Source organism: Lutra lutra, chromosome 18 (genome assembly GCF_902655055.1).
Source record: "Lutra lutra chromosome 18, mLutLut1.2, whole genome shotgun sequence".
Lineage (NCBI taxonomy): Eukaryota > Metazoa > Chordata > Mammalia > Carnivora > Mustelidae > Lutra > Lutra lutra.
In genome coordinates this window covers 20403899-20980614 of record NC_062295.1, presented here as the reverse complement: position 1 = coordinate 20980614, position 576716 = coordinate 20403899, and the positions used below count along the sequence as shown (strand labels likewise).

General features: G+C 45.4%; 1 protein-coding gene across 1 annotated transcript; it reads right to left on the bottom strand.

Annotated features, from left to right (window-relative positions):
- Window positions 1-155705: 155705 nt before the first annotated feature.
- On the bottom strand, window positions 155706-547476 carry HS3ST4 (heparan sulfate-glucosamine 3-sulfotransferase 4). Its single transcript, XM_047714407.1, has 2 exons — window positions 546318-547476; window positions 155706-158135 (listed from the first exon to the last, which is right to left on the bottom strand). Exons 1-2 carry the CDS (start codon window positions 547049-547051, stop codon window positions 157499-157501), a joined length of 1371 nt encoding a protein of 456 aa, XP_047570363.1. The 5' UTR covers window positions 547052-547476; the 3' UTR covers window positions 155706-157498.
- Window positions 547477-576716: the final 29240 nt, after the last annotated feature.

The window sequence follows — 576716 nt, the reverse complement described above, 5'->3', positions numbered from 1 at the left end:
TCCCTGAGAAAGTCAGGTTTGTCCAACCTGGGTTTCTACCACCTAGCACAGTGCCTGGCACAAAGGAGGCACTTACGTGTATTATTTAAATGAATGTTATTTAAATGAATGATATAATAAAAAACTAGATTCAAATATCCACAAAGACACATTTTTTTTCCTCGACCAGAAATAGATTTCTGATGGGAAAGATAAAATGCAAGGAAATAAAAATGTATGTACAAAAAAAAAGAGAGACCTTAAATTGCCTGGTGTGTTTCAAAACAGGTAAAGATTTTGATACAAATCAAATGATAAACTACATGGTGGGAACTGGTAAGAAGTAAGTATGCAAAGGAAGGAGGAGGCCAGATTAAGATGTGCATTTGTCAGGTACTTTCAGGTACAAGTGATGTCTGAAATACAATTAGAAGTTGTTTAAGCATTAAAAAAAATTATAACAGCCCATGTAACTGAAAAGGCCAGAATATCTGGATTCAGGCATGGCTAGATCTATGTGTTCAAATGATGTCATCAGGGACCTGTTTCCCCGAGCACCTGGGTGGCTCAGTTCATTCGGTGTTTGCCTTCAGCTCAGGTCATGATCTCAGGGTCATGACCTCCCTGTGCTGCTCCCCCTGCTAATGATCTCTTACTCTCTCTCTCAAATAAATAAAAATAAAATCTTAAAGAAAAAAAAAAAGGAATCTGCCTCCCTATATATCTTGGTTTAGTTTCTTCTAATTTGTTCTCATTTTTAGACCAGCTTTCCCCCAGAGGTGAAAGTATGTGCACCTGCAGCCTCAAGTTTATATCCTCCCAGTTGAAGAATTCCACTAGAAACCAACACTTGTCTAGTCTATCTCTGATGTGGATCCATGGCTTCTTAGCTTTAGTCTGTAGCCCGGATTAGATCACATGCCTGTTCTTTAGCTAGTCAGTGGAACCCAGAGACAATGGTATTCTCAGAGGCCATCCTAGATCACATTCTTATCCCTGCATCCTGGAAGTGTGAGCCGTCCCACCCAAATGGCATGGGCTGAGTTTGGGAGAAGTAGGAATTCCTAGAGGAAAACTAAATCAAGCAAGAAAATAGCCAGACCTCCCCTCCCCACTTCTCCCACAAAAAAAATTAAATTAAATTAAATTAAAAAATCATTCCATGCTATCTGATCACACCTACAAGACTTTCTAGAAGACGCGAACTCATCTCTAGTGATAGATCAGTGGTTGCTTGCTTATGGGAGGGGGAGTAGAGATGAGGAATTGCAAAAGGGCAAGAGGACAGGTATATCCATTGTCTTGACAATTTCTTGGGTATATCCATGTGTTGAAATTTGTCAAAGTTTATGCTTTAAATATGTGCAGTTAATGTATTTCATTTACACTTCCACAGAGCTATAAAATATGGTAAGAGGGAAAGGATGACAGTCAGGCACACAGTTGCCTAAGACGGTATACCACGAAGCAAGGAGCAGTTGGCACCACTTTTTAATCAGAAGAATAATGTGACTAGGAATGTTAAGATCATTAAGGAAACTGCACGAGAAACTATTAGAGTGGCAATAGTTAGGGTAGAAACAAGGAGGCATATCGATGTCTCTCGTGCCCACCTGACACGTCTCAGCCCATGTATACTTGAGACTTTGCTGTGTGCAGGTGCAGCCCAACTCTACCATGTCCCTCGCTTTCTGCTCTATGCCTTTTGTAGAATGCCAGCCTGGCATTCAAGCATGCCCGCCCTGGGAGTCTGTGGGAACTAATATTCCATGGAAGACGCAAGCCAGACCACAAATCCTCCCTCTTCTATCCCCTGGACGGATAATTCCTTGTCATGCGGATCCCCTGGACGGATAATTACCTCCTTGGACCATTCCAGCTGGATCTAGCCCCAGTTGCCTATAACAATGACCAGCTCAACTGTGCCCTCTCCTACTGGTTTCTCTGCTTCCCTCTTCCACTCTTCCCTGAATAGCTCCCCTCACTAAAGCCACCTGCAGGGAACGCTGCAGGATCTGCTTTCCAGGGCTTTGGGGAACCTACAAAGGATGAAAGGGAAGGTGCTAGTCTAAGGAAACAGCGCTGACAGCCTCAACTAAGACAATGCTGATCTGGAGGGAGAAGCAGAGAAAGAAATGACAGGCCATGGTGACCAGCCTTGTGGAGAGGGGGAGAGACCCCATGCATCTAATTTACCCAGGAAATCAGTAGACATCCCGAGGAAACCCAAAGACAGAAATGATTGTTTTACAAAAAAAACCCCACATAGTATCAGAATTATCTAGGACCCGTGGTTCTGAGAGGAAGTTAACATTTCAGTTTTCTGGACACTGAAATTGTGGACAGTTTACTTTAGATTACTTTTTTGATGCTACAATGATTGCTTACCAATGGTTTTAAGACATTATAAATAATTCACCGTTCGTGCACTGAAAAGAAACGTAAAAGGATGGAAGAATTCAGACGGGGCACATTGGGGATGGTTTGTCTTTATGCCATGTTATGTAGGGCTTCACCGAGAAGGCTCTCAGGCGAGGGCCTAGAGAGCTCATTTACTTACCCATCTGGTGGTGGATCCTGGCTATCATGGGACTTCTTCTCCCATGGCTGGGTCCCAGATTCTTGGAGGGAGGCAGCAAGACATGCAGTGTCATTCCGTTGGTCAAGGTGGTCTCAGAAATCTGCCTACAGTCAACCGAAGGAAGCTGGGATCCCACATGTGATGGAGGACTGCCAATGCCACCTTGTAAAAAGTGATCATGTGTTAATTTCCCACTGTTGCTATAACAGATTACCATACCTTTAGTGGCTTAAAGCAACACATCTTTAATCCCATAGACAGTGCTATCCAACAGAAATATAATGCAAGCCACATGGGTAATTTAAATTTTCTTGAAAGGCACATTTATGAAAGTAAAATTTAGATAGGAAAAGGATAAAGATGTGGTCCATATACACAATGGAATATGACTCAGCCATAAGAAAGGATAAATACCCAACTTTTGCATCAACATGGAAGGGGCTCGAGGAGACTATGCTGAGTGAAGTAAGTAGCAGAGAGAGTCGATTACCATATGGTTTCACTTACTTGTGGGACATAAGTAATAGCATGGAGGACATTAGGAGAAAGAAAGGAAAAGTTGGGGGAAATCAGAGGGGGAGATGAACCATGAGAGACTATGGACTCCAAGAACCAGGCTGAAGGTTTTAGAGGGGAGGGGTGGGGGGTTGGGTGAGCCTGGTGGTGGGTATTAAGGAGGTCACTGTTGCATGGAGCGCTGGGCATTATAGGTAAACAATGAGTCTTGGAGCACCATATGAAAAGCTAATGATGTATTGTATGGCAACATAACACAATAGAAAGAAAGCAGAGAAGGAAGGAAGGAAGGAAGGAAGGAAGGTAGACTACTTTTACTATTATTTTGCTTAACCCAGTTATCCAAAATTCTGCCATTTCAATGTGAAATCAATGTTACAACTACTGAGATGTTTTACTTTGTTTATATTAAATCTTCAAAACTCATGGTATATTATATACTTCCACCACATCTTCATTCCCACTGGTGGCCACTGGACTGCATGGCTACAGATGATATGGTTGGCGCTATTCTGATGGTAAACCTCTAAAAATCCAAATATGAGGGCATATACAATCAGATGCCCAAACCCTCCACTCCCAGAGAGATTTTTCGGTTTTAGACATTGCTTCTCTAGCTTCTGTCCACCAGATTAGGAATAGGGTTAAGGGTGCAAGTGAGGGGATACCATGCTGTCCTTGGCTGTCTCTTGACAAAGGGTCCTTGACCATTCACTTCCAATTCAACCATTCTCCCTGCTTCTATTCTCAATAGTAATAACTTGTACTGAGAATAGGTAATTGAGCTAGGGGGATGGTCGCTCAGTTTTGAAAAATAAAATTTCACTTCTGCTTTCTGCTCTCTGGTGCTGGAACTGTATCAGTCCCTGAAGTGTAGGTTCCCAGCAGGTTGGTAGATGGACAAGGCTTACATTTGGTATCTTTCGCCCCACTTATCAGCTTCCCTACCGCTCGGGGGTCAAGTCCTTGTCCACATTTACTGCAGAGAACATATTCCCTTTCCCTGCATGATCTTCGTATGCTAACGACACAGAGGACCCTCGCTCATGTGGACCCAGTGCGAATGTTAATTCTCCCTAAGAAACTTCTCCAACACTAATCTCCCTCTTTCTTCATTTCATTTCAAATCCCCTTTTATATCTTCTTTCTATCAGAGCCCTTAATGCTTTTTTCTATGATGGCTTATTCATTTCTCTGCCACTCCAAGGTATTGTCACACTTTCCAAGGAAAAGACGATGCCATTCATCTCTTCATTCTCCATGATTATCACAAGGCTTTTCCCCTAGTAGGTATTCAACCACGGGGACTCCTTTGGTCCAGTGAATAGAGGAAAGCTAATTGGCCTATATGGGGGAATGAATGTGCGACCTTGGCTTTATCTCCATGAGCTTGGAGACAAGATTTGCATGCTTTTGTTGTCCTGGGTCAAGGGAACCACATGCTGTTCAAAGTACTAAGGTTTGAATACAGGGATATTTGACAATACACCTGTTTAGTTAGATAAAGGGGACCTATTCATATACTGTGGGAAAAGAATCAATGAAGTTCCTGGCCCCTTTGCCTTTGACAATAGTCTTTCTGAGCGGCAGAAAGAGAGAGCCTCTAAGAAGGTGATTAATGTGAGCTCCTGCTGAGGACTTCAAATTGATCTTGGCAAAGAGAATGTCATTTCTCTGCCTGTCCCTTGGTCTCAGAGAGAAACTATGGAACGGAGAGTTTCAAACAGACGGAGGAGAATACACAAGATATTTTCAAGGAAGACGGAGGATATAGTAAGTCAGAGGATAATTACACTTTGGGTAAATACAAGGGGACTCATCAACTTAATAATAAAAGTTCATTTCCATATTACGTCACCTCCTTGCTTGTTAGCATCTTAAACAATGACACAGTTGATCCTTCGTGGGACACCCTGATCTCATGGGCCATTGATCCCACAACTACAATGGCTTTTACTCTTTATTTTTCAGGTATTCATAAATACATATTATTTGCCTGACACTGTCCTCAGTTCTGAAGAAATGGAAATAAATCAGATGTGGTCCCAGCCCTAAAGAAGCTAATACTCTAGTGGAGAGACAGCTTTAAAAACACAAAATTATAATCTGTCATAAATACAATAATAGATATGACTATGAAACATATTGTTGATACAGAAAAGAGGAGTATTTATTTCCCTTTGTCACTTTGCTCATTCATTATATATATACATATATAATATATAATTACATAACATTTATATGGTATATATACATATATATGTGTGTGTTTTAGCAGTAGAAAGAACAAAGTCATTATTTTGGAAGTTCCCAGAGCTGATAAACCCTTGGATTGCTCAGAAATCTAAAGAGGTAAAGTGTGGCTTTTTTCTCCGTGTATTGACTGCTAGAGCTTAGCAGTCAAGGACAGAGTGGCATAAAATGAGGTTGTAGAAAGGAGTAGGTCACATCATGAAGGGCTTTGTAGGGTATGCTAAGCAGTTAGCTTTGGGTGGTTTTTGTTGTTGTTTTTGTAGATGAAGGGATTTAGGCCACCAAGTAACAGAATATGATTTATACTCTTGTATGATCATTCTGGTTGCCAAGTGGAGAACAAATTTGGTAGATAAAGGTGGAAGAAAGGAAGTCAAGAGGCAGAGAGATCTGTTGGCAAGTTGTGGTAGTCATTTAAGTGAGAAATTATGGTGCGTTGAACCCAGAAATGACAGTGAAGGTGGGGAAAAGAAGATAGATGGAAAGCCATTCACCACACATACAATAAGGCAACAACGAGCAAGAAGAATCCAGGAAAAGGGGAAAACATTAAAAAATGGAGGCAAAAGGGCACCTGGGTGGCTCAGTGGGTTAAGCCGCTGCCTTCGGCTCAGGTCATGATCTCAGGGTCCTGGGATCGAGTCCCACATCGGGCTCTCTGCTCAGCAGGGAGCCTGCTTCCCTTCCCCTCTCTCTGCCTGCCTCTCTGTCTACTTGTGATCTCTCTCTCTGTCAAATAAATAAATAAAATCTTTAAAAAAAAAAAATGGAGGCAAAAAAGAGTTGATGGAACTTTTTCTTCTCTTAGTCACCAAGAAAAGCTTAATCATACCAGAAACATCACAGTTAACTGCCACCATGATCATCATCATCACTGCCACCATCACCATCACCACCACGACCATCATCATCACTATCCATCACCATCATCATCACTATCCATCACCATCATCATCACTATCATCTACAACATCTTCATTTCAAATACTATCATAATGAATAAGAATCAGTCATGCATATAGGTTGACACACAGTAAACTTGCATCAGTATTAACGAATTTGAGGTTTTTGAGGTGGCTCATCATTTTGAGTCCGACTTCTTATTTGAAACCTCTTTTCACACCACCCCATTCATTGTCACTCAATGTTCAATTTCTAGATAGCTCTCCATTATTTTAAAGCTTTGTCAAGGGGAGCCTGGGTGGCTCAGTGGGTTAAAGCCTCTGCCTTCGGCTCAGGTCATGGTCCCAGTGTCCTGGTATCGAGCCCCGCATCTGGCTCTCTGCTCCACAGGGAGCCTGCTTCCTCCTCTCTCTCTCTGCCTACCTGCGATCTCTCTCTGTCAAATAAATAAATAAAAATCTTTAAAAAAAAAAAAAAAGCTTTGTCAATCTCCTCTGTCCTCGTGTGCCTTCCTTCCTTGTTTTACACTTGGTCAGACTTTCCCAACCTGTCCTTTAATGCCCTGTAGATTTCACCATTTCTTTGATTCAAAGTATAGGGATAGAGGGAACATTCCTCAACTTCATAAAACCTATCTGTGAAAAACCCACAGCGAATATCATCCTCAATGGGGAAAAGCTGACAGCCTTCCCTTTGAGATCAGGAACAAGACAAGGATGCCCACTTTCGCCACACTTGTTCAACACAGTATTAGTATTAGAAGTCCTAGCAACAGCAGTCAGACAACAAAGAGAAATAAATGTATTCAGATTGGCAATGAAGAAGTAGAACTCTCTCTCTTTGCAGACGACATGATACTTTATATGGAAAATCCAAAATACTCCACCCCCAAACTACTAGAATTCATACAGCAATTCAGTAATGTGGCAGGATACAAAATCAACACACAGAAATCAGTTGCTTTCTTATACACTAACAGTGAAAATACAGAAAGGGAAATTAGAGAATTGATTCCATTTACTATAGCACCAAGAACCACAAGATACCTGTCAACCAAACCAACTGAAGAGGTAAAGGATCTGCATTTGAGGAACTACAAAAAACTCATGAAAGAAATTAAAGAAGACACAAAAAGATGGAAGACCATTCTATGCTCATGGATCAGAAGAATAAACATTTTTTAAAGATTTTATTCATTTATTTGACAGATAGAGATCATAAGCAGGCAGAGAGGCAGGACGGGGGTGGGGGGTGTGTGGGGTGGAAAGCAGTGTCCCCACTGAGCAGAGAGCCCAATGCGGGGCTTGATCCCAGGACCCTGGGATCATGACCCGAGCCGAAGGCAGAGGCTTTAACCCACTAAGCCACCCAGGTGCCCCAAGAATAAACATTGTTAAAATGTCTATACTGCCTGGAGCAATCTATACTTTCAATGCCATCCCAATCAAAATTCCACCAGCATTTTCCAAAGAGCTGGAGCAAACAATCCTAAAATTTGTATGGAACCAGAAGAGACCCTGAATTGCTAGGAAATGTTGAAGAAGAAAAACAAAACTGGGGGCATCACGTTGCCTGATTTCAAGCTTTACTACAAAGCTGTGATCACCAAGACAGCATGGTACTGGCACAAAAACAGAAACATAGACCAATGGAACAGAGTAGAGAGCCCAGATATGGACCCTCAACTCTATGGTCAAATAATCTTCAACAAAGCAGGAAAAATATACAGTGGAAAAAACAAAGTCTCTTCAATAAATGGTGCTGGGAAAATTGGGTAGCTATGTGTAGAAGAATGAAACTCCACCATTCTCTTAAACCATACACAAAGATAAACTCAAAATGGATAAAAGACCTCAATGTGAGGCAGGAATCTATCAGAATCCTAGAGGAGAACATAGGCAGTAACCTCTTCGACATCAGCCACAGCAACTTCTTTCAAGATATGTCTCCAAAGGCAAAGGAAACAAAAGCGAAAATGAACTTTTAGGACCTCATCAAGATCAAAAGCTTCTGCACAGCAAAGGAAACAGTCAACAAAACAAAGAGGCAACCCACGGAATGGGAGAAGATATTCGCAAATGACACTACAGACAAAGGGCTGGTATCCAAGATCTGAAAAAAAGTCCTCAAACTCAACTCACCATTTCTTTGAAATCCCTTTAGATCCTAACAAGTCCTTAAACTTGGATCAAAGTGGGCATTAAACTTTTCTGATTGTGAACATCACAACTTAGTGAAAAGGGTAATCACTATGACCCAACTTTCCTTATTTAATCTCATTAAGAAATATCTCTCACTTTTCACATCATCCCCACACCACCCGAGTCCTGATAACATCTTATCCTCTCTGTGTTCCGGGTTGGCTCTGTGGAGAACCTCACCTCCTACTTCAGAGAGAAGACAAAGACAACATTCACACATGTCCCTGTACCTTCTCATACCTGCAGCTTAAGATCTTTCCTCAGACCATTCTTTTTATGACTTCAACTTATCTTTGTATCCAGCCATGTCTTTTCTCAATGTCATCAATAAGAGATAACAAACTAGTGGGGCAGCTGGGTGGCTCAGGGGGCTGAGCCTCTGCCTTTGGCTCAGATCATGATCTCAGGGTCCTGGGATCGAGTCCCGCATCAGGCTCTCTGCTCAGCGGGGAGCCTGCGACCCCTCTCTCTCTCTGCCTGCCTCTCTGCCTACTTGTGATCGCTCTGTGTCTAATAAATAAATAAAATCTTTTTTAAAAAAGAGAGAGATAACAAACTAGCTACTGATTTACTTACTTCAGTTGAAACTTTTACCAGCAGCTCATCAGACACAGCTGTCTTTTGAAGGCTTGAAATTCTATTTTTACTGAGTCTCGTATCAAGATAACGTCTGCCTTAATGAGTTTTAAACTCATCCCTATTTTATTTTCTCGATGCAGAGTGGAATTGGGGACTTGATCACTGATTTCTCAGCTCTGAAGTTAATACGGGCCTGTTCCCTGGTTTACCATGGGAAGAAGTGGGCACTCTTAGTCAGAAATGTATCCTTATTAAGTCCCTCTGCAACTCTGCATCCAGAAAAGGACCTTATACCACTCCCCAATCCTGGAAATCAGTCTAAGTCACAGCAGTGTGATTTCAACTAGTTAAAAGGAGCTACACTATTTTTTTTCTAATGCCACGGGATACACTCTTGAATTCAACTCAGTATTCATGAGAACACCAATTAGGAAAAACTCTATACAAAAGGTTATTTAAAAGATACACTCCATGAATTTGGAAATTTCAAAATCTATCTCTGGACAAAGCTATAGCACTAGATTGCTGGGCAGCTTGATGGAAAAAAAAAATTTTTTTTTTTGTCCGAACTGTGGCTTGGTGGGATAACCTTAAACCCTAATGATATTCATTATTAAAAACAAATGAACAAAAAGGTGTTGTTCTTCACAAGTATCCACTTTATAAGGATCTCAGAAACACATTGCAATCTGATCTTTGTGCCAAGAACATTTTACCCCTCCTGAAAAGCGGCCTTGTTTTTTTTTTTCATGACTATTGTGAGTAATGGCAAAATAGTAAAAATTTCCTTAGGAAACTCAAAGTCAAATATTGGCTTCTTTTTCTTTTTTTTTTTTAAAGATTTTATTTATTTATTTGACAGACAGAGATCACAAGTAGGCAGAGAGGCAGGCAGAGAGAGAGAAAGGAGGAAGCAGGCTCCCTACTGAGCAGAGAGCCTGATGCAGGGCTCCATCCCAGGACTCTGGGATCATGACCTGAGCCGAAGGCAGAGGCTTTAACCACTGAGCCACCCAGGCGCCCCTTGGTTTCTTTTTCTTGAACACAGGTTATGACGCTGTGCATTCTAGCCTAATGCCAAGTTCTGCTGACTATCCTGTCTTGTTTTTCTAGTAACTTTCACTGCACTATTTTATGGTGTGGCATGTACAGTTAGAAGCCACTGGGAATCCTTTCTGGGAAAGATGGAAGCATAATCAAATAAACTAGGTTCTTAGTTTCTAGTGTCATTGAAATATTGTATCTCCCCTTATGCTTTTAAGGAACTTCAATAAAAAGGTGGGGAGAGGTTATGAGAATATTTTTTCCACTAGAACTCTGAACTCATTTCTAGCATTTTGTTGAACTAGAATTTCTAGAATTTTTTGTTGAGTAAATACATTGATGATATCTAACTTTGAGATGGGAAAGATGAAGCAAGTTCATAGGATTCTTCTTCTAGAGATTTTTTCTTTTTTCTTTTGGAAATGATTTAGGCAAGGTTCCTACTAACAGGCGGTATTTATTTTATTTATTTATTTTTTTTAAGATTTTATTTATTTATTTGACAGAGAGAGATCACAAGTAGACAGAGAGGAAGGCAGAGAGAGAGAGAGAGAGGGAAGCAGGCTTCTTGCTGAGCAGAGAGCCCGATGTGGGACTCGATCCCAGGACCCCGAGATCATGACCTGAGCCGAAGGCAGCGGCTCAACCCACTGAGCCACCCAGGCGCCCACAGGCGGTATTTAGATACCAAGTATGTTTTTTGTCTAAAGATTTATTTATTTATTTGACAGAGATCACAAGTAGGCAGAGAGACAGGCAGAGAGAGAGGAGGAAGCAGGCTCCCTGCTGAGCAGAGAGCCCGATGTGGGGCTCGATCCCAGGACCCTGGGATCATGACCCGAGCTGAAAGCAGGGGCTTTAACCCATTGAGCCACCAGGCGCTCCTAGATACCAAGTATGTTTTAACCAGAAAGAGATCATTAGTTTAAGAATGATTTTGTACTGATGAGCAAGACTCAGCCAGAAGGAAATAAAGTTCTGCATTATTAAACCAGTCTCCCAAAGCAAGACAGAGTAGCTGAAAGAGAAAAACAACTGGGCTGCTTCTTCTGTGTTTGGGTCTTAGTGGGTGATAAGCCTCCCCACGTCAGAAGTAACCATCTGAGAGACAGGCTTCCAAAAGGAAGCAGGTCTAACCCGCTGGTGTGGGAAGGTCAGGACAGAAGTTGTAAACCTGGTTTAGAATCTGTGAATGCCGGAACGGGCATTGTGACCATCCTGTTCAGATTACTGAGATGCAAAAAATAAAACAAAAGAAAACAAACCTCCTTATGTTCTTCCTATACAGCCTACTCATGACCTAGATGAATCTCTGACATTTTGTCTGGCTTCAACCACACCCATCTGCACAGAGACATACCAAGCTCTGTCAGACTACTGATGACATTTCTTGTCTTTCTTTTTTTTATACCCAACATTTAAGGGCTGCCAGTTGAATACAGCATAAGAAAGGGCAAGGAGCAAACATAAATAGGCTGTAATCATTGTAGCGGGTCCACAGAAGTCATTCTGCATGAGTAATTCAAATTGCCTTTGGAAATGGGAAAAAAAGTTCTCAAAAATATGAACCCCATACATGGCACCAAACGCCATTCTCATACATTATAGACAGAGGCTCCAGGGCAGGACCTTCTGGGTTTGAATTTTAGTTCCGCTACTTCCTAACTTCGTGATAGTGGCTAAGTTACTTTGACTCTCTTAATCTTCATCATAGGAGAAGTAAGAATACCAGACACGTTGGGTTTACATAAAGGTAAAAATGCATATAAAGCTCTAAGAGGTACATAAGAACACAGTGACAGCTCCTAAGTTTCTGTGTTCAGAATACTGGGATTCAATTTTTAATTCCTTTTTACAGATAAGTGATTCCAGCTCAGAAAGTGGGCACCATTTGTCCCCGTTTTCCTCACAGCTTGTGATATTACCATTACACATGCAAATGGGGTACACGCAAATACATCAACACTCATTCCTTACAGATGTCATTAAACCTTTGCTTAATTATCACCAACAGTGATACCAGTGTCCTAAGATCATGTCTATGTGAAATATTAAAAAGGTCTCCTTATATCTGAAGGGCTTTATAAATGAGCTAAATACGTCTTTCTTGAGTTCCAAAAGTATCAATAGGTGGGAAGGTGTGAGAAACCAGCCTCAGAACAGGAGCTGGGGGTCAGGGGAAAGGGTTATTATTTCTAAGACTAGCTCTTCCTGGTTATGGCCTGTGGTTTCTAGTGTCCAAATATGAAATCACCCGAAAGAAATGAGACAGAGGCTGGGAAGTTCAAACCCAACACTGCCATAAAATCCAGGCAGATCTAAGGGAGATGAAATAGAGAGCTGAACAGGGGCCAGGAGCCTACAGAGTTAAGGGCAAAGAGAAGAAAACTATATGGCTTCGAAAAAGTTATTTAGCTTCTCTTAAATCCAGCACAATGTGAATAAGTGATATAAAAGTATATACCAAATGGAGATAAGATGTCCAACCCATGCATTAAAAAAAAAACAAAAAAAACAAACAAACAGATTCCTGGAGAGGAGTCAAGATGGAGGAGGGGTAGCAGAGTGAGATGACATCAGGTCGCAGGAGTTCAGCTAGATAGTTATCAAACCATTCCAAACACCTACAAACCCAATAGGAGATCAAAGAGAAGAAGAGCAGCAATTCTAGAAACAGAAAATCAACCACTTTCTGAAAGGTAGGACCTGTGGAGAAGTGAATCCCAAGCAACAGGAAGATAGACCACGGGGGGAGGGGCCAGCTCCCAGCAAGTGGCAGAAAAATGGAGCACAAAATCAGAACTTTTATTTATTTTTATTTTTATTTTTTAAAGATTTTATTTATTTGTCAGAGAGAGAGGGAGAGAGAGCGAGTGCAGGCAGACAGAATGGCAGGCAGAGGCAGAGGGAGAAGCAGGCTCCCTGCTGAGCAAGGAGCCCGATGCGAGACTCGATCCCAGGACTTGGGATCATGACCTGAGCTGAAGGCAGCTGCTCAACCAACTGAGCCACCCAGGCGTCCCAAAATCAGAACTTTTAAAAGTCTGCGCCACTGTGAGTGCTGTGAAGTGTGTAAACCTGGTGATTCACAGACCTGTACCCCTGGGGATAAAAATACATTATATGTTTATAATAAATAAATAAATAAATAAAATGGTTAAAAAAAAAAGGCTCTGCCACTGAGGGGCACTGCTCTAGAGGCTAAGTGAGGGTGGAGTCCTCCAGGGACAGCGTGGTCTCAGATCCCACAGGGTCACAGTAGGATTGGGGGTGTCTGAGTGTAGCAGAGCTCACAGGTATCAGAGCACAGCTCGCAGGTATCAGAGACAGAGCTGAGGAGTGCGCTCTCAGCTCTGGGTTACCTTTAAGCTGGGATCCATGGCACAGTGGGACCACTGCTCTTTGAGCAGGGACCCCACAAGTGGCAGATCCAGGGAGACTCACCTTCCTTCTCTGGAGGCAGGAACCTGTGGGTTTGGAGACTCCAAATGGGGCTGTGTGCCAGAGACAGAAATGCTCAGTCAGAGGCTGGGTGAGCTCGGAGCACAGCCAGAGACCAGGGAGATGGGAGTGATTGACTGCTTCTCTGAGGGCACACTGAGGAGTGGGGCCCCGAACTCTCGGCTCCTCCAGGCTGGAGATTAGGAGGCCGCCATTTTCATTCCCATCCTCCAGAGCTCTACGGAAAGCGTTCAGGGAACAAAAGCTCCTGAGAGAGAACCTGAGCAGATTGCTCAGCCCAGCCCCTGGCAAGGGCAGTGCAATTCCACTCAGGCAAAGGCATTTGAGAATCACTGCTGCAGGCCCCTCCCCCAGAAGATCAGCAAGAACATCCAGCCAAGACCAAGCTCACTGATCAAGGAGAAGAGTGGAATTCCAGAGGAGGGGGAAGCAAAGAATGGAATTCGTGGCTTTCTCCCCATGATTCTTGAGTATTGCAAAGTTAATTAAATTTTTAAGTTTTATTTTTTTCTTATTCTAATTCTTTCAACTTTTCCTCTTTCTTCTTTTAACGTTTGTTAACTAGTTTATATTAACAATACCTTTCTTTAAAAAAATCTTTTTAAACCTTCATTATTATAGTCATATTTTATCCTTCACTGTATCTAACTTTATTTTTTGTACACATATAGGGTTTTCTCTTCAAAAAAGTTTTTGGGATACAATTTCTTCTAATAGATCAAAATATACCCTAACTCTAGAACAGGGCTTTGTTCTAGTCTCCAGCCTGAGAAAATTCTCTCTGCTTTCTTTTCTTTCTTTTTCCAACCAACTTATCTTATCAATTCCTTTTTATAGAATTTTTCTTTAAATTTTCATCCTTACAGTCATATTCCATCCCTTCATCGTGTTTACCCTTATTTTTGTATACATAGAATTTTTTCTTTCTTTAAGAAATTTTGGGAGGTAGTTTCTTCTAAGAGACCAAAATACATGCAAAATCAAGTGGGTGACTCTGTTCTATTCACCAGTCTAATATATATTATATATTTTTTCAATTTAAAAAAATTTTTAAAAACTTCTTTTTACCCCCTTTTCTTATCCCTCTGATTTGAGGTCTCTTCTGATTTGGTTAGTGTACATTTTTCTGGGGTCTTTGCCACCCTTCTACTATTTTATTCTCTCATTCATATATTCTTATCTGGAAAAAATGACAAGGTGGAAAAACTCACCACAAAAAAAAAAAAAAGAACAAGGGGCAGTACTGAAGGATAAGGACCTAATCAATATGTCAGATCTAGAGTTCACAATGACAATTCTCAAGGTGCTAGCTGGGCTCAAAAAAGACAAGGAAGATATAGAGAAACTCTGTCTGGAGAACTAAAAGCCTTTTCTGGAGAAATAAAAGAACTACAATCTAAGCAAGCTGAAATCAAAAAAGCTATTAATGAGGTGCAATCAAAGATGGAGGCCCTTACTGCTAGGATAAATAAGGCAGAAGAGAGAATTACGGATATAGAAGACCAAATGATGGAGAATAAAGAAGCTGAGCAAAAGAGAGAAAAACCACTACTGGACCACAAGAGGAGAATTCGAGAGATAAGTGATACTATAAGATGAAGCAATATTAGAATAATTGGGATTCCAGAAGAAGAAGAAAGAGAGAAGGGAGCAGAAGGTATATTGGAGTGAATTATTTTATTTTTTTTTTAAGATTTTATTTATTTATTTGTCATAGAGAGAGAAGTGAGAGCGAGCACAGGCAGACAGAGTGGCAGGCAGAGGCAGAGGGAGAAGCAGGCTCCTCGCCAAGCAAGGAGCCTGATGTGGGACTCGATCCCAGGACGCTGGAATCTTGACCTGAGCTGAGGGCAGCCGCCTAACCAACTGAGCCACCTAGGCGTCCCTAGAGTGAATTATTATAGAGAATTTCCCTAATATGGCAGAAGGAACAAGCATCAAAATCCAGGAGGCATAGAGAAACCCCCTCAAAGTCAATAAAAACAGGTCCACACCCTGTCATCTAATAGTGAAATTTACAAGTCTTAGTGACAAAGAGAAAATCCTGAAAGCAGCCCGGGACAAGAAGTCTGTAACATACAACGGTGAAAATATTAGACTGGCAGCAGACTTATCCACAGAGACCCAGCAGCCCAGAAAGGACTGGCATGATATACTCAGAGCACTAAATGAGAAAAACATGCAGCCAAGAAAACTATATCCAGCTAGGCTGTCATTGAAAACAGGAGAGAGAAAAAACTTCCAGGACAAATGAAAACAAAAAGAATTTGCAAACACCAAACCAGCCCTATAGGAAATACTGAAAGGGGTCCTCTAAGCAAAGAAAGAGCCTAAAAGTAAGAGACCAGAAAGGAACAGAGACAATATACAGTAACAGTCCCCTTACAGGAAATACAATGGCACTAAATTCATATCTTTCAGTAGTTACCGTGAATGTAAATAGGCTAAGCGCCCCAATCAAAAGACACAGCGTATCTGAATGGATAAAAGAACAAAACCAATCAATATGCTGTCTACAAGAAACTCATTTTAGACCCAAAGACACCTCCAGATTTAAAGTGAGGGAGTGGAAAACAATTCACCATGCTAATGAACATCAAAAGAAAGCTGGGGTGGCAATCCTTTTATCAGATAAATTAGATTTTAAGCCGAAGACTATAATGAGAGAAGAGGAAGGACGCTATATCATACTTAAAGGGTCTGTCCAACAAGAAGATCTAACAATTTTAAATATCTATGCTCCTAACATGGGAGCAGCCAACTATATAAGCCAATTAATAACAAAATCAAAGAAACATATCGACAATAGTACAATAATAGTAGGGGACTTTAACACCCCCTCACTGAAATGGACAGATCTTCTAAGTAAAAGATCAACAAGGAAATAAAGGCCTTAAATGACACACTGGACCAGATGGACATCACAGATATATTCAGAACATTCCATCCCAAAGCAACAGAATACACAGTCTTCTCTAGTGCACATATAATATTCTCCAGAATGGATCACATCCTGGGTCACAAATAAAGTCTCAACCAGTACCAAAAGATTGGGATCATTCCCTGCATATTTTCAGACCACAATGCTCTCAGGCTAGAACTCAGTCACGAGAGGAAAGTTGGAAAGAACCCAAATAAATGGAGGCTAAACAGCATCCTACTAAAGAATGAGTGGGTCAACCAGGAAATTAAAGAAGGATAGAAAAAGTTCATGAAAACAAATGATAATGAAAACAAAACTGTTCAAACTCTGTGGGACATAAAAGAAAATATATAGCGATACAAGCCTTTCTCAAGAAACAAGAAAGGTCTCAAATACACAACCGAACTCTACACCCAAAGGAGCTGGAGAAAGAACACCAAAGAAAACTTAAACCCAGCAGGAGAAGAGAAATAATAAAGATCAGAGCAGAAATTGATGAAATAGAAACCAAAAAACAGTAGAACAAATCAATGACACTAGGACCTGGTTCTTTGAAAGAATTAATAAGATTGATAAACCCATGGCCAGACTTATCAAAAAGAAAAGAGAGAGCCCCCAAATTAATAAAATCATGAATGAAAGAGGGGAGATCACAACCAACACCAAGGAAATACAAACAATTATAAGAACATATTATGAACAACTATATGCCACCAAACTTGACAATCTGGGAGAAATAGATGCATTTTGGAGACATATAAACTACCAAATGGAACCAGAAAGAAATAGAAATCCTGAAAAGACCCATAACCAGTAAGGAGATTGAAGCAGTCATCAAAAATCTCCCAACAAACAGGAGCCCAGGGCCAGACGGCTTCCCGTCTGGGAACATTTAAAGAAGAATTCATACCTTTTCTCCTGAAACTCTTCCAAAAATTAGAAATGGAAAGAAAACTTCCAAATCCATTTTATGAGGCCAGCATTACCTTAATCCCAAAACCAGACAAAGACACCATCAAAAAAGAGAATTACAGAGCAATATCCTTGATGAACACAGATGCAAAAATTCTCATCAAAATACTAGCCAGTAGGATCCAATAGTACATTAAAAGGATTATTCACCACGACCAAGTGGGATTTATTCCAGGGTTGCAAGTTTGGTTCAACATCCACAGATCAATCAATGTGATACAACACATTAATAAAAGAAAGAACAAGAACCATATGATACTCTCAATAGATCCTGGAAAAGCATTTGACAAAGTACAGCATCCTTTCTTGATAAAAACTCTTCACAGTGTAGGGATAGAGGGTACATACCTCAATATCATCAAAGCCATCTTTGCAAAACCCACAGCAAATATCACTCTTAATGGAGAAAAACTGAGAGCTTTTCCTCTAAGGTCAGGAACACGGCAGGGATGTCCATTATCACCACTGCTATTCAACATAGTACTAGAAGTCCTAGCCTCAGCAATCAGGCAACACAAAGAAATTAAAGGCATCCAAATTGGCAAAGAAGAAATCAAGCTATCACTCTTTGCAGATGATATGATACTTTATGCGGAAAACCCAAAAGACCCCACTCTAAATCTGATAGAACTTTTACAGGAATTCAGTAAAGTGTCAGGATAGAAAATCAATGCACAGAAATCAGTTGCATTTCTATACACCAACAACAAGACAGAAGAAAGAGAAATTAAGGTTTCAATCTCATTTACAATTGCACCCAAAAACATAAGATACCTAGGTAAACCTAACCAAAGAGGCAAAGAATCTGTATTCAGAAAATTATAAAGTATGCATGAAAGAAATTGAGGAAGACACAAAGGAATGGAAAAATGTTCATGCTCATGGATTGGAAGAACATATATTGTCAAAATATTTATGCTACCTAAAGCAATCTACACATTTAATGCAATCCCTATCAAAATACCATCAATCTTTTTCAAAGATATGGAACAAATGATCCTAAAATTTTATGGAATCAGAAAAGGCCTCGTATAGCCAGAGGAATGTTGAAAAAGAAAGCTAAATTTGGTGGCATCACAATTCCAAACTTCAAGCTCCGTTACAAAGCTCTAATCATCAAGACAGTATGTTAACTGCCACAAAAACAGACACATAGATCCATGGAACAGAATAGAGACCTCAGAAATAGACCCTCAACTCTATGGTCAACTAATCTTTGACAAAGCAGGAAAGAATGTCCAATGGAAAAAAGACAGTCTCTTCAACAAACGGTGTTGGGAAAATTGGACAGCCGCATCCAGAAAAATGAAACTGGACCATTTGCTTACACCATACACAGTAATAGACTCAAAATGGATGAAAGACCTCAACGTGAGAAAGGAATCCATCAAAATCCTTGAGGAGAACACAGGCAACAACCTCTTCAACCTTAGCCACAGCAACTTCTTCCTAGAAACATCACCAAAAGCAAAGGAAGCAAGGGCAAAAATGAACTATTGGGACTTCCTCAAGATCAAAAGCTTTTGCACAGCAAATGAAACAGTCGACAAAACCAAAAGACAACTGACTGAATGGGAGAAGATATTCACAAATGACATATCAGATAAAGGGCTAGTATCTAAAATCTATAAAGAACTTATCAAACTCAACACCCAAAGAATAAATAATCCAGTGAAGAAATGGACAGAGGACATGAACAGACATTTCTGTAAAGAAGACATCCAGATGGCCAACAGACACATTAAAAAGTGCTCCATATCACTCGGCATCAGGGAAATACAAATCCAAACCACAATGAGATACTACCTCACACCAGTCAGAATGGCTAAAATTAACAAGTCAGGAAATGACAGATGTTGGTGAAGATGCGGAGAAAGGGGAACCCTCCTATACTGTTGGTGGGAAGGCAAGCTGATGTAGCCACTTGGAAAACAGCATGGAGGTTCCTCAAAAAGTTAAAAATAGAGCTACCCTATGACCCAGCAATTGCACTACTGGGTATTTACCCTAAAGATACAAAGGTAGTGATCCGAAGGGGCATGTGCACCTGAATGTTTATAGCAGCAATGTCCACAATAGCCAAACTATGGAAAGAACCTAGAAGTCCATCAACAGAGGAATGAATAAAGAAGATGTGGTATATATATACCATGGAATACTATGCAGCCATCAAAAGAAATTAAATCTTGCAGTTTGCAACAATGTGGATGGAACTAGAGGTATTATGCTGAGCGAAATAAGTCAATCAGAGAAAGACAATTATCATATGATCTCCCTGATATAAGGGATTTGAGAGGCAAAGTTGGGGGGGATTCAGAGGGTAGGGAAGGAAAAAATGAAACAAAATGGGCTCGGGAGGGAGACAAACCATAAGAGACTCCTGATCTCACAAAACAAACTAAGGGAGAAGATGGTTGGGTTATGGAGATTGGGGAGGGTATGTGCTATGGTGAGTGCTGTGAAGTATTTAACCCTGACGATTCACAGACCTGTACCCCTGGGGCTAATAATACATTATATGTTAATTAAAAAACAGATTCCCATTTGACTTGGTTTTTATTCTTGGATTTTTGCCAGAGCCTCCACGAACAGTCCCCTGCCTATCTCTGTTTTTGCTATTTTCACCACTGCATTGAGGTGTGACATTGACATGTGAGACATCATATGTATATAATGAACACAAGGAGTTTGGGCATAACCGCATGCTTGTGACACCATCATCACTATCCATGCAATAATCATATCCACCTCCTCCCAGAGCTCCATCTCACCCCCTTTATTATTATTATTTTTGTTATTGTTGTTAGTGTGTGTGTGCATGTGGGTGAGAACACTTAACACACTGTCCTGTTAAATTTTAAGTATACAATGCACTATTGTTCACCCTAAGTAGATGTCATATGGTGGATCTCCAGAATTTATTTACCTGACATAACTGAAACTTAGACACATTTGACCATCACCTCCCCATTCTGCACCCACTCCAGCCTCTGAGAACTACCAGTCTGCTCTGTGCTTCTATGAGTTGACCCTCCTAGCTTTTTTACATAAGTGAGACCATGCTGGATTTGTCCTTTTGCATCTGGCTTATTTCCCTCAACATAGTGTCATCCAGGCCCATCCATGTTCTCACCAATTCTACTGTCTCCTTCTTGGCACCCCCTACTTGTCCACCCTTCTCTTACTAAACTTTCTGAAGGTTTTGGGTGGTTCCCATGGTTTTCCTTTGAGAATGCTGAGCCCCCTTTCTTCTTCAGGGTCTTTGCGTCTGTTCTTCCCTCTGTCTAAATCCCTCTTTCTCTGCATCTCCCAGGTTGCCTCCTTTGTAAGACTCTACTCTCAGCTAAAGACTGGCTCTGGTCATCCATGTTCCATGGACGATCTTCGATCCCATCTCTCTGTCCATTTCCTTCATTGCACACCTAGACATCTGCATAGTGCTCTATGCACCTCCTGCTCCATCACGGATACTTCTCCCCTGAAGACTGTGAACCTGATGTGGACAGGACTATCTTGCATTTCATGTCTCATCATCTCTCCACCCTCCTACCATGGAACCTGGCACACAGTGAGATCTTAGCATGTAATAAATAGAAGAAGAATTAACATTTCTTGAGCCCTGACACCCTTGCACGATGCTATGTGGTTTTCATGCTTTAGACAATTCAATCTTCACTATCACTCAAGGAGTCATGTGTTATCCTTTTTATTATTGTGGTGGCTGTTATTATCCCTATTTTAGATGAGGTAATAGTCTCAGAGCAGTTAAATAATTGGCCTAAAGGCACACTGCTACTGAGCGGGAAAGCTGGAGTTCTGCCACAAGTTTGGTTGAGGAGCCCAAGCTCTGATCCACTGTCCACATTCCTATCTCCAGTCATCTCGATGTTAGTAACGAGTGATGATCCCAGGGATGACTGGATGTGCTTGGACCCAGACTGTCTTTTCTAAATTCCTGGCTACATTTGTTTGAGCTAGAAAAACTCATTAAAAACAATCAACCTGGGGAGGTTTAGGCACCAAGCTCAAGGTCTCAAGTGGGTTCAAGACTCTGGATCCTTCTACTTTTCTAGGGAGGCACACCCACCACTCCAAGATGACTCATTAGTGGCAAGTCAATGCCTTGAGAAGGGATGGATTACAATTCCTGCATTATTACACTGTTCTTAACTGGGCACAGTCCTTTGGGAAGGGAAGGAGGTGCAGCTTCTTTTTTTTTTTTTAATCTGCCACAAGGTGTTACCAAAAAAAAACTTTTAATTTTTAAAGGACATAATCTTTACATTCAGGACATGTATATTCATTCCAAAGATGGGATACCTCTTAAAGGATAAACAAGTGAAAATGACTCACATATTAAGGTTGGATTTAATATATGTAAATTATACCTTAATAAAAAAAAATAAGCCTTAGAGACTGATCATTCTCCTCTAAAATATGTTACTATTGATTCTACTGGAGAACGACTTTTATGTATTTACCAACAGATCTAATTAACCCCAGGTATGATGTTTTAGTCATTGCAAAGCCCTCTCACACCACTTTTCTCCCTTAATCAAAGGATAATCTTGAAGTAGGGTAGAAGAGTTATTGCCAAGTTCTGCTACAGCAGAGAAAGCTGAGATTCTAAGAACAAGGGAAACCACTTAAACCCAGACTGCAACTTGCGTCTCTGGCTATGGTACCATTAGCTATAGAGTCAAACATGCCTCATGCTACACCCAACAGTCTCATGTTGCATGAAGGATTTCTGAATGCCCCCGGTGGGTGGGAAGGATGCAGATATCCATTTACACTGAACACGCTTACAAAATCCTAATAGCATCATCTCCGGTCAGTGGAGAGGAGGCCGAGGTGTGACCTCAACTCCTCATTTGATTAGTGACTTAAGCGTAGCTCAGACACTTTCAGTCCCTGTCCTTAGTAATCCCACGAGGTTTTTTGGCACTATTTCCAATAGTTTCCATTTATTAGGATTTGTAAAATGTTAGAGACTTGCAAATCAGTATGTACAGAGACGCTAGCCCACTTGATCTTAACAATTAGGGATTATTATCTACAACTCACAGATCAGTAAATCAGGATAATTCTGGTTGCTAGTGACAGAACTCTCATTCAAACTGGTTTAGGCAAAAGAAAACCAAACAAAAGGGTGTATTGGTTTATGCACTTGGAACACACACAGTCCTGAGGCTTCACTTGGACCAGGTGCTGTAGACAAAATCCCCACCCCCTCATTTCCTTGCACTGATTTTATTCACAGATGGGGTCTTCCCTCACAATGGTAAAGGCAGTGCCACAAACTCTCGGCGTATAATCTAGCAGTTTAAGGAAACCAGCAGAATAAACTCTCCCGCAGTAGAATTCCCAGAAGGATCCTCATTGGCCTGGCCTGAGTCAGGTGTCCAGGCCTGAACCAATCACTGTGGACTAAGGAATGCAGTGCTCTGATTGGCCAGGGCTGGGCTCTATGCCTGACCCTGCAGCAGGGGCGGGGCCATCCTTCAGAAACACGTGGGCAACTGTTGTACAGAGTGAAACCGGGCACCGGAAGAGGGCAAGGATGCTGGGCAGAAAGACAATAATGGAGATCCATAAGAGTAAACAAGAGAAGCAAGGGTCATGGGCAGGAGGTGGTTTTCCTAAAATGGCCCGAGTCCTGATACAAGGTTCTAGACCCCATCCTGTGGTCAGCACACTCTCCTGCTATAAAGGGAAAACTCTAGCGTTTGGGTTTACCCTACTACATAAATACTCTGGGCACTTCTGTACTCTGAATATGTGGTAGTTTGTCCACATCAGGCAGTTCTCCTGTTCTCAGGGGACACTGGCTCAGTGTCCTATAATTTAACTCCCTTCATACACTCCCTACCTGGAAACAGCACGAGATCCCATAGGTTAGGGGCTCAGCCCTACAAGAATGCCCCTCACCTCAGATGTTGATCTCGAGTCTAGCTTGTCACCTGTGCTTCTGACTGACCAGCTGCATATATCACACGTTCCCGCCGTCCCTCCCTGGCTTTGATTAATTTGCTAGAAGCTCTCCTAGAACTCAGGAAAACTGTTATTCACCAGATTACTAGTTTATTTTAAAAAGGAGATAACTCAGGAATAGCCAGGTGGAAGAGATGCATAGTATGAGGCATGGGGAAAGGGTTTAGAACTTCCATGCTTTTCCAGAACCTTGCTAGGTGTTCACCAACCCAGAAACTCCTCTAACCACAGTCTTTTGGGATTTGGGGGTTTGGAGGTTTTTTCTGGAGGTTTCACTGAACAAGCCTGATGAATTAAATCATTGGCCCTAGATAACTGATCTCAATTTGCAGCCCCCCTCCCTTCCTCAGAGGTCAGGCAGTGCTGAAACTTCCAACCCTCTATTCTTTGCTTGGTTTCCCTGGCAACCAGCCTCCAGCCCTAAGTGCTAGCCCAAAGTCACCTCATTAACATCGAGGCAGGTGTCACTGAAAGAGGTTTATTATGAATATCAAAAGACACCTTTATTGCTCTTACCACTTAAGAAATTCCAAGGATTTCAGAAGGTCTGAGGAAGAAATCAAAGACCAAACATGTATTTCTTACTATACATTACAATATCACACCCTCACTGCCATTTCCCACAGGGCTCGATGGTGCCCTAATTATTTATTCATCAAGAACGACAGCAGCAATGGTCGTCATGATACTAAGAGTAATAGTAATAAAGATTATAGTAATAGCAATATAATGGCTTTATGTCTGGCATCCTTATAAGTCCTTCACTCATATGAACTTATTAACTTATTATTAACAAAATACTTCTGAAGACAGGAAGGAGTGCTCAAATATTTCCCAGTCTCCAACAGATACCTCCAAAGGCTCCTGTTCATGTATTTCTTAAATCTATGGATGTATTTGAACACACCCAGCCTTAAATGATTCCGTTTATCTGATATTCCGGAAGTGGCAAAACCACGGATACAGGAGATAGATCAGTAGTCCCCAGGGGCTGGGGGGAGAAGGGCTGATTCTAAAGGGGCACAGAGGAATTTGGGGGAGGGATGGTGTCCTGGAAGGGTTGATGTCTACAAAAGTCCCAGAACCATGCGCTAAAAAGGTTGAATTTAATGTATGTAAATAATACCTTAATAAAAAAATGAAAAACCTTAGAGTTTCATTCTCCTCTATAAATGTAGTAATATTTATTTTATGGAAAATGAGTGTTTTATTGTGTTTACCAACATATATCATTAGCCCTGTTGGAAGAATGCCCGTACTTTCTCCTCTTGCTATAAGGGCTTAAAGCCATCAATTTCACAATCCAAATGACCTTAGGTGAAATACTGGCCTGGCTCCCCCAGAGGGTCACCTGTGGGCAAGTCACTTAGCCTCACTTAGCTTCAGTGTTGCTCCTAGAAAATGGGCTGCCCGTGGTTTCTGTAGAGAGCGAGGGTGAACTCTGTCTTTGGTCTTGGTACCAACTCGTCCTTTCTGCCTTGTTAACACACAGCTTATGATCAATAAAAGGTCATGTTGCTGGTTCTGGGCTGGTTTCTCCTTAGATCGGTTTCTCGCCCTTTCTCTGCTCTGCCTTGTAGTCATGGGGCTTCTCTAGTGTAGCTGCATCTAGTAAGCTTCTAAGATTTTCTCTTGTGTTGGTGGAATCAGGTCTGGCCATGTGCCATCACAGAGCAAGGGGAAGGGAGATGCAGAGTATCCTCCCCCTTCTACCCCACACAGAATACTTCTAGAACAGGGGCTGGGGACCCTCCATGGCTTCAGGTCTTCCCACATGGATCTGTCATTGTTCTAGCTTCTGCCGTATGCCCCTGAGCTTGGGTCAGGCCATCTCCTTCTGCCTCTCAGGGCTGGGAGGTGGGCAGCAACTTCATGCTGTGTCTTACTCTCTGGGTCAGCTCATCATCTCTCCACCTGGGTAGATAATCCCCTCCTTGACATTCCTTCGGTCTTAAACACTTGAAGTCATTTTGATTTTCCTGCTGAGACACCGACTGATACAACTGTCTTCCCTGAGATTTCTGTGGGCCTCGGTTTGAAAAACATGGACCTGATTGTGGACCTGTAGTTCATCACAGACTCTCTGTGTGGTCTTGGCCAAGGCAATACACAGGGCTGTTTTCCTAGCTGTAAAACCAAGGTGTTCCAAGTGGGGATCACCGAGGGCCAGGATTGTGCTAGAAATCTTTCCCCATGGCCTGGATTAATTTTTTCATCGTGAGTCTTAATTACATATGTCTGCATTCTCTTCACCACTCGGGGTGTCTCTCAGTTGCTGAGCCAATTATAAAATAAGCTGAGCTGATCCAGGTTGTGGAGAATGAGCCAAGTGGTTGAGCAAGGTGGTCATCCGATCCCAAGGCCTCATCATCCCATCCCTTGGGGAGGACCTGAGAGCCAGGATATCCTCAAGCTACACACAGGATGCCTGCCCTGTCCTGCAGCTGGAGCACCCCACACCTGCAAGAGGCTCTGGCCCCTCTACTCCGCCATCCTAAGGCATGTAGCCAGCAACCCTGCTGGCTCCAAGAACATCAATTTCAAGTTGAAAAGCCTAGAAATGAGGATACCCTTCTGTCTGAGTTAATTAAGATTTCAGCTTCCAGCAGATTTTCCCATGACTATAAAAGAAAATACACACACACATACACACACACACACACACACACACACACACAATTTTCTACCTTCCTGCAGAGACGTTCCCTTGGGACTCTCACGGAGGGAGTATGAATTCAGACTCCGTTTTCACAGATCATCATCACAATCACTGGCCACCTATAATCATAGCAGTAACAACCACCACTATAACCACCATGACAGCCTTTACTTCCTCAATGTTTTCTATGTTCCAGGCACCTGACCTTCAGATTTTGTACCTCCTTTAACCCTCACTACACCCCAAAGCTAAATCCCATGTCCTATCTTTTCAGCAGAAACAGATCTGAGGAGTATAATTATCAACCCACTGCTCTGATGCCCGTCACCTTATCAAAGAGAATTTCCCTGCCCACTCCTCCTACCCCACTGCCTAAAATAAAGCACACTCACACACAGCTGCACACACACACATCTTTTCACCTCATCTGCTTTATTTGTGATCATGATTCTTATCACCACCCAACATATACATTTATCTTTTCTGATCTGTCTTTTCCCATTAGAAATGTAGAGTCAGGCCACCTGGGTGGCTCAGTGGGTTAAAACCTCTGCCTTTGGCTTGGGTCATGGTCCTGCAGTCCTGGGATTGTGCCCCATGTTGGGCTCTCTGCTTGGCGGGGAGCCTGCTTCCTCCACTCTCTCTCTGTCTGCCTCTCTGCCAACTTGTGATCTCTATCTGTCAAATAAATAAATAAAATCTTTAAAAAAAATGCAGAGTCTATGAGAATGTGGTCTGTTTTCTTCACACTTTGTAGCTCCAGCACCTAGAAAAGCACCTGACACATAGTAGGTGCTCAATAAAAATCTGTTGTGTGAGCTGATTAAATGAACCACCCACTTCCTCCGTAGCATTTATTATTATCTGGAGCTGTTTTCATCATGTACATGTTGACTGCTGCTGTCTGTCTCCCTGTGTTAAAATGTTAGGTTCAGAAGGACAGAGGTCCTGCCTCCCTGGCTCACCACCATATTTCTTGTGGCTAAAACATGCCTTACACCCAGCAGGTAGTCAGTACGTGTCTTTTTGAATCCAGCACTGATCAGAACAGAACTGGAATTGAGCTCCGTTCTTGATTCCAGATGTGCTGTGGTTGTCCACCAGCTTTGGTCTGGTCCTTGGGTTAGCTGTGTCCTGAACATCCCTGGAACCTGAGCGACAAGGGGCCAGCTCAGCGTTCTTCCCCACAGGAAAGTGCAGAATGTGAGACCGATTCACTTAGTGTGTCTTGCCTTCCACCACCTGGGCATTGCCATGGCCACACGCCCAGCTGGGGACACTGGGGACGTGAATTACAACTAACATTGACGTCTCCCAGCTTTCTACTGCAGGGAAGGTTGGTGGAGGAACTGTCTGGAGCAGTAAGTGGAGAACAGGTGCAGGAATGTGCCTGATGGGCTAAACGGGGGATGGAGCTAACAAGCGCCTGGTCCAGGTTCCCAAATACCGGGTGGGTCATCCGCAGCTTGCACTGCAGACAGAGGGAAGTGCAAGGCAGGCTGGTCCCCCTTGGGGAAAACCAGTCATTTCCCCTTGCATCTCCTTTGTCCTCAATGAACCAAAGCCATCCGTTCAAGGAGTTCTGTCGTTCACCATGAGGGGCCACCCCTGCTGTCTTCTTCCCAACTGGAAATGGAAGAGGTCCATGAACTGGGTATCTGCATTCAAAACCTTTTTTTTTCCCCCCTTGAAAGTGACTGGATCTCCACACAGATTCTCCCAGCCCTGTCGATCCAGTCTGTGCTTCTCTGCCCCATAATTCAGAGGGTCCAGGATCACTTCTCGGAAGAAGGGCTCTCCCCTGGGAGCCTCTAAACTCCCTCTCTCTTAGGCTCAAGTCAGGCCCCTCCTATCTCAGGTTAGATCCACCCTGAGAGTCATTCAAGCCATGACCTATCCTACTTCCAGGTTCTAGGACCTACAAAGTCTCTACTCCTTCATCATATTCTAGAATCCTCTGACACAGGCTTAGAGCTCTCTCTCTCTCACTATATATATGTATGTATGTATATATATATAATAAAAATTATATAAAATATAAAAATTTGCAAACAAATATTCATAAATATTAAAAATAACTTTTTTAATATTTATTAATTTTAGAGAGAGAAAGCATGAACAGGAGGGGCAGAGGAATAGGGAGAGAGAGAGATTCATTAGCACACACCACACTGAGCATGGAGCCCAAGGCGGGGCCCAATCTCACAACCCTGTGATCTCACAACCCTAAACCAAAACCAAGAGTCAGATGCTTAGGTAACTGGGCCACCCAGGCACCTCTCTTTAATTAAACTGTTTTCCTGTGGAGTCTGGCTAAAGTAAAGCAGTTACTGTCTAAAAGTTGTCTGTTTTGCTAGATTAACCCTCCCATGGTCCTTTGACGAGAGAGAAGGCCTTTGGTGGGGCTTTTCTTTTCCTGGAGCCTTTGATGTCTCCAGGTTACTGGCTTCCTACGCTCCACACCTGAGATATATGAGTCATAAAGAAAGTGACCAAGAATCAGGACCTCATCTAGTCGGGCACCTAGCCAGTCTGCCTAGGGTTTTGGTTGCATAGAGTGAAGGAAACAGGAGAAATTAGAGCTATTCCAGCTTCTCAAAAATATAAGTCCTTATATCTTTTTATTTGTATTGTATTGTATTGTATTTGTATTGTATTGTATTTTTTTATTATGTTCAGTTAGCCATATATGCAGTTAGCCAGCATATGGCACATCAGAATTTTTTGGTGCAGCGTTCAACAATTCATTAGCTGCATATAACACACAGTGCTCATCACCACACAAGCCCTCCTTAATACCCATCACCAGGTTACCCCATCCCCCACCCTCCTCCTTTCTGGAACCCTCAGTCTGTTTCCCGGAGTCCAGAGTCTCTCGTGGGTTTTCTCCCTCTCTGGTTTCTTCTCATTCAGTCTTTCCTCCCTTGCCCTGTATAACCTTTTAAATGAAGAACTAACTCAAATTCTTAAATGATCTGGTCCCTACCTACCTTTTTCAGTCTTATCTCCACTCCCCTTTACGCATACGTTACACTCTCCATTCAAACAAAACTATTTTCTCATGGGTGGGGAGCTGGGTTTCCACTGACATTCTATCGCTTTCTTTGGGTAAGTTGGTCAGGCCATCCGTGCCTCAGTTTCCTCACACATAATGTGGGGGTAAATAATACTGTATATATCTTAAGCTTGTTGTTTTGAAGATAAGGGTAATTATCTCTGTATAGTAACTAACAGTGTCTGGCATCCAGTGACATTCAAGATGGATGAGTTATTGTTATTATCAGGCTTTCCTTCCCCCACTGCCTTGCTCCTCCCATTTCCAAATCTGACAAAATCTGTACATGCCAGCTCGAGTGCCACCTCCTCCATGAAGCCCTCCTGTACTCTCCCAGCTATAAGTGGTCATGCTCTACTGTGACATATATGGGAAGTTTTCCATCTTCCTTTCAGAGCTGGAGTTAATTTCTCATCTGGTATCCTTATGTGTTTTCTTTAAGGTAAAGACTATGCTATACTCGACCTTAAAGGTACATATTTCTACCTTATTATAAAGACTAAAGTTCACTGAAAGAATTATTGATTAATTATGTGGGAAAAGAGGGAGGCAAACTATCCAGCCCGAGGTGTCCAGTGTAAACAGAATAATGGTCCCCAGGCCTGTGAAATGTTACCAGTTGCAGCAAAAGGGACTTTGCAGGTGTGATTAAATTAAGGATTTCAGGGAGGGGAGATTGTCCTGAATTATCTGGGTGGGCCCAATGTAATCCCAAGGGTCACTATAAGCAAAAGAGAGAGACAATGAAAGCAGAGGTTGAAGTTGATAGAATGACCGGTGGATGGAATTGGAAGAGAGTCACCAGCCGAGGAACTCACGGCCTCCAGAAGCTGCAAAGTCAAAGATACAGATTCTCTCCTAAGGCTTCCAGACAAAATGCAGCTCTGCCAACCCCTTGGTTTCAGCCCAGTGAGACCCACTTTGGATTTTCGACTTCCAGATTTATAAGATAATACATTTATGTTATTTCAAGCCACCAAGTCTTGGGCATTTGTTATAACAGCAATGGGACCCTCATACAGTGCACATGGCTAACCCTAAACAGGCAAGCTCTTTCACACGATTGTGATAAAAAATGAATGCTGTTTTTTCATTTATTCAGCAGTTATTGCCTACCTGCTATATGTCTGGCACAGTCTTAAGTGTGGGAAGGTGACAGGGTGGAGGGATTTAAAGATGAACTGAAAGCTGGCTCTGCCCTCAGGACACACCAAGGAGGCACTGTGTCCATGGACATTGGCCACACGATACAGTGATGATCAGTGTTCCCTTAGTAGTGGAGGCTACCAAGAGTCTTTCTATGCAAAGAGAGGATTCATCATTCAGTCCTAACTCACTCCGTTGTGGAATATTCTACTTACAGACTGATTTAAACCAGAGTTGAAAGAACTTTCAGGACATGGTCTAGTACAGTGGCCACAAAACCTACAATAATGCATCAGAGTCAAGGTACATCTCCTGCCTGTCTCCAATCCTGATGCCACCATTTACAGTCCACGTGACCTTGAACATAGGATATGAAGGTAATATAGGAGTACGCGCTTTTTATGGTCGTTATGAAGATTAAATGCATGAATTTGTGTAAGCACTTAGAATAGCAGGTAACCTGTGGAATGTAAGAGATTGGTAAATTAAAAAAAAAAAATCTTGAGTCTAACTCCAAATCAGAATTTCTGGGAGCAGTGCTTGAAAATCTGCGATTTAATCTCATGCATACTCAAAATAAGGAGCCCTTGGCACTAGCTCACCCCACCCCTCAGAGTAAGCCGATCATTCAACCACCCACATGCTTTTTCTGTTTTTGTCTTCTACAGAAAGGTTTATAAAGATTACTCTGTCAACATTTTCCTTTCCAGACTCATATGTTTTCTTGTAAGTTACCTCAAACTTCATTGAATTTATGCTTCTTAAATGTTTCAAGTTGGTGCTTTCTAGGGAAAAATCAGTGAGTGTTATCCATATGGTTCCCTGTATATACAGTCATTCATTCATTCATTCATTCACATGTCCATCAGCTATTTAAGGAATCATACCCTGTGCCAAATAGGTGTGTGTTGGAATTACATTCCCTTCCAGAAGAGGTAAGGGCTTTAGTACAAATAGAAGTCACCCCAACCAAATGTACATGTGAAGGGTACAGAGCAAAAATGATATTCCAGGCAGTCATTCATAAAACTCTCCAGCCTCAACTCTCTCTGCTATGGGAGAAGAGAAAAATTGTAACCCCCGTACCTTGATTCAGCAGCAGAAGGGGAGAGCACAAGTCTCCTCTCATCGATGCAACAGTGGCCAGTACCTAAGGGAACAGAAATTCCACATCAAAGTCCATTCATGGGGCAAGGAGTTGCTGAGCAGAGAAGACAGAAATAACAGGAGGCAGCAGACAGAGTCTGCTGGAGTTGGAGTAGTGTGCCAAACTGGCTAGTGTCCCAGGACAGGGAGCCAGATCCTGACTCTGGTACCTAGTGGCTGTGTGAACTTGGGCGGTTCTCCAGCAAAACACAGACATAAAGTCGTTATAGTAAAATATAGTACAAGTAAAATCGTACTTCCCTGGAGGGCTCTGGGAGGCTGACTGACATAATGCTTGTCAATACGTAGCCCAGCACCCAACGCATGCTTCTTTAAAAGGGAGTTATTGATATTGGTGGGCTTGGGGTTGATAATGGTAGTACTTAGTATTTTGTTTCCGTTTTGTTTTAATTTATTATCGAAGTAATACACATAACACAGCTTCCTTTATAGGTCAGAAAATTCCAAGTGCTTATGTTCCACCGTCCTTCCTTCTCCTGACCAGCTGAGACCCCTCTGCACACACCCAGAACTCCACTGACAGCTAAAAAACAATCATCTGGACAAATGAGGCCTTCATGATGGGCTCATGGAGACTCTGAAGTCTCTTAAATGCATCCTTCCCTCTCTCCTGTCCTATGAGGATGGAGAGGCTTACCTACAAGCCTTGTGATGGGACTTACTTAGGAAGTAATTGCCCTTCCACTCTGGTCCCTGATCCTGGTTCACAGAAGAAGAGCTTCTAGGGATTGGGTAGAATGCGATGACGCTACTTGATCTGTTCCCCATCAAGCGCTGAGCAGAAGGCGAGCCTTTTACTGTCTGGTCCTAGAGGATGCATAAGCCCTTTTTCAGAGCTCTATAAAACACCAGCAGTTTATAAACTGGGGTCTCAGTGGCTGCAGAGTGTCCTCATTCCCCACTCCACATGGGCTCCATTTTTGTCAGCACCATCCAATATGCCAAATGCGAGATCACACTAGGGAAGCGAAGGTGTGAAACTCATGCATCAACTCATCATTGAGCACCTACCAAATTCTGGTTTCTGCATAGGTAAGAAGTGATGGATGGGAATCAAGTGAAGGCAGGAACTCTTTCTACAGGATAGCACCAACATGTGTAAAGATCAGAGCGGAAGCGCAGTCTGAAGGTGAACTTGAGCCAAAACATTTGGTTCAAGCTCTAGTCCAGCCGCTCAATATCAGGGTGATGACAACCTCCATGTGACCCATTTCCCTCATCTATAAACATGGGCCACATTATTATCATGAAATAAGTGTGTATGTTTCACAAGGGTGTTGTAAAATCCAAAGGAAGTTCCCTTTTGCATCTACATGTTTGACTTTTTAAAATGCATTATTGAAGGAGAGTTGTCATACAATGTTAGATTATTCAGGTGTATGGCATAGTGATTCAACGTTCTGTACATTACTCAGGGCTCACCACGGTAAGTGTCGTCATCATCTCTCACCACATAACCTTATTACAGCATTATTGATTATATTCCCTATGCTGTACATTTCATCTCTGTGACTTATTTATTTTGTAACTGGAAGTTGGTACCTCTTAATCCTCTTCAGCTCTCTCTCCCGTTCCCCCCACCCAACCCTGAAATCTTGCCATTTGCTACAACATGGATGGACCTAGCAGGTATTAATGCTAAGTGAAATAACTCAGACTGAGAAAGACAAATGCCATATGATTTCAACTATAGGTGAAAGCAAACAAGAGAAAAAAACAAACTAACAAAACAGACTCTTGAATACAGAGTACAGGTTTGATGTTTATAAACTCTGCTCTGAAATGAGCTCTCCAGCATCATTTTTCAATTTTTTTTAAAGATTTTATTTATTTATTTGACAGACAGAGATCACATGTAGGCAGAGAGTCAGGCAGAGAGCGAGGAGGAAGCAGGCTCCCCGCTGAGCAGAGAGCCCAATGCGGGGCTCAATCCCAGGACCTTGAGATCACGACCTGAAACGAAGGCAGGGGCTTTAATGCACTGAGCCACCCAGGCACCCCTCCAGCACCATTTTTCGGGTTTCCAAAAGTTTTATTAACATGGATGCCAACAGTTTCCCAAGCATCCAGCTTGAGGAGAAGGGAAAAAGAGGATGAAGGATTACGGAAAGTAAGAAGAAAGAGCTCTTGGAGTCTATTAAGGAGTCCCCACATATAGCAAAGAAATAGGTGTTTGGAAAAACAAGAAATCAATGTGCTAACTAAATCACTCAGTTGGTTCACTCACTTATTAGTGGATAGACTTGGCTCTTGGCATTGGAGAGGAGAATGGATTTTTATTGCTTAATTCCCTGTAAGTGAAGGACTAGTGAATTGTAAATCCTGTTGCTTAACATGTAACATTGAGTACTGAACTAGCAAAAAAAAAAAAAAAAGAAAAAAAGAAAAGAAAAGAAAAGAAAAGAAAAAAGAAAGAAAGAAAGAAAGAAAAAAAAGAAATATCAATTTCAGGTTTGTTACTGTTACAGGTTTTTCTCAGGGAACTGAGACTAAAATGCGTTTATTGCTTTTCTCTTTAATTCATAAGACACTGTGCATGCGACACTTTAGCAAACATGTTTGCCATCTCGGAGCACAGTTCCCACTCAGTGGCCAGGATTCTATCGGCCCTTCACAGGGTCATTCATGACACAGTCCCAGAGGCTGCTCTGGAGGAACAAGAGTGCTGGAAAAGATGGGCATATGCCACCACTCTGGAGCGACTCCAGCTTGTTGGGGGGGGGTGTTCCTGGAGCCACAGCCTCCTGCTGTCCCTGGTCCCAATAAAGTGCATGTCCAACCACCCTACCCAGGCATTCAAGGCAATGAGACCCACACCCACACATGCAGATGGTGTCTACTTGGCCCCATAAACCCTGGACTGCCATATTGAAATGTCAGATCCTTGCCTTCCCATGGACCACCTCTTCCAACGTCTATGGCAATCTAGCCTACTTGACTTGGTCAACTCTTGGCTTCTCATGCAGCCATTCCTATCAAGGGAAGGCAGAAATCAAAATTTTTATGATATTGCTTCTTTTTACTCATTACATTATTATAAAGTCTCCTTCACAATTAATATTTTTTCACAATGATTATTGACTTTTTTAGAAAATATAGCGAGAACGAGAGCAAGACGGTGGAGTAAGAAACTTAAATACCATCGGGTCCCAGGACTTCAGTTAAATAGTTATCAAACCATTCTTAACAGCTACAAAACTCAACAGGAAATTGAAGAGAAGAGGGCAATTCTAGGAACAGAAAAGTGACCACTTTCTGGAAGATAGGACATGTGGAGAAGTGAATCCTAGGTGACATATGGGAAGATAGACCATGGGAGGAGAGGCCGGCTCCTGGCAAGCAGTAGTGAGCCAGAGTACAAAATCAGAATTTTTAGAAGTCGGCTCTACTGAGGGACGTCACTCCAGAGGCTAAGCAGGGGGTGGAGCCCTCGTGCAGACAGTGTGGTCTCAGGACCTGCGGGGTCACAGAAAGACCGGGGGTGTCTGAATGGGGTAGAGCTCCCAGGTATCGGAGCAGGGTGGCCGGTGGCAGAGACAGAGCCAAGGAGTGAGCTCTCAGCTCGGGTTTACCTTAAACCATGATCCAGGCACAGTTGGGCCACTGCTTGCAGGCAGATCTGGGGAGACCCTTCCTTCCTCCTCCAGGAGGAGCAGTGCGGGAGCATGCTGCAGGGGCCATGTGCCAGATAGAAATGCTTGGTACACATGCTTGGTCACAGATCACACAGTGCAGCTGGAGACCAGGTAGACAGGAGGGATTGACTGCTTTTCTCTGAGGGCATACTGATGAGTGGGGCCCTGAGCTCTCGGCTCTTACAGGGCTGGAGACTGGGAGGCCGCCATCTTCATTCCTATCCTCCAAAGCTCTATGGAAAGCCTTCAGGGAACAAAAGCTCCCGACAGTGAACTCAAGCAGATTCGCTCTCCCAACGAGGCCACTTAACCTGGCCCCCGGCAAGGGCAGTGCAATTCTGCCTCCAGCAAAGATATTTGAGAATCAGTACAACAGGTTCCTCCCCAAGAAGATCAACAAGAACATCCAGCCAAGACCAAGTTCACTGATCAATAAGAACTGCAAAACATCAGAGCTACAGGATTTCATGGCTTTTTCCCCATGATTCTTTAGTCTTTCAAAGTTAAATTTTTTAAATTTTATTTTTTTCTTATTCTATTTTTTGAATTTTTCCTTTTTCCTATTTTAGTGTTTTTTAAACTATTTTATGTTATCAATACCTTTTTAAAAACTCTTTTTAAATTTTCATTGTTATAGTCATATTCTATCCCTTCATTGTATTTGACCTTATTTTTTGCACACATATAGGTTTTTCTTTCTTTAAAATTTGGGATATAGTTTCTTCTAATAGATCAAAATATACCCTAAATCTAGTGAATGGCTTTGTTTTAGTCTCCAGCCTGATCACTTCTTTTCTTTTTTCTTTTCTTTTTTCAACCAACTTCTTATATTATCAATTCCTTTTTTAGAATATTTTTTAATTTATATCTTTACAGTCATATTCCATCCCTTCATCATGTTTACCCTTATTTTTGTGTATATATACATACAAGTTTTCCTTTCTTTAAAATTTTGGGAGGCAGTTTCCTCTAACAGACCAAAATATACCCCAAATCAAGTCTGTGGCTCTGTTCTTTTCACCAGTCTAATATATGTGTGTGTATGTATGTATGTATGTGTGTATATATATATATATATATATATATATATATATATTCCCCCCCCCCACTTTTTTCTCCCCCTGGTTTTGGGTCTCTTCTGATTTGGTCAGTGTATAGTCTTCTGAGGTCGTTGCTACCCTCTTAGTATTTTGTTCTCTCATTCATCTATTCTCTTTTTTTAAGATTTTATTTATTTATTTGACAGAGAGAGATCACAAGTAGGCAGAGAGGCAGGCAGAGAGAGAGAGAGAGCGAGGAGGAAGCAGACTCCCCACCGAGCAAAGACCCTGATGCAGGACTCAATCCCAGGACCCTAAGATCATAACCTGAGCCGAAGGCAGAGGCTTAACGCACTGAGCCCCCAGGTACCCTCTCATTCATCTATTCTTATCTGGATAAAAGGACACAACAGAAAAACTCACCTCAAAAAAAAAAAAAGAACAAGATGCAGTACCAACACCTAGGGACTTAATCAATATGGACATTAGTAAAACGTCAGAACTAGAGTTCAAAATGATGATTATCAAGATGCTAGCTGGGCTCAAAAAAACAAGGAAGATACTAGAGATGCCTTTCTGGAGAAATAAAAGCTCTTCCTGGAGAAAAAAAAAAGAACTAAAATCTAAAGTTGAAATCAAAAAAGCTATTAATGAGGTGCAATCAAAAATGAGGCTCTTACTGCTAGGATAAATGAGGCAGAAGAGAGAATTAGTGATATAGAAGACCAAATGATGGAGAATAAAGAAGCTGAGCAAAAAAGAGACAAACAACTACTGGACCACAAGAGCAGAATTCAAGAGGTGAGTGATATCATAAGACAAAACAATATCAGAATAATTGGGATCCCAGAAAAAGATGAAAGAGAAAGAGGGGCAGAAGGTATATTGGAGCAAATTATAACAGAGAATTTCCCTAATTTGACCTAATTTGAAGGGAAAAAATATCAAAATCCAGGAGGCACAGAGAATCCCCCTCAAATGCAATAAAAATAGGTCCACACCCCGTCATCTAATAGTAAAACTTACAAGTCTCCGGAACTAAGAGAAAACCCTGAAAACAGCCTGGAACAAGAGGTCTATAACATATAATATAAATATTAGACTGGCAGCAGACGTATCCACAGAGACCTGGCAGGCCAGAAAGGACTGGCATGATATATTCAGAGAACTAAATGAGGAAAATATGAAGCCAAGAAAACTATATCCAGCTAGGCTGTCATTGAAAATAGAAGGAGAGATAAAAAGCTTCCAGGACAAACAAAAACTAAAAGAATTTTTAAACACAAAACCAGCCCTACAGGAAATATTGAAAGGGGTCCACTAAGCAAAGAGAGAGCCTAAAAGTAACAGACCAGAAAGGAACAGAGACCATATACATTAAGTCATCTTATAGGCAATAAAATGGCACTAAATTCACATCTTTCAGTAGTTACCCTGAATCTAAATGGGCTAAGTGCCCCAATCAGAAAACACAGGGTAACAGAATGGATTAAAAAAAAAAAAAAAAAAAAAAGACCTAACGATATGCTGTCTGCAAGAAACTAATTTTTTTAAAACATTTTATTTATTTATTTGACAGAGAGAAATCACAAGTAGGCAGAGAGGCAGGCAGAGAGAGAGGAGGAAGCAGGCTCCCTGCTGAGCAGAAAGCCCGATGTGGGGCTTGAACCCAGAACCTGGGATCATGACCTGAGCCGAAGGCAGCAGCTTAACCCACTGAGCCACCCAGGTGCCCCTGCAAGAAACTAATTTTAGACCCAAAGACACCCCCAGATTTTAAGTGGGGGTGTGGAAAACCATTTACCATGCTAATGGACACCTAAAAAAAGCTGGGGTGGCAATCCTTGTATCAGATAAATTAGATTTTAAACCAACGACCAAAATAAAAGATGAGGAAGGACACTATATCATACTCAAAGGGTCTGTCCAACAAGAAGATCTAACAGTTTTAAATATTTATGCCCCTAACATGGGAGCAGCCAATTATATAAACCAATTAGTAACAAAACCAAAGAAACACATCGACAATAATACAATAATAGAAGGGGAAATGGAGAGATCATCTAAGCAAAAGATCAACAAGGAAATGAAGGCCTTAAATGACACACTGGACCAGATAGACATCACAGATATATTCAGAACATTCCATCCCAAGGCAACAGAATACACAGTCTTCTCTAGTGCACATGGAACATTCTCCAGAACAGATCACAACCTGGGTCACAAATCAGGTCTCAACTGGTACCAAAAGATTGGCATCATTCCCTGCATATTTTCAGAACACAATGCTTTGAAAGTAGAACTCAACCACAAGGGGAAAGTTGGAAAGAACTCAAATAGATGGAGGCTAAAGAGCATCCTACTAAAGAATGAATGGGTCAATGAGGAAATTAAAGAATTAAAAAAATTCATGGAAACAAATGAAAATGAAAACATAACTGTTCAAAAACTTTGGGACACAGCAAAGGTGGTCCTGAAAGGAAAGTATATAGCAATACAAGACTTACTCAAGAAACAAGAAAGGTCTCAAGTTCATAACCCAATTCTAAAGGAGCTGGAACAAGTACAGCAAAGAAAACCTAAACCCAGCAGAAGAAGAGAAATAATAAAGAGCAGAGCAGAAATTGATGAAATAGAAATCAAAAGAACAGTAGAACAAATCAATGAACTAGGATGTGCTTCTTTGAAAGAATTAATAAGATTGATAAACCCCTGGCCAGACTTATCAAAAAGAAAAGAGAGAGGACCCTCATTAATAAAATCATGAATGAAAGAGATCACAACCAACACCAAGGAAATATAAACAATTATAAGAACATATTATGAACAACTATATGCCACCAAACTTGGCAATCGGGAAGTAATGGATGTGAGAGACATATGGAGAGACATATGAACTACCAAAACTAAACCAGGAAGAAATAGATAACCGGAACAGACCCATAACCAGTGAGGAGATTGAAGCAGTCATCAAAAATCTCACAACAAACAAGAGCCCAGGGCCAGACGGCTTCCCAGGGGTATTCTACCAAACATTTAAAGAAGAATTAATACCTAGACTAGGTATTTAGTAGAATATTGAAACTGTTCCAAAAAATAGAAATGGAAGGAAAATTTCCAAACTCGTTTATGAGGCCAGCATTACCTTGATCCCAAAACCAGACAAAGACACCATCAAAAAGAAGAACTACAGACCAATATCCTTGATGAACAGAGATGCAAAAATTCTCACCAAATTACTAGCCAATAGGATCCAACAGTACATTTAAAGGATTATTCACCATGACCAAGTGGGATATATTCCTGGGCTGCAAGGCTAGTTCAACATCCGCAAATCAATCACTGTGATACAACACATTAATAAAAGAAAGAACAAGAACCATGTGATACTCTCAATAAATGCTAAAAAAGCATTTGACAAAGTACAGCATCTTTCTTGATCAAAACTCTTCACAGTGTAGGGAGAGAGGGCACATACCTCAATATCATCAAAGCCATCTATGAAAGGGCACATACCTCAATATCATCAAAGCCATCTATGAAAAACCCACAGCGAATATCATTCTCAATGGGGAAAACCTAATGGGTTCCTAATGGGGAAAAGCTTTTCCCCTAAGGTTAGGAATATGGCAGGGCTGTCCAAAATCACCACTGCTATTCAACATAGTACTAAAAGTCCTAGCCTCAGCAATCAGACAACACAAAGAAGTAAAAGGCATCTGAATTGGCAAAGCAGAAGTCAAACTCTCATTCTTTGCAGATGATATGATACTTTATGTGGAAAACCTAAAAGACTCCCCTCCAAAACTGCTATTTTTCATACAGAAACCCAGTAAAGTGTCAGGATATAAAATCAATGCACAGTAATCAGTTGCATTTCTATACACCAGGAGCAAGACAGAAGAAAGAGTAATTAAGGAGTCAATCTCATTTATAATTGCACCCAAAACCATAAGATACCTAGGAATAAACCTAACCAAAGGGGCAAAGAATCTGTACTCAGAAAACTATCAAGTACTTACAAAAGAAATTGAGGAAGACACAAAGAAATGGAAAAATGTTCCATGCTCATGGATTAGAAGAACAAATATTGTGAAAATATTTATGCTACCTAAAGCAATCTACACATTTAATGCAATCCCTATCAAAATACCATCAATCTTTTTCAAAGAAATGGAACAAATAATCCTAAAAGTTATATGGAATGAGAAAAGACCTCGAATAGCCAGAGGAATGTTGAAAAAGAAAACTAAAGTTGGCGGCATCACAATTCCTAACTTTGAGCTCTATTACAAAGCTGTTATCATCAAGAGGGTATGGTACTGGCACAAAACAGACACATAGATCAATGGAACAGAATAGAGAGCCCAGAAATAGACCCTCAACTCTATGGCCAACTAATCTTCGACAAAGTAGGAAAGGATGTCCAATGGAAAAAAGACATTCTCTTCAACAAATGGTGTTGGGAAAATCGGACGGCCATGTGCAGAAGAATGAAACTGGACCATTTCCTTACACCACACACAAAAATAGAATCAAAATGAATTAAAGAACTCAGTGTGAGTCAGGAATCCATCAAAATCCTTGAGGTGAACACAGGCAACAACCTCTTCAACCTCAGCAGCAGCAACTTCTTCCTAGAAACATCACCAAAAGCAAGGGAGGCGAGGGAAAAAATGAACCACTGGGACTTCATCAAGATCAAAAGCTTTTGCACAGCAAAGGAAACAGTCAACAAAACCAAAGACAACTGACAGAACGGGAGAAGATATTCGCAAATGACATACCAGATAAAGGACTAGTATCTAAAATCTATAAAGAACTTATCAAACTCAACACCCAAAGAACAAATAATTGAATCAAGAAATTGGCAGAAGACATGAACAGACATTTCTGCAAAGAAGACACGCAAATGGCCAACAGACACATGAGAAAGTGCTCAACATCACTAGCTATTAGGGAAATACAAGTCAAAACCACAGTAAGAGAACACCTCACACCAGTCAGAATGGCTAAAATTAACAAGTCAGGACATGACAGTTGTTGACGAGGATGCAGAGAAAGGGGAACCATCCTACACTGTTTTTGGGAATGTAATTTGGTGCAGCCACTCTGGAAAACAATATGGAGGTTCTTCAAAAAGTTGAAAATAGAGCTACCCTATGACCCAGCAATTGCACTACTGGGTATTTACTCTAAGGGTACAAATGTAGTGATCCGAAAGGGCATGTGCATACCAGTGTTTATAACTGCAATGTCCACAATAGCCAAAATATGAAAAGAACCTAGATGTCCATTAACAGATGTATGGATAAAGAAGATGTGGTATATATATATACCACACACACACACACACACACACACACACACACACATACATACACACAATATATATTTATACACTATATATATATACAATGTATATATATACTATATACATATATAGTATATATATATACAATGGAATACTATGCAGCCATTAAAAGAAATGCATTCTTGCCATTTGCAATGACATGAATGGAACTAGAGGGTATTATGCTGAGCAAAATAAGTCAATCAGAGAAAGACAAGTATTATATGATCTCTCTGAGAGGAGAAATTTGAGAGGCAGGGCAGGGGGGTGTGGGGGGTAGGGAGGGGAAAAAATGAAATGAGATGGGATCTCAGGAAACAAACTGAAGGTTGTTGTGGGATAGAGGGATAAGGATGGGGTGGCTGGGTGATGGACATTGGGGAGGGTATGTGCTACGGTAAGTACTGTGAATTGTGTAAGACAGATGATTCACAGACCTGTACCCCTGAAGCAAATAATGCATTATGTGTCAATAAAAAAAAGAAAGAAAGAAAGAAAAAAGAAAAGAAAATACAATGATGACTTGGGGCCAAAGAAAATATACCCAAGGCCAAACTCAATCAGTTTCATGACCTCTGAGGTAAGACTTCCTACAACCCCTGTTTTTTTTTTTCTTCAGCCACAGACTGTTACCTATTCTTGAATGATCTCTTCTGTAAGTTTATAGATTCATTTCATTTTTGAGGTATTCTACCCTTCTAGGTCTCTTTAAAAATTGCATGGTTTTAAGTTAGTAGAGTCATAGTGCATCTCGTGCTAGTCTGTTCTAAAGAGTCCTCCTCTTTCTTCTTTCCTTTTTCAGAAAACATTTAAGTCCCAAGTATGCCCCAGGCACTGAGTTTGAAAGATGAACCAGAACACAGACTTTGACTCTGAAGGACTCACTGACAAGTGGAATAGACAGACAAATGTCTAAGAGTGTTATGATACAGCACGGTAAGTGCTATAGCTTTGGAACCCAGAAAAGAAATCTTCAACTCTACCCTCAGCCAAGCAGAGGAGGCTTCTCAGAGGAGGTGACCTTTAAGGAGAGTCTTGGTACATGGAAGGAAGAGGAAAAGAAAGGCTGAAAAGAAGTTGTTCAGGAAGAATAGACACATCAACAAGATGGTGAGAGGTTATGAGAAGATACAATATAGACATTGGCACCCAGGAAACAAGGAAAGTAGGCAGGGTCCAGCTTCATAAGAGACTCTCTCCCTCACAGAGATTGTTCTCGATTCCGTCAGCAACAGGACCCATTTGTAGGTTCCTTAAGCTGAAGATGAGCATGTTCTGTTTTGCTTTGAAGAAAGTTCCCTCTGGTCAACAGCCACACCACCTTGAACCTGCCTGATCTCACCAGAAAGTTCCCTCTGGCAGCCATGAGGAGGGTGACTGAAGGATGAGAGAGAAGGGATGAGACAGGTCAACAGGGTAAGAAGTAACAAGAGTGATGGGAACAGGGATCACAGCAGGGGGTGTGGAGAGCAGGCAGCAGATCTGAGATGAATTTAGGAGGGAGAGTCTCTTCCCAACTATCCTGTTTCCCACCTGGATCATGGTAGTGGCCTCCTAAATGGCCTCCCTGCCTCCAGCCTCCTCCCCTCCCATCTGTCTTCCACCACAAAGTCATTCTAACAGCCAGCCACTTAAAGACTGTTTACTCCCTATCACCCAGCAGTGGTTCTCAAGGAGGGAAGGGGGTATTTTGTCCCCAAGGCAACACGTAACAATGTCTGGAGTTAGCTTTGGTTTTCACAACTGGAGGGTCAGGGGTTACTACCGTCTCCTGATGAGCAGAGACCAGGGCTGCTAATAGACACCCTCCCATGCACGGCACAGCCCCTCTTCATAGACTTAGCTGGTCCCGCAGTCAAGAGTACTGAGATTAAGATACAAAATCCCCAGTTCCTCCAGATGCCAGGATACAGCCCCAGATCACTATTTCTCTTCCATCTCACCAAATTTTTAAGCAGTTTTAAAAATATACATATTTGTGCCTTTGCACACGTCGTATGCTCTAACTGTTGTGCCTTTTACGTCTCTACCTGTTTACTCTTACTTTACCCTTTTACTTCACCCGAGGAATTTCTTCTCTTCTTCCAAGGCCTGTTCCCAGTATCCTCCATGAGATTCTTCCAGGTCTCCTAAAACACTGGACGTATCTACCTTCCTGAACCCCTTGGGCATAGTTTGATTATAGTACTTCTCCCCCTGCTGTGTTTTCCTATTTTTCAAAAAATATTAATATAAAATTTAATATATTTTTCAAATGATAAAAATACTTCAATTGCAAATAATACAATATAAAATCGTACATATGCAAATCATCACTTCCTTGTTTCCCGCCTCCCTTCACCCCCTTCTGCCTTTCACTGCTCCCCTCCTATGTGCAATTTCGAATACAACCTACTTTTCTTCTGTTGTACAACTAAATGTCACCCTATGTATATGTATACACAAACGGGTTTCCTTTGTTGTTTGTTTACACATTTCAATGCAACTTGGCCTTCGAGCCTGACAATCTGTCACAGACAGCTTTACAAGTCAATCGTTACAGATATATTCTTTTTTTCTAATTTATTTATGCAAATCGATGCAGATATCTGTAACAAACCAAACAGGGATCCTATCGTAAGTGGAGAATTTTATTCTTCTATTACAATGTTTTCTCTTGCCCTTCTCCCAAATCACATAAGAACACAGTCTGTGCTAACAAAACAGCTCTAGGTTCTTCTCTGCCCTTCTTACTAATTATTTGCAAATTTACGGCTTACCTCACCCCACCGCCCCACACACACATCCTTTTTTGGTCACTGTTAGTTTAATAAAAATAATATCATATGAAAAACATTTCTTTACCTTTCTCTTCTTACTCACAATGCCTCATAGACATCCTTCTAACTGTTACAGCTATAATTCAGTCTTTCAAGTGGCTGCAAAATGTTCTGTTATATAGATTTTTCTACCTTTCTTTGTCATCCACATTTATTTTCGCTACTACAAGCAAGGCTGCTGTAAGCATCCTGGTGTATGTGTCTTAATTTATTGATGTTTTTATTACTATGGGTTGAATTCCCAGATGTGGTATCGCTGGGTTGAACAGCATGTGTACTTTTAATTTTAAAAGATACTGCCATTTTCCTTTCCAAAAGGACTGTAAAAATTTATACTTTCTCCAGTAACTTCTGGAAACAGCTTTCCCCTCATGGCCATCAGGAAGAAGTGTTAAAATTTTTAATTTTTGTGGGGCTTCCTTTGGCCAAACTCTTGAAAGTAAAGTGATATTTTGTCGTTACACTGAACACTAGGTAGGACTATAGTCTCTGACTATGAATGAGTCTGAACAACAACCTCACATCATATAAAAAATAAATTCCCTATCCACACAAAGATTTGCACATTCTTGGCAATATTATTCAAAAGAGCCAAAACTTCAGCATCGATTAGAGAGTTGGTAGATTTGCAAATAAAATTTGAATGAAAATATGAGAAAACAACTGAAGAGACTCTATTTACAAATTCTTAGGATAATCAAGCCTTATTAATTAGGACAGGATACACAGAGATGGCAAAAGGATATACAGGCAATTTGCCTCAATATGATTTTATAATTTGCTTATGTCAAAACATATTTTAAATGAAAAACAAAGACAGACCATAGATTCAGGGGACATTTCTAATAGAGGTAAGATGCACTGTATAAAAAGCTCTAACAGTCAATGAGCTCTTACCTATTGACAAGAAAGGGGCTGATAACTCGATAGAAAAATGGACAATGCCTTTCAAATTCCAGAAGAACAAATTCAAGTGGCCAGGGAGAGAAATGTATATGGATTATAGCTAATTACAAAATGAATATATGATTACTGAAAACAAAAACTGAAATCAACACCACTATGGAAATACTTAGAGTAAAAGTGAATCGCGTCCCTTATGACACAGGATCCTGGCAGGAACCAGATGATATGTGTGGGGTTCACGTGAGGAGGGTTCAGTGAAGGCGCCATATGCAGACATGTGGGCACAGGGAAGGGAATCCACAGGGGATGGGGGAGCACTAAGCACCACCAGCAGCAGAAAACTCTTGACACCCCAGTTTGAAAGTGGCTCAGGGGGAGGGTTGATGTTTCCACATCAACAGTTGGACCTATGGACATAGGGTCATCTGACAGAAGCCTGTGACCAGAGAGGGACACCCAGTTCTACCAGACCCACAGCCAGGCAGGCAGGGGGTCGGGGGAGGACACGAATCCCCACTTGCCTCCCTCCACCTGCCCTCTAATCCACAGTCACTGGTGCCCACTAGCCAAAACCCAGCTGGAAAGTAGAGAGCAAGGGAGCCCAAAGAATACAGTGCATAGAGAGAGGTCAACCTCCTGAGGCACACGGTAGGACAGAAAAGGATGAACAATGGGTACTGTTGAGAGGGAAGCTGAGAATATACCAGCATTTCCCTCTTTCCACATACCCTAATCCCCAGAGGGAGAGAGAGTAATGATTCGGGGTTCATTAATGGTTCAGGGTTTATCCTACCAGAATGTTTTCTAACACAATCTTACCACTTTTCCCTCCAAAAGCTAACATATCTGATATTTAAATAACTTCAGTGGATCAATAAAGAAAAGCAAAGAGGAACATCCAATTTAAAAAAAAAAAAAAAGGAACACCAACTGACAGCTCATAAATGAAGAATTACATATGGATAATATAAGGCTAAAGAATCAGTCTATTTTGGGGCGCCTGGGTGGCTCAGTGGGTTAAGCCGCTGCCTTTGGCTCAGGTCATGATCTCAGGGTCCTGGGATCGAGTCCTGCATCGGGCTCTCTGCTCAGCAGGAAGCCTGCTTCCCTCTCTCTCTCTGCCTGCCTCTCCGTCTACTTGTGATCTCTCTCTGTCAAATAAATAAATAAAATCTTAAAAAAAAAATTAAAAAAAAAAGAATCAGTCTATTTTGTATAATCAAATACATGCAAATTAAAACAACAACAAAATGCCATTATTCATCTATCAAATTGACAAAGAATAAAATTATATATGAAATGCTGTCTGTTGTCAAGAGTGCAGTGAGGTAATACATTCAATGATGGTAGGAAAATAAATTGTTTTATCCTTTCTTGAGGGTAATTTGGCAAAATATATCAAAAGGCTTATAAAAGGGTTTATATCCTCTCCTCCAGTAATTTTACTTCCAGGAATTTATCCAAAGGAAATGCACACATGATAGTATCACATTATTTATAATAGTGATAAATTTTAAAAACATAACTATTCACAATAGGAGATTTGTGAAACAAATTATGAGGTGGCCATACAATGAAATATTATGAAGGTATTAAAATCATGTTGCAAAGAATATTCAGCGTCACAAGAAAATGCGTATGTATTCTATTAAGCAAAAGCATCCAAATGTAAGGCAGGATATATTGTGTGTTCTGTGATCTTAATTTTGTTAAGAACAGAAAGTGTGTGGGACGCCTGGGTGGCTCAGTTGGTTGGACGACTGCCTTCGGCTCAGGTCATGATCCTGGAGTCCTGGGATCGAGTCCCACATCAGGCTCCCAGCTCCATGGGGAGTCTGCTTCTCCCTCTGACCTTCTCCTCGCTCATGCTCTCTCTCACTGTCTCTCTCTCAAATAAATAAATAAAAATCTTTATATAAAAAAAAAAAACAGAAAGTGTGTGTCTATATATGTAGTTTCAGTCTCTAAGTAATCAAGTTACCTCTACCTAACCAGATTAAAAACTAGAGATATAGATACAGATGGAGAGAGAGACATCTGTTTATGTATTTCTTTTATTATTTTTTTAATTTAAATTCAATTTAGTTGACATACAGTGTATTATTGGTTTCAGTGGTAGAGTTGAATGATTCATCAGTTACATAGAACACCCAGTGCTCACTACATCACGTGCCCTCCTTTAATGCCCATCCCCCATTCACCCCATTCCCCCACCCACCACCCCGCCAGCAACCCTGTTTGTTTCCTAGAGTTAAGAGTCTCTTACGGTTTGCCTCCCTTCTCTGTTATTGTCTTATTTTATTTTTCCTTCCCTTCCCTTATGTTCTAGGGAGAGAGAGAGAGAGAGAGAGGAAGGGTAGACATTACAAGGACATATACAAAATGTTGACGAGGGTTCTGTCTGTGGGGCAAGACTTTAGATAATGTTCACATTCTGTGGACTTCTCTTTCCACAATGAGCATATTTTATGATCTATATAGATTTTGTGGAGACAGCATAGTTATTCTGTCCATCACCTCACCTTCTATTTGGCCATAGGTGAGGGTCCATTTCTCCCTTACATGGCCACTGAATTGGTAGGTTTGCTAAATGCCCAAATAAAATTCCTAGAATTTGAAGAAATGTCAGTGCTCTTCCAAATGCACTAGCATGCCAAGCTCTATGGAGTAACTCCTGGGATAATCTTCCCATTGATGCAAAAGGAATTGTTGGGTTTTTAAAAATCTATATTCTGGGGGTGTCTGGATGGCTCAGATGGTTAAGTGACCGACTCTTGCCATGATCTCAAGATGGTGAGACTGAGCCCCATAGAGAGCTCTGCCCTGGGTATGGAGCCTGCTCAAAATTCTCTCTCTTCCTCTCCCTCTGCCCTTCATCATGCTCGAGTGTTCTCTAAACATATAAATGAACAAATGAATAAATAAAATCTTCTTAAAAATAAATCTTAAAATTTTTTACATTAAAAAAACTATGACTTGTCCTCGACACATCCATACATTTCCCTACATACACTGATTTTTTTTCAAAAACAGATTCCTTTTTTTTTTTTAAAGATTTTATTTATTTATTTGACAGAGAGAGATCACAAGCAGGCAGAGAGGCAGGCAGAGAGAGAGGAGGAAGCAGGCTCCCTGCTGAGCAGAGAGCCCGATGCGGGGCTCGATCCCAGGACCCTGAGATCATGACCCGAGCCGAAGGCAGCGGCTTAACCCACTAAGCCACCCAGGCGCCCCCAAAAACAGATTCCTAACAATGCCTGAAGTTACAGTATCATTTTAATAACATCTATTAAATGGATTTAATTAGTTTTGATTATTTCTTAATGCTGCAACTTTACATCTTTTTATCTGAAAACTATTGCTGTGATAACAAATCATAAGCAAACTCCCTTCACTCCTTTTTTTTTTTAAGATTTTATTTATTTATTTGACAGAGACACAACGAGAAAGATACACAAGCAGGGAGACTGGGAGAGGGAGAAGCAGGCTCCCCACTGAGTGGGAAGCCTGATGCAGGGCTTGATCCCAGGACCTGGGATCATGACCTGAACCTAAGGCAGATGCTTAAGGACTGAGCCAGCCAGATGCCCCTCCCTTCACTTCTTTAAGATTAAAAATAATCCATTCGCAATGGGACCCTGACATTGGATGTCCTTGGGTCTTAGAAGTGGGGTCTCCCATTAGAGATGCTATAGTTTATGGGGTATCATCTGCACCATGGCCTCTCTGTCCCTCAGACCCAGGGTCCCCCTCCTTTATGTGGCTTCCTTCTTTTCAAGCTTCTACTTTTCTGAGAATAACCTAAAATTTCCAAGCCCCATCATTATCCTACACCTTGGCTAGATGGCATCCACATGTCATTTTTCTCCTCTTACTGAGTTTCATTAACAAACACGAATGCTTACTCTGTGCCAGGGTTCTATGAATTCTACAAATCTACTAATGTACGTCCATAACAACTCTACAATGTCAATTTTATTAGGACCCCCCATTGTAAACAGGGGGAAAATCGAGCTTCTGAGAGTTTACTTTGCCCAAGGCTAGCTGGCTGGCAGAATCAAGATAAGAAAGCAGCATGATCCTCCTTCCCTTCCAAGTACCCACTGTTGATGGAAAAGAACGAAAGTTTTTGGCAAAAGGAACACAAGCCTTGGATTCCAGGGTTGTGCGTGTGCACATGCGTGTGCGCACACACCTATATTCTCCCCAAAGAGAGTCATTTCTTTAAGCATAGGCGAACCCCTTCATCCTTATTTTCTTGAATGAGATAATGACTGGCCACAGCAGCAATGGTATCAGAGGAGCCAGAGAGCTGTGACTTTTATGCCTTGTTTCATTTATAGGAACTACCTCCTTTCTGTTACAAACGCCCAAACTTATTAGGACATAACCTTTCAAACCGGAGAGAAAAGGTCAGCTTTAACTAGAGAACAAAAGAGGTTTCTGCAACTGGGGGGCTTTCAGGGTGTCAGATTCCCCATTTCTCCAAACACCACACCCCCCCCCCCCACCGTGATGCTGCAAAACTCAGCCACGATTGTAGGAATCCAATTATTCCTGCAGGTTACACAAAGATTATCCAAGTTGTAAACAGCGGAATATTTGCAGAGATCGATGGAACACAACAAAGCTCATATTTAACAAGAGAAATAAAAAGTGAGGGCGCATCTGCAGTCGGTGACAGAGGGGAATAATGTCCCATCATCATGCTGAAGGTTAGGACGTAATTGACATCAATGTTAGGGCGCTATGTATCCTCCAGCTTCCATGCACTTGGAGAGCGCGATTCTAATTTCATATCCGAGCAATTCATTTGCCTTTAAGCAGTGCACTATTAGGAGGGTGTTTTTATTATGTCGCCTCGCTCTGAAGTTGGAATTCAGTTAGATAGTAGCAAATCAGGTCGTCTTTCGGCAAACAAGATGATGATAGATGGCGCGCAAAACCACCGCATCCTCTCACGTTCCCAGAGATTTAGAAGCGGGGCCAGAGGCTGGATGTGCTGTGGTTACCCGCAGAGGCCTCCATGCTGGGGAGGCGGGGGCCCCAGGCTGGGTGCCATCACGGACTAGTTGGGTGTCCTTAAGCAAGTCACTCCACAATGGGGTCTGGGCTATGCAAATGAAGTTTTCTGGAAATTTAATGGGATGTCCTAGGAAGGCGTCATAGCAGGCATTCAGGGACATCTTTTAGTACTCGCGCCAAAAGAATGAATCAAGCCCATCATTCATGACTCCCCTTCCATGAAGCCTTCCTTACTGTGCACAGCAAGATATGAGATTCCCATTACGAGTTTTCTTTACACTTCATTTTTTTTTTACTAACAGTTTTATTGAGACAGTATTTATATACCATAAAAATGGTCAGGGTAAACTGTATGATTTAATGGTTTTAATAAATTTACTGAGTTGTGAAGCCATCATCCATAATCCAATTTTAAAATATTTCCATTAACCCAATCATATTCCTCGTGCCTGGTGACAGGGTTAGTCCCTACCCCCAGACCCATGTATATCTATCTATCCAGCAAAATACTATTCAGCAGCAAAAGGGAACACCACTATGCTATGTAAAACAACACAAGAAGCCTAAAAACATAATACTAAGTGCAAGAAGCCACACACACACACACACACACACACACACACACACACGCAGAGGATTCCATCTATGTAACATGTCCAGAAAGAAAACTGTCTACTTTGACCCTCTTTGATCTTTGACCCATCTGAGTCCCTTTTCCACTCCAATTGACCTAAAGGAGGGAAGTCAGATCCATCACTATCTTCCCTGTGACACCTAGCAGAATGCCTTATAAACCAGAAAGGTGCTCAACTAATTTAAAATCTACTGAAGAGTGAGATCGACGGGAAGCCGGCCAAGTGTTGTCATCTCCAGAAGCAAGCGTTAGTGCTGATGGCATGGGTACGTCCATCTAACAACAAGAAAGAGCACTGGTCCCTGTTGGTGGGAATGCAAACTGGTGCAGCCATGGTGGAAAACAGTACAGAATTCCTTAAAAAAGTAAAAATAGAAACTACATGTGATCTAGTAATTCCACTGCTGGGAATTTACCCAAAGAAGATGAAAACACAGATTTGAAAAGATATTTGCACCGCTATCTTCACTGAAGAATTACTGACAATAGCCAAGATATGGAAACAGCCCAAGGGTCCATCCACTGATGCATGGATAAAGATGATGTGGTACGCGCACACAAAGGAATATTACTCAGGCATGAAAAGGAGTGAGATCTTGCCATTTGTGACAGCATGGATAGGCCTAGAGAATATTATCCTAAGAGAAATAAGCCAGAGAGGGAAAGACAAAGACCTTATGCTTACACTTATATGTGGCATCTAAAAAACAAAACAAAACAAATGAATAAACAAATATAAAGAGACTCATAAATACAGAGAACAAACTGGTGGTTACCAGAGGGGAGGGGATGGGGGTGGACAAAATAGACGAAGGGGACCAAAAGGTACAAACTTCCAGTTCTAAAAGAAATAAGTCACAGAGATAAAAAGTACAGCATGGGGAATATAATCAGTAATATTGTAATGTTGTATGGTGACAGATGGTGACTATACATGGTGAGCATTGAATATTGTATAGGACTGTCAAATCCCTATGTTGTACACCTGCAACTAACATAACATTGTATGTCAACTATACTTAAATATTAAAATTTTTTAAATAAATAAAAAATAAGAGGAATGGCAGGAAGAGGAAATTATATATTAAAATACTACAAAATACTAAGAAAGAAAGAAGGGAAGGGTAAGGAAAGGGAGGGGAGAGGAGGGAAGGGAAGGGAAAGGAGAAGGCACAGGGGAAGGAAGGGGAGGGGTGAAGAGGGATGAGTTGGGGAGGGGAGAGGAAAGGAGGGGAGAGGAGAGGAGAGCAGAGGAGAGGATAAAAATTAAAGAATGAAAGCCTGGTTTTCCAGGGAAGACCACATCAAGGAGCAAAGACTGATGGTGGGCTAATTTTCCTGGAGTTGGGATTACCCCCATTTCCTAGGGCACCCCTTCTGCAGACACCTACCATTTTCTGAGCTTTTCCCATGTATCAGGAAGTGTTGGTGTTTTACATTAATTCTTACGATAAACAGTAGGGACTGAGAGAATGATGTTCGTCTTCTTTGTCAATCCAAGCATTTGGCATAGTCCAGTATAGACAAAAAATATTTGGGAAATTTTCCTAGAAAAGCATTGTGAAAGGGACAAATGCTCCCATGGGAAGGAATGAAGATGTTGTCCTCTGGACATCCCTAAGAAGAGCCTAGAGGGCTGAAGGAAGTCTAAGGCATGGGAACAAATGCGCTGGTTCTAGGAACCAGGACACTCTGTTTCTATACTGACTCGTTTTCCATTATTTATTTACTCATTTTTTCATTCAACACATGTCAATTCAGCACCTTCTGTGCTCCATGCTATGCTCCATCTAGGTCCTGGGGACACAGCAGTGTGCAAGATAGACCTGATCTCCGCTATGCACAAAGGAAAGATAACCATCATCAACAATCACAAAGCAGATGAGGTTTATGAAAGGCCAAATATTTAATGCCAAGAGAGCATAAAGCAAGTGAATCTCCCTCCTGAGACACCCAGTAAAAGGCCTCCATGAGGAAGTAGTCTTCAGATGAGGCAAAAAAAAAAAAAAAAAAAAGATAGAAGGGGGCTGGGGTGAGGGGGGTGCCTGGGTGGCTCAATCGGTTACGCGTCCGACTTTTGGTTTTGGCTCAGGTCATGATCTCAAGATCCTGAGATCGAGCCCGGCATCAGGATCATCTCTCCGTGGGGTCTGCTGGACATTGTCTTTCCCTCTCCCTGCCCCTCCTTCTTGTGCACTCTCTCTCGCTCTCTAAAATAAATAAATCTTTTTTTTTTTAAGATTTATTTATTTATTTGACAGATAGAGATCACAAGTAGGCAGAGAGGCAGGCAGAGAGAGAAGAAAGCAGGCTCCCTGCTGAGCAGAGAGCCCGATGCGGGGCTCGATCCCAGGACCCTGGGATCATGACCTGAGCCGAAGGCAGAGGCCAAACCACTGAGCCACCCAGGCGCCCCTAAATAAATCTTTTTAAAAAGAAAAAGAAGGGGGTCAGAGGGACATGAGGGGAATTTAGTCCAGGCTTAGATAATGGAAGGGGCCCTATGCCAGGTCAGTGTGTTTACGACTTACTAACTGTAGATCACTATGTGGAAGGCCAAAGAAAGAATGGCAGATGTGTTTATTCTGTGCAGAACTGAGTTTGACCGGCAGATACAGATGTTTGAACGTAGCTTTATAGTAAGTCATAAGCGGTCAAGCCCTTCATGATCAAATAGACTTGCATTTTAATTTCACCTCTTATGGCTGACAACTCCTCTTCTCTCCTCTCTCATCTTTCTGGTCACTGCAAACCAGAGACCACACTACAGCTGTGTGCTTGCTTCCAGCTTGATCATCTCTAAAAATCTGATGTCTCTTGTCAATTACCTACCTAAAAAGCTGGAGAGGCTCCTCTTGGGTCCATGGACCAGGATTTCACTCTTACCTGCTGTTCTAAGATCCCTCTTTGACTTGAGATATATTTTATCAAAACTGGCTACAATTCTAAGCAACACCTAAGCACCAAGAGTTGTATGGAGGTCAGCCCTCCATCCTGAAGAGACGTGGGATGTAATCGGTAAAGCCATCACATGTCATTCCCTAACAGCCTTATCTTCTGTAATTCCTACCACATCATGATGGGTTCTGGAACACGGACAGAGATTATGTGAATACATACATCTATCTATATCTATCTAGACACACGCATTTATAATTATATAAAATGACAAATACATACACATAAATGTATATACATACACGTATAGGGTTATTATAGAATTAATAGTTAAAATACCACTTGAATTTTTTAGTCACTTCGTATGTGAAGATCCAAACATACTTTGGAAAAAGATTGGATGAGGCTCAGACAAAGACAAACATGAAATCCTTCACTTATCTTCCAAACAAGTCAAAGAAGTCTAGAGAACCGTGGGTCTATGCTGTGGGTTTTTTGTCATCACCTTAAATGTTCCAGATTGCCTGCACAAATGAGTCTGAACCATGGGAATCTTCATCTCTATTTAAGCAAGCAAGACTCTTGGAGCTTGTGATAACTCAAAGCCATGTGAGCAATACAGCCTAGGCTCCAGGTTATTAATGCAATCACTAGGGGTTCAGAGCAATAACTGAGCTCAGGACCTGACCTTTAGATTAAAGACTCCAAGTGAGTTGGCTGAGATTTAGGACTCTAACCCATTCTTGGTTAAGAGAAAGAGAGAGAGAGTGAGCACTTATATAAGAACAGTGAAAGAAGGGGCACCTGGGTGGCTCAGTGGGTTAAAGCTCTGCCTTTGGCTCAGGTCATGATCCCAGAGTCCTGGGATCAAGCCCTCCATCAGTCTTTCTGCTCAGCAGGGAGCCTGTTCTCCCCCTCCCCCACCCTCTCTCGGCCTACTTGTGATCTCTGTCTGTCAAATAAATAAATAAAATATTTTTAAAAAAAGAATAGTGAGAGAAGAGCCCAGGTGATAAAGCAGATCACACAGGGACCTAGCAGAAAACATCTCAGAAACTATTTGGATACCCAGGATCCTCTCCATCTCTGCAAACACCAGTTTTATACCATAAAAAAGGTGAAAAGATAAACCACAAACAGAGAACATATCTGCCACATAAATAACCCAGGAAGACTCTGTACCCATAATATGTAAAGAGCTCCTAAAAATCAACAAAAAAGAGAAAAAATTCACACTAGAAAAATGAACATTCAAAGGAAAGGAAAGGAAACGTGGACAGCCCAGAAATACATTAAAACATTTTAACATCATTATTAATGAAGAAAATTTATTGAAATACCATTTACCTCCTCATACTAGCAATACTGGGGAATAAAAAGTCTAATATTCTTAGGTTTGGTGAGGATATGGAACAACAGGGACTCTCGTTGATAGCCAGTGAGCATGTAAATTGGTACACCCAGTTAGGAAATTATCCATCCTTATAGGATAGAGTCTAACATGCGTATTGTCAATACCCAGAAGTTCCATAGTTGTACATTCTACAGAAATTTTTGCCAATGTGTCCTGGGAGATGTGTTCATGTTTTTACAGCAACAGCATTTGTAATAATAAAAAAATAAATATTCCAAATGCCCATCTCCAAAGGAGGTATATATAAATTGTGGTGCAGTAGGATGTAGATAGTAATTCATTTGGATTTTTTTTAAAAGATTCTATTAATTTATTTGACAGAGAGAAAGATTACAAGTAGACAGAGAGGCAGGCAGAGAGAGAGGGAGAAGCAGGCTCTCCACCAAGCACAGAGCCCAACAAGGGTCTGGATGCCAGGACCCTGAGATCATGACCTAAGCCAAAGACAGAGGCCCCACCCACTGAGCCACCCAAGCACCCTTTTTCAACTTTTAAAAAAAAGTACTGAGAAAGAATGAACTGCAAAGCAGCATCCATGGATCTCAAATTGTAATTTGAGTCACAAAAAATAAGACCTAAAAGAATGCATTCATGTAATTCTGTGTATATTTACTAAAACAGGCAAAAAATAGTGTTTGGGAATGCATACCTCCCTGGAAAATCTATAAAATAAAGCAAGGAATGACTGACACAGAATCTGAAGAGCACTGACCTCTAAGAAGGAGAAAAATGGTCAGAAAGAAGTAGAAGGATGACCTCCCAAGTTCTGATAATGTTTAAAAGTTCTATGTCTGTCTACAGCAAAGTCATAGATACATAGGTATTATTTGAAGCTACACACACCCTTTTTATGTACTTTTATAAAAAGATATATTTAGTAAGTAAAAAGATAATTTTAAAACAAAGTACAGTTCTGAGGGAGTAAGGCTATTTCCAAGCCATCATAAAGATGGCTCTTGTATTGTCCCTGCCAAGGATGAAGGTCGGCTTAAAAATGCCCCTCATGGCATGGAATAGGAAAGATATCCCTAGATGGACATCCAGCAATTCCTTCAGAGCTATGAGTCCTCCAGGATGATGTTCCAAATCTGATGTTTGCAGAATGATGGGGAATCTTGCATTCTTTGGGGGGGGGGTACTTAAGCCCCTTCACTCCACTGGGAATAAATCAGAGAGCTAATACTCATTGAGGATCTACGATAATCCAGCCAATCCCCGATGTGTCCATATTAGAATTATTTCGATTCATCTCCACAATAACTCAATCAGGTAGGTACTCATGTTAGATACCTTTACCAATGAGGAAACAGAAGCTAAGATGTTAATTTAAAGTAAAGAAGCTAACGAGTAGTAGAACCTGAATTCAAATGAGATATGTTTGGACCCAAACCCTTTGTTTTAAACCATTCTGCCAGACTGTCTCTATAAGTTGTATATAATTGTACTTACACATAAGAACCTGAGTTCAAAAGATTCCATTTATTTCTGCTCTTTTTTTTTTTCAATGAAATAAATGCATTCACCCTCTTCTTTGGAACCTGTTACTTTAACCTACATATTTCATGGAGCACAGAGTGATGAGTTTCGGCACAAGACTCGACCCACATTCCCTCTGTCTCTGGTTGGAATTCTAAAATATAATATGAAAGGCAGATTGAGACAAACCTCCTGGGATTTCTTCTAACAACTTATTACTAATTCTATTATTATGAATAATAACTTTCTCTTTATTAGCTTTTTAGTTGCCAATAATTTTTTGCATTATTTAGAAGATTTTTAAAAATGAGTTTTTATCCTCCCAGCTAATCACTTCATTTCCAGGAATTTAATCTCTGAAATATTCAGACAAATGCATTGTGGTGTCATTTTCAGTTGCCCAACATCCATTTCCTTTTTTCTAATTAAAGCCCTTGGATTTTTCTTTGGGAAATTATTATTTCTCCTTGTGATTTTGGGTAGGATGGTCAGTAAAGATGCCATGGGTGGTCTTGGCCAAACGGTGCACAAGGACACAAGAAAAACCTCATGGAACCTCTTCCTTGGACTTCAGTGGTGGTGATCAAGGTCAGAACATGGTTGTGGTTGACTTATGTCCGTGGTAGGGACCTCCATCAACCTTCCATTAGCTTCTGTTACCTGAATCCCCAGAGCTTCCCAGATCCATCTCCCTTCTGATGTTCCCTTTTTCACTTTGTGATTCAAATTTGTGGGTCCCCTCAATCATTCCAATAAATTCTTTCTTCCTCCCTTCAAGCTAGCCATGATTAACTTCTGCTTCTTTTTTTTTAAGGTTTTTATTTACATTCCAGTTAGCTAACATACAGTGTAACAATAGTTTCAGGTCTAGAGTTTAGTGATTCAACACTTCCATACAATACCTCACTATGCTCATCACAAGTGCCCTCCCTAATCCCTATCACCTATTTCACCCATCGCCTCATCATCCTCCCATCTGGTAACCATCAGTTGGTTCTCTATAGTTATGAGTCTTTTTCTGGGTTTACCTCTCCCTTCCTCCTATGATTGTTTTGTTTCTTAAATTACACATATGAGTGAGATCATATGGTATTTGTCTTTCTCTGACTGACTTATTTCATTTAATATAATATACTCTAGCTCCATCCACACCATTGCAAATGAAAAGACTGCATTCTTTTTCATGGTTGAGCAATATTCCATTGTCTATAGATACCACATTTTCTTTATCCATTCATCTGCTGATGGACATTTGGGCTCGTCTCCCATTTTGGCTATTATAAATAATGCTGTTATAAACATTTGGATGCATGTATCCCTTTGAATTAGTGTTTTTGTGTTCTTTGGGTAAACACCTAATAGAACAATTGCTGGATCATTGGGTAATTCTATTTTTAACTCTCTGAGGCCCCTCCATACCATTCTCCAGAGTGGCTATACCAGTTGGCATTCCCAGAACCAGTGCAAATGGGTTCCCCTTTCTCTGCATCCTCACCAACATCTGTTTCCTATGTTGTTAATTTCAGCCATTTGGTTTCTTAAGACCAAGAGATCCCAACTGAAATATTATCCAAAAATATATTATAAGATACTCCTCATTATATTGCTCATAATAACAAAAAGGAAGTACCTCACAACGTGACAATAGTTTAATTGAGGCTTTTTTCAAATGAAGTATTCTAAAACCACTCAAATGGGTGATATAGATTTATAATTATTGACTTGCAAAATGTTTGTAACATATTGAGAAAAGCAAGTTACAGAGCAACATGTATAATATGATCCATTATATAATATCATTATACATCAACATATTAATAATGATCATTGCTGGGCATTGGAGTTATGAAGGTTATATTGCTTCCCTGTATTTGCTACTGTTTCATCAATAAATTTGCATTCTTTAGAGGAAAAATATGACTTTCATTTATGCTCTTTTGAACAAATAATAATTTTTTCCAGAAAGATTTTTAGGTCACAGATCATGAAATAAAAATGAGAACTCCAAGTCCATTGTTACGGAGTCTCAGTAAGGCAGCACAAGATTTCCATGGGACTAGGTTCCTGTTCATGTGTTCTGCAGCTTAAGGGATGGGCCAAGTCCAAAGCCATAAAAAGTATATAGGAGAAAAGTATCAGTGACTTAAAGAAGGGGGGATAAAAACTGGTCAGTTTTATCACAAATTGGACTATGATTGAAATTGGATTATCCTTTAAAAAGAGTCAGAGCTGGGGCATCCGGGTGGCTCAGTTGGTTAGGCAATCGACTCCTGATTTCAGCTCAGGTCATGAGATTTAGCCCTGTGTTAGGCTCTGTGCTAAACAAGGAGCCTGCTTGAGATTCTCTCTCTCTCTCTCTCCCCGTCTGACCCTCACTTGCACACACACACACAACTGAAATATTATCCAAAAATATATTATAAGATACTCCTCATTATATTGCTCATAATAACAAAAAGGAAGTACCTCACAACGTGAGTACTTTTGGGTAGGACGGTCAATAAAGATGACATGTGTGGTCTTGGCCAAATGGTGGGCAAGGGCACAAGGAAAACCTTATGGAGAGAGAGGGAGTTGAATAGGGAGGAAAATCATTGAACTAGAGTCAAAAGAAATGGGTTTGCACTCTGCATCTGTCACAAACCAGCTTTAGGCCATTGGACAAGTCGCTTACCCTTTCAGTCCTCATATATAAAATGAGAGGCAGAAATAGATTACTGGTGTATTTTCTCTTGAGTCCAAGAGGCTTCAACTTATAAAAGGGAGAAGGGTGAAGAAACTAATTTCTCTGTTCAACCCGATGCATTATCTGCCTAGCACCTCTTCTGGTTACAGCACGTGGTGCAGAAGTGGGGAGCGAATCTCAAGCCACAGGTGGCTGATAAATCAGTAAGCTTATTCCATCTAACGGGAAGTCAGTGTTTGGTTCAGACATCAGGGTGTGCCCCAGATAGAACCAATGAGGCTGACACCAGGGGTGTTTCCAGCATGAACTGGGAGAGAGGCACTTTCTACTTGAACTGATAAAATGGCAACTGTTGCCCTCAGAGCCACCTTCATTCAGCCCCAGAAGAGAACTGGGGCAAAAATTATACCAACGGAGATGGAAGGAAATCAAATATGAGCGGAAAGAGAAACTCTTAATAAATATGCCTTGAACAATGAAGTCTAGCTATTCCTGAAATCATGGTATAGCTAATCAATTAGTTTTCTTTTTAGAAATTTTAAGCCTGGGTGTACCTGGGTGGCTCAGTCACTTAAGTATCTGCCTTCAGGTCATGATCCCAGGATCCTCTGTGGAGAGCCTGAGTCTCCCTCTCCCTCTCCTCCCCACTCATGTGCTCACTCTCTCTCTCTCTCTCATAAATAAATAAATAAATAAATAAATAAATAAATAAATAAAATCTTTAAAAAAAAGAAAGAAAGAAAGAAAGAAAGAAAGAAAGAAAGAAAGAAATTTTAAGCCTGTTTAAGTTGCATTGCTGCGATGGAAAATTTTAGGTGCCAACTTGACTGGGCCCAGATGGTTGGTAAAACATTATTTCTGGGTGTGTCTGTGAGAGGTGTTTCTGGCAGAAATTAGCATCGGACTTTGCGGAAAAATTGGTGAAATGGGTAAAGCAGATGGCCTTCCTCCATGTGATTAGCAATATCCAATTCATGGAGAGCCCAGAAGCAATAGAAGGTGGAAGAAGTGAATTTGCCCTCACTCGCCTTCTCACACACTCTCCCTCCCTCTCTCTCCTTGAGCCAAGACATCTGGTTCTTGGGCTTTCAGACTCAGAAAGGGACTTAACATCTTCAGTCCATACCTCCTCCACAGGTCCCCCCTCCCATTCCTGGACTTCTATCACCAGTTTTCCTGGTTCTCTAGATTCCGAATGGCAGATCAAGGGACTTCTCAGCCTCCATAACTGCATGAGCCAATTTCTGTAATAAGTCTCCTCATACGTATGTATCTATACATTCCCTCTTAGTTCTACTTCTCTGGAGAACCTTGACCAATACAGTTGCCATGGTTAGAAGCCAGAAGGGCACTGGCTTCTACTGTCCATAGGTTTATAAACCTCCGTATGGGGGTGTCTGGGTGGCTCAGTCATTAAGTGTCTGCCTTCGGCTCAGGTCATGATCTCAGGGTCCTGGGATCGAGCCCCCCATTAGGCTCCCTGCCTGCTTCTCCCTCTCCCACTCCGTTTGCTTGTGTTCTCTCTCTCACTATGTCTCTCTCTGTCAGATAAATAAATAAAATCTTAAAAAAAAAAAAAAAACAAACTCTGTGTGGAGTATAACTGCATAATATTTATTCTAAAAACCAAATTTTTAACAACAAATCTTCCTGTGTAAACTGCTTCACTAATTTCATCCTCATTCTCACAAAACTCTTGGGAGGTAGGTATTATTATCATCATTTTAGGAACAAGGAATAAGAAGTTTAAGGAAAGAGGTTACCCAAGGTAAGTCCATCAATTTGTCTTATTTTTAAAAGAATAAAGAATAGTCAGTGATTGGAGGTTTGGGGGTTTCTCATGAGACTTGTTCACACAACTAATACTTAATTTTCGTGTCTCACTTTTCCCTTGGGTTATGATCTGACATTTATGTACCACTAAGCTTTTTTGCAAATACGTTGGTTATTTTCAATAATTTGTTCTTCACCAACAAGTATGTGTGGGAAAAACAAATAGTTGTTTCCATACATAGGAGGAGACTTATTAGATTCTCCCCCCTCACTGGTAATGCGAACTTGACAACATAGGGAACGGGGGCTGTATTTCCCAGGTTACTTTGCAGTTAGGTGTGGTTACGTGACTAAATCTTTTTTCCTTCCTTCCTTCCTTTTTAAAAATCTCTCTCTTTTTTTAATTAGGTACACTCCATGCCCACGGTGGGGCTTGAACTTATAATCCTGAGATCAATAGTCACATTTTCCAGGGCTGAGCCAGCCAGGTGCCCTGTCATGTGACCAAGTCTTAACCAATTAAATGTAGAGTGGAAATGTCATGTGACAGCTTTCTTAAAAGACAATGGTGGGCACCTGGGTGGCTCAGTGGGTTAAGCCTCTGCCTTCAGCTCAGGTCATGATCTCAGGGTCCTGGAATCAAGCCCCACATCGGGCTCTCTGCTCAGCAGGGAGCCTGCTTCCTCCTCTCTCTCTGCCTGCTTCTCTGCTTACTTGTGATCTCTGTCAAATAAATAAATAAATAAAATCTTAAAAAAAAAAAAAAACAGACAATGGTAATTTACCATTTGACAGAGCCTGCTTGTTCATTTACCAGCATATCATGTTCCCAGTGGCAGGTGGGTAAATGAACAAGGGGTCAAGGACAGGCTCTGTCCTGTGGGTAAATGAACAAGGACAGCCTGCTTCCCTCTCTCTCTCTCTCTGCCTTCCTCTCCGTCTACTTGTGATCTCTCTCTGTCAAATAAATAAATAAAATCTTTAAAAAAAATAATAAAACAAGAATTTGATTTCAGATATTCATGAGTTTGGATCCCAATATTAGCCAATTTTTTTTTTTTTACTCTGTAATTTCTTAGTTTTTACCTTGTTCCCTTACTTGTAAATGTGGATTGATAACACTTCATAGGATTTTAAGATGAAATAAGATGATCTATGAATTAATGTCTATGAAAACACCAGCATCTGACATGCAGGAGGAGCTCAACCAATATTATTTTATTCTTTCATATGGGGAACACAGCTCCAATCTGCAGTTTGGATAGTATGGTCTCATGTAAGACATATTTATTTGGAAAGCAGATACAACCTGGATTTGAACCTCAGTTATCTCATCCATAGAGTATGTGATTTCAATGATACTTAACTTCTGGGGCGCCTGGGTGACTCAGTCTGTTAAGCAGCTGACTCTTGGTTTCAGCTCAGGTCATGATCTCAGGGTCATGGGATCGAGCCCTGCATTGGGCTCCTTGCTCAGGGCAGAGCCTGCTTGAGATTCTCTCTCTCCCTCTCCCTCCGCCCTCCCCCCTACTCCCTCTATCTCTCTAAAATAATATATAAATAGATCTTTTAAAAAGCGGTACTTAACTTCTTAGACTCCCATTTTTGAGACATAAAATAGGGCTAATTGTGTATCACTTGGGTTGAGGTGAGGATTAGCTATAATGTGTCTGAACAGTCTGATACACAGTAGGCATTAACAGGTAGAAGTTATTATTAATGTTGTGGCTTCACAGAGACCCCTGCAACATACACATCTTAATAGAACAGAAGTTTCCCTAGATTTGCCAGTTAATGAGAGAAAGACTAAGAATAGTCTGACCTGCGGCTGTGAAAAAAATTTTATTGCCCTTTCTAAAAGGCATAGGATAACTCAAGTCTTTTTTTACGTGCATTTAGACAAAAAGATACATCATTCAAATTAGTTTGTTCTAGTTTTGGTTAGTTTAGTTTTGGTTGCAAAGGAAGGAAACCCCAAAGAACATTTCAGATGAGCACACACCCGCCCAAAGTCCCATTAGTTACATAATTGAGAAACTGAAGAAAGCCTGAGGCATGGCTGAAACTCTATCTTTAATCTGCACATCCTAATAATACCACCATTATGTGTTCTCTCTCTTTCTCTCTTACTCTCTCTGTGTCTGTTTGCTTTCTAAGTCATAGCCCTGCCTTCATCTCTTTTGGCTTTTTTTTTTTTAAGATTTTATTTATTTATTTGACAGAGAGATCACAAGTAGACAGAGAGGCAGGAAGAGAGAGGGGGAAGCAGACTCCCTGCTGAGCAGAGAGCCCCATGCGGGGCTCAATCCCAGGACCCTGAGATCATGACCTGAGCTGAAGGTGGAGGCCCAACTCCCTCAGCCACCCCTCAGCCACCCAGGCGCCCCTCTTTTGGCTTTTTGATTAGATGAGTTATCCCTACAAGATGGCAAAGATGTCTACCAGTAGCTCTAAGGTTACATTCTATACCAACTTAGCCACCAATCAAATAGAGCAGGTCTAGGCACCTAGGTGGCTCAGTTGGTTAACTGACTGTCTTCAGCTCAGGGCATGATCTCAAGGTCCTGGGATCAAGCCCCACATCGGGCTCCCTGCTCAGTGGAAGCCTGCTTCTCCCTCTCTCACTCCTCCTACTTGTGTTCCTTCTCTCGCTGTGCCTCTGTCAAATAAATAAAAATCTTAAAAAAAAAAAAAAAAGAGCATGTCACTTTCCCAACAGTGTTTGGAAATTAAAGTAGCGGAGAAGAAATAGGTTAAGAAGAGTCTTGTGTGCATCCAAGGAGTTTTGACTTCATCAAAAAAGCCACAGGGGACCACCGAATTTTTCAAGATGGAAATATCAGTCTCCTTCTGGAAAACAAAAGGTTAGACTGTAGCAGAAGTACAGAAATGGGTTAGAAGGTAGCTTTAGGACCTTAGGTGGGTCATGAGATTATAAACTGAAATGACAGCAACAGAGACAGAAAGGAAGATCCTGAATCAAGAAATAATTTTGAGGTGGGAGCACCTGGATGGCTCTATTAATTTAGTGTCTGCCTTTGGCTCAGGTCATGCTCTCGGGGTCCTGGGATCGAGTCCCCAGTCAGGCTCTCCGCTCAACAAGGAGTCCGCTTCTCCCTCTCCCTCTGCCCCCCTCTCTCTCTCTCTCAAATAAATGAATAAAATATAAAAAAAAAGAAAGAATTCTGTGGCTAAATTGATAGGTTATGGCTACCTCCATGGGAAGAAAAAAATCAGAGAGTGGTTCCAGGTGTCTCAAAGTTGAGCAACTGATTAGTTCTTTGTGGAGGAACATGGAGCTGGTCATTAAAGGGGAATATCTGTGGAAGGAAATAAAGAATTCAGTGGGCCTTCTGAGTGTGACCTGGGTCCCCAAGTAGAAGTATTCGTAACAGAATGATATCCAGAGCATTGCAGAAATATGGAGACTGGAGATATGGCGTGATTGAATACTGAAGACTCAGTCTCAGCAGAGATTCCCAGAGCCACCCTTCCCATGAACGACTAACAAATTAGAACAAATTCAGGGAAGAAAGTCATGACGATGAGGGACCTTGAGTTATATTAGGCGGCAAGGTACCTGCTTCTAGGTCTTACAGCGAATAATTAAAGTACTGAGAAGTGTGTAGGACTTCCCTTGGCAGTATTAAATACTCAGTGAAAGGAAATTATCATTACGCATCAAGGAAAGAAAACATTTGCTTGGCTCTAAAAAGCAAACAATATGGCAGCTACTAAAAGACTGAATGATCTACTATTGCGTGTATATGTATATCAAATCATCACATCGTACACTTCAAATACATTATAAGTTCATCAATGATACTTCCCCAAGGCGGAAAACACTGCCTTAGGGTAAAAAACAGAAATCCTCTGCCTTCCAGAAAACCGTGTCCTGAGAACACTCCCCATGACTCCAGTAACCCTGCTCATGCCCTTTGAGACTTTGCAGAAATACATTTCCAAAGGTAAAAGCAAAGCAAAGTCTAACGACGTGCATTAGACCCAGAGGAAATTGAAAAATATAATGTCAATTGTCCTCTATTTGCAATTGAATACCTTCTGCTTATGCCTAGTGAGGCTTGTCAGGCTAATGAAATTTGGCACTTGATAGCATTGCTATAGGAAATGAATCAGAGATCAGACTCACGGAAATTTTAGTTCAAGGAAGAGCCTCGGAGATGGTGGGTACAACCCACTTACTTCATAAATGTGAAAATGAAGCCCAGAGAAGTCAAATGACATCCTCAAAGTCTGAAGCTAGTTTAGTAGAATAGTGAGTGCAGGAACCAGGTCAGCTGGAAAATATCTTTTCTCTTTGACTGTAAAAAATACACCCCTGCTCTCGGTGCCAATCCACGGGACTGGGTTACACTTCATTGAGGGTTACACACAAAAGAAGAAAATAATGATCTGATTTAATTGTAAAGGGACAGATTTCCCTTTCTTGTTGTTGGTTTAAAGAGAAATTCGATGAAGCATTCATCTTATGTAGTCTAAAAATGAATATTAGGAGACACGCTCTTTTCACAAGCAAGCATTTTAAGAACTTGTTGGGGCTCCTGAGAGAAGCAGAGAGACCACAAAGAGAATACAGAAAATTCAAGGAAAAAAGCACATGTTAAGATGTAATAAAGAATAGAAAAGCCAGAAGACGAATCGGCAGTAAAGACAAGAAGCAGAGAAGAGAAGAGATCTAGGGAAAAAGAGAGGCTTTATACAAAGAAAAAGAGAGGAGCCGAAATGGAAACCATTAATCCAAATAGAAGATAGAAATGGAACAGAGAAAATGAAGAAGAAAAAAAAAACTCCAAAATCAGAGAAAGAGCACAGGTCATGTGAGATAAACTTAATAGATTGTGTAGTAATTATACTCAAAGTTATCACTTGGATGTTCCTGTGGGAAATGACATCAGAGAAAATCATGGCCAGCGAACGCTATCCTTTTGATAATCTTTTCTAATTTTTTAAAAAGATTTTATTTATTTACTTATTTATTTACCTATTTACCTTATTTACCTATTTATTTATTTACTTATTTATTTATTTATTAGACAGAGATCACAAGTAGGCAGAGAGGCAGATAGAGAGAAAGAGAGAGGAATCAGGTTCCCCACTGAGCAGAGAGCCTGATGTGGGGCTCGATCCCAGGACCCTGAGATCATGACCGGAGCTGAAGGCAGAGGCTTAACGCTCTGAGCCACCCAGGCGCCACATTCTTTTCTAATTATTATTAAAAGCAATAACATCTACCAGTTCTGAAGCCCCTACAGTGTGCCAGCTGTTCTATAGGGATCAGACTAACCTGCAGAATAGCATATCATGTTTTCTGAGCAGAAGACCAAGGTCTTAAGGTTAAGTAACTTGCCCAAGTTTGTCAGAATACAGCTTTCCCCTTCTACTGAAAAGTTTCATTATATGTGGAATAAGGTTAATTTCTCCCCCGAATAAATCAAGATTTTACAAACTATGAAGGAAGAATTTTGATTTTCAGAAATTCTTCCACTGTGTAATTCAACACCAAAAATGACACTCAGAACATTTCAAGTATTCAAACCATATTTGTTGAACAAGTAGGTGGATGGATGGTTGGATGGATAGATGGATGGATGGTTGGATGGATGGATGGATGGATGGATGGATGATTGGATGGGTGGATGGATGATTGGATGGGTGGATGGATGATTGGATGGGTGGATGGATGGATGGATGATTGGATGGATGGATGGATGGATGGACGGACGGATGGACAGATGGACGGATGAATGGATCTGCCAGTATTCACTGAGTATTATTCATGCCATTCTGAACACAGGAGATACAGAGATGATGACCAAAGCAAGCAATTTTTTAAAAATGGGATTTTCATTAGGAATCAGGAGTAAACCAAACCAAGACACAGATTCAGGGGTCCTGTACCCTGAAATTCAATTACACGCATGTGGCAGAAGCTAGAACTCTGTAGTGCAAAAATATCCCCCAGGTGACTCTCTTACACATTAAAATTGAGAACCATCCCAAGGTGAAGGGTTCCTAAATTTGCTCAGCCTTAAGAGTCCCCAAAGATTAAGCATACAGGTCCAGGGTCCCAGCCCAGACCAAAAGAATTAGAATATTTAGAGGACGAAGCCAAGTAACCCACGAGGAAGTGAGTTACTGTCTGTGTCTTTTCTTGCTAGCCTACTGGGGATTGTAGGCATTTGATAAAGTGTCCAGGCCTGACAAGGGGAAGGACTAAGCAGAAAACCAAATTGTGGACGTATTTCCCAACCGTACTGATACATCCCTGGTGGTGATTTTCTTCTCTGAGATGACCCATGAACAAGAATTCCTACCATAATTACAGTAATCATAGATTAGGAACTTGCCTCTCTGCAGGGCATAGGCCTAAGATCATTCACCCAAATAGCATCTCATTAAATTCTCAGCCAACCACGAAGTCAAGGTCATTGGCAAATCCCTTGTTAGAAATAGGGAAACTGAGGGTACAAGAGTTTAAGAAACTTGTCAAAGGTCACCTCCCAAGAAACTAGGAGCAAGAATTCAGATCCAGGTCTGGCTGAGCCGGGACTCTCCATCAATAATTACTGGGATCTTTTTTGGACCACATTCATGTTTAGTCTGCTCTCAGACTTCCACCTGCCTGGATTCCCAGCTTTTCCCTTGGTGGCCATAAAACCTCACCAGGAACTTTTCTTCCTCCAGGCTAATTGTTTCTACTTGCCCCTGATAAGGTCCATTAGTGTAAGTCTGCTTTGGGGCAAAGCTGACCTAACAGTGGAAATTGGAAGGCTGTTTAGAAGTCATAGAACCCTAGGTAAGACAAGCCCTCAGTAATTCAATCTGCCAAATATGGATCCTGAAGGACACCTTGCCAGGCTGGTATGATCATGAAACAAACCATATAAATTAAGAAACTGGCCTACATGCGGTGGGGCTCTAACAGTAATTCCCAATTGCTGGAGGTGGACTTCTCCCTAAATCTGAAGTAGCAGAAAGTTCTGCTGTCACTAGGCATTAGGTGCTCCTAGAGCATGTTCAGGTATATCTTGAGTGCACTAAAGACCATGAGCTTCAGGGGTGCCTGGGTGGCTCAGGTGGTTAAGCGACTGCCTTCGGCTCAGGTCATGATCCCAGGGTCCCAGGATTGAGCCAAGTGTTGGGCTCCCCGCTCTGTGGGGCGCTGGCTTCTCCCTCTGCCTTTCACCCCACTTGTGCTCTCTTTTGTTCTCCCTCTCAAATAAATAAATAAATAAATAAATAAATAAATAAATAAATAAAATCTTTAAAAAAAAATAGACCATGAACTTCTTCTCATCCGTCTGTATCTTGCCCCCACAGTGCCTGGGTCTCTGGCTGGTGTATAAGGTTTCAAATAAGTGTTTGTTGAATGAAAAACTTCCCAGTGAAGAAATGCCAAGCCTGGTCATATCCACCATCTCTCTGACCTTCCCTTGCAAGTGTGCAAGCCTCAGCCTCCAGGGTTAAAGCATGAAAGTTAGGCTCTAGCCCTTTGGGATTAAACCCTGCCTCCTCAGCTTAACCATCTCTGTGATCTGGAGCAAGTCTCCCAACGTCTCTGTGTCTCTGTTTCCTCATCTGTGACATGCAGCTGGAAATACAGCCACGTCATAGGGTCGTCACGAAGCATAATATGAATTCATATATGCAAAGCACTTAAAATGGTGCCTGGTGCACAGTCCATGTGATACAGAGTCAATTATTACCATTATTATAGTCTCCTCATCCTACAGATGAGAAAGCTGAGGCTCAGAGTGTCCAAAAGACTCATCTGCCATCATGAACTGGGTCTGTGGCATGGCCACTGCCTTGAACATGTAGCCATATCATCTGGCCATTTATCTGGGCTTCTCGAGAGTTCCCTTGAGCTGGGGGAAGTGCTGTGGAGGGTGGGGGGTGGGTGGGGAATAAAGGCAAAAGTCAAACATTTTCCAGAAAGGAGCCCCATACCCCTTATCCTTTATCCCTGGGAAAGCCCTATGCCTTCTTTCCTGCCCTCCTCTACCTCGTACCCCCATACACCCATTCCAACAGCTCTTCTAGGCAGTGAGCCACAGGGCACCAAACACCCATTGCAAGAAATGACCTGTGCTAAGCGTCCATGGTCTCAACACAGCTTTATTAAAAATTAAGTCGCAAATTATAACACTCGCTGGGGAAGATTTGCTTTCCTCCCAATTACAGTTAATAGAAGAAAATTAATGTAGCAATTAATGTGGCTACTCTCATAGCCCAACGTAATATGCAAAGGGCCACAGCTTCCATTCTGAAACTGCGCCTTGATACAGGGAGAAGCAGGGCCTGGAGCTTAATAAAGTTTTGCTTTTCCTGTGTTTAAACTCTCCGGCCATAACTTACTTAAGAAACACACAGAAAGAGATTATTTAACATTTTAGAGGTTCCCATGAGCCATAAATCATTTTCACACACGCCATATTTGTTGAAAAGGACAGAATACATTCAATTTTACAGTATATTAAACTTCATCTAATTTGAGCGTAAGAACAGACCAGCAAAATAAATGACCAATTTCTGAAGCAGAAATTACCATTTGGTTGGTGCCATTACAGGGTTGCTGGTATTTTATCATGTTCTTAACATAATATTGCTTGTCTAGCGATGCATAGTTATAATGCTATTCCAAATTAGAAGGCGGTGAAGGAGAAGTGCACACAGTTTTTTTTTAATAGGCGTCATTTGTCAGATGTTATTCTGAGGGCTTTGTGCTGATGATAATATGCAGATTAAAGGAGAAGTAAATAGGAAAAAAAGGGGGGGCCACCACCAGGAGGGAAGAGGTGCCCATTCCTGAGCTCTGAGACCTTCAGCTACTGGCGAAAGAGGGATGGCAGGTGACCACGGCCCCCGGACACAGATAACAGTAATTAATTTGTGCAGAAACCTTCCAGGGGGAGGGAGTTTGTGCTGTTGACATAGAGAAAAATACCGCCTGGCCTTCCAACATGGGGTCTCAGCCTGCACGGGAACCACTGTCATCACTGGCTCTGGCAGAGTGCCCTGTTGCTTCTGAAATGCTGTCCCATCCGTTCTCAGCCCAGATGTGCAGAAAAACCCCAATGGGAGGTCACCTGCTTCCTAATTAAGCCTGTGTCAGAAAGGAGAGGACCCAGGCTTAGCCAAGAAAATGCTGCCCAGGGCTCCCACTCATCAACTCAGCCGTTCGTTCTGCAAATAGGAATTAGGAATCTATCAGGTAGCAGGCTTCCATACCGGGCACTTTGAAAAACACAGAGCCTGGACCCTGACTTTCCAGAATGCTTGTGGTCTAAGAAACCAATGGAGCATATGGGTGACAAGTGCAGATTTGGCATGAAGCTACGTGGGTTGGAATCCCAGCCCTGTCCGTTACAAGCTGTGTGATGGTGAGTAAGCTGCAGAACCTCTCTGGGTCTCACTTTTCTCATCTTTAAAAAGCACACTGGTGGGGGGGGCTCAGTGGGTTAAAGCCTCTGCCTTCAGCTCAAGTCATGATCCCAGGGTCCTGGGATCAAGCCCCGCATTGGGCTCTCTGTTCAGCAGGGAGCCTGCTTCCTCCTCTCTCTCTGCCTGCCTCTCTGCCTACTTGTGATCTCTGTCTGTCAAATAAATAAATAAATAAATCTTTAAAAAATAAATAAAGAAAGAAAGAAAGGGGGCACTGGGTGTGGTGCATAAACAATGAATTTTGGAACACTGAAAAAAATTAAAATAAATTTTTTAAAAATTAAGAAGTAAAAAAAAATAAATAAATAATTAAAAGGGCACCCTAGTAGCACCTACTGCACAGAATTAAGACAATGAAACCAGTGACCTGGGGCGCCTGGATGGCTCAGTCCTTAAGCTTCTGCCTTTGGCTGGCTTCCTGACCTCAGGTCCGGAATCAAGGCCAGCGGAGGGCTCCCTGCTCTGCGGGAAGCCTACTTCTCCCTCTCCCACTCCACCTGCTGTGTTCCCTCTCTCACTGTCTCTCTCCTCTCTCTCTCTGTCAAACAGATCAATAAAATCTTTTTTTTTTTTTAATTTGACAGAGAGAGATCACAAGTAGGCAGAGAGGCAGGCAGAGAGAGACGGGGAAGCAGGCTCCCCGTGAGCAGAGAGCCCGATGCGGGACCCGATCCCAGAACCCCGAGATCATGACCTGAGCCGAAGGCAGAGGCCTAACCCACTGAGCCACCCAGGCACCCCCAGATCAATAAAATCTTTTAAAAAAACAGTGACCTGTACTTTGGACAGAGCCTGGCTTGCTATTAGCTAGCATTACCTGCTGTATGTCTAGCCCGTGAATGCTGTCACACCCTAATTCAGGTCATTGTCTTTTCAAACCTGGGGTTCTCTGCCTTCCACCTGGTATCCCAGCCTCCTCTGGTCAATTCTGCATAGAAAAGTCTGGAAGAACTTTGTGGAGGGAAAATGTGATTTCGCTGCACCCTGCCTCCCATTGGCCCTTAGGACAAAGTCCTGGCGTGAGAAGCTCTGTGCCATCAGGACTCCAGACACCCGTCCCACCACCTGCCCTCTGTAATTCTGCTCTCAGGCTACATCCAATGATGAATGGCCCCAGAATGTTCTGTCTTCTCTTTTATTCTCTCACACATCTCCTTGATTTTGTGGAAGCCATCCCCTCTTGTTAGAAGTTCTTCGTCGTGTCTCAGCTAACAGACCCCCTCCTCTGGAAAGCCAACATTCAGGAAGAAGAATAGGTCAGGAGTAGGGACACTGGGTGGTTCAGTCAGTTGGGTGACTGAGTCTTGATATCGGCTCAGGTCATGATACCGGGTCGCGAGATGGAGTCCTATGTCAGCTCTGCTCTGAGCGAGGAGACTGTTTGGGATTCTCTCCTTCTTCCCCCTCCCCCTGCTAATGTGCTCACTCTCTCTTTCTCTTTCTAACTAAAGAAAAAAAATAGCTCAGCTCTCTGCCTCCTAAATTAGGTTCCATCTGGACCCAAAGTGTATAGTCTTCTTTCTTCTTCACACCAACAAACAATTCCCAAACACCATCACGCTGCCTGACCCAAAACTCAATTCTGGCACCGTCAGTCCAGAGGGAGCACCAGATTCCAGGGGCAGGGCTCAGTCCCATAAGACACCCTCTACTTCAGATGCCAATGGCAAACCCCAGTTGTTACCTGTCTTTCTGACTGGCTGGTTATAATTCAGAAGTTCTTATGGTCCCCCTTCTTGGGTTCCATGAATTTGCTAGAATTGCTCACAGAAGCCAGGGAACTCATGAGGCAACCCGTTTATTACACAAGATATTAAAGGAAACGAATCAACAGCCAGATGAAGACATACAGAGGTTCCCCAACAAAGAAGCTTCTGTCCCAGTGGAGCTTGGGGCCCAGCAGGGTGGCACATGGAAACATTCAGGTTCTCCAACTTGGAAGCTCTCAGAGCCACCACCTCCTTTAGGGTTTTTATGGAGGCTTTATGATATAGGCATGATTGAGTAACTCATTGGCCATTGGTGACTGATTTAAACTCTAGCTTCTCTCTCCTCCCCTCAAATCAGGGGGTGGGACCAAAAGTTCTAAACTGTGTTCAAGATTGGTTCACTTGGCAACCAGACCCCATCATTAGGTGTTTTCCAAAAGTCACCTCATCAACATCAACCCAATTGTGGTGGAAAAGGGGCTGGTGAGGAAGAACAAAACATTCATTTCACCTTCATGGCTATGATAAGACTCCAGGGACGGGAGACAAGAGACCAAACATTATCACAAAAGATGCTCCCTTTGCTCTTATAGCTTCAGAAATTCTAAGGGTTTGGGGAGCAGGGAGCCAGGAATGATGGACAAAGACCAAACATATATGAGATATATATTTTGGTCATCTCTACACCACATAGGTATTTTTTCTGGGTCACAATATGGCACCCCAAACCCCTTGTGTTTCCCTCGCTATAGCTCATCATGCACCAGAATACAATCATTGGCCATCTTGTTTATTGCTGTCAATGGAGTATGAGTCCCAGTAGAGTCGGGACTGTGTCTTTCAAGTTCTCCACTTATATCCCAAGTACCATGCACGGGACCATAATTATCAGTTGAATAAATGAGCAAATCAATGAGACTCAGCTGCCTCTGAGCCCAGAGCCTCGCTCTCACCCTTTGTAGCATCAAGACCCACAACACGATGAGAAGAGGCTCAGGGCTGGTGCAGTGCCAAGGTATGCCAGGCACAATCAGGGCTCCCCACAAGCCTCAGATTTATGCCCTATGCTCATGGCTGTGGGGCCAACCTCCCAGATCACATAAATCACCATGCAGAAATCTGGTTCCCGAGCTGGGGAGCCTCCTAAACTCATAGCACTTTGCAGAGGAGCCACTGGAATTAGGCATAAATCCACTTCTTGATTGAATAAGCAAACACCCCACTGCTCGAAATGATTTACTAAATTATAATGCACAGTGACAGAACCTGGGAGGTTTGGAGCATGAACCTGCTTGACAATCGGACCTCCTCCAGCCCCATGGACTCCTCCCAGTCTGCCCCTCCCTGGTTCCCCCGTGACTTCTCTCCATCCCCTAGACCGATCAACCAACATTCACAGAGCATGCCCACCATGCCACATAATTTAACTGATGCGACAACCCTAGAAATTTGGGGTCATAGCATTTGAGGTCCAGAGAGTTTAGGAAACCCCCAATATCACACAGCTAGTAAGTAGGCAGCATTAAGATCCAACCTGCAAAACGTTCACCAAGCCCAACAATATTTCTCTTACGACTAGATCCTCTTTTGTCATATTTCCACTTTCTCCACAAATACCTCTTCTCGCTTCCTCTATTTTATGCTTTTTATTTCTTCCCCCAACTTCACTAATTTGTAATTGGTATACCAAAAAAAAAAAAAAAAGGCACATTATTAGTATATACATTTCCATGAGTTTGGACATAGGTCATACCACCATCACTACAATCAAGGTAATAAAAATAGCCATCACCCCATCTCCAAAAGTTGCCTGTGTCCCTTTATTGTGTTTTATTTGTCTTCTGCTTTTCGATTATTTGGGTTTTTTTGTTATGGGGAGTAGGGACACTTACAGGAGATCTGCCATCTTAACAAATGTTTAAGTGCACGATGCCTTCTTCTTAGATACGGGCGCCATGTTGTACATCTAGAATTTACTCATCTCATGTGTCTACAATTTCAACTCTCCCTGCCCCCACTCCCTTGTAACTTCCCTTCCACTGGCTACTTCTATATGCTAGACAATTTAAGACATCTTACATAACAGGAACCATGCAGCATTTGTCCTTCTGCGACTGATAGGGTAGGTTATGTGGAAGGGAAGGGACAGTACTCCCAGATTGCAGGGGCCTAATACAACAGAAGTTTTTCTATTTTTGTTGTTGTCATTCAGCCTACACATTTTCTGTCTTGTTTTGTTTTAAAGATTTATTTATTTATTTATTGAGACAGAGAGAGAAAGAGAGAGAGCAAGAGCAGAGAAGGGGGCAGAGAGAGAGGGAGAGAGAATCTCAAGCAGACTCCATGCCCAGCATAGAGCCTAATGCAGGGCTTGATCTCATGACCCTGAGATCATGACCTGAGCTGAAATCCAGAGTTGGACGCTTAATTGACAGAGCTGCCCAGGTGCCCCCAGCCTGCATGTTTAATACACTCAAGCTTGGGGTGACTCAGGCACTTAGGGCCAGCAGACAATCCCTCCTAGAGTACAGCATTTAGAACACAGGGCCATCTTGGTCACACAGTGGCAGGAAAAGAGAGATGGGAGCTTAGCGCTAGCAATTCAGTGGTTTCCACCAAAAGTACACCTGATCCCACGGCTTGTAAGCCACCGGACATGACTAGTAATGCGGTCCCATTGACCCACAACCAGATACCGAAGTACCGCAGACCCTAGAGAACACAACGTCTTTTTTTATGCAACACCTTCATGCTCCCTTCTTGTTCTCATTCACTCGTTGATTCATTCAACAGATATTCACTGAGCTTATGCAATATGCCAGGGCAGTGTGCTGATGTTGGGAATACAGAGGCGAAGCAAAACACACATGATCCCTGGATTTGAGAAGCTTGCTTTGTGATTAGGGGCACATATATTAATCCAATTAGCGTGCAAGTAAACAGGACTGTGTCAAGTTCCATAAGAGATAACCCAATGGCTTTATGAAAACCTATAACAAAAGCGGGCTCTAACCTGGGAAATCAGGAAAAGCTTTTGTTCAGATAGTTTTTGATCACAGGCAACAGAATCCACCTCTGCCCAAATTAAGAAGAGAAAGAATATGATCCAACGATATTCGGTAGCTCACAGACATGAATCTACATCATCCCTGATTCTTTCAATTTGAAATCTGGGCTACGTATATTTGTTTGGTGAAGTGGTGTCTCCTTCCTAGCTGCAAGGCATTCTAGAAACAAAATTAACTGGCGTTTTCAGATGCCCCCAAAGAATGACAAATGTAGGGGCACCTGGGGGGCTCAGTGGGTTAAAGCCTCTGCCTTCAGCTCAGGTCATGATCCCAGGGTCCTGGGATCAAGCCCCTCATCTACTCTCTGCTCAGTGGGGAGCCTGCTTCCTCCATTCTCTCTCTCTCTGCCTGCCTCTCTGCCTACTTGAGGTCTCTGTCAAATAAATAAATTTTAAAAGTTAAAAAAAAAAGAATAATAAATGTCTGTTACAGCTACTCCAGGAAAGTAACATTGGAGCTCATATTTAAAGGAGTAATGGGAGCTACCAAAAGGAATAAGAAAGGGAGTGATCATCTTATACTTTCCTTCCTCCATACCTAAAAAAATTGAAATTCATGTAAAAGTAGAGATAATATAACGAAAGTCAATGCATCCATCACTTTGCTTCAACAATAAAGAACTTAATCTGGTTTCACTTATACCCTGCCCACTTTTCTGTGCCCCTATATGCATATTTTAAAATCCCAAACATCAGGTAGATAGTTTATTTATATATATTTATGCAAAATAAGAACCCATGTATAAAAACAACATAACCTTGATGTAATTATCACACCTAAAAAATTATTTGATATCCCTAAATGCCTAATTAGCATTGACATCTCCTTGATTATCTGAAAAACTGTTATACAGCATGACTGATCTGAATCCAAATGAAATCCATATATTGTGATTAATTTACACGTCTCCTAACTCTCTTTTAACATATAGGTACATCCTGCATCTATTTTTCTCGTAATAGGTAAGAAGACACAGAGTCAGACATAGACACAGACACAAAAAATGATAGGGACATAGTCATAGACATAGTCATAGGCACAGACATAAATATAGACAGCTAAATAAAAAAAAAAAAACTGAGTCATTTGTTCCGAGGAGCTCCTCATAGTCTGAATTTTGCCAGTTGTTCCTCTGTCCCCTATATTTCCTCTAAACTGATGTTAGGCCCAGAGGCTTGATAAAATTCAAGTCCAGATTTTTGGCAAGACTATATCATGAGAGATGAATATTTCTGTATTCATCTCCCATGATGTATCATGTATCTAGTATCATGTATTCTGTATCATGTAATTTCTTTTTTTTTTAAGATTTTTATCTATTTATCTGACAGACAGAGATCACAAGTAGGCAGAGAGGCAGGCAGAGAGAGAGAGAGAGGAGGAAGCAGGCTCCCTGCAGGGCAGAAAGCCCAACGTGGGGCTCGATCCCAGGACCCTGGAATCATGATCCGAGCTGAAGGCAGAGGCTTAACCCACTGAGCCACCCAGGCGCCCCTGTATCATGTAATTTCTGATTGTATTTCTGTGATGCCATTGTTAATAGAGAGATGTATTCATTAGGAGTTACAAAATGATGATATATGTGTTCTATTATTACTTCTTTGTTCATTAGGTGGGGTATAAAATTAATATAGGAGTCAGGATAAATGTTAAAATGCTTTTTTTTTTTACCAGTTTCCTTCCTTTCCTTTCCTTCCCTTCCCTTCCTTCCTTTCTTCTTTTTGTGGGTACCAAAGCAAGGATTATTGAATGATAGCTAAATCATGGTACAAAGCTCCTGAGGAAGGAGGTAACCCAAGAGGGTTGCCCTATTTACCAGTTTTCAAAACAATGGGTTGGCTCTCCAGCATTTTCCAACAGTAAACCATGAACTATTTGTTTAGAATCATCATGAACTCATGAATTTAAATACATTTGATATACTTTAATCCACTGAAGTTAGTATTTTCACTAATATTCTAGTAGTCCTAGATTTGCCATTGGGATCTTATTCATGTTGGTTTCTGAGTCCCTGACTAAAGACCAGTCCTTTCTTATGGCTTTCTTGCTCTCTAGAATGATAACAAATTTCACGCTCATCTTGCACGTTCTCTATCCTAGTCCTAGATTCAGCCATTTGGCCAATTAGTCCTGATTCCATTGGGTGGAAAATGGTATGTAGAGATTATGATATGAGCACTAAGGGTGTCCACAGCAAGTGGGTTGATCATTGTTTCTGGGCTTTTTCAGTGGACTCCATACTTATTCATCTCTTCCTCTTCTTTTCCCTATACTTCCTCTACCTCCCCACTTCTTAACTTATTGAAAGAGAGAATGACCTGTTCCATACCTCACATATGACTACCCAATTCCCACTGTCTCCCATAACATGGGGAAGACTATCATAATTAAGAAAAAGAAGCATAGATTCAATGAAGGAATGTGGACTCAAACTCACTTTAAGGTTAGAACTAACACTCAGCTGTTAAGGCTGGTAATTACTTATACTGGTAATTACTTGCACTAGTAGCTACTTACACTGGTAGTTACACCCACTGATTAACTTTCCAAGAGATAGAACTTGCAAACATCCTATAAACCTCATTATTCAGGGGCGCCTGGGTGGCTCAGTGGGTTGGGCCGCTGCCTTCGGCTCGGGTCATGATCTCAGGGTCCTGGGATCGAGCCCCGCATCGGGCTCTCTGCTCAGCAAGGAGCCTGCTTCCTCCTCTCTCTCTGCCTGCCTCTCTGCCTGCTTGTGATCTCTGTCTGTCAAATAAATAAATAAAATCTTTAAAAAAAAAAAAAAACCTCATTATTCATATTATTCATCCAACCCTAGCTTACTGGAGGGAGTTGTATGTGAAAAAAAAAATCAGTATCATTCAGCACATTGGTGCCATAACAGAACTTTCTACAAGGGTGTGGATTTAGCACAATGTGGTGAGGATCTGATTGGTTGAGACAGGAGAAAGCCAGGGAATTCCTCAAGGGAGATTTGATCCCTATGCTACATTTAAAGAATTCATGAAAGTGTAGCTATCGCAGAAGGATAGAGCTTCTAGATATAGGTAATAGCATATCAAAGAAATAATGTGCATAACTTGGGTTGGACTAGAATGAGCAAGACGATACGGACATTACTACAATTGACCGAGTGTGAACTGACAAGGGCTTGACCTAGATCAATGAGAAGGAAGGAGCGAGAAACTTCAGAGGCATGGGCAGGGAAATAGGCATTACCGGAAGTACTAAATTCATGGGGTGAGACCACAAGGAATATTCGAGATAGATGGCCTGAGAGACTCAAGTCAGAGTAGGAGTTCAGATGAAAAGTAATATTTTGATGGTGAAAGTGAAGACTTTATTCCAGGATGTGATAAGTTGGACGTGCTCAGGTGGCTATGCACAGGAAAGCGTTGGGTACCCTGAGGCTAGACTTCGGGTACATAGGAGAAGAGTTTATGATGCTCAGGGTGCCTCTTATATCTGGCTCCCTCTGAACAGCCTGACCATAAACAGATTTTTAGGTGAAGCTGTCAATGCCTTAAACCACGGCTACAACTGATGGTGGAATCAGGGCTTGGCCAAGATCAGACCAACAGCTGTGAAGTGGCCTAATGTGGGCATGCTATATTGTGCCTAGCAACCACCTGAGTCTATCTACTGGGGACGGTCAAATGACTTAGATCATTTCTCTTGGGAAGTTCACCTAAGAGAGAGAGACACGGGAGACCACAGAGAAGTCTAGACATCCACAGAGGGAAGCAAGAAGAAAACATCAAGAGACAATGGGTGCTGGAAGGGAATCAGACAGATTCCCAGTAGACACAGCACAATTAGAAACACAGAAATCTTACCCAGAGGCCAAGACCCCAGAGATGCCGATGAATTCTGAACGACATTCTAGTTCATTCTCCAGGGACAAGTGCTAACATAATTTGCTAACGTGGCAGGAATGTGTGCCTGGGCTGGGAATGGAATTCAGATGCATCTGACAGGTCCACTTAAATGACACTCCTCCATGCTGGTATGCCCAGGGGAGGCTTCTTGTAAAGTTGGAGAGGATGGTTTCTGTGCATAGGGGACAACAATGGACAGAGTATGGCTTCTGTCACTGGTGAAAACAGGTGTGCCAAAGCTGAAGCATTCTGTGAAACATGGGACAAGGGGTGCACTGCCTCTTTGGCCAAGCAATGGGAGTGTCACACAGAACGAGGGACAGAATTCTTACCCAACCGCCATGGAACCCAACGCTGCTTTGATAACTTGAGGACGAATAGTGTCCCTGAAAACACTGGCATTTTTCATATGTACCATTAACCATAGAAGAGATGTCAATGAAATGGTGGTGAAGAGAACACAGGAAGCTTCAGTGTATTTATTTCCCTGTGTCCCTGAGACACCCGGTGAACCCGATTCCTGCGGTCAGAGAGATATGGGTCCTGGTGCCAACGTACCCTCATCGGTCATCACGGGATTTCCAAACCTCAGCGTCTGGTTACCTGTACTCCCCGCTGCATCCTTACAACAAACGCCCCTCTCTCTACACCGAGTCAACTTTCTTTGTAATTATAACAAGCCTAATAGACATCATCGGAGGACATAAAAATATAGATTGGACTCTCACCGACAGCAGAAAGCTTTTCCAATTAACACCTTCCTGTCTGACCTTGATATGCTTTGGGCTTCCGTGGAAGGCTCCAGAAAGTTAGCAGTTTCATGTATCAGCCCTAAACGTGGCAATAATTACCTTCGAGTGACTGACGTGGCAGCCTCTGCCCTGCCCTTGCTCTTGGAATCTCAGTGATGACACCAGTTCTTTGCATGGAGTAATTTTCCTACCAGAAAGTCCCACGTGTAGGCAGATAAGTAGGGTCTCGAGGAGTTCATTGTCAATGCAACGGCTCTCCCATCAGCGTGCAGATTTCCCTTACTCAGCATTTTGGTCTGGAACTCACGCACTGGCAGGGGCATTCTCGCGACTGCCTGTGGCACCCGCCAAGGCCGATGACAGTAGCAGCCTTGATGCTGTTACTTTACAGAGGTTTTCTTGGCCTCTCTCAACCTCTCGGAGACTTTCCCATGTACTAGCTCTGAGCTGAGTGGCAGCTCTGTGAAGCTACAGCTGGACATGTGTCCTGTGTCCTTGGGGAAGAAGCCGAGGGGGCGGGGCGGGGCCATCTCTGCCTGGAAAAGCTGCCACCATGTGTTTCAAAGCCCCCCAACCCCCACGGTCCCCATGGCTTCCTCATGCTAGCATGAGCTTCCATCATCACAAATGGAGGAAATGCCGACGATCAGAATAAGGAAGCATTGCTCCACAATCGGGCAAATCGGCCAGGCAGTGCATGGAAGGAGGGAGAAGAGAGAGGGGTAGTTCTGGGGGCCGGGGGTGGGGGTTGGAATTATTGGAATGGAATTATTTCATTTGGCTCACAAACAAACCCAAGGTTTTGACATTGTGCCCCCTCGTTTGGAAACAAGAAAATGAGGCTCATCCCAGGTGGTCACTGACCAGTCGATTCCACCCCAGATTTTCTTGACACCAAAAATGAGCGGCTTTCACCAGGACACTGAATTCAGCCTCCTCGCTGCCAGGGTCTGAGCAAGAGACATGAGAGAGTCCAAAGGTGTGCTGGCAAAGAAACGCAGGTGGCCAAACGCCCAAAGCAGGACCCCACCAGACAATTCCACACCCCATGAGCTAACCAGAAACTAAGCACGGTCTCCATCCTCCCCCAAGCAGGTGGGAGACCCAGGAAAAGCCTGAAGTCCCTGGTAAGGAAGTGAGTAACTCCTCACTTGTTCTCCTGTTTCCTACCACCTGTCACTTCAAACCTTCTTCATCTCTCATGAAGATCCAGCGGCCACAGCCCGTTTACTCTGACATCTGTCATCAGAACCAGCCATAGACGTGCTTTCGAACCATTCGTGAGATCCCGCCTTCCTTTTACTCAAAACTCTCGGATGGCTGCCCTTGCCTCTCTGAATTAAAGCTGGAGTATTTGCAGTGACCCACACAGCTCTTCCTTTTCAGCATCATCCTCTCTCTGAGACGCCACTTACCGTATCCCCAGCACATGCCATGCAGAAAGCACTCACTGACACATGTCTGCTCAGAAGAGCAAATGAGGCAGAAGTCCCCTGCAGGTCCACATGCCGAGGTTAATGTCCTAGGGAATGGCTCTCACTCATGATCTCTGCCTCCTGTTGTTCAAAACCTTTGCATAATCCCTTCCCCTTGTGTGGGGGGGCGGGATCTGTGACTTCCTCCACATCAATAGAATATGGCAAGAGTATTGGGGTACATACCCCGTGATGGCTATGTGATTACGTACTAAGCTGGTAGTGTTGGAGCATCTGGGTGCTCAGTCGGTTGAGTGTCTGCCTTTGGCTCAGCTCATGATCCCATGGAGGTTCTGAGATCAAGCCCCTCATTGGGCTCCCTGCTCAGCTGGGAGTCTGCTTCTCCGTCTCCCTCTGATTCTCCCACCACTTGTGCTCTCTCTCTTTCATTTTCTCTCAAATAAATAAATAAAACCTTTTTAAAAAAAAGATAGTAGTGGGGGGCGCCTGGGTGGCTCAGTGGGTTAAGCCTCTGCCTTTAGCTCAGGTCATAATCTCAGGGTCCTAGGATCTAGCCTCGCATTGGGCTCTCTGCTCAGTGGGGAGCCTCCTTCCTCCTCTCTCTCTGCCTGCCTCTCTGCCTACTTGTGATCTCTGTCTAATAAAAAAAAAGAAAAAAGATAGTAGTGTTCATCTTGCTAGATTCTCTCTGACCCCCTGTTGACTTTGGGTAGGCGAGTTGCCGTGTTGTAGGCTACCCACCAGAAGCCCTATACGTCCAGGAACTGAAGGTCACCTCTAGAAGCTGAGGGTAGCCTCCCATCAAGAGCCAGCCATAAAGTATCACCCTCAGTGTTATAATCACAAGGAATTGTGATATTCCGACAAACGAAGGTCTTTCGCTGCTTGCAGTCCTCGCCGACATCTTGACAGCAACCACAGAAGGCCCCGAGCCGGGGACCCAGCTAAGCCATGCCTGGTTCCCGGAACTATACGATAAAAAAAAAAAAACATGTGTCGCTTTCAGCTACTAAACGTTCGATCATTTGTTATGCAGCCGTAAAAAACGAATACAAACAGGCTAATACTCATGGTCTGTTAACCATCCTATGAAGGATCCTAGGTCAGAGATGATGTATCTGTTAGCTTGTGCTGTGTGACAAGCCACGGCAAGACCTTCGTGATCTGAGACAATAAGCACTTTTGCTTCTGTCTCTGTGGGTTAACAGAGTGTTTCTTACAGTGTGAGCCAACAGGACCCATCTCTACGAGACTCCCCCACGCATCTTTGAGCAGCTGGCAGGTCAGCCGGATTATCTCCGATGACCTCGCCCACGGATGGAATGTTCGGCAGGCCATTAGCTCTTGTGACAGAAGAAACTGGGCTACATGATTTCCATCACTGGGCCGGCTAGCCTGAGCTCCTTCCCATGGTCCTGGGATGTGAAGGGCACCAAGACAGAGTGATCCTCAATGCCCATGTGCTACTTAAGGCTCTGCCTTCATCACATTTACTAATATCCCTTTAGCCAAAGCAAGTCATGTGGCTCAGCTAGATTCAAGAGTCCAGAAACAGACCCCATCTCTTCACGGGAAGAGTGACAAAGTCACACTGTGAAGGAACCCAGGGATGGAAGGGTTCGGTGGCCACCTGTGCACTCTACTCCAAGAAAGAAGAGTCATTCTAGGTATCACTCACTGGTGGACCGAGGCTAATATTTGCCTTCAGGTGAGGATGAGTTGACATAGAGAAGCTTTAATGGAGAGAGAGAAGGGGCCAGAGCAGTGATCAACCCAGCAGGACTGCAGGGATCCAGTATTGGAATCTAGAACTCTCCTTCCCCTTCTTCCAACTCACTCTCCTGGTGAGACCTCCTGTAAGAACTTCTAGTTCACCTAGGACTCCTCCTCATCATTCCTCTTGCCTATTTAGTTCATTGTAAAGATCTGGGACTTCTTTCTTCATCTTGATTTCTCCATTCATCCCTCATTCATTCATTCACTTGTTGAATAATAATGTTTCAAGTTCCTATAGTAAACTAGGCCTTAATTAATTCTTCTGTTGACACAAGCTACCCTCTCTTTTTTTTTCTTTTTTTTTAAAGATTTATTTCTTTATTTGAGAGAGAGAGACAACACAAATGGGAGGGGTAGGGAGAGGGAGAGGGAATCCCAAGCAGACTCCCCATAGAGCCCAAGGTGGGGCTCAATCTCACAACCCCAGGATCATGACCTGAGCTGAAACCAGGAGTGAGATGCTTAACCAACTGTGCTACCCAGGTGCCCCCATCCCTTTCTTACACAAAATCTCTCATTTGTATGTCTGACACCAACATTCTTAAGTACGTGTGCATGCATACACTTGTCTTATTCTTTCAGAATTTTATATTTTTCTTCATGCTCATCGAGTGGATCTTAACTAAAAGATGTCTTTCAAACTTTTTCATCTCCAAAATTTTTCCGTGGGAGGGAAGGAAGTACTTGCAAAACGAAACATTTTAGAAACCAGGGAGCAGTCCAAGAGATGTTTCTTCCCATGTTTGCGGATCATACCAAGGACCCACCTGCGAAGCCCAGGCAAGGAGCAGTCACTTTTCTTGGACTTAGTCCATGGTAGGAAGAAGGGCAATGGTGGGACAGGTGCAGCTAAGACACACCACTGAACAATGCCCAAAGTCAAGGATTAAAATGGAGGGTGGGCTGGGGAACTAGAGCGATCCCAGCAGAGACTGTCATCCTGGCTGCCTACTGGGATCACCTGGGGAACTCTGCAACATAACAGTATTTGCATTCCAGGCCCCAGTGAGTCTGATCCCATCACACTAGAGCTGGGCCACGGTACTGGCCCATTATACAAGCTCTCCCAGGGGACTCTCATAGGCAGCTGTAGTGAGAACCACTGAGCCAAGGAACAGCCAGAAAATTTCATCTCTCTTGCTGCAATCCAAATGAAGTTCTTTTATTTTTTATTTGAGAGACAGACAGATAGACAAACAGAGAGTGGGAAGGGGCAGGAGGGGAGAGAGAGAGAATCTCAAGCAGACTCTGCATTGGGCAAGGAACCCGACACAGGGCTCAAGGCCAGGACCCTGAGATCATGACCTGAGCTCAACTGACTGAGTCACCCAGACACCTCCTAAATGAAATTCTTAATTCTCAGCTTGCTTCCCACTCCTTTTTCCTTCCTTTCCCTGCGGTTCATCTTGTTTCCCCCTTAGTCAGCTCTTCCCACATCCATAGCTGCACCAGTTCTAATCTCTTCTCCGACATTGAGTTTCTCCACTACTGAGCCCGGGGCACCTCACTTCCCTGCATGACACAACATAGTGTCACAGTGAAGGTTCATGGCACGATGGAAGGAAGGCGACTTTCAGCATCACTCGGGAGAACGCTCCGGGGGAATTCAAAAGACGGGGCTCCAGAGAAATGGGGTGTCGGCACCGTGATCCTACCCATTCCAAAATCTCTGAACTAAAGTAATATCATCCAAGACCATGGTTCTCAGAGCAGGGTCCCCAGATAGGCAGAATCAGCACCACCTGGGAACTAGTTAGAAATGCAGGGGCGCCTGGGTGGCTCAGTGGGTTAAAGCCTCTGCCTTCAGCTCAGGTCATGATCTTAGGGTCCTGGGATCGAGCCCCGCATCGGGCTCTCTGCTCAGCAGGGAGCCTGCTTCCCCCTCTCTCTCTGCCTGCCTCTCTGCCTACTGGTGATCTCTGTCGAATAAATAAATAAAATCTTTAAAAAAAAAGAAAGAAAGAAAGAAAGAAATGCAGAAGACTGCTCCTTCAGACCTGCTGAGTTAGAACTCTGAGTGGGAAAGGAAGGGACAGGAACGTCTGTTTTAACCAGCCTGCAGGTAATTCCAACACTAAGTCACGACTGAGAATTGTTCTAGCGGATGTTCAGAACGAGAGCTGTGCGAAACGTTAAATTATGCTTTGGGAAGACGGAGGATGTATAATGCATCTTAAATAGATTCCCACCAACACATCTAAAGTCTACAATTCAGTGGCGATGATAAGAAGTCTGATTGACTCCAATTGTTTTCCGTTCTTCTGATCCCTCATTCCGTAAGTGACAGCCCTGACTTCGTCCTGGGCATATGGATCCTGCCTTCTCTTAGCAGGAAAGACACGCGGACAAATAATTATGACAGGTATAGAAGTCACGAGACCTAGACCAGGCCTTTGAAGCCCTACAGAGAGGGTGGGGACGACTCTGCCTGTCGCACCAGGCGGGTTCCCAGAGAAGGTCGTCTGGTCCTGGGTCTCAAAAGAAGGAAGTCATTCCCGAGACGCAGAGGGAGGCAGGGAGCCCAGGCAGAAAAGCCAGCTAGCGAAGGGCACCAACACCGCAGAGGACATGGCGTGCTCAGGGCACAGCAGGCCCCTTGAACTTCAAGGGTTGCTGTGTCGGTAATAGTATGTGGAGGCTGGAATCCTGGGACACGGAGAACACAAAAGAATGTTTTCATCAAGGTGCACAGGGGAAGTGGAAGCCTTTCCGTCTGGACTTCCCCTTTGCTGCCATCGGATTCTTCCGCAAAGCCTGCCAGTTCCTGAAATCAATATTTCTGTTTCTTCTCCTCGGCCTGTCTCTCAGCATCTCTTATCACGACGCTTCAAATACGGCCTGTATATTCCTCAGCTCGCACCTGTCAGTGCTGGCGAGAGAGGGGAGACTGTAACAGAAAGTGGGCCAAGGCCTCAGAGGTACACGGCTTGGCTGTCTTCATTCGCAGTGGTGTGTGTGTGTGTGTGTGTGTGTGTGCGCGCGCGCGCGCGCGCAGGAAGACGGGTATGACAAAGGGATTGTCATCATGATAATCTTTTAGGGCAGGAAAGCCACTTAAATATCACCTGGATATCCCTCTTTCTATTGTAAGTTTTTTTTTTTTTTTAATGGCCCAGAGAGGTCACTGTGATTGTCCAAAATTATACAGCAATACTCATATGGGTAGGAAGCATGGAGGAATTCGTTGTCCCCACATCTAACTGCCTATGAGAAACTCCTGGGAAGCTTTTTAAACATAGATTCTTAAAAAAACAAATGAATAAAAATAGATGGTTAGCATCTCTTCAGACTGGCCGAACTAAAATTTTTTAGAGTATCTGTACCTTTTACAAAGCTGCCTAGATATTCTGTTGCATAGCCAAGTCTGAGAACCATGATGTGGGATAAAAATCCAGAGGCTTGGAATGTGATATATTAGAATTATTCTCAGTCCAAGTTCTTAATTCATACTGGCAAAAGCCATAACAGGGATTCATTGTTCATGAAACTAATTCCAGGATTAACGACTTCAGGCCTGGCTGGCTCCAGGGGCTGGGAATACTGTCATAATCTCTCTTCATCCCTCAGTTCTCCTTCATTCTCAATGGTTTCTCCTCTACAGTGGCAAAAACAACCACTAATGACTCAGAGTTTGCATCTTATCACCTTAGCAATTCTGGCAGAATGAGTGCCTCTCTCAAATAACTCCATCAAAATTATCTGGATGAGGTCTCATTGGCCTGCCTGTCCCATACCCTACACCCATCCCTGAATCAGCCAGTGTGCTGGAGGAATGCTCTAAGTAGCCAGCCTTAAACCACAGGCCCAACTCTGGATCCAAAGATTTGTGGAGTATACCCTGAAAATAAAGCAGGAATAGTTCCCAGAGGGAAAAAATAGGGCTACAGGAGAAAGGAGGGCGAGAGTCAGGCCCAGAGAATGAAAACAATGAGTCACCAGACTTGGGTCCCCATCATTGGGGGCCATCAATGCTAGAACTGGGACCAAAACTTAAGACTCCCATGAATCATACTGAGAGGAGGTGAGGTGCTTAGATAGTAACCAATACCATGGCCAAGCAAAGACCTGTATGAGCTCTTTGGGCTAGCTGAATGGCTGGGCTTTCTATAAACAGACTCTGATCACATGCCTCACAAAATCCCAGGTTCCAGAAGGGCCTTCTCTCGTTCTTCCCAAATACTTATTCTATCCCAGGAATACAGTTTTAGGGGACACACTTCTCAGACTCCCTTGCACCTATCAGTGAATGATACACTGAGGGGGCATGGACCCCTCTTCTCTCATTATCTCCTCCTCCCTTGATGGGAGAGGGAGAGAAATGGGGCAGGGGATTTGGACCACAAGAGGAAGCTTCATGCTGAGGGAAGGCAGAGCCCCTGCTTAGCCTGTCTACTGCCTAGCTACCCCCGGGACTCTTCCATGAGAGAGAAACAAAACTCCATTTTGTTTAAGACACTTGAATTTGGAGTCTCTCTCTTATAACAGCCTAGCCTTACCCTCACCCATCAACTATCCTTATCATTCAGCCAAATCCTTTCCTTTCAGCTCCTTTCAAGGTCTGGGTCTCTATTCTATCATTTCCCAACTTTTTAATCCACTGGCAGGTTCCTTACCTTTGCTCATGCCATGGGCCTCAGGACCCTGGTTCTGGACGTCTAGTTTCCAGCTGGGAGAAGTAAGGACCACAGTCCTAGGACCATCTAGTGCCTGGAGAAAGGAGTAGCACATAGATCCCCAGCCTCCAACCGGTCACTAGAATTCATTTCCAAATAACTTCTGGTCAGCTCAAGAGACAGCATTCCCAGACACTGAGGTGACTTTCTCACAGCCGTGAGGTGTCAGGGATCTTCCAAGCACAGATGAATTCTCCCTCTATTTAATGTGAAGGAAAATGAGGACCCCCCACAAGGCAAAACCAGCCAATTTATTTCATGTTCTCTTTGGAGGCTTTTCCCCATTGTGGTGTAGACTCAGGGGTTCACCGGCTGGACCTGAGCAGTTTCGTGAACCAGAAGACAAGAGGCGACTATGACAGATAACACTGTAGTGAAAATATTTGTACATAGATCTTTTTTTTCTTTTCTTGAATTACATTTACGGAATTTTTCGAGGACATATGTACATGCATATGTGTGTGTATGTGTGTATAGAGATTTGTATGTGTGTATATATATGTTTTTAACTTTACTTCCTAAAAGTGGAGTATTGATTTGCATTGCTATTCATATATTATGTAAAATGTATTTTAATACACATAAGCAGTGTGTCTATGGGATGTGTGTGTGTGTTTTACACACACACGGATATGCAAACACACATGTGGGTAAGTTATCATGTTAACTCACTGAATCTTTCTGGAATCTGTGGAGGAAGAACCTGTATGTCTATATTCATTACGGTTAATTTCCTCTGTCCAAATGATGACAAGGAGCATAAAGTCCACAGTAAACATGACAAACAGATTTACTGAGAACTGACTGACACATGCTATGCTCAAGACTAAGTTCTTTTTGTCTAAGACAAAACGAAAGTGGGGCCACTGTCCAGTTAGGAACCCCAGTTTAAAAATCCACAGACTGGAACGCCTGGGTGGCTCAGTGGGTAAAGCCTTTGCCTTCGGCTGAGGTCATGATCTCAGGGTCCTGGGATCGAGCCCCGCATCAGGCTCTCTGCTCAGCGGGGAACCTGCTTCCTTCTCTCTCTCTCTGCCTGCCTCTCTGCCTATTTGTGATCTCTCTCTGTCAAATAAATAAATAAATAAAATCTTTAAAAGAATAAAATAAAATAAAAATCCACAGACTGAAGTAAATACAAGTTGAGTGACTCCCCAAGTTAGCAAGAACAGACCAGAAGCAGGACCCAGTGTCTGAGGCAAAAGCTCTACGCGATCGGAAATAAAATCGGATCAGAATCCATGAAAGGTCTTGACCAGGCTCTCTCCGTGCAGCCCACTGTGCAAGCCCCTAGGGCCCCATGGAGATGCATCCTCTACATACTTTTATGGGCCAACACCTCTTTCCACCAAAGGGCACTTCCTAAGCACTCAAGGAGGGAACACGTACCTTCCCTAATATTGGGGGACCCACGGTCTGTAGGCTCTAGACATAAGTTAATCTCATGGTTTTTCATGCTTTTAATATTTCCCACTACCACCCCACGTATTGGAAGGATGGAGCATCGTGTTCCTCAAACTTCAGCTATTTCGTGCCTAACACCCGTATGATTTGGTCTACCTATGTGCTAGCTGTGCTCCAATATAAATATTAATATGATCATAATATTTATAGAATAGTAATAATGCCACTCGCTGAATAGATACTAAGTGGCAGTTGCCATGTGCTAACTCATTGTAATTCACTACAGTTCCCCATGCTAAGTGCTACATTTCCCATTTCTCAAATAAGGCAAGGAGAGGCACAGAGAGTTTGAGTAACTTGTCTAAGGTCACAGGGTTGAGAAGTGGTAGTGTCTGGTTCCTAATCATTCAACCCAACTACCACAGCCTGCTGGTATTTTTCCTGATTTGAATAACCTTATTTTTTTTTTCCTTTTTACCCATCTATCTATCTCAATCTCCTACTCAGCTCAAGATCCATGAACCCCATGTTTCCTGGGCCCTTAAAATCTTCTTGAAAACACATTAAAATAAATACACAATTATTACAATAAAAAGGGTCACCATAAAATCAGCCCACCCACCGATAGAAGCATGAATGTCCACTTCTGGAAATTAAGACGAGCAGAGCCCTCGATTTTGCTATAACATCTTACATCTGGGCTCTGACTCTTCCCCCTACTGGGTGAGGGACTCTGGGCTGTCTCTTTACCCTCGTGTGCTTTCCTTCTGTCAAATGGGAACTAGAGCATGGGTATCTGTGAGTGGGGTAAAGAGAGAACAATATGTATATGAGAAAAATTATGAAAATAGCTAATACCATGCTTAACACAGAGTGATTTTTTTTAAAAAGACAAAACTAGAATACATAGTGTCTGTTCTGCACCCAAAGCTGAAGAAGGGAAATGCAGTCAGCAAGTGTACGAAGCTGGTCACCTGTCTGGGGAGAAGCAGCATCCTCCCAGCCCCCCAACTCGGCAGGAATGCTACAATTTTTCTGATCTGTTTAGTCATTCAACAAACATTCCCCGCTGACCTACACTGTGTCTGGCCCTGGGCTGGACCCTGGGGGGCGGGGGTGTCTCAGAGATGCCAGAAGGGGGCTCATGGGAAAGGCTTGCAAAGTCAACACTAAGCCTGCGGTGTCCTCTGGGGCCAGGCCAGAGAGGTCTTAAGTGCAGGGCCGTGGTATGGCGACATATCTTACAGATAATGGGAGCTATCAAATACTATGAAACAGAAAAGATGCAAGATGGCTCTGGCCTTTACAAAGATCATTCTGGGAGAATTATGGAAAACAGAGACACATGGTCAGAAGACCAGGGGTCAGGGGGCTCAGACCTTGTCAAATTCACCTATTTCAATGCTTTCAAAAATCAGCAATGTTGGGTTGTCAAAAAGAGAGCAGAGTCACATTTACTCTAAGGAAAAACTCAGAAGAAATCAAAAACTGTAAGGGAAAAATTCAAGTCTTTTTCCAGTGGCATCTGATGGGAGATCCAACTCTGACTGTAGCCAAAAGGGGCTTCCTGTGTTTTTGTAACTGAACAGTACAGGGTTCATTCAGCTTTGGACCAGGCTGAATACAAACATTCAGACAATGTCTTCGGGAAGATGACCATGTCAGAGCTGCTTTCCTCTACATCAGACCTACTTTAGGTGAACTTTTTCCTCGTGTTGACAAGATGGCTGCCAATAGTGCCAGACCCGACATTTTCTCTGAACCTCTGACAGAAAGTGGGCTTCTGGTCCCTAGTGTTTCAAAGATAGTTCTCAGAACCAAGTCTCACTGATGTGTAGTCAATCCCATTGAAGCCAAATATTCTGGGGAAATGGGTCAGAAATAGTGACAAGAGGAAAATTAGAGCAGTGGGTTTTTTTGCTCATTCTTTTGTTGTTCATTTGTTTCTGTTTTACTTCAAGAAAAGAAAATGGGTCCCAGGTGAGCAAAATCGATAGAGGTACGTCACACGAATGCCCACATTCTATTGGTAGGATGGTTCTAAGTCAGTGGTTCTCGACCACGGGCAATGCTGAACCTCCGCAGGGGGTTCGGCCGTGTCTGAAGACCATTTTGGTCTTCGCAGTGTTGAGGGCGAGGACCACCAGCCGTTGGGGGTCAGGGATGTTGCCAAAACTCCAAACACACACGGTACCATTCCCTGTAACCAAGTTATCCAGCTTGGTGAAAGTCTGGAGAGGAATAGGACATGACCTAAAACTCTTACTCCAAGAGACTGTTATTATTTGGAAAGAGTTCAATAGTCACTTTGCACTGGATAAACCTGAGAGACTTGGCCATAACCAAATGAACCGAGTGAACCTCACCAGCAGAAAGGGGAATGGATATCATGGGCCTCCCAGTTCGATGCACCAAGAAAACAATGTCCCCTGTGTATAGTGTTTCTGCCCAAAGGACCAAACCTGAATCTAGCCACGAGGTTAGGTTTGTGAAACAAACCAAAATTGAAGGGCATTCTGCATAATAACCAACTGGTACTCTTCAAAAAGGTCAACGCATAGAACAGAAAGGCTAAGAAACTGTTCTAGGTAAAAGGAGACCAGATGCAACATATGCTCTGGGATATTTTTACTGCAAAAACATTTGGAGATAATCGACAGAATCTGACTAAGGTTTATACTTGGATAGCATTATTGTATCAATGTTAGTTTCCTGATTTTGAGAAAGAATAAATTCAATAAATAAAGAAGGGGAAGTTGTAGGATATATATATTGTATATTATATATTAATTATAACATTATACATTATATGCTACTATTACATTATAATATATATACTAAATATTTTATATATTATATAAACTATATATTCTACTCTTTAAAAAATAAAAATGTATAGAAATGATTTTTTCTAAGCACAAAATAACAGTGAGGAGAATGAAAGAAAAGAGTTACCCAGGCCAAAATGTCAAGACTGCTGAGAATGAAACACCCTAGTCTAAATGATGAGCTGCCTCGTAAAGTAGGGAGCTCCCCAGCAGGAAAGGTAATCAAGCAGAAACTTCTGGACAGGTCGTTTGGCAATGTATTAAGGACTTAAGATATGATGGAAGGTCAGATTCTACCAGAATTTCTCATCTCTTAGATCCAAGTTGGCACGGCATACAGACTACAGAGATACTACAGGGAAAGGCCATGTTTAATTTCTTAATGTCAGAGCCATGACTGATTTCTCTCTCTCTCTCTCTCCCACTCAAGAAAGCATAGACCAGCCTTATTTATACTACACACTATCCCTCAGCCCTCACTTACTCAGAGGTACAGATAAGTTCTTCCTCATGAGGGAAGTACTCCAGCATCCAAATTTTTTTGTTGTTCAATTGTTTCTGTTTTATTTCAAGAAAAGAAAATAGATCCTAGGTGAGCAAGATCGATAGAGGTACGTCCCACGAATGTCAACATTCTATTGGTAGGATGATTCTAAGTCAGTCATTCTCGACCATGGGCAATGCTGAACCTCCGCAGGGGGTTCAGCCATGTCTGGAGACCATTTTGGTCTTTGCAGTGTAGGGGGCGAGGACCACCAGCCGTTGGGGGTCAGGGATGTTGCCACACCTCCAACCACACACAGTACCATTCCCTGTAACCAAGTTATCCAGCAACCAAATTTGGGGATCACTGACTTACTATTATAAGGTCTTTTCTAGTCCCAGCATTTGATTATTCTAGGCATTGGGTCTTAAAACATGAGGATAATTTAGAGGAAAAGGCTTAACCAAAGGGAGAATGCGGGCTCTTATCATTCATTCATTCATTCGTGTACCCATTCATCAATGGAAAATTACCAAGCACTATGTCTGTATCAGATACTAGTCTAAGCCTGGGGAGAAAATAGGACATAAGACAGACATTTACCTTATCCTCGTGAATATCCAGGCTTTATAAGTGTACATAAAACAACAAGAATTGTAATTATAAAGCAGTGAGATGGGTATTTTGAGAAAACTATATTAAAACATGTTCTGGAGGGTGCCTGGGTGGCTCAGTGGGTTAAAGCCTCTGCTTTCAGCTCAGGTCATGATCCTGGGATCATGATCCTGGGATCGAGCCCCGCATGGGGCTCTCTGCTCAGCGGGGAGCCTGCTTCCCCCTCTCTCTCTGCCTGCCTCTCTGCCTACTTGTGATCTCTGCCAAATAAATAAACAAAATCTTTAAAAAAAAAAAAAAAAAAAAAGCACATTCTGGAAGAACAGAGTAGGGTTACCTGAGCCGCCCTTGGGTTCAGGGAAGGTTCCAGAGAGGAGACATTTAAGCCGAAGGTTATGTAGGAGTTATCCCAGGAGAGTGGGGGAGAAGGGCAGGCAGAGGAAGCAGCAGGAGAAATGGCTCAGAGGTGAAAAAGATCCCAGCGGTGAGTATCTGCCAGCTTTCCACTCCGCACTAGCGTGAGACAGGCCGGGGACTAGAAGGTGCTGGATTGCCCGGCTCTCTGGGTGGACTGCCCAGGAGCCCACTCTGCAGCCCGACCCATCCGTCTGGACATTTCCATCTCCTCAGCAGTGAACGATTTCCCACTCGCTTCTGGGGTGACTTTTTTATTTTCCTCCAAAACCATGATCTGTAAAATTAGATGTCTCAAGCAACCATTCACTCTGACGGGAAGAAAGCATGTTCTGGGCCCAGACTGGGAGAGTGTGCGTTTCTGTCTTCTGCCAGGAGAGCTGGAGGGAGCCCAGACACAGCAAATGCCAGAGACATTTGGGAGAAATAGGGGGTGTGAAAGACACTGGATTTTAGTACCGGAGAGGCTGACATCTCCAATGGCTCGGGTGGAAGAACACTCAGGAGGCTAGTAAGACGGTTTGGGTTAATAATAAAAGAGGGCCTACGCGTTGCAGAATTTTTCACGGCTCCGGAAGACCTTGAATGAGCCGAAGTCTCAGGTTTTTTGTCACTTTTGCTGCTCCCAGCCACAGTGAAATCCTTCCGCTTCCTTCAAGCCACCCAACTGCCCTCCAGTTACAAGGCTTGGTCTGCCTATGCAAGGAATTCTAGAATATTCTTCCTCTGTGACTTTACCAAAGGAAATGCACTCGGCTCAAAGGGCCTTTCCCCTCCCAGCCCAACTTCTGAAAAGAGTTTGTGTTTTTTGTTGTTGTTTTTAAATTTTATTTATTTATTTGACACAGAGAGAGAGATCATAAGTAGGCAGAGCAGCAGGCAGAGAGAGCGGGGAAGCAGGCTCCTCACTGAGCAGAGAGCCCGATGTGGGGCTCGATCCCAGGACCCTGGGATCATGACCTGAGCTGAAGGCAGAGGCTTTAACCCACTGAGCCACCCAGGCGCCCCGAGCTTGTGTTTTATATGTTCGTCTGTAGGACGTGCTGCTGCTTCTGGCCAGTGTCTACTGCATTCACCACAATTGGTCTGAAGATGGACTGGACGTAGTGGGGACATTTAAAGATGCACCACTACGGGCCATAAAACAAGACCAAGGAGTGTCTATTTGCTCTAATTCATACCAAAAAAGCCACTCGGTACAGGTTCTCTGACATTCAGAGGCTAGTGGGTTGTGAACAGAAGCCATGCGCCTTGATTTTGGGCAAGACAGCTAACAGGTGGTTATACCCTTAATACCTCCCCTCCCCTCAGCCACATAAGCATCTGCTTTCAGCTCAGGTCATGATCCTGGGTCCTGGGATTGAGCCCTGAATCAGGCTCCCTACTCAGTGGGGAGCCTGCTTCTCCCTCTCCCTCTGCTGCTCCCCCTGCCTCTCTCTGTCAAATAAATAAATGATGTCTTAAAAAAAATAAATCCTCCCTCCCCTTCCCTACTGTGATGTATTTGGGGTCTACATCTTATACATAGTGTAGTGACATACATGACCCCCTTGGCATTTTCCCCAACATCTATTATGAAATTTCCCCCCAAATACACAAAGTTGGAAGAATTCTGCAGAGACACTCATGCACCCATCACCTTGATTCTACTATTAACATCTTCTCATACCTGCCTAATCCACATGTCAATCCTCCATCCATCATTCAATCTGTCCATCATCCTTTCTTTCTTTTTTTTTTTTTTTTAAACTGCATCAGATTTAAAGAGAGCAACTAACAGATCTTGGGTGGGCTGAAACACTGAGATTTCAAGTTTTTCTGTTGCATTAGTCACCATCAATTTTTCTGACCATGAAACATGATTCGTACCTGAAATCAACTTATTTAATTCTAAAGAGTTTAGGCACACACCCAGCGATAGATGCTGCTTGGAGACAGCTTTTCAGCCTAATTTGAGCTGCGTCTGATAGAATGAGCAGAGGGACGCCTGGATTACTCCAATCCCAGCGGGTTCCTGGATCAAGTCCTTTGCATCAGCTAGCAATATCCTTCCTCCTGCTCGTCCCATGGTCTCCTCTCTTTATTCAGGTGTCAGCTCATTTACAAAAACAAGGGATTCTTCCCCAACTACCTTCTCTGCTGTGGCCTCCAGACCAGGTCACTGTCCTTCCCACCCATCTGCTTAATTCCCTATACAAAACTTAGTCCTCTCTCCAATTACCCCATATATTCATTTGTTTTCCTCCCTCCTTTTCTGCCTCTTGCACACCAGACTGCACACTCCAGGGGGACAACGAGCTCCTTTCCCTGATCTAGCTCCAGGTTCATAGCAACCGTTAGCACACAGCATGGTCCCTAAAACTATTTGTGGAGCTGCTGAGATAATGATGCCACCAGTCTTCTGTGGACATGTACCCAGAGCCTAGGGATTCTAGAAGGCTTTCCAAAAGAGATGGCATTTGATCTGAGCCTTTTCAGGTGAGTAGAATCTGCTGGATAGGAAGGATTGCGAAGACCCAGAGGAGGAAATGAGTCCTGATGAGTATCTGGAGAGGATGGAGAAGCGCCAGGCGTTTGGAGCAATGGGCCATTGCCATGAGCCCAACAATATGCGAAGCACTTTACCAATATCATCTCAATTAATCCTTATAACAACATGACCAATAGGGTAAGATTATCATTACCACTTTCTAAAGGAGGAAACAGACTCTCAGACTGAACACACAAGCCTTCTAGGAAGGGGCGCCGTGGTTATGTGTCGGGGATGGGATTCACCCTGGAGCCTTGTGCTCTGTTCGCATAGTGTAGAGAACAAACAAGCGGTAACAGTGGAAAGGTCAGGTGGGGCGGGCAGCTGCATGGCTGAAGTGTTTCTCTGCTAAATTCAGAAGTCTGAATTCCATTCCATCAGGATTGGGGGTCCTTCTAAGTAAGGTAAGGGAAACATAACCAGATTTGCATGTTAGTCATATTATTGTCCAGGGAAGTTTGAGGTGAGGGGGAAGAAGTAAAGTTAAGATATAAAGAAATTAGAGGGTGCCTGGGTGGCTTGGTGGGTTAAGCCTCTGTCTTTGGCTCAGATCATGATCTCAGGGTGCTGGTATAGAGGCCCCCATCGGGCTGCCTGCTCAGCACGAAGCCTGCTTTCCCCTCTCTCTCTGCCTGCCTCTCTGCCTACTTGTGATCTCTGTCAAATGAATAAATAAAATCTTAAAAAAAAAAAAAAGATATAGGGCACCTGAGTGGCTCAGTGGGTTAACCCTCTGCCTTCGGCTCAAGTCATGTTCTCATGGTCTTAGGATTGAGTCCCGCATTGGGCTCTCTGCTCAGCAGGGAGCCTGCTTCCTCCATTCTCTCTGCCTGCCTCTCTGCCTACTTGTGATTTCTCTCTCTTTCTGTCAAATAAATTTAAAAATCTTTAAAAAAAAAATAAAGAAAGAAATTAGAAAGTCTGGAATGGGCACGTCTGAGTGGCTTAGCCGGTTAAGCATCCGCCTTCAGCTCGGGTCATGGCCCCAGGGTCCTGGGATCGAGTCCCGCATCGGGCTCTCTGCCCAGTGGGGAGTCTGCTTCTCCCTCTGCCTGCTACTCCCCTTGTTTGTGCACATGCGCTCTCTCTGTACCAAATAAATGAATAAAATCTTCACACACACACACACACACGCACACACACACAGTCTGGAACAAAATAGTGATAGAGGAGGGAATGGATCTCTGTGATTTGGGGAAGGAGGGTTGCAAACATCAAGAGGACTCAACAGCTAGCTGGATAAACCCAGAAATGGGCTCCTTAAGAGGGATACATAACGACGCTCCGCCTCTGAGAATCAGACTTGAACACACAGCATGAAGTAGAACATTCAGGTCTGGTTAGCCTTCTTTGCAAAAGGCAGAGCCAACTGTCACGGGCCAGGAAGGAATCTGCCAGGCTTGTTACTCCCACTCAGAGATAGGGGGCCATCCACCCGCTTGCTCAAGGCACACTCCTTCCTCCTCACTTCCCACACGAGATTAGTCATAACATCCCAGCCTATGCCATCCACCTCCACGATGGAAACTTCCACGAGTTTGCAAATCAATAAGATGATGCACAAGGACCGGCATGATCTCTGCCTGGACCCTGGTGAGCTCTCCAGCTAATCTTTGTATCTTTTGGCATAATTGAAAATGTATAGAGAAGTTTCAAGAAAAGTACATGGAAAGCCCATAATTTCCTCTCTCAGATTGATCAAATCTTTCCATTTTTCCCATTTGATTTATCATTTTCAATAGATAGATGGATGATTAGATAGATAGATAGATAGATAGACAGATGGAGGATAGCTAGACAGATAAGTATTTTTTTTCTGAGACATGATGTGCATTTTCAGTGCATTTCTCCAGAAAACAAGAACATTCTCTTACATAGCCAATAATCCAAATCCAAAATGTTCACACTGATTCAATATTATCTAATCCACAAGCTATATTCAAAATTTGTCAGCGGCCCTGTTGATAACCTTTGAAACTATTTTTGGTTTCCAGTCCAGGATCCAGTCCAGAACCATGGAAGGCATTCAGGTGTCCTGTCCCTTTCAGTGTCCTTTCAGCAAGAGCAGCTCCGTGACCTTCTCTTTTTCTTTTCTTTTTTTTCTTTCTTTTTTTGACCTTGGCATCTTTAAAGAGTGCAGGCCAGTCATTTTGCAGAATGTGCCTCAGTGTGAGTGTTCCTGATCTTTTCTTATGGCTGGGCTGAGTTAGAAGTGCTGGCAGGAACTCCACCATGATAACCCTGTGTTCTCAGCACATCACACCATCAAGATGCCTGATGTCAGGTTGCCCCAAGATCTGCGATGCTGGCTTTGATCAACTAGTTCATGTGTTACCACTAAGCTTCTCTGCTCTACAGTTTCTTTTCCCCCTTTTGTTATTAATAAATATCTTGCTCCCCATTAAACCCTCCTCCACTAATTTTATAGTCCATTGAAAACTTTCTCTTTTTTTCAAACTTATGTGTTTGAGAGAGAACGAGAGAGCAGGGGAGGAGCAGAGGGAGAGGAAGCAGACCCCCCAATGAGTGTGGAGCCCCACTCGGGAGCTCAATCTCACGATCTAAGACACTGAGCCACCCAGGCGCCCCCTCCCCTTGAAAGCTTTCTGATGACATAATTCCTCCTATATTTTCTAGCAGCATTCTTCTATAAGGAGGAGCTATCCCTTCCTCCAGTGTTTATTCTTCAGTCTATGACATAATTGATACACTGTTATTTTTAAAATCATTAAACCCACATTTGTTTTGTTTATTAGAGATTTTTTTATTTTTTATTTTTTATTATTTTTTAAAGATTTTATTTATTCATTTGACAGAGATCACAAGTAGGCAGAGAGGCAGGCAGAGAGAGAGGAAAGTAGGCTCCCTGCTGAGCAGAGCGCCCTGATGTGGGGCTCAATGCTAGGACCCTGAGATCATGACCTGAGCCGAAGGCAGAGGCTTAACCCACTGAGCCACCCAGGTGCCCCAGAGATTTTTTATTTTTAAGTAATCTCCACACCCAACAAGGGGCTCGAACCCACAACCCCGAGATCAAGAGTCGCACGCTCCACCGACGAAGCCAGGTGGGCACCCGCTCCCAATTCACTGATTTTTATTTCATTTGATGGATTAGAATCTATTTTCATCATTATTTATTTTGATGATCATATGGTCCCTGATTTGGCCAGGGACTGACCCTTCAAGCCAGTCCCTCTTCCTTTCAATATGTCCCTGTTGTTCTAAACAAGTTATTTCTATAAGGCATAGAATGTTCCAGCCTGGCCAGTCTTACACTTGTCTATAAGTCTGCTCATACTGGAATATTCTTCCACTCCGTAAGTAGTATAAAATCCTCCTCTGCTTTCAGGTTCTTGGGTCTGTCTGTGTGGCTATCAACTTGATTTTCCTCCCATGATGCCAGTGGATACCTAACAGGCAGACAACAGACCCAGTTGACTCAATGAATTAAAATGGTGAAAAAGGAAGCAGATTTCTATGTAGGACCAAATGTCAGAAATATAGACCCCTGAGTAGCAATTAGAGTTAAGTGGCAGGATTCTGCTTCGTGCAACAGAGAATTTGGGGAGTTATCGAAGCAGGTGCTTATGACCTCCTGACCGTGATGTCAGAGAGAGGAACGTTCCTCCATGGAGAAGGAAAGGAATGGACAAGATGACCTCTGAGGTGTCTTCCTACTCTAAGAACATACAGTTTTGGGATTCTATATAACATGCTTGGGCAGAGACGTCTCCAGCATACCCTGAACTGTGTGAGGTTCAGGGTACTGGCATCCCCTCCAACACAAGACAAAAATCCGCCTATAACTTTCGACTCCTCCAAAACTCAACCACCAGTAGCCTACTGTCAACAGAAAGCCTTGCCAACAAAATAGTCAGTTAACATATGCTTTGCATGTTATATGTACTCTCGGATAACTCCGTTATCCTGCACTCTCACAACAAACTAAGCTAGAGCAAGGAAAATGGTATTAAGAAAAATCATAAAAGGAAATACATTTACACTACTGGGCTGTGTTTATTGGGAAAAAAATCCCCATCGAGGTGGACCCAGGCAGTTCAAACCCATGTTGTTCAAGAACCAGCCATATCCTGACTCCCAGCAGGCAGGTGGATTTCTAACTTTCCTTTTCTCCCAGAATTTTCCCTACAATGTTAGGGCAGTGGATGACGTTAGAGGCCAATGTTCCCATCAAGATTGCCATCAGTAGGGGCAGATACAAGGACACCCAGGAAGAATTCACTTGTAGCCCCTTCTGTCCATCGTTAGAAGGCATTGTTACTCATTACGTGACTTTCAACACCGAGGAGGGATCCAATCACCAACAATCTTTTGCTCTAGGAGTCAGGGTAGTCCAGAGGGTAGCTGGACCAGTGGCTGGGTAAGCGGGGATGTCCTACAGATGTCGCCTGTGCTGATTAAGCAATAGGGCAGGGCTAAGATGAGAATCCTAGCTTAACTATCTAAAAGGTGGAGTATATTCATAATACTCCAACCCAGAGAGCCTCAGTGTGCTTATCCACAAAATGGGGAGATAAAGCCATCTATAGGGACCTAAGGATTAAATGAGATACTATTAGTGAAACAGCTGATAAAAAACAAGGCACGGAGTTAAGTGCTAAATACACAAGTGGTGGCTCTTGCTATATAAATGACATTAAGCAGGTGACTTAAGCCCTTTGAGCCTTAACTCTCTCTACGTGTATTACCCTGAATGATAATTACACTTGGAGGATTGTGTTGAGGTCTCACGGCACGAGAGCACACACAAGTTCCTAGTGTAGCGACACGTCCTAAGTAAATGCTCGGATATGTTAGTTCAAATTTAATTCGATATGTAGCACTTTATACAAGAGGAAAGTTAAAACTCTAGCAATACGATGTTCTTTTAATTAAATTCTCAGCCCAAAGAATGGCAAAGTATAATTTTTTTTTTCCGTGCAGCCTTTCCATGTACAAATTTACACCAGACAGGACTTAATTGAAAAATACCTCTTCCTATTTGGTTTCCAAAATATGAAAGTAGCTAAAAAGGTTGTGACATTTTGAAATATTTCATGTCTGACTGGGAAAATAGTTTTCAGCACAAAAGGCTTTGGGTTTCTTGTTTTTCCTGAGAAGACTATGTGGGTGACAGAAATTGTTTTTGTGACAAGTCCAGGGTTGGCTTATCCCAACCTATTGCTTTCTGATTTCTTGGGCCTGTTCTGTTCACCAGGCAACTCGTAATTATGCACCGGGTCCTAGAAGTCTAGGAGCCATATTCACTGTGGATGTGCAATACTCCCTTCCTCCTTCCTCTGTATCATTTTTTTTAGGTTTTATTTATTTGTGAGAGAGAGAGTGTGCATGCGCCCACGAGTGAGGGGAGGAGCAGAGGGAGAGGGAGAAGCAAACTTCCTGCTGAGCAGAGAGCCAGATGCAGGGCTCAATCCCGGGACCCTGGGATCATGACCTGAGCTGAAGGCAGACGCTTAACCAATTGACCCCATTTCCGTCATTTTAAATGACTTATCATCTATCGGACTGTCCATCCTTCTTGGCACTTTGCTTAGCCCTGTCCTCCCCGACAACCCCTACTCTGGTTTCAAATCCAAGCTCAGACAACTAACAATCTCTCCACGGCTTATCAAACTGAGAAGGGTCTTTCAAGTACCCTGTTTGAAAGAGCAGGAGAGGCTAGTAGAAGCGCTTGGAACAGTGAAAGCTAACTCACCCTGGACACACGAGGAAGCCAATAACAATGTGTATAGTTAATATATCCAAAAAAGAGTAGAATGAGATTATAATTTTAAGATACATAGGTAAACCACCAAGACAGCCAAGAACGATATGGTTAAAAATGGAGGCAAAAGTGGGGGAAAAGAGGGGCTCCTGGCTGGTTTAGTCATTAGAGCGTGGGACTGTTGATCTCAGGGTTGTGAGTTCAAGCCCTATGTTGCGTGTAGAGATTACTCAAAAAAATCTTTTTTTTTTTTAAAGATTTTATTTATTTATTTGACAGACAGAGATCACAACTAGGCAGAGAGATAGACAGAGAGAGGGGGAGGGAAACAGGCTCCCTGCTGAGCAGACAGCCCGATGTGGGGCTTGATCCCAGGACCCTGAGATCATGACCTGAGCCAAAGGCAAAGGCTTAACCCACTAAGCTACCCAGGCGCCCCTTAAAAAAATCTTTTAAAAATTTGTAAATAGGAGAAAAGATTCACCATATGACTTTTGTGTTTTCTTATGGAGTATCTCATTATTTTATACTTTTTAAGTCCACATTTATATATTGTTCCCATAAGATGAATGAATTTTTTTTTAGTTTTTATTTAAATTTCAGTTAGTTAACACACAGCATAGTCTTAGTTTCAGGTGTAGAATTTAATAATCTAACACTTTCATACTATACCTGGTGCTTATCCCCACTAATGCCCTCCTTAATCCCCATCACCTACTTTACCCATGCACCCCACTCCCCTCTGGTAACCATCTGTTTGTTCTCTATACTTAACAGACCATTTCCTGGCTTCCCTCTTTTTTTCCCCTTGACCCTTTGTTTTGTTCTGTTTTTTAAATTCCACATATAAATGAAATCAGATGGCATTTGTCTTCCTTTGACTGACTTATTTCACTTAGCGTAACTCTAGTTCTATCCAGGTAGTTGCGAATGATAAGATTTCATTCTTTTTTTTATGGCTGAGTAATATTCCATAGTATATACATACCACTACTTCTTTATCCATTAGGTAAATTAATTCACTTCTCTCGTGCCCTTGAGTCATCATTCTTGGGTGTCTCGGGGATCCCCAGATACTATAACACATTGTTTATAATTTTGGTTTCCTAACTATTGTACATTTCTCATCATCAGACTGCAACTGGCCCTCATGGGCAGGTACTGTTGGTAATTTAGTGACCTCAGGAGCTGTGATTTGTCTAGCATGCAGTAAATATACAGAAAAACGTTGTTGAATGAGTTGCCTAGGGTTGTGGAAAGGAAGTAAAACGAACATGAGACTTACATTTAGAAGTTCACTAAATAATAAGGTGACTCTGTAACAATGAAGCACCAAGAATATTCTAAGGGCTAGGTGCATGGTGCTAGGAAATGGTTAAGGAGCTGGGTTAAGCTGGGGGGAATAAGGATGATCAAGGAGGTGGGAGAGGACTTCCCAGAGGAAATGACAGCTGTGTTGAAAGCAGGTACGAGTGAGTCACGATGAATAGAATGTTCTCACTTGGCAGAAGAAAACCAAGGAATGGACCCTCATTCAGGGTGGACATTCTGCTCTTACTGTAAAGCAAAATGCGTTGATGCCCACTTCCTGCCGCCTCTTGTCCAAATTCTTTGGTCTCTTTGGCTATAACATACGGAATTTTCGACATTTTCTCTTCTCTTCTTTTTCTCTTAAACTTGGCCTTTGTCAAATCGCTGGTGACCTGCAAGTTGCTAATGCACCTGGGATGGATGTCTGGTCTCAGGACACCTGATTCCTCAGTGGCGCTGGGCACTGTCACTCAGTCCATCTCCCCAGGTACCCTTTCTTCTCTCAAATGTCCTGGTGTTTCTCCTGCCTCCACAGCTACTCATTCTTAGCTCATTTTGTAGATATTCATCTTTCCTTCATAACTTAGTGGGAGAGCATCAAGGACCGTCCTTGGACCTCCTCCTTCTCTATTTACAAACACTCCCTTGGCCTTCCTATATTATAACGCTCCTATTTTATTCTTAACGATTCCCGCTTTTGTGTCTCCAGCCCAGAATTTACTCCAAAGCGTCAAGGCTGCTCCATCAGCATTTCTGCTGGGATGCCTAAAAGCCATCTCACACTCACCACATCCAAAGCTGAACACATCTTGAGTTGCCCACATCCTGCCCCACCCACAACCTCCCCCACCTCACGCCAAGGCAGCGGCAACCTGCCCAGGCCAAAGGCTGAAGGTCTCAGAAGTCATCCTTTTCAATGCACACCCCCATCATGTCTGCCAACAAATCCTATTTGCTTTACCTCCTGCATGTCCGGAATCTCACTACCATTCTAGAGTAAGCATGGGGCGCCTGGGTGGCTCAGTCAGTTAAGTGTCTGCCTTCAGCTCAGGTCGTGATCCCAGGGTCCTGGGATTGAGTCCAGCATTGGGCTCCTACCTCCACAGGGAGCCTGCTTGTCCCTCCTCTCCCTCTGCCTGCTGCTTCCCCTGCTTGTGTACTCTCTTCTCCCTCTCTCTCTGTCAAGTAAATAAATAAATAAAATCTTTTAAAAAATATAGAATAAGCAACCATCATCTCTTTTCTAGATTACCAGTTTCCTAAGAGCTCTAACGGCTTATATTATCTTTTAAGATTTTAATTTTTTTAAAGGTCGTATTTATTTATTTTTGAGAGAAAGAGAGAGAGAGCAGGGGGAAGATGAGAGAGAGGACAAGCAAACTCCACGTTGAACATGGGGCCTGACATGGGGCTCGATCTCACAACTCAGAGATCATGACCTGAGCTGAAATCAAAAGTGAGACACGTAACTCACTGAGCCACCCAGGTGTCCCTCCTGGCTTATATTATTATCACTAGAACCTATTCTGACCAAAGAGGATAGCATTATCATCTCCAAATAAAAGTTAAAATAAGAAATACCTACTATCTCACTCAAACTCTTTCAGAAACCAGACGGGGTGAACACCAATACGAAGCCAGAATTACTCTGATACCAAAACCTAACAAAGAGATTTGAATAAATGAAATTAAGGACCAATATTCCTCATGAGCGGAGACACAAAACTCTGTAGCAAGTATTAACAAATTAAATTTAAAAATACATTAAAAGGATAATGCATCATCACTAAGTAGGGGTTTCTTCAAGGAACACAGGGTTGGTTTAACATTCTAAAATCAATTACTATAACCTACCCAATTACCGGAGTAAAGGAGGAAAAGCATAGGATAATTAGAATAGATGAAGAAAAGTAATTTGGTAAAACCCAACACCCCTTCGTAACATTGAACAACAGGCTACTGAATGGGACACAAATCTGGGTTCCAATTCCAGTCTTCCTGTCTCTGTGGATGTGTGAACCCCTGCCCAAGGCCCCTGAGTTCACGGAGTCTCAGTTCCCCATCTGCAAAGAGGGACACCTCCCCTTCCAGGATGGCTGCGAAGATGGACCGATGAGGGAGGAAAGCAGCTCGGGTGTTGTAGCCATTCACGTTCCCAGACTGAGCTATGACGCGGATTCTCGCGGAAGCAGGTGCAAATGCAAGGCCGCGGCAGGATCCTTCCATGCGCTCACGGAAGGATGTCCAGAGTGTGATCAGAGCACCAAGGAAGGTCAGGGAAACCCTCTTTCCCATTTCTTTAGACCCCAGCAGGTGGATGTAAGGGAAGAAAGCAGGCAGAAGGGAGGGACCAGGAAGCTGGGTGTCTACACTGTGCCAGTGCACTATCGAACACACGGGCAGCAACAGGTCAGGCAGATACGGTCCTTATGCTCGTGGAATGTGGAGATTTAACCTACTACCCATCCGTGTCCTCGTTTAAGTGGAATGTGAGCTCACAGGAAACTCTTATAATCAGAGAAGGTGACTTTTACTCTGGTCACTAAAGGTTGTCGGGGAATTAGCCTGTGATGTTGGGTGCGAGGTCCAGAAGAAGAGTCAACGCTCAGAGAGAACCCCGGACTGAGGCAGCAGCAGAGGCGGGCACCATCAGTGAGGTGGAAAAAGCGGAAGCCAAGGAAAGCCAGCATGACATTCCACTGAGAGAAAAGCCACGATGTGTTTACACAGGGCCTGACAAGCCACGTTAAGGATTTGGGTCTTTATCCTAAGAAAATTAAGGAGTCAGAAGCAGTGCAGTGACAGGATCCCATCTGCGTTTTTAAAAGCTCTCTGGGTGGCTCTGGGTTATGCCTCTGCCTTCAGCTCAGGCCATGATCTCTGAGTCCTGGGATCAAGCACCATATCAGGTTTTCTGCTTGTCCGTCTCCTTCTGGCCCTTCCCTCTGCTCATGAATATTCTCTCCCATATAAATAAATAACAATCTTAAAAAAAATAAAAATAAAGAAAAGCACTCTGTAGAAAAGGGACAAAGTTTGGGAGGAGAATCCAAGAGGCGTGTTGATGCCGTGGATGGAGGCGGTGAGCGGGAGACAGGGTCAAGGAGGAGTCCTGGGTCTCAGCCCTGAACCCTGGCTGTACAGTGAGGTTCAGAACACTGGAGGTGTGGGGGAGATGGAAACACGGGCAGTCTTGGCTGTGGTGGAGGGACTTGGCTGCACAGGGGGTCCTGCGATATGTCGAAGCGGTGACCTGTGGGAATGGACCTTGGAAGAAAGATCTGTTCCAGGCCAAGAAAGAGCCTTTGGGGTCATGGGCGCAGAGACAGCAGGTAAAGCCATGGAAGTGAATGATACCAAATGGGGGAGGCACTTAGAAGAAAGTGGGATCCTGCCTGTTAAGTAACGAGAGTCAGAGAAGTAAGAGAGATGGGTTAAGGAATGCGGTGAGTCATGAGCCAAAGAAAAAAAAAAACCTTCCAGAAAGGGAAAGTGGTCAGCATTCCCAGTCAGTAAAGCCATGAGCAGTCAGGCAAGTCAGGAATGGGAAGGGCTCTTGGTCAGAGGAGCAAAGTGGAGAGCATTCTGGGGGGTAATGGAAGGCAGGAGCCAGGACGGAGGAAGGGAGTCAGGAACAGAGGTGAAGAAGTAGAGGCAGTGAGTCTCCTGAAATTTTTCCTAGGAGTTTGCTGTGAAGAGAAAGCAAGAGGGGCACCTGGGTGGCTCAGTGGGTTAAAGCCTCTGCCTTTGACTCAGGTCATGATCCTAGGATCCTGGGATGGAGCCCCGCATTCCATTCAGCTCTCTGCTCAGCAGGGAGCCTGCTTCCTCCTCTCTCTCTGCCTACTTATGATCTCTGTCTGTCAAATAAATAAATAAAATCTTAAAAAAAAAAAAAAAAAGAGGAAGCAAGAGAAAGCCAGTTGCTAGAGAGTGGTGCAGGTGACATTTTTGTCTCATGTTCCCATTTGGGGCCAATTAGGGTGACTTTCTGCATCAAATAACAGTGCTAAATTGGTCATTCACTAAATTGATTTTTTTTTTAACAGCTTGATTTTAGGTGAATTGGCTTTAGGGAGATTGATTTTTAGTGAATTGACCTGGAGTCAAATTGAGAAGTCCATGTCAATAAAAACCATCAACTATTGAGCAAGTGTATGTCAGGCCCTCTACATGTCTCATTAACCACTCACGAATCTCTAGGAAGAAGGGCGGTTTTAGTCGAAATTTACCAGCAAGGACACCCAGGCCCAGAGAGGGTGTGTACTCGCCTAAGGTCACCCAGCTGATGAGGGATGGAGTCTGGGTTTTCCTTGAGATCCACCTGGCATCAGCCCAGGACCCTGGCATGGGAGAGGCCTAGAATGCCACACCAAAAAATGTCCACCTGAACTGTGAAGCAGCAAGAATGACGTTACAGCCTCGAGGGAGAGTTTGACATTAGAAAAGCAGTATTTGGGGGCGCCTGGGTGGCTCAGTGGGTTAAAGCCTCTGCCTTCGGCTCAGGTCATGATCCCAGGGTCCTGGGATCGAGCCCCGCATCAGGCTCTCTTTCAGCAGGGAGCCTGCTTCCCTTCCTCTCTCTCTGCCTGCCTCTCTGCCTACCTGTGATCTCTGTCAATTAAATAAATATTAAAAAAAAAAGAAAAGCAGTATTTGGGGGTGCCTGGGGGTCTCAGTTGGTTAAACATCTGCCTTCAGCTCAGGTTATGATCCCAGGGTCCTGGGATCGAGTCCCACATCGGACTCCCTGCGCTCGTTCACTCTCTGGCTCTCTATCAAATAAATAAAATCCATAAAAAAGAGAGAGAGAAGAAAGAAAAGCAGTATTTTACGGTTTCTCAGATAGCTGGGAAGGGTGGGTGTAAACTGGGGAGTTCTTCCTTCTTTTCATCCTTGTTGAAACATAAGACTTCATCTCCAATTTCAGTGTGATTGGCATGTTCTCAGCAGAGCCCCATCCTGACCTCACTAAGTCAGGGGTTTTCCTTTATTAGCCTGGAGTCTTGTGACTCTGTTCTTTACTCCCCAGCACTTACGGGTTATATTTTCTATTGCTCTGAGTAACATCTATCCTCCCAACCACTTTAGAAGATTTGAGTCACAGAGTCAGGAACTGGGGGTCTTCGCTTTGCTCCCTGCTGTACCCCCAGCACAGAGCACAGTCCTTGGCACACATCAGGGCTCACTAAACATTAGCTGAATGCACAGGTGTAGAAGCATCTCGCCAAGGTCACGGGGATGGCGTGGTCACTTCATCACAACACCTGCCCTCATCCTGGGTACCCTAAAATGCTGGGGTCTGCAGGATGTGAATGGGCTGGGGAGCAGACAGTGACAGACGCAGGGAGGAGGAGGGTGACGTGGGCACTTAGGTCGAGAGATGTGTCTTGGAGAACCAACGAGACGAAATGGCTAGGTCATGCCTTCAGCCTCCTGCTGTGCACTCCAGGCTGATGAAATCTGCCTTCGGATCAAAAGGACATTGGACTAGAATAATCAGAGGTTTTCGGCTGTGCTTTTTCAATGGAAGGACTTTGGGTATATCTGGCAGGCTACCCACCGATGTCGAATCAGGCTTGCTTGTCTCTAGTTGGGTGCTGGGGGTGGGGCGGGGGGCTGCCATGACCAAGGTGTCCAGGTTATTTCTTTAGCCATCCTGGTATTCCGCCTGACCCTTCTTCCATTCCCTCTACATAGATCCTCAAGCCCCTTCCCAGGCCCATTGTCTGCTTAGGATCTCGCAATGTCTTACCTACGCTTTCGGCTCAGCCCGCCATTGGCGGAACGGCCACATGGAACTCGAACTATCCATCCCTTCACTCAGCACGCAGGTGTGATCTTCCGAAAACACCAACCCGATCTGTCAGTCCTCTTACAAAACACTCCAGTGGCTCTCCATTGCTTTTAGGATTGGCTGCAAACCCTAGACAAGCAATAAATCCCCCAACACTCCACTGCCATTGGGTCTCCCTCTCCTGCATTTCTCTGAAGGAGTACTTCTGCCTTAGCCACGAAGGACCTGTTATCTCCTGATTGCATGCCCTGCGAATATTCAAGCCACCGTGCCTCTGGAGAGGCCCTTCCATCCACCTAGAAAGCCAGATCTGTGTGGCAAAGCCCTGCTAATCTTTCAGGATCTAAATCAGACATTTATCCTCTTGGTCAAGCCGTCCCCAAGCTCTGTAGCTAATTCAGTTGTATTCAACTAATATTCAAACAATGATCCATTGATAGTCTGGGATCCCACTGAACCTTATAACTTGATCTCCGAGCTCATCATGCATTCTGAGGTATTTTCTGCCTATCCGCCCTCCCAACCCTGCCACCCACACCCACCCACTCCCCCCGCCCCCACACTGGACCACAGGATAATTAGGTTGGTTCAAGGTCAGATAGCCCCAAGGTAGAGAATTCAGGCTATCTGATCACAAAATTCTAAGCTTAAATGCTGATTTATCACAGGATGGCCCTGGGGGACTTATTGAAGTCTTCGCGCTGGAAATATTTTTAATCTCTCACATAGGCACATGGGCAACCATCTTGTATTCTCCTGACCATCCAGATGGGAGTGAAACCTTCTTAGCAATGCCTTTGCCTGGTTTCATGTAGAGCACATAATAAAGGGCACCGAGAGCTGATGAGATGAAAATGACCATCAAAGACACGTTTGATGCCATTCCATCTTCTCATCCCTACAACAGAGTACTTGGAACAAAGGAGGTATTAAATCTTGTTGGCTGAGTGAAATAAACGTTCATGAGGAAGCGTGGGGGGAGGGAGATATACTCACATCTCCCGTCTGTGTTCATATGGGAACTTTGCCACCCAGCTCCGTGTCCTTCCAAGCCCAAGGGCTGGAAGGAGATCTGACGTGCTCCCAGTCAACCACTACTGAGCACTGTCTATGTACCAGATTCTGTGCCTTATGCTTTCATGGGTGAGCCAGGCGTGAGCATCCCCATTTTCAAACAGGAAAACAGGTGCCCTGAAGCGAAGTCAGGAAACAGCCCCGAGAGGGCCTGAGCCAAGATCTGCTTGGCCCCAAATTCCAAACTCCAGCCCCTATAGCCAACAGCAGGATTATTATTCCCAACTGGAAGGTTTTCTTGGGTTTCCCAGGGAGCCCACGCATGCCTTCGCAGAGAAAGATTCAGAGATTGGCCCATTATGCTGATGCCGTTGCCTTGAAATGTAAAAAGTCCCTCACTGTGGAACTGTTTGTTATGAGAAATGTACGAACTAGGGAGAAGCAAGACGTAAAATCATTATTTCATGCAGAAAGACATTGCCAAAGGGACAGAATTACTTATTATCTTAATTCCGTCCTTCAGTCCCCCGCTCATCTCTCTGCATAACGACTCAGTCACAGAAAGGATTGTTGGCAACATTTGGGGACATTTCCACTATGATTTTTGCAAGAAACTGAATAATCTAAGACTTCCCATTCTATTCCCTCTCGCCCTCTCCCAAGAAGAAGCGTCGCATAGAATCTCTGAGTCAGAAGGTCTCGGATTAAAAGGCGGGGAGGTAAATACCTGTTTGCTCCTGTATTTATGTATCCACGAGTCACTCTCAGCAGCCAAGTCACACTTAGTGGCAGAACATGAGAGGCGTTTCTGCTTCAATCAGAAATCAAGTAGCTCTTCTCTTCTAAGTAAGTGGATGGGGTCCGGTAGAGAGTGGGATGGAGGGACGGAGCCAGAAAGAGTTAAAACCACAATAGGCCAACGCGGATTCTTGTTGGCTGTCCCGTTGTCTCCCTGCCTCACTTTAGAAGGATTTACAGGCTAATTGGACCAGGTGCACAGAAAATTGTCACGTGGAAGAGGGATTTTCTTCACGGTCGAGCACGATCACGATTATCTAAGGCTGTTCATTTTACATGAACAACAAGCCTTCCCACCGCACGTTGAACACCTGGTGTGCTGTGCGCTGCTCTCTGAGCTCTAAATTTCCCACCTCATTTAACCCCTCACAGCAGCCCGGAGAGGCAGGAGCAAACCTGTCTGGTTTAAAGATGCAGAGAAGAAGTTCTGAGAGGTGACTTTCCCCTATAGGACAATGCCACGGAATAGAAACAGTCATTGTAACGGTCACAGTGGAAGACACAAAGTGTTCAAGATCCCTACAAAGTTGCTAGACAGATTTACTGGGTGTTTCAAAGCTTACCTGAGGGGCACCTGGGTGGCTCAGGTGGTTAAGCAGCTGACTCCTGATCTCAGCTCAGGTCTCCATCTCAGGGTCATGAGTTCGAGACCCATGTGGGGTCCCAAGCTGGGCGTCAAGCCTACATTTAAAAAAAAAAAAAAAAAAAGTCGATTTGAAAATACAGAGACTTACTATGTTTTTTGTTCAGAAAGATGATTTTTTTTTAGATTTATTTATTTATTTGAGAGAGAGTGTGTGCAAGTGGGGGGAGGAGCAGAGGGAGAGAATCTCAAACAGACTCCCCACTGAGAAGGGAGCCCCCAAGGTGGGGCTCTATCTCACCACCCTGAGTTCATGCCCTGAGCCGTAATCAAGAGTTGGACACTTAATTGACTGAGCCACCCAGGCTCCCCTGAAGAATAATATTTTTAAAAACCTGAACTCTTCCAAACTTGTAGGTATAAACAATGTCAATCAGAATCCCAATCCCTTTTACATCTTTAACAAAGTGACTAAGTTTTACAAGTAAACATCCCAGAATAACTAGAAAAATATTAGTAAGCAGTCAGGAGATATGTTAATGTTCTAATAGCAAATCCATTTAAATATTAATAAAATAAATGAACTTGAATATATATAGCAAAACACTGTGGAAACGGGTTCAAGAAAGAAGAGTTGGTTCAAAGCAAGAGTAGAGACGGCCCAGGAAGAGTTCAACATGTGTAAACTGTACAATATGAAAAATACGGCACTTCCATTAGAAGGAAGAATCATTCAATATATGGTCAAGCCACTATTCATTTATTTAAAAAAATTTATAAAAAAGCGGGGCTCCTGGATAGCTTAGTTGGCTGAGCATCTGATTCTTGACTATGGCTCAGGTCATGATCTCAGGGTCCTGGCATTGAACCCCCCATCGGGATCTGCACTTGGCAGGGAGCCTGCTTGAGGATTCTCTCTCTCCCTCTGCCCCTCCTCCCACTCAGGCTCTCTCTCTCTCTCTCTCTCCCAAATAAATACATAAACCTTTTTAAAAATTATAATAATAGGGGCGCCAGGGTGGCTCAGTGGGTTAAGCCGCTGCCTTCGGCTCAGGTCATGATCTCAGAGTCCTGGGATCGAGCCCCGCATCGGGCTCTCTGCTCAGCAGGGAGCCTGCTTCCTCCGCTCTCTCTGCCTGCCTCTCTGCCTGCTTGTGATCTCTCTGTCAAATAAATAAATAAAATCTAAAAAAAAAAAATTATAATAGTAAGAAGAAGAAAAAAAATAAAAAAGAGAAGCAGAAAGGAGGAGACAAAATTACTTGAATATATAAGCAAAATAAATTAGAGACGGTAGCTTAAAAAAATGTAATTTCATAAGCAAAGGAGGGAGGGCAGGAGGGAGGGAAAAAGGAAGGTATCCAGGCCAGGAAGGAAGGAAGGTAGGAAGGAGAGAGGGAGGGAAAGAAAGAGGGAAGGAAGGAGGAAGGAAGGGAGGGAGGGAAGGAACACAGGAAAACTAAAAATAGTGACAGATAACTCTAGGTAACCAAACTCGGTGTAAATGAGAAGTGTTTTTGCATAACTCAAAAGAAAAAAGTAAAAGAATATATTAACAGATTCAAGTACCTTAAATATTTCAAAATAAAGTACTTATATCAAAAACATCACAAACAAAACTGAAAAGCCAACTATAAACTATGAAAAGGTTTTTGTAAACTCTGAAACACATATACAATATTTGAATTTTTGGACATTTATGCTTATTCTATTACTATTTATGTAAAAGAAACAGATCACTTAAAATATTCAGAGTTCTAACAATTCCATAAAAAATTACATATGTCCCAATAGGAAAATGTGCAAAGGATATGAACTAACTGTGCGCAGAAAAAAGAAATCCAAATACTCAACACATATATGAAATGTGTTAGATCTCCAGCAATTAAGACAAAAAGAAAGAAAGAAAAAAAAACTCTCCTGAAATATGTTTCTCCCATTAACTTGGGAGTGACTCAAAGAACCACTGGTGAGGGGTGCCTGGGTGGCTCAGTGGGTTAAAGCCTCTGCCTTCGGCTCAGGTCATGATCCCAGGGTCCTGGGATCGAGCCCCGCATCAGGCTCTCTGCTCAGCAGAGAGCCTGCTTCCTCCTCTCTCTCTCTGCCTGCCTCTCTGCCTACTTGTGATCTCTGTCTGTCAAATAAATAAATAAAATCTTTTAAAAAAGAAAAGAACCACTGGTGATAAGTGTGTGTGTGTAAAAGACACACACAATACTGAAAGGGGGCAAGGGGATAAACTACTATAGTATATATTTTTTTATTTTTGAAGGTGTTATGTATTCCTTTGTGTAGCAAAAGCCTTATGAAACATGTGTCACTTGACCCAGTGATAAACACCTACACCATCTGCCTCAATGATTCTCCTTCCAGAAAAGGTATTCCAAATAAGCGATCGGAGATACACTCAAATACATATGCGGATGGGGAGATCACCAGCTAAAGATACAGATATTCACATTAGCCTGTGGTAGGCGTCTTCTGACACAACTTCCGTTACTCTGTCTTCTGGCGCTTACACCACACTCTCGCATTACCCCACCGGATGTGGGCTGCACTTAGTGACTTGCTTCTAGCACAAATAGAAAATGGCAAAATCATGGGATACCTCTTTGTGATTAGGTTACAAAGACTAACTTCTGTCCTGATGGCTCTCTCTCTCTCTCTATCTCTCACTTGCTCTGATGAAGTCAGCTGTCAAGCTGTGAGCTGCCGCAGAGGTCCAGGCAGAAAGGCGCCAAGGGAGGACTCTATCCAACAGCCAGTAAAGAACTGAGGTGCTCAGACCACCAACCCACGAAGAGCTGAATCCTGCCAGCAACCACATGACTGATCTAAGAAGTGTGTCCTTCCCGGTCAAGCCTTCGGATAAGACCAGATCCCAGCCAACACATGGATGAGAGCCTGTGAGCCACCCAGAGCCAGAAGTCCCAGCTAAACCATACTCAGACTCCCACTCACACAGACCGTGTTAATAATAATTGTAGTTTTAGGCCACTGAGTTTTGGGGTAATTTGTTACACAGCATTAGATAACTAACACACAAGTTTGTTGATAAAACTGTCAAGTTGGAAACAACAAAAGTGTTCATTAAGAAAAAATTAAGTAGGCGCCTGAGTGGCTCAGTAGCTTAAGAAAAAATTAACTAAACTGCAAAGGATCCAAATAATGCTTTACAATGGATTGTGTTAAAAAATATTAGTTCTTGCTACGGGGAAAAGTTTATGTTGTCATAGGGTAAACAAAAAAGCAAGCCACCAAATAGTATATGTAAAAGGACACTATTCTATAAATTAAATAAATCTACATGAATGGAAACATGCTGAGAGAACACACAAAACTTTCTTCATTGCCTTACTTGGAAAGACTTTCTACAAATCTGTGGGTGGCAAGACTTGAACAGTAGAACTCCGAGCGTGTATTCCCCTTTCTGCATTCAACAAGCCACCGTGGGTAAAGTGGTGAACAGCACTCTGTCACTGCCCTCGTGAGTCTTAGGTTTTAGTGGGAGAGATAATTAATCCATCAGTCTGTTACTTAAAGCCATGTGGTCAGGAAAGTGTAAGTCTCTGAAGTGGAGTAAGGGACCATAAGACAAAGGAGAGAGTGCTCTTTTATTTGGAGGTTGGGAGATCTTGAGATGACATTTGTGCTGAGTCCTGAGTGAAAGGAGAGTAAGTCTCCCATGCATCTGGGTGAAGTGATTTCCAAGCAGCAAGATCTGCAAAGGCCCTGCGGCAGATTCACACCCCAAAAATCCAAACCTGTCTCAGCTACGGGTAGTAGAGGGATTTCCCAAGCCCAGGCCATGAAGACAAGTTCAAGGGCTCAACTCCACCTCTTTCCTAGAGCCCTGGGAAAAGCTGATCAGACCACTTCTGAGACCCAGATCTCCAAACAGATCTCCAAACTACCTCCCTCCACCCCAGTTAACTGGGTTGTCTTTCTTTTTTCTTTTTTAATTTTTGTTTATTTATTTAACAGAGAGAGAGAGAGAAAGAGAGAGATATCACAAGTAGGCAGAGAGGGAGGCAGAGGAGGAGGGGGAAACAGGCTCCCCACTGAGCAGAGAGTCCAATGTGGGGCTCGATCCCAGGACCCTGAGATCATGACCTGAGTCATAGGCAGAGGCTTAACCCACTGAGCCACCCAGGCGCCCAACTGGTTGTCTTTCTAAGAACGATTATCAAGGCTGCACGCAGAGGAACATCCACAGGCAGAAGCAGCAAGATGGCGGCCAGCTGGAAGCCAGGGAGAGAAACCCCAGGGGAAACCAACCCTGATTGTTGAAGCTCCCCAGACCCTGATGCTTTATCATGGCAGCCCATCTGACTCTCCCTGGGCCACTATGTCAAAGAGCCACAGACTGTCATTTCCTGTGTGTCTGGGCCCTAATCTCATCTGCTTATAAGATCACCAGCCAGACTGGATTGGGGTCCACCCAGATGACTGCATCACCCTAATTAAAGACTTTCTTTTAGGGGCACCTGGGTGGCTCGATTGGTTGATGAGCTGGCTCTTGATTTCAGCTCAGGTCATGATCTCAGGGTCCTGAGATCGAGCTCTGTGTGTCACCCACCCTGCTCAGTAGGGAATCTACTTGATGATTCTATCTCTCCCTCTCTATCTCTCCCTGCTCCCCTGACCCACTCATTCTGTTTCTCTCTTGTAAATAAATAAATCTTAAAATAAATAAGTAAATAAATAAAGACTCCATCTCCAAATACAATCATATTCTGAGATCCTGGGGGTTAGGACTTCAACATAAGAATTGGGTGGAGGACATAATTCAGCCCATCACAGAGACCTTCAGAAAGTTAGGGCGATGGGGCGCCTGGGTGGCTCAGTAAGCCTCTGCCTTCAGCTCAGGTCATGATCTCAAGGTCCTGAATCAAGGCCCACATCAGGCTCTCTGCTCAGCAGGGAGCCTGCTTCTCCCTCTCTCTCTGCCTGCCTGCCTCTCTGCCTACTTGTGATCTCTGTCAAATAAATAAATAAAATCTTAAAAAGGGGGGGGGGGCGCAAGAAAGAGACCAGTACTACCTTCTCTGGATCACGTACTTGGGGCTACACTGTCCTGGGTCCCGTGCATCCTTCTGAAAGTGCTGGGAGGTGAACTATATGGTCTCCCTGCTGAAGGTCAGGTAGCTGAGGCCTGATGAGGGGACATCCCATTACCCTCCCTGCCAGGTGGGGAGGAAAGGACACGTGGAAGGAGGATTTCTCCAAGAGGCAGCCCTGGGCCACCTCACCAGCCTCTTTTCTAGCCATTTGCAGCTCCCAGCAAAACCAATTTTGCAAAATTGGCTGGGCACGACTGCGCCGCTAAGGGCAGCCGGCTCTTAGCAAGGCTCGTTGCAGCAAGGGAGAACAGAGCAGAGCACTCAGCAGAGTACTCAGGCCCGGCGGATGCTCTAAGCAGCGAGGGCTTTTCTCATCAAGATGATTATTTTTAAGCCTTGAAAACTCTAAGTGCAAGAAAAACAGGCTATCAAATGGGTGATTTCATCATCTACTTCGAGGCACCTCGGCCAATGGCAGGAAACGGCAGGGATGTTTTCACACACATTGGCAGCCCTTCCTATCTAATCAACTGATCGATCGATCGATCTTCAGTGTAGAGATAGGTGGTCTTGTTATCCCCAAAGGTGTGGGTGGTCCAGATGAAATTGTAAAAGCCTAGGCTTTGTTGAATCTCTTGAATGGGCTCACCTGAATGGGACTAACCATCAACTTCCGCGGAGCCCTGGCCTTGCCCCCGCCTCCCTCCCCCCACCAACACCACTCCGTGAAAATTCCAGGCTGTCCCTCCCGCTGCTGCTCTGTGCATCACCATCCCTGCGCATCCCATCGCATTCAGCCTCATCCAAAGAGCACAAGCCCTCCCCCTTCCCCCACCTAGAATCCTCCTTCAGATGTTCACTGGTCAAAGAGTCTTGGGTCTTGAAAGGTCAGATCCCCAGTTCCACACCAGGGATCTGCTTCCTGAGAATCATCAATATTGTCTCGAAAAGGAGAAACATATAACATCTTTGAGGGACCCTTCCTTCACGCACCATATTCCTTATTGTTCCTGAGGGGTCCAGGAGAGGCAGTGTGGCAGGCCCATTACTGAGGAGGAAATCGAGCCTTAGAAAGTTCAGTGACTTGTCAAGGTCACCCAGTTGCTAAGGGAAAACTCAGACCAGACTGACTTAGTCTGATTTCACCCACCTACCTGCCTTCCTTCCTCCTTCCCTCCCTTCCTTCTTTCCTTATCTCTTTCTCCTCCTTTCTTTCCTTCCTTCCTCTCTCTCTCCCTCCCTCCTTTCTTTCTTTCCTTTTTAATTATATACAATTCTTAAACCTCCAACTAATGTTACCCATAAGAAAATGAAGACTTAGAAGGATCTGGCGACTTGCTAAGGTCAATTAGCTCCCATGACAGAGATGGGATCAGAACCCAGTTCTTTAGAGTCCAATGGTCCGATCATGGATCATTTACTCAGTCAGTGTAAATGAACTGAGCTGATATATGGAACAACTCAAGTATCCATGGAGGCTTGAATGGAGAAGCAGAATGGGGCGGGGTGTATCCATAAAAAAGGAAGGACATCCTGACAGATGCTACAACACAGATGCACCCTGAGGATATTAGGCTAAGCTGAGTAAGCCAGTCACAAAAGGACAAACACTGGATGAATCAAACTCTTAGAGACAGAAAAAATGGTGATTGCTGGGGGCTGGGGGAGGGGAGAATGGGGAGTTAGTGTTTAGGGAGTACAAGGTTTCAATTTTACAAAAGGGAAAGGACTATAGGGTTGGATGGTGATGATACGTGATAATATAAATGTATTAATACCACTAAACTGTGCATTTAAAAATAGTTAAAATGGGGGGCGCCTGGGTGGCTCAGTGGGTTAAGCCGCTGCCTTCGGCTCAGGTCATGATCTCAGAGTCTTGGAATCGAGCCCCGCATCGGGCTCTCTGCTCAGCAGGGAGCCTGCTTCCTCCTCTCTCTCTGCCTGCCTCTCTGCCTACTTGTGATCTCTCTGTCAAATAAATAAATAAAAATCTTAAAAAAAAATAGTTAAAATGGTAAATGTAAATGTAAAATGGTAAATTTTATGTGTACTTTACTACAGTTAAGGTAGAGCATACTAGCTTGCCTGGGGCTCACCAGGGAGGTCAGTAGGAAGCCAGCAAATAGAGCAGAGAGTTTGGTGGGCGATGAAGATAGAGAGGAAACTCTACAGGGTCATGGAAGGCATTGGAAGGACTTGGCTTTCTAATATGAGAAATGCAATAAAGCCATATTCATGACTCAGTTGCCCCTGTGAGCGAGGCAGGGAATGTCATGAACAGTGTGGCTTGGGTGGCTCTCTAAGCAACAGGTGTACCCGCCTCATCTGAATGAGGCAGCCCCTACCCACTTTCATTCCAGATGTCCCCGTAGGAGAAGGCAAGCCTGGTGTTGTCTGATCTTCTATTTTCCAACAGAAGCCAGAAATCTGGATTTTTATGTCAAGATCCCTGATTTATTTTTTTAAATATCAATAAAGAGTTCCATTTTGGCAAAGCACGTCTTTCCTGCCCAGCAAGCATCCCATAATAGCACTGTGACAAACTGTCCCAGTTTAGGGTCTTTCCATTATTATACTATGTGGCCATGTGATCCTAACATCATCAGGCCTGTCTGATAGATTTGGGGACATTGAGAAGGAACAGGTCATTATTTTCATTACCTGTATTCAGACATGAGATCTACTTTCTGTTTATATTGTTACCTCCTTGTGTTGCAATGACCTGTGTATATGTAGGCATCTGTATCTATTACTAAATTAAGCTAGTCAAGTCCAGGGACTAAGTCTTTCTTGGCTTTGAGCCTTCGGAAGAAAGATACACACCTAACAGGGGGCCAGTAATTATTTATGGAAAAAAGCAGTAACAGTGAATGTATAAAAATAGTCTGCATACATATTGAGGACAGGAGGGCGAAAAAACAGACACAAAAATAGAATTTGGGGGCACCTGGGTGGCTCAGTGGGTTAAAGCCTCTGCCTTCAACTCAGGTCATGATCCTAGGGTCCTGGGATTGAGTCCCACATCGAACTCTCTGCTCAACAGGGAGCCTGCTTCCCTCTCTCTGCTTGTGATCTCGGTCTGTCAAATAAATAAATAAAAATCTTTTAAAAAAATAGAATTTGAATTGTGTTAGAGGTTAGCTTCGAAGGCAGTTACCTTTTTTCTGTTTTCCAAACTCCCCCATGCTGTTACTATATTGATTTTATAATTATCAATGGGAGAAAAATGTTACAATTTTTAAAAATCAATTCATCTTCTAGACCTTTCCTTCTATGGCTGCTTTCCCAGGGGAGAACTCACTACAACACCCCACTCACTGGCCCCAAGGACTCGCTCACACCAGTGAGCTCACCACCAAAGCATTTGCAATTAAATATCATAGTTACAGGTGGGAATTTACATGATCTTATTGTATCGTGACAACCTAATATCTTCTCCACACCAAGGAGCCAATCCAGCCCAGTCCCAACAATTCCTGCCAACATCTCTGGGCTCTTTCTGCAAAAGGTTGTATTTAAGAAATGGTGAGTTGGGATGCCTGGGTGGCTCCGTGGGTTAAGCCTCTGCCTTCCGCTCAGGTCATGATCTCAGGGTCCTGCTCAGCAGGGAGCCGCTTCCCTTTCTCTCTCTCTGCCTGCCTCTCTGCCTACTGGTGATCTCTCTGTCAAATAAATAAATAAAATCTTAAAAAAAAAAAAAAAAAAAAAAAAAAAAGAAATGGTGAGTCTTCCACGGTGAGGATAAACACAGCCAGAAACAGGGTCTGGGTGAAGGGACAAACAACTGACATGTCCTCCCAGAGCACAGTGGGTGGTCCAGGCACCATGTCTCAGAGGGGAGGGAACATTCTAGGTCCTCATTCCTGGGTGGCGTAGGAAGTCAATTCTGCACCCAAGGCATGGCACAACGAAGCCAAGCGACAATCAAACAAGGGGAGCCAGATGCATAGTAGATGTCCCTCCACCTCCTCCCGAGTCTACCTGCCTGCACTCTGACCCACCGGGAAAGTGCTGTGATATGGAGATTTTGTAAATGGTGCTGGAGTCAGCCAATGCCCTAGGCATGGGCTCTGTATACCCTACCCGCCCCCACGCCTTGGGGTGATGTTCTGTGGAGCAGACCCTGAGTTAGCCCACAGTGGAGTGCAAAGAGGGAGAACAGAGCCATCTCCTCCTCTGGTTCCCCCTCCCCGAGCATGGGCAGGACACATGCACCAAGAGACCACGGCCCCTGTGAGCAAGGACCAAACCTGGTAGCCAATGAGGCCCAGGACTGTCATGTCGGCGCCCATCAGACCCTCTGCTCTACCGCCCTGAAGGAAGAACGGGGGACACGGGCGAAAGCTCTCTTTCCACCCTTTCTTGAAAGGCGAGAAGCACTGACAAAAGTTTCCTTTTCTGGGGAAATACAAACATGAAGGCCATACCTCCTGTAGGTTAGACGCGGATCTGTGCTTTTCACAGGAACGTCTGTGGACCCAGCCCTTTCCAGGCGGCTTTTCATAGATTCACTCACTTAACCTTAACGCCAACCTAACTGGATGAGACGAGGTCCGAGAGATCCAGTGATTGAGCTGGTAACTGGCAGCAACAGACAAACAGCCCAAAGGCATCTCACCTGAGTGTGGGCTCTGACCTGCCCCCCCCTCCCCCCGCCCTAGAGCTCATGCGCACTGCAACCCTACTACGCTAGCCCTTTCTTCCACATTGGCAGGCGGGGATCACGACTCCAGAGCAAGCTGGGTGGAGCTCACAGGCCTGTCTGAACCCACAGCATGTTTAATTACACCATGAGAGGGGTGCTGCGGGTCAGCAGATATAAAACCCCCCAAGTTTTTTCTGGGAGGGACAGGTAGACACTCACCGAAGAAGATCCCGCGGTCAGAGCCAAGCCAAGGCATCATGGCCCCGGTTTGCTACTTCATCCTGAACTCCAGCCAACCAGAGGCACTGGAGACGCCAGGAAGACAGAGGTCAGTGTGCTGTCCTTCCCCTCTGGTCTGGAAAGCCCTGACCCTACAGCTGTGGGTGGCTGAAGCTGTGGTTCTCATCCTTGACTACACGTTAGAACGACTTGGGATAAATTTTTTTAAAAATTCTTAAAGGCTCCAATATAATTGGTCTGAAGTCGAGCCTTGGCAGAAAGGCTTCCCCCCCTCCCCCTTTTAAGTTCCCCAGGTGAATCTACCATGTAGCAATGATGGGGGAACTCGGGCTGGGAAATGCACCTGAAACTGACAATTACAATTTAAATCTCTGCCCAAAAGTGACTTCAATCTGAGACACCTGGGGCTTGACTGGCCAATGACACTGGAAATGGAAACAATCTGCCATCACTTATGGAATGTAATTGCAACATTTGATACGTAAGCCTAGTCTGGAAGGGAGGAGATGGGGGAGGGGAGCCCCTGGGGAGGGTGAAACCTTGGGAGGCCATGCAGATGGGACAGAACCAGCAATGCAGGGCCCTTGTTTGGTAAACACACCCAGTGCTTAATGGTGCCTAATGGTGCCTGTAATTGATGTCTAAAGTTATTTAAAAGTAAATTTACTAGAAAATAATTAGCAATTTTATAGTTCACTACTTCCTCATTTTGTGGATAAAAAATTTTTTCCATGGTTTTATCAGGCACTACAATACAATGTGCTGTGAAATCACTTGCCCATCATGGAGGTAGATGTGGGACCCCCTAAAGAGATACATAAATTTTTAAAAATTGTTTGATTGGCTCTTTGCCTGCCTTGGAATGTAGGCCTGTCTTTCCCTCCACCACCTCCCCTCCCATTTGACTCTGCAATAAATTATCTTTAATCAGCATCAAGGGGGAGTCGTGGGAGGGAAGCTTGGGGATGGTTTAGCTTTGACCTTGGGAGTTCTTAGCCTTAGCAGTGGGAGTAGAGAAGAAAATTGTTTTCTCATTAGACCAGATACATCTTGCCCTAATGAGCTCTTAGAAATATTCATTGCAACACATTAGCTCACCTCTCCTTCACTCTTTGCAGCCACCCTGGGGCTACAGAAGAAATGGAGTGAGAGACACGAATGGACTAGGGATGTCTGGGTGGTGCTGTCAGTTAGGCTTCTGATTCTGGGTTCCCGCTCAGGTCATGACCTCAGGGTCAAGAGTTCAAACCTTGCACCAGTCTCTGTGCTCCGCCCAGAGTCGCCTTGGGTTTCTTCTCTCCCTCTCCCCCTCCATCCTGCCCTCTCTCTCAAATAAATAAGTAAATCTTAAAAAAGAATGAAAGATAGAAATGCATGTGCTAAAGATTTACTAAAGAGTACAGATAGACGCTCTCGGGGTTTTTTTACAAACCTGTGGATGATAACCAGTTTCAGCATGGGGGAAACTGGTGAGAGAACCTTGCCCCGCTTGCGACTAAATGAAACACATCCATGGGCCAGTGGCATCGGCATCCTCAGAAGCTCCTCAAAATGCAGAATCTCAGGCCCCTTCCCAAAGCTATAGAAAGAGAATCCCTAGGGAGTGTGGACCAGATACTTGTGTTTTAATAAGTTTTCAGGTACCTTCTACGCATGGTTAAATTCACCAACCCATGCCTTCTAAGGATACTGAGAGCAGCCAGTGAGATAACAAATGAGAATATAGTCTGGAAGAAAACAACTGGAAAGTGCTAGGGAGCTTTGGGGCACTACTGTCTCCCTGCCTATTATTAAGTGCAACTGTCGCAAAAAATATTATACATGGAGGCCTAGAAACTTCATCTTGTAACTTCTTCAAAACTCTGGGGGGGAAAAAAAACAAAAAACAAAAACAAAAACAAGGACCTCTCGGAGACCTTGGAGGACCAGAGGTTTATTTTACATTAGCGGGTCCAGAAGAGCCTAATCTCTCGGTCTGAACCCCGAGCACAGGCAAGGGGGGTATTTGATACATGTTTCCTTCCCTATCTGTGTCACTCTGACGGCTGGGCCGCTGAGGCCAGGGGAAGTCTGCAACGGCCCTGGGGCCGGGACTGGGATTCCCCTGCTGGGTGGGCCAGCCGCCTCAGAACACACATTTCCCTTTTCACTCCCCCCAAACACCTGGGTGAGAGGGCGTCATCTTTATTATTTACGGGGCAACGGGAGTCTGACCTTGGCCGTTTGCGCAGCGATGGACCTGGTGAGGGCGTTGGGAACACCAGGACCAAATGCGGCTGTGAGGAGGAGCGGGAGGAGGGGGCCGCGGAGGGGGCCGGACCCCGGGGACCCCCGTGAGAGGGAATCCCGCAGAGTCGCCTGCTGGAGTGCCTCCCTCCCCGGGATCTACTCCTTCCTGCACCTGGGTCGGAGTTTCGGGGACCACCCCCGCCTCATGCGCACAGAAACCACATTTCTCCTGCAGGAGGGGGCCGGCGCCCCTGCGCGGCTGAAGGACCCCTGAGGCCGGCGGAGCGAGCTCCGCTGCGGCCCGCGCTGAGCGAGGCCGGGGAATCGCCCTGAGCTGTCGAGCCGCCCCTGGTACGGAACCCCGTTTCCCGGCCGGTGCGCCCAGGCCGGCTCCCGACACGGCCAGCAGGCGCACGGGAAGGGGAATGGCCGTGGGGGAGCGTCGGGGCGGCCAGAGGTTCCCAGAGACGTGGAGTGTGGCTCCGGGGAGGACTGAGCGATCCGGCAGGAGACGGACAGGCCAGCGCGATGGAGTGTGTGGGGTGTCCGCCCCCCGCCGCCGGGGCACGCTGAAGGCTGAAGGCGGCGAGGAGCAGGAGCGACACACCCGGGAGCAGAAGACCGGGCCTGGCCGGGTCGGCAAAACCGTAGTGAAATGCGCTTAGGGGTAGACCGCGGACGGCCAGCAAAAGTGGGGGCCACGACCGTAGTTGGAGGGCGCCATGGTGGCTCGTCCGACACCTGGGGACAAGTAAGGGCAGGAAACACCCTAGGGTCACCCGATCAACAACAACATGGCAAGTCTCTGGGGGAAAGCCCCGCCTGAAGGGGCGGCAGTGTACAGTCCGACCCCAGGAGGTGGGAACCCGGGACCAGGCGCGCAGGTGTCCGTCCGCCGGTGGGGTCTCGCCGGGGGCGAAGCCGCAGCGGGTCTGGGGGCTCTGGCCGGACTTTCCACTGGTGCGGCTTCTCGTCCGCGTGATGGGCTTTTCCACTCTGGAGTGGTGGACCCCAGGGGTGACACCAGAGACCTTAAAGGCAGAAGGTGTGGTTAGAACCACAGAGTGAGGCGCTGTCCACTGTGGTCGGAGGGGGTCCCTTTTCGCGTCTCTGACCCGGACTGAGTCTCCGGCCTGGAAGGGGGTGCACTGGGACACTAAGGAGATTGGGGCCTCTCAGTGGTGCACCGTTGTCATTTATTTGGGGTGGCCCCAGGACCTGAAGTTGTCTTTTTCTCTCTTTATCCCCAATCTGATGTGACTTTTCTGGAAGGCGCCCCAGGCACGGGGGAAGCCGTCCATATGAGAGTTTGGAAGTGGAATAACCAGCATCCGGGGGGTGCGGGGGCCCGCAGGAGGCTGGGGCAGAGACCCGCCACGGGAGGCGAGTCTCCCTGACACAGCGCTGCTGAGGCTCCCTGGAGGGTGCAAGTCCTCAGTTACCTTCCCTGAGCGTTGGGGCTGTAGGCGGTGTGGAGCCTCCAGGCGATGTGGGACTGGGTCAGGACGGTACAGGGTCTGCGACAGATGCGGGCCCGTCATCGCTGTGGAGCGTTAATTAAAGGCCGAACCGGGGCACAGTCACCCGCGGGAGGACTTGGGCTCCTTCCCGGCTTCGTGCCTTCCTGGTGGGGGAAGGCCTGGACCCTCCAGAGAACAGGCAGGTTGTCACCAGGAGCCATCAGAAGCCCACTCGGCTGCGCATCTGTGAAGTCATCTCCAGATCGTCCAGCGGGGCTACCCCCTCCTCTGAGCAGCCCGGGGACTGCGGGGCAGCCGGGCATCATGTTCCGCTCACCGGTCATCAGTATGGGGCTGGTGGCTGGCTTGGCTGTGCTCTTGGACAAGGCCTCTGAGGCCGTCTCCAGGCGGGTGAGGCGGTGGTACTGCTGCCTAGACGCCCTCCCGTTGCCAGTGGGGTGAAGACCTGTCCGTCTGGCCTCTCCCACCGTCTCTATTCGGGCAGGGTGGCCCCCTCAGCCATGGCCCATGTTTTCCTTTTTAGTGTCACTGGGCGGAGGGACTTCTTCCGGCGGTGTCAGGGCCATGGTGAGGGAAGGGGCTCTGTCCGTGTCCTCACTGGCTGTGGTCTTGGCAGCCTCATCTGCCAGACGATTTCCCCGTGCTATGGGGTCGTCTCCTTTCTGGGGTCCCTTACCCTGCAGGATTGCTACGTCCTCTGGAAGTCAGACAGCCCCGAGGAGCTTCTGTTCTCTGCTTTGGATAGCTTTTCCTGCAGCAGTGAGGAGGCCCCTCTCCCTGTACACGGCCCCCTGGACAGGCCCAGGAGCAAAGGCGTGGCGGGCGTCAGTGTGGACGCTGACCCGCTGGCCTTCACTGCGGGTGCGGGCTCAGAGGAAGGCGCGGAGTGCAGCCCCCACTGTGCTGACCGTCCCGCTGCGAATGCCTTCGCCTCTAGGACATCCGTGGTCGTGGTCACGGCACAGCCCGCTTCTCCGGCACCTTGCTGTGAGCAACTGCCGCCGTCGCTGAACTGCGTGAGCTCTGGATTCTTCACGGCTCGATCCCATGATCTGGACGCTCGCGTAGACTTCATCAGTTACTCGGAGCAGTTGTGCTCTGGTCCCCCCCTTGCTTCCGTGGGGAGAAAGGTTGCTGGGTTTAATGTCCTCACTGACTCAAGGGTGACCCGTGGGTTCTCGCAGAGGAGCCCTTGGTACTGTGCAGGCCGAGAGCTGGGCAGGAAGCGGTGCCCCTGTGTTCGTGAGGGTCCAACTGCAGGAGGGAGGTTGAGGTTAAGTTCTTGTCCCAGGCGAGCTTGTCTGCCTCCCGAGTAGGCCTGTGGCTGCTAGCGCCCTGCGGCACGGGGGCCATCGTGCCGCTGCGGGGTCCAGTCGGTTTCACAGATACGTAACTGGCAGGTGTCAGGGCCCAGCAGTCCAGTTGAGTAACCACGTGCTGCTTTATCATGTGCAAAGAGATTGGAGGATTTTTGGATGTTTGGGAGGCCCAGGGCTGGAGCCCGCCCCAGGACAGCCTTCATCTCCATGAGGGCAGCTTCTGCTTTCTCAGTTCAGGTAGGGGGTTCTCAGTTTAGTCCCCCTAAGAGATTATAGAAGGCTCCTGCTATTTTTTATAGTTTTTCTTTTATTATTTACATATAATGTATTGTTTGTCCCTGGGGTACAGGTCTGTGAATCATCAGGCTTACACGTTTCACAGCACTCACCACAGCACATACCATCTCCAGTGTCCATAACCCAACCACCCTATCCCTACCCCTCCACCCCCCAGCAACCCTCAGTTTGTTTCCTGATTAAGAGTCTCCTATAGTTTATCTCCCTTCCAGGTTCCATCTTGTTTCTTTTCTTTCCCATCCATGACCCCCCCTGCCCTACCTCTCAAATTCCTCACCTTAGAAAGATCATATGATAATTCTCTTTCTCTGATTAACTTATTTTGCTTACATAATACCCTCTAGTTCTACCCATGTTATTGCAAATGGCAAGAAATCATTTTTTGATGGATGCATAGTATTCCATTGTACATATATATACCATATCTTTTTTATCCATTCATTTGTTGAGGGACATCTAGGTTCTTTCCATAGTTTGGCTATTGGGGTGCTATTACTGCTATAAACATTCAGGTTCACGTGCCGCTTCGGATCATTACATTTGTATCTTTAGGGTAAATACCCAGTAGTGTGATTGCTGGGTCATAGGGCAGCTCTATTTTCAACTTTTTGAGGAACCTCCATGCTGTTTTCCAAGTGGCTACATCAGCTTGCATTCCTACCAACAATGTAGGAGAGTTTGCCTTTCTCTGCATCCTCGCCAACATCTGTCATTTCCTGACTTATTAATTTTAGCCATTCTGACTGGCATGAGGTGGTATCTCATTGTGGTTTTGATTTGTATTTCCCTGATGCCGAGTGATATGGAGCACTTTTTCATGTGTCTATTGGCCATCTGGATGTCTTCTCTACAGAAATGTCTGTTCATGTCCTCTGTCCATTTCTTCATTGGATTATTTATTCTTTGGGTGTTGAGTTTGATAAGTTCTTTATAGATTTTAGATACTAGCCCTTTATCTGATATGTCATTTGTGAATATCTTCTCCCATTCAGTCAGTTGTCTTTTGGTTTTGTTGACTGTTTCCTTTGCTGTGTAAAAGCTTTTGATCTTGAGGAAGTCCCAATAGTTCATTTTTGCCCTTGCTTCCTTTTCTTTTGGTGATGTTTCTAGGAAGAAGTTGCTGTGGCTGAGGTCGAAGAGGTTGTTGCCTGTGTTCTCCTCAAGGATTTTGAGGGATTCCTTTTTCACATTGAGGTCTTTCATCCATTTTGAGTCTATTTTTGTGTGTGGTGTGAGGAAATGGTCCAGTTTCATTTTTCTGCATGTGGCTGTCCAATTTTCCCAACACCATTTGTTGAAGAGGCTGTCTTTTTTCCATTGGACATTCTTTCCTGCTTCGTCAAAGATTAGTTGACCATAGAGTTGAGGGTCTATTTCTGGGCTCTCTATTCTGTTCCATGGATCTATGTGTCTGTTTTTGTGGCAGTTACATACTGTCTTGATGATAACAGCTTTGTAATAGAGCTTGAAGTCTGGAATTGTGATGCCACCAACTTTGGTTTTCTTTTTCAACATTCCTCTGGCTATTCAAGGTCTTTTCTGATTCCATATAAATTTTAGGATCATTTGTTCCATTTCCTTGAAAAAAATTGATGGTATTTTGATAGGGATTGCATTAAACGTGTAGATTCCTTTAGGTAGCATAGACATTTTCATATTAGTTCTTCCAATTCATGAGCATGAACATTTTTCCATTCCTTTGTGTCTTCCTCAATTTCTTTCATGCGTACTTTATAATTTTCTGAATACAGATTCTTTGCCTCTTTGGTTAGGTTTATTCCTAGGTATCTTATGGTTTTGGGTGCAATTGTAAATGAGATTGAAACCTTAATTTCTCTTTCTTCTGTCTTGTTGTTGGTGTATAGAAATGCAACTGATTTCTGTGCATTGATTTTCTATCCTGACACTTTATTGAATTCCTGTATAAGTTCTATCAGATTTGGAGTGGGGTCTTTTGGGTTTTCCGCATAAAGTATCATATCATCTGCAAAGAGTGATAGCTTGAAATTTCTTCTTTGCCAATTTGGATGCCTTTAATTTCTTTGTGTTGCCTGATTGCTGAGGCTAGGACTTCTAGTACTATGTTGAATAGCAGTGGTGATAATGGACATCCCTGCCGTGTTCCTGACCTTAGAGGAAAAGCTCTCAGTTTTTCTCCATTAAGAATGATATTTGCTGTGGGTTTTGCAAAGATGGCTTTGATGATATTAGGTATGTACCCTCTATCCCTACACTGTGAAGAGTTTTTATCAAGAAAGGATGCTGTACTTTGTCAAATGCTTTTCCAGGATCTATTGAGAGTATCATATGGTTCTTGTTCTTTCTTTTATTAATGTGTTGTATCACATTGATTGATCTGTGGATGTTGAACCAAACTTGCAACCCTGGAATAAATCCCACTTGGTCGTGGTGAATAATCCTTTTAATGTACTATTGGATCCTACTGGCTAGTATTTTGATGAGAATTTTTGCATCTGTGTTCATCAAGGATATTGCTCTGTAATTCTCTTTTTTGATGGTGTCTTTGTCTGGTTTTGGGATTAAGGTAATGCTGGCCTCATAAAATGGATTTGGAAGTTTTCTTTCCATTTCTAATTTTTGGAAGAGTTTCAGGAGAAAAGGTATGAATTCTTCTTTAAATGTTCCCAGACGGGAAGCCGTCTGGCCCTGGGCTCCTGTTTGTTGGGAGATTTTTGATGACTGCTTCAATCTCCTTACTGGTTATGGGTCTTTTCAGGATTTCTATTTCTTTCTGGTTCAGTTTGGTAGTTTATATGTCTCCAGAAATGCATCCATTTCTTCCAGATTGTCAAGTTTGGTGGCATATAGTTGTTCATAATATGTTCTTATAATTGTTTGTATTTCCTTGGTGTTGGTTGTGATCTCTCCTCTTTCATCCATGATTTTATTAATTTGGGGGCTCTCTCTTTTCTTTTTGATAAGTCTGGCCATGGGTTTATCAATCTTATTAATTCTTTCAAAGAACCAGGTCCTAGTGTCATTGATTTGTTCTACTGTTTTTTGGTTTCTATTTCATCAATTTCTGCTCTGATCTTTATTATTTCTCTTCTCCTGCTGGGTTTAAGTTTTCTTTGCTGTTCTTTCTCCAGCTCCTTTGGGTGCAGAGTTCAGTTGTGTATTTGAGACCTTTCTTGTTTCTTGAGAAAGGCTTGTACCTCTATATATTTTCCTCTCAGGACAGCCTTTGCTATGTCCCACAGCATTTGAACAGTTTTGTTTTCATTATCATTTATTTTCACGAATTTTTTCTATTCTTCTTTAATTTCTTAGTTGACCCATTCATTCTTTAGTAGGATGCTCTTTAGCCTCCATATATTTGAGTTCTTTCCAACTTTCCTCTCGTGATTGAGTTCTAGCTTCAGAGCATTGTGGTCTGAAAACATGCAGGGAATGATCCCAATCTTTTGGTACTGGTTGAGACCTGATTTGTGACCCAGGATGTGATCTATTCTGGAGAATATTATGTGTGCACTAGAGAAGACTGTGTATTCTGTTGCTTTGGGATGGAATGTTCTGAATATATCTGTGATGTCCATCTGGTCCAGTGTGTCATTTAAGGCCTTTATTTCCTTGTTGATCTTTTGCTTAGATGATCTGTCCATTTCAGTGAGGGGGGTGTTAACGTCCCCTACTATTATTGTACTATTGTCAATGTGCTTCTTTGATTTTGTTATTAATTGGTTTATATAGTTGGCTGCTCCCGTGTTAGGAGCATAGATATTTAAAGTTGTTAGATTTTCTTCTTGGATAGACCCTTTGAGTATGATACAGTGTCCTTCCTCATCACTTATTATAGTCTTTGGCTTAAAATCTAATTTATCTGATATAAGGATTGCCACCCCAGCTTTCTTTTCATGTTCATTAGCATGGTAAGTTGTTTTCTACCCCCTCACTTTAAATCTGGAGGTGTCTTTGGGACTAAAATGAGTATCTTATAGACAGCATATTGATGGGTTTTGTTCTTTTATCCATTCAGATACGCTGTGTCTCTTGATTGGGGTGCTTAGCCCATTTACATTCAGGGTAACAACAGAAAGATATGAATTTAGTGCCATTGTATTTCCTGTAAGGGGATTGTTACTGTATATTATCTCTGTTCCTTTCTGGTCTCTTACTTTCAGGCTCTCTCTTTGCTTAGAGGACCCCTTTCAGTATTTCCTGTAGGGCTGGTTTGGTGTTTTCAAATTCTTTTTGTTTTCATTTGTCCTGGAAGCTTTTTCTCTCTCCTGTTTTCAATGACAGCCTAGCTGGATATAGTTTTCTTGGCTGCATGTTTTTCTTGTTTAGTGCTCTGTATATATCATGCCAGCTCTTTCTGGGCTGCCGGGTCTCTGTGGATAAGTCTGCTGCCAGTCTAATATTTTCACCATTGTATGTTACAGACTTCTTGTCCCGGGCTGCTTTCAGGATTTTCTCTTTGTCACTAAGACTTGTAAGTTTCACTATTAGATGACGGGGTGTGGACCTGTTTTTATTGACTTTGAGGGGGTTTCTCTATGCCTCCTGGATTTTGATGCTTGTTCCTTCTGCCATATTAGGGAAATTCTCTACAATAATTCGCTCCAATATACCTTCTGCCCCCCTCTCTCTTTCTTCTTCTTCTGGAATCCCAATTATTCTAATGTTGTTTCATCTCATGGTATCCCTTATCTCTCGAATTCTCCTCTCGTGGTCCAGTAGTTGTTTGTCTCTCTTTTGCTCAGCTTCTTTATTCTCCATCATTTGGTCTTCTATATCACTAATTCTCTCTTCTGCCTCATTTATCCTAGCAGTAAGAGCCTCATTTTTGATCGGACCTCATTAATAGCTTTTTAAATTTCAACGTGGTTAGATTTCAGTTCTTTTATTTCTTCAGGAAGGGATTATATTTCTCCAGAAAGAGATTCTCTAGTATCTTCCATGCTTTTTTGAGCCCAGCTAGCACCTTGATAATTGTCATTCTGAACTATAGTTCAGACATCTTACTAATGTCCATATTGATTAAGTCCCTAGCCTTCAGTACTGCCTCTTCTTCTTTTTTTTTGAGGTGAGTTTTTCTGCCTTGTCATTTTATCCAGATAAGAATAAATGAATGAGAAAACAAAATACTAAAAGGGTAGCAACAACCCAAGAAAAACATACATTAACCAAATCGGAAGAGACCCAAAACTGGGGTGGGTGTCAGAAAAAAGAAAAATATATGTATGTTTCTATATATATATATAGATACGTATATATCTGTGTACGTATATATATGTGTACGTCTATATCTATATATAGATACGTATCTATATCTATAGATACATACATACACATACATACATTAGATGGCGAATAGAACAAAGCCACACATTTTATTTTGGGCATAATTTGGTCTGTTAGAAGAAACTGCCTCCCAACATTTTAAAGAAAGAAGAACTTATATATACAAGAATAAGGGTAAACACAATGAAGGGAAGGAATATGACTGTCAAGATGAAAATTTTAAAAGTTTCTGAAAAATGCATTGATAAGATAGGAAGTTGGTTGAGAAAAGAGGAAAGAATATGGTCAGGCTGGAGACTAGAACAAAGCCATGCATTAGAATTAGTGTATATTTTGATCTGTTAGAAGAACCAGTGTCCTAGAAAGAAATTTTTTTTTTTAAAGATTTTATTTATTTATTTGACAGAGAGATCACAAGCAGGCAGAGAGGCAGGCAGAGAGAGGAGGAAGCAGGCTCCCCGCTGAGCAGAGAGCCCGATGCGGGGCTCGATCCCAGGACTCGGAGATCATGACCTGAGCCGAAGGCAGCGGCTTAACCCACTGAGCCACCCAGGTGCCCCATAGAAAGAAATTTTAAAGAAAGAAAAACCTATATGTATACAAAAAATAAGTTTAAGTACATTGAAGGCATAGAATATGACTATAATAGTGAAAATTTAAAAAGTTTTTAAAAAAGGTATTGATAAGATAAAATAGTTTAAAAAGGTTAAAATAGTAAAGAGGAAAAATTTTAAAAGATAGGATAAGAGAAAAATAAAATTAAAAAAATTTAACCCTGAAAGACTAAGGAATCATGGGAAAGAAGCCATGAATTCTGTGTTTCATTCCTCTAGCTCTGAAGTTCCTCAGTTCTCATGGATTGCTAAAATTGGTCTTGGCTGGATGTTCTTGCTGATCTTCTCTTGGAGGGGCCTGTTGCCTTGATTCTCAAATGTCTTTGCCCGAGGCGGAATTGCACCGCCCTTGCCAGGGGCCAGTCCAGGCAATCTACTTGGGTTCGCTCTCCAAGCTTCTGTTCCCTGAGCGTGTTCTGTACCACTTTGGAGGATGGGAATGAAAATGGCGGCCTCCCAATCTCCAGCCCCGGAGACCCGAGAGCTCAGGGCCCCACTCCTCAGTGTGCCCTCAGGGAAAAGCAGTCAATCTCTCCCATCTCCATGGTCTCCAGCCGCGGTCTGTGCTTACCCAGCCAGTGACCAAGTGTTTCTTTCTCTGGTGCATGGTCCCATTTGGAGTCTCCAAACCCAGCAGGTTCCTGCCACGTGCTCCCACAGAGTTTCTCCCAGAGGAGGAAGGAAGGGGACTTGAGGGGTCTGGCAATTGCCGAGAACCCAGGAATCCAGATACAGCAAAATCCTGTAGCCCCTAGGAATTCTCATAGGCCCCTTTTCATCTGGCTCTATGGCAAGGAGATGATGACTTTTTTCTCTTTGGGCCTAGTTTTTTTTTTCCCCCTCGTGGGTAAGGAGGAAACTGAGATAATGGACCCGTTGTTGGCAGATTTGTGCCTTCTTCCATGAGACTCAGGAACCCGAGTCTCACAGGAACTGTCAGAGGGCCTTTGAGACTTTTATGCTGTCTTCTTGTGCACCACTGGCGAGGAGGAGGTTGTCCACATCCCGGAGGAGATGCATGGATTTGGGGCCACTGGATACAAGGAGACGGCTACCTTGTTGATGGCCTGCAGGTCTTGGGCTGGTCGATGTCCCCTCCTGGCTTCATAACTGGCATAACGGGGGTATTCCTGGCCGACTGGCACTCGATCAGGGTACCTGCACATTTAAGTCTGGCCAGAGGTCCTTGAATGCCAGACTTAGCTTTTTGTCAGAAGGGGTATTGCCTTTGCCTCTGGGGTAGGGCTCCCGGGATCAGTTAGCAATGACAGGGGCCGATTCTGGGCGAGTCCAGGTGTGTTGTCACTGTGGGTGAACCTGAACTCCGGCAGGCCATTTGGCTGGACCTGGGCGTGGAATAGCCTCCATTTTTCTTGGTGCCGCGATTGCTAGTACCAGAGACCCCGTCTCCTTGTGCCCTGGGTTTAATTGGAGGCTGGTGTGCCTGGTGACTCAAACTTTATCTGAGCTCCAAGCCTAGCAAGTATATCTTGGCCCAGGAGGAGGGTGGGCAGTCAGGTAGATGAAGGAATTCAGGTCTGACCTTGTGGCCCCCGAATTTACACTGACGAGCCTGCCCAAGGGCTGTTGTACCACCCACGTCCCAGTGGCCCCAGGGATGGTTGTAGTCCTTTTGCTGAAAGGGGCCACTGGGGAGGTGACAACAGAGTGCTTGGCCCCTGTATGAACCATGAAAGTCACTGGTTGGCCCCCTATTTTTATTCTGACTGTGGGCTCATGGGGGCCAAGAAGAAGAGCGCTCAGTCCCCCTCAGTCTGAGTCTATCTCCACAAGGGTGATAAGGTCCTCTTTTTGGAGTTTTTCCTTGTAGCAGCTGGGATTTTGAGCCCTTCCCTGGTTGGGACATACTTTTCAATGCCCCTTTTCTTTACAGTAGGCACATTGACCCCTGGCCAAGGGGGTTCCCCCCTTTTGGTGGTTGGGGACTCTCTGCCTTATAGACCTGCCAACGGGGCCATTCTGAAAACTCTACCAGAATGAACAAGTGGGCTCATGTGTCCAGCTGAGGGGGTCAGTGGTGGAGAAACTTTGATATTACATCATGGAACAGCTGGATTGGACTGTCCTGTTTTTATTTTGCCCCTTGAGTTCTCACTTTTCTCGTCCAGCATTTGGAGGTCATTTGACCTGGCCTGGGACACAGCCTGGCTGCTGGTCCCGGAAAAAGTGGATCCTCTGGGCCTGGGGTATGGGGAGACTGATGGCAGTGGAGTGTCTGGAACTGGAGGGGGCCACGTGTAGATGGCTTTGTGGGCACGTACAGTTTAGCCTTGGGATCTCCGGCTAGGATCTATGGAGGCGGGGACCTCTGTCAGTCTCTCTGGGCCACTTGGATGAGGCCATTAAGACCCTGGCCTGTCCCTGCCCTATTGCAAGCAAATCGCACCCAGTGGGGAGGGTCTGGGCAATTCCTAGCCAGGAGTCAATATATGGAAACTGGTCATGGTGTCCTGGTTCTCCTGTTACAACTTGTCACACCCGACAAACTGCTGGGACATCCAGTGTCCCTTCTGAAGGCCAGCTGACATTAAAGTTGGGCCCTTCTAACTCACATAGGGTTCTCAATTTGCTGGATGCATCTTAACTCCATAGTCTTCTGAAAACCCCTTCCTGAAATGTTGACCATACAGTCTAGGACCCTAGATTTACTCTGCCCTGATCCCATCGTGATGTCCTGGTGTGCGGTGACGCAGAGACAGACAAAGGATGGGGGCCCCTCCAGAGGACAGACCGGTCAGATGCCCACCTGTCCGCCCTCCCAGAGGAGACTTGGGGGACTCTTGGCGGAGCGAGTCCATTTAAACCTTGGATTTGCGTCCCGAAGGGCTCGCCATAAACCCTATGAGGTCACCATGGAAACAGGCCAGGGTCCACTCAGACTCCGTAGTCTCAAGACCGTGGAGCCACAGAATCAGCCCCTCTGACAAGCCGGGTCATACTGCACGTTCCCTCACGTAGTCACACCGAAGTTATTACAGTCCCCACTTTGCCGCACCGCCCCCGGGAGGCCCTGACCTGTGGAATTCCTTTCAGAAGTTCCTTTCTGTCCTCCTTTTCAGGGGTTTCTGACCTGAGGGACCTCCCTCCCTGGGAAGTCCTGCCTGTGAGACCTTGGAGGTCTCCTGGAGGTGATCAGTCTCCCCTCCCACCTGGACGGGTGAGTCTCACCGGTCCTGGGGCCCCAGGCCTTACTGGAATCCGACTTTAGGGGACCAGGTCCTCCCCTGCCAAGTCTCCTTGAGTCCAGTGGAACAGCAGGATGGGGCCCGTCCGAGGCGGCCAGGTATGAGATGGCCGAAGATAAGGCAGGGCACATCTTCTCCGTTACAACCCCTCGTTCCATCACTACCACATCATCACCCCCAAACCGGTGGCAACAATGGGCCAGTGCGGTGGGGTTTCCCAGTCAGGGAACCAAAAGTTACAGAATGTGGACCGGATCCGGGCCAAAAAATCCGTGGCCTCAGAGACCTTGATGGACTGGAGGTCTAGTTCATGCTAGCGGGCCCAGAAGAGAGTAATCTCTCATGGTCTGAGCCCCCAAGCACTGGCAAGGGGGGGTAGTTGATACATGTTTACTTCATCTCTGTGCCACTCCTGTGGCTGCAGCCAGTGGGAATGGGGGGAAATCTGGAAATCCCCTGGGGCCGGGACTGGGATTCCCCTGCGGGATCGGTCGGCCACTCAGAACACAGATTTTTCCTTATCACGTGTTGGTACATCTTGGACCTTTCAGCAGCAGACACACGTGACGAAGCAGGCTGATGTGAGAGTTTAAGGTCTCGTGGGGACTGGAGTGAAGACGTGACCCACACCCCACCTACAGGCTCTCCGATGCCCTCTGCAAGCACTAGGCTCGTGTACCCGGATAAAATCGTTCTGCAAGACATATCCAGTCTGAAGACTCACAATAGGCACCACACAAATGTTTGGACTGCTCCACAAATGTGTGTCCCCAGTGTGGCTTTTATTACTTCAATTTTTGACATCAGAGGAATTAATATCTTTAAAGAGTCTGGTGCCGTCCAGCTACTTTTCAGGAGAACAGGTCATGGGAGCCATTTCCTCCATGGTCTGATAAGGTCAGCTCTGAGAAGATGCTGTCCTTTCTCTCTAGATAAGAGGTCTCCGCTCGCTCTCTGATGACGGAGCTCTTTGTAAGAAGCCAGAGTGCGGAGAGCTGGAATAATGGCATCTGGAGGGTCTTTCGTCAAGGTCATGGTTAGCACTGGCTACCGAGGAGAGTTAGGCTGTCTGTCAGGACAGCCTCTGATGAGATGATGACCATTTTAAAGGAGGGGAAACACCCCACGTGGACTGAGCCTTGCCTTGCCCAGCAAATTGAGTGAACTGTCCTGTTAAGAAGTTTCCTTCTGGGGGCGTCTGAGTGGCTCAGTGGGTTAAAGCCTCTGCCTTCGGCTCAGGTCATGATCTCAGGGTCCTGGGATCGAGCCCCGCATCAGGCTCTCTGCTCAGCAGGGAGCCTGCTTCCTCCTCTCTCTCTCTCTCTGCCTGCCTCTCTGCCTACTTGTGATCTTTGTCAAATAAATAAAATCTTTAAAAAAAAAAAAAGTTTCCTTCTGGTAAAAATGACCAATAGCCTTGGGTTTTCTGGGTGCGGGCTGTGCTTGGGGCAAGTCCCCCCGCTGTGTGTCCCGCACGCTCTCTTCTGGCTGGAAACTGTTCACTGCCTGGACAGACAAGTAGGGGAGACCCCCTCTGGAAGTGAGTAGTTAACCTCTCTCTCCCTTTGGTTCCTTCTTCTGCAGAATGTTCAAGGAGAGCCTGAGTTGGAGTCCCAGCTCTGTCTCTTCTTACTGATATGACCTTAACTCCCCTGGGCTTCATTTTCCTCATCTCTAAAATGGGACAATAGTAGAGCCTATGAGTTCATGAGTGCTTATGAGGGCAGTTGGGTACAATTGAGTACAGTAGTTTAGGTCAGGTGCTGGATATCTCTTTACTCACTTGGTGAGTATTTATTTATTTTTAAAAAATATTTATTTATTTTACAGAGAGAAAGAGACAGCGAGGGAGACAGTTGGGTACAATTGAGTACAGTAGTTTAGGTCAGGTGCTGGATATCTCTTTACTCACTTGGTGAGTATTTATTTTTAAAAAACATTTTATTTATTTATTTTACAGAGAGAAAGACAGCGAGGGAGACAGTTGGGTACAATTGAGTACAGTAGTTTAGGTCAGGTGCTGGATATCTCTTTACTCACTTGGTGAGTATTTATTTTTTAAAAATATTTTATTTATTTATTTTACAGAGAGAAAGAGACAGCGAGGGAGACAGTTGGGTACAATTGAGTACAGTAGTTTAGGTCAGGTGCTGGATATCTCTTTACTCACTTGGTGAGTATTTATTTATTTTTTAAAAATATTTTTTTAATTTATTTTACAGAGAGAAAGAGACAGCGAGGGAGGGAGCACAAGCACAATGCTGGGCTCCACCCCAGGACCCTGGGATCATGACCTGAGCTGAAGGCAGACGCTTAACGACTGAACCACCCAGGTGCACCACTCGGTGAGTATTTGTTGAGTGATTACGTGAGGTCAGGGCCGAGTGGTACAGAGGGTCGCGCCACAGCCAGAGGCCCATGCCCTCCCAGAGGCTGTGTTCCAGTAAAGGAGAAACGAGCAGCTGAACACATAGAACAACATGCACTGAGAAAGTGCAAGGAGCAAAAACATTGCAGGCTAAAGGGATAGCATTCTAGGGAGGCGGGGGTTCTGCTTTTAAATTGAGGGGCTCGGGAAAGGCCTTGTTGAGATGGGGACATCTGAGCAGAGACCTGAGGGACAGAGGCAACAGGTCATAGAGCTGTCCGGCAGACGAGCTGTCCAGCTAGAGGGAACAGTATTTGGCACTTAGTAAGTGCTCAATTAAATCCTGGCTTAAAATAAAGGAGAAGCTCTGTGAATTGATGGCATTTAGTCAGTCCTAAAGGTGGAATTCTTGTCATGATGATAAAATCATGAGAGGAGCATTGATGTCTGGAGTCTCCCTTCAGGAAGGGATGAAAGCTTTCTTTCCTGGACCGTTTACCCTACCTCTTTGAAGTCCTTAAGGGTGTTTTCATAGGAAAAGTCACATGCCCATCAAGCCCTGGCAAAATGTACAGTGGGAACGGGAATCGCTCTTCTCTTTCATGTGTCCATCGTGCAAGCCCTTCGTGAGACATCAGTAAGCTCAGTGGGGAAAGAGGCAGTAAGAGAGATGACCAGAAGGGAGGCTTGTTGAGGTCTCAAGGGTAGATACCCAAGTAGCGGGAAAGAGGCTCACAGGAAGACGGTAGACTCTTTGCCTGGCGCTCTCCTTACAAAATCATACCTTTACTCATTAAACTCCTCATTCTTGCCTTTGCTCAACAGTTACTGTCTCAATCCTAAGACCAGGCCTCAGTGGAACAGAGATGAGGGAGACATTCTGACCCCCAAGGAGCTCACAGTCTAGTGGAAAACAAAGGCTCGGGGACAAGATTTGCAGAGTTTTAAGTGGCCTGGCAGAGGATTTCAAGGGCAGAGGGCGGCACAGCCAGTTCAGCCGGGGAATCGTGGAGGGAACATTTCCATCGGGGCCTTAAGGATGAGTCTCATTTCGCAGGAAAAGAAAGGATTGGGGCGGGGAAGCCTTCTCAGGTACAGGGCACTGCAGAAGCCGTGTTTAGGGGATGATGACAGGCAGGGTAACAGGAGCGCTGAGTGTGGTAGTTGCCATGAAGGAGGTGGGAGGGCTAGTCCGGGGACAGATTTAAAAACCCTTATGTGCTACGTGGAGGCGTTGGGAATCTGTCACGGAGGCAACAGGGAACCATGAGAAAGATTTTATTGACTCTCTGGCATCTCCTTTTGGAGTCATTCTCCCCCATTCAATAATGATGTTTTCCAAGACTAGAGAAGGAGGCTGGCTCTGCCCGGTCCCCCAGGTGTGACTTAAGCCAGACCCTGAGAGTACTTCCGCTCCTCGACCACAGCGACTGGCTCCTCAGTGGCCACGTGACCCACTTTGGATGGAGCTCTGAGGAAAATCTGTGTTCTGTGCAGTTGTTAAATGTGGTTTAGGCTGAGCTGTAAGCAGCCGTAATAATATCACGTGAAAAGAGACGCTTGAAGGCAAAATGTTGGGAGGACAGAGGAGGAGAAGGAGAGGGGACTGAAAGAAAACTTACTGGTCATTCAACTCCCAGATGCAGCTCTACCTTAAGCCAGTCGCCCTTTTGGAAATTTCGGTTATGCGAACCCATGAATTCCCTTTAGTCCTTAATCTTCCGTTAGAGCTGTGCTGTCTATGCTTCTGCCTAAGGGAGTGATTGGTTAATGCACGGGTCACATGTAGTTTATTAGTAAGACGATGCTACTCAGCCTCCCTTGTTAGCACGACTCCAGATGCAGAGTGAATCCTAAATTAACAAGGGAGTAAACCAGTGTATGGGCGGCCCCTTGTGGGGAGACCTCAGGAGACCACAGAATTGAGTATAAGTATATCCCATGCAAGGATCTGTTAAATCTGACGGTCTTAGGTGACGGTGATGAGAAGTAGCAGAATTCCGGACACACTTTCTTCTAAATTACACACACAGTATAAGACACAGGGACGGGCAAGAACGAACACAGGCTTTTGGTTTGGAAAGACAGAAGCTATTTGCTCGGCTGGCAAGACGTCCGGAGGGACAGGGGTGGCTGACTTAGAACATCTAGAATTTGACTTTGATGCATTAAGACTGAGATACCCTCTCTCTCTACGGCCAGGCAGAGAAGCCAAGGGTAGTTTGATGTGAGAATCTGAAGTCTGAGAGAAGGCTCTGTACTGAAAATCTGAGACTGGGAGTGCCCAGCGTAGAGATGGGGTTTAGAACGATGAGAATGTACGAGATCCCTGGAACCAGTTCAGGTAATGAAACACTTAGCCCTGGAAAATGAGCAGCAACAGAAATGATGCTGAAGGGGCCCCTGGGTGGCTCCATCGGTTAAGCGTCTGCCTTTGGCTTAGGTCGTGATCTCAGGGTCCTGGGATCGAGCCCCACATTGGGCTCCCTGCTCAGCGGGGGGTCTGCTTCTCCCTCTCCCTCTGCCTCTCCCCCCCGCTTGTTCTCTTTCTCAAGTAAAATCATAAAAATCTTAAAAAAAAAAAAAAAAAAAAAAAGAAGCAAGGTTGTAAAGCAACCACTAGTGTAGAAGGGAAATTGGGAGACTGGGCCTTGGGGAGCCAAGTCAGGAAGGTGTCGCTGGGCTAGATGGGGTGACCAGCATTCACCGAATGCTGCCTAAAGGTTTAGAAGCATGAACACATGATTGCTCCAAAGACATTAATTATTACTATTGTCAATATTTCTCCATAACTCAAGGTACAGCCTTTTAGAGTTGTTTGTCTTAACGGAAGTTGTTCACAGTCGGGCTGGTATTTAATAGGACTGGTGTCAACCGCGTGCTTTGGGGAAAGAGCATCTCTAGGTTTGAAGTGACACCTAAGCTCCCTGATATCTGAGAAGCGCCTGGAGGAATCAGTAACTTCCCTAACCTTGGTGGTGCTGGAAAGACACCAGATCTAAAGATGTGTGATGAGACGTAGCTTTTTATGATGATTAAGGGATAGCTTTGGGAGGGAACGAGAAAATGCACGGTAATATGAAACATAGGGACGCCTGCATGTCCTCAGTCAGATAAGCCTCTGCCTTCTGCTCGGGTCATGATCCCAGGGCCCTGGGATGAGCCCCACATCCTATTTCTCCCTCTCCTCCCTCTGCTCCTGCCCCCACCCTCCCACACCCCATTCATTCTCTCTCTCTAATAATTAAATAAATACAATCTTAAAAAAAGAAAGAAAGAGGGGTACCTGGGAGGCTCAGTTATTAAGGGTCTGTCTTCTGATCTGGTCATGATCCCAGGGTCCTGGGATCAAGCCCTGCATCGGGCTCCCTGCTCAGCAGGAAGTCTGCTTCTCCCTCTCCCACTCCCCCTGCTTGTGTTCCATCTCTCCCTCTCTCTCTGTCAAATAAACAAATAAAACCTTGAAAGAAAGGAAGGAAAGGAGGAAGGGGGCTGTTGGGAGGGAGGGAGGAAGGAAGGAAAAAGGAAAAGAGGGCAGGGTCCATGTTTGTCTGAGGTCAATTCTTCCCTGTTAATGTAGGTTTGATATACCCGTGGCTGATCCCATGATTCTAGTTAACATCATGAGGCCATAATGATATCCCCAGATACTGTCCACTCATTGATGCATTGTCTTTCTTGTCCTGTGGACCCCAAGGGACTTATAAATTAGAATACCTTACTATGCAAAAAAAATTAGGCAAAATTACAGAGTGCCTCAAGGTCAACCATGACAACCAGATGCTTGGAGGTAGACAGTCAGTTACACGGCTGCACGATTCTCCAGATCAACAAGGCCAACCAAGTACCAGGCTCCTTTCATCAGTCCTGCTTGACCTCCTCAGCGCTGGCTGTGTTTGTTGACTTGTGGTCACAACGTGGCTGCCACAGTTCTGAATCGGTCCTCCTTTCCGCACAGCATTCAGAAGTAGGAAAAATGGATTCCTATCCTCTTATCATTGGCCACTTTTTTTTTTTTTTTTTTTGATCCTTACAGATTATGTTTCTCAAGAGCCTTGGGCTGAGCACTGCTCAGACCCCACTGACCTTTAGAGGGTCGCAAGTCTCCTGGCAGTGGGGAATTAAATGAGCATAAATTGCTTACACTGGTCACGGTTCATTCCCTGGGGTTGACAAATAGGTCCATTTTCTATGAACATACTGCCACTTCTTATCAGAATATAAGCAGAGTTCTGTTAGGAAGGAAAGGGGGAATAGATAGGCTCTTAACAGCGTCTGTCGTAGGAATTATGGCCACTAGTGATATAGGTGTGGGAGCCAGCATATGACTTGTTAGATCCATGAGAATGAATGAAACCATCCAGAAGATCCACAGAATGAGAAACAGACCAAGCAACGTCCCACATTGATTACAATTATAAAAGAGAGAGAGGAGAGAGAGAGAGAGAGAAAGAGAGAAAGGAGGAGGAGTCTGAAAAGCAGGGCTAGGGAGAGATCAAAGGCGGACATAGAATCAGAGAGAAACACAATATGGAAGATGAAGCAGGAGGGCTTCACGGAGGAGGGTGGTGACCAACAGAGTGAAGGGCTAATCAGAGACCAAGTTGGTGACGGCTGCAGATGGCCTCTGTATCTGATGACTGCAGCAGAACTGCTGACCTCAGCAAGCCCTTCTTAGACTTACAGGAGCCAATGCCAGGATGCAGCGGTGTAAGAAGAGGACAGTAATTGGGAGAATATAGAGAAGGTTGAATCTACTTCCTAAAACTTGAGCTATGAAGGTGTGGGGATGGGGGTGATTTGGGCGTTGTATGATATGTTCACAGGCGAGACAAAGTTTTTTCCCCTTAAATTAATATTGGGATGATCAGCATTGGACTGACGTTAAAGACAGTGAAGAGGGGGAAATAAATGAATAAAACACAGGATCCAAGAAGCTAAGAGTTAGGGAACCTAGGCAAATATAGGAACTCATGAGACATGAGTGGAAGAATGAGGGATTCATATCATAGTGAGCAATTTTTTTATAGGCTGTTTATTCTTTTTTTATTCTATTTTTTCAGTGTTCCAAGATTCATTGTTTATGCACCACACCCCGTGCTCCATGCAATACGTGCCCTCCTTAATACCCACCACCAGGCACTCCTAATCCCCTCCCCACCTCCCCTCCAAAACCCTCAAATTGTTTCTCGGAGTCCACAGTTGCTCATGGTTCATCTCCCCCTCCGATTTCCCCCAGCCCACTTGGGCCGTTCTTCACCCAATGTCCTTTGTTATTGCTTACGCTCTGCAAGTAAGTGAAACCATGTGATAGTTGACTCTCTCTGCTTGACTTATTTCACTCAGCATAATCTCCTCCAGTCCCGTCCATGTCGATACAAAAGTTGGGTATTCATCCTTTCTGATGGAGGCATAATACTCCATTGTATATATGGACCACATCTTCCTTATCCATTCGTCTGTTGAAGGGCATCTTGGCTCTTTTCACAGTTTGGCGACTGTGGCCATTGCTGCTGTGAACACTGGGGTACAGATGGCCCTTCTTTTCCCTACCTCTGTATCGTTGGGGTAAATATCCAGTAGTGCAATTGCAGGGTCATAGGGAAGCTCTATTTTTAGTTTCTTGAGGAATCTCCACACTGTTTTCCACTGTGGCTGCACCAACTTGCATTCCCACCAACAGTGGAAGAGGGTTCCCCTTTCTCCACATCCCCTCCAACACATGTTGTTTACTGTCTTGTTAATTTTGGCCATTCCATCTGGTGTAAGGTGGTTTCTCAATGTGGTTTCGATTTGAAATTCCCTGATGGCTAGTGATGATGAACATTTTTTCATGTGTCTGTTAGCCATTTATATGTCTTCTTTGGAGAAGTGTCTGTTCATGTCTTCTGCACATTTTTTGATGTGATTATCTGCTTTCTGGCTATTGAGTTTGAGGACCTGTTTATAGATCTTGGAGATCAGCCCTTTGTCTGTAATGTCACTTGGGAATATCTTCTCCCATTCCGTGGATTGCCTCTTTGTTTTGTTGACTGTTTCCTTTGCTGTGAAGAAGCTTTTGATCTTGATGAAGTCCCAAGAGTTCATTTTCGCTTTTGTTTCCTTTGCCTTTGGAGACGTGTCTTGAAAGAACTTGCTGTGGCCGATGTTAAAGACGCCTATGTTCTCCTCTAGGATTTTGATAGATTCCTGCCTCGTGTTGAGGTCTTTCATCCATTTCGAGTTTATCTTTGTGAATGGTGTGAGAGAATGGTCGAGTTTCATTCTTCTATACATAGCTGTCCAATTTTCCCAGCACCATCTATTGAAGAGACTGTCTTTTTTCCACTGGATATTTTTTCCTGCTTTATTGAAGATTATTTGACCACAGAGTTGCGGGTCCATATCTGGGCTCTCTACTCTGTTCCACTGGTCTATGTGTCTGTTTTTGTGCCAGTACCATGCTGTCTTGGAGATCACAGCTTGGTAGTAAAGCTTGAAGTCAGGCGATGAGATGCCCCCAGCTTTGTTTTTCCTTTTAAACATTTCCTTAGTGATTCAAGGTCTTTTCTAGTTCCATACACATTTTAGGATTTTGTTCTGCACTTTGAAAAATGTCAGTGACCTTTGATGGGGATGGCACTGAATGTATAGATTGCTCTGGGCAGCACAGACCTTTTAACAATGTTTATTCTTCGATCCATGAGCATGGAATATTCTTCCATCTTTTTGTGTCTTCAGTTTCTTTCACGAGTATTCAGATCCTTTACCTCTTTGGTTAGGTTTATTCCCAGGTATCTTGTGGTTCTTGGTGCTATAGTAAATGGAATTGATTCTCTAATTTCCCTTTCTGTATTTTCATTGTTAGTGTATAAGAAAGCCACTGGTTTTTGTGCATTGACTTTTGTATCCTGACACATAACTGCTGTATGAGTTCTAGTAGTTTGGGGGTGGAGTCCTGTGGGTTTTCCATATAAAGTACCATGTCATCTGCGAAGAGAGTTTGACTTCTTCAATTGCCAATCTGAAGACATTTATTTCTCTTTGTTGTCTGACTGCTGTTGCCAGGACTTCTAATACTATGTTGAACAACAGTGGCGAAAGTGGTTATTGCTGGCATGTTCCTGACCTCGGTGGGAGGGCTGTCAGCTTTTCCCAATTGAGGAGGATATTCGCTGTGGGTTTTTCATAGAAGGATTTTACAAAGTTGAGAAATGTTCCCTCTATCCCTATACACTGAAGAGTTTTAATCAGGAACAGATGCTGGATTTTGTCAAATGCTTTTCTGCATCAACGGAGAGGACCATGTAGTTCTTCTCTCTTCTCCTATTGATTGGTTCTATCACATTGATTGATTTGTGAATGTTGAAGCACCCTTGCAACCCAGGGATGAATCCCACCTGGTCATGGTGGATAATCTTTTTAATGCACTGTTGGATCCTATTAGCTAGGATCTTGTTGAGAATCTTGGCGTCCATATTTATCAGGGATATTGGTCTGAAATTCTCCTTTTTGATGGGGTCTTGGTCTGGTTTGGGGGTCAAGGTAATGCTGGCTTCATAGAAAGAGTGTGGAAGTTTCCCTTCTGCTTTTATTTTTTGAAACAGCTTCAGGAGAATAGGCATTATTTCTTTTATGAGTGTTTGGTAGAATTCCCCAGGGAATCCATCAGGTCCTGAACTCTGGTTTGGGGGAAGGTTTTGATCACTGCTTTAATCTCGTTGCTAGATATTGGTCAATTCAGGTTGACAGTTTCTTCCTGTTTCCGTCTTGGGCATTTATAGGTTTCCAGGAATACATCCATTTCATCTAGGTTGCTTCACTTATTGCCATATAATTGTTGATAATAATTTCTGATGATTGTTTCTATTTCCTTGGTGTTCTCTCCCCTTTCATTCATAATTTTATTAATTCGGGTCCTCTCTCTTTTCTTTTGGATTCATTTGTCCAATGGTTTATCGATCTTATTAATCCCTTCAAAGAACCAGCTTCTAGTTTCGTTGACATGTTCTACTATAGCTCTAGTTTCTAACTCATTGATCTCTGCTCTGATTTTAATTATTTCCCTTCTTTTTTTTTTTAAAGATTTTATTTATTTATTTGACAGAAATCACAAGTAGGCAGAGAGGCAGGCAGAGAGAGAGGAGGAAGCAGGCTCCCTGCTGAGCAGAAAGCCCAATGTGGGGCTCGAACCCAGGACCTGGGATCATGACCTGAGCCGAAGGCAGCGGCTTAACCCACTGAGCCACCCAGGCGCCCCTAATTATTTCCCTTCTTGTGCATGGGGTTAATTTGTTGTTGATTTTAAGGTGTAGAGAGAGTTGGTGATTTTTCTATTTTTTTTTTTGAGTGAGGCTTGGGTGACCATGTATTTCCCTCTTAGGACTGCCTTTTCAGTATCCCATAGCTTTGGGACCAAAGCGTCTTCATTCTCATTGGTTTCCATGAATTGTTTAAGTTCTTTGATTTCCTGGTTGATCTAAACATTCTTAAGCAGGATGGTCCTTAGCTTCCAAGTGTTTGAATTTCTTCCAAACTTTTTCTTATGGTTAAATTCCAGTTGCAAAGCATTGTGGTCTGAGAATATGCAGGGAATAATCTCAACCTTTTGGTATTGGTTGAGCCCTGATTTGTGACCCAGTATGTGATCTATTCTGGAGAAGGTTCCATGTGCCCTTGAGAATGAGTATTCTGTTGTTTTAGGGTGGCGTGTTCTGTATATAGCTAAAGGTCCACCTGGTCCAATATGTCATTTAAAGTTCTTGTTCCTTTGTTGATTTTCTGCTTCGATGATCTGTCTGTTGCTGAGAGTGGCGTATTAAGATCCCCTACAATTGATGTATTCATATCAATATGACTCTTTATTTTGATTAACAGTTGATTTACATAGTTGGTGTTCCTATGTTGGGGGCATAAATATTTACAATTGCTAGATCTTCTTGGTGGATGGACCCTTTAAGAATGATGTAGTGTCCTTCTATATCTCTGACTACAGCCCTTAGCTTAAAATCTAATTTGTCTGATATGAGAATCGCTACCCCAGCTTTCTTTTGAGACCCATTGGCATGAACAATGCTTCTCCATCCCTTCAGTTTCAGTCTGGATGTATCTTTAGGTTCCAAATGCGTCTCTTGTAGACAGCGTGTGGATGGGTCCTGTTGTTTTATCCAGTCTGCAACCTGTGCTTTTTTATGGGACCATTTAGGCCATTCATGTTGAGAGTGATTATTGAAGGATAAGATTTTATTGTCATCGTGTTGTCTGTGAAGTCCTTGTTTCTATAGGTTGTCTCTGTAAATTTCTGTTCTATGTCACTCTTGAGTTCTTTCTTCTTTTATAGAACTCCCCCTTAATATTTCTTGTAGTGCCAGCTTGGGGGTCATATAATCTTTTAAACTTTGCCAGTCTTGGAAGCTCTTTATCTCTCCATCCATTCTGAAAGTCAGCCTTGCTGGACAAAGTATTCTTGGCTACATGTTCTTTTCATTTAGTGTCCTGAATATGTCTTGCAAGCCCTTTCTGGCTTGCCAGCTTTCTGTGGACAGGTCTGACATTATTCTGATGGTCCTCCATCTGTACGTAAGGAATCTCTTCCTCCTAGCTGCCTTTAAGACTCTCTGAAATCAGGGGGCGCCTGGGTGGCTCAGTGGGTTAAAGCCTCTGTCTTTGGCTCATATCATGATTCTAGGGTCCTGGGATTGAGCCCTGCATCAGGCTCTCTGCTCAACGGGGAGCCTGCTTCTTCCTCTCTCTCTGTCTGCTGCTCTGCCTACTTGTGATCTTTGTCTGTCAAATAAATAAACAAATAACATCTTAAAAAAAAAAAAAGACTCTCTGAAATCAGGACTCACGAATTTCACAATCACATGCCTGGATATCTTTCTACCCTCATTGAGCTTGGGGAGTGTCCTCTCTGCCTCTATGACATATACCCTGGTTCCATTCCCCATATTAGGGAAATTCTTTTCTAGGATTTGTTCAACTATATCTTCTAGTCCTCTCTCTCTCTCCACCCCGCTCAGGGATCCCAATAATTCTGACACTGGAACGTTTTATGGCATTATTTATTTCCCTAATTATGTTTTCATCTCTTCTGAGATGTTTGTTCCAGGCCTCCTCTTGATCCTTATTTTCTATCAGTTTATCTTCTAGATCACTAATTTGACTTTCTGCCTCATTTACCCTAGCTGTTAGAGTATTTGGATTAGATTGGATCTCACTGATAGCATTTTTAAGTTCTGCCAGATCAGCTCTCACTTCCATCCTTAGACATTCTCTGTTGCTACCTAATGGTCTTCTCCAACCTAGCCATTGCCTGGATAATTGTTACCCTGAATTCCATTTCCACCATATTGTTTATGTCCATATCCAATAGTTCTGTGGCAGAGGTCACAGTCTCTGGATTTTTTCTCTGTTGGGTGTTCCTCCTCCTAGTCATTTTGGTGAGAGGTGGTTGAAGGGATGTGTGGCTGAATTTATCAACCATGATCCAGTCAGGATGCACCCTGGAAAGTTTCGGAGCAATTGGAAGTCACCCCCAAAAAGAAAAGAGAGAGAGAAAAAGAGAAAACAAAAAAACCCAGCCAAAATTAGCCCCCAAAGTAAGATTTATAAGGTACGAAAACAAACAAAAAGACTGACAAAAGTAAAAAAGAAAAAGAAAAAGGAAAAGAAAAACCCTGTCCAAACGAAACCCAAGAATAAGATTTATATAGCACAAAAACAAATACACAGAAACACTGATAGAAGACTGAGATGGGAAGGTGGTTATAAACCCTCGATGTGGGCGAGGAAGGTTATTTTAGTTCTTCTTGGGTGTATCTTGTTATCCTTGTTGAAGGATTCAACTTCCAGAGATACAGGGAAATTAAAACTAGTTTATATATAGAGGTAGTATTGAATAGGAAAAAAGGACTACCTTGAAGCTTATATCTATTTATGAATAAATAGCAAGAAAAAGAAAGGTATATGTATGAAAAAAGTTCAAGTTAAAAAGTTATTATGGAATATGTTGTATTAAGCATATACTTGTAATGGTAAGTAGGTTAAAAAATAAAAGAAGATTTGTGAAAATGAATTAAAAAAAAAGAAAAGTTGTATCTGTGAAATATACAGGTTTGGGGCAATAGTGGGAGCTTAATATATTGTTTTCCCCTGATGTTGGGGTTTTACAGTTTTATGGGGACCCTGTGGTTGTTGTCGTCTTGTTCTTTTGGCTTGTCTTCTGGGGGAGGGGCCTGCCGTGTTGTTTTTCGGTCAGTCTTGCTTGGACTGAGTCGTTCTGCCCCCTGTCAAGGGGCTGGGCTCTGTGGAAACGGGATTTTCAGGCTTTTGTTCTTTGGAGGTTTTTGATTTGGGGAGGCTTTTTGACCTTTTCAGAGGGTCAGAGCAAAGCAAACTGTCGGCACCCGGACCTCTGCCCCAGAGAGAAGCCCCAGTCTGCTCCCCTCTGAATGGTCCAGAGCACACAGACTCCTCTGCAGACTCTGCTGAACACGGCAGCCTCCCATAGGCAGTGCACACCCCCAGCCACCATCTCAGTGGTTGCCCGAGTCCCCTGCTTGGCTCTGCACCCCCTGTGCCACTAAAACCGTGAGCCCATGCCGGGTGCACTCAGCCCCGGTGGCAGCGCAGGCCACGGAAAGCTGCGGGACCCAGGGACCGATGACTGGAGCCCCTGCCAGGCTCTCTCATGTGTGGGTGGGCGCTGGCTGTGTCTACCCTGGGACCCTGGGCCTGGGTCCATGCCTGTGGCTGTCTGATCCCACCACTTGCCCCTTAAGACCTTTTGTTCTTTTTGAGTGCTGTTAACCAGTCACCAAGCTAATGCTGGTCCCCAAGCACAGGGCACTTTCGTATTGGGGTATTGTTTCCAATGGGTCACTTCTGGTGGCTCCCTCCCCCTTCTGTTTATCCTCCAATATCAGTCCAGGCACTCCCATTCCAGATCATCAGTGATCTTCTGCCCCCGCAGAGATCCAGAAGTATGTAATCTTACATCTCAGGCTGATTTCATGGGTGTTCAGAGTGTTCTGGGTGACATTTAGCTCAATTCAGGGGACCGGTTGAAACAGGGTCTCCTACTCCTCTGCCATCTTCTACATTGAGCGATTTTTAAAATTTATAATAATGGTAATAATAGTAAGTAAGCCCACTGAGCTCTTTCTTTGCTGCTCCCACTAGCCCTCAAACTGTCCCTGGACGTAGGTGCTATCACTGTCTTCACCCGAGGAAGGAAGGAATGCAAGTCCAGTGAGAGGCAGAGAGAGAGAGAGAGAGCGAGAGAGAGCACTTGACTTTCTTCGGAAAGCCACCTTCCCTGGCCACAAGAACAACGTGGGTGGGAGGAGACTGTGGGGAGGGCGCAGAGCTTGGAAGAAGTGAAGTCTCTGAAACAAATCCAAGGGGCCTGGGAAAAAGAGATGCCTGGGGACACATGAAAGGAATGAATAGCAGAGCTGAGGGCCTCGGTGAACTTAGAAACCAGGAATTTATAGAGAACCCAATCTGTGTTCTCTGCTGAGAGCAGCAGAGAAGAATAAATGGCTGGTGGGGTTCCTCCTGGCTCGGAGACTGGTCTGTGAGCCTCTGATTTAGACCCAGCCCTGCAATGTACTGCCTATGGTGTAAACAGTTCCCGTTCTATTTTTGTGCCTTTCCCCACCCTCTGCAGGATGGCCAGGCTAATGAAAGCCCTTATTTCCAAAGCCCAGCCATGCCCCCGCCCAGCATTCCCAGGAGCCTATCCTGTCCCCCGGGACCCTGGATAAGCACTCCCACTGCGATGAAAATGAAGCAATCTTTTCTTCCGCCAATGATGGAAAAGCTCCATCAGAAAGTCTTGCCTTGGATCTCAGAAAGCCACAGTGGAATCTGCAGCCATCATCTTGCTTCTTGGGATAGAAGGAACCAAAGTGACCACTGAAGATCGCTTGTCTGGTGAGTTAAGGGGAAAGAACACACACCCTTTGGTTTTTCTTGATACCATGTATGGCAGTTTTGTTTGTTTATTATCCCAAGGCTGTTCCCATGATCTCCTAGAGACAAAGTGGTGACAAATGCTCAGACCCTAAAGACACGTATATTTAGGGGGAAACAACCTTTATTACAGAGATGTTGGTGTCATTGAGTTGCAAGCAAAGAGGTGGAAGAGATGGGAATTGGGGCTGCTTGAAATTGTTTGTGGGGGGGAGACCCGGTCCCTCCATCCAGTGCAGAGCTGAGTGAAGGCTGAAGGCTGTGGTGTCCTGTTCCAGCTTTGCCTCTGTGTACCCTCTATGGGGGCAGGCAGGACCGGAAGTCACAGGCTCTCAACCTTTTGAGAACCACAGCTGGTCATTTTCCTCATCTGGTTCCAGCTGAATCCGGCAATTCCAGCTCATTTCATTCCCCCTTTCCCAAGCGATTTTGTGTGTTTCTTCCAAGTAGGGAGAGGTTAAAAAAAAAAAAGAAGTTAGAAATGTTCAAAAGCTTATTATCAACTCTTCTCTCAAGTTGAGGCTTAAGAATGGGAAGTGTTAACCCAGCGAGCTCTATGTGTCCCCATCCAGTCCTCCTGAAGCCCCACAGATATGACCAGGACAGGGAGGTAGGGGTCCACTCAGAGCCAGAACGATGCTGTGACGGAGATCCTTCTAAGCCTCAAACACAATAGACTCTTCTAGCTCTGGTCTGCTCATGGCCACAAGGAGGACCTCCCAACTGGTCTTTAGGTTTCTATTTCAAAAGCATCCTTTTCCAATGGTCCAGAATGATGAATGGGATCTGAGCTATTCAGAAGGACTTTCCCCGGGCTTAGACACAAGATGATGAAAATACCTGTTGAAACCATGTTAATTGGGGTGATTCAGGGCAGGCTGTCCTGGCACCTGTCTCTCCTACCATCCCCAGCGTGGCAACCTGCCTTGTGGTTTTATTTCCATTGTTACATTGCTGTGGAACTTTGGGAAACTCCCTCAAATTCCCAAACCTCCAGAGTCCCCAGCTATAAAATACGGGGTTAAGATTTGTTGATTGCCCCTGACCTAGATGACAAGTCGACGTCCTCATCTGTGCCGATCTAAGATATGTGAGTGTACGTGTGTGTTTTCATATGAACTATTACCGACTTCAGCAAATTTTCAGAAAAGTGGGATTTCTATTGGTTTGGTGTTCCCTTCTTTATCTATGAGTCAACAAGTAGCGGACAGCTAAGGGAAGAAGGTCATCCTTTGACCTTGGTCTGAGACGATGCTAAGGGAGACCTAGGTGGGAGCAAGGGCTGTGTCTGGAAGAATTTATGTTCCTTATTAAGTAGCTTGGCTGTGGTCAGCCTGCCTTCTGGGAAAAGATGAGCCTTGATAGCAAAGTCCTTCAGATACACTCCATCCCCCCACCCCCACCAAATCCCTAACAACCTTCTTAATACAATCTTGTATTTATCTTTTGTTAGTGCCTAGCTCTTTGTGCTTTAGCATAAATCTGGAGCATAAGAATAATCTTGTGATTTGGGATGAGGGAAAATGCTACCCATGTGGTCTTTAATGCCTTTAGCATATAGCAGTTCTTCTTTTCCCTCGGTCAGTTACCCCTGCCCCAATGTCATGCTTCCAAAGCACCCCGAGCATCCTCTCTCGTAACAGTGGAAATCTTCTCTGTACACATTTCTCGTGTGACCATCTTCCCCACCAGGCTGGGAGCCCTGTCAAGGCAGCTTCTCTCTCTCTCTCTTCTCTTTCAGTTGCCACTTGGTTGTCTATGCATTTATTTGTGGAATAAAAGTCAGAATGAAACACGATGAACTCTAGAGCAGTGCTATATCCATCCCTGTACCCAGGGACACTGGAGAGTCTGGTCCACCAGCCACCAGTGGGCCCACATTTCGTGTATTTCCTCGGCCTTTACTTCCTGCCGGATGACTGATGACATCCTTTGATTACCTTGTCACATAGGGTATTTTCACAATTCAAAAAAGTGAGTTCATGTAGCTCATGTTTGTCAATGATACTTTCTCACCCGCGGGACAAGCTGATCTTATGAACTCATCTCTCCTCACGCCAGTTTGTTACATGAAAGCCTGAGGAGATCCCCCAACCCAACTTTATTTCCAAAAACATTTGAGAACAGGCACCTGCCCCAGTTTTCCACCTTCTTTGTGTTCCATGTAAACTTGCGGGAGACAGAGCTCTGGGCACAGCATTCGTAGCCCGGAGGCTTGAAAACGTCACTCCCATTTTCATCTCAAGAGGATCTGGTGGACCTTGTTGCATCTAAAAGAACCTTGAATGTGGAACAAGGGAAAGGCCACAGTGAGAACTTGTCTGTGTATGGGGTTAGGGGAGGGTCCTGACCAGCAGGTGTAGGTTTGCCTCTGTATGCCCAAAATCCTGCCAGTCTTGTGCTATGGAGCTCTTTTCTTCTGGTTTGAGCTTCCAGCATCGTTGCTGCCTCATATTCCTTTTCAAGGTTTTATTTATTTGTGAGAGAGAGAGAGAGAGAGAGAGAACACAGCAGGGGGAGAAGCAGAGGGAGAAGCAGCTCCCCACGGAGCAAGGAGCCCGATGCAGGACTCGATCCCATGACCCTGAGATCACGACTTGAGCTGAAGGCAGATGTTTACCGACTGAGCCACCCAGACATCCCATGGTTCATATTCTCTTAACGTTCTCATAATTGCCCAATCTTGGAACACTATAAAAGTGTATTGTTATGAAAGGGGTATTGAGAACCTCCTCCCTTCTCCTCCTCTTCCTCTTTCTTCAGGATCACCTTCTTCATCACCATCATCATCACTATCCATTGTGTCATTCAAGCCCTTCATTCTTTTCAAAGATTTTATTTATTTATTTGACAGAGATCACAAGTAGGCAGAGAGGCAGGCAGAGAGAGAGGAGGAAGCAGGCTCCCCGCTGAACAGAGAGCCCGATGCGGGACTCGATCCCAGGACCCTGGGATCATGACCTGAGCCGAAGGCAGAGGCTTAACCCACTGAGCCACCCAGGCGCCCCCCCCCCTTCATTCTTTTCAAATACCCTCCATCCACCCATTCATTTTGATCATCAAAGAAACTCTGGTCAGTGGGGTAGGGACTAAGGTTTAGACAGCCAATGACACTTGTCCAAGACACACAGAGAGACAAGGACAGACCCCAGCCACCTCTCTGACAGCAGTGAGGCAGAAATTTTCTTTAGGGAATAACGGGGCCGAGGGTGGTCAGACGGGAAGGCACAGTAAAGGTAAGAAATGGGATGAAACTGAAGTCATGGTTTTCATATACAGTCGAAAGGAAGATAAACGAGGCTACCGCGTGCTTTTGCTATTATTGCTGTTGTGCTCTGAGCTGGTAGGTCTAAGTGGCGAGGCCAAGGCTTTCATACGTTTCGGGTGCAGAATAATACTGGCCAGAAGCGATGAATACGGGAGCACTGACAGCTGCACAATTGGGAGGAATGAATTCTCCTTTTCTCATCTCTGAACCACACGCAGCAGCCTTTCCAGAGCTGTGAATCATCCATTCGAGGGAAAAGAGGGAAATAGAAAATTAATTTATGCTTTGCTAATTGAAATCAAATACAAAACTCAATCTCCTGTGAGTTGCAATGCTCACGTTTAAATAGGGCGGAGGTTATTATTAACCTGACTCTCTTTTAGCGGGTTGACTTAGCTTTTCTGGATAGGAAATAATTCCTTTGTCAAGTTCACCCACTGAAGGGGACACGGTTTACCGGCTCACTCTGAGCCACAAGGATCGAGCCAGAGTAGACACGGCAGGAAATGGACCGTAAGCATGTCAAGTTTGCATTTCTTTCCCAAACCATGAGCTCTCAACCATATAGCCATACAGACCCTTAAGATAAAAGCCGTCAAGCTCTCGAGGCTTCGGCCTCTGCCTGATTTCTCTGGAGAATTTAAGCCTGCTGCTAGATGCGAGATTTTATATACTTTAAGGGGAGCGGGGAGGTTTCCCGTTTTATTTTCCAGGGGAGCATGGCCTATTAAGTCCGCTCACCCTATTAAAAATGGATTTGCTTCTCGTATTTACTTGAAGACCCGGAATTACTAGGCTTCTTTTTAAACAGCACTTAAGGTGTTGATGTTCTGGGTTTACGGGGATGGAGAGAGCCAGGGAGATGGAAAGCGCAAAGTGAGTGTAATTGAGGGGCTGAGTCCGTGTGCGTCCACCCAGGTTAGAAGAGATGAGGGTAAGGCTAGGCTGGTGTAATGGTCCTTCTTAGCTGGTGGAAAAATATCTTTAAAGCCTTCTTAGAACCAGATGCTTCTTTGACTATGTCGTGAGATCACCCCTTACCTAGTTCCCACTGAACTCTGCCCCCACAAAAAAAGAGACCACGTTTGTCCCAGGAAGCCGTGACACTCTGGGGGCCACTTCTCTTGGGAGTAATCCCCACAAAGGCACACAAGGAGGGCAAGACCGAGAATGCTAGGGCAAAGAAAGAAACAACAAGACCTGCTTCTAGCTGTTCTCAATCCCAGCTCCCATAAGAATATTTCTGAAAGGACAGGTGCCTCAGCTCTGTCCCGGAGCTCTTGATTCCACAAGAAGTGTGGTCAGGAGCGATGGTCAGGAAGCTGTAGCCTGAGAAACCCCACAGCTTCCCCTGAGGGGAAGGAGGCCCACCCTTTGCTCATACAACAAGGCCCACATCAGCCCACAGAACTCTGTTCTGAACCAGCATGCCCGGTCTTCCTTCAGAAGAGATGGGTTCGTGTGTGCCTGTGTGTGTATCTGTGTCTTCTTTTGCTTCGGTGGTGAAGGTATATTCGTTGCCTTCGGTTCAAAGACCACTTTCTTACCTGACAAAAAATTATCTGGAAGGTTGTTTCTGAGTCTAGTGTACCCGTCCACCGCTTGCTGGGATTAGTTAAGAGAAAGCTGCACTCCTTAGAGTCACTTCCTTTGTGCTGTTTGGAAGAATTATCTGGCTGTGCAGATAGAATTCCCCTGGAAGATTCTCTAATCTGGGGCTTTCTGGCCACCCGGGGAGGAGAAGGGATCATCCCAGAATGTGAGGGTGGGGCGGGGGTCGGAGGTGACCAATACAAACACACCATCAAAGCCCATCAGTCAGGTTTGCATTAAGCTTTATAACAACACAGTTTTCATTTAGCGGGAGAAATGAGTTTAATAACAGGTGAACGGACTTAGCTCCCCCCACTCATACATATTTCCAAATTTACTAGAACAGTTCCTGGTTTTGGAGATCGGTGAACAAGCGCTTGGTGTCAAAGGCGGCCTTTTAATCAAATCAAAGTAATGGGAAGGGACACTTGGTTCAGCAGCCCTTAATGGGGGTGTCCGCAGACAGCCCTTGCCCTCCCCCGCATCCGCAGGCTGGATGTGAAGACCGGCCATGGATGGGGTCGACACTCTGTCACTGCCCCATTGTGCCATCTCTGAAGAGAGTAAGGGAAGCATCAGATGACCATGAGGGGGACACAGCGGGACAAACAAGATCCCCTGTTGGTTGTGTTGCTCAGGATTACCCATAACGGGAAGACATGCCAACTCTCTGGTCCTTGCACCTCTCAGGACTACAAGGGACAGAGCCCACCCCAAGAGCCTTCTCGGAGCTGTGGTGTTGAGGGTCGGCACATATGGAGACCTCCCATCGAAAGATCTGGCCTTCATTTTCACCCCCAGAAATAACATTTATCTCTACCAACCACAGGGCTCAGAACTCAAAGGCAATCATGTGGCCCTAGGGACAGGCACGTAGGCCTGATTCTATCATGAGGGTCTATGCCAAGCTTCACCACAGCCCAGGACCCTCCTTGGAGGGCTCTTCGAAGGCTTCTAAGGGTGTCAGCTTTTATCTTTGTGTTTTTTTTTGTTTTCTGGTGAGGACCGTGCATGCCTCTGCCTTCATAAGTGGAGGAGGAGGGACGTCAAAGGGTTGTGGGATGAGACCTTGAAGGAGGAGGCTAGAGACACCTCAGAGAAAAAGGACCTTGCTCCCTAGGAGTCCTGGAGCACTCAGCCACAAGTAGCATTCTGGAGACAGGCCAAAGCGAAGGTTTGTACAGAAGAGGGCTGTGCCAAAGGCAGGGCTAGGAATTGGGCTCCTACAGTGGCCAAAGTAGACCTTCCTTCTTTTCTTTTTTTTTTTTAATCACTTAAACATTCCTGGCATGGTCTCTGACCTTGATGGCTACTTATCCTGTCTTCAGAATTAGCAGAAGACAAGAATTAACCATGGCTCCTGGTGGCCATCTGGTCAACCAAATGCCGCTGCCCTAGTGCCTCCACGAGGATGCCATGGGATCCATCCCTTTGCCTAAGCCTATAGCATTGGAAGTGATCCCGGGTGGCCAAAGGGGGTGGGGATCTACTTGGCACTCCAGTGAGGCTGAGGTTACAGACCCCAGTGGGGGGATTTCAGGACTCAGGGCAAAAGCCTCCTTGACTACTTGCTAGCCTTCCCTCTGCTTCTCTAACCTCATTTGTCCCCCTCTTCCCGTTCCCACTGGAAATCTTGACCAGTCATTTGGTAAAACATCATGTTGAAGGGTTTGTAGAATTTCTGCAGTCTGTGGATCACATCGGGGTCGATGCGCGGATGAGTCCGACCTTTGCTCTTGCCTAAGCATCTTGGGGCACTGCTGTCCTCTGGCTTCTTTAGACAAGGGAACCCCTTGGTTTTGTTGAAATAGAAATGTTTTTCAGTCACGACACGCTTGAGGCCTAGAAAATCCTGGACTTTGGCCATCTCCCCGGCAGGGTCCACTATGAGTCGCTCTCCGCTGACAAAGAGGATTTGGGAGAGTGGGAAATACTGGAGCCAGTTTTCCAGGTGCAGAGCGTAGATCCCTATCCGAATGGCACTCCAGGAGGCGTCGATCAGCCCTAGGGTCCGGTTTTTGAAGGCCAGCACCTCGAAGGTGGGGATCTCGGGTTTCTTTGACAGCGTCTGGGTGTAGTCCGAGATGGCCCTGGTCACAGGGTTCCTCACCACCACGATCAGTTTGATGTCCTTGGCCATGGCATGGATGCGCTTGGGGGCCTCGTTGGTCACAAAGTAACTCGGCGTCTTCTCCATGGTTACCTGCCCGTCCAGAGTCTTAGGCATCACATTTCTGGAAGAGGGAGGGAAAGGAAAGAGAGCGGTCATTCCTATCCAGAACCGCTTTAACTGTTCACGCACAACGTGGGACAGAAAGAGCCTCGTGGGCAGCTACAAAAGAAAATTCACTGATAAATCCTAAGGATTCTTTCTAACTCTATGTCCCACTAAGGCTCTGATTACGGTATTATCAGGAAAGGCAGCAGAAGGCTTCTGCCTTCATTCTTGGGAACCTCGTACACCTGGGTTTCGATTGCTGCCCTGTCTTTCTAGTTACGTTCAATCGAAATATACTCTTAATTCCTCCATGTATTAGTTTGGTGTAATCTCTGAAGCAGGGGTAATGACAGTACTTACTTCACACTGTAGAATGAGGATTAAGGGAGATAACACTTCTAAAGCATTTAGCACAGAATTGGGCACGTGCAAGAGCTTAATAAGTCAAGGGTATTACTATTGTCGTAGCGGCTTCTGGAGAATGTTTGAGAGGCCCCAAAACTCAAAGATTATCTAGACCAGGGGTTGGCCAACTACTCCCTGCCTCTCTCTTTTTTTTTTTTTTGGTATGGCTTGCTGCTAAGACTGATTTTTAATCTCTAAACGGATGGGAAAAAAACCCAACATAATAACAACATTTTGTGATGCATGAAAATTATAAGAAATTCAAATTTCCATGCCCATAAATAAACCTTCCCTGGAACACAGCCACACTCCTTCCTTGATATACTGTCCCTGGTCGCTTCTGTGTGACAACAGCACAGCTGAGTAGTGGCAACAGGGGCTTGAAGACACACAGAAGCAAGTGTATTTACTCGCTGGCCCTTTAGGAAAACATATGCTGAGCCTTGACCTGGTCCAAAGGCCATCGCTGTGCAAATGAAGGAAAGAAGCCCAGAGACAGGAACCAGACAAGCTTCATGACCTGAACAAGTTCAATTGTCCCCCTATTCTCTTCTGTAAAATCCTAAAGCAAGTTCAGAACAAAACGACATACAGTGTGAACGCATCTAGCATGGGTCTGGTTCTAGAAATGGATTCTTCTTGGCCTTGCTCTGATAAGGAAAATCTGTGTTCTGAGGTGGCCGACCGATCCAGCAGGGGAATCCCAGTCCCGGCCGCAGGGCCACTGCAGACTTTCCCCTGCCCTGCTGGCCGCGGCCACAAGAGTGGCAGAGATGGAAGTAAAAATGTACACGATAGCCCCCTTGCTGGTGCTCGGGGCTCAGACCCTGAGAGATTACTCTCTTCTGGGCCCGCGAGCATGAAATAAACCTCCGGTCTTCTAAGGTCTCAGAGGCCGCTCCGGTTTTTTGTCCCGGATCAGGTCAGACTGGTTCCATAACATTTGGCTCCCTGACCGGGAAATCCAACCGCACTGGCCCATTGTTGCCACTGGTTTGGGGTCAATGACAATGATGGAACAAGGGGTCGTAACGGAAAAGGCATGGCCTGTCTTATCTTCGGGAGTCTCCCGCCTGGTCACCTCGGACAGGCCCTGATCCACTGTTTCTAGTGGACTCAAGGAGACTTGGCAGGGGAGGACCTGGTCCCGACGTCCCATTCCAGTAAGGCCTGGGGCCCCAGGACTGGTCAGACACACGCATCTGGGTGGGAGGGGAGACTGATCACCTCCAGGAGACCTCCAAGGTCTCACAGGCAGGACTTCCCAGGGAGGGAGGTCCCTCAGGTCAGAAACCCCTGAAAGGGAGGACAGAAAGGAACTTCTGAAAGGAATTCCACAGGTCAGGGCCTCCCGGGGGCGGTGGGGCAGGGTGGGGACTGTAATAACTTCGGTGTGACTACGTGAGGGAACGTGCAGTATGACCCGGCTTGTCAGAGGGGCTGATTCTGTGGCTCCACGGTCTTGAGACTACGGAGTCTGAGTGGGCCCTGGCCTGTTTCCATGGTGACCTCATAGGGTTTATGGCGAGCCCTTTGGGGTGCCAGTCTGCAGTTTATACGGACTCGCTATGGCCAAGAGGCCCCCAAGGAGGGCAGGCAGGCATCTGACCAGTCTGTCCTCAGCAGGGGCAGCCACCCTCTGTCTCTGCACCACCGCATACCAGGACATCACGATGGGATCAGGGCAGAGAAACCTAGGGTCCTAGACTGTATGGTCAACATTTCAGGAAGGGGTTTTCAGAAGACTATGCAGTTAAGATGCATCCAGCAAACTGAGAACCCTATGTGAGTTAGAAGGGTCACCTTTAATGTCGGCTGGCCTTCAGAAGGGACACTGGATGTCCCAACGGTTCGTCGGGTGTGACAAGTTGTAACAGGAGAACCAGGACACCCCGAGCAGGTTGTGCAAATGGACTCCTGGCTAGGAATTGCCCAGACCCTCCCCCCTGGGTGCGATCTGCTTGCAACAGGGCAGGGACAGGCCAAGATCTTAATGGCCTCATCCAAGTGGCCCAGAGAGACTGACAGAGGTCCCCGCCTCCACAGGTCCTAGCCGGAGATCCAAGGCCAAACTGGTCCTGCCCCGTCTATACGCACCCCGAAGGCTTTCTACACGGGGCCCCCTCCAGTTCCAGACACTCCATTGCCATTGGTCTCCCTACGCCCCAGGCCCAGAGGGTCCACTTTTTCTGGGACCAGCAGCCAGGCTGCACCCCAAGCCGGGCCAAGCACCCTCCAAATGCTGGTACAAGAGGAAGCGAGACCCTGAGAGGCACAGTAAAGACAGGACAGTCCAGCCCGACCATTCCATGCTGTATCATCAACCTTTCTCCACCACCACACCAACCCCCTCAGCTGGACACATGAGCCCACCTGTTCACTCTGGGAAAGGGATTTCAGAGTGGCCCCGTTGGCAGATCTGTAAGGCGGAGAGGCCCCAACCACTGAAAGGGGGAAAAGCCAGGACCCCCCCACCCCTTGCCAGGGATCAGTGTGCTTCTCTGGTAAAGACAAGGGGACCTTACAGACCTTGGGGAAGACTGAGGGGAACTGAGCCTCCCCGTTCTCGGCCCCCGTCAGCCCACGGTCAGAATAAAAATAGGGGGCCAACCAGTGACTTTCACGGTTCATACGGGGGCCGAGCACTCTGTTGTCATCTCCCCAGTGGCCCCTTTCAGCAAAAGGACTGCAACCATCCTTGGGGCCACTGGGACGTGGGTGATACAGCAGCCCTTGGGCAGGCTCGTCAGTGTAAATTCGGGGGCCACAAGGTCCGACCTGAATCCCATTATCTACCTGACTGCCCACCCTCCTCCTGGGCTGAGATATACTCTCCAGGCTTGGGGCTCAGATAAAGTTTGAGCCCACTGGGCACACCAGCCTCCGATTAAACCCAGGGCACAAGGAGATGGGGTCTCTGGTACTAGCGATTACCACACCAAGAAAAAACGGAGGCTATTCCGCGCCCAGGCCCAGCCAAGTGGCTGCACGAGTTCAGGTTCACCCACAGTGACAACACACCTGGACTCGCCCAGAATCGGCCTGTCATTGCTAACTAATCCCGGGAGCCCTACCCCAGAGGCAAAGGCAATACCCCTTCTGACCAAAAGCTAAGTCTGGCATTCAAGGACATCAGCCAGACTTAAAGGAGCAGGTACCCCGATCGAGTACCAGTCGGCCAGGAATACCCCCGTTATGCCAGTTATGAAGCCAGGAGGGGACATCGACCAGCCCAAGACCTGCGGGCCATCAACAAGGTAGCCGTCTCCCTGCACCCAGTGGCCCCAAATCCATGCACCTCCTCCAGGATGTGGATGACCTCCTCCTCGCCAGTGACACACAAGAAGACAGCATAAAAGGTGCAAAGGCCCTCTGAGAGCTCCTGTCAGACTCGGGATACTGAGACTCATGGAAGAAGACACTAATCTGCCACCAACAGGTCCATTATCTTGGTTTCCTCCTTACCCAAGTGGGGGAAAACCTAGGTCAAGAGAGAAAAAAGTCATCATCCCCTTGCCACAGCCACAGAAGAAAAGGGGCCTACGAGAATTCCTGCGGGGCTACAGGACTGTGCCACATCTGGATTCCGGGGTTCTCAGCAATAGCAGGACCTGTCTATAATCTCTTAGGGGGACTAAATCGAGAAGCCCCTGCCCGGACTGAGAAAGTAGAAGCTGCCCTCACAGAGATGAAGGCTGTCCTGGGGCGGGCTCCAGCCCTGGGGCTCCCAAACATAGAAAAACCCTCCAATCTCTTTGTACATGATAAAGCAGCACGTGAGTACTGACACTGACTGCTGGACCCTGACGCCGGCCAGTTACATATCTGTGAAACCGACTGGACCCCGCAGCGGCACGATGGCCCCCGTGCCGCAGGGCGCTAGCAGCCACAGGCCTACTCGGGAGGCAGACAAGCTCGCCTGGGACAAGAACTTAACCTCAACCTCCCTCCTGCAGTTGGACCCTCACGAACACAGGGGCACCGCTTCCTGCCCAGCTCTCGGCCTGCACAGTACCAAGGGCTCCTCTGCGAGAACCCACGGGTCACCCTTGAGTCAGTGAGGACATTAAACCCAGCAACCTTTCTCCCCACGGAAGCGAGGGGGGGACCAGAGCACAACTGCTCCGAGTAACTGATGAAGTCTACGCGAGCGTCCAGATCATGGGATCGAGCCGTGAAGAATCCAGAGCTCACGCAGTTCAGCGACGGCGGCAGTTGCTCACAGCAAGGTGCCGGAGAAGCGGGCTGTGCCGTGACCACGACCACGGACGTCCTAGAGGCGAAGGCATTCGCAGCGGGACGGTCAGCACAGCGGGGGCTGCACTGCGCGCCTTCCTCTGAGCCCGCACCCGCAGTGAAGGCCAGCGGGTCAGCGTCCACACTGACGCCCGCCACGCCTTTGCTCCTGGGCCTGTCCAGGGGGCTGTGTACAGGGAGAGGGGCCTCCTCACCGCTGCAGGAAAAGCTATCCGAACAAAGAAGAGGACAGAAGCTCCTCGGGGCTGTCTGACTTCCAGAGGACATTAGCAATCCTGCAGGATCCCATGGCCGGTCTCTGCCTGGCCTCCTGCGGGCCCCAGCACCCTGGGACACTCGGTTACTCTACTTCCAAACTCGTGTGTGGACAGCCTCTCCCGTATCTGGGGCACCTTCCAGGAAAGTCACATCAGATTGGGGATAAAGAGAGAAAAAGACAACTTCAGGTCCTGGGGCCACCCCAAATAAATGACAACGGTGCACCACTGAGAGGCCCCAATCTCCTTAGTGTCCCAGTGCACCCCCTTCCAGGCCGGAGACTCAGTCCGGGTCAGAGACGCGAAAAGGGACCCCCTCCGACCACAGTGGACAGCGCCTCACTCTGTGGTTCTAACCACACCTTCTGCCTTTAAGGTCTCTGGTGTCACCCCCGGGGTCCACCACTCCAGAGTGGAAAAGCCCATCACGCGGACGAGAAGCCGCACCAGTGGAAAGTCCGGCCAGAGCCCCCAGACCCGCTGCGGCTTCGCCCCCGGCGAGACCCCACCGGCGGACGGACACCTGCGCGCCTGGTCCCGGGTTCCCACCTCCTGGGGTCGGACTGTACACTGCCGCCCCTTCAGGCGGGGCTTTCCCCCAGAGACTTGCCATGTTGTTGTTGATCGGGTGACCCTAGGATGTTTCCTGCCCTTACTTGTCCCCAGGTGTCGGACGAGCCACCATGGCGCCCTCCAACTACGGTCGTGGCCCCCACTTTTGCTGGCCATCCGCGGTCTACCCCTAAGCGCATTTCACTACGGTTTTGCCGACCCGGCCAGGCCCGGTCTTCTGCTCCCGGGTGTGTCGCTCCTGCTCCTCGCCGCCTTCAGCCTTCAGCGTGCCCCGGCGGCGGGGGGCGGACACCCCACACACTCCATCGCGCTGGCCTGTCCGTCTCCTGCCGGATCGCTCAGTCCTCCCCGGAGCCACACTCCACGTCTCTGGGAACCTCTGGCCGCCCCGACGCTCCCCCACGGCCATTCCCCTTCCCGTGCGCCTGCTGGCCGTGTCGGGAGCCGGCCTGGGCGCACCGGCCGGGAAACGGGGTTCCGTACCAGGGGCGGCTCGACAGCTCAGGGCGATTCCCCGGCCTCGCTCAGCGCGGGCCGCAGCGGAGCTCGCTCCGCCGGCCTCAGGGGTCCTTCAGCCGCGCAGGGGCGCCGGCCCCCTCCTGCAGGAGAAATGTGGTTTCTGTGCGCATGAGGCGGGGGTGGTCCCCGAAACTCCGACCCAGGTGCAGGAAGGAGTAGATCCCGGGGAGGGAGGCACTCCAGCAGGCGACTCTGCGGGATTCCCTCTCACGGGGGTCCCCGGGGTCCGGCCCCCTCCGCGGCCCCCTCCTCCCGCTCCTCCTCACAGCCGCATTTGGTCCTGGTGTTCCCAACGCCCTCACCAGGTCCATCGCTGCGCAAACGGCCAAGGTCAGACTCCCGTTGCCCCGTAAATAATAAAGATGACGCCCTCTCACCCAGGTGTTTGGGGGGAGTGAAAAGGGAAATGTGTGTTCTGAGGCGGCTGGCCCACCCAGCAGGGGAATCCCAGTCCCGGCCCCAGGGCCGTTGCAGACTTCCCCTGGCCTCAGCGGCCCAGCCGTCAGAGTGACACAGATAGGGAAGGAAACATGTATCAAATACCCCCCTTGCCTGTGCTCGGGGTTCAGACCGAGAGATTAGGCTCTTCTGGACCCGCTAGTGTAAAATAAACCTCTGGTCCTCCAAGGTCTCCGTGTGTCGCTCGTTTTTTTTGGCCCAGATCTGGTCCACGTTCTGTAACAACTCCTCCCGACTTTGCCCAGGGTGCCTGTGGCCGATCCCACACCACGTCTCTTGGTGTCCTTCCCCAGCATGCATCCCCACGCCTACCCGTCCATCTGTGTCCCCTTCAGAGTGGCCTCGGTCCCGTTTGGGAGCCTCAAGTCCTTAAAGGGATTTTGATGCTGTTGCTCCCCAGTCCCAATGTGGCAGGCCTATCAGTGATAAAAGTGGCTGGGGATCCTAGGATACAGTCAACTTGCTACAGGCATAGGTAGACCGAAGTTAATTGCCGATAAACGTGTGGTACCTGTTGGTACAGCGGCCATCTGCCACCATGTGCTCCATTAAATCTGTGCACTTCTGAGCCCTGCACCAAAGTGGTCCATTTAGGATTACACAAGACCCTTTGTTGTGATGACATGCTTTTAAATGTCTCAGCTAATAAAACTTAATACAGACGAAGATCCCTTAGCTTCCCCCACCATAATTAAATTTATTTACTATCGCGTGTGTGGAGAAAGAATGACTTTTCTTTTATCTCTAATTCACATACTCTGTCAATAATTAATTGCTACTGGGTTTTGAGCCTTCTTGGCAAGCACTCTTATTAGGCAAGAGGAATCTGCCTGGTAGAGAGCTTCACAGAGAGTCGGCTGTGGTTGTCGTGTAATGGCTGGACAGCCAGAAGTTCCGATCAAAGCGATCGCCCCAGCCGTAGTCATGCCCATCTTGGACTCACATACTCTCCCAAGTGGTTTGAGCATCTCTATGTGCCTGTTTGGCTCTCACCAGATTTGAACTGTCTCATTTGGAGGGGCAGGGCTCAGGAATGCAGAGCCTTTCGGGGTCAGATGTACGGGACTGAAGACTTCCTGACTACCCCCGCCACAGAAAGTTGACACAATCTGAATTTACTCTGAAGTCTGGAAGCCCTCTAAGACGCGTCCTTACCCCACAAGGAGCCCTAGGTTTCTCATCTCAAAAAAAAACAGGGGTAAGCCGAGTCCCTCCCTTCTGGGATTATCATGAAGATCAGATGTTGTAGTACGGGTAAACTACTTAGCAGAGTACCCGGTGAACGCCAGAGTCTCTAAAACCTACACCAGGTCTACAAGACCTTCGGCATGGCAATGCTCAGAGAAAAACAAGGAAAAAATACTCCTATTTGACCACATGGCACAAAACTGAACAACCGGAAGAAAGAACGGGTCGAGGGATAAAGGGGTGTTCTCGTTCACGCCCGTATCACCAACCACACTTCCTGACCTGGAGGCTGCTGACGGACGAATTCAGCCCGAGTTCAAGGAACATGCTCATGTCCTACTTCTGTTTCACTGGAGAGATACAGTCTCTTAGTATGAAACTCATGCCGCATTATGAAAATATTAAGCAAATACTGATGCCAGAATTACCTGAAGATAGGTGCTTTTACAGGGCCCTATCCAGATTTTTACAGTTTCACACACACGGTTGTTTATTTCATGTTTTGTTTTTTTTTTTCTTTAGTGCCACAGCAGCTGCTAGATTTTTCTTCTCATCTGTTCTCTGCCGTTCACTTCTCTTCTCAGACCTCTCAGACCAGCATTGGCCTTTATGATGTGCACCTTTCACATTCATCTCCTTCACTCTGGCTAATTGCTACAGTCTGTCAAGACATGTAAGGGATCTCTAATCTCTACCTGAAGCATCTCGGAGGAGATGGCCAGTGTGTGCCCCCCTCAGTGCTCGGTGCAAAAGGGAGTGAGAGGGGGGTGCTGGGGAAGGCAGAGAGGAGCAGAGGTGTCTAGCACTGGGGCACACACGGTGAGACCATCTCACTGATGGTATGAGCAATCTGTTCGGCCTCTGGGGAGTAGCCATCCCCCTTCCCAAAATGGATTCCACACCAGTTATAGTCCGTCTGTCCGTTCGTCCTTCCTTCCTTCCCAAATTCCTTTTCATTCCTGTAGTCCTTGCTAACTACCTGTGTCATAGACCTTAGCACACCGTCATAACAGGATTTGTCCCCCAGCCCTTCACGGCTAAGTCTCAGTCCCTCAAAGCTGCAGACAACATTCTGTTCATCCCCATATCCCTCAGGTCTAACCCAGTGCCCGCCACATATGGCAGCTGCGCCCTCCCTGTCTGGGGTCCACGGATGAATCCATGAATGGATCAGGAAAGCCTGATCCCTGGATGTGATCAGAGCACAGCTCAGAGGGCATGGCCCCTCTAAGTAGGTTTTCCACGCGTGGAGGGCTCGGCGTGAGTGCGTTCTGTGCCATCCTTGCCTGAAAGACCATGCACTGCCGTGTGGACCATATGGTGAGAAAACACCGCATCTGGGCTTGGAACAGCTCGTTAACAGTATCTGGGGTGCTCAGAGCAGCCGTGACATCAACGTCAACACACAGTCCTAAAGCGAGAAGCATTCTGCGAGATCACACATCTGCTCTCAGAGCCCCCAGTGTTTATAAGCCACCATCCAACGTGCTCGCCCTCCCCACCCCACTCTTTCTGGAGGCAGGGGCTGCTTTGCAGAGCACAAGCCCGGTGTGACCGCAGGTCAGCGCCTGGGGACCTCTCCAGAGACACCGCTAACCAAAGTTACCACATACCAGTCATGGAGGGCTCGCTCCCGGCTGTGCTTTGTGGTCTGAAGCCAAAGTCTGATGCTGGACCCACTTCTCTAAGCACTTTCAAGTCACTGGACTCTCCAGCCTCACTGGTTAAGCACACAGACTCCAGACTCTCCGAGTCTGGATCCACTTACTTATTAGCTGTGTGACCCTGGGTGAATGACTTAACCCGGGTGATCTGCATCTCAGTCTCATCATCTGGAAAACGGGCATCACACTACTGAGATCCATCTCAGAGGGATTTTGTGAAGATGAAGTAAGTTAATATTGAACAGAGTCCCTTATATGGAGAAGGTTCTCAACACGTTAGCTGTGAACATTTCAACACCTCTCTTAAGATGACGCTCCTGTTCTTCCCATTCTAGAGATCCAGAAACTGAGGCCCAGTGAAATGGATTTGTTTGCCCAAAGTCACAAAAGTGGCGTTGAAATTCCATCCCAGATCTGTCTTGCACCACAGAGAGCCCGATCTCCTTGCAGTTGCCTGACAATGCTTAACGCAACTAGAGAGACTAGGCAAGGTTACGGGACTGGCCCAAGGTCACTGGTGGCAAAGCTGAATGCTAAACGGAGCCTCGTTATGTTACGTTGTAAAGATGGGCTGTCACTGACTTACCACTGGGAGTTACAGAAACCCAGGCCAGAATCCCCAGAAATTCTTGCCAGATCAAGCTACATCGTTCAATTTGTGATCTCTCTCTCTGGGGACTCCTCAATTGAAGCAAATGGATACCATCATGAACGCCGAGGGAGAAAGCAATCACCCGTGTTAGATATAAAGTGCCCATTCTCTCTGGAAGGGTCAGTGGCAAAGCTTGCCTTTGGCTTGCCTGAATTGGAGGTATGTGGGCAGCTCCCATTTTCCCAAATGCATTTTCCTGGGGAACAAATGGTGCATAAATTAGCAATATTTTCTGAGCCCTCCTGATGAACTGTAACCCAAGAGAACGGTGGTTAGAGCAAGGGCACGAGGTAGGGCTACTTCCTCCGCATTGAGGGAAGAACTCACTTAGGAAGTCAATCGGGCTCCCACTGCTTGCCAAGCCCCAAACCAGGTGCTTCCCCACGTTCTCCTGCTTAAAACTCACAAATACTATAGGATTCATGGAGCCCGCTAGAGAGGTGTGGACCTGGAGAGCCGGGGTGACCGTGAACCCTGTCCAAGGACACACAGGCAAGACTATGCACTGCCCAGTTCTCTTGGCAAGTCCACTGTGCTTTTTAAGCCCGGATTCAGGAATCCTGGAAATCTCGGAAAGCGGATATTCAAACCACGTGGAAACTACCAGTCTTAAATAAAAACCCAAGAAAAGCAGGCTGCCCTGGGGCTATACGCCTTTCAGCCAAGTTGAAGCCCAGAAAGCAGGGATCTTGAGTTAGAGCTCAGACTTACCAACTAGCTTGCTGAATGAACTTAGGACAGGGATTTTCTCTCTGGACCCGACAATGAAAAAGGGCTATGTCAGTATCAGTCCTCTCGTTAATCCTATCGGGTATTTGTTGGTGCTCCTTATGCACTAGGTGATGGGTATACACTGATGACTAAGCCGGCCTGGGACCTGCCCTCCATGGACCGATGGGAAGTTCTTTGAAGGAAAGGTCTCGATAGCCCAAGTTTGGTCTGTTGTTCAGATGGGACATCTCGGTTGTGGGCAGATGTCTCCTTCCAAGCCAAGAGAAACCCACCAAGTCTTGGCTGCATTCCTGCAGGCCCACAGGGGTTGGGGAGGAGGAGACAGGAAGGTGTGGGCAGAGGAGAGGAAGGGAGGAGGAAGAGAAGTAGCAAGGAATGCAGGAGATCAGAAGGGAGGGCAGAAATAAAGACAAGAAGGAAGGAAGGAGCGAGGAAGGAGGAGAAAGAGAAGAAGGAAGGGGGGTTTGGGGTTTGAAGATACACAAAGAATTTAAGTAACTGGGAAAAAAAAATGGGGAAAGTTTTAAATGACACATGGCCACATTGGTGGGGGTGGGGGGAGCAAACCCAGGTCTTAGGCATTTTTGTTGTTTTCAAGTTTGGGCCAGGCAGGTGCAGCTATTCTAGGATTAGAAGGTTCAGGATGGTCTTTTGTCCGGGAGGCAATAAGAGCAGAAGCAACACTGAAGCAGGAAGAGAGGGGAGATACCCCTCATTCCCCATGTTCTCAATGAACCAACTGAGGCCCAGAAAAGTTCTGTGCCTTCATCAAGATCACACAGCTCCTCTGTGGCAGGGTTGGGGTTTGAAACCCAGCAGAGCCTGTGGTCCTCACCACTCTTAAATACGATAAGGAGAGGACGGTCCAGTGTGGAGCTAGAGCCGGGAGCAGGGGATAGGATATCAACCTCGAGTGGCAAAATGAAGGTCCAGTAGGCATTCTTACCCAGAGAGAACGCCAGCATAACAGTTGATAAGATCTTAAGAGGTGGTGGGACATGGGTAGGATCAGGGAAAGCAATATTTAGGAACTTCCTCCTAATGGCTTTGATATTCCCGACGTCACAAGACTGGGGCCATTTGCTAAACTTGAGGGCCTTGGGACTGCGATTATGGGACTCAAAGCAGATGGGGATGGGTGATATATTAATAATTGACGAATTACAGTGACCTATAGAGAAATTATCCTGTGTTTGGTTTTTGCCCTGGGAGACTCATCTGGAAGAAAAGGCAGGGAATTCCTTGCTACCCTCACACCCCGACGCCAATCACCACCACCAAACGTCCCTTGATCCTTGGGTTTCAAGAAAGTTTTTTATTCTAATACAAATTAAACGACTTGAAACCCATATGACGAGTCTGAACAGAAGTCCTCTACTGGTCATTATTCAGAGCCACCTGTGACATATTTTGTAAGGCAGCCCACGGTCCTACGGGACACGTTTCTGAGGACATTATCACACATAAATAAGGCGAGTGTCTAGGATGTCCATAGACACCAGGAACCAGAAAGGGGAAGCAAGGGAAGAGGAGAACATGTTCCACTCTGAGAGGAGAATTACTTGGGAAAAGATGCTCCTTACTCCCTTCGGGGACTGAGTGTCATGAACCACATGGGGTGCCACTTGTCCCAAAAGATCAAAAGTTAATGACACTACATGCACTAAGTCCTTTTGGGGCCAGAGACTCAACACAAGACAAACCCAAACCAAAAAAAAGAAGACCCTTTTCTGGCCATTTCCAGTTCGACAGTAGGCTGACACACAGCCTTTCAGAGGTAGTTCTCAGTCTCCATGAGTGAGATGAGGACGCCACAGTTTTTTGTTTGTTTTGTGTGTATGTATGTTTTAATGAACCCAATGGTGTTTCCACTCCCTCAAGTAGACGGGAGTTGATCACATGGATTATTAAGGTCCCACCATGCGTGTTTTTGGATCAAGCCCCAAAGAGAAACTGGCTTGGCAGACTGAGGGCTCCCAGCACTTCTCTGGAGCTCAGAAGAAGACTGTGTGTCCTAGGCGTGCCCAACTGCCTCTGCGGGGGTTGGAGAAATGCCAGTCTATCAGAGAGGGTTGAAGGTCTTCCCTTGGATTTTTGTCTTAAGACTTTATTTATTTATTTGAGAAAGAGAGAGAGAGCATGAGAGGGGAGAAGGTCAGAGGGAGAGGCAGACTCCCCATGGAGCTGGGAACCTGATGCGGGACTCGATCCTGTGACTCCGGGATCATGACCTGAGCCGAAGGCAGTTGCTTAACCAACTGAGTCACCCAGGTGCCCTTCCCTTGGATTTCCATATTGACCTCTTATCCTGTAGATGTTTCTCTTCCATGGATCTGATTTTGGAACCAACTTATCCAAGTAATTACAAACTTACTATTTCCTATATCAGAGTTTACACAATTAAGTGTTTCTTCACCGAAGAAAGCCAAGATCACCGTATTGAAACAAATTTTAGCCAAAAAGCAAAAGAAAACTCTCCATTTGTGTGTTGCCGGACACTGTGCTAGAATTGGGAGATAAAACCAAGAGCAAGATCTTGCCCCGAAGAAGTGGGCATTTTTTTGAAATAGTAAGAATAGTTTAAGAGGTCTGTCCTTGTCTCTGAGAACTCACAGACGTGCATGAGTTTCGGGCTGGGAATCACTGGTGGAGGATCCGCTGAGCCCCAGCCTTCCCCCCTCACCTCCTTCAGAAGCTTCGCAAAGTGCATGCTCATCCTGACGGAAGGGGGGTGGCCAAGGGCTTAACTTCAGGGTTCCATCTCGAAACCACACCTGCTCTGAGCAAACTCGTCTTTGATCCCCGGTTCCATCTTTTTTCAAGGGGAATAACTTCTATTCGTTCACAGGAAAAGGTATGAGGCATCCTCGTAGAAAGAATCGGTACCTAGCCCTTCCTCCTGCCAGTGAAGGTAGCACTCAGTGGGTGCAGAACAAATCTGTTTGGTGAGCCAGCATAAGACAAAGGCCCTGCCCCAAGTCTTTATCTGCAGGACTACTGTAGGTTGCCTAATAGACGCACCCCTACATAAATGATGACGCAGCCACCGAAACCCACCTCTCAAGGAGGCGTTGATACAACCCACTCTTAGAGCATCCACCAGGTCTTTTGGGCATATATCCCAGTGAATTACTAGAATTCTTTTTCTCTTTGCCACCCTGAGGTGCCCAACCACTTTGGGAAGCCGCAGTGCCAGGCAGAACCTGGCCACTTTTGGGGGCCACGCCTCGTTTTACGCCCAGCTGTTGGCGTCACTTCTGTTTCTCCCTGTTGTCCCTAACTTTCCCAGCGTCGCCACCCGTCTTTGGCACCCATGAGATCATCATGGGACGGAAGTGAACTTGTTCAAATGGTTTGATCTACAGAACACATATGGACAGAAAGCAATGCTTCAAAATGAATTCAGCTTGACGCGCACGCGCACGTGTGCGTTCATGAGATTTTTATTGATCTGGTTTCTACTTCATGTGTGGCATCTATAGGGACAGGGAAGTCCTTTGTAATAACTCTCACGCCCACAGGTCGGAGGCATGGTTCTAAAGTCTAAACCATTGTCTGCCTATAACGTCGGCTTCCACCGGCTCCGTTCCCTCACAGCCGCCCCTCCAGCTCTCTTTTATTATTGGACCATCTCGCCCCAGAGGTTCTAAGACGAGATGCTCCCTGCCTTTGAATCCGTGAGCTTCTGGAGCACACTTCACCTGCCCCTGCCTGGGGTTTCCGCCCAGAGCGCCCCTCTCTGCCACATTATTCACACACATTCAAAAGCGCCCCACTGCAGGTCCTCATATACCAACCTCCATCAGCTGTTTTATTGTATTTTCTTTCCTCGGGCTCAGCGTTTCAAAGGGCAGGTGCCACAATTAAATGATGATTACGGAGGTGTCAGCATGTCTGCACTGGGGCCCCACGCTCGCGATTTTAACAGACGGTGACAGGAGAGGGGTCCTCTCGGGAAGGCTGCCTGCCAAGTCTCTCCGCCTCCCCTTGCACTCCCAGCTGTGTGTCGGCTCAGCCCTGCCTCTGGGACGCTGCCAGCCTCCTTTCCTTCTCACCGGCATCCTGATGCCGATCCAAGCCCCCCTTGCTATGCCTCCCCTATGCGGCCTCTAGCCGAGCGGGCCACCGCAACCCAGAGTGACCAAGACGCTGCTCTCTGTGAAGGTGGGGACCCGTATGCCAGGTTTTCATTCCAGTCTTGCCTTTCCTGGGACCACCCCTTGCTTTGTTCCAACTGCTTCTCGAGACTCTCACCTGAGCCCTTGGAGGTCCCATCATCACCTGCTTGCCTAGAGTACAGTCTGTGGCTTAATTGACAGTCTGTGGCTGGGACTCCTGAGCCTGGTCCCCAAAGGGAATGTCCCCCAAGCTGCTGGCAGCAGACGCACCTGCCACCTGCCTTCCAGGAGTCTGGTTCTGCCGTCCTGCCTCTAAAAGACTCTGAAAGACCTCAAATTCCTCACTGTACAGTGGAGATCATAAGTAAGACCCATCGCAGAGCCTGTTTTATGAGGATTAAAAGCGCTAGTGCTTTATGAGGCTGCTGTAGAAATGAATGTCTGTATTCCCCGACCCCCCCCCCAAATTCATGCACTTATCCCTACCAGCCAGTGTCATGGTATTGGGGGTGTGGCCTTCGGGAGGCCGTTAGTAATGAGGGCGAGGTTCTCATGAATGGGATTAGGGCCCTTTTGTTTGTTTATTTAATGAATTTATTTATTTGAGAGAGCAAGCACAAGTGGGGAGAGGGACAAAGGAGGAGAATCCCAAGCCGACTCCCCGCTGAGCCTGACACAGGGCTTGATCTTACAACCCAGAGACCCACACAAGTGCTGATAATTGCTGCTGATTCCGCATGAAGCCTGTGTATTACACATTCTCAGAGAATGCCACCTAGGACCCGTGTGGATGATGAGATCACCTCCTGTTTACCTCGCGTGCATCCTTAAAATGAACTTGGCTTTTGCATATAACACATCCATGCTCCTTCCTACTGATCCGAGGCACCTGGTCAGCTAGAGGGGTAACACTCAAAGCACTTGCTTGCGACTAAGATAGGTTGCTGAAGGCAACTTGTCCTCTTGGCGGCAAGAACGCAGCCCAGAAGCCCCCTTTGCCCTGCACCGGGCCTGGATGGGAAGACAGAGAGCCTCCTCTCCAAAGCGCCCCGGTCAGAGCCTTCCGCGTTGTCCTTGAGATATCTCCTCTGAAGTTGCAGCGTCACATCAAGATCTCCAGCTTCAATGTTAAGTACAATCATAAATTAATTAGTGCTTCCCACTGTGCCTGTATTTAGATCCAACTTTCACAGCTTGGGGTGCATGAAATACTAAACAGATTGTCAAACCAATCAATCTGATCATATAGCAGATGGAGAAATGACAGATAGATAGGAGGAGAAGATCTGCATACACCTAGAGAGATACATAAACCGGGCGCCCAGTGGCTCTGCTGGTTAGGCGTCTGCCTTTGGCTCAGGTCATGATCTGGGGTCCTGGGATCAAGCCCCACATCTGGCTCCCTGCCCAGCAGGAAGCCTTCTTCTCCCCCTCCCTCTGCCCCTCCCCCCAGCTCATGCAGTCTCTCTCCCAAATAAATAAATAAATAAAATATTTTTAAAAAGATATATACAAACATGCACCGATTCTAGTATGAGGAGGGCAGATTCTTACGCTATCAGTCACTCCTGCACACCAGTCCCCTGCAGGGTCTCTTTCTGCCTCTCTCTCTCTCTCTGACACACACACGCGCGCGCGCGCGCGCGCGCGCGCACGCTGCTCCTACAACTGACTCTTCATTATTCAGGTTTTGGCTCAGACATCACCCACTCAGCATAACCCCCTTCCCCAGGCACCAGCTCAAAGTACTCTCCTTCACACCAGCCTCTTTCGTTCGCATCATCCGGCTTATTTTTTTTATCTGAAATTATCTCGTTTTTGTTTATTTTCTCCCACCCTGTAGAGTCTGTCCGCCAAAAGCGAACAAGGTCCAAAGAAGGGTGATTTGGCGCTTTCGTGTGGGCTGTGTCCCTGTATCTCACACAGTGCCGAGAATCCAACCGATCTCAGTAAATGTTTGCTGGAGGATGGGACAAAGAAAGGAATGAACGAAGGAGGAGAAGAGAGCGGAGGTGGAAATGAGGAAAGGCAAAATACAGGAAGGGAGGAAGGAAAATGTGCCTGAAAGGAGGCACCAAATTTCATCTAATGACCACCCTAGCAGGTCATATGGCAGCATCTGCCACCAGCCCGGTCAGCCCCCCCCATCCAGACTCCCTCCCCTCAGGAAAGGGTATCCCCCCCACCCCGGTTGCTCAGCCCAAAATCTAGGAGCCGTCACTGCTGCTTCCTCCCCTCACTCATCCCTCAGCCGCCCAATTCCTTAGGGAGCCCTGTCTGTTGCCTCCGCTTCTAAAACGTATTTTAAAATTTAAGCTCTCCTTTCCATCATTCCTCCGGTGTTCCTGGAGCCCACAGTGTGGCCTCTCAGCCACAATGAGTGAGAGTGAGTTTTCCAAAGTTTATGTTGGCCGAGAGGGAAGGAATATGGCATAGTGGTGACGAAAGTGGACTCTGGAACCAAGTGCCCAGCTTCGGATACTAATTCTGCCCCTTGAAGACTGTACTGCATAGCATTCAACCTCTGTGTGCCTTAGTTTCCCCATCTACAAACGGAGATTTCAGTGAGAACAAAAACATTTCATTGACCCTATTGAGGATCATGCATGGAATGAAACATAAAGCCCACTTCATAAATCTATGTAAATTTTAGCTATAATTTTTATCCTTGTTGTTATATCCTTCCTCTGTTGAAATCATTTTGATCAATTCTCATTCTATTAAAAAAAAAAAAAAAAAAAACTTACTCCCCTCTTTACGGTCTCTAAGGCTCTATATGATATGTCCCTGAACTCATTCCCATTTGCTCAAGGTCCTAGCACTGCTGGCCCTCTCTCCATCCCCAGCACTCCAGATCCCTGCCCTTCTGCATTGGCTCTGTCCTCATCCTCTCTTCCTGTTTCCCCAAGTCCCTGCATAGCGGGCTTCTTCTCACTATTCAGGTCTTGGATTAAGCGTCTGGTGCTGAGCTGTCCAGTGCAGAAGCCGCCAGCCCCATGTAGCTATTGCAGTGGAAATTAATTAAAACTAAATAAAGTTGGGGACACCTGGGTGGCTCAGTCAGTTAAGCGTCCGACTCTTGATTTCGGCTTAAGTCTTGATCTCGGGGTCATGAGTTTGGGCCCTACGTTGGGCTTAAAAAAAAAAAGTTAAAGATGCAAGTCCTCAGTGTTCCGTAGCTATGAAAGGCCTGTGGCTGCTGCCCTCGAGGTGCAGACAGAGTATATTCCAGGATCACGTAACATTCTATCTGATGGTACTGGTCTGGTCCATCAGTGATGCTGGCTGGGACATCTACATAGCACTTAAAAGTTCTCTGTCAGAGAGGCTTCCCCTGATCACTCTACCAAAAATAATGCCAGTCCCAAGTCACTTTCTATCTCACTCCTGCTTTCTCCTCACTGCACTTTCTGACATTGGTCAAGACCTACAATTATCTACTCTGTTTACATGGTTCACATGATGGCTGATACCTCCCAGGCTGGAATTAAGCCTCATGATGGCAGAATTGTGTCTTATTCTTTAGGCTGTCTATCTATCTCTCATAGAGCATGGTACGTAATAGGTGGTTAATAAACAAGGAATAAATGAATGGGCTTCTTGGATATGCACATTCACGTTTTCACTCACATATATACCCATTTCCTGCACCCCAAGAGGCCAGAGCAGGACAAGGGAGGTGCAAGAAGGTTTAATCTGATGCTAGGCAGGTTTCCATCTTCTGGCCACCAGCTGGTGACAAAGTGGGCAAGGTTTATTAGCCTTGCCCACTGAAGATGTCGATGCCAACCCTTGCCCCCAAAGCAGAACCAGTTAGACATGGCGAGACCTCAACCATGAAAACACACGTGTACTATGGAATCACCCATCTCCAGCCTCTGGAAGGGTCAAGCAGAGGAAGAGCGGGGTCTGGAGTCTGAACTGATGGGTCAGGTCTAGAGCTGGAGTCAGGGAGAAACTCAAGGATGAGGACCAGGGACTGGAGCTCAGTGCGGAGCTCGGTCTGTTCCCTCCTCTAAGTCAACCACCTCCCTGGAAGCTCCATTCTCTGGAGAAGAAACAAGTAGCACTCTCTGGTTGGTTTGTGGCTGTGGGGCTTGCTCACAGTATCTCCAAAAATTTCTCTGCCAGTTCTATGGCAAATGGACCAAAGCCACAAAGTCACCACACCAGTGACCCCAACTCTGGAGGAACATTCAAAGTCCTTGGGCGCCCACAACGGGGGGTTCCGACTCAAATGGTCTAAGATGGTGTCTGGCCATTGGTATGATCTAAAAGCCCTCCAGGGGATTCTAACGAGCATCCAGGATTTATAAACATATCCCTTGAAAACCAAATCCCTTGAAAGACAAGAACACATCTGTCCCACCTCTGCAACCCCAGAGGACAGGGCAGGGATGGAACCGGGACTGGTGTTATTCCATGAGTAAACAGATGAACAGACCCATGGACAGATGTGATGCTTAGTTAATGTATGCATCACCTTGACTGAACTAAGGGATGCCCAGGCAGAGGATAAAACGTTATTTCTGGGTGTTTCTGGGAGGGTGTTTCTGGGCAGGATGAGCATTGACCGAGCAAAGAAGATCTGCCCTCACCAATGCAGTTGAGCAACACCCAATCTATGGAAGGTCTGAATAGAACAAGAAAGGCAGAGGAAGCCAAATCTGCTCATTTTGTCTGTCTTTTGCTCTCAGACCTAGTCCTCCAGCCTTCACACTCAAGACTGGGACTTATAACACCAGTTCCCCTTGGACTAAATTACACCACTCACTTTTCTGGTTCTCCAGCTTGCAGATGGCAGATCAGGGGTGATTTTTGACCTTCGTAATCCCATAAGCCAATTCCTATAAAAGATCTCCCCCCTCCCCACCGGTCTCTATATCTAAATATCTATCTGTCTGACTGTCTATGTATCTATCTACTATCCCATCCCCTGTTGGTTCTATTTCTCTGGAGATCCCTAATACAGGCAGATAAATGAATGAACCAATGAGTGAATGAATGAAAAAGCACTGTGATTCACACATCCTGATAACCTTGAGTATCTCTCAATCTCTGGACCTCACGCTGCCATTTCTGGATATCCACTTACATTCTTGTTATCATGGATTCGATATTTTTCTTTAAATGAATTTCATCCTTATTTAATAAATGTTGAAAACAGAAATTGTATGTGACTACCTTGAATCGAAAAATAATTACAACTGCTGGGCAGACTGACTCTAGGACAGTTCCTGGTCACCCCAACTCCTGATATCTATGCCCTTGTGTAATGTCCACACACTGAGCATGACCAAGACCAGGGACTTGATTCTAATCAACAGGATTTGGCCATGGGGATGTGATGTTACTTCCATACATCATTACAATACACTGTAACTCGCATCTTGTTAGCAGACCCTCTCCACTGGCTCTCTCTTACTGGGTTTGATGAAGCAAGCCGTCATAGGGAGCGGTCTCTTTGTCAAGAAACAGAGGACACACTCCAGTCAACAGCCACAAGATGCTGAGGTCCTCAGTCAACAGTCCACATGGAAATGAACCCTGCCAACAACCACACAATCTGGGGAGCCATCCCCCCCAGTCGGGCTTCAGATGAGACATCGGCCCTTGACTCTGCCTGCCCTGGACTGTGAGTCTTAGATCTCCTTTTTGATAAAGGAAAATTGCCAATGATAGCTGTTATCCATTGGGCCTCCAAGTGCCAGATGAGAAGTACATCTCACTCAGGATAAGAATATGTCAGCACTCACAGTGACCCCAGCAGATGGAGCCCAGAAATAGAGATGGCCTCTGCCAGAGTCCCTGTCATGCTTACACGCCCCTGGGAGATCCTGTCTTTCCTCCATTTCCACTATTTGGGTTCTAGCCACAGGACTGGGATTTTCTGCCCACTTCTGTTCAAAACATTCTATTTCATCACTATCGAAGAGGTACACTGTCCCCAGTCTCTTTCAGTGAGGCTCTGCACATTTTCCCTGACTCCTCTCTGGGGCTGGACTCAGAGTCTTAGCCAGGTTCTAGCCCTTAGGGGAGGGAGCATCAGGGAGAGCCAGGTCCAGGGGTTGGGATCTGTGCTGCTGGGTGGAGGGGAGCAGCGCGCAAGAAGTCACGGCCTCTGTTGCATGTCTGATTACATTGCCTACATGCTTCTTCCTCTCACACCTACCCCCAGTTGTCCTGCAATGATGACCAACATGCTAGGAAAGTCCTGCTTTTGGAGAATGCATTCAGGGTGAGTAATTATCCCTTTGGTGTTCCTTTTCATGCTCCGACCTGGATCTTCTCATTGTAGCCTTGGCAAAGTGAGAGGCTGCTTTTGATGAAAGACCACAAGGAAGCAGGACGCACCCCTCAGCTGACCATGGATCTCATCTTTTGCCTGGACTCACACTGCCTGGTCCACAGAACTTCTGTCCTGTTTCAGAGCTCAAGGCATATTTAATTAATATACTGCCTCGGTAGAAAGGCTTCCTCTTCCCTTGCCAACCTCGGTAGGTAAGTTCTCAGTTAGCTTCAAACCTATGCACCTTGAGTTGGAGTAGACAGGCTTCTCTGATTGCCGGGAAATGAAATGTTTCCCTTTCTACATCCCAACGGCTGGCTTGATGCAGAGAAAAACAAACACCATTGCCTCCTCTCTGGGCAGATGTGCCCCCTCCACCCTCCCAGGACTCCCTCCACATCTGCCTTCCATCACGCCAATGCTCCTGCATCACCATTCTTGCGGCTTACCGCCCCTGCACAGAGCCCTGGGTGAGGCCTTATTTTGGGTGAGTGTGCACATATCCATGCAGCCTTCTAAAATCTAGGTTTTCTTTTCTTTTTTTTTTTTTTTTAAAGATTTTTTATTTATTTATTTGACAGAGAGAGATCACAAGTAGGCAGAGAGAGAGAGGGAAGCAGACTCCCTGCTGAGCAGAGAGCCCGATGTGGGGCTCGATCCCAGGACCCTGAGATCATGACCTGAGCTGAAGGCAGCGGCTTAACCCACTGAGCCACCCAGGCGCCCCTAAAATCTAGGTTTTCTACTCAATACTTCTGGAGCTCTTTCCAAATCAGCACACATCTCATTTAAAAATGAATGTTGCCTTTGATGGCCTAGGCCAACTCCTATTTATTCTGTCATTCTTTGTAGAGGGCCCTTTAGTGGTCACAGGTGTTCTATGAGGACAGATAAGGCTGAAGGGAGCCTCCTTGAACATGGACTTATTCGAGTGTTTTCTTAACACAGCCCTAGAAAAGTTTCATCATTTCATGGGAGTTTGTGGATAAAGGTTTTAATAAATATGGGCAAATTGCCCTCCATTGAGGCCATGCCAAATTATGTGTCCATTCACAAAGTGAGAGGTTCCCATGTCTCCGGACCAGCTCTTAAAGGTACTGAACATCTTACTTTCACCAAATCTTGTCCCTGACAACCATCCTCAGGACTCAGCTCACATGGCCTGTTTTCCCCACAGTGAAGGGACGCTCACCTCCTCTGGTCTCCGCTGTCTTGGGGCTCTCTGTTTTCATCATGGACCCACCGCGCCACATGGCACATACGTATTTCCTTGCTTTCTCCACTAGACTGAGTTCCTTGGGGGAAAAAGGCCAAAACAGACTCCCAGGAAAAGTTTGCTTGGCTGGACCAGATTAACCGCCTGCTTTTTCCAGATGCTATCACACACCTTTGCCAGGAACAGGTGGAGTTTCACAGGAACTCTTCGCATTGAGAATTCTTTTGCGTGAAAAGAATTTCATGTGGAAATTAAGGTGCTTGGGTGCAGCTGAGCAGAGAGAGGAGAGGGACAAAACTCAAAAGGTCTGCTGGCAAGAATAAATATTAGCCAGGTCCAGCCGACCCCTGCCTTTTAAGCTCCTCAGTGAGGAATTTTATGTTCTGGCCACTGTCCCACCGTGTGCCCCCCTGCACCCTGCATTTAAGCCTCTTGGAACTTCCTGCCATTTTCTGGGTCCATGAAGATTTTGTCGTTCTTGGATTTTACAGATGATGTTCCAAATTGCTGAAATGCCCTTACTTTCGTGCCCACTGTTTAGGGCAACTCTCGTTCATAGCACATCTGAGTCGAAGCCCTTCTCCTGTGTGTGGCTTCCCCTACACATACATATATATGCACTATAAAAACACACACGAACCCTGAAGTTACTGGTATCTGCGTGTAGCTCCCCACCATCTCAAGCCCTGCCAGGTGCTGTGCCAGAAGGATGCATGAGAGGCAGAAAGCGGGAGAAGGAGAAGGACAGCGAATATGTGAGCATTCTGGAAAATGTCACCCTGGCAATTAAATGCTCATCCTGGCAAGGATTCTCACCTCTCCGAGATGAGAAAAGATCTAGGACCAAGCCTTGGGGCATCTGTAGGTTGCTCTCACCGATGGGAAGCGCGGGGAGACCAACACGCCAGGAGATGAGCTTCGAAGAGCGGGTGCCTCCGAATGGATGGGAGATCCCTTCCCCATCTGTGAGCTGATTCTGCAGCCTCCACGGATCTGAGCCGCGCCTGGCTGCTCCCGCCCTTTCTCCTCCTCCACCTCCTAGACGAATTACTAGCACTAGTAAATGTTTGCTCTGGCTCATAAATGCATAATGCCTACCACACAAACCTCAACCTGTAATCGAGACTCACGCACATGCAGAAGAGATTGGACGCGTGGAAGATATAAATGACGCTGTCGCCTGAGGTTGCGGAAGGAAACAGGGCCACCGAGGTGGAAATTGCATCCTGGGTTTACTACCGAAACAACCTGCCTCCCTCTGCCACCACCTCCCTGGAAGGTAGAGGGAATTAGCTGTAAATATTTTACAGTTGGTAATTTGCAGGAGTAAATCACGGTTCGTTTTGCCAGAGAGTGCACTGAACGAGTCTGAGTTTCTTTTCCTTCTAGGGCTTATCTGTGATGTCGTCTTCCCAGTTTTCATCCTGCATTGAATCTAACCTGCAACCCATTTGTGTCTTTGTATTCTAAATGATTCTGTGTCTTCTGGGTGGGCTGGAGCAGTGGGGCGGGATGGGGTGGGAAGCAGAATTCCTTTTAGCATTCAAGAGTTGAGCTCATTGGGCATCAATACTCATGGCCCAGCTATTTATTCATTTATTAAATCCATTTATTAAAGCAACTTCTGATTGATCCCTGTAACCACAGACTCCGCTACATCCTGGAACATGGAGCTCCCCGTAGCCCGTCCCTGAGATTGGCTATCTGGGAGATCCCCCACCATACCTGAAACTGATTAATACGAACAAATGTTTACCATTAATATTTACTGAGATCTTACTACAAGTCCAAGCGCTTTGTTAAGATGAAGCTCCTGTATCCCCTACAACAATCCTCTTGGGGTGAAAAATACTTTTATTCCCTTTTCTACAGATAAGGCACAGAGCAGGTGATGATCTGCCCAAGGTCACACAGCTGGCAGAATTCCAAGGGGGGCAGCTCCATTAACCACTATTCAATGCCGCCCTTGATATGCAAAGAAGCGACGGGAAGCTGCTGCCTTATGATTAAGCATCTATCACATATGCTTTATGATGTCGATTTAGATTCCGATTTATAGTGCTTTATAATGTAGATCTGTTAGGTGATTTCTATGACAACACATCCTTTCATTTCTAATTCTGGAAAATAAGCTCTATGATTTGACTCATTTTACCAAGAAAAATCAGGCTCAGAGAATGACCCGTCCCCAAAGATACCCACCATAGTATGCCCAGAGACTGAGCTCGGAACCCACGATTTTCTGACTCCTGCACCAAACCCATTTCCTGCTGCGATGTGATGAGAGCGGAGGCGAACAAAGGTCTGTTCAAGGCACTGGGAGGCTAGAAGGGGGAGTGACTGACCCCTGGCAGCTGGTCTAAACTGTGAAGACAAAGAATGTTCTGCATAGACAGGAGGCAGCAGCAAAGCGCGTGGCGGTGTAAAATATCACTCATTGATGTTTTTGTTTGGCCTCAATTCATGTACACAGGACATGACACCTCAGTATGCACTTAGCAGAGGAGGTAAGCGGGAGGGTGACACAGTGAAGGTTAAGGGCAGAGGCCTGGGGGACAGTTCCTGGGATGGCTTCCCTTCCGTCCCATCTGTGCTAATGGGTGTCTGGGGTCACTGTCCTCTGGCTCACTTATTCGCTGTGAGTTTCTAAGCGGCTCACTGATCTGGGCCTTTCTTGGCCCCCCACTGTTGAATATCCCCAGAGCCACCCAAAGAAGGGGTCCCAAATGGGCGATTCCATGTCCCTGCGCCAATCAGAGAGGGTTGGTCTCAGCTCCGTGACACTAACCCAGACCTCTCTGTCCTCACCCCCTGCTGTTCTTTCAATGTTCAGCTCTTGGCTTTTTCTTTGATCCATACACGTGCATTTTGGCCCATCACTTAAGAACACTGGTTTTCGGGGCGCCTGGTGGCTCAGTGGGTTAAAGCCTCTGCCTTCGGCTCAGGTCACGATCCCAGGGTCCTGGGATCGAGCCCCATATCAGGCTCTCTGCTCAGCGGGGAGCCTGCTTCCTCCTCTGTCTACCTATGATCTCTCTCTCTGTTAAAAAAAAAAAAAGAACACTGGTTTTCAACAAGCAATGGGAAATGTCTCTGGCTAATTACTGTAAAGGGGAATTTACTCAAGGATATAAACACATATGGTGACTCATGAGGACTAGCTATGAATGGGCCTGGAAGAGGTGGGAAGTGGGGGCTCTAGGAACACAGACACGCTGCCCAGTCTCATCCATGGTCTTACTACAGCATCACCACCAGAAAGGGTTGGATTCAACTCCTTTCTCCTCCCTTTTCCCTTTCTTTCCTTATCATCCCTTACTCTTCCTTTCTTTTTCTTCCTCTTCTCTTTTTTTTTTCTCTATCACTCTGTTAAAAATCCAAATTCCTGGCAGAAAACATCTGATTGTTCTAGTTCATTATACAAGTGACTGACAGTCCCCAGCTGTACCCAATGGGATAGAGGTGACTCCCCGTGTGCAAAGTGGGGTGTGTTTAGCCAGAAGACCAGGTCAGAGGTGACATCTGAACAGGGATACTGAAGCGTGAAAGCTAGCTGTGTGGAGGAAGGCAGAGGAACAAGGTGCAGTCTAAGTGTGGCGGACGTGTCTGCGGGCCAGGGAGGGAGGGGCAGCGGGACTAGAAAGGGTGGTTAGGGGACTGGCTTGGGGAGATGAGGGCAGGAAAAGAATGAGACAGACAATGTAAAGCCTTGCTGGCCACTGGGAGGACTGTGGCTTTGGTCTTGAATGACACGGAGCCTCCGGATGGCTTTGAGGAAGGGGAGGATGTGGCCGGACTGATACTCTGGGAAGACCATTCTGACTGCCAGTGTAGAGAACGGGCTTTCCTGGGTAAGTGTTGAAGAAGGATGACTTAGAGACTATTGAAGAGTCAGAGTGAGAGGAGATGGTGGCTGGGACAAAGGTAAATGCCATGCGGAGGGGATGGGATGTGGCAGCCACCACGGAACGGGCTTGTAGATTAAGGACCAAGAACAATTAATTAACAATTAAGCTCCAAGGTTCCTGCCCGGAAGGAAAGGTACGAGACAACAAGAGAGGAGGTCGGGGAGCTGACAAATGAAGAGTTTGCTTTTCGACATATTAGTTCAGAGGTGCCTCTTAGACATCCGAGTGGCGGGTGCTGAGACCACAGCTGGCTTTACCAGTCTAGTGTTAACATGTTTGGATGGAGAGCTACAACCTGGAAATCAGCACACTGGAAGTATTAAAAGCCTTGAAACTGGCTGAGCTCATTAAGGCAGTGGGTGAAAATACAGATGTCCGAGGACTGAATCCCAGTCGTATCTGGGAGCTTTAATGACAAAGTTTCTAAAAACAAGACTTGCTGATCCTTCAACAAGTAGCAACTGCACAGAATGTTCATTCTTTGGTCACTTACTAAAGTCTGAAGATTGAACCCAAATGATGACAGCTCACTGGTCTACAATTCTTTGCCAACCATTGTCCATCCCGAACAGTAGGCAGGGCCACCCCTAGCTGCCAGGATGGACCTACAGACAACACAGTGGAGACCAGGATGGATTGGTGGAGGTTGGCTGAGGCCCCAAGCTTCCACGAAGGCAGTCTGGTCCCTAGCGTCCTGAGAGGGTGACTGGTCAGTCGTACCAGAGGAAGAGATGCCTTCAAATCAGAGAATGCTAAGATCTACACAGGACTCAGCCAAGCCAGTTTATTTAAACCAACTTCTCTTAATGAACAACCCACCTAACAATCAAGTCATGAAACCACATTTACTTGGAGAAGTACAAGTCAAATGTACTGCTTTTTTCCCCCTCTTGAATTACCTTTATGAAATTTTAAGAATTTAAACAACATGTTTAAAAGCATTCTAATTTTACTTTGTATTTCTTGTGTGTGTGTGTGTGCGCACGTATTTATATTTGCACATTTTGTGAAAGTTGGGCTTTTTCTATATTGGTGTGGGCGTTGCCTTACATTTTAGCTACTTTCAAACACTCTAAGTAGTTTTTAGTGACACTGATTAAAAAAAAAACCTAAACCCCATTCTTTAAAATTTGGTTTCCAGGGATTAAAAGAATTGGATATACAAACGGATGTGAAACACTCAAGGGTATTGAATTTTACATGATATGGTCATTAACTAAATTTATTGCCAGGCAAAATGGTATTAGGTTAATTAAGATGGGGAGGTTTTGATTAGCCAGGTACCAAAGTCTCATTTGTGGGGAGCAAATAAAGTAGCCAGAGGATTCATGTGAAAGAATGAAGCCAACATGCTTAAAGAGAAGATACCTGGGGATGTAGGATAAGGATTTCCTAATCAAGATGCCCAGGGTAGCTCCTGTCCATCTTATGAGGGCAATGAGGAGTTTACTCCACATATTTCTGGCAGCCAGCAAAAGTTTTCATGGCTATTTCATGAACTCCAGTGTCAGATCTTTCCCTTCCTTAGAGAAGACCTGTGAATTCCCAAGAATAAAACTGAGTTGGGAGTCATATGGATCCAAATTCACATCTAGACCCTACAACTTACTAGCTGTATGAGTGATGTGTTCTCTTTCATTTTACTTTATGTCTTGGGCCTAGGTTCCTCATTGATTGAGGATGGGGATAAAAAAGCCTTCCTTACTCCATTGTTTTCAAGATTAAATAAGGCAATTATATGAAAACATCCAGTTCTAGGTGGCAGAGTTAGACTATTACTGCCCAAAACCCACTTGCTCCATCTCCTGGGCAGATAACTGGACTATATTTCCCAGCCTCCCTTGCAGTTGGATGTCATCATGTGACTGAGTTTTAGCCAAAGGAATATGAACAAAGGTGATACGTTCACCCCCAGATCTGCCCTATAAAAATGTTCCATTGGTGATCCTCCATGTTGCTTCCTCTTCTGCATGGTACATGTGTATATCCGGAGCAGCCCTGGAAGCTGGATGTTTAAAATGTCAGAATCTCCATCAACATGGATTTCTGAATCACTGTGTGGAGGAAACCTTCCCTCCACTTGTGCAATAACCTGAAGTGAGCCAAAAATAAAAAGAAGAAGAAAGAAAAAAAACGTGCTAAACAAGTATTTGTTTTCTTACACTCTATCCTCAAGAAAAAGAACATGAGCAAATGAGCTAAAACCCAGAGAGAGTAAATCACCCCACATTATACACGAGAGGTGGCAGGTAAACATAATGCACAGCCACTGGTGGATGGCGGTGGAATGCATTTGTTTCACACGGACTAGATACTGAGTCTAGTACAGACCAGATATGCTACCCAAGGGACAGCTGTTTCAAGGAATAGTATTTTACTTTGCTTGATTTGTTCCCATGTGAAGTGGATTGGGAGAAACTGGCAACACCAGGGAAGAAAGAGAGAAATGATGGTGAGACTAGTGAGAAACTCATAGGCTTTTCCATGCGGCAACATGGAGAATTCAAAGGACCACCTTTTGAGAGCCCGAAGGATTAATGACAAATATCCCAGTAGGAAGCAAATACCAGAACTAAAGGGACCATGGGTGATGATTATGCCAAGTACCGTGGAGACCTTCTTGACCTTTTCTTTGAAAAATCCTAACTATGACAACCAATGGACCTTACTAAGACTGGTCTTTTGTGCGATTTCAGGCTTTCGTCATGAGCCCATTTCAGAATTGTTACATTAATGCACTCACCCTTAACCGAACCACTTTCTGCATCCATAAATCAATTGTGCTTGCAGATAGGATATGCTTTTGTAATACACAGCTTTTTCTTTTTCTTCTATCCTTGCAAGAAGGGAAATGCTACCCAAAGTAAGGTAATAAGTAAGTTAATACATTCAGAAGACAACCAACATTATCATGTTAGGGCCTTACTATTGGGGTCACATGAGAACTTCTTGTCTGTTAAGAGACTACAACCCTGAAACAGATGTGAAAGGAAAGGATACTGCGGAAGGAAAGGGGTGGGGGCAATTAGAAAAGGCCTCAAAGCTTGGTGACTTGGCTGTGAAAAAAAAATCTACGAGATCAAAAAGTAAAAACCATATGGCCATCCACCTAGCCACCCAAGCATCCATTCAATAACCAGTGATTGAGAACTTTCTATCTCTAGATACTTTCCACCTACCTCTACCTACCTATCTATCTGTAGAAGTCTATCTATCCATCTCCATCTCTAAGAAGTATCAAGAAAATTAATCAGGACAACGGAAGCGCGAGACTGCTTAAAGAGAAAGATGGCAGCGTGTGCTGGGGAGAGAAAGTGGAGATGAGGAGGAGTAGGGGCGGGGTTGGAGATACATACTGGAGTAAACAGGGTCTGCCAACAGGCTGGATACAAGCAGTGAGGGCCATGGTGACAACCAGGATGACTCCCAGGCTTCGAGAGCTGGTAACTAGGCAGATGGCAGTTCCATTTCTAAACTGGAAGACCACTAGGCCCAGCCCTCGTCTTCTGCCTTCAGCTCTGGCTGGGCAAGAGGCTGCTGTTGCCCCATCTGCAAAATGGGGATAATAATAGCTTCCTTAACTACCTCACAAGACCATTAAGACTATTAAGAGGCTCACACGAGATAATATGATACTAATGAAAACACTAATGAAGGAGTTCTAGGAAGAACGAGGCTTTCTATACTGCCAGGTGGTGGTTCCAGTAAATTTCTTTTAGGCCTATGCTGATGATTCCAGTCCGGGTGGGGGAGATTTACGAGGCATGAAAATAATGCAATGGGACAAATTTTCATAAATCAGAGTGGGAAAGTTTTCTCATTATTGTATCACTGCACCATGGATTGGGAGCAGGTGTGAGGGATGGTACAAATGAATGCCTCAAACATGCCATCATGAGCCCTGCAGGCCTAAAAATCTAGGACAACGAAGTCATCTGGAAGCCTGAGAGAACAGAGAAGGCACCTGCTCATGAGCACAGATCTGGGGTATCCAAGAGACTCCGCCCCATAGAATTTGTGGTTGAGGGTATACAGACTTGTTCCAAATCTGCCACCACTCTGTGACCTTGGAGGTACCCAACATTAAGTCATCATACCTTTCCAACATAACACTGGGAATTATAACGCCTTTCAGGCAACCACTGTTCTGAGAATGAGATTCTGTACTAGATGGGAGCATCTTCCCACCAGGTGCCCACTTGGCCTCCAGAGTTTGCTTTCTCCTTCTCAAGGAGCTCTTTCTTTCTACAGCTTAACCCCTACACCTTTCACTCCCCCCTTCTTTCCTCCTGACTTATCACCAAAGAAGATATGTGTATGTATGTGTACATATATATATATATATATATATATATATATATATATATATACACATGCATACACTCTCTGCTTCCCCCACTAGAATTCCCTAAGGGCAGGAAGTTCTGTCTGTCCTGCTCACTTGCTCACTTCTCTGTTCCTACTCCTTGTCGGACCCTGGGCCCCCAGTGAACATCTGTTGGTTGGATGAACGCGTGAGTGTTAATACACTCTTACTGAAGATGACAGATGTGGAGTGCATGCTGGCTTTCTTTTCTTTTATTCCCCCCATTGACTGTTGGGGCAATGTTTGCTGGAGTCCATCTCAAGGTCTGAGCACCAGGATGGAGGCCAACTGCCTGGGTTCAAATCCTAGCTCTGCCATATACCAGATGTTTGACCTGAGACAAGTTATTTCACCACTATCAAACCCTTTCTTCTTTCCTCCACCCATCAATCTGTCTGTCTGCCCATCTGCCCACCCATCATCATCCACACACCCATACTTCCATATATCTATCATGATCATCCATTCATCCATCCACCCAATAAACATTTACTGAGCACCTACTATGTGTCAAATATCATGTCAATATCCTAGAGATCCTAAAGCATGTTAGTGTGATGCTCAATTCCACGCATCAACTCAACTGGGCCACAGGCCACAGGGATTTGGTTAAACATTATTTCCAGGTGTGTCAGTGAAAGGGGTTTTTGGGTGTGACTAAATCTGAATAAATTTAAGTCAAGCAGATTGTTCTACTCAATGTGGTGTGTTTGAAGACCCGAAGTTCTGACTAGAATGAAAAAACTGAGAAATGACTCTCTCTCTGCCTGCCTGACCGTCTCCAAGCTGGAACACTGGTCCTCTGACTTTGGACTTGGTCTCAGACTGTAATCTATACCATTCATCTTTCTGGTTCTAGGACTTCTAGACTCCGATTGGAACTTACATCAATGGCTCTCCTGGGTTTCCAGCATAAGGACTGCATACCCTGGGACTTCTCGGCCTTTATAATGGCATGAGCCAATTCCTTATAATAGATCTCTCTCTCCTTCCCTCCTTCTGTTATTCTCTCCTTCAGTTTGTCTGCCTGTTTCATCTCTTTCTCTCTCTCTACACTCCCACACACAGACAGATAATCTTCTATTGGTTCTATTTCTCTGGAAAACCTCGGCTAATCCAAGAAGACAATATTTCCATGGCAGGACCTAGAGCCAGGACCTGGAGCCTCGACCTGGCCAGGTGTGATGACAAATCATCAGCTCTGGGGCCCTGGGCCAGTGGTGACTGGACACGAAGCAGCAGAAACCAGACTGCTCAGCTGCCAGAGGTCTCACCGTGACATTTTCCTGATTCCTGCCCGATCAAACTCACATCGCCACTCAGGGTAAGCTAAACACAGCTGGGAATTGTCCTGTGGAAAAACTCATTATGACCAATTCTCTGCCATGTATTTTCTGCTGAGGGAAATGCAGCCGTGAATGGGGTCCGGGAGGGACAAAGACAGGCCCTTGAACAATACCTCAGGAGAAGAGTTTTTAGAAGTCCCAGAATACCATACCATTCCTTTGAGAGGCTCCGGGCTGCTGCGCACAAGGTGCTCAGAGCATGAAAATGGTCACCAGGGACCTCAGCTCGGTGTTTCCAGATTGCATCCCAAACCTCCAACCTCTTGCCACTCTATCATTTCGAATTCTATAATGGGATACTCCAGCGGAATCTCCCAAGAGATTGTCCCCTCCCAAGAGGACAGGGGGTTTTCATCTATTTGTTCCAGGCTGTACCCCCACATCTAGAGCAGCACTTGCCACATGGTAGGTGCCCAATTAATGTCTCTTAAAAAAAAATGCGTTCTTGAAATTTTTGCTTCCTGGTTCCCACTTCTATTTGGAGTCCTTGGTTTGGATTCTTTTCGGGTAAAGTTTTTGGTACACGATGGACGCTTCACAAATGCCCATGTCTTCTCCCCCTCCTCCGTACACATTCATGATCTCGCAGGGTTAGTGTCTAGGATTCTTAGCCTTTGGAATGGCAACCGGAATGTTCCATTACTAACTTCCCTTTGCCACATCTCCAGGATAGGGTACCTTCTGCCTGTGTCTATGGCTGCAGCCCCTAACACCCTCTTTTAGTTTGCCCTTGGCTGGGAGGGGAGACCCCAGCAGCAGAGGTGGAAGGAGGCCTGGGCATCCAGGTATAGCCAAGTGTCAGGAAAACAATGCTCAGGGACACGGAAGACAGGCCACACTAACAAATACAACCTTGGAAAGGCAGGAAGCAGCTGGACAAGTTCTCTGCTCCTTGAAGAAAAGACTGTGCATATGGATCTGATCAGGCATGAGTTACATTCACTAAACATTCACTGACCATCCATTACGTACCAGATCCTGCGCTAGACGCTTTCGGTGTATGTGCTGATCAATCCATCTACCAACACGGCCAAGAGCACACAGCAAGGGTATAGAGGCTTAGTATTGCCATGGGTCAGGGCGAACATTGCAAGTAATAGAAAAACGCCTTCTAATTTCCTGTCCATTCCTCACCTTTAGTAGGGATTGGCTCATTACCTAGAAGGTGGGATGGTTTAAATGTCCACTCATACGCACAGAGACATTGGTTTACTTCTTTCTTTCAGCCTCGCTTAGTGGTTCTCAAACTTGAGTGTGCCTAGGAAACACCTGATGAGGTTGTACAAGCAAAATCGCCCAGGCTGAACTCCACAGATGATGTAAGGCTTCCTCCAGGGCACTGTTGGGTCTGTAGGCTTAGGGAGCTTCATGTGCTGACTTCAGACCCAGCCCAGGAAGTGAGGCTCCGCTCTCTGACCTCACGTCCCCACCGGGGGCTGGTCCCATGTGTTCTGGGGGGGTCCTCAGGGCCAAGGTGAAGGGGACCAAGGAAGGCAACCACGGCAACCCATCCCCCACAACCCGAGTTAATCAATGACCACCGCAGCTAGCCAAACCTCACGAGCAACTGCCAACACAACCAACCCTTCGCCTCTCCTCAACCAGCCACCACCACAAGCCAATGGCAATGGCTAACCCACAGCTAAGCCCCGCCCCCCACAGACAGTGCTGGGAGCTAGCCTTCGTCCGCATTCACCACGTGCCAGGAACTGTGCTAACTACTTTCCATGGATTAACGCATGTTACCCTCCCACTAACCCGGTGAGCTCAATGTTACTGCTGTTGCTACTATTTCGTCACTGTTATAGCTACAACCACTTATATATTACAAAATATTACATTACAGTACAGTACAGTACCTATATCATATTATACCCAGATGCAGTGATCATCACAACTAATGCAAAAGTCGTGATGAGCAGAAGTTGAGTCATTTGCTCAGAGTCACCTCTGAAGCTGCTCAGGGCACTACCAAGCCAGGGAAGGTCTGTTACTGCTTGAGTAACCTTCACGTTCTTGCCAAGTGTGCCAAACCACAAGACCTCTCCGATGCCGCTTGGCTACTGAGTCGTGTCTACTGCTGGTCACCCAGGTGACTAAGGAATCAAGGCACCACAATGCAACTACCATGTGCCTGTTCGTTCCCAGGGGAGGGGACAGTCTTATTGAGGCTTCCTCCTATAGGTGCTGGGCCTTCAGCCCTGGATTCCTCAGAGGGGTGACCGCATGGGTGACACCCATCTGGGCCAATCACATCACCCATGGGAGCAAGGGGGAACCAGTATAACTACACTGATGGTCCTACATGTTCACTGTGCTGCTGTGAGTCATAAACTGTCCCTCTCTGGTCCATGAAGTCTCCCTGTCTATCCTCATTACTTCTCACTGTCCTCTGGGAGGGGTTGTTCTTCTCTGATAGTAGATAATGGAGGTAAAAGGTGAGCAAAAATGAATAGGGTCCTGCCCTCATGGAGCTTGAAGTCTAAGTAGAGACGCAGACATAAATCCCAATAAGTAAAAGAAACATTACATTGTAAGAGTTGTGCGCTCATCAGAGGAAAAGCTCAGTGCGTCGTGAAAGCTGACAGTTTAGGGAGGTGACCCAGCCAGGGGACACGAATCCGCCTTCCATGAGGAAGAGCCGAAGCTGCACTGAGGTCCAGAGGATGGGATGTGGGTGCGCGGGGGAAGAAGAACCCATGTCCCGCAGAGGGCGTGGGGCAGGGCCACATCGCCCAGGACCTCGGAGGAGGCCAGACTCATAAAGGATTTTATCCTTATCTGGGAGAAATGGGAAAGCAGTGCAGGGTTTTACACAGTGGGCACAGGAGGGTTCGGGCAGAAGCAGAGCCACACCGGAATGGATGGAAGCGGGGGCTTCTAAGCTATGCAGTAAGGCACGTGAGGGAGGTCATGGGATTGGCCTCGGGGGATGGCGAAGGTGAGAAGGGATCCAAGAGGTACTTAAGGCTTTAAATCAGAGGGCCTATTGATAGATTTGCCCTGAGGGCAGCGAGGGAGCCAGAGGTGTTAGGTTATAGGTCTGGGGGTGGCGACCCAGAAGGACAGGGGTTCCCTTGGTTCCGCTGGGAAGACCTGCTTTGCTGGGTTTCCCATCCCAGGACCAGCCTGTCCTTTAATGGGAGAGAAGAGCTCCCCCCAGTGAGCACGCGGCTCATTCTTCACTCTCCAGTGCAGCCTGGGGCTTGCTCTAACCAAGTCGAGGTGACTGAAATCCTATTCATTGTAACTAAATACATCTGAGCGGCTCAGAGGGGCCCCCTCGGCGCGGCCAGCAGCCATGCACCCAATGCTTACCTGAATGATCAAATCACATCAGCTCCAGCCCCACCAGGACCCAGCGGAGGGACCAGCGGAGACGGCGGCAGGCTCGGAATTACCAGGGCTCTTCCGGGCACCGCAAGATAAACAGATGTGGAAGCTGCAGCCCCCAAAGTGTTTAAAGAACAATTAATCATCACTAAGGCTTGGGGGGGGGGGAGGGGAAAAAAATCCCTCCCTGTACACTCAAGGTGGTCTGCGGGAGGAAAGTGTTCGGGGACCCAACTAACTCGGGGTCAGGTTATCAGAAAGCACAGAGGGAAGACCTAAGTGTGTGTTTGTGAAAGATACAACTGGAGATTAGTCCGGGGAGAGAAAAGGGAAGGAAGAAACTGGTATTTATTAAGTGTCAAAGGCTTTCTGCACTGCACTCATTCAGGAAGGATTTTCTATAGCCCTACTACGTGTCAGGCCTTGTTCTAGGTGTTAGGAAAACAGACGCAGTATCTCTCCTCTCACGGAGCTGACTCACCCCCATGGGGTGTAGAAACACTCATGTGACATTCGGGACTATCACGAACAATAAAACCAAGGGGACAGAGTGGGAAAGGCCACCATAAACGGTGACGTGGAGGTGAAATCAGAGGGACGAGAAGACACAGATATTGAGATTAATTGGAGGGCTGGCATCCAAGGCATCTCTCAGATAGCTTCCATCTACTGCTGATGCCCAGTTTATCAAGCCATTTTGCAGATGAGTACAAGGAGGGCCGGAGAAGCAAGGTGACACGCGGTTGGAAAGCTGAGTGAGGCATGAACCTGGACTGGCCTGACTTTAAACCAGCTCTTCTCCCATCTCCACTCCCAGTTACCTGCCTGCTGTAACATCACCATTTAGGTTTTTCCATCAGTTGATGCAGGAGGTGAGTTCCTCAGATAACTGAGCAGGAAGAAGGCTGGCTTAAAGAACCAGGTCTCCACTTAGGGGAAAGATAGAGGCACAACACAGGTCCCTGATCCTCGCCTGATTCACACGGAAACCCTCCATGGATTCAGCTGTCTCTGCTGCAGAACATACCTCCTGAGGTTAGAAAGAACATCAAGGAGATCACCGCTGTAAATGAAGTCCAACAAAGGATCGGAAATACAGCGGCTAGAAATCTCCTGCTGGTTCCGAGACCTAAGACCCAAGTACCAGCGCCATCTGGAGACTTCTCTGGATTCCCGCCAAGCAGAATTAATCTCTCCTCTTCCTGGTTACAAATCACCATTAAAGTATTTATCTGTCTTTACACACAGCCATAAAGTGTGCTTTTTGGAGAGTAAGACTTAAGGATTTTTATGTGGCCTTTGGAGGCCTCTGTGATACTCCATAGGATTTTAATAAATATCTTTAGGATCGATATATAATATTAGGTATTATATAATTATATAGAATATACACATCTGAGATGTCCCAAGGATCTTTCAGTATATGGTGTATGTGACTTTCTGAAAACAAAAGAAAAGGATCTGGAAACGTGAACTCCAAGCCCCAATTAATCATTGTAAGAATCACTCAGAAGAGATTTTGTCCTTACCCTGGGAAAGCAAGGCCAAATACAACAAAAGCATCGTGCTGGACACTCAACCCATCTCTTCCAAGGTTTTCATCGGAATAAATCTCTTCTTAACGGGCACAAAGCTAGAGATTACGGCGTCTACGAATTCTGCCATTCTTTCTACTTGAATGAAGGAGCAGATCTCTTTGGTTAAGGGCACTAGGGTTAGAGACAGAGAGACTGCCCCAGACTCAAATCCTAAGCGTGCTCCTATTATCGCTCATCTCAGGCAAGTTCCAGAGACTATTTTTTTTTTTTTTTAAGATTTTATTGTTTATTTGAGAGAGCGAGCGGGCAGGGTGGGAGGAGCAGATAGAGAAGCAGACTTCCACGCAGAGCACAAAGCCCAACATGGGGCTCAACTCCATGACCCTGAGACCTTGACCTGAGCCGAAATCGAGGGCCAGACGATTCACCAACGGAGCCGCCCAGACATCCCCGCAGCTTCTTTTAACCCCAATTTTCTGATATTTAAACTAGGACTAATATAGGAATTTTCCAGAAGGACCGGCTGAGATCACTTGTGTACTAGCACCACGTGTGGTTAAAATAACATTTAAGAAATGGCAGATCTTATTACCCTTTCTGCCAAGACAGTAGGCCTCCCAAAGGCAGTAGCTATGCCCCAACTGTTCACCCCTATGAAGTTATCTATGGCGCCACTGAATCTCTGGGTCCCCACACCGGCCTGGGATAGACACGATATTCCACAAAAAAGTGTAAATGAACCGAGGAACAAATTCATGTTCACAGGTGCTATTTCATGAGGTTTCCACACAATCCCGTGAGCTGGGTTTTGTTCATACAGTTCCCATCTTAGAAGATCATTGAGGTTTCCAGGAAGGGGTGAGCTAGCTTGCCCCCAAATGACAGGGTCACTAGGGAAGAGTCAGAATTTGAGTTTTCTGAAAGGCTCCAGAATGCTGGATGAGGGAGAAGGCCAGTAGAGACACATTCCATCGAAGAGTCCTTCCTGGAAGGCTGTGTTGTGTGTGTGTGTCCCCCTGGGCGAGCCATGGTGGATGACAGCTACATTTCGAAGCGGTGACTGGTGATGAAGCCGGGAACATCACGAAACCATTAGCATCCCGGCACTCAGGGGATTTACAAAGCACAAAGGAAACTAACAAACTCCAGCACTCTGCTTGGCAGAATAAAGATCTCGGAAGACAATGGTATGATGGAGGCACGTCGGCTCTTTAGATGGGGGAACATTTAGGCTTCAGTCCCTACAATCTTGTAAGGAAAAAGCAATGGAAGGTTAGCTGGGGTGTGAGCTCTTGAGACTTGACTTCAGAAACAGAAGCAAGAGGAAAAATGGCTTAGGGAAAGCAAGTTCTGGGGGAGAGTCTACTTCTGAGGGGTCCTTGTTTGAGGAGGACAAAGTCTCTGAAGAAAGCACGCGCTGAAATATCAGGGAGGATTAAGCAAATTAGGTCTGTTTAGCGTGGATAAGCAGAGCCCAAGGGGAGGTATAATAACCACTCACAGACATCTGAAGGAAAGGAATTCTTAGGAGAACAGGCATTATAGAAGCTAGCCCCTGGGGATCCAGCCAGGAACAAAGGAATAAAGCTAAAGCTAGGGAACTCAGACCATCAGGGTGAAGTCCAGATTTGGCAAGGAGGCCATGTCACCAAGAGCTACTGTAAGATCGTCTTTCTGCTGGGCGACATGCTTTGCCCATTCCTGTCCACAGGACCTTTGCACTTGCCACTCCTCTATAATTCCATAATCCTCCTCCCCAAAGATCCCACAAAGCTTTTCAAGTTTGTTTCACATGTTATCTCCCGCAGAGAGCCCATCCTGACTTCACAATCCAAATAAAGGAGCTCTGTCATTTCCCCTACCAACCATCAAATGATTCTGTGGTTTCTTATTCAACACCTGTCAAATGTGAAATTATTGCTTTATTTAACTCTTTTCTGGCTTTTAAAAAAATCTCCCCTGCGCTTCAATATGAGTGTAAGCTGCCAGCTGCTTAGATGAGAGATCAGTCAAGTACTGCCCACAGGCCAAATCTGGTCCATTTCCTGCTTTTATAAATCCGGTTTTATTGCAACAGAGTAACATCCCTCCACTTACATGTGTTCTCTGGCCAGTTTCACTTTGCAAAAGCAAAGCTGAGTAGTAGGACAGAGAACTTAGAGTCTGCAAAATCTAAAATATTTACTAACTGGTCCTCTATGGGAAAAGTTGGCTGACCTGTGGTCTAGGTAGCACCAAATACGCAGTGTTTGAGATATATCTGATAGAATTAATTAGCAGAATGAAATAAAGGTTGGAAGGAGGAAAATTAGGTACAAGGCTCATGGTAGCTGCCCTCGCTGCAGAAAGAGTCAAAACAATGCAGTTTACTCAACTTCATACCATCTGGAGCTCCAAACACCCCCTCTGGCTCCATGCACTGTGCCTGTATTAACCCCTGTATTAATCAACCCCTGTATTTAATGCCTGCATTAGATGAGGTCAGCGAATGCTTTAGTGACAACTTCCATAAATCAGTGTCTTCAAACAAACAAGGTTCACTGATGATTCACATAACGTGCGCGATACAGTGGGCGACAAGGGAGAGGCGGGGAGTGGGCTGCTCCTTGAAGTCAGTGCATGGGGCCACAGGGTGACAGACGGCCCACTATCTAATGAAGCCACTACTCACACATGAAGCTCCCAGTGTGCTTGCGTAGGAGAGGATGGAGAATCACCAGCCGGTTCTTACCATCTTCCACAAAGAATTGCCCGTGCCCATTTTCAGTGGTCCAAACAAGTCACGGGACCGTACCCAACTTCAAGGGCACCTGACATGCACCAAAAGAAGAAACCGGAAATGAAGGTGGAGCATTAGCAATATCTACCACGGCGTTATTTATAAACAATGGAGCTGTAGCACAGAGAGGCTAGGAAACGTGCCCAAGTTCAAACCAAGCATGGAGCCTTGGTTTAAAGTTCTAGAAGGCCCAGGCTATCTGATGCTCTCATTATTCCCATTACCAAAATGGTTAACGGGATCCTGAAGGCTGGAGAAGAGCTTCTCAGGAAGGGAAGGGAGAAGGGAAGACATCTCAAAGCAAACAGTTAAGGAATCAGAGGGTAAAGATCAGCAAGCCACTGAGGACTGATGGGGGAACAGGGTCATTGCCACATCCCGGGGAGTGTGACGAGACGAAGAGAAGCTGCAGTCACGTCAAGGTTTAGAGAACTTTAAGGGAGTATAAAAGTGATTGACAGGACAGGATGCCCAGAACACATCTCGATAAACACTATGCTTTATGGACCCTAGGGAATACCGATGCACTTGGTTCCCACCGCCCTCCTGTCTCAAAGAACGTGTCCCCAGAATGAAGTGGTGTCTACCTCTACTGGCAGCGCCAGAATGGCTTGGTGCTCTCATTCTGGCCTCCGACTCCTGGCACCTGCTATTTCCTCATCCCTAGCTGTTCTGATTTAGTCACCTGGATAAATCTCCCTGATCCATAAGGACTCAGCTTAGCCATCTCCTCTCACAGCTGAACAGCGTCGTGGGCCCCAGTGAGGACCTCCCAGTCTTCACTGTGTGTACCTATGTCATCGACAGATGATGTAGTCCAGGGCTTCCCACACGCTGCCGTGGGTGTTGAAGAGCTAGGGATAGAAGCCAGACTCCGATGTCGTAGGGCTAGGGTAGCGTCTGTGACCGTACACTTCCAGGAAGCCCTCCGGTGATGCTAAGAGATACTGGTCCACGGACACACTCTGATTAGCAAGGCGGTAGCCACCAAAGCTCCACCCATGCCCTCTCATCCAGCTGCGGCCATGAACCCCAACTTGACAGACAGCAGCTGCCTGCACCTGGGACACTTCGTTCCAGGTGTTTCTCTGGCTGCTGCAGATACAGATTAGAAGTGGCTTAGAGTTAACAGCCCCATGCTAGGAGCGGCCAACAATTAAGGCTGATGGATGCACGGGGTTAAGTACTCCAGCTCTCTCATCCCTTGACTGGGGAAGCCCTGAGATACTCCCCAGTGTCACCCCAAGCTTCCCTGTGGGACCCTGTGTCCTTTATCCTCATTGGTGCCCCGCTTGACGGTGCATTGGCTCTTTGCTTTCTCTTGCTCCCTTGTCCGCACCTGTACTGGGGTTTCCGGGGATGAACCCCTCAATGAACCACCTGTAATTCCATCACTGTCTCAGGGGTCTGTCTTAAGTCGGGCTCCCAAAACTTGAGCGGTCTGCTCTTTCCATCTTTGGGCTTCCGTGAGGCTTTCATTCATTCAACAAGTGAGCGTCTAGTGGAAGAGTTATCAGTACTTGAGAAGAAGGATGAATTGTGTTTTTTTTTTTCCAGTGTTCCCGGTTCCTAGCAGAAAAGTGGACAAACGATGTCTCCAGAAAATGTTGGTTGGTGGGACAAGGAGGGGAAGGAGGAGCTATTCTGCCCTGATGTCTTGAACCCAGCACTGGCCGTGGTGGATGGAGCCCTCTGAAGGCAGAGGTACAACGAGGGATCCCGGAGCATTTCTGAAGGGGACCATACCATAGCAGTTAAGCTGTCACACAGACCAATTCCAATTTCCCTCTTGCCAATTTCTCACAAGATACTTGAATTCTCTGTGCCTTGGTGTCTTCACCTTTAAAATCAGGAGGACCTATTTTGGGGGGGTGGAGTTATTAAAGACAATTCAATGAGATCATGAACGACTATCAACTCCTCCAAACGTGCCTGACACGAATGTGTTCGGAAAGCAGTAAATCCCACTGCTGTCCTTGTCACCTCCGGCTCTCTCCAATATGACAGCCCCTTCACGGGAGGCTGTATGGCTAGTGTCTGCGATGGAGTCTGGAACAGAGGCGGGCGAGACAGCTGGACACATGGACCCCAAGAGGAAGCTCCCTTCCTTCCACCTGAATGTGAGCTGTTCTACTGCCGAGGAGGTTCTGGAAGCAGATCGTGGGGCCTGGGTTCAAGCCACCGGTGACTGTGGGCCATCAGATAACCTGAGACTCAGTGTCCTCACCTGTATAATAGGCATAGTAACGTCACCTTGTCACACTAAGGTGATCATGAGGTGGGAGTGGCATGCCACACAGAAAGTACCCGATAAACAGTAAAAGCTCGATTACTCTCTGCTGTTGTCACTATTATTACGGCTGCTAACACCAGACCCATGGAAGCTTCCGGGCTTTCAGTTCTGCCAGCATTTGCTCCTATATATGCATCCAGCAGGACAGGCTTGACTCCTTTAGCTTGCCTGCCGTCTTCAAAAGGGCCCTTCATATTCAAAGGATACATTTGATAAGTTTGTGAATTTGCATATGCTGCCAAAAGCCCCCTGTGGCTCCTGTAAGTCCAGATTATTCTGTTTATTCCTTCAGTCACATCTGTCGATTATCATGTGGAGGCAGCTCGTTCATTATGTCTTGGGCTTCCCAGACGCCTGCTCAAGGCAGCCTTTGTAAACCAAATCCGCCAGCCTCCGCCACCAAGTGAAATGCCGACAGTGGCACCTGCGGCCCTGGTCCCCCATAGGGGGTCCCAGGAACATGGCAAGGCTGAGAAGCTCCTGGAAAGAGGATCCCCTTCCTTTCATCCTGCCCGGGATCCCGAGCAACGAGCGCTTGCCTGGTTCACCATTGTTTTTCCGAATTGGTACCAACAGCTGCTTTCATCCTTACACAAGACAAACATAGCCATTTCCCTGTTTTATTATTAACACATTCTGGCATAATTGCTTGGGCTCTCAACTGTGACCTGTTAGAGACGCACCCAGCCACGGGATCTTCAAGGGGAATACAGCATCGCGGCAAAAGACCGCGATATGCATTTTCCCAACCAAATCTATTTGTCTGTAAGCCCCCAAGTCAAATCTCTTGTTGAATTTGTTCAAACAAATTAATAGTTGAATTTACATAGATTTAATGTCTTCTAATCTTTCTGGTCTGGGAATCTATATTCAAGGCTAGATCCATCAGCTCAGCTATATCGCATTTAAGGCTGAAAATAATTTTAATCCCTCTAAAGCCCGATTTTTTTGCACATTACTAAACCCAAGCAGTCAATCCTTCCTAATAAGACGCACAAAACCTGCTGTTGCCAAGGGATAAATACATATTTCTAGGATTTGGGCCATGTGCATGGGTCTGTGGAAGAGAATTAAAGCACAAACAACTTTTGCAAGGGAAATGCTGTTGCTTGTTGTTCCCGAGTCCCCGCTCCACCCCAGATGACGCAACTGTGTGTTACTGAGGGTTAGGGAACGTGCAGGGGAGAAGCATTCCTCTAATCACAGCCACACAGGTGTCAACTCGCATGAACTCAATTCATGTGTGCCACCAACGGTCATCGAGTCCCTGGAATGTGCAGCGGCCCGGGTGTTGGGCGGACAGCAGCAAACGAAATAGCAGAGCCCCTGTTTTCTTGGAGCTGGCATCCCAATGGGGAAAGCAGACACGCACGCACACGTATTAAAAAAAAAAATGGTGTTGTTGCTCAAGACACCACCACCTTGAACCTGGAGCCACGCTGGTCTAAGCAAATCATACTTGCAAGTCATGCTTTCTTCATTCTCTTGGACCCCTGAGCCCACCAGGATGCAAAGAAACCCAGTCTCGTCTCCCGGAGGCTGAGGTGCCCCAGAGAAGAGCCACAGCCGCCTGAGCGATCACAGGTGAGGAGAGCAGAAGAGCCACTCTGGTGCCCGTCCGGACACGTGGGAAATTACAAATCAGTGTCGTCGTAAGGCATTACGTTTCGGGACAGTTTGTTACTCAGCCATAGTTAGCTGTAGCATGAGAAAAAGAGTATCCCCAGAAGAGGGAACAGTACTAGAAAGGCCCCAAGGCCAACGCTACTTAGTGGTGGTGATGAGGACAGAAGAAAGGCGGTGGTTTGGGGAACCACAAAGTGGCCAGTGGGACTGGAATGAAAGGTACAAAGATTCCTAACCATTCTAAGTAACTTCTAAGGAAGGTGGAGCTTCCCTTCCTCGATCCTACAGAAGCAGTGGCTACCCCTGCCTCCAGCCATCCTCATATTCTGACAACAGCTGCCACTGATGGAGGTACTTCTTGTCACCTCGTTATTCCCATTTCGGACACGAGGAGCTTTTGCTTGGAGAGAAGTTTTATACCCACCTGGTGAGCCCCCCCACAAAAAAAGTCTTACCTCCAAAGCTATTTTTTAAAAAAAGACTTATTTATTTGAGAGAGAAGGAGAGGGACTGAGTGGGAGGAGGGACAGAGAGAGAGAAGGAGACTCCCTGCTAAGTGTGGAGCCTGATGCAGAGCACAATCTCATCACAATCCTGAGACCATGACCTGAGCCAAAATCAAGAGTCAGCCGCTCAACCAACTGAGCCACCAGGCGCCGCCGCAAAGGCCATTTTTTAAAAATCACTCTGCCTCCCAGGTTCCTTAATGCCCTTAATGTCTCACCACACTCAAACACCAAGAGTAACTCCTCCCTGACCCACGCCTTCACTGTGGCCCATCCTCACAGGACATGTGAGTCCAAGATGCTCCATTGCCAATCAACCCGGTATGTCTGCTGATGCCAACACCTTCAGCCTCTTTAAATGTCACCTTTGCAGGAACAGTAAGCCCAGCTCAACACCACTCAGAGCCACTGTTTTAACCATGTAGTGCGTTCCTACTGAATTCCTGGGATCTCTACCATCTCCTTCCCTACCGTACCCACATAACTGCTAGTACCTTCTGCCTCTCTCTGGTCCCTGCCTTTGGTCTGTGGCTCAAGCTGCAGCCTCCAATACAACCAAGAATTCTAAGAAGTTACTGTAACTTAAAGTAGATGCATAAAACTAACTGGGGGGGGGCGCCTGGGTGGCTCAGTGGGTTAAGCCTCTGCCTTCAGCTCAGGCCATGATCTCGGGGTCCTGGGATCGAGTCCCGCATTGGGCTCTCTGCTCAGCGGGGAGCCTGCTTCCTCCTCTCTCTGCTTGCCTCTCTGCCTACTTGTGAATTCTGTCAAATAAATAAAAAAAACAACAACAACAACAAACAAACAAACAAAAAAACCTAGTTGGTCTGGGACTAACTGGTGAAGACTGAAGGGAGGATATTTTGGATTTTGGTTTTTATTCATTGGCAGGAAAATAGCTCATACTCTAAATCAAGGCTGGGGATAAACCATTCAATTTTTAGATGACAGTATGGAAGTATCATAGACATCCCAGGAAGGAGGGTTGGGACTTAACCAAGTTTAGATACTGAAAATTACTTTTTTTAAAAAAAGGACAACTCTAACATTGTATGAGATAATACATTCTCATAGAGAAAAACCAAGCTGGCATGGATGAATAATTGGAGTGTATGAGATAGCACAGGATGCCCTTTGGGAAGGTATTAAGTAATGTATTTAAGAAAACGAATTCCTACCATACTTATATTCTAACCAATTGAGAAAAGGGTCTAAGGCTCATGCCCTACTGTTTCTTGAGCCCTTCAGTGTCCGGTTACTGCCATTGTCCCCAAAAGTCTATGGACGATTCGTATAAAACAGCATGAGACTCCAACTTGGGATGGAAGTGTGCAGCTCGTCTGTGATCCATGACCGGCAGTAAGAAATTTAAACAGAAAACACGGGGTTATTCATTCATGCTTTAGCCAACCTTTGTGGGGCATCTACAATCGGGCCATGCTGAGTGCTAGAAATACAATGTCACCCCTGTCCTCAGATAATTACTGTTTAATAACAGAATGGCAGCACATTAATGATTAAAATAGGGTGTCCTCCCCACTGGGGCAGAAACGGACAGGTGCTATACGAACACCCAGGAAGTCTGCGAGCCTATAATCTGAGGGAGAGAGTTGGAAAAAAAGATGGTCCAGAGAAGTTTCTTGGACTTAATGTCACTCTTTTTGAGTCTTAAATCAGACAGGGGAAAAAAAAAGAAAAAAAAAAGAACAGGCATTCCCCTAAGTGAACAGCTTACTCAAAGCTCAGAATTAGGACACTGGCTTAACACCTATGGGGAACATGATAGTTGAGGGACAGCGGGTAGGAGAGAACATTATCAAACAAGAATGGCCAGATCACAGATTGTGCTGTGTGCCACGTTCAAACATTAAAGATTTTTTTTTTCTGTTGCCGAAGCGCAAGAATTTATATGGTAATAGTTTCTAGAGGCTATTCAGCTGATAAGCAGGGTCTCTGAAGGGTCTTCCCTTTTCCCTACCCTCCCCTCCATCACAATCTGCCTGTTGGCTTTGGTCTCTGGTGCTCATCCCTGGCTGTCCCAGGTCCAGGCATCATCATTCAAAGCAGGAAGAAGGAAGGAAGGAGGTGGCACCAACTCTAAGTGTCCTCTTCATCGGGAAATCAAAGCATTTTCCAAACTGCTCCCCCACCCACCAATATCCATTTACATCTCAATGTCCAGAAAATGATGGGAGGCCCCTACCTGCCTGCAAAAGAAGGCTGGAAACCTAGGAAGCCTTTCCAGCTACAGAAGTGGTCAGACAACTGTGCCTGATGTGAGATCTTGAGCCCCAGATTTTCATTTCGGGAGAGAAAGCACTTCTGGAAGATGTGGGGAAGCCATGAGATTCCTGCCTCTGAATGAGTCCTGGGAAATGATGTTGGCGGGGGGGGGCGGGGGGTGCGGGCGGTGTGTGCAGCATGGAAAGTGAATAGTCAGTGTAAGTCATCAACATCGGAAATAATGCAAGTTATAGATGACACAAACACAAGCTTGTCTACCAATTTCTAGAATTTTCATTTTAATAACGAAGTAGGGAGTTCGAGCCTACAACGTAAGTAGTTCTGCTTTGTCTTGTTCAGTCCTGTGATAACCCTGGAGGTCGGGAAAGTTAGGAATCCAAGACTGGAAGCAGTATAAGTCTCCACCCAAGGGTGACACAGGTACAGCTGGGAGAAGCCACCAACCTGCAAGTTTGGGCACCACACCCCCAACACCACATTATCCCTTTGATAGAATATCAAGGAAGTTGAAAGATGCTGAGAGTATAGAGGGTATCTGTATTTTACTCTCTAAAAAAGAGATCTGAGAGAGAGAAAGAGAACATGAGCGGGGGGTTGGGGGGGGCAGAGGCAGAGGGAGAAGCAGTCCCTGCTAAGAAGGAAGCCCTATGCAGGGCTCGATCCCAGGACCCTGAGATCATGACCTGAGCCGAAAGCAGACTGAGCTACCCAGGCGTAACAAGAGTATCTGCATTTTCAGGGTACAGGGCCTGGAGCCAAAAAGCATTATAGATCTCCAAATCCACATAATCCTACTACAGAGTTTTCAAGGGTAATCTTGCCTCTACACAAATGTCACCATCTACGTTGATACTGAAACCCAATAGAACAGAACTGCACTCTTTCTAAAGGCTGCAATGAAAACAAAATAAAACAGGGTATGTAATGTGCTCAGAACCATAGCTATTAAGGAATGAGTGTTCAATAAATGTTTATGTCAATAAAGACATGGGTAAAATAGTAAGAACTTATTTAGTATGTGCTGGACACTGTCCTAAATATTTGCATGTATTAACTCATTGAAGCCTAGGAGATAAGTGGTAGGGTTTTGCCCCATTTCATAAACGGGCTCCCAGCCAGTATACTATACTGCCTCTCATGTACAAGAAAAGAATTTACTAACTCTTGGGCGCCATTTTTAATTTCTAAGACTGAGACCACCATCATGCAAATATTCCTGCCAACTATTATCAGGGGCTCTAGAGATCCCCGATCTGGTGTTAGGCACCAACTCTGATGCCCCATACCCCATACCAAAGATACTTCCAGCTCATCAGTGTGAGTACAAGATTTCAGATGGAAGGAAGATGATGGAACATCTCTCCTTCAGACTGCCCTGCTCTTCCAAAAGATAACACCCCTCATCTAGAATCCTAGGTCGTGTGAGTCAGAATGGACCTAAGAAACAGTTCATCCACGTGTTTTCTGAGAGCTGAGAATAGAGGCCCAGAAAGGAAAGCCACTTGCTCAAGGTCGCTCAATTAAGCGAGTGGCCCATCTGGGCCCAGAGCCCAAACCTTCTGGGCTGAAGTTTCTACGTGACTCTGTGCTGACTTTCCCGAACAATTCTTCCCTCCATGTTTAGTGGTCCTTCCTTCAGTGACCTCAAAACCCAAAGACAGAAAAGGTGAGGCCCATTGGAGGAGGACACTGGAGATGCATTTGGCCCGAGTCACAACTCCAACAGTTCCAACTGGCCTCTACCTAAAACTTCTGATGAATGTTCCAAATGGTGATACACTAACATGATTGAAAGAGGGAAAGGTACACTACAGGAGAGCAAAGTGAGGAAGTGAGGAAAGAGGGCAGAACTGAAGGGGGCTGGACCCTGGAGTGAGTGCTTCACCTTGGTCCTGCCACTGGTGCAACCTCTCATCACCGGTGAAGAGACGAACTCTGTGGCACCATTTAATAATGTCAACAATTAAAACATGCCACCATTTTGTAACCACTGTGGCATTTCATGTTTTTTTTTTTTTTTTAATAAAGCAAATGTCTCCCAAACTGTAAGTGCCCTGAGCTTCTCAGAAATGGAGATGCCCTTAAGCACAGAAATATTATCATTTTGCTCAGGAGTCTGCTCTGGTCATAGATGCCTCCATCTCTGGCCTCTGCCTTCCCCTCTTCACTCCAAAGACAGCGCTTGGGACCTAACGACTGATGCCCTTAACTTCTCTCTCTCCTGCAGCCCCTTCCCTGTGGCCTTCCAAGCCCAACCCCCTGCGCCCCTCATCCCCCTCAGCTATTCCCACTGACCTTTCCCTCAGGTGTTTCGTGGGCATCCTTCTCAGATCACAAAGAATTGCATGTCTGAGTTTGTGGAGCTCTGTGTTGGGGTGCCTAAGGGGCTTTCATGCATAATTAATGACGATCATGCTACACATGTTTTCTATTAGCAATTCAGGCTCTTTTAGGACTTTTCAAAACATACTTTGCAATTCACCAAAATTCTAAGAGGCATTTAAATGGGAAAAATCCATAAAAGCACAGAATGTCTGGGGTTTCTGGAAGGAGGCTTTAATGAAGAATTTCTCCCCAGAGAAGCATTTCCTGAAATGCTTTCTGCTCTGCACAAGTATCTCCACATGAGTACGAGACTAAATCTCATGTCTCCTCAAAAACAATGTCAATGGAATTCATTAAAAAAAAAAAAAAAAAAAAAAGGTCCCAGGTTACCATAACAACCAGGGTTCCAACATCATGTTGACTAACTGCAAAGTGATATGATCAGGAAGACCAGAGCAGAGAACAAAAGTATCAGGTTGCTATGGCAACTGGATATACAGAAAATGGAGTCGTTTCAGTAGGGGAAGTTTCCAGCACAAAAGTAAATGTAAAGCATCTTTCCAGAGCAAATGATCACCCAGGAAATTTCTACATTCATCAAGAGTTATCCCTTCATTTTGTTTGGTTGGCAAAACTCTAAGACAGAAGCTGTATCAGTCAGTTATCGCTGTATAACAAATAATCTGAAAACATAGTGACTTTAAACAAGGACCGTTTTTTCCCCTCAGGAGTCTATGGATTGCCTGGGAAGTTCTGCTCATCTGAACTGAGCTCAGCTTAGCAGGTTCACGGGATTTCATCCGGGCTCGTTCAAGAGTCTGCAGGCACTAGCAGGTCAGTTGGGGGTTGGCTAATCTCGGAAGGCATCAGCTGAGATGATGTCTTTGTTCCATGTAGTCTTACACCATCCAGCAGGCAATCTTGGATTTGTTTCTCATGGTCGATGCCAAATCTCAGAGGACCTCTTGAGTTCTTGAATCAGAACTGTCCGACCATCATTTCTACCACATTCTATTGACTAAAGCAAAGCACAAGACCAGCTCAGATTTAAAAGATATGGAAAGAAACTCCACTTCTTCTTCTGATGGGAGGGGTTGCAACATCTACTGCAAAGAGCGTGGACAGAGGCAGGGGCTGGAGAACGGGAGGCATTTTTGCAAACACTATACCAAGATGCCAACTTTTACATACAACATAACCTTGAGCTCACACACAAAAGCTGAATGTGCAGAAGTCAAATAATCCGCCTACATAGTAAAAGGCATTTGGCTTCCAGAGAGCAGAACAATATCATAAAATACCAAATGAGAGCTCATATATGAGACAGGATTTTTGATCCTGTATTTTCAGGATTTTGTGCTTAGGCCTTAATTTTATTCCCTTCCTTCAAAACTGAACAAAGTCAAGTGACCACTTGAACCCCACAGGGCACATAATTGAGGCTGGATAGGAAATTGCTGAAATATTCATTCATCAGCTGAGGGAGAGAGGCAGTTTGGTGAAGTGATTAAAAATGTGGGCTTTAAAGACAACTGGAACCTAATCTTCTCTCAAACCCTACTTACACGAATTTAGGTAAGATGCCTGACCTCCATGATCTCCAGTACCCTCATCTGTAAAAATGAGGGTAGAATATTTAATTGATCTATTTTATTGATCCTAAGATACACTTCTCACTTTTCAGTATCTTTGAAATCAGGTTATACAATTGATGCCACGTTAAAGTCAGACATGAGGGCACCTGGGTGGCTCAATTGGTTACGTGTCTGCCTTCAGCTCAGGTCATGATCCCGGGGTCCTGGGATCGAGTCCCAGGTCGGGCACCCTGTTCAGTGGGGAGTCTGGTTCTCCCTGTGTCTCCACCCCTCCCACTGCTCCTGCACTCTCTCTCCAATAAATAAATAAGGTATTTAACAACAAATAAATAAAGTCAGACATAAAAGTGTCATGCGTCCTATTAATGGCACCTTAGATTTAATGGATACGGTGATGCCTGCCTCAGAGGGCTGAGTTGATCTATGCTCATTGATTAGAACAGTGTCTAGTCCCAGTAAAGGCTCAGTAAATGTGAGTCAGGAGGAGGAGGAAAATACAAGTTTGGTGTACGTGTTGGTGGTTCAGGAAAGTAGACATACAGTGCATGTACATTCAAGTTGTGTATTGTCTGAATATGTGGAAGATGAGGACAGTCTGAATCTGCTTCTGGGTGGTGCCTTTTGGGGAGCAGTGGATTAACTGAACTTCCCTGATCACTATTCTGCTAACAACAATTTTCCTTGATTGCCAATAACCCTCCCAGGAGGACATAGGAGGACGATGTCATCTGCCCATTTTACTGAAGAATCAGCAAGGCGGGAAAAATGTGGTGAGGGTCACAAAGTCAACTAGTGGCGAGAGTATCATGTATGTCTGATTCCAAACTGTCTTCATCATTTCCCCTGAGACATGAAGACAAGCCAGAGAGGGAGCATGAGGGGCTCTGTTGCTTGGATGCTCAGAATTATCGTGCTGAACGTGAAGGCGGGTTGGCAGCCAATCAATGCGGATTCAGAACTTCTCACTCGAGAAGGTGCTCAGAGGTAGTAATTTGGTTGGAAGCAAGGCTGGGAGCTTTGTGCTATGGGCTGAATATTTGTGTCCCCCCTCCAAATTCATATGTTGAAATTCACACAAAGGGATTAGATGATGAGAGGGTGAGCCTCACCAAAGGCATGAGAGCCCTCAATAAAATAGTGCTGAGAAAATTCCTCTGTCTCCTCCCACCACGCAAGCTCACCGCCAGAAGACGGCTGTCTGGAATGGCTCCTCGCCAGACATGGAATGTGCTTGCACCTTGATCTTGGCCTCTTCTGTCTCCAGTACCATGAGAAATAAACTTCTGTTGTTTGTAAGACACTCAGTACTATAATATTTTTCTTTCAAGCAGCCCAAACGGACCAAGACAGTCATAGACGATGTTTACAGAGGAAGCACGCAATCCTTCCTTAGATTGTATGTTAGTTTGGGGGTGGGGAGGAAGTGGTGTTAATAGAGACGAGGCTGGACAAAGCCTCGCCCAAGACAATCACTGCAGCCTGTCAGACACTACCAGCTCTCCACTCGCAGATCCATGCGCTTACAGAAACCTCCCGACCCAAAATCCCTGGAGTCACCACCTGGCTTTATCCATGTCACCACCCATGCTCCCTTCCAGACCCTGCTGCTGATTATTTACTACGTATGACTTACTCATGCTTATACAATCCCACAGGAATTCATTCCATCTGGGCACCCAGTGGCTTAATGAACAGACGTTCCCGAACTTCACACAAAGCAAAGGGATCTCCTTCCTTCAGTCACAGGATGACTCTGGAGTGAGACCCTCATTCCAAAGTGAGAAGCAGGAAATCATCTGGAATTCCGCAGAGCCACGCAGGCAAGAGGGATTCAGCTCTGTACTCCGATCGCACCTTCGCAGGTGCACGCTGTTTTTCTGTAATTAACCTTTCACGTGTCTCGACACAGCAGCTGCTGGTGGTGGGACCCGTATCAGGTATATTTCCATCTACCTGAGGCACAGGTGCCCACTGGGAGTCATCCGGCTTTCTGGCAGATGCTCCGGAAATGAGTAGAAGGAAAGAGGAAGGAAAGGGTAGAGGCAAGGAAGAGAAGGAGAGAGGACCAAAGGAGGAAGAGACGAGCACTTTCCATGTTTGTTCATTTCAGAGGTAGGATATCTCTTCCCGCTGTGAACGCGGCTAATCCAAAGTAATGCAGTGATGGTCAGGATTCTATCCAGGGGGAGCTGTCTTTTAGTCTGGGCTACGCTAACGCGGTACCAGAGACTGGGTGCTTCTAAACAGGTGAAACTTGTTTCTCACATTCTGGAACCGGGAAGGTCCAAGATCTGGGCCAGCATAGTCAGGTTTGGGGTACACTTTCAGGATGCCGACCGCTGACTTCTCACCGTGTCCTCACACAGAAAGAGAGCGAGCTGGTTCTCTGGCCTCTACTCCAAGGGCACTAATCCCATTCAGGAGGACTCCGCCCACGTCACCACATCACTTCCCAAAGGCCCCGCGTCCTAATGCCGTTCCACTGGGATTAGAGTTTAGAAGCGAACATACAAACACACAAACATTCAGTACATAATGGGAAACATCCACTAAAATGTTCAGTCTCTTGCAGAAAAAATACCCTTCACTCCACCTCCCTTAGCGAATTCTTTGTGAATGAAGTTCAGGGCAAGGAACGTGCCAGTTTGATACAGTGGGTAAGTATAACCTCTTTTATCACACAATGAGCTCACTTCCCTTACCTAGCTCACGAGAACACTTTGCTGCCTCCGTTGTTAACTGCCCCCCCGCCTCCCCCCCATATAGGTATCATCACATCAAAAGTAGCTCACTTGCAAAAGCAAGTCTTGAGTGGGTCTTTCTGTGTTTTGCATTTTGGGTCCCTAATCTACTTTATGGGATCTTAATAACATCGCAGGTCCTACCCAATACTCAGTCCCAGTTGTCACATCATGTATATTCAGAAAGACCATCTCCAACACCACCCGCTGAACTTGGTGAAAATCCATCCAGCTGTTTTGAATGATGTCTTAACATAGAAACAGGAAGAGATCTACTATCACGGATAAGAGGTAGGCCACTGTCTTACTTTTCTCTCTTCTACCACGACTAAAAAGCTAGTGCAAAGTTTTGGTACTTGGTCTCTGATTTTCTTCTTTCTGGACTTCTTCATATCAAGATCTGCTTTCTATTTATATCTGGTCTCCTGTGACTAGGCTGGTGGACAGAGCTCAGACACTAGGGTCTTCAGTAAATGTGCAAATCCACAGGCAAAATTTTCCCTCCTCTCCTTTTTTATCTCTTGCCTGTGGTTTAATCTCTGCTGATGGTCTGCTCTTACTACACAGCTTTTTGTTTTATTTTAGATTTTATTTATTGAGAGAGAATCTCAGGCAGACTCTGTGCTGAGCACCTAGCCTGACCCAAGGCTTAAATCTCACAACCCTAAGATCATGACTTGACCTGAAATTGAGAATTGGACACTCAGCTGACTGAGCCACCCAGGCGCCCCTCTTCCTGCAGTTGTCTTAATTCAACCTCAAATTTGCTTTACTAGTAGCTGTGGAGTAAACAGCCAAATACATAAGAATGTATTTCTAGCTGGCATCTCGAGTCCTGGGCTTTCCCTGCTCTGTCCTGGTCCACACCTTCTGCCAGATTCATTCCCTCATTCAAACCCTCATGCTCAAGAACCTACAAGGATTCCCTACAGCCTGTGAATCATGTCTACACCATTCTGACTTTCTCTCTCCTTGATCTGGCTCCCACAGACCATGTGTTCACCCCGCTAATCCCCGTCCACTGCAATAAGGCTGTTCACACACCTCCCTAAGGCTCCTATATATGATGCCTGGTCCTACTCTGGGCCTCTGTTCATGGTCTCTACACACGTGGGCTGCCACACCCATTCTCCCCTCCATTCCCTCAAGAGCTTCCTCAACATTACGACAGCCATTGGCAACTTTTCTGGGGGCTGGTGATGAAAAATCATTAACATGTGAAAATTGAGTTGGGTTTAAAAATCCAGATTTCTATCATCTCTTGAAACTGTGGAAGATTTGTCTACACTGAACTTTCCTTCCTGCATGACATCTGTAGACAGGAGCTGAGTACCAGGTAGTTTCTTTAGAAGAGGACTGTATAACCTGGCTCATCACAGTGCCCACCATGTGTACAACACACCTGTAAACACCAGCCCCATTCACCCTGTACGGTACCCACCTAGCTTCTTACTGATTTTAGTTATGAACCTAACTGAAGCCCTAAGACCAAATTTAAGGGTATTTTCTCCATAAAGTATATCTCAATTGTGTTTTAGTTGTTTCCCTGAGGAGATAGGAGATGTTGATTCTCACCAAGAATGTTCTAATATACCGGAGTTTACAATTATTCACAGTTCCGCTGGAATCCTGGGGGTTCACAATAGGTTTCTGAACAACCCTCTCTGTGCCCAGCCCCGTTCAGACAAGACCCCGTGAGGTCTTCCCTCACGGGAGAGAGGTTATTTCAGATGGTCTCTAATGTCTTTTCCAATTCCACTTGATATGGGTCTGTGATCTCTCTCCCACTCAGTTTCTCCCCATCACATCTCATGCTGAGGACCAGCGTGGTCTTGTTAACTGAACATAGACAGGATACACAGGGACCAATCAGGGGCTATCCGGTGAACCAAATGATCAGGGAGGATGTTAGGAATGATGGAGATGGGGAGATTTAGCTCTAAGCTACAGGAGAAAGACTAACCAAGAACCAGGGGGAAGAATGGATAGGTTCACAGGCTAGGCTCTGCATAGGATATAGAAGCCCCACGGCACAGGACGCATGGCAAGGAAGAGGACTCAGAGATGGGTCAAAGAGGCAGTCATGTGTCAAAGAAGAGGGCTAAGCTAGTCAGGCTCCAGGGACCTGGTCAAAGCTCAGGTGTAGCAATCGCATCACTGGGGGTAAAAAGAGAGAGGTAAGGAGAAAGCCAGTCCTCAGATGGCTGACAGCACCGAAGAGGTTAATGTGGCTGCGATCTAGATTCGAAGAATAATCCAGACTCTCACCCATGAAAGTCGCATGTGCACTGCTGAGCACTGAGAGAGCGAGAGAGAGAGAGCGAGAGAGAGAGCGCGCGCGAGAGAGCGCACTATTTTTATGTCCATTTTAGGGATGAGAAGACTAGGCCAAGAGCATTAAACACCAGATTAGTGTTGCATCCCAGAGTTGACCCGGATCTTAATCCCACGTCCCTGTCTCTAACTTCTTTGAACTGGATCTGAAAACTTTGGCTGGATTTGGATTTGGAGACTCTGGCTCTGAGGCAGAAAATTAACAGCTGGATAGTGGACACGTGTCCTGTGAACCATTCAGTGTTCATTAACCTCATTCTCTCCTTTTACCATCTGTAAGGAGAGCTCTCTCATCAACTCCAGAACGTGGAACATATAACCCAACCCAGCCAATTGGCATCGCTCACTCTTGTGGCCAGATGATGATTTATTCAAGGAAGATCATGTGACCTGAGCCAATCCAATCAGGATGCATCTCAGAAATTTTACAGGAGCTACTGGACGGGGGGGGGGGGGGAGCTCTTTTTCTCTGTGGGATTTGAACCTTGGGAGAATTTGAGGCTATAAAGCTGCTGCCAGTTCCATCTAATCACCATAAGATCAGAATTGGTCCCAGAACAGAAATCTAAGCCCTAAGATGCAAGAAGAAAGAGTAACAGAAACAGAATCCTGGAGATGTCATTTGAGTCCAAGTCAGACCACCCTTGAAGCTAGAAAGGCCTTTGTTCTCTTCATCTTCCTGCCAGTCAACTCCGAGCTGCTTAGACCAGTGTGGTCAGGTTTTCTGTCATTTAAAAGGAACATACCCTACCGGAATTCTGGGCATGAAATAAAGTTTTAAATATGTGAAGCTCCAAATTATCTGGCCAAGATTTCTTAAGTCCACCCACCTTCTGGTCATGATCGTTCCCAGATGCTGGTGTGCAACCAAGATGGTGGGCAGAGGTCAAGGAGAGTCTGCAGAAGAGAGGCGTAGAGACTCGGAAGCAAGTAAGACCAGGTTTTCTCTAGGGAGACCTAACACTACACCTTACACCAGGACCACGCCGTTCAGCAGTACGTGCTGTGAACTAAGCAATCTCTTGTTCAAGAGGGAAAACACGGTGTCCACAGTCATGCTCAAGTAATTTATTAGTGCTTATTGAGATAGCGCATAGGCATCTGGTGAAAGTCTGTGGAAATAATTTAATTAGACTTAAAAAAAAAGAAGAAGAAGAAGAACGAAAGACAAGAAAACCGTTGACAAATTTCCACATCAAAAGCTGTTCAAAATACTGCATCACCATGGGATTGGGGATGCGTGCACGTCCTGCCTTGAATAGAGAATCTGCTCGGAGAACAAGAACAGAGAAGGAAACAGGCCCTTTAAAGGATGGGGACATGTAACAAATGGTGTTCCTCAATGATCAAAGATAGCACTTGTCTTACTGAACATCTGTATAGAAGTTTGAAGATTTGCTGTAGAGTAGAAAACCCCGACGCAGGGACAACAGCACATTCTTCCACTTAGTGCGAAACCAGAGGGAAGAGAGAGAGACTCCAACTGGAGCCCGGCCACTCGGTAATCAAGGACTGATCAGTTCATTACAAACCCAAGTGGATCCATCGTTTGATCTGAGTGTTCAAAACTACTCGGCTCTCATGGGCATTTCTAGACCAAAGAGAACCAGACAGCGCTACCTTCCTCCTCAACACAGGACCTGGTAGAATGTTCAACTGGGTGCTTAAGTCAATACATATTAGTTGTTACACCAGATTTCAGGGGACAAATATGCCATGCGTTGGCCAACTCCGGCCTGGTAGCTATCTGGAGAACCATACTGAGAAACAGCCCTTGTCCCTGTCGCGGCTAAGTGTCAGTGTTATGACTGACTGGCAAGGTCTTGCTGGGGATGGGAGGGAAACAGAGTGGAGTGTAAATACATTGAGCGTCTGAAGACTCCGTACAAACTCTGAGCCGTTTGAAGGCAGGAAGCTTTGCACTCGGGCTGGAGTACACTTGAGCAACCCAGTGGCCACCAGGAAATTCTCAGAGCAAGGGAGGGCGACAACAGCTGTTGCCGAGTTGCCGTGGAGTCTGCTCTGGTCAAAAAGGTTCTGACTCATGGGTACCTGGTGTGTAGCAGCCACAGACACCCCCTAAGCCTCCAGTGCAAGGAGAGCATAGGTCAGGTTCAAACTGCTGCAAATTGCTTCCCTCCTGGGGCTTCTGACTCCTCTTACCTCTTAGGGAGACTGAATAAGTCCTCCGATCTTTCTCTGGGGGGCAGAACTGGGTTTCTCTGAATTGGCCGAAAGGAAAACCTGTAATGCACCGACTCGGGGCACGGAGAGCAGTCAACACAGTCACGAGTGGAAGGTGCAGAGCAGTACAGTACGACAGTGTACTGTGCAACAGTAGTACACGTGGTTTCGGCGACCCGTAGTCAACCGCCATCCAGGACCCGTAGTCAACTGCCATCCAGGAGGAAGTGAGCCTCCTTCTAACGAATGGCCATCAGGGCAGCAGAAGCCTAACACTACCTCCCAGCCCCTGTGCGACTCCCCTCCCTTCACCTCACCGCCTGGGCATTTCCTCACTTCGCATCGACACAAGAGGGGCAAGCACGGGACCACCAAGGTTTAGAGCGAGACCACATTTCCCCTAACTTCTATCATAGTATACTGTTGTAATTGTTCTATTTTATTAGTAGTTATGTTGTGAATCTCTTACTGTGCCTGATTTATGCATTCAAGTTTACTGTGGGTGTGAAGGTATAGGGAAAAGAAAACACAGACGTGCCGGGTTGGCTAAGATGCCGTCTCAGGCCCCCGTTGGGGTGCGGTTCTCAGACCGTGTCCCCTCGAAGAAGCAGGGGAGGCTCTACAGAGAAGATTTTATGGATTTCCGAGTGTCATGTGCTCAGTGTCCTAGAGTGACTCATTTAATCCCATCAAAATCCCAGGGACGAGTTCTCGTGATCTCAGCTCGGGGAGACCATGCGTGTGGGCCCTGCCTGCCTCAGCCAGTAAGAACGAGCCTGGGAACCTGGTAAAGAGCAGGCGTGTCTGGGAGCCAGTGACTTCCTGGATGGATGGGTGCCTTACAGCCAGCTTTCCTGACCCGGGTTTAGCACCTGGCCTGTTTTCCCAATATGGGTACCCAAAGGATCCTCTCTCCTCCCTAGGGCAGTACGTTGTTAGGTTTTGTGCCAACAGTTCTGTCCCTTCTGGCCTGGTCGTTTTCTCTAAGAAAGCTGGGTTTCACTTCTGATGGCCTGTATTTGAGAAAAAGAGAAAAGGAGAGAGAGAGAGAGAGAGAGAGAGAAGAAACAGCCCAAATACGCCAGTGTTCATCACCTTGAACCTGTCACTCTGACTAGGGCTTTCAGTATAGCAACTTTTACAACTGGCATTTCCCATGTTCCATGTTTCTGGCTCTGTCTCCTTCTTTGGGCTTGAGACCACGGACTGCTCCTCTGTCCTCCCTGCCTGATCCCAAAGGAACTCATCCCTCGGATCACATTCTCCTAACCTCCTTCAGAAAGGTCTGACCTGTGGGGCTTCCCGCAGCCCACACCTCCCAGCCAGAGTCTCCCCTAGTCTCACCTCCTGCTCTGCAGGTTTGAACTTGGACGATGAAGGGGACCAGGCAAATGGTGCTCCCTTGACCCTCACCCACTGGAACCAATTGGGAGAACGCCAGGGTCCAGCTCTGCAGATCGGATTCTCTGACCTCGCCCACCCTCCTTCTGTCTCAGTTTCCCCATCGGTACAGTAAGGGGCTAGTGAGATGTTCCCTGAGGATACTTTGAAAGCCAAAACTCTGGGATGATCTGCTTTCACGTGGAAGAAAGCAGAGGCACATGTAAGGGAAGCGATTTGCAATTCCCCAGGAGTAGACTCTGGTCCGCCTTAAGGCTTGGGAGGGTGAAGCAGAAATGCAGTGAGTCTTCAGCGGGGCAGTAAGGCCAAGATGTGATGGACAGGAAAGAATCCTGTAATCACGGAGCCGGAGAGAGCATGAGCCATTAACTCCTTTTAAGCAAAGCGGCCGGGGAGCTGTCCACCTGCTGCGCCCGGGAACATATCACTCCCCAGGGCTCAGGGCTGAGGAGCCATCTCACGGCACTGCCTTCCGGTCACTCACGCGGCTGCCCTGCCCTAAAGTCCACATTTGAGCTGCCCAGAAGGGCTGCATGAAGCGATGCACTCTAAAAAAAAAAAAAAAAATTACAGCACTTGGGACCTGATTTCTTTTTCTTCCTTTGACAAATGGAAAATCCCCAGGAGTTGCTCTGAGCGGAAGCCCAGCTAATGCTCAAGTAACAGGCACCTGCACAGGCCCCAGCTCAGCCCCCTTCCCTTGCAGGCAGATCAAAAAGGTTTGGTGAGGGCGCCTGGGTGGCTCAGTGGGTTAAAGCCTCTGCCTTCTGCTCGGGTCATGATCCCAGGGTCCTGGGGTCGAGCCCCGCATCGGGCTCTCTGCTCAGCGGGGAGCCTGCTTCCCCCTCTCTCTCTGCCTGCCTCTCTGCCTACTTGTGATTTCTGTCAAATAAATAAATAAAATCTTAAAAAAAAAAAAAAAAGGTTTGGTGACTTGCCAGAGATCACAGCCACAACTGCATCGCTCAGAGAAGATCCACAATTTGAAGGGTCATTTTTTCCCCCCAGTGAATGGCTCCTGTCTTCTCCCACTTCCCCACCAGGACAGGATGAAGTGTCCCTTCCTCTGGGGAAGACTTCTTAGATTGTCATCAAACCGTATTTTAATTCTCTTACTTTCCAGGCGGGACAGGACCCCTTTCTCTCTTGGACCCCCGGTGCCATGTCCCCATACATTTCCTCTAATACATTCCAGATGGAGACCTCGCTTGCTTCCAGCCTCCGCATGTCTTCCCTTCCCACTCTGCCTGTGTGATGCTGGACAAGTTACTCTCCATGAGCCCTGGGTTTCCCATCTACCCAATGGGCATAATATTAACATCACAACATCATTGCCAAGGTTAAATATGACAATATAATGTGAACTGCTAAATAAGGTAGACCCAGTGTTAATTATAAATATATCTTATAATACGAATAATGACACATATATTTAACTTGTCGTTTCAAGGTATTTAAGTGACCGGAAGGTATTTATGTGTTACCATGAACATCAAACATAAGTGACGAATAAATAAATGCCTCTGTGTCCTGGCTCATTACTAGGGGAAGCAGAAGGATGCCCTTTGTGGCCTTCCTCGGGAAGATGGGTGGAGGGCAGTGGCAGAAGCTCCGTTTAGTGAATGAGAGGAGGGAAGCTGGGAGCTTCGAATGGTGACCACACCTGGTTGAAGAGCAGCTAGAACATTCACGCTGTCCTAGAGAGCCCACCTGAGCACACTGCTTTGCTCCCTGAAATGGCTCTTGGAGCATCTCTGAGGCCTTTCCTCCTCACTCTCATTCATGGAGCCCAGGGCCACACTTCCTGTCTTTAGCTTGGGCACTCTCTCAAGCCTTTGGACTCTGATGGGGCCTCTCTGCCTCTACAGTAACAACCTGATACAGTCCCATCCTGGCTCTCATTTCTTGTCTTTCAATTCCATTTTGGTGAAGATAGCCATTTTCCCTGCTTGGCTCTTTCCTAACCATTAGATCTCAAAAATTTCCACTCTGGCCCATTGGCCACAGTTACTCTGATTATTCTGCCCAGCTCTCCTTGCCCCTTGATAAAAATTGAGAAGGATTCACTGGACAGAGGCATTTAAGCCCTGCACTGGTAGGTAAGCTGAGTCAGTTGAGAGGGAAAGTTAATATGAATGGACAAGAGTTAGTATCATTCTGAAAAACCTAGGGTCTCGATGCATATTCTGTGTCTCATGAAGGTAAGGATATATTAACGTGCAAATCCAACCTGTTGGGTGTGGTGCTGTGTTTGAGGGTGTCTTAATCAAATGTCCAATGAGCCTGAACCATGTGGATAGACAGGGCAGATCATTTAGATCTCCCGGCCCAAACCGTGATGCTTCACTGTCTACATGAATCAAATCAATCAGATGGTCCGCACACCACTGTCTTTCTGGTCAACCTACAGTCAACTACTGTGAACGACAACGTAGTTGCGTGCCACCCATCCCAAGAACACCTAAGAAGAGAGGAAAGACACAGAGCCTCCCTCTGCACCCTCATGCACGGGCTCTACAGAGTGGAAGACACGTAGTAAAGGGACGGAGACTAGATTCAAAGGAGTTTTAAATTCAGACATTTGGGGTTTCTTATATGGGAACTTGTTCTTCAAATCTGCAGCCTTAGCTCCGTCAGTGGTAGCACCCAGAACTAAGTATTTCATTGACCCAACAACAGTCATGCCTGAGGCTTCTCCGACAGTCCCCTTTTAGCCCAAGTTACTGTGTTCCCCAGCCCATGTCCGTGACCCAAACTCAGTGACTGAGTCTCCCCTAAAGCTTCATCATCATTGTCATCGGGATGGCTGCTATGATCTAGGCACAGAACCGTGCTTTACAAATATCATCTCCTCTACCTTGGTGACTGAGAACTGAGTCCCAGAGAGGCAAAATCTCTTGGCCAGAGCCGCACATCTCAAGGACAGCGCTAAGACTTGGGGCTGGGCCAGTCCCACCTCAAATCCTGTGCCTTCCTCTTTGACCTCAGCAGGCTGCGTCCCTGCTGGGAGCCCCGACCCGTCTCATTACGGATTCACCTTAAAGAGCACCTTGTCAAATTTAAGCCAGGATCATGGGAGGTGCGGCAGACCTGAGTAACTCCGCATTCAATCTCACAGGAACAAAATGGAACAATCCGATCTAATCTTTGTCAGGTCCCCCGAGAACATCTGGTCTGGGGGTTGAAAAACACATGCGCTTCAGGAGCCAGGTCCGAGATAGCGGGGAGTCTGGATTCTCTACTGAATGGGGGCGCAAAGGTCCATTTGACTGCATCTTCGGTCAAAGATAGAGCCCTTTACAGATACTTGCTTCTCTTGCCTTGGAAACATGGTAGGCTTGCATGTCTTCACCTACTTCAACTCAGGCATGGCTGTCTGAATTGTTTCGAACCAACGACAGGCAGGAAGAAGCGATAGGTGATAGTTAAGAGCCAGAGCACTTCCGGCCACACTCTCCTCTCCTTGCCTTTCTGGTAGCAGACGTGTCTGTGTTACAGGGAACCTCCAATAGCCTGGATCTCTGATCCCCGGCTGATGCTCGATAGACATGTTCTTTTGAATGAGAAATAAACATTGTAACTTACTCGGATTTTGTTGTGATTTTTACTGCAAGGAAGCTTAACCTATATTGTTACACTTGCTTAAGCATCCATAGTAGATGAGAAAGAGGAGGGAAAGGGGAAGACAAAGAGAAGGGGAAGAGAAAGAGGAGAAGGGGAAGAGGAGGGCAAGAGGGGGGAGGGGAGGGGAAGGGGAAGAAGAAGAAGAGGAGGAGAAGGGCGAAGGGGGAGAGAAGGAGGAGGGTGAGAGGGGAGAGGAGGAGAAGGAGGAGGAGGAGAAAAGAAGGGGAGGAAGGAGAAGAAAATAAGTAAGATATGTTTTGGGGTTAAAAAATCACTTATTAAATGAAACAAGATGGGATTGGTAGGGAGACAAACCATAAGTGACTCTTAATCTCACAAAACAAACTGAGGGTCGATGTGGGGAGGGGGGCTGGGAGAGGGGGGGTGGGGTTTTGGACATTGGGGACGGTATGTGCTATGGTGAGTGCTGTGAAGTGTGTAAACCTGGCGATTCACAGACCTGTACCCCTGGGGATAAAAATATATTATATGTTTATAAAAAATAAAATTAAAAAAAAATTTCTGAACATGTACTTAAAAAATCACTTATTAGATTCTGTTTTTCGGGTGTCCAGACAAGTAAACTGGGTGCAGAGAGATAAATATCTGACCTGTGTGGCAGTTCCAAACCTAGAAGCGAGATCTCCTTCTCCCTGCCGACTTAATCTTGGGTTGACTGTCCTGGGTTGGTTAAGAACCACACTCCCTAACGTCCAAATTTCAGTCTTCCCCAGACAGAATGATCGATGCTCCATTCACACCATTCTAACACCCGCTTCCTTCCGCAGACTCTATTGTTCAAATCGTCTGGAACCAGGGATATTTCTTTTTCTATTTCTATGACTCCAGAGGATCAGACTGCAGAACCACAGCAACAAGCACAAACATGAATTAGTTGTTCTAAGTGGTGCCAGAAGCATTTAACAACGACATCTCACTTAGTCCTTGCAGATGAGCGACCTGCATCCTCCACCTGTTCTGACAGCTCACTACAGAAAGACAACGGGATTGTGGATTTGTGGGGGAAAGCGGATTTTTGAGGGGAGTGTCTTCTGTTGCCAGGATACGCAGGTGGAGGGAGAGAGGCAGAGCAGACAGGATGCCTGAAGGCTATCTGTTACCCATGGGAAGGCTGGAGCCCAGGGAGGGGAAAGGGCTTTGCTCAAGGTAACACTGTAAGTGAGGGGGGTCAGGCACCTGAACTCAGGTGTCCAGTCTCGCGATCTACCTCCCATTTTCCAACAAACTTCATGGAATCATCGGAAGGCGACTAATACAAGTCATGTTATATAAGGCGAAGGCATTAAAGAAGCTACACAAAGCATTTTCTTTCCTTCCTTCCTTCCTTTCTTTCTGGTAAATCATAAGTTCCCATTTCAAACCAGGAACTCTCTAGGGATAAAGGTCCCCATGGGGAGGCAAAGCAGCAAGGAGTGCAGAGAAGAACCCAGAACCACGTGCTGGCTTCTGGGGCCAGGAAGCATCAAGCATCAGGAAAGCTGGGGACCATGCCGAAGCAGGCGTCCCTTTGGAAAGGTCTGCAGTGATGCACGCCAGCTGCCTGTCACCCTGGGGGAATATGGTGTCAACACTGCCAGGTCTTTGGAGTTTTCAGAATAATCCAGAAATCAGGCTCTTGAGTTTTAAAAACTGCAGTATCCTGACTTTTAAACGTTGCTCCCCACCCCCAGGAAAAAGAGAAGCAAGGTCTAAGACAGATAACTTTTGCAATCTCTGGAATGCGCAGGGTTGTGGGGAGGGGGGCAGCTCAAGGTAGAGGGAAGGGGGAGGAGCGGACAGCAGGGCACGCGTGCGTCAGGCCCCATCTGCTCACGCTCCTTAGCAACACGTACGAGGGACTCCCTGCCTTGACCGCAGAGCTATAAATGATGTGCCCCCCGCGTTCTTCTCCCTAAATTCATCTCCTCGGCCGTCCTGTTGCCCCCTCCAAAGCAGCAAACTCATTCAGTGTTTGTGTTTCCCTAAACCTGAAGATGGGGGTCTCCGGGAAGCGGTCAGGGCAGGTGAGGTCATGACGATGGAGCCTCCGTGATGTGTTTAGCATCTTAGAGGAAGAGCAAGAGACCCCAGGGCTCCCTCTCTCCAGTGAAAAGGCAGCCATTTTGAGCCCAGGAGACAGTCCCCACCAGGCACTGAATCTGTCCGCCCCATGATCTTGAACTTCCAGCGTCCGGAACTTGGAGAAAGCAGTGTCTGTTGTTTAAGCCCCCAGGCTGACTCACACAGACACCTCCGGCACTGGGACATCATCTACCTGCAACCGCGCAGGGCAGGCTCCCCATCGCTTACTCCTTCAGCCCCCTGAGATCTCAGATCAAGTGTCACCTCCACAAGTGGGCCTCCACCGTGGGTCCCCCATACTACACGCCTTGGCTGTAAAAATGCTTTTGCTTGCTACCGCTTCCCATCACCTTTACCCGTCCCTGAACTCACTCGACATGCTGACGTGCTCGTGTGCTTGGTATCATTTTTGTTTATTTCTCATCTGTCTCTCCCAATGATGATGTCAAGTCACGGAAGCAGAGATGGGGCACGTCTTTTTCATTTCTGGATCCGCAGTGCTTAGACTCGCATAGATCAGTGTCTTATTTGTAGATGTTGGAAGAGAAAAAATGAAGAGGAATGAAAAGGAAGAAGGAAGGAAGGGAGACAGGAGGCGAGAGGGAAGGAAAAAGGGAGGGAAGAAGAAAAGGAAGAGGAAAGAAGGAAGGAAGGAGGAATGAAAGAAGGAAGGACAGGAGAAAGACAGAAAGAGGGGATAGTAAAAAACAGAAAGACTAAAGATGGACACGAGAGGGAGAAAGAGGAGGAGGAAGGGGACACAGCTGGGCATTCTGCCGCTGCCTGGAATCCTGCTTTGTGGTCAGACAGAACCTGAGTTCTATTCACACCTGCCCGACCCCGATCTGGGGGATCTTGGACTTAGCACTTAATACCTCCAAGCCTCAGTGTCCCCCTGGACAAGTAAGCGCATTAATACTGACCTCGCGGGGTTTGTTCTGAAGGTGAAAAGAGCTACCCTATGAGAAAAAGATTGGCTTCAGCAGCCCTGTAAAGGTGTGTTTCCTGAAATAAGGCTCATCCTTGTCAGGAAAGCTGGTGGGAAGACAGCTCTCTCCTCGCGGAGGGAGCCCAGGCAGTCTGCATACGGCTCATGAGGTTGTCAGTCTCTGCCTGAGGTTTACAGGGTAATTAAAGGCACAGTAGGCAGGTGTCATTAACTTGTTAACCTGAAGTTTTCTTCCCACCCCCACCCGCACTGGAAAAGAGACAGCAAATGAGTTCAGATGCACCAGGGCTGACTTAGATGGTTTCCTTCCAATTATTCTCCCTAGAGTCCTGTGCATTAGTTGGGCTCGTTATTAAAATTCAGAGGCTGCACCACACAAATCCACAACACTCCTCTGGAAAACCACACAGTAGACGCCTGTCCCCAGGAAAAACTCACGGCTCCCCGTGGGGGATCCCAGACTTCCAAACCACGGGGTCCCCGCCATCCCAGCTCCCTGCTACACGGAATGCTTCCACACTTGCAGCTAAATTGTCCCAGGTACACAGTTGGGTCTTCTGAGTCGAAACTCTGCCTTTTGCTTGCTTCTGAAGGCTTGCAAAGGCAACGATGCCCCGAATGGCACTTATGGAACCAGTGAATGTCAGGCTCCCCATAACAATGCTGACCACGTGCATTGGTACAATATGCGGACCAGGCACCGACACCCCAGCTCGTCTGTCACCGGGGCTGATGCACGGGCTCTGTTTTGTCAAGAGCACGAACCACTGGATTGGGTGCCTAGCTAGTCAGAGGTGCAGCGGGAGTCACGGGTCAGTCTCGGGCCTGGAAGCAGGGACCCTTTCTCAATCCCCGTTGTGGCCAGAGGACTTTGCACAGCAGCTGGCATGCGGAAAGCACACAACAGCTCATCGTGGATGACTGGTTGTTTCCAGAGGCTCCAAGCATTATGTACTCCACACTGTGTGGATATATTCAATTCTGCTTTGAGAGAGAAAACAGAGGCCAATCTTCCTCGTTCATCATCATCATGGGATGATGTCAGGCTAGGAGTGTACGCGCACGCACACACGCACACACGCGCGCACACGCACACACGCGCGCCCAACTTCATTATTCTCCAGGTGGTTTTCCCAATCCTTGCAGCATCCTCTCCCCTTTCCTTCCCTTAGCCCGCAAGAGCATTCTCGAAGATCCAGGCGTTGGCAATCTACCTTCATCGGTTTTGCCATGGCTTGTAAGAGTCATTCTATTATTTTCCCTGGATTTTCTTTAAATTAGCCCACTTTTAAAAAAATAAATAAGTAAACCAGGCTACCTTCAGGTAATCAAGAAAGTTTTATATTCTTACTGCGAGTGGAAATCCAGAATCACCTGTGTTAAATGAAAGCCAAGCATAAAAATCAAATAGGATGAAGGAGTATTCTCAAATCCTAACTTGATACCATTATTTTCCCAGGCTCTTAGTGTTCCTCTTTGCTCAACAGGGGACATTAGCAAATGTCAAGACGTGGGAAAGACATGTTAGCACCCCCTGAGGTATTCTTCTCAAAAAACTGAAAGACAAATGAAAAGGGAACGACGCCCCTGGCTGTGGGATTCAATGGGATTTAATGTTCCAGCCTAGTACCACTTAAAGCCTTGTCACACGCCATCACGCGTGTCCCGGTGTTCACACACAATCGGCGGCATGTGTCGCTCGCAGGGCAGCGGTGATCTACAGGAAGGGTGAGGTTCTGACTCCTCTGGATGTGAGGCCGTATGATCTGGTTTTCATCCAGACTTTTTCTGGCCACTACCTGGACCTACCATTGGTTGCAACTATTAGGGGCTGAATTAGGTCCTTCCAAAACTTACACACTGGAAGCCCCAACCCCCAGTGCCTCGGAAAGTAACCTCACATGGACGTGGGGTCTTTAAAGAGGTGATGAAGAATGAGGTAAGGGGGTCCTAACCACTATGAGCAGAGTCCCCATAAGAAGAGCGGTTAAGACACCAGCGCACTGGGGACAAGATCACGTGAGAACTGCTGAGTCGCCAAGCAGATGGGCTTCCCAAACTTTGCCTTTTCTCCTGACGCCCTGCCTCTTTACAGGCCATTCTGTAGCATCTGGTTGAATCAGAAGCCATGCCCTCATCAAGCACCATTTGGAATGCCACCTCCTTCACAAGGCGTTTTCCAATCACCCACACAAATGCAATCTCTGCTTTTGCAAAGACCCCAGCAGCCTTCTGTCCTTGTCACTCGTCCTCCATCATGGAGCTCCCATTTCCTACCTTTCTCCTCTCATCATCAGCTCCTTGAGTGCAAAGCCCAAGTCTTTCTTGTATCTAGGAGCTCAGTAAGTGTGTCTGCAATGGGACCGAATTAAGTACAGTGACATTAAATGAGCTGACCAGACACGGGAGGAAGAGCGGAGGACACGAGGCGGTTTCAGAGACATAGCCCTGGGTTGGATTCTACCTCTGGAGCTGTGCGACCCTCAGGGTCACCTGGAGCACCCCCCCCCCCAGCTTTCCTTCTCTCTCCTGCAAAGCATCTGCAAGGTTGTTTTGAGGATATAACTCAATAATGGGGGCTTCCGGGGCAACACACTGCTGGGAAATGACCGGATTCACTGTCCACCAACCTCCCACTGAAATATTCATGAAGATACACACACCAGTAAATGCAGCCCTGGGAACAAGCTATATTACTGATCAAAACCTTCTGGGCCCTTGAGATGATTTCCACTAATCAAAGAAGGGAAGGGCCTCTGATGCAGAAAAAACATAAGCAGGCCCTTCTGCCACAATGTCTCATACCCGGGGGCTTGGAGTCCTGTGCCCTGGGACAACCAGAGGAGAGAGCTCCCCGCACCATGGAGACCTCATCCCTCCCTTCCTCCACTGAGTGCACACTTTCTGTACTCATTCAGGGCTACGATGCTCAGTCATGAAATGCAGCAATCATGCCACTAAGAAAGGAAGTAAGCAAGAGCCAAGAAAACTAAGGCAGCTGAGGTTTTCTGGGGTTGCTTTGCAAGAAAAGAAGGAAAACGAAGCGTATCACAGCAGTTAAAAGCAGAGACTCCAGGGCCAGCTTGCTCAGGTTTGAATTCTGGCTCTGACACCTACTAGCTTTTGATGTTGGGTAAATTATTCGGACTCAGTTTTCTCATCTGCCAAATGGGGATGCTGGGAGTATCAACCTCATAGGGTTATTGTACAGATTAAGTGACTGTAAAGGGCTTTGGAATAAGTGCCTAGTACCCCAGTAAGCATTGTCTAATGTTTGTTAAATAAACTATAGCCTATGTGTATATATAGGTGTATACGCGCGCGCACACACGCGCACACACACACACACACACAAACACACACACACACACAAACACACACTTCTCTGCATGAAGCATAGGTAGCAAACTCCTCCTGAGTCCTAAAGAAACACACTGGCTAAGTCTTCAGAGATGCCAGAAATTTGGTTCAGCATGGTGAGGGTCACTGATAGAAGAGAAGCTTGAACAGCAACCAGAAGTGCCATGTGGGAAAAAAAAAAAGATTGACCCACAGAGCCCAACATGAGCAAACAGCGTGAATTAAGAACTCTTCTTGTCCTCGTATAGCCAAAGTGTGTAGAGTTAGAAAGACACAGTGTGCGTGAAGAACAGTAGAATGTGCCCAGAAGAAGATACCCTACAGGGAACAAAAGAAAAATTCTGAACACATATGTTTATGGTTTGCATTGAGTGTCAAAAACAAACTCAACGCACTGAGATTTAATAAAGCCAAAGTGATAAAATGACTTAACTCAAATGAACAGCATTGTTTGGAAACAGGCTAGATTGTGTGGAAGACAAAAATAAGGGAATTAAATATGCGTCAGGAGTGATAAAAGAAAAGATCCACTTCAATGCAAAGAAATACAACCACTAGTGGGAAAGGAAAACCAGGATGTTACAGAAGGTGCAGAGAAACAGCAAAAAAGGATGAAAACACTGAGGGATGGGCAATTCACAACTGACAGTTGGTCCTGAGGGGAAAGGCCAGAACACAAAGAAATTAACACCGAAAGCCTGGGGAGATGCAGTAGTGAAGACATCAGATACAATGCCTGCAGTAGCAGAGTTCGCAACCCCAGCAACCGGGAAGGCCCCTCACTTTTCACCTTCCCGAGCTCCAGGCATTCTAGGGCTGTGCTCCACTATGTCAGAATTCCCCACAAGGAATCCCGAGAAACGCTGTCTACAACCTGTCACTGGCTCTTCTGGGTGAAAACACTTCTCTGGTCAGAAAAGTCTGGGCAAGATTTGTGCACTAAACTATAGCAAATTCCTGACTACGGAACTTGGTAAGATGTGTTATGCATTTTGAAGAGGGATCTATCATGTTGCACCTTCAAATTCACAAAGGGTAGAGGTCATCTTTCCCTGGTGCTTTGGACCACGATATCAACCACCACCCCCCACCCCGTCTCCATCTTTTTTCTCTTGCAACAGCCACCAACATCTCTTGGACACACTTGAGAAATGCCAAGGTAGATCCCGAGCAAGCAGATGCCGAGGTCAGAATATGCCAGGCTCTCACAGGTACAGCCTCCGTGCCTCACCTGCAGTCTCCAGGTCGTCCGGATATACAAATTACACATTCACCCAGGCAGTCGGTGTCTTTTGCAAAATCAGGGCCGGAGAGACCACCGTCAGCCTTTCGGGAGAGTGCTGAGATCCACAGACCGGTCAGCAATCCATCCCGTCCCAGACCTTAAGTGCCTCACTTTTTTTTCCTGCCACTCTACTGCCAGCGACCACAGGACATGGAAAAGCCCAGGGTCCCTGCTTCCATCCAGTTATGGCTTCACTGGGACGTGGATGGTTTGTCCCTCTGGTGGTACTATAGCATCATGCTTATCTGGACTCTCGCTCCAAAGCAGCAGCCTCTGCCACCACCCCAGGAATCTGAGCATCCTCCCAGCCTAGAAATACCCCCTGCCAAGCCCCATCCACTGGGCTGGACTTCTGGGATGCGGAAACAGATCAGAATCTTGAATGCGGAAATGGAATGCAGAAATGGATCAGAATCAGAACAGATCAGAATCTCCGTCTCGAACCTAGTTACCTCCTTGTTGCCCATGGACCAGGCAGGCCTCTGGATAGCAGGTCCCAATGCATCATCAATGTCCCAGCAAAACCTATCTGTAGATTTCCACCCCCTCCCCCTGCTCCCCAGAGCTCCCACGGGACGCTCTGATGGAGCGTGTGGTGAGGGAGAAACAGAGCTCACTAGGTATAGGAGATCCTGTTGGCTTCCTCACCCAAATAACGCACTGCCCTCAGGACTCCAGGGCAGGAAAGAACAGAGATTCTGGAACTGGGCTGTCTGGGTCGGAATACCACTTACCAGCTGTGTGTGATTTCGGGCTATTAATGGGACCACTCTGGGTCTCAGTGTCTTCATCTGTAAAATGGGGCTGATGGGGGTTCACGGAGGAACCAAGCAGGAGACGGTGAAATTGGTTAAGAGGTTCTTGCATTAATCCAGACAAAAGATCATTAGGGGCTGAAAAGGGGCAGTGACAGGGAGGAAGAAGATGGGGAGGCAGAACTGGAAACTTATCTATTAGATAAGATATCTATTAGATAAGATAAGATATTAGAAAGCCAAATGGCACAATGTGATCACCAACTGAGCAGGGGCAGGTACAAGAAGAGGGGACGAGTAAGATGAGAGAGAAAGCATTCAGATGCACCTCTTCAATTTTTCACCAGGGTAGCTGAGCAAACACGGATGCAATTAACCAAGATGGTTCATAAGAGCCTCGTATTTACTGTGTGTGTGTCAGGGAGGGGTACGTTCCAGGAGAATTCTGCCATCTTGTCCCTTTCTTGTCTCCACACTGTGGGAACAGCCCTCACATGAAGAAACAGTGCCTGCTGCTTCACCTCTGTGACCTCTCTTAATTCCTACAAGAGCCCCAGGAGGCGAATGTTCTGCTCTGACTTCCCTCATGTAACAAAGTAGTAACCGAGCCTCAGAGAGGTAAAGCAGCTTGCCCAAGATCACACAGCCACGGCGGCTGGGATTTTGACCCAGGAGGATAAGACACCTTGAGCTCCCCTCCTGGGATTGCACGCCGCCTCTATCATTCTTACTCGAAACCGTCTTTTCGAGTAAAAACTCTAGAATTCGCTCTAGCCAGGATAAAAGGTGCTTCACCATATAATGCATATGTCACCAACCTGTATGTGCGCGTGCATTCTGTTTGCACAGTGCGTTTTGTGTGTCTAATTATAGCATTGAAAGCTATCACACGCATAAGATGGATATGTATACAGAGATTAGGAACACAGAGCAACACCGTTTGAACATAAACGTGAATGTGCTTCAGAAGAACAGTGCATCTTTAACTCTTGGGCACTATTTGCTTAGCTGATAGCTAAGTGAAATTGAGGGGTTTTAGAAAGCTGTGAATAATGTTCAACAGTAATGTTACAGGTTACCTGGGAAAAAGGGGTTTTACGGTGGAAAATGATACTGCCAAAAATCCAGCAAAAGCCTTAAAGATCCAAACCACTCTAAATATTGATTTGACTCAATTGTGCAATTCAGAACATTCCTATCCCCCCGGAGAAGAGTCATTCCCGAGTAAAACTGAAAGGGGAATATAAAAGGGAGAGAGAAGAAAAAGCAATATTGCAGAGCTACACTGAACGGAGTTGGCTTTCATCTTTTGGGAAATTTATTTCCACCCCCCAAAAAGGAGAGCTGCAAGTAATGGTTCTCCCGGTGAAACCATCCCAGCTGGATCATGCTAAAAAGCTTTTAGGAGGGAAGCAGTAAGTAAATTCAACTGTTCAGATGCATTTGGATATAATCCTAAAGCAGGAGCCCGGGTAATCGCCGAGCCATCAACAACTAAAAGGACTGAGACCATTAGATACGGACAACAGAGGAATAATGGATGTTAAAGAGGGTCGGGAAACAGAAATGACTGCATCCCACCACATGGCTTCAGAGGTGATGATGGCCGGATGGAGGCTCCCTTCTCTAACTACTAAACTATGATCTCTCTCTCCTCTCTCTCTCTCTCTCTCTCTCACACACACACACACACACACACACACACAGATAAATGCCGGTATCCATATTTTTATGTAGGCGGTTAAACAGCCACTTTCCTCTTCAATGTTTTGAAATAGAAGAGGACTGAAGTCTTTTCCTAATTTCCGAGTTGAAGAGGAAGGATGGCTTTCCTTTCTGCCAACGTTCCGACTGGGAAGAGCTGGTGCCGGGGTGTCAGAGATTCCAGAACCTTGGAGACAGGATGCTGAAACAGAAGGCAGGCAGGGACACACAGAACGTCTCTCCGTGAGCTTGAAGAATTTTTGGATGGGAGCCAGTTCTGCTTCTCCAGCCCAGCTTCTGCTACTTGCTGGGGAACATTCTGCTTCAGGAGACCAGGGATTCCTGTACGACAGACCCCTGAAGTCTGCCTACATTCCAATCATCTGCATTGCTGGTCGAAATGCAGACCCCCAGGCCCCAACCTATGGAAATAGAATCTCTCAAGGTGGGGTAAGGATTCATAGGCCAACGTCCTTGAGAATTGCGAGGATAATCAACATGATCAGATGCCCTTGGGACAGTCTTAAATTCCAGGTTCTTTGAAGGGTTATGATATAGACCAGAGGTCAGCAAACTACAGCCCACGGGCTGAATTTCACCACCACTGGTTTCTAATAAAGGTTTTACTCGAACACAGCTATGTTCCATTTTGTCTTTGGCTGCTCTGACCCCCCAACAGCAGGGTTGAGTAGTTGCCACAAAGGCTGGATGGCTTGCAAAGTCTAAAATATTTACTACCTGGCCCTTTGGGGAAAAGGGGGCCATTTCCAATGCAGATCAATGGCTTTCAATGACTTTTGTAGACCAAAATCATCTAGGGATTTTTTTTTTTTAATACTACTTCCCCAGACCAGTTCTCCAAGATGTTGTATCAGTGGGCCTGGGGAAGGGATGGGATGTATGAAGCGTTTAAAAGGCTGTTCAAGGGTGAGGACCACTGTTGGAGAGGAGACTGGCCATGGTTTGGATCTGGGCTGAGAAGAACTTGCTTCCTCATTCCCACCTCCCCCGAGCTGAGCGCCCCCGGGCAGACTCTACAACAGGCGTGAATCTCAGCTCCCTTTATAAAGCAAAGGCATCAATGGTCGCCTTGTTGGCCAAAGTGTTATGAAGATGGGGACCATGCACGCACTCCTCCCAAGACAGGGCTTAGCACCCAGTCACCCGAACGGGTGATAAGCAAGATGAGAATGACACTAACGGATGGCGGACAATGCCCACGGCTTCAACAGCGCAAGCGGACCACACATTCATTAAGTACCAGCTGTGTGCTCTGGAAGGGGAAACTGAGGTAAACAGGATGAGAGGACCACCTGACCAGCTCACTTCAAGTAAGACAATCCGATGCATACAAAGACATTGACAGCAACAGAGAAGAAAAACGAGCAGACTGCAGACAGACAAGGCACAGAGAAATTCTAAGCTCCACAAGACGGACACGCGCATGTTCAACCTTGGTAATAATCAGGGAAATGAGAAATAAAACTTGAGTGAGGCTTTTCTCCCTGGGTGCACTATATTATGCAAATGTTAAATGAACATTTTATTAATATTAATTTCTTAATTTGTTTACTTAAATATACTGGAAATGCTGAAAACATCCTACTTTCTTGGAAGTGTAATTTTTACAGGCTTTTATTTGAGAGAGCGAGAGCGTGCACACGACGAGTAGCGGGGACAGAGGGAGAGGGAGAGAGAACCTCAAGCAGACCCCACACTCAGCACGGAGCGCAAAGTGGGGCTCCATGCTCAGAACTGGTTATGAACAGAGGGCTGAAGGACGTGAGAGAACGAGCTATGGAGACAACTGGGGAAGAACATTCCAGACATAAGAACAGGAGGTGCAGAGGACCCTGTTGCAGGGCTTAGCTTGACGTATCCCAGTGACAACGAGGGGGACCGCTGGCGCACATCAGCCAGAGGACCGTGGGTCAGAGAGGGAGGGGGCTGGCACACGTCAGTCGTGTAAACCTTTATGAAATGGGAAAAGGACTTTGGTTTTTCCTCTGAGAGACGGGGGGTCACCAGAGGCTCTCGAATTGAGACGGGGCTTGATCTGTTATGTTTTGAAAGATCCCTTTGGCCACTCTAGGAGAAGGATCCACAGGGCACGAGTGGAAGCAAGGACACCAGGTGGGAGGCTCCTGCTTTCGGAGGATCGGCTGAGGACCTGGGTGACAGCGTATGTGAGGGTGGGGTACAAGTGTGGGAAAACAGAATCATGGCGGCCTGTGGCCATCACGGGCGCCCTAATTAGCAGTGTCCTAATGCCTCTGACAGACTTTCCTATAAGGGTACAGACAGAGAATCATACAAGACCACATGCTCAGGTACTTGAAAATCACAGAGCAGTTTCATAAGCTATCACATAAAATAGGTAGTATCCTCCTATCTTTGTAATGATCTGGAAGGCCAAGTTCAAATTGAGAATCCTCTGACTTCTCAGATTTCCTTGCCAAAATATGGCAGCATGGGGAGAGCTGGCTTCTGGCTTCCTACCTTCAACCTGTCCCCCACTTCTGCTCCTGTCCCCCAGCTCGGTCCCTCATTGTAAGCTGCTTTTTGCCCATGTGTGAGTTAATCATAAACTGCACACTGAAAATCAGCAGACGACTGCCCTTATGCCCCTTCTGGTTTGGTTTTGCCATCTGCCTTGGAGAAGAGATTCAGAGAAGAAGTAATTTAGGAATAACTTGGGCAGAGAAGTCCAGGGTTTCTGTTACCAAGAGAATGGTACAGACTGGAGGGCTCAGGTTGGGGTGGGAAAGTGCCCTTGGATTGTGGCTTCCTTATTCCTTGGGAAGACACAGGATAAGACTGTAGGGCACAGAACCAGGGCAAGGATGTTTCTTAAATGGGCTTCAGAATGGTACTGCCCTTCTTAATCCAGCTGGCTAAGCTCCGGTCACTGTTCTTTACCCAAGGGACATGGGATTCCTTGATTGGTATCCTTACCAAGAAGCCATTAATGTTGAAGTGGGAAGTTCCTAGGAATTTCAATCATGAACAGAAAGGGCTGAAGGAAAAGTTCTGGAGTGGGTTTATATTGGCCACAGGGTCTTGCAAAGCTGTCCCTTAATTCCTATTCTCTGGATCACTGGAGATCCTCTATTCCCAGTCCTTTCTAGGGCTGCTTTGCTTGGCTATTTTGCTTGGCTATTCCTTCTAATCCATGACCTTGGACTGGCTTATACCATTCAGAGATAGTTACTGTGCCTGCAACTGAGCAATCCTAGAAGGTGTGGGCCATGTTATGAAGAATTTTATATGTCCCCTTAGAAAACTGGAGGCCTGGAAACAGAGAAGGGGCTTTTTAAAAATGTCTTTGGAGAGACATGGAAGATGGACTGCAAGGTTAGAAACTATGCCTGCCCTTCCCTTCTCCTCCAGCACTTCCAACAGAGGTTTCAACTACCGGCATCCGTGGTGATGTATAAATTGAACTTCAAGAAAGAGAGAAGAAAAATTCAAGATAGGTGGGTGAGAAAGACACCAGGAGACGAGACAGGTGGATAAGCTCATTTCCAGTCAAGACCAGAGATTCACTGCTGATTCCGAGGAATTACACACTGGGTACTGTGACACCGAACCCCAGCAGATGGTTTCTGAGCGTGGAAACGCCAGCAGAGGTTCGGGATGACCAAGCCATGAGGACTCCCATCAGCCCCAGCCTTGCTCAGTCCCATTTATCTTATCTCCCTGAGCTGAAATATCCCAGCAGGAGGATGTACGTGAGGTACCCTGACTTCACCAGCTTGTGTGACCTTAATGGGGCTGCGGTGAACTTGGTATGACTGTCCTGATTCCGCTGCCTTGTAGCTTTACCCCAGCCACCTGCAGAGGGTCGTGGGCCCCTGTTCATCCCTTGTCAAGTTCCTTCCTGAGAACTAGAGAGGCTCTAGGGACACTGCCGTCATGGTGGACATCTGCCATCTTGACCTGACCGGCATTCACTTCCTTCGTATTTGGCCCTGAGAAAAGATGTGCCTTGCACTCCCAGTTCCTGTGCTCAGTGTGGGGAAGTTGACAAGTTGACTTGGCCCCCAGCTCCACGGTTTTATCATACGAGAAAGGATACGTCCTTCAAGAGTTTTAGTACCTACATGTGTAGACAAACATGGAACACTGAGGAGGAGTCTGGGTTGGAGATATGAACTAGCGGTCCAGGCCCAAAACCGAAGATGTGTATCCTATCCGTGAGGGAAGAAGAGCCAGAGACCAACCTCGTGACTGCTCCTTCTATGTTCACCTTGACAATGCTCTTTCCATATGACACTTACGCTGTTAGTTTTCCTTCTGCTCGAAATGCACTCGCCTGGAACTTGTTCCTACCTAAACCCAATCTTCACCATGGCTAATGTCTACAGATGGTATTTGGAGTTTGTTATGTATTTTTCGTGACAAATTATACCAATGTCTGGCACAGAGATGGTCAAAGAGATCTGCGAAGAAGCTGAGACTAGCTCTGTTTTATTGGTTTTTCCCAACAGAGACACCAGGCTTCTGGATTCTGAAACTATAGAGCCTATGCTACTGACACAGTCCATCTCCCACTTCATGGAACATCTTCATGGAATTACACATTAAGAAAGAAATGGATTTGCTTATGTCTTGTGGACAAGGGTCCATGGCAGCGAGCAGCCTGGAAGGCATGCGGGATGGACAGCGAGGTAATTTGAAGGTATTATCGAGAGGTCAAGCAAGGGCTATTATTGGAAAGGTCTATGTGGCCCCTGGAATGAGAACAGGATCCATGCTTCATACCTCCTGAGTTCGGGGTCCAGCAAAGCCCTGGTACAAAGGAAGCTTCAATGAATGCGTGTTGGATGAGTCTACAGTTGGTGACAAATGTAAGGAGCAGGGGACCAGGCTGAAGATGCCTTGTGTACATCACCCCGAGGACCAGAGTCTTGGCCCTGATAGAATGCCCACGGGCCTCTCTCCCTCACTCAACTCTGCCCTCCTCCAAAGAGCCTATGGAAGCCAGACTCAGACAGCACGGACTCCAGAAAGATCCTGGGGAAGAGGAAGTCTAATGGTGAGACCCTCTCAAACATTTACTGCATCTCCCATTGTCCTTCCTGGGATCACCCAGAGCTGAAATCCGATGAGAGAATCTGGGATTCTAGATTGTGGGGGATGGGCCTGGAGAAAGTTACTGAAGCAAGACCACATGCAGCGTGTTGTCCTCTGGTCTTCACTGAACACCGGCATTCTTTCTATCTTGTGTAGAGGTGTGGGAATGAGACTCAGAGAGGCCGAGGCCGTCCAGCTTGCCAGAGCGGAGCACGCATCAGAATCCAGACCTGCCCAAGTCCACAGCCTGTGTTCCTTCCACTCAACATCCCAGACTCTCCTCAGGGTCTTAATGAGCCGGTCTCACCTCATATATGCCCTCCAGTGAGTGTGAAGTGAAGACAACCCCTGAGCTAAGCCCCTTCCTCCCAATGTGTGATGAGGATACTTGTGGCCAGAATCTAAATCAGGGTCAAGGCCATACCTCATTCTTTCTGCTGGGCTGTGTCGCTGGTGAAGCAGGCCAGAGCCCTTTATTGACACGCTTTCTCACTGATCCTTCTTCCCCTTTGGTTTCTTAATTTGGGACCAATTTGCTCTTCTCTGCTTGATTAGGATCTAATCCTTGCCTAGTCAAAATAAATACAATGATAATCAGAGCTTGCCGTTGTGCAATGTGCCCGGCCCTTCTCTGGCTAGAATGCAAATGTCTTCCTTGGGCAAGCGAAGCTTTATCATGACTCCAAGCTTATTCCGATAAAAAGGAATAAGATAGGATCCTCGTCTTTACCAGAAGGGCTGGAACTGTTCCTCACTGCTGCTAGCCAGGGGCTGCCAAGTGAGTGCAGCCATCCCCTTCCCCTAGTGCTACTGCAACAGTCCATGTACTTGGGGTCTCTGCTTTAGCAACTCTGCTCATCCTTGCTGCATCAGGAACTCCTACCCAATCCTGACAAGTGTGTCTGGACAGGGAGCAAGGACAGGTAGTCCTGCTCTGAGTGGACCCACTGGCTGGACCCACAGTGTTCCCATCCACGTTACTCAATAATATCCATCGCCAATGCTTTCCGGGGTCTGCCGTGCAGGGGGCTATTGCCATGCTAGGTACTTTACACAGAGCACATTATTTCATTCTCTCAACAGTCCTTTCCCTAACATTTATTTTGCATTTGCTGTGTGCTAAGCACCGTCTGAGGGATGCAGCAATGAACAAAGCAGGCAAACCCTGCTTAATGGAACTCGTTCCCTGGTGGAGAAGCATCTCTTTAAAAGGCACCATTACCCCCAATCTTGAGCAGGAAAGGAGGGACCTAGAGAATTTTCCCAACTTGGAATCTCACACATGGCTGGTAAGCGGAAGAGATGAAATTCCAATGCTCAGACCAAAGCCTACAATCCTTCTACTACATCTGGCCTCTTCTGGCCGAGGGCGGGTCTCATACCTAGAATTCCACGGACTGAGGGAAGCGAGACTCAAGGGATAACAGCTCAGGCCCAGGTTTGCCCAGGTGGCAGGATTCCAGAGGAGGACGTGAACTATTTCTGACCATTCTGAACTCCTCTGACATAACCAGGTCCTAGAGTGTGGGAAAGCAGGATCACTCTAGCATCTACAGAAGGTGCCTTCTGGGCCACAGGGATGGCTCTGGCTGCTCCTTTTCCATTGATTCGTTTGCTCCTTCTAACTGGTTATGGATATAGGTAACTTTAGTATTAGTTCCTCTTTCCAGATGAGGGGACTAAGGGATCAAGGTTTATGAGACTCTCTCCCAAATCACACAGCGAGGAGGGGGCAGAGCTGGGGTGTGACCCGGGGCTGACTGGAGCCAGCCCAGTTCTTCAGCACCAGACCCAGGGACTGCAAAAAGATGAGATGCAAATCGTTCTCACGTTAAAGGAAGCCTCAGGTGTCCCCTGAGTCCTGCTACCATGTTACATGCCCACCAGTGGGACAGGTCTTGCTCTCACAAAGAGCAGATGTGGAGGGCTAAGAGTTGGGCCTTGAAGGCATGCAGCAGGGAAAGGCGCTCTTGGCCAAGATGACATGATGCACCAAGGCATGAGAGTAGGAAAGAACGTACCTGGGTTTCTAAATAACCAAGCCAGGGGATCACCCGCTCCTTTTGACAGCAGGTGTGGAAATGGTGGCCGCCCAACCAGAAGGGCCTACCTCTGGTCAGCTCCTTCTGGCCAGCAGCCTTCTCCTCCTGGGTGCGGTGCTGAGACAGGTCCAGGGTTCCAGCAGGAGGAGCCGCTACATACTCTGCAGGGCCCAGAGCAAAATGAAAATGCGGGACCCCTGCTCAGAAGCCACTGAGAACTTCAAGATGGCGACAGCAGGAAGTGAAGCCAAGCCCGGGGCCAGTACAACTGCTCAGGTCACACACGCCTGAGACCAGTCCTGCCCCCAGGTCTCCCCAGGCTGGGACAGCATCATGTGACTCCCTCATCTCCTCGTGGGACAATTCTGGGCGCCAAACACTATCAGAAACCTGGTTTCAGTCGAAGAGACTGGCTTTCTAAAGCAAAGAAGGACCTGATGAAGTTCTCAAAATGCGTAAGGAAGGGTGTCAAGATCAGAATAATAATGGGGGCACCTGGTGGCGTCTGCCTTCAGCCCAGGTCATGATCTCAGGGTCCTGGGATCAAGTCTTGCATCAGACTCCCTGTTCGGAGGGGAGCCTGCTTCTCCCCCTGCTTATGCTCATTCTCTGTGTCAAATAAATACAATCTTTTAAAAATAGCAGAATCATAATGAAATGACAACAGCTAGCAGCGGTGGCATTCCAGATTCCAACCCAGGAGTCTCATGCCAAAACCCAGTCCTTATACACTCCGCTCCTTTGCCTCCTGCCCAGAGCTCAGGGCTTCTGGGTCTAAACCGGCACTTAGATGGACCGCTCAGGCTTGTGCCCGGAGATGGAAGCAGTGCACACAGCAGCAACTGTCCAGTGCCGTGAATATCTTCCCAAAGCCCGGAGAAGAAGCCCACGTGGAGATTCCGGGCAGCTTGAGCTTTTTAACAAACTGCTACTGCCGCCAAGTCAACCTTGTCCTCGGGCTGACACAGCCACCGGGCCAACCACGCTGCACCCAGCCAGCAGACAGGGAAGCTTCTCTCCTTGACAACCAAGCACTCGCATCCAAGGCAATCACGTTGTTTACGTAATTCTCGCCCTTTTTAAGGGGGGCCCGTACTCACTCTTTAACCCTATTTGGTCCGTTCAGACCAAACTTAAGAGGATGCTATACTGTCCAGATCCAATCAGCCACGGCCTTACAAGTACGTGAAGTCAGGCATAACCAAGTGTAGGTCCAGCCCCTGTGTTTCCAGATATGCCAACTCTAGCAAGCATTAAATCCCTCCTAAAACTCCATGTCTCCCTCACCACCGTAAAGGAATGCCTACTTTGTAAGGCTGTGGCGATGAAATGCCTAGCACGGCAGTAGCGAGCTCAGAGAACGTTAACAATTAGAAGTCATAGGAGAGGGAGCAGCCCTAGTAAAGTATTCATCTACTCCCTTTTATGGCTCATTCACTTACATTTTAATTTTTATTTATCTTCCCTTCACTTAATACACATCAACAAACCCCACAGCAACCTTCCTACATTCCAGATCTGTGCCACAGCTGGAAGAAACCAAACGGAGACCCAACTGCAAAGAAGCTCGCAGACTAGTCAGCCAAGAGGACGGAAACAGGGACCTATGTAATTACACAGCAGAGTGGACAACGTTCACAAAGAACATGGAGACGGGAACCCAGACTGGGTTAATCAAGGAAGGCTTCTCGGAAGAGGGGGTATTATGCCAGGCTGTTAGACTGACTGGGAAGCAGCTCCACGGATACTATTTCAACCACTGGCCAGTGAGAACAACAGCTGTTCCTCATGATGGAATGCTCTCCAGTTTCTAGACAGCATGGCTGTTCTCCAAAGCGATGACCCTCAGAGACTGACTTCTACTTTTGAAAAGTAAAACATACCGTCTTTTAGATTTTGCTTTTGAAATTAAAAGTTTTTTCTTTGTTTTTGTTTTGGTTTGGTTTGTTTGGTTTTTGTTTTTGTTTTTTTTTACTGCTTCAAAGATCTAGGTTAGATTTGGGCAGTAGATATTTACAGGCAGAAGTTCTTGGAAGGAGGGAGGGCATGGACTTACGACTCAGGCTTCTGTCATGTACCACAGGCTTAGCCCACAGACATTTACACGCATGCGAAAGCTTTAGCATCTCAAAGACCCATAAGGACAGCTACCCTCCCCTTTGCCTTCTTGCAGAAGGACCTGGTAGCTCCTTTTTCTTTGAAGACCTTAAGCAGCAGTGCCCATTTTCCATATCTGACCCAAGACACATCTGATTCATCCAGAATAATTATGACGATCCCATTCCTTTCGCCAGTGTCTTGTGGGGGTGGACATGTGACCCAACACTGGAGAACAGACGTGGGTAGAAATCCACTTGCGGGGGGAGCTTCTGAGAAAGGCTTCCTCCCCAATAAAAAGGGGCCCTGGAAAGTGATGTCATATCTGATTTTCCCATCTTCATTCTTCCAAACAGTGTCGATTCTGGATGTGATGCTTAATACTGCTGAGTAATTCTCATGACTGTGAAGAAAAACGAGCCCGCATAGGAGTTGACAGATCAGAGCGGCAGAGGAGAAAGACAAGAGTAACCAGATCACTGGAGACATCCCTGAGCTACTGAAGTGTCCAACCTTAAAGCCACCCTACCTTCCCAACTTCTTGTTATGCACAATAATACATTGCTCTGATTGTGTAAGCTAATGGCATCAGAGCTCCTGGTTGTGTGTAGCTAAAAGCATGCTTTACGATTAAGCTCTCATCTACTGGTTTTGGAAATGAAAAAATTGGTGCTGGTTATCAATGTGAGGAGGAATGAGGGAGGTCGATCAATAAAGGATGTTATTTCTAAGGATTCTGTCACTTGGGGAACTTAATTGTCTGTTATTGCCCCAGTTACCATGTGACATCCATCCATGCGACAGAGGCAGGAGCCAATCTCAGCCTTTAACTCCTGCCAAATGGTTGACTTTGCCACCCCCTCTTTGCTAGCTAGCAATTAAAGAACCAAAAGCACATCACCAGCCAATGTGCAACCTGAAACCATAAACATCCTAGAAGAGAACACAGGCAGTGATGTCTCTGACATCGGCTGTAGCAATGTTTTTCTAGATACGTCTCCCGAGGCAAGGGAACAAGGGAAACAAAAGCAAAACTAAACTACTGGGACTACATCAAAATTTAAAAAAAAAAAAAAAAAACCAACAAAAAACCTTCTGCACAGCAAAAGAAACAATAATATAAAAAAGAAAGAAAAGGCAACCTATGGAATAGGAGAAGGTATTTTCAAATAACATATCCGATAAAGGGTTATTACCCAGAATATATTAAGCATTGATATAATTAAACACCTCAAAAAACAAATAATCCAATTAAAAAAATGAGTAGAAGACATGAACAGACATTTCTCCAAAGAAGACATCCAGATGGCCCACAGACACATGAAAAGATGCGCAACATCACTGATCACTGGGGAAATGCAAATCAAAACTGCGGTATCACCTCACACCTGCCAGAATGGCTAAAATCAACAACCCAAGGAACAACAGGTGTTGGTGAGGATGCGGAGAAAAAGGAACGCTCATGGACTGTTGGTGAGAAGGCGCACTGGTGCAGCCACTCTGGAAAACAATATGGAGGTTCCTCTTACGAGCATTCTGGATGTCAGATGTGGGCCCCAGGCTAAGAATGAAATGATGACCAACAGCAGGATGCTCAGGGAAAGCTGGTAGTCTACCAGACCTGCAACTGGGATCTATCTTAACATCAGGTGATGTGAGAGCACTTTCCCGTTGGAAAACTAACGTTTTTTGTTAAAAAAAAAAAAAAAAAGAACGCATCTTCTTCTACATCATAGATGATTTAGGAACATAATTATAATTCTCCACAAATCTAGGGAACACCAACATGTGCCTCCAAGGTCTGGAGGGAATAGGATGGAATTAAGTAAAAAAAACCTGGAAACTTCCCATTATTAACTTTACGCCTCATAGATTGGAGGGAGGACTCCGTACCATAAAAATAAGTCATATTCTACACACAAGCTCTTAGCTGCTCCTGCAACTCGAGGCAGATCACTTAGATGATCTGGCTTTTGCTTGACCCACCAAACATGCGGGTGCTGCGCACTTGTATGGCAGCCTAGGCTAGATCGTGTTGTCAATTTGGCTAAGGCTAGAATGACACAAAGGTTAATTAAAGGAGTAGTGCCAGGGTTCTGTCAACTATGAAGCACAATGTGAAGCAAGGCTTGTTTAAAAAATAAACAAAAGCGAACACAATAGTTCTAGGGCGCTCTTCCTTCATGTGACTAGTGTCACAGCTCTGAAGGGAAGATGGATGTAATACCAATGAATGATCCGTGATAATAATGAGCGATTCCACTTACGGACATCTTCCGGACACCATGCACTGATCCAAAAGCCTTCTGTACATCATCCCCTAGGACCAATAGCTGGAGTAGAAGAGACACGGTAGAGGGTGCCAATGGTTTTTAGTCTATATAGTAATTCCCAGGACCCTATAAGAGCAGCACTTCCTTAAGGGCTGTGTGGCCTTTGGCCCTCTCTGCTTTGCATTTACCTTCCACTTCCAGCTAAGATCAAGTGATGTGAAATGATCCTAATTTAACCCCTTGATTCCGCTAAAAATAGACCAAGGTGATAATGTGGGCTTGACACCCCTTCTAGAAGGTTCTCCACATCTCAGGCTTCAGCAATCTACAGCCTTTGGAAGGCAAGACCGGTGGGAGAAGGGTGTGACTGGAGGCAGGTGTTGGGGCTGTGCGGGGCGGGGGTGGGGGGTACAGAAACTGCACAGCTGTTATCTGGAATGCCAGAAGTGTTTTGACAGTTCTCAAGATGGACATTAAATCAGTCGCTGGAAAGACAGTGAAGTGAGTGTCAGTCTGACTCGGGATGGGGGCCGGGGGCGGGGTACAGCTGGTGAGTAGCAACTGCAGAGATTGTGATGGGAGTCAGAATAAGAATCATAAATCTTGATTACTCTCTGTCTCAGCTGATTTGAACCAAATGCCTTGGACAGGGATAGAGTCCACATCTTGCTGAAAACTGGAAAAAAAAAAAGGGAAAAAAAAAAAAAACCCCAAACAGAAAACCCACCAAACCGGATTAGATGTACAAACTGATATAAATAGCCCTCAATCCCTGTTAATGCTCCAGCTGTCCCCATGGAGGAAAAGAGGTTACGTTTTGCAGATCTGAGATCTGTTTTGGTAAAAACGGGCACACTGGATCCCCAGGATCGGAGGAGCGGCCCGCCCTGGCTTTATTTTTACTCTAGTCCCAGGGAATATCTGTCACTGTAACACCAGAAATGCTAGCTGCTCCTATAATGAAGGCAATTAGTGCAGCCAGCCCTCCTGATTCTGAGTGCCCTCCTGTTAAAATTAGGCACCCTATAGAAAATGGAAATGCAGAGTTGTTACCATAAAGCAATAATAAAGTAAACCATTTAATTCTGGATGAAAAAAAAAAGGCACTCGGGTTAATAAGAATATCGTATGCTTAAAAGCATTGAAATATCAGCATATTACCATTTTTGCATATGTAATGCATGAACTCGAAGACCAGAATGATTAGATATAAAAATACGAAATGATGGTGCCCTTTCTCATCAGTCAGTGTTGCTACTCTAGAGGTAGAGGGATATGTGACCACAGGACCCCTACACATTCCTCCTTGGACGTTCCTATCACTGTTTAGAAGTAAGGACTGGAGGACCAGACAGAGGGGTGAGCAGATGAGAAAGGAAAACTGAGTTGCTGGCAGCTCCCACCTACAGGATGGAATGGGATGTTCTCAACTCTGTCGGAAGGCTGGAAGAAGTCTTAGTGTCAGGCTGAGGAAATTCAAGGTCACAGTGTGCAACATGTGCACGGCAGCAGGAGCCAACTGGGAGGCACAGACAGGTGAACCTGGCCAGGTGGAGGGAGGTGGGGATGGGCAAGTGGACTGAAAATAAACAGCTGTCCGCTAACTCGGCTTCTGCCAGTTTTCTGCCACGAGGGAGCACGGGTCCCGTGTTGCCAGATCTGATTTTCAAGAGAAGATAGAAAAGCTGGGGGTCAGTCCAGAACTTCCCAATTCTTAAAATACTATGTGAACCAAACACAATGTTTGTGACTAGCTGTGGCTCTCAGGTCACTAGGTGTGGTCCCCAGTGCAGAGTCAAACACCGGGAAGCAGAAAGTCAGGATGTTGTGTTCTGGACTGGCTTGGTCAACAGCTGGCTGTCCTGTGCTTGAGTCATCTGGGCTGTGGGCACCTTGCGGACAACTATGAGGTCTCTGTCCATCATGAGGCTATTTCCAGAGTGTAGGCACAGGCGTGGTCCCTAGTAGGTGCACAGCGAACGTTCAATGAATGGCTCAGTAAATGAGGAATGAATGAGAATCCTGCTCAGACTTGCTACATCCGCTATATCCGGTCTCTCAGCTCCTGCTCTCCTTCCTTTGTAGCTGAAGTATGGTCAACACACAATGTTACATTGTTTGTTTGTTTGTTTTTTTAGAGAGGGAGAGAGAGCATGTGTGAGTGAGGGGAGGGGCAGAGAGAAGAGGAGAGAGAGAATCCTAAGCAGGCTCCTTGGTCAGCGTGGAGCCGCACACCGGGCTCAATCTCACAACCCCGAAATCAGCAGTCGGATGCTTAACTGACTGCGCCACCCAGGGGCCCCTCAAAACGTTATATTAGTTTCAGGTGCACACCAGAGTGATTCAACAAGTCCATACATCGCACTGTACTCCCCACCCTAAGTGTGGTCATCGTGATGTGTCACCACACAACGTTATCACAGTGTCACTGACTAGATTCCCTATGCTGTACTCCTCCTGCCCTGACGTATCGACTTTCTCACTGGAAATTTACACCTCTCCGTCTCCCCAGTTGCTCACTGTCAGTTTTGACCAGTTTTATTTCCCCCAACTCTTCATCCTGCTAATCAAGATATAGATCTCGGTCTTTGACTCTGTTGCTTCCTCAATTTACACATTATATTTTCTCAAAGATTTTATTTATTTATATTGGAGACAGAGCGAGAGCGTGCGAGCACACAAGCAGGGGGAGGGGCAGAGAAGAGAGAATCTTGAGCAGACTCTGCGCTGAGCGTGGACATTACCTGGGGCTCCATCTCATGACCCTGAGACCGTGAGCCAAGCGGAAATCAAGAGTTGTTGCCCAACCGATTGAGCCACCCAGGAGCCCCAACTTTTGCATTATTTTATTCACTTTTTCTCATTTAACCATTCATCAGGAAAGTCTTAATGTGGTCTCAGTGTTCCAGGTTAGGTCCTGTGCTGGGCACTGGGCACTCAGGGATAGACCAGCATGAGCCCTGCTCTCGAGCAGCAGGCAAACAGAGACAGCAAACGACAAGAGAGCATAACAAAGAATGTGATCGATGCGCTCTGCTGGAGACGTGTGCAAGGCGCCCCTTTGGTTTATTTCTTTCGTCCAGCTAACTCACCTACCCTACCTTGGGGAATGGATTCTAGAACCTTGATGCTGTTACCTGACTTGTGAAAATCCATCTTAGAAGTTCCTCTCTGCCCTGTTCTGAGAGTCCTTCTCAGTATAATCCTGGCTGTCCCCAATCTGCCACTGGTACCGTCTGGGGTGGGGGTGGGGGGCTGACTTCTTTTCCATTTCACCTGCCTCCTCTCTTCACGACTAAACATCCTAAACTTCACCCTAGCATTATTCATCAAGGGATGGTCAATTCAGTCCCCTGAGGTCGCTTTCCTCCTTGAAGTTCCTACAGTTGTAACTCTCGGTGCTAATGACGGACAGTAGAGAAGTATCTTCCTGATACTGGAGGGTGTTCATTCATCAGTAACTCCTCAACAGAAAGCACTGCCTTGGTACGGGTGCTGCCATAAAAGCTTTATCTGTTTTTGCCGGACCTATATACCTCCTGTTCTATCTCTATGCAAACAATTTCTGGAATCTCTATTTTTTTTTAAATTTCTGACTGCCAACTGGCCATTTTTTTCCTCCACCTCATGGCTTTCATGCAATGTATAACCACGTGCAACCACTATCAACTAACGTGCACTGTTTATGTCACATTTTCCAACTGTTTCCCTGAACAACCAGTTCATCAGGCCCATGGGCTGCCCCCGAGTTATCACAAGGGACAGTGTGACCCAAGTTTGCCATTGCTCAGAAAGGATATCCATGTGGCTGTGGTAGCTCCTAACAGCCGTATCCTTGCCCCTCACCCCCCAACTGTGAAGCCAATGTTACGTATTTTGGGGTTTGGGTATAAAATCATCCTACTCCTGGTACTAATTTCTGGGTTGCAAAGAAGGCCGAGTTATGCCATGATGATAAATTTACCTTGAAGTGTCAGTCAGTCCCTGAACACAAATAATCCTTGTTTCTTGTTCACACCGCATGTCTGGTGTTGGCTGGTGGAAAGCTCTGCTCTCCACCATCCTCTAGAGAGGCTGCACTGGAATGGGATGCATGACTTCGGCGTATGGCTTTTTGGTTGATTGTGGCTTAAGTAACAGAAAGATGGGGAGATCACACAGGCTTTCCCTGGCCTCAGCTTCCGTCCTGGCCAAGACTAATGACAAGACCCCATCTAACTGCAAGGAAAATGGAACACACCATCCTCTTCGATGCCCAGGAGGGAGGAAAGGACCAGGTAGGAGCAAGCACTAGAAGTTTCTACATTTACTTAATATGCACTTTAAATTGCGTGACTTTTATATAAAGGGTTTATTTAAATTGGAACTTACATGCCTTGAGGAAAAATTATATGTATAAGGAAACTTGACATAAATGGTATCATTTGCCAAAAAATAGATGGTAAGCACAAATGTAACAGAAAAAGAAAGAACAAACACTTTAAAATTGTATGAAGATTTATTTAAGAAGGGTCCAAGTCCACGACACTTGCTCTCTTTATGACAAAGAGGAGGTAAGCGAATGACAGAGACGCAGGCTAGTACCCAACTGAGACACTGTTCTTGGGAAAATGAACAAAAGAGAAGGAAAATGTGAGTACCTTCCTAATTATGTGATTCAACTGAGTTTTAAAAAATTTTAATTCTAGTATATTTTTTATAATTTAAGTCCAGTATAATTACTATACAGTATTGTTAGTTTCAGTTGTACGATATTAGTGATTCAACAATTCTATACATGATTTAGTGTCCATCATGATATGTGTATTCTTAATCCCTAACACCTAAGTCTCCCATCTCCCCCCATCACCACCCCTCTGGGAACCATCCGTGTGTTCTCTATAGTGAAAGGACTGTTTCTTAGTTTGTCTCTATTCTTTTTTCCTTTGTTTTGTTTCTTAAATTCCACATATAAGTGAAATTTTGTCTTTCTCCGACTGACTTGTTTTACTTATCATCATCCCCTCTAGATTCATCCATGTCGCTGCAAATGGCAAGATTTCACTCTTTTTTAAGGCTGGGTAATATTCCATTGCATGTGTCTGTGTGTGTGTGTGTGTGTCTCACATCTTTATGTGATTTAATGCTATTTAATGCCCTGCCCACATAGCTTCTAAAATGACCTGTAAACACCAGTGGTACGCACACCTGTGAGTTACTCTGACCTCCACTGTGTTTGGACAGACAGAATTGGGTGCCTTCTGACACCCACTCCAACAACCACATATATAGGAAGATACCTAACACTTGGCCCAGAAGCTTCATCAGAGTCCTCATGTTTGCAGGAAAAAGACAGCATGGGAGAGGTAACATCTCCCTGCTTGTATATGTTCTTGGAAGTCCATGCACATCTGGCCTCATTTCTGGGTTTACCACAGACCACAGCCTTTCTCAACCTCGTCACAACTGATTTTCAGAGCCAGATAACTCCCCCGTGGAGACAGAGGGCTTTCTGGTGCCCTGCAGAACACATAGCAACGTCTCCTGGCCTCAAACATTAGGTTCCAGTGGTGTTACCCCCAATACAGGTTGTGGCAACCAAAAAAATGCCTCTGGTTTAACCTAAATCCAAAAAGTTGGAGAGACGAGCTGCAGAGTAAGGAACCTGGCCCCCAAAAAGAGAGGTCTGACTTTTGTCCTTGCTTCTGGGGGAGTAACCTCTAGACCCTTGGAGTTTCCCAAGTGATAGGAGCATCTTTATTATTCACGGTAGACCTCTCCTGCCCATTTATGATCATGAGGTAACTCATGGTGGGCCCCCAGAGAGTTTCTGTTAACCAAATGACCCAGAATGAGGGCTGGCCATGCCATTATAAAGACCGACCGTGTGATTACAGGCTTTAAGCCATAGGATGCCAGCGTGACCTCCAGGGAAGGGACCAGGCCCAGAGGCTGAGTTCAACCACGTAGGCAAGAATCCAATCAGTCATGCTAAGTAATGAAATCTCATAAAAACCGTGGGCACCAAAGCCTGGGTGAGCTTTCTGGACTGGTCATACTAGAGCATATTGCCGCCCTTGATGTCATAAGCACAAGGCATCTCTGAGGAGAACAGAAGTTTAGCCTTAGGAACCCCTACCCTCCCACCCCTGCCTTATTCTGCCCTACACATCTCTTCCTTTGGGGGCCTAATGTCTGTCTTTTTGCTATACCACATAACAGCAAGTACAACACTTTGCTCAGTTCTGTAAGTCATTCTAGTGAATTATCACCCCCGAGGGTAGTCACGGGAAGCCCAAAATTTATAGCCAGCTGGTCCGAAGTGAGAGCAGCCCTGAGGACCCCCAGACTTGGGGCTTAGAGTCAGAAATCTTGGGCAGACTTGCCCTCTAGAAGACCATATCCTTTAACCCCCCCAGCTTGCCTAATTCCAAGTATAGATGTAACAGGGTCAACATTTTCAACCACCAACTTCATTAATTTTGTCTTTAAAATCTTTCTTTTTTTCCAGCAGCTGATCATCACACCTTATGGAAAAAGGCTGTGTGCAACAGCTTGCGATCACCGTAGTAGCCAGAAATTTCCAACATACTAAGTGACAAAGTCATATTAAATCAGGAGTGTAAATTCTAATCCCATCCCTCCTACTTATATATGGTGGTCAGGCCACTTCACCCTTTGAGACTTGCTGTCCTCACACATAAAATGGAGAGAGTAGAACTTTCATTCATTAAGTATTCATGGAGTACTGCACTGTCCCAGGCACTGATCTCATCCCCAGGGATACAGCAGGGAACAAGAGGATATGGAGTCTACATTCTCGGGGCAGAGATGAACAGCAACAACAAACAAATAACTTCAGATGATGATAAGCGCCATAAAGGAAAACAAAGCAGGGTGGGATGAGAAAGGGATAGTGGGATTGGACGTTCTTTTCAACCATGCCCTTTGAAAACACTTCTTGGAGGAGAAAGCATCTGTGCAAAGGTCCTGAGGTAGGAAGACATTTGGGATATCTGAAGTGTAGAAAAAACATGGTCATAGAGGATTAAGTGAAACAAAGCCCACAAAATAAGTGAGCTCAGTACCTGGCACTTCGGTGAAAATTTAAGCATCTGTTAGGAAAAGCCACACAAAAGCATATTGAATGTTTATGGAAAACATCCCCAGAAATGATCGAAATGATCGTGGTTGAATTCTATGGTGTGCGTGGCGTATAGTCAATGTTAACTAACTTTACTAATCTTCACAACAACCTCCTGAGGCAGACAATGTTGTCCTCATCAGTTTTACAGATGAGGAAACTGAGACCAGAGTCTTCAGTACGGTGCCTAAATTCACACACCTTTTAAGACATTAAACCAGGAATAAGGACCAGACAGTTAGCTTGAGTATTTTCCCCCTAACTACTCCTCTGTCCCAAGCATTTTATACAAGGGCTCTAATCCAAGATCCCCTTTCCTGACCTCAAAAAAAAACCAAAAAAAATTTGTTGGACCCTCACCGTGAATTTCTTACGTAATAAATTCATTTATTCAGCGAGCATTTATCAAACACCCGCCACGTTCCCAGCCCCTGAACAGGCGCTGAGACCCTAAGGAACGTGGCCTCGCCTCTGGGCATCCTGCAGTGTGGGGGCAAAAGCAAATGTAAAATTATAATAATGCACTTTCTCAAGCCTTGGAACATTACTTAACTGTCTCGTGTGTCTTCAGCCTGTCTTCCCCCCAAAGGAATGTGTCGGCAGAGGCTGGGAGGTAGAGAACTTATTGCTAGCGTAACTCGACATTTTCATGAACAATGGAGAAAATATTAGTGGTTTCTGAGAAACAAGAAAACCACAGCCGTGGAGTTAGGAATTTCAGGAAATCTGTAATTTGCCCTTAGAAGAGATTCTGCTGGCCAGAATTTCCTAGCTGCCCGGGTCTTGGATTTTATCCCCCCTGATCTTTCTTCTTTATTACAAGCTCTGCCTCATAGGATGAGAAACAGACCTCCCCTCCGCCCTCCATACTGTTGCCAATCTTTTCTTCTCTTTCTGGTCCTTAAGCTCATAGTCTTTGACAAAAAACAAACAAACAACAACAAAAAAAAACCTGCTGAGTGCCAGTGAGAAGAGGGAAGACAGGAATCTCCGTCTCCCAGTCTGACGGACAAACAGGACTGCCCGTAAACCACGCCCTGGGGGCTTATCCCACTGAGATGCGAGACCCTGCTGCCTGGGTTGATTAATTCTTGAGATTGATTTGAAATTTGTACGTATCTCCTTTGCAATCATTAAAGAGGCATTAATTGATTATTCAGGTGTAGAATCTATTCTGTTCTCCAACTTTATAGCCCTTTCAATCTCTTCCAGAAACCACAAGGGCTGTTTGGTTTGGCTTTCTTTAATCCGGGCTGGAGTAATACCTAGAATGGAAAGCCTGGAATTTGTAGACTTCACATCTTCATTTCTATAACTCAGATCTCAACCTCATACAACCCTGGCGCAGGCTCGCGTGCGCGCGTGCGTGCGCTCACTCTCTCTCTCTCTCCATATATATTTTTTAAGTAGGCCCCATGGCCAGCATGGAACCAACAGGGGGCCCAAACTCATGACCCTGAGGTCAAGACCTGAGCTGAGATCAAGAGCTGGATCCTTAACCGACTGAGCCACCCAGGCGCCCTCCTTAATAGGTATACACGGATCTTGTTTCCCTACTATAATCCCCACATGGTCTCCATTCCACCTCCCATTTCCTATAAGCACACGTGTGCACATGCACACACACCTGCTGTCTTGCTGTGACCGGCAGTCCAACAGCCAAACCTGGCTGGATGTCATGATTTATTACAGCTGCTCATGTATTTGAAGCAATTAAATTCAAATGCTTTTCAAGTAATCCCAGGGCTCTGCAGTCTGCCATGGTCCCCCACCAATCTTTATCCTCAGGTTCCATTTATTTATCTTACTTGCCTGGCCCCTGGAGGCATCAGAGTTTGTAATCCCTACCCCTGGTCGCACTGAACTAATTCCAATTTCCTTAGCAGGCCAAGCCCTGTCTTAGCTTTATGCCACTGCACAGGCCACTATCCCTATTTGGAGCCTGTTTCCCTCCTGAGCTAGTAAGAATAGCTTGGGTGGGGCAAGGTGCTAAACCTCTCGGGACAGGGAACCTGGTCATTCCTATCTTAGAGAGGAGGAAACTCAGGCTTACAGAGAATAACACGACTGTTTCGCATCAGGTGGCTTAGAAATGGTAAGACACATCAGAAATCTGGCCGTCAACTCCAAAACATACTTCCTTTTCCAACAAAGTAGCTCAGGAACCCTTCCTCCTTCCTCCTCGATACTCAGTCTGGACACTCTCTCTCCTGCAAAGCCTTCTCTGAGTTCCCACTGGCAGATTAAGTATTGATTCCCTCAGGAGTATTCCCTTGGCCTTACACATAACATGTCTTGGTGAAGCTATCAGACTTTGTCGCATTTGTTTGATTCCATGGAAATGGCCCACCAGACCCATATTTCTCAGGCTTGAAAATGACAGAATCCAAGAATACATCCACAGATGCCCACAGATCCTTCCTAGAACCTTCCTTTAAAAACCTCACCCTAGGGGTGCCTGGGTGGCTCAGTGGGTTAAAGCCTCTGGCTTCGGCTCAGGTCATGATCCCAGGGTCCTGGGATCGAGCCCCACATCGGGCTCCCTGCTCCACAGGGAGCCTGCTTTCTCCTCTCTCTCTCTGCCTGCCTCTCTGCCTACTTGTGATCTCTGTCTGTCAAATAAATAAATAAAATCTTAAAAAAAATAAAAATAAAACCTCACCCTAAGAAGCAAAAAAATCTATTAAAAAATTACACTTTCGGGGCACCTGGGTAGCTCAGTGGGTTAAGCCTCTGCCTTCGGCTCAGGTCATGATCCCGGGGTCCTGGGATTCAAGCCCCGCGTCGGGCTCTCTGCTCAGCAGGGAGTCTGCTTCCCTTCCTCTCTCTCTGCCTGCCTCTCTGCCTACTTGTGATCTCTGTCAAATAAGTAAAATAAAAAATAAAATCTTTAAAAAAAAAAAATTACACTTTCCAGGGGTGCCTGGGTGGCTTAGTCGGTTAAGCATCTGACTCTTGATTTTGGCTCAGGTCATGATCTCAGGGTCATGAGATCGAGTCCCACCCTGGGGCACCGCACTCAGCATGGGCTCTGCTTGAGATTCTCTCTCCCTGTCCCTCTACCTCTCCCCATGCTCTCTCTCAATAAATAAATCTTTTAAAAAATTACACTTTTCACACTCTAAAGCCACTTAGACTATAAAAGATTAACAACTCTCATGCATCCTAGTCTATAGACCTCTTGAAGGCCAGGGTCATGTCTCACTCATCTTTGGATCCTAACTGCTCAGCCTCCAGCCTGGTCCAAAATGCAGACTCTGAAAATGTTAGCAGAAGGGAGGGAGGGAGAGATGGAGGAATGATGAGAAGAATGGTAACGTGTTCCTAAGAACAACAGAGAGGTAGCTCACGTGGCCAGGATGAAAGGCTGACTTTGCAGAGCTGATTCCCCAAGGTCGGATGGCCGCAGGTCACACAAATGTGACAGGTGACACAGATGAGCTAGTTTTTAGCCACACCTGTAGTTCTGCTCACACACAGGAGAACGGCACTTCTCAGTCCCTTTGAGGTCTGTTAAGAGCATCTGACTTACTTTAGCCAATGCACTGTGAGTGGAAGTGACATCTGTCACTTCTGGGTGGAAGCTCAAATTGCTGGTGAACAATTTGTTGTTTTCCTTCGCTTGGGCCACCCCGACCAGGCAACATTCCAGATGACAGAGGCTGAACTGGCCTCTGTTTTGGAGCAAGATGATAGGAGCAGAGGCTGGATCTTACTGCTGGGTTGTGAAGGATGCCTGGGTGGGAATGTCCCTCTGCTGGGTTAAGCCACTGGTATCTGGAGAATGCTAGCGCAGCAACATTTTTTTTACTCATTCACTTAACAAATATTTATTGAGCACCTAATATGTTCCAGAACTATTCTGGGAGCCAAGGATATAATGTTCTGCAAAATCAGGTATGTTCTTTGACCTGACAGGAAGTCACAGTCTACTGGGGAAGATAAGTATCATTAAAGAAAGTCATACAACAGTGATAGCAGCTTTGAGGTGAGGAGTATGAGATAAAGGGACAGAGTCATGTGATCAGAAGGAACTTGCCCCAAAGAATTCACCATTGGACAGAGAGCTGACAGAAGAGAAAGAGGCACCAGGTAAAGAAAGGGTTGGGGGAGGGGAGAACACATGAGGCAGAGGGAACAGCATGTGCAAAGACCTCAGGACAAGCTCCCCCACCCCAGGTTTAAGAAAATAAATGAAGGCCAGAGAAGCTCCAGTAAGACTAGCTCAGGACTTCCCACTGCCTCTGAGTCCAGCGGGGGCTGGGAGCTGCCACTTGAGATAATACATAGGAAATTACTTAGAACCCAGAAGGTCTCAAGAACCTGGTGGGCACCTCCCAGATGGTATCTGGGAGCCAGATCCGTGGCTGCACGTGCTGAATTCCTGACTCCCTGTTTGATTTTTTGCGTGTGGGGAGGGTAATGGGTGCCCTGTCTTTAACTGCCTTGGCCCCTGGAAGTTAATGTCCTTGAGGGAAAAAGAAAGAAAAGTAATGTGGTGAAGCAGCCCTTGGGGAGACAGCCTCCTAAGCCCCCATTTCCACTCACAGCTCATGAAAACGAGGCGTGACATCCCTGGAGGCCATTGCTGTCTGATGGAGAGAGGCTCCGGTCCCTGTGGCCGGAAAGTGCAAATGAGAAGGGAAGGAAATGGCCCCGTCTTGTGAGTCTGCACGCCTCTGAACACAAGCCCGGGGCAATTTCCAAAAAACGGGGCACAGCAGCAATGTGTATATCCTCCTTCCTCCCCATCCTCCCGAAAGGGCTGATGGTAACTTTGCAGATGCTTGCAGACCCTAAAATAACACAGCAGATCAGGAAACTGAGGCACAGAGACGTCACAAGGCTGATCATTGGTGAAGCTAAGACCAGAAGCCGGTTCCAAAGAGATCCCGCATCCTCCTGGTGCCAAGGGATAAGCTTCCGATGGTTCAACATTCAATGCTGTGTTACAAAAGCCAACACCCCCAGGTGTCTGTGTGGGGGCAAATGAGGGGAATGGGCGGGGGTAGGACCTGGAGAGCATCTGCCTTGTCGAAAAGGGGCAGCTTACTCCTCACCTCCAATTGGTGACTGCCATGGGCCACGGAGGACAGATCTCCCCACATGTCAAGAGAATCCCCAAACGCAGATAACTACATAAACTCTCCAAAGCTGTTAAAACGCTAGCATCGAACATAAACACCTAGACCCATACACACCTCTGCACGGATCCAAGCTGTCTTGACGCCTCATTTCACTCGGTGGTTCCTAACTGGGTGTGACTTTGGTCCCCAAGACATTTGTCAGTATCTGGAGACACTTCGGATCGTCACGAACTGTGGGCAGAGAGTACCTACTCCTATCTGGTAGAGGGAGGCCAGGGATGCTTTTCAAAATCCTAGCACTCATGGGATAATCCTGCAGGCACAAAGAATCATCAAGCCCCTAGTGGCGACGGTGCCGAGGTGGAGATCTCCCTCGTTTCATCACCTGTGGTCCCTCCAGCTCTGATCTCTGGCGTAAAGGCTCCTTCACCCAGCAAAGTCCTCTGTAGGTCTCAGGCCTGCTCAAGGCTCTCCTATGCCAGCGAAGGTGAGATATCTCCTTGCTTTTCACCTGTTCTGCCTTGTTCCAGGCGTGGGCAAAGTCTGGCTAATGTGAAATGGCTGGAGTTACACGTCCCAATCCAGCTCGCTGTTTCAGTGTATAAGAAACAGGAGTGGTCCGACTCCAGTCAATAGTGTAAACAAAGCCTGGTTTAGATAAACCCCATTACCAGGCCCGAAGTGGCCCAGGGCACCTCTGTTGCTGCTGATTAGCGTTAAATGCTAAACACAAACCAATTAGCACACTCTAAGGCTGCTTATCTCCTGTCACTTAGTGTGGAAATAAAGCCCAACGCTAAATACACATATTGATTTAGCTATTATATCCAGCATCACTCAAAATAAAACTCATTATATTACTGAGTAAAAACAAAGTCACCTTAGTTCTCAGGATGGGCCATATCACGAAGAAATTTCCCTTTTATACGTTTCCATTGATTTGCCAAAACCGGTCTGAGCTCTTTGTGCTGCTGGGGTGGGGGTGAGGCCGCTCACCAGCCCCGGACACACCCAGGAAGCAGAGCTCGGGCCTTCCCCTTTACACAATCTTTGATTTTAGCCCTAAAAAATATGCACTCCAGTGGGAAACTAAAATATTCCTTCAGGAGAGATGAGGAAATTATATGCTGGAAAGGCAGGATATTAAAAGGGCGGATGAACCGGGATATTAAAAACAACAACAACAACAACAATGCAAAAACCACAGGCATTGTAATAAAAATGGGTTCAACTCTGAGCATTAACCATAGGCACTGATCCGTCGTTTATGGGCACAACAAAAAAACAAAAGAACAGAAATATCTTCGGAGTTCAGATATAAACAACCCAACCAAAGAGTCTGGAAAGAATGTAATCAAGGATCACTTTGAATGGCTATTTTAACTTCTGCGTTAGGGCACCCTGTGCCATAGCTCACATTTCGCATTCTACCATTTTAGCAGCCGTTATTTTTTTTTACCAGATGATCTAAGTCTCCTCAGTGGGAAACCAAGCCCCGGTGAATGCTTCCTCTTACTGACCTTCACGTTCCACATTCTAGCCCGGGGTGTTGGCACAGAGAGGACGCTACTCCCTGGGCAAGACCCAGAGACCCCAGCCGCGCGCTGTCTCACGAAACGCATGCTGCCACCAAGTGCCCACAGAAGTCAACATCTGCTTCTTGGGGTGCATCTTCCCATGGATCCCATTTGAGGGCTCTTTTACCTTTTTTTGTTTTCCTGGGTTGTAGGAATGGACACATGATCTTAGCCCTTGTAAACCTGTCTGCCAAATGCTGTCCTTCCCACACCATCTTTATAGAGCACTTGCTAACCAGTTCATATATCAGCTGCTTTTACCGCTTGGTTCTGGTGCGCTATAGATCGATGGCAGAGAAAAAAGTGCACTTACTACTCTGGAAAGTGCATACAACCCATAGTGTCTCCTATTTATCCAACACACCTTATTGATGGAAATCTGCTCTACTCGAGAATATCATTTGTCAGGATAGCAAGAACCACTGCCTTCCGAAAACCCTCTGCAGGGACCCAGGATTACATGGTGGAATGAACGTGAGCACGGATTTCCTTTCCTTCCAGAAAGACCAATAAATGACAGGAACTACGTGGCAAACAGAATAAATACACATGAACCGAGAGGACTGGAGGGGGTTGGGGGTGAGTGAGAAAACGGACATGGCGGGATAGAAAAGGCTAGAACCAGGCACCTTCAACTGGCAGACACCAAACAGAAGCAAGCAAATGTGTTCCAGAGGCACACAGAAGGCGCAGGACTTGGAGGTACCAGATACGACGGAAGGGGGGTGGGGCACAAGATTCAGAGTTCTATATCGCAGGGCTGGTTCAAAGTCTACTCTTCCCACCCTGCACTGTCAGGCAACCCCTCCACCCTCTCCTCCGCATCCTCTGATGCCACAGCAAAGAGACTTCCAAAGGAAAGAGAAGGTAACACATACAGTCTGTGGCTCCAGGACAATCAGCGCAGTTCACTCCATTGCCCATGGTAACCACCGCCATGTTACCCAGTCGTGCCAATGAAAGTTGCCCTTGGAACTTTGGCTGGAAATAATGCGGCAAGAGATACCTTCCTTCTGCTGGGATTGTTAAACTGGGAGAGAGGTCAACCCGGAATAAAGTCAACAGGAAAGCTGGTCCAAAAAATGAGAGAGGCAGATTCCCAACAGCTATCGTGTGAGTACCAGGATCCAGCCATACCTGAAGCCGGTGTCCCTGGATAAAATGAGTGAACAGTTACTATGTGTTATTATGTGTCAGAGCCTGTTCTAAGGGATTTACTTATATCCAATCAATTAACCTTCACGGCAGCCCTGTGATGTAGGTCCTGTAATTAGCTTCATTTTACTGATGAGAAAATTGTTCAGAGAAGTTAGGTAGGTAGAACAGTGAGGATTCTTACTTGGGAGATCTGGCTCCCAGAGCCTGCAAGTTTATGCATCATAATATATAATCGTTGGTTGTTAGTTCTGTGAGTCAATAAATTCATTTAAGTCAGCTGGAGTTGGGAGTTTTGTCCCTTCTATCTCAGAGCAATTTAACCGATCTACTGTCTTGTCTGTCCAGAAACCCTTGCTGATGGGAAGCTGCCAACCACGTAAACACGATTTGTGTAAAATGCCTTTACAAACCCTTCTCCTGCAAATCACTCTCAAGTAAGGAATTCCAAAGATGCATCCGGGAAGCTGAAGTCTTTTCTCTGGAAACACTGAATAATCCAAATTTCATGCTCTTTCTAAAGTGCACATATTCAGTGGCTCTTATGTCTGGATCTCCCCTAACATCTACACCCACCTTACCAGAATTCACGTGGATTTGTCAGCTGCTCAGACTTCTGGTCAGCAAGGAATGTGGGACTTAACCTGTCCCATTATTTCTGGTTTACTTGCTCTGTAATAAACAAACTAGACCTCTACCCAACTTCGTCCCGCCTTGGGGTTATACGGTATGTTTCAAGTATGGGGAATACTTATTGTCCCAAGACCTCTGGAATGATTCCTATTAAAAGAAGTGTCCTGGGGCACGTGGGGGGCTCAGTTGCAGTTAAGTGTCTGACTCTTGCTTTTGGCTCAGGTCATGATCTCAGGGTTGTGAGTAGGGACTGAGCATAGAGCCTGCTTAAGATGCTTTCTCTCCCTCCTCTCCCTCTGCCCCTTCCCTGCCACTCATGTGCTCCCTCTCAAGAAATAAAGAAAGAAATATTCACAGGGTCCTATGTTGGTTCCCCCCACTGTTTTTCTGTGCCTCTGCTTTTCCCAAGTAAACCCAGACATCCCCAAGGTTCTAATGAGCCCCTATGCATGGATGACCCCCCAACTTCCAGAGAGCTTTGACTTTTCTTCTGAACAACACACCGCTATTTCCAATTTCCCACTCAATGTGTGCCACTGGAAATCCCACAGAAACATCAACACCAGAATGATCTCTTCCTCCTCCACGAGGCTCAGAACCTCCATCTATTGACGACCCTGCCTAGATCTCAGCTCTGTTATTGGCATAATCATTCACCCAGGATTCCAAAGCAGACAACTTGGCTTTTTCCTCTCCTGGGCTCTGGCCCCCGCATTCCATTAGTTTTCAAGCCCTGACAACTCTGCCTTAAAAATCTCTCTCAAAGACATGTTCTCTTTTCCTCCCCTCATTTTTTCCTAGCTGAACTATTGTCAAGAGCCCCCTGAGTATCTCCCTACTCCGGGTCATCTCCAACCTAATCTGCCCTCCCCATTGTAACCATCATGATCTCTCTTCAAAAGACATGTCAGAGCCTGCGAGAAAATGGCACGGATGGCGCAAGCTGTCACAAAACCCTTTCTCGAATTCCCTTTAAAAGGCCCTCAACCAACCAATGAGAGGATGGCGTGATCTCCCCGCTAACAGGATAAAATCAATGCATTCAGAATCAGGGACGAGTTTCTATTAATTGCTGCGCCTTCTGAAATGGATCCCCAAACCTATCTCATACCATAAGCTCGTCAAAAAGTCTCAATTGCTTTGTGATTGCCTAAAGAGAAACCTTGACATTTTTTAAAACTTCTCTTTGGAAATAATTTCAGACTTGCAGAAAAGTTGCAAGGATAAAGAGCGCATGAAGAACACCTATAAACACTGGATCCAGATTCACTGACGGTTCCCATTTTTGGCTCCTCTGCTTTTTCATTTGCTCTGTGTAAATATTCGCGCGGATGTGCACATACACACACCAGAGCCATCTGAGAGTGTACTGTACATATCTGGTCTTTTACCTTTGAATACTTCAGTGTGTATTTCTAAGAATAAGAGGTATTTTCTTTTCTTTTCTTTTTTTTAATTTTATTTATTTATTTGACAGAGATCACAAGCAGGCAGAGAGGCAGGCAGAGAGAGAGGGAAGCAGGCTTCCTGCTGAGCAGAGAGCCCAACGCGGGGCTCGATCCCAGGACCTGGCATCATGACCTGAGCTGAAAGCAGAGGCTTAACCCACTGAGCCACACAGGTGCTCTAAGAGGTATTTTCATATAACCACAGTAGGGTTGTACTCTTCCCTAAATTTAATGCTGATTCGACCCTTTTATCTCATCTACCATCCGAATTCCAATATTGTCAATTGATCCAAAGTCCATGGTTCATGGCCTTTTTCTTCCTTGTAGTACAAGACCTAGTCGAGGATCAAAGATTGCCTTTAGTGGCTATGTCTCTTTAGTCTCCTGGAGTCTGCAACATGTCCACAACCTTTATCTTGTAGGACACTGACATTTTTTGAAGAATATGGCCCATCCCCTTTATTAAACATTTTTTTAAAGATTTTATTTGTCAGAGGGAGAGAGATACAGAGCACAAGCAGGGGGAGAGGCAGGCTGAGGGAGAGGGAGAAGCAGGCTTCCCGCTGAGCAAGGAGCCCGAAGTGGGGCTCCATCCCAGGACCCTGGGATCATGACCTGAGCTGAAGGCAGATGCTTAACTGACTGAGCCGCCCAGGCATCCCTCACCCCTTTTATAAAATACAACTTCCCTTATTTCTGGTTGTCTGATGTTTCTTCATGATGACATTCAAATCAACCACTCTCTGATTGAATACTACTTAAGTAATATCCTCTCCTTTTCAGAGTAACCTATCCAGGAAGACCAAATATTTTTCAATGTAGCATTCAAAGTCTTTAAATTTTGTCTCCTCTTAGATTCCACATACTCTCTTTATGATATTACCCAATGAACCCTGTCTGGCTGACCAGCCACTGACCTGTTTGCCTGCCCAACACCCATTCCTTTAGCAAATGCCCTCCCCTCCCAGTCCCTTACTAATGTTGCTTGGATGTCATGGTTTTCACAGGGTAGAGCCCATTTCTGTGGTTCTAGAGACATCATCGGGGACCAGGAATAGCCAATCCAGGTCTTTGTCTCCTTACACACAGAAATGCAAACATGGGCATCTATCTCAAGCTGAACGATCCTGGACATTCTCTGGATCTCTCAGGACAGATCTCTTTGCTTTGAGCTTTGTGAATTATGAGGAGCATGTGTTTGAACCTCTGCAAGAAAGGCATCTTATAAACATGTAGGGAGATCCTTCCTGAGAACGAGGGAAAACGTAGCTATAATTTGAAGTGTACATTCGAAAGAGAGGAGAAGAGGAAGAGCTATGCAATGACATCATTTAAGCACCTGATTCCCGCCATGCCCGAAGCCTTATTACCCAGGACTTCTCAGTCGCATGAGTTGGCACATTTCCAAGCTGCTAAAGCTAAAAGTGGTAACTTTAACACCTTGTCATGCTTGTCTGTGCTGCTGAAGCCCCAGCATGATAGCAGACTGGGAAATAATACGTATACTTCCTCGGGGCACCTGGGTGCCTCCGACGGTTAAGCACTCATCTCCTGGTTTCAGCTCAGGTCACGATCACAGAGTCATGAGATCAAATCTCACCCAGGGCTCCACGCTGGGTGTGGAGCCTGCTTGGGATTCTCTCTCTCCCTCTCCTTCTGCCCCTCCCCTATCTCTAAAATAAATAAAATATTTTTAAAAAGTACATTTCCTTTTCAACATTGTATACATTTATCTACAGAATCAATCACTTCTCAGATTCAGTGTTCCTTTACTGCTATACAGACTGTTCCACCATGTTCATGAGTAGCCGGGTAGAAGATAAGCATGTAACTATTTACAATTCTATTTCAAACAGAAAGTGCGATATGAATTTTGAGGACCTGGAGAATATGTCTAAAGCAGTTCTCAGTGGAAAACTCATAGTTCCAAAGAAGTAAAAATAAATAAATCATACTTAACTCGAGGATCTAGAAAAAAGAACAAGGTAAATGCAAAGAAAACAGATGACAGCAATCTTCAACATAAAAGTATAAAGTACCAGGGGGAAAAAAGAGTTGAAATGATGAATACAATCCCAAACATGGTTTTCCAGAAAGGGGAGAAAAAAAAAAAAAGAGAGAGAGAGAGAAACCATCTGCTCACGTAATGAAGAGAAGAGTAAAATTCAAATTCACAACACCAAGTAAGTATTGAGAAATAGGGGGCATCTCAGTGGCACAGTTGGTTAAGCGTCTGTCTTCGGCTCAGGTCATGATCTCAGGGTCCTGGGATCAGGTCCCACATCGGGATCCCTGCTCAGCAGGGAGCCTGCTTCTTCCTCTGCCCCTTTCCCCACTCATGCTCTTTCTCTACTTTCTCTTCAGATGAATAAATAAAGAATCTTAAAAAAAAAAAAAAAGAATGGAGAAATAAGTCTCTTTCAGATGCAGAGACAAATCCATTCTGTAAGGAAAAAAAAAAAAAGACACACCAGAAAGCTTCAGAAGTGAATTCCATCAAACTTTCAATAAATAGAAAAGCCTTATGTCATTTAACCTGTTGTAGAGCATTCTTTTAAAAGCATAGTGTGATAAGTACTTAGAGAAAAATCATGAAAACTTACCAGGCTCTTCAACAGCCCAGTTTGCTAGTTCTCACAGTTTGACTACAGATTCACCACATGGATGAGAGAGAAGTTCATCCCAGTTATCGGGAATCCCGAGGGAAGGGTCGGACACAAGGAGGAGATCAATATTCATCAAATGGCACAAGCCTGGAAAGAGTCTTAAAAAATGATTAAAGGGTGCCTGGATGGTTGAGCGTTGGAATATTGGTTTTGGCTCAGGTTGTGATCTCAGGGTAGGGAGACTGAGCCCCGAGTTGGGGTCCGCACCTAGCGCAGAGTCTGCTTGAGACTCTCTCTCTCTCTCCCCCTCTGCTCTCCCCGCTTCCAAATAAATAAATAAATCTCTTTAAAAGGATTAAATGTCAGGGTCAGGAATGGAAAAAAACTCTGATAATCTGCAATGATGGAGCTCATTCTAAAAATACCTGAACGTGGTACTAAACTTCGGTGGGTACGGTCAGGAAAGGAGTCACGCCCGTGATACCAGTTATTCAACACTAACTCGATAGGACTCAGAAATCTGATGTGGTTAGCAAAAATGTCAAGTAATCTCAGGTTATAGTGCAGAAACATACTATCTCTAAAAAAATGACAGTCTCTCTCTACAGCGCTCTGGTCAGTACACTTTGAAGTAGTACTCAATTTTAGTATATGTGCTGTTGAAGCGAGCATGAAGTAGTTAGTACTCAATTTTAAAGGGATATTAATTTAGAAAGAGAGAGAACATACCCAAAGGGAGACTAGAATGATGAGAAGCCAATTTGTAAATTCTGTTGTTCTGCCTACATTCCTTCTTTGGAAACAGTTCATCTCTTTAGGGAAACATCCCCCCCACCCATACCATCATTCTTAGTCCTTGTTAGGCTTAAAGTCAACCAGACCAGTGGATACATGACTCAGGCATGTCCAACCAGCTGTCTTATCCTCCTGGAAAAAGTGACTGATTATTTTTTAGGCTCCTGATCATCAAATCAAGTCGGGACTTGAGTTGGGAGCTATTATGAAAATCTTCACTTTCTCCTGAGGTTGCTGGGCTGAGGGGACATAAGTCTGGGGCTAAAAGGAGACACTGTGACCATGAAGCCAGTGGAAAAAAGTATCATAGATAAGAGATGAGGGAGAGGGGTTCCTGATGCCATTAGTGAGAACATTGATCTAGTCTTTCTTGAAGTCAAATATGGGAATCTACAAATGATCCTTAATGAGTTTGAGTTCAGTTTCTGCCACTTACTACCAAACAATTTCTAACTAACTCAACTTTAAAAATATGCCATAGGAGAAATGATTAAAGGAATAATGATTTTGAAATTTAATTAGCCCATGGATATCATAAGAGCTCTCTTTAAACACTCAAAATCAATTTCACTGAAATCAAGAACAAGGTAAGATGACCTGCATCACTAGTATTATTTTGTATTTTTCTAGAGGTTTTAAAAATGCAATAAGACTAGAAAAATAAATTGCTGAGCTACTGGAAAAGAAGAGAAAAACTTCTCTTCGTTGTTATGACTATATATCAAGATAGTCTAAGAAGCTAGAGATAAAAACCATTTTAATTTGATGGGATAGCACAGTATAAGATAAATATTATCTTATGTAAAATAACTATGTAAGATAAATACATGAAAATCAACATATTTTCTAAATCAAGCACACACTAGCTAGAAATGAAAATGGAAGAAAATTCATAAGCATAATAAAAGCTAAGAAATACATAGCAATGTACTAAACCCAAAAGCTGTGGGACTTACATGTAAGAAATCTATAAAATTGTATACAAAAATATCAACCTAGTTATCAAGAAGTAGAAGATGTATTAGCTCCATGGATAGGATGACTTAATGGAATAAAATATCAATTATTTGGGGTGCCTGGGTGGCTCAGTGGGCTAAGCCTCTGCCTTTGGCTCGGGTCATGGTCTCAGGGTCCTGGGATCGAGCCCCACATCGGGCTCTCTGCTCAGCAGGGAGCCTGCTTCCCTCCCTCTCTCTCTGCCTGCCTCTCTGCCTACTAATGATATCTCTCTCTCTCTCTCTGTCAAAAAAATAAATAAAATCTTAAAAAAAAATCAATTATTTGAAAATTGCCGTATTAATTTAATGTAATCCTAGATACCAAATTTTTGTTAGTTTTATAAAATGATGTTAATTTTCATATAGAAGAAGAAATTTTCCAAATTAGCCAACAATACAAGTAAAGAACAGTGAGGAATGTCTTCCCTTGCAAGGTATTAAAACATTATTATGAAATTACCATAATCAAAACAATGTAATATTAATGTGGTGGGGGGGGGATGAGCCTTGAGATAAATTGCACTATATATAGCAATTAGGTATAATAAAACTGCCAGTAACTAAATCACGAATTATTTTTTTAAGTTTTATTTATTTATTTATTTGACAGAGAGATCACAAGTAGGCAGAGAGGCAGGCAGAGAGAGAGGGGGAAGCAGACTCCCTGCTGAGCAGAGAGCCCAGACGTGGGGCTTGATCCTAGGACCCCGAGATCATGACCCAAGCCGAAGGCAGAGGGTTAACCCACTGAGCCACCCAGTCTACCCCTAAATCATGATTTCACTTAGAAAGTGGTGCTGGCAGAACTGCCTATTATCTGGGGGAAAAAATGGAACCTAGTACCTTATTCTGCGTATTAAACTATAGACAGATTAAAAGTCTAAATGCAAAGAACAAAACAATATAATATTAAAATCCTTGGTTATAATTTAAAATGATATGCATATCTCTAGATATTTAAACCACATAAAATACCTAGAAACTATAGAACTCTTTCCTAGCCCTTTATTTTGTCCTCAGTTTTATTCCAGCATTCTGGTGGAGGATGGGTATAAAGCAACCATGTAACAAATGATTCTTCTTAGAATCTCAGAAGGTATCAGGCTACAGTGTTGTCATCACCAATGACTGCCCCAAACTGCTACACTCAACAATTAGAAGGCATTTTGGTCCCATATCTTATCTAGTCTCTGATCACATTTATTTGCTAGTTCCCAGCCAAGAAAAGAATTTCCTGCATCATTATTTATACTTATTATATCCTGATCTATCTTATCTACAAATATATCATTTTTATAAGGAGGAAAAACAAATCAATTAAAGCAAATGTGCTTCTAAGCAAAGTGACAAGCAGTCACTATTCCAATACATAGTCCTTGTACAGTCTGGGGAAAATGGAAGTGGAAGCATTAAGGAAGAGAGGAAAGAAAACACATTTACTGTTCATGTACTATGTGCAAAACACTTTCAATATCTCATGCAAAAAACAACCAGAGTAAGCATGTCATCAGACCTACCTTATTAAATAAGACAAAGGCTCAGCAAGGTTAAGTAATTTGCTCATGGTCACTGTGATAAGTTTTCTGGTGTGTTCCCTATTCTCTCCCTACAGCACTCTGATTGCTGTTTGAGAAACCATCCCCCATTCTTAGCCCTTGTGCATCAAGGATGGGCACGTGACTGAGGCACAGCCAATCGCATTGTTTTATATTCTGGGCACAATGATTGGTTTAGGAATAGGTATGGGATCCTGGTCATTTCTACTAGAGCAGTTTTTTTTTTTTTTTTTTTTTAAAGATTTTATTTATTTATTTGACAGAGAGAAATCACAAGTAAGCAGAGAGGCAGGCAGAGAGAGAGGAGGAAGCAGGCTCCCTGCTGAGCAGAAAGCCCGACGCGGGGCTCGAACCCAGGACCTGGGATCATGACCTGAGCCGAAGGCAGCGGCTTAACCCACTGAGCCACTCAGGCGCCCCTCTACTAGAGCAGTTTTTAAATTTTGCTGGAATTGTCTAAAAACAAGATTTTTCCACTCGTGCAGCTGAGCTGGTAAACTGTTAAGCCTAGAGCCGCCAGAGGCTGTCCCAAGGACAGAGCCAACCTGAGAACTAAGTTGAATAGATGAAGACAAAATCTTGATCGTATAGTTTGAGCTCCTGGATCCAGCCATACCTGAAGCAAATATGCTTTTACTTAGCAGATACAAAGACTGAAAAATCCCTTTATAGACAGACTTAAATCACTTTATATTGGGCTGTCATCCTCTGAATAGAAAACATCTTGATTAATTAAGTCACCACAGAGCTAAGAAGTGATACATCCCAAAATATAAATGTCTTGCTTCCTTCTTCCAAGGGTCTTTATCATTCTCCATAAAGCCATACTTCCTGAAGAATCACTATTAGTTGGAGGAAAATTGTACAATTCACAAAAGAATCTGCTGTGATACCTGACACATCCTTAGCCTGCTGTGAATTCTACACTGTCTTTGATGAATGGAATTAGGAAGAACATTCTGGGAAATTTGATGGAAATGAGATTTAAATTGTATTTGAAAAAAAAAAAAAAAAAAAAAAAACCCACAATGAAGTCCAGTTCCCAAAGATTTGGTGTTATTCAATAGGTACACGGTACTCAGGCAAAAGAACATTTTGAAATGGAAAGAACAATGAGCTCTGAGTCAAAAGAACAGAGAGAGAACTCTGGTCCCACCTTTCAGCTGTGCAATTTTAGGCAAGAGAGTAGTTGTGTGAGTCTTAATTCCTTCTCTTCTTCTTGGTAGAGCTTTTCTGAGATGGAAATAAGATCTTGGCTGTTGAAGTACTTTTCTTTTTTTGAATTGCAAAGGCCTATCATTTAGTAATACTAAATGTTGGGGTATTTCCATAGAGTGTAGATTTCCGTGTTATTATTAGAATATATAACAGGAAGTCTTTAAAAATAAATAACACATTTAAAGAAATGAATATGGCTAAAAAATAAGTGGGATCAAATTAATTGTGTTTACTAATAAAAGAAATTAGTGCAAAGGTAGCCCTGGAAAGCTACAAATTCATAAATAAACACTACATATTATCTTTTCTTTACAATATGTACGAAATGGTAAAATATGTTGATAATAGAAAGGAGATAAAAATGGGCAAATAAAGAGAATAAGTTATAATAATATTGGAAGAATAAATCTAAAGGATTAAAAATACCAAACAAGACTCCGCAGAGTAGATATAAATATGTGATAAGGTAGCAACAGGGGTAAGGGAACAGAGTATAAAGCTAACAGAGTTAAATGTACTAAGAGAAATGGGGGGATTCTAATGCCAAGCCACCTGGATCTGCTGGAGGCAGCTGCCATGTACTGAGTGCACAGTAAGGGCCAGGTCCCAAGAGGGGTCTTTTACATTCAGTAATTCATTCGTTCTAATAGCAACATTGCAGGTGCGGTATTAGCATTCCCATTTTACAAACACAGAAGTTGAGCCCCGGCGGTTAACACACATGCTCAGTTCTCGGTGCCTAGCTCAGGCCTCAGCCAATCAGCTCATTGCATTCCCTTCAGAACTGTGATTGGTTCCAGGACAGGCACATGACCCAGACCAGCCAATCAGAACTACAATCTTGGACGGCCGGCTGGCTTCCCTCTTGAGCGCCCAGAGAATTAGATTCTCACCCCATCCCAAGTCTGTCCATCCTGCTGGTTTTAAACCGAGGGGAGTAACATCGTAAGGTGGCAGCTATGCCGCCCGCCCGAGATGCGCCACGTGGAGTGCAAAGTGGAGCTGAGCAGTGGAGAAGACCAACCACGTCTGGCAGAAGCTGACCCTGAGTCAAGCCAAACTGGGAGCAAAATGACCCCTACACCTAACAAGCGTTTAAACCAGCGTTCCCCGGGGTTTCCGTTCGTCACGACCTCCAATTTATAGAGGCATCAATTTTGAAGCCGTGTGTCCCTACTGTGAGAAGCTAGGAAGGAAGCCAAGAAGGTTCTCACCTCTAGCCTCAAAGCCCCACCATGATGTGACTTTAACCTGGGATTATGGTGTCACTGTCAGATCACTGGGGCCCCACCTGGGAGCTCCCAGCAAACCTCAAACTACTTGGATGTTTGCTTCAAATATTTCGTATTTTGATTATGAGCCTAAGAAGAGCACAGATTTCCTTTTGTGTTGGGTTTCAATAGAAAAATCCAGATAAACCCGGATTCCCAAGCCATCCTTGGGAAGTTAGTGGCTTCTCCTATCTCTATGCCTAGATATATACTATTCCCTCTACCTGGAATACTCTTCCACCTTTCTTCTACCTTCCTTGTTTGCCTGGCTGAGCACTGGTAATCATCCAAATCTCAGCTGAAACATCACTTCCTCCAGGGAGACCACCTTGATTTCTCAACATAAAGTCTCAATCAAGCTCACCTTTTCCAGGTTCCCACCTGTTCCACAAATGTTACTTCCCTGCATTTTACCTTTTCCCAGGCATTTTCTTTTTTCTTATGGAGTCATTCTTTGCAAATCACTAACTTGATCTACCTGTTCACCATGAATAAAGCTCATAAAATCCTCACTATTTCCTCAGGAGACCATGACAACTGAGGGGTTAATGATAATCTGTCTCATCTTGACAGTAATTCCTGGGTCCAAATCAGCACAGAAAGCTCTTTTTCTCTCAGTAGCTGTCAACACAGAAATAAAGTGATTAAAAGTGTTAAATATCATATATAATAAATGGCACCAATATAAAACTTAATGCCCCTAATATTTCCTTTGAGTTGCTACCTTTTGCATTAATTGAAGCAAGAAATGTTCCACTTAGTTAAAATATCTACTTAGTATCCTACTCATAAACACATCTGCAGCCCGAGTTCACTGGTTCAGTGGGTTTAAATTAGTTGGTATCAATGTTATTGATGATCTGAGGGTTCAGAGAGCATGCTGAGGCTGTAATGAGGAGGGCGAGGCTGTAGATTTCTGTAAGCCACAGGCCTGGACACAGGGTTATGCTGAGGTATGCGAGTGAGCTGGCTGTGGGGTCTTCTGGCAAAAGCTACAAAGAGGATCCCAAGAGGCCATTTTACAGGGGCCCTGGCATTATAATGGATCATTTACTGAAATGAATGGAAACTGGCCCTGCTGTGTGCCTGAAGCAGGACAACATTTTTATTGAGCATCTATTATATATGAGGCAGTGGATCGCACAGCATGTAAGGACACTAACCCCAGCATCAGGCAGGTTTGGGTTTGAATCTAGTTCTGACACTTCCTACATATCCCTAGGCACGGTACTTAAACTCTCTGATCTGCTGTTGCTTTATCTGCAAAACAGAGACAATGATAACCCCCCAGGGGTGCCTGGGTGGCTCAGTCGGTTGAGCAGTCAACTGGATTTCCGCTGGGTTCATGGTCTGGGGTTGTCAGATCGAGCCCCACATCAGGCTCTGTGCTGACCATGGAGCCTGCTTGGGATTCTCTCTCTCACTACCCTTACAACCCCCCAAATAATAACCGCACCCAAGAATAAAGGCATAGCATAGGGAACCTAGTCACTGGTACTGTGATAGCATTACGTGGTGACAGATGGTGGTGAGCACAGCATAACCTGCAGACTTATTCAATTACCATATTGTACATGTGACACTAATATTAACATTGTGTATCAACTATAAATAAAAGCTTATAATAATACCATCCGAGTCCTGGGGTTATTTATTGTGAGGATTCAATCAACCCAACTCACTTCGTATACTGCCAGGCACATGCCAAAAGTGAGATACTATCATCATCAAACTGCCTGTGTGGTCTTATTTAATCTTCACACCAGGCCTATGGGGTAGGCATTATTATCCTACTGTAAGAAATGCTGGATGTAGAGGCAAAACATGCAGGTTGAAAAATTGTTCAGAATGGCCAAACTCTAGAACACTGACACCACCAAATGCCGAGAAGGACAGGGAGCACCAGAAACTCTCTTTCATCACTGGTGGGAAAGCAAAATGGTGCAGCCATTCTGGAAGACAGCTGGACATTTCTTATAAAATGAAGTGTCCTCTTCCCCTATGATCCAGCAGTCACTTCCTTGTATTTGCCCAAAGGAGTTGAACACTTAGTCCACACAAAACCCAGGACACCAGCACTCTTCGTCCTAAAGGCCAAAACATGGAAGCCACCAAGATGTCCTTCAGTAGGGGAATGGATAAATAAACCGTGGTATATCCAGCCAATGGAATAGTATTCACTGCTAAAAAGAAACCATATCAAGCTGTGGAAAAACAAGGAGGAATCTTAAATCTATGTTACTAAGTGCAAGAAGCCAATCTGAAAACACTACACCCTGTATGATTCCAACTATATGACATTCTGGAAAAGGCAAAACTCTGGAGACAGTTAAAAGATCAGTGGTGGGGTACCTGGGCACCTTGGTGAGTTAAGCATCTGCCTTTGGCTCAGGTCATGATCCTCATGATCCCGGAGTCCTGGGATCGAGCCCCACATCAGGCTTCCTGCTCAAGGGGGGGAAGTCTATTTCTTCCTCTCCCTCTGCCCCACCCCCCCCCATTCATGTTCTCTGTTCTTTCTCTCATAAATATATAAAATCTTAAAAAAAAAAAAAAAAAGAAAGAAAGAAAGAAAAGAAAAAAGATCAGTGGTTACCAGGGGCTGGGGAGTGGGTATGGGAAGAGGAAAAAGGATGAACAGGTGTTGCACAGAAGATTTTCAGGACAGTGAAATCCTTCTGTATGACACTACAGTGGTTGATACAGATTATAAACTCATCCAAAACCACAGAATGTACAATATCAAGAGTGGACATTATTGTACACTATGGACTTTCAATGATTAAAAAAGAAGAACGTCCCACAGATTAAGCAGCTGTGTGTCACACCTTAGATCACATATTCAGTCTCTCCCAAAGTCTAGGTTCTTATCCATAAGATGGGAATAAACCAACGAGGTAAGGTCACTCTGAGTTTAAGTGAGACCATGCACTGGAAAACATCTGGCTCAGGGGAGGTGATCCGCAAGTGAGCACTAGACCCACAGTCCCACATGGCCTCGGCTTGGGGGGACGGCACACCTGTTTCGGGCGTCACAGCCTCGGTTGGGTGTGGGGGGCCAGAGGGCTGGAGGCAGGCATGGAGCCACCGCTGACAGGAGGAAGCCAGAGTTGTTTACATTCCTAATTACAGGAACCGAGGCTTCAGCACAGCCAGGTGTCATTCCAACAGACAAGGTTAATAGGATGTGAACGGGGCCCAGCTGCCACCACTCTGCCCAAGACAACAGGCGTGAAGTCAGATGAATTAGCCCAAAGCCTGGCCATGCCGGTCAACCACGGCTGTTTGGAGGTGCAGGTTAAAATTCAATCTTGTGGATTCTGAGCTTCCTCCTACAGCTTCTCAGAAGGCTGTAGGACAGAAAAGCAGTGGCCGAGTCAGGCACTCGGCCGGTGGCCTCAAACGCTGTCCCCTCTCCTCCTCCGATGGAGAAGTTTAGGGAGGAGGGAGCCTGTGGCCGTGAGGAGCACCAGCTCTTTGCATCTGGATCCTCACCCGGGCCACTTTCAAGATGTGCAAACGGCCAACAAGGCAGCCACCTGTTTTGCAATTCAATTTCCCCACCTGTAAGTTGGGAGCAGTCCTTTTAGGTTTGCTGTGAGACCACAGCACTTACAGGCGCACAGCAAACTAGCTCAATAAATATTAGTGAAAATTATTAGCAGGATTGCTTTAATGGGCTACCTGAGCAAGTCCCGAGCCCGGGCATCCATCAATTTGCAGTCCGCGCCCCGCCAGCCGGCAGACGCTTTAACCAGACCGATTAACAACCTGTTTCTGATCAATGATTTATGGCTTATGTTTCCCTGTTAATGAAATGTAATTGCCAAGCCCAAGATGTAACGCGGTGGCAAAACAAACCGCCATCTGAAAATTACATCCCGGGTCCCCCAAGGAAAGCTGTAGCAACATGCCAGCTCGTCTCGTGATCAGAGGCGGGCGCCACCAGGCCTCGCCTTGGAGGCGTGTGTTCTGTTTGAAGGTGGGAGATACGCTCCTTGCCAGTGTATTCTTCTCCATAAAAATTAACATGGCAAGAGGACGCCAAATGGCTTCTGCTAATGTGCTTTTGAATGAGGACTAAATTTTATTCGTAAGCATCAGTGTCAAAGCGGGCACCACCAGGACTGCTGCTAACTTGACTTGTTCCCTTCCATGTGGCCGCTCAGCCGGCAGTGGACTGGACACCAGAGAGTCTGGGTCTGGGTGGTGTCTCTAGTCTCCCTGGGTTGTGATCCTGGGTGCAAATGAATCAAAAATAGAATTGAAAACAAGACACCCCCTTGCCAGCCAGTGTCCTCATCTGTAAAGAAGGGATGATAATAAAACCGACCTCAGAGAGGGTGAATATGAAACTCACTCATTCATTCATCCATCCATCCATGATGCCAGTCTCTCATCTGGGCTCTGGGGACATAGCAGGAATCAAAGTAGAAGTCCCCTGCCCTTGTGAAACTGACTTCTTGTGGAAGAAGAAGGACCACAGGACGTGAGTAAGTACACCAGACGCTAGGATGTTAAGGAGAGGTGATTTGCTGAGAAAATTAACCAGGAGGAGGAAATCAAAAATGCAGATGCTAGGGTGGAGGGTGTGGCCATTTTTAAGAGGGGGGATTGGAGGGGTGCCCGCACCTTCTGTCCCTTCCCCTACTTGTGGGCACTCTCTGTCTAATAAATAAATCTTTATAAATAAATTAATAAATCAATTTTTAAAAAGGTGATGGGAGAAGATGCTACTGAGAAGTTGACATTTAAACCCCAGGAGCGGTAGGTCTATTGGCAGGACTTGAGCAGAGAGCCGGACTCACCAGCAAGTGTCCAATACACGGCAGCTACCCTGTTGCTGAGTCGATGCTCTTGTGAGCATGAGAATGGTATGAAAATACACCTGTGGGAGAGCATTCCAAATCGCTGTGCAGCCCAAGTCAATGGGTTAAGGTGTGCCAGTGACCAAGCAGGTTTTTGACAACCCTGCGGTGCAAGGGGGGTGTACTGAGCAGGAAAGCCAGGGTGTCCTGACTCGCTTGTCCCACAGTGGGTCCTCTCTCCACAGTGGGTCCTCTCTACAGTGCCCAGGATGTGCGGGACACTCAGATATTCCCCTAAGCCTGAACAAGGCCAAGGGATGTGGGAGAGACCAGGAGGAGACTTGGTTTTCTGAAAGTTACCAGAATTCCAGATGGCATTTAGGGATAGGGGAGTATGCTCCCTGATCATATTCTAGCCCATGAATTTCTAGAGATAGCTAAACAGTTAAAAATCCCAGACTGTGATTTCTATTTTCTGGACTCAGAAGACCAACGTTCACATCTGGGCTCCAAATTTGAACTGTGAGATACTGGAAAATGCCACTTATCCTAAAATGTGGGTTGTGAGAGTAGCTTGTGAGTCCCCAGACCAGAACAGGGGTAGAAAAGGGACCTAAATGCAAGTTTCTCTGACTTAAAACCGCACGCTCACATGCATTGAGGGTGGGGGACGAAAGCACAGTGGTGTCAGAAGCGAGCGAGCGTATGAACGAGAAAATGCTAGAATCCACAGTCTGACCCTGCCTTAGCTATTTAACTGGTTTCCCCTCTTGGCCAGCACAAGTTTTCTGACACCAGAAAAGCCATGGAATTGAAATTCAGAGTTACCCTCCCCTGGAGGAGGAGGAATCCAAAAGGCATCACATCATTGTGGGGAATAAAAATAGTATGGAATACTTACTGAGTATTAAGGTGACAAAGGCACAGTGCTAAGCATTGAGGAAGGGGGTCATTCCTGGCTTTAATTCTTACAGCAAAGTGCTACTCTTATCCCTGCTTTGCACAACAGGAGACTGAACCCTAGGAAGTTAGATTTCACCCCATATCACACAGCTAGAAAATTATGACTAAATTCAACTAGTCTGACTCCAGAACCTGGACCATGAAGCCGTATGTGTCCTGGAAAGGAGCCAGATCCCTTTGAGGCACACAGAAGGTGCTTAATTAAGACACTATCTCTGATCTTTTTGGAAGGCCAAATCCTTTACTGTGCCTGCAGGCACAGTTCAAGCCCCACTTCCAGGCCTTGGCTCAGGAGGGGCTCCCAGCCTCAGGGCCCTTGCCTGCTTTTCTCTTCACACAAAATCCTCTAGGTTGATCAAGTTAAAGGGAAGATCAGCTTCCTCTGTAAAGCCAGTGGAAATTGCAGTGGGAACCATTATTCGTCCACGAGGTCTATCTGAAGTTAAAATCCAACACCAGGCTCCAGGAATAAGACACCACCCAACTCGGGCCAACTAGTGTACCTCAGGACATTTGCTAAACCTACACTGGGAATAGACACAATTTTCTTCTGCCTAGCTTGTAGGCTATACATCCTGAAGATGTCTGTACCCATCTTCTTCCCTTAGTGAGGAGTGCCTGGATGAGAATCAAGAGGAAAACAAAAGGAGACAGACGTTCCAAGGCATTTTTTTTTAAAGCTCCTGGATCTAGCCATACCTGAATCGGTTAAATGATCCAATACATCATGTTTTTCCTGAAGCCATTTTGAGTTGGTTTCTGTCCAACTAGAAAATTCCAAGGCACATACGTTGTTTAACAATTTAGCCCTGCAGCTTAACCCCCTTGTGATTTTCTCTTACAAAGAATGTCTTTTATTACCCCCGAGATCAACAGCAGATTCCTTTCCCAAAGCACTGAAAACTTATGAGAGACTCAAGGGTACTTGGCGCCTGCTCACGTTAATTAGAATTGTGATTAGAAATGTGATCTAATTAATTAGAATCAGTGTCCTCATATAAACTGGAGAAAATAAGAATGTGTAGGACTTTGAATGTAAAAGGAAAGGGATAAGACTCATTTCTTGAGAAAGATAAGCAGTTTCTCCCACGCCCTTCCCCTTGCCCAACTCTGTCTCTATCCACACAGGCAAATGTATCTACTGTTCCAGACAAGTGAACAAGTAGAAATTCATCTATCCAGACAGTCATGTCCACTCTACTTGGAAACACAATGGAGGCCTGCTGGACAGGTTTATACCATGCAACAACAAGGGCACTGCTATCACCTACCATAGGGCTCTGCAAGCATTAAATGAAATGGTATTTGGGAAGCTCACTGGCAAAGTACAAATTGCTACATGGATGTACTTCGGGAGAATCAGGTAACTAAAGCATATAAGCTCTCTGTAGGTTTCCTTCACTGGCCCAGTACAGTGCAACAAAATGCAAAAAAGTATTTTAAAAATTGATGAAAATTTTGAAAATCCAGGTCCAACACTTCTATGTGTTGGACATGACACTAAATATTTAACACATGCCCATAATCATCACAATTCATCCGAAAGACATATACCGAGTGCGGGCAGTATGCTCCTTACTCGGGGGATGAGTTTCCAGAAATGGCCCCAAGAAACTCAGACTAGGAAAGCAGAATGTGTGAATTGGTGCATAAAGAGAGATCCATTCAGGATACTGAACAAGGTCCTGGGGTAGTAGGCGCTGTCGGTCCCTGCCCTCATCCCCGGGGCACACTAGCGGCACCCAGTAACTGGTGGGAGTCAGTGTACAAACACCCCAGCTCCCCCACCCCATGGGAGGGATCACCAGGAGGTTCAAATTCACCATCTGCATCCAGAGTTCCCAACAGGATTAAGAACATGCCTCAGGAACTCCCACATTACTGGCTACCTTCCTCTTCTTCCCCATCCTTGTCTCCTTTCCAAATACATGATTTGCAGCTGACTTCACCTCAGGGTCAGCTTCTGGGGCAACTCAAACTAAGACATCCTATGAGATTAGAACACTGTGAGTGCTTTATAGGTAAGGGAACTGAGGTTCAAGGTCACATGGATGCTTCCCCCATGCCCTCCCCCAGGTGGATACTGAGGTTCGCATCAGGTCATGGTACTGCATGTATACCCCCAAAACCTCAGGGCAGCTCCAGATGGAAGGCTCTTTCCTGGGATTCTCCACCATGGACTCCAATGTTGGCAAATATCATTTCCCTCCCACAGATGAAACAGTGGGCAGCCCTAGGTGGTGCATATAGTAGTGGCCCCCCCATCAGTTTGTTATCCACGGTCAACTACAGTCCAGAAGCTAACGATCCCTTTCTGATGTGTGGTCAGAAGGCCAGCAATAACCCAAGGCTATGTCACGATGCCTACATCACACCCCTCGCTTCATCTCCTCACGGAGGTGCTTTGCCATCTCATACCATCCCGAGAAGAAGGGTGAGTACAGGACTCTAAGATATTTTGAGAGACCACATTCTCATAACTTTCACTGCAACAGATTGTTATGATTGTTCTATTTTATTATGAGCTACTGTTCATCCCTTACTGCATCGCATCTAGAAACTAAAGTTTATCACAGGGATGTATCCACAGGAAAAAGCACATACAGGGCTGAGTGCGAGCCACAGTTTCAGGCATCCCCTGGAGCTCCTGGGACGCAGCCCCCATGGGTAAGAGGAGACGGCCATAATTCACGTTGTTCATCTCCATCTCTGCCGAGGTCCACTGAAGGCTAAGTGCTGAACCACACCATGCAGTAAACATGAACTCAGGACAATGACGGGCACCATCACCGCAGACATTTTGTTGAGGACAAGGAGGCAGAGACTTATCCCCAGGTTGCATGGCTCAGATGAAGTAACTCAAGAGGGTTAGGAGACTATGATCAAAAAGGAACAAGGGCCAGAACATCAGAGGGTGTCTTTCCAAGCTCGCCGGGGGTATATCATCACCCTGGTGCTCCCGCCGGACATAGGGGCCATTTTTCACCAGCCTTGTTTCCACCAACAAAAGTCTGGAATAAGTCTGCTGTGGTGGCAGGCAGCCTCTAAGATGGCCCCAGAATCCGCATCACCTGGTGGTCATGCCCGTGTGGACTCCCTTCTGCTATGGTGTGGACCCAATTCCCCGATTCACTTCTAACCGAACATGGCAGATGCAAAAAGACGACAATGTAAGATGCCCTGGGATGAGAATGTAAGACTCTCTAGTCTCCTGCTCACACCTGCCCTGGCTCCTTCGCCTGCTCACTCAGGAAAGCCATGCTGTGAGCTGCCAGGCCTGGGGAGTTAGGAACTGAGGGCAACTCCCAGCCAACAACCAGCAAAGGACTGAGGTCCTCAGTCCAACAGCCTGTAAGGAACCAAATCCCGCCAAGGACCACAATGAGCACAGCTTACGAATGGATCCTGCCCTCTCTTGAGCCCACGAGGCCCACAGCCCCAGCTGACTCCTTCACTGCGGCCTGCAGACTCTGAGACAGAGGACTCAGGGAGGTCCTTCTTGGATTTCTGACCCAGAGTAACTCTGAGATTCCTCCTACAATGTCATTTGAAGTCACTAAGTGGGGAGGTAACGGACTGCCGAGGCACAGACAATGACTACAGGTGGCTTCTCATAGTCTTCAGGGCTGTCCCACCTCACAAGGCTAGGTTAACGGCATAACTACTACTAGTGCTATTACTAGTTCTACGTCCGCTAGTTTTGTTTCTACTACTTCCGCTCATCCTGCATGCCTGAGCAAGTGCTCGGCAAATACCAGTGCCGTCACTTTGAGGGTGACGATTTCAGCACAGGGACTTTGGGGGACATGAACATTCAGACGCTGGCACCACGACGCTCATCATCATTATGAACCACACTACTGTAAGTAGCTTCTGTGTATGAGTGCCCACAAGCCCCCTTGCCTCTATTATCATACTTAACCCTCACGACTGATCTTTTCAAGATGCAAATCTGATCCCCCACCTCTACGCCAATGTGAAGTTCACAAGTAAGACATAAAACCAATGAATCACCCAAGTACGAATTAGTAAAAAGGTATTGTGCACGGGCCAAAAAGACAGCTTGCGGACCAGGAGCGCTCAAACCAGGACACGGGAATGAGGCTCAGGGGTACATCTGGAAAGCAGCCGTGACTGGTTCATTCTTCACGGTGACTGGTTATAAATATTAGAGTTTTCCTAAATGATTGGGAATTGATCGGTGGTTACCTGCTATCAACCTTGGCAAATGGTTCAAGTTTTGGGCTTATGATTTCCAGGGGCACAAGCAAGACCATGACCCAGGCCAAGGAAGCCTTGAAAAATAGGCTACCTTAAGCCTTGCCTGTAGGACTACATTGGCATTGTCTGCTCAGGTCAGTCTCCATCTGTGTCTGGTTTTAACAACTCCCCTGCTTCTGGTCATTCTCTCCAGAGGGCTGAGAGGAAGACGGAGCAGGACAGTGTCCTTCTCGGCTCCCAACACTGATATGCTCAGGCTAAAGAATCACACATTCGTGGTTTCCCCGAGTTGGGGCTTCAGGTCGGAGGGCCAAGCAGTCACCACCTTCATCATTCGCAGGGTTACTGTTGATTTCATCCGGTTGTCTGATCGTGATGGATACCAAGTGGCTGCCAATAGGCATTTAAAATCCTTGAGGGCGTACCACATACTACGAGAGGTCAGTATCACGACTAAGGAGAACAGAAACTGGGGATGGAAAAGTTCCCCTGATCAGAGATTCCCAGGAGCCACGATTTTACCCATCAAGTCACACCAATGGGTTCTACGGTTTAACAGTTATTCACAGAAGCACAACGTGACGTATTCCGGAAACACGTAGCCTCACGGTGACTTAGGGCAGGACACACATGAGGATGTTTTATTTCGGGGAGCAATATGGCAGACAGGCTTCCACCTCAGGGAAGCCGATCTATGGTGTGAGCAATCAGGTAATTGAACGAGAGACCTTTCTATGGAAACAAAAGGAAAACAAAGGTGAACGGTTCCAGCAAATTACAGATTCGGTTTCTGCATCTAGAGAGCAGCTAGTCGAGCACATTTCTAGATGATGGTTTGAAGGACCTTCGGGTGGTGGAATAAGGGTGGTCGCTTCAGTCTGAATGACCTTCCGGCCCGACTGTCTCTTTGATGACATCATCGGATGTTCTGTGGCACTCCCCCGAGTGGCCCGCACAGCCAGCGGGCACTAAGACTGTCCACACATGAGCTGTTCCAGTGTCTTCTCTGAAGTTTATATCAAGTTGTCCACCTTTTGCTACATTGGCTTTAGGAATAGAGGCAACTGAGTTTCCTAGTGATTTCAAGTCAAAATTAAGGGAGAAAATTGGAAACGTTCATTTGGAGAGTTCCAGGCAAATACTGGAGGACACTGCAATTCAGGAAGCAGTCCTGTCTCCAGGCGGATAACAAAGCCTCAAAGACAGGTAACAGACTAGAATCTGATATCCACAAAGATGTGTTACTGAAATGTACTTTATCAATCCTCATCTCCATTTCTTTCAGAGATAAATAACCTCAGTAGGGCTAATTTGTTTGCAAGGTGAGTCTAATTTCAATAAACTTGGCCTGATTATTTACATTAGTGCAGCAGGAATAGTGACTGACCATATAGGTTCTTTTAAATCTGCTATGCTGGAACTTTTCATAAGAAATCCCAGATGGGATCTGCAAAAGTCTCTCGAGGCTGGGAAGCCAAGCAAAGGACTTGTCAAATTGTATTCGGTTACGAGGAGAACAGGCTCTTATGGAACTTATGTAAAGACATAGACTATCATGAAAAATAAGAATATTTAATACGAGTTTCTGAGTTCTGGAGGGATCCAGTAAGGAGGAAAAGACAAATGTTTCAATGTTGCAAACATAGATACACTTCTACCACACTGTCTCAAGTTTACAGCTTGCTAGCTTTAAAGAGACGAGAAAAAAAGGGGTCCTTTACATTTGGAAAACAAACCATTAAAGAAGCAGCAATGTTCTAAATGAAGTCATAAAAATTATAATCATCTTCATCAGTTCCTTCAGTCTTATGTAATTAATTCTTGTTTTACTTCAACTTGGGTTAGCAGCTTTACGAATCAATCAGTTTTCCATTACACTGTTAGAAATTCTTAGCCCCAGTTCAGTGTTAAGATCTTACGGTTATCAGAAACCTACATTGTAAGAGTACTTGTCAGGGCCTTTTCCATGAATCTCTTTGAAGCCATTCTGCAGGAGCATGTTTGCAAAACCATTGGAGTAAAGCAGTGACTGTTTGTAAATGACAAAGACTTACAAACGGCCACAGCTAAAGATCTGGAGAGAGGTCACTGACATACGCACACAACGATGCGATTGACCTTGTTATCCGTTCAACCAAAGTGACCATTGAAAAATTTCAAAGGCAGAGAGACAGAAAGTTTTGTAGTTGAAAAAACAAAACAAAACAAAACAAAACAAAAACCTTAGCTCCTCTTTTAGGAGAAAAGTTATTTTTTTCAGTTTTTTTTTTTTAAGTAATCAAAGACTTGATGACGACCATAAGAAACATAAGAATTCATGAGACACAGAATCTTTGCTTCCTAGGCAGAATGCACTAAAGGTAACTTTGTTTACAGCTGTTAATTAAGAGCACACCAATAATCTTAAAACCCAAACCAAACCAAAACTGATCTTTTAAAACTGTCCTTTTAACAGAGGAAAACCAAATTCTAATTTTGCATTGTATAGTTTTGATATTAAAATGATTTTTTTAATTTAAATAATCCATTCCAATCGTAGCTTGACCATACCTAGAATTTATTTCTCGAGATTGCTTTTCCATAGACCCTCCACAACTTCCAAATCCATTTGGATTCATCCTCTCTTTTTTCCTTCCTCATTCGGAAACAACCATTTTACTTTAAGACCAAATTGCTTTCATTTTTTCCTTACCAAACAAAGACAAAAAAATAAAAAAATAAAAAATAAAAATAAGAATCAGCCATGTCCTTCACATCTTTCCTTATCCAAAAATATGTTCTATTTTCCTTACCCACTTCTCAAAGAGTCATTTTATTTCACATTTACTCTTTCTAGTAGATTCGGTCACACACATGACTTAGAATCCTTAACCCTTGGAATTCTTTGTTCTCAGTGAAAACGAAGACATAAGCCGTGGGGGACTGCCACACTTACAGATAGATTTCTGCCCAGGAACTTAGATTGGTCTCCGTTTGTTTATTTTTTATTTCAGCACCTTCATGTTGGCTAGAACATTTTATTGATTTCCCAGTTCTGGTGAATTCTATCTCTGCGTCACGTTAGTAGACTACCACCCTGACTGGGTTCAATGTCTGGTTACAGACTCTCAGACGACACGTACACCCCTTCACAGCACCTTTCCCAGAGTAGATGTTCCTTATCAATGATTCATTGACTAATTTCTATCTTCCTCCTTGGACTCTGAATTCCAAAAGGGTACAACTACACTTGTCTTCTTCTGTTGACCATTCTAAGTACCCTGCCTGGTATGCCATTTTTTTCTTCAGCTCCCTGACAGGCCTGTACAAGTAGGCACCTCGATATGTACTGGGGGAATGAAGCAAAATTTAGGTCTGTATCTTCAAAATGAGGAAGCACAGAGAGGTTAGGCAACCCACCCCAGATCACACAGCTGATAAATGACAAAGCCAGGATTTAGACCCAGACAGCGTTAAGAGCTAGGTTCTTTTTTTTAAAAAAAATTTTTTATAAACATATAATGTATTATTAGCCCCAGGAGTACAGGTCTGTGAATCGCCAGGTTTACACACTTCACAGCACTCACCATAAGAGCTAGGTTCTTTATGCAACCCTTGCACAAAAAAACAAAAAACAAACAAAACAACAACAACAAAAAATCAGCATCGCATGCCTCAATCCTAACTGTCCTCTTTTCTTTAATTTTTTTTTAAAGATTGTATTTACTTATTTATTTGACAGAGATCACGAGTAAGCAGAGAGGCAGGCAGAGAGAGAGGAGGAAGCAGGCTCCCCGCTGAGCAGAGAGCCCAGGACCCTGAGATCATGATGTGAGCAGAAGGCAGAGGCTTAACCCACTGAGCCACCCAGGCGCCCCCTCTTTTCTTGATAAACCTGAGACCACAGAAAGGACCTTTCCTGGGTTGGCCTTAAACATCTGTTTCTTGCATACCCCCAAACTGCAGGACGTAAGAATGTACTTGCTCTGGACTTAACCTACCCTGGGGTCATCTTTCCTGTGAACAAAGAACGGCCTGAATGCTCATCTCCAGGCTTCGGACTACCTTTCCTGCAAAGTGATGACCATGACCTGCTCTCAGTAGAACTGTTTTCCCCAGTTTCTCAATCCCTTCCCTCGTGAAGGCGAGATCTCTGGTCATCACCAGGAGTCTGGGGCAGTGTGAATTTTAGACTTCCTCCCCTGCTGTAGCAGAAATAAACCTTTCTCTTTTCTCACCTGTTTCCTGGTGATTGTCCTCTAGGACAATGATTCTCAAAATGTGATTCTGCTCTAGGAGCATCTGCATTACCTAGAAACTTGTTAGAAACGCAGATTCTTCTTGGAGGTTCTTACAGCGGCGGTGGGAATGCAAGCTGGTGCAGTCCCTCTGGGAAACAGTATGGAGGTTTCTCAAGACGTTAAAAGTAGAGCTCCCCTATGACCCTGCAATTGCACTACTGGGTATTTAGCCCAAAGATACAGATGTAGTGAAAAGAAGGGGCCCCTGTGCCCCAATGTTCATAGCAGCTATGGCCACAACAGCCAAACTGTGGAAGGAGCCTGGATGTCCTTCACCAGACGAATGGATAGAGAAGATGCAGTTCACATATACAATGGAGTATTATGTAGCCGTCAGAAAGGATGAACATCCACCATTTGCATGGACATGGATGGAACCGGAGGGGATTATGCTAAATGAAATAAGTGAAGCAGAGAAAGACAATTGTCATATGGTTTCACTTATATGTGAAAGATAAATAGAATGGAGGACCACAGGGGACAGGAGGGGAAACTGAATGGGAAGAAATCAGAGAGGGAGACAAACCACGAGAGACTCTGGACTCCAGGAAACAAACTGAGGGTTACGGAAGGGAGGGGGTGGGGGGATGGGGTAACCAGGTGATGGATATTAAGGAGGCACGTGTTTTGACAAGCACTGGGTGTTATACACAAATCATGAATCACTGAATATTATATCAAAAACGAATGGCGGACTAGACAGTGGATAATGGAATTCAAATAAAAATAAGATCCGACACAGAGTTGTAAGTCAAAAAAAAGAAATGTAGATTCTTGGGCCCCCTCGCATCTGCTGAAGACCCTGCAGAAGGGACCCGGCCACGTGTGTTTGAACAAGTGTTGTAGGTGACTTCGGCATCTTCACCTGTTTGAAAACCACCAACACACAGACTATTTGATTTACCCCTTCCGCCGCGTGGCCTCCCCAAGGAAGCCCTTTCCGCAGAGGTTAGAGCTTGGCATCTGGATCTGTGGCTCACTGTCAGAGCAGAGAACAGAACCAAGTTGATGTGTGAAATCTATGAACAAGAAAGAAAAAGGATGAAAACAGAACTCTGCCCCTCCTTACCAGACGTAGCCAGTACGGAGAAAGGAAGAAACAGGTGGACCCAGAAGGAACACTGAGAGAGGATGAGGGGCACAGTGGAGAGGGCTGAGAGGTGTTACAGAAGCTCAGGGAGAAAATGAACTTGAAGATGACCTGCTTCCAACTCGGGGTCCATCCCCACTGTGACCAACCTGGCAAGCTCAAGCAAACTGCTTTTCTGCTCTGGAATATTTTTCATCCACACGCCCAGCCAGACAGTCTTGGTGCATTTCCCAACCCCCTCGAGCTCTCCATCTTCCCCGACTGCTGACCACCTCCCAGCTTCTTTGAAACTCTTCCTTCATAGTCTCTCCGCTCTCCTGTCCCAGAGGTTGGCACTCCAGGAGGCATTTTCCTGTGTCTGGGGTCATAGAGTTCCCACAGCAACCGTGCTTTCACACAAGCCAGAGACCCTCATTTAATAAACAAGGGAACGGAAGCAGAGAACATTCATGCAACTTGCCCTGTGTCACAGGAGTGGTCACGGGTGGCTCAGGAACGGACACCCAGAAGCCTAAGTTGCAGAGCCAACGGTCTTTACCACTCATTCCACCTCCACAGGAGGCTGCCGACGGGGCGCTAAGACCTTCAGCCCTAAGGTGAGGAGTCTCCCTCTCAAATGAGCAGGTTGGCAGAACGCGCCTCGTACACCCTGCCGTCTTAAAACGAAGGCAAACTGCTGTTCTAGTTCTCTGCAAAACGTGCTGCGTGCCCCAGTGGCCTCTGGCGTCACTGCAGGATGGAAGATGAAGCGGGCAAGCGACCCCTGTGACCCCCGCTGTCCCCCATCATCCTGTAATGAACCTCCAACCCCAAAAACACTATTTGGGTGCTTGTCTTCCTCCAGATTGGCAGGAACCGGACTCACGGCTACCTGGCAAATCATGTGTGTTTCCATGCTCCACACCTCATGCTTGCTTTCTTTCATTCATTCATTCATTTTTTCATTCATTCATTCATTCATTTATTCCACATGCTCTGATAGATCCGGGACTATGTGGAAACCAGACTCCGCCCAGACTGGGGGGAGTCAATGCTGATTAAGATGGTCTCTGCCCTCCAGGGACTTCCACATCTGCCACCAACTACAACACACACAGGTGACAGTCGCCAGGAGAACAGCGCAAGGAAGTTTAGAAGGCCCGTAAGAGGGAAGGACTACCTGAGGGAGATGACGGGGATCTGACACTGGAAACCAAGCCTATGGTCACATAAAGCAGGCAGAGCCCCCATACCTCTCACTCAGAAACCCAGACAGGCTCAGGAAAGGGGGCCAATGTTGGTGAGGCTGGAGCATCAGGGGAGGTGGGAGGTGGGCTCTGATGGTGAGGGATCTGAACGGCAGCCTCATCCCCTATCCTGCCAGCCTCCCTCCCCTCCACTCACTCTTCTTCTGGCACTCACCATCGCGCCAACACAGTACGGCAAGCCCCCCTTGCCAAGGGGGATATGTTCCAGATGCCCAGGGGATGCCTGCCTGTGTGGACAGTACCCAATCCGTGTGTACTATGTTTTTTCCTATACACACACCTACGATAAAGTTTAATTTATAAAATTTAATTTATAAATTAGGCACAGTAAGAGTTGCAACATGACTACTAATAGAACAATTGTAACAATATATAGTAATAGAAGTTATGTGAATGTGGTCTCTGTCTCTCTTAGAATACCTCGTATTCTACTCGTCCTTCTTTGTGTGATGGGAGATGGGAGGTGATAAAGCACCTACGTGATTGGGGGAGGGAGGAGAGAATGACGTAGGCTTGTGACGCAACACTGGGCTACTACGGTCATCTGCTTCCAGACCCCAGCGAAATCACGGATAGTGAGACCACTGTATCTACTTATTTATTTCATATATTTTACCTCCTTCCACTGGCATGGATGCTCTGTGAGGGCAGAGTTTTTACACGTTTTCTTCACTCTTTTATATCCTCAGTGCCTAGAGTGGCCTGCCCCCTACTTGGTACTCAATAAATATGGGCTGATTAATGAGACCAAAGACGAGGATGTCAGGTGCAGACACAGGTTTTTTAATGGAGGTTGAAGGTTTTAAATACAGAAGTGCCATGACCCCTCTTACTTAAGAAGAGCGCCGTGGCCGGGGAGCCACATCGGCCCCAGAAAGTAAAGCCGGACGTCTGACCGTGAGCTGAGAACACAGCCCACAGCATCAGAGAGGAGGACCCGACACAGCCTAGCAGATGTCCCTTCCAACGCAAGCCCTTTTGGCAACATGGCCCGACGTCCTCCCCAGGGCTTTTGGAAGTCAACAAAGATGGCCACTTGTCAAAGAACATCAAGACACTGAGAACCCAGCTAGATAAATACAGGAGGAAGACACAGTGAAGACAGAACCACCAGTTCAAACAGCCCCTGAGTCCTGGGCCAAGCGGGATGCTCTTTATTCCCCAAGAACAGCCTTCCGGAATGTGGGATGTAGAGGCAGAGAACACGGGCCATGAAGCACACGGATGGAAACCCCGTGCCTCTGTATGCATGCGTGTGTGGTGCACAGACACACACGTCAGAGCACACTCATGCATGTTCTCCTGGATTCCCTGTGGATCATGACCGCAGCTGTCGCCAAGGATGCAAGGCACCGGGGGACACTCGTGGAGGGCCAACGACATGCCACACGCGTGCTGAGCCCTTTCCATTCACTACCCCCGAGCTCGGTGTTCTCATCATCACCCTCATTTCGTCAATGCGGGACTCAGGCTCCAACATCAGGCAGCTCCTACCTGGAGAACCCAGATTTGAAACTGAGCGGCCTTATTCTAGAGCCCAAACCCTGAAAGTCCACACACACTGCTTCCCCGGTGGGGGAACCTGGACCCTCGGGGCAGCCTTTTTTGAAAGTAAGGCCCAGCTGTGACATGAGGGAGGATGTGGAAGATGATGACTGTGGCCCAGCACTGTCCACACAGCAATGCTGGACAGATAACAGGGGAAGGCCCTCAGCCGCCCGGATACCTGCTCCGGCGTTTATAGGGCTCAATCCGCACACCCCGGGCCTGGTCACAGAACACAGCTCCTCCATCCCAGAATCTGCACAATTCCCAGCAGAGTGCCCCCCCTTCACTCTCCACTGCAGGGGCTGGCACACTCCGGCCCTCAGCACCAAATCTAGCCGCCACCTACTTGTGTCAATAAAGTTTTACTGGCATACAGTCACACCCATTCATTTACGTATCATGGGCCGCTGCTTGCAGGCTACACAGCAGAGTCCAGTGACTGCCCCCGAGGCAGGGCACCCACCCAGAAATGCCTGGACCTCCACTTCGTCCTCACAGGAGGAATCTGAGTCAGACCGCCAGCAGCTGCAAGCAAGTTACTGCTTTAATTAAAGAATGAAAAATGCCTTCCACTTTCCTTTTATAGGCCAAATGCCACGGGATGGGGGCGGATTTGAATTCCAAAGAAGCCAGCCATTGGACAGGGTGTTGACAGTGTCCTTTGTGGGGATGGAGTTCTTAAAGAGCATTCAAGGGCAGGTTCAGGAAACTTGGATGGGATTCAGCTGGGGGACACTCTTTAGAAGTCTTTAGAGTGGAGAATACAATGATGGATGTGTTAAGACCTTTTAGGTCCTACGGCTCTGTTGGTATTATTTATTGTCTCCCCAACGAGAGGCAACGGTAGGGCCATGTTTAAAGAATTGAGATACAGAATGCAATGAGCAGTTGAAGGTGAAGGAGGGCACAATGTGTTCAGAGAGCTAAAAGGGTTTTAGTCAATTGGAGTCTGGAATGCTAGGTTGGGGGTGGGGGTCGGTTTGAGCAGGCCAGCAGAGACAAACGATTTGCATTTACACAGAGCAAGAGAGACTAAAGCACTAAACATCTATGATGTACCGAGGACATCCACACAAATTAGACCATCCCAGGCGTGCTGCGGCAAGTATGGAAGGCGAGAACTAGCCTGCGTTTTATTATTTTAATTTATTTTTTATTAATATTTTATTTATTTATTTGACAGAGAGAGTATGAGCCAGGGGGCGGAAGAGACAGAGGGAGAGGCAGGCTTCCCACTGATCAGACAGCCTGATGCAGGGCTTGACCCCAAGACACCAGGATCATGACCTGATCCAAAGGCTGATGCTTAATCAATTGAGCTGCCCAGGCACTCCTAGTTCAGATTTTTAAAATGACTAGCCTGAGGGGCACCTGGGTGGCTCAGGTGTTAAGCATCTGCCTTCAGCTCAGTCAAGATCCCAGGGTCCTGGGATTGAGCCCCCCATCAGGCTCCCTGTTCCGTGGGGAGCCTGCTTCACCCTCTCCCTCTGCCTGCTGCTCTGCCTTCCTGTATTCTGTCAAATAAATAAATTAAATATTTTTAAAAATAAATAAATAAAAATGACTACTCTGAGAACACATTACAACATCATGTTAGTATAAGAATATTAATGACATAGGCTAAGTGCTTAATCTGTGCCGAACAACAGGCCAAATTACTCACAAATGTCTTCTCCTTCAGTGTACCCAAGACCCTAAGACAGGGGTCAGCAACCTGCAGCCTGAGAACCATATGCCTCCTGTGAGCTACAGATGGTTTTTACACTATGAATTCATTGGGAAAAAGTTTTTGAAAAAGGAGATTTTGCGACGCACGAAATTTACATGAAATTCAAATTTCAGTGTCAATGAGTACAGTTTATTGGAACATAGTCACACTCACTCACGTGTCATCTGGGGCTGCTTCAGCACCACGACGGCAGAGCTGAGAGTTAAACACAGCCTGTGCGGCCCACAAAGCCAAAAATATTTACAGTCTCTTGTCCTTCGCAGAAGGAGTTCACAGACTCAGGCCCTAAGGAGGTAAGCCCACAGTCTTCTTAGACCTATTTTAACTGGTGACACAGAATTTTAGAGTGTACCCACTCTGGCCCAGTTTGCACGGCTCGTATGTGGGAGAGCCATAGATGGAAACCAGTACTCAGAGTCCTGACACCAGGTGTCTACACAGGACCCCACGCTGCCTCCCACCGCTTCTTCCCAACCACGTTTGCAGAAAGCACCAAGACCCTTCTGAGGATTCGGGGATAAGGACAGTCCAGACACAAACGGACACTCCTGGAGAAGAGCAGATCACACCAATTCATAAATTATCAATAATGGTTTATTTTATTTTTTTTTAAAGATTTTATTTATTTACTTGACAAAGAGAGATCACAAGTAGGCAGAGAGGCAGGCAGAGAGAGGGGGAGAAGCAGGCTTCCTGCTGAGCAAAGAGCCCCATGTGGGGCTTGATCCCAGGACCCTGAGATCATGACCTGAGCAGAAGGCAGAGGTTTTTTTTTTTTTTTTTTTTTAAAGATTTTATTTATTTATTTGACAGAGAGAAATCACAAGTAAGCAGAGAGGCAGGCAGAGAGAGAGGAGGAAGCAGGCTCCCTGCTGAGCAGTAAGCCCGATGTGGGGCTCGAACCTAGGACCTGGGATCATGACCTGAGCCGAAGGCAGCGGCTTAACCCACTGAGCCACCCAGATGCCCCATCAACAATGGTTCAAAAAAAAAAAAAAAAACAAACGGATGTATACAAACCACCTGTAATAAAATCAATGCAACTAGGGGCGCCTGGGGGGCTCAGTCAGTTAAGCATCTGACTCTTGATCTCAGCTCAGGTCTTGATCTCAGGGTCGTGAGTTCGAGCCCTGCATTGGGCTCCACACATTATTTATTAAAAACCAAAATAAAATACAATCAACTAAAACAAGATAAGAGTACTTTTCATTCTAAGTTAGAATATAGGCCACATTTGTAAAATTCACTGCTGTAAGGGTGCAGTTTTACAGATACTCTAGTATATGTTTCATGGAAATATAAACGGGGACAAATGTTCCAGAAAAAAAGCAGCAGAAGTCTTCAACCTCTCCCCTTCCCTGATAAAACTCGACAAGCCCCTCTTACTTAGTAACTCCCCTTCTAAGTCTCCCCTTTCAGAAAGACCATTATTTGTGCACATCATGGCACCCTTTACTAGTACACGAGGGGAAGGCCCACGAAGAGTTAAATCAATCGACCGTGACATATCACTATTTAGCCCTTCCAGCTCTTCCTAAAAATCACGTTTTGGGAGACAGTTTCGTGGGTAAATTTTATTCAGAGTGAGATCAGGAGCCATAGAGAGATTTCACAGGGAAGGGACAGGCTCGGACTTGACATTCACTGACCGCTCTCCCCACCAGGGAAGAAACCGGGGGAGAGGCAAGGTCCTCAATGAAAAGGTTACTGCTATATTCTAGCTGAGAAATGACGCTGGCTTGGACCAGTGTGGTTAGGGCTGGGAGGAAGCCTTCTGGACAAGCAAGGAGAGGTAGGCCAGGTCTGCTAACGTATCACTACACGTCAACTGTGAGAGCCTAAGTAAGGATGATTCTGGGGCTGTGGATCTCAGCAGCTTTAGAATGGAGTGGCTATCTATCAAGAAGGGGAAGCCAGCTTGGAGGACTTCAGGTGGAGAAAATAAATAAGTACGAGCTGGCTTTACATACACGGAGTCCAAAATTATTATTAGGGCAATTTCTTTTTTTTTTTTTTTTTTTTAATTTATTTGTCAGAGAGAGAGAGGGAGAGAAAGCAAGCACAGGCAGACAGAATGGCAGGCAGAGGCAGAGGGAGAAGCAGGCTCCCTGATGAGCAAGGAGCCCGATGCGGGACTCGATCCCAGGACGCTGGGATCATGACCTGAGCCGAAGGCAGCTGCTCAACCAACTGAGCCACCCAGGCGTCCCTTTATTAGGGCAATTTCATGTGACATCTTAACTTTTAATCGGTCAAAGATCCAGGGAGGGCACCTGGGTGGTTCAGTCAGTTAAGCATCTGCCTTCAGCTCAGGTCATGATCTTGGGGTCCTGGGATCGAGCGCCCCCCCCATCGGGCTCCCTGATCAGTGGGGAGTCTGCTTCTTCTTCTCTCTCTTTCTGCCCCCACCCCAGCTCATTCTCTCTCTCTCTCTCTCTCTCTGAAACAAATAAATTCTTTAAAAAAATATATCAATGATTCCCTATGACAAGCTATTTAAGGGCCAGTCATGAATTATTTTTTTAATGATGTGTTTTTCTAATTGTAATTTTTATAAAAATCATGAAATGATACGTTCATTACGGGAAAAAGTGGAAAATGAAAATACAGGAAGAACACTTGGAATAGCTTATGATGCCCCCTTCACTCAAACAACCACTGTTATCCTTTGCCTTTAGACAACAAGTTCCACACTGTGTTTTTGGACCATGGTCCTCGTCACTCAAGAACACCCAAAAGGGGAGTTTCTGTCACCCCAAGCTTGAAGGACCTAGCGTCTTCTTCCACTGGCTTCTCAGCCAGGACACAACTTCCATCCTCAAGCCCAGATTGCAGGCCCTCTCTGGAGGAAAATCACATCATTTCGTTTCTGAGCTTCAATTTCAATGTAATTTTCATGTTACAAGAGAGGCCTTCCCAGGACGTGGTGCCGGAGAATAGCTAAGCAGCTTACCGCCCCGGTGCCCCATCATGCAGCCCAAGACATCACAGAGGGGGAATTAAAACAGCTTCAGAGGCCAACAATCCCCCCGGAAACCACGCAGGGCCCTCTGATGTCTCGCCAAATCTAGTGTCGAGAAAATAGTCACCACTCATGGCTTGATGGCTGATAAAAAGGTATTTAGATAAATGCAGTTCAGAGAGATTTAAAGATGAGTTCTCCAAAAAAAGGAGGGTACCCAATGATGGAGAAATGTGGAGAATGTATGCATTTTAAATTCCCTCCATCACACACACACACACACACACACACACACACACACACACACACAGAAGAGCTTCGTGTCTTGTCAGAGCTGAGCAAGGAGGTGGGTTAAGTCTGAAGGCACCTTGTGCGAGTGACCCTCTGGTGGACAGAGACACCTTTCCTTCACTCTGATTGCTTGTTTGCAGAGAGAGAAGGCCATGTAGTAAGGATTTAGACACTGACACTCTAGCACAATGCTTAGACACGGGGTTGAGAAATCAGATAGCCTGGGGTCAATTCTCAGCAAGTCACTGAATTAACCTGATTCTATTTCTTCATCTCTAAAATGGGGATCATGAAAGCCCACCAAATTGCTGAGTTCTTTAAACGTGCTCAGTAAATAGCAATGTGCGTTTGCACATGCGTGCCTCTGTGTGTGTGTGTGTGTGTGTGTGTGTGTGTGTGTGTGTGTGTGTGAGAGATAGAGACTGTCAAAGTATTCAAAGAGAGCCAAGTCATCCTATTTTCAGATGAGGACCACAAAACGAGTAAGGTCGAAGGACACACCCAAAGTCACAGAACCATGCTCTAGATCAGGCTCATTCCCTCAGGCCTGACTTCTCAGGATTATTTCCTAGACGGGGAGGAAGAGATCAGTGCTCTCTCCATGGGCACATCTCAGAGAAGGGTACCAAAGGGGAAACATGTGTTCTTCTTGCACTGGATTTTCTTCTGTTGGATGGTCTTGACCAAGAAAAATAACTTCTTTTCTGAAATTTAATACATGGCTCCAGAGCCTCCCCTGTCGGCCCCTCCCCTCTGGGCCATGCAACCATGTCTACAACACTCCTGATCTCAAAAATCTTTCCTGGCTTTCCCCGTCATCCGAGATGCACGCCAAGCTCGCCACCATCTGGCACTAACCTCATCTTCCAACCTTCACGTGTCCTGCTTTCCAGCCAAACTGAACTGCTGCTCACCCCCGCGCACACCCACAGCCTTCCAGCTCTGCGCCTCTGCCCTCCTCTGAAGATACGGCCATCGTTTTCTACTCTGTGGTCTTTACTTTCTAAATGAACATCCATCCCCCTGCCCCAGGACACCCAGAGCTCTCAGAGGCAGGACCCACTTATAATTTGTCAGCCCCAGTTTTCTCCCTAAGAATCCCCAACAGCAATGCAGATGGTGTCTTTGACAGAAGAGGAAACTTAATGAATATTTGCTGAAAAAAAAACATGCTATAAGTAATAATCACATCAGTGATAATCACAGCCAAGAGTTACCAAGTATGAACTCTGTCCCTGATTTTTTTTTTTTTAGGATTTTATTTTATTTATTTGACACAGAGAGAGAGAGAGAGAGAGATCACAAGTAGGCAGAGAGGCGACAGAGAAAGAGGGGGAAGCAGGTTCCCCTCAGAGCAGAGAGCTGGTAGAGCAGAGGCTCGATCCCAGGACCCTGAGATCAAGACCTGAGCCGAAGGCAGAGGCTCAACCCACTAAGTCACACAGGTACCCCTGTCCCTGACTTTCTTATAAACACTTTTACACACGGAACTCAGTTCATCCTCAACACCACTGTGATCCCCCTGCCCCCACCACCCTGACATTCCTACCCTGTATCATCCCAGGAACATGCTCAGGACCCTGTGACTTACTTGTAATGACTGGAGTACATGAAAGTGACGGATGTCACTTCTGAGATAAGGTTACTAAAGACTAGGACCGTAGTCTTGCTAAAACTCTCTCTCCATCCCCTTGTTTGTGCTCTCTGTGAACCAAGCTGATATATTAGCTGCCTTGTGCAGAGGACCATGTGGCAAGGAACCAATGGAAGCTTCCAGCCAACAGCTTGGGAGTAACTCAAACCCTTGGATCCAACCAGCTGAAAGGAGCTGAATCCCCTGCCAACACCCTCTGGAGGGAGCTTCGAAGCTGACCTACCTCAAGCCTTAAAATAAGGTAGGCTCTACTAATACTGGGACTGTGGCATCCTTGGGAGGGCCCAGGGCCAGAGGACCCAGGTAAGCCAGGCCTACACTGCTCTTGACCCACAGAAACTAAGATGGCTAAATGCTGTTTCAAGCCACTAAATGAGGGGGTAACTCACTACCCCACAACAGATAGCTAATATAATCACTTAGGTACTCCTATAACCCCTTCTTCTTGTGGAAGAATAAACCAAGATCCAGGATGGTTCAGGAATTTCACACAAATCAAGTAGCTAGTGAGTACCAGAGCCAGGATTTGAGCCCAGGAAGTCTGGCTCCAGAATCTTCTTCACCTTGACCACTGTGCTATAATAACAACAGGGGATGGATGGATGGATGGATGGATGGACGGACGGATGGATGAACAGTCAGATAGAGTTCTCCCTATTGCTCCTCAACATCGGGAGCCGAGAAAAGAGATGACCTTGCCACTGACCTCATCTGGTTGTACCACCAGCCTGAGGCAGAGCCTTTGACTAATGAGGAGCCTCTGCAAGAGGGTCTTGAATGTGAAGGGCAATGTGCTTGGTGTTTGGGTGGGAGGGGAGTGAACCGTGGGTGGAAACAGAAGACAGGAGTCAGGTGTGATACAAGTGAGCTTGGAGAGGCTCCGAACAGATGCATTATCTTAGCAAGGTCTGTCCCAGCTGGCTCTCCTCTCTCTCTTTTAGAAGGTGGTAAGGTCCTCAAGTTAAGGATGTGGTACATTTCACATCCCCAGTGCCTCACAGGGGCTTGTCCTACAAAGGGTGCTTGCAGAAAGGGTGTCCTACAAACAGTGCCCACATTAAAAGAATGAATGAGTAAATTAAAGAGGAAAAAAATGAATAAATGAAATGAGTTCTGGATGACTGGCATACAAATATATTTAACCAGGAGCTTTAATACTGAATTCATGTAGAAAATGATAGTTGAAAGGTCAAAACACCACCTTTACCTTAAATCGACAAGAGGAAGGGAAAAAGGACAGTAACACTTATGGAGTACCCGTTATGTTGTAGGCCTCACCCTGAAATCATGCTTGAACCCCACAATGATTTCATGGACCCATTTCTATTCTGCAAAGGGGAAACTGAGGCTCGGGCAGGTCATACAGCATTACAGAGCGCCAGACTTCAGACTCCAAAGGCCGTCCCGCCCATCCTACCCTTCCTGAGTCCTGGGGAAGGGCAGTGTGCTCCTGTCCACAACTGACAGGCAGGTTCTGTCCATTTATTCTCTCAGTCCACGAGGACTGAGCCCACAAGCACTGCTCTAGGCACCAGGGCGGCATGCCATGGAGTTTGGGATTGGGTTTGGGAGGGAGTGGTGTTCCTACGAAAGCTCAGAAGAGGTGTCTGAACCATGATGGGGCTCACACTGAATAATCAGCTCGTCTTCCCAGGCTCCTAGATGATCTGAAATGGGGACCATCTGCCGCTTATCAGATGGTGAGCTCAAGTTCATGCTATGGCAAGCCCTCTGTTCTCCCTTAGGAAGGAGGAGGAGAATGGCACAAAGCTGCTGTGTCTGCACCATGTCCGCCTTCTGCACACGACTGGCTCATTCGAGGCTGACATGGGCCACGAAGTCACCACCGCCTTCCTTTTAAGGACGGAGAGACCATGGACTTGCCCCAGATCAGAGCTGGGAAGAAGAGGAGCTCCAACGAAATGAAGGGCCCAGACTCGACCACAGTGCCACCATGTGCACAGACCACTCAGCAAAGCACTTGCTCACAGACACACACACACACCCCCCCCCGACTATGCCACCACCCACACCAACACGACAGGTCAATTAGGGGGCCCTGCTGGCCCAAAAGAATAGCACTACTTTTCAGTTATTAAGCTAGACTCTGCCATATGGCCAGGATCCCAGAAAACTCCCCCTCTCAAGGAATAAATTATCTATTCCAGACAGGAAACTGCATTGAGGCTTTATTCCAAAAAGACTTTGGACCCACTGTGTGCGAGCACGAGAGATGCACTAAAGGAACACTAAATCAGCAGACAGTAGCTCACATACTGGTCTGGCAAGTACATGATGTAAATTACTTCACCACAATAACAGTGATCACCAGTAGCTGTCATTAGAGCCCTCACTGGATAGTGAGTAATCCCCACACACTACTCTGTGCGTCTCACCTAGTATTAACTCACTGATGCCTCACAACAATCTGATTTTAGGAGTTTTAAAGTTCAGGAAATGTGATGCACAGGGAGGTGCAGTAACTAGCCCAGAGTCACACAGCCAGTGAGGGGCAGAGGAGGGATCTGAACCCAAGCAATTTAGATCTAGAATGTGCAGTCTTCCATACTGCGTTATGCCACTTATCATTAATACGAACACGGACTGCAAGGAGGCTGTCTGTGTAGACGCAAACAAAAACGCAAATGAAAAGTGCCTGTCATTCAACCCCAGGGAATGAGTGGGGGGCGGGCTATAGGGAAAGGGACACGGCAGAGCCCTCATGCTAAAGGGGCAGCCCATGGTCATCTCGCCGGCCTTGTGGGAAGATGGCCACTGTGTCACCAGAGCTCCCAGTTCTCAGAAGACATCAGGTGTCCACCTCCAAGGTGAAGTCTCCAGATACTAAATGTCAACACAGGGCAGGCCACACAGAACCCACCCACAAACCACACTTGCCAGCACGCTGCCCACGTGTAGCTCGTCCCCGGGAACAGTGTGGCTCAAGCCACGGGCCTTCGCTGCATTAGGCAGTAGGACCATGTGGCTTCATTCTCCCTGTGAGAGCTCCTCCTGACCCTGAGTTAAAATCTGCCCCCGCCAGCATCCATCCCTTGTCCGTCCCTCCCTGGAAAGAGTGGCCCACCTCTGCTATAATCACAGAGAGATTAATCCCTCTTCCCTCTGACAGCCCTTCACATATTTTGATCATTGCAATGATTTCTGAGCTGACATAAATCTTAGCCCATCTAACAAGAATGATAAAGAGGGTCCCCCATTCAGAGGCGGATTGGTCTCCCGGGGCGCTGCCTCCCGGGCACTTCTGAGGCCTGCCTGGCCCCAGGCACGCCCCCCCACCTACAAGTCCCCCACAAGCACAGGGTTCTGAGCTGAGAGCTTCCCCGGGGGCGGGGGGTGGGGGGCGCTCTACCTCTGAGAGTCTGTTCCCTCCCCATCCACCTTCTTCCTCGTCCCACCTGAGCGCAGGAGGCAGCAGGAGGCGCTTCTCAGATGAACTCATCAAAATTAAGACAAACAAGAGATAACCTTATCATGATTCAGAGAGGAAATGGCCCAAGAGAAATACACCATAACAAAGAAAGAAACACACACACACAAAAAACCCCAGTAGTAGTTCTCTCCTGCTAAGGACAAGATTTGTGGGACGTTGTCTTAACTTTTCGCAATTCCTAATCTTCCAAAAAGAACGCTGTGGGATTCATAGGCTAAAAGAACGATACTTCCATTTTCTGATTTTTTAAAAATACATTTTGTGCTCTGGACCAGTGGGTCTCAAGTTGGAGTTGGCACTAGAATCTCCTGGAGGGCTTGTCTGGGCCCGCCTGTAGAGTTTCTGAGTCTACTGGTCTAGGGAGGTACCCAGAAACTGTGTTTTTAACAAGGTCCCACGCCCACCTGCTGATGCTGCAGGCCCACGTACCACACTCGGAACCACCGCTCTGCAGAATTCTGAACAGATCCGTCCAAGTTAGGTAGGAAATTTTCCACCTCCACTGTCTGCCCAGCCATGTCCTCTCGGAACGGGAGACCCCAACTGAGCTGCTTCTTCTAGAAGCTTCTATGCAACATGCTCCAGGCACATCCCTCTCTCCACTGCCCCGTACCACCCGATATTCAGGCGGAACTGGGCAAGCACGTCTGTAAGTCTATCTCCCTGCCACAAGGCTAGCCATCTTCCCTGTGGAGACAAAAACCCAGGGGCCGGCCACAGAGTACCTCAGGCCCGAGTCTGCGGGTGGGACCATGAGGCAGTCTTCACAGAAAGAGGTGTGTTGTTGGATGTGGTATGGCCTGCCAGGAGTCCGAAGATGGTTTCTCTGGCTTCTTGCTGAGAAATAACACCGGCCCCAGCAGCCTTCCAATGGGCACGAATCGGAACATTATTCCACATTGAGGCACACTGAGTGTCGTGCTTAGGTGTGCGGGAACTGAAGTCAGAACGGCATGAGTGCAAAATACCCATGTTCTCGTCATGGCCCTGAACACGGCCCTTAACCCCCGCCCTGCCCCAGGGCCTCAGTTCCTTCATCTGTGAAATGGGCATAATAATCCTGCCATCTCAGTGGATTACTCTAAAGGTGAAGTGAGATGCCCCCTATGGCACACTTGGAATAATACCAGGATACGTGCGAGACGCTCTATATGGCAGCTACCAACTCTCCAAAATAGGGACACAAAGTTAACTAACATGCACAAGGGAAGTGATCTGAAGATGTCTGTACGTAAAAGGACATGATGTTGGGGCGCCTGACCGGCACAGTTGGTTAAGCATCCGACTCTTGGGGTTGGCTCAGGTCATGATCCCAGGGTCCTGGGATCGAGCGCCACAGTGGGCTCCCTGCTCAGTGGGAAGCTGGCTTCTCCTTCTCCCACTCGCCCGCTTGTGTTTCCTCTCTCACTATCTCTCTCTGTGTTTCAAATAAATAAATAAAATCTTCAAAAAAAAAAAAAAAAAGGAATAAAATACCCCAAGTCTGTACAGGTAGGTAAGCATGACATGGACAGTGAAAAGGGAATTTTTTGGTTAATAAGCTCTTTCAAGACATAAGCATGCTGAAAGGACCATGATGAAGCTTACAGGCAGGTGGCTGAGAGTCACCCACAGACGGAAATGCTCAAGCCTGTGGACGCGGTGACTTCCTCGAAGTGAAATATCCAAAGTTGGAAATTCACATAATCTGTCCCTACTGTCGATATCACCGTGGGGGAAGGAATCCTGCCCTGGACACGGTGGGGACCCTTCTCTGCTCACAGCTCCTTGAGTGGACTGGCCTTGCCAAGGCTCCCCAATGCTGCAGTCAGCATCCTACTACCTCCAGCGCACCTCCTCCAAAAGGAACCAGCCTCCCAGGTACACAGGGTAGGGGTCCTTCCATCTCCAGCCTCCCAAATCCTCTGACACACAGAACCGTCTGTGCACAAGTCTACAGGTGAACTCAGCACCTTCTCTCATCTCGAACAACGTCTCCTAGGCACTTGCCGATGTCATTAGAACAGAGACTCCGCCTAATTTATTTTTATGTTCCTAATGCTGAGCCTCTTGGCCCAGCACACAGTAGCTACTTATTAACTACAGAACAGAGAAAATAAGAGGAATAAATGGTCAAGTAAAGTGATATATATATTCACAATATCCTAGGATCATAACCTGTCCTCATCAAGATAACGGCAACCTGAAGACGTGTTTATAAGCTAAGGTTACAGAAGATTACAAGAAAACAGTGTGATGTGGGGGCTATGACTGAACTGCTGGGGACATGTATATTTTGGGACTGAAACTGGAAAAAGAACATACTCGAAGCACTGTGCTGATTAATTATTCTCTACTGAGTGCTGGGGTCCGCAGGAATCAAAGAGCACAAGCTTTGGAGTCAGCTTGACTGCAATCAAAAGTACTCTACCATTCCCTAGCTATGGGACTCTGGGCCAGTATTTAAATACGTCTCAGTTTCCTCCTCTGCAAAATGGGACACCACAGGGTTGCCATGAGAAATAAATTAAATGAAACATGTCAGGCACTTAAAATAGCATCTGTCACGTTTTAAGTACCCAATGCCGTGTACACTTTTATGTTGTTCTTTGAGTTGGTTATATTGAATTGTCCATTGTCAAGAGCATTCATTAAATCCTGCCCACTGAGAACACCAAGTCCGCTCACCAGCCCCTCTGCTCCTACCACAGCAGCAGATCCCCAGCAGGGCTGTCCTGACTCAGCCAAAATACCTTCAGGTCTGCGAAGGACAAGGCTGAAGAGCTAAAACGGAAGGACATTTGCCTCCAGCACGACAGCACTGAACTCTTGGATGATTTGGGGAATAAAATGTTGATGAACCCCATGGGAGACCATGCTATTGTATCAAAATCACTGAAGATATCTGGTCTGTGTAGGAAGGGGAAATTCACAGGCCAGGCAGAGAGTATAAACAGCTCAGGATGGGAAGTGAGAAGAGCAAATTTGAGATCTAGCTGTACCCTAGCTGTACCGTTAACTGGCCAAGGTTCCTTTTTTCAGAGTATAGTAGGAACCCCCCCAGTAGTATGGGGCTGTCTGCGCCAAGACTATCCACAGAAACAGTACTTCAGAGAGTCAATCCAGGACATTGATTAAGGAAGGGGTAGAAAAACTAGAAGCTGAGGCACCTGGGTGGTTCAGTTGGTTACCTGTGCTTGGCTTGAGTCATGATCCTGGGGTCCTGGGATCGAGCCCCACATCGGGCTCCCTGCTCAGTGAGAACTCTGCCTCTCCCTCTGCCACTCCCCCTTCTTGTGCTCTCACACAAGCATGCACGCTCTCCTTCTCTCTCATTCTCTGTCGAATAAATAAATTATTAAAAAAGAAAGAAAGAAAGAAAGAAACACTAGAAGCTTCTGGCATGGGTGTTCAACCACCAAGAGCATGAAGACCCCAAGCTGGGCAAACAAAGGGTCGGCATTCTAAGCCTTGTGTGGGAAAAGATACTGGTCTGTGTTCATGAGCAAAATCTGTAAGTTCAAAATTCAGGCCACTGCGCTGCTGTGCTGACAACTTGGGGTACAGGGCTGATGTCAATGTGACCTGCAGTAGGTCACTCTGTGTTTGTTCAAGAGCCCACTTTTACTTTGCAGAATGGACTTGATTGTGTTCTTGTCTTTACTGCCGCCCCAGATGTTATCCTGGGCAGTTTCTCTGCTGGATACTACATTTGTCTCTGCATCTCGGATGGGAAGAGGAAGAGGAGGAGGAGGAGGGATCGTGGTTGTATGCATACCAATTACTGAGTACTAATTGGTATAGTACATAGTATACTATGTTGCTGGACATTGTTCTAAGTGATGATGTGTGTGTGAAAGCATTTAATCACAGCAAAGACACCCAAAGACACTTCCAGACCCCCCAGCCAGCCTTGGTTTGGTGGGCCATGAACCTTCTCAACAGAGCACAATGATATCTGTCACTCTAGGGTGCGGGCGCTAAGTGACTATCTTGTCTTCCCCATGTTTTCAGGTCTGGACTTCAAGGCTAAGGAGCCCAGAGGAGTGAAGCCAAATGAGGGACGAGGCTGGATCCCTGAGTTACGACCTGCAGGAGCGCCATCCAGGAAAGATGTGAGACCTTCATTAGTTTGTATGTGCAAGAAATGTTTATTGTGTTAGTTTTCTTTTTTTTAAATGGAAGCTAGCATGAATGAATTACCCTGACAAAAAGAGGTGGATGCGGTGGTCAGATCCACTTTACAGATGAGAACACGGAGTCATAAGAAGATAAGCTATGTGCCCCAGGTCACAAGACCAATAAGTGGCACAGCTGAGATTGAACCCAGGTCTACAGAGTTCTCAAATTCATGTTCTTCCCTTTTTTTTCCTCACTCTGTTCCTATTTTTATGGCTCTCTTCACATTTGTCATGATAGATAGGATATGGTAGCAGTTCCAACAGTTATGGTGAGCCCCAGAGGGGTTATCTCTGCCTTTTTCCTGGATATTTGGGGATAAGATCCACGAGTTTGTACCTGTGTCCTCCCGGAGTGTATACAACGGCTGCCCACACCAGAAATTCTACTGAAGATGCTCTTAGGTGTGTTCAAGAACTATTTGTCTACAGTTCTCTTCTTTTTATAATCGGATACCACAATCACACCTGACTCAACCAAGAATTCATGACCAATAACCTTGCAAATTGTCTCAAAGCCCACTGAGTTTTATTTTGTAAATATCAACAACGCCATCACACACTGCATACTGTTCTCCACGGTTGACAGAGCAAATACACGTATATAATTGGGAGGTGGGAGACCGTGCAGTACGAAAGTTAAAGTTAATAATATAAACTTTTTAAATCAGGGAAAACTTTTTTTTTTTTTTTTTGGGTCCAACTCTTTCATTTACCTGCTGTGTAACCAGAAAACATCACACGATCTAAATATTTCAGCTTCATAACAGAAATGCATCTCATCCTGTCATTCTGGTAATTCAACCACATAATGTTTTAGACTCCCGGATCTGAGTAGAGGGTAAGCTGGAGTGGAAACAGCAATGTACACAGACATATCACCCCTGCCGGAAAAGAAACACACCCCGTGTGGGTAGCATTAATTCTAATCTGTACCATTCCTCCAGGGCAGGAAATGGATGATGTCCATCTCTGCGAGACTGTCGCTACCAAAAGGTATGGGGCAAAATAAGTGATCAACGGATGTTTTCAAAAGAGGTAAAGAGATCAAACACAGGGTACAAAACAACAGGAGGAGAGACAAAAGGAATACTACCTAGAAAAGCAGGGCAGGTCACACAATAGCAGAGCCATGAGAAGCACGTCTGTCCCATGTTCAGCCTGGGACGGCTGAAGCTTCAGAACCTTCCTCCTTCCACTTGCTCCTTACGCCATTTCAACATTGATCTCAAGATGGTAAGGAATAAATAAATAAAATCTTAAAAAAAAAAAAAAAAAAAAAGAGGGATGCCTGGGTGGCTCAGTCGGTTAGGCCGCTGCCTTCGACTCAGGTCATGATGCCAGGGTCCTGGGATCAAGTCCCGCATCGGGCTCCTTGGTCAGTGGGGAGCCTGCTTCACTCTCTGCCTCTGCCTGCTTGTGCACGCTCACTCTCTCTCTCTCTCTCTGACAAATAAATAAGTAAATAAATCTTTAAAAGAGAAAGAAAGAAAGAAAGAAAGAAAGAAAGAAAGAAAGAAAGAAAGAAAGAAGGAAGGAAGGAAGGAAAGAAAGAAAAAGAAAGAAAGAAAGAAAGAAAGAAAGAAAGAAAGAAAGAAAGAAAGAAAGAAAGAGAAAGAAAGAAAAAGAAAAAGGTAAGGATGCAGTGGAGAGATTCCAGGGTACCTGCTGGGGCACTTTTACAAGTGGGGGTGGTTGCTATCAGATAACTATCCTAGACCATCAGATTCACTCAAGAGAATGGATGCGGTTCTCATCTTTCTTCCAATCACATAGGAGATGGAAAAGAGGCAGTACACTGTCCCAGAGACCATGCCGAGGCCAGTTCCCTCCAGCCCTTCTGCGTGCTGGCATATGAACACTGGGCTGCAGGAGGCAGCGGCACTGGCAGCGAGAACAGTCTGCATGCTCAACTTAGTCCTCTGGTGCTCTCAGCATTAAGTCTGGGTCGATTAAGCCCGGGAAGCAATCACCACCCCAACTCCGTATTTTGTTAACGTTACCTACTGCAAGGGTCGCCATGATAAGACCCGGAGGCCTGGGTTCTGATATTCTCGTATCCCAGGGCCAAGATCACAGGGCGAGTGTGCAACCACAGTGGGCAGGCAGCTCCGACCTTCTGATCTTTTACCCCAAGCAATTCAAGGCACAGTTCTTCAGGAGCAAGATGGCTTATTCTTGCAGAAATGGAGCCCTTAGGAACCGGGAGTATGAATCCCACAGGATCTCTTCAGGGGCTGGGTTGATCCCACTATGATCTACTTCCTGCTCTCCCCGTGATGCCTGCCTTCTCAAGCTGTGCCTCCCCCTCTCCGGACAAGGGCAGCATTTCCAAAGACGGCAGCGGCCATAGCTCCTGTTCCCCAGGCTCTTCGGCACACGACCCTGTTGCAAGAGACGTGGGTCCGTTTACCTGCACCTGGACTCAGAGCTGGCCCTGGGGCCCGTGTGACTAACAGAATGTGGTGGAAGGGCCACTCTGGGATGTCTGAGTGCAGACCTCAGGAAGGCCTGGAAGCTTCTACCTTTTGCTTTGGGGGAAAGTCAGCCACCATGTAGAAGAGGTCCAGCTACCCTGCGACCACAATGCTAGGACAAGCCAACACCAGCTATGAGGAGCCATGTGGCGGCGAACTGCTGTCCCAACAGCTGAGCTCCAGCCAAGAGCCAGCAGTGGTTGGCCACCCCCATAACCCTAGGAGGAGACCCTCCAACCCCGACAAGCCAGCTCCACGGGTGCCCCGTACATCAGAGTCAAGTCTTCCAAATGGCTCTCCACTCAAACTGCAGTGTCGTAAACAGAAATATGACGGCTATCATTTAAGGCACTAAATCTCGCTGTCGTGATGCAGTAATGACAGCCAGAAATTCCCACGGCACTTGGCCCATCAGAGTAGTTATTTTTCTGAACATTTTGTTATTGCCTCATTATTTGCCTCCAACCCTAATTTGCCTCCCTTCGGCTTGTCCCCTGGCTGCTAGCCAAAGTCGAGAATGGTGCCTGGTACACACAGTGGGTGAGCAGAGTTCTTGCAGAAAAAGGTGCACCGTGAGTTAGAGCAAGGCTTCACTCTGGGCTGACCAGCCCACACGCCAGCACGAACCCTGGCCCACCTGCTCCCAGGTCTGAGACCTTCTGATGAAAACAGTCTAAAGCCAGATAGGTCCTTGTTCATCCCCAGGCCAGCCAACAACCAGCTGTCTGTCTTCACATCTACCCCTACATCTCAGAAGGCACAGCAGGCCCCCAGGAAGCCAGAAACGTGGCCCAACAAGAACAAGGAGCTTCTTTTCGTCACATGGCTGTTTTGCAAATTTAAACCACCTGTGTGAAAAAGCCCAAGGAAGGTTCGCTGATTTTTCAGAGGCTGCAGATAAAATTTGATTAAACAGATCCCTGCAGTGATGTGCCCACTGCTCCGAATCGAGTACAATTATTTTTCTTCCCTGGCCTTCACTAGAGAAAATGCGGGGTAAGGGGTTCAAGCTGGTGATGTGCTAAATGGTTGAGATGCAGGAAGGCTTCCCTCCAAAGGAAAAGCTGAGGGCCTCGGGAAAGGTCAGCACTGACCAGAGAGCATCCCAGAGACCTCGTTCTCCACCCTCCCATCATCCTCACCAGGACACCGGCATCTTGAATCTGATCTTCCTTCCTGATCTGTAGCTTCCTTCTCTCCATTTTCACCCAGATCCAACACCAAACCCCATGCTTGAATCAGATCCCTCTCCCTCTTTTTAAAAGACACAAACCTAATCGTGTCATCCTCTTGCTTCTGGAAGGCATCCGCAGGAAACCGAAGCATTTCATATTATTTTCCATTTCCCCTTCAGCTCTCCCTATTCCTGTAGCTTTGGGGTGGGCCACTGACCTAATTTTAGCCAGAGAGTCTGACTAATTGGCTTCTGGAAAAGGTTTTACTCCAGGAAAAACAGAGAAACAGTGAACACAAACTTGCACGCAGAAAGAAAGAGCTCTTGCCAGTTGGGGACTAGAAAGTCATGCCAAAGACTGTAAAGCTATGGGTGAGGTTTATTACCCCTTGAGGACACTGTGCAAACCTGTCTCACCTAGTCCCCTAGTGCGCTGCCGTAAATCCCTACAAAAGCCCTAGCCATTTGCCAACCAGACTCTGCCTGAACAATTTGGGGTGAATGCACCTATGCTAGGGGCCAGGGAGCCTCTAAGGTCATCCAGCCTTGGGTTTAGCAGATCAAGAGGAGCTTTGAGGGACAGAGGAGGGATGTAGTGGGCTTTTCAGAAACCCATTACATGGGACCACCCAACCTCAAGCCCAGCCTTGGACTTCATGGTTTCCAGGTGATCGAGCTGCTACTGGCCGTTGCTACAAGGGACTCTGACTCGGCTCCTCACATCGACTCTCTATGAAGACTACTTCACAAGAACATTCACTGCTTCATCCCATGCAGGGTTTCTACCTCTGCCAAGACTCGGGCCCTCTGGCATTGTACTGCGTTCCTTCATTCATTTATAAAACACAATTTCTAAACGTTTTCCCATTGGATTGTGGTTAAAAGCTGGGGAGTTAGAAACAGATCAGGGTTCATGTCTTGGTTTTTCCTTTATTTTTTTTTTTCACTTATTCAGTCATTAAATAAATACTTTCTTCTTTTCTTAAAGATTTTATTTCTTGAGACAGAGCGTGCACAGGGGGAGAAGCAGAGGGAGGACAAGCAGACTCCATGCTGAGTGAATAGCCCAACACAGGGCTCAATCCCATGACCCTGAGATCATGACCTGAGCTGGAATTAAGAGCTGGACGCTCAGCCACTGAGCCACCAAGGTGTCCCTCAATAAATACTTTCTGAGAGCTTGCCATGTATCAGACACCTTACTAGGTACCAGACAACAAACGGGCCAGAAAAGGTTATAAAGTTTACCTTTGTGCGCATGTGTGTGGGGGGGCAGATAATAGTAAGTAAGTGGATTCTAACATCACATTCAATATGTGTTTGTTCTCCTCATTACCATCATCACCATCACCATCATCATTTCAGGGATTAGGTTTGGCTATGAGTGACAAAAAAAAAAAAACCCAACAATGATGTAAGCAAAGTAGATTTTTTCTCTTTGACATAAATTCTAAAGGTAAGCTGCCCAAGCCTACTTATGATGGTGCCCACAGTCAGTGGAGACCAAGGCTCTGTCAGGCTCGGCCTCTTGGCCTGTGGTAGTCGTCACCAGCACCTCTGTATCCTGTAAGCAGGCACCATTCCCAAACACGCTGACGGCTCCTGGCTGCAAGCATCTGAGACTTTCTGCCCCTTTCTCTGGCCCCAGCGGAACGTTCAGTCCACCAAAGAAAGCCCGGCAGTGGCAGGGAGAAGCGCCCCCCGGAGCAGCCCTCCACCAGCGGCAGAGAGGCACTAGTCAATAAATACCCCGGCTCCCCGTCCTTTAGAGCAGAACATCCCTGAAGCCCATGCCACACAATTTCGCAGAGCTCCCCAGCGACATGGATCCACCATAATTTGCTCATTAACACACCTTATACTAGCCTCCTTCCTTTTCTATCTCACTTTCCCATCCCCTATCAGTGCTTCCTAGGGTCCCTTGGCAAATAACATTACTTTCTCTCAAACTTCCGACTCAGAGTCTTCTCTTCTGGAAATACCTAAATCTAAGACATGCTCTAAGATGGCCACGAATGCTCATCCCATCTCATCCACAGCCCAGCCAGCAGGAAGGAAAAAGCAGTGAAATAGGGAGAGTCCCCTCCCTTTAAAGGACAGGTCTTGGGACTTCCACTGGATACCTCAGTTTACCCCCCTCCCCTTGAACAGAATATACATAGCTTCATTGGTTAGCGAAGAAAACTGGGAGATTTAGTTCTTATTCTGAGTGGCCCTACAAGGTCAAGCATGCTATTATTACGGAAGAATGGGGAAATGGGCCAGCTTGTCAGTATCCAGGGAATAAGAAAGAAAGAGCCTTGTGGCACAGGCTGGGGACCCAGGAGCAGGTGTTTGGGTTCCTGATGAACCATAAATAGCATCTCACAATCTCCTCACGGGCAGCCCCTTGAGCCATCATACCTTGGTGCCTGCCTCCCACCTGCTCCCCAGCACTGTCTAAGCATAGCACGCTTGGTCTCTCCAATCCTGGGAGACCAGCCAGGACGGAGCTACATCAAACCACGCCAGGACGCAATTTGTATATTTAAGTCATTCAAGCTGGCTTTTCCTGCACCTTAATTTCGGAAATATAAGCAGTGCACAAGAAGGGTGCAAGACCCCAGCCCTCGGAAAGCTTTGAACAATCCATAAAGAGGCACAACAGATGCATGAAAAGATGTGGGATGACATGAGGCTAATGACGGATGAGCGGTCCAGAAGTGAAAGCCACAGCAGGAAACTCTTCAGACACCGTGAACTCTCAGGATGTTGGCGTGGCAAGGAAGCAGGGAGGTTTACGAACACAGCCACTGGACGCTTACCACCTGCAGCAACATGCTAGCTAGGACATTTAAGCCTCTTTGGTTGCTTGGGGACACAGGTCACATTTTTGGCACCATTTGCCCGATGAACCAGCTGAGGCTTCGACAACGTGGAGTGACATGCCCTTGATCACTGAGCCCGTGAGAGACAGAGAATATGATTTTTTAAAACAGGAGTAATAATAAAGCATACTTTAACTTTTTTTTTTTTTAATGTGCCAAGCCTGGGTTGGCACATTAAAAGTGCCTGAGTGCCTGTGTTGTTTATGCGATATGAGCCTCACCATGAAGCCTCAAGCCCTTGATGGAGATACCACTGCTATTTCCATTCTTGAGACAGGGAGGTGAAAACAGTAGAGAGAAGACAGTAACACCAGGATTAAAAATACTGTTGTCCACCTGCCCGCTGGGGGTTTGGATCCCTTCTAGGGAACTGGTTGCCCATAGATGCACGGCTGTCCCCTGAAAATGCCCAAGGTCAGAGAAGGCACAACCTCCCAGACCAGATATTCCTTTTGTGGAGGAAGCCAGAGGAACAATCACTAGTTTTGAAGTAAGCTCCCTGGGCTGTGAGCTTCCCACGGGACGGAACATTTCTTATACTCAACAGCCCACACTAAAGTGTGCCCTAGGACACGGCTCAGAAAGCATTCTCTGCCAGGGATCGGAGAGTAAATGTTCTCAGCTTTATCTCCCACATCATCTCTGTCACGACCCCCAGCTCGACTGCTGGAGCTCGAATGCAGCTGCGGACAAGGCATAAACGAACAGGCACACGGTATCCGTAAATAAAGTTTTCTTAGAATGCACCTAACATCAGGACGCCAGAGGATTTTCATGTATCACCAAATACTGTTCTCCTCTCAGTGGTTTTCTAACCATTTTAAAAAGGTAAAAACCCGGGGCGCCTGAGTGGCTCAGTGCGTTAAAGCCTCTGCCTTCGGCTCAGGTCGTGATCCCAGAGTCCTGGGATCGAGCCCCGCATCGGGCGCTCTGCTCAGCAGGGAGCCTGCTTCCTCCTCTTTCTCTCTGCCTATCTCTCCACTTACTGTGATCTCTGTCTGTCAAATAAATAAATAAAATCTTTAAAAAAAAAAAAAAAGGTAAAAACCCTCCTTGGCCCATGGGCTATACAAAGTTGGGGGGCAGGCCAGATTTGACTCATGGGCCATAGTTTGCAAACCCCTGAGCTAGGATCTAGAAAAGTCTGCAGAGAAGTGGTATATGAATGCTTTGGTGTTCTCTCCCACTTAGGAAGTTGCTGAAGAGGACAGTGCTTTATTTTTTTAGGTTTTTGTTGTTGTTGCTGTTTTTTATTTGTTTTGTTTTAATAGGCCAATAAACGGTTAGAGAATTCAAGTCAAGGAGAATTCCGGGCTGGCCCACCTCATCCCCGAGGGATGACATACTAATGCTTACAACCCAATGAACAGACTGGCAAAGCAGGCTCCATAGGGTCACAGCCCATCTGCCTCGCTAAGGAGGCTACTTTCTTTAAGTTGCCATTTGGGCGTGTTGTAGCACATGACAGTTCCCTGTGATTAATGTGCCCATGGGTTACTGCCCGGTATCTCCATCCTGATGCAGAGAGGTTAAGTCACTTGCCCAGTACCACCCAGTCTGTAGCAGGAATTCACAGGCTGGGTTGCCAGACGCCACCAGAGGCAAAGGACAGTCAGATCTATATGGCACCACACAGGAAATGTGACAGCTGTCATTCATCTATCCGGTCATCCATCCCTCCCTCCAAACACCAGTCCAATGAATCGATCCTTCTTTTGCACGTGAGATCAGTATTGCCTGAGCATCCCCCAGAAGTCAGGTCCTAGGCCAGTCCTGGAGAGGAAAAGCCCAAAGGTGAATTAAGATCTAGTCGCACGGGCTAGATTTTAGAGGGCTGAGGTTTTAGAGCCTGTCAATGGGAACCAGTGGTGGGGAAGAGGGGCAAGGGATGACCCTTGCAAGAGGGCCACACAAAGCCAGGCAGCCAGGTGGGTCATGTACCCGGACATGAGTGAATGTGTGTTCCTTGATCACCTCCACCTCTCTTCCCTTCAGTCCTCACATCCCTCGCCGACAATGAGGCGATTATTCCCTAACAGATCAGAACTCGAAGCAGTGAACAGATGTCCCAAACTGGTAAAAACAGAGGGAAGTTGGGAAGAACTTTTAATCTGAACTGTCCTGCCAAAGGGGATGCGGAAGAAGACACACAGGGCTCCCCGGGGTATTCAAGGAGACCCTGATGCTCGTTTACCCCCACCCCCACCTCCATCCACCCCCCACCCCGTGACAAGACTCGCTTCTAAACCAAACTTTGCTAGGGCTCCACTTTGGACCAAGCCCAAACTCGGGCTCTATCTTTGGCCCGTCTAGTCCAGTTTTAGACAGAATTACACAGGGTCAGTTTAGCAAAAGTCCCCTACCTTTGCTGATCAGATTCCTCATCCCCCTGGTAATAAGAGGGTAGTAAGCTCTGATGTCTTATTACCTTGCTCTGTCTTCAGCAAGAACCCTCCTAAGCCAGTTTAGCCAGAACCAACCCCCCCGCTTAACCCTGTTATTTCCTCGTGCTACTTTTCCACCCACTGACTCCCCTCCCTATCCCAATGCTTGGCTACACATCCCTCCTTTCCTCACTGTATTTGGAACGGAGCCCCAAACTCTACCGAGGTCTCTCTTTCCCAACTGCAATAGTTCCCGAACGAAATTTGCCTTTACCACTTTAACTTCTGTCTGGCTCTGGTTTTCTCTGATACACAGATGCCACAGAAGGAAGGTCCACATGGAAAAGACTTATTTGTTCATTCAAAAACAACCCAGTAGATGGTACCTGCTCTGGAAAGCAGCGGATCCGAGTGGTTCTGAGTCAGAGAGAGTAACAAATACCATCTGGACGCAGAACATCTTTGGGCCCACTGTCAAGTCTGTCCTCTCCTCCCCAGACACCCACATCTACTCACTGGCAAGGTCTGACCGGTTTCCTGGCTTCAGTCTCCCCATCTGTATACTGGCCTATTAGCAGCAGCCCTGCAGGCAGGTGTGAGGATGGAGGCAGGCAAGGAGCATGCGTGTTGGGCACGTGGTTGGTACCCTTGCTCAGGGGACACCAGCGGTGGGGCCTGTAGTAGTCATCGGCAAAATTAGGCATGAGAGAAGAAGGAACGAAAAGAGGGAAGCACGTATAGCATTTGAATCAAAGAAGGTTTCTGGGGCGCCTAGAGTTTGACACGATCCCTAAACTCAAGAATCAATACAAGTAATTAGAACAAGGGGGTACAGAGAGATCAGGGTTGCGAGGGCACCTCAGCAGGAGAAATTCTTTCCAGCTAGGGGGATAACGGGGCATCAAAGAATGAGGTGATGTCTGGGATTGGGCCACAATGAGAATTTATACCTGGAGAGAGTCACAAAAGGGGGCACAGCTCGCACACACGAAGACCCACTGACATGCCACGTTTCAGAGCTAACACCGGCCGGCATCCTTTACCCACAAACCTCGAATCCACAATGTCCTGAAAACCAGAATGGTGATCTGATGTATGAGTGTGTATAATTTTCTAAGCATTCCCGTCTGTGTGAATGATGGTGCTTTGTGGTAGAAGAGTCGAGAGTCTGGTGATAGTTTATTGCCCCAGGACCCACAGAAGAGGTTATGTATTGTAAGCTGTATGTACCACACTGCCTTTCCAAAATTTAACAATTTTTTAAAAGATTTTATTTATTTGAGAGAGTGAGAGAGAGAGAGCACAAACCGGGGTTGGGGGGAGGGTGGTAGGCAGAGGGAGAGGGAGAGGGAGAAGCAGACTCCTCACTGAGCAGAGAGCGCAACGTGGGGCTCAATCCCAGGACCTGGAGGTCATGACCTGAGCCGAAGGCAGATGCTTAACTGACTGAGCCACCCAGGTGCCCCTAAAATTTAGTAATTCTAACACTTTTAAATTTCAAAACATGTCTGGGTTTGAGTAAGAGATGAAACTATGTTAATAACACCTAATATTTATTAAGTACTTATTGTATCCAGGTATTTCTGTGAGCACTTAACCAAGTTAATCCTCCTGGCGTGGACAGGTGCTATTATACTGTTATCATTATCATTACTATTATTGTTAATCTTCTTTGCACAGATGAGATAACAGATGCAGAGGTAACCTATGCAAAAGGAGGATCCTAACTTGCCCAGACTCACACAGCTGGTACTTCAAAGCCAGGATGCAAAGTAACAAAGCTTAGCCTCCAAACCTGCATTCTTCAGTGTTATAATCAACCCACATGGATAGGCTACAATGAAGTAAGACCAAGTATGGTCTTCCTTCATTACCCTCATTCCCCATACCTGCCCCTCCCAAGAAGAGCTATCCTTCCTGCTAAGGGCCTGCTCTAGTCAACAAAATGCTATTAGAGGTGACAGGTGCAGAGACTTTAAATTTGCTTTTTTGGGGGTTTGGCTGGCCTCTCATACTCTTATGATTTATTATGGAAAAAGCACGATCCACGTAGCTGCACAAATCTCAGTAGGCCAGACCTGAACCTGATTCAGAGGCTGAAGCAGAACTGCCTAAGACTCATGAAGGAGAAAACAAAGCTTGCTGTTGTAAGCCACTGGGCTTTGGGGCTGTTTGTTACACAGCATTATCATAACACTAGCTGGCTCGTTTGAATTGCTGAGATGAGGTTTTAAAGTTGATGTTAGCCATATGGGGAGGTATCCTAAAAACAATGTTAAAGATTTTTAATTTCCCCCTGAGAATAATGGAGAGTCTTCAAATGATTCCACGCAAAGGCATGAAAGAATACGACTTCTATTTTCTACATTGCAATCACTGTCATTTTTTTCCAAAACAAAAACTGGGTCACCACCTCCACCCCATTACCACACATACACTTAACATTCATCAATGGCTTTCCTTTGTTCTTAGGATAAAACCCCAAATCCTAATATCTTCCAAATTCCTCTGCCTGGACCCCGAAGTCTCCTTGGTTACATACTGTATAGTACGTCCCCTTACACTGGGCTTCCAACCACACTGGCCTTCTATCGGTTCCTTGAATGTGCACTACTCCCTTTTTTGGCCCCAGGACCTTTGCACCTGCTTCTCCTGCTGTTGGAAATGCTCATTCACTAACTTTGCCTACTGACTCTCAGTTTCATAGTCACTTGCTTCTAAAAGCCTTTCCAGAGCTTTTTGGTGATTGCTTCTGTGCTCTGTGTCCTGAGAACCATGCATACCTCTTTCATTTCATTTGCATAGTTGTAATTTCACATTTCTGCATGAAATGTTATTACTGTCTCTCTCTGCTACTAAATTGTCTACTTCCTGAAGGCAACTACAGGGTCTTTAATTCCACCTGCCCTTTTCTTTGTATTACCAGCATTAGCACAGTCTCTGATATAAGCTTGATGCTCATTAAAACTGGTTGAATGAAAAAATGCTCTAGGATAATAGCCTAGATAGCAATGAGGACAAAGGATTATTTTGGTTGCTGAAAGCACACAAGAACAGAACTAATCCTTCTCCTTTACATCAGCCCTTTCAACTCCCACTTGCTTTCCCTGAGACTTTGCCAAGACAGATCTCTCATGAAGCACCAGTGCGGTGGGAATGCATTATCAATCTGTTATTACCAACCAGGAAATATGACCTCAACCCAGGACAATATGGCCCATCTACATGGCAGGTGTTCATCCTGTGTCTCTCCCTATCTGCACTGTAATTTTACAATTCCAGAAGCCTCCCTTAATTGGAGGAGGATGAAACATCTGGACATTGCAAGCCCTCTCGACAGGTTGTCTATATCATCACCTTCCAAATCGATGCACGAGAAATGAGAGTTTCTTGAACAGCAGAACAGTGGCTGGCAGCGGAACATGCTGGTGACGTCTCTCCATGGTATTAAGCAAAGACTGCCTGGATTTCCTTTGGAAGTCACTGGGGACCCGCAGTCTGGCAATAAAAAAGGCCGTGTGTAGGACCAAATGATGACTTCATTTTGAATGCATCTGTGCTGGGATAAAGGACATCTTTTATTCACGCATTTGGGAAATTAATAAGTGAACTCAGCAAACACTTTGTCAGATACAGGCTCTAAGACAGAAGTCTGTATCTGAATAAAGGAGAGATGAGGGGTAGGTAGGTCAGTGTGAACACAAAGGAAACGTGGGGAGACCAGGCACTGGGAAACTGGCAGGAGGCAAGAGGAGTCCTGGAAACTACGCTCGAAATTCACCAGGATTCAAAAATCAGCCACGATGACACCAAAGACAAAATCAATTGGACAGATCAGAAAAATCAAGTCGATGATCCCCCAAATTGGGGAGGACAGGGTAAGAGTAGAAATCGGCCTGTCTGGAAGGCACTCTGGCATGATCTTCAAAACACTGAGGCACTTCTATACTGTAATATGCAATTCCTCTCAGAATATTCCTAGAGAAACACTCATCCAAGCGCAGAGGAAGGCATATGATGAGAAGCACACTGCAAGATGTTCACGGCTAAACTGGGAACAGCCCAGCCACTCCATATTGGAGGAAGAAGTAGACCAACTCCATACAGTCATCTAGGGGATACCAGGCGACAATGAGAAATGCATCAACATGAACACAGTCCCAAGACACTGCATTGAGAGAGGACCAGGATAGCAAGCTATCACAGGACATAGCATGTTATCATTTTCTTAAATGCACCTATTCAAAATAAGGATACTGCCTAGTGTGCCCTTTCTGCTGCCGTGTACATAATTGTGCAGTGGGAGGTCCCATAGGTTACACCTGTGAACTGTGAACAGCAGTCACCTTTGGGGATGGGGCGGGAGATGGGGCAGGAGATGGACCTGGGGATGGGGGCTGGTGGAGATTTTAGCCTTGTCTATAGTATCTGTTCATTTCATGAGAGACAACATGGTCAAATTTTACTAGTGAAAGTAAACATTTATTTATTTATTTGAAGATTTTATGTATTTGAAAGAGTGAGAGAGAGAGAGAAAGCACGAGTGGGGGAAGGAGCAGAGGGAGAAGCAGACTCCCCACTGAGCAGGGGCCGGATGTTTGGCTCCACCCACCCAAGGACCCTGGGATCATGACCTGAGCTGAAGGCAGATGCTCAACAGACTAAGCCACCCAGGTGCCATTTTTTAGGAGACTTTATTATTTGAGACAGAAAGAGTGAGAGAGAGAGAAAGAGAATGAGTGGGGGGGCGGGGGGGGGGAGTAAGCACACACAAAAAACACCAACTTGTTCAAAAGCATGAACAAGTAACAAGAAATCCAAGGAACGGAACGGAGTGAATTTGTATTTGAAATTGCGGCCAGGAGAAAGGGAGAGGGTCTCAGAATGAGACCACGGTTTCCTGGTGCCCAGATACGGTTCTGAGGGCTTTTATAGAGGCTGCTCTCTCCACGGACATTCTCAGCCCCACGCTCCCTCTGGGTATCAAGGAACTTCTGACAAATGTGGAAAAACAAGGCTGTTCCAGCAGGGAACAGCTCACTCAGAGGTGGGCGTATGGAGAAAGGAAAGGACGAGAAGTGGGGATATCACCAAGTCTCTCAGTTAAATGAAAGGTTTCCTGGGTACCACTGCTGACATGCGGCTTACTTAACGTTTTAACAAATCATCTGAAATGGATTTATGGTTAAATATCTCAATGTACAAAGTACGCTTAAACTTGGGGGGGGGGCGCATGGAGGAAAATGGCAAGCAGATATGGATAAACTAACCATAGAGCAGGAACGACCCACAGGTCTGCCCCAGTCTCAAAACCCTTACATCTCCCCCAACTGTCCTGCGGATTAAATAAGATTACTCTTATAATCTTATATATGCCCACAAAAAAAGTGCAAAATGGTACACAAATGTTACTTGTTACCATGACTATGTCACTGTTGGTTTCGCATTGGTATTTGGTAACAATCAAAAACGGGGTCCGTGAAGGAGTCTGGAGTTCCGCTCAGCCACCCGCTTTGACTGTGACTGTTTGACAAGAATGATTTTGCTTTTACAAGGAGCCTCAGCTTTGTCTAACAGAAGTACTATATCCGAATTCAAAAGCTGAGGAAGTAGAACAGAAATAAAGCCACCCATCATCTCAACAGACCCACAGTGTCACACAGCACTTCCTATGTGAATAAGTGAATGAGAGAATGAATGAATTTGATGTATTTAATCCATCCCTCCAGATCCCTTGGTGGGGGGGGGGGGGTCTCTCTGTACAAAGGTTTCCATTCTCCAGCCTGCCCCTAATGCCTAAGAATGTCCCAGTGCTGAGAATATGGTTGATGGCTGGTGGCTGGCAGAGGCTCTGTTTTCCAGCTTTATTATTAGTGTTATGGTTATGGTTATTGTTACCACTTTGTGTTGATAAAGTGGATTGTTTTCTGAACTGCTCTGTTTATTTACTTAATTTCTAAGATAAAGAAAACACTCTCCAGGTTTCTACAGAGTTTAAAGACGAGACAGGATAGAAATCACACATCACAGTAAATTTTTTAATAGAAATTAAAGGCTCCACAGAAAGAATTCTATGGAGGCACAGATTATTTCAAAGAGTAAGTCAGCCTGGGATGATGAAAAGCTCTTTCAACGCTCTTTGAGGACAGTTCTGGAATGGCACAGGACCCTTCTCCCTGAGGCTGTCAAGAGGAGACAAATATAGTAAGACAGGTAATTATAACCCTTGGAGACGAACTGCCCAACAACCATTCAGAACGCGTTCATTTGCTGGTGATTTACTTCGTTCTGGAATTCTTTCACTGGCCAGATTTTTCAGGATCCACTTTTTTATACTGTTCCTTTTCTATCATTTACTATTCATTCTCTATCACAACCCCCGTTTCTCCTCCACTAGTCCCCAAGTTTGGGGCCCCAGGACCTATACTACTACTGAATTCCAAAGCCCATCCAATGGGACAGCCCCCATTATCTAAAACTTGCTGACAAATAATTCTGGGACCAAGGGACGCAGGAGGAGTCTCTTTGTTCCCTGAATTCTCTCACCCTCCACACTCAAGAGGCTAACTACATCTGACGGATCAAGCGCTCATTCATGTGTGGATTCGTTCTGTAGGTATTGATAGAGCACCTGTCATGCGTCATGCCCAGTTACAGCTCTGAGGGTCAAGGACAGAACAAAGACCCTCCCCTTGCCGAATTCCATCCTGATGCTGGCAGGTGGGTAAGGAAGAAGTGAGCAAGTAAACAACACGAGTTTGGCTACGCTACAAAGGACACAAAACAGGGTATTGGGTTAAAAGTAACTGGGGGGAGGGAGGGAGGGAAACTAGTTTGGTCTAAACGGTCAAGGAGGGGCGCCTGGGTGGTTCAGTGGGTTGGGCCTCTGCCTTCGGCTCAGGTCGTGATCCTGGGGTCCTGGGATCGAGCCCCGCATCGGGCTCTCTGCTCAGCAGGGAGCCTGCTTCCCCCTTTCTCTCTGCCTGCCTCTCTGCCTACTTGTGATCTCTCTGTCAAATAAATTAAAAAATGAAATCTTTTAAAAATTTTTTAAAAAATAACTGGTCAAGGAGATATTAACATTAATATCTCAGTTCAGATCTACATGGGAAAGAGCCAGTCAGGTGTTAAGACCAAATTAATGTGTCCTAGGAAGAATGACAGAACACAGGCCCCAGAGCAGAAAGGAAGTAGATGTGTTCAAAGAACAGAAAGCTACTGGTTGGCTTTTCTGGCTGGAGCTCAGAGAGCCAGGGGGAAGGTGGTAAGAGGATAATGTGAAGAAGGCCAGAAAGCAGAACACTTGGGCAGAGAAGGACTGAGTAAGGAGCTCACTGAAGTGCCAAGCTTCTGCCATGATACGCATCTTCATCCATCTGGTCAACCCACTTCATGCTCCATTCTCCCCACATCACTGGCGGTTCCTCCTAAACCCCTATTCATACCGTTTGTATCATTCTTATAAATCTCTTTACCAGAGCTTGGCTCTGCTCTCCATGCCCCTGAGCAAATCCTGCAGACTTGCCTAAAAAGGGAGCTGTCTCTTGGTCCAAGAAACAGGGGGACCTGACTCCAACATTCTAGTTCATTCTGTAATCCCAGCACATACCAGGCCTTCTAAACCATGTCTGATTCTGCTTTGCCTTTTGGACTTAATATCTTGGGCGTTTTGGAGAAGTAAGGATACCCTAAGCCCATATTCTACCCTAAGTGGGGTTCCACTTGGTCCCGTGTCCTCCCTCCTCCCCATGGGCCCTGCGTCTGATCCTCATAGGCTCTGTCCTGACCGTGGTCTCGTCAAGGCTTGATTGCACATCACAGTGGCCCTAAACAGTACTGTTAAGCTTAATCATCAGACTAATTCACCAGACTTAGCTCCAACTAATTCTTGGCGGTTTCAAAGAATCAAATCTGGAGATTTGTCACAATTGAGGACATTTGAAAATTATGTTCAGGCTCTGATGGCAATTTCCAAAGAGCAATTCCCAGAATAGCTGGGCCACTGCCACGTAATTGGAATAGAGCTATGACCTCCTCAGGGGTCTGCTTGGAAGAAGGACCACATCCATATGAGCACATAAATCACCAAGGTATTTGTTAATCATCAGGCCTCATTCCCTACCTACCACCCACATGTTTCGTGGTCATAACTCCTGCAGCACTTTGGGGTCCAAATTCTTATCTGAAAAATCAGGCACCAGACTGGCAGAGCCACGAGAGCGAAACTGAAAAGCCACATTACTGATCTGCATATTGGGCAACAGCTCCGTGCATGGCATGGTTTCAGACCCTTTGTCACATTGGCTGCCCTATTTTCGCCTCTGGTTTCCAACAAGCATTCTTTAAATGGTACTGAGGACTGTATTCTCTCCTCCTCGTGCAGTCTGAGCAGAGCAACAAGGCAGGTATGGTTGACCTTCTCTCCAGAGGAGACCAACCATGGTGCCCAGGCCAAGTCCAGCTCCCACACATGGCTATCTTGTTCAATAGAAGTGTTTACTCTTTTTTTTTTTAAAGATTTTATTTATTTATTGGACAGAGAGAGAGATCACAAGTAGGCAGAGAGGCAGGCAGAGAGAGAGGGAGAAGCAGGCTCCGTGCTGAGCAGAGCCCAATGTGGGGCTCGATCCCAAGACTCTGAGATCATGACCCGAACCGAAGGCAGAGGCTTAACCCACTGAGCCACCCAGGTGCCCCAGAAGTGTTTACTTTTAAAAAGTGCTGTCAACCAGGGTCCCTGCTCAGCGGGGAGCCTGCTTTCCCCCTCTATCTGCCTGCCTCTCTGCCTACTTGTGATCCCTCTCTCTGTCAAATGAATAAATATTTTTTTTTAAAAAGTGCTGTCAACATTAAAGAATTGGAAGGGAACCCATAAACTCAAGGTTTCAAAACTTCCCCAACAAGACTGTAAGACCTGGCCACATTGGGTCCACTTTGCCTGGATGGCAACTCAAACATCCGATGTGCTGTGGCCCCTATCCCCTTCAGGTCAGGGTATGAGCTCCCACTGGCCACTGTTCCCACCTGGCCAATGAAGTGTGTGTGCTGCTCCTCTCTGAGAACGGGTTTCACCAGGCAAGCAGTTAACAGCGGCAAATGTATCTGATTTGGAGTCAGAAGGAACAATCTGACCCATTCAGCCAAAAAAATCATCATTGATCACTCACGGCATGAAATACCACACTAGACTCTAAGGAGACAGTTGTGAGCAAGACGACACAGAAGCTGCCCTTGGACAACTTCTAGTTTAGCAGGGAAGAAAGACTATAAACAAATCACCACCTGCTTTCCTTACTCACACAAAGAAGTGTTTCTGAGGGAAAACAGAAAGCACCATTAAAACAAACAGAAGAAAAATCTGCCTTATCCAGATCAGAGAAGCCTTATCTGATGCAGTGACATTTATTTTTTTATTATTGTTTGTTTTTTCAGAAAGGGGGATGCAGGGAGCAGAGAGAGAGGGAAAGAGAGAATCTTAAGCAGGTTCCACGCCCAGCATGGAGCCCGACATGGGGCTCGATCTCACGACCCTGAGATCAAGACCTGAGCCCAAATCAAGGCTTAAGTAACTGAGCCACCCAGGCGCCCCTGATGCAGTGACATTTAAAAGGAGACCACCAGGGGCGCCTGGGTGGCTCAGTGGGTTAAGCCTCTGCCTTCGGCTCAGGTCATGATCCCAGGGTCCTGGGATCGAGCCCCACATCGGCTTCTCTGCTCCGCGGAAAGCCTGCTTCCTCCTCTCTCTCTGCCTGCCTCTCTGCCTACTTGTGATCTCTCTCTGTCAAATAAATAAATAAAATCTTTAAAAAAAAAAAAAAAAAAGGAGACCACCAAGGGAGGCCAGCAGGAGGCCTGGGAAAATGGAACAAGAAGGGTGTTCTAGGGTAAGTTAGTACGAGGCACACGGCCTCGAGGCAGGAAGGAGGCTGGCATGTCTTTGGAAGTGAAAGACGGCTTTTTTTTCTTTTCATTTTTAATACTGGAGATAAGACCTTGGGAGGATTTTATTACCGCCTCTTTCTTAAGAACAGGTACTCACTCCGTATCACAGCAGTGATCTTTCCAATATAGTCAGTGTTGTTGAGCAACAAGATAGGTGTGGGCACCCCTGCCTGTTTTCATACACAAATGCCTGAATCCCTGGCAGAAGATGCACGTTTTTTAATTTTTCCTAAAAAGACAATGAAATATATGTAAATCCTAAGTCCCCAAGCTCATCAGCCTGTGACTACAAAATGAGATGATGCTCTTCTTTCATACCCAAATTATTATGGCTCCAGGCCCTCCAACTGTCTCCCAGCTGTTTCCGAGACTTTCCCTGGGCCTCCCGTGTGTCCAGAATTAGGCTTTTAGTTTGTTTGCTCTGAGTTTCTTGTCTTGCTGGGCCCAGCTGTCCTCACTGGTGCCTACTGTCAATGCTTCCTTGGCTGTGGGAAGAGGGTATGGTTATTTGGGTCCAAGGGGACGGGCCTGGTAAGTCGCCACACTTGGTAGTAGAATCAGAACTCAGAAGCATTCCTAAAGCGGGAACCCCTAGCCTGTACACCCCCCTCCACCGAATGCTGGCTGCCCCAGAAAGTCCATGCTGCTGTGACGTTTGAGGCTCCCAGCTCTTCTCGCCCCTCCTGCCTCCTTGTGACCAGTGGACCCCTGGATGACGCGGAGCGGGGATTCTTCCCCAGGTAATCCTGAGCTAACTGCTGAATCTCTCTGTTCTGACTTGTGTTTTCGTAAGACGGATACACTCACCAACTTCCCTGTGTCACTGGGAGGACAGAACAAGGAAATAAATGCAGAAGCAATGTGTATGCTCTGAACAGTATCCACAGAAGCCGTGCACAGGGGATCAGGGCTCTGCATATGTAATTACCATCTCAGTGATGACCAGACAACATGGGACAGTGTAGGTTAGAGGGTCCTCGAGGCTCGTCATAATCCAGCCTCTAGCCCCCTCTCCAGCTACGTCACCCACCAGCGTCTTCTGGGCACCCAGTGACACACCCCAGTTGGATCTCATGAGCACACAGCATTTCCTTGTGCCTCTGTGTTCCACCTATGCTGGTCCTCCACCTGGAATGTCTGTTCTCTCCTACGACCACCAGGGTAGATAAAATCACACAGGATTCCCATTATTTGAGATGGATAGAAAATTCCACCCGAAGCGAGAAAAGAAAAATGGAAGTGAATTGCCAGGTGTATGTAACCATGCAGTCCGTGGGCGATACTTCAAGCATGGTTTCGTCTAGAGTTCAAATGGTAGTAGGGTAGGGCAGAATTTGTCTTTGTTTCCTTGATAATTATTCCATTCTTACCTCCTCCAAACCCATCACCCGACTATAACCAGTTCCTACATCTCCTGCTGGCAACCATCTGCACAGGTGTTCAATGGTCCAAAAACCCACAGGATAGTTCCAGAAAGGCATTTCCTTCTCCCTGACTGGTCCAGCTTGGGTACCAGAAGACAGAATGCTCCGTCTGCACCAGCCATGCACTCCACCCTGAGGTCCATGAGCAGAGTCAACATCATGCAAAACACAAAGACTGAGAGATGCCCTCAGCCTCGTAAAGCCAACTGCCCAACTGCCAGTGGCAAGAAGCATAAGTACCCACTCTTGGTACCCCTGTGACCATACCCTCCTATCTTCACAGTTTGAAAAACTCCTGTTCTTCCTTCAAAACCTCGTTTTCTTAAAAAGTCTTCATCACAAGAAAAACAAGAATTGTTGTAACTAGGTGTCGGGAGGAGTATTAACCAGACTTATCGTAGTAGGTATCTGGCAATGTCTGCAAAATTGAAATCATGCTATATACCTAAAACTCACATATACGTCCATCATACCTTAACTGATGAATCATTGAACATTATATCAAAAACCAATGACGTACCATACCTTAGCTAATTGAATTTAAGTATAAATTAATCAATAAATCAAAACAAAACATTCAGGCAGGCTGGAAAAATGAATAAACAGACCTCATTTTGCTTTCTATGTGAGATTATGTAATATTAGAAAAGCAAACATGGTATATTCTGGATTCCAGAGTACTCTATAGAAATCTCCTCTGTAAGATGGTATCCCACTGAACTATCACGTATCTGGACTGCTTGCTGGGAAAGCCTCAAGAGAAGGGTCCCAAGCCTGTTTCCCTCCATGTCCCTCTTGTTTCCCTCCATGTAGCATGTCTGGTGGTACAGAGAAAATGTTTAGGAAGAAGTGATGAATGGATGACTATGTATTTTAGTCCTCAGCTTTTATATTATCTTTATCAAATTGCTGGCTATATTCATTTTGTGGTCAAACAAATCCTCCCAGATCTTATTCCCACGTGTACACATTCCAAGTTGGTTTTTCTTCTTATTTGATGAAAATGCAATTCCCATGTTAAACCTGAACAGAAGACTTTGCTTAAGCCTCTACTGAATTTCAGCTTACTAAGTCTCTCAAACTCTCCCACTTGATCGTATAGTCCTGAGTCCTGATTTCATGGTGCCTCCTCATAACGATCATACTCAGCTTTGCACCATCTGCAAATCTCATCAGTACGCCTTCTTGGTCCTTGTCAAATCACTGACCTTGATTAAGATATCTGGTAGGACAGAACTGAACACAGAGGACCAACGGTGACCCACGGATCATTAATAGGAGTCTCTCACCAGGTGCAAAAAGAAAGATCCATCACATTCCAGGATTCTACCACTGGAAACCCACAAAATGGTGTCTTCATCAAGTAAACACAGCACCAGCTTATTAATAGGGTGTATCATGGAGATGCTCCATTAGTTATTCAGAAGTCAAGAGTTCTGGTGTCCCAATGACCTTGGTTTAACTTGAGTTGACATTTTTAATGTGAGAGATTTTACATAAAGGCCTAAATTTCTGGCTTTTAAAAAGTCCCCGAATCTGGCAATATGGAGCCCACATTACCAAGCTGCAGCCACCAGCTGAAGCTCAGTATTGAGGAAAGAGGTCTTCTAGTTGACCACATTCCACATCCAGCCTCTTCATTTCAGTGCCTGGCCCACATCAGCACTGGGAATTCATAAGCCCTGCTCTTTGGTGATTTTTCAAGACAGACCACAAGGGGGTCATCTGGGTGGCTCAGTCAGTTAAGGGTCCAACTCTTGGTTTTGGCTCAGGTTATGATCTCAGGGTCATGGGATTGAGCCCTGTGTCGGGTTCCGTGTTCAGCAAGGAACCCTCTACCCCTCCCCCAACTCACGTGAGCATATGTGTACCTTCTCTAAAATAAACAAATCTTTAAAAAGGAAGGAAGGAAGGAAGGAAGGAAAGAAAGAAGAGAAAGACCACCATGACAAGATTCTCAGGCACATACCGCAATCATGGCTCAGGAAGCGAAGCTAACAGCCTCCACCTAAACATTCCCAGAATCGAGGAGCCCACAGCACCAAGAGCCAACTCTACCTTTTCTAACAGCTAATCATTAATGCTATTTCTCATGAGAATGTGAAATGGGCCTCTCAACCCCCTTATTTTCCCATTGGATGGGAATCTGTTCTCTGGGACCATGCTGGACCTCACAGTCCTTCTCTCATGGCTGCATCTGTATTTCAAAGGCTCTGCCTCCTATCTCCCCTGGGGTGAGACTGAGTCTTTGTATGCCCTCCAGGATGAGAGTGTGTCTTTATCTTCCCATGTAAATAACTTCAGGTCCTTCCACCATTGTAATGGGTAACGGTTTCTAGACCCTGCCTATCAGCTTGGTCACCCCCCCTTAACTCATGAATAATCTTTGTCAGTGTTCAGAGGGTGGAATGGCATCAAGAGTCAATCAGGAACAGACACTTAGAAAGAAATCAAAAAGAGCTCTACCCAAGAGGGAACACTATCCTGCCAAGAATGATCAAGGAAACTCAAGGCAGCGAAGACCTCAGTAATCATCTGGCCTTTTTGAAGGTAAGAGCAAATGTATCCCAGGCACTGGTGAAACCAGGTCTGACTCACCGTCCTTGGGGCGGGCAGAAGAAACAATAGATAGAATCCCACAGCAAATGACCTTGAGGCAAGTGCCAGAGAGTTCATAAAACAGGGCCAACCTCCACCATGACATCTCGGATTTGCTTTCTGCCCCAAGAAACAGCGGCCATATGGAATCTCCAACTGTGCTTAACTTGACTTCAAAAGCAAGTGAAGGTGGAAAACCAATGCAAGACCAGTGTTTGGGATGGCGCTTCACCTGGGAAGCAATTACAGCGAGGAAGAGTGCTGGAGAATTAGGGAAACTAACCTTTTCTAATCTGCTGTCTAACAGAAACGTCTCGGCAGCCAATCGATAATGGCTGTGGCAGAGGGGCACAGGAAAAGTCTCCCTTTGCTTTCACAGAAGTAATTAAAGCCAGTTTAATGAGATTGCCCGAGAGCTGGGTGTCTGAGTGCAGGAGGTAGACAGCAACGTGGAGTGAGAACAGGCCACTGGCTGTGAATGACCCAGAGCCTTTCTGGCAAAGTGTGGGAGATGAGGGATGCTGCAAACAGACACCTGAATCCACAGAAAGGCTGTGATGGCCCACTGTGGTTAAGGGGCGAGGGAAGGAGAGATGGGAAAAGATCCGTGTTGTGCGCCATCCGCACGCAGTCTGTTTCCATCTTCAGAGAAAATGCAGCTCTTGGATCCCATGGCTGTCTACGGAACAGTGGGAGGAGCCTAGAGTTTTTTTAGACCCAGTTCTGCCTCCTAGAAACTGTTCTATCTGGAACAAGTCCCTTCCCCTTCTTACACAGCCATGAAATTGAAAATGGGATAATAACATTATGAACCCTGGAGGGGTGAGTGTGATCGTGCATTTAACGGGTCAAGCACGTGCCTGGCTCCTGGTGGGCACGTGGGCCATCAGATACTGTAACCAGCCACTGTTGCCCCTCAGAGTCTCAGGGTCCTCATCCAGGTAAGGGATTAAGAGCATCCCATAGGAGGACCTGATGTGCAGAGAATGGAGGTCTGAACTGCCACACCCAAGAGGGCAGAGAAACAAAAATGGCAGACAAACAAACAAAGAAACCCCTGCAGATAGGACATTAGCAAAGCATGCACAGGTGGAAAACCGCTTGCCAGAACACATACCCTGCCCTTTGCGGAGATGGGGCCGGCGAGGTGGGATTAGGGGAATGAACTTTCAGTACGGGGATACCTTGTTTTCCATACTGCGCCGCCCTCGCTACGAACATTTCTACAGACTGAAGGTCTGTGGCCACCCTGGATCAAGCACATCCCTCAGTGCCATTTTTCCAAGAGCACCTGCTCACCTCAGTTCTCTGTGTCCCATTTCAGTAATTCTCCCAGGACTTCAAACTTCTTTGTCATGATTCTACTCGCTGGGGTGATCTGTGATCCATGATCACAACTCACCAGGAGCTCCAATGATGGTTATGACTTTTTTTTGGCATGAAATCTTTTTTTCTCATTAAGGTATGTATGTTATTTTTTATTTTTTACACATAATGCTATGGTATACTTCCTAAGCTACCATACAGTATAAACCTAACATTTATGTGTACTGGGAAGCCAAAGGAATCCTCTGGGTCGCTTTATGGCGATGTTTGCATCGTTGCCGTGGTCTGGAACCGAACTCACGCCATCTCCTAGGTATGCCTGTATAGTGAGTTGTTGCTCCCTTCCTTTCAAAATCCTCTACTACAGGAAAACACAGCCTTTGGGGATGCTTCCAACAGAGTTGTTTCCCCACAACCTACCCGTTGGAAGCAATGAGGCAGCACTCTTGCCATGCTACCTCTAAGAGATGGAAAGCCTTGAAGGGAAAGCTACAGCAGTCAGGGGTGCTGGCAGCCCCCCGACAGAACCATATGGCTTGCTACACGTTGCACATAAATTACCTTTTGGCACCGAGCTAGACAAAAGAACATAGGCTAATTCTGCATCTTCCTAGAGCCTCCCTCCCTGCAACGCTGTTTGCCACCAAACAGAATCTATCTGCATATGCCTGTGCCAAATGCATGCTGGTCAGCCGCCCCATGATTTAAGACCAGCTACTCCTTGTCTCCATACTACATAATGAAGTCAGTCACATTTTATTGCCAAATGGCCCTGGTAATGCCTCCGTAACGGCCCATCGAAGGTGCGTTTGCTTTTGGAAATAAAGAACGAATTTGAATTGCACCAAGATAAACTCGTGACTGGGTCAATACATTGAATGGTTATCGTTGGTGCCCTGCACTTCATCTATTTTTAGGCCTTGTTCCTGCAAGGAAATAAACGTGTATTACCTGACTGGATAAAAGCCCCAGGCCTGGGGGAGAGGAGGAACAGTTGTGAACTGTTTTCTGTGGGGTGGGGGAGCAGAGGAGGCAAGGGTTCCCTGCTGGTAGGAAAAAAAATGCAGCAGGGATGTGGCGGTGGGGGCAAGCAGAAGAAGGAAAAACCACTTGCTCTGGAACCAACTTTGCATTTTAAAAGGCATTTATTTTCACCGGTGACACTCAAACCTCCAAGAGTTTGGAGCAATTAGCCTCATTTTATATAAGGGGAGACTCAGGACCAGTGGTGGAAGGGGGCTTTGACAGACCACATGGATTCTGGATCTTAGATGGGAACCTTGTTTCTGGTTCTCCAGAAACAAGAAAAGTCACACTCCCCTGCCCTTCTGGGAGTGAGGTGTGACACATGACCCATTTTGGATCAGAGAGAATGAGCCAAAGGGAAGGGCACCGCCTCCATCCAAAGCTTCGAGAGCCAGAGTCCAACTCACGACTTTCTCTGAGCTGTGATGAAACCAGGCTCCCAGATGGTGGCTGTCCCAGGAGCCTTGGTCCTTGAGTGAGGAGACAGGGAGGCACACCTCCAGCCGAGCCGTGATGGATGGACACAGAGCAAACATGAGAAATACCGCTTGGCTATCTCCTACCGCTGGGACCTGGGTGCTCTTTGTTACTGAGGCATCACCTAGCCCATCCTGACTCTCAGCCACAATGCCAGGTTTTTTACCTCCTCAGTGAAGCCAGAATGTGAGTTCAGGTCTCCCAAATCCAAGGTCACAGTTTTGCTCTGGCCCTCCTTCTTCCATTAGGAGTTTCCCTTTTTTTTTTTTTTTAAATCTCTATTTTGCAGGAGATTACATTTTGAAGAAGTCACTTGTCTGAAGGCTCAGCGACAGTAAATAGCCTCCTGATGTCTACCTTAGTATCAGAGATCGCCTGAGCTTCCTTTCCTTCCCCTTCCTGCTCCTTGCCCTGCAGGAAATCACACCGTCTAGTGAGGAGTAGTACCAGCTGTGAAGGCGGCCTGCCTGGGTCCAAAGGTGACCTGGAGTGAACATCTTACACCATTCCTCATCAGGAGAAGGTGACGTCACTAGTAATGGCGCCTTCCTCCTGGGATGCTGGTGACACATGCAAACGTGCTCAACACAGCTTGTGGCACACAGTAAGCACACGGTGCTTGCTCACCATCGTGACCCCCCTTTCATTCAACGCTGCCTTAGTACCACAGAATATACAGCCTTCCTCACGCACTGCAACCACGAGCTCCCTTCTCCCACGGCGTCCACCCACCTGCACTGCTGAGATGCCGCAAGTCTGCCCTGAACCTCAACAAAAGCAGGCAGGGGGCCCCACTTGCAAGAAGCACCCTGGGGTAACCCAGGCACATGACTTCAGACTTTATCCTCTGTTGCTCGCTCGCCCTCACAAACTATTGTCGTCTGTCTTAACAACTGTTAGCATCATTTCTACATCTCAAAGAACTTTCTTTCCTTTTTCCTCCATTTCTATCACGTATTTACTGGCAACCTGCCACTGTCAGGCCCAGTGCTCGGTAGCCAAAAAGGAAACAGTGATTCAGACACAGAGCGGCAAAAGGAGGAAGACCCACAGGAGAAAAAATCTGAAACACTCTGACCAGCATCTGTGAGAGGGGAAGTATAGGGTGCCATGGGGGCGTATGACTCTATTTGGGAAACATTTATTGAGTACCTAGGCTGTGCCTGATGTTTTGCTCAACACTGGAAACAATGGCAGAAAGGCTAGGCACTTCACATCCTCACATCTGCACCAGCATCTGTTCTCCCTATTTACGCCCAGTCTACACAGCTTCGGCATGGCTGACTCTGCTCTGTGAATCCGAGGATGGCCTGGGTAATCAAAGCTCACCCAATGGGAGTCTGGCGCCCACCACTGATTTGGGAGCAGTCATGCAGTCCAAGTTGTCCACTGAAGATTAGAGTCTGGCCATCTAGACACTTGCTGGAGCCACTGCAAAAGAGGTATGTCATTTTGCTGGGATTCCTATAACAGTAAGATATACACCCAGAATAACCCATGGATCTTTAGGAAGGACCAGGCTGAGGATGAAATCAGCAGATAGGAAAAGAGAGAGGAGAGATGAAGAAAAAAGATTTCTATTAACATCTTCTCAGCTACTCATACTGAATGAAACTGGATCTAGCTGTACCTGAAGACATCATACCTTGAACTTTTCTAGTTAACACTGAATACTTTTTTGCCTAAGCCAGTCTGACTGGGTTTGTCACTTGCAAACCAAAGAATACTAAGGCACAGGAGGAGGACATAGGAAGTTCGTGAAGAGAGAAAAGTATTTCCCAGACTAGAACTTAGCCACTCCTATAGCAGGTCTGGAAACCAAATTTCACTTTGTAGCATGTAGCAAGAGGACCAGGAAGAGACAGAGCTGGCCTGGCAAGGTCTGTGGGAAGTAAAAACCCTTCCCCCTGCCCCAGGCCCCATCCAGAAACACTGACACTCTTGAGGTACGGCTGCTGCCACCTGGCTTTGCACATGTTGCCAAAGAGAGGCATACTCTTGGCCCCTTCTTTGCCTGAGGCGGTTTCTTTCCCCCACTTCCCTGGTACCAACCTTCTAGGTAGTCCCCTTGGCCAAGCCACTGAGATTTCAGTCCTGAAAACAGATCTCCCCAGTCCTTCCCTGCAATTAGCCCAAGTTGCCTGGGACATGTGGCCTCAAAGAAAGCCAAGGCATGATGGTTCAAGGGCACTCCTGACTGTCTTTGGTCTTCATGTGGGCAAGGGATCCAGGCAGGGGGCCACCACCGTGGAGGGCTGCAATTTGAGATTAAAAGGCAGGAACCCTGGAGTAGAGTCTTGGCTCCTTAGGTGTGCCCTTGAAGATGACCTTTAACCTTCCTGAGACTGCTTCCTCACCTGTCATCTGCCAAACAGGGCTGTTTTCAGCATCTCTCGCTCTTCTAGTCCATTCACACTTCTCTCCTTTCACTGCTCCTGAGTTTTACTTTGCTCAGACACAACACAAAACCTCCCACCATGCCCACCTCCACTGTGGCATCCCCTTTGCACTTGACCTCCTGAGGTCTTCAGCCTTTGAGGCTCCAGGCAGAACAGGCTTGGATTGGACTGAGTCTGGAAACTCAGGGACACTTGTGCCCCAGGGTGGGAATGTTACAGGAGAGGGTCTGGGGAAGAGCACTCAGGCCCCGGAATACTGGGCCAAGAACCTCCCAGGAAGGAGAAGGAAGAGCAATTCCTGAAGCCAAGTTCGTAAGGAGATCGTCTAGGAGACCACAGAAGTCAGCCCAAGGAGGTCCCATGAATCCTTGGCGCATAGACTGGGGATATGGATGTCATTATTTGAAAATCTCCTATTCAGGATTCTGCATCCACATGATAATGGAGGCTCTTTTTAATTGCTATTTCGTTTGCGATTTTTGCTTTTGTCTGGTGTCAGCCCTGGTATGACTGATCCCTTGCATCTGTAGGACCCCGGTCTCCCAACCCAAAATAGCAAAATAAAGTGTGTGTGGACTTTCTCAAGCTTTGGAATGGGATTCCTTTACTAAGCTGATAAATGTTTCCACAGTGCAAGCAGACATTTGCCGAAAGGCATGTTTTTGCAAGGTGAACCTGCACGTTATTGGTGGTTGGTGGTCAGTGGGCAACAGAACAGAGGATGAAAAGTGGGCTATTGTGCAATTTTTCCAAAGACAGGGTGCTGTGGAGGTAGGTTAAGCTCTGAATCCTGGTGGGGAGAGAGGTCTCCCACTGGCAAAGTGCATAACCATGGCACATGCATAGCAAAGGCCTCAGTGTCCAGGGGAAGCTGTGTTTGAAGGTAGACACCCCACCTGGAGAGCAGGAAACAGCAGGAGAAGCATCCACGGCCCATAGGAACATGGCACGGAAGAGGCAAGTTAAAGGCTCGGGAGCCAAAGCCAGAGGTTGCAAACTGCTGGTCTGTGGACCAAAGCTGTTTGTTCCACATGTTTCTAATGAAGCAGGACAAGGGCTCTGTCTATTCTATTCAGTTCTATCCTCAGCCCCTCCAGCAGGCCTGGCACCCAGTAAGCACCCAACAAACACGGACTCAACTGATGGAAGACTAGCTGGGGGAATCACGTGATTTTCAATCAAGAGCCAATTTCCGGCTTCTTTTTTAAACTCAGAAGAAATAAGAAAACAAGGAGCTGGACCTGAGGAGCAGCTGTTCCCTGAAAACAGGAGCTGTTCTCTCCTTGTTACCACAGTCCCCACCATCCCCTATTGCCTCACACCGGACTCACTTCATTCCTATGCATCACCTGCCAGTGTGGAGGCATTCAAGTCTGTTCACCATGACCTAAGCCCTTGTGAGAATTTTCCAGGTGAAGTCCACTCTGGTCCCTGAGAAGGGTGCAGCCAGAGAATCCGGGTTATCACTCGGATTACTAATATCTAGAAGCACCTTTCCCGAGTGAGCTGGGCCTCACTTCTGCCAGTGTCTATGGGACACAGAAGGTCAAAATGTCACAAACCCAGCCCGCCTTTCACCCTTCCTTTGCTTCTAACATTTCAAAACCGTTTAACATGAATCTGAAAGAATCCAGTACAGTTTTTCTAGTAAGCTCTCAGGCAGGATTTTTTTTCCCCTTAAAATGCTTTACAAATGCTAAGTTTGTTATTATTACCTCATAATCCACTGGGCCATTGCCTGCAAGGAATCAATGAGGAAGGAAAGCCTGCAGTGGTTTAGCTGGTCAGGAAAATCCAATGATTTCACACTAAATTAGTCAAAGACCTTTAAGAGCTCTAGATGGTCCCACCCCTTTCAGAGGGGCCCCCAAAGGAATGTTCTGGGGGGCACTCACTGACCACATCACAAGTTAGAGCCTAAAAGGCACAGATCTATCGTGATCCCAGAAAATTCCTGAAAACTCCTGAGGTAAGAATCTTGTGGACACACTGTCCATGGCTGGGAGGCAGAGCAGTGTTGCGGTTTAGATAATGGACTTCTTGACTAAACAGAACCAAGTTTGAGGCCTGGCTCTGTCACTTACTTTTTGAAAGTTCTTAGCCTCCCTTAGCCTCACTGTCCATCGCTGCAAATACCAAGAATAATAGTGTTTTGGGCAGCTGGGCGGCTTGGTTGGTTAAGCTCAGGTCATGATCCCAGGGTCCTGGGATTAAGCCCCGCATTGGGATCACTGATCAGTGGAGAACCTGCTTCTCCCTCTCTCTCTGTCCTTCCTCTGGTTCATGCTCTCTCTCTCTCTCTCTCACTCTTTCAAACAAATGAAATCTTTTTTTTTTTTTAAATAAACATATGCATTTAGTGGGGTGCCTGGGTGGCTCAGTCAGTTAAGCATCTAACCCTTGGTTTCAGTATACACATAAGCAACAATTACCAGATCATTACACAAGCACACACAAAAGATGTTAGGAGTCTAGAGGACAGAATGACTCTGCCAGGAGGAGTCTAGAATGCACAGAGAAGGCAAAGCTACAGAGGTGGAGAGTGGATTAGTAGTTGCCTGGCTTGAGAGTGGGAATGGGGATCTAACTTCCAAAGAGCATGAAAGATCCTTCTGGAGAGAAGAAAATGTTCTAAACTGGACTGTGCGGATGGTTGCACAACTAGGTAAACTTGCTAAAAATCAATGAGTTGTACACTTAAAACAAGTGAATTTTAAAGACTGTAAATCACCTCTCAATACATATCAAGAATTTAAAATTATTCACAGAAGCAGTATCATTTAAACTAAGCCTCCTGAATGGTCGAACTCACTCGACAAGGTGGAAGGAAGGCCTCCGCAGGGATGGAGGGCACCCCTATAGGAGCAAAGTCAGGGTGGGCAGAAGCTACATAATCAGGAACCAGCTCTGCGGCAGGTGGAAGGAGACATGGGTTAAAGGGCTGGGGGACACGTTCCACTCACTGTGGACAACAGACTCTGGGACAGAAAGCTTCCCTGGGACAGGGACCCAGATGTATTACCCCCACTGAGCGATGCCCTGCCCCTGCTAGGATGCACTGTATCTCCCACACTAATGGTGGGCTTTAGCTTTGCAAAATAAATCCAAGCTCACTGTTAGAAAACAGAAATCCCCTCATAGGACACAAGAGCAGAACAAAGTGTTTGATTTCTCTGAGGTTTTCCCCGTGGAAGCCTCCCCTTCACTGGTACTTAGGGGATTTGTAGCTTCTTTGCGGAAATGGCACGAGAGGTTTCTGTGCTTAATCCTCAGATCCAAAGAGTTTGGGCTGCATTCCATTTATATTTCAAGAGCAGTGTGGTGTCATCCGTGACACTGAGCTTCAGCTCTCCGTGCAGGGAGCAAGTTGGAGAAATCAAGAGCTCAGGAAGCTTTTAAAGATGACAAAGCGAAGGCCAGAGCAGCGCGTTTCTGGCCAGACCATGGTTTCCCTTCTAGCTGTGCCACCTGCCACCCTAGCAGGCAGGGCTGTACTCCCTGACCCACCCTCTGGACCTCCAGTTAGATTCCTGGTCCAAGCTGGACCGTTCAGATGGTTTCCCCAAAGGGTTCAGAACTCAGCCATGGAATGTTCATTATTCCAGGCCGGTCAGTGGACCTGCGTTCGTGTGGAACTGTGAGCCGTGTATATTCTAAAGCACTGACATCTGGTCCAGAAAAAGTGATAGACAGACCTCCCCACACCATCTTTTAAAAAAAACAAAAATTTTATCTGAAAGAGAGAGAGAGAGAAGAGAGAGAGAGAGAGATCAGCAGGGGAGGGGAAGGGAGGGGCAGAGGGAGAAGCAATTTCCTATTGAGCAGGGAGCCTGACGCAGGGCTGGAACCCAGGACCTGGATCATGACCTGAACCAAAAGCAGACCCTTAACCGACGGAGCCACCCAGGCGTCCCTTCCCCTTCCAACCTGATTGCTGTTTGGTTTCTGGCTCTAGTTCCCTGTGAGGCTGGGCTCACTTCGTGATACCCTTGGGATTTAGCAGATGCTCGGTATGCTTCCAGTAAATTCCTGTGTTTTGCTCAAACATGTTGAAAATGGATTCCTTTCCCTTGGCATCACAGTGTCCTCATCGAGTCAGAGAGGGGTTTCCCCAAATCACCATGCAAGACTGACACCAGAACCCTCCTCTCCTGACAGACCAGGGACCTTCATGTTCATTACCAAAGATGGCGGAGATGAGTTGCTCATCAGTCTGGGCACTTCGAATTCACACCACAGTTTCCAGAAGCCAGTCAACTTCAAGCCCAACCTGAGAAGGGGAACTGCATTTTCTAAAAGAGGGAAGACTGTAGCTGGAAATCACAAATATAAATACAAACCAAGAGAAGCAGGTGGGGATCATATTCATAAGACTTAACGGCCACTGTAACAATTTTGGTTTTGCTCAAAGGGGATGACAGGAAATGGGGTGAAATACATACAGCACAGAATGGCGCCTAGTACAACATACGTGCTAGTTATTATTAGTCAGTGATCATCAGTATTACCCCAAGGATAATGGAAAGCATTGGGATGATTTGGGGGGCGGTGTGCAACATCACTTTTAGATTTTGAAAGGTCCCCCTGGATGTGGGGGTGCAGAATGGATTGGTCAACAGCCACTGAGCTGAAATAGTACTTACTAGAAGAAAACTCAAGTTGCATGTGTTTAATGTGAGCTGAATTTGAGCCATACAAGTGAATATGTCAAGTAAGCATTTGATGTTGACGTCTGAAGCTTGCAAGAGAAACCTAAAAGAAAACATTTTCAGTCATCATTGTTCCAAAGTTGAAGCCATGGGTAGGCAGGAGATGCCCCAGGAGGGTGGTCCAGGGTCACATTCCCCCGGAAAGCCAATAGGATCTACTTAAGCATAATGGATGCAACTGCCCACCCAGAGCACACTCCCAACGCCTCAAACATCAGCTCAATAAATATTTACTTATTGAACAAGCAGATCAATCCATCAATTCATGAGCGGAACCGAAAAGCTAAAGTTGCAGACCGGATCCTTCTGGGGAGTCAGGGAGAGGGAACAGGAGCCTTCAACCAGTTTTTCTTCCTGATTTCTAAACTCTCTGATGATCATATGTATTTTATAATTTGTGAGAAAGAACATAGGGCTGGAAGCTGCAGGTTTAAAAAAAAAAGAAAGAAAGAAAGAAAGAAAGAAACCACAAGACATTGTCAAAGCCTCCTTCCTAAAGAGATGAATGACACAATTTAGTTACAGAGATCTGCTCATAGACTCTGCTACCCACTGATCTTCCTCTGTGATAGAGACCCTGAGTTCAGGCGGGAGAATTCCCTTGCAGAGCCCCTGGAAGCCCTGAAGAGTCACCACGCCCTGAGCATTCCAGCAGGGACCCTAAGAGAAAGAAAAGACGCAAGTCAGGCTGCTAGCAGGCATTCATATGATAAGATGGCAGGATACAGCCTTGAGGACTTTGAGCCTCTTCCAACTTGGGATCTCCCTCCCAGGCAAAAAGCTCTCAAGGAACCCTGCCACCTCATCAGAGGAAGTTCCAGAAAAGAGAAAACTGAATCTGAAGAGTCGTTCTAGAAAGACTCGTTTGCAATTCTTTCCGCGTCTGAATTTATGCACAAAGGGGGTGAACACTGGAAGAATCAAGAGCAGTAAGAGCCAGGCTGGTGAACTCGGTGTAGCGGAATCTGAACACCTCACTCTCAGGGCACCTTCTCTGCTCATCCGGCAGCTGGGTTTTTATCGGGAAAGGCTTCACGACGTTCCCGATGCTGCTGCTCCAAGAGGCCCCTATTCAGAGGAAAAGTGACCAGTGCCTTGGCTTCTGTGCTCACTGAGAGGACCAGGATGAGACCCGCCGGCCAAGGGCGGCTGCTCTATATGGCAGAGGTTCTTAAATTTTAATATGCAAACAATTTTCTGGAAAGCTTGTTAAAATTCAGTTTTCTGGGACCTGTGCGCAGAGACTGGAATTCAATAGGCTGGTGTGAAGCCCACCCCACATGGGTTTGCTAATGCTGCTGCTGCCCAGGGTGGGGGCAAGCATCTTGCTTAACACCTATCAGCTCTACAGGGGGAGGACTTGGGGAGATGTACAGGTACCCAGCACACACCCAAACCAGCACCAGCCCATAGTAGTGGCTCAATAAATCTGTGTTGGATAAACCCCCCTCTCTTGAGGAGTTTCAATACTTAGAGACAGCCAGGGAGCCGATAAAGAGAAAGCACAAAGATGTAAAGAGAAAGGGCATGGGAAGAAGCCATGAGGCATCCAAAGGCATCAGCTCGCAGGGGTCATGTGTGTTGTCAAAACTAAGAAAGAAGAGACAAGTGAATCAGTCTTATCCCAGAGTAGTGGGGCTGCAGAGGCTGAGATCCAGAGTTTCTGTATTTCCAGAGAGCTGGAAGAGGCCCCCAAAATCTCTCCTGTTGGTGAGGTGACAAGAGCACCAGATTACATACATGAGTCTCTGGTTTCTAGAAAATCCTTCATTCTCCGTGGGGAATGTAATACCACAGCCGGCCTGCCTTCTTTGCCCACATGTCCTCATCGTCCTCCCATTCTGGGAATGACAGAACGGCTCCCCATGGCCAGAAAAGGCCTAATATCAACCCAACACAGGCCAGGACACCTGGACGCAAAACCCAATTTCAGGACCTCGGTCTCAGCCAGCAAGGAAAAATCATTTCAAATCTCAATTGAAACAGAAGCAGGAGGAACAAACCTGATGAGACATCTGATGGACAAACACTCCAGGGGCAGAGAACCACCAGCGTAAAAGATGATCCTGGGGTCAGAGCGCCAGGAGCATCTGGGGACCAGCAAGGAGACTAGTGTATCTGAAAAAGGAGGAGTATAGCAAGCGTGGCAGGCGATGGGCGCCAAAGAGGATTTGACTTCAAAGCGAGCCTGCTGACCCCAGGGGGCTCAACTGGTTGTGATAATAAAGAACATGGCTCTCGTGGAGCCACATAAGGCAGAGTTGAGTGTGGGAGCAAAGAGGGCAGAGTAGAGCGATCTGCATGGCACTCACCTGGCTGCTTTCTTTAAATCACAGGCAAGGGGCAGTGGAGGCTTCGACTCTGGTGTGGTGGTGGAGAGGAGAAACTTATCATCAAGCTGACCTCAGAAACCAGCCGCTAGTGTCAGAAATCAAAGACGGTGGAGCGCCAGGAGGCACAGACCCCCGAGAACACCCAGAGCTGAAGACAGGTCCACACCTTCTGCTTCACAGATGCTTAGCCCTTGACTTCCCTGATACCTTAGTGAGGGGGAAATGGGCTTTTCCCCCTGGTCCCCTGTACGGATGAACCAAGCAGGGGTCAGAGGCACGGACCCTCCCCCCCAAACACAGCTGAACCTCTGCATATAACTTTTGTCTCCCCCAAAATTTAACTAACAGCCTACTGTTGGCTGACTACAAGCCTTGCTGATCACAGAAATAGCGGATGAACACGTATTTTGTGTTATTTGTATTATATACAGCCTTACAATAAAGTAAGCTGGAAAAAAGAAAGTATTATTAAGAAAATCATAAGGAAGGGAAAAAAATTTACACTACTGTCCTGTGTTTACTGAAAAAAATCAACACAGAAGTGGACTCACGCAGCTCAAACCCATGTTGGTTCAAGGGTCGACTGTTTATGCAAGCTCTTTGGAAGACTTCTTTATTACCGAACGTAACTCCTCTCCTTCCTTTCATTCTTCGACTTCCTCAAACATGTATTCCTTCTCTATCAGTCTTATGAAATTATTCCCAAACCCAGTGGACACTTTAAGGTTCCGTGTCACTAGACCTTCCAGCAGCACTGCAAGCATTCCAGGCATGACTGACGTCCCATACGCTATCTTTCTGAACACCATCTTCTCTTGGCTTTGGTGGCACTAGCCTTCCTAAATCTTCCCTAAATCGTTTAACCACTCTTTCTCAGTCTCCTAAACCTTGGTCCTCTGCTTCCTTGTACCATGTTGGAAAGGCTCAGACCTGGACCTCTTCTCTTCTTATCCCACCCATATTACCCACCTACACGATGGTGTGAGCCCCCTTGCTTGCAAGACCAGCTGTGGCCAGCGACTCCCCAAATTAACCTATGTCCTGACCTCAGACGGATACCTTTAACTACGTTCTCAACGAGTCTTTGTGTGTGTAACAGGCTCTCAGACTCACACACCCAAACAGAATTCTCGAGGTCTTCCCTGACCCCCAAACATATCCCGCCTTCTCTAGTTCATTCCTGTAATGGTAACTTTAAAATGTGTTTTCAGGGGCACTTGGGTGGCTCAGTGGGTTAAAGCCTCTGCCTTCAGCTCAGGTCATGATCTCAGGGTCCTGGAATCAAGCCCCAAGTCAGGCTCTCTGCTCGGCAGGGAGCCTGCTTTTCCCTCTCTCTCTGCCTGCCTCTCTGCCTACTTGTGATCTCTGTCAAATATATAAAATCTTTAAAATAAATAAATAAATAGATAGATAGATAAAATAAATGTGTTTTCAACCTTTAGCAATCATAGAATTCTTGGGGAAAAAAAAAAAGTCAAGATACGTTAACATGGTGCCCCCATTCCCACAGAGTGAAGGTCGATTCTAGGAAGCTCAAGCAGGTGCCAGTCTTCAAATCCCAGGCTGGCTCGTGTCATACAAATATGTCACCCACATGAACCTCACAGGCCTTAGGGATAGAACCCCCACACCAGCCTCCCCTTGGACCTTGCTCAGAGCCATCCACACTGGCCTGAATCTCATTCCATAAATGAGCCAGGCTCTTTCCTGCCTCAGCACCTCCCCTCTGCCAGGAAGAAGGTAGCCCCCCATTGCTACCAAGCTGTCCCGACTCATTCTGCCAATTTCAGTCCAACGTCACTTCCACTGGCCTCATCCTCAGCCACCATGAAAATTCTCCTTCAGAGCTCTCCCTTCAATTTCCAGTTCTGCTCCCTGTGTTCTTACTGGTTTAGTGCCTCCTGCCCTCACTCAGGCTGCCAACTCCGGGAGTCCATTATCTATGACATTCACCATCCCCTCACCTACGCCCACACTGCCTGGCACATGGTCAATATCCAACAGATGTTGGTTGTGTGGTCGAAGGAATGAATGCTGTCTACACTATAATATGCTGAGGCTCAGTGTCCTCGTCTGTAATAGGACAATGAGATTTTCCAGTCTTTGACAGAATAAATAAAACCATGAAGGAGCATACCATTGTATGACATTTTTATTCTCCAAGAGAGAAAGACTCTTCTATGCACATTTGTATCATCAGCACCTGGTATAAAGTTACTAGCCACCAAATGTGTGTTGGATTGAATTGCTATTACTATCTGTCTGCAGAGAGGGAAAAACCAGAGCTGATGTCCGTTCCCCAGTCCACAATTACTGCTCCTACCCATCCATCTCAGGAAGATCCTCTGACCTGATCACAAGGTGTGGAAATCTCACAGTAAGCATCTTTGGGCTAAATCAATAAATTCATGGCCTCGAGCCCAGTTTTTTGGGGTTTTTTGGGAGTTGTTTTGTTGGTTGGAGTTTTTTTTGTGGTTGTTTCGTTTTGTTTTGCCCTGACCAAGTTTCTGTCTCATACCTGTCTTATTTTTTTGAAAGGTGTGTGTAGTTTGTCAATAAAGGTGATGCTCATCGCTTGAAGGTTTGGTGAGCAAGAAAACAGGTGCAGATGATAGAAGTCTGCCTCCACCCAAAGTCAAGTATCTATTTTATCTGTACAGCAAGGCCTGAAGTGATGCTGTATGATGGTGAGGAGGGGAGGCCCAAAGCTGGCCTGGCGGGGGTGGGGGAGGGGGGTGGTCAGTGTAAGGATCTTCCTGTTTATCTAAAAGGCTCTGAATATCATCCCCATGATTCTGCAACGCACAGGGGATTGTGACCCACATGAATTCTGTGTACGTGGTCTATCTGTGGCTCCCCTGTCCAGTTTTCATGCTGGTGTGCTTGGGGAAAGTGAGAACAGAGTGAATGTGTATTGAACCTCTGCTAAGTGCCAGAAGGAGGCATCCTCACAACCACCGACTTAACCCCACTTAGAAGGCACTGTTATCCCATTTCAGAGACGTAGAAATTGAGGTTCGAGTGGATTTGCCTGTGCGAGCTCATGACACTAGCAAGCCGTGAAAGGCAAGGCCACCTGCACTTAAGGACGAACACAAAGAACAACACAGCCCAACAAAGCAAGTGGTAAACCGGACCCTTAGTAAGTGTCAGAGTCTACACTGCAGCACAGAGCAGTAAATTCCCAATCCTTTATTATTGAACAGGTGTGGCCACATCTCGGCGCACAGCACGATAACGTTGCAGGAACAAGAGCTCTGGAATCAGATGGGGACTTGTATTCTTTCTCTGCTGTGGGTGAGCTGTGGGATGCCAGGCTCTGCTAAGCTTCTCTGGACCTCTGGTCAGGCCGTCATGTGCTATCCAGCCTATGGACGACGCATAAGGAACGACGGCTTTGCTTCCCTCCCCACTCCCGCACCCTTAGTCTCAACCAAGTCTGATGGTCATCCTAAGAAAAAAACGAACATCAATCATTTCCTCTCTCTCTCTCTCTCTCTCCTTTCCTTTAACATGCCAGGCACCCAGCTAAACCCTTCAAGACGCCGTATTTTCATTGAATACCAAATCTTTTTTTCTCCCAGGTCATGGCACTGGGTCTTGGAGAGGACACAGAGCTCCCCCAATCTTAGTAACGGGGCCAGGACTCTGCCTCAAACCCGGCCTATTTGCTGCTGAAGCTCAAGTCACCAAACACTAGGCAACACTGCCTTCCTCCCTACATGCCAAAACAGTAAACACCAAGAGAAGAATAAGCTTTCTCTGTTCACTCATTGCTTTTTGCAATAACATTCCCTAACCTGGCACTGTGTGTTCATGCATAAGCACCAGGAAAATATAAAGGCAGAAAGGTCGAGAAACAGTCACTCAGGTCAGGTACAAACCAGCCAGCCCCATCTGATAGGATGACGGACAGGAAATTACTAGAAGTCCAATATCATCTGTGGGAGTCCACTCTGCGGATTGTTTTACCTTAAATGCATTCCTAGAACTCCACACCCATCCACAGATGTTAAGGGTTTGTTATTTGCATGACAGGCCTGTGTTTTCCTCACCACCACCTTGTGTGCACCTCAAGAATGGGGGGAGGTCAAGAAGGGGAGGGAAGAGGCAGGCAGGTCACTTTATTATTTTTAAAACAGAATTTCTAAGCAGGTGTGTTTGTGTTTCTTACCTTAGGCCAGGCGCCTCTCCTTGCTGTTGCTTCAGAGAAGAGCAGCAGCATCGATCTGGCTCAGAGGTGATGCTCTTCAACAGAACCCATTCCGGGAATCTTGGGGGCTACTGAATATTTGAAGGGTCCGGGCTTCCGTGAAGAGAACGCAAAAAAAAAAAAAGAATGAAGCGCTTCCCGCTTGCGAGCAGTGGTTCTCCACCGTGAGTTATTCTGCACCCCTGCAGACAGCTGCCAACATCTGCACTGGTTCTTGGTTGCTGAGGCTGGGGAGGCTCCTGGCACCCAGTGGGGAGATGCACAGGCCGGCCCACCCCTACCCCAACACACACACACACACACACACACACACACACACACAGGAAAGAATTCTTTTGCAACAATGTCAATAGTGCCAAGGTTAAGAAACCCTGCTTTTGAGGGAGTACCTCTGGTTTCGAATTTTTTTTTTTTTATTTCATTTCGTCTTTGGAAAAGCAAATTATGGAGTGTCAGCCTGCCAGTGAAATGATCTTTCTAAAACATAACTCCTTCAGAGTCTTTCCTAAGTGAGCCTTCGTGGCTCCCGGTCCCTTCCAGAGTTGTCTGAAGCCTTCCACACAGCACACAGGAAATGTCCAGTACCCTGGACCGGTGACCTTCGCCTTGTCCTCCCTGTCCCCTCTCAGACCCAATCATGCTGGACTTCCTGTATCACCCAGGCCAGCCTTGAAGCTTCACGGCCTCCTCGCTCAGCCTGGTAAGCCTTTCCTCCCTTGACGACCTTGCAAAACTCTCGGTTTCCCCCAAGGCTCCATCGGTCACCCTCTTCACCTTTCTGGAAACCCTTCCTGCTCAGGGTAAGGCTCAGGCAGCAAAGGCAACAGCATCACCTGGGAGTTTATTAGAAAAGCAGGATCTCTGGGCCTCACCACCGACTAACGGAATCGGAATCTGCCTTTCAAGACCCCAGGTCCTCCGTTTGTCCGGGGAAGGGCTAAGAATTCTTGTCAACTAAGGGAGCTTCCGCTCCCAGAAAGAGACCCCGAGACTCACAGATGATTTCCTATACAGCAACTGTCTATTTGTGTGTATGTCTCTCTCTCTCCACTTTGTGACCCTGATCTGCAGAAGGATGATATTTTATTTATGTGTATCACTGGCATCAAAATAGACCAGACGCAGAGCAGACACCCAATATATTACAGCTAAGCAAATGAACAGTCTATCAATCCGTGCTCCCCTCACCCGCCGGGCCCTGCCAGATGGAAAGGCTGTGTCCTTCTCCAGACAGCTGAGGCCAGTGTATGCCCCGTGCCCGCCACGAGGACGCGATAACATCTCAGCAACCCCACCCGTGGTGCTTAGAATGAAGACGACTCAAGCCCCATCCTTCAAAATCCCGATAAACTTAAGAGTGTGCCAGGCCCTGCGCTTGGCAGAGGGGGTGTGACAATGAAAAGAACACCCCCGGGCCCTACTTTAGCTGGGGCTGGGGTCAGAAATGAGCAAGTCATCACAGACGGCTGGGTCCCCTCACAGGGAAAGCCTGAGGGGCTGGGCGGCACACCTGCCAACACCGTCTTCTTCTTTGGAGTGACGTTTTAGCTTAGGGGCTCAGGGGAAAGAGGAATTAGACAGGAGAAATGAGGTGAAGGTCTTTCGGGATGAGGAAACTCACCTGTTGGAGATCCAAAGACAGAGAGCAAGGAGTTCACAGAACTCATGGTATTTCCTGGTAGAAATGCCACTGGGGCATGGATGAGCACTAATTATGATGGGTACCCACAGTTTTCTGACCTTTGCTAGACCAGGGCTTTCTTTCCTAGCTGGATTTCAGACCTTCTGAATGGACAGCCCTCCTAAGCTAACGCCCACATGCCGCGTTTAGATAACGTGGTTCACGTCGTTTATGCATTCACCCAGCCACTGGCTCGCTTACTCATTCCATGTATGTACTGAGCCCTCCTACAAGCCAAGTCCTGGGGACACACAGATGACTAAAACAGACTTAATGAACCCACGCCCAAACCTCCCCGTCTCTGCACCGCCATGGGCTGGGGGGCAGGAGGGAAGGGAGAGCTCCCAGGGTACCCCCAGCCTGGGCTTGGCCTCTACACCTGATTTCAGCTCAAGATGCCCCACCTGCCCAGAGAGTCATAGCAGGGGTTCCCACCTTGTCCCACCACCTCCTCCAGGCCGTGACCCCCATTTCTGCATGCCCCTAAATAAAGCAAGTGGGTGGGCATTCTCTTCTCTGCATTCGTGACTTTTCTTTTTTTTTTTTTTTTTTTTTTAAGATTTTAAAGATTTATTTGAGAATGAGAGCACAAGCAGGGGGAGTGGCAGGCAAAGGAGAGGGAGAAGCAGACTCCCTGCTGAGCAGGGAGCCTGCCTCGGGGCTCCATCCCAGGAACCTGGATCATGAGCTGAGCCGAAGGCAGACATCCTGCGTAATTTATTAAGGTACTGGAGGGCGTGAGGATCACCCAGGAAGGAACGATTTCCTCAAAAATCGTGCTTATCTGGTCCACTCTGACTCAGAGAGACTCCTTCTGTTTTTCCTGGGGCCTCCGAGGGAATGCCTTCTTATTTCTCAACACAACGAACTGTGGTGATGTCACTACTCATCGGCCCTAAAAGCACCACTATCAGAGAGCCGGATATTACCAGGCGTTAAGTTACCTACAATTATTTTGTTTTACTCTCCATTTTGGTGAGACAAGCCATTCAGACCGGGCAGGACCTGAGCATCATCTGCTATTTTCATGTGAGTTATACAAAGCTCCAGCCAGAGCATGAAGCGACACCTACAGTGCTCCCTGGGCTGCCTCACTGGTCTTGCTGTTCTTCTTAGGAAGAATACTATTACAACAACAGTCTTTATCAGGGATCAGCAAACGAAGGCCTGGCCAGCCCCTGCTTTCTTCATAAATTGAATTTTATTGGAAAGCGAATATACCCATTTGTTTACTTATTGTCTGTGCTGCTCACATGATAAAACGGCAGAGCTAAGTGGTTCCAACAGAGTGCAACCTTCAAAGCCCCAAATATTTCCTACCAGGCCTTTCACAGAAAAAGACTGCCAACCTCTGCCTAAGAGCCGATGCTTCTACAGGTTAAGTCCTGGGCAAAATCCTTTACATGGTTTGAATCTCTGATCCAGTGAGAACCCATTTTACAGGTGGGACTCGCAAGGTCGAAAGGGATGGCACAGCGTTCCAGAGCTGGGGTCCAAGCCTGTGTGTTATCGGCTATGTCTGATCAATGCCTCCGTGTGCCTCTTGGGATTGACCTGCTCGCAGGCAGCGGGCCAGGTCTCCTAATGCCTCCCTGCGGGCGCTTCTCTCCTCCCTCCTTCTCCAAGTGTGGCCTGCGGGCCACCTGAGAGCTTGCTCGAAATACAGAATCTCGAGCCTGCTCCCGACCCAGTGACCAGGACCTGCATGCTGACAACATCCCCAGGTGACGTGGTGCATGGCAGGATCTGGGAAGCTCTGCTCTAATCTCCACTCTGATTATATCCTGCTGGCAATGCCACCAGCCTCGGCCAGCGTCGCGGAACATCTCCATCTCCTCACCTTCTCACGCAGTGGATTTCTGGGCCAGTTTCCGTTCTTTAATCCTTTCGAAAAAGTCAGCCCATTCTGTCTCCCAAGCCCCTGGGGTTGGACTCTGACAGCTTCCTTGGTTCTTGGGAACCTTCACCCCTCAGGATGTGTCCTTTATACCTTCCCCCATCTCTGTACCTTCTGCAACTTGACTTCTAATGCTTCCCCGACAATACGCTGTTGGACCCGAGTATCATATTATATCATGCTAGGAAAGATGTGCACACTGGACACTCACAGATAAAGACAATGCTACCCTCCCAAGCTTGACCTTGAGGGTTTATCCTCTCCCTGGCTCACAGTCCTCATGCCCCAGCCAGCCTCCTGCCTGAGATGTGGCTTTTGGGAGCCCCTTCTGGGCAACGCAAAGGATGCTCGCCCTCCCCTTCAGGTGAGCTGCCTTGTCCACGAGAGTCGGACTATGCCTCACGCAGCCCCAGGCTCAGCAGAGAAAGACGCTAGATTGTGGCTTAATGGTCAAGCCACTCATGTGGGCACTCTATGAATCTGGAAACTGTACTTCTGACCTCGGGTGTCCCCCACCTTCACCTTCCTATCTCTCAAGCATAAAAGAAAGAAAGGGAGTCAGCCACTGGCCTGAGCGACTGGGTAGCCCCAGAGCCGAGGGATACCAGACAACACATTCTATGCCTCTGACCTTCCTCCCCGCCCCATTATTTGGTATCTCGGCCTCCAAGGGACTCGGCGGCCGCAGATGTCACGAGGTCCCGGTACAGCCAGCCAGGCTCAGCCTGCTCCATGTGCCACCCTCCCCCAAATCAGCCAGATCTTCCCCGCACAGATGCCAGCAGGCTTCTCCTACCTCTTCCCACACCTATGATTCATCTGCCCCCTCCTCTTTTCTATCACAAACACACATCTGTTCCGACTTAGGATAACTAAAGGAAAATTAAATGAATCTGTTTCATGTGTCTCCAGGGTTATTTATAGGACTTTAATACAGGCTGATACAAAATAAAAAAATAAAGAGAGAAATAAAAATAAGTTATCTTCTCAGGAAGCCAAGCAAAGTTCAAGGAAGAGGAAAATAAGTCATGTCCTTCGAGCTGATGAAGCTGTAAGTGTCTTTGGTTTATCACCGTCTTTCTTCCAGATCCTGTGAAAATCAATGAGGCCCGTTGGATTTTGAGAGATCAATATTAAAAATACGCACTTTGCAATGCAGAACATGGGCTCCGTGTGAGCGCTTCAAGGGGCTGGCATGCCGACGGAGCCATCCTAATCAAGCATTTGGAAGAGAGTACATATTGACAGTTGGGATAAGGGGATCGGCGGGTCCCTCTCTGGCTTCCCCTTCGACTTCCCTCCGGGTGCAGGGGGCCGCCCAGCTGTGGTGGGCAGCTCGGGCTCTGGGCCACTGATAAGCCCCCAGTTCTCCTTCCTTCCGGCACTTGATGGTATCTTTCAGAAACAAGCCAAAGACCAAACGATAAGCTCTAAAGAAGTGGCTGAATGTCAAGATCAATCTGCGGAAATTACCTCTAATCTGGGGAAATACATAACATGTCCACACCTCGACGCCTTTGGGCTCATCTCCCCCACTGCCCTGCATCCCCACTGCCTTCCACTCACACCAAGCTGCTCTGGAGGGTCCCTCCACCTTCTGCTCTGGCCTTGGCTAATTGCTCCATTATGCCCACATCAGCCAGCTTCCATGTACCTGCCAATGCCACCTTTATTAAGACGAGCATCTTATTGTGTTTCTCTGATGCTTGGCATCTAAAAATGGCAGTTCATTAAGAATCTACTTCCTCAGGAGCCACCCCCAGATGACACCAGTAACACTGGAGCTTAACAGGTCTTGTAGAGTGAGCAACAACTTGTCAACACTCGGATCTGCTTTCTCTCTGTCCTCATTCCTGGATTTTCTTAGGCAGATAGGAATGTTTCTCTTTTTGTGATCTCAAAGGATCCTTCTATTTATTCTCCATCATTTATTCCACAGTATTGGGGTGTATCTCAGATCTGTGGACTGCCTGTCTTCCCCCACTGGAATACCAGCTTACAGAGGACAGTGACTTTGTTGTGTTTACACCCTGACCACAGCGCCTAGAATTAGTGCCTGGCACATCATAAGCACTCAAAATATATCTGCTGAATGACCAGCTGAAAGTCTACTCCCCCAGGCTAGGCTGTGAATTCACTGACGTCAGAATCTCCCCATTCATTTCACATTCTGGGCACACAGTTAAGTGCCTGGCATGGGGTTGGAGTCAAAACCCAAATGCCGTGTTGAACTGAACGGCCTTCAAAGGCACTTTGCAGGGGGAACCTATCCTCAGAATTACTTCTCTGTCTCTGTGTACAAAGCTAGATTAAAAGCTAAAGAGTGAGACTGCATCCCGCCAAAAGGGGGAGGAAACCTTCAGTGAGGATCAAGGACAAAAGATCCCCAAATCTCAACACCCCAAATGGGCAATTACGCTTCTCAGCCTTCGCCATTCAATTTATGAACGTAAATCCTCACCTTATCTCAAGGAAACATACTGCAATGTCAACTCGATCTTAAAAGACCTTTATAGTCGCCACAACTTTGATATACACATTTTACTGGGGCACCATGTGCACCGCAGAAGTTAGGGTTGAGTCAGCACTTCCAGTAGGAAATCCATGTTCTGGGGATTTATAACTCAGCTGTAAACACTCACCTTGGCTTTGCTGTTAAAGAAACGAAAGCAGCTCCGATGTGCAAAGATGTCGAAGCCAACGAACCCCCCGGAGCAGCGGTCCCAGTAGGCTCCAGGAGAAACCACGGGGCTTCCCATAGAATTTCAACGTTCAGTCAATATCAAGGAGAAAAAGCCCATTCATGAGACATCTATTTCTCAAAGGAGCCAAACCCCTAGTAGGTGTGCTTGATTTTGTAGACTTCCTAATTCCTGATTAGCTCTTCTCCCACTCACCCCATATGTGGGCATGACCACCAAATCTGACGGAGCCTACCCAGAGTCCTCTGTGGGGCACAATGCACCTGTGAATCACCTGATGATCATTTATTTATTTATTTTTAATTTACTTATTTTGAAAGAGAGAGACAGAAGAGCAGGCAGAGAGGAAGACCAGCAGACTCTCCTCCTGAGCGGGGAGTGTGACATGGAGCCCGATCTCAGGACCCTGATCATGACTGAGCGGCAATCTAGAGTCGGACGCCAAACCTGCTGAGCCACACAGGCATCCCCCACCTTCATGACAAGTAAATCCTGGAAGCCGAGGATGCAGCCAGAGCGCCTGCATTTCTAATACGCTCCCAGGTGAGGTTGATGACGGCACATGGAGGACCACTCTTTGAGAAGCGGGTCTAACAGACACCCCTTCGTGTCTCCACCTCTGGATCTCCCCCCTACCCTGCCCATCCTTCACGCGGCTCCTTCTCATTTCACACCTACCCCTCGATCTGCTCTCCTGCCATCCTATCTGCCTTCACTCCATCCTTCACTAAGCTGCCAAGGCAGTTTTAGGGGGAAAGTCCAATCATACCGCTTCCCAGCTTAAAACATTTAATAGCCCAGCATTACCTTCCCCCTACAATCAGCCAGAATTCTCTAGCTGTCCCCAGCCAGATTACCCATCGCCCCGCAGAGAGAGTGAGTCATTCCCTTCCCCGTCTTGCCACGCTCTCCATGCCACCATGAAATCTGTCAAGAGTTTCTAATTATTGACCCATGCATCTGTCAACCTCAATGGACTATGCGGTCTTAAAAGGTAAGAGGCATATTTTACTCAGCTCTGGGTCTGCTAGTCAATAGGAGTTCAATACGTGTTTGATGGTGGGAGGGATTCATAAATTAAGGAGTTTATAATAAGAGCTAACATTTATTGAGCACTGTCTCTCTGTACCAGGTGCTGTGCAACAGGCTTTCCATTTACTAATTCACAAATGCTTAGAACATCCCTGAGCGTTAAATATGGTGAGCTCCACTTTACTCACGAGCCAGCAGAGGCTCAGCAAAGCTACATAACTGTACCGGAGATACCCAGGTAATAAAGGGTAAAATGGAACTTGATTTTATTACAATTCTAGAATTTTCTCTTAATTGCTAAGCCATACTGAAAGGTTGACTAGGGATATGAATGAAGACAGGACTGAATGAATGAATGAATGAATGAACGAACGAATGGATGGACTTCTGGTACCTTTGGGGATCCGTGAAGGCAGGCGGCCTCACCCACAAGTCAACAGAAGTACCCTATTCAGGTGGCCAAGCATTAATATATAAAAACAGAAGGGGTGATTTATGCCTTTGCTTTACTGTTCTGACCTCTAGCAGCTCAAAGTAAGATTTGATTTTACAAAGCAAATGCCTTCACCAGTTCCTTGACATCGAGATGAAGGACTTGAAGATGAGCTTGACTGGAACAATGGACTTCAGGAAGTGGAGGAGCAGGAAGTACATTTTACCTACAGACATCACAGGGGTGTGTGAGGCCAGAAAGCCCAGACATCATTCACTCATCCATCCACCCACACCTTCACTCACAGTTCACCCGTCTATCCGTTTATCTCTTCACTGATCCATCCCAGGGTTCATTCTATCGGCTACCAAATATTTCTCAAACCTTGGTATATTCTGGAAACTAGTCAGAGCTGGAAATATAACCAAGTTGGAAGGGAAGTAGTTAAAGGAATGTTCTTGGAAAAGATTACCTCTTGACTGCTACTTGAAGGAGATACACAAATTCTTCAGGTGGATGAGTGTGTATTACCCAGTGGGTGGGGGAGGGGCGGAGACAGTTCTAGAAGGAAATAATGTGCAAGCAAACTGCGCGAGAGAGACAGAGATGGAGAGCTTAGCATGCTTGAGGTGTTGAAGCAGTTCAGGATGGCTGAACAGAAATGCCCAGACCCAACAGGAGTAAGGGGAGAAATACAAGGTAAACATGTCGTCAAGAGTGTTCCGTCTTGACGAAACAGAAGTCCTTCCAGGCTTCTGATAAATTAAAGGACGTCAGTAGCTATGTGGATCACAAAGGATGCCCTAAGAAAGGACCAAGCCAAGTTGAGGGACTTTAACATGACCATATTCATATCTATATCCATACATTTATTTTTACAGGTCAATAAAGTGACGAGTCAGGATTTACAGCACTTGACTATGGGGGAGCACACACATACACACATACACACATCTATGCCCAGGTCGGTCTGTCATCATCCTTAACCTTCTTCATCTTTCTGTAAAGCAACTGGAGTTCTGACCCCAGGTCTCTATTATGCAGAGTAGGATGGAGGAAATAAATTCCTAGTTCTTCCTGAGATCTTCACTGACCTGGAGGTTCAATACCACAGTGCTGGGAGTCTGAGCAAGATGCTAATGACTCAGGAATCTATCCATCTCTTGTGCCTGTGTTAGCCTTGCCCTGATGCCTCAAAGGCTCTCTTCAGCTTCTGCACCGTGCTCAGCACCTGGCAATGTTTTTAAAGCTGCCTTGGACCCCATATCCCTAGAAGTGCTGTTATCGACATTTTCCTGTGGAGTCCGAGGGTCTCCCTTGCATGTGTCCAGGAGGCAGGCAGCCTGGCCCACCTCTCTTCTGCACCCTGAGATCTTTCCCTCAGCCCTCCTCACTCATCTTCCAATGGGGTGCACTGAAGGGAGTGACCTTCCTTCTAGGGTGATGGGGGGGGACCCACATTCTCCCCATGATGCTACTCTACACCCAAAACCCTGCCCCACTGAGGGCTTCAGCTTTTGAACCAAAGCCAGAAAAAAGTGTTGGGGAGGCAGTATCAGTTTTTCTTCCCCCAGATCCCTCCCCTGAAATAATGAGTACTGAGCGGAGTGTCTCCTTGGTTGCGGCGGGAATAGGAGAGAGGAGAAGGAAAGTGGGACATGCAGAGAAAAAGAAACACAGATGGATATCCACCTAGCCACAGAGACGTAGTGCGGAGGTGGACACAGAGACTCCGTGACAAAACCAGTAAATAGCAGACATAGGCGTAATATAAAACAATGTTAATACACGTTTGTTTCCAAACTTCCCCTAACCCCGCAGGCAAATTCATTTTTTTTTTCCTGTTTCCCAAAACACTAATATAATAAAGGCCCTACCTTGCCAGACAGGCTGTTCTGGAGTTTTAAAATGGGGGGAAAAAACACAACAACACAGGAGTGGTTTTTTCAGAAGAGCTTAGGACTCCAGCACAGGACTCTTACTCTCGGGGGTCTTTGCGTTCAAGCCCCACGTTGGGGGTAGAGAGGGCTTTTAAAAATTAATTAATAAAACCACATTGTTTTAAAAATAAATAAATAAAAATGAAATGGAAAAAAAGCAAAAGCAGGTTCAGAGGACAAAAACAAAGTGTGAGGAAAGCAAGGGCTAAAGAAAGCTGCCATACAGCTTAGAACGGAAAGTGTGCAACAGCTCTTGGGTATGAGCATGGAGAATGGGAAGGCAGAAAGGTAAGATGGTTTAAGGGTGGCTGATGAACTGTCCCTATTACTGGATGTGGGATGTTGTACTGTCAGCCCCCATGGGGTTGGTTAAGGTTCCACGAACAGAGAGACCTGCGCGCAGACAATTCAACGTGGCCCTGATACCCAAGGGTGCCACAGGGACTAAGAGAAGCTTCTGGGTCAGAAATGGAGAAACGCGTTCAAGGCCGGGGTGAATTTTCTTCCCAGGAACAGGCAGGGGAGGAGGGGAAGGAACTTCCAGCGAGGGAGGATTCAATGCACATGAGCTCTGAGAAAGCAGGAATCCTCCCTTCTCCTCCCTTCCTGGGTCCCTGTCCTACCTTCCTAAAAAAAGGAGATCAAATTTCAAAGGTAGGGTGGGTGTCCTCCAAGTTCTCAAGCAGGTGTTGCTCAGGCGACAGAGGGGGAAGAACATGGACTCCAGACTCTCAGAGAACTGTTTTATAATATTCAACCTCTCTGAGCCTATCACTCCCCAGAAATAGCCACATCGCAGTCTTGTTTATAAATTAATCCACACATCAAACACACACAGGAGAGGATCTGAGTCCACCCTGATGGTCTCTCTCCCATGACCCCAGAAAGCTCCAGAATGCCAATTTTCACGGGTTAGGATAAAGGAAAGTAAAAGAAAAAAGGAAAAAAAAAAAAAAGGAAACAAAATACAGAACAAATGTCGGAGCCTCATTTTTTTGAATCTTAATATAAATTCTAATAAAGTGGGGAAGTAAAATTGGCATAGAAACCAATTTCTACAAATCCCCCTGCTGATAAGTTATTTATTCATTTATTCATTCATTCCACTTTGATCAATGACCAGAATTATACCACAGTAGTAAAGGATCTAGGCTCTGCAGCCAGACAGACAGAGTTGGAATAAATATCAGCTGTTTTTGTTGATAATAATATAAATACTACCATGCATCAAGCCTTATGTGAGTGAGGAAATTATAAAGATAAACACTCCACTCCCACCTGAGAACTGCTCAGAATCCAGGAGGATTCTGAGGAATCCTCAGAACGGAGGCTGGCCTGGGAACTCTGCTAAGAACCCTCTCAAGTGCATGGAACAGAATTTTTCGTGAATGGTAGCTGAGACCAGGAGGACGCTTACAATTTATTTAACAAGGAATTTGAAAAGAGGTGGACCCAGGGTTGGTCTGGCAGCTCTGTGATTTCCGAGTATGTGTCTCGCTCTACTCTTTTTAAAAAAGAAAAAAAAAAAAAAGGCTTTATTTATTTTATCTTTAGAGGAGTGGAGAGGGGCAGAGAGAGAGGGAGAGTCTTAAGCAGACTCCACACTGCGCAAAGAGCCCGATGAGGGACTTGAACTCATGACCGGAGATCATGACCTGAGCAGAAACCAAGCGTTGGATGCTTAACCGACTGAGCCACCCAGGCGTCCCGATAGGATGTAATCTCTCTGCATGTTGCTGTGTGGTCACAGTAAGGCTGCCACTTAAGAAGCAAGGGACCATTGTGCCTTGAAGCCAGGAAAAGGAGGAAGAGACAATTCTAGTGGGGTCTTCTATGCTTGTCCTTACCACCAAGAAGCAAAGCACCCTTCCCCGAAGTCATTCAACATAACTGTCCTTCGACAGATGTCTCACGGGACCTTCAACATACATCCCGCTGGACAGAATTGGGGCACAGGTTCTCCCCCCATAGCTCCAGGGGAGGCTGGTGAAGTCCACCTCGAGCTTCCCCACCCTGACGGAGGGTAGGTGACAGAGGAGTGCTGGGTGAGCCAACCCAGCGTCTCCTTCAGAAACTTCCAGCATATGGCACGCTTACATTGGGAACAGAGGAGGGATGACCTACTCTACATTTGGGGATTTGAGAAAGATCACACTGGAGCAAGCAAGGGAAAGAAATGCACTGTAGCATGTCACCTGGACTCAGAAGGACGGAGCCTTCAGGTCACAGACAACCGCAAATGCAAAGACAGGGAGGCGGACAAGAGGAGAGGTCACGTCAGAACAGCGAGAGGGGAGAAAGTGGAGGAAGAAACCATCCTGGGCAGGGAGAGTAGTGGAGCAGACAGGTCGGGGCCCCGCTCCATCTTGCTGAACAGTCCTTTTCAAAACAAGAGGCTGCTTTCAGTGAATACAGAGGATTCTGGAAGGTAGACAAGCACAGGGTTCAAGAACCTCGAGCTGTGCAGGACACATAGGCCCTTGTAAACTTGTTTCCGTCTTGTTTTCACAGCCAGGAGGAGGTCCTGGTTTGGTGCCGCGTATCTGTAACGTCTCTCTTAACTTATTCTTGTGTTTGCACGAAGCCAGCAAGCCTCGGGGAGACAGCCTAGTCAACGGTCCTAGTTAGGACTTCCTAATGCTGCGGTGTTTTGTGCACTGATGCTTGTGCTTACGGTTCCCTTCTACGGACAGCGAAGGACACTGGGTGCGCGAACGCCACTGTGCTTTCTTTTATTCTGATCTATGCTTATTTTTTCCGAAAGTGAGTCAATTTGCAGACAAAGCTGGAGTACGGAATGGCAGAGGTGGTGTACCACACGACGGAACGTGCCAAGATTGTCCACAGGGACGTTCTTCCGTCATAAAACCACGAGGGTGGCATGGAAGCAGCGGAAGTTCAGGAAATCTCATTCCAGTCTACAGGGGCTGCTTGTATTTGCATAGAGAGGGGTGATCAGATCGGGTTTCTAGACTTATGGGAAAGAGTATATGACCTTGTGCTTGCAAGGAGCTTAGAATCCTGCCTGCCACACAAAATAAATATTAACTACCAGAGTGCTGTTAGTACCACTAACCTCATCATCAGCTTGGAAGCAGGGTGGGTTCCAGGGTGGGAGACTGAATCCAAGAGATGGGTCAAGAGGCTGTTGGTCTGATACATGCTTAGCGAAATCTAGGGGAAGCAGGAGGGCAAGAAATGTCTGGGGACATTTGGAAAGAAGGATCTGCCGGTCCCTGTGTCACAGGGGGCCAGGTGAGCGCCTCCTTTCCCTCTGCTCAGGCTTGAAGCTGTCTTAGTCCCAGGCTCACCACGACATACTGCCAGGCCTTTCCTGCACAGACTTGACTCCGATGAACACCGAGCATGCATAGATAACAATCCCCAAGCACATTCTGTCCCAAATGAGGTGCCCTGTCATTTTCAGAATATCAGCTGTCACACAGTGCTAGAGTTCTCATCTGCTAAAATGAGAAAGCGGGAATAAAAAAAAAAGAAAAAAAAAAGTAGAGAAGGAACTTGAACATAAACTTAAAAAAAAAAAAAAGCAAGACCTGAAACCTTGGTCTGAAGAACCTATCAGCCACAGAGCCCCTTCAGTTAGCCAGGCTTTCCAGGAAGATACTGCGGCAGCTCAGTAGGGAGGAGGAAAAGAACCTCAGTCAGTGGGTGCTCCCTACCCACTCCCCACTTGGCATCTGATTCAGTCCTCACCACAGTCCTGTAAAGAGGCCAGAGCCCCCGGGAATGAGGTGGTTTGCCAGTGGTCACCCTGCTGGCCAAGGGTCACTCCAGGATCCACACTGCGTGCGTGTGACCAGCCCACGTTCTGGCCAGAGTGCACCTGCGAGTCCACACTTAGGGAAACTAAAAATTAGATAAAGGGAGGTCTTGAAGGTGAGACCGAACCCCTCAGTACTGCTTTTGACTTGATTATGTGGATTCACCCAAAACCCATCCTCCTTCGCTTCTCTCCAAGGGTCACAACATCCTTTAGTATTTTCCTAGTTGGGTGTGTGGTTAAGTTAGACAAGCAGCGGGGTTCTGGAGGCCGATTAATCTGGTTTCAGTCCCAGGAGAATCTCTAACTAGAGGCTGAAATGCTCATTGTCAGGGTGGGGTGCCAAGGGGTGTGGGGTCCACCGCCGAGCCCAACACTTCACAGGCCTTAGGACAAGTCACTCAGCAGGTCTATGGATGCCACTCCCACCCCCTCCCTTCCCTCTGGTCCCTCAGCCCCCTTGGTCACTGCTATGGACGGGATGTCTGGATGCCCCCCAGATTCATACTTTGGAAGCCCCACCCCAATGTGATGGCATAAGGGGGTGGGACCTTTGGGGGGTGATTAGTTCAGGAGGTTGGAGCCTCCATCAATGGTATTAGTGCCCTTATAGGAAGACGCGCTGGAGAGGACCTCACAAGACACCAAATCTGCCAGCACCCTGATCTCGGGACTCCCCAGCCTCTCGTACTGTGAGGAATCAATGTCTGTGCTTGAAGCCACCGGCTATCCTGTTGTAACAGCCTGGGGAGATTAGGACCGCCACTGTCTCTACTCTGATATTCACCCTTCCCCAGTCCATGGCCTGCCCTCCGTCTCTCATTTGCCCATTCCAGTCTCTGTCCACCGTCTACAAAATTTATCAGCGATCTTTCTAAAGCTCAGCTCCGATCATGTCACCGCCTGTGATTGAAACTCTCAATCATTCCTGGCCGCCCTCGCATGCCATCCCCAGACCGGCACTGTCTGATTCTTGTCTCCCAGCGAAGCTTAATATCCGGCCCAATCCCATCTATCCTTCCTTCTGGCCAACAGGTCCACTCACATCACACTCTTCTCTCAAACCCTGGTGCCTGCCTTTGTATACCCTGTTCCCATGGCCCAGAACACACTCACATCCTGCTCACCCATCTTCCTTCCCCTCAGTCCTGGTCTCAGGCACTCTCTTCTTTTTTTTTTTTTTTTTTTTTTTTTAAAGATTTTGTTTATTTATTTGACAGAGATCACAAGTAGGCAGAGGCAAGCAGAGAGAGAGGGGGAAGCAGGCTCCCCGCTGAGCAGAGAGCCGGATGTGGGGCTCGATCCCAGAACCCTGGGATCATGACCTGAGCCGAAGGCAGAGGCTTTAACCCACTGAGCCACCCAGGTGCCCCTCTCAGGCACTTTCTAGAAGGATCCCCACCAGCATATTCTCTTATCACAGCCCCGATCCCACTTCCTCACTGTTTCTGATTTTCTTCTCTGCCTCCCATACTCAACTGAGTCCAGGAGATTTGTTTGCTCCTTTCTACATCCCTATTCTCCAGTACCTGGTATACAGCAGGTGCTCAATAGATGCTCACGGACCTTGAAACATGATGAATTCCATACTGGAGTCAAATACAGATGGTACGGGAGGAGGAGTCCTACCAACGTTCCTTCTGTAAATAGAAGCTTACAAACTACAGAATATCACAACTTTACAGAAAATGCAAAGGACCCCAGGAATATTTCCCTCCTGGAAGCTTCCGCTTTTCAAGCCACCTTTGGTTTACCACTTCTCCAACACCAGAGATTTATTGACCAATGACTGCTTTGACTAGAGCCAAGAACAACTTCCTTTGTATACCATATTGTTTTATTTCAGCTGAAATCAGGCTTAAAATGAGTAATCACTATTTATTACTCAGGTAAACGAAGAGTAACCCCTGCTGTTAACAACAGAGCATTTGAAAATCTGGACCGGAGTCCACAGCACCCCAAGGAAAGCAACTAAAATGTCCAAAGGAACTGCGATCCAGGTACAAAAAGGAACGACCTGAAGTTACTTAGTGTAGAAAAATACGTATTTGAGAGAGGTGCCGCTGTTCTCTTCAGAAGCGCTACCTGAAGTGTATTTGGGCTCACGGGACAGGCTTCAGAAGACACATCAAGGACCACGTGAGTGGAAATGGCTCTGGCTTAAAGCCCAGAAGAGATAGCTCGCCAATGACACCCTTCGCTAGCACTGCTCCAGCAAGGGGCAGGGAGAGAAGGCGAGGGGGAGGAAGACGTCCCTGGCTGTCCCTGGAGGTGCTCAAGCAGGGATGAGTCCACACTTTAAGAGGATGAATGTCCACACTTCAAGAATGCCACTGAGAGGCGTACGTGACTTCTATTGCTTCTCCCGGTGCAACTACCCACCACCCTCAATGTTAAGGGTACCCCAACCTCATTGTTAAGTGTATCCACAACTCTCATAAGGACTTACTCTTTCATTCTCAGTGCGTTAGGGTGGGACTGACCCCATTCCCAGGCTCTAGAGTGGGTGCGCAACCTCAGTGGGGCCGTTCCAAATACCTCATCGCCATGGCCGCTGTGACTGGTCCGCAAATTGGCATGTGACTCGAGGCTGACCAGTGAGCTCCCTCCCTGGGACTTTGTTGCTAATCGGGTCAAGGATGCCAGCCTTGACCCAAGAACGTCCATCTCTGCCACCACACTCCCCATGAAGCCTGAAAGAGGGATCTTTTATTTTTTTTAAATATTTTATTTATTTATTTGAGAGAGAGACAGTGAGAGAGTCAATGAGCGAGGAGAAGGTCAGAGGGAGAAGCAGACTCCCCATGGAGCCGGGAGCCCGATGCGGGACTCGATCCGGGGACTCCAGGATCATGGCCTGAGCTGAAGGCAGTCGCTTAACCAACTGAGCCACCCAGGTGCCCAAGAGGGATCTTTTAAATAGGCAGAGAAGATCTTATTGTCCCCCTCCGCTACTTAAAAATCACCGATGGCTTCTCATTACACTTAAAATAAAACCAAAACTCCTTATCACGGTCCCAATCCCTGTACTGCCTGCCTCTCTCTTGTGTTCTCACAGGACTCTCCTCCTCTGGTCACTAAGCTCCAACCAAGAGAGCCTTCTTTTAGTCATTCAGACACAGCCAGATCAATTCATCCCTTCCTCAAAGTCTTTGCCGGTGCTGTTCCTTCTGCAAGGATACTCTTCCCCACGTGGGCACAGAGTGGGCTCCCTCCCTCTACACAAGTCCCTTCTCACCTCACGTCTGGCTCAGAGGGATTTTCAGGGATCATTCTCTTTGTTCTCACACTCTGTGTCTCTATATCCAGCTTTACTGCTTCCTTTACACTATTAATAGAAATTATACATACATTTACATTCGTCGATTTATTTATTCTACTTCACCTTCTGGAAATAAATTCCATGAGCCCAAAGACTTCGCCATCTTACTCACTGTTGTATCCCCAGTGCCTACAAGATCCCTGGTGTATAATCAGCTCCTAAAACGGACATGATGGATGAATTAATGAATGAACACATTGATCAACTGAAAACAGGGTCTAAATTTTTAAAAATAAACAAAAAGGGAAGTGGATGTTAAAGATTAGGAGAGGCAGGATTCCTACCGCCATCATTTGAACATATGGACCCATATGAGGCTGTCTCCTCCTGGACTTCTCAGTTAAACAAGCAAATGGATTCCCTTTTTAGCTTAAGCTGGTTTGAACTGCGTTTCTGTCACCTGTGAACCAAAGAGCTCTAACTTACATGAAGGGGGTTCCCTTCGTGTAAGGGCTGGTGGAGCCCAACCACATGATGTCTCTCCTCTTCCACTTCAACTCTATCCCCCAAACAGACTGCGGGGAGCCTTGGTTCCAGCTGTATACGCCTCCCTCCGGGTCATTCACTGTTTGATTAACATGGCTCAGTTCCAGGTCCCTTATCTGATAAGAAATAATGAGACACAAGGAGCTTACACTGAGAAAGGCGCGGTCAGACAGTTAGCGGATGCAACAGAACTGGCCTGTATTCTTCCTGTGTTGGGGGCCGCCTTCCCCCTGCAGGAGCCACTGGCCCCCTGTCCAGCCTGCCCTTAAAACAGAGACCCCATCTCTGGGAGTCTGACCCAAAAGAGAAGCCACTGATCTGTTCTAGGCTCACATTCTACATCAGCATCAGGCCCTATTTGCCAATAGGCTGGCTTGAATCTCATTCCTTGGTTTGGGTCTCCGGATTGCCAGTTCTCTTAAGCCTGACACTGACTTGGAAACCTTCCCCAGGGATGATAGTTAAGACTGAACAGTTAGTTGCCTTTCGTTGGTGTTTTATGAATGCCAGGCTCTGTTGTGAGTACTTTTCACGTTCTTGGTTCACTTAATCCTCACGATGATCTGATAAAGATAAGAACCATCAGTAGTCCTGTTTCACAGATGGGGAAGCTGGGGCATGGAGCGTTTAAGTGACTTGCACAACATCACACAGCTAGTAAATACTGGAGTCGGATGTGAAGCCAGGCAGCCTGGCTGCAGAGCTCGGGCTATCAGCATTCACCCTACAACAGGTTAGTTAAGACAATAAACATCAACGGTAGATGCAGTTTCCCAAAGATGGATGCAACAGTATCTCCCATCCCAAGTGCTTTTCTTACAGTGTCACTCTGATATCCCTCTCACTGAGGAGTGAGTCATATACTCCCTCTCTCCCTGAACCTAGAACATGGGCTACTATGTGACTCCAAGGCTCTAGGATAAAGATGCTATGGGGCGGGACGCCTGGGTGGCTCAGTTGGTTGGACGACTGCCTTCGGCTCAGGTCATGATCCTGGAGTCCCGGGATCGAGTCCCGCATCGGGCTCCCGGCTACGCGGGGAGTCTGCTTCTCTCTCTGACCTTCTCCTCGCTCATGCTCTCTCTCACTGTCTCTCTCAAATAAATAAATAAAATCTTTAAAAAATAAAAATAAATTTAAAAAAAGATGCTATGGGGCGTATGGGTGGCTCAGTCGGTTAGGCGTCTGACTTGATTTTGACGCAGGTCATAGTCTCAGGGTCATGGGATCGGGCTGCATGCGGAGCGTGGAGTCTGCTTCAGATTCTCTCCCCCTTTGCTGCTCCCCCCACTCATGCTCTTGCTCTAAGATAAATAAAACCTCAAACAAACAAACAAACAAACAAAATATGCTATGTATCTTGCTCTGATGGGACACTCAGTGTCCATACCTAGCACCATGTCCAAACTAGCCCATGTGCAGAGATCTCATGGAGATGCCCCACACGGACACCAGCTGAGGTCCCAGCTATAACGAGCATTGCCACCAGAACTGTGAGTGGAGATGCTTCCAGCTGGTTCCTGCTTCAGGTCACTGAATCACCCCAGCTCTTGAGTCTTTCCAAATGAGGCCCTAGACATCACAGAGCAGAGGCAAGCCCTCCTGAGTTCCTGACCCACAGAATGCATGAGCCTAATAAAATGGCCACTGTATGCCCCTACGTTTTGTCGTGGTTTATTACCCATCACTGCTGTCTGCAACCTTGTACACAGCCTGCCTACAGAACTCTGCCTCTGACCAGCATCTGATTCAGTCCCTAATACTCAGTGACAGGTTCACCATATTCTGCTACCCTGATGTGTCACCTCAGGCTCCCTAGTTGGACATCCTGAGTGCCAACAGCCAACTTCAATGACCACTTCTTGTCTGTAGCCAGATCCTCAAGATGCCGAATGTGATAGGTTAGACAGAACCTACACTCACTTCTTGAAGCGGTATCTGACCCCTCGAGCTTGGACACAGATCTCAGTTTCCTGGGTCATTCCTCTCGCAGCCAGCCCTATCCATCTTCAGGTGAATCAGGCACGGTCCGGAAATGGAGCTAACCCAGCCTCTTCATTTCCAAGACGGGAAAACAGACGCCCAGCAAAATAAAACAAAATGGTAGCAACTGACATTTCTTGACTCCCTCATGTACATGACTGGATTTTACCCTCCTAAGTTACCCTGTGTAATATTAATAATATTATGGGCTCCATCTTACAGAGAGAGTAAGAGAGCAAGCCATATTTGCTCATACAGTTGTATTAAACTGCCCCAGTGTCCTCTAGTCTTCAAGGCCCAATCTTGGAAGGGTGAAGACGAGAAAGACTGTGGATTCCAAAATGAAAAAAATCACTGGGCTTTTTTTGGGCAGAGATTTCCCAAGAAGACAATAGCCTTGGGTCCAGATTTCCTCCACCTCGAAAACACACCTCCTTGTCAACAACACATCTAAGAAATAAAGATGGTCCTTCCTCGTGGGTTGGTACTGTGGGTGTGGCTAAGAAGATCTGTATTGCCTGATCCCTCCAGGTTTTGTACATTCCAGCATGTAATACTGTAAATCTGGGTTCTTCTCCAAGAAGATGGTACCAAATCTGGCTTTGATGAGTGTACAATGCCTTCTTGTGGGTGGAAATTATATAGTGTTTGCAAAAACAAGAACCTATGGAGTCAAAGACCTGTATTATAATATTAATTGTGTGACCTGGGGCAAGCCACATAAGCTCGTGAGTGTCCGTGTCTTCATGAGCACAGTAATAAAAGGACCCAACTCATGAGGTTGTTGTAAGAACCAGGTGAGATAATGCAGAGAGCCTAGAACATAACAAAAGCCCTTCCAAAAAATGACCAATGCTACTGTTATCATATACAGAAATGGAATGAATCCTTACCAAATGAAAGTAGGCAGACTCTCACTATATTCTAGAAAAGCCACCAAATTACCTCAAACTCCAATACAAACGATCCCTAAACTTGCACCAAGAGGCAAGAATGCCACCTCCCAGATCCTGGAGAAAGTGTTTCATTCACACAATGCCAGCCCCTTACTGCACCCAAGTTGCTAAGAAGCATTTTGACACTAATCCTCTTCCCGGTGATCTCAAAATGCTAATTCCTACATTTCAATCTTCTCTGGAAAGTCTGGTGACTAAAAGATCCAGCTTCTGACCTACAAGCTGGAGATGGAAGCCCTGATGTTCTTAGCCATCAATCTTTAAAAAAAAAAAAAAAAAAAGGTAGGCAAATGATGGTATCAGGGTCCCATCCTTCTGGCAAACAGGAAAGTCCATAAAAGCGGGCGAGAAAAGATTCAATTGTAATCCGACTAATGCATCTCCAGAAGGGTTGCTATCTGCTGCAGAGCACTCCCCATTAAAGAAATCAATTTAGCATTCGACTTCTCCTCCCGTGGCGCATATTGAAGTGGGATCTGACAAGGATGGAAAACAGATTTGTGTTAAATACTGACAATAAAGCCTGTGGCTCAAGGTTATAGCAGTCAACAGAAATCCAGTGCCTCGTAAACCCTGAGACCCTCATCCATCAGCTGGAGTCAGCAGCTTTAAAAGGAAGCCAGGGGTTGGGTTCGGGAAGGGGGTTGGTTATCAAGAGTGGGTATGTGGGGCCATGGTAGCCCGAGATGCTGGTTTTGCGGGTGGTCCAGAAAATGGGCCTGAGTTTCTAGGTCCCTAGCGTCTTGGTGGTTTTTCTTGGTTGTAATGGAGATCTCTTATTTTCGCTTGCCCAGTATCCACTCACTCTTATTTTCCAATCAATAGCACCCATTTTAGGTGCGCCTGGGTGGCTCAGTCGGTTAAGCATCTGCCTCTGGCTCAGGTCATCATCCTAGGGTCCAGGGATCAAGTTTGGCACATCAGGCTCCCTGCTCAAGGAGGAGTCTTCTCCTCACTCTCTTATCTGCCTCTCTCCTCTGCTCATGCTCTCTCACACTCTCTCTTGCTCTCTCTTAAATAAATACATGAAATCTTGGGGGGGGGAAATAGCACCCCCTTTATCTCAGGGAACAGTTCCTCTTCTGCTTCTCAGTTCCTAAGATTTGAGTGAAATTTAGCCTACCTCCGGCTCTAAGGGGAGGAAGGCATGTGAACTCAGCCTGCCCGATGAGGGCCGTGCGGCACCCTGACTTTGGTGACCTCCTTGGGCACAGCACCCAAGGAAGAACCATCAGGGACAATGTGACTCAGTCTTGGAATTTTCTGCAACAGTTTGGTTAAAAGAATTCATCTTTCTACCGGTGTGGCTGGGAAGACAGGATTAAGCCTGAAGCTTCTGGAAACCATCTTATCATAATAAGGGGAGAATGGAATCAGCCCAGAGAAAGACACAGATTAAGAGATAAAGATCACCCAGAATCTGATTAGATTACTGCCCTAGAATGAGATTATTTGAAGACCATCGCCTGCACTTCTCAGTTCCAAGATCCAATAAGTTCCATTTTTCTTGGTTTTAAACCAATTTGAGTTGGGTTTTTGTCACTACAACCAAGAAAAAGATTTGACAATTCCAACATAGCTGGGTGAGGCAGGCCTACCGGACAGCACTAGCTCTCTGTGGGGCCTAGCTCAAGGCCACACTCAGCAATTAATCACATCTCCCAATCGGATCCCACTTTCCAATGCCTTAACAACCCACAGGCATGCCGCAGAGATAGTGCGGGCCCCTTCCAAACATAAAGAAAATGTTATCTTTAAAAAAAAAAAATAAAATCCCAGGCGCCCCAAAATTAAAAAAAAAAAAAAAAAAAACCACAAACAAAAAAACTTTTTTTTTTTTTTTTTTTTTTTTAAATTTAAAAGAAAAAGTCATTCCTGTAGTGTGTGGCAAAGTTGGAACATGAGATTCTTGATCTCCGGGTCAGGGGTTCAAGCCCCATGTTGGGTGCAGAGACTACTTAAATAAATTAAATAAATTAAATAAATAAATTAAATAAATAAAAGTTACAAAAAAAATCCTTTATTGCTAAAAGCTGCTAAGCATCATCTGAGCTTTTAGCAATTCTTAATTACTATTCACAGACCACCACAACAAATATAATAATGAAAAAGTCTGCAATACTGCCAAATACCAAATATTATCAAAACGTGACACAAGAGACATACACTGAACGGACACCGTTGGAAAAAACAGTGTCCACAGACTTGCGGCCACAGACCTTCAATCTGTAAAATCCAACAATCCTTCAAAGCATGAAGACACAAAGTGCGGGAGAAACAAGGTAGCCCATGCAGACCTATTAGTGAAGATTCCACGTGCCTTCTGGGAAAGCAGATACAACGTCCCAAAGCAAACAAGCAGGTGCTGGTGACGGCCCACATCCCCACCGTCACCCCTCTCCACTTCTGGACATTCTGTTCTGACTTCCGGCCCTGCAGCCTCCACTTCACGGGAAGGCTGCCCCCCACTCCCGGGTTCAGAAGCCCTGCTTCGCCTGCGCCCACGACACACCAGGGGTGCTTGGCTACTAATATCTCCCTGGGCTCAGCCTTTCGACGTTGCCAAGGCTGATTCGGAGGCATTTCTCCTTTATTCCACTTCCAGAGATTCTCCCCTGCCCAGGATTCAGTATTAGGCACCCCTAATCAGCAGTCTCCCCTCCACCTCTCCCTTGTGGTGTCCCTGCACCTTCTTTTTTTTAATTTATTTTTATTTAAATTTATTTAATTAATATACAAATGTTATTATTAACTTCAGAAGTAGAGATCAGTGATTCATCTGCTGCATACAACACCCAGTGCCCATCACATCACCTGCCCCCCTTAATGCCATCACCCAGTTACCCCATCTCCCCTCCCACCTCCCCTCCAACCACCCTCAGTTTGTATCCTAGAGTTCTGAGTCTCTCATGATTTGTCCCTGCACCTTCTAAATAAACTACAGGTATTCCTACAGTCATTGTAACAGTCTTCAAATTTCCCGTAAAACACCTTTGTTACTTCCCTCGTGTAAATTCCTCCCCCAAAAGCTTTTTTTCCTTGAGGCCACCCAACGTTTCACAAATCCCCTTCTGAGAGCCTTAGAAAAGCATCTCTCTCCCCTCAGCCTGCAGATCGCAAGAGGCAAACAAAATCCTAGAAGCTCTAACACCCCTGCCACCCACCCCTAAAACTTATCAATACATTCATGCAGCAAAAATAGATTTCTTCCAGAAGGGAATGCCGTTGCCACCCAAATATGACATCCCTATAAATACCAGTGCAAAGGACAGCAGCGAGCCGCCCTGCTGGTGTGAAAGCTGGAAGCCAAAGGCACCTGCCCCACTATTCTCCAGGGTCCGGCCCTCACCTCTCTCATCTCTCACCTCTCCCTACCTTCCCCTGGCATTTTGTGCGGATCCAGCAACGCTGAATTAACTACTCGCTATTTTCCCAAAATAGGCCTTGCTGTCTCTTTCCTTCTGCCTTTTTAAATGCAGTTCCATCCGCCTGAAATAGTGGGTGTTCCCAGGGGCTCCTAAGGACTTGCCTCTTCTCACCCCGTCCAAACTCCTGAGTTCTAGGACTTTCTCACTCTGAAGAGGGAGGGCTTGGGAGCGGATTGCCCCAGAAGACTGAGCTTTCTTCTCAAGATGATCAAGATGAGCCTAGTGATAACCCGGCCAGACATCTCAGATGGGACTGGAGGTCTGGATAACGAAGTGGGTCCCAGGGTCCCCAACAAGCCCATTCATCGGCTCAGGTGTTCTTCCAGTCCTCTTTAGGGGATGTATTAATGACGGCAGTAGATAACATGAAAACACACAGGAGGAGAGATACTTTTTCTCAGTTTCCCTTGGCTTTCTGATTTACTCCCTCCCAAGGAAAAGGTCTAATTTTTGCTATTCATAGGTCTTCAACATCTAACATCTGCTGATCTCTCATTTTTTTTTTAAAGATTTGTTTACTTACTTGAGAGAGAGAGAGAAAGAGAGAGCACGAGCGGGAGGGGCAGAGGGAGAGGGCAAGAGAAAATCAAGCAGATCCCCCACTGAGCAGGACGTGGGGGACTCGATCCCGCAACCCCGAGATCCGGACCTGAGCCGAAACCAAGTCGGAAGTCCAACTGACGGTACCGCCCTGGTGTCCCCCACTAATCTCTCATTGTAAAGGCAAAGAAATAATACTGTTGTTTTCTCATGGTGTTATGTTCATAATTCCCTTCTACTTAAGGTCAATGATACCTTTTTTCCCCCACTGATATTAAGCAGTCCAGTTTTCATGTAAATTTAAATAAATAAAGGGATAAATGATATGCATACACACACATATACGGGTGATATATAATTATAATTATGTTACAATTAATAACATATAATTAAATGTATTAACCACAGGCACTGCCTGCACATGACAAAAATCTGTGTGATACTCAAATGAGCTGAAAGAAGGGAAGAAACTAGAATTGGCTGGAGTAGCTACCTTTATGGTGCCTGCCTTCCTTGGTCCCCGTGAAGTCTCTGGTGGCCACAGTCCAAAGCAGTGTGGTCCCCAAATGCCTGGAAGAAGCAAACCCTGAGGAAACTGGCCGAAGCCAGTCTTCCCAGCCTCATAAAGGGCTTCAGAAACCAGGCAACCATTTGACCTTGCCCTGTTCCCCTGCGCCTGGGGTGTCGCCACGGAATTTTCACATCCCTGGATTATTTCAGAGTCAGGGAAAACCATTGTTTTGGCTCCATTTGGCTCCTCTGAAGTCCAGAGCAGAGGAAGTTCCCTTCTTGTAGAATCCCAGCTGTGACTGAGGACAAAGGGTCTCTTGTCTTTGACAAACCAATGTAGGTAGAGATTAAAGGCGATTTCCGAACCTCACTTAAAGAGGCAGCCCCAAAGCGAAGCAGCCGGACCCCGTGAGGCGAGGCCGCTTTTGACATCAAGGCTGAAAAGCAATGAATGGGTAAGCTTGTCTTTTCTGCTCTGAGAGGTGGCTTCGAGAGACCTACCCAAGATGGGGCCTTTCCCATCCTGTCCTCACCTTCCCAACTGCTTGCTGTCACTCAACCAAATTCCTTCAAGTGTATTTATCAAGCAAGCTTTTATGAGCCAGGCTCTGTTTTAACAGCGGGGACAAACGAGAAGTCAGAACAGCAAAGTAGTTCACCTCAGAAGCCTATACTCCAGAGATTCTAGAAAGAGAAGACAGAGTACAAACATTACTAAATGAAAAGGTAATTCCAAAGGAGGTGCGGCTATTTAAAAAATAAAGCAGGGGGGTGCCTGGCTGGCTCCATTGGAAAAGTGTGTGACTCTGGATCTCGGGGGTTGTGAGTTCAAGCCCCACATTGGGTGTAGAGATGACTTATCTAAGTAAACATAAAAAAAATAATAATAAAAAAGGATTCATCAAAACATATCTGACATGGGGGGGGTTAGTGTGGGTGATGGGTGATGATCTCTGTAATATTTTGATCTGCAACTTGAATCTGAGGGAAGGGTGCTCTACTAAAGGAAGACATACATACAACAGCCATGCGATGGGGCTACCTCTCCCTTTCTTCCCTTCCTCAGGGATCGACCCTCTCTGCATTCCCTCAGCTTCTTTTCACAAGGCTTTCTTTTCAGAGGTAGGACTCTGAAAGAGACATAAGTGCTATTTCCATCGCTAACCACGGAACCAATCTCTGAGTCTCAGGTTTCCTACCTGTAAAATGGTAACAAGAAGGGTAACCCTTATTTGATAGGATTGCTGTGAGCAACCACCATGGTGCGTCTAAACCACTCGACTGACTTCCCAGTTCAGCACCCAATAATGGTTACTCATCATTCTAATTCTATTGCGTTCCTTGGACACACTCCAGAAGACACCTGGGTTCACAGACCTGAAGGATGCCTAGTCCCGTGCAACAGCTGACCTGCATTTGAATTCTGAGTCCCTTCTTGTTTGAATGAATTTGGGATTGATCCTTTGGAAACAGAAGATGATAGATTTTTTTTCTCTTTCTCCCTTTCTCTTTCTCTCTCTTTCCTTTTTTCTCTCTTTCTCTCTTGCTTTCTTTCTACTTTTTGGTTCCAGGTGTTTCCTGCTACCCCTTCAATGACTAGAGAATTCGTTGCCCACTGTCTTCATTGAAAAGTTTTTTCTAGCAAGGATCCAAAGAGAGAGTCAGTGCTTGGCTTTTGAGGTTCAAAACAGGCCTTTGAAACTCAAGTCAAGACTGTGTCTTGAGCAAAAAAGCCTATCTGACTTTCAAGAGCCTGTATCCTTTGAGTTTCAAAAGACCAAAAATCCCAGGCTAAACAATAGGCAGAGAAGAATATGTTCACTGATCTGTGAGAGTGAGGTTTTCTGGTCTGCCACCAAAAAAAGAAAAAAAGAAAGAAAGAAAGAAAGAAAATCGCACAGGCTGGGGAGCAGCAGCAGAGTAAACATGAGGGTTAGCGTCTAGTCGAGGGCCCGGTGAAGCCCACTGAAGCCCAGTCCAGTGGAAAAGTGAAGAATTAAATTAGACATATGAGGGTATAGGGCAACCTCTTCTCATTTCCCAAGTAGGGAAAGTGAACAGGATTCGAGAGTTCTCCAGCATTCTCCTGGGGGTCAGATCGGTAGGACAGTGTTCTTGAGGAGGGAAATCGGCTTGAGGTCCTGAGTCAAAAAAGTTCTGAGATGTCTTATGAGCAGAGGCAGAAGCTACCGTTCAGGTGGGCACGACACCCCTACCGTGAGAATGCTCTCCTCCTGGGCACGTGTGGTCAGGACGGCAGCCAACCTGTCTCCCACACATGGCTTGATAAAAAACAACCTGTCTGCTCTGCAAGACTTCGCTTGGCACCATCTGAATCACCTCACGTGGACAAACCCCTTTACGATGGCTCGGAGTAGTCATAAGCCCTCAAGATGGAACGGCGCTCTAAAAATCTAGATGAATCAGTCTCAGCACGGATACCCCCATGGGAATGAAAGGAACCGGCTTGAGCTCTCCCCGGAGCTAGAAGGACACTATAACACACCTTGGTTAGACACTTGCAATCAAAAGAGATTTGCTGCAAAGACAGCCCACCATCAATAAACTAATGGTCTAGAGGAAAAGCAGCCAGAAACTGCTTGACAGGAAGCTAGCATAGTCCTCTGCTCGCTCTCTCTCTCTGTCTTCCCTCCTCTCTCCTGGAACTGAAATGAAATTTCAGCAACAAAATCTCCTGCAGGGTAGAGCCAGGCAAGGGGCACTTGCCTGGGTCTCCCAGGCCCCTTCCTTTTGTTTTCCAGGCTCCACCTTCCAGAAATTCACAGGAGGACTAACAACTAACCTGCTCTGGGGGTGGGGGACAGGAATGGAGGAAAGCCTTCAAGGGTGTACTTAGTTCAGAGACCGTGTGTTAGTCCTAAGCTGCTCTCTGAGCTCTGCAGCAGGGCGACACAAGCCACTAGCCCCTGGACTAAATTTACAGTGACTCTGTTTATCCATTTAGATCAGCACGAGAGAGGGACGGAGGCCAACTGCCTCAGTTTCCCCAAGGGGGGCTCAGTAGCACTTCCAAAAGCAAAACCATCTGAAGATACCAAGAGTGAAATAGTCAGAAGCAAAAGGTTACCTGGCTAACTCTGCTCAGAAAGAACTTTCCATCGAGGCTGCTCCTACAGAGAAGACTCAGAGCCTGCCCTATAACTCTGAAGGCCTGGTCTGCTCATAGTAAAATGAACTACACAGTCAGTGTGACCTGTGGTTGATATGAGCAAAACCGTGGTCACGGATTTCGCTCAGATCTGAGTTCTTGGTTTCCCCTCCAAGATTCTACTGCTCCAGGGAGCCCATGCTGTTCCAGCCCACGTGCAGGCGCTGAAATCCCACCCCTTGGACCAGAACCTCAACAATCAGACTTCTAGGAATGTATCCCAAGGAAATGATCATGCGGAGGTTTGACTACAAGGATGTTCATCTCACAATTAACTGTAATAATGAACAGTGTGAATAACTTTAAATATCCAACACCAGTCAGCACAGCAGAGGTGTGCAAATATTCATATTTAGAAAAAGGTTCATCAAAATAAAACAGTGACTCTCTATCTATGTGGTGGGATTATGGGAGAATTTAAGTTTCCTGAGAGTGAGGGCTTAATTGATGTCCACCAGCGAAGTAAGAAGGCTCAGCTCCAGGTGCTGCCCTCACTCCTGACACGAAGTGCAAGTCTGGGAGGGTGGTTTCCCAAAGCCATCCCAAGGTTTGATAACTCGCTAGAAAAACTCAGTCACTGTTAAGTTGTGGTGCTCAAGGTTGCATGGAAAGGCTATAGGCTAAGATCAGCCAAAGGAAGAAAGACACAGGGCAGAGGCCAAGAAGAGGAGAAAGGGGAGCTTCCACAGTCTTCTCTCCATGGAGGAAGGATGCCTTCCTTCCCTCGCATCCATGTGCAACAACGCATGTAGAGTGTTGCAAACTAAGGCTGCTCCCTGAGCCTCAAGGTCGGAGTTTCTGTTGGCGCTCTACTGTGTAGGCATGATTCACTGCTCACGTAACTAATCTCTGTCTCCAGTCTTCACCCCTCTGCTGTGACCCAAAGTCCACACCCCAAATCTCATTGTACATCTTCCTGGCATGGCTCACCCTCACCGAAATGTGGGGCCATCCCCCACTGTAAATCATACACTGTTAGACCAGCCAGTGTGAGCCATGGTCCCAAACAAAGACATTCCTATCAGGCACAACACTGGGTCGCCTGCCAGTAGCCAAGTACACATACCAGATGTCTTGAGCAAGGCTAGATTCTTTGCTATACATTATGACAAATGGTAACAGTGACTACTGATGATAATATTAAGGAGTTGTTCGAAATCTGATCCCGGATACCCAAGGAGCCAAAGAGTTGCTTTGCCCCATCCTTACCGCCGGATGCCATCTAAATGGGCTCCAGCCTTTCACTGGGTCGCACCCCAAGTCCTCCATCAGGCTCAGAGCCTGCTGCCATTTTGTTGTAATTCCTATCGTGATTATATTGCCATTTTTAATCATGATAATTATAATACTAGCTATCATCGCTAACACTGACAGCGTTCCAAGTATTGAGATGAATTTTTAACACATAAAATCAAATACTTTCACCTAAAAAAATTCTTCAATACATGCTAGCTTAAGCCCTGGTTTTGTAGCTAAGAAAACCGGACAAGAGAAAGGAGATCTTTCTCCAAAATCTCATGTATGAGAAGAGATAGAACTTCCACTGACGCTCCCACGGGTCTCACCCCAAGTGCCCCTGACTTCTCTGATGCACCCGGCCCCTCCCCCACCCCCCAGGGACCAGCATTGTCTGCTTCATGTCCTCATACCTGGCCAGCCCATCATCAACCTTGGATGATGGCCTAGAAAGTCAGGTGACCACCCAATAGAGAACAGATATGTGGACATCTCCCAACGAAGCTACCATTACCATAGGAAGTCCTTCTGGGGAACAACGAACCCCGATCACAGACCCCAAGAAGATCCCCCCCATGCATTTCTCCCAAGTCACCACATCACCTGGACCCAGCTCGTCCCTTGAAATTCAATTTCCTTTTGAGTGTCTATCCATCTCTCCAGGTGATCTTTACTGCCAGTCTCTGACACCTAAGAATTTTTTTTTAAATAATTTGTCTAATGATAATCTAATCTGAATTTTATCTAATACACCGACAAATCTCAGGTACATCTGAGGAGTATTTTTAGGAGTTCTACATCCTTGGGGAATTCTCTGTTCATTTTTCCCTTTTTTAAAATGTTTCCCTTCAAAACTCGAAAGGGTTTTGTGTTCCTTTCTTCAAAATTGTATTTCAATTTGTGCTGACAGACAAAAGGAGGTGAAAACACCCACAACGAAGCTGAATGTCTTGGTCCCTAAGTGGAACAGGTTAGATAGGTTCATCTATAAGGGGCTTTCCTGGGACGGTGCAGGGTCCTTCGCCCCTGTGTCCTGGCTTTGCCTGTTCCCGCTTATGTATCTTTTCCTCTCGAGCAGCCCCTCTAAATGTCCTGCTTGCATTTGAATCACTGTAGAAAAGCCATTATCTGTTCACTCTTTTGCTCCTGCTCAAAACACCAGCTGGATCTTCTCACTTACCTCCCTGAGGGGTGGGCCGTCTATGGTTGAATCACAGTGTGAGAAGACTCGCTTCCCTCTTCCCGTAGGACTTCAGGCAGGATACAGCCAACCTGTCCTCCCACAAACCCATTGAACTGTCCCAAAGTCTATAAAAATCCATTCTCGCAATCCTAACTGGAGGCGTACTCTTTATTTAAGAGACATACGAGCAGGGCAAACCTCCTTGTTGGGATGTCTCTATCCATCCCACATGCCTGTTCCTATTTCCGTTCTATTATTTCATCTATTAATTTAGCAACCCAAGTGCTCCCTGAGTTATTTAGCAATTACTGGGGGAGGCACGGGTCTAACGCAGACAGGGAGGAGGTTGACAAATGCCCATTAGCATCGGGCCCAGTAATGGCCCCATAATGCCTCCTTGCACTTAGCCAGATGAAAGCAGCTATACATTGTAAGGAATTTTAAAGGGTGTCACAAACCTTAATTAATTCTCCATGCTCTGGGAGGAGAGTATTTACTCCCATTTGGGACTCCGCTGTGCCGAGACGGTCGCACGTCACCGTATGAACACCATCCATCCAGTTCACCTTATACTCCATAGAAGTGGTTTCAAGCACATTTGCAGGGAGCCGTTCGTTCCTTAAACAAATATTTATTATGTGTTAGCCACGTGCCAGGCACCGTGCTAGGCTGCGGGGAAGCCAAGCAGACACGGTCCCCGACCCAGTGGATCTGAGAGTCTCAGGGAGGAATGAACCGTTATGTAAATTCATTTCTTTAATGGAAAAATCACGTCAACATCCTGCTGAGTGATACACAGGAAAGAGAGGGGGGTCTGGGGTAACCTGGAGTCTCAGAGAAGTCGGGCCTGAGTTTGACTGTATTACCCACTATCGATTCGTTCCCTGGCCTTATTAGACAACTTTCCTAACCTTTCTAAGGCTCTGTTTCCTCATCCAGTATGGTGTCCACCCCAAAAGTTTGTGGGAAAGATCAAGTGACCCAGGGCATTGTGCCTGCCCCCCAAAACGCCAAGTGCTTGATAAAGGTGAGCAGTTATGGCTTTAAGCAGTATTGTCTAGTGGCCTCCCAAATTGGGGATTCATCACTCATCTGAGGGCACACTTGTAAGTTAAACCTGTAAGTACCTCTGGAATCCTCCAGAATTAAACGGACCCCTGAAGGTCTGATAAATGCAGTCGTGTCTAGAGTTAACACCAGGGATCTCGGCTAAGCCGCTGGAGACAGTGGCACCCACATATCCTCCTGCAGTGGCCTGGGGCTTTTCTGAGAGCAAGGAAGAGCTGGAAGAGAAAAGCACTGGGACCAGTTCCTAACCAAAGCAGAAAGGACAGAGAATCCTGGCAGCCCTTTCCAAAGCCTGCCACCCGAGGCCCTAAAATACGGCCAGAAGAGTGTCTTCAACACAACAGCCGCGGGGAGGGTTGTTCAGCTCAGCCTCTGGCCCAATATTCAACACTTCTATCAAGCGCTCGAATAAAGGCTGATCGGAATCTGTGTGCGCTACAAAGTTGGGACTTTATCTTGTAGGCAATATGCTACATAATGGAATCGGCATCCCAGAAGACCTCCACCAGCTGGTATGGAAGGCCGAATCACACAACACGAAATGTAACAGAGATAAACATGAGGTCCTGCCCCGGGGGCCCAGCCACCATCTGGACAAGCCCTTAATGGGGAAGCAGGTGTGAATGCACCTGCAGGTTTTCATTACCTACAAGCTCAATAACTGTCTACAGTGGAACATTTGGATCATTTGTGGTTGTATTACTTGAAGTAGAGCTTTTTGAGCAAGGGAGGTGAAGTTTCCGTTAGAGGTCTGGGTGTAGTTCTAATACATCTAAGCACTCATGAGCATCACTGAATAAATGCAATCAAGGAAGGGACAGAGACTTCCAAATACACAGGCTGAGATCAAATTAACATGACAAAAAAACGACTGGGGGTCAGGGTACGCTACAGGACTGCTCTTTCCAAATTCTTAAGAAACCATACAAACAGCAGCCAGATGTGGGTCTGGCAATGGGTTGAACACGTTGCACTAACACCTCAATCAGCCCCAATCACAACTCCACTCCCAGTTCCCCAGAACTGGGAATGAGGCCCGGAGACGGACAGAGGTCAAAGGGCACTCTGCCCAAGGTCACCCATCTGGTGAGTGGGTGAATCAAGGCTATGATCTGGCAGTCTGGCTCCAGATTCGGCATGTTCACCAAGCAGCAAGGCACCCTATAGAACCATCCTTGGATGAGGACTTACTAGAGAATATGGGAAAGGGATGGGCTGCCCGCTGGCTAGCACCGCCTCGGTCCTCATCCTCTCCGGCACCTGGCACGGAGTAAATATTTAATTAGCATCTGCTGGAGAACAAGTTACTGAACCAGGATAAACTGCAGAGCGACACAAGGAACTACTCCCTAGAGTGAGAATTGCCATGGTCCTCGATTTTGGGGACTGCCCTAACACAGTCCCCCCAACAGAGTGGTTGAAAACAACAGAATCGTATTCTCTCTGGTTCTCACCGCTAGAGAGGGGAAAGCAGGGCAGTTCCCCCTCCAAAGGCTCTAGGGAAGAACGCCTCCTGGCAGTTTCCCAGTCTCTGGTGGCTGCTGGTCATGCTGCGGGCTCCTTGGTTTACAGCTGCGTGATTCCAGCTTCTGCCGCAGTCTGCATGTGGCCTCCCACCCCCGGTGCATCTCTTCTGGGTCTCTGCATCTCTTCTTCTAAGGACACCAGTCTCTGAATTAGGGCCCACCCTAATCCAGGAGCACCCCGATGGAACTTACTACATCTGTTTCCAAATAAGGTGACCTTCACCTGTTCTGCATGCACATGAATTTGGAGGAGACACCGTTCAACCCAGGGCAATCACTGAATAGGGCGAGGCATGGTAGCAGCTGGCCAGGGCACAGTGCAACCCCAGGGATGCTCGGGCACAGTTCTAGAGTTTCACTGTGAGGACTTCGGCAATCAAATTAAGGGTTGATCTTAGATATCACCTTTGCGTTCAATAAACCTTTATGAATCCCGACTGAATTACCCAGCAGGAAATCATATGGTGGGACAACTCCAATAGGAGTTCTCTTGTGGGGGGCAGGTGTCTCAGAGCCCAGCTGGGGAGGCAGATGTGCAAAGGTCCGCCAAAATATGATTAAAAATGAAGTTTACTCTCACATGCTATGGAAGCATGGAGACTAAGGTTATGAAGTCAGCCTGCAGAGAAGATGGAAAAATAACTCAAGTATCAAACATAACCAGAGTTCTCCAGTCACAAATACTTGGTCCCCCGCCCAGGTTCCAACCTTCCTCCTTCTACTAATAGCACAGAAATCTCCTTTGGGAAACAACTTCTCCATTCTCAATGCCGCTGACTGAGTAGGATGACCCTGCCCACAGCTCCCAGGGTTTTTAGGCGGGTCAGGACATCCCATGGCTTTGTCTAAGCAGAGGCAATGAGAAACAAAGGCACACAGGCTGGGGGTGCAGGAAAGTACGGATTCCACCGCACTCTGTGCTAGAAGGATGCGAAGCTTGCAGCTGCTGGAACCATCTTGCAACTCCAAGGGAAGAATCTTGAAGGTGCCAAGAAAAACAGCAGATCCCGGGAATGGAGCCACTCCCAAGAAGCATGGCCAAACGCTAGGTCCTGTTAGCATTTTTTATGTCCTGAATCAAAACATACCTGAAGCCAGACTGACCCATGGAAGCTTCATCAGGGGAGTCAACAGATACATTTTATTTTGCCAGAGCCAGCATGAACTGGATTTCCTGGCACCTCCAGCCAAAGGGCTCTGGATGGAAACAGCAGTCCGGCAAGCAACAACCACCTCTCAGAAGTCAGAGAGACAGAAAGAGTGGGGTGTTTTCTAGAAATGGTTGAGAATTTAGTGTGGTTGGTGAGTGAGAGAAGAGATGGCCGAGGCCTCACTGGAAGGGACCTTAGATCAAGCTGGGTTTGGGTTTCATCGTGGCATTTTTATATCCCTTCCAATTCTGAAATTCTTTGGCTTTCTGAGCTGTGTTCCAGAAATCTTTGCAAGAGAAAGGAAACATTAGTCCAAGAGTAGCAGTCTTGCCTGAATTACTGCCTTAGGTCCTAATGTGCCTGCTGTTGGGCATTTTATCTGCATCCATCAATCTGCAGGGAAGCTGGGAGTCAGGGGTAAAAATTACTACCCTGACTGCTGGGCCCAGGCTCCCTGGGCGTGCTGATCACACTCCTTGGCAATAACCCTCACAGGTGGCGGGAGCTACACCCCTGTGGCCAAGTCTCTCTAGCCTCAGATACTTGCAATTCAGTCATACGTAAAGATGCCAGAAACTTCCATCCTTGGGCTCCACGCATTGCTAAGCATAGGAAACAGAGCTGAAGCCTGCTGTAGTCGCCTTTCATGGGCACACCGTTCCCAAGCTCCACACTGGTCTTAGCAGCTGTGACAAACAAGGGGTGAGGTGCCCAAGGATTGCCAGGAGTGCACTCCGCCCACTCCACAGAGGGCATGCGGGTGCAGGTGACTGTGCCCGGGGATGACATGAGGTCTGCAGAGTGAGCGTGGACACGCAGGCTGGACTGGGCATTTGGATGCCGAGAGACCGCATGGTGGTCTCATTAATGCCCCATGACGAATACCACACAGAGGAGGCAGTGCCCCCTCCCTCCTCTAATGGGGCCAAGTAAAAGGGTAGCAAGGCTTCCAGACCCCCAGGTGTCCAAAAAGCAATAGCAAGAACCAGGGAAAATTTTTAAACAAAAGTGAAATTACAGAAGAGTTAGCTTATCTGGCCTTGCCTTCGTTATCTGGTTCTTTCCTTGCTTGACAGTTATCTGTCTAATTCTCTGAAATGCAGGGTCTATGAGAGCAGCGACCTTGTCTTATTTGATCAACACTTTACCCACTTATTTAATGATAACAAACCGGTAAGATAACAAGGGGTCTACAAAGGGTCGGGAAGTATTGCGTGAGTACACAACACGCACATGTGTATCAGTGTGTCCGATCCTCAGTAATCCCATGATTAGCCCCACGTACAGATGAGTAAGCTGATGCAGAGGCTGGATAACCTGCACAAGGTCAGTCAGCTGGTATCCGGCAGAGCCAGCACTTGAACTCACAACAAACCGGCTCCAGAGTCCAAGTTCTAATTAGGGCTATGCCCATCCTGCCTTCCCACTGCCCAGAGCATTCGTTCGAGCAGCAGCTCCATCCCAGGTTCATTTCCGGGTACTGGGGATACAGCTATGAATAAAAAGAATCAGGAGTTCATGCAGCATTTGCCGGGTGCACGACCAGGCGGATGTATGGATGGATAGAGGGCTAGATGTACGGATGGGTGGGTGAGGAACAAGGTAGGATTCAGAAACATGGAAAGGCTCTGCTGACTATCATGAGTGAGTGAGTCATCAATAAGAGGCTGGATCTGTCTTCCGCAGCTTTTCTTCCTGTATTTGACAGTAATTTGTCAGTGGAATGCACGCAGGCTCCAGGACCAGAAACCTGGCTCTATCCTTTTAACATCTGTGTGATCTAGAGCAATTCAATAACCCCCCCACACACACACACCAGACCTGTTTAATCACTTATAAAATGAGAATAACCCCAGTTACTCACAGTTGCTGTGGATTAAATGTTATTTGCTATTGTTTGGAGCCTGGTTCAAACATCTCTTTTCTACAGCTTTCAGTTCAATTCAGTTCAACAAAATGTTTATGAAATGTGTCCTTTATGCAGACACCGTGCTGAGGGTAAGGATCCAACACCGAATTAGACAAATGCAGTTCAAAGAAATTTTAGTTTAGGGGAAAGACAGGAAAAAAACAAACATGTTTTATAAGTGCTCAGGGAAGTATGGGATGTTAAGTGGAGGTTAGATGGGGTGGGAATTAGCCTGTCCTCCTTGATGCCCCCACAGCGCTTCCCTTGGGTTGGCTATCACTATATGCATCTGTCTCCCTGTTAAACATGGCTCTTACAGAGATGCCCATGCAACCCTCAAAGAGGAATCAGTTGCACCAAATGGGCAAATGAATGGATATAAGGATAAAAGGTGGATGGTTGGATGGATAGATGCATGAGTGGTCGGATGAGTGGATGGATGGGTGGGTGGGTAGATGGATGGATGGATGGATGGATGGATGGATGGATGGATGGATGGGTGGATGTGTCGGTGGATGGGTGGATGGATAGATGGATAGATGCATGGGTGGATGGATGACAGATGGACATGTGGGAGGTGGATGAATGCATGGGTTATTGGATGGGTGAGTGGGTAGATGGATGACGGATGGATGTGTGGGTGGATGGATGAATGCATGGGTTGTTGGATGGGTGAATGGGTGGATGTAGGGATAGATGGGTAGATGGATGCGTGGGTGAGGGGATGGATGCATGGATGGACGGGTGGATGGAAGGAAGTCAAAACAATGGTCCACACAAGAACATCCAGGACTTCGCAAGAGCCAAGGCCAGAAGCAAAACCCAGTCCATGCTGAGCTTATGTCTACATATTTAAAAAACTGGATGGAAGGAACAGGAGCATCAGGGACAGATCTGGGGCAAAGCCAGAAACTGGGATAATACACAGAAAATGGAAAAGGGGGCCCAGCTGCAGGAGACTCCACCAGCAAAAAGATCTCTTGGGATAGCAGGACCCAGAGGATCAGGTGTGGCATATCACAAGGACAGTCACAATGTCCCTTACAGATGCACCTCCACATGATAGGACTCTATGGCTCCTGTCATTAAGATGAACCATAAATCATCTACTCTTTGTATCTGCCCTTGCCCATACAACTTGTCTTGGTCAATGGGACATTACCATGGTCAGAGGCTGAAAAGCACTTGCACATTGGAGTTTGCTCTCATGCTGCTTTGGGAACCCTGTGCCCACTGCTCCATAAACTGCCAGGCTCACTTAGCCTGCCACACGGCTGAGTCACTCATGCCTACTGCCCCCCAGCTGACAAAGAGCCAACTGTCAGACCTGACAGTCCCAGAACAGGCTGTCTCTGCTGTGTTGGCCCCCAACCAGAAGAGCCATCCCACTGGCCATGATGGGACAGGATCACTTCTACCATTTACACCAGCAAATTTGGGGTGGTGTGAGGGAAAGCTCACTGAAACACAAGGGACCGTGAAGAGCCAAACCCACTCCAGCAGAATGATCAAACAAGCTCATGTGGATGAGGCCCCTTTCTATCCACCAATCCTCGGGGCAGAGAATATCTTCGGCAAAATCACTTCTCACAGTGGGAGCACAGGAGCCGACCACTCTCTGGAATCTGGGCACCAGTAGGCGAGCATGTATTTATCCCACTGCTTTTTTAACCACTGAATAATTTACTCCACAAGCAATCAATGGCGCACCAATATGGGTTAGGCTCTGCAGATAAGATAAAGTGGAAGGCAAGACAGACTGGGGTTGTGTCCCTCCATGGTTAAGTGATCTTATCAGGGGCTGGGATGGGGTTTTGATTTTGAGCGAGAAGAGGGGCTTGGAGCAGGAATGGGGACTACGACCATGACCTGGCCTGACCCTGGGCCTTTAGCCAAAAAAATCCACACACATGCTGCCTGCCAGCTCCCAGTACAGAGGAATTACAGCCGTCTTAGCTCTTCACTCTGTGGGTAAGAGGACAGACTCTGCGGGGGAGCCACGTGGCTCAGATGTTTGACCGTCTGACTCTTGATTTCGGCTCAGGTCATGATCTCAATGTCATGGGATCCAGCCCCGCATCAGGCTTGGTGCTGGGCATGGAATCTGCTTGAGAGACTCTCTCTCCCTCTGCCTCCCTCCTCTATCCGCACGTGCATGTGTGCACTCTCTCTTAAAAAAAAAAAAAAAAAAAAAAAAGACAGACTTTGGAGTCCCACTGTCTGAGTGTCTGAGTCTGAATTCAAGACTTACTATTCATGTCCCTGAATGTCTCCATCCTTCAGTTTTTTCTATTTAAACCTGGGGTCCATACTTGTTGCTACTTCCCAGGGCAGTTGCAAATACTAAAGATATATGACCTATAACAGGGAAATACCCTTCACCATGGAGGTTTAGGTTACTATCCTCCTTCCTTGCTCCTGATCCCACTCTTACCTCTCACTCTATGAGGCTCTTTTTTGCCCCAACCTGGATTTGCATTCCCCCATTTAGATCTGGGCACCCTCTCTGAGGAAGCCAAGAAAATACACCTCTCGAATGCCAGGCCACAGGGGCCGTCATTGACGGGTAGCTCTGGCATGAGGACTCTCCACTGGCCTGCCCAGATTCCTTTTACAACTGTGTCTGCAGCAAATTCTACCCAAATGTCCTCCTTCACCTCCTCCCCTGACGTCAGACCTCCACTGCAGCCTGAACACCCTCCCTGCCATTCCCACCTGGCTCCCACTTGTCCTTCACATTCTCCCCAAAACCTCGTGTGTCTCTCATCCTGTACTGGCATTGGCTTCTGCTCCGTGGAGGACCCCTCGCGTTCTCTGACACTGTCCTGGTGCTCCCACCTGCCCTTCTTCTGATTTCCTCTGCTTGTTGCTACCACAGGTAATATCCTCCCAAATGGCCAGACTTTAAGACCTAGAGAACCTGTCTCTTCCTGCAACAGGAAGAACCAGCGGTCTCTCCCACCCCATGTCCTGTCGCCTCTACCTTAAAATACAGCCAGAACCCAACCATGTCCCCCACGCTAGCACCTCGGTCCAGCACACCGTTCTTTCTTGCTTGTACCATTGCAGTAGTATGCTGGCTGACCTCCCCGTCGCTGCACGAGCCCTTCTTCACTCTATTTCACTAAAACAAAGTGATCCCATCAAGGCTAAGTCAGATGATGGAGCGCTTCTGCTTAATGTCCTCTAACAGATTCCCACCTAACTCAGACCAAAAGCCAAAGTCCTAGCAAGGCCACAAAAGGCCCCCACGTGACCTGCTCCAACCTGCCAACTGGCTCATTCCACTAGATCTACATTGGCCTCTTTTTTGGTCCTGGTGCTCCCCTCTTTAGGTTTCCTCATTGATGCTGCCCCTCTATAAAGCTCTTCCTGAAGACAACCATTTGATTTCACTCCCTGGCTTTACCCGAATGCCACCTTCTTAGCAAGGCCCTCGCTGGTTACTCTACCTAAAATTCCAACTTCCCCTCCCCACCCCTTTCACTATTTTGGTTTTGGTTTCCTAACACTCATCACTATGTAACATAGTTTACATTTGACTTATTTCTTCTTTCCCCAGGAGAATGTAGGTTCCATGACTGGGGGTAATTTTTGTTTGCTGTTGTATCCACAGTACCCTAAAGTATGGTGCCTGGCACGGGAAAGAGGGAAGGGAGGAAGGAAGGAATGGACAGAGGGCTCGAGAGAGAGAGAACAGGACAAAGTGACATGAGAGAGGGAAGGGCAAGATGGACAGAAGGATGGAGGGTTAGAGGGATGAAAGAGGGAGAGGTGAAGTGAGAGAGGGAAGGGAGGGAGGGATGGATGGCGGGAGGATGCAGGGTGGGTTGGAAGGATGCATGGAAGAAGGGATGAGAAGGGGCTGACCAGGTGCTGGAAATGCCACAAGTCTCAGCAGGGAGAAGCAAACTGCCATCGGCCCACGGACATTAAATCCACAGACTTACCTAGAAAACATCCTACCCTCATCTCATTAATTGACCCTTTCGGGCCCTGACTTGAGCGGGATAATGGAAGACTGGATAGGCTGCGACTTCTACTCACTAGTATTCCAAAGGTGGAGATGAACACTCCAGAAGTCCCGAAACTTTAGCGTCAGACAGAGATCTGAACCCTGGTCCTGTGCAATCTTGGCCAAGTGACTGAACCTCTCTGAAGAAGAAAAGCCTTCTTTTCTTTACCTCTAAAATTAAGATAACAATGTATTTATAGGGAAGATGAGCACAAAGATGTTCTAAGAAACCTTACATCAAGGGCCTAGCAGAGGGTCTGGGATTTAATAAACGCTAGTACAACTCCTAGAGACAATTTCTTTGGTGTCTCAGTTTCCCCACGTGGAAAACCCACCTACTTAATGGGAGTTTCTGGGAGGACCACATGGGTTGACGCTGGGCTCAGACTGAACGACCCGGTAAATGTCAGCCGTGGCACTGGCTGTGCTGCTGTAGAAGACCGGCTCTGAGGACCTGAGCTGTACACCTGAGGCCTTGGAAGTTCACCACCAAAAGCCACCGAACTACGGGGCCCTCCCTGTAATGCTGAAGTGTCCACTTCATAGTCACCTAGTTTGCATCTGAGAAACCAAGTCCCAAAGAGGTCAAATAACTTGCCCAGAGCCCCCAAGTGTACGGGTGACAAAGCCAGTGCTGAATCCACGATGAGAGGGAGGCCCCCACCACCTTCCACACCTCTCGCTGTTCCCCAGATCCCAGAGGCCACCGCGATCACACCCACGCTGCAGGGAGTGGGGTGCCCCAGCCTACCCTTCCATACTTCCACTAAGAGCCGGCTTTTCCTACACCATCCAGACTTTCTCCTGCTCCAGGGGAATCTGTACCCTCACACCAGTACTGTGGTTTCCCCACAGGGAGCAAATCACCAGCCAGGTCCCCGGGGCTGTGACGCAGATAAATGCGACCCCCCGCGGCTCCCCAGGAGCAGATGGCTGCATGTGAGGCCAGCTTTCCTTTTACTCCTTGCTCATAGCCCAAGAACCTTCAGTAATGACTATTATTCTTACGTTAAACAACAGTAAACTAAGAATTCCAAAGGTACGGGGAAGAGGGAAGTACACACAGATGCACGCACACACAGAGCCAGGGGCACACACACACTTTATGCCACAGGGATTCTTGGAGGCTGTGAGGCGGACAAAGACACAAGGAGCATCATCCTACCGGTGAACCTGTCTACACACAGATTTTTTGCATCTGCTTTTCTCGGACAAAGGCCCTGTTTATTAACCCTAGCGTCCCTGCAAAGAACACGGTGGGGGCAGGCCACAGCCAAGGTTCACAAGGGCACTCTCTGCTTCCCTCGATTCCAGACCAGTTGACAGCCAATCCCCACACTTGCTCTTGAAGGCAGTTACTCACAAGGAGCTTAGCTTCCACATGAAATGTTCGGTTTTTCTTCTGTTTGTTTGAATTCTGAACCTTTCAAAGTGAGGGCTCAACCAATGGTCTGTTTGTGAAATATTTTCTTCTCCCACTTAGGCAGTGGATGCATTTCTTGTTCTTCGAAGACGACCCTGAAATCTAGCAGGCTGTTGCCCTGTGTCAAGGTGGTCCTGGGCATCTGCGGCAGGCTGATCCAAGGACATCTGCTATCGGGACTGCGGACTCCTACGGAGGGAAGGGGGAAGGAGAAGAACAGAAAAGCAGGTTGTGCTGCCTGCTGTTCCTTCCGGATTTAGTATCTCACAAAGAATCTTCAATTTGGGGGGAAAAAAAAAATCAGCTTTTTGGCATAGAAGTCACCATAGCCGCCGAAGTTTTAAGTCTGTTCCATTCCCTTTGCAGGATTCCAAGGCAAGTGGCTGGAGCCTGGCGGTTTTCCCATGCATCTTCGCTCAGGTGGGAGGCAGGCAGAGGTAGAAGGTGCCGGAGTAACAGGGTGAGGAGGCAGGGGAAGATTCTGACTTTGTTATACGTGTGTATCTGTAGACACCTCCTCCCAGGGTCCCCACTCGCTTATTGTCTTATCTCAAAGGAACACCCTGAAGGAGGTAAATACATACCTACATCTCCATACTTCCCTGACTCAGTTTACCTACCTACCCACCCACCCATAATAGATATAAATATCTATTTATCTACCGTCTATTTTACAGCTGAGTAAACCGATTGAGCTCCTGTGACGACATGTCAGGCTCCATGAGCTCCAGCCACTCACCTGGATACAGGTGAGGGCGGATTAACTCAGTTCCCTGCTGAGATCATCCTTCATCAGGATCCCACCGACTCAGTCATTCCTGATCTTGACTGTAAATGGTGTCACTCCACCTGCATTCACAGAGCACCTATGATCTGCCAGTCCCAGTGGTCACTGAGTAAGACACTGGCTGAGTCCGCGGGGTCAAAACCCCCAGAAAAAAATGCCTCAGGAGCTCTGTGTACATTGAGCGATTGTGTGTGGGGGGTGTGTGTGTGTGTGTGTTTGTCTGTGTCTATATTGAAGGTGAAGAGAAAAATCATGCCGTTCTGAAACAGAGGGATTACGCTGTAGCAGAATGTTTGGCTAGATTGAAGGATTCAGTCTTACTAACGCAGGATCCTAAAACCACGCAGGGAGAGCTATGGAGACACCAGATTCTCCTCTCAGGAAGAGTTTCCAGCCGAGGGCTTGTGCTCATTTCTCCTCTTCCAGCCCTGGACAATCAACAGCACAGGAAAAATGGCAGCATGGGCTGCTCCTCTCTACAGGTTCTTAACTTCCCCATTACTCTCTTCCCCTCCCCCCCCCCATCATCCTCTGTGAATCCTCCTTAAGCCTTCAAGGAATGTCCTAATCTCACCACTGTTCTGTAAGCAGGACTCCAGAACCCGGGCGGACATTAGGTTTACGGTCTGAGAGGTCTTCTTTACTCTGAGTGGACAGTGGGATTTTCAGGATGGATGGATGGACTTACTCCAAAGTTGGTTTTAACTCTATGAAAGCCTGGTGACCAGGATTGGATGGGTGAGCCTTCCTGGAGACTGGGGTTCCCTAAAGATGCACAAAGAATGAAGATGAGGTTCACAGAAGCCAATGGGATGATGTTCTGACCATTCAAATTCCTCACCAAGGTCCCAGTACATGGAAGAAAGAACCCGACTGCCTCCTCAGCAGGAAATGCCACCTTGCCTGTGTAAGGAAAAGTCATCTTGGGTGCCTGGGTGGGTCAGTCATTAAGTGGCTGCCCTCGGCTCAGGTCATGATCCCAGGGTCCTGGGATCAAGCCCTGCACTGGGCTCCCTGCTTGGCAGGGAGCCTGCTTCTCCCTCTGCCTGCTGCTTCCCCTACGTGTGTGCTCTCTCAAATAAATAAATAAAATCTTAAAAAAAGAAGAAAAAAAAAAAGGAAATGCTACCTTGACTGCATAAGAAAAAGCCATTTCAGGGCGCCTGGTGGCTCAGCTGATTAAGCATCTGACTTGGGCTTGGGTGGTGATCTCAGGGCCCTGGGACTGACGCCCACTCCTGGCCCCACCGGGCTCCATGCTTGGGGGGGGGGGGGGGGGGAGTCTGCTTCTCCCCCTCCCTCCGTCCCTCCCCCCTGCTCATGCTCTCACTCTCCCAAATACATCAGTAAAATCTAAAAAAAAAAAATAAAATAAAATAAAAAATAAAAAAATAAGCTCTCTCAGCACTAGGCAAGTCTGCAGGTCTGTGAATGATTCAGAAATACAAGTAAGCACATGTGTGTGTCATAGATGAGACAAACAACCACTGTTACAGGATGAACTATGTCTCCCCCCCAAACTTCGTATGTTGAAGCTCTAGCCCCAATACCTCAGAATATGACTGAATTGGGAGACAGCGCCGTTAAGGAGAGGACTAAACTGAACCGAGGCCATCAGCATGGCCCTGAATCCAGTCTGACTGGTGTCTTCATAAGAAGAGATGAGAACACTCAAGAGTTACACCAGGGGCATCATGCCCAGAAGAATGACCATGTGAGGAGATAGCAAGAAGGCAGCCATCTGTAAACCAAGGCGGGGGGTGGGGGAAGGGGTGAAAACAATCCTGCTGACATTTTGGTCTTGGGCTTTTGGCTCCAGAACTGTGAGAAAAGAAATTTCTATTGTTTAAGCAACCCAGTCTGTGGTATTTTGTTACGGCAGCCTGAGCAGACTAATACATTGACACGTTGGGTAAAATGAGGTTGCACTGCAGGAAATTTTTACACACAAAGCATCCATGTTCAGGTGACTGTAAGGAAAGAGATTTTTATTTTTATTATTATTTTTTAAGATTTTATTTCTTTGAGAGAGCAAGTGAAAGAGCATGAGCAGGGGAGGGGCAGAGGAAGAAGGAGAAGCAGATGCCCAACTAAGCATGGAGCCCTACGAGAGGCTGAGATCATGACCTGAGACAAACGCAGTTGCTTAACACACTGAGCCACCTAGGCGCCCCAAAGGAAAGAGATTTTTAAACCACTAGTGATCCAAATCAAACATTTTTTCCAGAAAAATATACTATATAACACCTTTCTGTAAAATCAAAACAATGTTTAATTCCAGTAGATGACTTAATCTTTTAAAACAAGATTGAGTTGTTTCTTTTTAATACAATTGGTCAAAACCATAAGACTTTTAGAGTATTAAAAAAAAGAGAGAGAGAGAGACTTTCAGAGTATCGTATAGGGAATACCACCGTGTGATTGTAGTAGAGAGAAAAATCTTAAATAAGACCCAAGGTGCTGGACTCATAAAAGTAAAGAACAATAAATTTGATTCCATTAAACTTAACAAGTTGTATTCATCATAAAACATTAAGAGAGAGAAATGTCAAGCCACACACTGGAAAATATACTTCAAACACATAAAACTAACAAAGAATTCATACCCAGGATAAACACATCAGTAAGAAAATGGACTACATGATTTTTTCTAAATGAGTCAAATGCTAGATCATATAACACAAAAAAAAGAAATCCAAATAACCAAATAAATAAAAGAGAGAGAGTGAAGAAAGGGTCCCCAACTTCATTAGAATAGAAATCAAAACCACCACAAGCTACCACAACACATCTTTGGCAAAAATGAACAATTCGAACAGTATCAAAAATAAGCAATACGAGGCAACAGCAGTAACAGCCATACAATGAGGGTGGGAGTGAAAATCGAGAGAACCGCTTTGTCAAGCAGTTTGGCATGATTCACCGAAAACGAAGACACAAATATCCAATAATTCAGCATCTCTCCTTCTGGAGAAACTCACGCACACACGCCCCAAAATACAAGAGAAACTCATGAGCACACGCACCAAATGCAGGTACGAGAACGTTCATAGTTATTGTGATATTTTAATAAGAAATATAGATTTTGGTCTTCATCCTTGGCTCCTGGCCAGAGCTCCTAAAATCTTTGCAGTTTCCTAAGTGATAAAGGAAGGAGGAGCATTGTTTGTTCTACCATTTTGGTCTTTGACCCCAGTTCCTGACACAGAACTCCTAAACCCCCAGGGAAATTCCTAGGTGACAAGAATAGCTTTTTTTTCTAATGAGGGGACTCCTGATGGGCCCCTAGACAGCTCCTGGGTGAGGGCTTCTGATGTTGTGATTCACTGTAAGAAATATATTTGGTTTAATTCCCATTTCTAGCATAGAGCTCCTAAAGCCCTTAGAATTTCCTAAGGGGAGGGGTCTTTTTATGTAAATGAGGTGACACAGGAATGGCACCTAAGGATGGGGAGACTGGAGGCCGCTGAAGGCAGATATTCACAATAGCAACCATGTAGTTCAGTCTTATTTTCCAGGTTGATGAAAGGTCATCAGAGAAATAAAACCACTTAGCTGTTTAAAGCAAAGTCCTAGGAAGGCCAGATCAGAAAAACTGGGCCTTCGTTTTCTCAACTATAAAATGGACATGAGTATGCTGTTACCATACAATACAGCCATGAAGACAATACATGTGAAATAGCCCGGATAGAATAGGCCTGGCTTTGCTTACTGATCCCCAAAAAAGCCCATTTTTTATTTTTTAAGATTGGTTTATTGATTTGAGGGGTAGAGGAGCAGAGGCGGAAGGAGAGAGAAAAATCCTCCAGTGGAGCCCGATGCAGAGCTTGATCCCAGGACCCCAAGATCATGACCTGAGCCAAAATCAAGAGTCAGATGTTTAAGTGAGCCATCCAAGTGCCCCAAAAATGCGTTTTTAAAAGAGTAAGTTCAAAAAGCCAAGAAAGTGTGATCTATGGGAGGTAAATGTTGGGAGTGACCCCTGTGTTGTGGGAAATGATGGTCCAGAGTACCTGACATATTTAGACCTAAAATAAACAAATACAAAATATTACAAGGCCCTGGGCTACTCTCAAGTTAAAAACCTCTAGAGTTACAGAGAGAACAGCTAGTCAGAAAGAGAAAAGACACACACACAATGTTCAAAGCTCTACAGATATAAGGAAGAACTTCTAAAATCATATGAGAGCGGTATGTAAAATTTATACCGCCAATCTTAAAAATCCATGCAAAATGAATGACTTCGTCGGAAAATATAATTTACTGAAATTGACTCAAGAAGAGGTAGAAAACTCGAATAGACCAATAACCATTGAAGAAATTGGAAATGCTGTCAAGAAAGTACTCAAAACGAGGTACCAGCAAAAGCAATTTGGAAAGAGCTATTAAAATTAAAAACACACATACCTTTCAACACAGAAATTCCACTCCTGGGAGTCTATCAGATAGAAATGAAAGCGCCCGAACCTACGAAATGTGTGAGGGTTGGTCATGCAGAATCATTTGTAGAAGCAAAAAAGCAGGGAACAAAGTGAATACTTTACCATGGAAAATCATGCATTAAAAAAAAAAAAAAGCTAGATTTTTATCAGCTGATCTGCACAATGTATTGACAGTGAAAAAGGCAAGAAGCAGAGAAGCACATATATGTTTTCCAGTTTTTGCAGAATAATCAAAATAAGCCCCTGTGTTTTGTGTGTGCATGCACGCCCGCACACATGCATTTGTCTAATTTTATTAGCATAGAGAAAGCTACAGCGAGCTATGTACCAGGCTGTAAGCCCTGGTTATAGAGTGAGTGTAGGGGAAATGAGTTGGGAAGGAAAGCAGAGGGAAGGCTTAAAAAAAAAGGAGTTCAGCAAAACAGGAAAAACAGAAGATTTCATATAAATCAATGATTCCATGACAAAATGTTTTCATGCTGTTAACTCCTTTTATGTATAACTATATAAGTATCTGTTTGAATATGTATGTGTATGCTTGTCTGTTTTGTGTACATTCATGACCACCAGAAGTGAAAGTAAAAAAAGAAAAACAAAAAAAAAGACACCCCCCCACCCAATGCTTTTCACATAGACTTCTGCCAAACCTAGGGGCACCTGGGTGGCTCACTGGGTTAAAGCCTCTGCCTTCAGCTCAGGTCCTGATTCCAGAGTCCTGGGATCCAGCCCTGCATTGGGCTCTCTGCTCAGCAGGGAGCCTGCTTCCTCCTCTCTCTCTGCCTCTCTGTCAAATAAATAAAATCCTTAAAAAATTAAAAAAAAAGAAAGACTTCTGCCAAACCTTTAAGATACAATAATATTAGCCCTAAAACTAAGAAGGCACAAAGTCGCTCTGCTAGTTCTGTGAATCCTGAAGACAAAGCTGTACAAACACAAGACACAGGCTGATGAAAAACTAGAGCCCCAGCCCCACTAACAGACAGAAGCAAACTCTGAGCCAATCCTATCCAGAGTGTACAGGAGTCATACATCTTGACCAAGCAGGGCTCACACAAAAAATGTGAAGACACTACGGGTTTCAGTTCCAGCATAGAAAGAGACTGAAAGTTATTACTTCCATCCTTCCAACAAGAAACAGTTGAAGAGATAGAAAATCAGTGACTTTTCTTGGATCCATGAAGGAACTAGGGGGGCAAACCTCTACCTTGAAATCCGCAGAAACAGGTGAATTCACAGAGTTACGGTCAAGGTCTGCTCACCTAGAGCTACAGACGTAGAGACACCTAAATGATCATTTTGACAGGTTGCTGGAGGCCAGGTATGGACTTGTGTGCCATCGAGACACTCCTGGGGACCCCAGTCTTAGGGTGTCCCCGATTCTCTGACACTAACTGGGCACAGGATGATTCAGTTCTGACACCACCCAGAGTTAGTGCAGATCCTGTAGGTTAAGGGGCTTAGTTAGTCCAGCAAGACTGCTCCACTTCAAATGCCAGCCACAAATGGGGCACCTGGGCTATTTCTGCCTAGCGAACTACAAATCTGGGGGTTCCCGACTGCCCTCTTAGATCCTATAATTTACCAGAATGACCCACAAAACTCAGAAAAATACTTCATTTACATTTACCAGTTCACTATAAACAATATAACTCAGGAACAGCCAGATGAAAGGAAGGCACGGGACAAGACACGACGGTGGTTCCCATGACGTCTCTGGGCTGACACCCTCTCAGTACATCAGTGTGTTCATGAACCCAAAAGCTCTCAGAACCCCACTGTAGTTCAGGGGTGTTTGTGGAGGCTTCATAACACAGCTGTAATTGGCCACTGGTGACTGAACTCATCTCCAGCCAGCCATCTCTCCCTGGAGACTGGAGGTGTGAGGGCAGATCCAACCTTCTAATCAGGACTTTGTCTTTCTATAACCAGTCCCCATCCTGAAGCTACCTCCTGGGCCCCAGTCAGGAGTCATCTCATTAGCATACAAAAGGTAGTAAATTCCAAGGATCTGGGGGGCTCTGTGCCAAGAACTGCGAACAAAAGAGCAAATATTTATTTTTTTTACTACCATAGGGGCTCCCCCAACACTTTTGAGGGTTTTATCTCCAGGAACGCCATCAGGTTTTCACACTGAAAAGAAGTGCAAAGGAAGATCAGCTTCTGGCTTTTGTGGGGGGAGAAGGGAGAAGAATTAGCAGCCATCGCAGAAGAGCCCAGAGTCTTCTCCATGACAAAGGACCACTCTCCAGAGGATGAAACCCTGGTTGTTTTATCCCACCTGGAGGAAGGGCATTCCATCACTCTAGGAACTTGAAGGCCCTGGCAACTACAGCCACAGCAAACATTAAACACAGCCTAGCCCATAGCCATGTTAACATAAAACTTCACACTGAAGGTCTATTTATCTCAGTTCTTATAACCCAATACATCACATCCAACTTTCAACAAAAAATTACGGGGCACGATAAAGGGCAAAGAATGAAAGGATTGATCGACTTCGGGGTTTCTATTCAGGGAATTCACTATATCACAGATCAAGAACACATTTGTGTGACCATTCAAATAGACACCAGAAAAGCATTTCCACTATTACTTTATTCATTTGAAAGAGAGAGCACGTGTACCAGTCAGGGAGGGGTGGGGAGGACAGAAGGAGCAGGAGAGAGAATCAATCCCAAGCAGAGTCCATGCTGAGCTCAGAGCCTGATGTGGAGCTCAATCCCACAGCCCCGAGACATGACCTGAGCTGAAATCAACAGTGAGATGCTCAACCAACTGAGCCACCCACGTGCCCATTTCTACTTTTTTTTTTTAAGGTTTTTATTTATTTATTTGTCAGAGAGAGTGAGCACAGGCAGACAGAGTGGCAGGCAGAGGCAGAGGGAGAAGCAGGCTCCCCACTGAGCAAGGAGCCCGACGTGGGACTCCATCCCAGGATGCCGGGATCATGACCTGAACCGAAGGCAGCCGCTCAACCAACTGAGCCACCCAGGCGTCCCCATTTCTACTTTTTTTAAATGAAAACTATTTCCCAACTCAAGAAAGTGTAGCTACCAAAAATCTAAAATAAATGCCAGCATAAGGGCACCTGTGTGGCTCAGTGGGTTACGCCTCTGCCTTGGCTCAGGTCATGATCCCAGGGTCCTGGGATCAAGTCCCGCATCGGGCTCTCTGCTCAGGGGGGAGCCTGCTTCCCTCTCTCTCTCCACCTACCTCTCTGCCTACTTGTGATCTCTCTTGCTGTGTCAAATAAATAATAAATAAAATCTTGAAAGAAAAAAAGCCAACATAAAAAAATACTTTCAGCAAAGACAGGAAAAGACAAAATTCTGATATCATATAACATTATTCTAAAGTTTGAAAAAAATACAACAAGGCACATAAAGGAGGAGAAAAGAAAAGAAAAGAAACGGTCATTATTAGTGTAAGGTATGATTTGTTCCCTGGAAAACTTAAGAAAACCAACTGAAAGATTATGCTAACTAATAGTAAAATCCAATTAGGTGGCCAGATACTTTATAAATACACAAAAGTTGTTTCCTCAGCTGCACATAAAGAACAGTAAATCAAAAGGATTAATGAGAAGATATATCTTCTTCAAGCAAATGAGATACATAAGAAAAAATAGGCAAGACTAGTATAAAGAAAATTGTATACATATTTGGAAGTATCTTAAATTTTATTGAAGAATCTGTAAGATCTGAATAATCAATAGGGCAAGTATTTAAAATCTCTCCCTAAATGTATCTACAAGTTCAGTGCTCTATCAATTAAATTCTCGGCAATTTTTAAACAAAAATTAAAAAGCTATCTTTAAGAAAATATATTTTTTTAAAGATTTTATTTACTTGAGAGAGAAAGAGAATGAAAGAGAGAGAGAGAGAGCGAGCGCATGAGGGACAGAGGGAAAGGCAGAAGCAGACTCCCTGCCCAGGAGGGAGCCCGATGTGGGACTCCATCCCAAGATCCTGGGATCGTAACCTGAGCCAAAGGCAGCAGCTTAACCTACTAAGCCACCCAGGCGCCCCTGAAGAAAATATTTTTTTAAAATAAAAATTCTGTTTAAAAAAAAAAAAAAGCAGTGAGCAACACATGCTGTGCTATCAAAAAAATATAAGGAAGCTAAAAAAAACACAATTAGGTAACTAAAGTCATTTAATAGGTTGTGTTGCAACCTGTTGTAAAAACAGAGAAGTAGATTAGCAAGACAGAGTTGAGATCAGAAAGAGAATCATGACTTAGGGGAAACTTTGTATACCACAGAGGTGGCACTGGACTTCAGAGTAGGCTGGTAGAACCAATGCTGAAAGCTGGAGTTGGGGTAACTGACTATATATTTGGAAAATTTAAATGATATGCATCCTTCACACTGCACACACAAAATTAAACTGCAGATGAATTAAGGACCTGAACATTAAAATTAGATTAAAGGACAATACAGAATTAATACTTTTATAATCTTGGGAGGGGATAAAGCATTAAGCAATGAACAGAAGAAAGAATCACTAAAAGAAAATACTGACTTTACCCTGTGATTAACTTAAAATATCTGTTTGACAGAAGACTCTAGAAAGAAAATTACACAGTCAAGACAAGTAACATTCCGGAAGATATTATTTGCATCCCATATGATAGACATAGGATTGAAATCCAGAGTATTTCAAGATTTTTGAAAGAAATAAGACTATCCCTATTTAAGTGTGGGTAAATATACATAGGAAATTCAGAAAAGAAAAAGTATAGGGGTGCCTGGGTACCTCAGTCGGTTAACTGTCTGCCTTCAGCTCATGGTCATGATCCTGGGTCCTGGGATCAAACCCTACTCAGCGGGCAGCCTGTCCACACCCCCTTCCCTTGCTTGGGCTCACTTTCTCCTCTCTCTCTGTCAAATAAACAAATAATCTTTCAAAAATAATTTTAAAATAACTTTTAGAAAGAAAATGTATCAATAGCTGATAAATATTTGAAGAAATGTTGCAAGTTTACTAGGAATCAGGGAGATGGATTTGAATCTCAAGCAGTTGGAGCTGAGTCATTTTCCCATTACCCAATAGAGACTGGCAATTCGTTCCTGGACTCAAGCTCCAGACCTGGCTATGTTCCCAAACCTTCTGCTATGTTTTTACTCAGTGTTATCTGTAATCCCACAAACTATCTCCTGTCCTTCTACCACACTTGCCCTTATGTTTTTCTAGGTTCCTTTTCTGTTACTAACACCCTTAGATGATAGAAATGTTGAAAAATTTTTAGCAATTCAGAGTCTCATTTTCTAGAAGTATTGGTTTCCTAGGGCTACCGTAACAAAGTACCCTGAACTAGATGGCTTCAAACAGAAATTATCACCACACAGCTCTGGAGGCTAGATGTCTAAATCAAGATGTCAGCAGAGCCATGCTCCCTGCAGAGCCTAGATGCAAGGAAGCCCCTTCTTTGCCTCTTCCTAGTTTCTAGTGGCCCCAGGAGTTCACTGGCTTGTGGCAGCATCATGATACCGTGACAGTCTTTCTTGTCAGATGACACTGTTCTCTCTGTGTCTTCATATGACATTCTCCTCTCTGTGTCTCCCTACTTTTTTTTTTTTTTTAAAGATCCATTTATTTATTTGAGAGAGTATGAACGAACATGGAGGGGGAGGGACAGAGGGAGAGGGAAAGAGAGTTTTAAGCAGACTCTGCTGAGTGTGGAGCCAACACAGGGCTTGATCTCATGACCCTAAGATCACAGTCTGAGCCAAAACCAAGAGTTAGAGGCTGACTGTACCACGGACTGCACCACCCAGGTGCCCCACCTCTACTCTTCTTATAAGGACCTGCCCTACTCTGCCATGACTTCATGTTAACTAATTATAGCTGCAGTGATCTTATTTCCAAATAAAGTCACATTCGAAGGTACTGGAAGTTAGGACTCAACAAGTATTGTGGTGGGGGGGGGGGAATTCAACCTGTAACTCAACAATAAAAAGAGTGAGCCATCAAAACACAGAATTGGATGCATCTCAAAGACATCATGCTGAGCGAAAGAAACAAGTCTCAAAAGGTTACATATAATATTATTCCATTTATAGTACAGTTTCAAAAAGCCCGTACTGCATGATGAAGAACAGACCAGTAATGGCAAAGAATTGGGAGTGGGGGACAGGGTGGGATGATAAAGAGGCAGATAAGGGAGTTTTCGGGGGTAGGAGAACTCTTCTGAATCCTGATTGTAGCAGGGACCATGTGAATCTTTACATGTGCGCAAATTCAGAGAAATGTAGATTTTTTTTTAAGTGTTTGCTACTGTATGATCATTTAAGAAATAAAATTAAAAGAAGCTGCAAACTAACTGCTTTTGGATCTTCAGGCTATACTCAAAGAGCAAAAGGCTGATGCTTTGAGGGCCATCCAAATATTTACTAAAATCATATCCTGTGTTGTTTCTGCCTCATAAAATCAGCCCTAAGCAGAACTAAATGATTCTGACATATTCCCAGCTTCACATGTATAGCCCTTGATTTGATGGTTTCTCCTCTGTTGGGAACCGTAATGCAATATTGTTTACTCATCATACACCTCAGAAACTGATGACTGTAGAGTCAATCCCACAAAGCCACAGAATTTCTTTTTTGAAAGGGGGAGGGAGATAATAGTGAAACTAAGCTATTCAGAGGCAACTAATACAGTTTAGAGTGGAATCAGTGGCTATAGACGAAGATGTAATCGGTCTGATCCTTCCATTTCTATCAGAATTACGGTCTTTGGTACTGCCGAACGATCATGGTATCCTGGCTCCTTGCGTTGCAGAATTTCTAGCACATAACAGGTATTGCGTATTTCTTCCCGGTTCAGTCCCTGATGATGTGTGGAACTTTCTTTTTCTTTTTATTTGTTTATTTATTTGACAGAGAGAGAGAGACAGCACAAGCTGCAGAGGGAGAAGCAAGCTCCCCATTGAACAGGGAGCCCCACACAGGGCTCCAGTCCCAGGACCCCAGGATCAAGACCAGAGCCAAAGGCAGATGCTTAACCAATGAGCCACCCAGGTTTGGGGTATAGAGACTTCTGTCCAAAGCAATATATAATCCTTATGGATGGTATGCAGGCCCATTATTGGTCTTCACACTGTGGAATCTTTACAATTTTAATCCATCATTTACCAAAATTCATAGAGCCCCAACAATGCACCAATATATTAGCTTGGAAGTAATAATAACAACACATGCCTTAAAGAGCTGGGGTTTATTTCTTCCTCCATTATGGGGTGGCTGGCTGGGGGCTCAATCCTACATCTCCTCTCTCCACGTTCCTATCTATCAGCCAACCTGGCCAAGAAAAATGAAGGAAGGCTGAATATTTCAAGTAGGATTCATGTGGGGTATGCCACGAGAAGGAGACTGGCTGCAGAGCCCAATGGCTAAGAATAGTATCTAGACTTACACTGTCTGAATTTTAATCTCTGGTCCTTCCTTTACTATCTCCATGATTCTGGGAAAATAACTGAACTTCTCCGTGTCTTCATTTCCTCAATCGGTATATAATGGGGTAATAACATATTACACCTTCAGAGTGAATCAATGCTCAACAAATTAATATATGTCTTATGTAAATCTTTGATATTTTCTTAAAACTAATAGAGATGAGCCCACTTAAGGGCTCTAAATAGAAAGAGCTTGGGACAACATCTGCTCTAATTGTTTTAAAAATAAAACTCATTCTAGCCATGCTGTGGGAAATGGATTGGGAGGAGGAGGTACGGTGGATATCAAGGAGAGACTGAACTGGCTGTCCTTTGTGATGTGTGTGTATATACTGAGGTGTTAAGGGATTGGGGACATACAGCATGAATTTCAAGTTTCCAACTAAGAGATTTCATTCACCAAGATAGCTACCAAGATGTTGACCTGACACTTTGTGGATTATCCAAAAAGGATGCCTGGTAGACACACACCATGGTTCGGGGAAATGTCTAGGCTGTGGGTAACAGTAGTACCAGACAGTCAACATGGGGAGAGAGCTGAGCAGAGAGGTACCCCACACAGAGTTGATAGAACAAGCAAAGGCCAGAGTTTTAGGAGTACTTAAGGACTCTCAGAAGAAAAGGATGCAGAAAAGAAAGGGACAAAGAGGATCCAAAGAGAAATAAAGCGAAGGGAAAGTAAGAGTCTTTGTCAGGAGAGGCCTTGCTGCTTTTCTCATCTGGAGGCATCTAACATGGGCACATTGATTCAAATCCCAGCCCCAACACCTACTCACCCAACTCTGGAGGGACCCCTTAACTTCCCTAAATGTCACCTGCCTCATCTATGAAGTCAGATAATATAGAACCCACCTGAAACTACTGTCACTGATGATTAATGAGTGACTGCATAAAATGAGCAGGCCAGGACATGTAGCACGTGGTCCTTGACTCTCCACCATTGTTATTATATCATGGCCAGACCCATCAGCAACTTTTCTAAAGCGTTAGAGGTATTTCACATTAAGAGATCATGTGTCACTATCAAAATCTATGGCACTGATGGGTGCCTTTTGCAGCAGTGTCAGCATGTGATAAACTCCTCACTGTTCACTGGGTTTAATATGAGTATTTCAAACACACCCGTTCCCGATCTGCTTGTCCACATCTCAGTTCTGCCACTTGACCCCATGCCTCTGCTGAAGCAACAGAGAGACTGCCCGTCCAAGTCCCACTGCCTATGCCCCTATAGCTTTTTTTCAGAGGCGCCTCGGGCTGCCAGAATCTGCGTCAGGGGCACAGGGAAGGCTCCTAGGCATGGGAAGAGCAACCACGAAAGAGACCAGCGAGGACAGTCACACTGGAGGAAAAGAAGGTCACACAATGGCAGAAGAGAACACAACATGGGGACAATGGCAAAGGGCAAGTAGGGGGAGGGTTCTTTGCTCTAACAACCCACTCTGTAATACCACATACCATGAATGCTCAAAGAAGTGGAAACAATGGTGAAACGGAGTCTGACAGCCATTTGCAATCTGCCCTCCTCTGTGGAGTCAAGGACAGTAAGCAAATAACAAACATACAATAAAACAAACTGGGCATGGTGTCCAACCTTCCAGGCATCTGTATGGAAAAGTAAGCCCATAATATAAACCCCCAGGAGAATGGGGGAGGGGCAGAAAAATGGGACTGTGCTGCATTATTTTTGAGTGCCACAATTCTTGGCCAGATCTTTGTTCCCTTGGCCAAGTTTTCCGTGGGTGATTTCTCCAAGTTAAGCTCCCCTCTGCAGGAGGCCAAGGATGGTCAGCTGTTCAACTTTAGGAGTAAGATGGAAAATTATTAAGTTGAAGTTCCACTCTGAGTACTGAAGACTTTATATGGGGATGAGAGATACAGTGTCTCCTTTTGCAGGAAAAGAATGTTTCCATATGAAAATATCTATTTCTTTCTCATCCTCATCCACCACCACTCCCTAGTCCCTACTCCCTCCTTCATGCAAAATCGTTTCCAGCCACCATGACCTTCTAGTAAAATCGCCAACAGGCCAGTGTTCTCCTGTCTCTGTGCCTCTATATGAAACATTCTTCTCCTCCTATGCTTTGAAATCCTTCTGCATGCAGCAGGCGTAACTTCTGGATACACGGGAGACTCCAAGGTCTCTGCAAGGAGGTGCAGAACCAAGAATAGCACTGTAATTGTTTGGAGGGAAAGGGGTGTTGGGAGAAGGAAGATTAAAGAAGCAAAGAAATATGAATTTTGTTTTCTTTTTCCTGAATCCTGGAGAAAGTCAGTTGAGTAGCTATTTACGATACAATGTGCTAAGAGCTAGAATGTAAATGTAATAAAGTCACTTATAAAAAGGGATGAGAAATCCACTAATTTTCAGGGGGAGAAACTTCTGGAAAGGTTTCATAAAAGACATAGTATTTGAACTTCATCTCAAAGCCTGAGTAGAAATTGTCAAGGCAGTCAAGATGTGGGGATTTTTAACCCACTAAGAGCTTTCAAATTTCTGGTGCCACAAGTTAACAGTTTTAAAAAAATATTATTCATATGCTCATTACAAGACATACTCCTGGAACAAAGTAAGTCAAAAAGATTGAAAATAAGATAAAAAGGCAAAATGTCAGTCAACTGTGGAACAAAAAGAAAATGGAATTAGTAATTTAAATGTCAGAAAAAAAAAAGAATTAAAGGTGACAGCATAAGGGACAGAGAAGAATATATTATTAATAAAAGATGATCAATTAAGAAACCATAAAAGTCATGAAATATTATGCACCAAACATCAGAACTTCAAAATAAATATACCAAAATCATTCAGAATTCCAAGGGGATAGTAATCCATTTCCTGCTCAGATACTCACAGATCAAAAGAAAAATACACAAGGAATTTCCATGATCACAATTAACCAGTCTGAGTGAACAGGGATATGTTCTCATATATACTTCTATGTACCCACATATTCAAGTCTGCCTGTATATGCATATTGTGTACCCAGAGGACATGCACCCTTCAGAAATCACTTTACCAAAACTATCAATGCCTTTAATAGGCTATTTTTTTAAATCTCAGGTTCAAAAAAAGCCAAAATTCTAAAGAGTACATGGAGTAATTAACGTGGAAATTTCAGAAATTAACAAATAGATAGCTAAAAAGGCAAGAGTAAATAACATCATCACAAAACTACCCATCTTTAGATTTAAAACTGTTTCCTAAGTAACTCTTGGGTTAAGTAGAAACTCAAAGCTGGAATTATGGCCTGTTTAGAAATGAACTGGAACGCTACGTATCTAAATTATGGAACGTAGTTGCAGTCCCCTGAAGAAAATTTATAACTTTGAATGCTTGTATTACAAAACAGGACCGAATAAATGAGCTAACCATTCAGCTCAGAAAGCTGGAAAAAGAATTACCAAACAACCATTTAAAAAAAAAAGAAAGAAAGAAAAAGAAAAACCTGTAGACAATAAAAAAAAAAAGGAATGAATAAAGATAAAAGCAGGAATAAATGAAATAGAAAACAAAAGAAAAATAAGAGACTGCGGCAATAAAACCAAAAGCTAGCTCTGTAAAAACAGCAATAAAAAAAAAAAACTTCCAGCAAGACTGATCAAGGAACAGAGCACAAATAACCATTTGAAGAATGATAAAGAGCATATAACCACAAATGAAAGGGTGCTTTATACTATACATAAATTTGTATCAGTAAATCTGAAAACCTAGATTAAACAGGCTATTATTAAGGATCTTTAACTCACCGAAGTAAATTCACAAAGAGTTTTGAAAAAGCAAAGAATTTTTTTTTTTTTTTAAAGTTAGCAAAGTATCACACCCTCCCCGGTCTGCAGACCCAGATATATTTTATGGGTGAGTTCAACCAACATTCTTAACAACAAATAGCCTGTACTTTTTTGTGACTACTTTAGAACACTGGAAGTGATAGAAAACTTTTCCAATTCATTCTCAAAGACCAACATAAAAGTGATACAGAAGCTAGACTCTATTTCACCAGAAACAAAGACCCTGAAGAGAACAAACTAATTTAATGCATAAATATGAATGCCAAAAATTACAACACAGAACAATGATCTTAATTTAGCAGTGCCTGTACCAGTAAAATAACAGGACCAAGTAGAGTTTTCCCAGGAAAGCTACAATGGTTCATCATTAGGATTTCTGAAATTAACCACTTTCCTGAAATGAAGGCAAAACCCTACCTGACCACCTCAATACACACTAATAATTTTAATAAATATATGCCTAAATTCCTAAGAAAAATCCACAGCAAGCCAGAAAGAGATTTGATGTTAACTGATAAGAAGGATCTAGAAGAAATCTATCACCAATATCACACTTTGGAAGGAAACATTTATAGGCATTCTAATTGAAATTAAATTTTAAAAGTTTACTTTCATTGGTATTATTCTAAATTGTTTGGGATACTGTGGACATCACATAGAGTCAAAAAAACAAGAGAATTTAAATGATCAAGAAAACCACAAATTGTCATTACTTGCATTTTTTTTTTTTTAAGATTTATTATTTGGGGGGAAAGCAGACCAAGAGAATCTTTCAAACAGACTCCCCACTGAGCTCAGAGCCCAGCAACATGGGGCTCCATCTCACAACCCATGAGATTACAACCTGCGCTGAAACCAAGAGTCAGATGCTTAACCATCTGAGCCACTACATACCCCATTAAACCCCATTAAATGCATGTTTTATTTAAAAAGAAAAAAATTATTATTTACTTGAGAGAAGGAGTGAGAGAGAGAGAGCATGAGCAAGAGGAGGGACAGAGAGAGAAGGAGAAGCGGACTTCCCCCTGAGCAGGGAATCTGATATGGGGCTTAATCCCAGCACCCTGGGATCATGACCTGAGCCAAAGGCAAATGCTTAACTGACTGAGCAACCCAGGCTCCTCACATGCATGTTTTAATTCTTGACCTAAAAACAACTAAAACTCTAGCAACTTAACTTTAAAAATCAATAAGAATATTATAACAGGAAACCAACTGCAAACCACAATCAATAGCTCTCCTCAATGCCAATAAGAATTTACAATGGGAAAAAAATCCTAATTATAACTATACCAGTTAATCTTAAATACCTGGTTATAGGCATAACAAAAAATATGCAAGATGTAAGGAAAATTACAATTTTACTGGAGTTCATTTAAAAATACTTAAAAGGTGAAGTATTAATCTTTTATTTCTTTTATCTTAGTTATCTTATTGGTTAATCTATCATTTCAATGTAATCCATGACAAATTACAATGTGATGTTCACATGAAATTTAATAAGCTGTAAAATTTAACTGGAGAAGCAAACAGGAGAGGATCTGACCAGAGCATCCGGAGTTAGAAGCAGGATGGAATAAGCAAAAGTATTCTGTCACCCTGGATTTTATCATTAACATATACAAGATGCTATCGAAACTACAGGAACATGGTTCTAGCAGAGAGGTGAATGAATGGAACAGAACAGACAATACCGAAACAGTTGGAAACTTTGATTATAATACTGAGAAAACTCACTGTTCAGACACTGACGTCAGCAAGATGGTGGACTAGGAGGTCCCCCAACAAAAACAAAGATTTCACAGTTATGCATTAACAAAAATAGCCCCGAGAGGGTTCTGGAGTACTATGAAGAAACTGAAGCAACCCAGTGGAGCACAAAAACCAAGGATGGCTATACCGAGAAGTACAAAAAAAACATTGTATTTGCTTCACTTTGCCTCCAGCACAGCTCAGGGCCAAGAGGGATTCCAGGAGCCCTGACTTTCCCCCATGGGGGAAAAGGAGAGCATGAAGACTTCAACAGTCATCGTTCATAGGGAATCTCAGCAGCCCTCCCCACCACTGCAGACACCTGCAGCCTTTTCTGCTGAGGACCCACGCAGTCTTGGCCGACACCAACGCGAACCCCACCTGATGGAGCTGCCTCGATTGCAAACCACTGCCTCCGCTCCCGGAGCCAGAGCCACAGCTAAATTAGATATGTGCCACCAGAACCAGCACCATCACACATCCCACCCAGTCAATGCCCATGCACCCAGCTGCACAGGAAGATATTTCCCCTCGGAAGCGCCAGTCTATTCAAGTCTAAAAGTGACTCCTCGTCTCCTCATTCAAATTCACAGACCCCAAGGCAAGGCTACGAGCTACATGAAAAATCAAGGAACATGAAACCACCCAAAGAACACAGTAAATTTCCTGAAATTTACTGACCTGAAAGAAATGGAGATCTATGAACTGCCTGATAAAGAATTCACAGCACTTGTTTTAAAGATGCTCAGCAGGCTACTCAATGAAATCAGGGAAACAATGCGAGACGTTCAACAAAAAGACAAATCACAAAAAGGAATCAGGGAGACGATCTGAAGCTGAAGAATACATTAAATTTAAATTAAAAAATGCAATAGACAGGGGCACGGGGGGGGGGGGGGTTGTCGGTTAAATGTCTGCCTATGGCACAGGTCATGATCCCGGGGTCCTGGGATTGAGCCCCGCACTGGGATCCCTGCTCAGTGGGGAGTCAGCTTCTCCCTCTCCCCCTGCTCATAATCTCTCTCTCGCTCGCTCATTCTCTCTCATAGATAATTAAAATCTTAAATTTTTTTAATTTTTTAAAAAATGCAATAGACCATTTAACAGCAGACATGACAATGTAGAACAAAAATTATCAAACTGAAAGTCAAAGACACAACAACAAAAAAAGAAAACTAAAAGTCCAATATCCCTGAAAAACACAGACATAGAAATTCTCAACAAAATACTAGGAAACCAAATTCAGCAGCATGTTAAAGGGACCATACACCATAATTAAGTGGGATTTATGCTCAGAGGCAAGGCTGGTTCAACCTATACAAATAAAAAAATGAAAGATAAAAACTGTTTGATCATCTCAAGATAAAAACTGTTTGCATCAGTAGATGCAAAAAAGGCATTTGACAAAATTCAACACCCTTTCATGATAAAAACTCTCAACAAAGTAGGTATGGAAAGAACATACTCAAGAGAGGACAGCCAGATATTACAAGCCCACAGCTAACATCACAGTCAATGACGTAAGCTTGAGAGCTTTCCCTCTACCATCAGGAAGGAGACAAAGGTGTCCACACTCCCCACTCCTATTCAACACAGCACTGGAAATCCTAGCCAGAGCAATTACATAATAAAAAGAAACAGAAGGTATCCAAACTGGGAAGGAAGAAGTAAAGTTGTGTCTGTTTGCAGATGGTATAATCTCACATACAGAAAATCCTAAGGACTCCATCAAAAACCTGTTAGCATGAATAACATGAGTTCAGTAAAGTTGCGGGATACAAAACCAACTTACAAAAATTAGTTCCAGGGTGCCTGGGTGGCTCAGTGGGTTAAGCCTCTGCCTTCTGCTCAGATCATGATCTCAGGGTCCTGAGCCACATCTGGCTCTCTGCTCATCAGGGAGCCTGCTTCCCTCTCTCTCTCTTCCTGCCTCTGTGCTATGTGTGATCTCCCTCTCTGTCAAATAAATAAATAAAATCTTAAAAAAAAAATCAGTTCCATTTCTATACACTAATGGGGAACTATCTGGAAAAAGAAAAGAAAACAATCCCATTTGTAATAGCATCAAAAACAGTAAAACACTAAAAAACAAATTTAACCCAGAAAATGAAAGGCCTATACAGACACTGAGAACCACAAGATACTGATAAAAGAAACTGAAGAGATACAAATAATGGGAAGATATCAAAAGTTCGTGAAATGAAGACTTAATATTGTTAAAGTGCCCATACTACCCAAATCCACTAGATTCAATGCAATTCTTATCAAAATTCCAATGGCAGGGGGCGCCTGGGTGGCTCAGTGGGTTAAGCCACTGCCTTCGGCTCAGGTCATGATCTCAAGGTCCTGGGATCGAGCCCCGCATCGGGCTCTCTGCTCGGCAAGGAGCCTGCTTCCTCCTCTCTCTCTACCTGCCTCTCTGCCTGCTTGTGATCTCTCTCTGTCAAATAAATAAATAAAATCTTTAAAAAAAATTTTAAAAAAATTTAAAAAAAAATTCCAATGGCATTTTTCACAGAAATCATTTTTTTAAAAACCTAAAATTCACATGGAACCACAAAAGATCTTGAAAAGCCAAAGCAACCTTGAAAAAGAACAAAGCTGGAGTCATCACACTTCCTGATTTCAAACTATATTGCAAAATAAAAAAACTGGGTTCATAGAATAGATTGGTGGTTACCAGGAGTTGGAGAGTGGGGAAAATGAGATGTTGGTTCGAGTTCAATCTTCCAGTTATAAAAGGAATAAACCTGGGGATCTAATGTACAACATGGTGAGCATTACTGTTTGTATACTTGTATACAAGCCCTTGTTTATACAAACATAAACAAAAAAGACCATTGTATACTTGGATGCTGCTAAGACAGTAAATCCTAAATGATCTCTCCAGAACAGCAATAATTGTTAATTATGTGAGGTGAAGGATGTTTAAGCTAATCTTATTGTGGTAATGTAATATATACATATGTCAAATCATCACAGAATGTTATATGCCCATTATACTTCAATAAATCTAGGGGGAAAATACATTATAAAGCAATAAATGAAAGGGAAGTAAAAAGGAAAAAAACTATTCATAGCAGCAACAAAAACACTGGTAGAGGAAATTAAAGATACAGATAAGTGAAAAGACACCTGGTGTCCGTGCCCCTGAATAATTAATATTGTTAAAAAGTCCATACCACCCCAAGTGATCTACATATTCAATGTAATCATCCGTGTGGAACTACAGAAGACCCCGAGTGGCCAAAGCAATCTTGAGCAAGAAAAACAAAGCTGGAGATACCACATTTTCTTGATTTCAGTATATTAAAAAGCTACAATAATCAAAATTGTGTAGTACTGGCATAAAAACAGACACACAGACCAAGAGAACAGAACTGAGAACCCAGAAGTAAATCCACTGTCCAGTGATCTTCGACAAGGATGCCAAGAACACACGTTGAGGAAAGGATAGTGTCTTGACAATCAACAGTGCTGGGAAAACTGGATATGGATATGCAGAAAGAAACTGGACGCTTACCTCACACCACATACAAAGATCAACTCAAAAGAGATTAAAGACTTAGAGGTAAGACTTGGAACTGCAAAACTACTAAAAGAAAACATAGGAACAACTGCCTTGATATTGATCTAAGCAACGATTTCTTGAATGCGACACCAAAAAGACAAAAACAGACAAATGAGATTACACCAAACTAAAACGCACAGGAAAGAAAACAATTAACAGACGATAAAAGATGAAAAGACAGCATATGGAATGACAGAAAATATTTATAAACCATGTATCTGGAAAAGAGCTAATATCTAAAATATGTAAGGAACTCAAACAACTCAACAGAAAACAAACCCCCAATTTTCAAAATGGGCAAAGAACCTGAATAGACATTTCTGCATACAAATGGTCAGCAACCATATGAAAATGCTCAGTATCACTTATCATCAGTGAAATGCGAACCAACCACAATGAGGTATCCCCTCTCTCCTGCTTGGATGGCTATCAACAAAAGGACAGAAGATGACAAGTCTGTGAGAACGTGGGGGAAAAGAGAACTCTTGCATACTGCTAGTGGGATTATAAAATGGCACAGCCATTCTGGAAAACAGTATAAAGATTCCTCAAGAAATTAAAAAAATGAAACTACCATAGGATCCAGCAACCCCACTTCTGGGTATATATCCAAAGAAAGTGAAATCAGTGTCTTCAAGAGAGATTTGCCCTCCCATGTCCATTGCATTCCCAATAGCCAAGATTTGAAAATAACTTAAATATCCATTGAAGGATGAATGGGTAAAATGAGTGTGGTACTATGTAGATATTATAAAGATGTTATATATAACATAAATCTTATTATTATAGTAAACATTATGTATCATGTATGTGTTTGTGTCTGTATACATATGTATTTTTTCAGTTTTGAAAAAATGAAATCCTGCTATTTGCAACAACAAAGATGAACCCAGAGGACAATATGCTAACTGAAATAAACCAGATCCAGAAAACTAAATACCATATGATCCCACTTATAGGGACCGTGGGAGAAAGAAATGGGGAGATGTTAGTCAAGGGGTATAAAGTTTCAATCAGACAAGATGAGTAAGTTTGGAAGATCTAATACATAGCAATATGATTCAAGTCAACGATACTGTATTGTACACTCAGAAATTTTGTGTGTGTGTGTGTGTGTGTGTGTGTGTTTAGAGAGCAAGCATACGTGCAGGAGAGCAGGAAAGGAGAGGGGCAGAGAGATAGGGAGAGAGAGAATCTTAAGCAGGCTCCACGCCCAGCGCAGAGCCCAGTGCAAGGTTCTCTCCTACAACTCCCAACATCACGACCAGCCTAAATCAAGAGTCTGACACCCAACTAACTCTGCCACCCAGGCACCCCCTCTACTTTGAATTTACTAAGAGAGTAGATTTTTAAGAGTCCTCACTACACACCACACACACACACACACACACACACACACACAATAACCGAGGTTGTGAGGTAATACATGGCAATTAGTTTGATTATGGTAATTACTTCACAGTGTACACATATATCAAAGCATCAAGTTGTACACCTTAAATACATACAATTTTTGTCGATTATACTTCAATACACCTGGGGAGAAAGCCTCTAACTACAACCTAGATCTTTTTTTTTAAGTTTAGTTAAAAATAAACCTTCTACCTATTTGTCTAAAAAAAAAAAAAATCTCTTTTGTGGGGTAGGTGGAGATATAGAGCATTTTCCCATATTAGACCATAAATAAAATAAACTTCAAATTGATGTTCTTTAAAAAAATTGAAATCAAACCTAAAAATATATTAGAAAATAGGGAAAAATTTCATAATGGGAAAAATAAAAACTAAAATCATAAGCAAGTGAAATGACAGCATTTACTACCTTCAAAATATAAATTCCTGTGAGCTAAAAGATGCTCTAAACTTAAGATACTGTGACAAAAGGGAAAAGATACAACTTAATCAGCAAGTAACACAAAGTGTTAATACCGCAGTGCTGTTAGTTAACCCAAAACTCCTTATCAGTTTCTCTTGCCTTCTTCTGTCTCCATTCCAGATGTTATAAACTTCCTTGCAGACTCTGGGAAAGCTGTAGCTTTCTGTTAAAAAGGACAGATGCCACCAGCACTACTATTTTGTGATCAACAGGGAAAAGCCAAATCCTTTTTGGAGACCCCACTGCTGCCGAAACAAAGCCGTAGACCAAATGCTGGCCGCCTCATACCTCTTGGTTTCTCGCCTCATACCTCTTGGTTTCTCGTTGTGTAAGAAAAACAAACCGTTATTTGTTAAAGTCACCGTTAATCCGGTTCCCTGTTCCTTGGAGGGGACACTCCCAAATGCTATCAATAATATAAAAGAAGCACAAAAGAATTCACTGAGATAAAGACAGCCAGACAGAGAAACGCAGAGGTCAGAACTGGTAATTTTGAGGAAAGGAGAAACAAATATGCATTAAACTTTCAAGAATAAACTTTGTAAGAAAGGCACATTAAACGGTGAGATGACATTTTTCAGCTTTCAGACTGACAAAAATTAAAAAGTGAGGAATACAATGCCCATTGTTGTCAGGAATCACCCTCTTTGTCAAATGCTCTTCCTTGGCATGGCCGTTTTTGAAAGTCAAAGTTTCAGTATCATTTAATCAAAATTTTAAATGAGCTTTCCCTTGGACCCCACATTTCCACTTCTTAGACTCTATTAAAAAAAAAAAAAAAAAAGTGTATGTGACCAAAGATACATGTTTAAGGAGGATCCCTGCTTGGAGTGTTTGTAATATCAAAAAGTGGGAATACCACTGAGCATCATTAGAGGAGTAGCTCAATGAGTCATCTCAGGTGGCAATTAAAAAAAGAATGACAGGGGCACCTGTAAAATAACCTAACAGTGGGTTAATCCTCTGCCTTCGGTGCAGGTCATGGTCTCAGGGACTTGGGATCGAGCCCCGCATCGGGCTCTCTGCTCAACAGAAGTCTGCTTCCCCCTCTCTCTCTGCCTGCCTCTCTGCCTGCTCGTGATCTGTGTGTGTCAAATAAAAAAGAAATAAATAAAAAGAATGACATCAATTCTGTGTACTTATCGAAAAGAATGGCCAAAATACATCATTTTAAAATAAAATTTCGGGGGGCACCTGGGTGGCTCAGTGGATTAAAGCTTCTGTCTTCAGCTCAGGTCATGATCCCAGTGTCCTGGGATCAAGCTCCACATCCGGCTCTCTGCTCAGCAGGGAGCCTGCTTCCTCCTCTCTCTCTGCCTACTTGTGATCTGTCAAATAAATAAAATCTTTTAAAAAATAAATAAATAAAATAAAATTTCAGGAACACTGTCACTGAGTACACAATTTCTGAATGAATAAACCTGAATGTCTAGTTGAATAACTGAATGACCCCAACTTTACTGGATAAGCAACAAAATGACAGTGAACAGTCCTGGAGGATGGACATCACGTTGATAAAAACGGATACGCATCAGAAGCCTAACAATGGACCAGGGTGGGGATGAGGCCTGTTCAGAGGTAGGGAAATATTACTGAACCCATCCAAGCACGATCTCAGAATACAAATGTAACACTTAAATTGAAACAAAATACTGTTTGAAGAAGCCAGGATACAAACCTCAGGAGGCTGGACCCACTTGGGGGCAGCCTTTCAAAACCCATTAGAAAGAGGCTCAAGTGGTGTCCTAGAGGGTCACCTTGCATCGACCAACACTGATTCCTCAAAGGATAATGCAGTCCAAGACTCCTCCTGTGTGCAAGGCCACAGGCGGCTGCCACCTATGTAACAAGACTCATTCATGGTCATGACTGAAAGACTGAAGTGGATTACAGTTGTTCAATGTAGATCATCATTAAACAGAACCCCCCCCCCCCCCGCCCCATGTTTATTTCCAGACTTTGCCAGAGAAGCTGAGTTCACTCTGGTGGCTCATTTCTGAAGATAGCCTTCCACCTCTCCTTCTCCCAGTGAACCATGCCTCCCAGTACTCGTGCCCAAATACCGCCCCCTGTTCTTGAATCTGGACTGGCCCTAGGATTTATTTCTGACCAGCAGAATACTATGGAAATGTCTCGGGTCTAACTTAAGACTAGGACACTAGAAGCCCCGCAGCTTCCACTGGGTCTCTGGAATGCTCACTCTTAGGGACCTCCCTCTTGGAACTTCATTGCCTTGTACCAGGCCAATTCCTTGAGACCACCATGAACTTGAACATCCCAACACATATGGAGAGGCCCTGGCTGGAGCTTCCCGGAAGAGCTCCCAGCTGACCACCAGCATCAGCCGCCAGCAGAGGGAGCGACCCCAGGCAAGGCTTCAGAAGCCACTACTGCACCAGAACTGCATCAGAGACACAACGGATAAGCACCCAGCTAGGCCAAATTCATCTACAAGACTGTGACAAACAGTAACAAATGGTCTGCTTCCTCTAAAATTGTAAGGTAGTTCATATGTAGCAAAAAAATTAACCAGGGCGATCATTCATTCCCCAAGACGACAATGGTCCTACAGGAGGAATGGATGGAAGGTATGCCATAGGGGCACAAGGAGGCATCCACAGTTTTTGTCAAGACCCAGTAAATTACTTATACATACTGCTCATCTTTTTTAAAAAAGATTTGAAAGAGAGTGAGAGACAGAGAACATGTGTGCACACAAGCTGAGGGGAGGGGCAAAGGAAGAAGCAGGCTCCCTGCTGAGCAGGGAGCCCAATGCAGGGCTTGATCCTGGGACTCCGGTATCATAACCTGAGCTGAAGACAGATGCTTAACTGATTGAGCCACCCAGGTGCCCCCTTACTGCTCATTTTGTGCATCTTTTTATCTGATTAATTTCACAAACTCTCTTAACCTCAGAGCTAGATACTATTATGAACTCCATTTCATAGATGAAGAAACTAAGGCTTTAGATAATCAGAATAACTTGTTAAGATCACAGCACTAGTTAACGGTGGGGCCAGCACATCACCAAATTACTTCTTCTCTCAGAAAATCCTCACAGAGCACCAGCATGATCAGGTACCTATAAAAGGACCCTAAGCCCCTTGAGTTCAAAATACTTCTTAATCCATCCAGATCCTGATTTCTAGGATTCTGGTGGTAGAACCATGTTTCATTGACTCCCTAATAACGGAATGAACAAGGGACAAAACACAAGGTTTTCAGGGTTACTTCAATGAACTTACTTACTGGGTATCTAAAATGTACCCATCCAGCTCCTGGATTCCAGGAATAAAAAGATGAAAAAAGACACAGTTCCTGCCTTCAAAAACATCACAGCCCATGTAGGGAGAGAGGAAAGAGAAAAACCATAGTACAATGTGAGACATACCATAATTGAAGTCTATATGAAGTATTTTAAAGCAGATGGGAAAAAGTCCACCCCGATTCAGCATATCAATTACTTAAATTTATTTTAACATAAACTCAGATCTTTTAGTGTGAAATTGTTCGCTTTTGACATCAATACTGCAAGTATTTCACTGAACCCAAAAGAAGTGGCTCATGGTGCCATATGTAATCCTCAGACTCAGGCCAAAGCTTCAAGACTACTTGAGATGACCTTTTCTTCAATAAAAAGCCACCTCGCCTGAGCCACTTCCCTGCCCACTGAAAAAGGGCCCGTTCTGCAGCTGGACCTGCCATATGACAAAGAGTCCAAAATGTCAAGGAGCCATTGACTTCCGTGTTTGTGCCAGTACATCGCAAATATGGCTCCTTGTAGCGGTGGGGCTGGGCTCAGCCCCAAGGTGCCAGATGGTCCTGGGTACTCAAGAATAAAGCCATCTGCAGAACAACTCCTTCTACGGCCGTTACAATTTGTACTGATTATAAGCCTCTATCAGAATGTCTTTAGAACTCTTATCTATGGATAATCCTACCCTCTTCATTACAGCTCTGGGTTTAAGACTATAGTTTCAGCTGTAAGAATGGGAGAAACATATTGAATGAGTACTCCGTGTCCCTCCCACCCTGGTCGATCTTGACCTGAATTATACCATCTTCACTGGAAACCCATAGACAAGAAGGCAATTTACACTCACTGTTGGGAAGGCTTAATCTAATGACAACAAGATGCTACACGGGACTGACCTTGGTTTGGAATTAAGCGTGAAGGACTAAAATACTGGAAGAATTAAATACTGGATTTCATTTGGCCAATGATGACCCTCTACTTTCTTTGACAAAAAGCCTATTTAACCACAAATGGCCTACAGACAGGATCTGGTATCACAGGCTCACCCATGTGTGGCATTTACATGGCTGCCTGCTACAATAAAAACTCATTGTTTATTTGATCCGCGCTGTTAGGATGCACTGTATCTTATAAGAGGATATTCCATGGTGATGAAATTCTTTTCTGAATCAATTTGGGCCCCAGTAGGTTGATACATTATTTCCTCACAGTGCTCAGAGCATTAAGGTACTCATAAAATGAGTTAATGACCCATTTAAAAAATGCCCTTTATGGAAAAAAAAATCACTCTTCTATTCCAGGAAGCCGACATCACATTATCCTTATAATTATAATGGGAGAGCATCTAAGAACTACTTACATGGAGGCACAGACTAGGCTCTAGAAATTGCCTGATGACCAACAATTTATCTGAGGTTGAGAATAAAGTAAAATGTGAAAGTAACTTCCTATTACCTATCAAAACACTCCCCAGTGGGATGGACAAGATCGGTGGACTTCACAGACCCATGCTACATGGGGAAGCTTCTGGATTATAACAGATTGTTTCTCAAGATGGCTCAAAGGAATCCCAAATCAACCTCAAGTTTCTACTGCCATCACCAAAGCTCTCTGCCTTCTATTTGCAACAGAGGGCTACCGAGAAATGTTTTTTAGGACACTGATGTGAAAGGAGGGATTTAAGGAATTCTGGACAGGAATTCTCCATCAGGCTCCAGTGAGTTATCAGGACGAGAGAGATTTGCAGGTTATCTCCAGACACTTTATGTAATTTTAAGAAGAGATCAACCAAAAAGAACATTCTGGCTTCTGTCAACCAACACACCATGCACGGTACAACTCAACCAAAACATTCTGACTTCACTCATGTCTTGTAAGACACTTATTTCATGATGAAAATATTTCAGATTTGGCTTCTTCTCCGCCTATACTTTTCACCTTTTAACCAACAGCATTTACCTTTTTCTCCCAAAGAACTGAACCTGCCTTAAAATTGAGCCCATGGGGTGCCTGGGTGGCTCAGTGGGTTAAAGCCTCTGCCTTCAGCTCAGGTCATGATCTCAGGGTCCTGGGATCAAGCCCCGCGTCAGGCTCTCTGCTCAGCGGGAAGCCTGCTTCCCTCTCTCTCTGCCTGCCTCTCTGCCTGCTTGTGGTCTCTGTCTGTCAAATAAATTAAAAAAAAAAAAAAAATTGAGCCCATAAGCCCAGTGCCACATAAAACTCAAAGCACTGCCTGACTTTCACGATCATCACTTCACCAATAAAATTAGACGTTCTTCCAAGAGGGACATGACAAGGGCAGAAAATCCTGTCTGGGGCCTCTTATGATTGACATCCTAGAACCTCAGTCCGCCAACATGTCACAGACAAAAGGGAAGAGTAATAGTTCATTGACCTCCGCAGTTGCTGAAGAGGTCCCTGTATTTTGTTAAACACTAGAACGTAACACAATACTCTCATGTCAAAAAAAAAAAAAAAAAAAAGCATGCCAGTAAGTCCCAAAGTGGTCTCCTTTGTGCCAGAAGATCATTGATTGAGTAGTAATTCTGTGCATTTGTGTATGTACGAGTTGGGGAGTGGGAAGTGTTATCTTGCTGATAAACCCCTCGTAACTGCTGAAAAATCACCAACTGTCCTAACCACAGAAAATTCTGGAAGAATTCTTAAAAAATGAGGGAAGGATCAAGTGACTAATGCCATATGTTATCTCTGAGCGTGTTTATGGTACCCTTTGTCAAAGAGAGGAAGGTCACTTGCAGAAGGGCAAATGATCTTCCTTTGTGAAATTCCCTTTGTTTTCTATATGATGTCTTGATGCAACCAGCTATTTCTTCCCAGATATATAAATAATACATTCCACAGATACATTATCTTTTTCCAAGAGGTTAATCTTTAAAGATCTGTTTTAAAAGGATCAATACCAAAGAGGATATATACAGCGCATTGGATTTACATGTGACAGATACTTGAATTTCAAAGGCCTTTTGGTTCCTGTATTGCGGCCACTCTTTAGGTGGCAGTGATGGTTACTTGGCAACTTCAAAATGAGGAGGTACCTAAACCTGCCAGATCCTCTCAGCCAAAGGCCAAATTTCAGTGCCAAGGCCAAGTTGGTTCCATTTTATTTATGTAGAACAGTGACACCTAGTGGCAGGGAAGGCAAATCACAAAAGAGGATTCTCCCGGTGGTACTTCCTACCCCTCAAGGGATCCTTAATTTCTCATTGGCATTAGTGGGAAAAAAGTGACCCCAAAATGGCTTACGTATTTTCTTGGTTGAGCGCCAGCCTTATTTTGAAGATATCCAGAGGTTTACAATTAAGAGCCACCTCATTGGGCTGAACTGATTCCAGCTTCCCTGGAAAGATGCAAACCCAGTAGAATGCTCAAGATTAGAGGGGTCTATGAAAAGACCATGGAAGGTCCTGGTGTTCTAAAGAGGGAGTACGAGCAAATGGTGCACCACAGCTCCTCAATGGCCCACTGAAGGCCCTTGGCCCACTATCCGAAGATTCTGGAGCAAATGGCATACCGAGGAAATCATACCAGTCAACAGAAGGGGTAGAAAAACTGCAATTATGAATCACAATCATAAATGCATTGGTTCCCACCATTAGACTGTGAGTGAGTTACTTGAGAGCAGAACACTATTAGCTTTTCCTTTTGTTAAAACCAGCTACGTATGTCTGACAAATGGCAGGTACACGGTAACTGTTGAATGAAAGAGAGTGGGGTAATAAAGAGAATGAATCAGTGAGATGAGTACTTCTGGGAAGACAGCACAAGAAGCCTGCAACATAATTCCTCTAGAGTCAAGATAGCTTTTAGCAAACCTGATTCGGTTAACAGTAGAAGTAGCTGACATCCAGTGAGTGCTCACGCTATGCTCTGCAGACTTATTCCTCTCTCAGAATTCCCACTGAACATCCGGGAAACCCAACACCCTTGCCCAGCTAGGGGACCTGCCGAGTTAAGATGCTAACCCTGGCGACTGGCTCTGGCATCCCTATTCTTCACCTTCGTGCTATGCTGGCCTCTCTTCAATAAAAAGGGTAAAGTTCCAAAACAAGTATTTTTTTTAAGATTTTATTTATTTATTTGACAGAGAGAGAGAGATCACAAGTAGGCAGAGAGAGGGGGGGAAGCAGGCTCCCTGCTGAGCAGAGACCCCCCCGATGTGGGGCTCGATCCCAGGACCCTGAGCAGAAGACAGAGGCTTAACCCACTGAGCCACCCAGGCACCCCCCCCCCAAACAAGTATTTAATTTACAACAAGACTCCATCAGAGAGTAAAATCTATTATTGCATGGAAAATAGGATTTGCTCATATTTCTTCAATTACTCTGTTATACGACAAGATCCAGCCCTTATCTACACCATCCTAGTTGGGATAGTCGCCTGCCCTTTCAGATAGATGGAGGTTGGTACCTTGCCTACCCTAAAGAAACGTGTTTTTTAAAATTTTGGCAATATTTGACAAGAGATAGGTTCTCCCTTCCTCTGCTCTCCCCTCAAACTTTTTAAGAATAAGACTGTATCATTTCTTAAGAGTCCCTGGAAAATATCTAGGAAGTGGGTCCTTTTTATTCACATATTCCTTATTGAAACACTGTTTCCTCCTGAGGCCATATGGAACCCCAGCTTGTCCACCTAGGTCTTTGGTCATCCGGAATAGAAGAAAAGTAGGACATGTTCACATGCAAAGTCCATATGTGTCTCATCTTAACATGAACGAGCAGGATGGCATCCAGTGACTTTTCCAACCCAGTAAAATCCTGCTGTGGAACTATCTTAGCTGGCTCCAGTCTCCAAAATAAGGTCAGCTTTTAGACTCAAGAAGCAAATCTGGTACCACCTAAACTCCACTTGAAATCACCCACAAACTGAAGATTGGAAAAATCAACCACGGCTGGCATCAACCCTTACTGGCCAGAGAAGATGTGAGGTCCCGTGGGGGACATGAGCACAGAACCACAGAGCAACTCCTGCTTCAATGTCCTTTCTCATCATCATTAGGGTTACTGATGAACCCATCATGCAGGGTTACTGATGAAGAATAGTGAACTGTCAAGTACGTTTGGGGGAGCACCTAGGGGCCCTGTCAGTAGTCTTGAAGTCACCTTAACTATAAATTGTGCTGGGCGGGTTTCCTTCAGTCGGAATTCCTGCTACCTTGGATTTTTCTCTTCCTTATACCCTTTATTCAAGAATTATGCAAGGTTATAGTCTAGGTCTATTGTAATTTAGCATTTAGAGTCCATGGTGCCTTTGGGACCAGATACCTCCCTGCACGATCCTGTTTTTCATTTCTACGCTGACAAATATACCATTTCAACTGTCACTTACACAACCAGTTCAAGCTCTACTGTTATTTTAGCTCCATATTGTCAAACAGGTGGATTTATAAATGCATTACCTGAAGGAAACGTTCCCCCAAACAGCAGAAGTGGAGACTTTATTTATTTATAATTATTTGTTAGATTTGTAAAAATGTTCTTGTTGCCAGAAAGCCGCTGGCTAAATACAAATTAAAACACTTTTGAATGTAGTAAAAACAGCAGTGGCATCATTTTAATTACCCATTGGGGGACGCCAGGCAGCAAAGATGTATTTATTTCTTTCTTTCCTTGTTTAATGTGACTGCCTGCTTAGGGACATGAACTTCCAGTCTGCACGCCTGCCACACAGGCTGTACCCCCAGCATCGATTTCCGCCTTCCCGAGAACATCCTGATTCGGGTGGGGAGGTGAGGGCGGAGAAGAGGGTGGGAAGCCGTTCTCCTCCATTTGATAGGCTTGATGGGAAAAATATTCCAGACGACTGTCTCCCAACACAGAACAGACTAGCCCTTCCCTCTTCCTGCTCTGGACAGGGCTGTGGCTCTATTGCCCAGCCGTCCAGAAAGTCCTTCTGTCCACTTTTCTTTCCTCCAAGCTTCCTTTCTATTCCTTGATCCCCTTGATACTCTCCCACTAAGATGTCTGCTTCAGTGAGCCTGCATCAATTTCTGCTACTTGCAGTCAAGATGCCGGTCTTCTACAGAGGGCTAAAACAAAAAAGAAGAGTGTGGCTGTCACCCTTTGACCTAAGAGAGAGTATGTCAAGCCCAAACCCAATCAGTCTGAGGCAAGCTTTGCAACTACACTTTTGTTCTAAGATGGCAAAGCGTAGTCATTAAAGCAAAGTCTTGACCTTCACACAGGTCTGGTTGGGACTTCCGACTCTCCACTCACTAGACGTGAGCAGGTTCCCTAAACTGCTTTATACCTCAGTTTCTTCATCTGTCAGATGGGGTTGCTATGATGGCTACCCAAGAACCAGGAGAACACGTGTAGGAAGCACTGCTCTCCGTAGATGGCACACGGCACTGTGCTCCATAAATGTGAGCTTACTTGATTTTTTTCATCATCTGTCAACTGAGGAATAATAATATCCACATTCACTTGAGTTATTTTGGGGATGAAATGTGTGAGACAATACTTGGGAGATATATAGAGAATCCACAAATATGAAACCAGAAAAAAAAAAACAGAGAAGCCACCCTCTGGCTCAGAGCCCTGAAGCGGCTCATATAGCAAGGAATCGTTTGTCCAGAGATTGCTCTGCTAAGGGAATGCTTGGACAAGTAGCTGGGAGTTTTCGTGTTCAGACAAAGGTGGGGGAAGGGAAGCTGCCCCAGAGACCAAGAGATGTATTTTAGGAAAGCATCTCTTTTTCCAACTAGTTGATCTATTTCAGCAAGTCAAGAAAACAAAGAGTAACATAATGAACGCCAACACACCCATTACTCACAGAAAAAAATCCTTTCTTTCTCCCCTGATTTCCCTACATACACATTCATCTCTAAACCATATGTACCTATATACACATATGTAGAATTGGTTTGGCAAATTTCAAGGCTATCCAATAAATGGTGGCCTACAGCCGGTGTTCTTACACAACTCAACATTATGTTTGTGAGACACAACCATCGTTGTGTGTAGTCTTGTTCATTGCTGACTAGAATGATTTTGGAGGAATGCACCCATAATGATTCAGTGGTAATGGACTTTTTTTCTTTTAAGATTTTATTTTTAAATAATCTCTATACCCAATATGGGCTCAAACTCAAGACCCTGGGACCAAGAGTGGCACACTCTACTGACTGAGCCAGCCAGGAGTCCCTGCTGATGGACATTTAGACAGCCATTGGACAATTCTAACATTCTGTCATCCATTTCCTTTGTGCCTTAATGCAAAGTTTCTCTAAGCCAGTAGTTCTCAAATTTGGGACTCTGTCCCCTGGAAGGCTTCTTAAAACAAAGATTGCGGGGCCCCTCCTCCAGAGTTTGGTTCAGTCTGAGATGAGATTCAAAAATTTGTACTTTAACCAGTTCCCAGGTGACGGTGACTTTGCTGGTCCAGAGGCCACACTTTGAGAACCGCTGCTCTAGGCTCTAAGAGAAGTGGTAGGTCATAGGTTATAAACATTTCCAGCTCCTCCACTTATTACCGAACTGTTTTCTAAAGCAGCTAAACTGACAATGCAGAGGGGGCGGGGGATTCCAAATCTTCACATTCTCATGCACTCTGGACAGTTTTTTCAAGGTCGCCAATTAGGCTTGTAAACTTTTCACACCTTACTAGTTTCATCAAACCTAGCACAGCGCACACTGAAAAGCTGGTTATGAATATGGGAACGCTTGGCTAAGTTCACCCACAGCATCCTTGGGGACGAAAAAGATTCTGGTTCATGAGGCAAGAACTAAGACAAGTTTTCTATGAGAGGGATATACTTGATGACTCTACTTCTTAATCTCCTTGATTTTCAAATTCTGCCTTTCGTCCAATAATCCTCTGTGCGTAAGCAAAATGCGCTCATGTTGGCTAAGTCCCACCTGTCCTTCAGTGTTCCTACTACAAGATCACTCAGAGGTTCTGTCATCAGGGGAGAGGCAGACACCCACACGTGCTGAGTTACCACTCTGTCAGGCACTAGATCTCATTTAGTTTTGACAGAAGTCTACTGTGCTACAGGCATCACCATCTCTAATTTATGTAGTTAGAATAATAATAACACAGTGAAGTTTTTGACTGCTTACTGTGTGTCAGGCAGTCCTAAGCTCTTTATCCAAATCAATTCATTTAACCCTCACTTCAATCCATGCTGTAAGTACTATCATTCTTGCTACTTAATGAAGTCATTTCAAGCAGCTATACGATCTGATCCCAGCCATGGCACCAATCAATGATCTCCAGATTTTTTCTGGTTGACCCCAAGATCACAATATTCTCTTCTTTTTTAACAATCAGTCTCTTGGCATATAACATGGAATCCCAACTTCGGAGCGGGGGGTGGGGGTGGAATCGGGGGGAGGGTGCAGTTTGCAACCTCAGCCTTGTTTCTATCAATTCAGCTGAAATTCATCTCAAAAATCCCAGGCTATTAAGAGGAAACACCGAGTGGATTATTTGAATGACCTCTTCCCCCCACCCCCACCAGAGGAAACTAGCTAGGTTCAGCAGACCAAAACTCCAACTGGAAAGCTGTTAAGGAGGGCTGAAAATAAACATGAAATTTAATTTGAAAATATATTTACCAGTACCCCTACCCCTCTGTCAATCAGATGTCCACCTGGCTTACACTCAGGTCTAATAGCCGTGAACTTCAGCTGAAGAAAGGCTTTCTGCAACCCGTCACAATTACTGTATCACAGACCATTCACATTCAGAAGCCGTTGCTTCTCTTGTATCTTATTTTTTGTTGGAGGAAATATTGAGAGAATCTCTGCGGCAGACTCTGCTCCCAGACAAGATGAATGATCATCAAAATACAGTCAGCAAAATTTAAAAATGTGAATAAAGGAAGGATATTAATATCCTTTCTAAGGTAATCAGTACTTTTTGTTTGACAAAGAAATTGCCCACTGTTTATGGTTTATGCAAATAATGTATGTTAATGTCAAAGCTGCAGAGTATATAGCTTTGCATCTAAGTGTTTGTGGAAAATACATGCCAATACATTTTAAACCTTTTCCTCATATAAACACAACGATTTCATAAATATACAGCACCTTGTTCTTAAAAACATTTATTATAATTTTATGCAATGCAAATCACATTAGAATAAATTATTTCTTGCTAAAATGGCAAAGTCAGCAAAATTACAAGGAAATATGAAGTTCCACCATTGTGCGCTTTTCAATTACATCAAAATGAGCTGACACCCTCCCTGGCAGGAATTCACCTGGATGCTCTTAACCAGGGGGGCCCCCGACTCCCCAGTCAACCCAGGGGGTTCTCTGCACTCAGGGCACCAGGTCTTATGTTTGCTGCCCAGTATATTGGAGAACAAACTTGCTTTATTATGGATTAATAACGAGGACCTTTAGTGGAGGTAACTTTTGAAGATGTGAAAAACAACCCTGATTTCTAAAGAGGAGTTGAGCAGAAGGAGTCCCTGGTGGAGACTGTTCGTACAGAATCCATGCCCAAGACCCCAAGAGAAGATGGAGTCGGAGACCGCAGAGGAACACAAGTACAAACCCCAACCACATCTTCATTCACGGGCCCATGCATTTATTAATTCAATGAACAGTTACTACACGCCAGATACAATTCTGTCACCGGAGAGGGAGAAATGAACGTGACAGAAAAGGCCCACATCCTCATGGAATTCACAGTAGAGAGGCTTAGATGAGCAAGCAAATAAGTCAACATGATTATTTCAGGTAGTGATGAGCGAATGTACCCACTATGGGAGGCATTCTTGATGGGGTGCTGAGGGAACACTTCTCTGAAGAGGCGACATTTGAGGGAAAAAGAAAACGAAGAGATGCAACCAACACGTGATGATTTGAGGGGAGGCGGGGGGGGGGGGGGGGCGGCGCGGGGAAGTACTCAAGGCACAGCACATGCAAACAGCAAACGCTAAGGCCTGAAGTAGAAATCAGGCGGAACAACATCAGGATGACGGGCGCTGACGGGGAACAAGGGCCAGGTTGGGTAGAATCCTGAAGGCTACCACACAGAGTTTGGGGTGGATCCTAAGGCACGAGAAGCCACTGGGTGCTTACCCAGGGCACTGGCACATTCTGAAATGTCACTGTGTGAAGAATGGATTGAAAATCGGGATGGGGGAGCGCCGCTGGAAGACCACCCGTGTCCACACGGTAAGAGAGGAAGGTGGGCTGGACCAGGGGTTCAAAAGTTGAGCCATAGACAAACTTAGTATATATTCAAGAGCTTAAAAAAAAACACAGAACTTGCTGTGGAAGGTAAAGGGAGAGAAGAACTCAAGACTAACTCACTGGTTTTTCACATCCGCAGGTCTAAGCATGGGGGCGCCATTTCCAGAGAGAGAAAGACACAAGTCTGGGAGAAAGCAAGACATCTATTTTGGGATGTTAGGAGATCTCCCAAGCAAAGGTCAAGTCAGTCACTGGATATTCAGGTATGAGCTCAGAGTAGTAAGGGGAACCAGAGACAGAAATGTGGGGACTGGTAAAGAGCCCATTCCTCTGACTGTGGAGGAGAGAAAGTGTTGGCAGAAAACATGGCAAAACAGAAGCTATGATACACAGACACCTTGAAGAAGGAGTCTTTGTTGAGGGGATAAAATCTGCACCAGCCACAATGATGGAAGAGGATGAAGTGAGAAACGAAAAGAAAAGGCAACTACACTGGTTCTAGCTCTTGATACCTCTACCTCCTGGATACTCCTCGTATCATCTCCTCTCCTCAGGGCACTCAACAGGGCATGCATTTATCCTCTCCACTAAGCTTTTCTTCCATGTAAAGGAGGCCCACCTCGTACTACACTCTAGACTCTCTCCACCTCTGTGTTTCCTATGCCTGGAGAGAAATGGAGTAATTTTCCCAATTGTCCCATTAAAGAAAAATGCCCTTTCTCTCCTAGGAAGCCAGCTGCCCAGAGAATGTAAGACTTCAGCTCTGCATGCAGCAAAACCCTACCCGCCAAGTCCCAGTGAGGGGAGGCTTGTCCCAACCAAGTGGGGAAGTCAATCTATGTCAGTGGGCCTGTCTGTCCTCCACTCAGCCACATTCCCCATCTGCCCCTTAACTAGGTGCCAAGGACTCCCTCCATTGGCCACTCCTTGCTAGGTCCTCATTCAGAACGCAGGCACAGAGCTGGGATGGGATGACTCCTATGACCCACCCAAAAGAAGAGAAACTGGATGTTCTACGAGGTTGATTTCTTGTTCAAGTTCACAAAGCTAACCGGTGACCAAGCTTCTCTGAATCAACATCGTCTGAGTCCACAACTTAATTTAAATGCCCGGTCTGCTACATGTCGCAAGGTTCTTCATGGGTTAAATGAGGATCATCCTTGCACAGAAATTATTTCCTGGAGATGATTCAACGAGAGACAAGTCACTGTAGCACACAGTAGGCCAGATTCACTCACCAATTCATTTTTAAAATGTTTAAAGTTATTGAATGCAGGGGAGAAATCCAAATATGCTAAATGTAGCATCTTCGGGGATCTTTATTCTAAAAATTGTTTCTATGTTTACATCCAAACCCAGTCCTTCAAGTAAGCAATTGCGTTCCACCAAGATAGAAACAGAAAGCCGGCTTCTTCGTGAGGAGCACATTTTCTGTTTTGTTTTGTTTTTTACACTGACAATTAGCAGTGAGTTTAAAAGACAGACAAATCTTCAAGGGATTCGGGGGAAGCGCAGCTTCCTCCAACCTGTCAGTAAATGCCTGGCCGCCCCCGCTCCAGCTGGATCATGTCCGCATCTGTCCGACACACCTGTGGTGAGGGACCAGGGCAGAGAGGACAGCAACTCTCTGCTTTTTGCTTGCAAGCCATGCAGACGAGCTCGGAGACACTGCAAGGTTGGTCCTGCAGTCGCATTACAAGGAGAAGCCAGTCTGCAGAGCTTGTGTCGCTTTCTGGGCAGCCTTCTGGGCAGCTGACATGCAGAAAAACAGGCCGACAGAGAAGCTACCTTGGATCCCCGTTGCTTTCTGGATTCTTGGTTCTGCTCCCTCATTGCTAGTGACTTTGAGATTTCTGGTGCTAGCTTCTTGAGACGACTGGCTCTATTTCTTATTAAGTTGCATCTTGTATCTTGGAATCCTTATAATAAATCTTCCTTTTCTTCAGCCTTGTTTGAATGACCTCTTGCTCTTTGCAAATAAAGGCATCACAACAGATACAGCTCTGGCTGAGGTTGGAGCAAATAATTAGGGATCATCTCGGTCTTGAAAATCACACATTCAAGAAGGCTTGAAAAGAGCATGCATAGGTCTATGTTTTATAAAGAGATAAGTCACTCGTGGAAATTATAAACACCATGGATGGTATTAAAATCACCTCTAAAATCACTTCTCTCAATGACTCCATGCCTCCTCTTTGACCTCAGAAAGACCCGGTGTCACTGGCCCCCTACACCATCTCCCGAACACCTTCATTTCTCTCTCCAGGTGCCCTCAGTCCATGGTCCTGATTTCTGGTCCTTGATAATATCCTCGCCTCCTTGCACCTTTCTCATTTCACCAAGACAAAATCACAGCCCTGAATGAACCATAACACCCCCGACCTTGTCCATGTATTAAGGACTGAATTGCATCCCCCCTACCCAAAATCCTAAGCTGAAGTCCTAATCCCCCAGATTTCAGAATGTGACTGTATCTGGAGATAGGGTCTTTAGAGCTGTCATTAAGGTGAGGTCACTGGGATGGGTCCTAACCAAATATGACTGCTGTCCTTAGAAGAAGGTCCTTATAAGGTTGGAAAGTAAAGACCGTGGGAAGACACAGAGAGAAAGTGGCCATCTACAAGCCAATGAGAGACGCCCTCAAGAAAAACCAACCTTGCCAGCCCCTTGATCTTGATCTTGGGCTTCTAGCCTCCAGAACTATGAGATAATAAATTTCTGCTATTTCAACCATGCTCCATATGGCCCTTTGTTACAGTGGCCCTAGCAAGATGAATACGCCATTGTATGTACTCCAGCACCCAAGAGTTGCTGGAGGAAAACTACACAACCAGGCAGAACGGTTTCAGTATAAATTTATCATCACCAACCCTAACTGGACCCTTGACACTGCTTAGAAATCCCACCAGAACTCTCTGGGCAACCTGCTTTCCCACTCTCCTTAATGACCTTTCCCCCTCTTCCCATCTCCAAATGTTCCCCCCCCCCACTTAAATTCCCATTCTTCTCGAAGATGATCTTTACTCCTAAGTCACACTCCAAAAAAAGCCATCAGGAGTAAACTTCAACTCTCCACCCCTACAGCTATAGTCTTACCTGTGCATACGTCTCCCCGTTATTCCCACCTCCCCAGCCACATGCTGGTTTCCATTTCCCCACCCCATCCCCCGCCTCCTAAGAATCTTCTCTCTGTTTTCAATCACTCCGACTCACTCAGCTTATCTCCCTCACACTCTAGTCTCTTCCAGGTTATTTCAGCCTCCGTTCCTATAAAACAGACCCAATTATGGCTACCTACAAGGGCCACTGTGAGTGCTATTTACAAACGTCTAGCACATTCCTGGAACACCACAGACATAAATGATCCTACTTAAACTTCAGTCAGAAAGACTTGGTAAGGGGCACCTGGTGGCTCGGTGGGTTAAGCCTCTGCCTTTGGCTCAAGTCATGGTCTCAGGGTCCTGGGATCGAGCCCCACATCGGGCTCTCTGCTCAGCAGGGAGCCTGCTTCCTCCTCTCTCTCTCTCTGCCTACTTGTGATCTCTGTCAAATAAATAAAATCTTAAAAGAAAAAAAAAGACTTGGTAATATATATATTAACTTGTTAAGGTATATAGTCCTAAATATAGGAATTTCTATATATGTAAGGGATATTATGAACATATATTATGAATACATACTGTGAATATATATATTATGTATTTTTATATATACTTAAATATGTTTTATATATTCCTATATATAGAAAAATAATGTCATACATTTTGGAGATGTCATAAATTTGGAGGAAGAAGGAACGGGGTTTTTTTTTCCTCTTGTAAGTATTTAAAAATAATTATTTTCATCTCTAAACTCTGACACTCTGACAGAGACTGTGTTTGATGAAACCCCCAGAGAATAAACACATTCCGTGTCACGTGAAGAGGCCAGAAGGAGTTGTTCAGCACAGAGGGTTGCTAGTACTGTGTGGCATGATTTACATGCACAAGTTGACACTATAAAGAAAATGCTTCCTCTGTTAAAGCACAGGTCCTTGGAGCACCTGGGTGGCTCAGTGGGTTAAAGCCTCTGCCTTTCGGCTCAGGTCATGATCTCAGGGTCCTGGGATCGAGCCCCACATCAGGCTCTCTGCTAAGTGGGGAGCCTGCTTCCTCCTCTCTCTCTCTCTGTCTCTCTCTCTGCCTACTTGTGATCTCTGTCTATCAAATAAATAAAATCTTAAAAAAAAAAAAAAAAGCATAGGTCTTTTTCCAGACAACATACAGGCAGCACAGGGGAGAAGGGACATGAGAGGTGCTGCTCTGGGATGGTCACGAGCCAGGCAGACCCTCCGTCTTCCAGGTCCTGCAAACATCCAGCAGCAATGTCTACTCCATCGCCACCACAAGCCAATGCATAGCCTTGTATTAACTTCCCAGGGCTGCCATAATCAAGTACCACAAATTCGGGTGACTTAAAACAACATAATTTATTCTCCCACCGTTTGGAAGCCAGAAGTCTGAAATCAAGGTGTCGGCTGAGCCACGCTCCCTCTTGAAGGCCCTAGGGGAGAATCCTTCCTTTTCTGGCGCTAAGGTCTCCTGGTTACCAGTCACCCTTGGCACTCCTCGGCTCGTAGACACCGTCACTCCAATCTCTGCCTCTTGAGGTCACGCAGCATTCTCCCCATCTCCTCTGTCTCTGCATCTTTGCATGGCATTCCCCATGTATGTGGAATGTCCAAATTCCTAAGGACACCCGGCAGTGAGTTACCACCCAACCCCATTTAGGAACGACCCATCTTAACCTGATTACACATGCAGAGGCATTATTTCCAAAATTGATCACATGCATAGGTTCCAAGAGTCAGCACCACTTCAACATCTCTTTCTGGGGAACACAATTCAATCCGTAATACCCACCCACACGTGAAACAGCAAATGCATGGAATGCATGCAGAGCTCGCAGCCCTGCCAGTCATCTCTATGCCAGAGGAGACCCGAGGCTCGGAATGTTCTACCCCAAGCCCACTGGGAAAAGGGCAGCATGATTTACACATAAGACCCTATGGCAACTGGGAAGGGGGTAGTGTGCTGGCTGGGTCCCCCCATCTAGCTTTACTCACAAACCACGGAGAGGTCATGGATTTGCTCACAGAGTATCCAGGCCAGGCCCTGGCTCTCCCTAGAAGCATCCTGAGTCTGCCAGAGCCAGGCCACTTGTCAGCAGGCTTCTCTGTTATTGTGTCTGCCCTACAGGGACACGTGGCTTAGCCAGCGCTCCCCAGCCTCCAGCCTGGCAAGCTGCACTGTACCCCTCAGCCCTGGGTCTCCTGGGGCCAGCCGGGACAACCTTGAGCCGCCCATAGAATGACAACTCGATCCACACTTGTTCCCTTCTCCCAAAGAGACCACAGACTCAAGTTTTCTTTCTTATATACTTTCAGACTGTATATAATTTGGATTCTTTTTGGACTTAAAACTGAAACGGCAAAAATGAGTAAACATGTAAATATAAATCCAATAAATAATGAATCATCCCAAATGATTAAAGGAAAATTAAGACTGGGATGGGTTATGTCATGAGACGCACAGCTCATCCCTGTGCTTCCTTTCTGAAACCTGTGGCCCTCCCTCCTCCGGGAAAGACAGGCAGTTCATTACCAAGGGCTGACGAAACATTGCAGAGTCTTTCTCTTGCTTTTTGTCTTTGAAGAGTTTAAGACCTTTGAATTTCGGAAACCTAAACCCCCGAGGGAAATCAGGAAGCAGAAAATACAACGTGTAAAAGCATCCTCTTAATAGAATTCCCTGGGACAAAGAAATCAATGGCACAGATATGGCCATTTGGTACGAATTTCTAGGAACCCTTTCGAAACAGAGCAGGGATAGTAGGACTCAATGTAAAGAGGAAATCAGGGCCTGCATGGTGAGTCCCTTCCTAATAAAGCAAGTTGTTGTTATTAAAGTACAAAGCCAGGACCCCGGGGGAATGTCCGTCCCCCCACCACCACCACAGGGAGGAACCGGTGCTGAAAGAGGCACACTCTGGGTGGGCGGGGTGGCCGGAGGGATCTCTTTTGCCCACGTGGTTCTCAGGAGGGGCTGAGAACTTGGCAATGTCTGGCGACCCGTGTGACTGTCCCACCTGGGAAGGGGATGCTGCTACTGGCTTCTAGTAGGCAGAGGCCAGAGAAGCTGCCAGTCATCCAGCGATGCACACGACAGCCCCCCAACAAAGAAGGACCCAAACCATAGGTCAGTGGTGGAACTATTTGGCAGGAACAGCTACATACCTTGTAAGATCTAATGCAAAATAAAAATGCAGGTCCCTTTGTTCAAAAATGTTAAAATGGTGACGGCAGGGAATTAAACCAAGCACAGGGTCTTTCTAAGCACAGAGCCCCATGCAGTGACATACATGAGACATCCACGAAGCTAATCCTGCTGGCGAGAAGCCCTAGGCTCGACACCCTTTAGTCATTCAGAGGCCATGAGACCACCCCCGCCAAAAAATAAAAAAATTCTAGGAGTAACAGGGTTTTCCTAAGACAGTCCCCAAGCCCCTGCCCCCCCACCCCCAACCTGCAGAAGCTCCAAAAAGAAACTGGACCTAGACACATGTACCAGGAACACAGGGAGGACAAAAAAAAAGGGGGGGGGGGGACAGGTGGATCTAGAAAGCCATGCGATAAGGCATCAGATTTATCAAACTACAGGAAAAATCTTCAATATGCAAAGCTCCTCAGCTGTGACTGACAAGAAGTGAAAGCCTTTCTAAAGGCAATTACAAAAAAAGCAAGCATACTGAAAAGATGGAGGCATATGATCACCTAAAAATGAAAAAACCCTATAAACTAAAAACTTGCTGGCAAAAGAGAAGGACTGTCAAGGAAAATCCATTTGCAACATACCAGACAGATGCAGAGCTGAGAGTATTACTATGTAAAGAGTTCTTATAAAACAATGAAAGGAAAACACATTTTTTAAAATGGGCCCTTGGGGTGCCTAGATGGCTCAGTTGGTTAAGCATCCAACTTCCTGATTTTGGCTCAGGTCATCATCTCACAGTCATGAGATCGAGCCCCACATTGGGCTCTACACTGAACGTGGAGCCTGCTTAAGATTCTCTCTCTCTCCCTCCTACTCTAAAAAAAATAAAAATAAAAATGGACCCTCAAGCCCCTAAAAACTGCAAAAGTCATAATCAGATACATAATAACAGATTTTGCATCACAAAAAAACTCAGAGGCACAATAATGATAATACTTTTCACATCAGCTTTGAAGAGAACACAAAAATAATTATAAAACCTAGTTTTATAATAGAAAAAGAAATTAGAATGCCTTTCCAAGTCTGCTGGTAAGCCTATACATCAATAGGAGCTTTCCAGAAGCTAAAAAACAGTATGTATAAAAAATCCTAAATTGAGTAAACTCTCATTCAGCAACTCTACCCATTTACACTGGTCCTGAAGAAATAATCGGGGAAGTGAACTTAAAAAATAGAAATTAAAAAAAAATTTTTCCCTAACTTGCCTAAATTCCTTCAGGTGTTAGGAAGCAGAACCAGGGTTTCAATCCAGACCTGCCTTCTTCCAAGCCCTGAACCATGCACAGCAACAATACAAAGGTGAGAGACAACACAGGTCAGTAAACATCTGTCAGTCAAACTCAGGGCCTAGACCACCCCACCCTCTGCACGTTACATGGGAATCATCGTGAGCTGGTGGAATAGGGGAATGGTAAATTTCAAAGGGATCTAACATTCAGGGGACGGAGGAAGATCCTGGAGCCAGTCCGCTCTCCCACAAACAGCCAACCTGTGGCATGAACCAAACCGCATCTCTTCCACTAGCAAAGAGCCTTTGCACTTTAAGTAACACATCACTTCCTCTCAGAGCATTTCTGGGAGCACGTGTCTAGTGCAGTTGAGATTCTATGTGGGAACACAGCTCTGTGAGTGATCGCTATATTCTGTGGGTCAGGGACCACAGGTTGACCTGCACGAAACACACAGGCCATGCATTTTTGCCAACAGAACCAACTCCGACAATCTCACTGGAATTAGGAAGAAATGGACACACAAGGCTTACAGGTGGAAGCCTATGATCTCTTAGTGCATCTCATCTACGGGAAGCTGCCTCTCTGCAGACCAGACACGCCATCAACAGAAACCGTCCAGGACTGTGGCATCATATCCTTGCTGGTTTGAGACATTGCCTGGGAAATCTGGCTCGAGTGTCATATGAGAGGGAAGGCCCAGACTAGGGTGGCTGGATGAAAGAAAACTGTACGATAGAGAACATATCATGTTAGCATGGGTGTGTATGTTCTGGATCCTTCCATCCTTACAGGATGGAAGCTCCAAAGCTCCACCAGGAGATCAGCCCTACCATGTTTTTAAGCCACTTCTTCCTGGGGAGATGAAGGTTTATTCGACCACAAGCTGGGATTTGGGTGAGCTGGACCAATCCTTTTTCCTGCCTCAGTTTCCCTGCTTGGCAGGCAGGCCCCGTAGAGCTGGGATTCCTGCATGGAACCCCAGTCTCCATGAACCTTCATACGTTGCACAGTTCTTTGAACTTACCTTTCACGGTAATCCTGGACTTGATCCTCAATGATAGTCACTCTCTAAGTCCATCCCCTCTTCCTACACCCCCGAATGTCAACACAGGCCTGCCCTCAGGTCTCCCCACTCCTGAGAACATCTCCAGATAGATAAGATAAAAACAGAAAGTGGGAGCGCAAATGGAAAAAAAACAAGATTCCCTTGCACAATCAAAGAGGACAGCGGGAGCTTTCACAGTATCACACGGCCACTAAATGCTGACACCCAGGTAAGTTTTCCTGCTCTCGCTTTAAATTTCTCTTATTTCTTTATTGAAGACCTTTAGAGCAGCACTGTTCACTCATGTGCCTGGATACAAAAGATATCTCTCAGGGGAAATGAGCACATTCTCTTCGGCCAACTAGAAAATAAATGACGTATGAAGCCAGAAAAGATGCTTGGCACCTTCATGATCCTTCAGATGGGCAGAGCATCTACTCTGCAGTTTCCATGATCTTTTACAAACGTTAGTCCTGTGTCCCTCACACCAGTCTGTCTGAAATCCACATTTTACTGGCTGGGAGAAGCCAACGGATTTCCCCAAGATGGCGGCAGGGTTCAAGGTGAGAGCATTAGGCCTCCCGTGTTCCACTCATGAACTGAGCAGCAAACATGTATTCCTGCCTTCCTACACCACACAGTCTGGCAGGGGAAAAATATTAACATCACAAATTCATAATTATAAACCACAACAGAGGAACGACCAAATACATGATGGCTCATCCCCATGTAATACATCACTACCACAGGCGCAAAACGTGGGCTTGCACAGATACATTTATTTACCTAACATACATCCTCAAGATGTTGCTAAATAAAAAGAAAACAGGGTACAGAACAGATCATAAAATAGGATTCTATTTTCCTTACAAGAAAAATAAAAGACATGCATACAAAGCTCCGGCTTTTGCCTGCTGTTATACTGCCCTACTCCCGTGTATAGACTGCACTGGTAGCCCATCCTTTAGCATAGGTATGGGCAAACTACAGCCTGTGGGCCAAACTCAGCTGTTGGTGTAAATTAAGTTTTATTGGAACACAGAAGCACTCATTCATTTACATATTGTCTATGGCTCTTTTCACGCTACTACAACAAGTTAACTCATTCCAACAGACCGGGTAGGACAGCAAAGCCTAAAATACTTACTCTCTGGCGATTCCCAGAAAAAGTCTGCCAGCCCCTGGACTAAGTCTATCCAGGAATCCAGGAGTGTGGTTGTTCTGAAATCACAGCCCTCTTAAGCGAGCACTTACGAGGTGCCAGTCCCTATGTGAGCACTTTGCAAAACCCCCCGGTTTCCCTCCCTCAACAGCCCTATGTGCTAGTGCTAGGTGCTGTTATTAACGATGCTTTACAGATGAGGAGACCTGGATGCAGATTAAGGAAACTGCATAGGGTCACACATCTGGGAAAAGAAACAGATTCCAAACTAGGATTTCACATGCAATGACACACTACTTCTGGAACAGACTCCTCCTCCTGCTTCCCTTCCTTCTCTTTCTGTTCCAGCCTCTGGCCTCATAAATAGAGACACGTCGAGCCTTATCTCTGCCTGAAGTCCTATAAGTCTATCATGACCTCTAACTCTGGACATAAATTTTTAATAATATTAATCAGCTCAGTCATCAGTAGGTACTGATTGCCTCTGGAGTTGTTAGCAGTCAATGGAAGCTTCTGGAAGAGGTGAGATGAGAGCCTATGTCTTTTTGTTTGTTTGTTTTTATTTAAATTCCAGTTAGTTAATATGCAGTGTACTCTTCATTTCAGGTGTACAATATATCGATTCGACACTTCCACACAACACCCAGTGCTCATCACAGCAAGGGCACTCGCTAATCGAGGGTTGCTGTCTTGAGCCTTGGCTCTGGACGATTTTAAGAGATAAAGCAGAGGGAGAAAGGTCGTCCAGAGAGTAGGTATAAGGAATGTTAAAACCAGAGTCGCAAATGCTCTCGTGCACTTAGCAACACTGAAACACTGAGCCCTGGGGACACAGGGAAGAGGAGGGCGGTTAGCGATTCATGAGTCCATGTCTAGCCTTCTGGTGTCGTCATGACCAAGCATTTACTTATTGGTATGTATATTATTTTACAAAAAAATTCCTTTCGTTTTCACTTCTCCTTTATAGTACACTTAGGTCCTATTAATTTTTTAATTATGCAATGTGGCTTGGTTATATCATCTATGAAGTTCGTTTCAGGAGGTCCCACGAAATGTTTGTTCCAAGAAGGGAACACTGGGCCGAAATGAGAACCATCAGCCTGGTTAATTCAGGGGGTTAGTGGGAAGTTCTGCGAGGATGGAGCCAAATGGAGGACTGGAGACACGAGCGGTCAGGGGACAGGCTGAAGGACACAGGAAGGATGCAGAATATGTGCAACTTGGGGGCACAGAGGCAATTTTACTATGAAACTAACGAGTCTGAAGCTTCACTTAGCCCCTCGGATGCTTGGGGCCCTTCCAAGACCTTAGGAGGAGGAGCCCTACTGCATGTTCATATGGTCTTTTTTTTTTTTTTTAATTTGAAGTATACTTTAATTTCCATTTTGCTTAAAGAAGGTCCTCCACGACGTATAGAGAAGGCTCCACAAACTCTGGACAGCCTTGGTTAGATGCAGAACATGCAGAATATTCAAGCAAGGAAATAACAAATGCTTTGTGCAACAAAAAAATCTCTGGGCACTCCTCCCTGAAGGAGATAAATGTTCTTGCCTCTTGCTTCCCAATCCACAGTAGTGAGCCAGGCAATGTGGTTCAGACTTCGTTTCTGCACAGCCCACGTACGGACCCAGACACATCACCGCATAGTCACTGTGGTCCATCCTCCAGCATCCCTCAATTCAGTGAACCTAACTGCCCTGGGCACATTTACCCACAGAACAAATAAACTATTCCCAGGTAGGAGGAACCTCAAGACCAGCTTTTGCACCAAACTTAGCATGAAGACACACCACTGTATTTCTTGTACATTCCTGAATCTGTGGCTCCGTTACCTGAGTGAGGTACACTGATATCAGCACACATTGCAAATACTTTCATTCACCCTACATCTGTGTATTGTACTCCTGGTATGCACCAGATCTTGTGGCAGATGCCAGAAAGACAGGGTAGAAGAGTGGGCTGTTGGGAGTCTTTGTGCACTTACTAGCTATGTGACCTTATGCAAGCCATTGGACCTCTCTAAGCTCAAACTTCTCTTGACTATAAATCTAATGAATATGCTGATATACTACAATTTAAGAAATAACAATTTGGGGGGGGGCACGTGGGTGGCTCAGTGGGTTAAGCCTCTGCCTTTGGCTCGGGTCATGATCTCAGGGTCCTGGGATCGAGCCTCACATCGGGCTCTCTGCTCAGCAGGGAGCCTGCTTCCCCCTTTCTCTCTGCCTGCCTCTCTGCCTACTTGTGATCTCTGTCAAATAAATAAATAAAATCTTTTTTAAAAATTCAAAAAATAACAATTTTTTTAAAAAAGGATATGTGCCAAGTGAAAAAAATTACAAATAAAGTGGACTTCATGACCACAGTGAGCTCCCTCTATTGTTGCCTGTCCCACAAATCTTTCTCCTTATTTAAATGTTCTACAGTATTACATGATTATTTTCACTGAGGTATGATTTTCATGCAATAAAATACAGTTCTTAAGTGTACAGCTCGATGAGTTTTGACAACTGCATATTTCCAAGTAACCTCACTAGAAATAAGATACAGAATGTTTATAAAAAATAAAATTAAAAAAAAAATAAAGCAAGCATATGAAAAAAAAAAAAAAGAAAGAAAGAAAGAAATAAGATACAGAACTCTCCTATTACCCCAGAAAAGTCTCTTATGACCTCTTCACACCAGTTCCTAGACCCTCCTTAGAAACAACCACATCTTACTTCCAACACCATGGATAAATGGCATCATTAACACATGTATCTTTTTATGGCTGGCCTCAATTGCTGAATATGGTATTTTTGAGCTCCATGCATGTGTTCATACACAGCAGTGCCCTGTCTTGTCGTGTTGTTGAATAATATGCCACTGGGTGACTGCATACTGCAATTATCTATCCGGTCACACAATGATGGACATTTGGGTTTTTCCAGGGTTTAGCTATGGAGAATATAGCTGCTGTGAGCATTGCTGTCAAAGTCTTTCTGCAGACACATGATTACATTACACTTGGGTAAATATCGAAGAGTGGAATTTCTGGGTCATTGGGTAAATGGATATTTAACTTTGTAAGAAATTAACAAACAGTTCTCCAAAATGGTAGTACCATTTGCTACCTCCCCCAAGAAGCAATGCAATGTTCGATCAGCTGCTCCATATCCTAATACTTTCTTTGCCAATTTTTGTTGGGTTTTTGTTTTGTTTTGTTTTGTTTTTGCCATTCCAGTGGCTGTGAAATAGAATCTCAGCATTACAGTTTTCACTATTTTTCATTCTAGCCTTGCAGACAGAGGTGTAGTGATACCTCCTTGTGGCTTTACTTTGTTTCCTGAATAGCTAATGATGAAGCCACACCTGAAACAAACCACCTCTGAAATTTCCTGTTAAGTAAACCAACTGTCTGTAGTTATTGAAATCAGCAGTCTAGCAACTGTCACTAAAAGTTTCCTAAGTGACAGAGGGCCATCATTTTCATTTACCAGTTAAGAAACTGAAAATTTAAAGGTAAGTTATCCATATGGTCACAGAGCTCATATTTAAAATCACTCAGAAGTCTGTGCTTTTTCTACTAAGTTTTGCTCTTTCTCAAACTTAATTTCTGAATCTACATTTAAAAACCTAAATGGGGGACGCCTGGGTGGCTCAGTTGGTTGAGCAGCTGCCTTCGGCTCAGGTCATGATCCTAGCGTCCTGGGATTGAGTCCCACATCGGGCTCCTTGCTCGGCGGGGAGCCTGCTTCTCCCTCTGCCTCTGCCTGCCATTCTGTCTGCCTGTGCTCGCTCTCTCTCCCTCTCTCTCGGACAAAAAAAATCTTAAAAAAATAAAATAAAATAAAATAAAAACCTAAATAGGAGCACCTGAGTGGTTCTGTAAGGTTAGGTGTCCGACTCTTGGTTTTGCCTCAGGTCATGATCTTGGGGTCTTGGGATTGAACCCCACATTGGGCTCCCAGCTCAGCATGGAGTCTGCTTGAGATTCCCTCTCACACTTCTCCTCCTCTCACTCTCACACATTCTGTCTCTGTCTTGCCCTTCCTCTAAAATAAATAAAATCTTTAAAAAAAATGAAAAACTAATGAGATTTAATTGAAAACTACATGATGCATAATTTATATAAGCAGGGGGAATAAAAGCATAGCTTAAGAAAGTGAAATATTTTCTATCTTTCTCTTATGTACTTAATTTTAACTTGCCAAATCATTCAGGGAATATTTACTGAAAGCATATATGTTGGGCACTGTATTATAAATATAAAAAAGAGTAAGAGAATGATCCTAAATGTGTACTCACCAAATAACAGAGACCAAAAAAAAAAAAAAAAAAAAAAAAAAAAAGAAGTTGAAGTTGTTAAAAACAGGTGCTCGAAAGTGAAATAGACATGGTAATAGTAACACCCAATTCCCAAGCAAAAGATAGGGCCACCAGACAGAAAATCATCAATGATACAGGACATCTGAACATAGCCGACCAACATGGTCTAAATGATATACACAGAACACTGTACCTAACAACAGAATACATACTTTCTTCAAGTACTACAAGAACATTCACCAAGAGAGACTGCACCCCACAACACAAAATAAACCACAACATATTTAAAAGAATTGAGATCATATAAACTATTTTCTCTGACCACAATGGAACCAAACTAAAAAGTGGTAACAGGGCAGCTGGGTGGCTCAGTCAGTTAAGCCTGTGACTGTAGATTTCAGCTTGGGTCATGACCTCATGGGTTGTGGTATCAAGACCCACATCGAACTCCAAGTTCCCTGGGAGTCAGCTTGGGAGATTTTCTCCCTCTGCCCCCACCCCCACTTGTGTGCATTCTCCCACTCAAATAAACAAATCCTTTTTTTTTTTTTTAAGATTTTATTTATTTATTTGAGAGAGAGAGAGAGACAGTGAGAGAGAGCATGAAAGGGGAAAGGTTCAGAGGGAGAAACAGACTCCCCATGGAGCTGGGAGCCCGATATGGGACTTGATCCCAGAACTCCATGATCATTACCTAGGCCAAAGGCAGTTGCTTAACCAACTGAGCCACCCAGGCACTCTTTTTTTTTTTTTTTTTTTTTTTGTAACAACAAAGCAATAGGAAAACCCTCTAAACATTTGGAAATTGAACAAAACAACTCTAAATGATCAATAGGTCCAAAAGGAAATCTCAAGGAAAATAAAAATACAGAGAGCTAAATAAAAATAAAAATACAGTGTATCAAAATATGTGGGACACAGCTAAAGCAGTGCTGGCAGGGAAATCAATAGCACTAAATGCTTATTTTAGAAAAGGAGAAAGATCACAGATCAAATAAGCTAAGTTCCTACCTCAAGAAAACAGGAAAAGATGGGGCACCTGGGTGGCTCAGTGGGTTAAAGCCTCTGCCTTCGGCTCAGGTCATGATTCCAGGGTCCTGGGATCGAGCCCCACATCGGGCTTCTCCTGCTCAACGGGGAGCCTGCTTCTCCCTCTCTCTCTGCCTGCCTCTCTGCCTACTTGTGATCTCTGTCAAATAAATAAATAAAATCTTAAAAAAAAAAAATAGGAAACGAACAAAAGAAACCCATAGCAAGCAGAAGAAAGCAACAATAAACCCAACAGCAAAAATGGACTGAAAACAGGAAAATAAAGAAATGAAGTAAACAAAAACCGGGTTCTTTGAAGGGAAAAAAAAAAAACAAAAACAATAAAACTGATAAAACTCAAGAAAAAACTGACCAAAAAAATCAAAAAAGGGAAGACACAAGTCACCAATACCAGAAATGAAACGGGAGCTATCACTACAGATCATAAAGCCATTAAAAAGATAATAAGGAAATATCACAAACAACTGTGCACTCATAAACTCAACAACTCAGAAGAAATGAACCATTCTTCAAAAACCACTAACTACCAAAACTCAAGTGAAGACAAAACAGTGTCTGAATAGTCCTATAAACATTAAAGAAAGTGAATTCATAATTTTAACATTCCTAAAAAAGGAAATCTCTGGACCCTGATGGTTTTATTGGAGAATTCCATAAAAACATTTTGAGGAAAATAAACACCAACTGTATATAAATTCTTCTCCACAAATGGAGGAAAAAAACACACACACACAAAGATAATTATAAAAATGGAAAATCCAGATCAGTATCTCTCATTGACTTAAGATGCAAAAATTCTTAACAAAAATATTAGCAAATTCAACAATGAATAAAAATAATTATACACCATAACCAAGTGGGGTTCATTTCAGTGTACAAGGCCAATTCAAAAGCCAATCTCTGTAAGCTGCCATAACAACAGGCTAAAAAAAAAAAAAAAGAAAAGAAAAAATTGATATAGCAAAACCGTCTGACAAAATCCAACCCCATTCCTGATCAATACTCTGAGCACATTAGGAATAGAGGGGAACCCAATCCACTTAAAAAGATCATCTACAAAAACAAACTAAAACAAAAACCAAACACCATAGCTAACACCGTACTTGGTGTTCAAAGACCATATACTTTCTTACTAATATCAGAAACAAGGCAAGAATGAACACCACTCTCAACACTCTTATCCAAGAGAATACTAGAAGGTCTACCCACTGCACTCAGGCAAAGAAAAAAAACAATACGATCTATACATATTGGAAAGGAAAAAAATAAACCATCTGTATTTGCAGATGGCATGATGACTGACAGAATATACCAAGGAATCTGGGGTACTTGGGTAGCTCAGTCTGTTAGGCTCCCGGCTCTTGACTTCAGCTCAGGTCATGATCTCAGGACTGTGGGACCAAGCCCCACAGGGGGCTTAGCACTCAGCATGGAGTCTCCTTGAGGATTTTCTCTCTCCATCTCCCTCTGCCCTGCCCTGCCCCGCCTCCCACCCCGTGCTCATTCTCTAATAAATAAAATAAATAAACCTTTGAAAACCCCAAGGACTGTACCCCCAAAAAACTTCCAGAAGTCATGAATGTGTTCACCAAGGTTGCAGATTAGAAGCTCAGCATGCAAAGTCAACTGCATATTCATACTAATAATGAACATGTACAGACCAAAATTAAAAATGCAGTATCATTTGCAACTGCTCCAAAGAAAATAAAATACTTAGTTATAAATTTAACAGGACATGTACAGGATCTGTAAGCTGGAAATTACAAAATGCTAATGGAAATAATCAAAGAAGATCTAAATAAATGGAGAAACCGATCATGTTCAGCAACTGGAAGACTCAACGTAGTAAAGATGTCAAGTCTCCCCAGGTTGATCTATAGATTTAATGAATTCCTATCAAAATCCACACAAGGTATTTGTAGAAATAGATAAACATATTCTAAAAAGTATATGGCAAGGCACAGACCATAGCATATTTTAAACAACCTTGGAAAAGAAAAACAAAGCGGGAGCAATCACTCACTTTAAGGCTTATTGTATAGCTACAGTAAGCAAGACAGTGTGGTTCTCAAGTAGGAACAGACACAGATCAGAGGAGACCCACACAAACATGCTTCAATGATTTTTAACAAAAATGCAAAAGCACTAGAAGAAAAACAATAGAACAAGGGTAGCCTTTTCAACAAACAATGTTGCAGCAACAAGAAAATTTGCAGAGGCAAAAAAATGAACATAAACCACACCTCAAACCCCATGAGGAAGTTAACTCAAAGGGGATCATGTAGCTAAGTGTAAAATTATTAAAAAAAAAAAAAAAAAAACTTAATAACAACCGGAGAAAATTTTCCAGATCTTGGCTAGACAAAAAATTCCTTAGGCACCGAAAGCATGAGTCATAAAAGGAAATTCTGATAAAATTGATTTCATCAAAATAAAAAAGTTTATTCTGTAAAAAGCCCTGTTAAGAAGATAAAAAGACAAAGCTGTGGCCTGGGGAAAAAAAAAATCTGCAAATCACAAATCCTACAAAAAAATACTATCTAGACTATAGTAAAGAACTCTCAAAACTCAAGATTAAAGATCAAACAATCCAATTAGAAAATACGCACAGGACGTGAACAGGCATTTCACTGAGGAAGACATAGAAAAAGCAAATAAGTGCATGAAAAGATAATCAACATCATTAGCCCTTGAGGAAATAAAGTAAAGCCACAATGAGGTATCACTACACACCTGTCTGAAAGGCTAGAATTAAAAACAGGGACAACCCCAATGTTGGTAAGTATGCAAAGAACTTGGATCACTCATACACTGCTGGTGGGAAAGTAAAATGGAACTCCAGAAGAGTTAGAAAATGTCTTATAAAACTAAACATGCAATTATTTTTTTAAACATTTTTATTTATTTATTTGAGAGAGAGAGAGAGACAGTGAGAGAGAGCATGAGCGAGGAGAAGGTGAGAGGGAGAAGCAGACTCCCCGTGGAGCTGGGAGCCTGATGCGGGACTCGATCCTGGGACTCCAGGATCATGACCTGAGCCGAAGGCAGTTGCTTAACCAACTGAGCCACCCAGGCACCCTAAACATGCAATTATTATACAACCCAGCTATTGCACTCTTGGGTGGGGCCCAGAGAACGGGAATTAACGGGAATTAACGTTCACACAAAAACCCAGAAAGGCGGGACACCTGGGCGGCTCAGTTCATCTTCCTTCAGCTCAAGTCATGATCCCAGTGTCCTAGGATGGAGTTCTGCACTGGGCTCCTCGCTCACCGAGGAGCACGCTTCTCCCTCTGCCTGCCACTCCCCCTGCTTGTGTGCGCTCTAATAAATAAAGTTTAAAAAAAAAAAAATACAGGCATGTTCACAGCGGCTTTCTAATAGTTCAAACTACAAACAGCCCAGAAGCCTTTCAACAGATGAACAAACTAGGGTATATCTCCACATCCAACACTGTTCAGCAGTAAGAAAGCATGAACTTTGGTACAACGACATGGGTGAATCTTCTGGAAATTAAACCACATGAAAGAAACCAACCTCAAAACGTTCCATTACAGCACGATTTCATTCATTTAACATCGCTGAAATGACAATCACAGACCCAGAGAACAGATCAGTGGCCACCAGGGGTGAGGGGGCTCTGGGAGGTGGTGCTCCAGGGAGGAAAGTGGGTGTGGCCATAAAACAGCACAGAAGGGATCCTCGTGCGGCTGGAGACTCCCATACCCTGACGTGGTAGAGGACTCACAGCAGCCTATACCTGTGATAAAACTGCACGTAGCCGGGAAGCCAGAGTGGCTCAGTGGGTTAAGCCGCTGCCCTTGGCTCAGATGGTGATCCTAGGGTCCTAGGATCGAGTCCCGCATCAGGCTTGCTCAGTGGGGAGCCTGCTTCTTTCTCTGCCACTCTGCCATCTGTCTCTCTGACAAATAAGTAAAATCTAAAAAAAAAAAACAAAAGAAAACAAACTGCACACAGCTAAATATGAATACACGTATGAATACACGTGCTAAAACACAGACACACACATGCGGACACTCACACACACACATAAACGGGTCCAAATAAAAACAGGGTGATCTCAATACAGTCAGTGGATTGTATCAGTTACGCAAAATGCCACCATGCTACCACCGAGGGGCAGGCAGGACCTCCTTATCTTATTCCGTATACTGTCCGGGAAATTACAATTACCTCAAGTTCAGTTGAAAGAATGCAGTAAGAGCAGTCTTCACTCTGTTCCGGAACCCGGACTGGATCCTGATGGAAGAACCAAGCGGCACTCGGAGACCCTGGAGGTTTATTTAACACCAGCAAGGTCAGAGGAGAGCGATCTCCCATGGTCTCAGCCGGGAGCGGGACGGGGGTCACTTATACCCTTTGACTTCCGCAAACTTAGCGCCCTTGGTGCGCATGCGCGGGAAGCAGAGCGGCTAGAAGAACCTGGAAGAGCCCCGGGTCAGGGGCTGGGACTCCTTTGCTAGCTCGGTGGGCCATCTTAGAACACACATTTTCCTTATCAACTCTACGGAAGCTCAGGGTCAGCTGGGGAGAACAAGCATTTAGAGAAATGATTAGAATTGAGTGCGTTAACCCCCACGGACAAGGGGATGCAGTCGACATAGAGATTTGGTGACTGTGACACGGACAACTGAACAGGCATTTTGTGAGCAAAGGATTTGAGAACACGGAGACACGACGAGTGGGGCTGATGTCCTGTCTCCAGTGTGGGGACACACACACACACACTCCCGCTCACACACAGCGGAAGTGACCACAAAACCACCAACATGGGGGAGCTTTGTGCCAGCGCTGAATCTGGGAAAGGGTGTCCTCTACTTGTCGATACTTGGAGAAACGAGGTGACATAAATTGGAGATGGAAGGACGCTGTAAAAAATTACCACAGCCGGGGCACCTGGGTGGCTCAGTGGGTTAAAGCCTCTGCCTTCGGCTCAGGTCATGATCCCAGGGTCCTGGGATCGAGCCCCACATCAGGCTCTCTGCTCCGCGGGGAGCCTGCTTTCTCCTCTCTCTCTCTGCCTGCCTCTCTGCCTACTTGTGATCTCTATCTGTCAAGTAAATAAATAAAATCTTAAAAAAAAAAAATTTACCACAGCCAACTTCCTTTCTGGAAAGTGCTGGAAGCAAGATGTAATCTGAGGGAAATGGAACAGCATCCCCTTAGGACCTTCGCAGAGACAAAAGAGAAGAGGCCGGGGTCTGGCACAGACCAACTTGGTAGCCGGTAGCATCAAAGGAGGGGTCTGTTTGGATCCCACCACTATGCCACCAAGCAACCAACCAGACACCGGGATTTTAACAGACACTAAAAGAAGGAGTTGATAGGAATGCCTTGGTCCCTAGATCCCCTTCCCATCCTCCGATGCCAACCTAGGTCATCCTCCTCTCCAGCTTCAGAAAATATTGTAATAACAATAATGGTAACAATTAATTATTGAGCTAAAATCAAGTGTCAGCCAATAAATTAAGTTAATTAAGCATGAGCTGTCATTCCGTCATCCAACAATAATACAAGACCAAAGACAAGGATCCAAATGGCGTGAAGGTGAACAAAACAAAACCCTAGGAATATGCCATGCAATTCTGGAAGCAAATAAAAAGCTGGAATACAGCTGTCCGCATTTGAGGATATATTTAAAAGAGAACAAATACCACCTCCACCACCACAAGAGGCTTGTGAAAACTTGTAGCTTTGAGGGAGGATTTAAACATAACATACAAAAAGCAGAGGAGGATCATATTTTCAAGGAAAATTGCTTGGGAAATTTTCAATACCATCTGTTTTTCACTCTCAAGGAAATCATAGAAAACAAAGAACCTGTAAAATAAGAGGAAATAATAAGGCAACTTACTGAGGGCACAAAGAAAGAGAAAGCCAACAGAGGTAAGAAATTAATTCAAGGAAAGGAATGAGCGTTTTCCAGAATTAAAGCATTAAAGGTGGGGAAGAAGTGTACTGACAATATATGAAATTTCAACACCTTGCCGAGCAAAACAAATTGAAGCAGCTCCTTCTGAATGCAAAAGAAAAGGGGGAAAAAAGATAAGTCATTAAAAATGACTTTTATGGTGGTTTCTATAGATATGTTGATGACAGTTACGGAAAACAGAAGCTGGAGTCCCTGGGGAAGAACACAGGACTGATGGAATATAAACCAGATGACTACAGTTGCAATGAGCTCACTTAGTCCTCACTTGGTACTTACAAGGAATTGATTTTATATGAGGAAGCTAAGCCCTAGACAAATTAGTTACTTGATCAGTTACTTGCCAGACAAGTTAGTAACTTGTTTATCAAGCCTACTGAGCAGAGCTGGGGAGGGGGATGGGGGGGTGTGGAGAAGGAGGGGGAGGGATGAGAGAGAAAGAGACTAAAAAATACAAAATCCAAGTGCTCCTTTTTCACCAAAGGCAGCAAGCCAAAATAAAGCAACATCTAGACACAACTTAATACTTTCGGTCCCCTGGGAGGGGCAAGGATCCTGGTCATAGGCAAAGAAACAGAAATTAAATTGGTAGCAATCTCCTCCACCTCAGCATTAAGATGCTGGAAACAAAGTAAACAGTTCTAATGAAAAACAGTTGTAACCTGGGGATTGTTAATACTCAAGCTGAAACTCTTGTGAAAGCAACAAAAAAGAAATTCCCTGGCAGAAAAGGACAAGGAAATGAAGTCCTCATTTACCTATCATGGGGAAAAAATGGTCAGTAAGACTACTCAGTAAAATAAGGGATGAATTAAAAAATAAAAGTAAAAACCTCACTTGTGGGGAGGGCATGTCAGAAAGAATCAAAGGACAGCACTGAATGCTGAAAACATCTCCACATGAAACTCTCCTGACCTCCTGCCTTCCCACAATGCATTGCCTGGAAAATATTCAGAACTTGAGAAATGTCTGCTCCATCATATTTAATGATGCTACAATGGAGGAGTTCTCATTAAAGTCGAGAACAAGAAAAGGAAATTGTCTATTTTTATTTAACTTCATTCCAAAAACTGTCAGAGGGATGAAAATGTTAGAGGAAGCCATACTGTATAAATACTGGAAAAGAAGCAATACTTCATTATTTGTGGATCACATGAGACCACCTGCAAATTCAGGAAATTCCAGTGCAAACTTACTACAACTGTTCAGTAGGGAATCCAGGCCATGTCACATATATGCACATATGTAATTAATATTACATGCTGAGTTATTTGTAATTTAATATCCGCTACCTTCCCTCTAAGGCAATAATATCCAGTGAAAAAGGATGTGATTATCATATTCACAATAACACAAAAACATAAAACACCTTCAAACAACTTTACAGAGAAATGCCCGTGACCCAAATGAAAAAAGATTTTTCCTTTGATGGAAAATATAACAAAATACATTGTTACACAAAGGCCAGGTTCTTAGATGGGACAATGTAACACTGTATCAATTTTTAGTCCTTAAACATCAATCTACAAATCTAATACCATTAGCTAACATTCCAAAGTGATTTTATTTGGAATTTGCCATGATTCTAAAATATAGCAGTAAGTATAAGCAGAGCAGAACAGCCCCTCAGATTTTGATAAAGAATAATAAGGAAGGAGAAACCACACTGTTAGAGAATATAATACAAGGGAACAATGAAAAACTTGTTTCTGAGACCATAATGGAGGTAGATTGATGGAACAGAATAAAAAGGAAAGAGACCCAAATAAGTACTTAATGAACCCAAAAATTGGTATTTCAGATGTGTAGGAAAAGAACATCTAAATAAATACAGATCTTTAAAAAAAAAAAAAAAAAAGGTTTAAACCACACCTCAGAACTCATACCAAGCTAATCTTTAAATGAATAAAAAATCAAAAGTTGAAAAATGGAGTTATGAAAATGGTCTGAAGAACAACTAAAGAAATAGGTTATCTTTCCCTGCTTGGTTTTTTGGTTTTTTTTTCCCCAACACTTACGGGCTTCTAGAATGTTGTATCAATCCATTGTACGCTGCTGTCTCTTCACATTAAAATGCAAGCTCTATGAGGTTAGGATTTTTATTTATTTTTTTTTTAAGGGTAGGATTTTAAACTATTTAAACCCCCCCCCCCAGTGTCTTGGAGAGCTTCTAATAATAACTAAGCCAAAAATCTGTTGACTGAATGATTAAATAAGTGGTATCCCGTTGTGAAAAATCAGTCTAAACCTATTTATAAAGGCTGAGCATCTCTGATGCCTGGCTGGCTCAGTCAGAAAAGGGTACAGCTCCAGATCTTGAGGTCATGAGTTTGAGTCCCAGGTTGGGTGTAGAGATTACATAAATAAAAATCTTTTTTAAAAAATTTAAGTAACAAGCCTTTATAAAATACTAAGAACAACAACAAAAAAAAAGGGGCAAAAATAACATCCAGAAGATAAAAAAAATGTGGTCAATAAACACTTAAAACGTGTAACATCACAAATAACAAAAGCACTTGTATCTGAATTAAAAGAGAAATACATTATTTCTCTCTCCTCTGACGGGCACAGTCTGATCATATTCTGTCTTCAATCAGAGTGTAAGGAAATAGGGACTCTTACACCAGTAAGCAGAAGTAAATTTTAGTACAACCTTTCTGGAGAGCAATGAAATGTGTCAAATTTTATATGTGCATGCCCATTTACCAGCAATTCTGCTGCTAGGAAATTGTCATACAGAAAGGCATGCACAAATACAGTAGTCAAACAAGAGAAAGGATTTTTGATGCACTGCTACCATAAACATAAAAAAAACCTACAACAACTTAAATGCCTCTGATATAAAATAAATTAGGGTACATCAACACAGTGGAATAACACGTACTATGTTGCATACCAGTGTGGGTCAGAACTGCCTGAACAAGTACATGTGACAAATTCAGTAAGACATCAAGTTACTGCGCAGTATGGATGTCTCGTCTGTGTATGTGTTAACAGCACTTCTCAAACTGGAGTCCCCTGACCAACGGTTTCAGCATGACTTGGGACCTTGTCTGAAATGCCAATGATCAGGATTCACCCCAAACCTACTGAATCATAAACCTTAAGAACACAGCAATCTTGTGTTTTAACAAGCCCTGCAGGACATTCACACTCCAGTTTGGGAACCGCTGGCAAAGCTTGAAAGATTTCCTAGAAAATTTTATTTTCTCCTTTATCTATTTCTACATTCCAATGGATGTGCATTGCTTTTGAAATCAGAAAAGCTAAGTTATTTCCATCAGGGAGAGAAAGAGGGAGGGAAGGAGGGAGGGAAGAGGAGTGTGACCAGCCAACAGAAAAGTCGACAAGAGACTCACCTGAGTGAGGCCATCCCCAGGCAATTCCTAATACAGGTATGTTTTGAACAGTCAATTTGACCGGAATTAAAAGAAAGCTGTATTAAAATTTGACAGCTTTTCCCAGTTATGAATAGCTTTGAGAAAAAGAGTAGAACTGAATGGAGCAAAGGCAGAGTGTGCTGTCAGATTTCCAGTAAAAATAGAGAGTGCACTGGAAATCTATAGAAAAATGTAAAATGGGGTAGGTATATAGGGGACCCAGTAATCTAAACACTAGGGATTTCTCCTAGGTAATATTTGAGGGTATGTTTCTTTCAATTATTGTTAAAAAAATTTTTTTGAAAGTATCCTAAATGTAAATATAAAATTGATTGAAAGAAGTATGTTATACTCCATAAATACAAATGTGGTTGTCAGAGGGGAAAGTGGTGGGGAGATGGGTGACATAGGTGAAAGGGGTTAAGACCTGCAAACTTCCAGTTACAAAATAAATAAGTCACAAACACAAAAAGTACAGCATAGTCAATAATAGCATAATAATATTGTACAGTGACAGATGCTGACCATGTTTATCATGGTGAGTATCGTGTAATATATAGAATTGTCCAATCACTGTGCTCTACACCTGAAACTAATATAATGCTGTATGTCAAGACACTCAAAAAAACAATAAAAAAGAAGCTTAAGAAAAAGAATTATACACCTTCATGAAATAACTATATTATAGTTCTTTAATGAAGTAACTATATTACAATTACGTTAGTAACATAATTTTATGCACTTTAATGAAATAACTATATTACTGTTGTAATTGTAATATAGTTATTTCATTAAAAAGGATGGCATAAATATACTAATACAGAACTACACTAATGTGTTGTCAAGAGAAATACACCTATCAATATTAAGCACTGAATAGGCATTAGGCACTATTCTAAGAACGTTCTAAAAAATAACTCACGTAATCCTAACAGCCATATGAGAAAGTGAGATGGCCATCTCACAGATGACAAGGCACGTTTGGAGAATTTCAGCAACTTGCCCAAGGCCACCAGGTGATGAGGAGTGGGGCCGGCTGGTGGCCGTGCCCCAGCCTCTCCAGCACCCACCTTGGTAGTCACTATGCACACAGTACCACTGAAATTGTTGTTGGTGACTGTTCGCAGACCACCTGAAAAGTCTGAAAGGTTAAACACCAAAACATGAGCAATGGTTGTCTCTGGGTCATGGACTCAAAGGTAGTTAAAACTGTGCTTTTAATTGGCTTATCTTTTGTCTCTAAAGATGATATTTGACTTGTGTAAGTGACAAATATTTCATTGGGGATATTTTTGGTATATTGACAAGAGAGGAGGAGGAAGAGCTCATGATGAAGACAAGCTCTACCAAATCCAACCAGCAGAGAAAGAACCTTTGAAAGGCATGGAGTTAGGAAAAGATATGGTACTTCTAGGTAACAATGAGAATTTGAGTGTGAGCGGCGTTGAGACCACCTATAACAGCCATTGTCACATTTCATGACCACAGCTATGAAAACAAAGTAAAGCTCAGGAAAATTCTAGTTCTGGTGTGCTCCATGTACATGAAAATTCAGCTTTTCCTCAATTAAGAGACTCCAACAATTGGGGCATTCAAATTACATGGGACCTTCATACACACTACCAGCAAGACTATACTCAGATTCTTCAAGAAAGCCTGTATTTGTTCATGAACAAGATCCCATATGCAGTATCCGTGTTACGCTATCAACAATCTCAACTCAATGTCCAGGCAAGTGTTGCAAGAGAAGGCAAGTGGGCCTTTCTGATGAATACAGGTCCCCAGATGCATGTATCTCATAATGGGATTGCAGACTCCAAGAGAGGACTGGAGACAAACATCTGAAGGATTATGGGCTATAAAGCCTTACAGGACTTAGCGCTTCCCAACTGCTAACACTAAATACTCAGATTTCTTCAATCATGCTATCCTAGGGCATCCAATCCCTTTCTTTGCAAATGAACTTGTCCTTGTGGTAAATCATATTACTGCTCAAAATGCTCACTGCTGGGGCACCTGGGCGCCTCAGTCGGTTAAGTGCCTAACTTAACTGATTAAGTCTAACTCTTGGTTTGGGCTCAGGTCATGATCTCAGGGTCATGAGACTGAGCCCTGCCTTGGGCTCAGTGCTCAGTGCTCAGTGGGGAGTCTGCCTGAGATTCTTTTCCCCTCTCCCTCCCTTCTCCTCTCTTTCCCCACTCATACTCTCTCTCTAAAATAAATAAATAAAATCTTAAAAAAAAAAATTGCTCACTGCCTCTCCTTATGGAAGGACTATTCTCCTCCACTCCACTGACATCAAGATAGTCCATATGACTTTCTTTGGCCAATGAAATAAAGATGAAGTTTCACAGAAACACTTTAAGAAGTGTTTAAGAGTCCTTATATGCTTATGGTCCGCACCTATGCTTTCTGCTCTCGGTGCCATCAAACCACTGACACACCAGACAGGTCCAGCTCTATTAGCCTGGATCCCAGAGTAAATAAGTTGTGGGCATCATTACAATTCACCAAAAATGGACGTGAAATGTGAGAACTAAATCTCTGTGGTTGTAAGCCAGGGGACTTTGGAGCAATTTGTTACTGTAGCGTATCTTAGTATGAGCTGACTGATAGATCGCTGTACCCCTGGCTTTCCTGTTTGGAGACCCAATTAACACCAAGAATCACTTCCTCCTAGCTCTGTGACCACTCTCCATATTCTCAGAGATAGAAAAGCTGACCTGGGGACGCCTGGGTGGCTCAGTCAGTTAAGCATCTGACTCTTAATTTTTGGCTCATGTTGTGATCTCGAGATCCTGAGATCGAGCCCCATGTGGGGCTTCACACCAGGCATGGAGCCTGCCTGAGATTCTCCACTTCAGCCTCTGCCCACCCCCTACCCTGCTCACAAGTATGTGTGGCACATTCTCTCCCTCTCTCTCTCTCTAAAATTAAAAAAAAAAGTAGAGATAAGCTGATCTAGGTGCATCTTTATCAAAATTGTTAAGATTTGGACTGCTGGTTTGCACTGATGGTCCTCCTCTGGAGTAGAGTGGCAGACTGATTTCCTTACCTCTTCCTTCTACACCTTCTTTCCTTCTACTGATTTCCTTACCCCCTTCCTTCTACTTATATCCAAAACCCTCATCTTTCTTCCCAGCATGGCACACAGCCTCTACCACTCCTCTGCAGACAGGCTATGAGAGGCCACGGGCAGATTCACCAGCAGAGAACAAAACAGGCCTTCAGACAGCATCCAAAAGACGACAAAACAGGAAATCCCTTGTTCCAGCGGATATCCTCGAGGGCTTTTTGTTTCTCAAGCCTTGCATGAAGAATCTTACAGTTTGAGTAACACTGTCTTCCAAGAATCCAGGATTCCGGCTGTTATTCATAGTTCTACCCATTGACGGCAAAGCAGAGTTGTTGCAGGCAATGAAATGCAAGCATCTGTTTCCTGAATGGTTGATGAGCAGTACTTTTGGACCTCTGCAAACCCATCACTTGCTTATTATAGGGGAAGCCTTGGAAGGAGATGAAAATATTGGGGGTGGGGGGGGTTCGAGAATGGTCAAGAGGCAGCAGTCACAACAGCATTATTATTATTATTATTATTATTATTATTAAATATGATAGCTGACATGAGCTCTTACTGGATGGCATGTTCATTTTAAGTGCCTCCCAGGCACGACTTCTTTGGCAATTCCTAACTTAACCTGATACAATTTATTTATTTTTTTTTAAAGATTTTATTTATTTATTTGACAGACAGAGGTCACAAGCAGGCAGAGAAGCAGGCAGAGAGAGGAGGAAGGAAAGCAGGCTCCCTGCTGAGCAGAAAGCCCGATGCGGGGCTCGATCCCAGGACCCTGGGATCACGACCCGAGCCAAAGGCAAAGGCTTTAACCCACTGAGCCACCCAGGCACCCCTGATACAATTTATTATCCATACTTTAATGGTGACACAACAGAAGATTAAAAAGGTAACTTGCAAAGGGTCATAATTCAGTGGAAGATTTGGAATTTGAATGCAAGTCTCTTAATATCAGAGCCCAAATACCTAGTCACCACATTATATTGCCTGTGATTAAAAATAGAAATAAATAAAACTACTTGGAAATTCTTCTATATCTAGAATCCTCCTTCAAGAAAAGCAACATGGATAAAATGGAAAAACCCTTACCGTCGAGATGGTTTTTGTTTGGGTCCAAACAATGGCACTTTTTGACTGAGTGATTTCGAATGACCCACTTCATCATGCCTGAAAGATGTTGCCTCATTTATAGAATGAGGATAATGATTCTCATTTTGTAAGGTTTCAATAAAAACAGAAAATGGTAATAGATGGAAACGGCAACTCTAAACTCTAAAATGCTAAACAAGTGTCACTTATCGTAAGTCATTTTTGCAATGCCATAATTGGCTGCTCAATGTCAACCGTGAACTGATACTGACCGGCACTATGAGACCACAGACAGGAGATCTGTGTATAGCATCAAATTCTGAGCATCCAGTTTCTACTAAAGGGAAATAGCTTGTAGCAGACCAACACTCCCACCAAGAAAAATGATAAAAGCCAGTAACATATCAAAATTCATCTGTTTGAAAGCATCAGTGTTTCTATGGCAGCCAGAATTTAAAATCCAGACCCTAGAGAGAAGGAAAGCTCACAAAGATGAGGCCAATTGTCTGCATGCTGATGTTTTCCACAGGATATTTGTCAAAATTATTGGCACAGGTTAAGAAGCTGAAAGAAAAGGCAGAAGCAATCGTTACAAGGGATAGAAACCAGCAGAGACAGAGGCAACTGCATGGGGCTTGGATTAAAATAAATTGGGGTTCAGGGATGCCAAGTTAACTAGATCTTGAGAAACAAAAATCAGACAGAAGGAAAGAACAGAGAAGTGAGACCAAGTTCGGCACCACTCTTCCTCTTGGAGCATGGGCTATGAAATGTCACAGGGCAGAAAGCTAAGGAGCCAAACTTAAAGGGAGAAAAAAAAAAAAAGGAAGAGTTCCAACAGTCTTACAGTGCTGGAGAAACTTAGATGTGAAGATCTGTCAATGGGAAAGAATTCTAGGAAATACCATAGGCTCTAAGCTGGGACACAAAGAGGGTGAGACCCTAGGATTGAGGCTGAACACGAAAGGTAAACTGAGCCTCTCAAGGAATGCAATCCAACCTCAGGTCGACTCTGCTCTGTCCATGATGGTATGAGATGATCTTTCTCCTGCCGGCTGCCACAGAAAGGACTGAATCTTCACTGAGGAACAAGAATACCATCCAGGGTTTTTACAATTTAACATCCACAATGTCCAACATCCAACTGAAATTACCAGGCATATCAAAAACTAGTATAACGGGAAAACGAGACAAACAATAAAAAGAGACTCCCAAGTGATTCCTTTATTGGAGTTAAATTCTGAGACTCAGACTTTAAACTTTGACTGGAATGGCCAATAAAACAGATGAGAATTTGACCACATAATTTAAGTCTATAAAGAATAAAACAGAAATTCCAGAACTAAAAACTACAATAACTGAAACAAAGAACTCAGCCGGCAAAAAAGAACATGAAAGAGATATCTGTAACCCTGGGAAAAGTTTTATCACATATGGGATTTGGGTCCTTCAAGAGAAAAATAAGGAGATAGGAACCTGATCGAGATCTGAACAGACAATCGCTCCAAATTTTCTAAAACTGGCAAATGACCTCAAGGTATGGATTCATGAAGTGATACAACACCCTATAAGGATACCTACAGAGAAAATTACATCTCACCTCCTCACATATAAACTGCTTCAAATGGAAGAAAGAAAATTTTCAAAGCATGGGGGTGGGATGGGGAGACACATATCCTCAACGGAGCAAAAATTAGACTAACAGCTGATTTTTCACTGCAATATCGGAAGCCAGAATATGATAGAACAGCAAAGTTCAAGTGCAGAAGGAAAGTAACTACCAACCTAGAATTCTATACTCAAGAGAAAACACTGTTCACAAGTAAAGGTGAAATAAAAACATTTCCAAGATAAAATAAAATAAAAACATTTCCAAACAGACAAAACCTCAGCGAGCTCACTGCCAGCATACCGGTGCCCAGGAAATACTATAAGATTATTAAGGAAGAAAATGATCCCGGGCAGAAACACAAATGCAGAAAGAAATTTTTTAAAGTTTAAATATGAGGATGAATTTAATGAAACATTGACTGGACACAAGAAATATAATGTCTTGTGGTATAAAAATTATATGTTTAATTAACATGCATAACAACAATAACACAGAATGCTAGAAAGGGTAGAAGAGGTTAAAATGTTCTTTAACCTTAGCATTATTTGTTAATTGATTAGTAGTAGGCCATGATATTCAAAGATTCATGTTTTAATCCTTAGGGAACTCCTAGAAAAATCTACAAACTAATAAACAGGGTGATAATGGAATAATTTTTTAGATGTCCAACTAACCAAAAGGGAAGCAAACACACACACACACACACACACACACCCACCCCACTGGGAAAATAAACAATGGCATAAAAAATGTGACATATCAGCCATTAAATTAAATATAAATAATCTAAATGCATCAACTTAAAGTATTAAAATGAATTAAAATAAATTACTTTTCATTGATTTTGTAAAACATTTCTTTCATATAAGAACAATTAAAGGTTGACAGTAAGGGGTTGGAAAAAGTTACTCCTTCCAAACACTAAACAAAAGCTGTGTGTGTGGAGGGCAAGGCAGTTGTTAAGGCAAGATACCTAACTAAAGATAAAGAACATTTCACGCTAATAAAATGGTCAGTCCTCCTGGACAACATCAACCTTCTAAATTTGCCCACAACTAACAGCATAACATCAAGTACGTAAAGCAAAAAAAAAAAAAAAAAGATAGAACTACAAGAAGAAATAAGCAAACAGACACAATAGAGGACTTTCACAAACTCTCCAGTAACTCACAGTTAACTGGTAGAAAAAGCAAAGCAAAATAAGAATAACAATATTTTTGAGAGAAAGAAAGAGAATACCCATAAGAGCAGGGGATGGGGTGGGACCAGAGGGAGAGGGAGAGGAAGAAAGAATTTTAAGCAGGCACCACACCCAGTGCGGAGTCCAGGATGGATTCCAATGCAGGACTCTTAACTCATGACCCAGAGATCATGACCTGAGCTGAAATCAAATGCTGGACGCTTAATTGACTGAGTCACCCTGGCACCCCCACAGAATTTTTTTTAATCTTAATAAGATTAACAGTATTTACCCAATTGAAATATATAGAACGCGACACCCCAACAATTAGATCATACACGTTTATATGGCTGTTTTTTAAATATTATCGTATTCTGGATTATAACGTGAGCCCAAGCAAACATCATTCAGGGTATAGTATTTGACTACGTTACATGTAGCGACAAACTGGTAACAAAAGAAAAACAGGAAATCAAAATGTTTGGAAATTAAACAACTAACATAATTGTTAGTAACCATTGGTGACAAAAAACATATTAGCATGGAAATTAGAAATATTTTTCCCTGAATATTAATGAAAATACAATTGGTAGAATATGGCTAAATTGTTTAGAGGGAAATTTATCATATTAAATGCATCTATTAGGAGAGAAGAAAAGCCAAAAACAATTATCTAGTTATCTAGCTCAAAAAATTAAGAGCCAAATAAACTAAAACAGGAGAAGGAAAGAAATAAATACTAAGTGCAAATCTCATATGAAAACAGAGAAAAAAATCAAAGTGTAAGTTGGTTCTCTGAAAAGACTACAAAATAGATACAAAAAACACCTCACAAGACAGTCAAGAAAAAATGAGAAAAAGCATAAATTACAGTACCAAGAGTGAAAGGAACAACATCATTACAAATCCTACAGACATTTAAGAAGATAATCTAAAGATATTAGGGTGCCTGGGTGGCTCAGTCATTGGGTGTCAGCCTTCAGCTCGGGGTATAATCCCAGGGTCCTAGGATGGAGCCCCATGTCAGGCTTCCTGCACAGTGGAGGGTCTGCTCTCCCTCTGTCCCTTTCCCCCTCCCCACTCATGCTCTCTCTCTCTCACTCGCCCACTCTTGCTCTGTCTCAAATAAATAAGATCCTTTTTTAAAAAAAAGGTAATGTAAGGATATTTTTTTTAAGATTTTTTTTTAATTTATTTATTTGACGGAGAGATCACAAGCAGGCAGAGAGGCAGGCAGAGAGAGAGGAGGAAGCAGGCTCCCTGCTGAGCAGAGAGCCCGATGTGGGGCTCGATCCCAGGACCCTGAGATCATGACCCGAGCCGAAGGCAGCGGCTTAACCCACTGAGCCACCCAGGCGCCCCGGTAATGTAAGGATATTAAGAATAACTCTCTCCAATTAACAGGGAAAATCTTGGAACAACACAATTTAGAAAACCGGTACAAGAAAAACTGGTAAATCTGAATAAATCCTTATCAATTAGGGAAATTAAATATACATAAAAACTTCCAAACACAGACATCTCCAGGCCTTGATAGTTTCATCTGTGAATTTCTCCAAGCATTTAAGTTACAGTTAACATATAGTTAACATTAGTTATAGTTAACAGTCTTACACAAAACCTTCCTATTAAAAAAGAAAAAAAGAAAAAAAAAAAAGAAAACACTTGCCCAACTTGTTTTGTGAGATCAGCATTATCTGAAACAACAATCAAACTCTGACAGGACTGGTACTAGAGAGGAAAATTACAGAGCCACCTCTTTAATAAACATGGATATAAATATGCTAAATAAAAACTACTGTATCCTGTCAATGTAGTGGAACATCTCAATATTTCTTTAAAGAAAATCAATGTAACTCACCACATTAACAGAAAAAGAGGAAACATCTACCAACAGATGTATAAAAATCATCTAATAAGATACAGTACTGGTGGGGCACCTGGGTGGCTCAGTGGGTTAAAGCCTCTGCCTTCAACTCAGGTCATGATCTCAGGGTCCTGGGATCAAGCCCCACATCGGGTTCTCTGCTCAGCAGGGAGCCTGTTTCTCCCTCTCTCTCTGCCTGCCTCTCTGCCTACTTGTGATCTCTCTCTGTGTGTCTATATTTCCTTTATCTGATGAAAAGCAACTTAAAAACCGTAGGGCAGGGGTGCCTGGGTGGCTCAGTTGGTTAAGTGACTGCCTTCAGCTCAGGTCATAATCCTGGAGTCCCGGGATCAAGTCCCACATTGGGCCCCCAGCTCCACGGGGAGTCTGCTTCTCCCTTTGACCTTCTCCCCTCTCATGCGGGCTCTCTCTCTCTCAAGTAAATTTAAAAACAAACAAACAACCGTAGGGCAATTTTCATAATCAAATTTGAAATGCTGAAAGGTTCTTCTCTGAAATAAGGAACAAGACTAGGCTACTTTCTCTCCCACTGTTACCCAACAATGTATAGAAGATGAAGTGCCATAAGACAAGAAAATGAAATGAGAAGATTAGAAAAGAAAAATAAAATTGTCACTATTCATAACTCACTGGCTTCTACCTACAGAAAATCCAAAAGAATATACATACAGTTTACTAGATTGGAGAGCAATATCCAAAAAACAGCTTGCATTTCTCATTACTAGTAACAAATGATTATAAAGTGAAAAAGCTTTAAACCCATCATTTGCAATACCATCAAATACTTAGGACTAAATCTAACGAAAGATGTGCACATCTACACAAGAAACTAGGAAATATTATTGACATAAATTAAGACGTCTTCATAAGTGGAAGGCTATATCACATTCATGGGTCAAAAAACCAATTAAATAAAGATGCCAATTTTTCTCACAAATTAGGTTCTAGACTTGATGTAATTCCAATCACAATCCAATAAACTTATTTTTGTGAAAACTGAGACAATGATAGAATATATAGGGAAACATAAGGAACCAAGAAAAGATAAGACAGTCATGAGGAAAAAGAGCAAGCCCTTTAAGGACTTAGATATAGAGATATCAAGAGTTATTATAAAGCTGCAAGAACTAAAATGGTGTGAAATTGGCTCGGGAACAGACAAGCAGTCCAGCAAAACAGGAGAGAGTACAGAAACGGACCAACAAATATATATCACTTGATTTGTGACAAAAGCAGCATTACACAGTAGGGGGGGGTAGGCTTGTCAATAAATGGTTCTGTGTCATCTAGATACCCTACCAGAAAGAAGTGAAGAGGAGAGGAGAGAAGAGGTGAGGAGAGAAGGGGAGGGGAGAGGAGAGAGGAGGTGAGGACAGAAGGGGAGGGGAGAGGAGAGAAGGGGAGGGGAAGGGGAGGGGAAGGGGAGGGGAAGAGGAGGGGAAGAGGAAAGGGAGGGGAAGGGGAGGGGAAGGGGAGGGGAGGGGGAGGGGAAGGGGAGGGGAGGGGGAGGGGAAGGGGAGGGGAGGGGGAGGGGAGACAATGGATCTGTACCTCTACTTCTACCAAAAAGCTCAATCATATATGAATTATAGATCTAAGTTTGAAAAATATTAACAATAAACCTTTAAGAAGGTATAGAATATCTTCATGACCTCAAGAAAAAAATCTTAATTTTTTAAAAAGCTTAATTTATTTATTTTAGAGAAAGAGCAAGCAGAGAGGCAGAGGGAGAGGGAGAAACTTTAGCAGACATGGCACGGAGCCCAGTGCAGGCTCGATCCCAAGACCCTGGGAGCACAACCCAAGCGGAAACCAAGAGTCAGACACTCAACCAACTGCCCCACCCAGGGACCCCAAAATCTTAATTTTTAAGTAGATTTAGAAAAGCACTTATTACAAAGAAAGTTATTGATATATTAGGCTACATAAAAGTAAATAATTCTTGCTCACAAAGACATCATGAAAAGAATTAAAGTGTATATCACAGACTGGTTGAAAATATATTCAACATATATATCCAACAGAGGACTTTAATCCAAAGCATATAAAGAACATCTATAAATCAATAAGAAAACAAAGCAAACCATTAAAAACAATGGTAAAAAACTTGAAATGCAACTCACAAAAGAGTACAGCCAAGTGTTGGGTTAGTATATAAAAAAGTGCTCCATCTCGTTAGTCATCAGAAAAATGCTAATTAAGACCACATAAGATACACTACAGCCTGGGCACCTGGGTGGCTCAGTGGGTTGGGCATCTGCCTTCGGGTCAGGTCATGGTCCCAGGGTCCTGGGATCCAGCCCCATATCAGGCTCCATACCCAGTGGGGAGCTAAATTGATTATTGACAGAGACTGACTTGTAATGACATATTTTTGAGAACATGAATACAGTCACATCCAATCTTGGACTTTCCAACTTTGAGAGTCAATCAGCTCCTTCCTTTGCTTGACGCAGGGAGTTGGGTTTCTGTCATTTGCCTCCAAGAGCCCTGAGTGTTAAAATTTCCAAGGCCACTTCCAGCATTAAGCCCACGGCTTCAGCAGTGCATTCCAAATTTTTCCAAAGAAGCACCCCTTACGGGTTAAGGAGAATGAACAATGCACTCAAAAGTCAAGCCCTTCCACTAAACCGCTTGATGTTTCTTTGAAGTCTCAGAGATTACTTTTTAGAAATCTAAGCAGAAAATCATGTGAATTTTCTAACTTGCACCATGATATTCTGTCCCTTTTTTTTCAAGATTTATTTATTTATTTGACAGAGAGAGAGAACAAGCACAAGCAGGGGGAGTAGCAGGCAGAGGGAGCGAGAGAAGCAGCTGAGCAGAAAGCCCCACGGGGGTTCAATTCTGGGACCCTTGGGATCATGACCTGAGCCAAGGCAGACATTTAACTGACTGAGCCACCCAGGTCCCCTGATATTTTGTCTTAATGCAAAAATATTTTCTCCAAATTGTCAGGTATGCGCCGCATGCTTCTGGAAGGTTCCTGTGCCACCTGTACTCAGTGCCTTGCACTCCTAGAGATAACATCCCCTTGTTTGAAAAGGACCTACATAGGGAAGGGGTTATGGGCTCAAATTCCCACAGGGATCGAGCACGTAAGACAAAGGGTGCAGGAGAAGGAACACAAGCCAGTCCGTGGGGGGCGGCCCCCACTCAGCTTCACTTCCTTGTGGTTCTGGGAGAATGTCTTTTAAATCCCCATGCAGGCCAAACACACCCACAGCACGAATAAAGTCAGGGCAAAACCACTCCCCACCTCAGATTCTGAACACGCATTCTTCTGGGTTTCCATCTAGAACCCAGCCAACTACTTAACACCGTTGCTAACATCCATTCTCCAAATACCCCGTATTTGTCTTCTTATAAAAAATCCATCTTTCAAACAGAGGTAAGGCAGAGAAACTTTGGTATGTATTTATTTAGTGAAACTATATTGTACTTTCTGAAAATCAGATGGCTTTATCTGTGCAATCTCTAGGAGGAAAATTATCCTAACAGGTACACGCACATACTGTGTGACATTCTGAATAACCTCGAAGTTTCAGCCTCAACCGGCAATGTTTGAGCTGCTTTTAATCTAGCTAGTATGAAGAAGAGAATAATCTGGCAGCTCCCTCTTGACACCTGTCAGAGGGAGGATTAGGGTCCTCTCATGAGAAGCTGGTGTTCATTAAAGTATTTTTTTTTTCCATTTTAGGCTACTGACAGCACACCCTCACAGCATGGGCCCATGGCTATCACTCTGGAGACAGACACCAGCCTCTGAAATAACCGTGTGTTTTTTCACACAGTTATTTCTGGTGCTTGGGTTTGGTTTTGTTTTTTGTTTTGTTTTTTTGATAACTTGGTATAATCAGGCATTTGATCTGAACTTCGTAAGGAGAAGGGAAAAACTGAAAAACCGACATCAATGACCTTTCCAATTACGTACTGAGGCTCTTGTACAAGAGACATTCATGCAATGGTTTGCCTGGTTTACTTGTAATACAACGTCCTTTATGGGGAACAAGATTGCCTTGTGCAGGGGAGTCCGTTGTCAAGTCGCGAGCAAGGTTTCATGGGGGTAGACTCAACAAGCAAAGAGTTATCTCCTCCGCCACCCAAAGGTCCTCCAGTGTTTTAGTTACAAATCATTTCGGAGTAAGAACAATGGTAATAAAGATAACGATGTAGGAATCGGAATTGAGTCTTTGTGATCCTCAGGACATCGGTTAAGGGCCTTGTGCGCGTTTTTTATGTAATCCTCTCAACTCTTTAGGGCGGGTATTGGTAATCTCCCCTTCATTCCAGAGGAGACCAAGGCTCAGAGGAGTGACTGGAAGCTCCCAGAAGCTACAGAGACTGGGCTCCAGTCCACATCTGATGCCAGAAACTTTGCTTAACCCCTTGGCCCTTCACTGCCTAGAAAGCTGGAGGGCCTTCCAGAAATCGGCCACCCAGTCTTCTACTCTTACAATCCTGCCAACTTCCTGATCTCTCCCCCAAATCTGGCCACTGTCCACTCTTCCCAGGTGAACATCACTACCTTCCGTTTAGATGCTCAAGCCAGAGACCCAGGAGACTTTACTGATTCGTATACTTCCGCCCCACCCCTACCCTCCCCTACCCTCCCCACCCCTAGCCTACTAGTCCCCCAGCCTAAATCCAATGCCACTCCAAGACCACTTCATTCTACCTCTTCAAAAGCAATTGTATCAATTCTTTTCCCTACATCTCCACCACCAGCAGCCTTGTCCAAACCACTCAATATTGCACAGCCTTCCCCTTCGTTCTGGTCCGTGTCTGACCTGCTTATCACTATGGCTGAGTGAGCTTTTGGAAATGCAATGCCACCGTTCCCACTCAAAATAACTTGATGGTCGCCCAATACTCTCTGAATGAAGACTGGAATCCACACATGGCCTAACAGGGCCCCGTGTGGACCCCACCCGCTTCTGTCTGCCTGTCTCTGCTTCAGCCACACCAGACTCCAGGTTTTCTGAAGCTCAGGTCGCCCTCTGATCTCAACTGCTGTGCACACTGTTCCCTCTGCCCAGAATTCTCTTCCTTCCTTCTTCACCTGGTTAAAACCTACTTCCCCTTTCAAATTCTGGCTCATGATCATCTCCTGAGGGAAGCTGAGACAGGGAAGGTCTGACCAGGTCAGCCCCCTCTCCCAGGAAAACCCTTCTCTCACTGGAAACACAAACCAGACCTGCAATGTGGTATTTGTGTGTGAGACTTAGTGAACAATGGGCTGCTTATTCGGACTAAGTGGAAAAAAATTCTTTCTGAACGCCAGCAATCTCTGCATTAACACACACTCAGGGGCAGGTTGGAGACGTGGTAACCATGGTAACTGCACCTGCTTCAAGGTCAGAGACCAGAGTTTGAATCCTGACTCTATTTACCAGCCTTGTGACCTTGAACAACACATGAACTCCCCCGTGCTCAGTTTTCTCAGTTGTACCATGAGGGTGGTGCCAACACCTCTCCCTTCCCAGAGTCAAGGTTAAATGAGGCAGAGACGTAAGGGTACCCAACCCATAGCTCTTGCCACGGGGTAGGGGGTCAACTGGGATTGCTGGAGACTCCTGTACAAAAAGATGGATCGATTTCCAATAAATATTGTTAAGATAAAAAAGCAAATTGCAGAGTGCCAGGCTAGCCTGGTCAGAAGCACATGCAAACCCTTGATCTCTGGGTCGTGAGTTTGAGCCCCACGTTGGGTGTACAGATTACTAAAAAATAAATAAATACACTTCTAAAAGGGGGGGGGGGGAGGGCAAATTGCTGTGCACTACAGAGTACAGATCCACAGGGTCAAGGACCTGAAATGATGTAGTTCAAATACGACATGGGCATGGAGTTGGAGAAAGGGAGCTACGGTGAAGAGAAGAAAATGAAGGAGAGGAAAGGGGACCGCGACCTTACAGGAGGCCCATGTTACTTCTCTGAAAAGCCAACCAGGGCCGATCTCTCTGGCCGATGCACTAAGCCATGACCCTGGTTCTGTCCCATTACCACAACAGCCCTCTGGGCCCAGAGCTAGACCTCAGTTAGCAGAAGAAATGAATGGAAGATATATCTTAAACAAATAAGGGAGAAAGAACGACAGAAAAAGTGCTTTAGGGGCCGCCCGGGTGACTCCTGATTTTGGCTCAGGATGTGATCCTGCAGCGATAGTAGGATCAAGCCCCGCGTCAGGCTCCCTGATGAGCTTGGAGTCTGCTTCGGATCCTCCCCCTGGCTCCTCCCCTGCTCACGGACTCTCCCTTGCGCGCGCGCTCGCTCGCTCTCTCTCAAATAAATAAATTTCTTTTAAAAATCTTTAAAAAAGAAAAGAAAAATGTTCTAAGGGTGCTTAACTAATCTGATCACCCAAGTATTTCAAAATCTCCAAGTGCATCTAAGTTCTAGAAACGGGTAGGCGTGACGGCTCTTGAGCCGCACTGAGTACTTAGTGCCCCTCTATAACACGGTAAACTTTTTTTTAAAGATTTTATTTATTTATTTGACAGACAGAGATCACAAGTAGGCAGAGAGGCAGGCAGAGAGAGACGGAGAAGCAGGCTCCCCGCGGAGCAGAGAGCCCGATGAGGGGCTCGATCCCAGGACCCTGAGATCATGTCCTGAGCCGAAGGCAGAGGCTTAACCCACTGAGCCACCCAGGCGCCCTAACACGATAAATTTTATGTGATTATATTTTATAAAACATTTTACCACAATAACAACAAAAATGTTCATCAATGTCTTTTCCCCGGAGTGGAAAAGAACAGCCAGCTGAGGGCCTGTATGACCACAAATTCTTCATTAATCGCATTTTTCGCTGTCATCATGCCCTATCCTTCAGTATCACGCATTTCTCCCCAAGAGTAGTTGGAAAATGGCTCAAGGGGCTCCAAAGCAGGAGGCTGTCATTACGCCACGGGCAGGAAAAACCTAGAACTGGCTTGATTACCAGAGCTCTGGTGAAAAGTAAAAAGGTGATTTTTGGTGACAGCTGCCGTTGATGGAGCGGACACTAAAAACTGGGGACGGGGATGCCAACCCCCCACGGTTCTCACCTCAAAAACTGTAAATATGGGCACTCACTCCTCAGTAGCTTTAAAAACGGAGCCATTCTGGAAAGCATCAGAAGGTTTAGAAGAGTCGCCAGCTTTGAATAAAAGCAGCGGTGAGTTAAAGAGATAATTAGATGGGCAAAAAGAATCAGTGGAAAACTGAAAAGAACCCTTTCGCTGGCAATGACATCTTCAAACACAGTTGCAATCTACAAAATATAAAGGGAAAAAAAGAAGATGGGATTCCTCTGATAGGAGAAATTGGGAGCAAAGCAGATTAGCTCAAGAGCCCAGTCCTCTTCTTTTTTTCCTCCCCCCGAAGAAAGGGCCAAAATGGGGGAGAGATTAGATTTTCTCTGTGTTAAGTAGCAAAGGAAAATGCCAGTCACAACACAGACCCGGTAACACTAAAACACGCAAGCTATTATCACAGACAACTGAAATCTATGAAAACTATTTTTAAACAATTAAGCCAGGTCAGATGAGCAGTGAGTTTTCATACGCTCACGTTTGCAAAAATACCTGAATCCCTTTTATTTTAACCCTACTTGGATCTTCTAATTTAATAAAACCCCATTAATTCTAAAAAGAGGTCAGCACATTAGCAAGAGTTACTATTTGATCTGCTTGCTTGGGATTATCCAATATTTTTATTAGAGAACAATGTTTATCCAAGTCGCTGCAAGGTGCCTTCTTCTTTAACTAATCTGGCACTGCTTTAATCAAGTTTGCTTTCAAATAATCCTCAGACACCAGAGATGTCTTTATACAGATACAGAGTGTATACAGCATAACTTGATCAAGTGTAATGTATTTTTCTTATAAATTGAATTCCGAACTATACCGTTAAGATCCAACAGTGAAGGAAATCTAAGCGCGAGCTAGAGAGAATTGATGTGAAACACACAGAAAAGGCAGGAGGCAGACAGACAGCTCGTGGGAAGGGGATCCTGGGCCACCAAGCCCACGGGCAGAGTTCTGTGATACGGAGCAAATGGGACACTGGTGAAAGACAAGGGTGTTCCTGTTTGGTGGCTGGGTGTGTGTTTTTGTTTTCCTGTATGGTTAGATTTTTTTTTTTTTTTTTTTTTAAGAAGGAGAAGCAGAAAGAGAGAAAACCCTAGAAGATGACTAGAATGTTTTCAGCCCCATGTCCAAAAAACACCAAAGAGGAGAAAGAGAATTGTAAGTAATCTTTAAACATCTCTGTGCAGGTAATAAAGGAAAACAGTAAGGCTGAATTTTAAGAGTACAGCGCTGGGTGGTCAAAACCACGTGGCTCTAGGGTCAGGTGACCCCGATGAAGATCTCGACTTCACCACCTGCTGCTGGCTGGGTGATCTCCAGTAAGCTACGCGTATGCACCATATCTTTGATTCTGCACCTGTCAGTGCAGGGAATGACAGCTCCCGTGACCTGAGGGCAGGTGAAGAGTGGAATGAGTGTGGGGGATGCTCATGCCTCCAAGAACCAGACATGAGCCACGCGTGAGACAAGGTTCTGCCAAGAGGACAACTTGGCAGAAAAATCGGAACCACCGTAGAAAAAGAAAAAGGTGAAATCCTCCTTTCCTAAGTAAGGGCTGAGGAAGAAACGAGAAGTGGCCTTCAGAGATGCAATGACTGTCATCCAGAGAATTCTCAGTCAAAGGGCTCCAGTAATTAGGTACGTGGACGTGTATGGCAATCTCCAGAGAAACTCCAAGAGCAGCCATGAGCAAAAGAGCCTACTTGAAACAGGTACCAAGTCCAGAAGGTGCTGAATGCAGCTCGTGACAGCTCCAGGCAAGTAAACACATTCCTAGCCTGCTGGGCCCCTCTCTGACCCTGGAGAAGGCAGGAACTGTGGTCTAGAGGAGGGAGGAGAGAGAGAGAAGTTGGTCACCCTTCTCTCTCAACAGCAAGCTCCTCCGTATGTAGCAAGCCCCAGAAACCAAGTTCAGAGTTTCAGCAATTGCACTGGAGGGACTAGATAATTCTTTTAAAAGATTTTATTTATTTATTTGACAGAGAGAGAGAGACAGCACAAGTAGGCAAAGAGGCAGGCAGAGAAAGAAGAGAAAGCAGGCTCCCCGCTGAGCAGAGAGCCCAATGCAGGTCTCGATCCCAGGACCCTGGGATCATGACCTGAGCCAAAGGCAGAGGCTTTAACCCACTGAGCCACCCAGGCCCCCAGGACTGGATACTTTAATTACTGATGTAGAGCTAACTTTGATGACTTATGGGGGCTTAAGGACCTTCAGTTACTGAATAGGTTATCAGAAGGTCAGTAGGGCCTTCTAGAATTTTCATCCAGAGACAGCAACAGAACCAGCCCCACTGACTAAGTATCTAAAGAGACAACAGAAGCCCAAAATTACTTTAGAAATATGTAAGAGAAATCATGTTCTTTCAACATGTAGTTACATGTTTCGAGGCGCAGGGTAATTGTTACAAATGACTATATCCACTGGGCATTCACCAAGTGCCAGATACCGTGCTTATCACTTTCCAGGCCAACATCCTATTTAACCCTCCTGACAGCACCAGGAAGTGGGCAGCAGCATCATCCCCATTTTACAGATAGAAAACCAGTAACTTGCCCAAGGTCACGTGAGTTAGCGGTCACGTGAATCAGCGGAGCTGGGACATCAAGCCACAACGCCAGTTCTTTGCTTCTCCTTCTTCTGAGATGGCTGGAGAAGTACAATAGGGCTTACCTTGTGATTCATGTGGATTTGCTCGATCTGCTCTCCACAAGAGCCAGCCATGACGGCCCACCCTAGGCAGCCAAAGAAGATCCAGCTGGTGAAGATAAACCTGGGATCTGAACCGTGACAGTTTGGCTCCAAATACCGAGCTCCGAGCAGCGTGATGGACAGCCCACCTGCAAGTACTTTATAAACTGTGGAGTGCTGCGTAAATGTCAAAGGGAAGGTAATGAAGAGGAGGAGGACAGCCTGGCCGCATGGAAAGGGCAGGACCATGGGCTGATCTAGGATACCAGGGGGCGGGGGGCTCATCGGGCAGAAGCAGCAGTAAGACAGGGAACACGGTACCTTCTAGGAGCAGTAAGGCCAAGGACTGCTCTCACAGAGGAACTCAGTTCACGGGGCAGCCAGGAAAGGGAATGAAGGAGAGAACAAACAGTAAATGCGCGAGGCAACCATTCGCGCCCGTGTGCACACTTGCCTTCCAGGACACGGTCATCACTCACGTTAAGAAGAAATGGATCAAGAAGCAACCCGGGGACCTCGGGGAGAAGGCCGCGGAAATGGACTCTTCCTCCGGCAACACCAGCACCATCGCTCAGCGGCTTGCCGAGATGTCACGCCAACTGTGGCACCTGCGCGCTCTCCGTCTTCCTCAGACCCGGCAGGAACGTCTCCCTCCTGGAGATGGCACTGGGTGGTGTGGCCGTTGTTCCTGGTTAGACCCTCCTGCTTCTCCGCCTAACTTCACGCAGTGAGCCGGAGACGAGTTGGCTGGGTGGGAAAGGCGTGTGTGTTCATTTCTGAAGGCCACTCTGGATTTGCAATGCGCCTTCCCCGAGAAGCTCGAGAGAAGTGGATTTTGTTCAGGGTATCTGGAATGTGGTCTGCGGCACAGGAAAGACTTTCTTTTTTTCTCATGTGAGGGACATCTTTAAGGTCGGAGGGTTTAGAATGCTTAGGGCCTGGCACAGTCTTTTGCCCATCAGTAATGAGCAACTGATAAATAATAGTTTACTCTAGGCTGGTTGGCTGTTGGTGAAATAAACGAATGAACGAATGAACGAATGAACGAACGAATCAATGAAAAATGGCAAGAGGCAAGAATACAGACTTTGAGATCAGGCTCATTTAGGCTTCATCACCAACTTCCTGTGTGACTCTGACCAAGCCACTTAACCTCTCTGAGCCTAATAATCCATTTGCAAAAAGAGGTAACAAGGGCCACAGGGATGGACTTCTGATTCTCTGTTCTGCTTTGGTTCCTTCCAGCCTCCATTATTTTAGGTCTTGTAACACCCGGATTTGGGCTTGGTGCCCTGCCCCTCTCCCATCCTCAGTACCAGTCAGTTGGGGGATCTAACTCTACTGGGAATTAAACAAGTAACTTCGACCTAGGCCAACCAGTGTGTTACATTCCTATAGAGAAGGTGGTGCCTCACCGGCAGGACCATGAGGCCAGTCACAACTGTATTAGGCCGGGTTTTCCACACAAACATGCAGTAGACAGGATATACATATATATCCACCTAAGAATCAGACACTTTCCAATTTCTTCTCCCTCCTCCAAGACTATCCTAAGCACAGGCAAGTTTGTGTCTGTATAGATCACTTCCTATGCCAATGGAACATACCCCATACACAGCATGCTGCATTTTAGCTGTTTCCCCTTAAAATAAACCTAGGAAATCACACCACACTGACATATTGGAGGTTGACACAATTTCTTTGGGGTGTTACACATTTCTCACCTTCCCCCATCAACAGCCAGGTAGGATTTATCTACGTATCTCCTGTGTGATTTTATACATATGATTACAATGTAACATCTGTTTATACTTCATGTATTTATATGTTTTAATATACATTTAACTATGTCATATATTTATATTACATATTATATAATTTTATGTTCCAGTATCTCTATACATGTGAAATCTTAAAGAAGAGAATGCAGAGGGGCGCGCCTGGGTGGCTCAGTGGGTTAAAGCCTCTGCCTTCGGCTCAGGTCATGATCTCAGGGTCCTGGGATCAAGCCCCACATTGGGCTCTCTGCTCACTGCTCAGCAGGGAGCCTGCTTCCCCCTCTCTCTCTGCCTGTTTCTCTGCCTACTTGTGATCTCTCTCTCTCTCTGACAAATAAATAAATAAAATCTTAAAAAAAAAAAAGAAGAAGAAGAAGAGGAGAATGCGGAAAGTGAATGAAAAAAGCTAATTATTTTCTAATAAAGTAAAATTACTCAGGACCCATCCATCCCTTGGTGGACAGTTTGATTAAGACCCAGGAGTAATGGGAGCAGCCTTCTTTGCTAGGTTTTACTATGTTAAGATAATCAGGAATGATGTGTTATTTCCTGATGGCTCAGAAAATAGCCTACCTTTGGGGAAGGCAGTTCACCTTCAAAACCCACAGACCTGGGCTGGATTCTTTGCTCTGCCATTTGCCAGTAGGGTGACATACGTAACCCCTTGGAACCACAGCTACTTCATCTGTAAAATGGCCATTTCTTGAGGTCATGTGAGGATGCAGAAAAATTAAACACAGTAGATCTGTCCCTTCTTGGGCAGCCTTCTTGGCTGAGCCGGTTAAGCATCTGACTCTTGATTTTGGTTCAGGTCATGGTCTCAGCTCCACACTTAACATGGAGTCTGCTCGAGGTTCTCCCTTTGTCCTGCCCCGTACTCACACTCTGTCTCTCTCTCTCTCTCAAAATAAATAAGTAAAATCTTCTTAAAAATACAATTTAAGGGGTGCCTGGGTGGCTCAGTGGGTTAAGCCTCTGTCTTCGGCTCAGGTCATGATCTCAGGGTCCTGGGATCGAGTACCGCATTGGGCTCTCTGCTCGGCGGGGAGGCTGCTTCCTCCTCTCTCTCTCTCTCTCTCTCTCTCTACCTGCCTCTCTGCCTACTTGTGATTTCTGTGTCAAATAAATAAATAAAATAAAATAAATAAATAAAATAAAATTTAAAATACAATTTAAAAGTAAAATAAAATCAGTCCCTTTTTCACATCCCTTTAGAGAACATACAATTGTGCAGCCGACATGACCAAATGGCAGGTAGCCAAGTATACAGGGAGAGACTTGCATGGGCTCCTCTCTATCATGTTGAGAAATGGTGAATGTGTGTGGTCATGTTTCCATTAGGTAGCTTTGCAATGTGTGCCCTGGCCCTCCAAACTTGCCTACCAGGTCCCAGGCATGTGCTAGTTGCTGGGATTTCCCAAATGAATGCGGCCCCAAGGATTTCCAAAGTAAGTAAAGCAAGAGCAAGGGGAAAAAAGAAAGAAAAACACACACACATCAGTGATTATTTCACATGTCATGTCACTACTATGGGAATTTACAAAAAACACAAGGAATGCAGAGGAAGAAAGTCTGGGAAAGAGGCACCAAAGGAGGATGCCCCCTTTCCTGGATGTCACAGGAGGAAGAGAATGACAAGCTGGTGATTGAGGAGAAGGGTGTCTTCATGAACTTGGAACACCCCTGTCTGATCCTCCATAATCCCTCTATCTGGTCTCTCTTGCATCCACTCGTGGCCCACACAATGTGTTCCCAACATAAGAACAAGCAAAGCTATGAGGACATAAAGTCAATCATTCTTCTCAAATATCTTCCCACCTCACTCGGAATAAAAGCCAGAGTCTTTACAACGATCTTCCATTCCCTACTTAATCTGTATCTCCCCAAACCCATAAGGCACATTTCTACCTCAGGGCCTTTGCACCTGCTATTTCCTCTTCCTGGACTCCTCCTCCCTCAAATATTTACAAGGCTTATCCTTGGACTCCCATTTTTCTCAAGTATTCTCAACTTTGGCCATAGTATTTCATTTACTTAGGTTAGGTGTTCAATGGATAAGCTATAGATAGCTATGCTTTCTGTTTTACCCACAATGCCTAGAGACAGAGAAGGCAAACAATAAATATTTTCTAGAAGAAAATAAGTGATTAGGGATTCCTGGCAAAGCTACAGAGGTATGAAGGGTATTGGCAGGTTTCAGGTAAAACAGAAGATAAGAAAAAAACAAAACAGATAAGGTGGGGGGAGAGAAAATTCTGTTCATTCTACAGGTGACTGTCTGCAACAGGAGTTTACACACCAATGTGCAGTGACTAATATGCTTGAGTCAATGGAGAATCCCTACCCACATTTCTGGGACTCATCAGCGACACCCCAGGCCTTTCGGAGAGAAAGCACAAAAGGAAGGGGCGCAGGACAGCACTGGTCAGGAAGGACAGGTGTTTAAGGATGAAGTATCGGCTAAGCCGTTGTACCCATGGGAAAATGCACCTTGCCGTGAGAGCATGCCTATATTTTGTTGCTAAAAAGTGTGTGCATTGAATCAGCAGAACTAGACAAACATGAGTCAGTCCCTGAGAGGTGTAGAGACTCAGAGATGATACAGAAGAGATTTGAGGGCTGAGGCATTCTCGTGACCACGAGAGGAAGGCACCAGGAGCAAAGAGGTGAAGAACATGCGGGCGAGGACAGGAGGCCAAAGGGAACATACTGCCACGTGCGCAACAGAGAACACCCTGTAAACAAAGTCCCTGACCATTTTTTCTCTGTGTGTACGATCATAGCCAGTGCAACTGTGCCAAGCATCTGAGGACCAAGGTCCTGTCTCTGCCCCATGTCCTTGCCTTGCGGTCTCCAGGATCCCCCAACAGGAGCAGCAGGAGGGGGCCTAGTGGAGAACCAGACATCAGCACCATGGTTGCCATTCAACCGAAGTCCAGACCTCTGGACTGGGAGGAGGGGGATAAGTTCACTGACAGGCTATCGTGCCAGACCCTAGGCTGAGACTCACCCAGCAGGCACGACCCTATAGCAAATGCACTTTGTCAAACCCAGGACTTTGAACTCATGTTTTATTCCTATAATCAATACAGAGATGATGCCAGGAGTTCAGAGATAAATGGCCTCTGCCTATGGCCTGGTGGACAGACCCAACAAAAAGGAAGTAGATCCCTTATCATATTCGAGGCAAGAGCTGTAGATGAGGACAGGAGAGAGGCAAGTGATTTGTCATCAGTGTCTTGCAGAAGGCTTCTGTAGAGGAGGTGTTCTCAGGGCTGGGTTTTGAAGGGTAAGTAGGAGTTTGCCACCGGAAGGGAGGAGGAAAGGCACTCCGTGCAAAGGCAAAAGCTATGAGTAAGTATGAACTATCTAAAGACCAGCCAAGAAATTCAGTGGAAAGTGACTCTGGGGTGTACGTGGGGTAGAAGGAAGGCTTTCTGCTCACAGCTAGAGATGGGGTGCCTGAGACCCCATCCGGCTAAGCACTCTGGAGAGGATTCTGGACTTGGCGGATGGCCGGAGGAGGTCCACAAGCAGGCAGACACGGGTGCGTGGGGGTAGGAAGGGCTTTTCCCACTAAACCGTATAAAGAGCCCTGGGGTGTTTTTAATGACAGAATCCACGACCCTTTAGCCACAGAACATTCTGCAACAGCTGCTCATGCTGCAAACACATGCCAGCAACACTCATTGTTCAGATCCATTCTCTAGAATCCTCAGTATTGATGTCCCGCGAGCTTGGGGCCCTGGGCGAAACCATCCTCCGGCAAATCAAACAGACAGCCCGGCCAAGGCCCTCACCGAGTAACAGAATGAGATGCAATCCGGCTTCTGGACGCCTTGACGGATCAGTCTGCCAGTCTGCACAGCCCACATAAATGTGGTGGGCACAACAGCCGTTCAGCCACCAAGGCCCCCACATAAATAACATCCTCTTTAGTCGATGCTCGAAGAGAAACCCCGGGATGCACCGTCTTGCAGAGGAAAAATAATAAAGTCAGCCGACTCGGAGCTACAAGCATCGTGCGAGGTCTCCATGTCCCTGGAAATTCAGGGCTGCCTGAGAGAGGGACAGCAGGTGAAATGTACATTGCAATATGCAAACAGACACGACTGTCAGCCCACTGGCCCATCAAGAAGATGAATGCGAAAGTATGCAACAAATAAATCAGGCAGGTACTGCAGGGGGGGCACATGATGGAGGCTGGAGAAGAAATCCTACCTAATAGTAAGTAGCAAGAGCAGACACTTATGCAGCATCTGCTGGACGTCACACCCATCCCTGGCACTTTACACCTGTTACATAATGTCATCCTCATCATGACGTGGGAGCTATTACCATCCTCCCACTATATAAAGGAGGACACGGAGGCACAGAGAGGGTGAGCAGTGTGTCCAAAGTCACCCAGCTGGGAGACCACAGAGCCCAAATGGAAATGCAGGCCCTCCGGCCTTAGAGATCAGGGCTCTGAACTGCCCCTGCAACTTGCCAGAAAGGGAAGAGTCCGTCTTGCTGCCCCCCAGCTCTGTCTGTCTCTGGGACAGAGGCTGCATTTTTTGAACCTTGGTTTTTCCAACAGTGAGAGGACAACACTGGCAGTAGTTATCTTAGAAGGTCTTGAACCCATTAAGTGAGTGCCTGGCACCCAGTAGGCAGCCAGTAGATGTTTGCGAAATCCCCAACAGAGAAGCGACCCAAAGAGCTTTCGCAGTGGTTACTTAATCTCAAATCGCACATTTACTCAACATTAATCACTTCCCCATAAAGCGCCTCATTTAGGCCACTCGCCCTGTCTGCCCACCACCCTGAGTCAAACCTCCTACTTATTATTCTCCCACATGGCCACAGGCTACTCAGTGCCCAGACCTCCAGGCGCCAGGGTGTTTCTTGAAATGCGGATCCATTCCCTGGGATTTTCCCAGGAAGGCCCTAACAAGACTGACATTTGGGGTGGGGGCGCCTGGGTGGCTCAGTCAGTTAAGCATCCAATTCTTTTCTTTTTTTAAAAGATTTCATTTATTTATTTGGCGGAGAGATAAGAGATCACAAGCAGGCAGAGCGGCAGGCAGAGGGAGAGAGAGAAGCAGGCTCTCCGCTGAGCAGGGAGCTCAATGCGTGGCTCAATCCCACGACCCTGGGATCATAACCTGAGCTGAAGAGAGCCACTTAACCGACTGAGCCACCCAGGCACCCCTAAGTGCCCAACTCTTGATTTCAGCTCAGGTGATGATCTTAGGATTCTGGATCGAGCCCCATATCGGGCTCCCTGCTCAGTGTGGAGTCTGCTTAAGGCTTCTCTGTCTCTCTCTGCCTCTATCCCTCTCCCAGCTTACTCTCTGTCTCTCTCTCTCTCTCTCTCTCTCAAATAATAAATCTGGGCGGGGAGGGTGGGGGAGACTGACATTTGGGACGACAAGTTGGTCTGCAAGGAAGCCAATCATAACGGGTCTCTGAGTGATGGTCCAGTCACGAAGATATCCCAAGATTCACCAAGAGTTTAGCAAGCCTGTTTTAAAAAGGCCCTTCAGGGATGCCTGAGTGGCTCAGTGGGTTAAGCCACTGCCTTCAGCTCAGGTCATGATCCTAGGGTCCTGGGATTGAGTCCCGCATCAGGCTCCTTGCTCAGTGGGGAGGCTGCTTCTCCCTCTGCCTCTGCCCACCATTCTGCCTGCTTCTGCATGATCTCTCTCTCTCTCTCTCTCTGACAAATAAATAAGTAAAATCTTTAAGAAATAAATAAAATTTAAAAATATTAAAAAATAAGTAAATAAAAAGGCTCCTCAACGTGGAAGTCAACACAAAATCCTTTTTCTCCGGACAGCCAGCATTTCAAGACATTTTCAAATATCTCCAAATACCTCCACACTTACAAATAATCTCCTGTTTTCAAATTCAGCATCATTGATCAAGTCTCTCTGAGGCGCCCATCCCCACTGCAGGTACCAGAGCTGAAGAGGATCAGTAAGACATGGCCCCATCTTCAAGAATCTTTTAATATTAAGGAGAAAAATTCACAGCGGCAGTGAGCCCCGTGTTGGAAGCGTTCCGTGGTACTAGGAACATCCAGATGCTGTGAACCTAAGGGGCACTGTCAGCTGCCTCGGGGAGGGGACAGGTCATGGCAGACTCTCTCCCCAGTGATGGGATATCAAAGACGGCCAAAGCTCAGTGATTAAAAACGCGAAGATGTTGGCGTCTCGGAGCACGGACGTCCGCCTGGACCACACAGGGACATTTGCAAAGATCCCATGTGGGATCAGAACTGGGAAGTGTGGGCAGAGGAGGAAGCAGACAGCTTTGTGTGACATTTACTTGCCCTACACCATCCGCGAGTGGTTGTGGAGAGCATACGCTCACGGCTGGTGGCGTGTGTGGATATATTTGGTGGCCTGGTCCAAAGTCTTCATTTTCCTAATGGACAAGTCTCGTTATCTACTCCTCCCGGTCACGCGATACTCACGAGTCCCTTCGACTTCCCGCCGGTATCAAATCTACCTGCCTCGCAGAGCGGAACATGGCAGCTCTGTCCCGGGTCTGCCAAACGCTTACCCTGCAACTGCCATTTCCCTGTCCCCTGACGTCACATGCACCTTTGCTTCGCCGGCTCGCATTAGACTTGTAACATTACAGGTGCGAAAACGAAATGTCAAATTTTTCTCACTCTCTCTCAAAGAGAATGGCGAGACAGTAAGAAACGAATTCCTCAGACTTAAATGTCTCTCACTTTTCAAAAGACTCTTTCTAGAATTCTAAAGACGGGGGCCCTTCCCTGGGCGGTACTGGCTTTTACAGTTTGCGTTTCCGTGTTTCAGTGGAAAGATGGAGATTTTGGAGGACAGCTTGCAGGAAGACAAATAACTAATATTTGCTCAATGCTTACTACCTACCTGTCGAACACACACACTCTTTTCAGCCCATTAAAACCCAGCAAGGGAAGTATGATGATCTAAGTGCTGCAGACAACAAAACTGAAGACCAGGAAGGCTCCGAAACTCACCCAGGATCCCGCAGCTCCAATACAGAATCCAAACTCCCATGGCTGGCCCCAAAGCATAGGCCTTCCTCCATGAGAACCTTCTGGTAAGATGATGCCAAAGGGCGGGCAGTAATGCACTCAGAGTCACGCTCTGCATGACAACCAAGGGATAACCCTTCCTCGGAAACCCAATTTAAGAACCCCAGTATTTATCAGGACGGGAATACTCTAGAACTGGAATCAGCAAGCCAGCGTATCTGCTCCCCTCACCCCCACCCAGCCTGCTGCCATGTTTTGTAAACAAAGTTTTATTTCATGCCTCAATGCAGAGGTGAGAAGTTGTTGACAGAGACCGCAGGACTCAAAAAGCCTGGAATACTTCCTTTACAGAAAAAGCTCACCAACCCTGGGGCTATGAACATCATCCCATCTTCCACTAAATGCTGTTTGAAGCCCAAAGATAACAGAGCTGGGGCTGGGGGAAGAAAGGCAGAAGCTGTCAGTGAGAAATGTACTGAGCACGGTCATGGTTAATTTTAAGTGTCAACTTGCCTGGGTGAAGGGAGCCCCAGACAGCTGCTCCAACACGATTTCTAGGTCTGTCCAGGAGGGTGTTTCTGGAACAGGCAGAATCGGTGCACCGGGGGAAGAAGAGTCACCCTTGCCAAAGCGGACGGGCATCACCCAGTTGGCTGAGAGCCTCAACAGAACAAAAAGATGGGAGGAAGGACAGCATGATCTCCTCCAGTCCTTGGACATCAGAGCTCCCAGCTGTCAGGCCTTCAGACTGGGACTGAACGATACCACTTGCTTTCTTTTTTTTTTTTTTTTAAAGATTTTTTATTTATTTGTCAGAGAGAGAGAGGAGAGCGAGCGAGCACAGGCAGACAGAATGGCAGGCAGAGGCAGAGGGAGAAGCAGGCTCCCCGCCAAGCAAGGAGCCCGATGTGGGACTCGATCCCAGGACGCTGGGATCATGACCTGAGCCGAAGGCAGCTGCTTAACCAACTGAGCCACCCAGGCGTCCCTACCACTTGCTTTCTTAACCAAGACTTGCATACAGCAGATCATGGGACTTCTTGGCTTTCATAAATATGTAGCCAATTTCTAGAGTAAATCTCCCCTTGTGCGTGTCTCTACATGTCCTATAGGTTGTGTTTCTCTGAAGACCTATCTCACACGCTCGATATGACTCTGGCTGTCCCCCACACGAGGCACCAGAAAGACGGCCTCACTCGCTCATCAAATATGTACTGAGCACTTGTTTTGTACCAGACACTACAGCAGGTGCTGGAAAGAGTAATAAACACAAACGGCATGTTCTGGTGAGAGACGCACCTCAGAATCTCTGCTCCAAAGAATTTACATAGGTACACAGATTATGATGCCTCAAGGGATACAGACCGTCAGTGGGAGGAAGGAGGAGGAAACAACTGGTTTTCACAGACAATGAGGAAAGCTCTCTGGGATGACACCTGAACAGAGTGTTAAAGTACGGTTTGTCGGGGCGCCTGGGTGGCTCAGTGGGTTAAAGCCTCTGCCTTCGGCTCAGGTCATGATCCTGGGGTCCTGGGATCGAGCCCCGCATCGGGCTCTCTGCTCATCAGGGAGCCTGCTTCCTCCTCTCTCTCTGCCTGTCTCTCTGCCTACTTGTGATCTCTGTCAAATAAATAAATAAAAATTAAAAAAAAAATAAAAATAAAGTATGGTTTGTCAAAGGGGGAAGAGGAAGAAAGGTGCACCAAGCAGACAGAAGAGGCTGTGCAAGGGTCCTGAGGCAGGAAATCATTTAGCATCTTACACCGACAACAAGGCACCACCCTGTGGCTGCAGCAGACAGGAAACCCGAGGGGGACTGGCAGAAGATGCAGTTTCAGGGTGGTTGGTGGATGGCGGGTCCCGTAGACAAACTCGACAGGTTCAATCCTAAATGTGTCAATTCTGGTTCAAATCCTGGATGCAGGATTGTGGTCTATCACTTCTGTACCCACCTCTGAGAGTCACTGTGAGGACACAAAATGAAAATGCATTTAAAGCACTTAGCCTAGTCCCCGACGCGCCGTAAGCACCGACTACATATCCCCTTTCATTGTCACTATTATGTCTGCGCTGATAGGAATTTCCTACAAATTAACTGCTCCCCATCAACTGGAACATTCAGCCTCCACAGATGCTTTAACTGGCAGAGAAAAAACTATCAGGGAGCGTGTACCCAGATGAAATGTATGGATCTAGGCTGCAGAGGAGAGAGTGATCCACTTACAGAAGGAGCTGAGCCCAAATCCTGGCGCCCAACCCCTTTCCTTGCTGTGTGGCCTGAGAGAGGTTACCCAACCTCTCTGTGCATAAGTGTCTCAATCTGTAAACTGGGGATGATTACAGAACCGAGCCCTCCAGGTGGTTGTTTGAGGATCAGAGGAGACAGTCATGTAAGCACCCAACCCCATGCCTGGAGGTAGGGAGTGGTCAGTAATGTTGGCTATTTATTATCTTCAAGGTCAGCAGGACTTGAGTGAGAGAAGAACAGGCTTTCTTGCTCACACTCCAGAAAGCCCTGGTGGAGGAGGGAGGGCTTCTATTCCTCTCTTGGCAAAAGCATTTCAGATTCTAGACATCTCTTAACAAAAGCAGAAAAAAATATTCACTGGGTGGGAAGCAGCTACGAGTCTTGGAACTTCTAAGTTCCGTTCCAATCGTAAACATTCTGTCCACCTTCCTCACTGAACACACGCCACTAGGTCAGCAACAAAACAAGACTTCTTTATCTGCATTCTGCACTTAGCAGTGGGACCTAGAACCTCGCAGTGACCACCAAAAACACACAATGAAACCAGAATGGAGAGTGAGGCCAGGGCAATGATCTCTGTGGCAAAAATGGAAGGAACGAGCTCCCCTGCTGTGCCTGCACTGTGCCTTCTCCCACTCCAAGCTGCTGTCAGGTTGGTCCATCCCCAGGCTGGTGAGGAATTGCCCACAGATAGCCCCTTTCACTCTCTAGGAGTGTAACGAATTAGAAGACTCTGTGCTTGCTGGGAGAATACAACCTACTCTTTAAGCAACAACAGCTAAATATGTGCTTATTTAAAGATCACTCTGAAAGTCAAGGTTTCCTTTTCAAATCCTTTCCGGGGAGGGCAGCGTCGGCAAAACAGAGGGAGAAAGCTTTGGGTGGTGCACCTGAGAACACACGCATCTCAAGGAGGCTGCGAGGGACTGCAGACCATCGTCAATGGAAAACAACTGTAAGGGGTGCGCAGTGGGTGCAATGCCAAGATCACCAGCCACCGACGGGATCCACTGTCAGAGTGAAGGTGCCTGTGGCTCCTGCAGCAATCAGCAAGGTTGCGTCTCCCAAGGTCAAGAACGGGACTGCAGAGACAGCTCCCTAGCTGCCCAGGAAGGGGACACCAGAGAGATCAGACCTCAGCGGCTTGTGCGCACACAGACAGAGACATGCACTCACCTTACACCGGGCGTGGTAAAAAGGAAACGCGTCCAGGAGTGAGAAGATTCCCAGCAGGACCGACTTGGCTCCTGGGTGTCATCCCCTGCCTGGAGAGAGCTAGCATGCTGATTCTGGCTGCCCACCCACCTCCCACACGGAGTTGGACCTGGGATCACAAACCCAAATGCCGGTGGGAACCAGGGAATGCCCATCAGTAAGCGAAGCAGGTTATAAGTCATCGGCCGGGCAAGGCAGGGGCTGTGGCAAATTCAAGAACCCTACCTCCCTGTGTACAGGGACGCCACCACTCGGCACCTGTGGCGTGGGACCGCGTAGGCATACAGCCCCAGGGCAGTGCCATAATCTGATTTTTTTTTTTTTTAAGAAGAAAGCCGAATTTTTATGTGAAACTTCCCAATTTTAAAATAGTAGCCACTGATTCCAAATTGTCTTAGAAGGCTCTAGGCCAGACAAATAAAACCTGATCTGTGATATCAACTCATCCCTTCTCTCAACTAGGAAGAGCAAGGCATGGGTGGCCCTTCCCAGTCAACTTTTGCAACACAAGACACAGGGAACCTATTGGGCCTTACAGCGTTGGGTCCAAGGATGCCACTGGTAACTCCCTAGCAGGACTGGCAGGTCCAGGCAAATCCTGACTTCTCAGCTCCTGGCCCACTGCCCCCCAGAGGGATCTCCTGCCTTGAATTCGTATCACCCAGGAGCCAGTCTTCTGATCCTGGTGTTTGTTCAAGAAACAGAGAGAGAGGGATCAGACTGCCTTCCCCCAGAAGACACGCTCCCTTTGCAAGCAAACAGCAAAACTGTGCTGATTTAAAAGACAAAATAAATGACATTAGAAGAGTATGATCTATGAAAAAAATACAGATATTGCATGATGTCAACTATGTGGACTTCGACGTGCTCAGGCAAAACCAGACAGACAGAAAAGCCACCAACGTGGGGTATTAGGAGAGAAAGCACAGCCTCAAAAACCTAGTTGGGTATCGTGCCGCAGCCCCCCATATGTGACATGGGACAAGGTCCCTCATGTCCCCAGCCCCTCCTCCTCCCCCATAAAGTGGGAGGGTTTGGCCTTAGCCTTTACATTTCTCATCCCCACGGTGAGCTCTACCACCACACAGCTGTGAGTCCTGCTAAGGGTCCCCCTGCTGACCGCAGTGCCAGGGACACAGCAGACAGGCAATGAACCAGTCTACATGCAAACGACAAGCACCACCCGCGTGAGTGTGAGCAGGAGCTCCGGTCACTCATCAGCGGAACCCTGAGCCTGACTTCACCTCTGCACACTGTGGCCGCTGAGAAGTATTTAGTTAGTATCGGCGGTGTGCCAGGCGTGGCTAAGGACATGGGTGCACGGTCGGAGAGAGGATAACAGCCATCACTGTCCCGTGACCAGCACATCGGAAGCCAGACATCGAGAACTCAGCCTACGATCCAAACGGCCTGGCCCACAGCTGTGTTTGGTTTGGCCGCACTCCGGGTTTGTGTTTCATTGGGTGGCAACCACATGAAGATTGAAAATTCAAGCCCTGACCTGTATTTCTCTGAAATGAGACGCAGTGACCATACTCAGCGCCCTCGACCCGCAGACGGGACGGTGGGGAGTCACAGCCACCCCTTGGAGGAAGCCAATTCCCAGAGGGCCCCCTTCACTCATCTTGACACCCGTCTGGTCCCTGCTGGGCATGTGCCTTGCGGCCCTTGGAGGTGCACATACTAGGAAAGGGAGAAGAAATGGCAAAAACCTGGGGCCAGTGTGAACACTGCAGAGGGAGGGGAGACTTTGTGGAGTGAGACAGTGAAGAGGACTATGGCATTGCTTTACCCATAAGGGTGAGGATTTGCTTCACAATCCAAGCAGCTAAAGTACCACAAACTACTCAGACAAGAGTGTGCTATGGGAATTTAAAACCAGAAATAAAAATAAAAATAAAATAGAAATAAAAATAAAAGTAACTAAGGAGCTATTTTTTTGCCCTTGCAATTCACAGACCTTCTTAAGGTTGATTTACAAACTCTTATTTTGAAAACCTTCCCCCCCCCCGTCAGCTCATATTTCTTCCTTCCCTCAGTAAGTTCCATTATGGGGAAGTCAACAAGAATACAGGATCTAGAGTTAGGAGGCTCTGCCCCTGACTGGCTATGTCTACTTGGTGCCATTTCAAGGAGAAGGCTTGGCTCCAAGCGGAGCTACCGCATGGTTAATGGCTACAGTGTTAATAAGCTGCTCTCCCCCAGTTGTATTTGCCTCCTCTTTAAAATGGGATAATAATGGGGCGCCTGGGTGGCTCAGTGGGTTAAGCCACTGCCTTTGGCTCAGGTCATGATCTCAGGGTCCTGGGATCGAGCCCCGCGTCGGGCTCTCTGCTCAGCGGGGAGCCTGCTTCCTCTCTCTCTCTCTCTCTCTGCCTGCCTCTCTGTCTACTTGTGATCTCTCTCTGTCAAATAAATAAAATCTTTAAAAAAAAATAAAATGGGATAATAAGGGGCGCCTGGGTGGCTCAGTGGGTTAAAGCTTCTGCCTTCAGCTTGGGTCGTGGTCCCAGGGTCCTGGGATCGAGCCCCACATTGGGCTCTCTGCTCAGCGGGGAGCCTGCTTCCTCCTCTCTCTCTCTCTACTTGTAATCTCTGTCAAATAAATAAAATCTTTTGAAAAAAATTAATTAATTAAATAAAATGGGATGATAAGACCATCTTACCTCACGGTGGTGCCATGAGGAGAAAACAGGCAGGTCACATGGAAGCTCGTTATATGGTCACCTCTGCAATGACTTTGCTTCTATGTACTATCTTTTGCACCTCCCCACCCCCCAAAGGCTCTGTAAAGTCAGGGTGTCTGTGGTCTTCATCCCCGGATCCCCAGTGCCAGGCACATAGCAGGCATTTGCTGAATGTTTCTGGATTACAAAATGCTGTGTGCGTACATAGATGACTGACAGATGGGCCAAAAGATGATGGATGGATGGATAGATAGATAAAATAAAGGGATCGACAAATGAGTGAGTCAGCAAATGAGACAGACAGAATTGTCACCACTAACACCATCCATAAGCTCTCCTCTCTGAATCCCGACCTAGAAAGCGTGGCCGGTCTGCCAAGTTCTGCTGGCTACAATCACTAGAATCTTTACACACGTTAGATTCCACTCACATGTTTCCTCAGTGGACACATTCCTTTAACAATCCATTCGGCACTGAAAGAGGCTTATATTTCCGTATTTCAATGTCATTATGTGCATCCTGGGTGCCAGGAGGCTAGGAGTTAGGGTCCAGACTTGTCCTCACCACGCTTAAAGGTGGTCACTGTAGTTCACCCAGCTCACAGGATGGGAGACTGAGGCTCTGGCTGGGTAACTGAGCTTCCCAAGATCACACAGTAAGTGGTGGTGCCTATTTTTGAACCTTGCCTTTTGACCCAAGGCCCAAGATATTCCACACCCCAATAGACTAGACTGGATGAGGCTGGGAAGGTCTTTGCATCACTCTTGAGATTCTTGACTTTCTACTCAACCTACATGCTCTTGGTGGTCTCACTTGCTAACACAGTGGCTGATTAATATTCCAACCATTCACCAGTCTTATAACTCAGCTTGGAGCCAAACCCTCTCCTGTAACTGGGAGTGTGCACTGCACAAACCAGCCATGGTCCAGCCACAGCCACATCCAGCTCCCCTGCCCCACATGGTCCACTTGGCAAAGTACGATGGCTTGGTCTTGGTTAGCCACTGATTGGGCTAGACCTGATCAAACTCAAAGAAGGTACTTCCATAGATTGGCCAACAAGTACCAGGAGGCTTGTTATAGAGGGCTCTGTCCACTAGGGGGCGATGGTGCTTAATTAAGCCAATGAAGGTGTCCCCTCTGGACCAGTCCCAGCAGATTTAGAGAGATGCAGAGAAGCCACAAGACCATGCAGGGCCTAAAGGGACATGAAGATTGTCACAGCCCTTTAGCCGAGGATGTGTTCCAGTCCTGAGTCCTACTCACGGAAGGGTGGGATCAACATCCATTGATTCTCTCTTCTTAAAGCAATGACTGGCCATCTGGTCTTTGGATCTGATTTAGAATCTGGCTCATATGCTCTCATCCCAGCTTCAAGACCCCTCTAACCAGACCTTTATTTCAGGGCTGTTCAGGGAACCAGCGTTTTCAGCCCCAGCACGGCTCAAACGATGGCAAGCAGCACCCAGCTCCTCCAAATCCCTTAGAATTGGCTTCTTAGCGATGACTCTGGATTTTCCTATCGCCTTGGCCCACTGAACAGGAGCATCTTTCAGAATAAATTCAGTGGAACAGAATTTCACACCAGGATTTGTTTCCTTTTCACACACACACACACACACACACACACACACAAGTCTGCTTCCAAAGATCAAAACCTAACTTTTAATAAGGTTACGGCCTCTGAAAGCCCAGTGGCCTTGCTCGCCTCCTTTCTCACAAAATGCTTCCCATGGACTCCGCTGTGCATGCTCCAACAGCCAAGAGGACTCAAAACCACGGCTCTACACCACCAATCCCGGCTACTTATTTCTTCCCCCATCTTCCATCTCTTCCCCTCAAGCTATTTCTCTTCTTTTATGTCTAAGCTTTTTTCTGAGTAAAAGAGCCAGGCGACGGGATCAGAAGATAGCCTTTTGCAAGGCTGCTCTTACCTCAAATAATACCGCAGCGAGTTCATGCACACACAGCGCTGAGCGGAATTATTTCCTCATCTCTTGTTCTTCGGTGGGAAAGTGATTTCACCAAGATCTACGTTCACAGCCACGGCAGCTGCCCATGTGGCGGGGTGCAAAAAAGAACCTTCTTTGAAATCCCACATCACCGCTCGCGGTTCCACGACCCTTCCTTCATTGTGTTACCCGTCAGGCTAGCCTTCATTTGAGTCCCAAGCTCTAAGAGCAACGCGCCATCCCTGTTCTAGGGACCATCAACACTAGACAGCCCATGGAACGAAGCTAATGACATGTGCCAAGTTGGCAAAGGCAACAGTGGCTATTTTAAAACACTGCCCGGCACGGGGAAAGCGAGATGGCAGGATTGGGGGAAACACATGCGTGCACATGCGTGTGCACACACGCATACACACAGGTGCGTATGTACACACACGTGCACATACACGCAGGATGGTTTGAGTCTCAGCTTGCCTATGAAGCCACATACGACCCTTAGCTTTTCTGTGCCTCTGCTTCCTCTTCTGTAAAACGGGACTGTGTTGTAAATATTAAAGGAAGACCCTGAGCGTGATGCCTGTTCTTCCCTGGTGAAGGACACGCCCTTTCTCACCTTCCCCTCCCTCTGGCAGCTCTGCAAACCACCACCAGTCCACATCACCCATGGAGCTCCAGGCCTCTGACTCTGACTGCCAGTGGACACCTCCCTCGGGTGTTGCCAGATGTCCCCAGCAGAGTTCCTCACCCCTCCCCCGACACCTCCTCGTCCCTCTGTGTTCCCAGCATCACAGACTAGGAGCTCCTTCCACCCAGAAGTCAGCCTGGGTGCTGCTCTCTCCCCACTGAGCCCTTTAGTATCTGCCTCCTTATTCCTGGACTCCATCCACTGCCTTCCATCCCTGCTTTGCGTCCCTAATTCAACCCAGGGCACTGCCCTTGCTGGTGTTCTAACTGTCCTTCCTGATTCTCCTCTCGCCCCCATCCAGTCCACTGGCCAGTCCCACAGCAAGAGCCATTTATCTTCAATATTTCCATTGGAGCAAGTCACTCCCTTGCTTAGAAACCTTCCACAGCTCATCCCTGCCTTCCGCGTGAAACACAATCTGTTCACATACCAGGACTGGCGAAGCCCTTCGCTTCTGATGTTCTTCATCCCCCTCTGCAGCTGCATGGCTTGCTTTTAGGATCCAGACACAGTGAACTCCATCTCCTAAATGCCCCCTCGGAGCTCTGCACTGGCTCCTGCCCTCCGCCTGCGATCCTGCAGGGCTGTGACCGAGGCACACTTCTCAGGTGGCCAACTTCTCCTCATCCTCCTGCTGACTTAGCGTCTGCCCTGTCCCAGCCCGTATCCCAGCACCCAGCATGGTGCCCAGTGCTTGGCAGATTTCTGGTAAATGGATGAATCTTCTGACACTCCCAGGTGCGCCTAGACGGGGCAGGAAAATGTCTACTCTGGAGACCCTGCGGGCCATTGCTGGGTTTACCTTTGCCAACCCCATTCTAGAAATTGGGTTGAAGCCTGCTGGGAGGCAAGCCAGGACCTAGCCACCAGATGGCATTTTCTGAAGACCTGGGCGGTCTTCCGTCTTGGAGAAGCAGCTGGGCAGAGAGCAGAACAGCCTTGGGACCTACAGGCTGGAGCAAGTTTCTCCCATACGCCTCAAGTTTCCTACTTGAACTCCTGGGCCTTGCATGCCCTTGCCTGAGGTCAGAGCAGCCTTCTTAGAAGATGGATATGGCCTGCATGCCAGAAAGCCAAAGGTGTGGGAGAGTGGTCCAAAGCAGGTCAATTGAGACCACCTCTCCAACTTGCAGACAACTTCCTGCCTCCTGGACACCTGGGAGTCTGTCCCTAACCCCAACATGCATCACAACCCCATGGACTCGAGTCCTTCCCTGTTCCTTTTGGTTTGGCATCTCCACCATGACTTCCTCCCTGGCTGTGGCTTGAGTTAAACCTGTGGCAGATTACCTGTGGATGCCTTGTCCCCAGTGTCCTCCTGACACGAGCTGGGCTCTCAAGGGACAGCCTCTCTCAAAGTCAACCAAATGTGTTCCTTCTTCCTCCACTCAGCATGGAACTCCCGGGCCAGCTCAGCTCACCTGTGCCCCGCCCCCTGCACTGGATCTTCCAAAACAGCACAGTGATCACAAGTGCAGACTCTAGAGTCAGGCGGACCTGGGTTCATAACCTGCCTCTTCCAGTTACCTGGCCCAGTCACTCAAACTCTCTGAACCCCACCTGCTTTGGTTATAAAATGAGAAAGACAACATCTACCCAGAAGACCACGATGAGGATTAAATTAATACATACAAACGCAGGTGTGTAGCTGGGACATGGCAACCACTCACTAAATAGTCTAAGCAGCTCCTAACCATTAGGCTAGTGGAACACAACTGAGATTCCCCATCTTAGCCGAGGTTTCCATAAAGGAAGGGAACACCTGTACCCTACCTCCTGGGGTTTCATCCCTCATGCTCCCCACTTGCTCGCTCTCTGCTAAGGAGGGCTCTGCCTCCCCTCTGCAGCCACTGAACCCTAGCCACATCTCAAGATCTCCGCTTCTGGTCACAAACCAAGCTCCACGGCAGGCCTGGTAGAGGCTCATGGCCCTGCCATAAACTCAGGCAGTACCTCCTAGCACACATCCTCACCTGGTTAGGGTATTGATGTGGGTCTGCACAGCTAGACTGTAAGCCATACGAGGCAGGGCCCATATTTGCTTGTATGCACGTGGCTGCACGCACACACCTGAGGTGCTCACTATGTCCTTGTAAGGGATGCAAGATCAGCCAAAGGTCTATCCATTCTCAAGGTCAGGTTAATGAGAAAGGCCAGACCCACAGGTGGTCCAGACCCACGTTTTTGTTTTTGTTTTTTTTTAAGTAGGCTCTACCCCCTGCATGGAGCCCAATATGGGGCTTGAACTCACAACCCTGCGATCAAGACCTGAGCTGAGATCAAGAGTCAATGCTTAACAGACTGCGCCACCCAGGCACCCCTGGTCTACACCCTACTGAAGCCCCAGGCAGTTACTTACACACACACACACACACACACACACACACACACACAAAAGAAGGACTCAGAGCAGCAGGCTTGGCCCAGTAACTAGGTAAAAGAAGTTGAGCGTGGGTGCCCTCAAAGGATCTTGACAATGGGTTAAATCTGCAAAACAACAGCAATCTGAGCACAGGTATTGACAGGATAAAGAATCTGTTAGGCAGAGACCATGATTAACATCTGTAACCAATTAGAAATAACTAAAAGAAGGATCGATGAGGGAATCAATACAGGCATTGGACTGGAATGATACAATGATTAGAGCAAAGACATTGTTTCAACGGGTAAGAAAGAGGCAGGAGGTACGGCTCTATTCAGAACTTCCTAGTCCTCGCTCCCCTTTGGGGTAAAAAGAGTCGGGGGAAATGGGTAAAGCATGTACCCACAAAGGAATGTATCTCTACTATCCCATCTCGGGTGCTGGAAGAATCTTTTGGTGACATTCTACGAAGGCTGCTAGTTATGCTGGGGGCTCAGGAGAGAGAGCACACAAGAATGTTGTGCCCCTTAACGGGTAACATCTCCCTGTAGGGAAAAAAGGTCCTTCCATTCAAGAACCCAACTCGGGAGCATATATATTACATTTATTATGATTCTTCAAAGTCCCAGACACCATCGTTGGGTCTGGAAACTCAACACCAAACAAAACAGCCTCAAGCCTTGACTTCCAGTGGTTCTATTTCTCCAGCAGCCCAGGCCGAGTAGACACCTGCACCCAGACCATCCCCACCTTAGTTCTAGAAAGTTCTAGGAATTTGAGAGTGCCCCTAAATGAGGCACCCGGGAGAGGAAAAAGGGAAGAGGAATTCCATGGGACCAGAATGTCCTGGGTGGATGGACACACAAAAAAATTAGAAAGGACGCTCCCCATCCCATGTCATCAGGGAAATGCAAATTAAAAACAATAGTGAGATTCACTACTGCATGCCGACGAGAATGGCCAAAATCCGGACTAGGGACAACGCTAAATGCTGGCGCAGATGCACAGCCACAAAACTCTTCATTCTTTGCTGACAGGAATACAAAATGGCACAGCCACTCTGGAGGGTGGTTTGGCCATTTCTTGCAACAGTAAACACACCTGTGCCATAGGATTCAGCAACTGTATTCGTTGATATTTATTTACCCAAAGGAGTTGAAAACTTAACGTGCACACAAAAACCTGGGCATGGGTGTGGGTAGCAGCCTCCCTCATAATCACCCAAACCTAGAAGCGACTAAGGCGTCCTTCTGTAGGTCAAAAAATACACTGTGGTCCATCTGGACAATGGAATATTAGTGCTTAGAAAAAAAAAGAGCTATCAAGCCAAGAAAAGACATGGAGGAACTTGAAATGCACGCTGCTAAGCGAAGGAACCCCATCTTGAAAAGCTCCATAGTGTATGACATACTGGAAAAGGCAGAACTATCTCAACGGTCAGAGTTGGTGGTTGCCAAGGGCTGGAGGGAGGGGTGCCGAGGAACTTTGCAGAGGATTTTCAGGGTAGCGAAAAGACGCTGTCTGCAACTGTGTTTGATGTGCATCATTATAAATCTGTCCCAACCCACAGGACGGACAACACCAAGAAGGAACACAAATGAAATCTCTGGACTCTGGCTGATAATGATGTGTCAAGAGCGGGACCATCAGCTGCAACAAATGTACCACTCTGGTGGGGGAGGCCGGGCATGTGTGAGGAAGAGAACATACGAGAAATCTTTGTACTTTATCTTCGCTGTGAACCTAAAATTGCTCTTAAAATGTCTATGAAAAAAAAAGAGAAGACTAAGAAATTAAAATAAAAAGACATGAAATGGCAATGAAATATAGAAAGGTAAATTAATGAATAAATTGCAAATAAAATTTTAAATCATAAAAACAAATTTCTTTGTATCCTGAGTAGGACCCTCCTACTATTGTTGCAGCAAAGAAAAACTTGGTAATTTCCTACTTTCCTGAGTCCAGCTGGTACTCCCTCATTCTGGTCAACACACCTGGCAATGTTTACACAGCACAGAACAGCCATGCAACTAATTGCACACCTACTATATATCAGGCCCTAGGATGTTCTCCAGACCCTGCAGAGCAAGGACGTTTTATGAAGGATATTAAATCTTAAACCCAGAAAATAGACAACATTTTGCTGAGTTAAAATGCTAATCTTTATTGAGCCATTACTGTATACCAGACCCTGTACCAAGTCCTCACCATAGTGAGGTCTAGCCTTTATTGAACACCTAGTGCATGCTGTGCTCTGTTCTAAGCACTTGACATCTATTAACTCATTTGAGCCTTACGACAATTTTATGAACTACGTGTTACAATTATCCCATTTTACAGATGATAAAATGAAGGGACAGGGAATTTGACTGACTTTTCTCAGTCACTCAGCTGGGAGGTGGCAGAGGGAGGTTCAGACCCAAGCAATGGGACTCCAGAGCCTAGGCTAAAGGTTGGTTTTGCAACTGTAGCTGGTTTAAAGATAAGGAATGTAAGGTTCAAGGTAGTTAAATAAGTTGCCTAAGGTCACATACCCTATTAAGTGTTAGAACTGAGATTTGAACGTTGATTTTACGAAGTTATACTAGAAGGTGGAGAACCATGGTTCCCAATTTCAAACATACTACGAAGCTACAGCAGTCAAAATAATGTAATACTGCAATTACTATGATCTAATAGGTCCACTAAGAACAGTTGTGTACGCCGAACAAGGCATAAGTCTAAAGAGCACCGTTCACGTTAGGATCTATGTAGACAGTGTCCTCTTAGAGTTGAGCAGTGCACAACCTGCTCAATCTTACATGGCAATCCTAACTGTATGGGAAACCGATGAAACTAGAAACGCAGGTAAGGGGTTCTTAACATAATATGAGAAACATAGGACTAGGGACCTGCCCTCAGATTGTTTCTGAACTTCTAAAACAGAATACATACAGGCTGAGAAGTGAAGGTGCTACTCTAACAAATTTTGCTTCAGTTCTTTAAATGATGTATGAAGTTTCACAGGCTTTCACTATCAGGTGCAGGGAAGATATGTAGCTTCAAAGCAGTTTTGCTTCTTTGCTGTGTGCTATGCTGTTAGGTCTTTTTTTTTTTTAAACAGTGTTTCCAACTCCATTATAATTCTTTATCTTTCCCCATCTTTCTGTACCAGCACCAGTGACATCTGTTTCACACAGGAATCATTTTTATCAACAAAGCAGTCTCACTACAAGGATATACTGTAGGTTTCAAGAGGCTGCAGCTGCCTCTGTCTTTGCAGGAAGGCTGGTGGTCAACACTGAGTTTGGAGACCTGGGTTCTTCTATGGGGTGGGATGAGAACAGGGGCAGTCACACAACTGAGTGCGCTTCTCTGTCTAAATCCCCATCTGGCCCTTGATCATGACTCCTCGCGGCCACCGTCCTGTTTTAACTCAGACTCTCATCTTTCCTTAATGGCAGAAATTGTTAGGAGCTTTTCTATTTGTAGATTTGTCCAGTGCCCTTCCCCATCACAAGGCCATCATCATCATCACCAAGCTTCCCCACGTACCCAGGGTGCTTTCACTAAGTCACCGATCAAACAATACCTGGGTGACGCCTCTGCTTAAATTCTTCAAGATTCCTCGTCTCCTGCAGTCAGGGTTATAACCTCACGTGTCTTTCAGGGACGAAGAGGTAATGTGAAGTAAAGAAGCAGGTATGCATGTGTCCGTCCGTGTGTGGGACTGTGTGTTTTCCTGTAACACCACCCAGAATTGTATCCTTCCTACAAGGACATACTCTGCATGTTAAAGATAGAGTATTCGTCACGTATCCAAAGAAATATGCTTTCTCTCACTTTTCATCAAACAGACCTCTCAGGCTAGCTTTTGTTTTTCTTCTTTTAACAGAGACAAGGAAAGGAAATATTTTATTTTCCTCTTTGCTCTGAAGATGGGCAACAGTTGTTAAGAGTGGTAATAAAAGAAAACAGATACTCAGCTCCAGTAGGGGGGACAGAGTTGGGGAAGGCGAGCCTGGGGCAGACAGGACCACGGGTTTCAACTGAAGATGGCAGCCTTGATTGGCTGGCCCAGTGCTACCCTGGAGGAAAGTGAGCCCACTGGTGGCAGGTTTTCTGATGGTTCTAAAAGCAGTTTGAAATCTGGATTTTGGTGTGTAAGATCTCCTAATTAAAAACTGGGACGGGAATTTATTCTTGAAAATCTCAGTCAGGCTGAACCAAGCAGAGCTGCAAGTCAAACGCAACCTGTGGCTTCCATTTTATGACCTTTGACCTAGAACACAAAAGTTACCCTTACCTCCCAGCACTGCCCTGATCTAACGCCGTTCACCTTTAAACCCCCTTCACGCGAGTCTTGGTTTTCCCACCTTTGGGCCTTCAGGTATGCTGTTTCCTCTCTCCTCCTCTTCTACCTAGAAAAACTCCTCCTCCAAGGCGTGCCTCGCATGTCACCACCTCAGTGAAACCTTCCCTGACTCTCCTGGCAGAGGTGATCACTGCTTCCCTCAGACTCCTTTAGTCTTCTGAACGCTATACTGTAAGCCCACTTTTCATATTATTTGCATTAATTTCTGTCTATCTCAGTAGTAGATACAGTAGATAGTAATAGAGAAACTTAAAGGAATAATTACATCTTATTTACCTCTCTCATTGCAATGGGAATTATAGAGTAGGCTTTCATGAATCTGTTGGATGGGTGGATGGATGGATGGACTGAAGGATGGATGGATGGATGAGCAGAGGATGGACGGATGGATGGATGGGTGGATGGATGGACTGATGGATGGATGGAGGGAGGGATGGATGGGTAAGTGGATGGATGGAGGGAGGGATGGATGGGTAAGTGGATGGATGGATGGATGGATGGTAAGTGGATGGATGGATGAGCAGAGGATGGATGGATGGATGAGCAGAGGATGGATGGATGGATGGATTGAAGGATGGATGGATGGATAAGTAGGTGGATGAAGAGGTGGATAAGCAGACGGATGGAGGACGAATGGATGGATGGATGGATAGATAGCTAAATAAACAGACGTATGGTGGATAGATTATGAATTCTGGAAAACAGATGGAGAGAGGGAGGAAGGGATGGTGGATAGATGAATAGTTTCTGAGCAAATAAATGGGTATATGAATGGATAGGTATATAAATGTTGGATGGATGGATGATGGATGGATGGACAGATGGATGCCTGGATAGTTTTTGGATGGGTAAGCATATGTATGATGGCAGAGTATGAATGTTGGAATATTAATGGGTGGGCATGAGGATGAATGGAAGCATGGATGGATGGGCCATGTGACTGGGGGCTCCTCCAGGAGGCCTTAAGAACAGCTGCCAAGGATTAGTTCAGAAGCCCTGGCTTTATTTCGGTTCCTAGAACCCACCCAAGCTCATTCCTTTACCAGGGACTTTGAACTTGCTCTTTCCCCAGCTCTTTCAAAAACTAATTCCTTGTCATGATTCAGGCTTCAGCTCAGATGAAACCTTAGAAAAGCCTTTCGCAACCATCCCAAACATAAGAACCACAGCCAAGTCAGTAATTATTAAAATGTTGTGCATATTAGTAATTCTCACTGCCTGAACTCGCTTTGTCTATACCTCTGTCCACTGGCTATTTTATGCCTCCCACTCTCCTCCACTAGGGAGCTTCAGGAAGGCACTGCTATATATCTATGCCTACCACTCTCTCTGGCACATTGCAGATGCTGAACAAATATGGCAAAATCGAATAAATTGATTATCGAAGGAGGAAATAATCAATACCATGAATGAGTGGAATCCACTTCTTTGGTGCTTTAATTGGCCTTTGTGAAATTAAAAAAGAACCTAAAACAAAAATAAACAAACAAAAAATCTGGGAATAAGAAATCTCTTGTCCTTATTAAGATCTCTTCTAGGAAGCTGTGTGCAAAAGTTGTTAAGAGCCTGGAGTCTAGAGCCAGAGGGCTGGATTTGAGACAAAGACTTGTCACTTGCCATCACTGAGTGACCTTGGACAAGCCACTTCATTTGCTAAGCTTTGGTTTCCTCATCTGTCAAACAGAAATAATAACACAAACTCCTAAGTACTTGGGAGGATAAAACAAGATGACAGGGCATGAAAAAGCTCATAGCAGAAAGTTGGCCACAAAGTAAGGACCCAACTGAAGTCAACCACCAGGGGCAGCTGTGAGGCCATTCTGCCCAGGGACCACTGAGGGTTCAGAGACCTGGCCTGTCCAACAAAGACAACACGCATGATAACATACTGGGGCTTTGCCTCCCGGGCTGGCCAAGTGTCAGAAGTGATGCATCACACTCCATGCTATTCACTCAGCTTTGAAGAAAGATGCAGGGTCCCCCCTCCCACCCTCTGCAGCAAAGGGGGCAGAGTGCCCGTACCCAGAGCCAAGACAGCATTGCTTACAGACCGACTTCCCCTTGGCAATGCCATCTTCCCAGAGAGCCTACTATGGAACACAATTTCCTTGGAAGTCAGGCCACCCTATAACTGAATCTTCTTTGTGGGCCCGGCATATGTCAACATGATATTTTGCTAAGAAAACTCATAAAGAGGATTGCCGGCTGCAATACAACACTCGCTCCATATTACCGTCAGTCTAATTGTTTCCAGAAGCAAACAATTAAACAGTTTATGAGAGAAACTCTATCTGTAATTGTGGGGGCCCCACACAGCTGCTTCCTTAGTGGTTCCTAAACAGTTGGAACTAACGGGTACAGATATTAAAGTACAGTACGTATTTAGCAATATGGCACCTCAAATGCATCATAGCCGACCTATCAGGGAAATAAACAGCGTTCAAGTGTATTTTTGGAAGACAAATACTCAGTACATCATTAAATGTACAGTTTGCAGTTGGCGGTTAATCTAAGACATGAAGAGAGCGCCGCGTTTCACGCGTGGGGCTACTGAGGAAAGGCAGAATTGATTGTAAGAATGATTGAGGATTTCTAAAGAGCCGAAAGCCCAAGCCAGCAATGCCCTTTGTGGCTTTTTTTCTCTCCTTCTTTTAAATTTGCCTATAATCCATTCAGACAAATCCTTTTATCACGCTGATTTCCTCTCATTAGGACCCATGTGATTAATTACTAAACTTTTCCCTCACTCTTGCATAACTTTAAGATCTCATTTTTCACGTGCAGAATGGTCTTTCTCATCCAAGTACACAGATCTGCACACACCCCCACACCAAAGCATCTCCATTTTAGGTCTCCAGGTTATTAATAATACTTTCCAATGGGCCCATTCTGCTGGCCATTTGCAATGGTGAAACCTATCTAGAGCGGGCTGGGCCATGTTGGAGAAAAGCCCAACACCCTGATATGATAATTAGTCGGCACAATTAGTGACTTAGACCCCACAGTCTTTGATGAAACTTGCCTTTTTGTGGCCTATTTATTAATAAAGCAAATGAACCTGGGAAGACCTTCCTGGTCCAATCCAACCTGTATTTCCAAAGTGGATCTGAATCACTCCCTGGTTTGCAAAGCTTTCCAACAGTCCCAGAATTAATCTTAGGATGAAAAAAAGGAAAAAGGATGAAACAGCAGAGCAGATTTCAAACTTACCCATCACAAAAACACGGTGGGAAAGCCATTTTTTTTTTTTAACAACCTAAGGCATCACGACCTAGGGACTTCCTTTCATCCAGCTCGGGCTGGGACCACTGCCCACTGCAGCAGCACCAGCCTTTCCCACCCAGCTTCCTCCAGACGATCTAATCCCCATTTCCTGCAAACACCACCGCCCTGCGTAAGCCCAGCAGTGGAGGACCACAGAAAAGGTAGTCAGAGTTCAATCCAGACCTGTTTACTCCCCATCGGTCCTTTTGTTTTGCCCCCACTAAGATGCTTTTCAGTTTAGTAACACATACAGCTCCCCGTTCGGTACGGTGTGAGGTCGGAATGAAACACAAGTCTGTTAGCACTATTCAGCTACGTGATGACATTTCAAGCTTCTGAAAGGGAGACCCTAAACAGAGATGATGAACAAAAAACCCTGAGTGCTTTGTAATTATGTATATGCCATCCCTACATAATCACTGTCGCTCTGGCACTCACAGAGCTTGGGTCCTTGCTTTGTGGAATGTTCTCTGACATTCTGTGAGTCAAATCCGAAGGATCCTCAACTCGGTCTCTGCCACCTACTGCATTTTCCTGATGATGGCCGCTGTGAAAAAGCACTTTCATAATTGGAGGGGACGAAGGGAAACGGAACGTATATACACATGAGCGCGCAGCTTTCGGGGGAAATGGCCCTTCTCAAGTGGACAGAGGAGCTGTGGCAGCCAGCCATTTCCAACCAGGCTGCGGCCAGGACCTACATAGCTGGCCTTTCCTGTAAGGCTGTGGGGCTCAGCATGAGCTGGGGGTGGGGGGTGCGACCTAAAGCACCCCTTGCCTCTTTCTGTGTCCACGAGTACATCAAGTGGCCGCTTCTTGGCTCCCCTTCAGCAGTTCTCCCTCCACACAACAGCGACTCCCTGCAAATTAACATTCCTTTCCTCCTGCCTGCCCTGCCCTCAAGTTTTCAAACATAACAACAATCTAAATGAAATAATGAGAGAGACTCATTCTAATGCTATGGAGGGAGCTGTTTTATTGCTAAGGCAGCGAAGAGAACTAATTGAATCCACTGAAAACGAAGCAGTAGAAGGGGAAAAGGACAGTGGAGTAACATGATGGAATGAGGAAGACAGGAGGGGCTGCTAATGTGCACACGTGCGTGCATGCATGCATGCACAGGGACGCACAGAAGCAGGCCAGGTAAGTGGGAACCTGAATGTTCACAGGAGAGAAATTGTGGTGAGTGTGAATGCAAATGGCTTCCAAGATGGCACACCGCCATATTGGCGGGAGCAAGTCACAGTGGTCTATATCCAGACGCAAAGGTAACACCAAATGTCCACAGTTATAAAACTGAGCTGCAAAGTCTACGACACGTCTTCCATGGAAAATGGAAGTCTGGGGCACCTGGGTGGCTCAGTGCGTTAAAGCCTCTGCCTTCGGCTCAGGTCATGGTCTCGGGGTCCTGGGATCTAGCCTCGCATCGGGCTCTCTGCTCAGCGGGGAGCCTGCTTCCTCCTCTCTCTCCCTGCCTGCCTCTCTACCAATTGTGGTCTCTGTGTATCAAATAAATAAATAAAATCTTAAAAAAAAAAAGAAAGAAAGAAAGAAAGAAAGAAAGAAAAAGAAAACGGAAGTCTATGGCCCCTTCCCTTGAATCCAGCTAGGTTTCATCTCCTTTGACCAATGCTTGTTACTTCTAAGCTCATTAAAGATCAAGCAGCTTCTTCTAGGTATTAATCCAAAGGATACAAAAATAGTGAGTCACACACCCCAATATTTATATAGCCATGATGTCCACAACAGCAAAAGTAAGAGGTCACCACCAGATGAATGCATAAAGAAAATGTGGTGCACATATATATATATGTATACACATATGTATACACACACACACACACACACACACACACACACACACACACACAATGGAATACTACTCAGTCACCAAAAGAATGAAATCTTGCCATTTGCAACAACATAGATGGAACTAGAGGGGATTATGCTAAGCAAAATAAGGCAGTCAGAGAAAGGCAAATAACATATGATTTTGCTCCTGTGTGGAATTTAAGAAACAAAACAGATGAACATAGAGGCAGGGAAGAAAAAATAGGATATAAACAGAGAGGGAGGCAAGCCATAAGAGACTTTTAACTCTAGGAAACAAACTGAGGGTTGCTGGAGGGGAGATGGGTGGGGAGATGGGGTATCTGGATGATGGCATTAAGGAGGGCACATGATGTGATGAGCACCTGGTATTATACACAACTGCTGGATCACTACATTCTACCCTTGAAAGTAATAATAAGGGGCGCCTGGGTGGCTCAGTGGGTTAAACCGCTGCCTTCGGCTCAGGTCATGATCCCAGGTCCTGGGTTCGAGCCCCACATCGGGCTTTCTGCTCAGCAGGGAGCCTGCTTCCCTCTCTCTCTCTGCCTGCCTCTCTGCCTACTTGTGATTTCTCTCTGTCAAATAAATAAATAAAATCTTTAAAAAAAAAAAAGTAATAATAAACTATATGTTAACTAAACTGAATTTAAATAAAAATCTTTTAAAAAGAGAAAAAAGAAAAAAATAATAATAATAAGGACCATGCAACTACCCCCTTTGTCACAAGAACACTCACTCTTGGAGCTCCAAGTGGCCATGTGAGGAGTCTGACTACCCTGAAGTCACCATGCTGTGAGGAAGCCCAAGCCATAGGGACAGGCCACATGGAGGCATTCCCGGTGGGGATTCCCCCGGTGGGGGAAGGGGCAGAGGGAGAAAGAGGATCTTAGGCAGGCTCCACACTCAGCACAGAGCCCAATGTAGGGCTCGATCTCACAACACTGAGATCATGATCTGAGCCGAAATAAAAAATCGGACACTTAACTGATTCCACCACCCAGGCACCCCCACAAGGGGGCATTCTAATCACCCATCCCAAATGAACCCAGCCTTTGCATCATACCAGCGCAGGCCCAAGACGTACAAATTAAGAAGCTTCCAGAGGATTCCAGCACCAGTTCATGTGAGTTCTCTCAGTTGAGGTCCCAGGGTCTATGGAGCCTCTGCTCCAAATCAACCTCGCTATGGACTGTTCTATCCCCTTCCACAGAATCCATGAGCCTAATAAAATGGTTGTTGCTTCATGGTATAAAAATCTGTGAGTTTGTTATACACCATGGTAGCAAACCAGAAAGTATTTCCTCTGCTTCTTCAGGCAATGATCAATTTCTACATTATTAACCTCCGTTTCAGCAACCAGAAAATGCGACTGAGGCTACTAATCTGTACTTCTCTGAAGAGCCACCAAAAGCAAATAAGACAACAGTAGTAATACTGGCAACAATAACCAACGTTTCTGGTGGCTCAGTCCATTAGGTGTCTGACTCTTGATTTAGGCTTTGGTCATGATCTCAAGGTTGTGAGATGGAGTCCCAAGTTGGTCTCTGCACTCAGCAGGGAGTATTCTTTTTTTTTTTTTTTAAGATTTTATTTATTTATTTGACAGAGAGAGATCACAAGTAGACGGAGAGGCAGGCAGAGAGCGAGAGAGAGAGAGAGAGGGAAGCAGGCTCCCTGCTGAGCAGAAAGCCCGATGCGGGGCTCGATCCCAGGACCCTGAGATCATGACCTGAGCCGAAGGCAGAGGCTTAACCCACTGAGCCACCCAGGCGCCCCAGCAGCAGGGAGTATTCTTACAACTCTCTCTCTCCTTCTCCCTCTGCCCCTCCCCCTCCTCACAGGCACACTCACTTGCTCACTCTCTCTCTCTAAAATAGACTTAAAAAAAAAAAAAAAACCAACATTTGTTGAGGACTTCTTTTGTTTCAGAACCCATTTTACAGACATTAAATAATTTAATTCTCTTAACCACCTCATGAGATAAGAAAGCTGCTATTCCTTTCACAAATGGGAAACTGAGGCACAGTTTGTGTGCACAAACTCCACAGCAAGAAGCAGAAGATGAATCTTCCAGAGAATTCTTGCTCCACCTTCTTCACCATCTAAAAAAAAAAATCTGCCTATAGAGAAATAAGCAAATAAGATGGTGCCCAACACATAGCTCTAACGCTGTTATTGTTGTTTTTGTTAAAAATGTAGTAATTAATAGACACAGGCTTGAGAAGCACAAAAATGGGCTTTTCCTACTTCTCCTCTTTTACCATCTACAGGTGAATCTTGGAGTGGTCTGTCCACTCCCCCTAATCTCCCCAGCCTCCAGAAAGCGGGAAGAATATTCATATTGTATATTTCACATGCCAAAAAGATTTCAATTTCACGCTATACTGAATCTTAGAAATGCCCCCCCTTAATCCTGTTTTTATTCTAAACCAGTATAAAAACTTTAATATTTCCTAATGGAGTGTACATTTATTCATTCCTACCAATCTAACGGCAATTTATAAGAAGTCAGGCAATAGCCAGTAAGATAAGCTTGAAGCTTTGGTTCCAAAAGTTCAATCAGTTAACCTAGGACAGCAATCACTTCTCCAGAATGAATAATGATGTGGAATAATATTTGGATGGAGATAAACCCTTTTTGCATAGAAAATTGCATTATCATGTGCAGTATCTCAGCTGGATATGTAAGTTTACCAATAAGGACATTGCTTCATGCATTTTTATTATGGAGCTTTTTGATTCTGAGATTTCCAGAGGATTCTGCATTGAGGGAGGAATCCTTAATGTTTGTATAATGCGTGATGCTCTCTGAGCTGTAGATGTGAGGGTGGGAAGGCAGGAGCGGGACTCTGCAATTTCTGAAAAGCTGCCACCACATTTTCCCAGGGATTCTCCATTCCACTTAAGCAAGGGGGCTAAGCTAGCAGTGCACAGTGAGGCTGAGTTCTTTAAAGAAACGGCATTGAAAATAACCATCATGTCAATTTCAGCTAATGGGGCACAGTATGGGCTCGTTTTAAAGCGAAGAGGAGTGGCATGCAACCATTAAGGAAGCGATGTTTATGCCATATGTGAGCATGCCCATCCAAGCACAACCAGGAGCCAGTGATGCTGGGGACAGCTCAGCAGGTCTCTCCCACAGACTCGGAGATGGACCTCCCACTGACCAGGTCCCAGAGACCCGTTAGGAAAGTATAATTATAAGTGAAATTAGTGAGAAAGTAGCCGACGGTTTTTTCCACTAGAGCTTCAAAAACCCCTACTGATGTGATAGAGAGACAATTTCTGAATTCTCACTGACTTCCCCTGCGCAGGTGTGACTGCCGAAACATTTCAGATGCACACACCTGCTTGCCAGCTGACATGTGCATCTGAGAGCGCCCTTTCAAATTCAGGAGGGAGTAAGCAAGGAAAAGCCTTCTCTCCTCCCTCCACTCCCAGTATTGAAGAACTGGCTCTAGCAAGATTCCAGGTGAATTGTCTACAATGCCAGCTCTCCATGGAGGAGCTATCCATGCTTGGGCACCCGAAGGAAGTTGAAAACTTCCATGAGAGTTTGTTGGTGCCCACTGGCAGGTATGTATAGTGGCTAAGCACACAGATGTTGGTGTCAGGAAGACCCAAGCTTGATTCCTGCACCTGCTACTCATCTCTTCTCTCTGTGACTCAGATCCTTGCTCTGTCAGAGGCAAAAATGACATCTACTGAGACGTGCTGAAGGATTAGATGAGGAAATGCAACAGTTATGCATACCCCTCTGCCACTGCAGGAACCTGTTGCTTTTTGAAGGACAGATGCTCTGCCACCACGGGCTGTGTCCCATCCTGCCAACTGTCTTGCGTGGAGACAAACCAAATATGGTGGCTGGCAGAAGGCAGCAAAAGCTCTGTGTTGCTGTGGGTGCTGTCCACACATGTGGTGCTGAAGATGAGCCACGTCTCTACCTTCTGAAATAGTCCTCACAGTTATCTGACTATGGAGTCCACAGCCTCTCATGGCCAGAAATCTATGAAAAGAGGAGTAGCACCATATCAAGAAATAACGCAGAGGGTATTTTTCCATGTCAGCCGTCAAGTTTATCTCACTTTTTTTTCTACTTGTGATGGTTAACATCAACGTTTGACTTGCAGCTTGATCCTCTCCCTCATGCTACATACCTTATTGCTTTCCATATTTGCAACTCTTCCTTCCTCTTCAAGCACCTCATATCCACTCATCTCTCTATGCTTTGGTGCACGTGGATTGCTTTACTCAGGATGATCTAATCCTGTTCTTCGCCCAGCAATTCCTTCAAGGTCCAAATAACAACCTCTATAAGTCATTCTCTGAATGTCCTCAGCCATATTTCTTTGCTGACCGATAGCATTTTTACATCACATTGTAACACTTGTAACCATTTTGTGCTCAATTAATTCACTTGAAAATATTTTTCAAGGACTGTCACCAAATCAGATATTGTCATAGACACTGGGGATTCAGTGATCAGCAAAGAATAGGCACTGCCCTTAATCTTGAGAAGCTCACAGTCTAATGGAGCAGACTTAGAATCAGCACAGAATCAATAAGTGTGTGCGCAGAACAAGGCAGCACACGAAACAAGCACCGGATGCACAATGAGAGGAATGAAGAAGGCTTTCCAGTGGAAGTGGAATCAGTAGGATCTGGAGGATGACTCCATCAAGTGAAAATTAAGAGGAAAGGCTGTAGACAGTGGACAGTTCTATTCCAATATCTGCCAAACATAACATCTAATAAATGGTCCCACGATACTACAGAGACCAGGTGAAGAGATTAGAGCCAAATGAAACAATGCGTAGGACAAACCAGAGCTTATTTTTTTTTTTAAGATTTTATTTATTTGTCAGAGAGAGAGAGAGAGAGAGATCACAAGTAGACAGGCAGGCAGAGGCAGAGGGAGAAGCAGGCTCCCCGCCGAACAAGGAGCCCGATATGGGACTTGATCCCAGGACGCTGGGATCATGACCTGAGCCAAAGGCAGCCGCTTAACCAACTGAGCTACCCAGGCGTACCCCAGAGCTTATTTTTATAAAAAACATGTAGATTAGTGAATCTCAACTTTAAGTGCATACAAAAGACTACATACTGTATATGCTTCTTTTGTAAAATTCTATACAAGGTAAAAAATAAACTGACATAAAGCATATTTGTTGGGGCCAGACTGGGGGAGGGACTGCAAAAGGGCACACGTTTACTTTTTGGGTGACAGAAATCTTCTATATCTTTTTTTTTTTCCTTAAGATTTTATTTATTTATTTATTTGAGAGAGAGAGAGCATGGGCCTAGAGGGGCAGAGCGAGAGGGAGAGAGGTTTGTTTTTTTTAGAAATTTTATTTATTTGACAGAGATCACGAGTAGGCAGAAATGCAGGCAGAGGGGCAGGGGAGGAAGCAGGCTCCCCGCTGAGCCGAGCGCCCAATGTGGGGCTCAATCCCAGGACCCTGGGATCATGACCTGAGCTGAAAGCAGAGGCTTAACTCACTGAGCCACCCAGTGCCCCAGGAGAGAGAGATTCTTAAGCAGATTCCGTGCTGGGCACGGATCCCAGTGCAGGGCTCAATCTCATGACCCTGAGACCACAACCTGAGCCAAAACCAAGAGTCTGACACTTATCCAACTGTGCCATCCAGGAACCCTGAAATATTAAATATCTTGATGGCATATATGACTGTATACATTCATCAAGATCCAACGATTTAACACTTGAATTTTTGTGAATTTTATTGAATGTAAATGAGACCTCAACAAAATTGATTTTAAAGGGAGTAATAAAATATCTAATGTATATAAAAATATACGACATGGGGGCGCCTGGGTGGCTCAGTGGATTAAGCCTCTGCCTTCGGCTCAGGTCATGATCCCAGGGTTCTGGGATCAAGCCCCACATCGGGCTCTCTGCTTGGCAGGGAGCCTGCTTCTCTCTCTTTCTCTGCCTGCCTCTCTGCCTACTTGTGATCTCTGTCTGTCAAATAAATAAATAAATAAATCTTAAAAAAAAATATATATATATACGACATGGCCTGGGATTCTGTATCCTTAATACACATTTCTAGCAAATCTGATATGGTCGGTCTGAAAACAACCATTTTAGAAATGCTGACAGATTGATCATCTACTCAAAGTCTTACTCTGGAAAGTCTCTAAGTTGTGTGATACATGGCCTAATATTTGATTTTATTCAAAATGTTATCACCAACTTATGTGTGGCAGAGACGGCTATCTGCTCAACTCACCATTTATCCTTTCATTCATCTTTAGAAACAGAATCCATACTTTATATGGTTACATAGTTCCCCAGTCAAAAGAGGATATTCCCCAGCCTCTCTTGCAACTAGATATGGCAATGTAACTAAGACTTGGCTAAATGAAAAGTAGATTTCAGGATTTCCAGGGAAACGCCTTTAAAAAGAAAAAAAAAAAAAAAAAGTGCCCTTCTCTGTCTCTTCTTTATTCCTCTCATTTAGGATACAAATGCAATGACTGGAGTCCCAGCAACCATCTTTAACCTTGAGGCAACACATTAAAGACGGAGAAACACCTGTTAAAAGGAGCAGAGCCCCTGATGGCCATGAAGAAATGACACATTCTATTAGATCAAGCCTAACTCCGGATTTCTTTTACGTTGGAGAGAAAAATAAACCTATGTCTTACTTCAAGGCACTGTTATTTGGGATGTTTCTGTAAATACATGGCTGAATCTAACTCATGCATGTTTATTAATTGTGCATTTCACACCAAGCTTGTTTCATTGTCCAATGTGGTAGGTGGCAGAATCAAACTTCAGGCAATTTTCTAAACCTACTAAAAATGCCACCAAAAGATATTTTGTCAAAATTGGAACAAACAAAAAAGTTTTCTTAGGCATCTTAGTGGACAAAAGGACTCAAGAACTGTCAAACCTGTGATGTAGATGGTTTTGAAAAGCTAATTCGATCTCATGTTATGTTCACGGAGATACAATATCAAGAATGCAGATGATGAACCTTCTAATAAATGTTTTAGAAAACAGATGAGACATTGACTTTACTTCTGGAACACTTCATTTGAAGAAGAACACAACTGGGGTGACCCAGAACGAATAGAGAGTGTAGTCAATAGCCTAGAAGAAGTCAACTGAAGACTTTAGACGATCTAAACTAGAGAAGGGGACACGGAGAGGGGATGATGCAGATAATGAAAAATAGTTGCAAAGCCGTCATATTCTAGAACAGTAAGACTCGTTCCACACAGCTATAGAAGAAGCAAGTGGAAGGGGATGTTGAGAATCAGAGGGGGTCAGTATAACAAGACCCATCAAGCCAAAAAATAAGCTGCCCTACCGAATATTGACTTCCCTGATAGGCTGACTGATTGATTTGTACCTCACCTGGTTCCCAAAATAAATATCTAACATTTTTAAATGAGTATGTGATAACACTATTCTGAGTGCTTTATATGTATAATTCATTTGACTCACACAACACTCTTAAGTAGTTACTATTATTATCCCTATTTTTATGGATGAGCAAACTGAGAAGGAAAGGTTAAATAACTTGCCCAAGGTCACAAGGATGGATATAAAAGCGAAGATTTAAAGACAAGTGTTCTGGCCCTCAGAGCCCATGTGTTCATCACCAGAAATCTATCCTCCTTCTTCCTCGCCGGAACATGCAAAGCTTCCCTGTTAGCGAAACAGATCTCAATAGTTAACTGGAATGTTGAGATGATAATTAGGTATGGTGGACCTCGCTGATACCTTCAAAGACCTGGGGCTTTGGGGAAGCTCCGAAGGATTCTGATTTTGTGAAACATTGATACCTTGAGTTTGTGACATGCCAAGTTTGACATGAATTTAACACCACTGGAAGGTAGTTCAAGAGAATGATTAGAAATATGCTAAGGCACATATTTGTCAGAAGAGTCAACGCTAGAGATAAAGAATTTGAAATCAGCCTTTGGATGTGTGACAACTAAAGCCAGGAAGCGTTCACGTTCGAGAAGGCAGAAAGCAGAGACTGATGGCAGACGCTAAGGCTCAAACCATGAACCTTAGAATGGAAAGAGAAGCCAATGGCAGCTAAGCACAGAAACAGCCTCAAGCTACAGAATATAGTACATGAGACTTTCAAAAGGTTTAATTGATTGAGAAGTGCAAAAGACCTCTATTGTTTTTGCTTGCCCAGAATCCTTCCATTCTCCCTTATTTTTCTAGGAATGCCCTTATGTTCTCTGGGAACCAACCCTCTCTGTCAATGTTTTCCAAGTATGGTTAATTGATCCCATTTCCCTGAATCCAAGATAGCCCATGTTTCAGACATGGCCAACAACCAGTCTATGCCCCCGATCATCAAAGTTGGCTTTGAATGGATATATGACCCAAGTGGGTCCAATGAGAATCAACACTGAGACTTCTGGTGGAATTTTAGAAAAGGTACTTCTCTTTACCAGCCAGGGAAGCCAGGCTAGTGAGATGAATGCAGAGTTTCCGGGACCATCTCTGCTGCTACAGGGAAAGCTTGTCTATAAACAAACACAAAATCACATCCAAGGGATTTCTTGGGGTGGGGGTAGGAGGATGCTTCTGCGCACCCAGATCCTGCTATTTGAATATTTACATGTACCCTCTGGATTTTTCAGTTAGGTAAGCAAATAAATTCTCCCTTTCTGTTGGTTTCTGTCATTTGCCACTGAACGGGATGCCCAATGTATCACCACTATGCTTCAGAGAGACCTCTGTCACAATACAGGTTTCTTCAGGTATCCATGACTCCCTGTTAAATGACAAATTCTCTGAGACTAGGCATCATGTTCTCCCCACCCCTATGGCAGCACCCAGCTCAGGGCCAGGCACATTAGAAACAAACCTCATTGAACTAATTTGAATCCATTAAATGAAATAATACAGGCAAGAGTGTGTTATAAGCCGCAGAGCATTTTTTTTATTGTTACTTCAAAGATGATATAAGAGCCTCTCTTTCGTTTTAAAACTTTCTGAATCTAGAGTTCAGTCAAGTTCATCAAGAAGCGGTACCCTCCAAGTATTTTGTTCAGCTACTAACAGTCCTACCAATCTGAGCCCATTGCTGTCTTTCTTTCCCCCTCTTCTTTCTCAAACACATCCTTTAAGGAAATGCAGTGCTGGCCTTTAAAATCAAATCTCCTCAAGGTAAATGCTTTTCCTTATACAAAAACAAAACAAAACAAAAAAGAATAAGGAGTACACCATTTAAAGTAATAAAAAAAATTGTGATCCATCTCTGATGTCCAAATGCAAAATGGGACAGAAAAATACCTGCGTATAATGAATCTTGCAACATTTGTGGAGGCCCCACATGGCAAGGAAAGACAACAAATGATTCAAAAATAAAAACCCCTTCAATTCAAATACTTTCTCCAGAAGGAAAGTAAATACACGGCACACACACGTGCACACACACGCAAACTGTACTGTATAATCAAAAATGTAGTAAGAACAGGATCCTCGACATTAACGAACATTAACGAAAAATCTATGATTTTTTAGGCCCAGGGATGAGAAACTCTCACCTTAATCTTTCAGCTATATTTACTCCTACACTACTTCTTCCCATGCATTTTTAGCAAACATAGATTAAAAGTAAGTAAAAGGGCAACTGGGTGGCTCAGGTGTTAAGTGTCTGCCTTCAGCTCAGGTCATGATCTCAGGGTCCTGGGATGGGGCCCCACATCAGGTTCCCTGCTTGGTGGGGAGCCTGCTTCTCTCTCTCCCTCTGCCCATCACCCATGCTTGTGCACATACACTGTCTGTCTCTCTCTCTCTGTCAAACAAATGAATGGAATCTTTGAAGAAATTTTTTTTTTTTAAATAAAAGCACATAACAAAGGAAAGAGGAAATCCCATCTACCATAACAACTACAAACGTCCTTTTGGGAGGGTAGGGAATTCTGAGTCCCTGGCTCTGCCACTGTGTGACCTCAGGCAAGTGGTTCGACTTCTCTAAGCTTCAGTTTCATCCTCTGTGTAAGGGGTAACATTGCAGTGCGCTCCTAAGTTATTGGGATTGAGTGAGAAAATGGTATGGAAAGTGCTATCACCACGGAGTGGTCATTGTATTTTTTTTTTTTAATTTTAAGATTTATTTATTTTAGTGGAGGGAGGGCAGAAGAGGAGAGAAAATCATGAAGGAGACTCCTCACTGAGCCTAGAGCCTAACACAGGGCTCGATCCCACAACCCTGAGATCATGACCTGAGCCAAAATCAAGAACTGGACACTTAACCGACTCAGCCACCTACGTGCCCCATGATCACGGCTGTTAATAACCCTTTTCACTTGGCACGGTTTAAATCGGCCAAAATCAACAAGACCCTGCTATGCGAAGGGAGCCACAGCCCAAACACCTGGCTGCCAACCTAGGCTCTGCTTCTACCTACCTCTCCCATCTTGAGCAAATTAATTCTCCATTGGCAGCGGGAGTCGCCTGGAACCTAACACCTTAGAGGTCTGTTCCATCTAAGAACTTGATCAGAGCTGACAAATACTTGCTTTAAGAGAACCAGCAAAGACGTGTCTTTGGCTTAGAAGGAGCCCTGAGGGGGCGCCTGGGTGGCTCAGTCATTGGGCGTCTGCCTTCGGCTCGGGTCATGGTCCCAGGGTCCTGGGATGGAGCTCCGCATCGGGCTCCAGGCTCGGCGGGAGGCCTGCTTCTCCCTCTCACTCTCCCCATGCTTGTATTCCCTCTCACTGTCTTCTCTCTCTGTGTCAAATAAATAAATAAACAAATAATCTTCTTTAAAAAAAAAAAAAAAAAAAGAAGGAGCCCTGAGTACTGACAACACAGTCTCCCCTGGATCTCATCTCTACCTTTCTGGAGGAAGCCTTGAAGAGACGCCCTCACTTCATTCACTTCAGCCACAGGAAGAAGCTGTTACCCTAACAGCACTGTTTCCCCCTATCATCAAAAAGGTCTGTGAACCCACATCTGGAAGCTCGCCAGAAGCACATCTTTCAGTAACCGACATCATAATCTGCCCCCACACACACAGGTGTTGCCATCCCAAACAGACATCGACGTCCAGGGACCCCTTTCCAGGAAACAATCCGCTTCAGACATCATCTCTCCAATTCCCTCTGACACTGATGAGCAGTGTCACTATTCCTTCGGAAACAGAAACGGGAATCACGGGCATTCGTAACAGCCGAGTACTGGACAGTGTTTTCAGCCACTCATTTATCTGTTTGCTTTAAGCATGTCATTCACGACAGAGGAGACAGGGAAGGTGGGTAAGTCCAAGCAGCGGTCTGTCTTAGGAGAGGCTTCAGGTAATTAGCAGACAATTCTAAGTCTCCATTCATTCATTCATTTCTTCAATAAATATTTATCAAGTGCAGCGTCCTGTTCTGGATGCTGAGGATACAGCAGTAAGCCAAACTGGCAAGATCCTTGCTCTAGTGGAGTGTGCATACCAGGGGTGGGACACGAGCAAAAAATAACGAAGGAAGCAGATAAAAAAGATCATCTCAAGCAGGGCAGTATGATAAGGAGGGACCTGGGCTGGTGGAAGCAGGGCTGCAGCCCATGGAGGCAGGCTGTGCTCTGGACGCTTCTAGAGGATACTAGTCACACTGCAAATGAGTGACCAGAGAGACAGAGCCAGGCAAAGCAAAGGGCAAGAGACACCAAGGTACAGGTTTTCTGGAGTGGGACTGTTTGTCTCGTGTGGGTCTGTCCTGAGCATCATGGGACATTTAGCATCCATGCACCTAATGTCTCCAGGCAGGGTCCCCATCCAAGTCCCTGGGACAACCGGAAATGCTGCCCTCACTTGCCAAGAGGAAGGGCCAGGACTCTCCTTGTCGGGAACCACTGATGAAACAGAGAAGAAAGGCAAAGGCCCTGAGTCAGCAACAAACTTAGGCTGCTCGGTGAACAGAGAGACGGCCATGCACTTGGCATGTAATGAGTAGCAGGGAATGAGTTACGAGTTGAGTTTACAGTCATTGAGGCTTGGCTGCAGTATACTGAGTTTGCATACTGTCAGCTGGGAAGATTTCACGTAGGAGACAGAGATGAAGCAGAGCACAGAAGCCACAGTCACCCACACACTTCCTGCACAGAACCAGGAGAGGGGTACACGCCTGTGGATAATGAGATTAAGTGTCACTGCCCAGGTACTGCTGAGGGCAAATATGGGAGAGGCAGAGAAAGTGAGCGAACTACTCTATTTTTCACCCATCCGGAAATGTCTATCAGAATATGCTTCACGATCGCCACTGGCCAGGTAGGAATCACGACACACTGTCCCTGCCTAAGCCTGCACCCCAAAACCAGCAGCAGCCTGGAAGAAAATCCTGGGGACAATAATGGAGCACTCAATTTTAAGAAATGCTCAAAACCGGAAGCCTGGGTGGCACCGTTGGTTGGGCGTCCAACTCTTGGTTTGTTGGCTCAGGTCCTAATCTCAGGGTCCTGGGGTTGAGCCCTCAGTCAGGCTCTGTGCTCAGTGTGGAGTCTGCTTGAGATTCTCTCTCCCTCTCTAAAATAAATAAATAAATACTGGGGTGCCTGGGTGGCTCAGTCATTAAGCATCTGCCTTCGGCTCAGGTCATGACCCCAGGTCCTGGGATCGAGCCCCTCATTGGGCTCCCTGCTCAGTGGGAGCCTGCTGCTCCCTCTTCCCCTGCTTGTGCTCTCTTTCTCTGTCAAATAAATAAGTAAAATCTTTTTTAAAATTTTAAATAAAAAATAAAATATTAAATCTTTAAAAAGAAAGATAAAGAAAAAAATAATTTAAAAAAAAAGAAAGAAAGAAACATAAAGAAACTCTCAAAACCAACAGCCCAGAAGGAACCAAGAGCAACACTATGGGGAGGGCAGAAGGAAACACACCGCAAACTGCGGGTGACAGAGCAGAATCACACTTGGAATGGGAAATTTGTGGAATATTCGAACCAATTTGTTTCATTTACTTTTCCTGAGGTACGCTCAAGCGTGATAGAAAATAAATGTCCGAGCATAAAGGATCCTCTTTCAATAGATACAACATTTTAAAACTCTGAATGTAACAGTATTGTCATGGTTTCATTAGCAACACTTTATTCCTGGTGAGCAGAAGAATAAAAGTGTAGCTTGCAGACTTGAGGAAATCTGAGGACATTTACTGAGCATCCAGGGAGCTCAGAAATGTTGTAAGTGCCACAAAGCATGTAATCTTCATGGGAACGCGCTTGCAATCCAGACGCGAACCTCCGCCCCACAGATATTCATGAATAACCCTCCCATGGCATGGTTTCTTTCCTCACTTCAAATGAATCATATCCAATATTTTAAAGGATCGAGGTCACTCTGCAGGGGACATTATGACCCAGAACAGTCAGATTCCCAAAGACATGCTCTTCCAACATTGTTTTGGATCGTTATTCCAAATAGCGTCCTCACTCTGCCTCAGAGATGGTTAACTTTGTGTCAGCTTGACTAGGCTACAGGATGCCCAGATAGTTAGGAAAATGTGATTTCTGGGTGTGTCTGCAGAGTGGGCTTCTGGAAGAGATTAGCATTTGAATCCGTAGACAGAGTTTGGGGTCGGCTGCCTCCAGCCTAGCCCCAGGGTTAGCAGGAGACTCAGGGCTGTGCCCTCAGGCTCACAGCAACTAGCCCAGGGGTGACTAAGGAGCCCAGCCAGAGCCCATGAGAATCAGCCTTACAACTCGTGCTGAATCTAGTTGAGAAACCAACATCCCCTTTCCTCTGCGAGGAATGGGCCAACTCAGAGTAAGCCCAGAGCCACTGGTGGCGGCCACATCAGGGAGGCCTGCCTGAGAATGAAGCCAATGCAAAGCAGAGCAAACCATGAGACAGAGCCCCAAAGGCTTTGAGTCCCTGGCTAGAGCCTTTCCTGACACAAGGAAAGGGGAGATTTTTCAGTTCATTGAGCAAGTAAAGTCCTTTGTGAGAAAGGATGAGGTCACTTGCAGTAGACAGCGTCCTGACTTAAAAAACAGATAGCCCTGACTGTGTTCTGTAGCGCTGATGGCTGAAATGCTCACTAAGGGGGACCACACTGGCCTCTTACCCAAGCTCTGAATGAGATTCTTCTACAAGAGCGCAAGGGGCTGGTGGCCAAGCTCTGTGCAGACACAGGACCTGAACTCACTGAAATACCTAGGGAACCAGCTGTCTAGCCAAGGGTTTCTTAGATCGAAGACAGCTTCAGAATTCACAGAGCACACTGCATCGTAGAGAGAACCCCCAGGAGGGTCAGCCCTCCATAGCCTGGTATGAACGTCCCAGGGAGAATGAAGTAAGTCACACAAGAAAAGTCCACGAGGCCAATATAGCCACTGGTCCCCTCACCACCCCATAAAACAGCCTGAAATCTCACTGTCAGCTGTCCCCATTGGCTTCAAGCATTCTCCCTCTCAAGGGCTTGTGTTGGGTTACAACCACATCCCAGGGGACAAGTCACCTGCGTTCACTAGCCTACCTGTCCAGATCACACTGCTCTGCTCATTACAGTAGCTGGCAGCCTCCTAAGGAGACCAGAAAGGCCCGGGATGGTTGGTTGGTTTGAAGCGGAATGCTGCACTACACTGTAAATTTCTTAAGAGGAAGGAACTGTATCTTTCGTGGGCCCCACTGTGCTCCAGCACCCCATACAGTACATGGAACAGAAGCACACAATCGATAGGTATTGGCTAAACGGTGTATGGTAGATAGTCTTGGGTTTGGGAGTTAGGGGTCTGGTTTCCGGTCTTAGCTCTGCCCCAAGTCCACACACTCACGTTCACTCCCTGCGGCGTCAGGCAGCCCCATTCCAACAAGAATAGGTGGGCCTCTGAGACCTGAGAGCCAGGACAGGAATCCTCCATGGATGGGTTTGCGTGGCCTGTGCTGTGATTTTACACACTGGTGGCAATCTAAAATAAAATGGGACATCTCATATAAAAATGCAGAAATCTGGTTTTTTTTCTTGCAAAATGGAAGCATTGGCAACACTGAGCCTGCCCCCACTTCCAGAACAAAGCATGGCGGGGCCGGAGGGTGGAGAGCCAGGAAAGAGGAAGGGCTGCCCTTTTGACCAGGCCTGGAATTTGCCACCCTCCACAATCCCAGCACAGTCTCTGCACCAAGACCAAAAGCCAGCAGCTGTTAGAATCACATGATCCTGTGCCTTTCCTTCTAGTAAACAAGCAACTAGGAAGACAGACTGAACCCCGTTTTCAAATTTTTTTAGAAAGCACATTTCTTTACAGCGGTGAATTTAATTCCCACCTATAAAATAACCCCATCTATCATCCATGTAGCATTTAATGCATATGCCAGATATCATTCTGAACACACTACACCCTTACTTATTAACCCATTCAATCCTCATAGCAAGACAACAAGGACCCCTATTTTAAGAAAAGCAAACTGAGGCATAGAAAGGTTAAGTAACGTGTGCAAAGTCACACAGCCAAGCAAGGATCGGAACTTAGGCAGCCTACCCGTGCCTATGACATGCCACCTCCATGTGCTTCTGCACTGAGAGAACCCAGCCTGACCCACACCCAGACCTCTTAACCAGTCTAATCTCCGCTGCCTCCCCATTTTTCAGAGAGGCAAACTGAGACCCAGAGACAGGAGGAGATTTTTTTTCCCCCAAAATTCAAACAAAATGTTTGGGATAGGACAGGGACCAGAATCTAAGCCCATGAGCTTCCAGCCCACTGCTGTTTTTTCTACACCATGATGTTTAATACTGCACCCCAGGCTGGAATGAAGCTCTTGTGTAAGCATCTTTCTGAATCAACAGAACTGAGTCATGTTAGAGATGATCACTCACTACTTTGTAAAATGTGATGCCACGTGACTGCACTGAATGCTGAGGTACATGGGAAATGGACCTGAATACAGTCGGGTGTCCACTGTCAGCTCATGCATCAGGATCGACTGGCACACATGGGACTCCCAGGGAACCCCAGTCACCCTACACCAAAATGCTTGAGAGAAGGGGCACCCAGGTGGCTCAGTCGGTTAGGTCTTCAGCTCAGGTCATGATCTGGGGTCCTGGGATGGAGCCCCACAGCGGGCTCCCTGCTCAGTGGAGAGTCTGCTTCTCCCTCTGCCCCCACCCTCACTTGCACACATTCTCTCTCTTGCTCACTCTATTGGAAACACATGAAATCTTTTAAAAAGAAAAAAAAAAAAAAGATGCCTGAGAGACTACAATAGCTAACAAATCCAGTTATCTGGTCTAGGATCAAGATAGAAAGAGTCAAGGTTATTCAGACGAGTAATAATCAAAGATACCAAGACTGTACCTCACAATACCAATGTATGGGCACTTTTATTTTTTTAAGATTTATTTATTTATTTGACAGAGAGACAGAAAAAGAGGGACAAAAGCAGGGGAGTGAGAGAGGGAGAAGCAGGCCTCTTCCCGAGCAGGGAGGCTGATGCGGCCCTCAGTTTCAGGACCCCAGGATGACCTTAGCTGAAGGCAGATGCCTAATGAATGAGCTACCCAGGTGGCCCTGTATGGGCACTTTTAAAACAAGACGACATATGTGCTTCTATCTTGATAAGCTCTAAAATACATCTTCCAGCCCATTGATAAATGAATGGATGAAAAAGATGTGTTATATAGACACAATGGAGTATTATTTAGCTATAGAAGGAGAATATCCTGCCGTTTGGAACAACACAGATGGACTTTGAACACATTATGCTAGGGGAGGTAAGTCAGACAAATTATCTTTAAAAAAAAAAAAACTTGTAGAAAACAGAAAATAAAATAGGTGGTTACCAGGGCACAGGGTGCGGGGAAGGAGACTGATGTTATATTAAGGTTACAAACTTGCAGTGAGTAGTTAATAAGCCATAGAAATCTCATTCACAATATAATGAACGCAGGCAACAATACTGTACTGTAATTACAGACTATGATAAATATCTCTCCAATGACAATCATATCACAATACATAAATGCATCAAAGTAACATATTGTACACCTTAAACTTACGTGTTACATGTCAAATATATCCAGTAACTATTTATCTGTACCTAGATTTATAGATATGGATGGAAGGATGAATAGATGGATAGACAGATCAACTGATCTTCCATTGTTCCTATGTCCCCATATCCTGGAGGAAGAGAAGAGCAAGTCTAGGGAGAAAGTTCTAGAAATCCCCTATATGGGATGAATCTCAAGAGACTGCCTTATTGGGAAGACATCTTTCACTCATAAATCTACAGGGTAGGTATGGAGAGCTTTAGTTACATGAGAATGTATTACCTGTATTATTACTACTAAAGTTGACAACAATTTGTTGACATTTTATGGCTGTTTACTATGTACTAAGCACAGTGCTAAAAGCCTTGTATGTTCTATCCTACTAATCAGCATAACTATGGCATGAAGTAGGTACTATCATTACCTTATAAGGAGAAAACAAGAAGCTTGCAGGATTAGAGGATATACCCAATGTACCACAGCTAGGAAGTAGCAGGACCAAGGTCAACAATTAAAAAATACAGAGCTTCCATTAACCCACACTACATTGCCTCTTTCCAGAACTCTAATCGGTCACATTTTAGTAGTAGGATTTTTTTGAGTTTTGTTGCCAAAAGGCGTTTCTGTGGGCTTCCTCGGGGTGTGAAGAGCTCCACAGAGTCACCCAGGCTCTGACCATCCCTTGTGGTGCTCAGAATGCCAGAGGAAGGTCAACTGGTGTCACTGTGAAAAGGTAGGAAAGGAAAGGCTTGTTGCTCTCCAGTGCTCGTTAGCATGAAAATAATCATGCATTTCCTATTGTTTGGTGGCAAAGCTACAAGGGTCAGCCTGAGAGAGGGCATATCAATGTGGCTCACCAAATGAGTCAGTCAGGATGAGAATATCAATTTATTAGAGCAGACATGTGTCGATAGAATTCATACCATGTACAAAGGTAGCTGATGTAAACTGCCTATTACCTACTTGGCAATTCTTCCTAAGGTTCATCCCCCCAAGTTCTGGGGGAAGACTGGGGCAGAGGTGGACAGGGAAGGGTGTAAAGGAAACAGGGAAAGAGCAGGGGAAGCTACAATATTGACTTTAGAGTATTTGTTTTATTTTTTTTAAGATTTTATTTATTTATTTGAGAGAGAGAGAGCACAAGCTGGGGGGGAGGGAGAGAGGTAGAAGAAAAGGGAGAGGCAGACTCCCCGTTGAGCAGGGAACCCCAGGCGGGACTGATCCCAGGACCCCGGGATCATGACTGGAGTTGAAGGCAGATGTTTAATCGACCAAGCCACCCAAGTGCCCCTAGAAAGTATTCATTTTAAAGACAAAAATTTCAAAAACAGAAAGCCTGATCTGGTCGCAGGGGCCAAAACTTGTTCCCTGAGTTGAAGGGTGGGCAGAACATCTCTCATTATGCCCCTTACGGGTTTTGCAATGTTTCTACCACAATCTTGGATCAGAAGAGGCCAACTGGAAACATGGCAATATGGTCAGACTGCTCCTTTGCAAACATTAAGAGGTTTATCCTTTCCAGGTAGACTGGAACAGAATTGTTTGCTCACTGTGGGACAGCAAAGAGAGAAAGACAACTCTCCCGGAGGAGAGAATTTGCATATAATAGAAGGAGGCAGCTTCATTTTCCCGAAGGTTTGCACTTGACTGATGTACAGTCTGTGTTCGTATGGCAGTGTCCATGAAAGGGTTCACACTCAGCAGTCTTGGGATGCCCAAACCCTGCACCTTCCGAAGAAAGGACTGACCCTTGACTATGTCCTATAAGATGAATTCTGAGCCACTGGATTCTCCTGCATAGCAAAAGCGTCTCTGCACACTGGAGACCTTGGGCCAGGACAAACAGATGATGCTAATGTTGTGATATATAGTGAGCAGCTGTTTTTGTTGGCCTGGGGCCTCAGGGCCATGCTATACCAGTTTGACTTCTACAAAAGGGAGGGTCAGGGGAGCCTGGAGACCAAGCAGCTGAGGTCAATCACACACCCAGGAACTCCATGCCCCTGTGACGGACACCCAGCACAATTCCTGGACACCAAGCCTCTGGGAGCTTCCGTGGTTGGCAACACTTAGCTCGTCTGTGACACCCCGTTGCTGCCTGTGCCAACTCCACAGGTGGAGCACAACTGGAAACTTGGGTCTGGTTTCTCCTGGACTCTGCCCTATGCTACTTTTTCCTTCCCTGATTACAATGTATATCCTTTTGCCGTAATAAACCACAACTGTGAGTATAACAGCCTTTCTGAGTTCTGTGGTCTTTCTAGCAAATAATCAAACCTAGAGGTGGTTTTGGAGACCACCCTCCCAACCCCAGCAAGGAGGGAGGGAGGGATAGGAATAAAATGAAACAAGATAAAAACCCAAGGAACTGCTCTAATACCCCATTTCTCACTGTCTAAGCGCAAAGTAGTGAAGGGAAAGAAAACGTCTTGTCTACAAGAGCCCTGAAAGACACCAAAAACAGATAAAATTCAGAGCCGAGCATGCAACACCCAGGGCGTAATTCCACACTAGCCACATCACCATCAAGATTGCTCTGCCTGGCAGTTTTCCCAGTGCAACCACTAACCTCCACTTCTGAGAGGCAGCGACCATTCTCTTTTGATGAAAACATTCTGTTTCAGAAAGAAAACTTTCAAAAATGATCTGGAAGAGACTTAAACATGATAGCATTAACTAATGCTTTTTCTTTTTTTCTTTTTGTGGTCCAATGAGAGGATAAAATGGACCACTGCCTGCTTACATACCACCAATGCAAGTAAACGGCTCACATCGAATGCTCCAGCCAGGCCAAGGGTATATACCCCATGCCTGGACCAGATGCCAGAAACTCAGGGCTCCGTCCATACTCTTACCCTTCTCAATTCATTGAAATCCACTTCAAGCAAATATCATTTCAAAGAAATTGCCTCTGTGTATTACACCACGAGCAGTGAAAAATGTCCCACATGAGACTCAGTGGTCCCGAAGCAATAAAATTTTTGCTGAAGTGCAAGACGTATTAACTCAGGGAAAAGAAGTCCCCATGACAACAAGAAGAAAAGGAACTGAGTGAGAATCTGAAGCTTCAAGTCTCTTACAATACAAGGCATCACTGGTCTGTGCTCGGAAATCTGTCTTTGGGATGGAAGTCCCACTAAGTAACTTCCTCTCTGCCTGCCCAGGTGGTACTGGACCTGACGACACTGCATCAGAAAGTGGGGGCGGGTGGGGGGAGGATGGGAATGCAGGCAGTAGAATGGACCGGAATCTATCCCATGCTTTCCACGTCTCCTGAGAGTGATGCAGATGTGCTCTGGGGTTCATTTCAGAGGGTTCAACATGCATACATACGGACACTGTGGCCAGTGCTAGAAACTATAGGGTCTTCCCACCAGCAGGAGTCTGGGATCATTCTCCAAGCACTGTATCCCATTTCCTTTTCAGGAAGGAATTCTCACTTCCCTTCCTTAATTGCTCAGTCTGTCGGTCACAACCTGGCCCCTCGGTGGGGCCCCATCTCTCCAGACTCCTCCTTCCAAAAATCCAGTCTAAAACTTCTTAAGAGTTTAACTAGTTATCATCACTGAGAAACAGAAGACACAGAGAAGCCAGCACTGGAAGTTCTTCTGGAAGCTTGGTTCATACAGCCACTTCAACCCTGGGTCTCCAATCCTTTACTCCGAAATAGAGCCCAGGGGAGCTTCTTCAATTCCCATTAACACCTTCCTAACAGAAGGCCTCTCTTCCCAGAATATCATCATAATAAGGAACAGTTTTACTTCTTCAGCATCTACCAAGGGCTGCCAGCAAGCAAAGCATGTTACAGAATGTTATTGCCTTTAACCCAATCGATAGCCCTATGGCAAAATATTATACTTTCCACTTTGCAAGATCAAGAAAGTAAGTTCGGAGAGGCCAAACAATTATCCCCAAGGTCACACAGCTAGCATGTGGCAGGCCTGAGATTCAAGCCAGTGTCAGAAGGACTCTAAAATCTGAATATAAACGTACTGAAAATCCAATTAGAGCAGAAGAGCAGGGCTGAACTCAGGTGACAAGTCCTATGACGTGTATAATGCACACTTCTAGCATCTCCACACTCAGCCAAAGCTCCTTTCTTCCAGCTCACCCCAGCGTTTCCACCGGGTCCCTAATGTTGAAGTCATAAATTCTGACTATCATTTTAAAGTGTGTGCACAGGGAGGACGTGTGCGCACGTGTGAGTCTACCCAGAGTTTGAGTCTTCCATAAAACACTTGAATGATCAGCAACCCTAGAAGCCGATCGTAATTCTAGTCATGAGGTGTACCAACTGGCATAACTCAGCGTTGAAAAGGCTCCCTCTAAATGGATTAAGTATGATTGAACGATGCAGGTTCTCCCCAGATATAAGCCGGGTGGAGGTGGATGGGGAGTTCTGGGAGGTTCGGTTAATTCTTTCCAAGTGCGTCCATTGGATTCCCAAGGATTCTCTCCATCCTGGAAGAACTCAGATCAACATTCTCAATCAGAAATAACACAGGATCGGTACTAGACAAGCAAGGTGTTTCTCTGATGGCCATTTTTCTAAAAGATCTTACACATGTGCTCATAGTTTTGCTTTTCTCTATTATCGGTTTTTAATCGAAGCCCTAGACTCCCATGCTCTTAAGAGAAGTTCATGGTGTAAAGGATCCACACCACACGCGGCTCTGCACCGTTTCCCTGGCCATCAGTGCATCCTGGAGACTGCGTCACACCTGTGTGTCCCGTGCAGTCTCCTTCTTTTAATAAGCATACTGTGTCCCTCCTGTGGAACTGTCACGGTTTCTTTAACTTGTCTCAGGCTGATGTACACTGAGGTAACTGCTAATCCTTTGCCATTAAAAAATAAAATAGAACTTGAGTATGTGTTTTGTTGCACAAATGAGATTTCTGTACACCTAACGTGGCTCTAAGTGTGGGTACGTGCTCATCTTTAGAGAGGTGGCACTCTCCAATGCTGAAAGAAGGACCCGGGACACCTGGGTGGCTCAGTCGTTTGAGCATCCAACTCCTGATTTCGGCTCAGGTCATGATCTCGGGGTCATGGAATCGAGCCCTATGTCGGGCTCTGAGCTCAGTGGGGAGTCTGCTTGAGGATTCTCCCTCCCTCTGTCTCAGCTCCCCACTCTCTCACACTCTCAAATAAGTAAATCTTAAAAAACAGAAAAGAAGGACCCCCGATGAGACATATAAGTACACCTATAGAGAGCGTGAGCATTTGAAATGAAATCTGTCCCGAAAATTGTATAATGCACGGTTACTGCCACTGTCCTCCTCCTGAGTCGGAGGACCCATGACCACAGACAATGCAAAGATACATAGGATCCAGAAAGCACCGTGCAGTTAAAACATACATCTCTACTTGGCAACGGCACTGAGAAATTAAATGCTAAACCTCACCTGTGGTTCGTGTTGCATGGGACATTAACATAATACAATTTAGACACAAAAGCAATCTTCAGTCAGAGAGGAGACTGATCACTGCCAAAAACATTTCTCCTCTCGCCGCAGATGAAGCCATGAATCTCCCCCGTGACTGAGATTCTAGGTTCACTCAAAGAATGTGGTGTCTGTGTGTGAGGGCAGGGAGAACTGGGCATTCCCTGACACAGTTGGCGAGAGTGTAAATATTTACAGAAGCTTCCAGGAGGGAAATGTAGCAACGTGTACCAGAAGCCTTAAAAATCATGCTCACTGCTCACCTTCTGACCCAATAATTATGTGCCCATGTATGCCCAGGAAATTACCCTGAGAGTGTGTGTGTGTGTGTGTACGCGCACACATTCTGGACCCATCTGTTCACTGTGAAGTGGGCTAAGGAAACACAGAAACTATGTGGTATCAATTAAATACATGTAATACAGCCAAACCATATCAGGAACTACATAGCCAGTAAAATTCATGGGGTTAAAAAAAGGTTAAAAAAAAAAGTAATTTTCAAACTGTGGGTCACAAATCATTAATGGGTCACAAAACCAGTTTTTGTGGGCCATCGCCAACTTTTTAAATGGGAGAATAGAAAATACAAGAGTGCGTTACACACAGCAAGAGTAAGTACGATTTCATGAGACTTTTTAAAAATGCATGTGTGTTTATGCTAGGTCATTATATAAAATGTATTTCTTACTGCAGGAAATAGTTTAAAAAATATTGAAAACCACTGTGGTAATAAAATCTTCTGTAGCACAGTAACGTGTCAACGTTCCGTGTTTAGGGAAAAAAAAAGTTTAAAGTGCTCGCTTCGGCAGCACATATACTAAAAAAAAAAAACAGTTTAAGAATTATATAGTCTAGGGACGCCTGGGTGGCTCAGTTGGTTGGACGACTGCCTTCGGCTCAGGTCATGATCCCGGAGTTCCGGGATCGAGTCCCGCATGGGGCTCCCAGCTCCACGGGGAGTCTGCTTCTCCCTCTGACCTTCTCCTCGCTCATGCTCTCTCTCACTGCCTCTCTCTCAAATAAATAAATAAAATCTTTAAAAAAAAAAAAAAAAGAATTATATAGTCTGATCCCAAATTTGAGGTAATACTGATAATCAAATATATACACGTTTCTGTGCAGTCAGACATTGTGGCCAATGCAAGAAACCACAGGATTTAGGGAGGCATGTGATTTTTCCCCATGTGCTTGTGGTATTTGCTAGATTTCCTGTAATGAACAAGTATTATAACCAGGAGGGGAAAAAAAGCGAAGGCTGCACTGCAAACGTCTTTGCAGGAAGGAAACCACCAGCTTCAGTTGGCTCCTATGAGTTGGTCACAGGTGGCAGAATGAGTGAATGAGACAGACAAAACAGTTGCAGCTTCTGATACACTCCTGGGGAAACCCATCTTTCAGAAGTGCTGCGGACCAATGCACAGGGGCAAGCAATATGCTCCTGTCAAGGGGGGCACGGGAAGATAGTGGTTGTTCAGAATTAAAGGTATTGTGTGTCACTGACTCCCCGCACACACACCCAGGTGACTGCTCTTCCTAGAAAAAAGGAAGAAAGGAAAGGCAGGACGGAGTTGGGGGGTAGAGGGAAGGGAAAGAGAGGGGGAAAAAAGGAGAGGAAACATTTAAAAAAAAAAAAAAAAGCCAAGAACTTACTGAAAATGCCTGATATCCTTAAAAAAAAGAGAGAGAAACTCCAGCAGCAAGAGAGTATCTGATGAACCTTCCATTTATGACCGTGGGTCTCAGCCACCAAATATCCTTCTGGGGTTATTAAATTTTAAAATGCCCAAGTACTCAATAAACGTTGTTTTAATTCCTAATGAGTTAATGAAGTGGCCAGTGACCTGACCTCTTTTAAAATTAGATAAGGATTTTTATGAGCCAGATCTACTTCCAGTCCAGGTGGTGACTGCACTGGTAAGAAAACATAGTTACATTAAAAGAATAAATAAGGATGGGGGTGCAGCTTTAGTATGGAAACACAGTCATTAGTGACTTCATTTCATTTCCTGCTTTGCCCCTGTGGTGCCCCAGAGGTGGCATGCTCGAACCGCTCAACAGAAATGGAAGCTCTTCTGCGTGCATTCCATTCCTTCATTTTCCAGATCTTTCTCAAAGACAGATATGACCCGGTCCTCAAAATGACTATATTTGTTGTGGGATATGATGGCAGCTCTGGGATGTCTACGTAGTACTGTGGCTCTAAGTGTGGGTACACGCTCATCTGTAGAGAGATGGTACTCTCCAATGCTGAAAGAAGGAAAGTAGGTGACATGGAGGTGTGGGGTGATGGAAATGACCAGTAATGAGGCTCAAAACCCCCCTTCCCATGGCCACGTAGACAAGACAGGATTAACCAAATACTAGGAACAAGACGGGTAAAGTGCGCTACGCAGGGAGAGTCAAATCACTTCTAAGCTGAAATAAAAAAGCAGTGGAATGTCACTGGTCATATTTTAGGAATAAGAAGTGTGAAGGTGTTAGGCTGATGGAGAGATCGATCCTTTCGGATCTTCTTGGGAAGATCTGGGGCCAAGCTAAGGTGGCTTCATGGATCACATATGATTTTCAAAGACTATGTTGATAAAATGCATATCACTTTTTCAAGTCTTATGATCTTGTGTGTGTGTGTGTGTGTGTGTCTGTATTCCTAAGCATTTTGGAATGCACTGAAGATAGTGGACAGTTATAAAATAATCACTCAATATTAAGTAATAGGGTTGTTTGGTTGTTCACAATGGAATCCAATAAGAATTTGCAGAACTATGCTTAAGAATTATAAATATTTTAAACAAACTACCAAAGGCACTTGGATCAACTTGTCTATAGTCACATATAAGTGACTTCTCGTTTATTAAACATCTCTACATCATCATCTTTGCTTATTGGTATTTCCCAGAGCTTTGCATGTCTGTCTCATTTAGTCCTAATAGGCGTCCCATGATGTAGCACTGTTAATATCCCCATTTTACTAGATGAGGAAACCGAGTCACGCCCCAGTTCAATACCTCATTCAAGGCCCCACAGTCAACAGGTCATGTAGCCAAGACTCATAGCCACTCCATTGGCTCCAGAGCCTGTACTGCCCTACTTCCCCCTATCTACATGGCAGTCTAAATGTTTGGCCAGATGGCCCCTTATCCTTTCTCCCAAAAGCCAGTTGAAGTAGCTTGTTAAGATGCTCTGACCTTGGGGCACCTGGGTGGCTTAGTGTGTTAAGCCTCTGCCTTCGGCTCAGGTCAGATCCCAGGGTCCTGGGATCGAGCCCTGCATTGGGCTCTCTGCTCAGCGGGAAGCCTGCTTTCCCCCTCTCTCTGCCTGCCTCTCTGCCTATTTGTGATCTCTGTCAAATAAATAAAATAAAAAATATTTAAAAAAAAAAAAAAAAAAAAGGTGCTCGGACCTTCCCCAAGTCACTCTACCCATATGCCCTTGCAGGGTTCGTGTGAGTCACCAAGGTAATTTCCTACAAGGCTAGCTTCATTTCTCCCTAGCTAAAATGCAAAGCCAAATGAGACAAAAGAAAAGATGAAGAGGAGTGCTTTGGGTGCACTGTGTATTGGATATACACAAACAAAATGTTTCAGTAATGAATGGCAAGTGAGCACCTATCATCAGTTACCCCGTACCTTTGGTAGACCAGACAACCCTCCTGGAGAATTTTCAGAGACACAGAGAAAGATGCGCCCTATGTTCTGGGTTCTGTACCCTCTGAGATCTCACGGAGGCCTGCAGTTTAATGCAAACAATTTACACTGAAAGTACACGGCAGCCTGTTCATTTGGGGTTGGGGGGGAGATAGTCGATTAGTGTTCTTCTCCCAAAAAGGCTGGCTACGTCAACCCACTTGGAACAGAACCCCTTCAAGCTCTCGTCTAATAAAGTGGTGTTTCCTGGGACGCCTGGGTGGCTCAGTTGGTTAAGCGGCTGCCTTCGGCTCAGGTCATGATCCCAGCGTCCTGGGATTGAGTCCTACATCGGGCTCCTTGCTCGGCAGGGAGCCTGCTTCTCCCTCTGCCTCTGCCTGCCACTCTGTCTGCCTGTGCTCGCTCGCTCTCTCTCCCTCTCTCTGACAAATAAATAAATAAAATCTTTAAAAGGAGGGGGGCGTTTCCTGGGAGGGCTACACACTGCCAAACCACCATGCCGCTGGCAAAGGGTCAGAATCTTCCTTTAAAGAAAACTGGGCACATTAAAGAAATGTGGACACATATGAGCAACAGGATGTATAAAATCTTCGCTACATACTCTATGCCTCTCTTCCAATTTGAGGTTCCTTGTCAAGAGAAGGAAACTTTCGGGGCACCTCTGTGGCTCAGTCAGCTGAGCATCTAACTCTTAATTTTGGTCAGGTCATGATCTCCAGGTTGTGAGATCAAGCCCCCTGTGAGGCTCCATGCTGGCTGTGAAGCCTGCTTGGGATGCTCTCTCCCCATCTCTCCCTCTGCCCCTCCCCCACCAGGCCCTCTCTCATAAATAAGTAAATAAAGATAAGAGTAAGACTATTTCACCATTGAACATTTATGGACCATGTCTTCTCCCTCCTCCAAGCCTTTGCACACTCTCTTCCTTATGTCCCAACACTCAGCCCTGACCCCCGGGGCTCTTGCCCTAAATGACTAACCGACAGGTTCCCCCCGCACCTTGTCCGCTTACATCGCCTGGGATTCCCCTTCTTGTATTCAATCTTATACTCCAATATCTACAATGGTGCCTGGCACAGAGTAGTTAGTGAACAGATTCTTTTAAATAAGTGAATAATGTAATAAAATGAATAGGACTCATTTATGCCCAGTGGGGTAGAGAGAAAACACACCGCAGTCTTCCGGAAAGAATTTTCTCCCCAATGAAAGGCAAAAAGAGCTGCCTGAAGAATAAAACCCTTTTGTCACTCCTCTCTTCTCTTTTTCGAAAGGATAGGATGCCTACAGCTGCAGTCACCGTCTTCAGAGGACAGTGTGATGGGCATAGTTGAAAATCCAACAGGGCGGGCACGGCAGAGCGGGAAGAATGGCAAACAGCCTGAATGTTTAATGTGCTGGCAAACCACTGGACCCATCTCAGGTCCACCTGTCTGGGTTCCTTGCTAAGTGAAATTTAAACATCCCAAGTCATTGTTCATTAGGCTTTCTCTTGCTTACAGCCAAAAGCATGCAAACAGACACATTCCACACTTATTAACCTAAATTGTGATTGGCATCTGCTTGTCTGTCTTCCCACCTAGACTGTGAGTTGCACACGAAGACAAAGTGCCTTGTTATTCACCACCTATCTAGCACCGGTACAACTGGAAAATGGGGTTCCTTAAACAGATCTTAAATGAGCAGCTCATTTCCATCACTTCTGCCTCCCCAAGAACTCGATGCTGACCCGTTTTTACCTCAACTTTTAACGATGCTTTGGACATTGGATCTAGCATCCAATGTCAGAGTGCTAAGACAAATCTTCCAAAGTCAACTGTTACTCGGGGCACCTGGGTGGCTCAGTGGGTTAAGCCTCTGCCTTCGGCTCAGGAATGATCTCAGGGTCCTGGAATGGAGCCCCGCATTGGGCTTTCTGCTCAGCAGGGAGCCTGCTTCCCCCTCTCTCTCTGCCTGCCTCTCTGCCTACTTGTGCGCTCTCTGTAAAAAAAAAAAAAAACAAAAAAAAAAAAAACAACTTTAATTAAAAAAAAAACCAAAGTCATCTGTTTCTCCTCCAGCTTTATCTGAATCAAATGGACATTTTCAGACTTCTATTTAGAACCACTAGTGACACTCCACCTGACTTACCACTCCTTTTTTAAAATGCTTAGTTCCCTAAATCTGCACTTTTGTTTTCTAAATGTCCTCCTACATCTTCACTTCCTTTCCAAGCTCAGTGTTACATATTCTGCCCCCAATTTTATTTATTTTTATGTTTTTATTTTTAAAGTAGGCTCCACACTGGGTGTGGGGCTTGAACTCACAACCCTGAGATCAAGACCTGAGCTCAGGAGTCAGATGCTCAACCGACTATGCCACCCAGGTGCCCCTCCTCCCAGTTTTAAAGCCCGATTCTAACCCTTCTTCTCGTGCCTCCATATATTTGCTCCCTGTGCAAGATCATCATTGACCATGGCTCCTATTATCACCTTTACGTTGATAATTCACAAATGTTTATCTAGCCACATGCTCTCTGTTGAGCTCAGATACACTTACCCAACTACCCATTTGATATCTACGTAGAGATGTCTCAGCATCATCTCAAACTCAACATTGTTAAAACAGAGCTCATTACCTTCCCTGACTGATCAGGTTATAGAGGACGGAATCAGAAACCTACCTCAAGCTGGTGTACAACAGGAAAGGAAATGTATTGGCTCAAGTAACTGGAGATCTTTTGAACAGAGCTGGTCGCAGGCATGCCTGGATTCAGGAATTTCAACAACAAAATCAAGTCTCTCTTTCCGCCTCTCATCTCATCCCCTGTGCATGACTTGGTCACTAAGCCAATGCTTGTACCAAGCATGTTGCCAGGGGAGCTGGGTTTTCTGAAGGAAAATCTAACCCCAACTCATATGATGGTGTAAACATCTTTCTTTTTTTTTTTTTTTTAAAGATTTTATTTATTTATTTGACAGAGAGAGATCACAAGTAGGCAGAGAGGCAGGCAGAGGGAGAGGAGGAAGCAGGCTCCCTACTGAGCAGAGAGCCCGAAGCGGGACTTGATCCCAGGACCCTGGGATCTGACCTGAGCCGAAAGCAGAGGCTTAACCCACCGAGCCACCCAGGCGCCCCTGTAAACTTTTCTTCCAAGGAAGAAGGTACAGGGTATGCTGACCAGATGAACTGGGCACATATCCTCATCTACCCCAAGCCTGTATCTTCTTGTGGTCACTGTCTTGGGGAACACAATGCTTATTCCCCAATGCAATCATACAACCCAGAAACCCAAAGGAGTTTCAGGCTGACTTCCTTCTCTCCTATCCCCCAAATGTGTAAGCCAACACCACATCCTTGCGATTTTATCTCCCAAATACCATCCAACATCATCCAGTCTTTTCCATCTTCACCACCACCTCCCTAGTCTAAGGCACTGGTCATTTTTTTCCCTGGCCTCTATATAGACCTATCCCTTGTCCCTCCACCCCAATTCCCAACGCGGCCATGTCAGCTCTCCGCTAAAGCCACTGAACAGTCGTCTGCTTCTCCTAGGAAGAAGCCCCAAGTCTTTCGCGTGTCCTGGAAGTCCTTGCACACCTGTTCCTTCCAACCTCACTCCAAGTGAGGCATCTTAATAGCTTCGATCTCTTGCTATTTGCTCAAAGTGAATGCGACGTTACATTATCTCACGGTGCAGGGTACCTGCTCCTTCATAGCACTCCTTATGCCCATAGTTTAACATCAATTATTTACCATGTTTGACTAGCTCATCTTCCCCACTGGAGGGCAAGTGCCACAAGGGCAAGAATCCACTATTTTTGCTTACCAAGCACAGTGCCCGGCATGTTGGCAGGCAACGGGGTAGGGACTGAGAAATCAATGTTTCTCTCAAGAATTTCTGGCGAACACAGAGATTATGAGTACAGATTCTAGAAATCAAAGAGGTCAACGTCTTAAACCAGTCAAAATAAGGACAACAATAACGGTTCATAAGATGACTTATCTATGACACTTAGCACAATGCCTGGGACGCAGAAGGCAGATGTATCCACTAAGTTTAGCCAAGAACAGCTGAAAACCCAAAATACCATGGCTTACCCAATACAGCAATTTCTGTTTGTCACATCCAGAGGGCTCCCCGTGGGCCCCTTCTATCTGTTGCTCCATCATTCTCAAGCTGGGACTTTCTTACCATGGTACCAATTACTGTTCAAGCTTCAACTGTGGTCCACACCAAAGACAAGAGCATCCCCAATAAGGAGTATTTCCCAGAAGTCACAGCCAGGACCTACTCCCAAATCCCACTGACTTCAGCATAACCTTATCGGCCAACATCAAGCAGAAAGAAGGCAGGGAAATAGAATCTTGATTCCAGATTGCTGTGTGCCCAACAAAAACAGAGAGATAAACAGTGGCCTTGTTCACAGCAAGACAGTGGAGGGAAAATGCTTCCATGGAAATTAGGCATGTTATGTCAAGGAGGCCCTCCATCAAAGATTATATGAGCAAATGCGAGCACAGAGGAACCATCCATGGCAACTTGCCTTGTTGTAGTAACAGGTGCATAAAAGTGTCTGGGAAATTCTAAAAACCACCACCACAGCCATACCATAGGCAACTCTCCTTAATCCCCGGCCCCCAGTGAAACTGTTCAGCTCTGGTCTTACCCAAGCTCTGCCGATCTCTTCTCCAGTCACGTCGTGAGAGAAGCCTTCCGAGGGCCGTCCCATCACGGGCACAGGCCCGCCTCGGGATCCGCCTTCTGACGCGAGAAGCAACACATGCCACGCTGGACTTCTCAGCGCCTGCAGAATACCCCGCAGTGCAGGTTGGGGGCAGGAGGACCCCAGCTCCGCTGCAAGGGACAGACTAAGGGCCTCCCCATCTGTCACAAACCACCACCCCAGAAATCCAATCTTCCTCTAGAGCTAAAGCAATCCTGTCACTCCACTTCAACTGGCTTGGGAAAAGTTGAAAAAAAGAATCTTTGGCCTCACTGTGAATTCTGAAGTCTTAACGGAAAAAATGATCCTGCGGCAGTTCAAAAAGAAAAAGGGAGTATTTACTTTTGTTCCCCTTTCATGCCGAGGAGAAAGGAGCACTGAGTGTTATTTTGATAACAGAAACTAACCTCTCAATAAGAGTACCCAAGAAGGATAACCACACTCAAACGGCTGATTTTCTTTCATCTCATGGTAATTGTACATGGAATCACCATCCTTATTATTACAAGCTTTTATCAAGAGCCAGTAGGTACCTGGGCACAAAAGGAGCTGAGTTTTACTAAATCTACATCATTTCTCGGAGACTGCATGGAAATCTTTCCCAAGAACTTAGAAAGAAGATGGCCTTGGGACAACTTATCAAAATATATCAAATTATATCGAGATTTTTAAAAGCACACACTCTATCCCGTTTCCTCTGCAGAGGCAGTCAGGAGCACGGAATACCCATTGTAGCTTTGTCTACAAAAGCAAAGGATGGAAATCACAGAGACATCTGTGAAGAGGAGAAGTTAAGTATATCATGATACAACCCTACGAGGAAGTACAATGTCGAGATGATGAAGGAGTGAACCTGACCTCTATGCAGTGTCATGGAAACAGTGCTCACCGTCGGAGGACTTTGGAGTTAGCAGGTCTGGCTTAAGGGTCTCCCAGTTCTGTGCCCTTGAGCTCTGACCTCCAACATCTTTAAGCTGGAGTTTGCCCTTCTGAAAAATGGGGTAACAATGGGACAACAGCGTAGGGTCGGGCAAGGATAAAACACAGCGCTGAGCCTAGGAGGGGGTGAGGAGCTAGGGAGGGCTGTGAAGAAACTACAGTGCCATGGGGCGTGAAGAGCATCAGTAACACCATGTTGATGTCACTGGGCTGTACCAGTGACCACACCTTATTCTTCCATATTCGTATTTGTGGAGGAAGGAAACACAGCCGACCCACTCACCATACGCAATGGCTCCCTCCTGGGAATGCAGTGCAGGGAGTGGGACATGAGCAGTGGAAAGAGGAAAGGTCTTTCGTTCTCTTTTTCATGTATTTATTAGGGTTTTACTTCTAATACCAGCTCATGTTACTTTTACAATAAAGTTGGGTTTTGGTTTTGTTTTTGTTTTTTTTTTCAAGATTGGCCTCTAGAAAGTCAGTTTTAATTGTATCTCATAACAGATTAGAGCAAAGATATGCAAAGTCCTTGGAAGGAGACTCTGAGCCTTGGGGAGTTGATATAACTCGAATGGAAATAGTAAGGCATCCAAAGGCTGTGACTCCCTGGGAGCTGGGGGTGGGCATGTCACAGAGTCCCAGCAACAGTTCAGAAAGAATAGGGACAGCAGAGTTGCTCAAGATATCCAAGCAGCTGGCAGGGGGTTGGGAATTTTGGCCCTCAGAGCCACACTTGCAAATGTGTCCTCTGGGTTCGTCACCTGGCTTTTGCTCTGTGTTATGAGCTGAACTGTGTTCCCCCAACCACCACCACCAACAAAATTCATGTGTTCAAGTCCTAAATCTCCAGGCCTCAGAATGCAATGGTATTTGGACAGGGCCTTTTAAGAGGTGATTAAGGTAACCTGAAGTCATCCAACTTGACTGGTGTCCTTATAAGAAAAGGAAATACAGACCCAGACACACAGAGGAGACCAAGCAGAGACACAGAGAGGAGAAGACATCCATCCACAAGTCAAAGAGAGAGACCGCAGAAGAAACCAACCCTGCCGACACCTTGATCTTGGACTTCCAGCCTCCTGAACTATGAGAAAATAAATTTCTATTGTCTCAGCCTTCCTGGTGTGTAGTACTGGGATGGCAGCTCGAGCCGACTAACACTCTACTGGGGATTCTTTTTGCTGTGTGGGAACTTCACATTTTCTAGGTGCAAACTCCTCAGTCTTTACCTTTATGGATTCAGAGTTGTCTTATTTATTTAGTCATTCATTCATTCATTCAGAGAGGGAGTGGTTCAGGGACACAGGCAGAGGGAGGGAGAGAGAATCTCGGTCAGACTCCATGCTGACCCAGGGCTTGATCTCATGACCCTGAGATCATGACCTAAGTCAAAATCCAGAGTCAGACGCTAAACTGACTGGAGCCACCCAGGCACCTCTGTCATTTTTTTTTTTTTTTAAGATTTTATTTATTTATTTGTCAGAGAGAGTGAGCACAGGCAGACAGAGTGGCAGGCAGAGGCAGAGGGAGAAGCAGGCTCCCTGCTGAGCAGGGAGCCTGATGTGGGACTCGATCCCAGGACACCGGGATCATGACCTGAGCCGAAGGCAGCCGCTTAACCAACTGAGCCACCCAGGCGTCCCACCTCTGTCATTTTTTTATGTAAATCTTGATTTGAAACAACTCTGCTAGAGTGCCTTGGTGGCTCAGTTGGTTAAGCACCTGCCTTTGGCTCAGCTCATGTTTCCAAGGTCCTGGGATCAAGCCCCACAGGGGTGAGGGGGTGGTCTCTGCTCAGTGGGGGAGCCTGCTTCTCCTCCTCCCAGTTCATGTTCTCTCTCACTCTGTCTCTCTCTCTCAAATCAATGAATGAAATGTTAAAAGAAAAAAAAAAATGAAAAGACTCTGCCATCCCATATTATTCAGATACAGCCATACTGCCTTCTAATACTCATCAGTTTTGGTGCTCTCCCTGTACCATGCTCCCTTCTGATTCATTCTTTACATGCAATTTATTTCTGTAACTTGTGTGTGGTCAGGCCCTAACTTTTTGGAATAGCCCATGATCTACATTACTTTTATAGTCATAAAAATGTTAAAATTCTATTATAGACACAGAAAGCCATGATACACTTTTAGGTGAAAAAAGTCCATTTTTAAAACATATATACATTTCTTAAAGAAAATGATTTATATATACTTTGTAAATAATGAAAAATGTATGGTTATACATATACTAAACTACTAGGAATAGTTATCTTGGGTGGCAGAGTTTTTTATGCTCTTGGTATTTTTGAACTGTCTTCTCTGAACACATATTACTTAAAGAGTAATAATTTAAGTGAAATCCTCATATGGGTCAGGTGCTCTGCCCAGTGCTAGGCAATCGGGAAGGTCTGCACAGGATTGTGACCTAAATACAGAATTTGATGGGGACACTCTGGGATTCAGAGCAACTCACATTAGGTTCAGGGTGACCTTGGACAAGTCACTGAATTTTCCCTACCTCCTGTATAAAATAGGGATAGTAAGCATAGCTCCTCTTCTCTCTCTCTCTCTCATGGGGTGGTCATGAGGGCTGTTATTTGCGGAGAAGGTAAATGAAAGCTCTTGGCATAACAAGCATCCGACCCACAGTGCCAGGACGTTTCTTACAAACGCAAAGAAGGGCAAGACCTATGGAACAGCAGGTGCCCATTGGCAGGATGCAAGGCAACTCCATAAACGTGATTCATTAAGTGTAACTGGGGAATAAGAAAAAAAGGAGCCAGGCTTCAGAGTTCTTCTGTTCCATGTCAGCTGGCTTGCATTTTTTTTTTTTTTTAAGATATTTATTTAAGAGAGAGAGAGAGAGAGTACAAGCTCATGAGCAGGGGTGGGGGGAGGGCAGAGAGAGGGAGAAGCAGTCTTCCCACTAACTAGGGAGCCGGATGTGGGGCTCGATCCCAGGACCCCGAGATCATGACCTGAGCTAAAGGCAGACACTTAACAGACTTGAGCCACCCAGGCGTCCCCTGGCTTGTATCTTATCGATACCGGGGTGTTCGCATCACAGAGCTCTATAACTAGGGAGTGACAGGATTACCAAAATCAGAGCCAACAGACCTTTCATGAAAACCCTTTCCAAATGCAGTTGCCCACCTCAGGGGGGAACAAAACTCATCAGGAGCAAGAATGTGGCCATGATGTCACCAGCCCCTCCCTGCAGAGACATCACACAGCCAGGGCAGCAGATTGGAAGCACGATGACAGTGAAGAGATGCTCTCCAGCCCTCACACTGCCTTGAAATAGCCAAGGCTGAAGGGATTTTTTTTTTTCCCTCCCCTTCTTCTTAAAAAAACATACAGCCCAGGGCAATCCTCCTACCTCGGCTGCCCCACATCCAGAAGGGGTAGCTGAGTCACCAGGTCTCCCGAGCTGCCAGCTCCCAGCAGGGCTCGGAAAATCAATATCTCTCTCTGAAGTTATCCAAAGTGCTGAGACCTTTAAACCAAACTCCAGTAGGTAAGGCATTATCAACAATCTTTCACAGCATTAGAAGATGTGGGTTTATTTCCCAAACAGCCTCGAAAGGCGACAATGAAAGCTATTCTCCAAGATGCAGACGTGGGGAATTTGGCTGCCAGAGTGGTTCCCAGAGAATCACATCTCTGTCTGCAGACAGACACGGAAGACAGCTGGACTCCGCATAGGTGTGGACACAACAGTGTCTCAGCATCTCCTCTCTGAGAGGGAGCACGGCATGTGGCTTCAAGAAGGTAACACCTTCTGGTCAACACTGTTCACCATCAGGGAAATGCAAATCAAAACCACAAGGGGGTATCACCTCACACCTGTCAGAATGGCTAGGATCAAGAAACAACAAAGGCTGGCAAGGATGTGGAGGAAAAGGAACCCTTGTGTACTGTTGGTGGGAATGAGCACTGGTACAGCCATAGGGGAAGACAGTATAGCGGCTCCTCACAAAATTAAAAATGGAATTACTATATGATCCAGTAATTCCACTGCTGGGTACTTTACTCAAAGAAAACAAAAGCATTAACTCGAAAAAATAGATTCTTCCTACGTTTATTGCAATATTATTTACAATAGCCAAGATACGGAAGTAACCCCTCCACAGATGAATGAATAAAGAAGAGGCAGTATATACTTGCAATGGAGTGTTACTCGACCATCAGAAGAATGAGGTCTGGCCATTTGCAACAACATAGATGGAGCTAGAGAGCATATGCTAAGTGAAATAAGTCAGTCCTAAAGACAAATGCCATAGGACTTCCACAAATGTGGAATTTAAGAAACCAAACAAAAGAACAAATGCAGAAAAAAGGGGACGAACGATAAACCAGACTCTCAACTACAGAGAACAAAGTGATGGTCACCAGAGGGGCAGTGGGCAGGGGGATGGCTGAAGCAGGTGATGGGGATTAAGAGTACACTGATCATGAGCACTGAGGAACGTATAGAAATGTCGAAAATCATTATATTGTGCACCAGAAGCTAATTTAAAACAGTAAGTCAAATCTACTTCGAAAGAGTAAATGAATATATAAAAATCGAACAACAAAAAAAGAATGCACGCCAATGTTCTTCCCCTGTCTGTGCCTTACTTCCCACAGACACTACAGCAATCTCACTCAAAAGGGGTTCCGGTGAGGATTAAGAAAGATAAGGTGGGGGGCTGCCTGGGTGACTCATTTGGTTAAGCAACTGCCTTCCGCTCAGGTCATGATCCCGGAGTCCCAGGATCGAGTCCCGAATTGGGCTCCCAGCTCCATGGAGAGTCTGCTTCTCACTCTGACCTTCTCCCCATCATGCGCTCTCTCACTTTCTCTCTCAAATAAATAAAATCCTAAGAAAAAAAAAGAAAGAAAGAAAGAGGGGCGCCTGGGTGGCTCAGTGGGTTAAGCCACTGCCTTCGGCTCAGGTCATGATCTCAGGGTCCCGGGATTGAGTCCCGCATCGGGCTCTCTGCTCGACAGGGAGCCTGCTTCCCTCTCTCTCTCTCTGCCTGCCTCTCTGTCTACTTGTGATCTCCCTCTGTCAAATAAATAATAAATAAAATCTTAAAAAAAAAAAAAAAAAAAGAAAGAAAGAAAGATAACGGGGAACAGGAATGCACTGGGGGGTTCTCTTTACATCATGGAAACCCCCAGAGGAAGTTAGCTACGGTTAGTATGCCAAAGCAGACCTGCTGGAAAGGAGACGTAACCAACATTAACTTACCGCCTAATCCATTCATGTTTCAATTTTGCCTGCTTCTCAAAAAACAGAGTTTGTCAGAACTCTTCAGAATCCTAAAATAAGTCACGAGAAATCTGGAAGAGAACGGTCTTCCTGAAAACAAACGTTCATAGAGATGTGCCTGACTGGTTGACCAGCAGGAAAGTATTTCTGTGTTTCCTTCTTACTTCTCATCCAGCAGAAAAACCCTGAAAGAGAAAAAAGGGCCCCGGGCCTTCTTTTGGGGTGGAGTGAGGGAAGAGCGAGGCTCCCACTCCCAGGACACGGGAAGGGACCCTGAGGCCAAAGGGGGATGTGGACAGTGTCAGGGAAAGCTGGAAGGCATCAAAATTCCAGAGTCACCCTCAAAACTGGCCTGGACCTCTTAAGTGACACTGGAGTTTCAGAAGCTCCAGGTCCCCAAGTTTCCAAGGAATCCCTGCTGAGGAACCTTCAAAAAGACCCTTTGGGATACAATTTAAATTCACAAGAAAACCCCACTATGCACTAGTCAGAGTCCCCCAGACGATACACAGGTTCCCATTTTCAAACTAGCATCAAGATGCTAGATTGACAGAGGAATTTTTCTTCCCAAAATGTGCACTTCTTTTCATAAAAAGGCTACCAAAAGCATAAAAATTAAAGCACACCTCATCCCTATCACAGGCCTTTACCCTTTTCTTAATTTAATTATTTGGCAGAGAGAGCGAGAAAGCGAGCACAAGCAGCAGGAGCAGCAGGCAGAGGGAGGAGGAGGAGAAGTAGGCTCCCCACTGAGCAAGGAGCCCAATGTGGGGCTTGATCCCAGGATCCCAAGATCATGACCCAAGCCGAAGGTAAATGCTTACCCTCCTGAAGCACCCAGGGGACCCTCACAGGCCTTTACTTGAAATGAAAAGAGTAAAATGACCTAGAATCAGGGCTGTTCCAGAAATTCTGGGCTGTCTAGTTATGTTAAGATTGATCAAATGCCAGATCATTTCTCCCTCTCTTCTTAAAGTGAATCTGAGCAGGAAGACTTCATGTCACTGAACAATTTCATTTGCTATTTGAAGAATTCTCATGTAAGACAGACAGTCCCTTTAAATTTTCCCAGACAGCTGCTAGGGGTTGCTAAGGAAGTGACAGAAATAGAAAATATTGTAAATAAGTAATTAGTGATTTCTGAGGGGCAGGTTCTTTGGATATTTTTTTCAGGATTTCCCACAATTTAGGTACAGTGGTGAGACGAGTTTCTCGTCTTGTTTTCCCTCCTCCTCTCTCTCTTTGCCTTTCTTCCTTTCCATGTTAAAGAAGCGTGCCGAGTCAGGGCACCTGGATGGCTCAGTTGGTTGAGCTTCTGATTCTTGATTTCAGCTCAGGTCTTGATCTCAGGGTCGTGGGTTCGAGCCCCACGTTGAGCTCCACACTGGGCTCCACACTGGGCACGGGGTCTGGGACTTTAAAAAAATTTTTTTTTAATTTTTAAAAAGAAAAGATGCCGAATCTTCCAGTTGGGGGAGGGAGGTCTGGGCCACTCTGAGCCCACCTTGATAGATACAGAACAGGACCCAGGCCTCCCATCTCCATGCAAGCTGGCGGAACGCTCTGTGAGCATGTTTTATTCGGTTGTACCTTGATGAAAGATTACATGGGAACAAAAGAGTCTTGAAATAGACATCTGGTGTTTTGGCACAAGCAACCACTTCCCTTCCTTGATAACCTCATTCGGGTTTTGCCCTGGGAAAATGCCCACACCTCCAACTCTGTCCCCACCCACTTCTGCTCAGTCAGGCAGTGCTTCAAGCCTGACCCCCTCTCTGACAACGAGGACAGGTCGCTGGACCTGAGAGATCCAGAGATAACATTTAAGCCCGAATTTTGTTTAAAGATTTTATTTACTTATTTGACAGAGAGAGAGAGAGAGAACTAGCAGAGGAAGCAGCAGGCAGAGGGAGAGGTAGAAGCAGGCTCCCCGCTGAGCAGGGAGCCCAACTCAGGGTGCAATCCCAGGACCCTGAGATCATGACCTGACCCAAAGGCAGATGCTTAATCAACTGAGCCAAGAAGGTGCCCCTAAAGCCCTAATTTTTAAGGCCACCCCAACCCAGGACTTCTCAGATACAGAAAGCACTGAATTCCATTTTGGTTCATGCTAAGTGCAGATTTTACCTGGAATTTCTGTGTGCTAAAATCAGAATAATAATAACGAATAGAAATTATAGCTAAAACCAAGTTTTAAGCCATGGGGAAGGACTTTCTTTAAACATGCCCTAACATTTTGTGATGCAGGACAAGGTCTTCCTCCTGGTGGATGAGAGGAGTAGAAACTGGAAAAAAGACGCAAGCCCCAGAAAACTGTGGAGCACCAAGGACAAGAGTTAACGGGAAACTTTTAAGAAGGAACTGTCAAGGGGCACCTGGGTAGCTCAGTGGGTTGAGGCCTTTGCCTTCGGCTCAGGTCATAATCTCAAGATCCTGGGATCGAGCCCCGCATCGGGTTCTCTGCTCAGCAGGGAGCCTGCTTCCTCCTGTCTCTCTCACTCTCTCTGCCTGCCTCTCTGCCTACTTGTGATCTCTGTCTGTCGAGTAGATAAATAAAATCTTTAAGGAAAAAAAAAAAGGGGGGGTGGTGCCTGGGTGGCTCAGTGGGTTAAAGCCTCTGCCTTCGGCTCAGGTCATGATCCCAGGGTCCTGGGATCGAGCCCCACATCGGGCTCTCTGCTCAGCACGGAGCCTGCTTCCTCCTCTCTCTCTGCCTGCCTCTCTGCCTACTAGTGATCTCTGTCAAATAAATAAATAAAATCTTTAAAAAAAAAAAAAAAAGGAACTGTCAACACGGTGATACATACGTGAAGGAGAACCAGTAGGTATGGAACAAACTCACTCTTTTGTTCTAAATAAGGAACTTGGTAGTTCTGGATGAGGTCATGGGATGTGCTGGTTGAAATCACCATGCAGGTTTCAGTTGCAGAATGGGTACTGCCCCCATTTAATGTCCGGCATGTGTGTTATAAAGATATTATCTAATATCAAATGTCTCAACGTTCCCTTATGGTAAGGTGGTATGTTCATGGTTCATCCATATCCAGATAGTAATAGCAGTGCTAGGAAAGAAAGACAAGTGCCACCTGGCAATATTCTTTCTGTATCTGAACACGAACAAAGAACTGGCTAAGAAGAAGAGAGAGTTCGTACCAGAGTCTGTTTGTTTTAAATACACCGTGAACATCTGCTTGATTGTCTGTTTACTGAGAGTGGACCTTCCATTTATTTTTAAAAATTTTATTTATTATGTAAGAGAGAGTGAGCACAAGTGGGGGGCAAGAGGCAGTGGGAGAAGCAGTCCCCCCCACTGAGCAGGGAGCCCGACTGGGGGCTCAATCCAAGGACCCAGGGATCATGACCTGAGCTGAAGGCAGGCACTTAACCAACTGAGCCACCCAGGCGCCCCAAGATTGAACCTTTTATAAAGCGTCTTATTTTATAGGGGCAAATACGCAGGGTTAACCCAGGTTGGAAGGAGCAAGGAGTTACTCGTACCTTTGATCTCAAGACATGCCTTACTTTCTTCTGACTCCACCTGTTTCCTAACCACCACCTAGTGGCAGAGCACTTAAATAACAGGGATAGCTGAGAGTTTCAGAAAGTATCTTTTAAGCATCTTTTAAATCATTTTGTGGCACCAGATCAAAATTAGGTCTTTCCTCCAGAATGGAGGAATGAAGAACCAGGAAATTAAGACACCAGAAATCTGGGTAGGGGTGGAGTAACTGTGGAATATAGATAAATATTAAGGGCAATAACATACATATACTAGCATTTTCCAATGAGTGGAGCTTTTACCAGTAGGAGTGTTTAAGATGAGTCTGAGTGGTCCAGGAAAAGGCCGTATTAAGGAGGAGGTGGTGGGGGAGCAGAAGGATCAAATAAAGAAAGGACACGAGCCATACAAATTATATAAGTAAAAGCAATACAGGTAGCTGGAGCGACAAGTGCAAAGGCCCTGAGGCAGGCCCATGTTTTGCTTCTTGGGAAGCTAGTGTCGCTCAAGCAAATGAGCAAAGAGAAGAGGCAAATAAATGTGGCTGGAAAGGTGGGCAAAGATCTGATTCTGTAGTGTCCTTTAATTATGGTCATGACTTAGAATTTCTAGGTTGACAAAAAGCCACTGGAAATTTAAAGTACAAGAGCGATAGTCTGGTTTATCTTCTATAAGGCTTACTTACTACAGTTGCTATGAGAAGAACAGACTACAGAGGGACAAGTGCAGGAGTCTACGTCAGCAGCATGGGGAGGGGAGGGTGGTACTGAAACAGGTGCTGCCAGATAGAAACATACATAGATACATACATGCATAGACAGATACAGGGACGCCTGAGTGGCTCAGTTACATGTCTGACTCTTTGTTTCGGCTCGGGTCATGAGATCAAGCCCTGCATCAGGCTCTAGACTGGGTGTGGAGCGTGCTTGAGAGTCTCTCTCTCTCCCTCTCCCTGTGCCCCTCCTGCCACTCAAGAAAAAGATACATACATATGTACATAAGAGACATTTATATGTACATAAATACAGGCATAATTACATAAATACATACATATGTAGGTACATACATAGATAAATGTGTATATATATGTATATCTCCACTTATACATACATTTATAGTAATGATATGGTCTTTAAAAATATCTTAAAAATTATTACTTTGGGGGGCACGTGGGTGGCTCAGTGGGTTAGAGCCTCTGCCTTCGGCTCGGGTCATGATCCCAGGGTCCTGGGATTAAGCCCTGCATCGGGCTCTCTGCTCAGCGGGGAGTCTGCTTCCCCCTCTTTCTCTCTCTGCCTGCTGTTCTGCCTGCTTGTCATCTCTGTCAAATAAATAAATACAATCCTTAAACAAAAAAAAGAAGCTACTTTTAAAAGATTTTTAAATGTTTAAAAAATAAAAATTACTTTTTATGTGTAAAAAAAAATCAATTAAGTCAAGTACCTCTATGTGGCCCAAAAAAAAAAAAAAAAAAACCTTGCAAGACTACTACTCATGACTGAAGTTTAGAGGACACTATACTCTTTTTTTAAATTTTTAATATTTAGGTTTTCCACTCTACAGTGTTCTTCTTGGTGATTTTTTTTTTTTTAAGATTTTCTTATTTATTTACTCCAGAGATGCGGGGAGGTGGGTATTGAGCAGAGGGAGAGAGACAAGCAGACTTGTAGAGCCTGATCCAGGGCTCCATCTCACGACCCTAAGATCACAACCTGAGCCAAAACCATGAGTCAAATGCTTAACTGACCCAGGCGCCGCAACACTAAACTCTTGATATCAAAATACACTAAACTCTTGATATCAAAATACGCTATCAGAGAACCAGCTAAATTTTATGTGTTCATCTAAAATTTCCTCTGATCTCCTAAAATAGTTGCGTACTCCATCTAAAAAAAAAAAAAAAAAAAAAAGCCCAATTTATTTGTATCAATTCATATCCCCTTTCCAACCAGATTCATCTCTGGCTAGAAGACAGAATAAAAGACACAGGAAGACTGAATTCTTGCGTTAATTACCTTAGAAGCCAGCCAACTGTCCCCCAGATCCCTTTTCTCCTCCTTCTCAGGCACAGTGACACCCAGTAGGGTCCCCAGACTGCTTTGTGGCTGGGATGTGGCCATGCAACCAAATTCTCGCCGACAGGATGTGGGCGCAAGTTACAGACGTCACTTCTGCCTCGGTGGTTCAAGAAGAAATTCCTTCCTAGACCTCTGTGCTCTGCCTTACTGGTGACAGCAACGTGTAGCTCTCATCGGGCAGAAAAGAAAAACCGTCCAAGGCAGGGGTCTTAATCGGAGATGGCGTTGAGCTCCGCAGCCCCCTCCAGCTCCCACGGGACAACTTGGCAATGACCGGATTTGGCTGCTAAAACTAACTACCGGCCTCTAGGGGACAGAGGTCAGAGAGGCTCTAATCACCCTACAATGCCCAGGATGTTCCCCGATGTGAAGATTTTCCTGGAGCAAAAAACGTCAGCAGTGCTAAGGTTGAAAAACCTTACTTGAAGGCCGTTTCTCAACCTTGGTACATAATCATTACCGAAGAATGTTATTAAAATGCAAATTCTGCTTCAGAAAGGACAAGATGGGATCTAAGGGTCTGCAGGTGTAATGAGCTCCCTGGGGGACGGTAGAGCAACAAGAGGGAAGGCACAGAACTTGGGTCTCTGAATGACCTCGGGGAGCACAGCTGTCCCAGCAGTCTACACTGACAGGCATATCCATGCTATGCAAATACAGAGAAGCTGCACCCCAGAACTCGCTGTTCTCAGCTTATGTCCCCTCCGAGTGACTGGTTGCCAGGCAGCACTGCCTGCTACAAACTTCGAATATCAGTTTACACTATGTAGGAGACAAATCATCTGTGGTATTTAAGCCACTGTGTGTCGAGGTCTCTGTGCTCTGGCACTTTCATCTTTACCCTAACTAGTCCAGCAACCATCTGCAAAGAGTGGACATTGACGCTGCTGTTTGGCGAGAGACAGAAAAGAGCCCCAAAAGTGATTATTTTTCAGAAACGGAGGAAAAAAAGTAAGAGAAGAAAAGAAATGAGAAGGGGACGCCAGAGATGCCCGAGGAGAGCATACTTCTGCATTAACAAATGACCACAAGCAGACTGGCTTCATGGTTCTGGGTCAGAATCCAGAAATGGGTCTCCATGGGCTCATGTCAAAGCATCATCAGACTGCATTCCTTCCGGAAGCTCAAAGGAAGAATCAATTTCCTTCCCTTTTCCCTCACTTCTAGAAACCGCCTGAATTCGTTGGCTTGTGGGTCCTTCCTCCATCCTCAAATCCGACAAGAGCAGGCGGAGCCCCCCAAGTTCTCTCCCTCTGCCTCCCTCCTCCACTTGAAGGGATCCTTGTGATTATGCTGGCCCATCCAGACAGGTGGGGACGATCACCATTCAAGGTAAGCCTTTTAGCAACCACAATTCCACCTGCAACCTAATTGCCCTTTGCTATGTGATCCATGTGATTCCGGAAATTAGAATGATGACATTTTTGGGGAAGAGGGCATATTCTTCCTTTAACAGCTTAGAACACGAGCTACTCCCACAGCCAGAAGGTGGGAAGTGAATATAAAGACTTGGGAAATGCAGAGAGGGTGCGCAAGAAAATGAAAATAAAAGGTCATTTGAGAGAAAACAGAGAGAATCTTCTGGGCACCTCCAAAGGTCACCACCTGTGAGGCAATCCTAAGAAGCCAACGTGCCCTCAATATAGCTTTTAATGATTTTCCAGTATAAAAGGACTAGAGGCAGGTAAGAGTAATGCAGAGTGATGTTCTCCAGGAATTCTGGGGGTCTTGATGCAGTCTGCCCTAATCAATGTTTGAAATCTGTACTACATAATAGTTTCCATAAATTAAACTTAGCCTAACTTTATAGGAGTGTCCTGAATTTCAGGTACTCCCTGGAGTGCAACATTTCAGAAAACCAATTCCCTGGGGGAATTCATGAAAACATGCACAGATTAGTAACAACGAACATGTGTAGACCACACAGTTCCTAGTACATCATCACTATCCTATCCTTGCAAAATCACTATGGTGTTCTTAAAGGCCATGATTCCCATTTTAGAGATGAGGAAACAAAGGCTCAGAGGCTAACTACACGTCCATGCACACCAAGCAAGGTCGACACAGAAATCAGACTCAAACCCTGAATTTCTGACTCCAGCTGCGGGCTTTCTTTTTCAAAACCCCACACAGCTACAGGGAGTCAGAGCGCCCTGGGACGAAGGCACTCGGGTAGTCTGCCTCTGCTTAAACATTTGATTGAGAATTGATCATTCATCCAGAGAAACATAATCCAAACCACTCCCGGGACATAATGGTCCCTCGGAAGTAATCCAAGCTCTTCTAAAACATTGTCACCTGGCTCGTGACAACCTGCCATGGGACTCCGGCACTGTCACCTGCCCCTCTGAAGTCCAACTCTCTTTACGGGCAAACGTGGGATAAGGAAGTATCCACTTGGTGAGGCTCCTGTGAGGGACACACAGATAGTGTTGTATGCTGGAGGGAACCTTTTGGGGAGACTGTCTAGCCCACACAGCTGGGTTGAGTGGGTTTCTCTTTCTTACACCCAAAATAGTCTTCCAAAAATAGTATTGTGAAAGAGCCTAGAACAATTCTTGGCCAGAGTTCCCAAGGAATGTGTGATTTCTTTTCAGAAGCCTGAAGTTTTACAAGAAAACTTAGCACATAGAAGGTACTCCCTTTTATTCATCAGTTCATTGATTCAAAATCAGTGGTTGGGGGCACCTGGGTGGCTCAGTCGGTTAAGTGTCCGGATTTCGGCTCGAGTCATGATCTCAGGGTTGTGAGATTGAGGCCCCCGTCAAGCTCCCTGACGGGTATGGAACCTGCTTGAGAATCTCTCTCTCCCTGTCCCTCTGCCCCTTCCCTGAGCTCGCTCTCCCTCTCTCTCACCCTCTCTCTAAAACAAAAACAGGGATGCCTGGGTGGCCCGGTCGGTTGGGCCGCTGCCTTCAGCTCAGGTCATGATCCCAGGGTCCTGGGATCGAGTTCTGCATCGGTCTCCTTGCTCGGTGGGGAGCCTGCTTGCTTCTCCCTCTGCCTCTGCCTGCCACTTTGCCTGCTTGTGCTCTCTCTTCAAATAAATAAATAAATAAAATCTTTTAAAAAAAAATTTAAAACAAAAACAAAAAACAAAATCAGTGATTCATTAACCACCATTATGCAGCACCTACTGTGCGCCAAGTACTGATCTGGGCACCGTCAAGGAAAAGACAGATGGGACCCCCGGTCCCTTGTAGTTTCCCTTTCAGAAAGAAGGAGATGTGTAATTCGTACGATTTGTGAAAATATATTCTGTGAAGAAAATAAAACAACGCAACAAGCTCAGAAGTAGAAACAGGTTTTTAAAAAACCAGGTAGTTGGGAAAAGTCTTTTTGAAGAGTTGGAATTTAAACCAACATGTGAAGGATGAGAAGACACAGGCAGGTTAGAGTCTGGGGGCAGAGTATTCTGGTGCAGGGAACAGAAAATAAAGCCCTTCAAGCAGGAACGAGCTTGGGCCCAGAACAGAAAGGAGCCCAGCCACTGCTCCGGTATGCTAAGACCAGACTCCCCTCCATCACCAACACCCAGCCTGTCCCATAGGCAGGCCAACCAATCCATCTGGATATGGGAGATCCAGAGTGTCTAGCAGGGAAAGGTGCACAATTATTATTCGCTTCCAGGCAGCTGCAGGACAATGCTTCTGGGAAAAGGAGTTTTGAGACGAGTTAAATGAGATGCTGTGTTTGGAGCCAAGGACTTGGGTTTGAAGCCCAACTCCACATCCTAAGCCAATTACTTGAACTCTGTGCAACTCAGTTTCCCTTACCTGGAAAACACGGGTGATAGCAGGACCCCTGTTCCATGGTTCCCATGAAGACTGAGTGAAGCCAGTGCCGGGAGCAGAGTGTGGCCGTTCCCACCACTGCTATGGCCCCTCTTTCCCACCAAACCTTCATCTCCCTGTTCCACTGAAAACAATGATTACTTTCCCTGATTTTTTTTTCCCCTTCGTGCATCTACATCTACTAATTTACACCAATCCAATGGTTAATCCACACCTTGGCATGGTGCAACCATCCTTGAATGGAGGATATAAAGCAGAGCGCCCCCCCCATCAAGAAATTATAACTCTGTTTATGAATCTCAACAGTAACACTTATCTTACCATCATCTTCTCACTCAAATAAAACACACAAGTAGGGGAATCTTATATACAGAGTACAATTTTGGCCATGTTCACAGAAACAGTATTTTCAGACCACTTTCAAATAAACCTGACCTCAATTCGGCAGCTCTAGTACTATTGCTGTTATGGCCATCCCTACTATGAGGACCATTGCCTCTGAATTCCAATAAAAAAGAAGAGGGGAAGGGGGAGGGGAGTGGAGGGAGAGGAGGAGGGACAGAGAAAAAAGAAAGACATGCCGTCCTAGAGAAAAAGGTCTCTCCATTTACTCCTCTCTTTGCTGATCCCCCCCCTTGGTAAAATATTAAAATTTTGTTCTTACAAGTCCCTTGCAATTTTTGCTAAATTTATTCCTAATTATTTTGTCTCTCTGGCTGCTTCTATAAATAGAATATTTCCTCTCATTTTATTTTCAAATCGTTTGGCATAGGCTTATAGGAAAACTATAGATTTTGCATCTTAATTTCCTTGTGATTAAGGGATTCCCCTTAATGAATCCCATTATTGTTCCTAATAGATTCATGGGAGGATTCGTTATCTTAAGTTTTCCATTAAAAGATAAAATTGCTGACAAGTGGTAATAATTCTACCTCCCTCATTCTCATTGTTTTCCTCATCCAAGTGCATCATCAATTAATTTCTAAACAAAGATAAATAACAGTGATCATTATGGACATTCTGGGCTTCTTCTGAATGTAATGGGAATATTTTTAGTGTTACACCATTAAAAATTATGCTGGCTGTGAGAATGATCCTATTTTATCAGCAGGTGTTCTAAAAATCAGGAATAAACACTTAATATTATCAGCTGTATTTTTAGCATCCATAAAGTGAATCACAGGACTTTTCTCCTTTGCTTCAGAGTCAATCACATTGTTAGACTCCCTAAGATCAAACCATCCTTCCATTCCTGGAATAAATCCTACTTTGTGAGAACTTTTATTACCTTATAACATAATCATTTACTTGTCCATTTCCCTATTTTATAAGCTCTTTCAGATCACTGGCCATGACTGATTCCTGTTTGACCCCAGCACATAGCTGACAACCAATACATGTTTAAAAAATAAGTAAATGATTAAATAACTAAAGTAACAAGTAACAAGTAAAGTAACAACACCAGACCTCCCCAGTCTAACCCTTTGTACCTCTTTCTAAGTTAAGATACTCAAGAGAGATTAGGTACCTGTCCCAGACTGGATCTTTACATGTTTAATGATCATGTGGTTCAACTGGCCCCCACTTCTAGCATCAGAACCCTGGAGCACCTCATTCTTACAGGGAAATTATCCCCTATGATTTTAATGAGACTAACGCTGCATCCCTGCTCCTACCATTATCCCAACCCAAAGGGGTGACCACATCACCTGAGTCTAATTGGAATACTACACCATTACTGCTTTAGGAACAGGTACATGACCCAAACTCAGCCAACGGCAACTCCAGGAATTTCTTACAAAAACCCTTAAGTGGGGCGCCTGGGTGGCTCAGTGGGTTAAGCCGCTGCCTTCAGCTCAGGTCATGATCTCAGAGTCCTGGGATCGAGCCCCACATCGGGCTCTCTGCTCAGCAGGGAGCCTGCTTCCTCCTCTCTCTCTGCCTGCCTCTCTGCCTGCTTGTGCTCTCTCTGTCACATAAATAAATAAATTCTTTAAAAAAAAAAAAAAAACCTTAAGAAAAGGGATTTCCAAAAAACTGATAAACATGTTTGTCCGGGGTGCTGTTTACCATCTTGCCTAAAATGTGGTGAGACAACCTATTTGAGAATAAAGCAAAGTTGAGAAAACCATGTCAAAGGATGAAAGAGAGAGACACCTGGTGGTATCATTTGAGTCCCTGGATCCAGCTGTTCCTGAAGTCATTATCCTCTAGACTTCCCAATTACATAAACCAGTAAATTACTTTTTCTTTGTATAATAGTTTAAGATCATATTCTATTACTTGCTACCAAGAAAAAAAAAAAAAAAAACACTGTCTAATTCATGTGTTGTTTCCCCATGAATAGGCTTTGTACATTCTTAAATAAATGCCGAAAAAAAAACCTTAAAGGGAGGCAACCCTAGTGAGTGTTAAAACAAAAATTCAACCGCCTGCTTTTAATTAATGGCAAGATGGGCTGAAAGTCTCCCTTAGTGAATTATAATTTCAGACTGAAATTCCCAAGACAGTTATAGAGGAGCTTGTTAAACCACAGAAACCAATGGAATCAAGAGATTACTTTAACAGGACGGTGGTTCAATCAGTTCCAGAGGTATCATCCATTATGCAAAACCGAAACCTTGAAAACTTCCTACCATACAACCCTAGCCATCTCTCGTTCACCTAAAATCTCGAGGCCTCTCTCCTGACTCTGCAAGTAAAAACGACTGGTATGATTTACAAAAATAAAAATAAGTCAGTCATGTCATGACAGCTGGAGAAAACCAGTGAAAGGAGCCAAATCTCAAGCCCAGGGAGTCTGGCTGGGGTCTTCTCGAACAGTCCTGCCTTCTCAAACGCTTTCCGCTCTGCAGAAAAACTGAAGGCAAGCACGCCCTTGGCATTCTAAATGCCTCTGTAGCTATCCAGGCCAAGAAGCATCAATTCTTACTGTAGGTTCAAGAAAATGTCAGCGCGCAAGCCCAGAGTGCCTGCCCATTTCCCTACCCCAGCCCCTTGGTGGAGAATTCCGGCTGCAACTACTTTGTGAAATCAGACTCTTCTCCTTCAGCTCCAGTTACAATAGACCAAATTCTGGAATCCGGTTTTGATTATTCTCCGGAGAGGTACTTAAGAGCTGCTTCAGGATTTGAAATCCCTCATTCAGACATAATCTTGAAATAAAAGGCTATATTCGAATGAAAAATGCATTACAGCTTTCTCTTTAGGACCTTGAGTACTGATAGGCAAGGAAAATGAAGAAAGACAAGGGGAAAATGCGCGGGCAGGGGAAGGAGAGAACCATGTCCTCCGTCACAAACTCATTTCATCATCGCATAATCCCTTGGAAGGGAAGTAATATTGAGCCCATTCTACAGATAAAGAAACTGAGGCTTCAGGATCACACCAGGAAGACGCGGTGGCCTCTGGCTCAGAGACCGATGGAAGAACATGCTCCGAATGTTAGGGTCCCTGAGCCAAGGAACCAGACCCACACAAAGCGAAAATCAAGCAAAGCTTTAGTACGCTCCAAGCATCGAAAATCAAACCTACCAGTCGGGGCCGTCTCTTACAAAGAGGCGACGACGACCAGGACACCGACCCCGGCGACTTCCCTTACCCGGCCGCTCCCCGGCGATGACGCTCCCGGCGACGACGACGCTTCCGACGACTACTCCGAGGACTGTTACTACTACTCCCCTGCCTCACAAACTAACCTTTATAGAGGTGGTTGAGCCCGGCCCACACACAGGTGGCCAATGAGACTGCAACAGACAGAGAAAACTGCGCAGTCATGCTCGGTCAGCAATCCGGGTGGCCAATTGAATTGCAGCTCACCATAACAAATATATACGCGCCCCACTGATTGGATGTATCCATCCGGCCTGGCCCGCCCCCATATCCGGGGCCTGCAAGCAAGTTCCTCCGGAAGGGGCAGGGTCAACCCAAGCCCACAACGAAGCGGCTCCCTCTGGCCAACCAGGCCCTTACACCGAACACTGTTGCTTCTCCCCTACTAGCTTCCTCCCTCTGAAAAGTCTAACACAGAAGTCTGTTCTAGAATCCAGATAGTTCACTGAATGGACCCTTTGGAGACAATAGAGTCTCATTATCTAGGAAACAGAATTTTTTTAGAAAGAAAGAAATGGAGCGGGTAACCTGAGGTCCAACAGAACCAGTAACGTGGTAGAGCAGAAGCTAGAACCCAATTACTTTCATCTCTCGGGTCTTACTGAACCCACCTGACTGGAAATCTATTTTACAGGTGCAACTTATCTATATGGATCACAATGGCGCTCCTGATTAATGAGTGAACAAGGGAAGAGCTGTCCCGCCTTCAAACGCACATTCACTGAAAACCAAAGGGAGATGTGTTTGTGAATCTGCTATTCCTGCCTCCGTGTTCTTGTTTATCTTTAGCTCCTTTTGTTACTGTTGCAATATATCTGGGCGGTATCCACCCCTTGCTGTTACAAAATCTGTAAAGGGGGAAAAAATGGAAACTAAAATAGCACACGTAAACCACAATCCTGGCAACTGCTGAAGGGTCTGGCTATGCCGGTTTACTTTCTAAAATGAGTTTAAACCAGAGGTCACAAACTGGTAGCCAGCTGGCTGTATCCAGCCCACAGATGTGTTTTGTTTGTCCCACAGTGCTGGCCCACACAAGGCTTTTAAGAAATTTTAATCAGTTTGCCAATGTGAAAAACCAAGAGATTTCACATCAAAGCCTGGATTTCCGATTTCTCCTACCAAGTGCAGGATGTGGTAACATTTGCACACAGGAAAGGGTAGCTGGAACTGAGTAGTGGCTGAGACCTGCAGACAGGGACATGCCCGCAGTTTCTACGCCCCTCTCCCCAGTCTATTTCACTGGGTTTCCAGGTTGGTGACCCGTGGTTTAAAGTCAGGCAGATGTAGATTACAAAGCCAAACATTATTAGATTTTTCCCAAAATCCTGCCCAATAGGAGACTCTTCAGTCAATATTAGGACAGCTGTGATCAGACCAAAATGATTTGAAAATTAAAAAAAAAAAAAAAAAAAAAAAAACCAGGAGTTGGGTTCATTTGGATTTTTCTTTCTTTTTTTTTTTTTGGAAAATACATTCACCTTTATTATGTCATTTATTCTCCCCAACAATCCACAGATAAACAAGCTAAAGATGAGTGATGTTAAATCAGTTACCTATCCAAAATTATCCAACCAGTAAGTTGTAAAACCAGGTTTTGAATCCAATTTTGTCCAGCTACAAACACTGTGCTTTGGGAATATTGAAAAAAACCCTTTATAAAGCCATGAGGCTTGCTCCTGCCTCAGGGCCTTTGCATCTACCGTTCCTACTATTGGAAACCTCTCTACCTTGATCTCTACGCAGCACAGAATTTTATTCTTTTTTATTCCTTCACTTCATTTACATCACCCTCACGGGGAAGTGTTCCCTAGTCATTTGATTTCAAATAACCTAGGCATGCACACAGACACGCATGCACACACCAATTCCACTCTAGACCCCTGCTACTCAAAGCGAGGTCCAGAGATCAGCAGCATCAGCAGCACCTGAGAAGTTAGAAATGGAGACTCTCAGGGCCTTCCTCAGACGTGCTGAATCAGTATCCTGCATGTTCACAACATCCCAGGTGACGCGTGCACGTTTAAAGCTTATTAAGCACCGCTCTACTAGGAGCCCTGCCCAGTGGAAATACAATGTGAGTCACCAGCTTGATGGTACATTTTCTAGTAGCCACCGGAAAAAGGTAACAAGAAAGACTGTTCCCTGTCTCCCCTGCCCACTTAAATGTCAGTTTCAGGAGCACAAAGTGCTAAGTCACCACTTTCTCCCCTTATAACAGTTTTCCCCTTACCACAGTCCCCTTACAGCAACTCTCCTCCTTACAACAGTTCTGGGTACATGGTAAATATTATTAAAATGTTGGTTAAATTTCAGAAGGAAGGAAAGAAAACATCTTGCTAGTATTTTATGTGTGGTGGTGGGATGTGAGGGAAGAAACCAAGCAAGCAGCACGGTGAAATTGGACAGATGTGGTCAGCTCAACCACGGACCAGCTGAACAGTCCTGAGCAAGTCATTTGCACTCCGAGGGCCACATGGAAAACACGAAGGCTGCTATTTCACTCACAATCTTCATTATGATACTCAAACGTGAGAGGACGTCCATAAAGCACCTGGCTCCATAAAGAACAGGCATTCCCTAACTGCCAGTGCCTTTCTGGCTTCTTCCCTCATTCTCGCTCCAGAAACCAAGAGCAAACAGCGTTGCGGACCACCTTCCTCTGGGTACCACGAGCATGACTACAGGAACCGTTTTCCTGAGTGATTTTCCCCTAGCCAATGGGAGAAGCATATCCACTGTTGGCAGGGCAGACCATCTGAAACCCTGGAGGTTCCCTTCCCATTGCCCTGGAGCTGAGGTGTTTCCAAAGCCAAGGTCAGGGTTACTGTACAGTCTGTAAGCCGTGGGGGAGGTCACACCGCAAGGCAGCCCTGTCTCTTGGATGAGTTCTGCTGCAGCCACCAGGTCCCACCCCTTCGAGGAGTCTAAGGTCTCTGCCCCGACAGCTTGGAGTGGCCCGTTCTGAAAGGTGCCTTGGGGTTTTGCCCTTTTATTTCACTGGTTTGGAGGAGTGGAGAGAGAAGGGTCAAGTCCACCCCCACTTACGAGTCATGGGCCTGGGTCAATCCACCAAGGGAGGCTTGCTTCTCCCACAGCTTTAACACTCCCCTCCTAATCCATTAGTCTATCTTGCCCCGAAATCCGAGGCACACGTTCTAATCTCAAATGTGTTTTTAAATCACATCAGATCAACAGCGTAAGAGAAAGCAAAACCCGGATTTAAACAAGACTGGAGTGACATGGAGGAAATAAAACTCCCAGGGCTGTTCTGCTGGGATAAGACGAAAGCCCAAACCAGTGCTGCCCAGAGCTGACCCCAAATTCTCACTTCTCCCTCTGGCTGAAAACACCAAACCCCAGGAACACTTGCAGAATTAGCCGGTTCTCACAGAAGCACCTCGACAAGAAAAAGGGAAAGCAAACAAGTCGGGGAGAGAATCAAAACCTTTCGTTCATCTGTGATCCTCTCCTCTGGCGAGGAAAGGAAGATTTCGCGTAGGCTCCTCCATGGATGGAGGGAAGCGTGACCATTCATGTACACTCAAAGCCCAGATGCCGCCATGTATAAGATGCACTTGGAGCGGGGAAACAAAAGGTAGGCTTTCCCTTACTGGTTTGAACTGATGCCACGGTTTCCTTTTCTGCAACATAATTAGGATGTCATCCCCTCTCTTCCTCCAGGGGAGACAGGAGCCTGTGAAAATCCCACAAAGACCCTCAAAGCACTGCTGTCCCTGGTAAGGCTGGAGAGGTATGCAAGCAGCCCCAGCACACTCCTGTGGGCCGAAGGGGTTTCTAGAAATCTTCTCAGCAGCCAGGTTTGGGTGACTACTGATGCCTCCGTGCCACACAGATTCTTCTCCAGCACCTGCGGTCGGCACCTCTAAGATAAGCACCACAAGGATCTGCCGTGGGTGAGACACTGGGGTCAAGGATGGGGGGCCGTAGAGAAACCCCGTGGTCCTCTCAAGCAAGGATCAAGAGAAACTTCCCCACATGTCTTCAGGATAACAGTTCTGTGGATGGGGACACAACACTCACACTCAGCCCCAAAGACCACACGAGGGTCAGCCGGGAGTACACAGTGGTGGGATAGAACCTTCCACAGCCCTGTCATACCTGTCTCCGTGCCTCCTCTTCCTAGCCTCAGCATGAAAGAAGATTAAGAAAATCTGACATCTCCCATGCTCTCATTCAGAAAATTCTCCAGTCCCACCAATGGGACCTCCTGACACACATGCCACCACGGCACCCTTTATCAAACTTTAAGGCATCCGAAGAAAACACTCCCTTCTCGATTTCCAGCTGCTACAAAGCAACCGGAACACATGTTGGAAAGATGTGATCTTTATGCCTCTCTCTCCCCCAAAAGGGCACTTGGCATTTCTCCCAAGATACACAGCTTTAAAATTAGAATTGGAAAAAGCCACTGTTACCCTCTTAGGGCTGAGGCTACCTCACCACGGAAACCAGAACATTCCCCCCCAACCAACAATTAAGTAACTGAAACCCTCCCAGACATCATACCCCTTCTCTTTATTTCTGTTGTTGCATTAATCATCCTAACACCTTTTTAATTATAATCACAAACTGGAAACCATGGTTCGTGATGTTATAAATACTGATTTTTCCAGTTAAATTAGGCATTTGCTGTTTTATGTTTTGATAGGAAGGGGCTGTTTGAAGCCTCCTAAAATATTGCAATTAGTTCTCACTGTTGAAACAGACAAGACATTAACAGACACATTTGCTGTTTCAGTTTAATGTGGTGGAATGTTTATGCCTAAGTGTACTTCTCTCAAGCTTTGAAAGCATAAGGCATATTTTTTAAAGTGGAAGAAATCAATCACAATACACCCATTTATTATCTATTTCTTAAGTTAAGCTATTTCTAAAACTTTTCCCAGGCTGTAACTTAAACTTGGAAAGCACATCTCTTCAACAGGAAGGGAACTTGTCAGGAAACAATTCTTGTATTTTACCTATTTGCTCTGTTAAGATGATAACATCACTTTAGCTGACAAAGCCTGTGTTTCTGTTTGACAATTGCAATTAATTACTGAGATGCAACCAAGATGGGGCCAGGCATCCAGATCTATTTTCCAGAGAGATACAACACGGGGGCGGGGGGGGGGGGGGGGGGGGGAGCAAAGGAGGTTCGTTTTTGGAATCTGCACCAGTGTGGAGTTAAATGCTATGGCCGGCAAGAAAGCTGGATTATTAATTTATTTTACCTGCACCTAACTTTCTACTGTCTCTTCTCCCTTTATCTCACCACTGGCAGAGGGTGGAAAAGGAGAGAGGTGAACATTTCACATGACAGAAGCCCCAATCTGTTGTGAAGGAGATGCGGGTTAGAAAGGACACGGGTGCAGTGCACAAAAACTCTTAGGGCACCAACTGTCGTGTACACACTGGTGCTGCCGAGGCAGAACCAACGCAGGGTTCATTCTGCCAAGGGGGATAGAAAGTTCTGGAGATAGGGGGGCATCCTCGATCTTTACTAGAAAGCCAGAACTCGCCAGCATCATCTTTTTAACTGTTGTCTGTTCATTTTTGCTCTAACCTGAAAATACTAAAGTTGGATTCCAGCCACGCAAATGTGTCTCAGGGCGATTTTGAGAGATTCCAGGAGATCTCAAAGCCGCTACATCCATCTAGCTACCCTGCTTCATTCCTCGGCGTCCCCAGCGCGGAAGCGCAGAGCCCCGCCAAGCCCGGGCTAGGAAACACCCCGCGGGCACCAAGGCTGGGGATTCCCAGGCTAGGAGCTGGGCAGACTCAGAAGGCACCTCCACGGACAAGGAGCCTGAGGCAGGCAGAAGCAAGGCGACACCTCCACCCCTCGCCCTGAAATAAAGTGATCCTTGGCCAGCGTCCAGCTCTCTCCGCCGCTGCCCCTGAGCGGCCCCGCCAGGATTGGCAGAGCCCCCAATGGGGATAAGAGCTCTCGGGACGGCGGCGCCTGGGTGTCCAAGAGCCCGGAAAGCGATGGCTCGCCCTCCGGGTCTCCCCGTGCGTCCATCCCATCCCGCCGAGCCCATGGTCCTACCTGTACCACTCCAGCCCCTTTTCGTAGTTCCTATCGAAGAAGTGCGGCTCTACGCCCACCGCCCGCACGTCCGGGTGGACTCGGATCGCCTCCAGCAGCGCGCGGGTCCCTCCTTTCTTGACCCCGATGATAAGCGCCTGTGGCAGCTTCTTCTCCCCATAGTCCGGGGTGCTGGCGGCGCCGCCCCTCTCGCTGCTCCCGTTGGCCGCTCTCCGGCCTGCGAGCTCCTCGTCGGTGGTGCTGGACTCCTGCGCTTCCCTCTCCAGCAGCGCGCTCTGCGCCGTGATCATCTCGCCCGGGGCCAGCGGGGTCCGGAGCCAGGCGTCCCGGGCGCCCCCTCCGCTGCTCGCCAGCCCCCAGCCGTCGGCCCCGGGGGCGGCAGGCTGCTCGGGGGGCTCGGGCGGCTCCCCGCGGCTCGCGTTGTCCGGCGGCGGCGGCGCGGGCGGCTGCGAGGGGGCGCCGAGGCGCACGGGGGGAGGCGGCAGAGAGGGTGGCGGCGGGCTCGGCGGGGGCTCGGCGGCGGCGCCCGGCGGCTCCTGCAGCGCCAGGGGGAACTGCAGGGAGCCCGAGCCGCCCAGGAGGCTGTAGCACAGGTAGGTGACGGACAGGGACAAGGTGCACATAAAAAGCAGCTTGCGCGCCGGCGGCCCCTTAGCAGAGGCGCCGGGCGGCGGCGGCGCGGCGAGAGGTGGAGGCGGAGGCGGAGGCGGAGGAGGTGCGGGCCACGGGGCCATCGCGGCTCCCGGCTCGCGGCGGCGGCGGCGGCGGCGGCCCCCGGCGCTGCCCGGACATGGTTTCAGCCGCCGCCCCCGCCGCCGCCGCCGCCGCCGCCGCCGCTGCCCAGCCGCCCCGGCTGCATGAAGCGACGCCGCTGCGCCCCCGGCCCTGGCCGCTGTCCCGCTGCGCCGGGGGGGAGCCCGGCCGCATGGCCCCCCTCCCCACTCTTCCCGTGGAGTCCGGGCGGCCCCCCACCACCCCCCCCTCAGCCTCTGGCAAGGGGACCGAGGGGGGCGCGCGGACCCGCCGGCTGCACCTGCTCCGTCTGCAGCGCCCCCGCTTCCCCGGCTCCGCCGCGGCTCCTGCTTCAGCCTCTGCCGCCGCCGCCGCGCGCTGTTGCAGCCCCGAGTTCCTTCCCCGCTGCTAACTTTCTGCCGGGAGAGCCGAGAGGCGCGGAGGGGAGGAGGAGGGGGCCGGGCGCGCGCCCCGCGCCGCCGAGGGAGGGGGAGTGCGCCTCGCGCGCGCCGCGGAGGGGGGCGCGGAAACGGAGGCGTGCGCTGGGGCTGGGGCGCCCGGGAGAGCGGAGATCGTGCCCCCCCACCCATCTCGACAAACACGCACTGGAGGCGGGCCCCGCCCAGCCCCGTGTGCTTCCCCTCCCCGGGTGCTTCCCCTCCCCGGGGAGCCTGAGACGCTGCGCTCTCCAGCCCTCTCCCGATACTTTTAGGGACACGGAGACCGACGCCAGCCGCCGGTGCCGCGCACCGGGTAGCTGGGGGCCTGAGGACAGCGAGCTGTCGCTTCCCCTTTTCCCCCGGGACTCCAGGCCAACTCGGCCCATCCCTGACCCACCCTTCTCTCACCCCGAATATCCTTCTGCCGGGGGCCCGGGAATGATGTCTTCTCTGTAACTGTTTTCCCACCCAAACTTCCATCTTTCCAGCCTCCCCATCTTATCTTGGAGCTCCTGGCGGGTGGAGTTTTGACACAAGCCCCCAGGTATCCCCGCCCCAGAGCTTTTGCCTCTGTCCGGCCACTGGGTGACTGCTTCCTGCTCCTACAGAGGAGGCTGTCCCCTACCCGACACCCTTAACCACAGGGACACCTGCGCCCCTTGGGGGCATTGGCACTAAAGGAGTTCAGATTTCTCTGGACTGAAATAGACTGAGCCCACCATCGCTCTGAACACCTAATAAGCAGAGGCAAGTTGGGTTGCAGGGTGTCTGTGCATCGCTTCATTGAATTTTTTTAAAGTATATTTTCTAAGCAGAGAGATTTCCATCCTTCACCTCCCTCTCCTGAGGGGAATGGTAAACATCAGAAGGCTCTGGAAAATTCAAAACTAGACACTGCTTCCCGTGGCGTTTTGCTCAGGGAGGTAGCGGGAATGGGAGGAAGAGGCAGAGCGATCAACTGAGGCACTCTGGCGAACTCTGCTTCCTGGCGACTGGGGCTGGCCCTGCGAACCCCTCCGGGCCAGGCTCTCCCAGGCGCTGGCTCGGCTGAATCCTGTTTACCCTGCAAGCCACAGCTGGGTGCCTGGTGGGTGGGCTTTCTCCAGGCGGGCTGATGGGGTTGGCATCTCGGGTTTTGTTTGATCACATAATAGGAACAACAGTTGAAAGAAAATGTATATAATGTCTAAATATTAACGAGATACCTAGTGCCAAAGAGGGGGAAAAAAATGTTAATCAAATAAGATGAAGAACACGGACTTTTCCCTGAGTGAACAAAAGCTCACTGCTGCTCTCAGCTGGACATGACTTTCCTTCACTACAGCTTTAGTTCAGATAAAGATTATTCCTTTATAATATATTTTTTATGGTACACTGGAGACCTCTGAAATGCAGAGTCTGGTGTCCTGTAAATCATTCCTTGTAACTAGGGATGCTTTTTCAAACACCACACAACTGCATTACTGTAATGTTAATGGGATGAGGCCAACCGGAGCAGAGAGAAACACAAGCTTGGCCCATCCCTCTTTCTACTATGAGCCCAGTTCTGGGTGGTCAGCCAGGAGGGCCCATTGTGACAAATCTGGCCACCCCCACGGCCCATCTTCCTTCCAGTGCCCAGGTACCAGGATACCCAGCATCTGACCCAGGCTCTCCATGCCTGAAGCCCGAATTTCTCCACACACCCTCTCAATGATTCACGTGAACCTGCTCTGTATCTAGCCTTTACTACACATGTGCTTTTCCAATTTGGAAAGGTTTTGATCCAATGGCTTTAAAATTGAACCCAGAGATGATAAACTGAGAGCTGGGTGTGGCCAGCACAGTGATATTAAGAAATTCCCCCTACTCCATCCCCTTACCGCCCCCCCCATGTCCGCCCCCATAAAATCTGGGTATGAGGTTTCTGTTGAGATAGCAGATTGTCCCCACACCTTTCTCTTACTTGTCTGGGCACTGCCAATGAGGAAACTTGCCAGCATCCCTTCTGCCTCTTGTCCCCAAATAGTCACACGTGAGTAAGAGACTCTTGATAGAATAAAAGCCATCGATGAAATGTCAGGCCCCATAGCTGATGGGGAAGAGGTGATTTGGGGGGGAAGGAGTTTTGTAGACTTCTTACTTAGGCAATTGCCTATTTTTTTCCTTACTCCTGATCCAGTCTTTTTCTGGGAGCAAGTTTTTGAGAATCCTATAATGAAAAGTAGGAGCCACCTACATAGGGAGAACTCAGACTTCATTCAGCAGTTCCCAATGGGTCTGAAGATTGGATAGAATTTTTTTTTCCCTGTTTCTACTGCCAACACCCATGCTCATTCAGGCTTCTCAGAGTTTTTACAGCATTCCTCCAGCTGGTCTCCAGGTCTGTGGGGTGTGGGGTGCGTCATTTCCAAACATCCCAGACACCAATAGCAGATCAATCAGTCAATCACTCACAGGTCTGCTAATGCCTTCTATGGCTCAAAACCTCCCTTTCACTGCCTAACCAATAAACTCCAACCTCTTTACCTTTGTACAAAAGGTCCCCTCCCACATTTCATGGAACTCACAGTTCCGCCGGATCAAACTGTACCTGCTCTCCAAGCATACAGCCTGCATGGTTCTGCTTCACTTCTGTATGCTCAGACAATAGAGTAGGAGCGAAGCTGTCTTTTGCTGGCTATGTGGCTTTTGGGCAGGTGATTCCACCTCTCTGAGCCTCAGGGTCTGCAGATACAAATCCTGGATAATAAGACTCCCCTCAAATTGTTTTCATAAAGAATTAAATTGACTTAGATCGCATATGCAAAAAATACCTGGCTCACTGCCTGGCTTGTGGTGGCTCTGGATCATTATTTGGATCTAAACATTGGCTCCTGCCATGCCTTTTCTTGAAACCTCATCCTTGAAAAATATGTGTGCCCTTTCTTCAAATCAGCACAACGTGTAAACTGAAGTTAACTTTCCTAATCTGCTCTGTTGCATAAATAATGCCAAGTCCAATGCCTTCTGTAGCTTTTTTCTTTTTTAAGCAATAGAAACTAACTCTGGCTAACTTCAGCTTGGCTTGATTTTTTTTAATTAAAGAAATTTGCTAGGGGTGCCTAGGTGGCTCATTTGGTTAAGCATCTGCCTTAGGCTCAGGTCATGATCTTAGGGGTCCTGGGGGGGACCCCCACATTGTCAAGGAGCTCCCCGCTCAGTGGGGAATCTGGTTCTTCCTCTCCCACTGCCCCTCCCCCCCATTCCTGTGCACATGTACTCTCAAATAAATATATTAAATCTCTAAAAAAAAAAGAAAAAAACTTACTAGAAGGATATATGCTAACTCACAAGACAAAAACCAACAAACCAACAAGAAGCAAAAATTAGCTTTGGAGTATTGTCAGGTCTCCTGTGGCCCACAGAAGGAATCGTTTTCTTGGCCCCTTAAAGTTAGGTCTGACTGTGTGGCACTTTGGCTAATGAAGCTTGAGCAGAAGTGAAGTGGTATATTCTAGGCAGAAGCTTTGGCAGACGGTGGGAGACTGTGTCACCAGGGGCAGTCAGTGTGTTTTTCTCTGTCCGTTGTTCAAGAACCTGAATGGAGCCTCTGTCATCTACCATCGACTCGATCCTCCACACTGAGCGAGGTTGGGGTCATTCCTGCCCCTGATGACATGTAGTCTGATCAAGAAATAAACTATGGGGCGCCTGGGTGGCTCAGTGGGTTGGGCCGCTGCCTTCGGCTCAGGTCATGATCCCAGGTCCTGGGTTCGAGCCCCGCGTCGGGCTTTCTGCTCAGCGGGGAGCCTGCTTCCTCCTCTCTCTCTGCCTGCCTCTCTGCCTACTTGTGATTTCTCTCTGTCAAATAAATAAATAAAATCTTTAAAAAAAAAAAAAAAAGAAAGAAACTCAGTTGTTCTCAGCTCTGGACACTTGGGGCTTGGTTGTGAACACAGCACAAGCTAGCTGATCTGACTGATGAAAGTGTATATACCATTCATTTCCTCTGCCGTTGAGCAGAATGACTTCAGTAAGCCAATATTAGAACTCCCTTTCACAGAGTGAATGAATGGAGCCAGGACAGTAGAGACAGAGTTCTTGTCTCATATCTAGCAAATAGATTTCTCCATTTTGGCTTTTACTTCTCGATAAAAAATATATCCGTAGCAATCTGGAGGTAAAGCTCCAGACAAAACCAACGGGGTAACAAAGAGGAACATTATATACTTATAAAAAGAGCAAAAGAGGGGCGCCTGGGTGGCTCAGTGGGTTAAGCCGCTGCCTTCGGCTCAGGTCATGATCCCAGGTCCTGGGTTCGAGCCCCACATCGGGCTTTCTGCTCAGCCGGAAGCCTGCTTCCTCCTCTCTCTCTCTGCCTGCCTCTCTGCCTACTTGTGATTTCTCTCTGTCAAATAAATAAATAAAATCTTTAAAAAAAAAAAAAAAAAAAAAAAAAAAAAAAAGAGCAAAAGATTAAAAAATAATAATGCCATGACCTTACGGAACCTTGCATTGGAAAGGATCTGACATAGGAAATCAGGAAATACTTAGAGCTGAAACAGCAAAATCTGGCAGATGGAAGTAAGCAATACTTACATGAATGATTATATCTTCAATATACTTCTCCAAAAAAAGGAGAAAAATTAAAAACAGATGAGCTACACGTTCAACTCAAGAAGCTAGAAAAAAAGAGCAAGAGAGTAAAGTTGGGAAGAAAGGAAATGATAAAAGATAAATGCCAAACATTTGTTTATGTGCCGCTTCTTTACAGATAAGGACAGAATTGTGTCTCCCCCAAAATCCTATGTTGAGGCCCTAACCCCCAATGTGACCATGGCCAGAGATCTGGTCTTGGGGAAGTAATTTAGCTTAAAATGAGGTCATGATGGCAGAACCCTGATCAGATAGGATTGTGGACTCATAAGAAGTTGAAGAGTTATCTCTGTTTCTTCATACACCCTCCCTGGCAAAGACAACCAGGAAGAGTTCTCACCAGAACCCGAGCTTGCTGGACCCTTATCTCAGACTTCCAAGCCCAAGAACAGTAAAAAAAAAAAATACATGTCTGTCATTGAAGTCACCCACTGTGGTATTTTGTTATGGTAACAGAGCTAAGACCTAGATCTTTCATGGTTTGTAAATGGGCTCCGGTACCAATTCCAATATATGTTGGGGTTGGGGAGAGGGTTCCACACCAGCAAGCAGTTCTCAGCCACCAGCTGGGTGCCCTACAGTCAACTCAGTTCTGACTCTGTGTATCCAGGGAGAGCACCAGATCCCATAGGTTAGGGGCCACAACACTGCCCCCACCACAGATGCCAAAGTCAAGTCCAGCTGGTCACCTTTGCTTATGACCCACTGGCTGTAAGTCAGAGGTTCCCAAGAACCCTTTCCTCAGGCTCAATTAATTTGCTGGAGCAGCTTACAGAACTCAAAGAAACATTTTATTCACTGGACTACTAGTTTATTATAAAAGTATATAGTTCAGGAACAGCTAGAGAGATGTGCAGGGCAAAGTATGGGGGGCGGGGGAAGGGTGAGAAGTTACCATGCCCTCTCTGGGAACACCAATCTCTAGCCCCTCCACATGATCACCAACCCAGAAGGAAGCTCTCAAAACCCTTTTGGGGTTTTTCTGGAGGCTTCCTTCCATAGTCCTGATTGATCCACTCATTGGCCATTGGTGATCACCAAGAGGTGTGGGGAGGGAGGGGGAGAATGGTTTACTGAAGGTTCCAGCTCTTTCCTCAAAGGTGAGTTGCCCTGGCAACCAGGTCCCAACCTTGGGTTACCCCAGGGCTTTCCTAAATCACCTCATTAACACAACAAAAGAGACCTTTAATGCTAGGACCACAGGAAATTCCAAGGATTTTAGGAGCTGTGCCAGCACCCGGATTGCAAACCAGCTGACATATGCACCACGAGGTCTTTTCACAAAGACCCCTCATGGCAGAACGATCATAAAGGTCAAAAGATACTGGCACATATAGAATCCCGTTCAGTCATTAATAACTATCCCGTCCATCATCAGGTGATATGAGAAAGTGTCCCAGGATGAGGCCCCTCCCACTTGCCTCCCCACTTTCAGGCATCTGATATAACTGACTAAGGGACAATATCATCTCTTATTCTGACTTCTTGTGAGGTGTTAATGTAATATTAATTTCTCGTCATTATATATCATTATATGATGTCATTCATTCCCTTATCCTCCACCCCAAACTTTCCCACCTTTGGAAGGGACATTAGATTCCAACCCCCCACCCCCCACCCCAACCTGTACCCCCTCACCCCACCCCCACCCCCGTGCTGGTCTATATTGCAGGCAGCCATACTTGCCTAGAAAGTTCTTCCCTTCAGTCCACTCCATTTCAGGCGGAGCAGAACCAGAAGGCTGCCTTGCACACCAGGCAACATAGTTGCTATTGTTTACCAGGAGGTCCCATTTTGTGAGCTGGGGTGAAGGCACATCCTGCCTCATCAGACCCCTAGCAAATGTGACAGAAAGGATAGAAACATAGTTACAGTTTCCTGCTTGGAAATCATCCCAGCTTCCTGCCTTGTGATAGTAGCCCTTGTCCTAGGACCACCCCATCAAGTAGGGAAAAAAGAGTGACAAAGTCGAGATAATATAAAAAAGAAGAAAAACTAGTCATTGTACCAGTGTCCTCCCCTGGCAAGAATTACATATGCATACAAGCATCCTTTCCCAGATCCACCAGAAAAACAGACAAATCTGTCCAGTGGGGATACTCCTCTCTCCCCCACCCCCATCATGTTCTTGCTGAGCATGGGCACACACTGTGGGGGCATTCATTTTTATGTTTACAAGTTTTCTTGTGATTGGTTGCTCTTTCTTACTGAGTCAAGAAAGTTAAGTATTAAGGACACCAGATTTTTTTTTTTTCTCTATCATATATCTTCAACCTATTGGGTCACCAGTTTGCCTTTCCTGGTAACTTGTCTTTACTGTTTTTGATTGCGTGTGTGTTTCATTTTTATGTACTCAGACTCCCAATTATTTCCTTTATAGTGTTTACTTTTGATAGAAGATGGTGTTCCCCAAAGTGTATAAATGTTCATCTACATTTTCTTCTAGTACATTTTTTGTTTTATTTTCTACATTTAAATTGTAAGCCATCTGATATGCATTCCAGTGTGCAATTTTACACAAAGATCTAACTTTATTTTTTTTGCTTCATTTTCTTAGTACTACTTACTTCCCAGCAGTCTGAGACTCTACTGTTATATAATAAACCCACAATGTTGGAATTTTCCCATCCAGAAATATGGGAAGTGAGTCTCCGTGCCTTCTATCTTCTTGTATATCTCTCATGGAACTTTCTATAATTTTAATGACATGCACCATGCACAAATCTTTGTCTGGGCAAGTGTTGGGACATCTGATCCTGCTCTGTTCAATTTCATTAAATCTCTTGCTCTCTTTTTGCTTCATTCATGAGTTCACTCATACAGTTGTCATTCTGAAGGAGCTAGTATATTCTGGATGAGACCTGGAGGGAGGAGTGAAGCAGAGAGCAAGATCCTGGGTCCTCTTGAAGGCAGAAACAATGATATAAGCAAGTGAAGGAAGTAGTAAAAGAGAAAAAAATACAGAGGACTCTAGAGCCCATTGCTGGAGTACCTTGGCTAGCCTACAAAGCCCAAGAGGAAGCCTTCACAGAGGAAGTGACATTTCAATCCATATGTAAAAGGAGAATTGGATTACACCAGGTAAAGCAAGAGGATTATTTTTAGTATGTGCGACATCTCACCCACCTCATTCATTTTAAATACATTTAGCAAACTAAATGGAAGGTAACTTCCCTCAGAGAAAAGGGGTATCTGCCAAAAAGCTACAGCAAACACTATAATGAAACATAAGGAAATAGTAGAAGTAAGCCCTTAAAAGACAGAACCAAGACAAGTGTGCCTTCCATCATGGCTTCTGCTCAGGATTGCGCTGGGGTTCCCAGTTAATGCGATAAGACAATGCAGTAAGACAAGGGAGAATAATAAAGTATGTCTGATTTAAGAAGAATGGAACAAATTATTATTATTTGCAAACTATATATTTGTTGGGAAATAGATGAAAATCTATAAGCAAAGAATTTGGTAAGCTTGCTGAATAATATTTAAAATATAAAGAGTAGATGCATTCTTATATATAATCAGGACACAATTAGAAAATATAATCTTAGGGCCGCTTCCCTGGCTCAGTCAGTAGAGCCTCCGACTCTTGATCTAAGGATTGTGAGTTCAAGTCCCTCGCTGGACATGGAAATTACTTAAAAAAGAGAGAGAGAAAGAGAGAAAGAAACAAAGAAAAAAAAGAAAGAAAGAGAAAATATAATCTTAAAAGAAGATCCTATTCAGAACTACAATAAAATTCACTAAGCTAGTCCCATATAGATAACATTATACAACTTTTTGATGGAACATTATATTAATTTCCTAGGGCAGCCATAACAAAATCAATGGAAGAGACTAGAAAGGCCAGAAACAGAAGCACATGTGTGAAAATTGTGTTTTAACAAAGAAGTCATTACGAACCATTGGGAGAAAGAATGAGTTATTTAGTAAATCACTGGCAAGAAGAGAAAAATTAGATCTCTCTCATCACCATACACAAAACAAAGAAAAGGCGGATTAGATACCTAAGTATGAAAAGAACTTTTAAAATTTTATGAGGGGGCGCCTGGGTGGCTCAGTGGGTTAAAGCCTCTGCCTTCGGCTCAGGTCATGATCCCAGGGTCCTGGGATCGAGCCCCGCGTTGGGCTCTCTGCTCTGAGGGGAGCCTGCTTTCTCCTCTCTCTCTCTGCCTGACTCTCTGCCTGCTTGTGATCTCTGTCTATCAAATAAATAAATAAAATCTTAAGAAAAAAAACTATTAAAATTTTATGAGAAAACATAGGAGATTATCCCTATGATATCCAGGTAGGAAAGAATGTCATAAAACGCAAAAAAAACACATCATAAAGGAAAAGTTTGATAAATTTGGCTATATTTCAAATTTAGCTATATTTTAAATTTCTGTTAATCGAAAGATGGAATAAAGAGAATGAAAAACAAAGTAGCCTGAAAACAACTTCGAATATATACAAGGATATACATTAGAAACTTCCACAAACAGGGACACCTGGCTCGTTCATTCAGTAGAACATGGGACTCTTGGTCTCAGGGTTGTGGGTTCAAGCCCCCATTGGATGCAGAGATTACTTATAAATAAATTTTTTGAAAAAAAGAAAAAGAAAGTTCCACAGGTTGTTTGAAAATCACTAGAAAAAGGATGAAAAAAGATATAAAAAGGCAAAATGGAAGTGTTTGAAACACAGAAGAAAATGTGAATGGCAAATAACCCTAAGAGATTACATTCAATCTCACCATCAATCAGAACAGTAAAAATGAAAACACAGGAGATTTTCCTTGTCATGCCCATGAGACTAGGACAAAATATATTGCTAATAGGAGTGTATGTAGATACATCAGAGAAAAATAGCAATATCAGGTAAAAGCAAATATGTATCATCATATGACCAAACACCTCTTTTTGTGTGTACACTAGAAAATGCTCATTTATACACAAAAGATATATGTATAGTGTTGTTTAACATAGTATGAAGGGGAAACAACTTAACTTTCCCTCAGTAAGGAGACCGATTACTAACTGTGGTTTATTTATACACTGGAATATTACACTGCAGTTAAAAAGAACCAACTAGGGGCACCTGGGTGGTTCAGTCAATTAGGTGTCTGTCTTCCAACTGGCTTGGGTCATGGTCCCGGGGTCCTGGGATTGAGTCCCACATCTGGTTCCCTGCTCAACGTGAAGCATGCTTCTCCCTGTCCCTCTGTAGCTCTCCCTGCTTGTGCTCTCTCTCTCTCTCTCTCTTTCTATCTCTGTGTCAAATAAATAAATAAAATCTTAAAAAAAAAAAAAGAACAAACTAGTCTTAGGCATATTAATATGGAGACAGCTCAAAAAACTATTGTTGATTAATGAAAGCCAATCAAAGAAGGATATGTACAATGTGCTGCCACTTACGTAAAATTTTCTATGCATTAAAAGTATAGTATTTTGTTCATGGTGAGAGGCAAATATATATACTTGGAATAATTCATGTTAATTTCAGGGTATGGAGACCCATGATGAGCGAGGGAGGAGATGGAACAGAAAGGTAAATTTCTGTGTAACTGACATATTTTGCTCCTTAAAAACAAAGGCATTATAATAGACTGGATTGGTTTGTCCCCCAAAATTCCTATGTTGAAGTTCTAACTCCAGGACTTCAGAACATGATTATATTTGGAGATAGGGCCTTTAAAGAAGTAGTTAAGGTAAAATGAAACCCTATTGGTGGCACCCATCCCATGACTGGTGTCCTTCTAAGAAATGAGGAGGACACAGACAACACAGATCTAAAGGTGATCACATGAGGTCACAGTGAGAAAGCAGCCATCTGAAGGCTGTGGAGAGAGGCCTCAGAAAAAACTAAACCTGCTGACATCCTGATCTCAGACTTAACTGTCTCCAGCACGGTGAGAAAACTCATTGCTGTTGTTTACACAGTTCAGTGTGTGGCATTTTGCTAGGACAGCCCTAACAAACTAATACAACATCTGAAGCAGACCCGGTAAAATTTCAGTCTGTTGCTTCTGAGCATCAGAACCATCGGAGTAGGTTACATCATGTACTGTTCTGTGTGTTTGCAACATTTCTGTATCAGTTAAGAAAATACTCAGCAGCGCTGCCTGGGCAGCTCAGTCGGTTAAACATTGGACTCTTGATTTCAGCTCAGGCCATGATCTCAGGGTTTTGAGATCAAGCCTTGCATCAGACTCCATGCTGGGCTTAAAATTCTCTCTCTCCTTCTCCCTCTGTCCTTCCACCATGCTCGCTCACTCTCTCCCTCCTCCTCTAAAGAAAAAGGAAGTAAGGAAGGGAAGAAGGAAGGAAGGAAGGAAGGAAAGAAATAATAAGCAGATCCCCAAAAAGAATGACTCAAATACAATAAAAATTTTATCTTTTTTTTTTAAGATTTTATTTATTTATTTGACAGACAGAAATCACAAGTAGGCAGAGAGGGAGGGGGAGGCAGGCTCCCTGCCAAGCAGAGAGCCCGATGTGGGGCTCCATCCCAGGACTCTGGGATCATGACCCAAGCCAAAGGCAGAGGCTTTAACCCACTGAGCCAACCAGGTGCCCCAAATTTTATCTTTGATTACCTTGCAGGCCAAGGTGGATATTGGGATGGGCAGGTGGCACTCCTCCACAAGGTGGGTCAGCCCCCACGACTTCTTGGCTCTTGACCCTGCCACACCTGAGGGCTGGATCAGTGCTTGCAACTGCTCTGCCCCAGGACAAAGAGGGAAGATAGAGAAGACACCCTTGCTTTTCAAAAAGTTCCAGACTGGGGGCACCTGGCTGGCTCAATGGGTACAACATCTGACTTTTGATCTCGGGGTTGTAGGTTCCAGCCCCATGTTGGGTGTCAAACTTATTTAAAAATAAATTTTTTTTTTTTTTTAAAAAGGTCCCAACCTGGAAATGGCTCACATCACTTCCACCCCCATGCATCAGCTGGAATGGTCATAACCCCCACCTCGTGGTAATTTTCTGGAAAGCTGCCTCGAAGTGCACACAGCATGAGGGTTTAGACAAACAGCTAGTAGTCCTACCCACTGTGTCTGAACTAAGAATTTCAAGTTATTCAACTCAAGTGCCATCGGTAAAAAAAATATTAACTCCTTCTGTATTAATCAGGGTTCTCCAGAGAACAAAGAGGAGGTATAGAGATATATTTAAATAAATAAATAAACATTTAAATATATAAGAAATATAGTTATAAATTTATATTAAATAATTTTATGTTAACTAGAAACATCTATTTCCACAAGTAAATATATTAATTTAGATAAATAATCAGCATAATAATAGATTTCTATTAATTAGTAAATAATATATTTATGTTAATATTTGATGCACATGCATCAAATTTATATGTAAAATTATATATAATCATACGTGTATGCATATGCATATATATACACAGAGAGAGAGAGACGGAAAAAGAGAGAGATTTATTATAAAAAATTCGGGTCTCTAGATTATGGAGACTGAGGAGTCCCAAGATCTGCAGGTGATTCTGGAAGCTAGAAACCCTGGAGAGACAATGGTGTTGTCCTAGTCTAGAGGCCTGAAAACCAGAAAAGCCTATGTTTTGTGGTTTTTGTTTTTAAAGATTTTATTTATTTATTTGACAGAGAGCAAGAGGGAGAGCACAAGTAGGGGGAGGAGCAGCAGAGAGAGGGGGAGAAGCAGGCTCCCCACTGAGCAGGGAGCCCGATGTGGGACTTGATCCCATGACCCCGGGATCATGACCCGAGCCGAAGGCAGTCACTCAACCAACTGAGCCACTCAGGTGCCCGAAAAGCTTGTGTTTTAATTCAAGTCCAAAAGCAGGAAAATTCCCCCTTGTTGGAGGGAGGGTCAGCTTTTTTGGTCTATTCAGGTCTTCAACTGATTGGATGAGGCCCACCCACATTAGGCTATCTGCTTTCCTACATCTACAGATCTACCATTCTTCTCATCTGGAAACACCCCGATGGACACACCCGGAAGAATGTTTGACCAAGTGTCTGGGAACCTTGGGTTTGAAACATAAAATTCAAGTTGAACCATAAAATTCACCATCACATCTCCCCCATAAAATAAATTACTTAGCTTTCACTCTCAGCTCCTCTCAACCTTTCCCTCACCTGACTGATTCCTGGTATAAACTTTGGAATTTTAGACTTTTTTTTTAAAGATTTTATTTTTATTTATTTGACAGACAGAGATCACAAGTAGGCAGAGAGGCAGGCAGAGAGAGAGGAGGAGGCAGGCTCCCTGCTGAGCAGAGAGCCCTACTCGGGGCTTGATTCCAGGACACTGGGATCATGACCTGAGCCAAAGGCAAAGGCTTTAACCCACTGAGCCACCCAGGCACCCCTGGAATTTTAGACTTATTATCACTGCTGAATCTGTAGTTAACATTATGTACTTTCTTTTACATTTGCATGTGTTTTCAGTCTGTATTTACATAATCATGCACCCTCAATGCACACTATGTGAAACTCTTTCCACTGTTCATTCCCATCCTTTCATAGTCCCCACCCTTGAGGTCTTCTGACTTGACCCTGGGTATTCTTTTATTTCCCCACAGGGTTTGAGCTTCTGACTGGGACCAGAACTTGGCAGGGCCCCCATTAAGTAGAGTGTTTTTACATGAAAGACAGGAGTCGGTTGTAGTTTCTGGACATGAGAGACTCTCGAAACCGTGATTAGATCAAAAGAAGCCAACAAAAAAAAAACATTTTTCACGGGGGCGCCTGGGTGGTCCTGGGATCACCAGGGTCACCCTGGGATCCCAGGGTCCTGGGATCCAGCCCCACATCGGGCTCTCTGCTCAGCAGGGAGCCTGCTTCCCTCCCTCTCTCTCCACCTGCCTCTCTGCTTACTTGTGATCTCTGTCTGTCAAATAAATAAATAAAATCTTTAAAAAAAATTTTTTTTTCACAAGAGGATAAAAATGTGCAAAAATGCAATTTTGCCTGCTAGTAGATAACACAATTAGTATCTTCTTTTTCTATTACTCTCCCATTTTTATAATTTCAAAATAAAATATGAATAGATAGTAGAAAATTGAGCAAAATAAATAAATAAATCCAAGAATGCAGATGTAATTGGAAGTTCCTCTATGAACAAGTACTGAGTTTATCATTTCTCACTGATATCATGAAAGCTACTTTTCAAAAGTCAAAGGCATCAAGCCTGCCGCTGATAGATAATGTAATCATGTTTGCCCTGGTCTTCAAGCCACTGCTCAGGCTACGCTGTTATTTGCCATGCTTATGCTTAGCATTTAGACGTTTTACAAATATTATTGAAGCCATCATACCTGATAAGTGAAAAAGCATTAAGACTATGGAACAAGTTGCAAAGAAAGGGTACACGGCTAAAAAGGAAAACGAGAGCGATTTCTGGAAATGCGAGTCGAAAGGATGAAGAAGGGTGGCTTCTTGGTGTGCTGCACGAATTTCTTTGGGAGTGTGAATGATTTTGAAGTAAGAATGAATCGCGCCTGTAAGATCAACCGTATTCATCAAGAAGTGAGAAAAACTATTTGACTCAGTGAGGGAAAGAAGTCAGATATCCATCCGCCTAGTGTTAATTGTTGGCAAGACTTGATCTGGGGAATGGGAGGCCTGAGTAGGCTTTCAAGGGCTGCTGAGGATTCTGTTGTCTTCCAGGTGATTCCCACCCGGGAGGAAGGCTTATCTAAATCTTCGGGCCGTCGAAGCGATGGCAAACGAGCACACGTGGGCTGCTGAAGAATAATATATGTCACTAGCAAAGATTATTCAGGGAGAGACAAATACCTGACTTAACAGATTTCTGAGGAAGACAAAATTTATCTATTTGGGGAAAATAAATCTGCTAGAAAATATGTATAGAAGAGGGAGAAGACTATGCCTGCTTTTCAAGCTTCAAAGAAATTGATTCATATTCTTGTTAAGCAGAAATGCAATGGGGATCTCGGGTTTATATCTGTCTTAGTTACTTGGGACTTGAAAATGTATGGATTTACAAATATCCTTTCAGAACCTAATCTATCCTAAAGTCTAGACCTGCTCTAAGTAGCAGTTGTTAACAGTTTGCGAGGCGCTGATGGGTTTATTTTTCCTGTTTATAACAGTAAATAAACAGTGGGCTATGCAATAAGTACTATTATTTACCAAATTCATGTTGTCCCCAAGATTTAGGAGACTTTTCTTATTAGTACATTTAGCTCAACCCCATTTCTTTTATTTTTTATTTTTTTTAAACAAGTACTTTTTTTTTTTAAGATTTTATTTATTTATTTATTTGTCAGAGAGAGAGAGAGAGAGATCACAAGCAGGCAGAGCAGCAGGCAGAGGCAGAGAGAGAAGCAGCCTCCCCGATGAGCAAGGAGCCCGATGTGGGACTCGATCCCAGGACCCTGGGATCATGACCTGAACTGAAGGCAGCGGCTTAACCAACTGAGCCACCCAGGCGTCCCAACCCCACTTCGTCTAAAGTCCACAGATTATTACATAGAAATTCATCTACTGTAAGATATTAAGGAATCCTACTGATGGACATTTAGATTATTTCCAATTTGGAAATATACCTAGTCCCTATATAAATATCACACATTCATGTATACACACATGTATGTATATATTAGCTGCAGAATTCTGAGTCAACTGTGTGATTATGCCTTCCATAATATGAAGAACTAAAATTTGGTGACAATTTATATTTTTACCTCCAGTTATTTTTAATTCAAATATATATATGAAATTTACATAACATTGACAAGATTAATACACTGAACTCCCACACACCCTCAGTAAGATTCACCACTTGTTAACGTTTTGCCAGGCCACAAGTGTCATTGTCTCTTCCCTTTTCTCGTTTTTTTCTGATTTCAGAGACGTTTGCATATATAATACCAATTTATCTGCTAATAGTTCACTGTATATTTTCTAAAAACAATAATATTCTCTTATTGATGTAACCACAGTACACGCATCAAGCTCAGGGATTTTAATGTTGATATAGCACTTTTATCTACTGCACAGTTTATATACCAATTTTGTCAATTGTCCCAATAATGGCTTTATAGCCATTTCCCCCCCACGCTGGTACAGGATCCTGTCCAGAATCATGTTTTGCATTTAATCATTATTGCCCTTTAGTCTCCTTTAATCTGGAAGCAGTCCTTAGCCTTTCATTGTTTTTCATGACTTAGACATTTTTGTAGAACATGGCGGGTTATTTTAGATAATGTCCCTCCATTTGGGTTGGTCTGATGTTTCTTTATGATTAAATTGGCGTTTTACATTCCTGGCTAGAGTACTGTAAAAGTGATGTTGTGTTACATCTAGAGGCACATTAAAACCATTTGCCCACTCATTGGTCATTTTAATTTTTCTCATCTGATGAAAGTGTTGTCCAGCAAAGGGCTTTAGAAAAAGTCCCCCCAAGATGTGCCATTTTAGCACATGGACAATTTTGAGTTGAAGGCAATTAAGACCCAACAGACTCAAGAAAAACTTTTACCTGTCCCTTCAATTATTGAAAAGAATTTAGATGGGAGGTCTGGCCCAGAAAGATAGGTGTTACCAAGAGATGACTTTAACATCTGCTCTTTTAAAAAAAAAAATTTATTTATTTATTTGAGAAAGAGAGCCAGCAAGGGGAGAGGCAGGGGGCGAGGGAGAGAGAAAATCTCAAACAAACTCCATGTTGAGCAGGAGGCTAATATGGGGCTCGATCCCAGGACCCTGAGATCATGACCTGAGCTGAAACCAAGAGGTGTACACTTCACAGACTGAGCCACCCAGGCATCCCCAAATCTGCTCTTATTATCATATGAATCTCCCTGCTCCCCGCAAGAGCCCTATGCCACTCCTTAGCTCAAAATGGCATGTCAGACTCCATTGTCTGGCTCGTCCCTGGGTCTCATATTCTTATGTGGCCCCCATACATTCGGAATTCAACTTGTTTTCCCTCTGTTATCTGTCTTATGTTAATCTGATTATTAGACCAGCCAAAAAATCTAGAAGGGTAGAAGAAAAAACATTTCCTCCTCAAAACTAGCTTAGCTTCTCTGTGTTAATACTATTATCCACTTGTAACTAATTAATTCTCTGAAGGAAGACACTTACAGATCGTGCAAATATTTTCTTCCTTATTAGACTTTCATCTCCTAGATATAGTACCCATTGACAAGTATTGTCTAAACAAATATTTATTTTTTTTAAAGATTTTATTTATTTATTTGACAGAGAGTGTGCACATAAGCATGGGGAGCGGCAGGCAGAGGGAAAGGGAGAAGCAAGCTTCCTGTGGAGCGGGGACCCTGAGGTGGGGCCTAATCCCAGGACCCTGGGATCATTACCTGAGCCGAAGGCAGACGCTTAACTGACTGAGCCACCCAGGCACCCCTAAACAAATCTTTAATATAATGATTTCAAAATGATTTACTAACTCTACTACTTCCTCCACATTTATCAGTTGGCATTTTTGCTGAAGGAAGCATTTTCGTTTTATCTATTTATCTAGCTAACTAGTTGGCTGTCTTGATGTCCATCTTTCTATATGTATGTCTACCCATTTATCCATCTATCCATTCGCTTGTCCACTTACTATCTGCATGGATTAATATGTTACTATTTTATTCAGTGGGTTATAATATATTACTGGTCTTACTAATTTTGATACTCAATTTTTCCCAGATCTGGCCAATGGGATTCCCTTTAAGGTTCATGTGTCCTTTTGATAAGTCCCCATAAGTTTTTGTTTGTTTTGTTTTGTTTTTTAGTGCTTACTTCGCTTTTGGCACAAGATATAAGTTCTTGAACCTTTACTATCTCAGCCTGGAATTATTACTTTCTCTAACCATTCCTTGTTCTCTTTGTTGGGGATTAAAACTAAGATGTGGGCCCTGGGTTTGCTTATTGTCACTGAGATATCATTGCCTGTAGGTCCTTTCAGTGGACAGAGCCATGAATTGTTTATATTCGTATATTAGAAACCACAGATTTATGCTGATACCTCTTCAGTTCTGATTTAAACACTCCAAAGTTCTTTCTTGCTTTGCTCTTCAAACCCTCAGATCCCTGGTTCTCAAACATCAACACCCTTATCCATTTACATAATCTTGCATCAGACAGAAAATTGTTTCGGGATTGTGGCAACCATAAACCATGAAGAGCATATCTGCTAAGACAAGTTCAAGATTAATTTGTCATACTTTTGTTCTTTACATTGATGGTATATAGTAAAAGTACTGTGTTCAAATGTTTGCATTATTATTTTCCCCTGTAGTTGATTATGTCTTAAATTCGCAAAACAAATGGATTCATTTGTCTCCATTTACACTCAATTTAGGTTTTGTTTCTTTCCCATCGTGATGATTAGGTTTTAGTTTTGAATATGTAGAACATTACCATGCTTAGTTGCATCTTTCCACATCATCAGAACATACAATATATGCACCATTTTTTAAACATATGTAACATTTGTATACTATTCTGTCACACATGTCCCCTTTCTTGTTTTAGTCTCATCTCCACAATTAAACACATTAAATGATCACCATGAGCCCTTTTGCCAAAATTCTCCCAATTCTCTCTTGTTCGGCTGAAGTTCATCCTCAAATAAATTCTGTAGGATGGGCACAAGTATACAGAATTCCCTGAATGTTTGCATCTTCAAAACTCCTTTCATAGCAGGGCTTTTCAGGCTCAAAACCATTATCATTTCGGGCTGCATAATTTTTTTTTAAAGATTTTATTTATTTACTTGACAGACAGAGATCACAAGTAGGCAGAGAGGCAGGTAGAGAGGGGGGCGGGGAAGCAGGCTCCCTGCTTGAGCAGAGAGCCTGATGCAGGGCTCGATCCCAGGACCCTGGGATCATGACCTGAGCACAAGGCAGAGGCTTTAACCCACTGAGCCACCCAGGCACCCCTGGGTGGACTGCTCTTCATATAGTAGGTCTTTAACAGATTTCTTGATAGCTAACCACTGGATGTCAGGTAACACTTCATCCCCTAGTCAGGACAACAGAAAAGGTCCTCGGTCATTTCTGAATGTTTTGAAGGGGATGGGGGATGGATTGCTTCAGTTGAAAACCACTGTCCTATAGCCTCAACACTTGTAGGACAACTTTCTGGATATAAAATCTTGGGTTAGTGCTTTCTTTCTTTGATAACTTTTGTTCCCTTGAATCATTTGTTGCTTTTTAAAAAGTCTCATGTCAGCCTAATTGTTTCATTCTTGTAAATAAATATGATTGTTGTTTTCTGCCTGGAAGCTCAGAAGACTTTTTTCCTTCATCTTGAAATTTAATCATTCCATTAAGATATGGCTTAGAATTAATGTTCCAGTTTTCTCAGGAAGACTGTGGTCCCTTTCAAAATGCAGATTTAGGTTGTCATTTATTTCCAGAGAGTTTTTGTGGGTTGCAGTTTTATTTACTTATTTTTAAAAAATATTTTATGTATTTATTTGAGAGAGTGAGAGAGACAGAGCGTGAACGTGAACTTCTCCTAGCAGGGGAGGGTCAAAGACGGGGGAGAGACAGGATCTCAAACAGATTCCCTACTAAGTGTGGATCCCAATGTGGGGCTCTATTCCAGAACCCTGAGATCATGACCTGAGCTGAAATCAAGCATCAGATGCTCAACTGACTGAGCCACCCAGGCACCCCTGGATTGCAGTCTTAAGTACTCGTTGTATTCCATTGTTTTTCCCTCCCGCAATCACAGATTTTCTCATTATATGTGTGTTGGACCTTCTTCTTCTTTTTTTTTTTTTAAGATTTTATTTATTTATTTGACAGAGAGAGATCACAAGCAGGCAGAGAGGCAGGCAGAGAGAGAGGAGGAAGCAGGCTCCCTGCTGAGCAGAGAGCCCAATGCAGGGCTCGATCCCAGGACCCTGAGATCATGACCTGAGCCGAAGGCAGTGGCCTAACCCACTGAGCCACCCAGGCGCCCCTGTGTTGGACCTTCTTTCCCTGTTTTTTATTTTAACCGTTTGGTGGTTTAATGCCTTTCTTCAGTGTTTTTATTAAATTTTCACATTCATGTGCATTCTTCCTGAGGTGAATTCCATTTTAGTCTTCATTTCAGAGATGGTTTTGTCTTTTTTCTTCTGTTTTTCTTCCTTAAATTTGACCAACTCTCACTGTATTTCTGTGTTATGTCCACTTCTGTTCTTAGTATTTAAAATTTCTTTTTAAAAAAGATTGACTGATTCATTGATTGATTGATTTGAGAGAGAGAGAGAGAACATGAGGGTGGGGGGCAGAGGCGGTAGGAGAGAGAATACCAAGCAGACTCCACACTGAGTGCAGAGCCCAACTCCAGGCTTGATCTCACGACCTGAGATCATGACCTGAGCCAAAACCAAGAGTCAGACACTTAACTGACTGAGCCACCCAGGTGCTCCTACTCAAGCTCATTTTCTTTTTTTGTTTAAGATTTTATTCATTTATTTGAGAGAGAGCACAAGCAAGAGAGCAGGAGAGGGAGAAGCAGACTCCCCACTGAGCAGGGAACTCAATAGGAGGCTCAATCCCAGGACCCTGAGATCATGACCTGAGCTGAAGGCAAACATTTAACCAACTGAGCCACCAGGGCACCCCTCAAGCTCATTTTAAATGAATTCTATCATCTTTGCCTATTGTTCCTCTATATTTATTTCTCAGGAATATGAGAAACATGAATTGATAAACGTATGAATTGTTTATTCATATCCTTTACCCATCTACTAATTGGGTTTTGGAACTCCTTCTTCAGTATTGATATTAACTGTTGGTCTATGTTATGTGCTGCTAATTTTTTTTCTGAGTCTGAGTCATATTTTAACCATGTTTGTAGTACTGTGGCTAAACAGAATACTGTATTTTCTGTGCAAGGAATATTAGTGTAAAGCCTTTTTGTTTTTGTTTTTTGTCTTCACTCCTGAATGAGATTGTCTGGCTACAGAATGCTTATCTCACAAAATTTTGCCCTTCATCTCTGTCTACACACCTTGTTCCTTTGTTTTCTAGAATTGAAGATGAGGAGTGCAGTGCCAATATGACCATTTTCCTATTTCTTCCTGGATACCTAGAAAACTTTATTTATTCTTTAAAGTCAAAAACTTTCTCAATATGTATTATGGTGACATTTTCTTCTCATTAATTTTACCTAGTATATGATATATCCTTTTGATGACTGGGGTCTTCCTTGAGTTTTGGAGAAATTTTTCTGACATAAATATTGCTTTTCCTTCTGTCATCCCAGTCATCCCAGTCATTCTTATAGTGGACATCTCTTCCATCTCTGGAATCTTCTCACTCATTTTTAAATTTCTTTTTCTTCTTTCTGAGAGAGTTTCATAAGAATGTCTTCAACATTATTGATTGAATTCCCAGTAGTATAAATTCTGGTCATTATTGTTTCCAAGCTACATTTAATCTCAAGGAAAATTTTATTCTTTTCAAAATATGTCTTCTTTATTTATCTCTATGTCCATCATCATGATACCCTCTCTCTTTATATCTCAATCTCTCAACTTATCATATAATTTTCCATTTCTTCTTTCATAGAGCAAACAATTTCCTGCATTTTATTGATAATACAAATACAACAAGTGCTTTATAAGACATGTTTCTTTTTCCTGTATTAGTACTCTTTCAAAGACTTTTCTGAGAAACATGTATATCTTCATGCTATAAATCTTTAAAACATAAGTCTAAAATACATCACTGAGATTATACAGTGGATCCTTGAACAACATGGGGGTTAGGAACACCAACCTCCTATGCAGTCAAAAATCCACATATAAATTTGAGTCTCCAAAAACGTAACTACTAATAGCCTACTGTTGACTGGAAGCCTCACTGATAATGAACAGTTGACTAACACATGTTTTGTATGCTATATGTACTATATACTCTATTCTTAAAATGACTTTTTCTTTTCTTTCTTTTTTTCCCTTTCTTTTTCTTTTTCTTTCTTTCTTTCCTTTTTTTTCTATTTCTAGGCTACACGGTTTGTCTGCAAGTATTTTCAAATTGTTGCAAATCTCCAAAACTTTCCAGTGTATTTATGTGTTTAAGTGGACCTGTTCAGGTCAAACCTGTGTTGTTCAAAGGTCAATTGTATGTTGTTCTTAATTCCACTTCTGCCTATTCCTTAAGAAATAAGATGTTTAGGGGCACCTGGGTGGCTCAGTGGGTTAAGCCCTGCACTTGAGCCTTGAGGCGCAATCCTTGCCATGCCTTGATTGTGGCTTTGTGAGGGACCCTTAGCCAGAGGGACCCAATGAAGCCACACTCAGACTCCTGACAGACAGAAACTGTAAGATAATAAGTGCTGTTATTTGAAGCCATTAAGTTTGGGGGTGATTTGTTACATGGCAGGGTATAACTAATATACTAATATCTCTTAACAAAGCAATGTGATAAAAGTATCTGACCCGGGGCACCTGGGTGGTTCAGTGGGTCGAGCCTCTGCCTTCGGCTCAGGTCATGATCTCAGGGTCCTGGGATCAAGTCCCACATTGGGCTCTCTGCTTGGCAGGGAGCCTGGTTCCCCTTCTCTCTCTGCCTGCCTCTCTGCCTACGTGTGATCTCTCTCTCTGTCAAATAAATAAAATCTTAAAAAAAAAAAGATGTTTATAGCCTTTTCTGATTTTTTCATAATATATGCATGTACACATATATACATGTACACACACACACCTGTGTACATGTACATACACACATACATGTACATATACAGATACATATATACACAGGCATGTACACATATACTCATGTACATGTGTGTGTATATACATATATTATATGTAATTTTCTTAAGTTCCTCTGAGGACCCATCAGGTTGCTGTGTGATCTATTCCTTCTTCCTGCTCTGAAGTCGGAGAACTATATGAAGTGCACAAACTTTAGCCAAATTTCTAGTTTAAAATAGCTAAGTGTCATTAAACTTTCTCATTTAAAAAGCCAATTATTTTTTAAGATCTGATGTTCTAAGAAAGGAAATTTTGATATTACTACCTCATTGTTTTTCTACAAAATTTAGAATGTATTCCCATGTAAGCTATTTCTGGGGTCATGACTAGAAATCTACAACCTTCACCTTGGCCACTCCACAGTTTATTTCCATTCCAGTTGCAGATTTCAGATAACAACTGATGATGAATCAGTTTGTGAAAAGACTGTAAGCGCTCTGGTCAATAGTTCCCATCCTGAGGGGAGTTTTGAATTCCTGCACTCTGGATAAAAGAAAGTCCAAGCTTGTGGGATTTCCTGAAAGAGCTTTCCACTAAGGGTTCCACCATTACACCTGTAGACTTTAAGGTTTTAACTCATGGCAGTTCTTCATGTTTTCTAGAGAATGTTGTATAGTATTCCCAGTTTCTAGAGCTATTGAAATTCTTCATCTTCTCTTGAGTTTTTATATCCATGTGTGTGGGGGGAATGACTAATCAAAAGGCAGTTTTCTATCATCATAACTCAGAATTAAGTACGTTGTGATTATGTCACTCTGCTGCATAAAATCCTTCAAGGGTTTCCAACTGTATCTAGTGTGAGGTATAAAAGCCTCTCAGAATAGCATGGGAGCTCTTTACAATTTGGCACCAACCTATCTTTTCGACTTCATATTTATTCACATCCTGCTATATACCTCAAACTCTCACCATGCTGGACTATTAATCTCTTTCTCTAACCTGCCTGGTGATTTCAGACCTTTCTTCTTCTGCTTATACGCTGTCCCCTCTGCCTGAAATGCCTTCTCTCTCCTAGCACAGTGGAAAATTCCCATTTATCCTTCCAAGTGGAACAGAAATAGCATCTCCTTTTTGTAGTATTCCCAGATGCCCAAAGCAAAATTCGTCACACCATTCTCTCTGGCCCCATTGCCATGGTCTCGATGTTGTGTACCTCAAGGTATGTATGTTAAATCCTAACTTCCAGTGTGCTGGTATTTGGATTTGAGGCCTTTGGGAGGTGATGAGGGCATGAGAACAGAGCCCTCATAAAGGGGGTTAGTGCTTTTAAAGGAGAGGCCCAAGAGAGGTCCTTAGCTTTTGTTTCAGGGAAATTATCTTCTAATACATCACCCAAATCTTCCTCCCTTTTATTACCTCCATTCTCTGCCTCTGGAACCCCAATAAAAGAAATGGCAGACATCCATGCAGCTTCATATCTTTCTCATACATCCCATTATTTTGCCTTTGGCTCAGGCCTGCAAGATCCCATTGAGTTTATCACCAGACCACCGACAGGGTTGTTAACCATAACCATTCTCCTATTCAGTCTGTCCACTGAATTGTTTTTAGTGCCAAACATATTTTTAATTGCCAGGTACTCATTTCTGTTCTCTGATGGCATCTCTCTCTCTCTCTTTTTTTTTTTTTTTTTTTTTTTTGGAGCAGTGGTCTGTTCTTATTTAAGTATGCACCATCTTTTCAATCTTGCTGGAGTCATTCATTAATATTTTTTGATTGTTTTGTCCCCCAGTGATCTTTATTTCCTAAAAGCACAATTATTCTATTTGCTCATCTTATTATTTCTCCTGTATGTAATTTCTTTTCCTCATGTATTTGTTGTTAGTTCATGTTTATGAAGAAAGATCTAGGCTGTTAGTAAGGAGACTTTCTTCTGGTTTTGTGTAGATCTGTTTGCCAAGAAGCTTCTCCGTGGGTGATTCTGACCTAGTGGGGAAGGTGTGCTAACTGGACAACTACATTGGAGAATTTTACATTAGAGGTCAGCAGGTTGTGGATAGCAAGTCAGAAAAGGGGCGCTTTCACTTTAGTAGTGGGGTACTGGATGTATTCCTTCTTTAAGAAAAGCTGCCTTGGGGGTTCCTGGGTGGCTCAGTCAGTTAAGCGTCTGCCTTCAGCTCAGGTCATGATCCCAGGGTCCTGGGATCGAGCCCCATATAGGGCTCCCTGCTTAGCAGGCAATCTGCTTCTCCCTCTCCATTTGTGTGCTCTCTCTCTCTCTGGCCCTCTCTCAAATAAATAAATCTTTAAAAAGAAAGAAAGAAAGAAAGAAAAGAAGGAAGGAAGGAAGAAAAGCTGCCTTGCCTTTCTTTTAGCATTAATGTACCTGCTATGTGGTCCAGAGTTTCCTCAAACTCTGCTTTGCTTCCCATCCAGATGTTTTGCTTCCTCCCCAGATCCAGTTCTTTAAATCAAATATATTTAATGTACATGTATTGAGTAGAATGACAAAATAGTATTGAATAATATGATAAGCCATTTCAGCAAAGTGGTGACACATTCTATCTATTGCTGTATCCATGCCCCTTTGCAATGTGACTTTGGAGCTCCTCCTACCCGAGGGAGGTGGGGTCCATTTCTCCACCCCCTTGAATCTGGGCTTGGCCCTGTGGGTTCCTTTGTTCAGCAGGATTATAGAAAAGTGACCTGGAAGAGAGACATGAAAATCGTTTGCCCATTGGGGCTTGCTCTCTTGCTTCTCTTAAGAAGAAGGTAGATAAAAGATTAGACAGTTCAAAATACATTTTTTTTTTTGCATATGAATTCTGAGATATCAAAATAGCCCTGTGAAGAAGCCCAAATAGATAACAAGAGGTATGTGCTCTCTTCACTTCTGTTGTCCTGATCAACAAAATGCTAAGTGTGTGAAAAAGATATTCTAGGCTATCCAATCAGCAGCCCACCCACAGAGGACTGTGGATGCTTAAAAGTGCCCAGCAGAGATGAGCTGAGTTCTCACAGGTAAGAATGACTTAGCTGATCCACATCATGAGCTGAATAAAAAATTACAGTTTGAGGCCACCATGTTTTGGAAGAGTTTGTTTTTAAAATATTTTGTGTATTTATTTGTCAGAGAGACAGAGAGAGCACAGGCAGGCAGAGTGGCAGGCAGAGGCAGAGGGAGAAACAGGCTCCCCGCAGAGCAAGGAGCCCGAAGCGGGACTCAATCCCAGGACACTGGGATCATGACCTGAGCCAAATGCAGCCGCTTAACTGACTGAGCCACCCAGGCGTCCCTGGGACAGTTTGTTATGCAGCAAAAGCTAACGGACACAAGCATTACAATGTCTTAATGTTCCAGGTACTGTAGATACTATGATAAACAGAGTAGATAAGACTTAGGCTTCAAATGATCATAAACAAAGAAATAAATGAGCCAGACAGTTTCTGAGAATAATGCCCACTATGAAGGAAAGGAAGCAGGGTGATGTGACAGAGCAACTTTGAGTAGGTGGTTTGAGTTAAGATCTGAAGGGCAGGGAAGAGCCAACCATGCAAAGGTCCAGAGACAGATTGTTCCAGAGAGAGGAAACTGCAAGTGCAAAGACATTGAGGTGGGAACATACTTCACATATCACAGGGACATAAAGAAGGTCAATGAAGCTGGAGTACAGCAAGCAAAGAAGACAGTGAGTGCAACTTGGACTATAATTAATTTATTAATTACCATGGGGCTTGTACCATATCTCATCCCTATTCTTTATATTTGTGGACTTGGAGGTTTTAAAAGACTCCTATGGGAAGGATGCCTCTTCCCTCCAGCGGTATAGGTTACAGCTTTCCATGATCTGTTTCCTTCATCAATCAGATCCATCTGCCTTCTGTCTTCTAGGATTTCTTCAAAATGTCCTTCCCCAGCTGCCTGCCTTTCTGGTTTCGTAGCATTACTATGAATTCATTCTTCTTAAAATACAGGGGTTTTTGGGTGGTTGTTGTTTGTTTTTGTTTTTTACATTCTTTCAAATTTGAGAGCAGCTGATACACAATATTACAAAAGTTTCAGGTGTACAGCATAATGATTTGACAATTTTATATGTCACTCTGTGCTCACCCCAAGTGTAGCTACCATCTGTCACCATACAATGCTATCACAGCACCACTGACTCTAGTCCCTATGCTGTACCCTTCATCCCCGTTACTTATCCATTCCATCACTACAAGCCTAGACCTCCCACTCCCCTTCATCCACTTTGTCCATCCTTCTACCCCCTTCTCTCTGGCAACCATCAGTTTACTCTCCATATTTCTAGAATATTTTACGCTAAGTGAATTAAGTCAAAGACAAATACCATAGGATTTCACTTATATGTGGAATCTAGAAAATAAAACAAGTGAATAAACAAAGAAAAACCAGAATCAGACCTAGAAATACAGAGAACAAAATGATGTTTTTACATTTTTAGGGATATTGGTATCAGTCTGTCTTTAATTCACCATCTAATTGAAATTCTCCTATCTCACTTTAAAATTTATAGCTCTAAGCTTACCCTAATCTATTATCTTCCCTTTGTTGTCCTATCTATTTCTCCTTGTTTCTTCTCTTTTTCAGCTTGTCTTTATAGTGGCTGGTAAGAGGTAAGACCTCTGTAGGATATTTATTCAGTATCCAATAAATATTTATCGAGTACCTTTTATCTGCAAATAAAATGGGAGCCTTTCTCTCCCGCCAGTTACCCTTGCAGCCACTTGCCCTGCACAGGTCCAGCTGAGCTGAGTATGGCTCTTCAAAAAACCATGCTGGATGAGGACACTCAAGGGTTAATTCTTCCCAGTGCCTTAAATTTCACCGGAAGTTAAGGTATTTCATTTCCTAGGGAGGTGTTGCTCTTGATATGTCAGAATTCATCTGCCAAAAAATATATTTTCACTCCCTTGTCCTCTATCTATCACCTATCATTGTCTATCTATCCATCTGTCCATCTATCTTTCTACCTACCTACTTACCTGCCTACTCATCCACCTACCATCTATCTACCTATCCCCACTGAGTTTTGGGTGCCATGAGTCAATAGGGGATGACACATAAGATATCATACTTGAGAGGGATGGACCATATTACTCCACTGAGAACAGAAGACACTTCACCCCCCCACCCCAGACCAAGAGCTTGGCCTTGGTAGGCGTTTGTAAAGTATTCAGTACAGGAACCTTTACTCGTTTCCCTAAAGCAGATAAATATACTTTCATTCAGACATTAGAGCATTTATAGTTGATATTAGCATTCTGAAGAGCCCAGTACACACTCATAATATTCTCTTCCACATATCTGTTGGATCCATCGCAGAACCCAAAAGGATGAAAGGCGGTCTGTCCTGCTATTGCCTTATGGGAATACTACTATAGCATCTCCCTCAAATCCAGAATCAGGAGCTCAGGACATCTTGAGTAAAGAGAAAAGGAGGACAACTTTCTCTTCTCTACCCCAGGGCATGTGCCATTCCCTTTCCCTGTGACACCATTCTCCCTGCTTCTCCAAATCTCTTACTTATCTTGACTCTTACGTATCCTTGTGGTCTCAACTTTTAAGCTCCTTAAGCTTAAAAGGAGAGGCCTTCTTTGCTTTTTCTAATCTTCCTTTTCCTCCCCAAGTGTAGTGGATGCTGTGGGTGCCCTGCCCAGGTCCCCTTCACTGGTGGCACGCTCATTTCTCAGTTGCTGACAGTATTTTTTGCTGAAATGGAGCTGCCTTGCCTGGGAGGTGACTCCCAGCCACAGAGGACAGTCAGTGGACAATGACTGACTGGGGATATAAAAGGCTGGGTTCCTGGCCTCAGGTGGACCCCAGCTTTCTGGGGTATCAGGCTGAAGCTAGTCTTCCAGAGGAGACCATACCCCCACTGAGTTTTCTTCTAGTTTCTCCTGCTTCTCTCACACCTTCTCTCCAGAGAGTTTCACCAGAATCACCATCTCAAGCTCCACTTCTAGAAAACCTGAACACATTAAGAAAGGCTTATTGAAGAGATTTACGCATGTATTTAAATAACTGAAAATACCTTTCCTCTCTGATCCTGCACTTTCCACTGTGCTGGAAATTCACATGGTCTGACTCGGATGTGAATAGTGCCTCTCCAACTGGCCACACAGGAGCCGAGCACCACCCCCCCCCCCCCCCCCCCCCCCCCCGGCCCCCACATCTGAGGTCCCTGAGGACCTTCTCCTCCAGGAAGGGGAAGTGGAAGAAGGAAGAGAGATATGACACACAAGCAGTTTGCCCTGGAGGCTCGGCTGGTGTTCCTGAGGCAAAGCTGTTTGTCTGACCTGATAAAAAGAGTTCTTTTTATAAAGGCTTTAGTAAAATGATTTAATCTAAAATTCAATATGAATGCTACTCTGCATTAATCTCTAGGAACCAACAAGTCAATCCCAGATCTGTTCTTTTCCCTGAAGTGAAACAAAATTGGTTAAGGATGAGGTTTGGCGGCGGAGGGGGGGGGGTAGTGCGGGGGGGGGGGGTGTTATTTACCAAAGAGTTCAAAGTTCAAAACTGTGATTAAAGATCTTCTCCCAAGGGATAACCCCTTGGGAGCCACAGGAACAGCACGAACTAATAAAACATGATGAATTCATGTTTGAAGAGCCCACAGAGACATTGACGATGGCAGGAGACCCACAAGATAGTTTAAAAATTAGTTCATATGCAAATATTTTTAAACCCCAGTCCCCTGTCACTTACATATTCAGTAGCTAAATTTAGACTATTTGAAAGTGACTCAGAGATGTAACAGTTGTAATGTCTTGTTGGGGCAGGAACTCAACTCACACATACCATGAAGTTGGAATGCCAAAGTGGGGAGATGGTGAGTGGGTGAGGTGAGGTGCCCGCTCAATGTCTACTTGGCATGCGTTCAGTTCAATAACTCACCTGAGGGGACTGAAAATCTCTCCAGCTGTGGATGCTG

Coding starts and splice junctions, on each gene's coding strand:
- HS3ST4 (XM_047714407.1), bottom strand. CDS start 547,051: ATGGCCCCGTGGCCCGCACCTCCTCCGCCTCCGCCTCCGCCTCCACCT. Junction 158,136..546,317: donor AAGGGGCTGGAGTGGTACAG/GTAGGACCATGG, acceptor TCCCTCTTCCAG/AAATGTGATGCCTAAGACTC.